General features: G+C 42.7%; 2 protein-coding genes and 2 pseudogenes across 6 annotated transcripts; 1 reads left to right on the top strand and 3 right to left on the bottom strand.

The window, feature by feature from the left end:
* Positions 1 to 20246: 20246 nt before the first annotated feature.
* On the bottom strand, positions 20247 to 78370 carry LOC121280373 (rab GDP dissociation inhibitor alpha). Of its 2 annotated transcripts, XM_041192316.1 has the most exons (12): positions 77829 to 77962; positions 70020 to 70145; positions 51618 to 51725; positions 44494 to 44593; positions 42663 to 42797; positions 38291 to 38489; positions 35731 to 35862; positions 34799 to 34898; positions 25110 to 25281; positions 24535 to 24679; positions 22455 to 22509; positions 20247 to 21033 (listed from the first exon to the last, which is right to left on the bottom strand). In XM_041192316.1, the coding sequence occupies exons 3-12, from the start codon at positions 51702 to 51704 to the stop codon at positions 20884 to 20886; spliced, it is 1275 nt and encodes a 424-aa protein (XP_041048250.1). In that variant the 5' UTR covers positions 51705 to 51725; positions 70020 to 70145; positions 77829 to 77962; the 3' UTR covers positions 20247 to 20883. The 2 variants fall into 2 exon arrangements, with proteins under 2 accessions (XP_041048250.1, XP_041048249.1); XM_041192315.1 differs by lacking the exons at positions 70020 to 70145; positions 77829 to 77962 and adding an exon at positions 78175 to 78370.
* A 14274-nt stretch (positions 78371 to 92644) lies between these two features.
* On the bottom strand, positions 92645 to 95896 carry LOC121279773 (annotated as a pseudogene).
* Positions 95897 to 97490: 1594 nt separating this feature from the next.
* Positions 97491 to 429435, top strand: prkar2aa (protein kinase, cAMP-dependent, regulatory, type II, alpha A). 4 transcript variants are annotated; one of them, XM_041191726.1, is made up of 17 exons: positions 97512 to 97764; positions 99522 to 99614; positions 102873 to 103000; positions 106363 to 106453; positions 107909 to 108026; positions 109962 to 110034; positions 158542 to 158780; positions 230085 to 230120; positions 293631 to 293686; positions 324640 to 324723; positions 373582 to 373688; positions 400403 to 400556; positions 411366 to 411467; positions 413685 to 413759; positions 415905 to 415970; positions 422451 to 422589; positions 423965 to 429435. In XM_041191726.1, exons 1-17 carry the CDS (start codon positions 97642 to 97644, stop codon positions 424096 to 424098), a joined length of 1818 nt encoding a protein of 605 aa, XP_041047660.1. In that variant the 5' UTR covers positions 97512 to 97641; the 3' UTR covers positions 424099 to 429435. The 4 variants fall into 4 exon arrangements, with proteins under 4 accessions (XP_041047659.1, XP_041047660.1, XP_041047658.1 ...); XM_041191724.1 differs by lacking the exons at positions 97512 to 97764; positions 99522 to 99614; positions 102873 to 103000; ... (1 more) ...; positions 107909 to 108026; positions 109962 to 110034 and adding an exon at positions 157957 to 158069 and having other exon boundaries at positions 158534 to 158780; XM_041191723.1 differs by lacking the exons at positions 97512 to 97764; positions 99522 to 99614; positions 102873 to 103000; ... (1 more) ...; positions 107909 to 108026; positions 109962 to 110034 and adding an exon at positions 158161 to 158338 and having other exon boundaries at positions 158534 to 158780.
* Positions 308518 to 308945, bottom strand: LOC121279711 (annotated as a pseudogene).
* Positions 429436 to 548785: the final 119350 nt, after the last annotated feature.

The following is a 548785-nucleotide window of genomic DNA, read 5'->3' as shown; positions in this document are numbered from 1 at the left end:
TTAATAAAACCAAGGAAGTGATGGTATAGGACATTGGTTTAGCCAAGTTGGAGTATTGCATGCAGTGCTGAGCACTCCATTACAGGAAGGATATTAGCCATAAACAGTACATAGAGTACAGTCAAGATTGGTTGCAGTGATACCAGGCTTCAGAGGCTATTGTTATGAAGGCTAGAAAATTGGTGACTTTTCCACTGGGACAGAATATAATTATAAGTGATTGAATGAATATTTTAACAATCATTAAAGGTTTGAGGGTCAAGCTTCTGGCTGTTGTTTGTCAAATTGGCAAAGGAAGAATTGATTCAGAAGCATTAGAAGAATTTTTTATTATAACGCTTTGATGCAGGGAAAATAAGATAAAAAGAAATTGGATAAGTATTTGGAAAACAGTCAATTCTCCTCCCAGGTTTCAAAACCCTTTGGCATCTTCCCCATCTCTACGGCTTCCTCCAGCTACAAGCCTTTGAAATACCTGCGTTCCTCCAATTCTGGCCTCCTGGGCATCCCCAATTTTCAATGCCACCATTGGCAATCAAGTTCAGCTGCAAAAGCACTAGGCTCTGGAAATCCCCTCCAAAGCACTACTTTTCAAGATGGACCTTAAGACCTACCTCTTTGGTTAGAGTTTTTGTCACTTGTGCTAATTTCTCCTAATGTGGCTTGGTGTCAAATTGCATTTAACGCTTTTGTGAAGTGCCTTGGGACAGTCCGCCACATTAAGAGGTACTGTACTATATAAATGTACGTTGTTGTTGAATATAAAAGAATCTGAGAAATTTGATTTGAGCAGATGGTTCCAGTTAAGGACCCAACACCAGCCCAAGGATGCTTCATTCTAAGCTGCAATTTCTCTGATTAACTGGACATAATTTTCTGACTTTATCAGGCCTTCTCCTCAAGGTCTGTATTTTTCATTTACAAGAAACCCTAAAGTAGCTTTTCCAAGTAACCAACTCCGCAGACTAAGAAAGTCTGTGCTTGAACATGGTTTTCACCTTGGCAACAGTATGGCAGGGGAGTTGGGGAGTTGATGTGCTGGAAACTGTGCATTTCAGATTAGGATACCGGCCATGGCATTGATGTCTTTTAGTTAAATAGCCTGCTTACACAATTTCTAGACCACACAGGAAAGAAGGTTGGTTACTTGGAAAAGCTACTTTAGGGTTTCTTATAAATGAAAAAGGTGTCTATGGCAACTATTTTGTGCAGAATATCTCCTAAAAGAATTTTTCTGCCAGTTAGATCATGATCTAGGTAAGCAGGTTCACCAATCCAGGTCAGTGCGGGAAATACTCTAGAGGCTTGCATTTATATAGTGACTTTCATATCCTCAACATTCCTCAACTAATGAGAATTACTTCTTTAAGTGACAACAATACTTGGGGTGGGGGGGGGGTACACTACTTGGGACGAGACAGTGTTGTAGTGATAATGTCACTGGACGAGTAATACAAGACCCAGCTGATGCTGGGGGAACATGGGCTCAAATCCCACCATGGCAGCTGGTGGAATTTAAATTCAATTATTAATGTTATGAAATGGCAGGTGGTAATTGCCAGGCTGACCAAATCCCAAATGGAAACTTGGCCAAGCTATCACAACGATATGCCATTTGTATTTTATTCCAAGAATATATATGCACCGAAGTCAGAAATAAAGATTCCACTCCCACTTTTAGAGATTTTAAACATTAAATTAAAATGTTTATCAACAGAAGAAAAGAAAACTTAAAACACACAAGATTACAGTTACACAGTTAAGTTTAGTCTTACAACATTTCCCAAAAGATTTCTACTTAGCTCGACTCCCAAATAAGCACCCTTTTTCAGGTAACAGTCCAAATAGCTAGTAATATTACCACAAGACACTCACTCTTCGTACAAGTGAGGTATTTCATAGAGTTTCCCTCTCCCTCGACAATGAAAATCCAAGGCTTGTACTAAACCTCGCTTTCGGAACAAACAAGCACTTCTCTGGGATGGCTGAAGGCTGCTTTTCAAATGTCTGTTTTCGCACAGCCCACCTTTCAAGATCTCACATGGCCACTCCTCACAGCATTTAATCTTCCCTTAAATATATTTTCTCCCTTTTTATCTCTAAACCCATTGTTCTAAACTTTTTTTGGAAGTTACCTTTCCCAGAATATAAAAATCTTTCATTTTGTCACTATGGCCAGCACTTTCGGGAAAAATATAATTAATAACTTTGCCTTATTTATTTACGATTTTTGCTAATTGTAAAATTTCCTCTTTGAAATTCAACAACAAGCAATTCACTCCTCACTCATCCCCTAATGCAAATTCCCATTTATCCTGTATCTATTGGGATCTCACCTTAGCTTGTTCATCGCCATTTCAAAATGCCTGCTTTTACACATTATCCCTTTGATAATTTAAACCTTGCAGTCTGACTGTCTTCAGTTTGACTCAACCAGTCACACATAAACATGCACAACCCCCACAAGCTTGTTTCACAATAATATTAGTAAAAATGACATTCTCTTTATAATAAAATCTGGAATTGAAAGCTAGTCTCAGTAATAGTGACCTATGAAGCTATCATTGATTGTCATAAAAACTCATCTGGTTGATTAATACCCTTTAGGGAAGGAAATCTGCTGTCTTTACCTGGTCTGGCCTACATGTGACTCCAGACCCACAGCAATGTAGTTGACTCTTAACTGCCCTCTGAAATGGCCCAGCAAGCATTTCAAGGGCAATTAGGGAAGAGCAACAAATGCTGGCCTTGCCAGTAACAGCCACATCCCATGGAAGAATAAAGAAAAAACAACTATAAATGGACAAATACACCATTCAGTTTGTACACAGCAAATTCCACAAACTCCAAATGAGAGGAGCAACCAGTTGATCTTTTGCTTGTGGTGGTGGAATATAGATGTTACCCAAGAAACTGAAATTTCCTACTTTACTCCAGGTGTTAAACCATCGGATCTTTTACGGAATTACAGAATCTTAACAGCACAGAAGGAGGCCATTTGGCCCATCATGTCTACACCGACTCTCCAATGAGCATTACGACCTAGTGCCATTGCTCTGCCTTCCTCCCGTACCCCTGCACCTTGTTTCTATCCAAATAATCATCTAATGCCCCCTGGAATGCCTTGATTGAACCTGCCTCCACCACACTTCCAGTCAGTGCATTCCAGACCCGAACCACTCGCTGTGTGAAAAAGTTTTTTCTCACATCACATTTGCTTCTTTTGCAAATCGCCATAAATCTGTGCCCTCTCATTCTTGATCCTTTTACGAGTGGGAACAGCTTCTCTCTATCTGCTCTGTCCAGCCCCCTCATGATTTTGAAAACTTCTATCAAGACTCCTCTCAGCCTTCTCCTGTCCAAGGAAAACAGTGCCAACTTCTCCAATCTATCCTCATAACTGAATTTTCTCATCCTTGGGACCATTTTTGTAAACCTTTTCTGCACTCTCTCCAATGTGTTCACTTTCTTCCTAAAATTTGGTGTCCAGAACTGTACACAATGTTCCAGCTGAGGTCTAACAAGAGTCTTATATAAATTCAGTATAACCTCCCTGCTCTTGTACTCTATGCCCCTATTAATAAAACCCAGGATACGATATGCTTTATTATCTGTTCTCTCCACCTGTCCTTCCACCTTCAATGACCTATGTACATATACATCCAAGTCATTATGCTCCTGCACCCCCTTCAAAATTCCACCCCTTACTTTATATTGTCTGTCCATGTTCTTCCAACCAAAATGCATCACCTGACACTCACTTCTCCACATTGAATTTCATCTGCCACCTATCTGCCCACTCCCTCAACCTGTCTATGTCCTCTTGAAGTTTCACACCATCCTCCTCACAGTTCACAACACTCCCAAGCTTTGTATCATCCCCAAGCTTTAAAAATGTCCCCTGCACACCAAGATCTAGACCATTAATATATATCAGGAAAATCAAGGGTCCCAATACCGACCTCTGGGGAACTCCACTACAAACCTTCCTCCAGCCCAAAAAATATCCATTGACCATTAGTCTTTGCTTCCTATTTTTCAGCCAATTTTGTGTCCACCTTCACTTGAAAGACTGAGAGCCTCAGCCTAATGCATATCTGAAAGGGAGAAATTCACTCTCAATAGAACACTGAAATTGCTGCCCTGGATTATATGCTTGTCCTGCCACGGGACTAAAACCCACAACCTTCAGACTGGAGAGTTGAGGGTGCTGTCACTGAGACAAAATGACAAAGAGTTAGATTCTGAAAACAGAGGCGTTTAGAATCGGATGTATAAAAATAGCTGCTTTCGTTGCAATTTAAAGATATTAGCATGGCTCAGTTGATTGCACACTTGCCTTGCAGTCAATTAAGGGACTGGAGTGTAAAATCTAGGCTAGCACTTCAATACAATGCTGAGGGAGTGCTCCACTATCAGAGAGACAGCATCTTTCAGATGAAACATTAAACAAAGGTCCCGTCTGCATGTTCAGGTGCATGCAAAAGATCCTATAACACAATTTCTAAGAGCAGCAGGGGAGTTCCCTCCAGTGTCCCGTCACTCAACCGGTATCGCTAATACAAGCCACAGTGTTAACCTGTACAATATCATTGCAATGTGTGGGATCTAGCCGTGTGCAAATTAGCTGCTGTATTGCCTGTATTACAACAGTGACTACGCTCCAAGAGTACTTCATTGGCTATGTAGTTGACTGGGATCACAGCTCAGTATATCAGGCTTGGCTGTTCACCTCTCCATAGTCAGAATAATTTTCATTTCATTCATGTACTATTTATAACTGCCAGGATAAGAAGATATTTGCTGCCTTCTGTCCAAAATTCATTCAAGCAAATGAGAAAACATTATACAGTTCATTAAAAATTAGATCAATTTTCCTTTGTATAATAAACTCAAACACCAGAAGGGGAAAAATAACACAAAGTTCCAGATGCTGTTATAATCAAATGCTCTTAATGTTGGAAACCTCCAACTGATTACCACCTACTGTCAATGTATCAGCAATTACACTGTTAAGGTCCAATAACAATCATCCTGTTGTCTGGTAATTACATTGTTAAGAAAATTGCATTATTAAAACAGATGATGGAGAGGGAGCACGCGGTGTCTGCCGGCACCGTCAAGGCCTTCCTTGCCTGGTGGGCACTGCGGGGACTGGGGTGCTTTATCGACCCCCTTAATCACATTTTGGTTTGATATTTGTAAGTTTTCTTTAAACGTTGTCTTTTGGTTTACAGCTAACCTAACTGAGGGGCTGTGTTTATTTTATCCCTAATTTGGTTTATTTGGCTGGCTTTAAAAGAGCTAAAGCAGATGATGGGCATTGGATCACCCATAAATGGGTACAGCTGTAATACTGCAGTGGGGAAGGGAAATGGTCATGTTCTGGAGTTGGCTGAAGTGTAAACCTGCTTGGGTTAAAAGACCAGCTTCAGACACATTCTTCCCTAATATTCAATTGTCGGAGTTAACATGGTAGCAGAGGATGAGTATTCAGTTTTGGTGATTGGTTGCTGTAAAATAAGTTTTTTGACTTCATCCTCTGAGGGATAGAAGAAGCAAACTGCTGCTGACAATTTAAGTTACAGAATGATGATGCAAAGTTTCAGGCTTTGACTATCTACCAAATTTTTTAGGAAACAGAATCATATCAGCAATGGAAATCTGAAGTTGAGATGTGGATCTGGATTATTTCATTGACCTGAATGAAGCAAGGTGCGGCTTTGGCTTCCAGCAACAAAGTAAGATTAGGAGTAGAGTATTTTCAGAATGAAACATGGATGATTTGGATCATGAAGAGGGATTGGACCTTTTGTTACAATTTTTGGATAAGTTTTACAAAAAAAAAGGATGATTTATTGGAAGCATATGAGCCATGGTCAACCTTTGATAGATTTAAGAAAACGGATAATCTGTCTATGGAGGAATATATTATGGGCTTTGATATACTGTGCAAGAGATTTGAACTTGAAATCCTAGAGTCTGTAATGACATTTAAGTTACTTGATTGTGCATGTATTTCTTGTGTAGATGGACTTTTAGTATTGATGGGTTCAATTCTGTGGGTAAGATTCTCTCTAAGACCAATGGCTGCTGCTTTTTTTATTAAAAAAATAATAAATTTCTGGAAAATCAGTTGTTCCCAGCCACTTTATTAGCAAATATGAACAACTTTGCCATGGAATGAAGGATGGGGATTCTATGATGGCTGAATTTTGATGAAGATTCCAGTACAAAGACTGGGTCACTGATAGGTGGTCTGAAAATGTAACTTTAGCTAATTTTGAGACTCAAGGCAAAAAGCAGGTCTGGGATGGTTAATGCAGGTGTTTGAACCTGAAAAAGGCACAGGGAATGACTAATCAGTGTGATTCTCTATATCATTATGCAATGAGTTGCCTACAGTGAGAATTATATGGGTTTTTTTTAAGTAACCCATGAGATGGATTCTTCTGAGGCTGATAGTGATGATGGTGACTGCTATGATGGAATTGTGTTGGTCACTGAGTTTGAATCCAGTGATGAGTATCTTGATGGTCAATTCATTCAACTGTACAGTTCTGAACAGTGGTTGCACTTCCATGGTGTGTGAGATACATTGGCTTAACTGTTCCCTGGAGAGTCTCAGACAGACCAGCAGATGGTCAAGGAGTATGAAAGCTCTACCTTCAAGTTTGGAGACGATAAAATGTTAATGTCTTCTGAAAGGGTAGTCCTCCCTTGCAGGATAGCAGGGATCAGTCTGCACATCATTACTGACATTGTCTCTAGTGAGATACCTCTATTGTTAAGTCAATCCTTGATGGGAAAAAGGCTCAGGTGATGCTGAACATGAAGAATGATGGAGTGGTTGTGTTTGGGTGGGGGGGGAATGTGGATCTACATTTTATGTGTTCAGGTCATTGCTGCCTGCCACTAAGGAAGTCAGATATTTCTCATCAAAAAATTCATGAAGTTTTGTTAAATTCTGGAAATATGAATTTGGTGGACAAAGATTATTTGGAAGTTATATAACCAGTTTGCACATCTGGCACTATAAAAAACTGAAAGCTCTGCTGCAAGATGCTGGAACGGTTGATAAAGGATACAATGCTCTTAGTGAACTAATCACGACTCAGTGTAAAATTTGTATTAAACATCAAAAAACACCACCACATGAGCTTGCCGCAAACCAGAGAATTTAACTATGCAGTGGCAATCGACTTGAATATGGAACAAGGATAGGGTTTTGCTAGACTTGATAGAAACAGCAACTAGATTTTGCCTATCCACTGTAATAAATGGTAAGAACAAATGGATCATTGTCGATAAGGTCATGGAAAAATGGGTGGGAACAGGATTAGGAACACCAACAAAATTCTTGACAGATAATGGTGAGGAATTTCAAGACGTGTGGAAATTTTGAATATCATAGTTATGCACACAGCAGCAGAGCCTGCTCAGTCATGGCCTGTGCAAGAGCAATCATGCAGTGATAGACAACATGTTACAAATAATATCGGCTGATCAACCAGATTGCAAATGGCACTGGCATGGGTAGTCCATGCAAAGAATTCTTTGCAAATGGTTGGGGGATACAGTCCATCCCAGTTGGTGTATGGAAGGAATCTGAAGTTACCTTTGGTGCTATTGGATGTTCCCCCTACTCTAGAAGGGACTAACATTAGGTCTAGGTTTTTCTGCTTATCTGAATGCTTTGCATGCAGGCAAAAAAAGCTTTCATTAAAGCTGAGGTTTTGGAGAAAATTTGGTGAGCGTTACAGCACCATGTAAAACCATTGAGAATACAGTTTAGACAAGGATACATGGTGTATTACAAAAGAGAGTGGAAAGGCCTTAGCAAAGTGAAGGAAAAGTAGTGACTGTACAACACAGGGTACAAACTGTTGGGGTTCATTCTTTGAGGTTAATTGGCACTGCCTATACTTTGCAAGTTCTGAACGGGATACAGAAAGTGATGAGGAACCATGCACCACATAGATTCACTTGGCAGTTTTGAGGAGCAGACTACTGATAGAGGGTTGACTGACTATGAACAAAGTAACACTGAAGCAGAGGATAAGGTCATTTGCCCAATAGGGCAATTACCCAAAGTAGGAACAAAGATACCATACATGCTAGAAGAGGCCAGTGTGCCAGTGTGTGGAGGGATGCCACCATCCTAGGGAGAGCAGGAAAGGCCACTGGTAAACACAAACATTGGCTAAATGTGCAGGGTGAAGGACCGGAGATAAGACCCATGGATTGACAAACCGAGGTAAAGATGTGGAAGCCCAAAAGCGCAGTAGGAATTCTGACAGCAGACCAGACAGTGGTTGTGACCCCAGGAAAAGATCATGGACTTGTGAAAGGGATTCTGCTCGCATACAGGAAAGATCACATAGCAGTAGTTCAGAAAGAGAGGAATGTGAGTAGAGGTTGTAACTTGACAAGAACAAGGACTACTGAACAAGCTAGAAATATCAACAGAATCAGAAATCCTTATTACTGAGAGGTTTAAGTAGCTAATAAATTGGAAAATAAGCTGATAATGGAAGCCAGACAGAGGTGGAAAGAATTTGAGGTATATACTGAAATACCTGACAGGAACAGCCAGCCTTATCATACAGTTGGCTGGGTAGAGAAAAGGTACTTCCTGATGGCACGTACAAGGCTAAAGCGAGACTAGGAGCCTGAGGTTTTGAAGAAGGATTTGGTGATCAAGATGTCAGGTTGGACTCCCCTACTGCAGGGAAAGTGAGCTTGAATATCTTTTTGGCTATTTTGGCATCATATTCCTGGGTGTGCAAATTGATTCACATAAAGGCTGAGTTTTTGCAGAGTGAGAAATTGCAAAAGGAAGTTTTTTTTTTATTGAAACCAGCTAAAGAAGATGGCAATATAGAAGGGAAGCTGTGGAAATTGAACAAGTGTATTTATGGATTGAATGATGTGTCAAAAAGCATGGTATTTTTCCATGATGGGTGCCCTGTTGAAAACCGGGTACATTCAGTTAATGGCAATATTCTACTGCTTTCACAAGGAGAAACTTACAGGAGTCTTTATCATGCATGTTAATGATTTTCTGTGGGAAGGTTCTGTAGCATTTGAGCAATGGGTAATTGAGAAAATAAAGAAGGAATTCAAGGTTGGAGGTCAGGCTTCAGTGGCCTTTAAATACATAGGTTTATACATTAAGCAAAACAATTCGAGTGGCATTGAACCAACAATCTTATTTGGATGTCAGTTGTATCCCAATAAATCAGGTCAGATCTTCTCAATTGGTCTATTTCTTCCTTGGATGCAGGATCCTTTTTTTTTGAAGTTTGATAGGGCATTTGAACTGGTTGTGCACTCAGACTAGACCTGATGCTAAGTAATGACGTGTTGGAGCTGAGTACTATGATGATAAAATGCTATAGTTGAAGTTCTGAGAGTAAATAAAAAACATTAAAGAAATTAAATTCAGAGAAATGCACACTCCAGTTTTCAGCTTTGGGTGAACCAGAAGATATGAGGTTGGTCATTATTAGTGATGCTTCGCATGCCAATCTTCCAGATGGATATTCTCCTTGTGAAGATTAAGTTCCGTCTTCATGTTGAGGATACCCTTCAATGTGTTGTGTGGCATGACCACCATGCTAAATGGGATGGATCCAAAACCAATGTAGCAGCTCAAAATGGGCATCAACAAGGTGCTGTGAGCCATCAGCAGAATTGTATTCAGCCACAATCTGTAACCTCATGCCTGCTATATCCTTGCTCTAACATTACCATCAAGCTGGGGATCAAAAACAGAAAATGCTGGAAAAACTCCTCAGGTCTGGCAGCATCTGTGGGGAGAGAAATAGTTAATATTTCAATCTGTATGGCCCTTCAGAGCTGAAGAGAAGTGGAAATGTGGTAAAATTTACACAGTTTAAGGCGGGGTGGGGTAGCTGGTGCTGATAAAAAGCCAACGATAGGTGGGATTGACAAAGATGTCATGAACTGAAGGACAAAGGGAGTGTTGATAGTAGTGGTTAGTGCTTTAAAAAAAGTGCTAAGTGGCATAAAAGTAAGAAAGCAGAATGTGATTATAGCAGAGCAAGGATAACATTGTGTGAAAGAACAACATGGAACAGGTAACATATGGCCCTTTGGGGGAGGGGGCAGTGGTGGGGGGGGGGGGGGGGGGGGGGGAAGGATAGAAAATGGAATAAAAGGGATAAAACCATGGATAAATGAACAAAAATAAGTGGATAAAAAATAAAAATTAATGTAGAAAGAGGGTGAGGATGGAGGAGAGTGTTCATGGTCTGAAGCTGTTGAACTCCATGTTAAGGCCAGAAGGCTGCAAAGTGCCTAAATCGGAAGATGAGGTGATGTTTCTCCAGTTTACTTTGTTTTATTCATTTATCCTCATTTTATTATCCCATTTTTCCCCACCACCACCCTCTTTCCCCCATCCCATCCCCAACAGGACCATCTGTAACTTGTTCCATGTTGTTCTTTTACACAATGCTACCCTTGTTCTGCTATAATCACATTCTGCTTTCTTGACTTTCATGCCATTATTAGCACCTTTTTTAGCACTAACCACAACCATCAACACTCCCTTTGTCCATGTCATCTTTGTCAATCACTCCTTTACCCCCACCTATTGCTGGCCTTCTTTTCAGCTCCACCTGCCCCATCACCCCCCCACCACACCCACTTAAACAGTATAAATTTCATCACTTTCTACTTCTCTAGAGCTCTGAAGAAGGGTTTCTGTCTCCACAGATGCTGCTAGATCTGCTAAGTTTTTCCAGCATTTTCTGTTTTATTGCTTCAGATTTCCAGCATCTGTAGTGTTTTGCTTTTAAGCTGGGGAGCAGCACCAGGCATACTTTTTTTTTTTAAAAAGTCAACCTGGTGAAGCTACAACACAGGACAACTTGCATGCCAAACAACATATGATCAAGCTAAATGATATCACCACCAATGGATGAGATCTGAGCTCTGTGGTCCTGCCACATCCTGTTGTGAATGATGGTGGACAATTAAACTCTCTGGAGGAGGAGGCTCCACAAATATCCCCATCCTCAGTAATGAGGGAGCACAGCACATCAGTGCAAAAGACAAAGCTAAAGCATTTGTAACAATCTTCAGCCAGGAGTGCAAAGTGGATGATCCGTCTCTGCCTCCTCTGGGAGTCTCCAGCATCACAGATGTCAATCTTCAGCTAATTCAATTCACTCCACATGATATCAAGGAACATCTGAAGGTACTGATCACTGCAAAGGCTATGGGTCCTGACAGCATTCCGGAAAAAGTACTGAAGATGTGTACGCCAGAATTAACTGTGCCCCCAGCAAAGCTGTTCCAATATAGCTACAACAATAGCATCTACCTGACAATATGGAAAATCGCGCCCAAGTATGCCGTCTGCAAAAAGCAGGACAAATCCAATCTGGCCAATTACCACCACATCAGCCTCCTTGATCAACTGTAAAGTGATTCAAGGAATTGTCAACTGCGCTATCATGCAGTCCTTATTCAGCAATAACCTGCTCACTGGGTTCCACCAGGGCCATTCGGTCCAGACTTCACTAAAGCATTGGTCCAAACATGGACAAAACAGCTGAACTCCAGAGGTGAGTTGAGTGACTGCCCTTGAGATCAAGGAAGCATTTGACCAAGGGTGGATTAAGAAGTCCTGGCAAAATAAGTCAATAGGAATTTGCAGGGGGTTGGGGGGGGGGGGGGGGGGGGGGGGAAGACTCTCCACTGGCTGGAGTCATATCCAGCACAAAGGGAGATGGTTGTGGTGGCCAGTCATCTCAGTCCTAGGATATATTTTAAAGCCAGTGTTGCTGGCAAGGCCAGCATTTATTGCCGATCCCTAATTGCCCTTGAGGAGGTGGTGGTGAGCTGCCTTCTTGAACTTCTGCAGTCCATGTGGTGTAGGTACGCCCACAGTGCTGTTAGGGAGGGAATTCCAGGATTTTCACCCAGTGACAGTGAAGGAACGGCGATATATTTCCAAGTCTGGATGGTGTGCAGCTTCGAGGGGAACTTCCAGCTGGTGGTGTACCCATGCATCTGCAGCTCTTGTCCTTCTAAATAGTCATGGTTGTGGGTTTGGAAGGTGCTGCCCAAGGAGGTTTAGGTTCCTGCACTGCATCTTGTAGATGGTACACACTGCTGTCACTGTGCGCTGGTGGTGGAGGGAGTGAATGGTTGGTTGTGGATGGGGTGCCAATCAAGTGGGCTGCTGTATCCTGGATGGTGTCAAGCTTGAGTGTTGTTGGAGCTGCACTCAACCAGACAAGAGAGTATTCCATCACACTCCTGATTTGAGCCTTGTAGATGGTGGACAGGCTTTGAGGAGTCAGGTGAGTTATTTGCTGCAGGATTCCTAGCCACTGATAGGCTCTTGTAGGCACAATATTTGTATGGCTAGTCCAGTTCAATTTCTGGTCAATGGTAACGCCCAGGATTTAGTGGGGCAATCAGCCACCATCTACAAGGCCCAATTCAGGAGCGTAATGGAATACACTCTACTTTTCTGGATGATTGCAGCTTCAGGACCACTCAAGAAGCTCAACACCATTCGGGACAAAACAGTCCACTTGATTGGCACCCCATCCACCAACTCAAACCCTCACTGCCGCTGATGCACAATAGTAGCAGTGTGAGCTATATGCAAGATGCACTGCAGCAACTTACTGATATTCCTGCAAAAGCACCTTCCAAACTCTTAACCTATACCACCAGGAAGGACAAGGGCAGCAGATACACGGGAACATATCCTACAAGTCACACATCATCCTGAATTGAAACTTTCTCATTCCTTCACCGTCACTGGATCAAAATCCTGAAACTCCCTTCCTAATAACATTGTGCCAGCCCCCATACCAGATGTATGTAACAGTTCAAAGCAGCAGCTCACTGCCACTTTTAAGGGTATTTAGCGATGGCCAATACATAAATATTTTCTAAACATGGTTATAATTATGATGTCTATAAGTGTTATGTTTTGGAACTGTCTTTAATTTTGGGTAAAATGGAGGAGATCATGTGAACTGTTCTCAAGTATGCCTGACAACAGGCCTGGGTGATGGGGCTGTTAAAGATTAAAAGGCCCAAGATCATTTTGCTGAAAAGGTGTAAGGTGTTCACACTTGGAGACAATGGCTGCAGCACCTGTTTAGTGGTTAAGACTACTCACATCCCAGGAAGATGTTGAGAATGTCAGGTTGTAAACACTTAAGACTTTAAACTATCCACTTGATTCCAGGATTGAATAGAATTGGCATTTAAAGAATAACCAATCTGCATTTCTACTTGGATACAAAGCCCTTGTGATTTCTATTGCTATGAAAATGGGGCCTTGAGAGGGGAAGGGTGTAGAGGAAACCATCGTTTGATCGGGTTACAGGCTTTCCCAAAATAACACGCACAAGTTAGTTTGCTTGGATCTGGGCAAGAGCAGCTGGAGGCCAAAAGTCTCTGATTCATTGCATAGGAATGAAGATGAGAACTCACTTGGATTGAAAAGACCAAATCTGTGAGGAGTTAAAACTGTTAGAAGATTCACCTAGCTTGTGCGAGAGAGAATCTCCAGGAAAACTCTCTCCATGAAGGACAGTTCTGGGGTTAAGTTACCAAGCTGAGACAAAAGTAAACCCTCAGGAGCTAAGAATCACTTTGAACCAGTCCCTGAACAATGTCTACTTGAAGGACAGCGTAACATATACCTGGTAAGGTAGGCTTTTTTGATTGTGCTAGAAGTAAAGGGGAAACTTATGTTCTGTAGCTTATTTTTATATGCAACTTATACTTTATGTTAGTCAATGGTGTTTTTAGTCTGTTTGTTACACTATAAGTCTCAAATTGTGCAATCTTATTGTTACCCTTTTTCAGCTACTAACCACAAATTCAAATTTAAGTCATCAGTCTCTACAGGGATCATAACATCATCGTTACCAAAATTAATCATGCACAATTTTAAATGCTGCTACCTCATTCATGCCAAACATTTTTCAGAACAAGAATAAGCCTAGGCCTGAAACACTTCACTGTTTAGACAAGCCCATTTGTCATGAAGCTAAGGTATATATTATTATTGGAAAACATTTTTTCTTTAGAGGTTTAGTCTGTGGGTGTGTCTTAATTGGATTAATGCCAGATAGTCTGAGTGCTTTGTGTACAAGTTTTGATATATTTTTTGAATAAAGCATTCAAGTGGGGTGAAAACTTGACTCCTATCTAGCAGGTACCAAGCCACATGTTTTACATTATTGGTAGTATGAGAAGTTGGTACTATGAAAGGGGATTTTATTGTTAGAGGTTTCATTCAGAGGCTGTTGATACAGTGAGAATTAACATTCAATGGGAGTGATAGGTATAACTTCAGCAATTTTCAAGTGTGCAGGGCAGAGCAATGTAAGATCAAAGCCTGTAAGCCTACCACTGTCTGCAAGGAACTAAAGTGAAGAGAACCTAATTTTGAACTCGTAAGGTGAAAATGCTTTGCCTGGTGACTAGTTAAGTCTGAGTTCCTGTTGCCTTAATGGAGATTAGTTTGGGAATTTAAAGTTGTGATAGTAATATACATAACCAGTGTAAATTAATAAAATGTTTCACTTAGTTTAATGTAAAACCTCAAACTAGTGGTCTGATTCCTGAATTTTGAGTCGCATCTCAAACATAACTTTTTAAACAACTGTCATAACCTATAATTTTAAGTTTACCTCTGGGGTTTTTTAAATAACTCCTCTGCTTTACCAACTGCATCAGTAATAACACCACTGTCTTTGCTCACCATATTTTTTCTCTGAACACATGCAACTGTCTTTGTTCTATGTATATGATTTGCTTCAATAGCCTTTCTGGAAACTTAGTGAAATTCCCTTGTTATGCTTGTAGTTTATCAGTCCTTTCCCCTTAGATAAGCAGGTGCTAGGCCTGTTGACTGCTCATGTTTGCAGATAATGGCACCTCCTAACAACGTGATTCTTTTCTACAATCAGTTTTCCATACTGAACATAGCCTCAGTGCATAGGTTCACTGGCCACAATTTTACAGCACTGAGCCAATCATCATGATTTTGATGATGGGATTGGAAATGGTTTGATCAGTGGGAGATGGTGACAAGTGCAACCAGAAATTAACTAAATGATATGGCAGCTTTCCTCATTGTATCCAAGCAGAAAAGTTCTGGTTTATGCACAAGTTCCATAAGGGAAAAAAGGTAGAGAAATTCTTCTATAAAATGGATGCCACCCTTAGTACTTAAGTGTTGAATTATATACTGTATGGTGATATTTAATTACTATTACATTACTAATTAGGGTAAAAGCTACAAGAACTAAGGGGAAGAGAAACTAAAATCAGTCTTTATACAAATCCAATCAGCAAATCAGAGAAATTACTTCCAGGGAAACAGTGGCCACCATTGGGTATAGACAATAAGATGAAGTATCTAAAATGGATTTCAGCCACTCAAGTTAGCAGGCTGACATTGAGAAGTCTGCATGTTGGTTTATAACGAACTGAAATTGTACTATGGAATGTCCTGATCAATCAATACGTGAAAAACTACCTGGTAACCAGTCCTACATTTTGTCTTTCTAATACAGCTGAACTGGTGTTGAATTGGAGGCCAAGATGACCAACGTGTGCTTTGAATTTGATGGACAGGGCAGTCGCTTCCTCCATTTGACTACTTTGGCTGCTGCAGATTGAACAAGAATAGACAACATATTTTTCTTGTCGAGGTGGATGTGGTGGGGATGAGACTGTTGTTCACCTCCTTGTGGATTGTGCCTATGCAAAGAAGGTCTGGAGAGAGATGCAGTGGTTTCTGTTGAGGTCCATCCTGAGCAGTTCTGTGACACAGGACTCTGCTTTACGGGCTGTTCCCAGAGACACACTGAGACAAACATCAACTGCAGCTGGAGGATCATCAACTCTTCATCAAGAAGCTCTTTGGTCTGCTCAAAACTTGTTGGTCTTCCAGCGCAAAGAGTTATCCCTGACCGAGTGTTGCAGACTGGCACATTCCAAGGTCCAGGACTACGTGCTGAGGGACACACTAAAGCTTGGGATAGCTGCTACAAACGCACAATGGGGAAAGGTCGCTGTCTAATACCTTTCTGCCACAGTGCAACGAGGGTCTGGGAACTGTTGAGAGCCCCTTGGGCTGTACAGCTCACAATGAATGTATGCATTGAATACTAATTGTATTAATTGTATTGAAGCACCTCAGAGTGCAACATGTTGTACATTGATAAACCCAATACATTGTCTGATTGTCTGTAATATTGAAATGATTGCAATATTCATTGATTGTATTGAAGCACCTTGTGATCCATGTGTAAATGTTGAATCTGATGGTACCTTTTGTGATGGTGATTTTGAAATGTTTTATAATGTTCTTACAGATATTTTGAATAAAGTATATTTTTCAAAGTAATATGTTTTTCTTGTCCTCCACCATTTACAATGTGGCTCGGAGTTGAAGCTTTGTTATTTTGAGAACTAGGTTTCAGGGAGTTTTTTTTTTTTTTTTGCAGCTAATTTATCTGCACTGAAATGGAAGTTGGTAACAAAGAAACTTGACATAACTTAATTACATTTTAAATCAATGGGGCAATATGACCAAGGGGGTGGAGAGTTGGTCAAAAATATTAAGACTAGTCCCAAACTCAAGTATTGGTGGGGACTTCCAGTGATGACATGCTGCACATTAATTCACAAATTAAATATAGAACCAACATACAAACCTGCCAAATACTCTCTTCCCTTACTCAGACAGCTGGGAGGTTTATAATCAGCATTTGGCCTTGAACATGTAAAGGTAAACTGGTTTTCTGCTGGAGTGCTCATTGTCTCTTTTTGTTTAGAAGGTGAAGTGAGGCCTTTCTGATCACCAAAGCTTCAGTGTAGAATAACATGGATGCACGAGACTTTTGAGTAGCTATTAGAGTTCCAAAATCTAATTGGCATTTTTGATTAACTAAGTTGAGTAGGACACATCGAGAATCTAAACATCAGTACTGTTCCATCTCACAGGATCTCACCATTTAATTTGGAAAATGGCAAGCTTGATCATTTGACACATTGGAGGGCTTTCCATAAAATTATCTTCCCCTCAATACCCTGTTAATAAGGAGTGTGGCACTGATCCATTAAAGAAATCTAAACTTTTTAATGTAGGAGTGGCAGTAAGTTTAAGCAACCAACTCAACCATATGTTGAATTACCAGGTAATAAATGTCAAAAATCCTTTCCTGGTGGTATTTTGTAAACTTTCAAAACCAGCTACGTAATGGTTGGTCACAAGTTATGTACGTGAAAAACATCTTTTACAGATAATTCATCCACAAAGAACAAAGCCTCCTGTATCTTCCATACATCAGTTAATAAATGACCTATTACACTCCTACAAACCCCACCAATAAAAATCAGTCCAGAGTATTCAGTGTCCCTATGTGGACAATGTTTAGCTGCCACTTTCACAATTTCAGATGACAAAGTGAACATCTTAATTCACCCATCAGACAGGATTCCCCAGTGTCGTATCCAAATCCTGGAAGCTTATTCCACTTGTTAAACACTGCAGAACAATTTCCTGGTCACAAAATTACCTTATCCTAATTTGAACCTGTGTTCTATTCTCACAGTTTAAATTTAAAGTAATATTAAGTTAAATTTCTGTTCTCAACAATCTTGTGTATCCATATAATATCATCTCACATACTTTTCCAAGTTGTAAAGCTGACACCCTTCTGATATTTGCTCAAAACTCAACCCTGAACACTAGGGGGAAAAAATAGCCTTGTGCCTCTTTTTTTGCAAACTAATTTTGCACTTCTACCAGATGTCTCACTCATTACTGAGTCTGAATTGTCAGCACTAAGGAGTATGGCCAGAGCACTATAGAATTTAATAATTTCCTCCTCTGATCTGTATTCTTTGGTTATGTCCTTGAACACCCTATTAGCTTTGTCGACCTGCATTTGATGCTAAATGTGCACAGCAAATTTACCAAAATGTCTAGGTTCCTTTCCATTTAATTTATGCAATTAGTTGCAGCCGTGGTGGCTAAATTGTTGTTCTTGAGTGTAGTACATGGAGTTCGTTGTGAACATTCAAACACTGCTCGCAGCCTCCCTAATTGAAATGATTATCATCTTCCGTCAGCTCCATGACTTGGAAATACATTAAATAGTACCTCCAATTACTCTGCCCACTTACATATCTTGTCCAAATCATTGTAATTTCTAAGCCATCTCCTCCAATCCCACTGCACTCCTCATTTGGTATTATCAACAAAAACTGAATACTTTGCATCAAGTTTTCTGAATCCAGATCATTGGTGTAAATTAAAAATATTATGGTTCCACTACCAAGCCCCAAAGGACTCCACTCAGTACTTCCCCCTACTCTGACATAATTCTTGATAAGCTCTCTCTTTCTTGCCAGTCTATTGTCATGGGGTTCCCAAAAGTGAAGATGGAGCAAGAAAGAAAAATACATTACTTCCTAAGTGCAAAGTTTATAAGAATACTACAGTGATGTAATTTAATGGAAATAAAATTGATTATGGGCATTTAAAATAACTAGACAGTAACAACAAAAGCTCTGCTTAGTTTAGGTAGCTGAACAGCAGACATCCTGGGAGTTAAATCAATCAAAATAGTTGACCAACACTGGATGCAGAGATAACCTTAACAATTAGAAGTGGACAACGAATCACAGTAATTTGCTTTTCACATGTGCACAGCTACCACGAGTGGCAACACAAACGATTGAGTTGACTGGCTTTTCACCGCTGGATTAACTGTTCTGCATGTACAAATAAAGTTAAGTTTATCTGCTGACTGCAGTTTTATTCCATTGAAGAAATAAAGAACCTTAAGTTTACATATATAAGGTTTATCCACCGCAACTGAAATTTAAGCACCCAGCTACAAGGCAGTACTTACAATGTAAGATGAGGTACTAAGAAGTGAACTCTATACACAACATTGACTAAAATCCAGTTGAGTCTCATAATATAGAAGCTACTTAAAGCCTTTATAATGAAAATAAATCTACTTGCACTTTCCCATGAGAAATGTATAATATAAATTCTTCAGGGATCAATTCTCGAACCTGTGACGTTTTGTAGGAGATTGGTCGGTTGTTCTGTGCAATGTTTTTTGCTACTCTTTTGGTATTCAGGAAAGCTTAGTTTAGTGACAATTTGACAGGCTATTTCTCAAATTATAGTGAAATACATTTACAACCATTGCTGAGTCAGATTCGTTTAATTTAGTTTTGAAGAGTTAGAAAATGCAAATAAGAAAATACAGGAACATGAGGAGGCTGTTTGTCCCATGAGGACTCCCCATATAGGATATAGGCTGGCCTACCATTGAACGGGAGCCAATTACCTGAAAGTAAATCTTGTAAAAATACTGCCTGATCTTCAAAGATAGTTAAGCAAAATTCCCAAGATTTATCCATTGTCACATCATTCAATCCTAGCACGTTACCTTTAACAAGCTCACCCTCCCATCGGATGGGCAGATCATTGTGTCCTACAGTGTACTGAATCACCTCAGTCCAAACCCATCCCCGTGTTCAAGTCCCAACCAGGCATTTACCTTGCTGGCTTTCTTTTGGCAGTGTTAGTTGATACAAGCTCAAATACTTTAGTGGGGACTTGATTCCACAAAAGTGGAAATAAACAAAAATACACACAATTGGGTGCTGTTTAGCAGACAGTGTCATGAAGACGATAACAGGATAAGGAAGGAGCATCAATAAGTTTACTGTTTACAAATATTTAGCAGACTGTCTGTTCCCTAATCACAAGATAGGTTTGATTGTAGGATTTTAACATTTCCTTCCAGATCCCTTTACATAAAATGTTTCTTAAAATAAATCCAATGTTCAAAAATATTATTTTGGGTTTACGGTTTCTGTCTTAAGTAACATGTGTATCTTTAGATAGTCACCTCAGAGGTCACTCTTCAAGAAAGAAGAGCTCTCCTAGCTGCTCCATTCATTCCTGAAAGCTCTTTCCTCCCATCGCTGGCTCATCTGTGCTGTGCCTGCAGAGCCTCAAATTTAAGCAAAACTAAAATTAAAAGAAATTACTAGCCTGTGTCAAATCACTAAAGGCATCGAGAGGATTGGTCCCAATACTACAAAGCAGCGATGCTCCTTGCCAATTTCTACTTGCTGTACTTGTTGTTGTAATCTGTGCAGAGGGGAAGGGGGTTGTACAGATCTCCAGAGGCCTTAAATTAGTGATTTATGAAGTTTTTTTTTTAATAAATACAGTCACAAACTTAGGAGGTCTTCCGAACACTGATCAGGAACATTACATATATTAATAGAATTACCTCTCCATTTATACCACCAGAAAATTAATATGGATGGTATGTTGATCCACCTTCACAACAATGCATGACGGATGTGGGTGGTGGAATGAAAAATTTACAGCTAAAGCTGTTTGCAGAAACCCTCTGGTTTACACTAACAGGAAGTGATAAATTTTACTCACATGCAAAGAGTGGGCATGTGGTGAAAATGAGATTTAAAATCATCATACAGATAGGCCTTGAAACCAATCTCACTATAATAGAAGCACCGTTATCACAAACTTGCCAAGTGTGCAGACTTTTATCTACTTAGTGCAGACCACGCGAGCCAGGCTGGGCTGTGAAGTCTTGTCTCTTTACCTTGCAACCACACCACCCACCCCCACCAAATAAGAAAAATATATAACATTTGAAAAACAAATTAAAATGAAGAGGTGGCTGTTTCTTTGGACAACTGTACGTATCTCTGGAAGTTGAAATCTAACTCACTAATAGTTCCCATCAGTTTTCTCATATGAAAGTGCTGTGAAGGAACAAAACACAACCTAATGTATGACTACTATGCATCATCTCCAAACACATCATTCTGTTTGCGCTTCATGTTCTCAAAGTTGAAGTCCGTGCCGGTCATTCGCTTGTAAATGCTTTTTATGTCGTCACAAGTTGTCTCAAAGTGGGTGGTGGCATCATAAGAACTTGAGATAAAAATCTGTAAGTAAAATCCAAGAACAAACACTTAGAGAAAGCACTCTTTGCTATTCCCCTCCCCATCCCATGTTCTCTTTTTTTGTCTTATATCCCTGCTTCATGTGACAAAGACAGCAACTCACTGCAATGGTTTGTAAGCCAAGTGTGAAACGTGCAAGGGTAACACAAATGTACCTTTCCACAAGGAAAGGCTTGGCCTATAGACCGCACTTCCTCCAGGGCAGATCAGAAATTGCTGCTGCAAAGTGTGTGCCTCACCTTTGCACTATTGGGTTTACCTCAGCTATGAGCAATTCATAGTTAATGTCAAAGCTCTCAAAATTTGCTTAAATCGTTTCAAAATTGGAGAAAGATTTATGAATAAACCTGGGCTATTTCACCTGGCTGCAAGTCAATTAAAATCAGTTTCCTCTTCATAGCTACTGAGCAATCTTTCGATCACGAGAAAAATTTCAACACCTTGGTCACTGGAAGGGAACTGCAGCACTGTTTTGTTTTGATTTAATATCCTATTGCTGCTGCAATTTGAAGCAAAGTTTCGCATCCATCGGCACGGATGAATGACAAAGTCAGCCAAGACGTCAAAATAACTTGGATGGGGATGTTTATTTTCCCTCTGAGAATGGCCCATTTCATGGTTTCTAAATCCTTTTGTTGACAACCTCTCCCACATACTCCAACTGAGAGCATGAACCTACCTAAAAGAAAAGCACAGGGCAGAGCATCTGCAACTCTCAGTCTCATGCCACAGGGTATTAGCACACCAGCATCCTGTGCTATTCACCATCAATGCAATGTTTCCACTTAACACATGATTAAAAACAGGTGACCAGATATCTGTGACTTCTCAACTGATGGTTCTATTTTCAAAATTGACAATCTGCCTGCCTCAGCTGAACAATTTTTGATGGATCTTGACTGGGTGTAATGTCCAAATCCTTCCGGCAGAAGAAGAAAAACCAACACCATCTGTGTTTTGGTCAGTTACAGATAAGTCTTCAGTAGGTAGCCCATGGGGCAGCACCAATTACAGCTGTGTAGGTATCTGCAGCCTCATTGAACCTGTCGTTTCAATGCTGCAATGTTTCGGGAAGGGGAGCAGAGGCTGTGAAGACCCATTAATCAGAAACAGCTTCATTGGCTGGCGGGGCGGGGGGGGCGTCGGTGGGGTGTGTGTGTGTGTGTGTGTGTGTGTGTGTGTGTGTGTGTGTGTGTGCGCCCTACATATATGCGCTTAATTTTCCAATTGTAATGCCAACTCACTTAAAATTGATAAATTCCCATTAGCATTATGATTGGCAGATTGGCAAAGTTTGGCAATGGAGTTCCAAGATATTCTGCTTCTTCTCAATCTGTAACTGCAATGCATGTAAAGCACTTTAAATAAACCCAATGTCATTCATGTCGTTACCAGTCCCCTACCTGACTTGTTTTTCCATCATCCATTGGTTGGTACAAATCACTGATTGAGACAAATCTGTAACAGCAGATAAAACTCAAATTATTGGCTTTCACTATTTAAGTTAATTAAAAAAACCAAAACAAATAGGAAATAAAAACAAAAATTGCTGGAAATACTCAGATCAGGCAGGATTTGTGGAGAGAGAAACAGAGCTATTGTGTAATATCTGTGGCCTATCATCAGAATAGCATAATTTCTATCCATCTGAACTAGAGATGGATTTCAGCATATAGGGAGGGCTGGCAAAGTGGATGGTTAACAACCCTAATTGCAAAACAAGACAAATTTTGTGGTGATTTATTAGTCCGAGTTTTAAGCTAAGCAACGAGAGAAGGGAGAAAGGGAGAGAGAGACAGAAGGGAGAGAGAGAGATAACACAGGAAGATGCAACAATGTGCAGGGGTATGGGGAAAAGGCGTAGCATTGGCACTAGGTCATACTCCTCATTTGAAGAGCGGGTGCAGACATGATGGGCCGAACGGCCTCCTTTCGTGCTGTTAAAATCGGCCAGTAGAGTCAAAGCCCCTCGGTCCCTTCAAGAGACAACTGAGGCTGGATTTTACAGGGCACCATACTTCCCATGCACCTGTCCCCCAAAGAGTCAGCTGGCAGGCTCATCAGCCCGCCCAACTGAAAGCTGGCTGGCCTGCAGCGATATTACGTTAGGAGCAGCCTCAATTATTTCAGGGCTGTGGGAGGAAATTCAGCCCAAGACAGCTGCCAGCCAATATGATTGGCCAGCAGCTCTGTAGTCCCAGCAGTGCCAGGATTGAACAGCAGCCAATGGTTGGAAGGTTGGGTTTCAGAGGCAAGGGGGGGGTTAAATGGAGGGTATGATCTTGAGAGGAGGGTGCCTCTGATGGGCCCAGAGGGAGGTGCCATGCCCCTTCATGCCAGATTGCAGCCCACACTGCTGGGCTGCCTGCCTTACCTCCATCTTCCTCTGTTGCACACAATAAGTAGCCATTAATTGGTCACTTAAGGGCCTAAGGGCCTCAACAGGCCTAAGGGAGAGCAGGCTGCCTGCCTAACACCTTCCCCATAGCATAAGACACATGTCAGAGGTGAGCAGGAAGGCTTTGGGAAAGGCCACTCACTTTAATTTTATCCCCTTGCCTTCAAATACACTATGTGGGGCAGGGGGGTGTCCATAAAATCCAGCTCCTTCATACCGTGACTAGGTGTGGGTGCCAGTGAACTCAGGAACTGTAGGCTCTTCCTGCATGGATAGGCAAAATGCCCCTCTCATCAATGCCTATAATTAAAAACATTTAACAAACCAAAATGGCCTGTGTTTTCCCTTACTTGGCCTATTTGGGCAATTGAGCAGTGCCTATCCATCCCTAGGCCTCCAGAGGCAATTCTCCAGTCATCAGTATGTAGTGCCCGAAGACACTTTTGATTTTTCTTCCCTCATAACAATTGACTGCTTTATGGTTCAAAAATCTGAATGTATTCAAGGCTGAAAAAGGCAATGACTCAGTCTCCACAGCTCTCCAGAGTAGAGATTTTCAAAGATTTATGATCCTCTAAGAGAAGAGATTCCTCCTCATCTTCATCTTAAATGGGCAACCCCTTATGAAACTGCACCCCCTAGTTCTAGATTCCCTCATGAGGGTAAACATCCTCTTAGCATCTACCCTGTCAAGCCCCCTCAGAATCTTACATGTTTCAATGAGATCACCTCTCATTTGACCAAACTCCAATGAGCATAGGTCCAACTTTTTCTCATAACCACCCTTCACCCCAGGAATCAACCTCGTGAACCTTCTCTGGTCTGCCTCCAATGCAAGCATATGCAAGATAAACACGAGGAATAAAAGAACAGAAGGAAATGTTAACAGGGCTTAATGAAGAAGAATGGGAGGAGGCTCATGTAGAGCAGAAACACTATCATGACCTTCTTAAGGTGAATGGCCTGTTTATGCACTATAAATACCATGTGATGCTATGCAAAAGTGACTATTATCCTTAAGGATGTATTCATCCTTATAGATATAAAATGATAATTGATATGAAATGATACTGAAAGTGCCATACGATTTGTCAATCGGCTCTAGAAGCTCGAGCGCTGGCTGAACCTCCTTCTCAGGACTGTTGGTCTCCACAGTGGTGCTGACAATGGCAATGTACTTTCCTTCAGCTGCCACATTGTGTGCATATGACATGATGCAAACGTAGATGTCTGAAAGAAGAATTTATTCGTTTACATGTTTGAAGAAAATTAACTCAGCAAAATTGTATCATTACCACTCTCAAAGCCTGTAGTGACCCCTTTTTGCCTTCCTTTTTGGATGACTTTCAATTCTGCTGGAGTGCAATTCTCCAGTTCTGTTGACAGTCCTGAGATTTGCTCAGATATCCAATCCTCATGCATGAGCGTAGACAGGGAGCAATAGAAGACTGTTGCACACAAGGATTCCACTGAAGCTGGTTGACATTCTTAGTACCACATCACACAATGTATTGCGTCAAAGGAGCTTTTTGCTGCACTTTCAACTGTATTGATATTTGTTTAAGATCTATTGGTGATGCCAAGGACTCTACCTGATCTACTCAATTCCCTTTCCCTCATACAAAATTTAACGTATGTTACTTAAAATATCATGCTTTACCTGACTTCCTGTTGACTTGCATCTGCGGAATGATGATCTGGCAGGAATTACAATTATTAGTGCTTTTGATTGGATGGCTGAGGATGCAGATGACCCTTATGACCTTTCCAACCTTCTTTACCCGGCTGGGTACGTAGCTGGGGTCACAGATCAGCTGCTTGCAACGAGCTGTCTGTAAATGTAAAAAAGAGAAAAAAAATTAAAGACCTGAAATAATGATTTGCCAGTTAGTGGTCCAGAATTAGGCCCCTAAGCCAGTTGCCCCTGTAAATGAACATTAAGTTTTCATTTAAAAGTTACAAGATATACAAAACAAGAAAAAAACTAAACAATCTTATTTGAGGATGATCGTACTTCCCCAACAGTGCCCTTTCCCCTACAATCGAAAATTAAATGAATGTAAATCCCACCTTCCTGAAAGGAAATAATTGAACCCAACACTGCCTTGTTCACTGCAGAACGTTCTCACACTACAAATAAAAAACTAAAATACTGCAGATTCTGTAATCTGAAATAAAAACAGAAAATGCTGGAAATACGCAGCATATCAGGCATCTGTTGAGAGTGAAACAGGGTTAATGTGACCTTGAGTCAGAACTAGGACAAGTTAGAAATGTAATAGGTTTCAAGTTAAAGGTGGAGGGGGGAAATGGAATAAAGTTCCCACACTTGCAAGGGGTTACGTTCCCGTAAAACCTCGCAAATGGCAAAAATCACAAACAACAAATATACTTTACAATAGGGGTGCATTAGATAGGTTCCAGCCATCCTAAAATTTGACATGTATAAAAGGATCAGAGGCAAAAAACATGTTTTTATTAAATTTAAAAACAAACTTTAGAAGCAATAAAACAAGAACAATGTAAAATTTGTCACACTTACATTACTTGAAAGTGGAGGTAGACTGAGATCAGGAATTAAATCACAGGAACAAACCTACATGCAAGCAATGGCAGGTGACGCAGGTGCAATGTGCACTTTCTACTGCAGGAAATACATCATGGACACCTTCCTTTTATTAAAAAAAATTCCATGGAGGCGTTTTCTTCTTTTTAAAATCGGCATTTTCTAAAGTTGCCTGAAATTGCTGAACTCAACGTTGAGACCGGAAGGTTGTAGAATGCCTAATCGAAAGCAATTTTTAATTCATTAACAGGATGTGGGCTTGGCTGGCTGGGCCAGCTTTTATTGCCCAACCCTAATTGCCTTGGAGAAGGTGGTGGCGAGCTGCCTTCTTGAACCGCTGCAGTCCATGTGGTGTAGATACACTCACAGGCCTGTTAGGAAGGGAGTTCCAGGAATTTGACCCAGTGACAGTGAAGGAACAGCAATATATTTCCAAGTCAAGATGGAGAGTGACTTAGAGGGGAACTTCCAGGTGGTGGTGTTCCCATCTATAGGCTGCCCTTGTCCTTATAGATGGTAGTGGTCATGGGTTTGAAAGGTGCTGTGGATGTGGTGCCTATCAAGCAGACTGCTTGGCCCTGGACAGTGTCAAGCTTCTTGAGTGTTGTGGGAACTGCACTCATCCAGGCAAGTGAACAATATTCCATCACACTTCTGACTTGTGCCTTGTAGATGGTGGACAGGCTTTAGAGAGTCAAGAGGTGAGTTATTCACTGCAGGATTCCTCTGACTTCTTCTTAAAGCCACAGTATTTACTCCCAGTGCCACGTGCTAGCAAGCTCAGTAATAGGAGAATAGCGCAGATGAATACGTGGGCTTAAGAGTTGGTGCAGGAGGGAGGGTTTTAGATTCCTGGATCACTGGGACCGTTTCTGGGGAAGGTGGGACCTGAAAAGCGGGACGGTCCACATCTGAACCAGAGCGGGACTAACATCCTTGCGGGCGGGTTTGCTAGTGCTGTTTAGAGGAGTTTAAACTAATTCAGCAGGGGGAGAGGACACAGAATGTTAGCAAAATAAGTATACATCATAATACAGTAAAACAATCAAGTCAGAGGGAGTACAGCTGCGTTAAGCTTCAAGGGAGTAAGGCAAGGCTGGATGGCCTCAACTGTAATGCCAGGAATATTACAGGTAAAACAGATGAGTTAAGGGTGAGGATTGACACTTGGAGTTGTGATATAGTAGCCATCACTGAGACATGGTTGAGGGAGGAGCAGGATAGGCAGCTCAACATTCCAGGATACAGAATCTTCAGGTGAGACAGGGGAGGGGGTGAAAGAGGAGGAGGCATTGCATTATTAGTTAAGGAGTCAGTTACTGCAGTAAGGAGAGATGATATCTTGGAGGGGGCATTGAATGAAGCTTTATGGGTAGAGCTTAGGAATAAAAAAAAGGGGCAGCCGCATTGTTAGGTGTTTATTATAGACCCCCAGATAGTCAGCGGGAAATTGAGGAGCAATTATGTGCACAATTTGCGGAGGTGTGTGAAAATAACAATAGGGTAATTGAGTAGGCGATTTCAACTTTCCCAACATTAATTGGGATAGACATAGTGTTAAGGGCTTGGATGGAGTGGATTTCTTGAAATGTGTACAGGAGAACTTTTTAGGTCAATATGGAGAGGGCCTAACAAGGGACGGCGCATTGCTGGACCTAATTTTGGGGAATGAAGCCGGTGGCTGAGGTGGTGGTGGGGGAGCATTTTAGTGATAGCAACCACAACATGGTATAGTTTAAATTTGTTATGGACAATGAAATAGACAAGTTGCAAAAAAATGTTTTGGATTGGGGGAAGAGTGGAGTTTAGTAAAATAAGGCAGGATCTGGCCAAGGTAGACTTGGAACAGGTACTTGTGGGGAAATCTACAGAGGAGCAGTGGGGGGCGTTCAAAAAGGAAATGGGGAGGGTACAGGCTCAACATGTTCCCTCTAGGATGATAGGAAGGAGTAACAAGCCCAGAGGACCATGGGTGACCAGAGATATTCAGGTTACAATGAGAAGGAAAAAAGAGGCTTTTAGCAGGTACAAGAGAAGCAAATCAGCAGAGGCATTAGTGGAGTACAGAAAGTGCAGGGTGGAGCTTAAGAAAGCAATTAAGAGAGCAAACAGGGGATATGAGAAAGCTCTGGCTGGTAAAGGTAGGGAAAATCCCAAGGTATTCTATAAGTATATCAATGGGAAGAGGATAACCAGGGAAAGAGTAGGGCCCATAAGGGATCAAGGGGGCAATCTACGGGTGGAGCCAAAGGACATCGCTAGAGTGTTGAATGAATACTTCACATCTGTCTTCACCCAAGAGAATGAGGATGAAGGTATCGAACTCAGGGAGAGAGACTGCAAGATTCTTAAGCAAATTGACATAGGGACTGACAAGGTATTGGAAATGTTGGCAGGCTTAAAAGTCTCTAGGTCCGGATGATTTGTGTTCCAGACTGCTGAGGGAGGAGATCGCAGGGGCTCTGACCCAAATTTTTAATTCCTCTCTGGCCATGGGGAGGTGCCAGAGGACGGGAGAACAGCTAATGTGATTCGGCTATTTAAGAAGGGTTGTAGAGATAAGCCAGGGAACTACAGGCCAGTGAGTCTCATGCCAGTGGTAGGAAAACTATTGGAGAAAATTCTGAAGAAGAGAATCTATGTCCACTTGGAGACGCAAGGTTTGATCATGGATAGTCAGCATGGCTTTGTCAGAGGGAGGTCATGCCTAACAAATTTTTTGAGGAGGTGACCAGGTGTGTAGATGAGGGTAGTGCAGTTGATGTAGTTTATATGGATTTCAGCAAAGCCTTTGACAAGGTCCCACACGGGAGACTTATAAAGAAGGCAAAAGCACATGGGATACAGGGTAATTTGATAAGGTGGATTCAAAATTGGCTTAGTTGTAGGAGGCAGAGGGTGATGGCAGAAGGATGCTTTAGTGACTGGAAGCCAGTGTCCAGTGGTGTACCACAAGGATCTGTGCTCAGTCCCCTATTATTTGTCATTCATATAAATGACATAGATGACTATGTGGGGGATAGGATTACTAAGTTTGCGGATGACAGAAAGATTGGCTGGGTGGCTAACAGTGAGGTTGAGTGTCTTGGGCTACAGGAAGATATAGACGGGATGGTCAAATGGGCAGAAAAGTGGCAGATGGAATTTAGCCCTGAAAAGTGTGAGGTGATACACTTTGGAAGGAGTAATTTGACAAGGAAGTATTCAATGAATGGCATGACACTAGGAAGTTCTGATGAACAAAGGGACCTTGGCGTGTGTGTCCATAGATCTCTGAAGGTGGAGGGGCATGTTAGTGGAGTGGTGAAAAAGGCATATGGGACACTTGCCTTTATCAATTGAGGCATAGATTATAAAAGTAGAGAGATCATGTTGAAGTTGTAAGGAATCTTGGTGAGGCCACAGCTGGAGTACTGTGCGCAGTTCTGGTCTCCACATTATAGGAAGGATGTGATTGCACTGAAGGGTGTGCAGAGGAGATTCACCAGGATGTTGCCTGGGATGAAACATTTAAGTTATGAAGAGAGGTTGGATAGACTTGGGTTGTTTTCGCTGCAGCAGAGAAGACTGAGGGGCGACCTGATCGAGGTGTACAAGATTATGAGGGACATGGACAGGGTGGACAGGGAGCAGCTGTTCCCCTTAGTTGAAGGGCCAGTCACAAGGGGACATCAAGGTGAGGGGAAGGAGGTTTAGGGGGGATGTGAGAAAAAACTTTTTTACCCAGAGGGTGGTGACAGTCTGGAATGCACTGCCTGGGAGGGTGGTGGAGGCAGGTTGCCTCACATCCTTTAAAAAGTATCTGGATGAGCACTTGGCACGTCATAACATTCAAGGCTATGGGCAGAGTGCTGGTAAACGGGATTAGGTAGGTAGGTCAGGTGTTTCTCACGTGTCAGTGCAGACTCAATGGGCCGAAGGGCCTCTCCTGCACTGTCTGATTCTGTGATTTATGTGGTTAGTCCAATTCAGTTTTTGGTCAATGATAAACCCCAGGATGTTGGTAGTGGGGGATTCAGTGATGGTAATGCCATTGAACCTCAAGGGCGGTGGGTCTTTGCCTGGCACTTAAGTGGCAAGTAACATTTGTGCCACACATCAGCCCAAGCTTAGATATTGCCCAGGTCTTGCTGCATTTGGACACTGACTGCTTCAATATCTGAGCAGTAGTGAATGGTGCTGAATATTGTACAATCATCAGCGAACATCCCCATTTCTGACCTAGCCAGCAAAGCCCACATCTCATGAATAAATTTTTAAAAACCTTATGTTGGAAGGAAGGCCATTGATGAAGCAGCCGAAGATGATTGGGTTGAGGACACTACCCTGAGGAACTCCTGCAGTGATGTCCCGGAGCTGAGATGACTGACTTCTAACAACCACAACCACCTTCCTTTGTGCCAGGTATGACTCCAACCAGTTTTCAGTTTTCCCCTGATTCCCATTGACCCCAGTTTTGCTAGGGTTCCTTGATGCCACACTCGGTCAAATGCAGCCTTGATGTCAAGGGCAGTCACTCTCACCTCACCTCTGGAGTTCAGCTCTTTTGTCCGTCTTTAAACCAAGGCTGTAATGAGGTCAGGAGCTGAGTGGCCCTGGCAGAACCCTAGTGGGTCTCAGTGAGCAGGTTACTGCTGAGCAAGTGCCATTTGATAGCACTGTTGATGACCCCTTCCATTACTGTACTGACGTTTGAGATTAAACTGATGGGGCAGTAATTGGCCAGTTGGGTTTGTCCTGCTTTTTGTGTACAGGGCATACCTGAGAAATTTTCCACATAGCCGGGTAGATGCTAGTGTTGTAGCTGTACTGGAACAGCTTGGCTAGGGGCACAGCAAGTTCTGGAGCACAAGTCTTCAGTGCTATTTCCGGAATATTATCAGTCCCCATAGCCTTTGCAGTATCCAGTGCTTTCAGCCGTTTCTTGATATCACGTGGAGTGAACTGAATTGGCTGAAGAGTGGCGACTGGAAACTGGGTCCTCCATAGGAGGCCATGATGGATCATCTAGTCAGCACTTCTGGCTCAAGATTGTAGCAAATGCTTCAGCCTTATCTTTTGCACTGATGTGCTGGGCTCCCCCATCTTTGAGGATGGGGATATTTGTGGACCCTTCAGTGCAATCACATCCTTCCTATAATGTGGAGACCAGAACTGCGCACAGTACTCCAGCTGTGGCCTCACCAAGATTCCTTACAACTTCAACATGATCTCTCTACTTTTATAATCTATGCCTCAATTGATAAAGGCAAGTGTCCCATATGCCTTTTTCACCACTCCACTAACATGCCCCTCCACCTTCAGAGATCTATGGACACACACGCCAAGGTCCATTTGTTCATCAGAACTTCCTAGTGTCATGCCATTCATTGAATACTTCCTTGTCAAATTACTCCTTCCAAAGTGTATCACCTCATACTTTTCAGGGCTAAATTCCATCTGCCACTTTTCTGCCCATTTGACCATCCCGTCTATATCTTCCTGTAGCCCTCCTCCTCCAGTGAGCTGGTAAATTGTCCACCACCATTCACGGCTGGATGTGGCAGGACTGCAGAGCTTAGATCTGATGTGTTGGTTGTGGGATCACTTAGGTCTGTCTATCATTTGCTGCTCATGCTGTTTGGCATGCAAGTAGCCCTGTGTTGTAGCTTCACCAGGTTAACACCTCATTTTTTGGTATGCCTGGTGCTGCTCCTGGCTTGCCCTCCTGCACTCTTCATTGAACCAGGGTTGATCCCCAGGCTTGATGGTAAGGGTAGAGTGGGGGATATGCCAGGCCATGAGGTTACAAATTGTGTTCGAGTACAATTCTGCTGCTGCTGATGGCCCACAGCACCTCATGGATGCCCAAGTCTTGAGTTGCTAGTTCAAAATCTATCCCATTTAGCACAGTGGTAATGCCACACAACATGATGGAGTGCGGGACTTCGTCTCCACTAGGACTGTGCGGTGGTCACTCCTACCAATACCGTCATGGACAGATGCATCTGCGGCAGGCAGATTGGTGAGGATGAGGTCAAGTGCGTTTTTCCCTTTTGTTCGTTCCCTCTCCACCTGCTGCAGACCCAGTCTAGGAGTTATGTCCTTTAGGACTCAGCCAGCTCGGTCAGCAGTGGTTCTACTGAGCCGCTCTTGGTGGTGGACATTGAAGTCCCCCACTCAATAAATTCTGCACCCTTGCCACCTTCAATGCTTCCTCCAAGTGGTGCTCAACATGGAGGAGCACGGATTCGTCAGCTGAGGGAGGGCAGTACGTGGTAATCAGCAGGAGGTTTCTTTGCCCATGTTTGACCTGATGCCATGAGACTTCCTGGGGTCCAGAGTTGATGTTCAGGACTCCCAGGGCAACTACCCCCGACTGCATACCACTGTGCTGCCACCTCTGCTGGGTCTGTCCTGGCGATATGACAGGACACAGCCAGGGATGGTGATGGTGATGTCTGGGACATTATCTGTAAAATATGATTCCGTGAGTGTCAGACTAGCCTGTGAGATCGCTCTCCCAATTTTGTCACTAGCCCCCAGATGTTAGTAAGGAGGACTCTGCAGGGTCAAAAGGACTGAGTTTGCCGTTGTCATTTCCAGTGCCTAGCTCGATGCCGAGGGGTCCATCCGGTTTCATTCCCCGAGCTAAAGTTGAACTTCTTTGCTCTGTGCCATCTGCGTGTGAGGTCAGCATGAGAGCAAGATGGAGAATTAAAATGACAGGTGACCAGGAGCTCAGGAACATGCTTTCAATTTAGTATTCTGTATTCGCTGCTCAAATTGTGGTTTGCTCTGCACTGGAGAGACCAAACACAGATTGGCTGACTGCCTTGTGGAACACCTCCATTCAATCTGCAAGCATGACCCTGAGCTTCCATTGCCTGGCACTTTGTTCTTTTTCCACCCTCCCCATTTTCACTTGCTTAAAGACCATTACATTTCAAATTCTTCCCAGATGCTTTTGGAGTGGTGGAAGTGGCCTCCTTTAGAAACAATGGAAGCAGAGTATTGATTCGTTCAAATGAAAATTAGGTAGATTTTCCTTTAGAATAGTTTGATGCAGTCCATGACTAACTTGAGACATCTTTGCAATTTTCTACATTTACAACAATGCTCATAAGCATTTAAATGACTGTAAAACACTTTGGGATATCCCATGGTAGTGAAAGGCACTACAAGCTCTTTCATATGGCACATGCGACATGCTAAGGAGAGACAGCTAACTTGAACCCATGGTTCTCAAAGCACTCCACCACTGAGGATTTTCTTCACCACATGTCTAAGTCTGTTGTAGTCTAGTTGTTAGGTATTGATTGCTTTGATTAGTGAAGAGCTCCATTAATCACATTGTGCAACTTACAAAATGATAGAAGGGGACCAGATGGATCTAGACCTTTTACCATCGGCAATTTCTACCTTTACCGTGACCATTTTGCAATTGTATCTATTTAGAAAGTTAACAGGAGGAGTGTGCAGTGAGGATGCACATCAGTAATTACCCAATTTCATCTCAACTGTGCTGTTGAGGTCAATCAAGGCCCTTCAACCTAATAAGTGGCAATTGGAAGAGAAAAATCAATCCATACTGCTCTCTCACATTTTCTAGTAGCATAATCCTGGAAAAGATCCTCTGAAGGTTAAGGGATCAATTTACAGCAGAGATCATTTAAAAAGCTTTGGGACAAGTTGCAGGTTTTAAAACGATTGGAATTAAAAACAGGAGATAGTTGGAAGCAGAAACAAACATAAACTTGAAAACAGGATCGAGCAACAGAAAAATAATGATCTTTACATGGAGTGCACAAAGAATGCGGGGAGCAGGATGGAGATGCAATGCAAAAAGTTAAATGCCAGAAGTTAACAAGGAGAAATTTTTTTTCAAAAAACTGATAACCTACGTGGTTAAAATAGTGAAGGGTGTGTTTTAAGAACAAAAGATAAAGTTCGAGATTGCTCGCATTCTGGAGTGGGACTTAAACTGAACTGAAAACCTTCGGATTCAGAAGAGTGGTACTACTGAGCTAAACCAGCTGGTGAGAGAACCACAGTAACCTCCATTTTGTATCAGCTTTCTATGGTGATCAAAGCCAATCACATTCTACTTTTGTTCTTGTGGAGACATCTGTTTCAAGCTTCACATCTCAGTGGCATGTTTTGCTGCATTCACTTTATCCTTTACTCAGCTTACATAAAATTTATAGCAGAAAAATAGGCCATTTAACCCAACTGTTTTATATCTGTGTGTTTCTGCTGCACATCAGCTTCCTCCCAACCTACTTCCTTTAATCCTATCCACCTATTTTCTTCCCCAATGTTCTTATTTAACTTCCCCTTCAAGGCATCCAAGTTATTCTGGAAGATTAGGCTGATAAGCTTAGATGAAGAGGGACAGGGGGAAAAACAATGACTTGCATTTACATAGCGTTTTTCACCGCCTCAGGATATCTCAAAACGACCCAAGCCAAGGAAGAACCCAGAAGTGTTGTTACTGTAACGGGCAATTAGAGGTGTGCAATAAATGCTGTCCTAGCCAGCGAGGGCCACATTGCATGAATGAATTTTTTTAAAAATAGGAGGCTCATGAATGGACAAGTTGGGTTGAATAGCCTGAGTCTGTGATGTATTTGCCTCAACTACTCCATGTGGTTCCACATTCTAACCAATCGGAGTAAAGCTGCTTCTCCTGAATTCCTTATTGAATTTAATATTGACTGTCTTGTATTTATGACCTCAAAATCTTGTTAATCTAGTCTTTAATGGGTTCTGGTACAGCTTCATGCCATACAAGTCAGACTTACCTCTCCATCTGACTTGACACCCACCACACGTCCCTTCTCAAACACAATTTCATCCACGGGTTTGTTCAGCATGTAAGTGCCTCCATAGATAGCACTCAGTCTGGTAAAGAAAGGATGAGAAACAAAGAAATATCAGACTCCAGCTTCTGAGAAATAGCTCATTCGTGTTGTCTAATAGACCAAGTACAGGATTACCCACCAACATCCTAACATCTATCACTACAGTCTCAGGATGTTATACCAACATTGGCATTAGATGGTATAAGCTCCATTTTGCCCTACCATTTGACGTCAGTGAATATCTAGCACAGGATAATGGCATGAGAATCTCTGCATTCTGGTTGCCTTTTAAGACTTGCATGTGAAAGCATCTTAGACAATGTTGACCAGGTACGACTGGGTTAGGGCTCCACAACACTGAGCTGTACATATCTGGCCATATCAAGGTACTAAATTATCAAATATCACTGACTTTAAAAATATAAATGTCATACTCCTCATGAGAATACTCTTGAAGTTGGGCTCAAATATTATTAGAGCAGTACATGGAGAACTTGCTAAATTCATGAAAGTTTTGGTTTTTCTAGACCCAGTCCGCTCAGCGCCGATACTTCTAGGTGCTAGAAGTGGAAGAGTTGTTCCTGCAGCAGAAAAACACCACCAAAAACAAAGTTGAAAAAAATATGAATGAGGGTATTATTTAAAATAAAACAAGTGAATTTTGCACTGGCTTTGTTGATGGAAAATCAGGGCAGACCTGGTTTGCCACCAGTGACAATCTTGTGGTTATGGGTATGGAGGGGGTTGGTAGTACCATCTGGTGGTAGACGCATGCAGTTACAGGAGAGGCTATCACAGTTCAGTGATGCCCATATATAGGAATGAACAACCTGGCCAGCAAATTTAACAAATCACACAGATACATCAGTTACCTAGCAAAGCCTTGAGGCAGCTCTCCCAGTCCATAGAGAGGATAGAGGTAGGGACTCTTGCTGTACCGTGCCAATGACTCACTGTACAATTTAATGCGATTGATGGTATCCAGACATGGTTGGTCCAAGTAACTGGGAACAGAAAGGAACAGGTCAGAAACCTTTCCAAATCACAAAATTCCACCAGTCTCCTTTCAAAAATGAAGTGTTTGCACCCTTAATAAGTTAGTGGTTAAATGTAATAGTTGATGAGACACCAACAGACCAGAAGGATCCCAGGCATGGCCTCAGATCAGTGCTGATTTAGTCAGTACATTGTAATTAATGCCAGTGCCCCTGAGTCTTTGGTCGTTGGTTAAGAGATAATGTTGACTAGGGCATTAGAAGAATTCCCTGCTCTACAATATATGTGTTGTGAGACCTTTCACAGCCATCTGAATAGGCAGACAAGGGCTCAGTTAAGGCAGACAAGGCCTCAGTTTAACATCTTTCCAGTGGACAGTACATTTAACAATGCATCACTGCTTCCAGTATGTCACTTGGAGGATAATTGCATTCAAACTCCTGGTTTCAGGTTCTCTCTCTCTCTCTCATCACATCAGCACTTTATCACAATAATTAATACCACTGTGTAGCTATTCTCACACTTCAACTAGCAGGGAGACAGTGGCATAGTGGTATTGCTAGTGGAATAGTATTTGAGAGACACAGGGTAATGTTCTGGGGTCCTGGGCACAAATCCCACCACAGCAGATGGTGAAATTTGAATTCAATAATTCAGATGGTGAAATTTGAATTCAATGAAAATCTGGAATTAAAAGTCTTAAAATTGTCATCTGGTTCACTAATGTCCTTTAGGGAAGGAAATCTGTCGTCCTTATGACTCCAGACCAACAACAACGTGGTTGACTGTTAAATGCCCTCTGGACAAGGGCAATTAGGGATGGGCAATAAATGATGGCCTAACCAATGATGCCCACATCCCATGAACAAATAAAAAAAATGTGAAACATTCAGATTTTGGCATCCTCCATTATACTAAGTCTCAGGGAAAAAAGTCAGTTCCTCAAATTTAACTTCGCAGTTAGCATCTGCTAGAGCTTTGAAGCAAGTTCTTGGCCAAAGATGTTAGGAAAACAAAGGAAAGAGCAACCATTACAAGATAATTTGGGATGGTGGTGGTCATTCAGTTCATCTGATTTAATCCTATCGAAACCCTGGTGTAATATCTTGCCCATAACACAGCAACTCCAACAGTGGAAACTTGCTCTATATTGCATCCAAGTGCTCACTCTGCACTGCATTGAAGCACCTGTCCAAATTGTAGAATCATAGAAATCAAGCACCAAAGGAAACCATTTGGCCAATCATAGGTGATAACTCTTCAATGGAGTTATCCCCTCCAATTCCATTCCCTTTCCCTACATCCTTTTACAATCTTATCCAATTCAATTTTAAATATTTAGTCTCTGCCACAACAGTCCCTTTGATAAAGAACTAAATGTCTAAATAAGCTTATGTAAGAAAACAAAGCCAAACTTCCTCTCTTACGTTTAATACTCATTTACAGATTTGATAATCTATGAAAATAATCCTTCATTGTTTACCCACTCAAAACCTTTCATAATTTTGAAAGTCATGATAAAATTATCCCTTAATTTTCTTTGTTTCAATGACATTTCATCACTGGTGTGGCATTCAAACATCAGAACAATGTTTTGATCTAGAAGAGAAAGCATTGCCAACCAGTACAAGTAGAATGAGTGATAACAAGTATTATTTTCAGTCAGCTTCACTTCAATGGCTTTCCTGTTCACTTAGTCGCCAGCTCTCCTTTGGGTGAAACAGTTTCCACCTACATCCTTTGACTCCCAACTTCACTTTAACTTGACTTCAAAGGCTTTTGAGCATCTCACCACCTAAAATTAATGTTCTGCCAGGGCCAACCTTGAAAATGTCAACCAGGCCTACCAGAAGTTTCCTCCTATCTTTATCTGAATTATCATTTAAACACTTTTTTTGTTGAACACATTATATGCACTGTTCCCATCCTATTCCCCTATCACCCCTGTGCTCACTGTTCCAGCTGGCTCCCAGTAAAGCAATGTCTTGATTTTAAAAGTCTCATCTTAGTTTTCAAAATCCTCCATGGTCTTGGCCCTCCCCGTCACTAATCTTCTTCATCCCCACAACCTTTCGAGGTATTCACACTCCTCTAATTCTGGTCTCTTGTGCATTCCCAATTAGAATTGCTCTGCCATTGGTGGCTATGCCTTCAGTTGCCAAGACTGTAAGCTCTGGAATTCCCTCCCTACACCATTCCACCTTTCTACCTCGCTTTCCTCCTTTGAGACACTCCTTAAAACCTATGTCTTTGACCAAGCTTTTGGTCATCTGACCTAATATTGCCTTGTGGCTTGGTGGCAAACTTTATTTTATAATGGAAGTGAAGTGCAATGCTTTGGAACGTTTCATTACATTAAAGGTGCTATATAAATAAAAGTTGTTGTTATTGTTGTACAATATAAGTTAAGCATATAAAAGTCAAAAAGTAACATACTCATCTGTTCTGTACAGAGCTAAAGCATGTCCTGTGAAATCAATGACATCTTGTCCAAGATCAAATTTCTTGTAGACATCTCGCATCGTGGTCTTTTTGGGCTCGATGCCTTGGTTTGTTTTAGGGTCATGCTCATCAAAGCCAACAACAAACATTAAAAATTTTCGGAAACGACGTTTTTCAAACATGCCCATTAGATCTGAAGGGAAAAGGGAAAAATAATGAATATTTATTGCTACCATTTAGCTCTTAACTTTCCTCTCCCTCTTCACAACCACATTGTTTGTCAGCATCATGCTCTACTTAATGCACTTGACATGTTTGGCTGAGGTGCCCAGCACATTTGTTCTCATCTGAAACTACCAACTGCACCATTTCACCTGGGCAACATCTAGCTGTTGCCATATCCAGGACTTGACCACCTGGCATCCATTCAAGATGCTAATAGCCTTTTAGGTACAGACATTGAAAGCAGAAAAATGGTGCCACAAAGAAGTCAAGCAACAGATTTCTAAAAACACTTCACAGTCACATCAGAACGTGCATGCATTGTGGAAAAATGAAGGGTTACCAAATCACAGTTCATAAGCTTCAGAAGTTTAATCAAGAGCTGAGATGAAACCAACTGAAAACAGCAAAGAAAAAAAGTCATCTGTGTTTTGGTCAGTTCTCAGCTGTTGGCCTTTCCAAATTATTTCCCTCAGTTCACACAAAATAAAATTGTCCAGAAGCAAAGTTTATAGCCATATTTCCCAGTATCAGGCCATCAATTATTTCCAAAATAAACTAAAACTTTCTGATGAAAGGTCTCAGATCTGAGACATTAACTCTGCTTCCCTTTCCCTATTAAACTGAAACTGTGTTGCACAGATTCCTTTAGATAGTCATATGGAATTCAGACTTGGACTAAATTCCAGAGAAAATAAATATCCTGTCTTTCCCAAGACATTTTCAGTGTTGAAATCCAGATTAATTGCACCATCTCCTCTTACTTTCACACAAATCCATGGTTCCTTCAGTCTTCCCTTGTTATTAACTTGCTGTTAAAACCCAAGCTTGATGTTATCCACCTACAACTTCTCTCCCTTCCCTCATGGTTGACCTAAATTACAGGCACTGGCTTTTCACACGACTTTGTTAATGTGAAAACAAAACCTTGAGAAACCACTTTTGCTCATTTACCATCGGTGCTATTTTAATGTGTGGGAATGTTTAATTCAGACAGTAGCACTTGGAGCCAAGTAACATCAGGCAGAGCAACCCTTAAGTGACCAGAGGCCTGGAAAAATGTAAACATTTGGCCTCATATAATAATTGAGTCATTTTTCATTGCTGAGAGTGCTGTACAAATCTCAGCCCTCTCATTGGAAGCAATCCTTCTTGCTGCTGTACCCAAATGCCGATCTAAGCATCTGTTTGTCGGGTGCCACTACGGTTCTGTTTCGTGTTTAAAAAGGTTGGCAGAAAAGAACAACAGATGGGGAAGGAAGAGATTTGGACACAAATAGTCGTTTGGTAGTACAGAGTTTGAGTATTTCTTTTGTTGAAGATTTTTATCTTGTACTCATCAGGACAATCACAAGAATACCAATGTCAGGGAAAGAAACAACTTTATATTGTATGAGGAGAGAATGCTGAATGGTTAGCAAGTGGACTCTGATTGGCATAGGTCTTGCCATAGAGAATGCACCAGTTAAATGGCAGCTGACAGTTAACTGCCAAGTATTGTTTGAAATTTAAACCAGGCAACTTGATCCTGATTGGTCAGGGAATTGCCCTATGGAATGAACCAGCGAATGACTATCACCTATTTTGTTTAGCTGAAACAGTTGCAATGTGTGTGCATGTTCTGTCTATCTACAAAGAACAGTAGCTTCCAATACACACAAATGTGCCACACCATGAGCCCGACTGACAATCTTAAATTGGTTGTCAGTGTAACTTTTAGCACACTGAGGATTATTAGGCAAATGTTGTCCAATCGCGAAATCACATCTAATGCTGGACACTGGGTTTTGAGTTTTGCAAGCACTGGCTAGTTGGGTACGGTCAGTACCTTGCCTGTTGCGAACAGCAGAAGTGACATGCTGTTTGATATGATCCGCCAGTCTTTTGAACGTACGGCTTACATACCTAGCATCACCCACTGGCACTGAAATTCATGTACCACATTACCTATTTGATCATTTTACACTGTAGAGTTATAGAAGTCTACAGCACAGAAAAAGGCCCTTCGGCCCATTGGGTCTGTGCTGGTCAAACAAGAATCTAACTATTCTAATCCCATTTTCCAGCACTAGGCCCATAGCCTTGTATGCCATGCTTCTTAAATGTTATGAGATTTTCTGCCTTTACCACCCTTTCAGGCAGTGAGTTCCAGATTCCCAACACCCTCTGCGTGAAAAAATTCTTCCTCACATGCCCTCTAAACCTCCTGCCCCTTACCTTAAATCTATGCCCCCTGGTTACTGATCCCTCCACCAAGTGAAAAAAGTTCCTTCCTGTCTACTCTATCTATGCCCCTCATAATTTTATACACCTCAATCATGTCCCCGTCAATCTCCTGGGAAAATAACCCGACTACCTAATCTCTCCTCATAACGAAAACTCTTCAGCCCAGACGTCCTGGTAAATCTCCTCTGCACTCTTAGTGCAATCACATCCTTCCTATAATGCAGATTCCAGAACTGCACGCAATACTCTAGCTGTGGCCTAGCCAGCATTTTATACAGTTAATTATACAGTATATTGCACAAACTCATGATCGGGCCTAAGGTCACCACTTTCGGCCCTGAAAAGTGCCCACTCTACCTCAGATTACCCTGGAAGGACAAGGTATCTCAAAAATTTGAGCACCAGGTGAAGCTAGCTATTTCACGCTGCTACTACGCAGTAGCAACACAAGTGGTATTCGTTACTAACAGGATGCTGCCATCACGTCAAATGAGTTATTTGCATGTACTGGAAGCTACATATATTAATATACACAGCCCTGTTCTTTGCAGACAGAAAGAACATGCATATACATTATTCCTGTTTTAGTTAAACAAAATAAGTGATAACCATTCACTGGTTCATTCTTCAGGGCAATGCCTTGACCACAGTCAAGGTGCCTGGTTTAAATTTCAAACAATGCTTGGCAGTTAACTGTCAGTCACCATTAACTCGCCATGGCAATGCCTCTGCCCATCAATTAACACTCTCTTCTCATACAATATAAAATTGTTACTTCCCCCGACATCAATATTCTTGTGATTGTCCTGATGAGTGCAAGACGTAAAGCTTCAACAGAATGTCTTTTCCGCAATACTCTCAAAATTTTTTAATGTAACTGTTTAATCTTTGAAACATCTGCAAAACAACATATAAGCTAAATAACAATACACTTTTATTGACACTGTACACAGACACCATTTGAATGGGCATCAATGTCTTTTTCAATAACTAAATATTGGATGGACATGGGACTTCAATATGTCGCCATTTATGTATTAGAATTCCACCACAGTTGAAAGATAGAAAGCAAGCTCTCAAAAACTGCAAAGCAACACAGAATGTGTGTCAAATAGTAAATTACACAGATGATTTCTATGGCTAAGTTGGCTGAACTTATACAAAAGAAATCTGACGGGATACAACGTAGTACTATTAGACTGTTACCAATACATAAACAATAAGCATGTAATGTGAAAATTACTTATGTACACATTTGAGTCTAGGAGGACCATAAATATTACAGGCCTGACTGCAAATAGAATAGCCAGGAGGTTTTGGAGAGAAAGGTGAACGAGGGAATGGGTGGTGAAAAATCACTCTACAAGCCCAATAACAAGTAGAAGCCCAGGGTTCCCAGCCTTTGATCTCCAAGTGGTCTGCAGCATCGAAAAAAAATCCAGAGCTAGGGGATGAGCTGGAGGACCACTTAGCATGAATGTGCATATCCAGACTACAGGAAACCAATGATCAAGTAGATGACTCAATTGAGGACAGGTAAAAAAAGGGTATGGTTCAGCAGTTCAAATCACTTATCTGGACATATACAACTCAAAAGGATTCACCGCTCAGCACTTGACTGATGAGCCAACTAGATTACACATTCAAGTCTCTGCATTGGGTTTGAACCCATGAGTTTGTCTGAGAGAAAGGCACACTAGCCCCAAAATCAAGACTGTCAATAGTATTGATAATGGATACTTCAGTTCAAATGCGTTAAAGTGCCACTGAAACAATATCATCAGAGATGGGAATTAAAGATTTTTTTTTAAAAACATTCTTCAGATGAAAACTTTTTATAGGAAAATAAAAACTAAATGTTCGAAAAAAAGAAATAAAACTCCAGTCTTCAAGATTATCAATCCGCGCTTTTACTTACCAGAAGCTAAAGCTTCGGTCTCTGTAGATGGGACTTTGTGGATTTTCCCTGCTTTGTACACAAAACTTCCTTCTACCACCTTGAAGTCTAGGTAACGGGTAACTTCTGTGTAAAGCAGCATTTTAACGAGCTGGCCTGAGGAGACAATCAACAGGCATGTAAAATACACAGAATATCCCAGCAACACACTGAAAATACAACAGCTGAATTCTGTGGCAATGTTCATGCAGCCAAGAAGTGTTCAAAAGTGACATTTGGAGGGAGATATAAATCTATGTTCAGAAACAGCCTTATTCATGTCCTAGTGCAGGTTTCCCAAAAAGTCTTATTGCCTACAAGTACATACGTGTCAATTGCACCTGATGGAAAAGACATGCTTAAAATATACTGGTGTCATTAAAGACAACTCAATCCTGGTGAATTTTAAGAAGGAGAAAAGGCAGTTTAATCATGGGTTGCTGTGACTTTCTTCCCTGCTACACCAGTGCATAGGCAAGGAAGGGGCTGAAAGATAACAAGTTCACCACTTTGATATTACTGAATTTTTCTTCAATGGTTTATGTCCTTAGGTGTTGCTCACTTTGGTGAAATAAACATGGTTTTCATTGGGAACACTGCTGTCCTCAAGGAGCAGTGCTAAAGACAGCATAGAATCAGAGAATGGTTACAGCACAGAAGGAAGCCATTCATCCCATCATGTCCATGCTAGTCATCTGCAAGAACTCAGTTAGTCCCACTCCCCAGTCTTTTTCCCTGCAATTGGAAAGTTGGATCAAAAGAAGGACTGCTAGTACGGGCAAGCCAGTACTTACTACACTAAGGTCAGGGATCAACATCAACCGAAAGGGGTTGAAATTCACTCTGAGCATTCTCTTGCAACATTCAAGAGCAAAAAACTGTGCAAATATAAGGGATGTTAATGTTGGGGAAGAATATATATTCTTCAAACACCTTGCAACCAACAGCACCTTCGACCAATCTCAAAGCATACAGAGTAAAGAACTGACTGCTCTCTGCCCAATAATGGACTCCAAATCAGAATATCCTCGACTGCACCACTGTCATCTCCTAAACCATCCATGTTGTGGCCTTGGAGTGAGATTATAGGCAGATACTAGAAGATTAGACTGATATTGCACATTTGAGGTTAAGAAGAAAGCTGAATATTCCAACACATTATTCAAGAGAAAATTCAAATCCCCCGATACAAAAATAAACTATCCTACATTCATTTCCAGGAGATTACATCCTTTAGGACATCCCAATTACTACATATAAAATTAATTACTTTGAAATGAAGTTCTTGTTGCTTTGATAACATAATGCATCATTTTTCACACAGCACACTCCTATAAACAAACGAAAAACCGACAAATGATTAGTAAATTACTCGGCAGTTTTAGGTGAGGAAGAACCACACCAGGAGAACTCTCTGCTCTTCAAATAGTGTCATAATGTCTTCAACATCCATCTGAACTGGCAGATGGGGTCTTGATTTAACATTTCAACCAAAACAGCAGTACCTCCTTAGCTCTGAAGAAGAGTCATACCAACTCAAAATGTTAAATCTGCTTCTCTCTCCACAGATGCTGCCAGACCTAATGAGCTTTTCCAGCATTTTCTGTTTTTATTCCCCAGTACTGTACTGGAATGTCAGCTTAGATATGGGCTCAAGTGCTAGTGTGGCACTTGGTCCTAATAATTCACAAGCAACTCAGCCAATTGTATATGGCAGCAGCGTTCAAAGTTAACATTATAATTGGAACATTTTCTAATTTCAGCTGTGAATTTCCATTTTCAAACATTTAAAATGAAATATGTCATTCATTACCATTTGCCATAAGGAATTTGGGTGTCAGATCTACATTCCAGTCCCTGCCTCTTCCCATAGATTCTGGAGGGCACCCGGCAGCCTTGAACCTTTTAAACAGCTAAAGGAAAAGGAAAACATATTTAGTTTCATTTTCTTGGGTGTACTTTTAAAATTACCCATTGTGGTGTTGCTTGCTATTTTTTGTACTGAGGGCTGCAAACCCAACTTGAGTTCCACTTCATTGATGTTACACTGAAGAACTTGCATATGTGTAGCATCTTTCATAACCTCAGAACTTTCCAAAGTGCTTTGCAGCCAACTAAACATACCCACTATTATAACGTTGGAAATACAGCAACCAACTTTGTACACAGCACGATCCCACAAACAGCAATTACGATAATGATCAGATAATCAGTATTTTTAATGACACTGGTTGAAGGATAATTGTTGGGCAGGACACAGGGAGAACTGCACTGCTCTTCTTCAAAGGACAAACGTATAAATTAGGAACAGGAGTAGGCCACTTAGTCCCTTGAGCCTGCTCCGCCATTCCATATTCCTGCCTACCCCGATAACCTTTCATCCCCTTGTTAATCACGAATCCATCTAGCTCTGCCTTAAAAATATTCAGACTCTGCTTCCACAGCCTTTTAAGGAAGAAAATGCCAAAGACTCACAAGCCTTAGAGAAAAAAATTCTCTGTCTTAAATGGGCGACCTCTTATTTTTAAACCATGACCCCTAATTCTAGATTCTCCCACAAGAGGAAACACCCATTCCACATCCACTCTGTCAAGACCCCTCAGAATCTGAAAGGTTGCAATCAAGTCACCTCTTCTAAACTCCAGTAGATACAAGCCTAACCTGTCCAACCTTTCCTCATACGTCAACCCGCCCATTCCTAATATTAGTCTAGTAAACCTTCTCTGAACTGCTTCTAATGCATTTACATCTTTCCTTAAATAAGGAGACCAATACTGTGCACAGTACTCTAGATGTGATCTCACCAGTGACCTGTACAATTGAAGCATAACCTCCCTAGTTTTGTAATCAATTCCCCTCACAATAAATGATAATATTCTATTAGCTTTCCTAATTACTTGCTGTACCTGATGCTTTCCTTTTGCGATTCATGCACTAGGACACCCAAATCCCTCTGCAACCTCTCATCATTTAGATAATACGCCTTTTTTTTATTCTTCCTGCTAAAATGGACAATTTCACATTTGCCCACATTATACTCCATTTGCCAGATCTTTGCCCACTCACTTAACCTATGTCACTTTGTAGCCTACTTACTTCTTATTCTCAACTTACTTTCCTACCTATCTTTGTGTTCTGTGCAAATTTAGCAACCATACCATCTATATCTTCATCCAAATCATTTATATAAATTGTAAAATGTTGAGGCCCCAGCACTGATCCCAGTGGCATACCATTCATTTACGTCAACCTGAGAGGGCAGAGAAGGCCTTAGTTTAATATCTCATCCAAATGTCAGCAGCTCTGACAGTGCAGGGCTCCTTCAGTACTGTACCAGAGTGTCAGACCAGATAATGTGCTCTGGAGTGGTTCCTGAACACACAACTTTTGACTCAAGCAAAAGTGCTACCTAATAAGCCACAGCTGACATCTCAGTGGACTGCAATTCCTCACAGTAATATCCAAATTCCAATTATACCACTGTGTGCACTTGCTGAATGAAGACTAGGCACTTCCCAATGGGAAATATAAAGAGAAATAACAGCTTTATTAAAAAAACAGTTCTACTTTAGCAGCGCCTGTTTCAGTTGCCTGAATCATGACCCTTGTAAAATTCCTGAGATTGGAAGGACTAAAAATGTCAGCACCCTGTAGCATATTATAAAAATCTACAGGTACAAGTATCCAGTCTGTTGTAATGTTATCTCCAGTGTGGAGTTGATGATGAAATAGGTATTTGGAATTAATCCTATATTACGAGTTCACTCTGAAGGCTCTGTGGATAAGGATTGTATGTTGTGCAACTGAATTATAGGCCCTATTCTATGCTGTGTTAGTTGTCAGCTTAATTCAGTCAGCTAGGTCATGTTTCAGCACCACTTGGACTTGGCCTGCTTTACTCCTGTGAACTAGTAGTAGCACATGCACCAATAGAAACATAAAAATAAATCCTACAATTATACCATGCTAAAAAAGGAGAAATAAGTGCAACAGGTTGAGATCAATGAACCTCATGAGCATAAGCTTCTTTGACACTAGAAACCATTACATTAGTTATGACGGCTGACTGCCTAATGCGAAAAGAACATCTTCCATCCTCTTTCATTCAACCTGTAACAGCCAAGTCCTAAAATTCAACAAAAGCAGTGAATAGTCTTGGTTTAGCTCATCTCACTTCAACAACAATTTATAATTATATAGCACCCAAATGTCCCAAGGCACTTCACAGAAGCATTATAAAACAAAGTATGACACTGAGCCACACAAGAACATATTAGGTCAGATCATAAGAAATGGAAGCAGGATTAGGCCAGTTTGTCCATTGAGCCTGCTCCATCATTCAATAAGATCATGGCTGAACTGATAACTCCACTTTCATGCATGATCCCATAACTCTCGTCCCTCTTAGATCAAAAATCTGAATATATTCAAGGCTGAGTTGGACAATAACCCAGCCATCACTGCTCTCTGGGGAAGAGAATTCCAAACACTAATGACCCCAGAGAAGAAATTCTTCTCATCTCAGCTGTGAATACAAGACCTCTTACTTTGAAACTGTGTCCTCCTAGTTCTAGATTCCCCCAGGAGAACAAAGATCCTCTCAACATCTACCCTGCCAAACCTCTCTGAATCTTAAACGTTTCAAAAAGACCACCTCTTGTTCTTCTAAACTCCAAAAGGTATAGGCTCAACCTGCTCAACTTTTCCTCATAAGACAAACACTTTAACCCAGGAATCTGTTTAGTGAATCTTCTCTGAACTGTTTCCACTATGTCTCTCCCTTAAATAAGGAGACCAAAACTACACACAGTACTCTGGATGCAGTCTCACACCAATGCCCTGTACAGTTGTAGCAAGACTTCCCCCCCTTTTATACTCCAGCCCCCTTGCAATAAAGGTCAACATTCCATTTGCCTTCCTAATTGCTTGCTGTGCCTGCATGCTAAGCTTTTGAGATTTGTGTACAAGGATAATCAGGTTTCTCTGTACTGCAGCATTCTGCTGTCTCTCTCCGTTTAAATAATATGCTGCTATTCTATTCTTCCTGCCAAAGTTGACAACCTCACATTTTCCCACATTATACTTCATCTGTCAAATTTTTGCCCATTCACTTAACCTATCAATACCCCTTTTACAGACTCTTTTCCTCCTCAGGGGTCTGTACTGGGGCCTCAACTTTTTACAATTTAGATCAAGGACTTAGGTGAGGGGCCTGAAGACATGGCTAAATTTGCAGATGACACAAAGATAGATGTTATGAAGAGGACATAAGGAGGTTGCAGATGGATATAGATAGCTTGAGTCAGTGCGCAGAAATATGGCAGATAGAGTATAAAGTAGGAAAATGTGAAGTTGTTCACTTTGGCAGGAAGAATAAAAAAGCAGAGTATTACTTAAACAGAGAACGGCTGCAGAATTTTGAGCTGCTAAGGGATCTAGGTGTTCCAGTGCATGAGTCACAAAAAGTTAGTATGCAGGCACATCAAGTAATTAAGGCGGCTAATGGAACGCTATCCTTTATTACGAGAGGAATTGAACATAAAAGTAAAGATGTTACGCTTCAGTTTTGCAGGGCATTTGTGAAGCCGCATCTTGAATAGTGCATGTAGTTTCGGTCTCCTTATTTAAGGAAGAATGTAAATGTACTTGAGACGGTTCAGAGGAGGTTACGAGGAACGGCTAAACAGACTGTTTCCACTGGAGTTTAGAAGAGTGAGGGGTGACTTGATTGAAGCATATAAGATTCTGAACGGTTTTGACAAGGTGGATGTGGAAGGGATGTTTCCTATTGCGGATGTGTCCAGAATTAGGGGCCACTGTTTTAAAATTAGGGGTCACCCTTTTAGGGCAGAGATGAGGAGAATTTCTTTTTCTGAGGGTTGTGCAACTTTGGAACTCTCTGCCTCAGAAGGTGGTGGAGCCGGGGTCATTGAATATTTTTAAGGCAGAGGTGGATTGATTCCCTTGCCAATCAAGAATCTAAGGTTATCAGGGGTAGATGGGAGTGTGGGATTTTAAACACAAACAGAGCAGCCATGATCTTAATGAATGGCAGAACAGGCTCAGGGAGCCGAATGGACTACATCTGCTCCTATTTAGCATGCTCATATGTTTGTAAACTTGTTTTCCCACTATTTTTGTGTCACTGGCAAATATGGCTACAACACAGTTGGTCCCTTCATCCAAGTCATTAGGTTGTAAATAGATGACTAAATGTTTGGTCAAAAAGGTAGGTTTTAAGGAGTGAATTAAAGGAGGAAAACAAGGTAGGAAAGTGCAGAGGGGGAATTCCAGAGCTTGAGGCAGAGGCAGCTGAAGGCACAGTAACCAATGGTGGAGTTGTTATAATTAGGAATGCACAAGAGGCCAAAATTAGAAGAACTGTTATGACGCGGCAGAGGATGTGTGCCAGGTGGACCATATCCATGAGGGAAACTCAATCATGCTATCACAACGGTTTTGCAATTTGTATTTATTTCAAAGCATGTGCACTGAGTTCAGAAGTAATAAGTCTACCAAGACTGAGATTTTTTAAAAAGCTAAATTAAAATATTGTCATGAAAATATAATAATTCTTATAATAATATTATGTATCGTAAAGGTAGGTTAATACTGGGGTTTGGATAGTTTCTCTGTGTGTATGTGGGATTTAATTGAATTGGAGCAACTGGTCTGGAGGCTTCGAGTCATCAACAAGAAGCTAGGTTTGAAATGCTAGATATGTAAACATGGCTGAAGTTTGAGAATGTGAGGTGTAAGCAAAATTTGCATTTTTAGATAAATTAGTTTAGTTTAAATTTCAAAGAGATGGTAGGGTGTTACACCTAGCCAGAAGAAGCCAAGCTAAACAGTGCGCTTATTTTTCCCAAAGGTTACTGATAAAATTAGTACTTTGAAAAGATTTGTATTATGAGAGGGGTAAAGTTCCAAAGACATGTTGGAACAATGGACTTTACATTGAAAAGGGAGAAACATGTGTGAAGGAGCGAAGGCTATGTGTAGGAAGAGAAGGGATTCTAAGATCTAACACAAATGTGAAAAACCTCCAGCATCTGTGCATCAAGTCTACAGGAACCAAAGCTGAGAAATCTAACTTTGAATTCCACTGTCCAGGGCATTGTGTAACTTTGCCTGGATCTGTTTAAATCTTATTGTTCTTTACAGTTGCCTTAATGGAGGAGTAACTGGAAGCCAGATTAATTAGGAGTTTTAGGAGTTATTATAGTAGTAATTTGTAAACCTTTTCGTGTTTGAACTCTTTTCTTCTGTTAATAAATGTTTAATTTAGTTTTCTACAAATCCTCAAGTCATGGTAGACTTATTAACTCTGAATTCAGGGCACGCATCTTGAAATAAAATACAAAGTGCAAAACAGTTGTGACTGCATGATCAGGTTTCCCTCATGGGTTTGATTCGCCTGGCACACATCATCTGCCACGTCATAACAATATTTATTAACAAAAGATTTCAAGCGCATACATAGAACCAGAAATTACTACTGTAGTAACTCCTAAAATTCCTAATTAATCTGACTCTCAGTTACACCCCCTCTAAGGCAACAGTCTCAAACCGATTCTAGATTTTAAACAAATCCAGAAAATTAACACAATACCCTGGACAGTGGAATTCCAAATGGTTTTCTCTAGCTTCAGTTTCAGTAGACAGCAGGCCTATGCACAAATACTAGAGGCTTCATTAAGGCTACTTCACACACTTCTGTTAGATCTCACAATGCCTTCCCCTGACACATAGCTTCAGTCTCCTTTATGTGTTTCTCTCTTCTTAATATGTAAATTCTTTTGGTTAATATATGTCTTTGAAACTGTATCTTCCTCACAATATAAAAGCTTTCATGTTGCTATTATTTATTGTCAGTAACCTTTGGGGAAAAATAAACACATTCCTTAGCCTTGCTTATCTGGCTTTTTGTAAACAGACTGACATACCTTTGAAATCCAAATCTCCCTTCATCTATCTAAAAATGCAAATTCCTTTTACACCTTACATGCTAAGCCAGCATCCATGTTTACTCATTAGCATATCAAGTACCTAGCTTGATATACAAACCAAATCTTAAATGTGTCTGCCTCAGTCAGAAAATCCAAACAATAGCAAGTTGAGAATGCATAAAACTGGACAGCAGAACCTAAGAAAACCTAAGTCAGAGAAGGTCATTCAAGCTCAGTCCTGCTCCATTTAGTGCTCATGCATGACAATTGTAATGCATTTGCCTGCCACACTTCCTGTTGGCCTTCTATTCACCTTCTTTCCTTTATGGGATATTTAGTTGTGATACACAGCTGAAGACTTTGTAAGATCCTGAATTGGATATTGTCTGTTTTTCTGTGATCCAATCAGACAGCATGCTGACTGCAGACTCATTTAACCTGTGGGAGAATTAGGGGACACTATCATGTCAAAAAACTGACTGGAAGGTCATTTTCATGACTTGAAAAGGGGAAATGGAACAACAATGTGAACCAAGAGAAAGTTTTGAGAAGGCACAGTCACCTGAAAAGAGATGAACAAAGTTAGCATTTTAGGTAGGGCTTCTCATTAGGAGAAGCAACGTCAGGATGGAGAAATCCCTAAATGACAGGTATAGATACCTTTAAAAAATTCACAAGACAGAAAGAGGGGAGAGGATTCAAAAGGCAGAGGTCATGTATGCAGATATGTTAAATATTTTTACAAGAAGGTAGCAAAAAGATATAATTGTCAATGACAGGTTATTGAAATGTTGTAAAATGCTGCATATTCTGGAAGCATTATCTGATATTGCATCTGCTAAAAATTAAACAATCCCAGCAGTCACTACAGGGACTGTGCAGATAGTTGTCCAAACAGACAGTTCCAAGGTGGGTGATAATAGCATTAAAGACTGTATGCATTTTTTTTAAAAAGACAAAAAAGGAAAGAAAAACAGTATTTCCTTACATCCTCCAGAGGAGTTATCGATGCACTTTCTCCTCCATAGTAAGAATTCCGGTCCATGTGGAGTACCTTCTTCCCATTCACAGACATGATACCAGACAAGATACATTCCTTTAAAACAAAGCAGAGATAGAATGAAACACCTGAAGAAAAAAAATATTGAGACTGCTTTTAGGTCGGAAAAGGTGAGGGGTTAGGGAAAGCACACAAGAACACAAAAATGTGTATTTATGTAATGATTTATCAGATCCTCAGGACACTGCAAAGCACAATGCATCCAAACAATTACTCGCTCGAGTGCAGGTTGATGATCATCATCATTCTTGGCTGGCAGTTTATGCACAACAACAAGATCCCATTCAAACAGCAAGTTAGATAAACAACCAGTTAATCTGTTTTTACTTTAGTGCAGGATGAGGGATGAATTTTAGCCAGGACAGCAGGAGAAGCCCTGTGGAGAGGTGGAAAGGATGAGAGGTCGCAAACAGGAAATGTTGGAGGACATTTAGCCTGTGATGTGATTGGAATGGTTAAAACAATGAATACATCTGTGGTGGTGTGGGGGGAAGAGAATTGACACAGACATTGTATTCTTCCTTCAATAGCGTGAGGAATATTTTCTGCCCATGGTCTTGGTTTAACATCTTATCCAAAAGACAACTGTTGCTATGCTAAAGCACTGCACAAAGTCAGCCTATATCATGTGCTCAACCAGGCATGGGGCTTGATTTCATTAACATTCTTCATCTATTCTGAAGTGGAAGCCCACCCTCCATTGCTACATCTGCTTCCAACAAGTTCAATTGTCAGTAATACCATTGGCTGACACTACAGGAGTGCTGTGCCCCAGATTGGTCATAAGCCCATAATATCACTGCCCATTCCCATTACATGCTGAATTTTCAACCATGGCTATAGCCTCTAGTGGAGTTGCCAAATGGTGGTTAGGCAATTCCCCACTAGGTCTGAATGAGAGAGTTTGTGGTGGGGCTGAGATGGTGGTCCATTCCTTCTTTATAGCTGCTTACACAGGGCTTCAGAAGGTTCAAAAGGCCTACAAGAAGGGAAATACTAACATTCAGGTAGACAGTCCACTAACTAGTTTGAATATGGAGCCCAACTAACCATTCTTCTTGTTTATAAATACACTTTGTGACGACAAATTCCACAACATCAGCAAAACTTCACTGCAACGTAGATGGCACATGGTTCTTGGGAGCATTCTGGTAACAAAGTAGGTGCCATTAAGGACACAATACTATACCAACAGGTGAAGCCAATTCAAAGATGGCCCACTTATTGCAGTTTCACAGTTGAGCTGTAAGCCTTTCAGACTCTGGAAAGGCAATGCTGAGCCAACAAAGTAAGCCAGAAAGAAAACTAGCAATCAAGAGGATGTGCAGCTTATACATCGAAGACCAGAACAAAAAAAAAAACACCAACTGAACAGGCAGGCTTTAATGTCTCAGATGAAAGATAGAAGTTCAGACAATGATGAAATGGAACATCATCCTAGATTGCGTTCAATTCCTAGAGTGAGGTTTAAACCCACAATGCTCTGATTCAAAATGGAGAGTGCCACCAACTGAGTATTTTGGGACAGACCCTCTTCTAGACTCTGGCTTCAAACTAGCCCAAAAATGATAAGTCAGAACAAGACTTATTTCATCTGCTTGTTATTAGATGTGAGCACACTGTTTAAAAATGTCTGTAACTCAGCATAACAGAGATCATGAAGCTTAATTGAGAAATGAGCATTGGTGTGGTATGCCAATCACTCTTTCATGTCAAATATTTTATTTAACATTACTGGGCAATGCAGCAACTGCCATAAAACATACAATGCAAATAAAAGATTAAGAATTGCTAACAAGACTCAAACCAGGATGCAGACAAACAATGGCTGGTGTCCCTATCCGTAATCTTTATGCCAGCTGAATCAACTCTATCTAAATGTAGAGTCAGCAGTTAAAGGGCCAACCGGAGTTACTAATGATGTAATGGGGACCATTCTCAACTGGTTTCCCAGGTGAAAGGTTGAAATCAATTCAATGAAAAGCAGGCAGTTGATCTGCAATGCCAGTTTTAGAGCTGGACAGTAAGTTGCAAAATCTATCCCAATCGATTTCAGTTGGTCCTGATTACTTGTCTCGTGTATTCAAGTCATTTAGGTTCCCCTACTGGCCCAAAAGCAACGCAATTGTTTGGTCAGGTACCTCAGTGACACAACAAATTTGCAGTTTTGGTCTGTTCATTTGTCTGAAAAAAAAAGCCTTTAGGGCTAAACTGAGATAATTAGGATCTGACTTAAAACATCAAATAAAGCCAGAAAATGCAGGAAAACTACAGGTCAGCCAGCATGCAGAACAGTTGCCGTTCACATGGGGCCTTCAATGAAATGTTATGGAATGTGTTCTCTCTTTCTGATACTGTCTGACCTGCTGTATTACCTACTGTATTCCCACATACAAATACAACCTGCTTGAAAAACAACTTGCACTGTGACAAGTACAAGAATGAAAAATGATCCCCATAAAAGGTACGATGCAATAGTCCTTTGTTGTGATCTCAGCTGATGTTACTACTGGATAAGTCAGATTCCCGGGTAGAACCTGGCTTGATAGATCCTAACTTTTATTTTTTGTTTAAAAACATGGAGGACAGCTACTGAACAGTCACAGAGTCTGCTGATATACTTTCAACAAAAGAATAAAACATTTATTAAACAAGAAAAAGATTAACTATATTACACTACTCCTTCACCCACAATCATACCTTTACAGATTTACACAGATTTGTAAGAATAGGGCAAGTTACAAAAAATCTCTTATACTCTAATGTTCACAGTAAGTATACAGTCCATGTAAACCAGTGGGTGACCTGTCAGACACACTACACTCAAATGAAATGACAGATGCTATGGATTTCTCATCAACTCCCCCTAGATGCTCGTCACACTGTGAGCCCACCCATCTCAGTGAACACCATCTTTCACATGAGGGTTTCCAATCTCCACTCTCGAAGAACTTGCCTTGGAATTTTCTCCAAAGCTACACTTTCACTTGGACGTCTTCAACAGGGATCCAGCTCCAGGGTTTCTACTTCCTTTTGATGTTCCTCTCCCCTAGATCGCCATGTGCTTTCAAGCTTCGCCTTCCATGAGCTCTGATACTCAGAACACCACTGCTTCACAGGCCCGTAGTAAGGAGTCACCCACCCTTGGCTGTCTCCTCAGATCTTCTGGCCTCTCAAGCCCACTTTGCCTCGATTCTGCTCCCTTGCAGCTTTCTCTCTTTAATTCGGAGCCTTTTCCTCTGTTCCTTCCTTTAACTTGATTGAATAGGATCTTGTTTTAGATTTCTGCACTTGTCCTTTGGCTTAACTTAAAAGGTCTTCTTGGGACCTTTCTAATTTTCCTTTAGGGCCTGCTCCCTGCAGTTCCCTCTCCAGTGGACTGCTGACAGCCTGGCATCTCCCTTGAGATCCAGAACTCACTCAACACGGACTGTTTCTTTAACTTTAGAGCAACTCATCTAAGATTCTTAAACAGAGAGATGTAAACAGCAATACACCAACTGAACTCAAACTGTTTTCTGTTTCTCTGTCTCTGTGGGCCCCCTGTTGCTAGGCAGCAACACAGTTTTCCCTCCCTTGTTTTAACTTACTTAAACCATTTCAAGAGTCATAAAACCTCATTAAAATGCAGGTATACAAACAAACCCACAGACTTGGAAGTAACATTCTAAAGTGAAACAAAAACCCATCTCACTTAATACACATGCAAAATATAAATTAAACTTAAACTTAAAGCTATAGCTTATTCCTAACACCCACCAATGCAGATATAATTCACTTAAAACTATTTCTAGTTGCTAACACCTTCAAGGTAGCATTTCTTGGAATAGTATGACACAAGCTCACATTCACAGTGCCCTAGAGGGAGAGTTCCTGCTTTCTGCTGCACGAAAGATGCAAATGTCACCTATGCCAACCTGACCCACTCTGCACACTTCTCATGATTTCATCTTTTTTGCCAGTGTTCAATGGATGGGGTTTTCAGCTACGTTTGGAAGAAACCACCAGCCTGGTCTCTTGGCAAAAAAGGATGAATGATACAGAAAGATTCAAGGAGGGGAAAAAATAAAATTAATAAAGAGCAGGCTTCTGAAGATTTGGTTAAAGCCAGCCCAATGATGCCAAAATTAAATCAGAACTGACTTAATAGTAGATTTCAAATAAATACAAAATTCTTCATTGCAAAATCCTCACATCTCCTCAATTTGTAACATTTAAAAAGATATTGCATTTGACATGTCTATAAATACTGTTGACATGCAAGGCCATTTTAGATATAGAGATGGTAACCTGGAGGCTACAGGGGCAGATTAAAGTGGCTTAATTGTAGCCATATATTTAGAAAAAAGAGAACAGAGGTCCTGGGAACCAGTGCAAACACAGAGCTGATGTGATTATGTTGCAATGATGCACTTAATAACAGCAGCTGTTTCTAGTACTGACCTTCACTATATGTTGAATGCAGAAAGAAAATCTGCTCCTATTACATCCTTTCTTAGGAAAGCTTATGTAAAACTGTATAATACTGTTTGACTGTATGAAATAGGAAGTTTTTCCACCTGTCCTAGGTTTCTGACTTTTGCTGGGGCACAGTTCCAAAGGCAGCAAGTGCCCTCTGGTATCCTTCCTAAGTGAGCATTGTCTACATAACCAATTTCTATCAAAGGTCATTAAACAGCTGATAAACTACACTTGTTGGAAAGTACGTGGGGTCTGACAATAATGTTCAATCCATACACAATATACAAGCTGATTTGTTCCCCCACTAGTTTTCCTTTTCTAACCCTAAGGACAGAGATGTCAACTGTAGCTCCTCTCCTGCTTCCTCAGTTGAGAGCTGCTAACATAGCAGAGACAGATATTCAGACCTGGATGGCTTTGTACAACAACATAAAAATGAAGGCTTCTATTAAACCATTGGGGAAAGCTCAAAACCTTTTCTTAAATGCCTCACCAACATTTTCAAAAGTAGAGAGAGCAAGACTAGCTTACTCTGGGGCCACCCAGATGCTTATTTATAGATTTGCTGTCGACAGAGATTATTTACTTATTAATATACTTAAACTGCTTCCTCCACATTAGAGCATAATCATCAACTGAACTCAAACTGTTTTCAGTTTCTCTGTTGTTGTGGGCCCCCTGTTGCTAGGCAACAGCACAGTTTTCTCTCCCTTGTTTTAACTTCCTCAAACCATTTCAAGGGTCATAAAACCTCATTAACATGGAAGTATATAAATAAACCCACAGACTCGGAGGCAATATTGTAAGATTAGATAGTAGGACAAAGTAGTTGCATACAGTAGTTACATACAGTAGTTACAGGAGTTGCATCCAGGAGGGGTTTGGAAGCAGTGCCAATCCAGGTGCTTCAGTATTAAGAATCAGTATCCATTCCCAACTTAATTTACATAATGACAAGCATTCATGAAACTCGATGCAAATTAATTCAACTTGATTTCAAATCAGAGGAGGCATCAAATCTGAGGAAACAGCTCAGGAGCCACAAAATGAATTGGACAAAGTATGTAAGTGGGCAGAGCAGCAACAAATGGAAGTTAAAGATAATCAAGTATTGTAAACATAACAGGAAAGAGCACAAGATAAATGCTCTGTGTTGAAATATTGAAAAATGAAATTAGAAGAACTAGATCTGTTAGTAGGATCAATAAGCAGTCACCACTTACAGCAGCAATCAAAGCAAATAGAATACAACACAAGACAATGACATACAAGTCAGAGGGAGTCTTACTCAAACTTCAGTACACCAGTTCCATTCTATTCCTATCTGTAGAACTTGGACATGTGCAAGTTGACTGGCAATTTAACAGCAGTCAATGCACCCCAACAGTACTTAATTGGTTGTAACTGTTTTAGGACATCCTCAGGACAAGATAAAAACAAAATTTTATTCCTCTCTTGCACAAAGTAGAGACCCAGACTTTAAGAGGTTAATAGGCCAGTTTTATGCCCTTCTCATCACCTGATCCAATACTTCTATTTTACAAATCTTTCAGGCATTTCCACAATACAATAGTACTAATTAGAAACAATGTAATGGAAAGTGATTTTTTTTTTTAAAAAGAAAAATCTGCTTACCAAAATGGTGAAGGTCTGTTCTCAAGAATGGAATATTTTCCACCTAAGACATCAAGAACTCCCACATCAGCAATAGCTTCCTGTACCTTTCCCAAAAATCTGCTTCAGCTCCAACCTCAGTAAAGCAACCAATACAAACTCTCCCCTGCACCCTACAATCTTACATCCAAGTGAAATTTCCAGTTTGTTTAAACAAGAATTCACAAGTCATTTTTCTTGTCCATAAGATGCTCATACTGTCTGTTCAATCAAGAGCAGAATGACACAAGTAGCTAAACAATGTCCTTGTGTTGCCAGTTTCAATGATTCCAGGCAGTCAAAATTTACTTGTGCCAGTGTCTCCGATACATACTGACACATGCCAAGAAAACCTGTCCTAACCTTTGAAACGCGGTCAGCTTTATTATCATAGCAATTATGAAAAAAAAATCAATATAACGCTACAGATAGATCATAGTCAATAAACAAAAACAGTTCAAGACACTTTTTAAAAATTCATTCACGAGATGTGGGTATCGCTGGCTTTGCAGCATTTATTGCCCATCCCTAATTGCCCTTGAAGTGGTGAGCTCCCTTCTTGAACACTGCAGTCCAGGTGATGTATGTACACTCAGCACAGTTAGAGAGGGAGTTCCAGGATTTTGATCCAGCGACGGTGAAGGGACAGCGATATTATTTTCAAGTCAGAATCGTGAGTGGCTTGGAGCGGAATTTCAAGGTAGTGGTGTTCCCATGCATCTGCTGCCCTTTTCCTTCAAAATGGTAGCAGTCATGGGCTTGGAAGGTGCTGTCAAAGGAGCATCGGTGAGTTCCTGCAGTGCATCCTGTAGATGGCACACACTGCTGCCATTGTGCATCGGTGGTGGAGGAGGGAGTGAATGTTTGTGCATGTTGTGCCAATCAAGTGGGCTTCTTTGTCCTAGATGGCGTTGAACTTCTTGAGTGTTGTTGGAGCTGCACTAATCCAGGCATGTGGAGTATTCCATCGCACTCCTGACTTGTGCCTTGTAGGTGGTGGGCAGGCTTTGGGGAGTCAGGAGGTGAGTTACTCGCTGCAGGATTCCTAGCCTCTGACCTGCTGTTGTAGCCACAGTATTTATATGGCTAGTCCAGTTCAGTTTCTGGTCAATATTAATCTTCCAGGATGTTGATAGTGGGGTACTCAGCAATGATAATGCCATTGAATATCAAGGGGCGATGTTTGGATTCTCTCTTGTTGGAGATGGTCATTGCCTGACACTTGTGTGGCGTCAATGTCACTTGTCACTTGTCAGCCCAAGCCTGGATATTGTCCAGGTCTTCCTGCATTTGGACATGGGCTGCTTCAGTATCTAGAGCCATGAATGTTGCTGAACACTGGAAATGTTCGCTGATGATTGCACACTTCTGACCTTGTAATGGAAGGAAGATCATTGATGAAGCAGCTGAAGATGGTTGGGCCTAGGACACTATCCTGAGGAACGCCTGCAGTAATGACCTGGAACTGAGATGACTGACCTCCAACAACCACAACCATCTTCTTTTGTGCTAGGTATGACTCCAAATAGCAGAGAGTTTCCCCCGATTCCCACTGAATCCAGTTTTGCTCAGGCTCCTTGATGCCACACTCAGTCAAATGCTGCCTCGATGTCAAGTGCAGTCACTCTCACTTCACCTCTGGAGTTCAGCTCTTTTATCTACGTTTGAACCAAGGTCGTAATGAGGTCAGGAGCTGAGTGGCCCCAGTGGAACTCAAACTGAGGATCAGTGAGCAGGTTATTGCCTAATCAAGTGCCGTTTGATAGCACTATTGATGACCCCTTCCATTACTTTTCTGATGATGGAGAGTAGACTGATGGGGCGGTAATTGGTCGCGTTGGATTTGTCCTACTTTTGGTGGACAGGATGTGCCTGGGCAATTTTCCACATTGCCGGATAGATGCCAGTGTTGCAGCTGTACTGGAACAGCTTGGCTAGGGGCCTGGCACGTTCTGGAGCACAAGTCTTCAGTACTATGGCCGGAATATTGTCAGGCCCCATAGCCTTTGCAGTATCCAGTGCCTTCAGCTGTTTCTTGATATCACATGGAGAGAACTGAATTGGCTGAAGACTGGTATCTGTGATGCTGGGAACCCCCGGAAGAGGCAGAGGTGGATTATCCACTCAGCACTTCTGGCTGAAGATTGTTGCAAATGCTTCAGCCTTATCTTTTGCATTGATGTGCTGGGCTCCCCCATTATTGAGGATGGGGATATTTGTGGAGCCTCCTCCCCAGTGAGTTAATTAATTGTCTATCACCATTCACGACTGGTGGCAACAGGACTGCAGGGCTCAGATCTGATCGATTGGTTGTGGGATCGCTTACCTCTGTCTACAGCTTGCTGCTTATGCTGTTTGACACGCAAGTAGTCCTATGTTGCAGCTTCACCAGGTTGTTAACTCGTTTTTAGGTATGGTGCTGCTCTTGGCATGCTCTCCTGCATTCTTCATTGAACCAGGGATGATCCCCTGGCTTGGTGGTAATGGTAGAGTGGGGGACATGCCCAGGCCATGAAGTTAAAGATTGTGTTTAAATACAATTCTGCTGCTGTTGGTTGCCTCATGGTTGCCCAATCTTGCGTTGCTAGATCTGTTCGAAATCTATCCCAGTTGGCACAGTGGTAGTGCCACACAACCCTATGGAGGGTATCCTCAATATGGGTTAAAGTCAGCACCAGACACAGAATTTGGGCACGTTTACAGATTTTGTTGAGATATCCAGTTTGAAAATCTACAATCCTATACAAGGTTTTACTGTCACTGGCTGATTTCCTTAGGTATTGCACATGGGGTATAATTGTAATGTTTAGCTGCCAGAGACAGCCCCTTTAAAGCCATTGCTCACCATCCTAATGAGGAAATGGTCTCAGAGATCAATTAGAGGCTAACTGTTATTCAAGGTTTTGCACATTGGCAGTGACTTGTCTTCTCATTATTTTCTCAGCAACTTCTTCAGGTAACCTCAAGATCAGAAAATGCAGGAAGTACAGATTTTTTCTATTTTTTTTTAAATAAAGAGACTATATAAAACACCAAATCATAATGGAATATGAGGCATGGTGGATCTTCTGAAACCTTTTTATAAAATTGGGCATTGAGGATTTAAAAGTCTCAATGAAATAAAGCAACAGTGCAGGTGCAGCCCTACCTGGTACAACAATATGTTGAGACATATATAATTCCAACTTACATTTAAAGAAAAAGCACACCTTCTATTCACTGACCTAATGAACCACCCTGCAAGACAGATTACCATCTGTTAATGCCCTTTTAAAAGGTATCCTTCTGCTGTATGACTTGTTTCCATGGCAGCCATCCAATGTCTAGTGTGGCCCAATGATACAGCTCAACACGCAGATGTTTACAGGAGCAACACCGACAGGCAGTCTGGCAATCAAGATTCTTATGTGAATCGGATCCCTGTGAGGTCCAATGAGCACATCACCCATCAATGGCACAGAGGTGGGTTTAGGAGAGAATTATCTTGGCAATGCGTTCTCTCTTGCACAGCCAGTGACGTACGCAACACTAATACCTAGTCTAAGAACAGTTAAGACTCTTACTAGCTGTTTAGAGGGAGAACATGACAGTACAAAGAATAGTGCATCAGAGCCCCACAGCTTTCACCCAGTCATTAATTTGTTAACAAAGTCAAACAAAATTCAACACTCTCTGGCAAGTTTCAGTCATTTGGATTGACCTCACTAATTTTGGTCTTGAAAGAAAAAGCAGTGCAGCTCATCTCATTCCTGAAAATTAACTCTGTACCATACATTCAAATGGTTTGGCTATCACCCCTTTAAATCACAGAGGTCACTGCTAATATTTCCTCAATGTTGACAGATCCAATCCAATAGTAAATGGATCTTGGGTACCAAATTATTGCCCAGTTGTCATGAGACCCTCAAGAACTTAGATTCTAGCCCCACAAAGCCCAGCCAACCGAGCTGTATTTCTTGTCCTGATTAAATTTTATGGGTTCAGAGGATTGGAAGGGGATGTTCTTAATGCTGTTGCATCATTGGTGGCACGATCAAGAATTTAGGATATAGCCATTAATGAGGCAATCACACCAAAGACAGCCTTTCTCAAAGAACCACCAACCTCACCAAGCAAGACATCATTCTAACTTAGATACTAATCATTCCTTCATCATCACTCACTCAGAATTCTGGAATCCCATAATGAACATGATTGTGGAAGCATCAGTCACAGAGCAACTCAATATAATGGTTCACCTACTACCACCATCTTCTCAAAGCATCTCAGGATGGGCAGTACAACAGTCACCCGTGTCTTGAGAACTAATTAATACTTAAGTGCCAAAATCTGTTAGCATCGACAAATTAGCAGGTCCATCAGTGTCTTATCACATGCCAAATAGCCCGTTAAGACAAAATGCTTAAACTCTTATTAGATGTATCAATTAAAAAGTGTAGGAAGTAATTTCAATATACAAACACTAAAATGAGGTAGTGTTTTAAAAACACAAGCACTTCCAGCTGGTATTTATATTTTAATAGTCTTAGTTCTCCCATCTGGTGAGTTTACCTTTTATGAACCTTGTAATTGCTATGCTAATATCAGTATCAAGGCCTAATGGACTCAGACTTCTACAGTCCAGCATCTGTCTGGATCCTTGCCTCTCTTTAAAATATTGTGACGGGTCGAGGCTCATTGTTGGGCATACAAATGCCTAAAAGAGAGAAAATCAGGGAGCTCAAGTAATATTACGTGATTTAAATGTGAACTAGATTTGAGATGCCAGAGCATTGCAGCAAGAAAGAAAAATTGTTGTACCAAAACCATAAACAGGTTACATGCGGTGTCCCATAGGATCGGTGCAAGGGTCCTTGTGCATGCAGGATAAACACAGAACATACTTACAGGAATGATGCTGAAAAGTGGAAGAGACAAGGATGTACATGTTGTGAACAGATCATTCAAAGTTCACTACTAATACAGAGGTGTTGTTGACAAAGCAAGGCATTAGGCTGTATAGAACCGTTCAGTAGAAATCAAAGAACACCATTCTGTCATTGTACATCTCGTTGGCTAGACTGCAATTGGATTATTTTGCACAGATTTTTGGTCCCTTCATAGAGTGGGTGATACAGTGGCTTTGGAAAAGGTTCAGAAGAGAGCTACAACATCCCCAATTTAAAGAACCTTAGTTACTTGAACAGGCTTGAAAAGCTCTATCTATTTACTTCTGAAGAGATAGGGATTTATAAAATAATTAAAAGAACTGGCTTACGTGTCTCATGGTAGATTATTTTAGTTCAAAAGATTGGCTACGTGTTTGAACTACACATACGTAGGAGTAGGCTAAATGTTAGATGGTTCTTCTTTTCTCAGAGAGTAATGAGTCTCAAAAATCCGTTTCCAGCTGGTGTGATGTGTGCTTACTCCGCATGCTTTCAAGAGGAACCTCAATTGGTTTTTGACTAGAGCAAAGATTGCATCATATAAGTAGATAAACAGTTAACATGACATGATCAATATGATCTCCAGTACTGATCTTGATCACCTTAGCGGGTCGGAGACGAAAATTCCAGATTCCACCACCATACACTGGCCCCTGCTGCTTATTGGCCCTGGGTCTGTTTATTTGTCTTTTCAGGAGATTATGTACTTGCAAAGTGGGGGAAGGGTAGAAAGGGTCTAGTCATGACGTTGCAATCATCAGTGTGGGACAGGCTCGACGGACCTATGGGTCTTTTTCTGCCTGTCAGTTTTGAATGTTCGAGCGCATCCAGCTGAGCTGCCTGATCAGCACACAGTAAGTGACAGCATATTGCAATAACAGCCTGGATTTATATAGCACCTTTAAAAGAGGAAAATTACCCTGCACAGTTCAAGAGACCATAAGACAAAAAAATTACCAAGTCAACGAAGGACATCTTAGGACAGGTGACCAAAAGCTTGGTCAAAGGAGATGGTTTTAAACAGTGTCTTAGGAAATCAGAGAGGTGATGAAATGTAAAGATTAAGAGAGGCAATTCATTGACAGATAAAACATGGCTGTCAACAGTGGGGCAAAGGGAACATTAGATGTCAAGGGGAAAGAATGCAGAGATTATACATTGGATCACCTGGTTAGTTCACTGCCAGGAAGTACTGTACTGTAATATGATTTAGCTGTAGCATTCTGAAAATAGACCTTAGCCCAATCTTTGCATTCAGGTATAAATATAATATACTATTTAACTGGCAAAGGAACTTCAAATCTGGTAAATAGAATTTTTTGATTAACTGATTTTTATGGCCCTTGGATCTTACTGACGGCTCGAGAAGGGAATGATTGTCGTGTGGTATTGAACTACATAAAGACAAAATAAAATGCAAATCTTCCTCAGTGCTCAGTTAGCTGACCTCAGTTCTAGTGATAGCAGAGGTGCTACAGTTGTCCTTAGTGCTTCTGGGGTAGTGAATGAGGAAAAGTCAGTCCAGGTTCCTACTCTTCACTAACAGACCCTATCTGTACTAATGCAAGAACTACTGTGAAACAGGATCACCTCCCACAGTGAAATAGCCTACTGACATTCAATTCTCATCTCACACAAGTAGAATGGTGGCCTTGACTAATGCGGTGAAAGATTGGGAAATGTTGATGTACAAAGAGACCTGGGTATCCTTGTCCACCAATCACTGAAAGCAAGCAATTAAGAAGGCAAACAGTATGTTGGCTTTCATTGCAACAGGACTTGAGTACAGGAGCAAGGATGTCTTACTGTAGCCTTGATGTGACCACACCTGGAGTATCGTGTGTAGTTTTCATCTCCTTACCTAAAAAAGGATACATATGCCATAGAGGGAGTGCAGCAAAGCTCATCAGACTGATTCCTGGGATGGCAGGATTGTCTTATGAGGAGAGATTGGGCCGACTAGGCCTGTATTCGCTGGAGTTTAGAAGAATGAAAGGGGATCTCATCGAAACATAAAATTCTGACAGGGATGGACAGACTGGATGCAAGGATGATATTTCCTCTGGCTGGGGGGTCTAGAACAATGGGTCACAGTCTCAGGATATGGGGCATGTAGGACTGAAATGAGGAGAAACTTCTTCACTCAGAGGGTGATGAACCTATGGAATTCTCGACCACAGAAGGCTGTACTGGCCAAGTCATTGAATATATTTAAGAATGAAATAGATTTCTGGACTCTAAAGGCATCAAAGGGTATGAGGAGAGAGCGGGAGTACAACTTTGAGACGGAGGGTCATCCATGATCATATTCAATGGCGGAGCAGGCTCCAAGGGCCTAATGACCTACTCCTGCTCCTATTTCTATGTTTTTACATTCAATTCTCCTGGAACCAACCCAAAGTGTTTTGCAGCTCCCAAAGGTTTACTTCTGTTCTTTTCCCTTTCCCAATACTACCTTTGACAACCAGTGTCTTCCTTGGGATTCTCCCTCCAGCTTCAGCTAAGCGAAAGCTCGGCATGGTTTTAATGCCTCGAATTTGGTTTTCAAATTGAGCACAAGTTCACACCTGCATTCAGAGTCAATATTTTCTGCTTAAGGTGCAGGCCTGGCTAACATCTATCTCTTTTTGTTCCCCACCTCCCAGTTGACTGCAGACCACACAAGACCAAAAACTGCAACTCTCTTATGTCTGTGATACTTCTGGGCTTAGAATTAAAGTCACTCTATCGGAATAAATGTAGCATTCGCAAAAAGGTTGATGATTTGAATGCACAAATGGAGGTAAATGGTTATGATTTAAATTGCCATTAAAATTTAATTACATGGTGGCTACAAGGTAACCAAAATTGGGAACTGAATATCCAAGGATATTCAGCATTTAAGAAGGATAGGCAGAAAAGAAAAAAGAGGTTGGGTAGCATTATTAGTAAGGGATGAGATCAGTCCATTAGTAAGAGAGGATCTTAGATCAAAGGATCAAGATGCTGAATCAGTTTGGGTGGAGTTCAGAAACAGCAAGGGGCAGCAAACATTGGTAGGAGTCGTTAATAGTCCATCAAACTGCAGTGCTAATGTAGTGGGCGTGGTATAAATCTGGGAATTAGAAATGCCTGTAACATGGATAATATAGTATTAATGGACAACTTCAATTTACACAGACTGGGTTAACCAAATCAGCACTAATGCTCTGGAGGAATAATTCCTGGAGTGTGTACGACATGGATTTCTGGAGCAGTACAGCCAACTAGGGATTGGGCTATTTTGGATTTAGTGTTGTGTAATGAGAAAAGGCTAATTAATAATCTTGCTGTAAAGGAGCCTTTGGGAAATAATAATCATAATATGATACAATTTTGATTAAGTTTGAATGTGGTAAAGGATAGTTCATTCTGAAACTAGGGTCTTAAATCTGAAGAAAGGAAATTATGAAAGCATGAGGGCAAGTTGGCTATGGTGGATTGGAAAAATACACCGAGATTTTACTGTACACAGGCAATGGCTAATATTTAAAGAAATACTATACATTCTACAACAGATATGCATTCCTCTAAGGCAGAAACACCCAAAGGGAAAGGTAAATCAACCGTGTTAACAAAATAATTGCCTTAGATCAAAGGAAGAGGCTAATAAGGATGCCAGAAAAAGTGGTAAGTCTGAGGATTGGGAGCAATTTAGAACCCAGCAAAGGAAGACCAAGAAGCTGATTAAAAAAGGGAAAAGAGAGCATCAATGCAAACTAGTGAGGAACATAAAGACAGGCTATAATAACTTCTTTAGGTATGTGAAAAGGAAAAAGATTAGCTTGGACAAATGTGGGCCCATTACAGGTGGGGACAGGAGAATTTATATTGGAGATCAGGGAAATGGCAGAGAATCTAAACAGTTACTTTGCGATTGTCTTCATGGAAGAAGATACATAAAATCTCCCAGAAATACTAGGCAACTATGGATCTTGTGAAACTGAGGAATTAAAAGAAATTAGTATTAGTAAAGAGGCAGTGCTTAAAAAGTTAACTGGACTGAAGCTTGATAAATCCTCTGGACCAGATGAACTTTATCCCAGAGTGTTGAAGGAGATGGCTGGAGAGACAGTGGATGCATTGATGGTTATGTTCAAAATTCTAAAGAATTTGTAAAGATTCCTGCAGAATGGAAAGTAGCAAATATAACCCCACTATTTAAGAAGAGAGGGAGAGGGAGAATGGAGAACTATAGACCTGTTAGTTTGATATCAGTAATAGGGAAAGTGTTAGAATCTGTTATAAAGGATGTGATAACTGGACTCTTAGAAAAGAATAGTAAAATTGGGTAGAGTCAACATGGATTTATGAAATGGAAATCATGTTTGACAGGTTTTTTTGAGGATATTACTTGTGGATGTGGTGCCTTTTGGATTTTCAAAAGACTTTTGATAAGGTCCCACACAGGAGGTTAGTAAATAAAATTAGAGTGCATGGGGTTGGGGGAAATATACTAGCATGGAATGAGAATTGGTTAACTGACAGAAAACAGAGTGCATGAATCAGTGGATCATTCTCAGGGTGGCAGTGGGGTACCGTAAGGATCTGTGCTAGGTCCACAGTTGTTCACAATCTCTATAAATGATTTGGAGGTGGGGACCAATTGTAATATTTCCAAATTTGCTGATGACACCAAATTGGGTGGGAAGGTGAGTCAGGAGGAAGAAGCAAGGAGACTTCAAGAGGATTTGGACAGGTTAAGTGAATGGGCAAGAACATGTCAGATGGAATATAATGTCAACAAGTGTGAATTTATTCACTTTGTAGAAAAAAAATAGAAAGGCAGAATATTTCTTAAATAGTGAGAGAATTAGAAGTGCAGTGTCCAAAGGGGCCTAGGTGTCCTTGTTCATGAATCATTAAAAGTTAGCATGCAGGTGCAGCAAGCAATTAGGAAGGCAAATGGTATGTTGGCCTTCATCACAAAGGGATTTGAGTGCAGGAGTAAAGATATCTTCCTGCAGTTTTATAGAGTCTTGCTGAGGCCTCACCTGGAGTATTGTGTACAGTTATGGTCCTCTTATCCAAGGAGGGATATACTTGCCATAGAGGGAGTACAATGGAGGTTTACCACATTAATCCTTGGGATGGCAGGATTGTCTTGCAAGGACAGTCTGAGGAGACTGGGTGTACTGGGTCTGTATTCCCTAGAGTTTTGAAGAATGAGAGGCAGCCATTCTGAAACTTACAAAATTCTCACAGGGCCTGACAGGGTGGATGTAGTTAAGACATTTCCCCTGACTGGTGAGTCTAAATCCAGGGGACACAATCTCAGAGCAAGGGATAGGCCATTTAAGAGTGAGATGAGAAGGAATTTCTTCACTCAGAGGGTGGTGAATCTTTGGAATTCTCTACCCCAGAGGGCTGCGGTATCTCAATCATTGAGTATGTTCAAGACAGAAATCGATAGATTTCTGGAGACGAGTGACATCAAGGGATATGGTGATAGCGCAGGAAAAATGGTGTTGAGGTAGATGTTCAGCCATGATCGAACTGAATAATGAAGCAGGCTCGACAGGCTGAATAGCCTATTCCTGTTCCTCTGTTCAGAGGGAAGTCTGTAACCTGATCTCAAAATAGCCCCTTCTATCCCATTCTCCATGGCTAAAGGAAACACATCAGTTTTGCATCCAAGTAGAAGGGTCAGCCAGCTATCTCTGATCACCACTGCCTTTCATCACTAGAACAAAAGGGACAGGTTCCAGCACAACATTTTACAGCCTGATATTGACAGCACCTTTCTTGGCCTTAGGGTCTTCTTATTGTTGACTTAGAAACAGCTGTCACTGTCCTCAGGTTTTAACGTCCACCATCTCCATCTCAATAAAGTAATTTAACTCTCCCTTCGATCTTTGTTAAACAATTAAAATTCACAGGCTTATTGTCAGGCAGACCCCAGGTTAAGATGCATGACCCCTTTCATTTACCCAAAATTTAAAGATACAGTCTCAAACTATGACATTCTTACATACCAAAAGATATAATCCTAAAACATAGCAGGGTCATAGCATGCAGGTGCAGCAGGGAATCTTTAATTTCTCCTGATCCTATAGCATCCTCCATCAGCTGAACCCTTCATGGCCAGACTGTCACCAGACACAGATGCTAATGAGATTGGGGGGGGTGGTGGTGAACCAGCTGCACCTCAAAAAGGTGCTGAGAGCACACAGAGAGAATGACAAAACCCTGTGCCACTGGCCCAGGACATTCTGACAGCAATAATAAGACCCACCGAGGTGCAGGTATGACTGATGTGTCCAGTGACTGCAAAGGCACACATCAGTGTGCTGGGAAGGTTGCACAAAGAACAGGATGAGGCCCTGGACCAACACACCTGCCTTCATCTTGTGCAGGAGCCAAGGTTTCACTTCAGACTGACATGAGCACTGCTCATCATAACAAGGAGCCACAGACAGGGTGACATTTTTGGGAGTTTACTTACAATAATCAACATTATGTACAAGCGATTAACATCCTTGCCCACACGGTGAAAATACATCATCTTAACCTTCCTAACCCTGCCGCCATGTCTTGGTGCTCCCCCAACATCCACAGCAGAGGTGAAGACAGCCTGTTTGACTGCAATGCCCTGTGATGACCTTGACGGGCGTCCACTGGAGGCCCAAGACCTGCAGGGCCCCGGCCTGCTTTCAGGGTCCTGCTGTGTGGCAGTGGTACCTTCCTTGGCCTGTGGAGCTGGAGCCGCTAGGGTCACAGGAAAAGGGGATTCGGGTGGGCCGAATACTCCCGGAATTACCTGGGTAGATGGCCCTGGGGTGTGCACCTCTGATCCTCCTATGGGTGCCCAGGGACCCCTGGCTGACTCCTTCAGGAAAAGGGGAAACTGGAGCGAGATCGAGCTGCCCCACACCCCTCTCTCATTGACGCTACTGGAAGCCAACCACAGCATCAGTGACGGGGCTCAGCCCATACAGCAGTGCAGGACCAACGTCCTGGACCAAAGTCTCCATGGCCGGCTGCCATCCTATCAGTATTGACCATGGTGCACTGGCATGCCAACGCACCATCACCTCAGACTGAAGGCGGACTGACGCCTCAATCGTGCTTTGCAATCTGAGGAGTGCAGCAGACATTCCTTCCTGATGTCCCTGAGCTTGCCTTTTCAGCTTCACTGAAGTATGACCAAGTCCAGAGATGACCAGTCATCTGACAGCAGATATCTAGCCTCCAGCAGTCCTCCGAATGCTGGAAAACTGGGAAGTCCCTGGTGCAACCTGCTGTGGATCAGACAGTGCGATGTGCTCACCAGATTGTGACCCCGAGGCTAGGTCCCACCGAGGTGTATCTGTCTCTCTGCGCTGGTGGGAGGTGTCTTCGGCACTTTAGCCAAGAACCTGACTTGTGGACCCCCTTGGCTGCTTCCCAGGTGTGCCTGCAAAAGCAAGGAGATATATTAGTGCATGGCAGGGGACTGCAGAACAGGGGATCTGACTCACAACATGGTTATCTGATGGATGTTGCACTGCCGGATCCTCATTTGGTTGAGCACGGCCGACCTCACCGTCAGCACAGGAATGGTCCAAATCATTGCCGGCTGGATAATTCTATTTTCAAAGTCTGTGAGGACCTTAAAGTCAGGCATTCCTCCACCAGTCTGCAACCTCTGCCTTTTGTTGTGTGCTAGCTTGTCCTGCATGAATACAGATGGAGGGAGTTTATGCAGGACATCTGCCAAGCCAGATAATAAGGATACCTGGCAGGTGTGGGCAGTGAGTGGTGCCATGGACGGGATGAGGACACGATCTGCAGGGCAGACGAAGGTGTGTGAGAGAGTGAGTGTCCCCTGAACTGGCAGTGAATGAGGTCCCTGTGGATGTGTGATGGGCTTGCAAGGGTGTCAGTTGAGAGTGAAGAGACGAGTGACTTAGCCTGGTGGAACGGAGGAGATCATTCATCCTCTTTTGCAGGGCATTGGCACTGACCACCGCTGCCGCCATCTCCCATGATGACCTTGCTTGCTGGTCTTTGCCAAAAGCGGGGGTAGAGGACTACGCGGTGGGCTTCCACTGCGTTCACTAGGTACTCAAAGGGAAGTGTCGTTAAGTTTGGAAGCAGCATGTTTCCTCCTTTTGACAGCCATCAGTTCCCAGCGGCTTCCTATCCCTTTAAGAATGCTTGACCTGTGCAGGGGCAGCCTCTAAATTTGGCATCCTAAAGGGTTTTACCGAAGACCTGAGATGATGACGGGTTGGGCAAATCAAAGGCCGCCCCGCTAATGATCCAGCGTGTTTCCCGGGAATGCGTTATTAATGAAGTGGGATGTGCCAGGAAGGGGATGATATGACACGAAAAGCCGCCATTGTAGTTGGCGGGAAAACATCCTTTTTCCCGCCCGCTATTGCAATTAGTGCCAACCTGGGACAATTCCGCTCTTAAGAGTATGACAGGGAAGGCGTTACAGGAAGTAAATGCAACAATAGGAAAGGCACATGATACACAAGACATATAACATATTACGGAAATATAGGTCTCCAGCACACGTATCTCCCTTCTCATGGTCTCATTACCTACAACATTCTTTCCCTCAGCAAATTCAGATTTAATTCAAGAATTTGAGCATTTCCAACAATACTTAGTGTCTTACATGTAAAGCTGACAGATAATCCTGTCCCAGAAAATACGATCCTAACTACCTGCTGTTCACCAATTCACACAGAGCCCACAAACATTCAGGCAAAAATCTGCCAGATTGTATTGATAACTTGTCATTGTTCAACAACCAACTGGCTGTCCTAATATTTAATTTCAAAAACTGTTTTCAACAGATGCAATATATCTATTTCATACCAGTTTCAGCATGGTTTCCTTAAGTCACAATTAAAACGGGTGGTGCAAATTGACTTAGCAGGACAGTCCAACCAAGCACCAATACACGGTGTCACAGAATTAGGAAGGCACAGATTCAGTTCTTCGCTCCACAGAGTTCTAAATCTCAGCACTATCACCAGGTGAGGATGGTTATCAGAGGCAAGCCTCTTCCTGCAATCAAGTTTGCAGATCATTCACTTCCCAGGCACATCATTATCACCACTGAAAAACACGACTATATAAGTTTGTGGGGTAAGATTTGATCTTGTCCTTGCTATAAAGACTTTTAAGCAGTGTTTTAAATTTATATTCCAAAGTTCACTTTTTAGAATTACAAGAATTGGAGGATGAAGGAAGTGTGACAACGGCTTCTTTTTTAAAAACCGCGCTTCTCAGCCAGTGAAATTAACATTATATGCCATGAACCACATACAAGATGCCTAATCCCTAATCACCATTAAAAAATGCAGGAGGGAAAAAAAAAACAAGTTAGCACACGTCAGACCAAATCTCCCTTTGATGTGCAATTGGATTTGTGGAAACTATGATATGTTGGAAATGATAGTGCATTTGTCATAAAACTGAAAATCTTGAACCTACACAAACTTCCTGTTTCTGGTACTTGTAAGTCAACCTCTTCCCAATTTGGCAACAACCCCTCCATCCCATCATTATCAATTCCCACACTTAAATTCACATGTTTTTGATTCTGTCATGTTGTATGAACAACCTCCCGCCTATGGTGGCGCTAAAGCACCTCAGTTATGCACATCTCAACTTTTGTAAATTTCCACCATGTGGCATGCACAGGAAAACAAACTGAAAAGTGATTTGAGTTATTTGAGTATTCATTGCACAGATTTAAGATAACTGACAAAAGCACCTAAAGGGAGATGATGAGAAACATTTTTTTTCAAAAATCAGTGAGTTGATATGATCTGGAATACATTCCCTGAAAGGATGATGGAAGCAGATTCAATAGTAACTTTCAAAAGGGAATTGAATATATAATTGGAAAGGAAAATTTAGCAGGGTTATTGGGAAAGAAACAGGGGGAAATGGAACCAATTGGATTGCTATTTAAAAGAGCCAGTACAGGCACAACGGGCCAAATGGCTTGCTTTTGTGCCATACGATTCTAATTCATTCAATAATTGACATGGGGGCAGTAGAAAAACGATTAAGTGCAAAACAATGGGTAAGGGTTTCATTTTTCCGACGCTCTGAGGAGTGCAAAAGAAATTTTAAAAATTTACAGTTGCTTCTTTTTAAAAATAACATGAAGGATATGCAAATTAGGCACTTCACAGAACAAGTGTATGGAAAGCAAGACATTGAGGCAGGAAAGGAGAAATTAAAAAGCTTGAACAAATGGCCAGTTTTGGAGGAAAAGTTGGAGAGGTTAGGCAGGGAATCCTAGAGCATGTGATCGGGAAGGCTGAAAGATCATCACAATAGGGAGATAAATCAGAGGGACAGAACATTTAGGGGGAAATATGAGACTAGAGGAGGCTGCATAGAGGTAGTTTAGATGAAGGAATGTAGCTGGGGAGAATTTTAATTTTCAAGCACTGCCGCACAGGGAACCAATGTACATCAGCATTATGTGAGCATCACAATGTGGCAAAGGGGTATTTGGAGCAGAGTTTTAATGAGATATACTTCTCTCCTTGTTTCCACTTTATGAAGACAAAACGATCATTAATAATGGCTGCCGACAGCAAGTATCAGGGCAACTGTTGGAATGCCAACTAACTGCATTACTGTTGTTCCAATTTGTCCTCCGCTTTTTCCATCTCAAGCTGTTTTTGGTTTCACCCAACCATGCCTAGCACTCCATTAGACCATGGTAACAAAGAGTCAGTTCTCGGAGAGGACGTTGAAGCTCCCCATTACAACCTGCCTTATAAATAACTCATCACTATCCATTATTCCCCACATACACTGATTAATTGTAAAACAACTGTCAAATTCATGGCATAATGAATGATATATGGCCATGGATATAAAAGTGTTACATTCACCCATGAGTTATTACTGTAAATTATTAACCCATGGCTAATGAGGTACTCAACATAAACATAATCCTATACTGTCAAGGCAGACTCTATGCAAATTCTTTTCATTAGTGCCTGCTTTTCCAAATGGCTAAGTCGAACTGACAAGTGAAAGGAGGTACTTGATAATGAGAAGCATTGTTTGTGAAACGTCACAAGTAACAGGTAACAGTGACCTCAGAGCTGCTAAAATACAGGAAAATAATCTGCACAGGTAGATTACTCGGGGGGAGTAATTTTTGAGGCTCTTTTGCCATTTTACACAGTAAAGACCTAGACATAAAGCCATTTGGGGGTATATATTCTGAGCAAAAGTTGGCTAAAAAGTGATAATTTTTCAGGGCAGCCATCACTGACTGTTGAATGTATTGGCCAATGAGCAGTCTTTAAAGTGTGGCATTGGCAGTTGTTTGCACAGTTCACAAAACATGGCCAGTTGATTTGTACCAAGGTGCTCGACAAACTCTTTTGATCGCTACTAGACATCCACTCCCTCCACTGCCAGGTTGCACTATCTACAATCCACATGATGCACTACAGAAAATCTCCAAGACTACTTCTTTCAGCATCGCCGAAACTCACAACCTTCATCAAGTAGAAGGGCAAGGGAAGCAGATGTATGAGAACACTACCACCTCCAAGTTTCCTTCCCAGTCACACACTATCCTGACTTGGGAATATGTTGCCTTCCTTCACCACCGCGGGGCCAAAACGTTAGAACTCCCACCCTAATAGCACTGTGGAGTACCTTTACCACACAGACTGCAGTGGTTTAGGAAGGTGGCTCACCACCACCTTCTTAAGGGGAATGAGGGATGGGCAATAAATGCTGGCCTTGCAAGCGATGCCCATAAATCAGGATTAAGTTTTTTTTAAGAAGTGTATTGTCAGCATTTTCTGTTTTAATTTTAAGACAAAATTTTATTTAAAACGACTTCAACCAAAAAACATAAATGCAAAGCAGCAGCGGAACTGGATGATGGAGAATTAGGTGACTGGAAATGAGTTGCGACACTTATCCAATTGTGCAGATCTGATTATGTCAGGATCTGTGGCTGATAGTCAAACCTCTCAGACTGGATTTCTACCTTAATCTCACCACCAAGCTGGCTACTTATTACCATACTGCAGAGTTTCTGTTGATTTTTCTCTTCGAAAAATTGCACAGCAGGTGCACTGATTGTAGCTGGAAGTGGCCTTGGACAATTGATTAGGGTCACAGAGATCATCATGACACAGTAACAGGTGATACATGGCATTAGCTGATCTGAATTCAAATAGCAAAACCAAGGTTTTCCTTTCAACTTGAACAAAGCCAAGTTTACTAGGGACACGCCATCAATCAAGGTGCCTCTCATGGAAAAAAATGGATGCGACTGTAGACTACCAGGTAACATCCCAGAATTTGACATTCAATCATCATAGAGCAGTGGCCATAGCTCTAAGGATTGGGTCAAAATCCCTGAAATACTAGTGTAAATCCAGAATCCTATGTAATAAGTTCTGGACAGGATTTACTCAGTCCTTAAGAATTAGTGGCCCAGTGCTATATGCAATACAACTTTGCATATATACACTTTTTTAAATATAAAGAAGCTTTGCAAGTTATCTGCGAAGATTTATCCATTCTCTCCCGAGTACTACCTGTGGCACTCTGCATTATACCTTCCCAAACATTCTACATTGATATGTCATGACAATACTGCACCAGATTTAATTTATAAACATTGTGGCATAAAATATGCTACAAGATTAAAACTTATCATAATAATTGCGGTATCATGGTCTTCACTGATGCAAAATTATTTGAATGGAATTGGTCAAAACAAAAAATTGCACTGCTGAATTATTTTTAATTTGCTTTAGATTCCTTTATTAATACATCTGCATTTTATCAAAAAAAAGTGATTAAATTATTTTGCTGAAAATAAAACATTGATTTGTTCTAATATATTTAAGGGTGCACTGTTGTTGTGTTGACTGCATCCTGAGTCACCAGTTTTGTTTTGCATTTTCTTCCCTCCTCTCACTGATCGCACATACTAACAAGGCCCATGATTATGCGACTGAGTGGACAATCTTATGGTGGGAAGCACCAGACCAGAGATCTTGCCTTCACCTGAAATCCACACAGGATAAAGGGTTTATTCGGTGACCATCAGAAGTGGAAACCAGGGCTGATTTTTCCCCCATCCCAGCTCCACTGCCTGGCACAGCGATGCTGCCAACAATTGTAGCGCACCCCCAAAACCTGAGATCAGCTAGCTTAGCATTAACCAGGATTCAAATCTGCAACCCTTTTGCTACAAGTGGATTCATACTAAAATAAAGCACGCTCATTAAACCATCAGGAAGTCCTTTGACAGTTTGTATACAGGAGGAAGTCAAAAGACAATTACATAATCATGCTATTCATCATATCTAACACAAAAACCATTCTATTGAGCTTTTAAAAAAATCAATGCACAAAGCCATCTTATGGCGCAATGGGCAAATATACCAGATGGTGTGATGGTCAGGAAAGTTCTGGATTTAATCCCCGCTCTGTGATGCATTAGCCAATTGTAGTCAGGATGGTAGAACTAGGGAGGGGTACTGGCTGCCAAACTTCCCACTTTTCGCATCAGAGCAAGGCCTTCTATAGTTAAGGAGTCCACCGATACCGTATGGGTTGGTCACTTGGATGGAAAAGGCATGGGCCTGGAACCATACTCCAGTATAAATCATTGCTTGCATGGGAGGGGAAACTGGAGAAAGGGCGAACAGAAGCAGACATCATGATTCTGAAGTAGGCTATTCCTCCAATTACATTTGTTTAGGTCCCAGAATTATGACAGACTATCCCATCATTCAGCCAGCCAAGGCCAGCACCAAGTGACAAATCTCTTGCTTTCCCACTCAAGCAGACGGCCACTTAATCTATGCTCCAGTTATGGATCTGAATATCATGCATTTGACATAGAGGTGGGAAAGAATCAGTTGAAAGCAGTCACGCGTTCCTTCCGCAAGGGGACAGGCTCCAGAAACAGTATGTGCAACTCCATTTTAATCAACAGGCCGAATATCCCATCCAGCACTTGGCTATGGCCTTAGTTAGATAAACAAAGGGACCTTAAAGATCAGCCCTTTGGAGCACTTTTTCATTGAAGTATTACAGTTTGCAGAACAAATTCACTTAAAAAGAGTCCAGACATTAATTTAAAAAAACCAACACCTGTACTGAGTTTAAATGTAATCACATGAATATACATATATAAACAGATACATGATTTTATCTGTTTTCTTTCCTCTCTGTTACTGGAAAAGACAATGAAAAGAACTTGCATGGATTAGCTTCACGCTGGCAAAAAGGTACGTCAAAGCACGTCACAGAGACACTGGGGGGGGGGGTGGAGAAATGATGATGTGCCAAAAGAGGATATATTAAAATGGGTTAATCAAAAGCACGCTCAGAGAAATAGGTTTTAAAGGGTTTTATGAGGAGGCAAGGGAGTTATGGAGAGAGAATTCCAGAGCACAGTACCTAAGCAGCTGAAGGCACACCTGTTAATGGTAGGGTGAAGGGAGTAGATGATACACAACCAGAGGGAATTTTTGGGGTGAGGAGAAGGAGGTGAATTGCAACACAGGGAAGGTTACAAAGAATGGGATGGGCGAGGCCTTGGAGGGATTTTAAACAAGGGTAAGAATTTTAAAATTATGCAAAGGCGAGGGGGCGGGGAGCAGGAATCAATGTTAGCCAGCAAGGATAGGGGAGTGATGGGACAAACCAGCCATTGTGCCAGAAGAGTATATTTAATTAATGGATATATAAGCAGGTGTACAAGCTGTTTTCACAATATTTTATTTATGAATCAATGATTCAAAATTATTTCTCATCTGCTTTTTAATTTTAATCCCAGATTCTCCAAGTATTAACGATGATTCCTGCTACTCTTATATATTTTAACAGGAGCTTAAAACTTAGGAAATATTTATATAGATAAAAAAATCACTCTACATCACTGATAATAATAGGAACAGAAATGATGTAATTTTGGTTTACTGAAGAGTTGACTGTGCACCGAGTCTCTCAAATATTTGGTTAACTTCAGCTGCATTTCTATAAATACTCCTAATTTCAATATATCATTCAAAGTCAATTTAGAAACACCTTCATAAAATGAAAGGATAATGCCAGAAACACTCACCAGATCAGACAGCGTGTGGCTCTTTTGTTTTGGTTCCCTGTCCCAATAATAATTTTAAACTTTACAATTTAATTCTGAAAGGCTAAATGGTTACAAGGTTTATGCAGCAAATCAACAGTTAATGATTGGCCGCTTCAGATGAGCAGGGTTTAAGAATATTTACAAATCACATATATTTGCAAAGAACTCTTTTTTGCAACATCCTTGGTTGCCTTCTCCAAACCAGACACTATGCATGACAGCAGCCACCTAGTCAACAAGCCATTCAAATCCCATCTCCTCCACCTACTCACATTAAATATTAATACAAAGGGGGTGGCAATTTTAATTACTGACAAGGACTCACCTTCAATCCAGTCCCCAGGACAATCACATCATACACATCATCCATAGTTGTTGTTATTTACCGTGCCAATGTTTATTTATTGTTTAAATAAAAATGCTGCTTATTGTGGAGAAGGTGAGCTAAGCCTCTCCCTAATGACAGGTTGGAGCTGATCACCACAGACCGTGACACACCCCCGCCCCCTCTCTCTCTCTCTCAGACGCTGTGCCAGTCCGCCTTCAGGCAATAGTGCACCCTCTTTCAAAACAATAAAGAAAGCTGCAACGTCCTGACGGCTCCGAGCAAAGAGCGCTGCCTCGCCATACGGGCTTGAGAGTTGGGTAAAGGCGATCAAAGGGCGAAGATCGACACGACGTCGGGGTCGCCCCGGGATACCTTCCTCCCCGCCCCCTCCCTCCATCAGTGCAGTGGTTAAAGTAGTGCCAAGCGGTCCTCTCATCAACGGCCGAAAGGCGGCTGGCATCCCACACTGCGCGTGCGCAGGCCCGCCGGCCCTCTGGGAACTGTAGTCCAGCCAGGAAGACTGAGGCCACTGGGTCGTTGCCCCCGCAATGCGGCATGGGAGATGTAGTTCCAAGGGCGCTGTAATTCCCAATCCCCTGTTTGAAAGCTCTCATTAATAGTATTACAATAATAAGACCAGGCCCGGTGTAAATACAGGAGGCTTAGGAAGCCTGGTGACTCTTATTATAGAGTCAGAGAGTTTTACAGCACAGAAAGAGGCCCTTTGGCCCATCATGTCTGTGCCAGTCATTAAGCATTTTTCTACTCCAATCCCATTTTCCAGCACTTGACCCGTAGCTTTGTATGCTATGGCGTTTCATGAGTTCATTGAAATACTAAATGTTGTGAGGGTTCCGGCCTCTACCACCCCCTTAGACAGTGAGTTCCAGGTACCCTCCTCCCCCCCACCCTCTGAGTGAATTTTTTTTTCCTGAAATCCCCTCTAAACCTCCTGCCCCTTACCTCAAATCAATGCTTCTGGTTATTGACCCCTCCACTACAGGGAAAAGTTTATTCCTATCTACCCTATCTATGCCCCTCATAATTTTGTACACCTCAATCAGGCCCCCCCACCCCCCTCAGCCTTCTCTGCTCTAAGGAAAACAACGCCAGCCTCTGAAGTCCCTCTTCAGAGCTGAAACGTTCCAGCCCAGGCAACATCCTGGTGAATCTTCTCTGCACCCTCACTAATTGTGAGAAGGAAAAGGAAGGAAAAAATAATATGACCATGACTCCCTGTATCTTATTGCAGTGAAAACAGAAAGTGCTGGAAAATCTCCGGAGTCCTGGAAGCAGCTGTAGAGAGAGAAACAGTTAACATTTCAAGTCCAATATGACTCTTCTTCATATTGGACTCAAAGCGCTATCTCTGTTTCTCTGGCCACAGATGCTGCCAGACCTGCTGAGTTTTTCCAGCATTTTCGGTTTTTATTTCAGATCGCCAGCGTCTGCAGTTTTTTGCTTGTATTAAAGTTCTCACATCCTATTTTCACATCCATCAATGGCCTCGCCTCTCTCAAGCTCAGTAATCCCCTCCAGGGAACCCCCTGAGATATCTATGCCCTTCCAATTCTGACCTCTTGGGCATCACAGGTTTAAATGGTTCCTCCACTCCTGGCTATGTTTTGAGATTAGGTCCCTAAGTTCTGGAATTCCTTCACTAAACACCTCCACCTCCCTACTTCTCTCTCCTTTAAGACGTTGCTTAAACCTACTGTAGAGTAATAGGTTAATGAATATGTTAATGAGACCATAATTATATTGGTGATGTAACTGTGACATCTGCAATCAGATGACCGAGAGGGTCCAAGAGAGCTAGAAGCAGAACATGCTGTCTCCTGAATGCCATGTGCTTATTATGATTCTTTGTAAATAGTGTAAATAAATAGTTTTAACAAAGCTATACCGACTTTCTCAAGTCACTCGTAGCCTAGTGGGGGGGCCATAGGTTATGATGTCCTGGGTTGGCAAAGCATCAAAAATTCCTCAGCATCATACAATGAGGTTACAGGGGCCTTCGATAAGCACTTTAGCCCTACGATGAAGGTGGCAGTGGAGGCCACGAGATCTGACCAGAAGAGCCAGTGCTTATCCACTGATTCCTTGTTCAACGATTCAAATCAATTCCCTTGTAACTGCAGTTATGCAGCCACCAAACCTAGCTTTCTCAGTGGCCGCCTTGTGGTCAGCAGGCTGGACGACACGAGGTTGGGTCTTTCACAATCCATAAACAACTCAACTTAGACCTCCAGGTGGAATTACACCTCCTGACTCAGGGGGTAACGTGGGGAGATTTCGAGGCTCGATCTTGCAGGTAGGCCCACAGTTGGGAGCATCACCTACTGAAAAGCCCACGAAAAGGCCTGCCAAAACTGCCAAAAGGGGCAGGAGGGATCCTCCCACCTATTTCAAGATGTGCCAGACAGCACCGATGCAGAACTTGCCCAGCAGGGGGGAGCCAAATGCTTTTGCTGCAGCAGGACTACCTCAAGTCACTAGTAGCGGAGGGTAACCCCCTTACCAAAACCCCAACCTCTTTGACCAAACTTTTGGAGATCTGCCTCAAGATTGCATTATGTGCCTCAGTGTTAAATTTTGCTGTATAACGTGCCTGTGATATGCTTGGGACTTTTGATTATCTTAAAGGTGCTTTATAAATACAAGTTCTTGTATTAACCTGTGTATTTAATTCCTGAATACTAGACACAGGGTGGAATCATCACAGGTTTGCGCTAAGTGTGGTAGCGACTTTTCACCCGCTGGCCGCAATGGCGGCTTCATAATGTCCCAAACCCGCCGCATTCCCGGGAAACATGCCGTTTCCGTGGTGTGCGTGCTCTCAACCACCCATCATGCCATCACCTCGCTGCTTCATCACACCGGGCACCACGCTTAAAGCCCAGCCGCGCACACACCTCTCAGTGCGTCCAGCCTTCAACTGCTGCACGGAAGACAGGCAAGAAGACTGCAGCCCCCAGGTTCAATGGCACGTCCCTCAAACGCAGTGGAGGCTCTTCGTGATGTCCCCTACCCCCGCTCTGGCCGCAGGATGGGCAGCAACCTCACTAATCCGGATTGGGAGGCAGTGGTCAGCACCAACACCCTGCAAAAGAGGACAGCCACCCAGTGCCGCAAGAGGATGAATGATCTCCTCCGTTCCACCAGGGTAAGTCACTCTTCTCATCACTCTCAACTCACACACTCACAAACCCTTCACACATCCACAGGGCCCTCACTCGCTGCCGGTTCAAGGGTCATCACCATTCACTCACTCGCACACACCCTCATTGTCCTCATCCCATCCATGGGATCACTCACCACCCACACATGCCAGGAATACTTATCATCTGGGCTGGCAAACATCCTGCTTGCTCTCTCTCCATCTCTATTCATGCAGGACAAGCTGGCACACAACAACAGGGAGAGGTTGCTGACCGGTGGAGGGATGCCTGAAATCAAGGTCCTCACAGACTTTGAAAACAGAGCCATCCAGCTGGCCAGCAAGGATCTGGACCAGTCTTGTGCTGACGCTGAGGTCAATGGTGCTCTATCAAGTGAGGATCCAGCAGTGCAACATCCATCAGACAACCATACGTGAGTGATGTGTCCTCTTTCACAGGTCACTGCCAGGCACTAATTATCTCTCCTTGCTTTTGCAGGCACATCTGGAAAACAGCCAACAGTCCATGATCCAGGCTCTCCAATCAAGCCCCGAAGAAACCTCTGAAGAGGAATCTGGAGGCACCCTCCTTGAAGTCCCGTCACAGCGCTCACCCACACCCTCCCCTGGTGCAGAGACACACACCCCAGTGGGACCTAGCTTTAGAGTAGCCTCGGATTCATAATCTGGTGAGCACATCACACTATCTGATCCACAGCAGGCAGTGGCAGGGACTTCCTAGGTTTCCGGCACTCGGAGGACTGCTGGAGGCCAGAAATTTGCTGAGTCCGAGTCAGATGACAAGTCTCTGGACTCAGCCAGGTCACAGTTGCTGAAGCTGCAAAGGCAAGCTCGGGATCATCAGGAAGGGATGTCGACTGCACTCCTCAGATTGCAAGGCACGATGGAGGAGTCCATCTGCCTTCAGGACGAAGTGATAGTGCCGGCATTGCAATGCACTGTCAACACTGGTAAGATGGTGGCCACCATGAAGACCTTGGCCCAGGACATTGATCCTGCACTGCTGCGCGGGCTGAACTCCATCGCTGACGCCATAGTTGGCCTCCACGAGAGGGGTACAGAGCAGCTCAATCTCACTGCAGCTACCCCTTCTCCTCAACAAGTACCCGCTTGGGCACCCAATGGGGAGGTGTGGATGTCCAGGGAGCACAAAGACACAGGGTTAGGAAGGTTAAGAAGGTGTAACTCTTTTGTTACAAAACAAATAAAACTAAATTAACAAATCAAGGGACAAAGTAAAAGGCAGCCCCTTAAAGGGAAACTGCAAAAACAAAAGATAAAATGCAAACGAAATTTACCAACATTAAATCAAAATGTGATTAAAGAGGTCAATAAAACACCCCAGTCCCCGTGGTGCCCACCGTGCATGGAAGACCTCGACGGTGCCAGCAGACACCGCGTGTTCCCTCTCCTGGCTGTGAAGAGGGGTAGAGAGTTGGGTTGGACGACCCCCTCGATCACCTACTGCCTGGAACTGTTAATGGTCAATGTGGCCAGGCCCAGGAGCAGGTTCACAAGGAGGTCCTCCTCCCTCCCGGCAATCCCCCCCCACCCCCAGCACTGGGTGCCCATAGATCAGGAGCGGGGGCTTAAGTGCAAACAAAACAACAGGAAAAGGTTTTCCCAAGGAACTAAAAAGTGGGTGCAACTGCAATAGCCAACGTAGGGGCTCCGCAAGGCCGCAAAAGATGCAGGCATCTCGGGAGTCAATGAACCGACACATCCTGCGGTTGTACAGGACTGCTGCGTGCAACACCTTCCACCCCAGGTCCCTGATGGAAAAGGGGAGGGCACCTCCGTAAAGGCCCCCCCCCCACCACTGGGGATCTCCGCTGCCGGATGGCAACAAGGCACTCCAGGGCGTGTCCAGAGGGCAGGCGATGGCAAGGAAGTGAAGGGTGTGCAGCAGCAGTCCGTACAGGAAACCCCTCCACGCCGCGCTAAAGGCCACAGAGGGCATTTCCGCGAGGCGACTCAGGTTGCATGGCACCGGCTCCCGAGGGAGGGCTCGGGGCTTAGAGTCCAATGCAGAATTCTGTCCGAACAGGGGTGCGCTCGGACGGAAGACCACCGCTCACCTGCGCCACCTCGAGACCCAGAATGACGTCGGGGCCGAGCACAACCGTTCTATGGTCATCAATGGCACTGGCCGTGAGCCAGACGTCCACGGATGCACGATGAACCAACTCCTGTGTTAGCATCCAGCCTACTCCTCCGCCACCCAGCATGTCCCCAATCCTGGTCACCCCGACAGCCAATGCCCTACTCTCTGCCAGCCACTGAAAAGGCCGGAGGTGCAGATTCCTGAGCAGCGGCTCTCTGACGATAGCCGTTACTCCCAACAGGGGGAGAGCTGCGTCACGAGGCGACCATGTTCCAGACTTTGATCAGGTCCTGGTAAAAGACAGGCAATGCCTACAAGGAGCCACGAAGGCTCCTCAGGTCTACAAACAGGAGCTACATGTCATAATTCAGGCCGTGCACCTGGTGGAAGAAATGCATCGCCAGGGCAACCATCTCGGAGGGGGCTCGACGTAAAGGTATCGCTGCAAGGTCTGAAAGCGGATGGTCGCCACCTGGGTGCGTAGGCACACCAGCGCCTGACTGCCCTCCCTAAGCGGGAGACTCAGAACCTCAGCAGCAACCCTTTTGTCCCAGAAGAAATCGACGAGCATTCCCTGGATCTTTGTGACAAAATTCGAGGGAGGGGGTCAAGGTGGCCAGCCGGTACCACAACATGGCGGCAATCAGCTGGTTTATGACCAGCAGTCGACCTGGTAGGACCGCACTCGGAGCAGTCCTGTCCAGCGCCGCAGGCGCGTGGTGACTTTAGCCTCCAGCTCCTGCCAGTTCGCCAGCCAGAATTCCTTAACAGGTCAGAGGTGGACCCCCAGGTAGAGGAGGCTGGTCCTGGTCCAGGTGAAAGGCCTGAGCTCCTCGAGCAGGGGATCCATCTGCCACTGACCGAGGAGTCCAGCACACTTGCCCCAGTTGATCCTGGCAGAGGACGCGGCAGAGTAAACCCGCTGGCACTCGCACAACTTCCGCAGGTCAGCCAGGGTGAACAAGAGGAGCATGTCAATGGCATAAGCCAAGAGGACCACCCTGATGCTCGGCCCACGCAGAACCAATCCCGACAACCTCCACCACAAGAGGCGCAGGAAACGCTCCACGCAAATAGAATACAATTGGCCAGACAGGGGGCAGGCCTGACACACTCCTCTCCCAAAGTGAAGAGCGACCCATTAACCTTAACTGGACACTCTCCGGCAGCGTGCAGAAATGCATCCCAAACCCGAAAGCTCACAGAGTCCGGAATAAATATTCGTGATCCACCCTGTCGAACACCTTCTCCTGGTCAAGAGACAGTAATGCACTCGACAGGCTAGACCTCTGGGAAAAGTGGAAGGCATCCCGGACCAAATGGATGTTATCAAATATGGTGCGGCCCGGGACAATATAGGACTGGTCAGGGTGGATCATGTGGTCCAGCACGGTGCCAAGGCAAGAAGACATGGCCCTGGCAAAGATCTTGTAATCTGTGCTGAGGAGGGAGACCGGGCACCAGTTTTTGAGGTGGTGGAGATCCCCCTTCTTAGGCAGCAGGGCAATGACCACCCTGCGCCACGAGAGGGGCATCTCCCCAGTCGTGATAGTCTACCCCAGGACCCTCAAGTATTCATTCCCCAGGACGTCCTAGAACGCCCTGAAGAACTCCACGGTCAGCCCGTCCAGCCCCGGGGACTTGCCCCTGGAGAGGCTGCTGAGTGCGCCGGTCAGCTCCCCCAGACTTATAGGGGAGTCAAGCTTTCCGGCGCCCTCCGGGCCGACCTGCGGCAGGTCCTCCCACAAAACTCTGCGAGCATCCTCGCTGGACGGATCCGGAGAGAACAGGGCAGTGTAATAGTCTCGGACAATGGCCCTGATGCCCTCCGGATACAGGACAAGGGATCCGTTGTCGGCCAGCAGCATAAGGAGCTGCTGATGAACCCTGTGCCTTTTTTCCAGCGAGTAGAAGGAGGGGGAGCTGCAGTCCAGGTCCCAGAGCAACCGGATCCGCGACCTCACTTACACGCCGCGGATCCCAACAAGTTGCAGGTCCCACAGCGCGCCCTTCTTCTCTTTGTACACCGACCGCAGGGCCGGGTCCGCGTCGGGCTGACGGATACGGGCCTCCAGGTCGAACACCTCCTTCTCCAACTCCTCGACCCTGGATTTCCGCCTCTTTGTCGACACCCTTGCGTGCTCCTGACAGAAACGGTGGACGTGAGCCTTGCCCACGTCCCACCATAGCCTCAAGGAGGGGAAGCCTCCCCACTTCCTTCTCCAGCCAGCCCAGACACGACGGAACGAGTCCAGGAACCGCTCGTCCTCCAGCAGCGGGTTGTTAAAGTGCCAGTACGCGGACCCCGTCCGAGCGCAGAACGGAGCGAGCTCCGCCCACACCAGACGGTGGTCCGTGCACAGCATTTGCTGCACAGGAGCCGGCGGAACGCAGGACACGAACGCCTTGGAAAGGTGGAGGTGGTCATGTCTGGACACTCTGACTCCAGGTGACACAAAGGTGAAAACGCTGGAATCGGGATGGAGATGTCGCCAGATGTCCACCAAGTCAAAGGACCCGACCAGGTCCCTTAACTTACTCACACCTAGCGAGCGGTGCTGGGCACCATGACGGTCCCTGGCCCTGAGGATACAGTTGAAAGCCCCTCACAAGGACAATTCACTCACCTGGAGCCGAGATTAGCGGACACTTCCTCAAAGAAGCTTGCTTGCTGCTGCGCACCCAGTGGAGCATCCACATTCACAAAGTGAAGCACCGCCCCCCCCCCAGGCGCACAGTAAGGTGCAGCAACCGGCCTGGCACCGGCTCCTTGACCCCCACGATCTCCGGCTGAAAATGTGGGGCCAACAAGATAGCCACCCCGCCGGAATTGGAGGCCAGGTGACTCATGTAGAACCCCCCCACCCCCCCCCCCCGCCACTCCAGAAGCCATGTAGCTTTGTCTCCTGGAACGGTATGGGTTTCCTGCAGGAAGCACACCGCATACTTCCCATCCCTGAGGACCGAGAAGTTCTGGAACCTGCACTGTGCGTCCCTGCTGCCATGAGTGTTGAGGCTGGCTATGGCAGTCTTCATTGTCAGAAGTATCCGCTACCATCACCATGCCTAGTGCAATGAGAGGACTCTCCTTCAGGAGCCCAGCGAGAAACGGGTGGACCCTCCTCTTAGCATTCCGGTCCAAAGGACGAAGACCTAGCACCGGAAGGAGTACGCACAGCGGAGTCTGGGATCCCTGAGGGCGAGCGGGATCAGCACCACTCTGATCCTGACCTCCCCTGGTTGGTGAAGTTGGGGGAGGAGGAGCTCACTGGGAACGAAGGGCGGGACATTGGATAAAACAAACCTCTCTGCGGTGGCATCAAGTGGATCCACCGCCAGCTAGGTCCCGCCTACGGTGAGCCCCTTGGCCAGGGCCCAGGTGCACTGCCCGCTCGGACCTCAGGAAGAACTCCGCCTCCCCGTACGTGCATTCACGAGGCCGCAACAATGGCCAAGAGGCCAACAACCCCGGCCAAAGCCTTCACGTGTGTTCCTACAGTCACCTCGGGGTGATGTAGCTCTTTACCCCCATGGCCCTGGTCAGGAGGCAGAATGGTGATGGGGCCACAGGGATAGCGGAGGCCACAGAAGCAGCCATTCCCACCTAGGGTCTTCTTGGCGGCCCTGCCACTGCTGATAGCGCCACCTCCACAGCTGCCCTGGAGGGCCCAGCTACCGGTGACCCCCGCAGCAGCCGTTGGGGGATGAACCACACCCACCCCGAGCTTTGTCGATGGTAGCAGCAGCGTTTAGAAAGGGGGAGAGGGGGATGGTGTGTAAAGACAGAAGGGGAGGAGACAAAGCGGGAAAATGGACAGGCAGGCACAGAAGGGGAAAGAGTAATGGTGGGTGCAGGGCGGGTGAGTGTCGCTGGGTGGAGTGGAGCAGGGTGGTGGAGGCCATAGGTTTTTCCCATAGGGGGAGAGCGATGTCTTCGCCAGGCAGCCTGGCACATGGAAGTCAGGTCCATCCCTGTTCACCAGGCAGCACCTGCTCCCTGGACTTGGACACGGGCATGGCAAGAAGTGGGGGGGGCGGGGGGCAAGATGTTAAATGGACACATGCACACAGCCATTCTCCCCGAGTCTTCTTCCTCCCCCTACAAAGCAAAACAGTCCTCACAGCCCCCAACAAACAAAAGTCAAGACACCCACCACAGATGTAATGGAAAAAAAGTCCTTGCCTCCTGGCCTCTCTGTCTTGCAACCCCTCCTCTCTTTCTCCTCCAATTCTTCAAACCTCAGGCCTTGCCAGCTCCAGACCCCTGAAGCCCCAGCAACAATACCAGCAGTCAGCTTCTAGTGTCCCTTGGACAGCAGCAAAACCAGAGCAGCTTGTAAAAGTCCAGAGGAATATGTTGGAAAAGGCAATAGTAGCAGCAGGGTGTACCTCTCCCAGTTGCAACATGGTGTACCTCTCCCAGTAGCAACATGGTGTACCTCTCCCAGTAACAGCAGGGTGTACCTCTCCCAGTAGCACGAGGGTGTACCTCTCCCGGTAGCAACAGGGTGTACCTCTCCCGGTAGCAACAAGGTGTACCTCTCCCAGTAGCAACAGGGTGTACCTCTCCCGGTAGCAGCAGGCACAGCCAGCGCACAGCAACAGCTCCCACTCAGGTAGGAACAAGCTACACCTGAGCCCAATCAGAAAGAACAGCCCAGGCACAAGTGTTCATCACTTGTAGGTACTGTTCACTATTGTCAATAAATTCCCAAGAACCTCTCCCTGCCTCTGATGAGCAGTGTTCCTGTCATTCAGATATGAAATCTTTCTGTACAAGATAAAGGCAGGTGTCTCAGTCCAGGGCCTCTTCCCTGTGCTTTGTGCAGATTTCATGGTCTGGCCTCACACTCCCTGGACACATTACTACTGCCTGCACCTCAACAGTGCTTGTCATTGCTGCCAGAATGTTGTGGGCACGTGCCACAGAGATCTCTCACTCTCTCTGTACTCTCAGCACCTTTAAGGTGGGAATGGCCCCCATCTCTTCAGCATCTGTAACCAGTGACACTGTACTCCTGAAGGGCTCAGGTGCCAAAGACAGACAAAGGATAAGATGCTTTTAAAGTTTCATGGCTACATCTCTATGATATGACCCTAATCACAGAGCCCAAGCGAACTGTCTTCGGCCAGACAGGAGTCAGACACTCTCAGAGGCTATGTGAAGATCTATGGTGTGTAATCACTGCATGTCGCCACATCCTCCTGCAATGGAGCAACTTTTAGGGCCTCCACTACGTCTCCATGACAGGAGCCTTATCACAGACGGTATGTGCACTTCCATAAGCCAGACTGCAGTCAAAACGTTCATGATGCAATGTGAGGATCTATGGTATCACCTCACTGCATGTCATCATCATCCTCCACAAATCTAGCAGCTATGAGGGCCTCACAAGTCCACCTGCCTCATCTCGCCAGTGCGAAGGCTTCATCCGTGTCATCGTCGCCTTTGAGGACCTCCATCCCATCGATGACCTCCACACTGGTGAAGACCTCCAGCTCCTCTCTCCATTGCAGCGCCAGGTTGTAAAGGGCACAGCAGGTGACAGTGATGTGTGAGACCCTCTGTGGACTATATTGCTGGGCTCCATCAGACCGGTCCAGGCACCGGAACCTCATTTTCAACATCCTGATGTTTTGCTCCACCAAGTTGTGAGCTGCAGCATGAACCTTATTATACCCTCGCTCTGCTGCAGTCTGAGGCTGCCGCATGGGTGTCATCAGTCACGTCCTCTGTGGGTAGCCCTTGTCCCTGAGGAACCATTCCTGCAGCTTCTGTGGACCCTGGAAGGTGTCAGGGATCTGTGACCGACTGAGAATGTAGGAGTGGTGCAATCTCCCTGGAAACCATGCGCAGACTTGCAGGTTGCATTTGTGGGGGTCATACAGCAGCTGCACATTCAGCAAATAGAAGCCCCTGCAGTTGACATAGTTGACCGTGTGTTGCGACAGAGACCTGAAGGCCATGTGAGTCCAGTTGATGGCACCCTGCACCTGTGGGAAACCTGAGATCTGGGCAAATGCACCCTGGCTGTCCTATTCCCGGGTGAAATGCACAAAGCTGTGCGCCCTCACAACAATGGCATCCTTGACCTCATGGATACATTTGTGGGTGGAGGCTTGTGATAACCCACAGGGGTCACCTGTGGAGTCCTGAAAGAAGCCACTGGCATAGAAATTGAGCACTTCTGTTACTTTCACTGCCACAGACAGTGAATGCCTTCCATGTCCACATGGCACCAAATCCTGCAGTAGCTGGCAGATGTGACCAACCGGTTCCCTGGGCATGTGCAGTCTTTGGTGACACAGGTTCTCAGTCATTAAAGGCAGCATCTATAGTGGGTTAGCTTGGGTGTACTAAGAACCTCCCTGGGTTTAGTCTGAAGGCCCCTATGTTGGAGAGTGCTGGCCACCATTTGGATGGCCAGATATTAGTGCGCTGCATGGCTGCCCGAAATCGCACCTACCTCCGACCCATTTCACCTGACCGATTGATAGCAGCTTTGGCCACTGGACTGCATGCTCAGGTGCAGGCGTTCTCCTAACCTGTGCTGCAAGTCTGCACTGTTAGCTTGAACCATGGGGGAGGCTGGTCCAAACCGGGTGATGACATTGCAAGAGGCTGGGAGCATCTCCACCAGTGACTGCTCCATGGCCAGCTTTAGCAAGGAGATTGTACAGTGTAGACTTGTACAGCGCAGATTGGTACAGATTGTACTTCTCTTTAGCTCTGAAGAAGCATCATATGGACTCGAAACGTTAACTCTGTCTTTCTCTCCACAGAGGCTGTTAGACCAGCTGAGTTTTTTCAACATTTTCTGTTTTTGCTTCAGATTTCCAGCATCCGCAGTATTTTTATCCTAGATTGCACAACGTGCCCAGTTGTCCAACTGGTCAGCAGTCCACTAAAATGCTCATTAGTTTGCAGTTTGCGCCTGAGGAGTGAAAAGCTCTGGAGCACTTGGTGACACTTTGATGCCTCTGCATTGCGTGGGTAGGCAGATATCTAGGGGCCCTGCTCCAGTCATATCAATGTGGCTGCACCTGAACTGTCTCATCTGTGGAGGAATGGTCACTTTATATAAAGTGTCCTTATTGTGTGGCTGCTTCCCTTGCCCATCCATCACTCTGCTCCACCCCGCACACGCAGGGCAGCCTTCTCCCCACCCAGACCAAAGTCGCCTCAACCTTGAAGTCCAACAGGCAATCCTCGTGAACGATCCACAACTTTACTGTCCACTCACCTCCGAGTTCCCCTCAAAGTGCAGCCCGCCAAGCGCACGCCTTATATATGCTGTTGTGTAATACGGGCGGACAATCTAGCGGGGGAGTGTGAGTCTGGAGGGCTAGCCTTAGAATGATTTGCTGATTACAATGAGGTTCCCAACATCCGATGACGGGAAACGTAGCCTGCTATCAATGTGCTGAGCGAACAATCGCAAACTGATTTCACGATGCCGTGAAACCAATTTTTGGCCTTCTCACCATATTGTCCTCTCGCAGCACTGAACACGCCTGACGCCAGTGGGCACAGACTATTCTACCCACAATTATGGAATGCAACTACTAATAACGGGTCAAAATTCTGTAACTCATAAAATTAAAAATGGAATTTGATTTATTCAGGCCTTCAGTGTGGTGGTGGTTCTAATCGTAAGCAGTCAGTATTGAAGAATGTGATCCCAAAAAATAAATGAAAAATCACAGATTCATATATAATAGTAATAATAAATTAACATGTTGTGCTTTATTGTTATCGCAAATGAAAATTAAAGGATTGTAGAACTGTTTCATAAGAGTTTGGATTTAAGGAAGTTCATTTTTTGGAACAACTATGAAAAGCGTACTTGGGACATTGTCATTTCTCTTCATGCTACATAAGAACATAGGAAATGGGAGCAGGTGTAGGCCATTTGGCCCATTGAGTTTGCCCCACCATTCATTAAGATCATGGCTGACATTCACTCCACTTTCCTGCCTCACATCACCCTTGACTCCCTTGTCAATCAAAAATCTGTCTAACTCAGCCTTGAATATTTTCAATGACCCAGCCTCCACTACTCATTGGGGAAGAGAGTTTCGAACTCTAACAACCATCTGTGAGAAGAAATTCCACCTCATCTCCATCTTAAATTGGAGACCCTTATTTTGTAACTGTGTCCCCTAGTTCTAAATTCCCCCATGAGGGGAAACATCCTCTCAGCATCCACCTTGTCAAGTTCCCTCAGAATCTTATATCTTTCAATAAAATCATCTCTCATTCTTCTAAATTTCAACAGGTATAGGCCCAACCTGCTCACCCTTTCCCCATAAGATAACCCCTTCATCCCAGGAATCAGCCTTCTCTGAACTGCTTCTAATGCACCTATATCCCTTCTAAAGTAAGAAGGCCAAAAGTGTACATTATTGGTTTCAGCAGGTACTACCTGGACCAAGTGATGAAGAGGGATCTGTAATTGCATGCCGATATATGAATCCCACCTTTCTTGACATTCTTAGAACTCTCAATATGTCTACTGGAAGAATCCCAGCATCTTTAAACCTAGTTTGACACCACGCAGCTGTTAAACTCTACCTGCCGTTAATTCCATGATATGCCCTCCTTCATGAAGTCTTGCACCACTTTCCCGCAGAATTGAGTCTGAACCTAACTATGAAGTCGCACATGTTAATTTTGCATAGTTTGCATTTACAATGACAATGCAAGGCACAGTGTAGCCGCAGCAAAATAAAAGTGACAATAAAACTGCACCTTTATCCCCCTTTCATTTCTCCTCCATCTTTTATGGACACCTTGTCTCCTCATAGGAAACAGTCCCACAGACACCAGTGGCTCTCAGTACTCCAGTCAAATAGTAATTCTTTCTATGGGGATCGAGGCAGTCAATGTTGATAGGCTGCTGAATTACACGATGCATCATGCCAACCCTAATTCTGTCATCCAACTGGAGAAAAAAAGCGTTTTAATTAATTTTCTTTATTTAAAAAAATTGCTGAATAGCAGATAAGCCTTAACGATAAGCCAATCATTTCAGGCCGTATTGTAACTTAAAATGAGTAGCTGAAGGAGTTCTTCCGAATGCTGCCACTCTACAACTAGCTTTGCATTTTGAAGATGGGGAAGTGTCTGACCATTTTATGACGGCCATTTTGAAATGTTTCGTAATGTTCTCTCAGATATTTTATGAATAAAGTATACTTTTGCAAAAATGAAACATTCCCAAAGGATACACCATGTGCCTCAGTGCGTCTTCAGGGTCCTATTTGAAGGACACCCCTGCTGTTGGGTTCCATTTGGCATGTTCCTTCCCGAAACCCTGCTTGGCGTATGCTCACAGCCTCAGCTCCTGCCCCTTTCGTAACTTCATAATTAGGATGTCATCCTACTCCACATAATCATCTGGATCATTGTCTCGGCCACAAGAAATGACAGGGATAACCCAGGAATTTTTAGACGGTAGATCCCATGAGGTGACGAGTCGAGTCTGATCTTCATTACACTTCACATCGAGTGTCAACTCCACTCCGGGAGCATTCCGGGCAGAACTCATCACACGTACAGTCCCTTGAATACTGCATCTTATCCACAACGTCATCCCTCAGTAGAGGACTTAATCCATTTCTATGTGCAATGAATTCATCATGGAGTTCTGAGGAATTTGCAATAATCCGAACCCAGCTAATGGCCAAAGTTGCCACTTCTGTCATGCGAACTCGGCGTAAAGCATTTGCCATTGATAACTCTGTATTCTCCTTGATGAACTTCACATTCTCGTCTGTCAGCCCCGTGTCAGCTAGATCACCTACGGCATGCCGGTGAAAGCCCCAAAAGTGACTACTCTGAACTTGACTTTGAGGAGATTCAGGCTCTGTATGACCCGAATGGCAAACCCAGAAAGGTTTTATTTCAATGTGGAATCTTCGGGAGAACTACGCCCTGAGACCATCGTGCTGTCAGCTCTCTCTGGGCTGAAGAAGGAACTGAGTGACCTGCAGACAATACTGAGTCATGAAACCCAGAGTGATGTGCTCACCATCAATTAGTGAGATCCAGACTGATGATGACCATTGGCCCAGCACTGGTGGTGTGGGGAGTATCCATCTCTCTCCAAACCCCGGGTGGAGGGGCGGGAGGGGGTAGTCTGGAAGGAGTGAGTGGCTATGATGAAAAGCAAACTGGGCGTGATGCTCCCTCTCCATTGCGGGTAAGAACCTGGTCATCAGGTGTGAGGCACTCTCGGTGTTGCTGTACTTGGCACAGGTCTGGTCCATTCCTCATTCCTGCGCAGTATCAATCACCCAAGCCATCTTCTACTTTATCTGGAGGTCAAAAATGGATCGTGTTCACAGGGACGCGATGTACAAGCCTCTAGATAAAGGGGGAAAAGACATGCCCAACATCGCCCTCACCCTGATGGCCACCTTTGTGTGCATCAAGCTGTGCATAGACCCTCGGTACGCAAACACCATGTGTCACTACATGCTGAGGTTCTACCTGTCCACGATGTTGCGAAGGGCGGGTCTGGCTGCCGCGGAACGCTCCAAGCAGTTGGACCGTGCCGTACCACCGTCCCTCGTGGAAAAATTTATGCAGAGAAACACCTTTAACCACAAGTCAATCAGGCAGTGGTCGGCATGTAATGCCCTGCAGTAAAAAGAGATAGTGGATTCTGTCGGATGGTCCCCTGAGCAGACTGTCAAAGTAATTTGGCATAACGCCTCATCGCCAGAACTTTCCAACAAGCACCAAGACATAGCTTGGCTGGTGGTGTGAAAGGCCCTCCCCATCAGATCCTTCCTACACGCCAGGAGTCCCATCCCCTCCGCATGTTGCCCTCAAGGTGGCTGTGTTAGGGAAGAAACCATTGTTCACCTCTTTGTGGAATGTGCCTTTGCAAAGAAGGTCTGGAGAGAGATGCAGTGGTTTTTGTCAAGGTTCATCCCGAGCAGTTCTGTGACACAGGACTCTATGCTCTACGGGCTGTTCCCAGGGACACACACTGAGACAAATATCAACTGCAGTTGGAGGATCATCAACTCAGTGAAAGACGCTCTTTGGTCTGCCCGAAATTTGTTGGCCTTCCAGTGCAAAGAGTTGTCCCCAACCAAGTATAGTAGACTGGGACATTCCAAGGTCCAGTACTATGTGCTGAGGGACACACTAAAGCTTGGGGCAGATGCCGCAAAGGCACAATGGGGAAAGGTCGCTGTCTAAGACCTTTCAGCCATAGTGCACCGAGGGGCTGGGAATTGTATAGACCCCTCAGACTGTATCACTCACATTGAATGTATGCAGTGACTATTACATGTATCACAATTATATTGAAGCACCTCAGAGTGCAACATGATCTATGTAGACAACTTAAATACCATTGCACTGTCTGTTATGACCATTTTGAAATGTCTGTAATGTTTCTTGATTGCATTGAAGCATCGCAGGGTGCGACATGAACTATGTAGAAAACGTGAATGTTATTGCACTTTTTGTGATGCCCATTTTGAAATGTTTTGTAATGTTCTTTCAGATATTTTATGAATAAGGTATATTTTTGCAAATAAAAAAGTATGCCCTCATGAAAAGTTTTTCAGTTTTGCATTACAATTGGTGCAGACTGATTAATTTTAAAGTCTCTTATACTTCACAATTCATAAATGGTTAATCTTAAAAAAGATATTTTGGTTTTCAGCAAACGAATCAGACACTTTCACAAAATGATGCTGTCAACATTCCTACCCTTCCCACAAAATGCAGCTCCAAATTTCTCACAACGTCTCTAACCTCTCTTCTCCACTCATCCACTCTTCTTTTCTCCCCTACTGTGCAGTTTCTAGCTTCCCCCATCTCTCCATCCTCAAATGCAAATTCTGGCATTTCTTTCTGCTCACCACTTTTTACCAAAGTGGATCCAAGTTGCTGTGGCAACATGCACTTTTACATATCATGTTGTATTCCAGAGGTAGGGGCTCCAATTTCCTTTCCATCACATGGCTGACTTGGAACCTCTCCCTCTTTTAACTGCCTGCCATTATTGGAAGGATTTACATGTTGATCTTCAACCTGTTTGGCCACGTTGTGAATCAAGCTTCCTTGGCCATCAAGTCCTGAAGTGGGACTTGAACCCAGAACTTCTGGCCCAGAGGCAGAGGCAGGGACACTACCACTGAACCACAAGACCTCCACATTAAACTATTATGGATTTCAAAACACTGGAAAATGCACAAAATAAAATGATGAAATTCTGGGCAAGTCTTCAGACTATCCTGGAAGGTAAAACCTTCTGCCTTTAGGACTTGAATTTCCCCTTTGGGCCTTCATATGTGTACAAATGATGCAATGTTGGCCATACTATATCTGAACTCTTAAGCCCATGTCCAACTGCTTTTTCAGTCTAACTACAAATTGTCATGTGTCTTTTACTCAGGCTTTCATTCATTGTGAGCTGCCAATTTCTACGAGTTACCCAGCCAGCACTTTGTTGTCCAGAGCTGAGCTAAATGAACTTGGGACTTTCCCACTTGAGTTAGCTTAATGTCATCAGGGGAGTCTTTGTAACTATACACATTAGGCCAGAACTGACCTCTTCCACTCCACTCACTGTGATGCTAGCTTCTATGACATCCTACTTTGTAGTGGTTTATTTTGTTTCAATGTCAGAGTTTCTCATCCAGGCCACTTTAGAGAACAGTTAAGAATAACATTGCTGTGGGTCTGGAATCATATGTAGGCTAGATGGCAATTTTTTTTCCCCTAAGTGACATTAGTGAATCAAATAGGTTTTTAATTACATCAGTGATAGTTAGACCAGCTTTATGATTCCAGATTTAGCTGAACTCAAATTCCACCAGCTGCCATGGTGGGATTTGAACCCATGTCCCTGGATTACCATTACACAACCATTTCCCTTCTACCTATTTGGGCAGAGGCAAGCTTAGTGGGAACACAGTGTGATCACTATATGCGCAGCAGAGAGTGGGCTGGCTATCTTAACTCAAAGGAGGGTGGATATGGAGTAATGCTGAGAATGGCAGAAAGGTCGCCAGGTAGGCTTGCAGCAAACAAGGATAGTGGTGGGCGCCAGGTGAGTTCAGATTTGTTCAAGATAGAAAACGTTTTTTCAATAACTTGAACAGCGTTAAAAAACAAGTTCATCCAGGTATAATGAGTAATAAAATAGCATAATTTAGATTGGGGGCCAAATTTCATAGTCCATTTGAAGAGGTTTTTAAACTAAAAAAGTTTAAGAACCACTGCTCTATATCTTTCTATTCAGCTGTTTCAGTGCTTGGTATCTGGGGTCTTGTACTCTTAGTACATGACTGATCCAACCAAGAGACTTTTGCCTAACTTGCAAATCGGATTAACTGTAGCTACTTTGTTCTTTAAATTGTTGTTACAGTACTCTATCTGCCCGTTATGATATTTGATGTTGGAGATCTCAAAGGTCTTCTCTGTAGCTTTCGTCTGTTTACACTGCCATGTAGTCGATAAGAAGTTGCCTGATGATAAGCCTGACCTTTGTTTCATCGCATAGCTCAATATTGGCACACTAGGTAAAATTGTTAACCCTTACCAATAACCCTTTTCCCCTCAACCATATTGTGGTTCCATGAGAAGTGATGCTTGTCAATGTAGCAAAAACAGCTCGACAAATGCATTTTCTGTTTAGAGCAGAAGTATAGTTATATCTACAATTCAAATCTTCAAATCAAAGTTTATTTTGGATCGCCAAGCCATTAAAATAATGTGAAATGCACAAAAAGATCTAATGAAGCCATTCATTATGAATTGTTCCAAAGCTGACCAATGCATTTGGGCAATTGCTGAGATATCAAGGCCACATAACCAGGGTACTTTATTTTTTTTTTAAAACCCTTTAAGTAGTTATGCCTCCTTAAATTTAAGAGGCAGGTGCAATTTTGTTTATCTGGAGAAATCTGTATGGATCAATTACAAGAGGGAAAAAGAAGCCAAGCATCATTGAACAATTTGCTCAGCTCTGGGGTACGTCACTCGGGGGCGGTATTTGGTGGCTGCACCGCTGCTGTGGCTGAGCGGCTGGTGTGCTCGCTAAAGGTGTCCGGGGCGCTGGTTGGAAGGCTAGAGGCCGGAGCTCGGTGACCGGCTGCTCCCGCCCGCTTTCCTTGTGCCTTTTGGCCGCCGTGGCGTCAGGTGGGGAAAATGTCGGCGGAGAAGGAGGCCGCGCCGCGGCAGCGGGCTGTCAACCCCGTCAAGAATTTCTTCGCTGGCGGCTTCGGCGGGATGTGCCTGGTGTTCGCCGGGCACCCGCTGGATACCATCAAGGTGAGGAACGGGATGGACCTGAGTGCGGGCTTGGCAGGAGGTCCTGGGCCTGGGGCCTGGGATCTTGGGCCTGGGTCTTGGAGTCTTGGGTCTTGGGGTCTGTGTCTGGGTCTGGGTTCTTGGGGTCTGGGTTCTTGGGGTCTGGGTTCTTGGGGTCTTGGGTCTGGGGTCTTGGGTCTGGGTTCGGGGTCTGGGTTCTTGGGGTCTGGGTTCTTGGGGTCTTGGGTCTGGGGTCTTGGGTTTGGGTTCTTGGGGTCTGGGTTCTTGGGGTCTTGGGTCTGGGTTCTTGGGGTCTGGGTCTGGGTCTGGAGTCTTGGGGTCTGGGGTCTGGAGTCTTGGGGTCTGGAGTCTTGGGGTCTGGAGTCTTGGGGTCTGGAGTCTTGGGGTCTGGAGTCTTGGGGTCTGGAGTCTTGGGGTCTGGAGTCTTGGGGTCTGGAGTCTTGGGGTCTGGAGTCTTGGGGTCTGGGTTCTTGGGGTCTGGGTTCTTGGGGTCTGGGTTCTTGGGGTCTGGGGTCTGGGGTCTTGGGGTCTTGGGGTCTGGGTTCTTGGGGTCTGGGGTCTGGGGTCTTGGGGTCTGGGCTGCCCCCCCCCCCCCCCCCACATCAGGCAATAGCTGGATGTGCTCCAAGGCAATGCCAACCTGAGGGAGAGACTCTGTGAACTGCAAGAACTCGAACTCGTGCAATTCATAAAAACAATTTGATTGTAAACGCATAACATTTTTACTATGCCTAATGAAGATGACCACTCAAAGGTTGGTCAAACCTGTGGAATTCTCTACCGCAGAAGGCTGTGGATGCCGGGTCACTGAGTATATTCAAGAAAGAAATCGATCATTTTTTGTATAAAATCAAAAAACTGTGGATGCTGGAAATCCAAAACAGAAACATAAATACCTGGAAAAACACAGCAGGTCTGGCAGCATCGGCGGAGAAGAACAAAGTTGATGTTTTGAGTCCTCGTGACCCTTCAACATAACTAAGTAAAAATAGGAGAGGGGTGAAATATAAGCTGGTTTAAGGTTGGGGGAGAGAAGTGGGGTGGGTGGTTGTAGGGACAAGCAAGCAGTGATAGGAGCAGATAATCAAAAGATGTCACAAAAGAACAAAGAGGTGTTGAAGGTGGTGATATTATCTAAAAGAATGTGCTAATTAAGAATGGACGGCAGGACACGCAAGGTACAGATAGCTCTAGTGGGGTGGGGTGAAATAAGACTAAAAGGGCATAAAAGGTATAGATTTAAAAATAATGGAAATAGGTGGGAAAAGAAAAATCTATATAAATTATTGGAAAAAACAAAAGGGAGGGGGAAGAAACGGAAAGCGGGTGGGGATGGAGGAGGGAGTTCAAGATCTAAAGTTGTTGAACTCAATATTCAGTCCGGAAGGCTGTAAAGTGTCTATGCTGGGGGTATCAAAGGGTCTGGAGAGAAAGCGGGAATATGGCCTTGAAATAGAGGATCTGCTTTGCAGAGTAGGTTTGAAGGGCTGAATGACCTACTTCTGCTCGTGTGTGTGTGTGTGTGTGTGTGTGTGTGTGTGTGTGTGTGTGTGTGTGTGTGTGTGTGTGTGTGTTTCAAGTTGGATAGATATGGCTAAAGTCAAAAAGGAGTGATTATAGGCAGTTACTGCAACAAATTTGAATTCTTTTTGTGTTTCTGCCCCTTTTTCTGATCTGCTGATAACCTACTTTGTAAGATTACCTGAAGTATTCCTGAAGTGAAAGGTAATCAATTTCTTCTTGTGCTTCCTGTTTAGGTGCGATTGCAGACACAACCAAGACCTCTCCCTGGCCAAGCTCTCAAGTTCAAAGGGACCTTTGACTGCTTCTACAAGACACTAGTTGGAGAGGTAACACACATGTACTACTTGTTAAGTAAGAGAATTTCACATATACAAATTGACAATTCTGGAAATACTTAAGTCATGTAGCATCAGTTGAGAGAAACAGAGTTAAGGTATCAAGTTGATGTCCGTTCATCAAAACTGGAAAAACTTGAAACTTAATGAAGTGTAGTCACTGTTCTAATGTGGTAGCCAGTTTGTGCACAACAAGCTTCCACAAACAGCAATGCATCACTTCAGAGGGATGATGGGCATCCTTCCTTGAGGGACTTGAGTGAACCATTTGCTTTGCGCAATGTACCATGGTGATATTTGAACCTGGGATCTTTGCTAGTCCATTATCTGGTTGACTCTTGATTTCCTTGGGAAAATAGGGATAAGCAGTGAAGGCAGACTTATTAATGTTGCTCACAGCCCAAAAGCAATAATAAAAGAATAATAACATAGTGTACACTATTCCTGTAACCCAATAAGATGATTGCTGATCAATACCATTTCTTAGCATGGCTTCTATGGTGTGTTCAATGCCAGGTCTCCGAGTGCTGTCCCTCAAAGCTTTTTGGATTAAGGATGGGAGCACTAAATAAACAACAATTGTCGAATGCAGATCTGATTTTTATGTTTTAGCTTAGTTCCTGATTTGAGCTTTAAAGAGGTGGGAGACCTCAAGCTGGGAATGTCCTCTAGTTGGTACCATGTGCCTCCTAGTCAATGACCAGCACAGATAGAAATCTGGGAAAAGGCTGTTCCTGTACCCTCTCAGCTACAAAACCCCAAACCCAGTCAGATTCAGGAAGGAAAACAGGAGCTGGATTTACATGGGCTAAAATTTTAAGTTTTCAAATTGGAAACATTTGATGGCAAGGATTATTTCTTTTTTTTTAAGAAGCTGATGCTCAAGGAATCTTTGTTTTTAAAAGGTGGGAGGGTTTTTAAAAAAAGGAGACTCTGAAAGTGAATCGACTCCCCAATTTTTGAGCTGTAACTTTTAAACTTTCCGGCCTGTGTGTACCAATGTAAATATTCTGCTGCTGTTGTTGCTGTCTTGTGCAAGACAGTGAAAGCAAACAAGACGGGAATGTAGGTGAGAGGTTAAACATTGCTCAGCGAGAATGACATGTTTGTGCTGAATCCATAGAGTACAAGAGCCAACTGAGGAAGCAGCAGTTTTATCAAGCAGTTTGGTGGGGGAGAAAAGCTTTGTACAATATGAGTGGCGAGTAAGAAAAATAAAAAATATCAAATTGAGAAAATAGACCCTTGACCATTCAGGAAAAAATCGATTGTCATGAAATGTGAAAAACTCAGCAAGAGGAGGAGGCCATTCAGCCCCTCAAGCATGTTGGTGATTGGCTACAAAGTAACTGAATCTGTACCTCGACTCCATTTACCTAGCTTTCACATTGGGGTATATCAAGAATGATCTTGCACTGCTAAAAATGACGAAAATGAAGAGCTCAGCACCAAACCTAATCTATTAAAACAGCTTAATCTGCACATGACTCCATTGATATTATAAATGTAAACTCTCATTAAGTACAACAAGCATCAGCTAACATTTTTATAGGGCAGAATTTTCTGCCTGGCGGGCAGGCCCAACCCAATCTCCGGTCGGTGGGGAGCCGATCTCCGGGGGGAAGCTCTGTGCTTCCTGTGTGGGTGGGGGGGTTATTCCCCAAATGAGAGAGTGCGCTCTTTCACGCATGCGCACGAAAGAGCGCACATCTCCCTGAGACTAAGTGCTGCCTCAGAGAGATCGCTGACCGTTCTAAAAACATTAAAAATAGAAAATAAAAATCCTTAACATGTCCCCCTCATGTGACAATGTCACATGAGGGGGACATGTTAAGGATTTTTTTTTGACAATGTCACACAAGATGGGACATGTTCATAATTTACACTAAAACTTTATGAAACTTTTAAAATCGCTACGTGAAACCTCATCCTGCCAGTAGATGTTTCTTCTATTCCCCACCGGGGCTCCTGGCCTGCCCGCCAACCTTAAGGTTGGACGGGCAGGTCCTTTACTTGTTTTAATGATCCTGTCAATGGCCTCAATTGGCCATTGACAGGCCGGTAGGCCTGCAGCTGATTTTGCTGTGTCCCCGCCTTCCTGAAGAGTTAAATGGGACACGGTGACGTCAGGGGTTCCCGCATCATTTTACGTGTCGGTGGGTTGATTTATGAGCTCCGGTCTCCCACGTAGCACACCTGATTTCTTGCATGAAGTTGATGCTTTAAAGTTGAAGTGAGGGTTTTGTAAAGCAAAGAATTCTCAGCAGATTGAGGTTTCTTGTGGTTGAATTTCTAGGAGGTTGGTTTTCAGGTGCACTCTAACTGGAATAGGTTTTGTACTTTGGCTGCCTGATGTCGCACAGCTTTTTCCGAGCCTGATTCACAGACTGACTTGATGGTTTTGGTGGTTTTCTCCGTAAACAACTTCTATTTGTTCCATTAAGCAGTCCAAGAAAACATGGCTGTCTTACCCTGTGATTTTTCACAAACTCAACATCCTTTCCAAATAAGGGGTGGTGTTCATATAAATTCACAACCTGTGTTGTGGCTTAACAACTTTTGAGTTTTACCCAGTCTAGTTTGGATGGAGAAAACCATGTTTTTACAATGGAAGGCTGATTGTGCCCATTCACTTCTGTCTGCCACAAATGGCATTGGGACCTTCCCTTTTGTCCAGCATGAAACAAGGAGGCAGGCAGCCTGGAGATTCTATAGTTCTTTTGTGTTGATGCATCCTTAAACAAAGAAATGTGTAAATTCCCCAGATGGCTGTGAATGTCCTTATTTAATTAGGTCCACAGAGTCATATTGAACTCGACGTTAACTCTGTTTTTCTCACCACAGATGCTGCCAGACCTGCTGAGCTTTTCCAGCACTTTCAGTTTTTATTCAGAGCTCCAACAGTATTTTGATTTTATATTTAATTAGGTATTCACTTGATACTGGGTACTGTCTAGCTTAAATGCCAACGGTCACATGATATGCAGCAGCAATTTTAATTTGTTTGTGTTTTTAAAATAATTGACTGAAAGTTCACAATATTGCCTATCTGATTTGAGCATGACATGATATTAAATCTTGAAATAAAAATGTGACCATCTTGTATATATTGTGAGCAAAGTCTTGACAATATGCAGATCCTTCTTAGGAAAATTGTCAGAGAATTATTTTGAGTGACTTATGGAATTTTTTGGCTTCAAATGAAATTGCTGCAGTCTTTAAATTGAACCCTCTGTTGTGCTCCTTTAGGGTATCCGAGGTTTATACAGGGGAATGGCTGCCCCAATTGTTGGTGTTGCACCTATGTTTGCTGTGTGTTTCTTTGGCTTTGGCTTGGGTAAAAAACTGCAGCAGAAGAAACCCGATGATGTCCTCACGTGAGTAACCTTTTGAGATTGAAGCACAATCCCTTTTCTTTATTGCTTTCTACAAGTATTACAAAATCCCGGAACAGGAAAATTTTTCAATAATAACCTTCCCTGGAAGGCAACAGCTATGCAGGATGCTAGAGGGCAAGACAGCTTTTTTTTTAAAAAAAGTGATGGACAAAGGCCTGTTTGGTGCACGGAATAATGATATCCCGGATATAACAAATTAACAGAATTGGAAGAAATTGAATTCCGGAGATGAAACTAGGAAAATGTTAAACTGTCTGCGGGGTAACAGCAAGATACAAACAGCGATACAGTAGATTCAGAGGTCCACCCGCAATTAATCAGTGTGCTCCAGCAGACAAAGGCTTCATGTTATTTACCAGGATTCCAATTTGTTCTCAAATTCTGAATCACATGCTGGCCTTGATCCCCAACACGGCAAGCCAGGATCCCAGTCACACTGCCCTGCTACCTGTCAGGAGTCAAGATCACCACACCTAATCCTGGATAAATCCAGAAATCTGTATGGTACAGGTTATGTTGCCCAACAGAAATGTAGAGAGTTAGGTGGGCAGGAGAATGAAGTCATTGTTTTTTTTTTAAGTAAAGCTATTTTTGAGTGCACTTTCTTTCTTCACCTTTGGGTTTTCGTTCCCAGGACACCACCTTTATACATGTGCCCATCAGTCTATTTTTAAGATGCTTATAATGAAGAGTATAGACACCTTAACACTTCAAATCAGGTTTTGAGCAATTGAGGTCCAACTGACCCCTCGTGCATCACTCGCGTTTCAAATGTCTTCCCTCCACTGTCCTGTAAGGTTGCCTATTGTGGAGGGTTATTGTTGACTATGGTTCCTGTTCCTGATCACTCATGATGCCTGTGGAAGTGAGGTGAAATCGAGATCAGACTTGGTTGTGATTCCCATGTCAGTTGAATAGCCTCACGTGAACAATGGGCATTTAGATCAACCACTGTAGAGTTGCCAAATGGCTTTGAAAGTACTCTGAGAATCAGTGCTGTCATAAGGCATTGATGAAATATAAAGAATAACTTAGTGGGGGTTTTGTGATCAGAAGATATGGCTGGTACCTATGTGTTCCTGAATCTTCCTGTGCACAATAGGAAGAGATGAGTGGACACTGGAGTTTTCTCATAGCTGCTGAGGACAGAATTACTTAGTGTGTGGTTTTTGCTCACTACTTAAACAAGTCAAGTCAACTGGGCATTTAGTACAGTTAGGAATAGGTTACCTCCCTGACCTTGCTGCTGGAGCATGTCAAAAAGCCTGGGAAAAAATAGACTATTTAAGAACGTAGGAGAACACCGGATAAATTAAATTAAAAAGTGTGTCTTGGTTGGACCGAGTGTGGAAATGTTGGAGCGCCTCCAGCCTCCTCTCTGCTCACAAGGGAACTGTATGACCAATTGAACAGTTTGCTAAACAGGATATGTTATTAGACTGCGGCAGTCAGAGAAAGCGCTCACTGAGGATAAAAAGAATGGGAGAGGTCACACGGGATTCACTCACTAATGCAAGCTTGCAAACTTTGCAGTTCTCCTGTGTTGCTAAGCAGCAGTGGACTGTTGCTGTGGACTGTGTGCAAACAGCTTTCTGAAAGATTATAAAGAAATGTCTGCCGCTGAGGCCTTGATGATCCTTGAACCAGTTCCACCCCTCCACCTGCCATCCCAGCGCAACCAAGAAACTACAATACACAGTGTTTTGCAGGCAAATGTAATTTTTAATGCACATTACTCCTGACAATACAAGTCATAACATTTCATATAAGAGTGTAAGATAGAACATGTTACCTGCAGATATTAACAGGCAAATCATCTTTTTTTCTGTTAGCATTTAGCAGGCTGGGTTGGACTGAGCAAGTTCTTTTAAATCTTCCTCTCTGTCTCCCACCCTTTACCCTGCCTCCCAGCCCCAACCCAAAACTATTCCTCCTCTTCCCTCCTGAAAATGTTTTCTTGCTAGAAGCGCACCCATTATCTCGAGTTACTCCTGACAATAATGGTTGGAAGGCATTTGTTGGCTTTCATGGTCTGGGAATTAAACATATACTCAAGAGCAAAACAAAAACAGAATTACCTGGAAAAACTCAGCAGGTCTGGCAGCATCGGCGGAGAAGAAAAGAATTGACGTTTCGAGTCCTCATGACCCTTCGACAGAACCCTGTCGAAGGGTCATGAGGACTCGAAACGTCAACTCTTTTCTTCTCCGCCGATGCTGCCAGACCTGCTGAGTTTTCCAGGTAATTCTGTTTTTGTTTTGGATTTCCAGCATCCGCAGTTTTTTGTTTTTAAATACTCAAGAGCACATTTATGATGAAATTGCCAGAGAATTCAAACATTACAGTTCTCAAGCTCAAGGGGAATATCTGATTAGGCCTTGTTGATTTCTGAAGAGCCTATTCTAGTCACCCACGTCTAAACATTTTTTTCAGCCTGCTTATATAACCTCATCTGTTAGCTGCAAGAACTTTGTTTTTAATATAAATCACTCCCCGAGCCTTTGCCTTGACTGAACTGTCAGTCATGCCATTAAACTGGTGACAGTTAAAGGGAACATAGGCCCTTTTATAAGGGATAAAATCAAAATACTGCGGACGCTGGAAATCTGAAATAAAAACAGAAAATGCTGGTAAGACTTTGCAAGTCTGACAGCATCTGTGGAGAGAGAAAGAGTTAAAGTTTCGAGTCCATATGACCCATCTTCAGGGCAGTTGGCAGGTTGGGTTGTACTAAGCAAGGCCTTTTTTTGTCTTCCTCTTTTTGTCATCCCCTATAGGGATGTTGCACAAGTGTCCTTGGAAGAGTCATTATCTGAAGCTTAGCTTCTCGACTTAATGATCAAAATGTGTCCATAGATATCTTAAGCTCTTAAGGCTGAGCACACAAGGGCAGTTTGTGGCCTTTGCTGAATCTCCTGATCAGCCTAAACACTATTAGTTTTTCATTTCACTGGAAATGGAACTGAAAACAACATCTCCAGCCTTCTAATCTATACGTAGTGGGCAAAAGCCTGATGTGTAATTCACCCAAATAACTATTTTTCACGTGAAGGCCTAGACCTTTAATATCAACAGACTGTTCAGCCATGGCAGAAATCGCAGCCAAGCACGATCCTATCCTTACCTAACACATGTTTCGTGACACTGAGGCCAGTTGTAGCACACCTTCTGACATCCAAGTTGATACCAGCTAACCAAACACAGAATACACGCTGTCTTTATCATCTGAGCCGCCAAGGAAGAGAATGCCCTCTCTCTTTATCTTTTGGAATTCTCAGTGATATCCCAACCTAAGCAATTCAGAGTGACTTTGGGTCTTCCATATCTGTTTTACTGGGCAGGTATCAACAGTTGTTTGCTGCAGGGATGCTATCTGGGGTTTTCACCACTGCGATCATGGCACCAGGAGAGAGGATCAAATGTCTCCTACAGGTAGGAATTGATTAGTACTTAAAGAAGCACTCCATGATGGTGGCCTAATATGATTTATCCCATATCTTATTATAGGAAAATTAATTTTAAATAACTCTCAAGTGGTTGGTTGAAATGTGATCTTCCTTCGTTAAGCCCCAGTCATGAGAACTCTTTCCCTTTCCTTTGCTCCTCTATGAACAGTGCATGGACAGGATGGATGCATTAGCTAAGTTGAGAAATACTAGGTTTTTATTTAGGTCTGGTGCGATAAGCTAAGAAAAAATAGCAAAAGTTTTTAAATCTTGAAATACAACATGAGATACAGCAGCAACTTGCATTTATTTACCACACTTAATGTATTGAAACATCCCAAGACACTTAATAAAACGATAAAAGTATCGATTAAAAACATTGAGTCACAGAAGGAGATATTCGAAAGTCTGATCAAAGAACTAGGTTTTAAGGAGCATCTTGAGAAAGAGTTTTAGGGAGGGAATTTGAGAGCTTGGGACCAAGGCAGCTGAAAGAGTGGCTGCCAGTGGTGGAGCGATTAAAATTGGGGGTGCACAAGAGGCCAGAATTAGAAGAGGGCAGAGATTGAGAAGGCTTATAGCGCTGGAGGAGACTACGCAGATAGGGAGGCCCAAGACCATGGAAGAATTTGGATGAGGATTCTAAAATTGAGGCATTGTCGAACTGGGAGCTACTGAAGGGCAGCAAGCATAGGTGATGAGTGAACAAGATTTGGAGTGTGTTGAGATCTAGGCAGCAGAGTTTTGAATAGCTCAGGTTTCTGTAGGGTGGAAGATGGGAGGCTGGTTGGGAGAGTATTGGAATAGTCAAGCCAAGGGGTAATAAAGGCATGGATGACAGTTTCAGCAGCAGATGAGTTGAAGCAGGCTCAGAATCAAGCAGCATTACAGAGTTGAAAATCGGCTATCTTAGTGATGATGTGATTGTGTGGTTGGAAACTCAATTTATGGTTAAACACAGCACCAAGCTTGTGAATAGTCTTAATCAGTTTGGGATGGAAACCTGGTCAAAGAACAGTGGGAAAGAGGAGCAAAGGAACAGCAGCATAGCCAAAACCAATCTTGTCCTCTTCCAACCTATAAGTATGTGAACTGCCCAATCGGGATTAGGAGTCAGAACTCTGGCTGACTTGCTGCTCCCCAGCTAAGTGAAATTGAGGCCAACTGTTGATCCATTGGCAACTCAGACCAGCAATTGAACATGGGGTCATTTGATCTGTGCGGTTCACATTCACCATCTCAGGCAATGCAGGGAGCCCAAGAAATGTAATGAACCAGGTATCCAAATAATTGGTAAAATATTCTCCATTTATTTTAAAAGAACATGAGGCTGATAGTTAATGTCTTGTAGTCAACCTTTCCTACTCTCTGTTTTCCTCGGGATTAACTTTTTCCTTGTTTATTTTTTAACATTGTTTTTGTAACTGGTACAATTTTTCAGATTCAGGCAACTACTGGCGAAAGCAAGTATGCTGGTCCTTTGGATTGTGCTAAACAGATCTACAAAACGTCTGGCATTCGGGGCATCTACAAGGGGACTGTTCTCACTCTTATGAGAGGTACACTAACTGAACATCATTGGTTCTTTTTCTGTGTAACTATTGATCCAGATTTCTCTCTTTTTACCCTTGGCGTTTTGACTGCAGTTAGCCCTGAACTTTGTGGTCAATTGAAATTGTAACAAAGTGTTTTTGAGGAGTTTGAATATGTTGGTGTATGAAGTCAACTAGATCACTCCCTCACGTTGTTGGGTTCCTTCACCACCTGATGCATTCCTGGTTTGGTAGCTGTGTCCTTCGTGACTCGGCCAACTTGGTTGTTGGTTTTACACCTGTTGAACTGCTCCAGGAAACTGAAATCCCGTACCCAGAGTATGTTCTATCCCCATGCTTCCTTCAGTGGTTTTGTTATTGATGATGGACTAATGCTTGCGGTGCAAGACACCATCAAAGGTTGAAAGATGGATTGAAGGTGAGATGAACCAAGAAGTTGTAGCTTGGTAATGTCATGTTTGGGTATTACAAACCTGTACATTATAGGAGGAAGGGAGGTATGGGGTGTGACGCATAACCAGCTTCACCACATCTTGGATTAGAAGGAAATCTAAAATATTTATATAATCGCTTAAAATTGGTTGTTCCATCTAGGTTTTTGTTTATTGCCGAAATTAATGGCTAAATAATTCAACAGCACCAAGAGACTTGGGGACAAACTGTCTACACTCTTCAGGAAAGCATTAATTACCAAATTGTTTACATTTGTTCTGTGAGTCCGTTGAATCCACAGGATTTATCTCTTTTGGCTCCTAGTTGAGCTAAAAGAGTTTGAAGGAGTTCTTTTGCTCATTTCCTTTCGGCTGCTTACATAATTATCAATCTACTGATTCAGGCTGATCTCTTGATTGTTGTCTAGGAGACAGGTCCTGGGAATTGCAGCCCTGTTGTCTTTGAAACATTACTGAGTAATAGTTGTATGATCCCGGTAGAACATCTTGTTGGTTTCCTGTTTTGCAAGTTTGAACTTCAAGAGTATCGGAAGTAACTTTCAGGGAACCTGCACTCAATCCAACAGTTCTTCTGAGACCATATGAATAGGAGCTGGAACTCAGTAAAACTACGCTTAAGTTATGTTGTGGATGCTGGTAATATCTATTCTTTAGTGAGCGATTTAGGAAAGGGTTACATCGGGATGTAGCTTAAGGTTTATACCTTAAAGTTTTATTGTCTACTGCTAATGTTTATTTTTGGAAATAAACTTGTTATGTAGTTTATAATTTCAGTCATAGCCTAGAGTCCAAGAGATGAGAAGGAGGTTTGTGATATGTCCGCTAGCTTTCCATTCTTCCCCTGGGCAACGTACATTGGCAATGTGCTTGTACGATTGTACTTGAATTTGTAGGGAATAGGAACCCTCTTGTGGAGGTAGTCCTTGGATTGGTGCATGAGAGTATATCTGACTAATACAAGGAAATGGCACAACAAGTTCTGAAATTTAGAGTCCAATGAATAAATCATTTGGAGTGGGATATAGTGGGATAAGTCCTTCAACTTTTCTTTCTGCTCTATGTTTTCTTTCTCTTTTTCTTTCTTTCTCCTTTTCTCTCTCTTCTCTCTCTCTCTCTCTTTTTCTCTCTCTTTTTTTCTCTCTCTCCTTTTTCTCTCTCTTTCTCTCTCTCTCTCTGTCTTTCTCTTTCTCGCTCTCTCCCTCATCAACAAGACTGAGATCAGTTCTGTTCTGAACCTGCCTATTCTGATCTTGATTTCAACACAGTCCGGATGTGGGAAAGAAGTGTTTGGAGTTTGCATGGAACAAGGGAAGAAAGTTGAAAGGAATGATATGAGTATTAGTCAAGGTAATGGGGCAGAGGGGGAAGTTTCAGGAAACAAATTTGAGAGGGATCGTTAAAACGTTAAGGATGGTGAGCCCTTGTCTTTCTGTTTTAGCCTTATGAATGTTTTATTTTTAATCTTAAACCAACCTTTTTGTTTTGTTAGATGTACCTGCAAGTGGAATGTACTTCATGACTTATGAGTGGCTGAAGCATATACTTACTCCTGAGGGACAGAGGTCAGTAGCTCCATTATAAATGTCCACTGGAGACAAGTTTAATTGTCTCTCAATCCTACCTCTAGGAAATCAACTTGGGATGTACTCACTGTGCTTCATTCTTTGTTTGGAAGCAGCTGTAAAAAATTCAGTATGCTTAATGTTCCTCAGAAGCAGACAGAAGTGGCACAATGATGAGTACAGCATCACGTTGCACCATAGACTGACAACACTTCTGTGCACGTGCAGACTTCCTTCATATGATGAGTTATCGGTCTCTGCTGGTATGTTGTAGTGGGGTCAAGAAGTAACCCCGGATATTTTGTTTTCTTACTCGTTCTTTTCCGACATTAAATTCACTTCAGAAAGTACCCCGTTGGCTGTATGGTACTTTGGATGTCTTGAGGCCTTGAAAATTAAGAAATAGGAGCAGGAGTAGGCCCTTTGAGCCATTTGATAAGGTCGTGGCTGTTCTACCTCAACTCTACCTTCCTGCATGATCCCCTTATTCCTTAGTATCCAAAACTCTATCAACCTGTATCTTGAATGTATTCAATGACTGAGCATCAGCAACCCTCTGGGGTAGAGACTTCCAAAGATCCACAGTAAAGAAGTTTCTCCTCTCAGCTCTAAATGGCAACCCTTTTTTTTCTGAGCCTGTGACTGCTAGTTCTAGATTCCCCAGACAGGAGAAACATTCTGCCCTTTAAGAATTTTGTGTTTTAATGTGAGCACCTTTTCATTTTTCTCAATTCCTGAAAATATAGTCCTTTTATACTCAGCCTCTCCTAATAAGACCATCCCTTCATCCCAGGAATCATTGTAGTGAACATGATGTTGTGCATTCTCCACAGCAAATAAATCTTTCCTAATGTAAAGGGACCAAAACTGCACATAGTACTTAAGGTGCATTCTTACCAAGGCCTTATACAATTACAGTTGGACTTGAACTCCAATCCCTTTGTAATAAAAGGTAATGTATCATTTGCTTTTCTAATTGCTTGCTGTCTTGCATTTTAACTTTGTGACTCATGCACAAGGACACTTGGTCCCTTTGAACACCAACATTTCCCAGTCTCTCACGATCTAAAAATACTCTACTTTTCTATTTTTTCCTTCCAAAGTGAATAACTTCACATTTCCCCACTTTATATTCCATCTGCCACCTTATTGCTCACTCACTTAGCCTTTCTATATCCCTTTGCAACCTTTGTGTCTTCCTCACAGCTTACTTTCCCCATTTAATTTTGTATCATCAGCAGACTTGGATATGTTACGCTTGATTCCTATATCTAAGTTATTGATATAGATTGTAAATGGCTGTGATGATTCCTGCTGATTTCTTGGCCATTCTATGTTGCCTGTCATTGAGTTTTAACTGCATTCCAAGAAAGGGAGTGAAAGGCGAGCCACTCTATACTGCTGTTAGACATTTAGCAACAACTGGTTATGGATTAGAATAAGCAGAGGGCTGTGACCCGGTGGCCAATCGTCTGGAAGGAAAGAAAGAAAGACTTGCATTTATATAGCACTTTTCATGACCACTGGGCATCTCAAAGCACAATTTGCACCAGTGAAGTACTTTTGAAGTGCAGTCACTGTTGTAATTCAGGAAACGTGGCAGCCAACTTCCTCACAGCAAGGCCCCACAAACAGAAACATGGCAAAGACCAGAATTTATTTGTTTGACATTGATTTGAGGGATAGATATTTCTTCTTCAAAATTGTGCCATGGGATCTTTTGCACCCACCTGCGAGGGCAGCTGGGACCTCTGTTTAACATCTCATCTAAAAGATGGCAACTCTAACATTGCAACACTCCCTCAGTTCTGCACTTGGTCAGCCTAGATTTTTGTGCTCAAGTCCTGTAGCTGGTCTTGAACCTAGGACCTTGTGACTTAAAAGGCAAGAGTGATACCCACTGAGCCATGGCTGACATTAGTGATGTAGTCCAATTGGAGACTAGGGCCTTAGATCTAAACAAAGGAAACTATGAAGGTATGAGGGGCAAATTGGCTATGGTAGATTGGGAAACTACGTTAAATTCCCTTAACACACAAAAGTCGAGCATGGTTCTAACCATGGCTAATGAAAGAAATCGAGGATCTGGTGCAGACATGATGGGCTGAATGACCTCTTTCTGCACCATAACTTTTCTATGGTTCTGTGGATTGCATTTGATCAAAGGAAGAGATGCATAAAGTTGCCAAAAAATTTGCCAAAAAAGTAAGCCTGAGAATTGAGATAATTTTAGAATTCTGCAAAGGAGGACCAAGAAAGGGAAAATAAAATATGAGCGTAAACTAGTAGAAACATAAAAATGGACTGTAAAAACTTCTATTGGTATGTTAAAAGGAAAAGATCAGCCAAAAACAAATGTGGGTCCGTAACAAGCAGAGTCAGGAGAACTTATAATGGGGAATAAAGAAATGGCAAAGAAAGTAAGCAAATGCTACTCGTCTTTCTTTAAAAACCTCCCAGAAATAATCAAGAGACTAGTGTAAATGAGGAACTGCAAGATTAAATAAAAAGTACTAGAGAAATTAATGGGACTTAAAGTAGATAAATCCCCTGGACCTGATGATCTACATCCCAGGGTGTTTGAAAAGGTGGCAGGAGAGATAATAGATGCATTGGTGGTCGTCTTTCAAAACTCTATATATTCTGGAATGGTTCCTGCAGACTAAGGTGGCAAATGTAGCCTGACTACTTAAGGAAGGAGGAAGAGAGAAAACTGGGCACTACAGACCTGTTGGCCTGACATCCGTAATAGGGAAAGTGGTAGAGCCTATAATAAAAGATGTGATAACTGAATACTTGGAAAATAGTGTTAGGATTGGGCAGAATCAATATGGATTGATGAGAGGGAAATAGTGTTTGAGGATGTGACTAGCAAAAAGGGGGAACTGGTGGATGTGGTATATTTAGATTTTCAGAAAGCTTTTGATAAGCAAGAGGTTAGTAAACAAATTTAGAGCACATGGGATTGAGGGTAATATACTGGCATAAATTGAGAACTGGTTAATGGACAGAAAACAGCAGGAATAAAATGGGTCATTTTCAGGTTGGCTGGCTGTGACTAGTGGGGTATTACAAGGATCAGTGCTTGGGCCCCAGCCACTCACAATTTATATCAATGATTTGGATGTGGAAAATTACATTTAATCCCCAAGTTTGCAGAAGACACTAAGCTAGGTGGAAGTGAGAGTTGTGAGGAGGATGCAAAGACACATCAATAGGATTTGGAGAGGCTAAGCAAGTAGGCACAAATTTGGCAGACGAAGTACAATGTGGAGAAATGTGAGGTTATCCACTTTGGTAGGAAGAACAGAAATGCAGAGTATTTCTTAAATGGTGAAAGGCTGAGAAGTGTTGAACTTCAAAGGGATTTGGGTGTCCTTGTTCATGAGTCACTGAAAGTTTACATGCAGTATGGTATGGTATGTTGGCTTTTACAAGACAAATTGAGTATAGGAGTAAAGATGTCTTACTGCAATTATATAGAGCCTTGGTGAGACTGCACCTGGAGTATTATGTGCAGTTTTGACCTCTTTACCTGAGGAAAGATGTACTTGTCATAGAGGGAGTGCAATGAAGATTCACTAAATTAATTCCTGAGATGGAGCAATTGTCCTATGAGGAAAAATTAAATAGATTGGGATAAAAGCAAAATACTGCAGATGTTGGAAATCTGAAATAAAAACAGAATGCTGGAAAACCTCAGCGGGTCTGGCAGCATCTGTGGGGAGAGAAACAGTTAAGGTTTCAAGTCTGTGTGACTCGTTGTCAGAGCTCTGAAGAAAGGTAGAAATGTGATGGATTTTATACTGTTTGAGGGGGTGGAGCAAAATAGAAATCAGGGATAGGCGGGAGCTCAGGAGAGATTTGACAAAGGTGTCATGGACACAAGACAAAGGGAGTGTTAATGGTAGTATTAAAGATTAAAGACACTCTTTTCAGCCCACTAGCATCTGCGTTCAAAGGATCATCCTTCACCATTTCTGACACTCCAGAGTGATGCCACTATCAGACACATGTTCCTCTCACCCCCTGCTGGTTAGCATTCCATAGGAACCGTATCCTCCATGACACCCTGGTAAACTCCTTCATCCCCAACTTACCTCCTTCCCATTGGCACCTCCCATGCAATTTCAGAAGGTGCAACATCTGCCCCTTTACCATCTCCCTCCTCACTGTCTAAGGCCCCAAACACTCCTTTCACGTGAGGCAGCACTTCACTTGCATTTCTTCAATTTGGTCTACTGCATTCACTGCTCCCAATGCAGCCTCCTCTACATTGGAGAGACTTAAGTGCAGACAGCTTGACCGCATTGCGGAACACCTTGCAATGAGCGAGACCCGGACCTTTCTGTTGCTTGCATTTCATCATGTATAGCAGTAGTTTTGGGATGTTAAACAGTAAGGTAGAGGGTATATTTGCTTTTTGTTGAATAAACCATTCAAAGACTGTGGGTGAAATCTTGCACCTAGCTAGGAGACACCAATCAATATGTTTATATTATTAATAAAATTGGTACTCTGAAAGATGTTTTACTGTTAGAAGAGGTGGAGTTCAAAGGGCCTGGTGATAAAATGAGAATTTGCATTGAAAGGGAAGGAGGCTAGATATATACAGAAAAGAGTTTTGGGTGTATAAGTCAGAGGCACACCACCTGTAAGCCTACAACTGTGCAAAGGAACCAAATTGAAAGGTACCTCATTTTGAATTTGTAGGATAAAACATGTTTTGCCTGGTGTCTGTTTAAATCTATGGGTTATTGTTGCCTTGGTGAAGACTTACCTAGGAATGATTAATTTGGGGATTTGTTTAAAAGTTATTATGGTTGTAATTTGTAGATGTGCATGTGTTTACTACCTTGTAAAATTAATAAATGTTTAATTTAACTTTTATATAAAAACCTCTGGAGGCTTGCTGGTTTCATTTCTGAATTCAGAGCTGCATCTCAAACATACCAATTAAAAATATAGGTTATGACAATTGTTTAAAGTTTCCTTATGGGATTTTAAATAACTCAGCCTTTACCAACTGCTGTGTCATAACACGTCTCAGTATTAAATGAGTGTCCCCTTATTCTGTAACTATGTCCCCTAGTTTGTGATTCCCCCCCACTAGTGGAAACATCTTCTCAGCATCTCCTGTCAAATCCCCTCAGAATCTCCTCCTACAGCACCTTCAAATGCAACCGCAGAAGGTGCAACACCTGCCCCTTTTCTTCCCCCCTCCCCCTTTTCCTCCCCCCTCCCCCCTCCTCACCGTCCAAGGACCCAAACACTCCTTTCAAGTGAAGCAGCACTTCACTTGCATTTCCCTCAATTTAGTCTGCTGCATTCACTGCTCCCAATGCTGTTTCCTCTACACTGGAGAGACCAAACGCAGACTGGGTGACCGCTTTGTGGAACACCTTCTTCGGTCTGTCCGCAAGCATGACCCTGACCTTCTTGTCGCTTGCCATTTCAACACACCCACTCTGCCCTCATATCTGTCCTTGGCCTGCTGCAATGTTCCAGTGAAGCTCAACGCAAACTGGAGGAACAGCACCTCATCTTCCGACTGGGTAATTTACAGCCTTCCGGACTTAACATTGAGTTCAACAACTTCAGATCGTGAACTCTCTCCTCCATCTCCACCCCCTTTCCGATCCCCCTTTTTCCAATAATTCATAATTTTTGAAATATATTTTTCTTTTCCCACCTATTTCCATTATTTTTAAATCTATTTTCACCTATTGTTATATCTCCACCTTTTAGCCTATTTCGATCCCTTCCCCCCCACCCCACCCCCACTAGGGCTATCTCACTTGCTGGTCCTGCTTTCTACCCTTATTGTCACCATTAGCACATTCCTTAGCTAATATCACCACAGTCAACACCCCTTTGTCCTTTTGTCTATGACATCTTTGGCAATCTCTTTGCCTCCACCTATCACTGGCCCTCTATCCAGCTTTACCTGTCCCACCCCCCTCACCCAGCTTATATTTCACCTCATTTCTATATTTCCTTAGTTCTGATGAAGAGTCATACAGACTCGAAATGTTAACTGTGTTCCTCTCTGCAGATGCTGTCAGACCTGCTGAGTTTTTCCAGCTATTTTTGCTTTTGTTTCAGATTTCCAGCATCTGCAGTATTTTGCTTTTATCCCCTCAGAATCTTGTACGTTTCAGTAAGATCACCCCTCATTCTCCTAAACTCTAATGAATAAACGCCGGACCTGTTTAGCCGTTCTTGATAAGTCAACCTCTTCATCCCAGGAATCAGCCTAGTGAATCTCTTTTGAACTGCCTCCAATGCCAGTAAAACCCTTCTTAAATACGGGGACAAAAACTGTACACAGTACTCCAGGTGCGGCCTCAAACACCCTGTACAGTTGTAACAAGACTTCTCTATTTTTAAACTCCAACTCCCTAGCAATACAGGCTAAAATCCCATTTGCCACTTTAATGACTTGCTGCACCTGCATGCTAACTTTTTGTGTTTCACGCACAATAACACCCAGATCCTTCTGTGCTGCATTTTTTTTGGAGCATCTCTGCATTTAAATAATAGCCTGCCTTTTGATTCTTCCTACCAAAGTGCATAACCACACACTTACCTACATTAAACTCCAAATTTTTGCCCACTTATGTCCTCATCACAACATGCCCTCCCCCCTATTTTTGTATCATCAGCAAATTTGGATATATTACACCCTGCCCGCTCCTCCAAGTCATTAATATAAATAGTAAATAATTGAGGCCCTAGGGCTGATCTTTGTGACACTCCGCTAGTTACTTCTTTCCAACCTGAAAAAAATCCATTAAACCCGACTCTCTCTCTTCTGTGTGATAACCAACCCTCAATCCATGCTAATACACGTACCCTGACACCATGAGCTCTCATCTTGTGCATTAACCTTTTATGTGGCACCTTTATTGAATGCCATCTGGAAATCCAAATACACTGCATCTACCAGTTCCCCTTTTATCAACTCTGCTTGTTATATCCTCAAAGAACTCTAGCAAGTTTGTCAGACATGATTTCCCTTTCATGAAACTATGCTGACTCTGATTGCGTTAAGCTTTTCTAAATGTCCCGCTATTCCTTCCTCTCCCTCCCTTCTTGAACAGGGGCGTCACATTAGCTGTTTTCCAATCTGCTTGGATGCTCCTGGAATCCAGTGAGTTCTGGAATATTTTGACCAATGCCTCCACTATCTCTGCAGCCACTTCCTTTAAAACCCTTGGAGGCAGGCCATCAAGTCCTGCTGACTTGTCTGCCTTTAGTCCAATTAGTTTATCAAATACTAGTCCCTCCTGACAGAGACTAACAAAATCTTTCCTCCCATTGGCTCCTTGCTTATCTGATATCTTTGGGATGTTTATAGTGTCCTCCACCGTGAAGACTGATGTCTGTCACATGACACATGTCCATCCTTGGCCTACTGCAATGTTCCAGTGAAGCTCAATGCCAACTGGAGGAACAGCACCTCATCTTCCTATTAGGCACTTTACAGCCTTCTGGACTTTACATTGAGTCTAACAACTTCAGACCATGAACTTTCTCATCCATCTTGACCCTTTTTTAATCTCAATTTTTTTCCCCCTAATCCTCCCAAACAAGACTGTGTTGCTTTCACAGAGTGCTGATCCTTGTTCTGCTGTTAACACATTCTGCTACCTCACCTTTATGCCACGATCAGCACCTTCTTTAGTCTTATAGATTGGGCCTTAATTCTCTGGAGTTTAGAAGAATGAGAGGTGATCTCATTCCAACATACAAAATTCTTTCAGGGTTTGACTGGGTAGATGCAGGAAGGATGTTTCCCTTGACAGTGGGGGCGGGGGGGTGGTCGGGCAGTAGTCAAGAAGCAGGAGATGCAGTCTCAGGATAAGGAGCAGACCATTTCGCACCAAAATGAGGAATTTCTGAGGATGGTGAATCTTCTCTGTCCAGAGGGCTGTTGAGGCTCAGCCCTTAAGTTCAAGACTGAGTTCGATAGATTCCTAGATATTAAAAACATCAAGGGATATGAGAACAGTGCAGGAAAATGGTGTTGAAGTCGATGATCAACCATGATCTCGTTGAATGGCGGAGTGCACTCGATGGCCTGAATGGCTGACGCCTCTTATTTCTTATGTTCTTATGACACCAAATGGAGGAAATGGAAATAGAGCTGAGGCAGTAGCATGTTTCAGGAATTTAGTTCCATAAATTGCTTTTTTATTCCCCCCCCACCCCGCCTTTGCTGCAGTGCGACTGATCTGAGTGTTCCCCGAATCCTGTGTGCTGGTGGAATGGCCGGAATCTTCAACTGGGCAGTTGCAATTCCTCCAGATGTGCTCAAGTCCAGATTCCAAACAGGTCAGTTTATTTTTCTGGTTGTTTTAAGTCTCTCCGATAACCTGGCTTAAGATTGAGTCTAGCCTGGTGGGTAAAGGCCCAGCCTGCAGGAGCAGTAAGCATCTCGCCCAGGGTTCTGGGTTCAGCTGCTGTTCTGTCTGATCACAGGCTAAGGTGGTAATATTTGCTATGAATGTCTTTTAGACTAGGGTTGGCAAGAGTAATCAGTCATGGCTCCTGCTCATAATCATGCACTGATCTCTGCTGAAAGCTATGTGTATGCGTGTGAACTTTAGAACAGGATTGTACTTTGCAATGCATGGTCACATCATTTGTTGCCGATCTTCACCTCAGCTCGCACATGAGAAATGGCCCTGGAGGAAGCACTTGTTGGGATCTGTGAAATTGTACGTGACTTTCAGGTTGGAAGAAATAAAAAGGCCATTTGGTGTTGTTTCGTGGTAAGCAGGATGTGCTAGAAGAATGCTCAGATAATTTGAGATGAAGTAAGATGGTTGAAAACTTGTGTGGAGCAAGAACACAGACATAAACTAGTTGGGCCGAATGCATTTACAGTACAGAGGCCAATGTAATTCTAACGAATAACCAATTTAATTACGTCCCTCAACTCCTAGCTCCAGAAGGGAGGTATCCCAATGGATTCAGAGATGTTCTTCGAGAGCTGATCAGGGAAGAAGGTATTGGCTCGCTGTACAAAGGCTTCAATGCTGTCATGATTCGAGCTTTCCCGGCCAATGCGGTAAGGGCTAGTAGTGATTATCATCTTGATTGAGCTACATCGTTACCTCTGATTCAACTATGAAGGGAGATGTGTAGCACCGACACAGTGGGGAATATATATCCTGCTTAACTGTTTTTACAACAATATATTTAATTACCAAACTATGTTCTCATTGTTGCAAAATTGGAAATCATTTTAGGAATATTTAATTGGCTGCAGTCAGTAGATGCTCTATAACAAGGTTATCCAAGGTGATTTGCTTTGGGTTGACCTCCACAACCCTGGGTTAGAGTTTGGAAATTCAACCAGTCTTCCTGTTCTCCATAATTATCTAGTAAATCGTGATGGAGGTATGCAGACCTGCTTGTCAGTTGAAGATCAGACTGGGCTTGTGTTATTCTTCCACCCCCCCCCCCAGACAAAAATGCTGATGGTCACTGTCAAAGCTCGTTCCTGAAATATGACCATTTGGGTCAAGTACTGAAACAGTCTCCCAGGAAGTCTATGCTTTCGAGGATGGGGAAGGTTGATGTTTATTTTTTTTAATTAATTGGGCTCTATTCATGGCACCATGGACTAAATTGTGCCTCTGTTTTGCAAGGCAGTCAGTTCTCATACTGGTCTGTGCTATAGGGGGATGGTGAGGGTGACCACCTCTCACATGGAGGGATACACGATCAGAATGGCAATGGCACTAACCGCCAGGAAAAAGCAGCACTGACTCACACCTGAAAGCAGATGTGTTGATGCCTTTTGCCTACTTAAAGCAGTGACTACTGTTCAGAAGTAATCTTGAGAAATTACCTCCCTTGATGATGGGGGAATCGGGAACAATGGATCTTAAAATTAGAGCTACGGTACTCAGACAGGAAATCCGGAAGCGTGTTTTCCACATATGGCCCAAAATCTGGAATGGCCTCCTCAAAAATGATTGTGGACGCTGGGATGTCAGTTGGAGCTTTCAGAACCAAGATCGCTGGATTCCTGTTAGTTAAGAGTATCAACCATTTTGAACAACCATTATGGAGTTAAGGCAGATAAAGAGCTGAAGTACACATCAGACAAGATCTAACTGAATGGCAGAGCAGGTTTGAGGGGTTAAATGCCTCCTCCTGTTCCTATCCCTGAAGACCTCTCCACTAAATTGTGAAAGGCAGAGTTAACTACTCAAGAGAGCAATACTCTTGGTGCAACAATTATTCTCATCGGTGTGAAGCAACAGAAATAATGTTCACGTAAGCCAACAAATAGAGAAACCCAACAATAGACCACAAGAAACGTGGTGGATTCTTGGGTACAATTTAGCATTTTGCTAAATCATTAGGGCCATGATGAAAGTTGACCACATTCCTGGAAAAAAAAATTGGTAACTCTTTGTTGTTGTTTTTCTTATTTCTTTTTCAGGCCTGTTTCCTTGGCTTTGAGGTTGCCATGAAGTTTCTGGACTGGATTCTACCTGACATGTGAAAGGGGAACCATTAATGGATCAATGTTGAAAATCTGAAATAGTTTACCAGAAAGCCATTACTACTTTTCAACATGCTAAATCAGGAATGGGATTTCATTTTCTAATAGTTGCTGCATGAAAATTTTATCATAGTAATTTTATGAAGAAGTATATTTACCGTTGCCTTAACAATGTTCAAAAGATGACTCTGGGTTCCATGTAAAACCCTGACATTGAGCTGGTCGAGAGCCATAATTTGTATAGAATACAGTATGCATGGGAAGAAGACAATTATGGATCCAACTGCATTAAGCTGGTGAAAAAGTTTTGGTGATTACAGCCTCGTTACCTCAGGCCTTACTTGCACTGATGTCTACTGTCATTATTAAACCTTTCCCACTGCAACACAAACATGCAAACAGCAAAACGAAATGCTAAACTTGAACAGTATCTGAAGGGAAAGGTAGGTTAATATCCTGATTGTGTTCCTTCGACTGTTAAACCTTATCTTAGATATCACTTTTTTTTTAAAAGATGAAACAAATGAATTCAAATAGGTTTGACTTGAATTTCCTTTGGCACAGCTAGATTTGCTTTTTTATTTAGGATACAGATTTTTGATAGCAAGGAAAACTTAAGAGATTTACACTGAGGAATGCTACGCAACACCACATGGACCGCCAGCGGTTCAAGAAGGTGGCTCACCACCACCTTTTCAAGGGCACTTAGGGATAGGCAAAAAAAATGCTGGCCTAATGAGCAACACCTGTGAAATTTTTTTTTAATTTGCATTTTTGGGTTTGCGGGATGTGCTTTATCCTTTGCAGACGAGAAAATGAGAACGTTACTAAATGCACCACAATTTTGTGGGTTTCAGTACTTTTTTTGTTCTGTATCTATCCCAGACGGTTGTCTATTCTTTCAGTACCCGTCCCAGACTACCCTCTGCTTTTCAGTATCTAATGCAGTTTAACTGGGCCTAGTGTTATTCTGAACCTGCCAATCGGAACCTTATTGGGATCCGCATTTATACATTTTAGTTTCAGAATCCAGCTGCCTGTAATGTTAGGAGTAGCCTTGCTGTTTCTCCAGTGTGAATTCAGGCTGACCATCACACCATTGGTCAAGGGTCATTCTAGTATTGAATAATTGAAGTATTTATAATTTTCTGTTGATTTTTTTAACCACTTTGTTTAATATTTTGAACACCATTTTCTCAGTGACTAAACATACTTGAGCTCGGCATTAAGGTACAGCTGAAAATTAGAGCTTTGACAGTGAAGAGAATTCCCTGGGATTTATATTTAGATTAGGAATGATTGGGGATAACATCAAGCTGTTGGTGAGATCTGAAATCATGCTTTCAGCTGTCCAATTGGGCAGTTGAGAATGGAAGCCAACTGCTTTTTCTCGGGTAGAAGGGAAAATCGGAACCTGTCCCTCGTTCACATTGTGTTTGAATGTCTGCGGCTAGGCACCTCAGTTACTCCACCTATCATCTTTGGTCAGGGGATGTGGCAGGCACCGAGCAAGGCTGAGAATGGCATAAAGCTGGGATGACAAGATTGACAGACGGCAGAAACGATGTGGTGAAAACACAGAATTTGGCTTCTGTTGGCACTGGTGGGCGTTTAGATTTTACAAAGTGTCCTAAAGGGCTGCTGTTGCAAGTTTTACCTTAACCTTGCAAAAAGACAGACTGATACTGCGGCTCGAATAAATGGGTGTTGGCAGTTTACTGGGGGGTGCCTGCTTTAAAGTGGCCAATTTGCTTACTGAGCCCTTTACACCATTTCACCAAGGAGTGAAGGAGAGCTGAGCTTGATGCTGGGCTCTTCCAAAGTCCACGTGTGTGCACACTGTCCAGCAGGGCCTACTGGGTAGTGACTTAGATCAAGAACCCTGGCTTATCTCAAGCTTGAGGAGCAATTTGTTCCAATTCCATCACTGCTGTGGCTGGGTTTGATGAAATCGGTGCTGACCAGAGATCAAATGTGAAAATTTCCTAATGATGGACCAGTGCTCCTCCAGGCCGAGCATTTAGCAGCTAGACCATCAACTGATGTCTCTTTGTTTAAATTCTAATATCCGTTTATTTGGGAACCAGGTGTTAAGAGGGGCTCCAAGAGACAACACAATAATGGATAGAGGCAGAACTGGATGTGAGAGGGATGTGTTTGAAGACACTATTTTCTGACCTTATTTCTACAATGCGGTGTCTTTCTCATGAAGCTTTATTGCAAGGTGTCCAGTACCTGGTGATCCGCTGACTCCTGAATTTTTTTTTAACTTATTAACTTTAAAAAAAATGCTGCATTCCTTTGGGAAGTGCAGGCCTTGAAGCACTTGGGTATATACTCTGAGATTTAATTCTCTTTTTATTCAAATGGATTAATGAAACCATTTGAAACTGTGACACATGGAGGCAATTTTTATGGATTGATTGTAGCTTTTTAATCTGTGCCTTCTGTTTTTTAGTACTGGCCATAATTTACAATCATCTATGGCCTGTGCTTTTACACAGGGGAATTAGAGTTTCGTGATTGGAACTGATAGACCAAATGATCACAAGTTTTCTTATTATTTAGATTTGTTCTCAATAGTTAGCAGTGAAAGATTAGGTTCTCCCATTTGATCCATCTGTTTTCATGGAAACCAAATATTAAAACTCTTTTTTCCAAGAGAAAGCAGTGACCTTGGAAAGAAACAATTCTGTAAAGTACCTGTGAATGTTTGCATTGTATACTTAAATGAAAAATGTGGCTATCAATGCAATTAATCTGGCATTAGGGAGTCTTTACGCCTGCAATCCTTGCAGAGTATAGTTTTTGACGATGCAGTATCACTTAAATGCCTCCTGCTGGATCGGGATAACAATACCTCAGAATTGCCCTCCAATCTCTTGTGCAGAGTTGTAGCTGTTCAGAACTACCTGATGAATGTGACATTGTTTATTCCCTTCTTTGGAGAGGAGGGGATTTTCTGGCCACCTCCTCTCTGCCTTGCTCTACAGTTATGCACTTACGCTCCTGCAGGTATATAGCTGTCGAGCTGGCCACTGCCAGATGCCTGAAAGTGGTTTCCCATCAAGCAGCTGAATCGCAAAGCTGTGCCTGGCCATCAGCTGCTGAAATGTATGAACATATGGAATCATCCAGGTGTGAAATGATATATATGGCTGTTTTTCAGTGGGGTAGACTCTGTCCTTTTACCTTTGATGCCTGAGTTAAAAATTTAAAGCTAATGGCTGAGCATCCTTTTGAGTTGAACAGATGTTAGGTGGACTGGGTTCAGAATTATTGCTTACAATAAGAGCACAAAACTGCACCTATTTCAGTACTAGATTGCATCTCTGACTCGAGCCTTAGTACTGAGGGAGTACCAAACTATTGGAAGTGCCATCATTCAGGTAAAACATTAAACTGAGGCCCATCTGCCTTCTCAGGTACATGTAAAAGATCCCAAAGGCACTTTTTGAAGAAGTATGGGAATTCTAACTGGTGTCCTGACCCATATTTATATCTCTCTTTCCACTACTAAAACTGATTTATCTGGTAAAGAATCTCATTGCAGTTTCAGAGTCGTTGCTGTGAATTCCTAAATTACGACAGTGATGACATTTCAAAATTATTTTGGGATGCCCTGAGGTTGTGAAAGGTGCTATTTAAATGCAATTTCTTTCAGCTGACCAGGTACCTGTAAATAAATATAGAATCTCTTGAGGGCCTAGTCAAATTTTATCAGTAGTTTTTAATGTTTTATAATTGAAGCAATGTGACAATTATGCTATTATCTGTACGAATCTTCTGGGACGCATCTATGTTTAATTTTTGGTGACTTGAATCCAATTTAAGTTAACGTGTTCAAAACCTCACCCTAGAATTATCTGTTTTAAAAGCTAGTGCATATCTGTAAGATTCCTTTGTTGACAAACCAATGTCATCTGTAGTGAATTAATAAATCAATATTCTGTCTCTTTGTTTAATATACTTTGCACTCAAATAAACCTGGTTTCCATGCATCTAATGTATGTCTTTTGATTAACCATTGCTTTGTTTTAAATTCTTAAAGGTAAATGACAGAAACTTTACCAATTTAGGTTTTATAATTTGCTTGTTAGGACATTGCAATCTCCTCATAGTGGATATATGCCACTTGATCCGTGCATCATAGATCTTGGGTAAAACTAGGCAAAAGCCCACAAATGCAGAGAGATGTGACTGAAGTTTAACCAGCTCAAACCATGCAACTTACCATCACAGAGCAGTGGAAAACTTCTCACCATGTCTCCAGTTGTGACTGCACTCTTGTCAGGGTTATCTGCTGATGTCTTGGAAAAATCAGTGGCCTCACTGACAGGTGTACCCATGCAGAACCCATTACCAAGCGAAGCTGGAAGTAATCAAGAATATTCTGAAGAACTGCAGATCTATCTCACTGTATTCCCATCACCACAATTGTGTAGCTATCTTAGAATGAAGGGAGGAGGCAGCATTGAGAGACCAAGGGGGAGCGGGTGGGGTGAAATTCCAGCCAATTTCAGGTAGAAATAGGGGGGGAAAACACACACACATTGTAAAGATAAGGTTATTTCTATCTATTTTTATCTAAGTTGGCTATTTCAAACAAATGTCTCTGACAGCAGTTCCCAGTATTTCAAAGTGGCATGGGACCTATGAGCATGAGCTCTACCACCAACACATAAATGCAATGCAGAAGAACTAAGATTCCACACCATCCACAAAAGAGGCTGTTACAAATGCTAATTGTTGCCAGCACATGGTGACACTTCAACATAACTGCAAATTCATTCATCACCCCATTGTGCTCACTGTCCCGGTCTGGCAATGCCTCTATCATCCTTGTTTTCAAATCCCTCCAAGACCTTTCCCCTCCCTATCTCTAATTTCCTCCAGCCCTACACCCCTTCATGAAATCTGCACTCCTCAAGTTTAATCACTATGCTAGTGGCATCATATCTGCCTGGGTCCTGAGCTCTGGAATTCCCATCCAAAATCTCGCATCTGAGACTGACCAAGCTTTTGATCACCTGTCATAATTTCTCCTTATGCGATTCAGTGTCAAATTATGTTTGATAATGCTTCTGTGAAGCGCTTTGGTATGTTTTACTACCTTTAAGGTGCTACGTATATGCAAATTGGTGGGAGGTATTGCTGATGCATTGTTGGAGTATCCAGGTACTATGCTGTACTCTTGCCGACGAAGGACTCTTTGATACTGCTACTGCCTGCAAAGTGAATTCCATTTCTCAGCCACAAGACTGATGAATGCAAAATAAAACTAGTTTGTTTTTAAAAAGGAGCTAAAAGTTTATTTCCTTGCAAATGTTTTAGGCTCTCTAACATTTTACTTACAAAAGATACTTTATTTCATGAAGCTTGAGTTCCTGTGACATGAAAGGAAATCCAACACTATGTTCAAAATTTTATTCTTATTGCTTCTTTAAAAATGGACTTACTGCTGAACCAAAAAGGATGGCTGCTACAAGTCACATGACTTGTTCTGGGAGCTACCACCAGTAGTTACAAGCACAAAAGAATTCTTCACTTAGCCTGTAGAATCTCACACCTCATCGTATAGATCCCTTGGAATCAATGAAAGCAGAGGAAGTGCAGATGAATCTGCTCCCCAACCAGAACGATCACAAAAGAGAGAAATCGAAACTGCTGATAACCACCTTGTCTCTTTCCTAAAGAGGAACAATGGAATTCTGACCAGAAGCATTTCTGACCATTTCAAAACACCACCCTGCTCTCATGCCCACATGTCCGTCCTTGGCCTGCTGCAATGTTCCAGTGAAGCTCAATGCAAATCGGAGGAACAGCACCTCATCTTCCGACTAGGCACTTTACAGCCTTCTGGACTTAACATTGAGTTCAACAACTTCAGATCATGAACTCTGTCCTCCATCCCCACCCCCTATCCGATCCCCCTTTTTCCAATAATTTATCATTTTTAAAATATATTTTTCTTACTTTTAAATTTATTTCCATCCATTGTTTTATCTCCATCTTTTAGCCCATTTCGATCCCTTCTCCCCCACCCCACCCCCAGTAGGGCTATCAGTCACTTGTTTGTCCTGCTTTCTACCCTGAATGTGATCATTAGCACATTCCTCAGCTAATATCACTACTGTCAACACCTCTTTGTCCTTTTTTCTATGACATCTTTGGCAATCTCTTTTCCTCCACCTATCACTGGCCCTGTATCCAGCTCCACCTGTCCCACCCCCCTCAACCAGCTTATATTTCATCTCATTTCTATATTTCCTTAGTTCTGATGAAGTGTCATACAGACTTGAAACGTTAACTGTGCTCCTCTCCGCAGATGCTGTCAGACCTGCTGAGTTTTTACAGCTATTTTTGTTTTTGTTGCTGTTTAACATCAACTGGTGAACCACCAAGAAGCAGACCTCCAGGCAGATCAACAGCCTGCTCCTCAAGCCCGTCTTTGCTGGAAGTTTTCCTATCATTGCCAGCAGAACTGACCTAGTCTCTGTGTGCCTATTTCATCTTGCAATATCAGCACCAACTGTAATGTGAACTCTACAACTCTGGTCTTCAGCCAGCTGAACTCGAACTCCTACATGAAAGAATCCCTAATGGACTCTTGAGTCTGAAAATCATGTGAACTAATATTCATTTCTATGGTTCTTGTATTGTTACCATCCATAATTGTAAAATTTCTTTTTCTATCCCCCTTTTCTGTGTGTGTGTGCGTGTAGTGGAGTGGGAAGTTGTGAACAGGGTTTTGAATGTGAAATAAACAAACGTTCTGAGTTAATCATAATGCGAGTTTGTTGCAGGTTATTAGTAAATTGGATCACAAACCAAGGATTTGTGAAAACACGCCACCACATACTTTAAAAATAATTCAAAACACCTTCTGCTCACAGACAGGTGATGAGAGGGAATAAGAACTGTTTGCTTGTCTCCTTCCTGTCTGTAACACTCCCTTTGACTGGCTCTTTTCACTGGAGAGAAGTGGGCTGCATACCAGGAAGGATTGCTAATTCTGGCTGGACATATTGCTAGACCATCACATGACCATCTGCATCCAGCCCTCCCACCCCAAACTCCTGCCATTGGCCATCCAACATGTCCATTCTCACACCACCCAACCTTCCCAGACCAATTGTAAAGAAAAAAGACTTAGTTAATTGGATGATTCTTGACTGTCAGTCAAAGAGCCGTTCCCACATCCTATATTTTTTATTATAGGTAAACAAAAATGCTCAGAATTATTTGTAAAAGAACAGCTTTTTAATGCCCCTTTGATTTTTATATGCTAAATTTTTGCTCGCAGTAGCATCCTGGAGATTAGCCTGTGATTTCTGGAGATTCCTGGGGCAGATGTTTAGAATTCTCTTCCCAATTCAACTTCTCTTTAACCTTCCAAGGTCTCAACACTCCTCCAATTCTGGTCTCATGAGCATCCCCGATTTTAATTGGTTCACCGCCGGCAGTATTCCATTCAGCTGCGATGCCTATAAGCTGTGAGGTTCCCTCTTAAGCCACTCCGCTTCTCTACCTCACTTTCCTCCTTTGAGGTTCCTTAAAAGCTGCCTCTTTGACCAGTTTTTGGTCATCTGGCCTAATATCCCCTTGTGTGGCTCAGTTTCATATTTTGTTTGATATTGCTCCTGCAAGCATCTTGGGATGCTCTATTACACCAAGAGTGCTAGGTAAATGCAAGGTGTTGTTGACCATTGCTGGCCTGGGAATGGACCGCTGGGAATGTTTGTACCTTGAACATGCCTGTGTACCCACTGAGAGTTTTGTAACAGTAGCCCATCAGAGCGGCTTTTGGTAGCAGAGATCGAGAGACTTGGGAGCTGTACAATTCACTTACACTGGCACATTCAGCTGTGCAGTCAAACCTCGCAACACTTGGGCTCCCAAAAAAAGCCACAGCGAAAGGCTCATTACACTCTGACACTTGTCAGAGACACGAGGCACAATGATTCGAATGAAGCTGCTGGCCTGTGACTGTGATATGAATGGCTTCGTTCAGAATTTGGATCAACTCCAGGTTCTCTTGACTCAGGAATTTTAATCTTTGAGTGCAATGGTTCCACTAGGTGCCAGTAAAGACCTATAAAAAGCACTCAAGCAGGTGATTTCCAAGTCTCTGAAACACAGAAATGCAAATAAGATTCAGGTTAACAAATAGGGAGCAATATATTTTCATATTCGTTCATATAGCCCTTGCAAATTTTACATTTACTTGCTAATAAGATAACAAAGTTTAGCTGCTGTTGGAGTTGCTTAGCGACAAAATTCTGAAAGAAAACTCTCTCTGTTCCTGTAATAATCTCTCTGTCTCTTATTGTTCTATCTTCTAGTCTGTCTCTTTTCTCTGTGCCTCACATGTTCCTTTTTCTTTCTTCATGTTACCAAATTAATCTTTCTTTGTTTCTATGACCTGCTCCTTTCAGCTTATCTTGCACACTCGCTGCATGCCTCTTGTAAGATGTTCCTTAACTTGTTTACTCAATTCATGTCTTACCTTTCTGAAAGGCCACAGGGCCAAGCTGCAAGGTCTCAGGTTGGAGATGAGTTCTGGGTGTGCTGATATTCCAATATTGTGTTGTAATCTGTGCCGGAGATATCCCATGTGAAAGTTCTCAATCCCAACATAGCTCTAAGCAGTACATTAATTTTATAATTGTGTATAATTGTGCACAGATGGTGGTGGGGGGAATGGAGGGGGTTGGGGGGGGCGGTGGTGGCTGGGGTTTTACTTGAGTACTTATAAAGAGTGTCTTACTGAAACTGTGGTGTGCCTGAGTTAAGAAGTATATGCTTGTAATGTTTAACTCTTGTAAATAAATGTAAGACTGAATAAACATTGGCTCCAGTGCTGTTCTCTGCCTATCTGAGTTATAACACAGTGTTCTCCTTATCAGCAATACTGAGTATGATCTTAGATTGATTAACCTGAGGAAAGGGGAAAAAATCTAACTAACCAGAAAAAGTAATATCGTTGCAAATTGATTCTTGGCCTCTGTGGTGGCCAATGTTCACGTGTCTTTTCCCGCATAGTTGGATTTACTCCTGGACCATCGCATGGCAGGATTAGAAAGGTGTAGGCTTGGGAGCAGAATACCCCATAAGGCCTTGCCTTGAATTTCACTTATCATCAGAAGAAGGCTCGAAGTGGAGGACAAGCAATTCGTTCACAGAGACAGAGAAAAATCCTGCCTGCTCCAACAGGAACTGGATAAAAGATGGTGTCAACATATGTCCAGGAAAACTGGCTCAGACAAATTATGCATGTTAGGATAATGTAAAAGACTAATATGATATGATCAATGAAGCCTTGCACAAAACCTTCCAAACCCATGACCACTACCATCTAGAAGGACAAGGGAAGCAGACACATGAGAACACCACCACCTGGGAGTTCCCCTCCGAGCCACTCACCATCCTGACTTGGAAAGATATCACCGTTCCTTCACCGTCGCTGGGTCAAAATCCTGGAATTCCCTCCCTAACAGCACTGTGGGTGTACCTACACTGCATGGACTGCAGCGGTTCAAGAAGGCAGCTCACCACCACCTTCTTGAGGGCAATTAGGGATGGGAAATAAATGCTGGCCTAACCAGCAATGCCCAGACCCCATAAGTGAATATAAAAGGAAGCAAAAGTTGAATTCTTAACTCATATTGAGCCCTGTGAATTGTGGAAAGAAAGGAGCAGATTGCAAATGTTCGCCCTGGCATTGACAGGTGAAAATAGTACAGCAGAGCTTTCATCACAGCTTGGGTGCACCAGCCATTGACAATTATCTCATAGCACAGCAGAATATCAAAGAACAGGGTATGGGAGGTGCATACTCATGGAAGGTACCATTCTCAGCAGAGAGAATACTGCAGGAGTGATATATGGGAGGGCCTTAGGCTCAACAGGGAGGTATGCCACCTGAGCTACTAACATCAGCAGGAACAGTCAATCATTTGCCAGGATATGTTGTAGCAGAGATTATCACTACCTTCAACTCTGTCAAAAAGGATCTTCCAGGCACCCATACCAGGATTCAGGCTATGGACAACTGATACACAGAAAGACTGACAGACTGCAAAATCGGCTAAAAATGAAGTAATTTTATTTAATTAATCTAAACACGTAATAGTGGAGTGCAAACCTTCACTATGTTTCCTTCATGTATTTATCTCATCTCATTCACCCATGTGCTTGTATATACAATACATTATTAAGTCCTCCAGGTTCTGAAGGAGAAATAGTAATGGCTGAATAAAGAGTCAAGTGGCGACTTACATGTGACCTGGAATGGACTAATCAACTCTAATGTGTCTGTATCAGGGCGAGAAATGCCCTAAATTCAAATGTTGAGGGCTCATGGCTTTCTGCAGACGAGCCTTTCTTCATTCTTGGGATGTGAGTGTCACTGGCTAGTCCAGCATTTACTTTCCATCCCTAATTCCCCCTGAGAAGGTAGTGGTGAACTGAGTTCTTGAACTGCTGCAGTCCATGTTCTGTAGATGGTGTAGGTGCTATTAGGAAGAGTGTTCTAGCATTTTGACCTAGTGACGGTGAACATTGACAGTTCTAAGTCAAGATGGTGTGCATCTTGGAGGGGAACTGGAGAATTCGCAGGCGCCGGTGTTCCCATGTGCCTGATGCCCTTGTTTTTCTAGTCGGTAGAGGTCACAGGTTTCAAAGGTGTTGACATAGAAGCCTTGGCAAATTGGTACAGTGCATCTAGATAGTACACACTGCTGCCACCATGCATCGGTGTTTCCGATGGAGGGAGTGAATGTTTAAAGTAATGTATTGGGCGCTGGTCAAGCAGTCTGCTTTGTCTCAGGTTCTGTTGAGCTTCTTGAGTGTTGTTGCAGCGGCACTCATCTAGACTTGTGCCTTGTAGATGGTGGACAGGATTTGGGGAATTAGGAGCTGAGTAACTCACTGCAGAATCCCCAGCCTCTGATCTGCTGTTGTAGACACAGTATTTATACAGCTGGTCCAGTTCAGGTTCTGGTCAATGTAAGCCTTTCTGTGGAGCTATGTGATGGCCCAGAAATTTTCTTGAAATTATTGCTACTTGACTGCTCCAATGCTCCTCCAGGGTGCTGCAGCTAAAGGTGGTGCTGTAGTGGTATTGTCACTTGAATAGCAATTGGGAGACTTAGGTAATGCTCTGGGGACCTGGGTTTGAATCCCACCACGGAAGATGGTAGAATTTGAATTCAATGAAAATCTAGAATTAAAATTGTTGATTGCTGTACAAATCCATCTGGTTCTCTAATGCCCTGTAGGGAAGGAAATCTGCTTTCCTTACCTGGTCTGGCCTACATGTGACTCCAAGCCCACAGCAATGTGGTTGACTCTGAAATGCCTGGAGCCTACACCACATGGACTGCAGCGGCTTAAGAACATGACACACAACCACCTTGTCAAGTGCAATTAGGGATGGGCAATAAATGTTGGCCTAGCCAGTGATGCCCACAGTCCATGAATCATTCCAAAATTTTAGGACATCCCAAAGCACTTTTCAGTCAATGTAATTCTTTTGAAGTGTAGTCACTGTTGTAATGTAGTAAATGAGGCAGCCAATTTGCACAGAGGAAGCTCTCACAAGGAGTAATGTGATAATGACCAGATAATGTTTTTTTTTCTCGGTGATGTTGATTGAAGATTAAATCTTGTCTGATGCATTTGGAAAAACGTCCCTACTCTTCTTCAAAGTCATACTGTGGGATCTTTTATGTCCATCTGAGAGAGCAGGCAAGATTTCAGTTTAACATCTCATCCAAAGAGCAGGACATCCAACCTTGCAGCAATCCCTCGTTACCAGACAGGAGGGTCACCCTAGATACTTTATGACTTTAACTCCTTCCCAAATGATTTTCTCTGAGCATTGTACAAAAGAGTTGAAGCTAGCCTTGGCATTGATTACTGTGATGCATGTGTTAGGGGAAAATTAAAATTGCTAAATAAGAACACTGTAAGAAGTTACTGAAGACCACTTAAAATCTCCAAGCAGCCATGGACGTTAGACCTATTGACAGCTGAGGTTAAGCAAATGGACATTGCACAGAAAGAAGCTTTGAGTTTGTGTGATTTACACAGTTTCAAGTGATGAGCTAATGTCCAGCCACAGGCAGAACCATTCAAGCGGTGCAACAATGCATTGAAGCCTTAGGAGCTGAACTGGAGATAAAATATAACATAAAGTTAGTTTAGGTATACTCCTTTCTCAGATAAGGACAGGGCAGATGCTTTTAGCTTAGATATGGGAAAACATACAATGGACAGAGGGGTCTTTGATGAAACAACAGCAGTTTTGAGTTGTGAGAACCAAGGTCTTGCATACGTGTTTTAATTTTGATTGGATATAATTATGTATACAATCTTTAGAATAATTGGTTAGCAAAATCATATGTTTATGTACTCAATAGGATAGTTTTAAAATGGTACCTATGTGTAGGTTTCCGATTGGATATATTCAAATGTACTCAAATTTATTGTGATAAGAAAGAGTACAAAAGTAATGAAATGTAATCAATCAGGGAGCTGGGTCTTCATTCTTAGGAATGATTGCAGCTTCCTTGCATGTGCTTGAATAAAACCGGTAAAGGAAGCCTGAGTCTCTCTGGTCGCTATGTGGTTGGGGATCGTAGTTTCTCCTCTTCAACTGCCCTATGTGGTCGTTGGAGGATTGGAGGGAATACCCTCTTCACATGCATGATCTGTGTTACTGAGGTTAGGTTCTGCTGCCTACACAAGGTCACATTGGTGCACAGGGCTGTCCACCCAATCCTTGCATTACTTTATATCTGGAGTCTGCTCAACAACCATGTAGTGCAACTTCTGCTATTGGAAAGCAGACCAGCTATGTTCTATATTCCAAGGAAACTCATAGGGACATTTGTTTGAGTATCACCCCTTTAAACACTGCCTCCTCAGAGACCTCCCTCTCTGAAAGGTTGGTGACCATGGACTTCTGTGTTGGTCCATGGTTATGTTTGGCAAGGCAGTGCTACAGTTTATCATTGCCTTCTGCAGATGGCTGGCCAGGAAACTCCCCCACTCTTACTACCTGCCATAGGTGTATTGGAAGGAATCAATCTGTTTGGCTACATTATGAATGCACCTTCTGTGGCTGCTCAGGTCCTGGGGTGGACTTGAACCCAGTGTTTCTGGCTCAGAGGTATGGGACACTACGCACTGAACCAGACGTCTTTATCCCTTCAGAGACCTACATCTGATAACCCTTCAATACCATTGAGTCATAATTGATTTTCGCATATGCCAGAAGGTCCATGTACCTCACCGCTTCTTGAAAATCAATCCCTTCCAAAGTATCACTCTCTATTAATTGTACAATGCAATGCTCTGGTGCTGTCAAAGGCTTTGCCATGGATGGACCATCGTCTAGTCCAACACTGCTGTCTTGTTCAGTTCAAGTTTGGCTTTCAACCATGAGAGCAATGTAAATAAATGAAAGATGAATTTAGAATGTAGACTTGGATTTGACCCTTCTCCTTATTTCGTTGATATTTTTAATAGCTCTCAGTTGAAAGCATTGGATCCCAAAAGAAGACTTTCATTTATAAAGTGCTTTTCACAACTACTGGACATTTCAAAACACTTCACAGTCAATTAACTAACTTTAGAAGAGTAGTCACTGATGTTGTATGGGAATCACAATGGTCAATTTGCACACAGCAAGCTCCCACAAACACCAAGTGATAATAACGAGGTACTCTGTTTTAGTGTTGTTTTTTGAGGAATAAATATTAACTAGAACATTGGAGATAACTCAAACAAAAACATAAAATGCTGGAAAAACTCAGCAGGTCTAACACATCTATGGAGAGAGAAACAGAGTTAACATTTAGAAAAGGGTCATATGGACTCTAAATGTTAACTCTGTTTCTCTCTCCACAGATGCTGCAAGACCTGCTGAGTTTTTCCAGCATTTTCTGTTTTAGTTTCAGATTTCCAGCATCCACAGTATTTTGCTTTTATCTATACTGGAGATAACTCACCTACTCTTCTTTAAAATAGTGTCAAGGGATCTTTTACATCCACCTGATACAAGGCTTCAGTCTAACATCCCTTATGAAAGACAGCACCTCTAACAGAGCAGCGTTGGAGTGTCAGCCTTAAGTTTTTGGGTTCAAGTCCTAGATTGGGAGTTGAACCCAAAACCTTGCAACTTGGAGGCACAAAAGCGACCAACTGAGCTGCAACTGACAGTCACAATAACATAATCGCTGTGAGGTGCCCTTGTGACTCAGGGTGGCCATATTGGAACGAAAAGGCTTTTGATAATACTCTCCGCAGCTTGGGCAATTTGTGGAATTTCACTCTGTAACCTGCCCGAGCCAATATATGGTCTGCTCCGCTTCCATAAAATACCATTCATCCTTCCCACCCCACTTAACACGCGGACCACTCCAACTGATCAGCTGGAGTTCAATCGAAAGTTTGGAATCATATGATCTTCAAAATAGTTGTCATCTCAGGGGTTTGTGTCTGGGATTCAGAACGATAGAGAAGCCTGCAGAACTCACGGCATTCCTAGTTAATGTTAGCAGGATCTTCCTGAAGCCGCTCTTGTCCTGGTTGTACGATTCCAACTGCTACAGGCTATCTTAGTTAATAATCAAGGCGTTTCCCCAGGCAACGATCCTTTGCCAACCGCACTGCCTTGTTTGTTCTGGTAGTGGAGAATCAAGGTTCTGGTTAGCCTTTAGTTATCACTATTGAGTGGTGTGGCCTGCATGTGGGAAGTGTTGTATTGGATCTTCTATGCAGTAGGCCTACACCAACCACGTAGCTTGCCTCTCTGCTTCCTGCTTCCTTCTTGGCAGAACCATAATTCATACGGTGCGCCTACTTTACTGCTTTAAGAGTTTTTCAAAAGTGTGAGCCAGAGTTCACCAATTTTCCACTTTTCTCTCTTTACTCATCTGCCAGCTTTTGAATGAAGGAGGGCTGGAGTTCAGACAAGTATTGTGCGGATTGTTTTCTATGGAAAAGGCTGAAATGTGAAGGAGATTGAAACACAATCCAAATTCAACTATCCAATCAATACCTGTACGAGAAAAGAAAGACTCGGATCTATGTGGAATAGGATGTGATTTTTGTTAAAAAAACTGTACGATGTGAAAGATTCTGCACTAAAATTACTGCAGGGAAAAAGTCAGTCATTTCAAATTGGTTGTTGCTGCAATTTGTGAAGGTTTTGATTTTGCTGCTGATTTATAACAAATTTCAAATGACCATAAGTATCTGAACAACTCTGAAAGAATACGTGAATGAAAAGGATGTCTATGCTCCAAGTTGGAATTAAAATGTGGGTTAACAATGGCATTGTCCCTGGTCTGATTCATGTTTCAGTTGGAACAAAACAGTGAACTTTGCCTTTATTTAGTGTCCCTCATGATCACAAGACATTCCATAGCTCTTCACAGCCAATCTAGTACTTTTTGAACTGTTGTAGAAAATGTGGCAGCCAGTATGTGCACAGCAAGACCCCACATACAGCAATATGATGATCTGTCCAAGTGATGTATCCAGTGATGGCCTAACTACAGTGACACACAAAAGTTATCAATTGCTGATCACATTTTTATTTTGTAGCAGGATGGGTGGCTTTAGGCAGAGATTGGTCACCACATTTTAAGAAGGGCATGAGGGTCCTTGGGAAGGTGCAGAGAAGATCTACCAGAATGGCTCCAGTGCTGAGGGATTTCAGTTACAGCGTTAGGTTGGGGAAGCTGTTGCTGTTCTCCTTGAGAAAAGAACACTGAGGGCAGATTCGATAGAGGCGTACAAGATTATAACAGGTTTAGATAAGGTAGGCAAAGAAAAGCAGTTTCCATTAGCTAATGGTACAAGGACTAGGGACTCAGAGATTTAAAGTTTTGGGCAAGAGGTGTAGGGGGAATGTGAGGCAGAACTTTGTTATGCAGTGAGTGTAATGACTCGGAACTCACTGCCTTAGGGGGAGATGATGCATGATTTCAAAAGGAATTTGGACTTGAGGGAAATAAACTTGCAGGGCTATAGGGACAGTGAGGGGAATGGAACTAACTGGATTGTTACACAGAGAGTCTGCATGAATTCAATGGACAGTATGGCCTCCTTCTGTGCGGAAATGATTCTATGACTCTATGTCTAGGATTCACTGGTCATGTTGTCAAATCTCATGGGTGGCAAGTTCTGAAACTGAGGTCTGTCAGCCAGTTCTAAAAGCTCAACATGCCCACTAAGCTTCTTCAAGGAAGGGAACCTGTCATCCCTGGTCTGGTGTACACATGAGTCTCGTCCAAACCACATGGTTGACCTTAATATTATCTGAAGTGGCTGAGTTGACCACCCAGTTGTCTGGATAACTCAGGATAGATAAAAAGTACAACTTTGTCACTTACATGATGAAAACAATTATCAAAAAAAAAATCATGCCATGAGGAATAATGGGTGTGATCTCAATTCTGTGATGGTACTACTCCCATATATCCCATCTCACTGCCAAATACCAAAAGCTAACCTCAGGCTCCACAGAGTCCTTACTCTTCCTTTGAAGACCCTAATACGCCACAAGATGAAAATTCCCATCAATGGCATTTTGGATAACTCTCCAACTTCAAGAGCCCACAACAGGAATTGTGACTGGCTAGCAGTAGAGGCATATACATGAAGCAAGACGACTCAGACAAACCTATCAATGCTTTCCTCACATGGTGTTCTGCCCGAAGCCCATGTGCTGCATTTAAAGACGTGCATTTCCATATCCATGACTTCTAAATCTGTGAGTACCAACTGGGTGCCCTGAGAAAGAAAATTTTAATTGATTTAAATGTTACCAAATATTTGCAGTTAGTACCGGATTAATATGAGTCTTACTGATTCTTGGGTTTCAATGGTTTGAGACACAAATGAGATTATCTCTGACTGTCCCAAATTTGGTTGCTAGTGAGAAGTGCACAGGTCCACAGCCCATGATTTAGCACCAACTGCCAGTTTGTCCCAGAGGAGCATGAAGACAACTGCCATGAGAAATTGGAAAACATCTGGCTAGTTTTGTATAGGGTGTGCTGCGATTTACTTATATTCTTTCTCCCATCGTATTTCCACCAATGCTGTAGCCAAGTGGCCACCTTGGAAGCGTTAGCCGGGTGGTTTGTTTTTTAATTCGTTCATGGGATGTGGCGTCACTGGCTGGGCCTGTCAGGAAAGTGTGAACAGGTTGCATGTTTGTGTAATGTTTGATTATGAGGAACAACACAGTTGAGCCAAGCCCTGTCTGCACCCATTAAACACACACACGCATTCCCTGCTAAAATCTTGGCCAGTATGTCAACAGTCTCCCCACCTTCCCCATGGGTTGCACACTGAACATGTGTCTCAATAGGAACAGGAGAAATTCATTCAATCCCTCAAACCCATTCCATCATTCAATTAGATTATGGCTGATCTGTATTGACGCTAACTCCCTTTACCTACATTGGTTTCATAACCCTCAATCCTCTTTACGTAACAAACATCTGTCAATCTCAGTTTTGCCATTTCCAATTGATTGCCAACCTCAGTGGCTGCCCAAGGGAATTCTGAATTTCTACTACCCTTTGTGTGAAACAGTGCTTCCTGACGTCACTCCCCAGACAGCATATTCTAATTTAATGTTTTGCCTTTCATAAAAAAATTAATTAACTACCAAACTGAGAGGTTATACCAGTCAGGAAGGATTGAACAGGCTGGGGCTCTTTGCTCCAGAAAAGAAGGGTTACTTGATAGGAATCTTCAAAATTATTAAAAGTTTCACAGGGTAAATGTAGAGCTGGTGAGACCAGAACTAGGGACCATAAGTATATGATATTCACCAATAAATCCAATTAGAATTCAAGGGAAATGTCTTAACTCAGAGAGTAGCTAGAATGTGGAATTCATTACCACTGGGAATAGTTGAGGCAAATAGTGTAGTTAAACATTTAAGGGGAAGGTAGGTAAGCACATGAAGGGTATATGAATGGAGTTAGATGAAGAGGGGTAGGAGAAGGATGGTATGGGGCATAAAACCCCTACACGGACCTGTTAGGCTGAATGGTCTGTTTCTGTGCTCTAAATACTTTGTAACCAAAACCCAGCCAATACAGCCAAAACACATCAGGCACCAGCAGAGAAAATGAGCAGTGCACACTTAATGTACTGTCACAATTTGCTGTCCACCTCCAAGGAATTTCACAGACCAGCCACTCAGTTAAGTTCACTCACTGCCTCAAGATACTACATAAACTACACACTGCATAAAGTAAGTCATTGTAACCAAAGGGCAGTTGTAATAAAATTTCTCTTCCAAGAAGAAGACAATAATAAAAGTTAAAATAGAATTGTGTTAAGGAATGATTTAAACTGGTTAGATTCTCGAACAACAGATCAATAATGTTACAAGGCCTATCAAGAAAAGAATTTAAACACCACAAAGAATAAAGACAAATCAGTTATTTACATAATTAATGTATCCAAATATAAACAGTTTTGTACGTTTTGCAAGGTATATGGGGAATGACTTGTATCCCATGTGTACTATTGATTATAATTCAATCATGAAGGTGGGGCTTTCCCGAGGCATTGAAGTCAGTTCCATTTGTGTGACAAAGTTAAGTTTCAGGGTTCTCTGGTGTCCTCTGTAGGTTCTACAGATTGTTGTTTTTGTATATTCACTTTTGGGATGTGGGCATCGTTGGCTAGGCCAGCATTTATTATCTATCCCAAAGTGCCCTTGAGAAGGTGGTGTTGAGCTGCCTTCTTGAACCACTGCAGTCCCTGTGGTGTAGGTACACCCATAGTGATGCTAGGGAAGTAGTCCCAGGGTTTTGATCAAGAGACAGTGAAGGAACAGTGATACATTTCCAAATCAGGATAGTGAGTGGCTTGGAGGGGAACTTTCAGGTGGTGGTGTTCCCATGTATCTGCTGCCCTTGACCTTCTAAATGGTAGTGGTCATGGGTTTGGAAGGTGCTACCTAAGGAGCCTTGGTGAGTTCCTACAATGCATCTTGTGGATGGTACACACTGCTGCCACAGTGCATCAGTGGTGGAGGGAATGAATGTTTGCGGATAGGGTGCCAATCAAGTGGGCTGCTTTGTCCCGGATGGTGTCAAGCTTCTTGAGTGTTGTTGGAGCTGCACTCAACCAGACAAGTGGAGAGTATTCCATCTCACTCCTGACCTGTGCCTTGTAGATGCTGATTTGTACCAATTCTTTAATTTATTGTACACAGTTAATATATCACTACTATGATTATTTGCCCTTATGTATTTTGGTGCCTAATTTGTTCAGCTCTCTTCCCCCCCTCCATTTAAAATTTTTACTCTCTTGTAGTTGAGATCCTTTTGATATAGAATTACATAGAAGCCTTTAATGCGGAAACAGGCCATTCAGCGCAGCTTGTCAATGACAGCATTCATATTCCACTTGAGACTTCTGCCACCCTCCCTTATTTCATACTAAAGCTTGGTTCTTTTCTCCTTCGCATGTTAATTTAGCTTCCCCTTAAATGCATCCATGCTATTCACCTCAACTGCACCTTCTTGTAGATTAGGATTATGATGAATATGATTACTTGGGGAGGGAGTGTGATGTGTAACAGCGCTACTACTTTTAAACAAGGATGGGGAGAGTGAGTGCTAGTCTGCTATTTAACCAGCTCAGATGTCCTCAGGCTGTGTACTTGACGTGGAATGTATATAGTAAATATCATGTGTATTGCAACTGTATTGAGGCATCTCAGAGTGCAACATGCGGTGTGGAGAAAAGTTGAATTTAATTGCACTTTCCGTAATGTCCAATTTGAAATGTTTTGGAATGTACTTTTACAAATTTTATGAATAAAGTATATTTTGTGGGGGGGAGAGCAAAGAAGTCACAGTTGGGGCATCTCCTGTCTGCACCCAATAACCACACACTCACAAATATGCACACGCTACACAAGTCTCCTGACCAGCAGCTCAGGGATGCTGAAGCCAATTGTCACACCTTCTCCTGTAGTCTGTCTGAGATCAATACAAACCTGGAGGATGGAGGAGAAACTGAGCCTGTGTCCTCCGTGCTTGTATATCTCAGTACTACACTGGGCAGTTACACTAATGTAACCTTTACCCCATCTTAATCAGGTAATGTACTCCTTTTATTGTCTCCAACACCATGTCTAGATAGAGATCATATTGTCAAGATTGTCCACATCAGTTGAATAAATTGATTTATTCTTCTCATCAGTTATGTTTCTATTTGTCTCCTGCACCATATGATTTAAACCTCAGGCTTTGCTAATGTGTTCTCATATCATCTCATATCAGCACAAGGACAGCCTGTGTGCTGCAGTGTCCCATTTGTGATAAAGTGTAGTATCATTCAATGCATAGATATGCATTTGCAACAGGAATTATTGAATAGCAATCAGATAATGAATAGCCTGACTGCATTTTCACTTTTTTAGCCAAGGGATAATAGAACAAATTGCAACACACCCTGCACCGATGCAGTACTGAGGGAATGTCATCTTTTGGACAGGAGGTTAAACCAAGGCCCATTTACCTTCTCAGTTGGGTGTAAAAGATTCATACGAACATACATACAAACATTAGGAGCAGGAGTAGGCCACTTGGCCCCTCAAGCTTGCTCCACCATTCAAGAAGAGCATGGCTGATATAATTGTCACCTCAATGCCACATTCTCACCTACTCCTCATAACCTTTCACCCCCTTGCTTATCAAAAATCTGTCTAGCTCTGCCTTCAAAATTGTTCGAAGCCTCTACTTCCACTGCCTTTTGAGAAACAGAGTTCCAAAAACTCACCAGACCCTGAGAGAAAAAAATTCCCCTCATCTCTGTCCTAAACGGGCGACCCCTTATTTTTAAACAGTGACCCCCAGTTCTAGATTCTCCCATAAGAGGAAACATCCTCTCCACATCCACCCTGTCAAAACCCCTCAGGATCTTATATGTTTCAATCAAGTTGCCTCTTACTCTTCTAAACTCCAGTGGATATAAGCCTCGCCTGTCCAACCTTTCCTCATAAGACAACCCACCCATTCCAGACATTAGTCTAGTAAACCTTCTCTGAGCTACAGTACTATTCAAAAAAGAGCAGGAGAGTTCTCCCCAGTGTCTCAGCCAATATATGTTCCTCAGTCAACATCAGTAAAAAATCAGATTATCTGATCATTATCACATTGCTGTTTGTGGGAGCTTGCTGTGCATAAAATTGCTGCTGCCTTTCCTATATGACAAACACTGATTGCACTTCAAAAAGTTCGGAAGAAGAGTCATACGGCCTCAAAACGTTAACTCTGTCTTTCTCTGCACAGATGCTGTCAGACCTGCTGAGTTTTTCCAGCAATTTTTGCTTTTGTTTCAAAAAGTACTTTATGGGCTCTAAGGTTTTATGGGATGTCCCGAGGCTATGAAAAGTGCTAAATAAATGCAAAGTTAATTCTTTTTGTTTCTTACTTGGTCATGAATCAGATTTGGAACAATGCCAGTTACCCACCTTGTAATCCTGAATTGGAGTGTCAACACCCCTTTCATTCACATGTTCTTTCGGAGTCACTCAGATGCTTGTGGTCAGTTGAAATTCCTAAAAGGACAGTATTTTAAAAATCTTCAAAAACTGCAGCAGCAACCACTTTGAAATGGATCTAACTTTTCCACTGCAGTAATTTTAGTGCAAAATCTTTCACATAGTACTTTTTTTCTGACTAAAATTACAGTCAAGTGCTGTCATTGTCACTTGGTGCTTCTTCCTATCTTGGTTGGAGGCCTGATAATGGCACCCCTCACACTTCCAATCTGCCTAATGGTTTAAATACAAAAGGATTTATTGCTGTTTACATCAGTTCTTTCTGAATCAATACAATGCTCATTTGACTCATATTATGTGTCATGTTCACACCTTGTCATCTGCCGGCTAAGATCGTGCCCTCCTCAGCTCTTTCGGTTTTTAACAAGCATTTTGGACAACATCGCTCAAGATTCACCGTGATTTTCTCCCAGTTTCTTCCTTCCTTTCCTGAAGTTGCTATGTTCCACAGCCACTTGCTGCCAGAGCTCACTAGATAATGGCCAGGAATAAGAATCCAGTCCGACTCCCCTCCATCTCCGAGCTAAGAGAGGTTACTGTATTTTTTGTGTCCCTACTATCATTCACTAATTTTTGTTGTTGAGTGATCTTCACTATTGACTGAGAACCTTTAAAAGATACATGTAAAATTATTCAGTTATTTTTTTGAATTTCATATAAATTTGTGTTTTTGGTGATTGAAAGAAGTAGTATTTATATATATGGGTGTTACTCATGTTTTGCTCTTGTCTCTGATTCAGAAATTTGTGGATTCAAGTCCCACTACAAAGGTTTGAGCATATAATCCATGTTTAGTGAGTTGGTCTTGTGGTCTATACTGGGAATGTTTCCCTCTTATCAGGGGTAACTCCGGCCTGACTCAGGTAGGTTACTTCAAAACTGCTTTATTAACACTGTATTCAAGATAGACTACAGGGTAGGTACACCTCCTGAGTACAGACTATTCTATCTGCCTTACAGAGTCTCTAAGACATGACTACCAACATGATATGCATCACTAACACATTACCATAGCTACTACTATCCAAACTGACACTCCAGTGCAGTACCTAGGGAGAGTTGCACTGCTGAAGGTGCTATCTTTCAGATGAGATGTTAAATCAAGAACTCATATGGCCGCTCAGGTGGATAAAAAAGAGCCCATGGCACTATTTGAGCAGGAGGATTTCTCCCTGTATCCTGGCCAACATTTATCCCCCAACCAATATCTAAAGCAGATTATCTGGTCATTGTATCTGTGGGAACTTGTGGAAAGTGGCTGTTGCACTTTCTACACTACAGTGGCAACACTTAAAGAATACTTAATTGGCTGTAAAGCACTTTGAGACTTCCTGTGGTTGTGAAAGGTACTATATAAATACAAGTTCTTTCTTTATTCTATATACCAGGCCATCTCTCAGAAAGCCCATCACAATCTTTTCAAGACAGCTGGGGATGAGCAGTAAAATTATTGATTGGTATTGTGTGGCTTACATTGTGGAAACAAATTAAAAAAAGGAATCTGAATCTGAATGACACCAGGGAAATGTACAGGGTGAGCTGTAGCCTAGAGTAGCCTATTCTCTTCATGTCATTTGGTCTGTATGGATTTGAACATTGTACGATTAATACAGTCATGCCTGCCACTCCTATGATTCACTGATGTGATTAATGCAGTCACGCCTGCCAGAGCTACTATTCACTGATGGGATTAATGCCATAACAAAAACTTGTAAAATTACACAACTTAATTTTATATGCTGATAGACTTAGATGACGAGTGTTGGAGGAGGCTCGCACAGTACATAAAAACTGGTATAGATCTGTTGGGCCAACAAGCTGTTAGTGCACTATAGAGTTGATGCACTGAGCAAGGGACTATTCTGCAGGCTGCCACAGATTTAGACTAAGTACAAAGGAAAGTGCCGCAACTTAATTAAATTTTTAAGATTTAACAATGTATCGCTTATACCTAAAAATGTAAGATCATAGGAACAGAGGAGCAGGGGAGGCTATTCAACCCCTCAAGCCTGCTCTGCAATTGAACTAGATCATGGTTGATCTTGGACTTCAATGCCATTTTCTCACACTATCAGTATATCCCTTGATGTCATTAGTATCTAGAAATCTATTGACTCCTGACTTGAACATGCTCAATGACTGAGCTTCCACAGCTCTCTGGGGTAGAGAATTCCAAGATTCACTACCCTCTGAGTGAAGAAATTCCTCCTCATCTCAGTCCTAAAAGGCTTGCCCCTTATTCTGCGACTGTGAGCCCTTGTTCTAGACCACCCCCAGCCAGGGAAAACATCATTTCTGCATCTACCCTGTCTAGCCCTTTAAGAATGCTATAAATTATAAAGAGGTCATAAGAACATAAGAACTAGGAGCAGGAGTAGGCAATCAGCCTTTCGAGCCTGCCCCACCATTCAATACAATGGCTGATCTAGTTTCAACCTCAACTCCAATTTCCCTCCCTCTCCCCATAACCTTCCAACCCGCTACTAATTAAAAATCTCCTTAAACTATCTCCTCCTTAAACTTATTCAGCGTCCCGGCATCCACTGCACTCTGAGGTAGTGAATTCCACTGATTGACGACCCTTTGAGAAAAGTAATTCTTCCTCATCTCTGATTTAAATCTACCACCCCTTAACCTAAAACTATGGCCTCTCATTCTAGAATGTCCCACAAGGGGAAACATCTGCTCCACGTCTACTTTGTCTATCCCCTTTAGCATCTTATATACCTCAATTAGATCTCCTCTTATCCTTCTAAATTCTAGCGAGCATAGGCTTAAACTGCTCAATCTCACCTCATAAGACAAGCCCTGCATCTCTGGAATCAATCTAGTGAACCTCCTCTGAACCGCCTCCAATGCAACTACATCCTTCCTCAAGTAAGGGGACCAAAACTGTGCACAGTACTCTAGGTGCTGGTCTTACCAATGCCTTGTACAGGTCACAGAATCACAGAATCACAACGCAGAAGAGGCCCTATGGCCCATCGAGTCTGCACCGACATTTGAGAAACACCTGACTTACCTACCTAATCCCATTTACCAGCACTAGGCCCATAGCCTTTAATGTTATGACGTGCCAAGTGCTCATCCAGGTACTTTTTAAAGGATGTGAGGCAACCCGCCTCCACCACCCTCCCAGGCAGTGCATTCCAGACTGTCACCGCCCTCTGGGTAAAAAGGTTTCTCCTCACATCCCCCCTAAACCTCCTGCCCCTCACCTTGAACTTATGTCCCCTTGTGACTGACCCTTCAACTAAGGGGAACAGCTGCTCCCTATCCACTCTGTCCATGCCCCTCATAATCTCGATCAGATCACCCCTCAGTCTTCTCTGCTCCAACAAAAATAACCCAAGTCTATTCAACTTCTGTTCATAACTTAAATGTTTCATCCCAGGCAACATCCTGGTGAATCTCCTCTGCACCCGCTCCAGTGCAATCACATCCTTCCTATAATGTGGTGACCAGGACTGCACACAGTACTCCAGCTGTGGCCTCACCAAGGTTCTAAACAACTCCAACATGATCTCCCTACTTTTGTAATCTATGCCTCAACAACAAGTGTTGCAACAACACTTCCCTATTTTTATACTGTATTCCTTTAGCAATAAATGACAAAATTCCATTTGCCTTCCTTATTACCTGCTGTACCTGCAAACTAGCTTTCAGTGATTCATGCACAAGGACACCCAGATCCCTCTGCATTGAAGCATTCTGAAGTTTCTCTCCATTTAAAAAATAAGTCGCCTTTTTATTCTTCCGACCAAAATGGATAACCTCACATTTATCCATGTTAAACTCCATCTGCCAAATTTTGGCCCATTCACCTAACCTGTCCATATCCATTTGTAAATTTCTTAGTTATTCATTGCAGCTTACTTTCCCACCTATTTTGGTGTCATCTGCAAATTTAGCTATCCCTGAATCCAAGTCATTCATATAGATTGTAAATAATTGGGGCCCAAGGACCAAACCCTGTGGCACCCCACTAGTTACTGCTTGCCATCCAGAAAAAGACCCATTTATCCCGACTCTTTGTTTTCTGTTGGTTAGCCAATCCTCTATCCAAACTAATATATTACCCCTAACTCCATGTGATCTTATCTTGTGTATTAATATTTTGTGCGACATCTTATCAAAGGCCTTCTGGACGTCCAGATATACTATATCTACAGGATCCCCATTATCCACTTTACTTGTCACATCTTCAAAGAACTATAGCAAATTAGTCAAACATGATTTACTCTTCAAAAAACCATGCTGATTCTGATGGGTTGCGTTTTGACTTTCCGAATGCCCCATTACTACTTCCTTAATAATGGATTCCAACAATTTCCCAATGACAGATGTTAAACTAACTGGTCTATAGTTTTCTACTTTCTGCCTCCCCCACTTTTTGAATATTATATTAGCATTTTTCCAATCTGCTGGAACCTTTCCAGAATCCAGGAAATTTTGAAATATTGTAGCCAATGCATCCACTATCTCCACTGCCACTTTCTTTAAGACCCTGGGGTGTAGGCCATCAGATCCTGGGGACTTATCACCCTTTAATCCCAATAGTTTGCTCAGTACTTTCTCTCTAGTGATTGTGATAGTTCTAAGTTCCTCCTTCTCTATACCCTCTGCACTACCTATTACTATTGGGGTGGTACTAGTGTCCTCCACCGTGAAAACTGAGGCAAAATATTGATTAAGTGTCTCTGTTATTTCTGCATCCCTCACTATTAACTCCCCAGTCTCATCCTCCAAGGGACCAACATTCACTTTAGTTACTCTTTTTCCTTTTATATACTTGTAGAAGCTTTTGCTATCAGTTTTTACATTTTGCGCTAGTTTTCTTTCATAATTTACCTTTGCTCTTTTTATTATTCTTTTTAGTAACCCTTTGTTGATCTTGAAAAGTTTCCTAATCTTCCAGCCTGCCACTGACCTTTGCCATTTGGTATGCCTTAGTTTTTGCCTTTATGTTATCTTTAACTTCCTTGCTTAGCCATGGATGCTTTTTCTCCCTCTTATAATCTTTCTTGCTCTTTGGAATATATTTTACTTGGGAGGAATTGAATATCTCCTTAAATATCTGCCACTGTTCATCAACCGTCCTACCTTGTAATCTTCCTGCCCAGCCCACTATGACCAAATCTGCCCTCATGCCTATATCGTTATCTTTGTTTAACTCCAGAACACTAGTGTGGGACTCAAGTTTCTCGCTCTCAAACTGAACTTGAAATTCTAACATGCTATGATCACTCTTCCCTAGAGGATCCTTTTCTATGAGTACATTAATTAATCCTATCACATTACACAAAAGCAAATCCAGAATAGCCTGCTCCCTGGTTGTTTCCACAACATATTGCTCCAAGAAACAATCTCTAATACACTCTATTAACTCTCCCTTGAGGCTACCCTTGCCAATTTGATTAGACTAGTCTATATGCATATTAAAATCACCCATGATTATTGCCGTGCCTGTCTTACATGCTCCCACTATTTCCTGGTTTATACTGTGCCCTACTGCTGAACTACTGTTTGGGGACCTATAGATTACCCTCACCAGGGACTTCTTTCCCTTGCTATTCCTTATTTCTACCCAGACTGACTCTATGTCTTGCTCTCCGGTGCCTATATCATTTCTCATTATAGCACTGATCTCTTCCTTTACTAACAAAGATACACCACCTCCTTTTCTTTCCTGCCTATCCTTCCTAAACACTGAATACCCTAGGATATTCAACTCCCAAACCTGTTCTCCCTGTAACCACATCTCAGTAATCGCCACCAAATCATACCTTTTTATCTCTATTTGCGCTGTTAACTCATTAGTTTTATTCCGAATGCGACGCACATTCAGATACAAAGCCTTTAAGTTTGCTATATTGTCAACTTTCCCTACTCTTATGTGATTCTTTGGAGCAATATGGCGTTCACACTCTCTGTCACTTACTTTCACTTATTGGTAACAATCAGCCTCGTCACTAACCTGCACTCTTACCCTCTTCTCAAACTTTGATTTTTTATATTTCCATGCACCCTCCCCCCCATTATTTAGTTTAAAGCCCTATCTACAACCCTAGTTATGCAATTCACCAGGACACTGGTCCCAGAATTATTCAAATGGGGCTCATCCAAACGGAATAGCTCCCTCTTTCCCCAGTACTGGTGCCAATGTCCCATGAACTCGAACCCATTTCTCCCAAACCAATCTTTGAGCCATGCATTTACCTCTTTAATCTTTTTGACCCTGTGCCAAGTAGCTTGTGGCTCAGGTAGTAATCCAGAGATTATTACCTTTTTGGTTCTGCTTTTTAATTTAACCCCTAGCTGCTCGTATTCCCTCAGCAGAACCTCTTCCCTCGTTCTACCTATATCGTTGGTACCTACGTGGACCACAACAACTGGATCTTTGCCCTCCCACTCCAAGTTCCTCTGCAGTCCAGATGAGATATCCTTAACCCTGGCACCAGGTTAGCCACACAGCCTTCGGGGCTCTCGATCCTGGCTACAGAGAACATTATCTATTCCCGATACTATCCCTGATTGCAACTACATTTCTCTTTTCTGCCTCACTTGAATGGCTCCCTGTGCCACTGTGCTAAGGTCAGTTTGCTCATCCTCCCTACAGTCCCTGCTCTCATCCACACAGGGAGCAAGAATCTCCAACCTGTTGGATAAGGGCAAGGGCTGAGGCTCCTGCAGTGCTACTTCCTGGATCCCTCTACCTGCCTCATTCATAGTCACACCCCCCTGTCCCTGACCACTGGCTGAACTAAGGTAGTTAATCTAAGGACTGTCTCCTGAAACACAGTCTCCAGGCAACTCTCCCCCTCCCTGATGTGTCACAGTGTCCGAATCTCAGACTCCAGCTCATCAGCTCTGAGCCGGAGTTCCTCGAGCAACCAACGTTTGCTGCAGATGTGGTCACTAGGAACCACAATGGAGTCCACCAGCTCCCACATCATGCAGCTACAACACATCGCCTGGCCCTGCATCTCTATTTTATTTAATTTGTTTTTCAATTTGTTTTTAAATTTCCTACTGGTCTTTAGTTTATCGATCTGTAAAATATTTCTCCTATTTACCTTTACTCTGAAAGCAAGTTAGAATAGAGACTCAAAATACACTTTTTAAAATCAACTGGAACTCCCTCTCTCTGCTGAGTTGAAGCTGAAGTGTTAGGCCTCCGATCCTGGGCCCCAGTAGCCACCTTTAAATAGCCTCTCATTTAGTCACCTCTCATTCTTCTAAACTCTGGAGAATATAGGCCCTGCCTCCTCAATCTCTCCTCATAGGATCGTCCCGCCATCCTATGTGAACCTTCGTTGCACTCCCTCTATGGCAAGAATATCCTTCCTTAGGTAAGGAGACCAAAGCTGTACACAATATTCCAGGTGCAGTCTAACCAAGGTTCTATAAAATATATCTATAATAAAGTATATATACAAACATATTATAAAGTAACAGTCTGGCTCAAAAATCTCTATTTATATTATCACTTCTGGCTGCAGTAATTTTAGAGGAACAGAAATAGTGTCAAAATGAATGTCTTTGATGTGAATAATGTGACACTTTCAATATGACTGGTTTTTTGCTGCTCGTATAGCTAGCCACAGCACTTCAAAGGCTGAAGCTGTGTAGAGCAGCTTCTGTTGTTCAGATGATATTGGACTGCTCTCAACACTCTTCACCACATCATGCAGGTTCTATATTAGCAGCCCCAAGCCATGTGCGTTGCAGCTTGCCTTGAGGTTACAGTTGACTTGCTTACCATTGGGATACACAGGGTTATAATATGGATCACGCACTGTCTAACCTTGAGGGTAGAAATTCCAATCAGTGAAGCTCATGCTAGAATATTCAATGCACTCCTACCTTCTAATGTGTAGCTATTTCAATGCAAGTGATAGATCATTTATTTTGTAATAATATATTTTGGCATAATGATTATCCTACTGGATTAGTAGGATTAATGTGTCATAGATATGAATTCAAATCTCACCATGGTAACTGTGGAATTTAAATTCAAATATTAAATAAGTCTGGAATAAAATGCTTATATCAGCAATGGTGACTATGAAACAATCAGATTCTGGTAAAAACCCAACAGGCACAGTAATGTCTTTTCGGGAAGGAAATCTCCCAACCTTACCCCGTCTGGCCTATAGTGACTCCAGATTCACAGCAATGTCATTGACTCTTAACTGCCCTTTGAAATAGCCTAGAAAGCCACTCAGTGGCTCACTAACATCTTCTATGGATGGGTAATAAATGCCGGTCTGGCCAGAGATGCTCTGATCCTCTGAATGAATAACAAAAAGTCAAGAGTGTTGTGCGAATGTGGAACTTGCTACCACAAGGAATAGTCGAAGCTAGTAGCACAGGTGCATTTAAGGGGAAACAAGATACGCAAAGGGGAAAAGAAATAGAACATGATGCCGATAGAGTTAGATGAAGCAGGGTGGGCAGAAGCTCCTGTGGAGCATAAGCACCACCAAGACTAGCTGGGCTGAATGGTCTCTTTCTGTGCTATGCATTCTATGTGATTCTATGTAAAAACCATCAGACGTAAACAATTTCAACAATGGACCAGCCCAAACAAGATTTACTTTAGTTAAATTTAGATCCAAGACCATTGCATTTTCTCGATGGTTGCGAAAATAATCATTTTTAGTTAAAATTGGAGTCAACAGAAATCAATAATTGGCTTGCTAAAAGTTGTATGAAAAGGCATCATACAGAAATGCTATCCTGTTGAAACTGGATGCATCCTCATTTCCACTGTAATGGATAAAAACAACCTGTTGTAAGCATTGTAACTCAGCCAGCACGTCCATTAAATAAGTATGCCCTGTATTTGGGACGACCAATTAAACTGCAGAGTAATGGAGTTTATGGTTGTTTAGTGTGTAAATTCAAATATTACTCAGCTAATATGGTATTGACCCATAGATGAAGACTTCAGGTTTGATACACTAACTTGATTTCAACTGCATTCGAAGTTGGGGCGAAACAAAATTGACTTCAAGTCCCACTGAGGCCCTGACTCAACACTCTTAAAGTTAGTTTGTAGAGCTTGGCTGAGCCTTATGATATCTCCGTGGACAAAATGCCTGAAAATATTTTTACCTAGGGTTCTTGGGGCATGTCACAGCATGGCTGCCACCCTTGAAACTGTATGCCAGCATGAGGAGGAAGAAGAGAGAAAACTAGGAAAAGAAATGTGGAGCGATCATTACCATCCAAAGTTATTGCCCTCAGGGAGTTCTAACATAGAAAGAAAGACTTAAATTTATAGAAGACACCCCAAAAAATATCCCACTCCAGAGACTTGCATATAAAAATCTAGGCTGACACTTCAGTGAAGTCCTGAGGGAGTTTTGCTGTCGCAGATGCTGTCTTTCAGATGAGATGTTAAAGTGAGGCCCATCTCCTCACTCAGGTAGGATCCCACAGCACTATTTCAATGAAGAGCATGGGGGCAATCCCTAGTGTCTTGGAGAATATTTATCCCTCAATCAACAACAGTAGAAAACAGATCATCTGGTCATTATCACATTGCTGTTTGCAGGAGCTTGCTTTGTGCAAGTTGGCTGCCATGTTTCCCATAGAGTGATTACATTTCAAAAAATACTTCATTGACTAAAAAACATTTTGGGATGTCCAGAGGTTGTGAAAGGTGCTATACAAAGGGAAGATTTTCTTTATTTTTTACTTTACGCACAACAAGTTATTTGAAGTGCAGTAGCTATTAGCATGTGGACAAATGTGGCAGATTTTTTGCATCCAGCAAGATGACATTAATAATAATGAGGTGAATAGCCAGTTAAACTACTTTTGAAGGCATTGGTTCAGGAAAGAACATTGGCCAACTACCTATTCATCGTCCAATAGTACTGTGGCATCTTTAAAATATGGATGAACAGAGTGACAAGAATTCAGATTAAACATCCTAACTAAAGGGCAACCCATCAAAAATGCAGCTCCTCCTCAGTACTGGGTGAGTGTCTGTTTTTAGAAGTAAATTAATTGCCCAAAATGTTTTGACATATTTCAAGCTGATAAAGTTCTTTATAAATATAAGTGTTTACGATTAAAGCTTCTATTGTGAGGTGCAAATTGTGCAATAATTTGCAATCAACAGAACCATACAAAGGACAGAATCTTTAATCTTTAACCTCATATGACAACATAAGATATTGCAAGCTGAGTTAATGCTAGTGGGCGCAAATAGTGTTTCTTTTATTAATAAGTGATTTATAGTTTCAAATTGTCTCTTATTTCTGGAGAATGAAGCTCACCATAGAATTGTCCCACTGCTAACCTTTCTGTGAACTTTACTCTTGACAAGCTGAAATTCATTGGTGCTGGAGGACTTACCAATTTATCAGTACCAGTTGAAGTACTCTCAGATCAAAGTCTATGGCCTCTGATCCAACAATGACTGTACCAGCGTGACATTTTTCCCAACAATGACTTTTTTTTTGTTCATGGGATGTGAGCATCGCTGACTGGCCAGCATTTATTGCCTATCCTTAATGTCCTTGAGAAGGTGGTGGTGAGCATGAGCTGCCTTCTTGACCATTGCAGTCCATCTGGTGTAGGTACATCCACAGTGCTTTCAGGCAGGAAGTTCCAGTTTTTTGACTCAGTTTCAGCAAAGGAATGCTGATATAGTTCCAAGTGGTGTGTGATTTGGCCAGGAATTTGCAGGTGTCCCATGCATTTGCTGCCCTTGTGCTTCTAGGTGGTAGGGGTCGTGGGTTTGGAAGGTGCTGTTAAAGGAGCCTTGGCGAGTTGTTGCAGTACATCTTGTAGATGGCTACTGTGTGTCGGTAGTGGAGGGAGTGCATCTTTATTGTGATGGATGAGGTGCCGATCAAGCAGGCTGCTTTGTCCTGGATGGTGTCAAGAAATAAATTAACAGTGAAGTTGTTAGACAAGGACCAGGAGAGCTCCCCCTACCCCCTCTTTCATGTCTACAAGAACAGGAAGAGGAGGCTTTAGTTGAAAGTCTCACCAGATGGGTCTCCAAGTAACATTTCCTCAGCCTAGAATATTTGATAAAATTCAGAAGTGGAGACTGACCCACAATTTTGTGACTTAGGGACAAGAAAGTACCTACTAAGGCAAACTGACAAATCTATAACAGGTGTGTGTCTTCATAATATTACAACAAAATCCACTTAAGTTGGGGAAAAAAAAATTTTCATACATAATACTTGTTCAATGTTATATAACTTTCTATTTGTAAGTATCTTGACTTTTTTTTGAAGTATTAAAAAGCAAACTTCAATAAGGACTGACTTCCACAGAACTTCTGACATATTAACATGAAGTGAACTTTGACACCCACTGAAGTCATTAATTTACAGATTCTTCTTTTATTTCTGTGTTTCTTTCATTTTTAAGCAATAGAAGCAAATTTTACCTTTTGTTTGGAAGGAGAAACAAATTTTAAACACATGGAGGGGATTAAGTGCTGAGGAAGGGAACATTTCAGCATTAAATATTACTGAAACAGACTGGGGGTCAACAGTGCAAGTTACATCCAGAGCAAAACTTGCTTGAAGATGTGTTTTAGCCAAGTGTAGCATTTGGCTTGCACATGCACACTATCCAATGCTGTGGCTCACTGGGTAGCACTCTTACTTCAGATGTTGGAAAGTTTTGGGTTCAAGTTCTCCCTTCAGAGCCTTAAGCACCTAATCTTGGCTGGCACTCTATTGCAATACCGAGGAAAAGACTGAACTATCTTTCAAATGAGATGTTAAAGTAAGACTCTGTCTGCCCTCACAGGGGAATATAAAAATCCCAGGGCCATTATTGCATGAATCGTAGGGGAGTTTCTCCCTGTATCCTGGCTAATATTCACCCCTCAACTGACACCTAAAATCATTATTATTGCAGTGCCATTTGTGGGATCTTGCTGTGCATAAATTACAACAGTTACTCTGCTTCAGACATATTTATTTGGCTGTAAAGTACTTTGGGACATCCTGCAATCTTGGAAGGCTCTATATAAATGTAAGTTATTTCTTTCTCCAGCTGAGACTGCCAAGTTAGTGGGAACTACAAACTGCATTGGCATTAGTTACACACCAACCATTTCAAATCCTTATTGCCATCACCAAGTGGGAGGGAAATAAGACTTCCATCCCATCGGTTTGTCTTTTGATTTGAACATGTGCTGTGGAAGCGAGTCCATCTTCTTATTAATTTGCTGTGCACTTTGAACCTTTTTTTTAGGTCCAACATTCCAATGACACATTAAAAAGAACTGATTGTTATTGTGCAAAATAACTGTTGCTGAAGACCTAAATATTGAAGTTGTGACCCTCTTGGAGGGTCATGCTGACCCATTTGCAGCTGCAGTAATGTTTGCTGTCAAACTGAAATATCGCACACACACCTTTTAAAGCAACTGCAAAGATCCCCCAATTAAGAACATAAGAAATAAGAGTGGGAGTAGGCCATTCAGCCCCTTGAACCAGCTCTCAGTTACATCTGCCAATATTTTCCACCCCTTTCTTCTTTGCTCTACCCAAACAGAATCCATTTTCTGAGCTAAGATCCTTTCTCCCTAATGTCTTTATCCCATGCTTTATTATCAAGGCTACACCCTCCTTTCCCACCTTGTCTAACTCTTATAAAAGTCAAGTATCCTGGAAAACTTAATCCTCAACCTTGGTCACTTGTAACCATGTTTCTGTAATGACTATTAGATCAAATCCATTAATTCCTAACTGTGCAATTAATTCATCTATTTTCTTGCAAGTGCTTCATGCATTCAGATATAGGGCCCTTAGCTCTAACTATTTTCAATTTTTTCCTGATGCCACCTTAGTTTCTAATGGCCCATTATCTTTGTTATGCTCTCTATCCCTTCCTGATCCAGTCTGATTATTTTTAACCAAATTGCTGTTGTGCTCTGCAGCCTTAGCATTTCTCTAACTGCTTTTGAACTAAACCTTTTTTGAATCCTCCCACCTTCCCCACCACCCCCAACCCTTTCTTAACCTAAAACCATGTCTAAATGCCTGAGCTGGATAAAATCACCACAGTAGGAGGATACATGTTATTGGTAATCACAGACACCATGCAAAAGCCTTTCAATTTTTAAACATTAGAAATGCTTTAATTATTGGCAATGGTTTCAGTATAGGTGCTTGGAGAAGATCTTTTGGTACCCACAATAAGGTTTAAATCCAGGAATCACTTTATGGTCAGTGAAGTAAATGAATAGAAATATTTAATGTATTTTGTGGGAATTACAGGCATGTCAAATCTTCCTCATTTTGCTTTTCATTTTGGATAAAGAATTCAATGTTTTCTCAAGCACAACACTCTGAAAATAAACACAGCACTTGCACAAATGTCACTTCTTCGTGATTTGGGAATTCATCTGAAATATGATTCAGCGGCTTCACTCGTACTTAACTGTAACATGTGCAAAGAAAAAGCACAGAGCTCCTGCACTTCCCCTCACCGGGTTTCTTGTTATATTTAGGTGTGTGTCTGGGGGATGCTTGTCATGATGCTCTCTGAATAATGACTAAGAATCCTGCTTCAGCCCACCTTTGCAACTTCCAAAATGAATTGTTCATAACTTAGCAATATGTTAATTGAGATAAATGTACATTTTATAAATATATAAAATTTGTTTCTTAATTTGCTCTTCTTCTCTCCTGAAGGCTTAGGCTGATGCTGGAGTGCAGCAGCCTTGGTCAGCACCAACCCTCCTCACACAAAGTGGCCATTCTTCATTCATGTGCCCAGTGAGTGTTGGCAGACCATTTGGTTCTGGAGGGCATCACAGCCAAGTTCAATCCTGTCCACATCCAAAGTCCATATACACACATTGTCCAGCAGGGGCGGCAAGGCAGTAAATGGAAATGAACCCTGGTTAATTTTCCATTCCCTCTGTGAAGGCTTGTTGAGGTCAATCGCAACACCCAAACTGCTGCTTAGCTAAGGTCATTTAACTCAGCACAGGCTGGGAATCAAACCTTGCACCTTACAACAATAGGATGATAGACAATTTACAGCACTCAAGGAGGCTATTTGACCATTGTGTCTGTACTACCTGAGAAAGAGCAATCCGGCCTAATATTCTACTTTCCAGCTCTTGGCCTGTAGCCCTGTATATTACTATACTTCAAGTGCATAGCCAAGTTTTCTTTTTAAATGCAATGATAGTTTCTGCCTCTACCATTCTTTCAGACAGTGATTTCCATAAATTTCTCCTCAACAATCCTTTGATCCTTTGACCAATTGCTTTACTTCTATGACTCCTGATTATTGATCTGCCTGCTAAGTGCAATAGGTCCTTCCTGTCTAACCTATTTAAACCCCTTATGATTTGTCCCACTTCAATTAAATCTCCCCTCAGCCTCCTCTGTTCCAAGGCTTAATGTTCAGGTTTAGTGGTATAGCAGGCAATGGTTTTATGATGCAAGCACAAATAAAATCTATTTTTATGTTTTACATGCCATTCTTATTCAGGTTTCAGACATTATCAGTTTTATTTTGGAATCATTTGAAGTATGGAACCCCGCACAATCTGCGTTCATTTGAAATGACCTCAAGATTGTTGGCATTCTGCAGCTAGGAGTTGGGGAGATGGCAGGCAAACACCTACTGGCTCCAATGTCAACCTGAACCAGTTCCTATAGTGCATGTCAGATGAATGGCTAGCCACTGACATTCTTCTCCCTCTGTGTGTACTCACCATCTCCTCCTTGTGCGTCTCCCCAAAGGCTGGGAGTTATACCTCTTTTTGGCATGAATCGCCAATTAAGTGCCACATGTAGAAGGGATGCTATTATTTCACCATAGCGAAAACTTAAATTTTTAAGGAAACTTAAATTGAAACGTGATTTCTGGTGTTGAAGATGCACTCCAGCTCCCCCAGTGCGCATAGGCAAGGGTGGGAGTTAGAGCTCTGCCCAATGATGCTCCGTGAATCTTTTAATTGTTTTTGATGCTGGAGGTCTGGAATGAAAATAGAAAATGCTGCAGAACCTCAGCAGGTCTGGCAGCATCTGTGGAGAGAGAAACAGGATCAACGTTTCGAGACTATTATATACTGGAAAAAGATGCAAACTTTTGGGGAAAAAAATCACAGCAGTCAGGATGTGGAAAGGACAGGCTAGCCTTTTGGGGGAGGAACTTGGGAACAAAGTATTAACCTGCCTCTCTCTTTTGCCTGCTGACTGACTTGACAACAATGGATTTTGCTTTTGATATTTTTAATATATCTACATATATGTCAACTGGGTTTGCTTAGAGAAAGAAAATCAGTTCTGATAAGGGTCTACCCAGTCTTGGCATTCTGCTTTGATGTTTTAAACATCACTGCATTGAGATATCCAAGTTTAAAACAGTAGCTTTAAACGCCGTTCTTGCAATATTTGGAAAGAGAAAGAATTGCTCAAAAAGGAGCTCCCTTTTTTAACATGTTGCAGGAATTCCCATGCAAGGGATGCCCTTGTTTTTTTATGTCTAGCGGTTCCCTTGGCAACAGTGGAGGGTAAGCCAGAGGTTGCGTCGATGACGTCAATGGCGGAACGGCCGCTCTGATTGGTCGGAGAGGGTAGGGGCGAACCGCCAATCAGCGGGTGGTGGGCGGGCGGGAGAGTGCCAGAAGAGTGAGGAGGAGGAGGAGGAGGAGCCACCCTGCGCAACCCAACCTGCTTGTCGCTGAGAAAGTCCCGCCTTCTCCCCAGCTCGCGGCTCGTCCCAACGGGTCCCTCCGCCTCCCGAGCGGCCATTGGCTCAAGCGCCACGCCAATCGCAGAACGCCCGGGGCCGCTTCCTGCCAGCAAGTTTGACTGCGCGGGGGTTAACAGAAGGCAGCGAGAGAGCGCGCGCGATCCTGAGTGGACGAACGGCAGCGAAGTGCGGCGCGCGCGAAGTAGTGGTGGTGGTGGTGGTGGTGGTGTTGTTGGGGTTTGGGGGGGGTGGGGGGGGGGTGGGGGGGAGAGAGAGAGAGAGAGAGAGAGAAGGAAAGAGAAAAGAAAAAACATGACTAGATGTTACATTAAGGATATAAAACGATATTTATTTTGAGATAAACAATTTGAAAAAGTCCATGAATCAATAAAAATCCTTCATCAGTTGCGCTCCTGGTGAGGGAAATGCAGAAGAATCGGTGACTAATCGGGAAGGTATCGCGAATTATTTTTTTCCTTGGCCGGTTTGATCGGACCGAAGTATCGGCCGGTGGCGGGATTGAGGAGGAGGAGGAGGAGGAGGAGGAGGAAGCCCGGGGGGCGGGGGGGTGCGGTTGGAGGTTTGTCGACTAATCGCTGGTAAATCGATAAATATCGTTAGGGCGGATCATCTTTTTCTTTATCTTTGAGTCTGAGAGGATGAACATCGAGATCCCCCCCGGGCTGACCGACCTGCTGCAGGGCTACACGGTGGAGGTGCTCCGGCACCGGCCCTCCGATCTGGTGGAGTTCGCCATCCAGTACTTCACCGAGCTGAAGGAGAAGGAGGAGCAGGCCGGGGGCAGAGGGAGGTTCAGGAGCGATGAGGACCCCATGCAGACCGAGTCCAACGGGGACGACGACGAGTCGGGGTCTGATTCGGGGTCAGACTTTGAAGGTAAGAGAGGAGCCTCTTAAGATAATTTGGTGGGAAATAGGTGTCTGTCTGTCTGTGTGTGTGTGTGTGCAGACACACATGAAAGGGGGTAGGTGGGGGGGGGGGGGGTGGGGCATTGAACTTGGGGAGAACATGATGTCTTTTGGGACACATTGGAAAGATGAGGGGTTAGGAGAGACAGAGAGAGAGAGAGAGAGAGAGAGAGAGAAAAAAAGGGCTACTCCAGCAGAGGAGGAGAGCCAATTCACCACCAGGTAAGTGGGAGGAAGGAGGGGGAAGCATGATGTATGGACCACTAAAAGGGGGGGGGGGGGGGGTGGAACTTTTGGGGAAAGGTTGACAAACAAGTTGCTCAAAGGGTTAATTGAAGAGGGAAAGATGGGTGGGTAGGGAGGGGGGTGAGGGGAACTTGAAAAACTCAGCCTGAAATGGTAGTAGAGGCAGAAGCACTCACCTCGTTTTAAGAAGTATTTGGATGTTCTCCTTGAAGAGCCACGGGGCTACGGGTTCAAGTGCAGAAAGGTAGGATTGGGCTGGGTAGTTTTTTTTTGGTTGGCACGTACGAAATGGGCTGAACGGCCTCTTGTGTTGCAAGTTTCCTATGACTCTACGGAGGATGAAAGGAGGGGTAGAGGAAGGAAGGTTAAGAAAGGTGGGAGTTTGGAGTATGTGAAGGCATGGTGTACATTTGGAAGGTGAACCGTAAGGGATAAAATGCGGAGGCTAAATAGAACAAAGAGAAAAATGAAATGACTATGCCTGAATGAAAAAGAACAGAAAGATTTTAGGAGCAAAGAAATAAATAATTAGTCGTGTTGCAGTTTGGTAAAGGAGAGATTGAAAACACATTTCTCAGACGTACAGAGGAAGTGAGAATTAGACAAGATTCACAAACCTCTGGCTCAATGCAAACTAATTTTGGCTTGCCATTTTAATAGTGGGGGAGGCAACTCAGCATTGTCTTGTGCAGGCTGATAAGTGTACTGCATTTCAAGGGCAACGATTTCTGCATGTTGAATGATCTTTCCCAGTGGGAAATTAATGAATACAGCAGCAACTTATTTTTCTTTTTTATAATTAAATTCAACTTGGAACAATGTATCAAAATAAATGTAAAGTCCTGTTAAGGACGTAAAGCCCAAGTTTTTTTCTGTTTCAAGAGGGTTGGAATAATTACAAGTCAGTTTGTCATGGGGTCATCTTGTGACTGATGAACGGCCTGCTGAGTTGTGTTATTACATGAAATGTTTGGCGTATCATCTTTGTCAGTTTTTGAAGAAGACTGAACCCATTTAAGGCTATGTAGTCTCTAATAAATCATTTTGAACTCTTTCATAATGGTAATCCCAGGTGGGATTGGGTTTCCTGCTAACCACTTGTCTGATCAGCATAGTGTATTTGCAAATGTCTACATTAAAACCCATCCGCTGTACTTTAGTCCCTTCATTTAGTTGGTTCAGAGACCTATTGAGAACTCTGTATCCTTTCTTTCTGCATCATAACAATTTAAAACAAAGTTAGAATCTTCAAATACCAGTTTAGTCTGTTTAATATTCCTGAGTCACTGTGGGCACTATTTTAAATGGTTTATAATTTAATGTTTTTCCCACTGTTGTGCAAACCTACCTTAGTTCAAACAGACATAGTTGAACATTTTAAACACCACCCATTACATTTGAGATCCTAGTGGGGCAAATAAACCATTTTTTACGGTACATGAAAATATTACAAATTTGGCATTACATCTGATATAATGGTATTCGAGTATCATACAGGATAATTATAGACATGTGATTTTTCCCATATTGTACTGTCACTTGTAGGCTAAATTATAACACTGAAATAGATACAACATAGTCCTTGTCTTTTAGCAACTGTACTTATGTAATTTTTTTTATTCGATCATGGGGGTCGTGGGCTAGGCCAGCATTTACTGCCCATCCCCTGGCATCTGCCATCAGAGGGCATTTTTTAAGAGTCAACCACATTGCTGTGGGTCTGGAGTCACATGTAGGCCAGACCAAGTAAAGGCGGCAGATTTCTTTTCCTAAAGGGAATTAGTGAATCAGATGGGTTTTTACAACAATTGATAATGGTATCATGGTCGTCATTAGACTTTTAATTCCAGATTTTTATTGAATTCAAATTCCACCATTTGCCGTGGCAGGATTCAAACCCGGGTCCCCGGAGCACTACCTTGGGGGTCTGGATTACTAGTCCAGCGACAATACCACGACGCCATCATCTCCCCCATTGCCTATTTTGGATCATTTGTGCCAAGATCAATTGGCCAAGATCAATGCAGATGGATGGATATACTTTATAATTTGTAAACTATTTTCAGAACTTAAGGTAGTGTTAACTTGCAGGTTGCAATAGTGTTGAGAATTTTAACATAGAAGAACAATTATTGCTAGCTAAGCAATTGGTGGTTGCCAGCTAATATTGCTTGTCATTTTTGAGCAGCTAATTGTGCAAACAAGTCTTTTGCAGAAAACAAATTAATATCATGCCCTCAATATATTGAAATGGCAAACCTTACCTAGAATTAAGTTACCAAATACTAGCACAAGCAGATTAATTTTAGTGAGTTATATTGTATGGTGTGTGATTGAAAAGAAAATTGGTTCAGTTAATGGCAACTGACTGTTGTTTTATTTATTTAGTTGCTCATATGTTTGTTGTGAAATTTGAGGCTGGCTATTAATTTGAGAATAATTTTGTAGTTAAAAGGAATGATGGATGACAATGTTTGACTTCAAGTTGCTGCTTTTAATTTGTCATTTTTTTGCTACTTGTCAAGTTGAGGTATTGTTGTGAGGATAAGAACATTCTCCATTTTGAGTACCAAGTCTCAAGCACTTTATGATCTAGCGAATGAATAAGCTGCTCAGTAAGGTTTTCCTGACCCTACACTAGCCGATCTCTGGCCTAAGAAGAACTGAGCTGTGGTATGAATATAGCATTCACTAATTCAAATATCATTCATTCTTTTGGTTCTTATGAGTGATGTTGCCTAAGGAGTTTAAGACTTCTGTTCTAAAGTCCAAACAAGCCACAGAACTTAACTGCTCACACTCATTTGGTCCATGTGATGTCCTGGACTGGTTTTGATCATCTTAGGTGGTTAGAGAAGGATTTTTCAGAGTATTTTTTTCCCCTCCTCTCGCCATCATGGTGCGAGGCAGGGTTGATGGACCAGTTGATTTTTTTCTGCCTGCCATTTTCAATTGTTCATATTTCACCCGTACAGGGTACTTTCCTCCCACCTAGGTTGGATTCAAAGCCAGCTTCCAGAGGTGAAGGGGTGATGAATGCCTTGTATTATCCTCCAAACCAATGCTCGTTTCTTACTTTTTACCTGGACTGTTAGTGCTATAATCCCCAAAATCAGCATTTTCAAATATTAGCAGAACTTGGAAGGATTTTTTCAATAAGCCTTTGAAGGCTTATTGATGTTTTCCATTTCTCTTCCCCATCACCAATGTACAACAGTACTGTGCACAATTGTAAATAGTATGTTTGAAGCAAATTTTTCTGTTAGCTTTCTGTAATTGATTGATTTGTAAGTCTCTGGCACTTTCTTTGCGGTAGTTGTTGTCAGCCATCGCAGTTGGCTGTTAAGTTTTAAATCTTTCAGCTCTTAGTCGCTTGGTAGTACAGAACTTGAAAAGAGTATTTGTAAAGAGTCATGCTGACTCTTGGCTCTGCAAGTCTACCTTAATTTTGCTAACATTTTGGTTTGATGGACAAACTTCAGGATGGGAGCTAATCTTTTTAGAGTTGGTCTGCTCCACGTTTCAGTACGGAGATCCAAAGTGCATGTACAAAAAGATGATTCCCTGTGCTTACGGCACCCAATGACCCTATCAAAAGACCATTTTCATGGATCTACAGTGCTATCTGTTTGCTCAGTTTTAGCGTTTACACCTCAGAGTATTGAAAGCTGCAATGCTGTAGTGTAAAAGCACTTTAATATAGATTTGAAGTAATTGGTGGAAGGGTTTGAGGTAATTTTTGGTAATTTTTATCCCCAGAGGATGATGGGCAATTCACTTCCTGAAAATATGATAGAGGTAGAAACCCCCATCACACTTGGAAAAACGTACTTGGGTCTGCACTTGAAGTGCTGTAACCTACAGGACTGTGGATCAAGAGTTGGAAGATGGGATTAGTCTGTATACCTTTTTCGACTGGCATGAACATGATGGGCCCAGTTGTCTCCCTTTGTGCCATATGTTTTCATATGTTTATATATTTTTTTTCATGGACACATGGGTATCCTGGATGTGTTAAGTGCTCTGCTTAACAGCTTGTGATAAAGTAGACTTGGGAATGGCTTGACCTTTTCAGATAAGCTTTTAATCCTTTTTGACCTGTTTCATAATATTGTTATTAACTTCCATTTTACCTCCTAAGCACAATCTTATTTGTACCCGAGATAATTGTTACTGGGATTTCAGCAAAGTATAATGGTGAGCAAGCAACATTTATGTTATGCCCAATTAAACTGTGACAAATACCCAGAAGTACATTTTCCAAATTTTGTCCTAATCTTGGGGTCTTCTCTGCAGAGTTCAATTTGAGCTGTATGGCAGAGTCTATTAGTTTCCAACAGTTGCACAGTTCAAACAGACGTAAGATGAATATTTAAGATGCCAACCATCGCACTTAATTAAGATCCTGGTGGGGGAAAATAAATCTTTTTTTATATGAAAATATTACAAACTCAGCATTACAGTTCACTGATATAACAATATTGAAGCATCGCACAGGATAATTACAGACGTGATTTTTTTTTTTACCCTATAGTGCACAGTCACTAGCAGGCAAAATGATAACACTGAAACAAGTGCAAGATATTCCTCGTGTCTTTTAGCAACTAGCTTTGTATTGTTCGAAAATAAATTACTGTTACCTTACACAAAAACATCTATTGTGTTGCATTGATGGTGTTGATTGTTCTGTTGTTAATGATCAGTTGCTTCATTTGCTCCAATTAAAGGGGAAAAACTAAACAAATGAAAATAAGTGGCATGGATCGCAGATATGCAGGGAGTTTAATGTTTTTGAACTGATACAGGTGCAAGTGGCAGATCTGCGAGTCCACAATAAAGGTAGAAATATTCGGATGATACCAAATATTCTGTTTCCTCAAGCTAATGTTCCTCTAGTTTGTATTTACACAATACTTACTAGTGGATCTTCTGAAGCTGTGAATTGGTGCAGGATGGTGGGTGTCTTTTGTTTGTGGCAAGAGCGATTTGAAACATAAATTAACATTTGGAAAAGGAATTTTTTTTTGGATTCAGTCTGTTCCTAACTTCAGCTTGGAGGGTGGGGCATTCTAGGCAATGATTGTGACAGCCTGATGGGATGTGTGCAACTGTGTGGTGGGATGGCATTACTAATTTGTCCTTGTTTTGAGGCACACTTTTCTGCTTCTGTTTATTCTCCCTGTGGTGTTGTAGAAATATTAAGAAAGCAGTTTGAATACAGAAGTCAATTTCTGAGTAAATTGACAGACAAAATATTGGCTTTGACCGATCAAAATGACTGGTCACTGAATAAGTATAATTGTGTTACTTGAATGTAAAGTACTGTAAATACACAGCATTGTAACACAAGTGGTACAAAAAGACTGAAGTATGTAATATGTTTTCTGAGAGGCCCAGAAATTGCTTTTTGAATATTTTAAGTTTAACCCTGTTGTTGGTTTGTATCACTTAGTTTTTCTTCAAAAGCACCAATCAGCTAGAAGCATTTATAGCACCTTTGGTGGTTTCTTATTTGTTATCGACATGCATTCTTCAATAACATCAACTTTAATCACAGGGTCAACTTCTACAGATTCTCTGATGGCCAACATAGACACTTTTTCACCACAATTGACCCTAGGGCCACTATAATAACAGACTGCCTGATTGAGCTCTGTTGCTAATTGAATTCAGATTTTCTAATTTCAATATTGAGGATGAAGCTAACATTTTGGGGCTCTCCTTGCTGGCAGCTATGTGACACGAGGTTTAATTACATCAACTTTCCTCAACACTTGCTCAGTCTGAACCTGGAGGTGTGAACGGAGGCCTACTCAATCTTAAAATGAACCTTAAACCACACATTTAGTCCATTGCCAAGACTGATTTTGTTTCACCTCTGGGCCATTGCTCATTTGTACCCCTTCCTGCAACAATGCTTAAATCATATGCCATGCTTTCTTTCACCTTGTGATTGATTTGCCAAATAATATTTTCAACAACGTCCTTGCCTCCTCCATTTATAAAACTACCCTTAAACCCTGAGGCCATCATTCAATCCCATGCACCAAACATCCTTAATCTTATGAAACTCCACTAGCCCCAGCAAATCTAATTTAAGACCCCATCTTCAAAACTCTTCACACCTTTTTGCTAGCTAATCTAGGAATTTTTCCCCAGCCCCTTGTCCGTATCTGCTCCTCTGCCCTTCTACTTTATCATTGAAGACAGATCATTCAGCATTTTCACTTTGGAATTCTCTCCCATGGTTACGTTGTCTTGCCACTTCTTTTCCCTAACTTAAAAATTCTGTAAAAAACTTGTCTCTTTGAACTGTGCATTTGGTCTAATTTTTCCTCCTCTTAGCTCCCCGTCCCCTCCCTCCCTCATCTTGGTGCCCAGCTCTTCTTGGAGCTTGAGCCAAGACATTTGTTGACTTAGGGACATCATATAAATGTAAGATGTTGCTTGTATCTAATCTGACTTTACAAATGTAATATCATATGAATTGGGTGCAGCTTAAGCTATTTTAGTATATTTGGTTCAGTGCTGGGCTCTTCATTCTTATGTCATTTTGGCAGTGCAAGACTATTCTTCATATACTTTGCTGTGAATTGTATGATTGTATCTTGTAGTTTTGTGAAAACTGGACAATTACTTCAATGAAACTTCTGAATTGCTTTTATAAAGCTGTCAGTGTTTTCCTTTGTCTATTGGTACAGAAAAATTGCTCCAATAGATTTTAAGTGAAAATCCATTGGTATGGAAGAAAGTGGATTTAAAACCTTTATTTTATCTCCTAGTCCAGATGTCTATTACTGCTCACACTGAATTTGAGTGGTTTATGCTGTCATCTGAAACTCTTGATTAAATTGCTCCCTTGTTAGTACTTACACAGAAAAATGTGGTTATCTCCACCTATATATGTATATATATAAAACAAGAGACATATATCAAACATGGGGCAATGATTGTCTTTATAAACAGTAGTATTTAATGAGACCCTGGCCCTGGGAGAATTATGCCTGCAATCCAAAAAGTCCATAATGGCCTATATTGTTATTTGTTACTATGACCTTGCTGAATACTTTAAACTATTACAGCAAATTGAATTACAAATGCAATTCAGCAATTATTAGCAACTTTCTGTTCTTGCTGTTAGGTCTTGCACTTTTCCTTTAGTCTGTCATTGGTTTAGATCCTCTCCGGTTCTGTGACTCTGCATTCTCTTGCACTGTTTGCCTCTGTTCTTCATTGCTTGCCTGATGTGTATTATCTATGTACACACTTCCTTTTCAACTTTCTGTTGTCACTATTTTTGGTTGCTGCTTAATATAAATATTGGAAATGTTTTTGTAAACATTATAGAATGGAAAGCCCAAATGTAAATTTTTGCTTGTAACAATGTAACTCTTTCGAGTACAAACCCGTTTCCATCTGTTTCAGATGAAGTTACATTGTTTCATAGTTTGCCATTGTGAGATTTGAACTCTTGATCTTGGGGTTACAAACCCAGTACCATAACCACTTGGCTATGTTCTGGTCACTATGTGGTGCATTGGAGCAAACTTTTGAAGATTGCACCAGAACCTTAACATCATAACGCAGAAGGAGATCACTTGATCCATAATGTCTGTGTTGGCTCTTTGAAAGTGCTGTCCAATTGGTTCCACTCACTCACCACTTTTTCCCTGTAACCCTCCTAAATTTTTCCTTTTTAAAAAAATTTTTCATTGGATGTGTATTTCACTGGCAAGGCCATCATTCGTTGCCTATCCTTAATTGCTCTTAAGAAGGCAGTGGTGAGCCGCCACCTTGAATTGCTGCAGTCCATCTGGTGTAGGTACATCTACAGTGCTGTTTAGATGAGAGTGAAGGAACAGCAATATATTTTCAAGTCAGGATGGTATGTTACTTGGAGGGAATCTTGCAGATGGTGGTGTTCCCACGCATCTGCTGCCCTTGTCCTTCCGGATGATAGAGGTCATGGGTTTGGAAGGTGCTGTTGAAGGAGTCTTGGTTAGTTGTTGCAGTGTGTCTTGTAGATGGTGCGCACTGCTGCTAGTGTGCGTCGGTGGTGGAGGGAATAAATGTTGAAGATGGTGAATGGGGTGCCAATCAAGTGGACTGTTTTGTTCTGCCTGGTGTTGAGCTTCCTGAGTGTTGTTGGAACCAGACTCATCCAGAAAAGTGGAGATTTTTCCATCACACCCTGACTTGTGACTTATAGATGTTGGGCAGACTTTGGGGAGTTAGCAGGTGAGCTACTGTCTTCAGAATCCCCAATTTCTGACCTGCTCTTGCAGCTACAGTATTTATATGACTGGTTCAGCTTAGTTTCTGGTCAATGGTAATGCTCCAGTGTTGATAGTGAGCATCTGTGATGGTAATGCTATCGAATGTCAAGTGGAGATGGTTAGATTCTCTCTTGTTTAAGATGGTCATTGCCTGGCACTTGTGTGGCACAAATGTTACTTTTTTCAAGTATATATTCAATTTCTTCTCAAAATTACAAACAAATCTGCATCTGCCACCCTCTCAGGCAATGCATATTCAATTACAACTTGCAGTTTAAAACAAATTCTTGTCATCTCCGGCTTGGATGTTTTCCAATTATTGTAGAGTGATGCTGTCTGGTTATCTATCCTCCTGCCGCATGAAAAAATTTCTCCCTGTCTAGTTTGCAAAAACCCCATAATTTTGAACATCTCCATTAAATCTCCCCATTACTTTGTCTGCTCCAAGGAGATCATTCCAGGCTCCCTAGTCTCTTGATATAAGTGCCTCATTCCTGTTATTCTGGTAATCTCCCATAAAACCTTTCCATCTTGTTTGCTTACAAAGGACTTGAATTCATTAACTGCTTCACTGTGGACCGTTTACAATTTATAAATTAATCACTTTGTTTCTTGATTTATGGATGTGTGCCATGTATTTAACATGAATTCCTGTAAGGTGTAAATGCATGTTTTATAAAATAACAAAAACCAAAGGACACATCTGTACTAAGAAATGTTGAAATATGTAGATGGAGCAGTTTATTTGAACGTAATTCAATGTAATAAACGGCAAACCACAACTTCATTGGAATGGGTATGCGGTGAGAAAATAAATGGCCATCTTTACATGTTGCTCTTTGGATTGTTGTCCATCTAGGTATTAGTAAAAGTCTTCCTGTCCACAAATCTTTCTAGTGGCTGTCTTTTTGTCGAGCAATATTATGTCAATCAACCATCATGTGGTATAAAGGTAGTAGGGATTAACTATGGTCAGTTCAGTTGAATTGTGGCTAGAGGGTGGAGTGTAATTGAACCAATTTGCACAGATGCAATTCAGTTCCCATTTTAAACATCTACATTTCATTGTTGTTTTATATAATACTTTGATTTTGTATTATTCACAGTTAAGTAGCAAACTTATGGCAACTTATGAGAAAAGATGTAGTATTGGATGAAGCAGATTTTTTTAGCTGACATCTAAAAACTGCACTTTCACTGGCAAGAGGGTAGTTGTCACATCACAAATCTGCATAGGTAGATTATCATTCTAAATATATACATAGGAATTTATAACAGGAAACATTGACAAAAGAACGATTTTTGTGAATAGGATGTGCTCATAGATAAAAGACTTCTCATAGACTTGCAATGTAAAATACTATGCAAGTATATGTAGGGGAATTCCTACGTGGACTATTTATTACATGTCATCATGTAGTTGCAAGCTGTAAGCACTAGTGGTGTTGTGGTGTGTGTTGCCCAGGTTTGTACTTCTGACATTTTATTTAAAGCCATGTTTAATTTAGATTTTTTTCCCCTAGCTCCTTCACCTGCTGTCCTGATCTTGAGACCACAATTTCACTTTCTCTGTCCCTTGTTTCTTCCTGCTCCCCTTGGGCTGTAGTTTAATTTTTCCTTCTGTGGCTTCCTAACCTAAAATTTTACTTTTGCTTCTCCCTACTTTGTTTCTGCTGCTCATGTGAAAATTTGCTGCTCACCACTTTTTTCGTCCTTTTTCCAATCTACTCTTAAATTCATTGCTCCTTTTATTCTTTGCTGCCAGTGTGTTAATTTTAGACATAGCACTCTCAGTCCCTGTTTGCGCACTCTGGTGCCTGTCATTTTTTGTTCTGTAGTTTTTATAACACATTTTCTACTTATGATATTTTAAAACTGTATTTCACCCTTTTTAATGTTGGTACATTTATTGCTTGGTTACATAGGAGTTGATAAATGTTCTGTGAGACACTTATAATAGCAAATCTTGCATTGCACAGTGTATTACTCCAATTGTTACATAGTAGTGATGGAATGTGAGAAATGTCACAGATATAAATCATGTGACTACTATACTTCCAGTCTGCATTTGTCATTGCTTTCCTGAGTCATGATTTTTGAGTAATGCTTGTCAACGTTTATAATGAAAAACCATATGTCATCAACACATTGTGCCAGCCTATGGAACGGAACAGCATGCCGTCATTTCATTGGCACTGTTGATGAACCAACTGATTCACTCCAATCGTTTTTAGGGGAGAAAAAAATCTCCTTTTTCTTTCAATTTCAAATGTCCAAAGTAATGTAAATAAATTTAAAAACAGCATATTTTGCAATGATGTTATTAAATTTACTTTTTTGGTCTTTTTAAATAGTATTTTTAAAGTTTTTACTTCAAGACATCAGTTTTTCTCAAAAACGTGGACTTTGACTAAAAACAAATATGCCCAGTCAATGAATAGTTGAATTGAACTTCCAAACTCATCTATGCATTCTAAGTATGTGCACTTTGCAAAGGTTCCTAGTATGCAATTGTCTCAGTGTGAATCGATGTACAAAGCTGTACACTGCCATTAGCGTGAGGCTTTGAAAGCTTCTTCACTTTTTCCAAAGATCTGTGAAATATACTGGAGATTTAATTCTCCAAGTTTAATTTCAGCCAGTCTCATGTATTTAAATTTGCTAACAATAATTGTAGCACCTCCATTTGGAGAAGTGACTTCTTTGCTGACTGTAAAGAACCACAATTGATTATTAAAATTATTTATTGAGATTGTTTTATTTTTAGTTAAATGATGAATGTTTGATTTTCAAATTGATTTAGACCCAGCTTGGAGATATCTGAATTGTTAAATAATCCTAATTGGCTGTTGTCCATATCAATCATGGCAAGCTACATTCCACTGGATTTTGATTGAATTTTCTATCTTTTGAAATATTGGACTTGAGGGGTTTCTCAATATTAGATATGTTGACTTTTAAATCTAGTGTTTTGCCTTATATGCAACTGATATACTTAGTTAAAGGTGAAAAGTTTTTTTTTCTGAAAAAGAAGAAACCCAGTTGACCAGCTTCTTGTGTTGTTCCATGGACATGGGAAATTTTTTTTTGCTCTTTCATGGCATGTGAACAAGGCCAGCATTTGTTGTCCATTCTCAATTACACCTTAAGAAAGTGGTGGCGAGCTGCCATCTTGAAGCACTGCAGTCTCTCTGGTGTGGGCACACCCAAGGTACTGTTAGGAAGAGAGTTCCTGGATTTTGATCCAGTGACTGAAGGAAAGGTGATATAGTTCCAAGTCAGGATGGGGTGTGGCTTGGAGGGGAACTTGCAGGTGGTGGTGGTCACATGCATCTGCTATCTTTGCCCTTGGTCGCAGGTTTGGAAGGTGCGGTTGAAGGAGGCTTTGGTGAGTTGCTGCACTGCATCTGGTATATGGTATGTACTGCTGCCACTGTGTGCCAGTGGTGGAGGGAATGAATGTTTAAGTTGGTAGATGGGGTGCTAACCAAGTGGACTGCTTTGTCCTGGATAGGGTCGAGTTTCTGGTGTGTTGTTGGAGCTGCACTCATACAGGCAATTGGAGACTATTCCATCATGCTCCTGACTTTGCCTTGTAGATGGTGGATAGATTTTGAGGAGTCAGGAGGTGAGATACTCCAGATTCCCAGCCTCTGACTTGCTTTTGTAGCTACAGTGTTTAAACCGCTGGTCCAGTTCAGTTTCTGGCCAATGATAACCCCCCAGCATGTTGATGGTGTGGGTTTCAGTGATGCCGTTGAATGTCAAAAGGAGATGGTTGAATTTTTTGTTGTTGGAGATGGCCATTGCCTGGGTTTGCCACATATCAACCAAAGCCTGAATGTTGTCCAGGTTTTGCTACATATGGGTACAGACTGCTTTGGTATCTGAGGAATCTGTAACGGGACTGAACACTGTGCAATGATAAATGAACATCACCACTTCTAACCTTATGGTGGAGGGAAGGCAGTTTATGAAGCTGAAGATGGTTGGGCCTCGGACACTACCTTGAGAAACTCGTGCAGTGATGTCTTGGGGCTGAGATGATTGACCTCTGACAACCGCAACCATCTTCCTTTGTGCTGGGTCTGATTCCAACCATTGGAGAATTGTTTCTGATTCCCATAGACTCTAGCTCTGCTAGGGCACCTTGATCACTTGTTTAAATACTGCTTTGATGTCAAGGGCAGTCCCTCACTTGTTGAGCTCAGCTCTCTTGTCCATGTTTAGACCAAGGTTGTAATGAGGTCAGGAACTGGGTGGCTCTGGTAGAACCCAAACTGAGCTTTAGGCTGGCAAAGGAGCCTGTTGTTTGACAATACAGAGGTCAGTTTTAGCGTTTAGCAGATGTTTGATAGTTGTGCAGCAATTCTCAGCTGCTGCGCCTTAGAAAATGTTTAAGTCGGTGTTTGTTTTAACTTGGTTTATATTATTCAATTTATTGGTCATTAGTTCCCCATGAAGGTGTCAGATGCCAGGATAAATGTGAAATGGGTGATTGCATTATCTTAGCTAATCCTTCTTTTTCCTTCTTCATGACTTTCAGCTGTTATTAAATGGTTCCATGGTTTTTATGTACATTACCCTGATCTGAAGTTGGGCACTGTATGATTAAAATCTTGAACTTGTGCTGCCTTTGACTGTCAGTTTAATTTGAAATAGTATCCCAGTTGTCTTCCTGTTTAAGACAATGTTCATTGGGCTGAGGCATTGTTTATAACTCTTAGTTGTTTATGGTGTACGCTTTTGCAGAACTAGTGAATTTGGAGTCTTTATTGCATTATCAACAACAAATTGCACTTACATCATACCCCTTATGTAATAAAAAAACAACTCAAGGCATATCACAGGAGCTTAATTGAACATAGAGACAAAGAAGAAGATATTAGGATTGGTGACCAAGGAAGTGCTTGTTTGAAGAGGTAGATTTCGATAGGCGTTGTCAGGGAGGAGAGGTGGAAAGGCGAAAAGGATAAAATTCCAAATCTTGGGGCCTAGACAACTGAAGCCATGGCCGCCAGTGGTAGGGTAATGCACAAAAAGCTAAAATTCTCAGAGGAAGCTAGAGGAGGTTATGGGAGTAGGCTGTAGTGGCATTATAACATGAGAATGAGAATTTTTACCTTGAGGTGTTGGTGAAGTTGTTGAGCAGTATTAAGTTATTTTGGTCAAAGTGGCACCCTTAAAATGGATTTATAACTAAATTTGTTTGGTTTCTGAGATAAGGGTTGGATGGTGAATTTTGAAAAGAAAAGGATTAGAATATTGTCAAAGGTTTGTGAATGACTTTTTCCAAACATTATTGAGCAATGCTGCAGGCAGGACTATAAAATATGTTGTTTCTACAAGTTTATTTGAATACTAGAGACTGAACATGATTTTCTGTCCACATTCTTAAGGGCAATATTTGCTGGTTTAGTCATAATAACATGGAATGGAAAAACCAACGTGATGTGGAAGAAAACACAGAACAATAACACAGGAACATAGGGATTGGAGTTGGTTATTTAGACCTCGAGTCTGTTCCACCATTCAGTGAGTCACGGATGACCTGTGACCTAACACTATATATCTGCCTTTGCCCCAAAGCTGCTATACCTTTGAATAACAAAAATCTATCAAACTAAGATTTAACATTTACAGTTGAACTAGCATCAATTGCTATTTGCGAAAGAGAATTCCAAACTTAATTTTGAATGTAGAAGTGATCACTAATTTCACACCTGGAAGGGGTGGCTCTAATTTTTAGACCATGTCCCTCTAGTCCTAGACTCCCCATCCAGTGGAAGTAGTTTCTCTCTTTCCACTGTGTTCACCTTAACATTTGACCATTTTGATCAAATCATCCCTTAATGTTCTAAATTGCAGGGAATACTCTGAGTGAAAACAGATAATAATGCTGGAAAGCTCAGCAGGCCTGAGCTCTGAAAAAGTCATATGGATATGAAATGTTATCTCTGTTTCTCACTCCACAGATGCTGCCAAACCTGCTGAGTTTTTCCAGCATTTGTTGTCTTTATTTCAGATTTCCAGCATCCACAGTATTTTGCTTTTATTATAATACTCTGAATGAGTTCAGTAAGAAGTTCAAGTTCATTTTGAAAAAAATGCAAAGACTTGTGCACTAAATATGTGCATATTTATATTTAATCATTTGCATATAATGATTGTGAAGCTTGATTTTAATATCCTAGTATAATTTACTAATTGTGTATGAATATGTAGTGACAAAATTTTATGGCAGCAGATGCACGATGATTATTCAAACTTGCACTGTTTTATATTGTAGCATTTTTGCAGTTTGCTGCTTTAAAGAAAAAATATGCGATTGGTGTCTAATGATAGCTAAAGGAGGTATGTACTATTGAGACATTAGAACAACAATAAACTTTTGATAAAAACAAAAAAACTGCGGATGCTGGAAATCCAAAACAAAAACAGAATTACCTGGAAAAACTCAGCAGGTCTGGCAGCATTGGCGGAGGAGAAAAGAGTTGAGGACTCGAAACGTCAACTCTTTTCTTCTCCAATAAACTTTTGAACTGTTGCTGATCCTATACTTTGCAATATTGCATAAAGAATTCCAAATTGTCAATCCAAATGTTTATTCATCAGAAATTGCCTACGAGTTCTAGGATAATCATAAGCAAAGGACTGGTTGAATTGAATGCTATTTGTTTTATTTGCATAGAAAGCACTTGAATGTTTAATTTCTCAACTTGAGGCAGTCATTTCCAATTAGGTTATTGAAGTAGTATTTCTACCATTACAATAAAAGCACACTACATAATTCCACTGTCTGCCAGTTAGTATATAATTTTATATGTAAAATGCATGTTCTGATTTCTAAAAGTTGTCTGCACATCTGCACTGCAGGCCCAACTGCCAATGTGCCGATCCAAACTGGAATTGGCTTCTTCAGTTTTGAAAATTTGCAAAGCTGAGAGACATTTTTGGAAAGGAAATAGTTTCAGGTAGTGTGACAATCTTGCTTATTGGCGTACAACTATGGAGATATCCAGGTTAAAGGCAGTAATGTTTACTGGGTGGAGACAGGGATCCCTCTGTCTTCCCTATTGAGGCCAATTGTATTAGTTTAAAAGCTCGTTAAGAATTTGATGGAAGTTGGGATGGGGGTTGGAATCTCTAAAGGTGCCATTGGTTCCAGGAACTATCAGTTTCTGATCAGCTGAAAAGAGGTGGGTACAGACTGGGAAACCAGTCAAAACTGCCTTGGCCATCACACTGGCCCCATAAGAGGGTCAGCAGGGCAGAGGGGGTTGGGAATTTGGTAAGGAGGTTCCCTTGGCGCTGTGCAGGTGGCGAGGAGAGTGAGTACTCGGCGCTCAAACATTGAACGGTGTTGTAAAGCTAAGAGTAGGGGGTAAGGTCACCAAGGACAATTGGGCGGCCACCTGTCAAAAAGGAAGGCTGCAGCTGGCAATGGGGGCATAACTGTCAAATTTTGGGCCCAGTGCAAATGAGGGACACCCACCTTGGCAGGAAAAGTGGAATCCTGAGCAGCAGGAGGGCACGAGAGGGGAAAGAGGGGCAGAAAGACAAGGGATGCCATACCTCCACCAAAGGATCTACCTGAAGATGACAGAAACCCAGTACCACAGGAGACTGTGACTCTCCAGACAGATATCTGTGACTTGTTGCTGAAGACCTTGCACCTTACAGCATTAGTTGCCGCTCCAGTAGCTGTCAAAGTCACTGTGACTTTGAACGGCTTCATTTCTGCCTCCTTGAGTAAGGGACACGCGAGGAGACAGGCGACTACACCTGAGTGAGACAGAGAGCGAGTAAGTAGTGAATTAGGTTCACGTGGTAAGTTTTGGTAAGTCTTTTTCAGGTTTAAATATAGATTAAGAATCAAGCACTGACATAGAACTAACAACCTACAAGTAAGTTAGACCAGCTTGTTAAACAGGGAGCTGCCTGGTAGTGGCAGTTAACTGTCAATCCACTGAAAACTGTTGGTTCAATTGATGTTAATTACTGAAGTAGGAAGCTAAACTAGCTAGTGACTCATCAGAGGGCCTTTAAAAGAGAAAGGCTTTTCAAACTGCATGATCAGTAAGGGGCGCGCAAGGAGACAGGTGACTACGCTGGAATGAAGCTGAGACTGAGTAAGTAGAGAACTAGGTTCACGGGGGAAAGATGTGTGGTATACATAGGAATTATTCTAAAGTAATTAAGAAGGTAATTAAATTAAGCTAACTAAACAACATAAGAGAGCCCATAAAAAAGCGAGGGTTGAGAGCGAGAGAGAGCCCATAAAACAGCAGAGAGTGAGCTGGGAGTTTACAGATAAAATCTGAAATGTGACATCACATGAGTCCTGTCAGTTGATTGGTTGGCAAGTATAGGCCTTTCTGAACTCGTCACAGAGGAGACGATTGGTGAGTGACGGGTGAGTTATTTTATACCATACTGTAGTAACCACCTTATAAAAAAATTTAAGGTGTGTCAGCGCAACTCAGCCATGGGGAATTTGCATCCTGTGAGATGTGGGATGTTTGCAGGTACAAAGTGCCCTCAATGACGACATCTGCAGCAAGCGTCACTAGCTGCAGAAACTTGAGCTCTGGGTTGCGGAACTCGAGAGAGAGCAGGAGTCACTGTGATGCATCCGCAAGGCTAAGGATTATGTGGACAGCACGTTTAGAGAGGTGGTCACAGTGCAGCTACGTAGTACACAAGCAGAGAGGGAATTGGTGACTGCCAGAGTACCTAGAAGCAGGCATGAAGTGCAGGAATCCCCTAAGGTTATCTCGCTCTCTAACCATTTTTCCATTTTGGATACTGGTGAGCGAGGTGGCTCTTGCTACAGCCCTATGAGGACCCAAGATTAAGGCACCATGAGTGGCTCAGGTGCACAGGAGGGGAGGAGGAAGAGTGGAGGTGCTATGGAGGTAGGGGATTCCATAGTTAGGGGAACAGACAGGCATTTCTGCAGCTGTAGATGTGATGCCAGGATGGTATGTTGCCTTCCTGCTGCTAGGGTCAAGGATGTTCACAGAGTGGCTGCAGGACATTCTTTTGGGGGAGGATGAACAGCCAGAGTTTGTGGTCCACATTGGGGAAAAGAGATGGAAGTTTTGAAAGCAAATGTTAGGGAAGGGAATTAAAAATCAGGACCTCAATCGTAGAAATCTCAGGATTACTCCCAGTGCCACATGCTAGTGAGCATAACAATAGGAAGGTTGGGCAGTTCAACATGTGGAGTAGGAGGGAGGGCTTTAGATTTGAGGCATTGGGACCAGTTCTGGGGCAGGTGGGACCGGTATAAGAAGCACCGGGACTAACGTCTTTGCGGGCAGGTTTGCTAGTGATGTCGGGGAGGGTTCAAACTAGATTGGCAGGAGGATGGAAACCTGAGGGGCAATTCAGAGTGGAGAGGAGAAGAACTTGCAGTGGAAAGTAGAGAAGTATTAACTGATAAGGAGGATATATCAGTGTAGCATCAAGGTAGATAGAATACTTGGAGAGTTTGATAGTTTTGGACAATAGTAAGTCATCAGATGGGGTCAGAGTAAGAGGGAAAGTAAAAAAGCCTAAATCAGGGCTAATGCGCATGTATGTGAATGCACAGAATGTGGTTAACAAGTTTGGTGAACTGCAGGCACAGGTTGACAAATATTATTATGATATTGCTGTAACAGATACCTGGCTCAAAGAAGGGCAGGACTGGGCATTAAATATTCCTGGGTAAAAGGTGTTTAGGAGAGACGGGAAAGGAAGAAAAGTGGGGGAGAAGTGCCAGTATTGGTTAAAGATGGCATTACAGTACTGAAGAGAGAGGATGTTCCAGAGGGGTCAAGGAAGGAATCTCTCTGGCTAGAGGTAAGGAATGGAAATGTGTAATAACACTGATCGGTGTAGTATATAGACCACCAACTAGTGGAAGAGATGTATAGAAAGAAATCTGCAAAGAATTACAGAAAGGTCCAGAGATTATCACAGAGATAATTAATTGGGGGGAAAGCTAACTTTGATGGGATGAGAATGTATCTGTGTCGTGTGAGTTGGAATCAAATGTTGACAGAAAAGATGGTGGCTGAACAATGCGCCACCTTCAAAGAAAAGGTATTGCAGGCAATGTCAAAGCATAATCCCTTGGATGGAAAAGGTAGGACAAATAAACCCAGAGCGCCCTGGATGAGGAGAGACATAGAGGAAGAAGTGTATGTGCAAGGGGCAGCTCACCACCATCTCCTCAAGGCAACGAAGGATGGGCAAAAAATGCTGGCCTAGTCAGTGAAGCCCACATCCCGTGAATGAATTAAAGAAAAAATCGTTTAGTAGAAAATATAATGGAGAATCAGGCTGAATATAGAAGAACCAGAGGGGAAGCAGAAGAAAAGCAAGGAGAGAACATGAAAAGAGACTGGCAGCTAATATAAAAAGGAATTCCAAGGTCTTCTATAAGCATATAAATAATAAAAGGGTGGTAAAAGAGATGAGGGTGAATAGGCATTAGAAAGGGGATTTGCACGTGGCTGCAGGATAAACAGTGGAGGTATTAAACGGGTTAAAAAGAAAACTGCGGATGCTGGAAATCCAAAACAAAAACAGAATTACCTGGAAAAACTCAGCAGGTCTGGCAGCATCGGCGGAGAAGAAAAGAGTTGATGTTTCGAGTCCTCATGACCCTTCAACAGAACTGAGTGAATCTTAGGAAAGGGTTGAAACATAAGCTGGTTTAAGGTGTTGGGGGGGGGTGTTGGTGTGGTTGTAGGGACAAGCAAGCAGTGATAGGAGCAGATAATCAAAAGATATCACAGACAAAAGAACATAGGCGTTGAAGGTGGTGATATTGTCTAAACGAATGTGCTAATTAAAAATGAATGGTAGGGCACTCAAGGTACAGCTCTAGTGGGGGTGGGGGGGCATAAAAGATTTAGAAATAATGGAAATAGGTGGGAAAAGAAAAATCTATATAAGTTATTGGAAAAAACAAAAGGAAGGGGGAAGAAACAGAAAGGGGGTGGGGATGGAGGAGGGAGCTCAAGATCTAAAGTTGTTGAATTCAATATTCAGTCCGGAAGACTGTAAGGTGCCTAGTCGGAAGATGAGGTGCTGTTCCTCCAGTTTGTGTTGGGCTTCACTGGAACAATGCAGCAAGCCAAGGACAGACGTGGGCAAGAGAGCAGGGTGGAGTGTTAAAATGGCAAGCGACAGGGAGGTTTGGGTCATGCTTGCGGACTGCCTGCAGGTGTTCTGCAAAGCGGTCGCCCAGTTTCTGTTTGGTCTCTCCAATGTAGAGGAGACTGCATTGGGAGCAACGAATGCAGTAGACTAAGTTGGGGGAAATGCAAGTGAAATGCTGCTTCACTTGAAAGGAGTGTTTGGGCCCTTGGATGGTGAGGAGAGAGGAAGTGAAGGAGCAGGTGTTGCAACTTTTGCATGGACATGGGGAGGTGCCATAGGTGGTGATTGAGGAGTAGGGGGTGATGGAGGAGTGGACCAGGGTGTCCCGGAGGGAACGATCCCTACGGAATGCTGCTGGGGTGGGGGGTGAAGGGAAGATGTGTTTGGTGGTGGCATCATGCTGGAGTTGGCGGAAATGGTGGAGGATGATCCTTTGAATGCGGAGGCTGGTGGGGTGATAAGTGAGGACAAGGGGGATCCTATCATGTTTCTGGGAGGGAGGAGAAGGCGTGAGGGCGGATGCACGGGAGATGGGCCGGACACGGTTGAGGGCCCTGTCAACGACCGTGGGTGGAAAACCTCGGTTAAGGAAGAAGGAGGACATGTCAGAGGAACTGTTTTTGAAGGTAGCATCATCAGAACAGATTCGACGGAGGCGAAGGAACTGAGAGAATGGAATGGAGTCCTTACAGGAAGTGGGGTGTGAGGAGCTGGAGTCGAGGTAGCTGTGGGAGTCGGTAGGCTTGTAATGGATATTGGTGGACAGTGTATCACCAGAGATTGAGACAGAAAGGTCAAGGAAGGGAGGGAAGTGTCAGAGATAGACCATGTGAAAATGATGGAGGGGTGGAAATTGGAAGCAAAATTAATAAATTTTTCCAAGTCCCGACGAGAGCATGAAGCGGCACCGAAGTAATCATCGATGTACCGGAGAAAGAGTTATGGAAGGGGGCCGGAGTAGGACTGGAACAAGGAATGTTCCACATACCCCATAAAGAGACAGGCATAGCTGGGGCCCATGCGGGTACCCATAGCCACACCTTTTATTTGGAGGAAGTGAGAGGAGTTGAAGGAGAAATTGTTCAGTGTGAGAACAAGTTCAGCCAGACGGAGGAGAGTAGTGGTGGATGGGGATTGTTTGGGCCTCTGTTCGAGGAAGAAGCTAAGGGCCCTCAGACCATCCTGGTGGAGGATGGAGGTGTCGAGGGATTGGACGTCCATGGTGAAGAGGAAGCAGTTGGGGCAGGGAACTGGAAATTGTTGATGTGACGTAAGGTGTCAGAGGAATCACAGATGTAGGTGGGAAGGGACTTATTAAATGGGTACTTTGCATCTCTCTTCACAAAGGAAGAAGATGCCACCCAGGCTGAGATGAGAGAGAAGGTAACTGGTACACTAGAAGAATTTACAATTGAGAAGGAGGAGATTTTAGGCTATCTTTAGTCAAAATTGATTAGGCACTGGGACCGGGTGGGATGCATCCAAGGGTACTGAGGGAAGTGAGAGTGGAAATTGCAGATGCACAAGTGATAATCTTCCAGTCTTCCTTAGAAAGAGGACTGCAGAATTGCAAATGTTACACGCTTGTTCAAAAAGGCGTGCAGGAATAAAACCAGCAACCACAGATCAGTCAGTTTGCCTTCGGTGGTAGAGTAACTTCTGGAAACTATAGTTTGGGACAAAATCAGTTGTCACTTAGACGAGTGTGGGATAATTAAGGAAAGCCAGCATGAATTGTTTAAGGGAAAATCATGTTTAACTAATTTGTTGGGAGTTTTTTTTTTGAGGGGGTAACAGAGAAGGTTGATAAGGGTAATACTATTGATGTGGTGTAAGTGGATTTTAAAAAGGCATTTGATACAGTGTCACGAACAGATGTGAACGAAATTCTTGCTCAGAATAAAAGGGTGAGAAGGCACTTGGATGAGAAATTGGCTAAGTGACAGGAAACCAAGAGTAGTGATAAATGGCTGTTTTTCAGGTTGGAGGAAGGTTTGTACTGGAGTTCCCCAGGTTCAGTATTAGGACCCTTGCTCTTCCTGATATATATTAATGACCTAGACTCTGGTGCTCAGGGGATGATTTCAAAATTTGCAGATGATACGAAGATTGGAAACGTTATCAACTGTGATGAGGATAGTCTTGAACTTCCAAAGACTTAGACATGTTGGTAGATTGGGCAGACAAGTGGCAGATGAAGTTCAATGCAGAGAAGTGCGAGGTGATTCATTTTGGCAGGAGTATGGAGAGACAGTATAAAATAAAGGGAAAAACCCTAAAGGAGGTGCAGGAACGAAGGGAACTCGTTGTACATATGCATAAGTCATTAAAGATGGCAGGGCATGTGAAGAGAGCAGTTAATAAAGCATATAGTATCTTAAGCTTTATTAACAGGGACATTGGGTACAAGAGTAAGGAGGTCATGTTGAACTTATATAAGACATTAATTAGGCCTCATCTGGAGTAGTGTCGTTCTGGGTGCCATACTTTAGGAAGGACATGAAGGCATTGTTGAGAGTACAGAGGAGATTCACAAGAATGATTCCAGAGATGAAGAACTGTAGCTATGATGATAGATTGGAGAGGTTGGAGAAAAGAGGGCTGAGAGGAGACTTAATCGAGGTATTCAAGTTCCTGAGGGGCATGGACAGGGTAAATAGTGAGCAACTGTTCCCACTCAATGGAACATCAAGAACTAGAGAGCACAGGTTCAAAATAATTGGAAAAAGGAGTAAATGTGATGTGAGGAAATTTTTTTCCACCCAGAAGGTGGTTCGAGTCTGAAATGAACTTCCTGAGAGGGTGGTGGAGGCAGGTTTGATTGAGGTATTCAAAAAGGAATTGGATGGCTACCTGAAAATGTGCAAAGTTAGAGGAATAAGGCAAGGGTGTGGAATTTGGTAGAATGCTCTTTCAGAGAGCCAGTGCAGACTTGATGGGCTGAATGGCCTCTTTCTGCATTGTAAAGATCCTGTGATTCCTTCCAACGATCAGCTGCAGACCTTAGTAGCATTTCACAAATGGAAATACTAGTACATTTCACGGATCAGTGGTATCCTCTGCCAGAGTTGGACATGGCATTCAGCCTTCTAATCTTTAGATAGAGCTCCTAGAGAGCTGCATATCCAAAGAGATCGGGCTGCTCCTTCCAGGAAAAAGCCATGAGGAATTCTAAGAAATAATCTCTTTTATAAGATTCCAAATCTAGTATAATTAAGTCACCAATCTAGTTAATTCATTTATGGGGGACAAATCGTATTCTTCACCAATGAAGTAATGAATTGCATCTTTATTTTTGCGCTATCTCAAAGAACCCCTAGACCGCTTCCTCCTTTACCAAATTGCCAGGAAATATGCCGATGCAGCTCTATCTGGTTTGTCACGTTGATTTTGACAAAAAGATGCACAGAAAACCAGAAACACACCTGCCTACACATCAAATAAATTTTGGAAGTGCTGCAAGGAACATGACATAATTTTGTATGTTCTAGCTAAGCTATAAATTTAACCATTCTGAATGGCAGTTCATGGGACTACAGTGACGTCTCTTGTAATTTCAGAGCACTTGCCCCAATGTTGTGCCTACAAACTAGGGAATAAGGGCCCTTCCCAATAGGCAGATTAGAACAGCTCTGGCTGAAAAAGGGATAGATGTAAATTCAAGTGGATTTTTAACTTTCACCTGGAACTAAATAAACATCAGGCATTCTGGATTAATAACAATCTGGAGCCTGCTATCTGAAGTACATATGGTGTAAACAAGAACCAATTGCTTCAACCCTTAAACTTGCATCACTCTTGGTCAAAAGCAACACCAGATTAACAAACTAAGTGTGTCGGTCAATTCCTTGTGTAACTATATGACAATAAAGAATTACTCAATAAGATCACAGCCTTAAGTTTGCCTGGTAAACATTCCAGAAACTTCAAATGTTTGTTTGAAAAACAGACTCATTGAGCAAGTTGTTTTCCGCAGAGAACCCAACTGAGTGATAAATATTGGATTTAAAAGCCAGATCAGTAGCACACTTCATGGCCCGATAACCATTCTTTCGGATGGAATTAATGGAAGATGTTCAAAACTTCAAATCAGGTTTATTTTTCATCTGTATCCTCTGCTTAATTAATTTATTTTCAAAGGATGAAACTTCGCTGGCAGGTGCTGAAATCAAACTCTGGTCCTTGGCATTTTGCCATTACAATTTTATTGGTTACATAGAGTTCAAGATAATGGTTGATTCCACAACAAAAGAGCGCCATAATGTTACTGTGTTCAGTTCCTAAGAGAAACTACGTTTTCTCAACCAGGAACGTATCTCAATTACGTTAAATTGAGCTACTGTTATCAGTGCTAAAATGCTTCAGATTATTTAATACTGAAAATAGCTAAAATCATCTAATAGTCATTTGATAAAACTTGAGTATTGCTGAAAAAAGAGACATGTCTAAGCTTTTCATCTTGCACTCATTCGGACACTTGCAAGAATACCAGTATAAGGGGGAAAACAACAATTTATACTGTATGTGAAGAGAGTGCTGATTGGCAGGCGTTGCCATGGAGAATGCACCATAGTTAACTACCAAGCATTGTTTTAAATTTAAACTAGGCAGCTAGACCCTGATTGGTCAAGGTATTGCCTTGAGGAATAAGTCAATGAATGGTTGTCATTTATTTTGTTTAGCTGAAACAGGCACATGTTACATGCAAAAACAAAAATAAAAATACCTGGAAAAACTCAGCAGGTCTGACAGCATCTGCGGAGAGGAACACAGTTAACGTTTCGAGTCTGTATGACTCTTCAACAGAACTAAGGAAAAATAGAAGAGAGGTGAAATATAAGCTGGTTTATGGGGGGGTGGGACAAGTAGAGCTGGATGGAGGGCCACTGATAGGTGGAGTTTGCCAAAAGATGTCATAGACAAAAGGATAAAGAGGCGTTGACGGTGGTGACATTAGCTAAGAAATGTGCTAATAGGTGACATTAAGGGTAGAAAGCAGGACGAGCAAGGTACAGATAGCCCTAGTGGAGGTGAGGTGGGGGGAAGGGATCGAAATAGGCTAAAAGGTAGAGATAAAACAATGGATGGAAATACATTTAAAAATAATGGAAATAGGTGGGAAAAGAAAAATCTATATAAATTATTGGAAAAAGGGGGATCGGAAAGGGGGTGGGGATGGAGGAGAGAGTTCATGATCTAAAATTGTTGAACTCAATATTCAGTCCGGAAGGCTGTAAAGTGCCTAGTCAGAAGATGAGATGCTGTTCCTCCAGTTTGCGTTGAGCTTCACAGGAACATTGCAGCAGGCCAAGGACAGACATGTGGGCATGAGAGCAGGGTGGAGTGTTGAAATGGCAAGCGACAGGGAGGTCTGGGTCATGCTTGCGGACAGACCGAAGGTGTTCTGCAAAGCGGTCATCCAGTCTGCGTTTGGTCTCTCCAATGTAGGGGAAACCGCATTGGGAGCAGCGAATGCAATAGACTAAATTGAGGGAAGTGCAAATGAAATGCTGCTTCACTTGAAAGGAGTGTTTGGGCCCTTGGATGGTGAGGAGAGGGGAAGTACAGGGGCAGGTGTTGCGCCTTCTGCGGTTGCATGGGAAAGTGCGAGGCGGTTGAGGTGTAGGGGGTGATGGAGGAGTGGACCAGGGTGTCCTGGAGGGACATGCAACTGGGCCCTGTGTATTAATAAATGTAGCTTCTGGTAGACACACATGCGTCACATTGCTAGTCTGACTGACTACCTTAATTGTTATTTTCCCTTTTGAATTGCGAGTATTCTTGTGAGTGTCCTGACAAGTGCAAAAGGAAAAGCTCAGACATGTCATTTTTTTCAGCAATACTAAAATAATCTCTGGTGCGCATAGATATTTTTAATTCATTCAGGGGATGTGGGCGTCGCTGGCTAGGCCAGCATTTATTGGCCATCCCTAATTGCCTTTGTTTGGAGGGCATTTAAGAGTCAACCACATTCCCGTGGATCTGGAGTCATGTAGGCCAGACCAGGCAAAGACGGCAGATTTCCTTCCCAAAAGGACCTTAGTGAACCAGGTGGGTTTTTACGACAATCTACAATGGTTTCATGGTCATCATTGGACTTTTAATTCCAGATTTTTATTGCATTCAAATTCCACCATCAGCCGGGTCCCCAGAGCAATACCCTGGGTCTCTGAATTACAAGTCCAGCGACAATACCAATACGCCATCGCCTCCTTAACTATATACTGGAGCTAATCAGGATCCTGAACCTGCTCAATGTTTCTCACAAGAAAAATTTTTTTTATGTCGATAATATTTGCGGCTAAATCCCTTGACGTCAATTTAACTTAAATTACCTTTTGCTATTGCCTCTGCTGGTCTCATCAACTATTATTTCTGTCTCCCTTGGTCTTGCCTTCCACTCTTTCGCCATGTGCTTTTTACACACATTCATGTTGTTGAAACTGTCAAGCCTAATTCTCTTTTAGTTTGTTTGCAACACAGTTGTCATAAAACATTTGAGTTAAGTGCCCCTTGCTGTGAATTCAACATTTTAAAAGAAATCAGTCTTGGGAAATAGATGCCGATAGCATTATATTGCCCATCCCTAGATGCCCTTGAGAAGGTGATGCTGGATTTTCACAACTGAGTTGTTTGGCTGGCCACTTCAGAGGGCAAGTAGGAACCAACCATGGTGGTGTGATATTAGAATCACATGTAGACCTGTTCAGGATGGGATGTTTTTTTTTTTTATTTTTTCATGGGACGTGGGTGTCACTGGCAATACCAGCATTTGTGACTCCTCCATAATTACCCTTGAGAAGATGCTGGTGAGCTGGTTTGTTGAACTGCTGCGGTCCATGTGTAGGCATACCCACAGTGCTGTTAGGAAGGGAATTCAGGATTTTGATCTAACAGCAGAAGGAATGGTGATTTAGGTCTGAGTTAGGATGGTGTGTGGCTAGGAGGGAAACTTGAAAGTGAAGGTGCTCCCATACGTCTGCTGCCCTTCTCCTAAGTGTAGAGGTTCATGGATTTGGAAGGTGCTACTGAAAGAGTCTTGGTGAGTTGTTGCATTTAATCTTGTATATGGTATATACTGCTGCCATTGTGCATCATCGATGGTAGAGGGAGTGAATGTTTAAGGTGGTGGATAGGGTGCTGATCATGCGGACTGCTTTGCCCTGGATATTCTTGCGGTTCTTGAATATTGCGGAAACTGCACTCATCTAGGTGTATATTTTTGATAAAATAGATATAGATATCCTCATGGTTATTTCTAAAATTTAAAACTGGACAAAGATCTTTTAAAACTGCTGAATCCACATGTCTGCCTGTGACCCTCGAACAAAAGGAGCTACCTGGCAATATCAAATTTGCACCTCTGACTCTGAAGAGACACTAACACACCCCCACCCCCACTCCATGGGCTGCAGACACCAAATTCAAAGAGCTATATAGAGACCATTTGTATTTCATAATCTAGGCTGGCCAACTGGAGTCTACTCATCTGCTAGGACAAAGGGTCCCACAGCTTTCTTTTCAATTCTTAATGGTTGAAACATTTAACCATTTCGGGAACTCAGACGAGGGATACACATCCTCTTGTCAAAGACAACGTGGGAGTCATGTAGCATGGACCTCTAGCTTGTGTAACCGGTAATATTGCCTTGCTGTACTGCAAAATCTCAGTTTTGCCATTTTACCATCCCACAAGCAGCCTGTCAGAAAAGGGTCTTTGCCCAGATTGAATTACCTGGCTTCATCTCCACTGTTTCTGCTGGAACTTTTGTATCATTACCTATAAGACTGATTCATTGTGCGAAGTCAACTCCACAGTAAAAATTAATTATACAATCTATTTTTCAACCTGCCGACCTCAGTGAAGGAATACCTCATTAGATTTTGATTCTGGATCTTGAGTTTGTTGTGGGGATCACACCGAATCCAAGGGGTTGGGAAATATGCCACTGATTATAAAGGGGCAAGCAAATCAAAATTCATTTTTACTTAACAGACAGGTGGAGAGAGGAGAAATTAGTGCTGTTTTAAAGTAACCCAGGCAGCGGGAGAGTATTCCATCACACTCCTGACTTGTGTCTTTTAGATGATGGACAGACTTTGGGGAGACAAGAGGTGAGTTACTCGCCACAGAATTCCCAGCCTCTGACCTTCCCTAAAGAACATTAGTAAACCATTTATGCTTTTACGGCAATCTGAAGCTGCATGTTCACTTGTTATGCTATCGACCTTTGATTTCCAAATTTAAAAAAATTCTATCCTCAAAACTGTTCTAGCAAGACTTGAAGTCGAGTTTTCTGAAATATTAGTAAAATAATTATATTGCTTTTAACACTTTTTCTAACAAAATATGACTGAATTTGTTTAAGAAGATCATGTACTCCTTTTTAAATGTCTTGGGGGAAAATATAGAGCAGGTAGTTCTTGATCAAAAACAGAAAATGCTGGAAGAACTCAGCAGGTCTAACAGCATCTGTGGAGAGAAAAACAGAGTTAATGTTTCGACTCTGTATGACTCTTCTTCAGAGCTAAAGATAAGTAAAAATGTGATGAAATTTATACAGTTTAAGGAGGGTGGAGCAGGTGAAGCTGGATAGAAGGCCAGTGATAGGTGGGGGCAAAGGAGAGATTGACAAAGATGTCATGAACAAAAGGACAAAGGGAGTGTTAATGGTAGTGGTAAGGGCTAAAGGAGGTGCATTAAGTAAGAAAGCAGATTGTGATAATAGCAGGACAAGGGTAAGCATTCTGAAAAGAACAACATGAACAAGTAACAGATGACCCTTGTGGGGGTGGGCGGAGGGGACAGTGGTGGGGAGAAAAGATCAAAAATAGTATAAAAGGGGTAAAACTATGAATAAAAATGAAAATAAATAACAAAAATAAGTGGATAAAAAATAAATGAAAATTAAATAAAAAAAATATCGAAAAAAGGGTGTAAAAAAGAGGTGAGGATAGAGGTGAGAGTTCATGGTCTGAAGCATACCCTTTCTAAGTTCATGTTTATGATTCCTAAATCTGTCTATTAGAAGCCGTAGTCTGCAAGGCACCTCTCTCTGTTTCAGCGTGAGGGGCACCACAGTGAATCAGGCATGGTTGACCAGGAATCTCTCCCACTCTTACTGCCTATCATGGGCAGGTTGGAAATATTAGCAGATTGATTATCAACTTGTCTGGCCATGTCATGAGTGCTCCTTCCACTCCAATCCTGGTTCAGAGGCAGGGAAGCTACCAACTGAGCCACAAGACCTCCCACTTTCTGAGTAAGGGTGAGAAAACCTGAAGACATTATTGTTTTAAGATTTGTCCAGCATTCTGTATCGTGATTGTAATATGTCCTTCATGTCCTAAATCTTTTGTGATGAAACCTTGCATCCCATTAGCTTTTTGTGTATGTTAGTTCTTAATGCCTAATGCACCCGGATCCTAACATCCCTTTGTTTGTCTATTCCCCTCCTGAGAGCACTCCCATGAGATTATACTCTTATTTGCATGTCTTAACATCTAATGTGTAATACGTCACTTTTTGAGAACTGTACTATTGTTCCTTGCGTGTGTTCAAAAAATTTTAGGTCCATTTGCAATAGCCTGCTGTGTTCACAATTCATGATATCTGCTCTAATAAATCAAGCATTTTTGAGGAGATTTTTGCATAAGGGCTTCTTTTATACTGTCATGATCCATAAAGCCCCATCAGAGAAAATACATACTAGTTTAAAGCACTTGTTGCAGTGATTAGTTGGTTGTCCAAGGAAGGAGCCAGCCATTCAATTTAAGTAGAAATAAGTTTTGGGACCTGTTCCAATATGCACCTGATCTTTTAAAAAAAATTGTAGATTGTTCTCTGATCAGAATTTGATCAGACTGATTCTTAAAAGGTATCTATGGCACTCTTTTTAAAAAATGATTTCCCTTAGCGTTCAGAGTGAGATAGTTAGGCCATGCAGCATTTGTAGACAATATTCCACCCAAAGCGATTCCTCCTATTCAGAATTCGTTATATCCCTACTTTCTATCACCATTATATTGTCTTTTATTTGTGTTGCTGGTTCTCTCCTTTCCTGTTTTCCTGGCCCTTCCTAATAATTGTATGTACTGAAAACCTAGTTCTTCAATTGCTGTCATGTAATATTTCTTCAGCTAATTCGGTGCTCTTAGTTCTTCTGTTTTATTTGTATTACTCTTGGCATTGGCAGAAAGACAACTTGCATGGTGACTGCTTTTCCTCTTCATTGTTCCTACCCATTGTTTGCCATGTCTCTGTAAATTTATAATCTTGCTTAACTTATTTAAAACTTTGCACCTGTATTGCCTCAACTCTCCACTCATCCTGTATAGGACTTAGAGAAAAATTGTGTTTATCCCACCTTTGCTTTTCTGGTTTACATTTACCCCTTTCATAAGGATATTGACTGCAATTCAATTTAGGTGAAGCTCATCTCTCTGAAGCAGCTTCTCCCCCTCTTACCCTGTCCCAACCCCCCACTGCAACCCACAATTGTTCTGAACACCCTCAGAATCTTAAAGCCTCTTTACTACTTCATTTCTGAACCACTGACATATCTAATCAATCTAGATCTAACTGGCTTATCCTGTGGCACTAGGAATAGTCCAGAAATTGCTCTCTAATTTTGCATCTCATTCTTCAAGCAGCCTTTCCAAGTGTTATTGGCTTCTGTGAAGATTGACTTCTTGCTGGTCAGTCTCCCTTCATTGTCATCTGTTCTGGCAACTGGAAATAATACATCATTTGCCTTTCTCATTATTGGTTGGGGAAAAAACAAGTTGCCTATTTCTCTGCAAAATCACAACAAATCAATAGCCTGCTTTTTTTGAGTTATTTTCTGTCCTTTCGTCCCACAGATCATCATTTGGTCCTGTGGTGTTGTTAATAATTATCCTCCCTTATTTCACTGACTATATTTGCATCATGGTTATCCAACATTGTATTCTGGTTGGATAATTCTAGATTTACAAAGTATTCCTCTTGTCCCTTTTGTCTCCTTTATTGGTCACTTACTGTACCTGGTTTGCTTCATCCATGGAATGTACATTTCAAAAGCTCTACTCATCTATGTTGAAATGTCTCTCATTGTCTTTGAGCTGGAGCATGGTCACCTAGAGATATTTCTTGCTTTCATTAGCATCTATGTAATGCAGGACCACCTCCACCACTGATCCCCACATACAAGTTTTGCACAAAAATAAGCTTGCATGCGCATCAGTTGTTCACTTGTTGACTTGTGCCTGATCCAGCCTTTTAGGCCAGTTGTCTTACTTGGATAAAACCCTTTATTTAAATCAGTTTTGGAGTTGCTCTTTCAACTTGATTGGCTCTCAGCCTTATACCATAAAATTAAAACCTGCAGCAAGGCATTCAGTGTCAACACCAGCATTTATCTGTTTAAGACAATTGCTAGTTTCTACTAATTCACCAATACACCAACGGAAACCCAATTCTTTATCACCACCATCAAAACCAGCTGGCTCGCTGGCAAACACGTGTTTGGAAAAGTCATCGAAGGATTTGATGTTATAAAAAGAGTTGAGGCTTCAAAGACAGACAGCAGAGATAAACCACAAAGATGTGGCCATCGCAGAATGAGGTGGAAAAACCTTATGCCATTGCCAAAGAGTGAACTGTCTGTGATGGGCAGTGAACTGCAGACACTGGGCTTTCTGCCCCGACACTTTCAGCCCCAGTAACCGAACTGGGAGATTCTCGTTTAATGTTAAACTGACCCTGTGTAGGCTGTGTAGATATCTGAACATTCTGGAATCTGGTTCTTACCAGCTTTGTAAAAAATGTACACGGCAACAATAAACGTGATGGGTTTTCTAATTTAAAAAAAAAAAGAACTTCTACAAATGTTTTTACAATTTTTTTTATTTGTTCATGGCATGTGGGCGTCGCTTAATGGGCCTGCATTTATTGAAAACTGAATGGCTGCTAGGCCATTTCAGGAAGCATTTAAGAGTCAACCACATTGTTTTGGGTCTGAAGCCACATGTAGACCAGACCAGGTTTCCTTCTCTAAAGGGCATCAGTGAATCAGGTGGGTTTTTATGATAATTGTTCATGGTCACCATAAGACTTTTAATTCCAGATTTTTCATTAAATTCAAATTTCACCATTTGCCATGGTGGGAATCGAACCCGGGTCTCCAGAGAATTCCGCTGCACTCCGTTCTCTTAGGTCCAACCCTGGCTTTGTTATCAAACCTGCTGACAAGGGTGGTGCTGCTGTTGTCTGACATACTGACCTCTGCCTCGCAGAGGCTGAGCACCAACTCGCAGACATTTCCTCCTACCTCTTCCTGGACCATGACCCCACCTCCGAACATCAAGCCATTGTTTCCAGGACTGTCACTGACCTCATTTCATCTCCCCTGGAGATCTTCCCCCCACAGCTTCCAACCTTGGACAGCCTGCTTCTACCTCCTCTCCAAAATCCACAAACAGGACTGTTCCGCTAGACTGATCGTGTCAGCCTGTTCCTGCCCCACGGAACTCATTTCTTCTTATCTTGACTCCGTTCTCTCCCCCCTTGCCCAGTCTCTTCCCACCTACATCCACGATTCCCCTGATACCCTACATCATATCAACAATTTCCAGTTCCCTGGCCCCAGCTGCTACCTCTTCACCATGGATGTCCAACCCCACTACACCTCCATTTCCCACCAGGATGGTCTAAGGGCTCTCAGCTTCTTTCTTGAACAGAAGCCTGAACAATCCCCATCCACCACCACTCTCCTCTGCCTGGCTGAACTTGTTCTCACACTGAACAATTTCTCCTTAAACTTGTCTCACTTCCTCCAAATAAATGGTGTGACTATGGGTACCCGTATGAGCCCCAGTTATGCCTGTCTCTTTATGGGGTATGTGGAACATTCCTTGTTCCAGTCCTACTCAGGCCCCCTCCACAACTTTTTCTCTGGTACATCGACTACTGTTTTGGTACCACTTCATGCTCTCGTCTGGACCTGGAAAAATTTATTAATTTTGCTTCCAATTTCCACCCCTCCATCACTTTCACATGGTCCATCACTGACACTTCCCTTCCCTTCCTTTCCTTGACCTCTCTATCTCAATTTCTGGTGATAGATTGTCCACCAATATTCATTACAAGCCCACCGACTCCCATAGCTACCTTGACTACAACTCCTCACACTCTGCTTCCTGTAAGGACCCCATCCCATTCTCTCAGTTCCTTCGCCTCCATCACATCTGTTCTGATGATGCCACTTTCCAAATGAGTGCTTCTGACATGTCTTCCTTCTTCCTTAACCGAGGTTTCCCACCCACGGTGGTTGACAGGGCCCTCAACCGTGTCCGACCCATTTTCCGTGCCTCTGCCCTCACACTTGCCTCTCCCTCCCTGAACCACAATAGGGTCTCCCTTGTCCTTACCTTTCACCTCACTAGCCTCTGCATCAAAGGATCACCCTCCACCATTTCTGCCAACTCCAGCATGATGCTACCACCAAACACATCTTCCCTTCACTTCCCCTGTCGGCATTCCGTAGGGACTGTTCCCTCTGGGACGCCCTGGTCCACTACTCCATCACCTCCTACAACTCAACCCCCTCTCACGGCACCTGCCCACGCAATCGCAGATGGTGCAACACCTGCCCCTTTACTTCCCCCCTCCTCACCGTCCAAGGGCCCAAACACTCCTTGCAAGTGAAGCAGCAATTCACTTGCACTTCCTTCAATTTACTCTACTGCTTTTGCTGCTCCCAGTACATTGGAGAGATCAAACGCAGACTGAGTGACTGCTTTGTGGAACACTTTCGATCTGTCCGCAAGCATGATCCAGACCTTCCTGTTGCTTGCCATTTCAACGTACCACCCTGCTTTCATGCCCACATGTCCGTCCTTGGCCTGCTGCAACCTTCTCGTGAAGCTCAACGCAAATTGGAGGAACAGCACCTCATCTTCCGATTAGGCACTTTACAGCCTTCCGGACTTAACATTCATGAATTCAACAACTTCAGATCATGAACTCTCTCCTCTGTCCTCACCCCTTTTTGATCTTTTTTCAAATATTTATTTTTAAATTTTTATATATACGTTTTTTCCCCACCTATTGCTATTATTATTTTTAAAATTTAATTCTATTCATTGTTTTATCCCTACGTTTTAGCCTATTTTGATCTTTTCTTCCACACCATCCCCTCCCCCCACCCCATCCCCACTAAGGCCATCTGTCACTTGCTCATTCTGCTTTTTACTCTTAATGTCACCATTAACACCTTATTTAGCCAATATTACCATCACCAACACCCATTTGTCCTTTTGTTTATGACATCTTTTGCAATCTCTCCTTTGCCTCCACCTATCACTGGCCTTCTATCCAGCTTCATCTGCCCCACCCCCTTAAGCAGTATATATTTCACCACATTTCTACTTTTTTTTTTAGTTCTCCAGAAGAGTTACCTGGACTCGAAATGTTAACCCTGTCTTTCTCTTTGCAGATGCTGTCAGACCTGCTGAGTTTTTCCAGCAGTTTTTGTTTCCGATTTCCAGCATCTGCAGTATTTTGCTTATATCTCCAGAGAATTACCCTGGATATCTGGAGTACAAGTGCAGTGTTAATACCACTACGCTACCACCTCCCTGTGCACTTTGGAATTCTTACTTGGATTAAGCTCAATCCTTGAGCAGATGTTCTCACGTGCGTTCTTTTAACAGTGGATAGTTGTGTCGGACAGTCAGAATGGCACACTTTTTCTGGACTTTGTGCTTTCTGAAGCCTACCTTTATAGATTTCCTTTGTGTATGAACTAAAAGAAATTGAAATTTGGTGTTTGACTAATTTATTTCTGGAATGCTATTTTATAGCATTGTACTTGTTCAGTCTGAGGCCCTTTGATGGTTCTGCCAAGTGTGGTTGAAGCGAGGAAGAGAAACTCGCATTTATATAGCGCTTCTCATGACCCTGGGACTTTCCACATCACTCTACAGTCCTTGAAGTTCTTGAAGTGCAGTCATTGTGTTGTAATAAAGGAAATGTGGCAGCCGATTTGCGCACAGCAAACTTCCACAGACAGCAATGTGATAATAACCAGATAATCTGTATTTGTAATGTTGATTGAGGGATAAATAAATTATCCAGGCTACCAGGAATAACTCTGTTCTTGTTCAAGGTAGTGCCATGGGATCTTTTATGTCCACCTTAGAAAGCAGGCCCTGGTTTAACATTTGATCTGAAGATTGTACCTCTGACAGCACTGTACTGGAGTGTTAATGTAGGTTTTGTGCTCAAGTCTCTGGAGTGGTATTTGAACATTCAACCTGTTCAACTCAGAGGTGAGAGTGCTTCCACCTGAGCTACAGTTGATGCTGGTAGTGAGGTATCCAGATTAATCATGTTCCAGGCCTGATACCTGGTCTGTGCTGAGATGTTGACCTCCAGTGAGATGAGTTATGATTGACAATGTGACCCTTGAGTAAAAGTTGGGGGGGGGGGGCGGAAATCAACTCCTGACCACCACCTGTTGACCAGCACTGCAACTTGTTCACTTGTGTACGTCATGAGAGTTCAACTGTGAGACTCTCCATCATTTGATAACTTATTGGCACTCGTTGTTGAACCTGACACAAGTGGCAAATTTAGTAGGGTACTGAGCGTTCATGTGTATGTCGTACTAAACCCAGTGTGTCAGTGCCTATTGGACAGGGTGAGAACATTGGGAAGAAATACCCTAGTTTTTTTTTTTAGGGATCACAGGATGGGATAAAAAAAAACACAAGATGATTTGATTAACTCTTAGTTTCTTGTTTGAGTCGAGAAAACCAAATTCATGACTTGATCAGTTTATAAGGTGTTTTTTCCCAAAGTTGGAATGAAACTTAAGTTTTGTGCACCAGAACAGGTGAAGTGTGTACTGTGCTTTGAGTTCCTGCCAAGGTTGGTGGCATCAGTAGAAAGTCCAGGTGTTACAGAAAATAATCCTTGTTAAGAATATGTTACATGTCTTTTAAAGCTGATCGTATTTGGATAGCAATGTTTTTTTCTGCAGTTGGACTTAAGGTCATATCTGTATTAATTTATGGGCTGCTGTAAAATTTCACTGTAGATCTCAAATATTAATGGAGAGGAAAAAAACAAAATGACCTGAATTGTTTTCTTTATGAGCAACACAAACAGGTGTGCTTCGTGCTTCGAAGGTGAATAAACAAATCTTATCGTGAAGCTTTATAACAAAAAGAAAAGACAAGAAGTAAATAGAAAGTTATAGATTTCTTGTGTATGTAACTACTTTTGTGAAGCTTTACTTGTGCCTAAAGGCTAGGTCTGTGGATTGTGAACCACCTGAATAAGATAAATGATTGTTGAATTTACAATTTTTACACGTGGATTGCATTTAAATTTTCCATACAAATTGAATATGCTCAAACGCACAATATACCATTAAAATTAGTTGTTTTTCGTTGTCTACTCAGCAGAATTAAGCTCAAAAATTGCGTGATTTAATGAAAGATGCTGTAGCATTTATATGCAGCATCTAAAAAAAAAACTGCATTTGGCTTGGTGGTAAATGCGGGAAGACTTGGTATTAATCCAGCACAAAGTAGCCCCAGCCAATTTGGAAAATTGGCTCTAGATTACATCAAATTTTATAAATTTAATAATTGTGATTCTGTTGTTTAAGTGGTGGCTCAGCAATTTCCCATGGACCATAATTTTACTTGTAGAACCTGCAAGCGCACAGAAGAAATATAAGTTAGCAAAGGTGAGGAGATGGAAAATTGTGTGTTGGAAATAAAAACTCGAATGAAAGATATAAGCCAAGAATATGCACTGGTGTCGCTGGAAGTGTTTTTTCTGAACCTGAATTACGTTTGTCCTCCAAAGGTTATTGTAGACGTGAACAGAACAGTTTTAGCAGCAATTGGTGCTGTTCGGTCCAAGCTTTTGGTCAGCTGCCCTAATAACACCTTTTGTTGTAGCTCTGTGTTGATACTGTGTCTGATTGTGCTCCTGTGAGGCGTTTTTCTATGTTAAAGGGTACTATATAAATGCAAGTTGTTTGTGCAGTGCTTATTTCCAGTTTTAACTAGTGGTGGTCTCTGTGTTTAATACATTATATAACAGCATGCTGCCTAACTTGTTTCTTTTTGTCGGTACTTCTTTTCAAGAAAGAATGAAGTAATTGTGTCTAATAGAACATTGTGACTCCTTTACTAGCATAGCTTTATGTAATTTATCCCCAAACAGTTATAGAAACATTCAGAAATTGATAAATTCATATACTTGGTAGTTGGCAGGGGTACTCACTTATGATGTGCACAGAATGCTGGAAGATCTAGCTCTAGATGTTTGGTTAAATTGTCAGCTAAATAACTTCACATTTATTTAAAACAAAAGCAGTTATCAATTTTAGAAGTTGCTGGTGTTTTGAAGTGATAAAGTTATTTAAGAGGTTGTTGAGGGGAGGTTTCTGGAAGAAAGATGGTGACAACTGCATTCTTTTTTGATGTGCCCCATTTGTTCTTGGTTCATCTATCAGCAGTAGCTTAGTTGGTAGCACACTCAACTCTGAGTTAGAAAGTTCTGGCTTAAAGTCCCACTCCAGGAAATAAAGTCAAGATTGACACTGTAGTGAAGTGTGGTACAGAGGGTGTGCTGTCTTTGGCATGAAATGTTGAATCGAATCCCTGTCTTTTCCCCCTTAGCCATAAAAGACCCCATGGCACAATTTTGAAGAAGAGCAGAAGAGTTAGTTATTTCTGGTGTCCTGACCAATAATTATTCTTTAATCAGCATCACAAAAACATTATCTGGCCATGATCACACTGCTGTTAAATTGAACTTGTATGCACAAATTGACTGCCGCATTTCCTACAATACAGCACAGACTCGACTTCAATAAAAAGTATATTGTTGGCTGTAAAATACTTCAAGAAATCTGGTGGTTGTGAAAGTGCTTTATAAATGCAGGTCTTTCTTTCTCTTAAATTGCGCATCTGTATTGGATTTTTACAATAGTTTGATTACTTAATTGTCTATTACTAACCAGTGTTACCAGCATTTGTGTTTCCAAGTGATTAAATAAGAAAGGATATTGCTTATATTCATTGTTCCACATCAGCTTGTACCATCCTCTCATTATGGACAGATTGCCAGCAAATCATGACATAAGATATTTTATTACTTCAATTACCTGGGGGTCATTTCAAAAGAAAGGAAAATATAGCTTTGATATAGTGCTATACATCATTCAGTGACTTAAAACACATTGCAGACAATAAAAAAAAAACAAAAACAGAATTACCTGGAAAAACTCAGCAGGTCTGGCAGCATCGGCGGAGAAGAAAAGAGTTGACGTTTCGAGTCCTCATGACCCTTCGACAGAACCGAGGGAGGTGGAATACCGGAAGTGGACCAAACTCCAATGCCAAGGAATCGGCATCGAATATTACGGAAATGACTATGCCTCTAATTCCTGGACAAGAACCTGTTTCAATATCAAACAATCCAGACTAATAAACAGTTTTCTACTACGGTGCAATCTCTACCCTATGAGATGTACCTTAAACAGAGGCAGAGTTCACCACAACAAATCCTGCAGGAGATGTGAGGCCCCCTTCGAGTCACTGGCTCACATCTCCGGCAACTGCCCGTTCGTAAAGAATGCAAGGATCAAAAGGCACAACAAAATACTGTTTTGTTGTGCCTTTTGATCCTTGCATTCTTTACGAACGGGCAGTTGCCGGAGATGTGAGCCAGTGACTCGAAGGGGGCCTCACATCTCCTGCAGGATTTGTTGTGGTGAACTCTGCCTCTGTTTAAGGTACATCTCGTAGGGTAGAGATTGCACCGTAGTAGAAAACTGTTTATTAGTCTGGATTGTTTGATATTGAAACAGGTTCTTGTCCAGGAATTAGAGGCATAGTCATTTCCGTAATACTCGATGCCGATTCCTTGGCATTGGAGTTTGGTCCACTTCCGGTATTCCACCTCCCTCCAAGCCGCGTATCTGTTGATGGGTTTGGGCCTGGACGTTTGGGTGATATCCGTCCATCCCATTGCGATACCAATCTCGTCCGCTTCAATTCCTGCATCAGCAGGACATCGGCTGGACATCACACCTAGAACCGAGGCTCTTCGGAAAGGACGGGACCCTGTGGAAGCCCGATCTTGTTCTCGTCAAGGACGAAGTAGTCGCGGTGGTGGATGTGACAGTGCGTTTCGAAGACAACAACAAGTCTCTGGAGAAAGCATGGGCCGAAAAAGAACGCAAGTACAAACACCTTGAGGAGGAGATACTGAAACTGACTGGCGGCAAGTCAGTACGATATTTCGGATTCGTTATGGGAGCTCGTGGCAAGTGGCTCGACCTGAACAACAGCCTCATGCGATTCCTGAAGATCGATAAGTACAAATCCTTCGCCCAGCTTGCTTCAAGACTTACAATATCTCTGACATTGGAACTTTTACAGATCTTCGGAGACCAGTAGTCAGAGAATTGTCTCACAAAGACCACCCGTAGAGATGTCACAAGACCCAAGACGGAGGACGGAGAGGCCGCACGAGATGGGTATTGTATATCTCCAGGGTGGGAGGCCTAACGTCTGATCCCCGGTGGGCGGGTAAGGTGGAGTGTTTGTAAATAGGGGTTAAATAAACCTAAGAATTGTCTGGCACTTTGATTAGTTATTCTACTCTGTTTAACCATTTGTTAGTGTTACTTAAAGTTGGTTACAATTATGTTAACTTAATTACGGCTTTTTCCTTTGTTAATGTAAATAAGTAATTAATAAAGTAACACACATCAGATGATGTAATTCAGGGTAGGTCTTCGGACCACTAACTTTGTGACCGGCTTCCTGGTTTCATCGCTACCTAAGTGGCAAACATCCACGCTTGCCAAATTTTAAATTCGGGCTGAAAATCAAGACCAAACGACCTCGAGCTCCAGGTCTCCGAGTCTCTTTGCAGACAATAAGTTGTATTTGAAGTGCAGCCATTCTTGGTATACAGCAGCCATTTTATGCACAGCAGCTTACCTGAGACCATGAACAACAATGAGATAACTGATTAATTAATTTGTTCTTGCTGGTGTTGTTTGTTGGAGGAAAGTTGGCCAGGAGAAAAACAAAACTCCTTGCTTTTGAAATAGTGCCTTGGGTCTCTTGTATCCAACTGGATGTTAGTTTTGACATCTCATCTACAGGACAGCATGTCTTACAATCTTGGCATTCCACTGAAGTATTAGCTCGTTGTGATAAAATCCTGGAGTAGTGCTTGAACCCAAAATCCTCTGACTTGAGGGAAAAGTAAGGCAAAGATGCTTCATTTTTACATTAGTGATAAGAAAATGGTTCTTCTATTTCTTCTCCAATACTTTTTTTAAAAAGATTACACTGTGTATCTGTGTATGTGTTGAGAGGAAGCATTAATATCCTTAGCTCTTTTTAAAAAAAAATTCCAAAATCTATGGAGGCCACTCAGTATCATTTTCAGGTGATCAACTTGTCTGTAATTTACTGAAGCATTTCATACTGACACTGAAAAGAAAAGTAAAAACAGCAACATGAAAATTGTGTTCAGTGCAAAAACTGTCTTTCTTTCCCACTCACTTTCATTACTCAGAGTGTCAGTGGCTATGTTTATCAAAAAAAATTACAAATAATATGCAGTTTAATCATAGTACATTTGGCTGTTATATCCCTGTCAAAGAAAACAAATATATTTTTATGAAAACCAAAATAATACTCATTTCCAACCATGTGAATGGGTTTCATTATGCAAAGGCAAGACTTTTGGGTTTTGTCCACTTCTGCATTTTGGTGGATGTACTAGAAGTACTGCCAATTTGTAGAAATAGCCTACTTGTAACCTCTGGTGTCCCATGTGCACCGTTGAGTTTCGACAATTTGCCTTTAAAGCCTGCAAATCTCCTGCTACTTCGTGCTTATGTTTCTCCCATGTTGTGTTTTATTTAAAGGAAAATATGATCTAGAGATATGGAAAAAAGCTGTTTTTAAGCATTGTTTTCTCTGATAAATCTTGACTGGAAAACCAAGTTCTAGTACCATCAGTAACATGAGATTAAGAGTCAACTGATTTAAACACGATCAAAGGTTCTAAAGAATGTATCTGCAGCTCAATGGTGAAACTGACATAAGTTCTTGCTGTTCGTTCTTAATTTTCTTGGTCGTGACATTCACAGTAACTGCAAGGTTCTGACTGGTCATATAATCCAAAACATTTGAGGCGCAAACACATTAAATAATTGCTGTTTCAATTAGTGGTGACTTGATTATTGATCCTCCAATTATGGTTTATACATAACTGGTAAATTCTTTGCAGTACTTTGCAGTACGTGCTTTAGCTCCCTGCTTATTAGATGGTTATTTTTTGGTGTGTATAAAGTAGGAAATTTAAGAAAACAAAATACAAATTTAATATCAACAAAGTGACTTTATTGGCCGCTGTGATAAAAGTGTAATTTCTTCTGAATTAGGAAAGAATGTAGAAATCAGTTGGGTGCACTAATGAGTCGTCATCATCTTTTGAGCATTTATGATTTATGACTTTAATCTCGTCTGGCTTAAAACTTAAGTCTTTCTATTGATCATGTTCTTTTGGACTTAGGATCTAGGTGGTTAAAATGTTAGAGTGAGTATTTGGTGAAATTTGAAGATTGTTTTAGTTCAAGACATTTCTAATGAGTATTGATTAACAACAGTGTAATATGGAAGAATGCCATTTTAGGAAATTATAGACATTTTAAAGACTAATCACCATTAAGACAACTTAGTAAACATCTGCTGCTTGTCGTTACTCCTGCCAGGAGATCTGCTATCATGGTATACCATGCTCGTCTGTCTTGCGCCATCCTCACACATCCACTGTAGCTTGTCTGCAACCACTCTGTGATGTCCATCATCGAACTGCGCCTAGGTCAACCCCTCTTCCTGCTGCCCTCCACTTTGCCCTCTAGAAGAGATCTCTGGCTTTTTAGTTATGATCAAATGGCCAAAATACTGACATTTTCTTTTTTGGATGTCACTTTTCAGAGTTCTCTTTGCTCTTGCTATTTCAAGCATCTCTTCATTTATCATATGGTTTGTGAATGAAATTTCAAGCTTATGTCACATTTCAAAGACCTCTATTTTCTTCTGCAGATCTTTACTTACTGCCCAGGTTTCTGAGGCAAACAGGAATTTTTTTCCTTGTTACAGGCTTGAGCATTCTTGTAAATGCATCATTCATCTTCACAAAATTATTTCTGGCTATTTCCATCCTCCTTCTAACTTCTGCATCATATCTGCCAATTTCTGTTATAATTTGTCCTAAATATACAAATTTATCTACTTGTTTCCTTTAAAAATAGGTGTCATTAAGTTTATTTTTTTTACCCAAATAAAACATTTGTCCTGCCAAATGTTGAAAAATGTAAGGAAGTAAGTGGGAGAAGGAACTGAATTTACAAAAAAGTATTGAAATGACAAGAATAAGGAGGCGCTCCATTTTGGAAAGGAAGATAAATCTGGAGGGAAGTAGTTCCAATTTTGTGTTTTCCCATATATTTATTATATATAATTACTTCATGCCTGATCTTGAATTCTCACTTAAATTGCCTCCATGAGGACATTTCTGGTAGGCTTAGAAATCTCTGAGATATGTAAGCTGTCAGAATTTGTTTCTTCCTCCTCACTGGTTGGCAGTTGAGCTCCTATTCATCAGCTACCAGTACCATTGAGCCCACTGCAGAAATTGCCTGGGGGATGAATAACAGCTCCATATTGACATGCTGTGGTGAAAAAGATACCAGGAAGCATTTCATTCTAAATGTTTGTAATAAACTGGAACATCTGAAACATTTGAGGTAATCGTGTCTGAATGTTCCAGTTAAAGAAGGAAAAGGCTAGATGGTTTATTGTATTTGAAATAAGGCCAATAGAGTGCCTTCCCAAAGTCCAAGGTGTCATTAATATAAATGATCCACTGTGATCAAATTAGAATGCAATTTCTTTGATTAGCAATGCCATCTAAATCACAAGACCTAAAGCATACTTGATGGACACTACATGAACTCTTTCTAGGTCCAAATGAAGCTGCTTTTGGAGTGTTGTAGCTGAAGCAGCTGCAATAGGTCCAACGTGCACTTCTAGAAATCCGAGTGAATTGAAACACCCCATGCTGTTCTGAGATCAATGCATAATGAAACTCCTCTGGCTGAGTGAGCCTTTGTCAATGATTGTCATACTTGACTAGCCTATTCTCCTCTCAAACCCCAGCTTTGGGAACCTGTTGACTAGATGTTTGCTGGTTGAATATGTGACTGGCATTCAAGGATTTCATGTTAACAGTGCAACCACAGTATGATATACTTCTAATACAGCTTAGAATTTTTTTTTTTGCAGGGAGGGAGGAACTGGGTAGAATACTTAACTGTTTTCCGCAAATGGTGCTTCTTTATCTTACAAAACTTTTTTTCAGTGCTCGCGTCTATAGAATCTCAGAATCTCACAGTGCAGAAGAGGCCCTTCGGCCCATCGAGTCTGCACCGACACGAGAGAAACACCTACCTAACCCCATTTACCAGCACTTGGCCCATAACCTTGAATGTTATGACGTGCCAAGTAATCATCCAGGTACTTTTTAAAGGATGCAAGGAAACCAGCCGCCACCACCCTCCCAGGCAATGCATTCCAGACTCACCACCCTCTGGGTAAAAAGGTTTTTCCTCATACCCCCCCTAAACATCCTGCCCCTCACCTTGAACTTATGCCCCCTTGTGACTGACCCTTCAACTAAGAGGAACAGCAGATCCCTATCCACCTTGTCCATGCCCCTCATAATCTTGTACACCTCGATCAGGTCTCCCCTCAGTCTTCTCTGCTCCAACGAAAACAATCCAAGTCTATTCAACCTCTGTTCATAATTTAAATGTTTCATCCCTGGCAACATCCTGGTGAATCTCCTCTGCACCCCTTCCAGTGCAATCACATCGTTCCTGTAATGTGGCGACCAGAACTGCACACAGTACTCCAGCTGTGGCCTCACCAAGGTTCTATACAACTCCAACATGACCTCCCTACTTTTGTAATCTATGCCTCGATTGATAAAGGCAAGTGTCCCATATGCCTTTTTCACCACCCCACTAACATGCTCCTCCACCTTCAGAGATCTGTGGATACACACGCCAAGGTCCCTTTGTTCCTCAGAACTTCCCATGCCGTTCATTGAATACTTCCTTGTCAAATTACTCCTTCCAAAGTGTATCACCTCATACTTTTCAGGGTTAAATTCCATCTGCCACTTATCTACCCATTTGACTATCCCGTCTATATCTTCCTGTAACCCAAGACACTCAACCTCACTATTAACCACCCGGCCAATCTTTGTGTCATCTGCAAACTTACTAATCCTACCCCCAACATAGTCATCTATGTCGTTTATATAAATGACAAATAATAGGGGACCCAGCACAGATGCCTGTGGTATGCCACTGGACACTGGCTTCCAGTCACTAAAGCATCCTTCTGTCATCACCCTCTGTCTCCTACAACTAAGCCAATTTTGAATCCACCTTATCAAATATCCCATGTGCCTTTGCCTTTTTTATAAGTCTCCCATGTGGGACATTGTCAAAGGCTTTGCTGAAATCCAAGTAACCTACATCAACTACACTACCCTCATCTACATACCTGGTCAGCTTCTCAAAAAATTCAATCAAATTTGTTAGGCATGAGCTCTCTGACTAAGCCATGTTGACTATCCCTGATCAAGCCTTGCCTCTCCAAGTGGAGATAGATTCTCTCCTTCAGAATTTTCTCCAATAATTTCCCTACCAGTGACGTGAGACTCACTGACCTGTAGTTCCCTGGCTTATCTCTACCACCCTTCTTAAATAGCGGAACCACATTAGCTGTTCTCCAGTCCTCTGGCACTTCCTCGATGGCCAAAGAAGAATTAAAAATTTGGGTCAGAGCCCCTGCGATCTCCTCCCTTGCCTCCCTCAGCAGTCTGGGACACAAATCATCCAGACCTGAAGATTTGTCCACTTTTAAGCCTGCCAACACCTCCGATACCTTGTCACTCCCTATATCAATTTGCTTAAGAACCTCGCAGTCTCTCTCCCTGAATTCGATATCTTCATCCTCATTCTCTTGGGTGAAGACGGATGTGAAGTATTCATTCAACACTCTAGCGATGTCCTCTGGCTCCAACCATTGATTGCCCCCTTGGTCCCTTATTGGTTCCCTGGTTATCCTCTTCCCATTGATATACTTATGGAATATCTTGTGATTTTCCCTACTTTTACCAGCCAGAGCTTTCTCATATCCCCTGTTTGCTCTATTAATTGCTTTCTTAAGCTCCACCCTGCACTTTCTGTACTCCACTAATGCCTCTGCTGATTTGCTTCTCTTGTACCTGCTAAAAACCTCTCTTTTCCTTCTCATCGTAACCTGAATATTGCTGGTCATCCATGGTTCTCTGGGCTTGTTACTCCTTCCTATCATCCTAGAGGGAACATGTTGAGCCTGTACCCTCCCCATTTCCTTTTTGAACGCCTCCCCCACTGCTCCTCTAGATTTCCCCACAAGTAGCTGTTCCCAGTCTACCTTGGCCAGATCCTGCCTTATTTTACTAAAATCCACTCTCCCCCAATCCAAAACATTTTTTTGCAACTTGTCTATTTCATTGTCCATAACAAACTTAAACTGTACCATGTTGTGGTCGCTGTCGCTAAAATGCTCCCCCACCTCTGCCACCTGTCCGGCTTCATTCCCCAGAATATAGTAGGTCATGAACCTGCAGTTACAGGATTTGAGGGAAGTTCCACCAACTGAGCCAAATTGACACTTATGATTAAGATTTTACACCACTTCAACATTTGGAGTTTGACAAAGGGCACGATCTGGGATATTTCATCATCTTTAATGCAAGGGAGAAAAACATTCAGTACAGGAAATTCAAGTTTTCAACCGTAGTGCATTTAGAAATCACTGCAGGGGACCAGATTTCTTTTCTAGGATGTGAATCCGGAATATCTCCCCAGAAAATGTAGAGTTCTGATGCTGTATTTTTGACAATATTATGTCATTTTGGAATCTTGCAAACCAAAAAGGATAGGCTGGTCAAGCATTAGAGTCACTGACGCAGGCTCACCTAGCCAGAGGAATTTTGTTATACAATGATCTCAGCACAGCATGGGATGTCTCAATCCACTCTGATTTCTAGAGATGGACATTGGGTCTATTACAGCTGTTTCAGTACAATAGAAGTTTCTTACGATACACCAAGAAGGGATTCTGGCATTTTAAGTGTGATAGGGACTCATCTGAAGAACTTAAAAGGAACTGACTGATGCCTTTATTAAAAGTGAGGATCAGAGGAATGCTATTTTTTGCCACAAATGTCAGTGGTGTTCATCTGTTTTTGCTGCCACTTGCAATTTTTTGATTTAACCTATAAAAACTGTTTATTTTCTTGTACTGGAAATAAAGAACTACTGCACCGTGTAATTTAAAAAAAAACTCAGATGCATGAAAATGTGATTTGTGGGAACGGGGTGTTGAATCTTCAGGATTATTTATTCTTGCATCTCCCTGTGAATGGCTACTGTCAGAAAATGTACAGATGTCTCCTGGGCACTGCACAGTAATAAAAGGACCTCTAATGTGATCACAGCATTCAAAGTTAAAACATAACTAGGCATTACAACTTGCCAGCAAACAGTCAACTATCTGCATCACATGGTACAGTAGTATATTGTAGTAAAATCTTAAAATAGCAGTCAGTTTTACTTAATTTATGTGCAGACCCTGGAAACTCTGCAGATCCAGTGGAGTTAATGGTCAAATAAAACCAGCTAATCAATTCAAGCTAGGGAGTATCTTCTTTATCTGAGAGGGAAAATAAGTAGTTGCAACTGTTTTTGAAGAAAATAAACCTTCATAGAAGGTACCAGTCCAACTAGCCTTGGAAAGTTTGTGAAAAACAAAACAATACATTTTTGCAGCTTAATTTTAGATCCAGCTTCCTTGAGGACAAATGCAAATAACACAGATCTATAATCTCAAGTCTCAAACCTTAAAATTGTAATAAAAGTTTTCTGCTTCAAGTTTGTGCAAAATCAAATCTAGATTTGATGGGCTCCGTGTTTCAGTAAATATCACTGTCCTGTTGCTTCTGCCCAGCTTCAACTATTTAAGTTTTTGAATTTTGTTGATGGTTGGGATTATTTTCCTTTCTACGCAGATATTAATTTCTTTTCCTTTTACATTTTTTTTTGTAATTGTAACTTGAAAAAGTATTTTCATGCCTGCTCACAGGAAACGGGAAGGGGAATAGATTTGCTTGGTTTTTTTTGTAAAATTGAACTACTTCATCAGAAACCTACCTCTGATACAGTAGAAAAAGATAAAACATAGAACATTGATGCAGTTCATTAGAGATTGAGGAACCTATCGCTTTTCTGCCACTTCTATCTCAGTGCTTATTACTTGGCCTGGATTGCAATAATTCACTGTTTTAGAAAAAAAAAATCCAAAAAAAGTAGTTAAAGCAGATTCATCATTATCATTTTGTTACTGAGATAAGAATGTTTTTCTGATAATTTGATCAAATTTATTCTTGAATATTTGACTTTTTTTAACCCATTTGTAATGGCATTTTGAAAAGTTCAGCAATCTGGCTTATGCATTGGAAAAAGATTTCTGGACCCTGTTCAATTTTATCTTTTCTCAGACACACTGACATAAATTCAGAGTATATCTGCTTGTTGCTTTAAGTCACAGCTAAGGTACATAATTTGATTTCAGTATCTTAAATCTTCGCTAGATTTTCTGAATATTGCAGAATTATTCAGAACCTGTGGTGATAAAGCGAAACTTCGCTTGCAGCTTGTAACATCTATTTGGCTAGCAGATGGTGAGTTTATTTTTAATATCCAATACAAAAGCGAAATACTGTGGAATCTGGAATTATGCAATAAAAACAAAAATTGCCTGAAATATACAGTTGATTGGGCAAATGCTGCCTGACCTGCGGAGTATTTCCAACAATTTTGTTATTTTAGTTAATTTTTGAAGCCGAGAACAAAGGTCTATATGTGACAGCGTTGTAGCAAACAAGCATAGAGTTCAAGTTAATCTAATTATTTTGTACAATATCCAGTGTCTGAGCCATTTTGTATTTACATTTCCAGCAAATAACCTTAACAAGAATTGTCATGAAAAGTCTTTATATTGTGACAAAATGCCTTTGTCAGATGAGCAAACAAAATATATTTCACTGTAGTAAGGCTAGTTCTAAATATTTGCTGATTGGTTAACTAGTTCAATCGTTGATAGTTCTTTATTTAGATACATTTAGGCAGTAATTATTTGGGTTCAAACTCTCATAAGGGACGGTTGTGGTACAGTGAGTGAAATTGCTCTGAAGCAAATTGCAATTATTACAAAGAAATGCTAGTTGAAGCTGTGTCCTGACAGTGAAAACATGCTATATTTGGAACAAACAATGATAAAGATGTCCATTGTTGAACCACTTTGTGCCTTGGAGTAGAAACATATTAAACCTTCAGCAAAACTTTTTCTATTTTTAAATCTGTGGGTTCAAATAAATGGTTTCCAGGACAATAACTTCCACTGTTGTTTTCAATTTTGTCTTGGTGATAATTCAAGTCTCTTGAGGTATTCTGTGAAGTACGTCACAGTGTTGGCAGTTTCAACAGTTCCTAATAGTATGGGTCATAAAAATGTTTAGGATTTGGTAAAATGACCCAAAAATAAAAATCTCATTTAGATGCCACAATGATAGCAATTGAGGAAAAAATAGAAACTGGAAATGTCACATGGGAACAAGAAGGGTTGTTCTTGCAATGTTGTGGTGAAGGAGCTTTATCTGTACTGTGAACTGTAAATGCTTGGAACTGATGATATTTGTTATAAGATTACTAACTCACAGGATGTTGATGGTGGGTGGCGATTCAGTGGTGGTAATGTCATTGAGCGTCAAGGCAAGATGGTTAGATTTTCTCTTGTTGGAAGTGGTCATTGCCTGACACTTATGTAGTGCGAATATTACTGAATGTTTCTGAAGCATTCAGTAGCTGACCATATCTGAAATACTGCCAAATTTAAACACAGAAGTCACGCCTTTAATGACCTTCAAAGCTTGGGTGTGAGTTGTGGATTCAATCAATCTTAGTTTTTGAAAAATAAAGGCTGGAGACCAGAACAATGGGTTTTAGTGTAAGTATTTTCTGACCTTAATTGGGGGAATTTTCTGAATCACTTGGCAATTGCCAATTAACTTTTTAAAACTTCTTGCTTTTTCTGAAGAGATTGCTGGAATTACTGTTTTTCATTTAAAGTTGGATAGCTAGGCTGGAACTGATCTTGGAATACTTCTATCATAGACACACATATTTTCAACAGTAAATAGCTGAATCAAATGCGAATTTATCCATTATTGAGCACTAGCTGGGATGTAGTGGCTTTGTTTTTAGAACCTGTATTGGAGATTGTTGCCTCTCCTCAAACCTCTTGATATGTGAGCTGTTCAACAAATCACTCAGAACACCTATTGAATTTAGTAGAAACAGGCCCAGATCTTCTGGTCTCTGGAATGTCAGAAACCAGACATATGACTCGAGACGGGTGTCGGCATCCCATGAAAGTACAAATGTGCTGACCTTCATGGGAATTGCCTGGGAAGTCTGAACTTCTGACAGGCAATTCCACAGCTCCTCAACACCCTCCTTAAATGTCTCCAACTCAGAGCTAGAGTTGGAGACTTCAGACAGTTCCGTGGGACTTACTTGAAAAGTTACCTAGGAAATGTTACATGTAAAAATTCTTGTCTAACCCCTGGGTAACTACAGAACTAACCCCCCCCCCCCCCCCCCCCCCCACCCCCATCACTCATACTGTCGTCCCCCCCCACCCCGACCTGACCTGGCTGACCCTCCTGACCAATCGCACCTGATTACCCTCCTGACCCACCTACCCCCACCGGACAATCTACCATCCTGCCCATTCACTCATTTATCCACTCACTCATTCACTAACATTCACACTGATGTTTAAACTACCTTATGGCCGCTAGTGATGTAAAAAGGGGGCGTAGCTGGTTTTCCATCTGACACTACAGTGCTGTGATGGAATTCTTTGTGGGACTGTATACTCTGCATTTCTGAAGAAGCAGGGCTTGGAAGATCCAGCCAGAAATGCGTAGCACTGGTGGGGCATTGAAAAGTTTGAGCGGGGCCATAATCACATGATGAAACAAACGGGAAGGTCTCTGATAATGTGGAATGCAGGAGAGATTACATGAGAAAAGGGTTGATGTACAAGGCAAAAGGAGCTGGTAACTGGACAAGTCAAAATGGGTTCAGAAGAGGTGTAAACAGGTGGGAATCACAGATTCATCACCAACAGATACCTTCTGAAAAAGTGGGAGCAGAAATTATGATTTGAAATTGTGAACTCAGTATTGAGTTTGGAAGGCTATTAAGGGTCTAATTGAAAAATGAGGTTTTGAACCTCAAGCTTATATTGAGCCTTGTGTAAAAGACCAAGGACCGAGAGCTGGGAGTGGGAGAACCTTGAAGTCATGTTTGCAGACAGAATGGAGGTACTCTGCAAAGCGGTCTTGGGCTTGGTCTCCCCAATGTAGGAAAAACCGCAACGGATGCAGCATACTAAATTGAAAGAAGTACAAATAAATTGCTGTTTCACCTGGAAATGAGTGTTTGGGACTCTCGATGGTGGGAAGGCAGCAGGTAAAGGGGGAAGCTTGTTACATCTCTTGTGCTTGCATAGGAAGGCACTGAGAGAAGTGAAGGAGGTGGGGAATGGAATGAACTTGGCAATTCTGGTAAAGTGCATCTGTTAGGAAATAGAGGTTAAGTAAGTTATACTTGTAGGTGTTAGGAATTAGTTTTAGCTTTAAAGTTTAAGTTTGATTTGTATTTCTGTTTCTGTGCTAAGAAAGGTCAAACTGAGTTCTAGTTTCACTTTAAAAAGTTGCTTGCATTTCTAATGAGAGTTTATGACTGAAGAAGTTAACAAGTGAGTAGAAGAATTGGGCTGTTACCTAGCAACAGGTGTCCAGCGAGGCAGGTCCCTTCTATGACACACACAAAGCTAGAAACAGTAGTTTGTTTTGGAAGCTGTTGGAGTTCAGGTTTTGAAGATAGCTGCCAAACAGAAGCCACCAAGAAGGGTAAATAGCCTGCCCCAAGCTAAAGATGGCTGAAAGTCGCTGCCAGAGAGAGGCTGAAGCAAAAGGGTACAGATAGCCAGTCCAACCTAAAGAAAAGACCCCAAAATCCAGGGTGATGGGACAGGGGAAAGTCCCAAGCAGACCTTCTAGTCAAAGGAAGGGTAGGAACCTGGAAAAGGTCCTGTTGATCAAGTTAAGAGAGGAGCAGAGAGGCTCCAAGCTTCAGATTTAAAGAGTCAAAAGCTGTAGAAAGCAGATTTAAAGTGAGAATAGCTTGCAAGAGGCAAGAAGGTCCAAAGAGATGGCTGAAGATCTATAACTCTTTGCTATGGGCATGTGATACAGTGGTGTACTGTTAATGCTGAGTCGGTGAGAGAAAGAGTGCATGGAAGACAGCTTGAATGTATGTGGTGACCCAGGGAAGAGGAACATAGGAAGGAGAGTTTGAAAGCCTGGAGGTGAGCCATTGCGGAAGGTGCAGTAGAGAAAGCATTGGTTTGGGAGAAGATTCCAAGGCGAGGTCTTGTAGAGTGGAGATTAGAAACTCGTGTGAAGGACGGAGCTCAGTGAGACTGGTCGGCTCAGGTGTGACAAGTGTCTGGGGGGAGTTGAGAGATTCATTGCATCTGGTTAAGGTGGCATCTGTCGCTTGGTTTCAGAGTGTGGTGTGTCTGACCACAGGGCGCCTATTTACATGGACTGTGTATTTACTGTGGACAATAGAGTTTAAGATAGCTTTTGTAACTTGTGTTATTCTTACAAACCTGTATATATCTGTACAGGTATACTTGTGGGTAAAAGAGTGTTGTAAAAGTTCATCTTTTCTTGTTAAATAAATGTTTTATTCTTTGTTGAAAGTTCATTAGCTGACTCCGGTGACTGTGTTCAGGAGCCTTTCTCCAAGTATCTAAACAAACAAATTAAAAATTAGAATCTCTCAAGCTGGGTTCCCACTTTGGGATCAGTTTGTCCAGTGGTAACATCAGCGGGGCTTGTAACAGCATCGCTGACAAAACCTTTGACATGGAACACATACAAGTAGGTCTCATTGGGACAGTTTGCAACTTTGTTCAATGTCAGAATCCAGAACTTAAGCATGTAAACTTGTACTACAGTATTGTAGTATCTAGAGCTTGATGAGGATTTTCAAAGGCATTCAACACCCAGAGCAAAAACTACTATCAACAGTTACATGATCATACTGTGGTGATTATTATGCTGCATCAATTATGATGGGAGCAAAATGCTGCGATTTTGATTATGGGATTTCTACACCTGAAGACTGAGCTTATCTCCTGGAAAGCTTATGGTTCAGTGATGAGCTTGTTATCTTGTCTCATCAGTATAATTGGATAGAAGTGGTACTGGCTAGTTATGATGGGCAATTCAGAAAATTACATACAAAAAATGAGTAACAAGTCAGTTTTGTTCATCAATAATATTGCTTCCTTGTGCGTTTTTGTAATTTGCACTGTTTTAGAAAACTTCTGATCAATTCAATTTATTTTAGCAAAGGATTAAAAAATCTAAGTACATTTAGCAGCGCAAAAATTTCTGCCCTATATTTTACTTAAGAGAAAAAACTTTTGCTCTTGAGCTGACTAGCCTTGATATTTATTAGCATAAACGGAAGTATTTTATGGGCCTGGGACATGGTATCTTTTGCTGTGCCCTTCACATTTAAATAGATACACAGCTGTTTGAGGGCCGCATTCCACTGACAGATTGTTTGTTGATAACCAGCTTTGACAAATTCTAGTCTACAAAACATGTATATTGATGGACAGCGTTCAGTAATCAGTTTGCAATGGCAGGTGTAAAACTAAAAAAAGTTACATGTTATGCAATTTAGCAGACTTTGAGAATTAACCGGATCATAGAAAGGACAATAGTTTTATGCTTATACAGCACATTGTTAGCTAACCTAACAGCTGGCTACACTTGATCACTCCATCCGCTCTACGTGATATCAACAAACGTTTGAAGACACTGGATACCGCAAAGGCTATGGGCCCTGACAAGCTTCTGGTAATAGTGCTGAAGGCTCATGCTCCATAACTTGCCACACCCCTAGACAAGCTGTTCCAGTACAGCTACAACACTAGCATCTACCTGGCAATGTGGAAGATTGCCCAGGTGTGTCCTATACACAAAAAGCAGGACAAATCTAACCTGGACAATTAAAGCCTCATCAGTCTACTCTCACTCATCAGTAAAGTGATGGAAGGGGTTATCATTAGTGCTATCAAGCAGCACTTGCTTAGCAAGGGTCATGAGGTCTCGAAACGTCAACTCTTCTTCTCTGCTGATGCTGCCAGACCTGCTGAGTTTTTCCAGGTAATTCTGTTTTTGTTCTGCTCACTGATGCTCAGTTTGGATTCTGCCAGGGTCACTCAGCTCCTGACCTTATTACAACCTTGGTTCAAATATAGACAAAGGAGCTGAAGTCCCAAGGTGAGGTGAGAGTGACTGCCCTTGACATCAAGGAACATTGAAGAGTAAGTGTTTTGGCTTTTACAGATGTATTAAATTATAATATTATGTGGAAGCAGTTCCATGTTCTACCTGGTCTTAGAACCTTTTCCTCCTAAATGCAAGGATTGAAGGCAATAAGAACAGAAAATGCTGGAAAAACTCAGCAGGCCTGGCAGCACCTGTGGAGAGAGAAACAGAGTTAAAGTTGCGAGTCTGTATTACTCTTCAGAGGTAAAGAGAAGTAGAAATTTGATGGGTTTTATACTGTTTAAGAGGGGGTGGAGCAGGTGCAGCAAAATAAAGTCAGGGATAGGTGGGAACTCAGGAGAGATTGACAAAGATGTCATGGACACAGGACAAAGGAAGTGTTAATGGTAGCGTTAAAGACTAAAGAAGGTGCTGAGGATGGCATAAAGGTGAGATAGCAGAATGTGTTAATAACAGAACAAGTCTACTGTATTCACTGCTCGCAACATGGTCTCCTCTACAGTGGAGAGACTAAATGCAGACTGGGTGACTGCTTTACGGAACACCTTCACTCAGCCCGCAAGCATGCCCCAGACCTTCCTGTCGCTTGCCATTTCAACACCACATCTTGCTCTCTTCCTCATGTGTCCGTCTGTGGCCTGCTGTAATGTTCGAGTGAAGCCCAATGTAAACTGGAGGAACAGCACCTGACCTTCTGATTTAGGCATTTTACAGTTTTCTGGACTTTGAGTTCACCACCTTCAGACTATGAACATACACACACTCACCTCACTCACCTCACTCACCTCACTCACCTCACTCACCTCACTCACCTCACTCACCTCACTCACCTCACTCACCTCACTCACTCACTCTCTCTCTCTCTCTCTCTCTCTCCCCTCCATCTTTAGCCATTTTTAAATCCAATTTTGTTATATTTATTCCTTTTTTATCCTTTTCCCCCAACAGCCCCGCCCTGCCTCCTCCCGCCCCCCCCCCAGTGCCATCCGTCATATGTTTCTATGTTGTGCTTTCACAGAGCACTGACCCTTGTTATGCTATTAACACATTCAGCACCTTCTTTAGTCTTTAACACTACCATTAACAACCCCTTTGTTTTGTGTCCATGACATCATTGTCAATCTCCTGAGCTCCCAACTTTCTCTCTTAAGCAGTCGCAAATCCATCACATTTCTATTTCTCTTTAGCCCTGAATTAGAGTCACACTGGCTTGAATCGTTAACTCTGTTTCTCTCTCCACAGATGCTGCCTCAACTGAGTTTTTTCAGCATTTTCTACTTTTCTTCAGATTTCCAGCGTTCTCAGTATTTTGCTTTTATCCAAGGATTGAAGGTGTTGTGAATAGGATTTTGGCAAAATGTAATGGTGAAAGGTGTAAAATTTACAAACTGGTCACCTGAACTTGGGAAACATACCAAGGGGGACAGTTCTAGCTTTTATATTTATGGACAGTGTTATGACCGGGCTGGGAGGAGTGCGCGGTTTATGTAACCCCCACTGCTCTGCATGTTGCACCATTAATTTAAATGTTTAATTCACTCATCAAAATGGCCATTTTTTTCCCCTATGCTACTGTTAGACCTAGGATAAAAGAAACTTTAACCAGGCTTCTTTCAATAAACTCAGATTTATTATAAAATAAAACTTTTTTTTTAAACAAGTTGCAAGAACTGCCTAACACACAATTGTAATTTGGAAGTAAAGCTATCTATCTCTTTTAAAATTTCCCAGTGGGCGCACATGCACACAGACACACACGCACATATATACACACATATACGTATGCACAAAGGACAAACGGGGTCTCTGCAGAGATGAGCTTTGGAGAATAGACTTTACCAAAGAAAAAGCTTAAAAGTTCACAGGGTTTCGACGCCATTGATCTGGAGTTCCCTTGTGTGAAGACTGGCTGCTGGTCCCTGTAGATGCCTAGAGGTTCTCATCAATGGAGCTTTGGTGTGCAGGAGAATATAGCTGGATCAGTCCTTCTTGTCTCAGTTTCTTGGGTTTCCAAACACAGACAAGTTCCACTGATATGAGGACACTTAGCTGGGCACTGACAATCATGGTTTCAGGCAAGGCAAAGAGACTGTGAGCTGGGCAGCTTTTCACTTTCTCGGTTCAGACCCAACTGAATTCAAAAAAACAAAGTCCAACTTAAAGCTCATCCCTAACTTACTAGTCTTTGCTTTTAAATAATTTTTTTCCATCCATTAAAATAATTGCAGTGCAAACAAGCAAACAGCCCTTCCCCCTCAAGTACCATGCCGGTTAGTTAATTTCTTGGAAAAGGCATGCTTGCTACCAGTCCAAAGGTGAACTTTTGACCCTTTTTAAATAAAAAAAAATAATCCAAGTCAGCTTCCAAATGACCAGATAATGCAGGTTCCTTTCAAATTTTAAAAGAAACTATGGCTTTTAACAACAGGGCTTGGCTGCTGAGGGAGCATCACAGTCCTGTCTTCACCCACCTGAACTTGCTTGCTTGATAGTCATAGGATTCTTGGGCAGTTTTATCCTTCATAACCCATAGATGCTGAGGCCAATTTCAGTGCCTTGCTAGTGTTCTTGCTGGGATCAGATATTTTAGCACAGTTCTGCACTTGAGCCTTGACTTGATTTTCCTGTTCCAGGAACATAGGACCTTGGAGCTGGAGCATTTGGTCCTTTGAATCTGCTCCACCATTCAATAAAACCTCTAAACTGCTTCTAACAGTTAGTTATGTGCTTTTTCAAATAAGGAGACCAAAACTGTACACAGTATTCCAGATGTCATCTCACCAAAACTGTGTACAGCTGCTGTAAAACCTCCTTACTTTTATATTCCATTCCCTTTTTTTTCATTCATGAGATGTGGGTGTCGCTGGCTTTTTTTTTAAGAGTCAACCGCAGAGTCAATCACGTGTAGGCCAGACCAGGTGAGGACAGCAGATTTCCTTCCCTAAAGGATATTAGTGAACCAGATGGGTTTTTACAACAATCAGCAATAGTTTCACAGTCATCATCGTCATTGAATTCTGCAATCTCTCTCATCTGATTGTGGTCTCAACTCCACCTTCTTGTCTGACCTCCCATAACCCTTGCCTCCCTTGTCTATCAAAAATCTATCTAACTCAGCCGTGAATAAATTCAATAACCCAGCCTCCAATGCTTTCTTGAAGCATTGAATTCCAACTACTGACCCTCTGAGAGGGGGGAAAAAAACCCCTGATCTCCATCTTAAGAGGGAGACCTCTTATTTTTAAACGGTGGTCCCTAGTTCTAGCCTGTCCCACAAGAGGAAACATCAGCCCAGTATCCACACTAAAGTCCCCTCAGCATCTTGCATGTTTCAATAAGATCATCTCTCATTCTTCTAAACTCCAATGGGTATAGGCCCAGCCTGCTCAATTTTTCTTCATAAAATAAGCCCTTCATCCCAGGAACGAGTCAGGTGAACCTTCTCTAAGCCGCTTGTAACACGGTTATAGCCCTTTTCAAATAAGGAGATCACTGTGCACAGTGCTCCAGATGTGGTCTCACCAACACCCTGTACAGCTGCTGTATTATGACACAGCTGATGGTAAAGGCTGAGTTGCTCAAATCCCAGAGGGAATTCTCAAGGTTTTTTTATAAAATTAAATTAAACATTTATTAATACAAAAAAGATTGTAAGCACATACATATGTCTACAAAATTACTACTATAATAACTACAAAATTCCCCTAATTAATCTGACTCTCAGTAACACCCCCAGTAAGGCAACAGTTAAACACACAGATTTAAACAGACCCCTGGTAAAGCACACCCTGGAGAGTCGCATTTAAAGCACACCCTGGAGAGTTGTGTTCTCAATGCAAACTGGAGGAACAGCACCTCATCTTCTGATTAGGCACTTTACAGCTTCCGGACTTAACATTGAGTTCAACAACTTCAGATCCTGAACTCTCTCCTCCATCCTCACCCCTTTTTGATCCCCTTAATTCAAATATTTATTTTTAAATTTTTATATATATATTTTTTCCCACATTATTATTTTTGAAATGTATTTCCATTCATTGTTTTATCCCCACCTTTTAGCCTATTTCAATCTTTTTTCCCCACACTGTCCCTTCCCCCCACTCCACCCCCACTAGGGCCATCTGTCACTTGCTCATTCTGCTTTCTACTCTTAATCGCACCATTAGCACTTCCTTTAGCCAGTGTCACCACCATCAACACCCCTTTGACCTTTTGTCACCTTTTGCAATCTCTCCTTTGCCTCCACTTATCATTGGCCTTTTATCCAGCTTCACCTGTTCGCGCGTCCCCCCCCCCCCCAAAAACAGTATATAATTTCACCACATTTTTACACTTTAGTTCTGAAGAAGAGTCATACAGACTCAAAACGTTAACTCTGTCTTTCTTTCCACAGATGCTGACAGACCTGCTGAGTTTTTCCAGCAATTTTTGTTTTTGTTTTGCATTCAAATGAGTTTCTTTCAGCTCTGGGCCCTTGCAGACAGACGTGAGACTTACAGGCTGGAGGCTTTAGATTTTAGAATCCCTCCTTTTACGAACGGCCTTCTCTTCCATTATACATATTTTCCTCTTTGAATGCAGATTCTTATTGTCACTAGGTTTTTTTTAAACTTTAAATCTTCTAACAAAACCCTTTCATCATCCCCACTTTACTAGTAAGCTTTTAAAAAATAAACACATTGTTTCTGAGCTTCACCTGGGTAGTTGTAATATTTCACCCGCTCTTTTGAATGGTTTATTTAAAAATGCAAATTGTCCCCTTTACACCTCACCTATTTCCCTGTGTTTATCTAATTACCATTTCAAACCTACTTCTCTTCCATACATCAAAGCCTCTAGACCAGCTGGCTTTAATCCAATTAAGATACACACACAGACACAGACACCACTAAACTCTATTTTAAAATAATTTCCAGTAACGTTATAGACATTATATCTTCTTGACATGCTGTAAATCTTCCCTGCTTTTATATTCCATTCCCCTTGCGATAAGTGCCAACATTCCATTTGCCTTCATCATTACTTGCATAATAACTTTTTGTAATTCATGTACAGGACACCCAGATCCCTCTTTACCACCAAGTTTTGAAATCTCTCTCCATTTAAATAATATACGGTATTTCTAATCTTCCAGGCTTTATCGATTTTTTTTTCCCCCCTTTTATTTCTGGATAAACTTGCTGAGCTATAAGGGCGCTTTTTAAAATACTTTTAGGTGACATAATTTAACCTTTTGCTGGACCACCTAATAGATTTGTTCTCACACAATTACCAAATGAGCGAGGTTTTATGGCGCAGTGGTAGCGTCCCTACCTCTGGGCCAGAAGCTCAGGGTTTAAGTCTCACTTCAGGACTTGATGGCCATGCATTACGTAGCCAAACAAGTTGATTATCAGCCTGTGAATCCTTCCAGTATACCTGAAGGCAGACAGTAAAAAGCAGGAGAATTTCTTGGTCAGCCATACTTGCAGAAGGCAATGGCAAAGCACTGCAGTAATTTGTCAAGCATAATCATGGACCAACCCATTGGAAGTCCATGGTCGTCAATGTCTTCTCAGGTTCATGGAACCTGAAGAAGGAGGGGGATATTCCCCAACAATGGGTTAACGTGGGTATTTAATATTTAAGATATGCACAATTACCAAATGTGAGTTTGAGGTTGAATATAATTTAAGACTGAAAACCGAGGATATGGTTTTCATTATAGAAACTTCAGATTTACCAGAAGCAGGATAATACATTTCTAGGTGGAGGTAAAGGACAAAATGTGCAGTTGTGGAAGTGTTTAATTTAAAATGGAATTCACTCTTTGGAACAACTAATGAGAACTTGAATTGGGTGCTTTAAATTGAGTGGAGATGTCACAGAGCAAACGAGCAGCAAGTAAATATTTCCACAATTTTCCTCGCTGATTGTTTTGTGTCTTGATTTGTAAATTTTTCTCCCTTCAGTTTTATCCTGCACATAATGCTGAAGTAGCTTCTTTAGTACTGGTAGATGTTTGCTAACTTTTTCAAGGTACCTTTACTTTTGACTGCTAGCAGGCTATTAAACTGTGGTGGATTCAGTTTATGCATATATTGTCACTGAAAAATAGGAACTCTGAATTTTCAACCACTCCATTGCACTCTCTGTGATCATGAGGCCTGAGGCCAGTTGCAGCTTAGACTTGGGATTGAAAGCTGGAAATTTGAGTGTTTAAAGATATTAAAGTTTGGAAGTTTTCTTTTCTCCTTTGCCTCCCCACTACAGACTGCAGTACGTCCTGTGGTTGGCAAGGCCACAAGTGATGCAAATCTTTCTTGAATGGCCGTTATTTTTATGTGATCATTAACCATGAGAATGCCATTTGACTGTAGAGGGCATCACAACAATACTTGATAGTCTTCCTCAACTGGTGTCCACAAAATAAGAATGGTCCCATAATTTGCTATTCAATAGCGAAGTGACAGCAATTGCTATAATCTTGAAGAAAGCTGTGCTGAGAGATCAAGCTGTGTCCCTGTTGAGAAATTTACCTGTGTCAACCTGCTATTGAGTGTAGTGTTGTTTGATTCCCAGCTTTGAGCTACAGTTATAATATCAGCTGCCTAAGGAACCAATCATATGTAAGAATTTTCAGACAACAAACCAGGAAATTAAAAAGTCTATTAATTATCCTGTTTAAAAATAAATTATAGAACAAAATAAAGGTTAGGAAGCTGAAATATCATGAACAGACTTAATTTTTTGCATTATTCCAGAAACTCTGGCTTTAGAAATGTACTAATTAATCATAGTGAAGAAATTTAACAACATACTACATATTTTTCAGGGTCAGATCAATTGTTCAGTAGTCATCATTACTCAGATCACCATTAAAAACTTAATATTTCATTGAGTTAGGCTTGACTTTGAAGTGCTATTAGAGTGGAAATGGGAAGTTCTTGCCAGATAATTGATTTCACTGACTGCTGGCTGTAGGCATTGTGGAGGTTGGAAGGGCAGATGGGGTAGTCCATAGTGCAGTCTGTGGCAGAACATTGAATGATAGATGGCAATTTCAGGATTTCCATGTTAGTGGGAACTTGTGCTAAATTCTGTTTTGGTCAGATTCTTGGGGGCTGATCACGGTGAACACAATTCACCATCAAAAACCTGACAACTTCCAGGCTATTGAATTGCCAGATGAACGAATACATTTTAGAAGCAAATTATAGAAGTTTGTGATTCTAAGTTTAAGACCTAGTAATAGAAACCATTGAAAAGTTACAGCACAGAAGAAGGCCATTCGGCCTATCTTGTCCATGCCAGCCCAAGGACACCCAGGTGCCCTTTCTAATCCCACCTTCCTGCACCCGGCCCATAGCCCTGCAGCTTACAGCACTTAAAGTGCAGATCCAGGTACTTTTTAAAAAAGTTTAAAGTTTCTGCCTCTACCACCAACTTGAACAGCGAATTCCAGACACCCACTACCCTCTGTGTAAAAAAAGTTCTTCCTCATGTCCCCCCTACACCTTCTGCCACTTATCTTGAATCTATGTCTCCTGTTCCAGAATTCTCCACCAAGGGAAACAAGATATAAAATATAAGGGAAATAAGAATAGTAGACACAAGCAATAGCAACATTTTTGATGGCACTTTTTTGGAAGCAGCAGGATTCAGAATCTAACTTTTATTTTGACTGATCAACAGGGATACTCTGAATATTGGTATTAAGAATTCATGTCTGCTGTGGATACCTGTTTTGCTTCAGCTTAGTTTTTCCCACAAGTAATTTTGTGTCTTTCTTTTATGGGAGTTGGACTTACAATGACCTTTTATTTATTTATACAATAGTGGGAATTGTGAAAACAGCAGGAGGGAACCCCTTGTGACCTGAACTAGATATCCATATTTTATTCAGTATCTCCAAAAGTAGACCAAGTTATCATGAAATGAGGTGAATTTTGATTTGAATTGCTTTGTTCCCAGGTACTGTGACATGCACAGAGCAGCAGGTATGATCAGAGTTGCTTAGTTCAATTGGAGCAACTTATATTGGCACCATGGCATAAAGTGAAGAAACTGTGACACAAGAGTCACTTCAGTGAAGTATTTTATCTAACTTTTAATAGGTTAATACTTTTGCACCCTGCCCCACAACCCGAGTCTCACTTCCTGCTGCCTCATGGCTTTTTTTAACCTGACAGCAGCAAGTTCACTGATTTCTGGTGTCTGTTATGATTTTTTTAAAAGCCTCTCCATTGTGTCAAAAGGTTGTCCTCATGGATCAACTGAGATTGAAAAATTTTCCAACACACTGGTAAGAGGTATCTTCTGAATACTCACAAACTACTCATTGTTTTGTCTCTGGGAGAAGCAGCTTTTGGTTAGTCTATTAACAACCTTTGTGTCAGATTTTTTTATATTCTGAAAAATATTTAAAATAAAAACAAACTGCTGGAAAAACTCAGGTCTGGCAGCGTCTGTGGAGAGGGGAACAAAGTTAACGTTTTGACTCTAACATAACTTCTTCAGAGCTGAGAGGTAGAAATGTGATGGGTTTTATGCTGTTGAAAAGGGGAGAGGGGCAGGTGGATAAAAATATTTATTTTTATCAATATTTATTGATTTTAAAACCACAGCACCTCTTACAAATTCTTTCTGTAGAAAGATGATCAAGAAAATTCAAAAATATGACAGGATTATGTTTAGAATTGGCCTTTGAACATTTTCATTTTTTCATATATATTTCTGAAGTGTTGCCTTCATTCATTGTTCATTCACTTTTCCCTGATGTTTTTGGGGCAGTATATAATGAATCCCAATGTATGAAAATTGATTTTATGGGGAATATGATTCCAGATATCATTTTTTGAAAGTAATTTCTTCAGAAGTGATATGAACTGATTGAAATTTGCTTTATGCAGTATAAATTGGAAATGACAATTTTTCAGTATTTCAGTGCAGTGTATTTAGAACGGGTATCCCATAGGCAGGATCTCTATATCATAAAGTACATGGAAAATTGTGAACCAAGGTTTTTTTGAATAGTGGTTTTTAATGAGTATGTTGTATTAAAATCAATGTGTCGTTGTTCCCAAGGGTCATAATTTAGTTTATCCCATTGTTTATATCAAACAAGACCTCTAGATATCATCATTTTTAAAAGGCATTATCTCTAAGTTGAGCTTAAAACATTGCTGCATGCAAAGCATGGTCAATCTAAGCTTTTTGACATCTCATTTCTGACTCACATTTGTGAGCAGTAATCTTCGATGAAGAATTAATTATCCCGTAACTACCAGAAAGGTGCTGATTTGAGACCAATTGGAGAGCATTTTCTTCCGGTAGCTATAGAGCATGAGTTTAAGTTAAATGAGGCATTATGGATGAGGCAAAGTTTAACCATTGTAGCACTTGAGCTGTTATTAGGGTTCAGACTGGAACGGTGATGGTGGTAAAGGTATAGGATTATAAAATTCTCAAACAAATTTTATTGAACTATGTTTCAAAATCACAAGGATATGAATAGCACACTGATAGCTGATGAACTGGCAAACAACATAATGCAGGAACCATCAATGAAAACCAAAACTTACAAACTGATTTAATTCAATTCAATTGTATCCTCATTTAATAAATAATCCATAGATGCTGAATCCTCTCAATCCAGTTTGTGTTTTACCTTCTAAGCTAAAACTGGCCTCTTTCATCCAGCTCCCTGTCTTACTTTAAACTATGAGATCGAGTTGTCTGGATGATACTCAGAAAGCTGAATTGTTCACACAGTCCTCAGCCTTGCCCCTCAATCTCTTCAACCCTTTACCTTAACTGACAGAAAAACTGCTGGTCTTTTTCACTGAAGCCTTCTGTCTTTAACTTAGCCAGGAGACTAAAGGTTACTTGTTCCCTGAACAATACTTGCATTACCCTAGACCCTGTTCACACCTAGGGCGCTGATCAGATGCTTGGGAAAAACGTGACTTCTGACATTTTGGCCAACGTCCAGCTGAACAATAGTGAACAAAGGGAAAGTAGAGCTTGCTTATACCCCGCTGTACATATGTTCAAAAACCTGTGGCAGTCAGAGATTGGTTACTCCCTGTATGGTCAACTCTGTGAGTGGTCAAAGATGATGTCAACTCTCATGGACGGAGTCCCTATGAACTGTTTCAAAATGCCCTTTTTTGACTGTTACAGGACCCCCAAAAAAAAATTCCACATGGTTGATGAGCATCACACAACTGCATCTTCACACTGTTTCAAGGCTTCGCGCTCCCTTAACTACAATGATGACCTCATGAAATCAGAAGAAATTTCAAGATTTCCTTAATGTGTTCTGCCCTGCAAGTATATTGATAATCATACATATTGATACCATTGAGATGCTTCCTGACCTCAATAATTACAGGCTTTTTGGTCCTTTTATGGCCTATATTCTACGTTTAGGAATGCTTTTCTGTTTAACCGCTTGCCTGCACAGCTGAATTGACCATTACTATTTTTCACTCACTTGACCTGTGTGGGAACATAAGGGTTAAGCTAGTAAATTCAGTAGCGGCCAATTTGACTCAATCCCATCGTATCCTTTGTACATTCTCAAAGCATAACTATAGTCTTAATATGCAGCTGAAAATTAATCAGTTACATAATCATTTCAGTTATTTCAGTCCCTTTTATACCATTGCAAGGTTGTGTGGATTTCTGCTAAGCTTTCCATGTATATTTTTCCATTCACACACAGTGAGCCATTTCTTAGGCAACAATGAGTTAATAATATCCAATCTGAAATTACTATGATCATAAAAAGTTTTAAAAAGGGCTTCTTGCCATTCACTGTATATTTTGCCTTAAAATAGGCACTAACATAATAGAGAGTAACGCACTGTGACACCACCATGTGCAATTTAGCTAATTAATTAAGCTTGTTCCGCCAGTGCTTGTCAATTACTAATCATTCAAGTTCGTAAAGTAAACTCTTTCTACAGTCAGGGCAAGTTATCATCTGTTTTGATTCCTACTAAATTAAAATGACAACTGTGTATGTCAGCATTTGGGAAATAAATTAGTTTGCAGGTTTATAGTTGTTTTAAATCTGTGTTATATTGATAATTAATGCCTTGAAATGCCTGGGTTGTGCAAATTTCAAAAATTGGTCTCATTAGAAATTGAGGTAGGAAATGGTGAGGCCTCTGTTACTTGTGAGTTGTTCAATGACCAGTAATCACCCTGATACATTAACATTGCAGCTTGTTGGGTATTCAAAAATATTGTTCAAAGCTCAGATGACGCAAATAATGTTTTACATATTTTTGTGCTTGACTATCCAAGAGTGTAATGGTTTTCAGTTTCCTCAAGAGTTTAAGGAGCTTCAAAATGTATGTATCATACACCCTAATGGTGATATTTACATCATCTTAACATCACATATGAGGAATTGAGCTAATATCACAGAATTACAGAATCTTAACGGCACAGGATGAGGCCATTTGGCCCTTCATGTCTGCACCGGTTCCCAAATGAGCATTATGACCTAGTGCCATTGCCCTGCCTTTTCCCCCTACTCCTGCACATTGTTTCTATTCAGATAATCATCTAATGCCCTCTTGAATGTCTCGACTGAACCTGTATCTACCACACTTCCAGGAAGTGCGTTCCAGATCTGAACCACTCGTGGAAAATGCTTTTTCTCATGTCACGCTTGCTTCTTTTGCAGATCACTTTAAATTTGTGCCATGTCGCTCTTGACCCTTTTACAAGCAGGCACAGTTTCCCCCTATCTACTCTATCCAGCCCCCTCGTGATTTTGAACATCTTTATCGAATGTTCTCTTAGCTGCCTTTTCTCCAAGAAGAACGGTCCCAACCTTTCCAATCTATCCTCATAGGTGAAATTTCTTATCCCTGGAACCATTCTTGTAAACCTCTCCTGCACTCTCTCCAATGGGTTCACATCCTTCCTATAACGTGGCGCCCAGAACTGTACACACTACTCCAGCTGAGGTCTACCGAGTGTCTTATATAAGTTCAGCTTAACCTCCTTGTTCTTGTACTCTATGCCCCTATTAATAAAGCCCAGGATACTGTATACTTTATTAATTGCTCTTTCCACCTGTCCTGTTACCTTCAATGATCTATGCATATATTCACCCAAGTCTTTCTGCTCCTGCATCCCCTTCAAAATTTCACCCCTTATTTTATATTGTCTGTCCATGCTCTTCCTACCAAAATGAATCACCTCACACTTCTCCGCATTGAACTTCATCTGCCATCTATCTGCCCACTCCTCCAACTTATCTATGTCCTTTTGAAGTTCCACACTGTCCTCCTTGCAGTTTGCAACACTCCCAAGCTTCATATTATCCACAAACTTTGAAATTGTCCCCTGCGCACCAAGATCTCGATCATTAATATTTATATCAGGAAAACCAAGGGTCCTAAAACTGACTCCTGGGGAACTCCACTACAAACCTTTCTCCAGCCTGAAAAATTTCCATTGACCATTACTCTCTGCTTCCTATTTTTCAGCCAGTTTTGTATCCACGTTGCTACTGCCCCATTTATTCCGAGCAATGGCTTTTCCCAAGTCCGTGGCACTGTATCAAATGCCTTTTGAAAGTCCATGTACATCAACAGCATCCAACAACACTCAAGAAGCTTGACATCACCCAACGCACAGTGACAGCAGTGTGTACAATCTACAAGATGCACTGCAGGAACTCACCAGCCCCCCTTAGATAGCATCTTCCAAATCCATGACTGCTGCTAACTAGACGTGGTTCAAGAAGGCAGCTCACCACCATCTTCTCAAGGGCAGTTAGGGATGGACAATAAATGCTGGCCTAGCCAAGATGCCCACATTCCATGAATGAACAAAAAAAATTCAAATTGAAGAAGTGTGTTGATGTGTTCGTGGAGAATAATAACACTGGTTGATTTATGCAAGATTTGAATGAAAACTCAATTTTTATTAAACATTTTTCAAATAAAGGAACTAATTAACATATGTTAGTGTTTAAGAAATTTATCAAGGTCAATCTTTTATAATGGAATACTTCCAGAAAATTGCAGCAAAAGATTTGCTGTATTTTTTTATCTACATGCTCTCTATGGACAGGATTACAACGCTTTTATTCCTTGTGCATCTTCAGGAATTTTTTGTAATATTCATTCTCGGGACACTACGCTTGGTTGAGGCAGCTCTTTGCATATCCTTAATTTTCCTGATACAAGTGAATAGTGAATGGGTTGCCAAATGATTTTAAAGGGAAGTTAAGAATCAAATATGAGTTTGGGACTGGAATCACATAGGTCAGACTGATTAAGAATAACAGGTTTCCTTCCCTAAAAGAAAATACTAACATTGTTGTAAAGAATCCAGCAGCTTAATGGTCATTTTTAAGAGTTTTTTTTTAAACCAAATTCAAATTCTCAAACTTCCATGGTGAGATTTGAACTCGTTCTCTGGATTATTAGTTCAACAACGTAACAACAACACGAATACACCAAACTAGTGTTCTGTTCCCCAGTACTGACAGCATTCATCTTGATAAGCATAAATGTACATGAGGAGAGGTGGAAACTGTTAGAACTGTAATAAATCAAGAGCATTTACTGTTTCTGTGGGCTGTGAACTCATTGCCAGTATCTGATTTAGCTGGTGTGTATTTCCTGGAACAGTAGTTATGTTTTGTTTAAAAAAATTATGGAGCATTTGGAACAGGATGAGAGGATGTGGAGATGGTTCCCCAGATAACATCAAATGTTGTTGGGTGGGAATCTGTTCATGTTCTGTTTTTTTGCATGTCAAGATATTTGTTGAGAGACTGTTCTACTTTAAATTTTGTGAAATGTGAGTAGAAATGGCCTGGAGATCCCTGTCAGGTTTTCCTTCCCTTCACACTACCAGTGGCAAAAGCAACCTGTTGTTGCTCTGAAGAAGGGTCATATGGACTCAAAACATTAACTTTGTTTTTCTCACTCAACAGATGCTGTCAGACCTGATGAGTTTTTCCAGCATTTTCTGTTTTTGTATCAGATTTCCAGCATCTGCAGTAGTTTGCTTTTAATCTGTTGTTACAGGTGATGTTTGTTGAATGACATAAACTGCTGTTTTCCCCGAGCTGTACACAGGTTTTACCCTCAACTTGCATGTATGCTAAAAAATAGCAAATGGAATTCAATTTCAGTAAGTGAACAATAATACATTTTGATATGTAAGGAAATCTGTTTTTGGGGCTCTAGCACAAATGCATAGAGTGGAGTGGGGGCTGACAGCAAGAGTGTTTCCTGTTGTTGGCGCTCCACAATACGTTGCCATGGAGATGAGGACTACACTTTCCATTGGGGCTCAGAGAAAAGCCCTGGAGCAGTTGTTGGTAGCAGCACAGCTGGGGTGCTGGGGCACAGAAAAAAATCTAAGGTCAATGTCAGCTCAAGTGAAGCTGAAGTAAATTTGGCTGCTCCATGAAAGGCAGATGTTGACAGCAGCATGGCTGAGGAGCTGGAACCATGCCTGTGTTTAGATGCTAGAGTATCGCCTGACAAACGCAGTAGCAGGTCAGCTCAGCTGGAAATGGAGACCTAGAAGGCTGGACCTGGGAACAGATTTGAGAGTGATGTAGATTAGTGTGCCTTTTGGATGAGGATTGTACCTGTGGAACTTTGTTGCAGTAGAGTTGCGGTTAGCTGGGTATCAGGCTAGCTCTTTGAAGGAGAGGTCCTGAAATTCTTCGAGACGAAGACAGAGTTTTAAAGAATTTTGTGACTCACAGTGATGACTAGCATCTGGGTGGGTTGCTGAGAAATTTGGGGGATTTGTCTGCCATTTAATGTGCAGTTTCTTCTGCGTTCAACCACAGTTTGCCTGTTAGTTTATGTTTACCTTCTGTTAAGTCTGGATGTTAGAGTATGCGATAGATAGTGTTGATTGTTTGCTTTATAACTCATGGATAGTAAAATTTCTTCTTGTTTAAAATTGTGGAATCTGGTGGCTTTATTTTCTTGATAAGTAACTTGGTGAGTCTGTTTTAACAAAAGACGTTACTAGTCCCTAACTGGATTGTAATAAAATTTAGGAGCCTGGCCTGGGATTGTAACAGATCTGCAAATCACAGCAGCAGTTCTGTTCTAAACAGGAGTAGGCTTGGTGTTGTGGAAGAACGTGTGAATATGGGGCTTAATAGATTCACATGCCATTCAAGGCAGCATCTTGGGCTGATAAGGGCATGAAAAAAGTGAAAGAAATTCTAAGTTTTATTAGAAGAGGTATAGGACCTACAATCGCAGTGTTGGCCTTTATACATTTGGAAGGAAATTGAGGGTGCAACCCAGTAATATGAAGATGAAGCAAAGCTTCTGATGAAAGGTTACTGAAGTTTTAACCTAGCTATCTTATCTCAGAACCTCCTGTAGTGTTGCCAGCATTTTCTATTTGAATTTCAGATTTTTAGCGTGTGTAGTTTTTTTACTGCTGGAAAATCTGGTACTTCTCCGTTAGAGTAGTGCAGAATATGGGGCTGATTTGATGGTATTTGAGTAATCAGAATTCCAGAAAATTTAAATTCTAATATTAAAATCCATACTATTCATAATGAAAGCAAATTGATATATACCTGCTTCCATAGTATAGCACTAATAATTGTTTCTTTTAATAGGGCAGGTGGAGTGACCTGTAGCTTTAGGTTTGATTGACAACTGATAATGAATCCCATGGGATACTTCGTATCATCTTGGCTTCTCATGTTCATCTCAGTGCCAGTATTATTTCCTTCTTGTTGAGGAGGTAACAGAAGCTTTACTTTACAAACACTGATATTTACAGTGTTATGGACAGGATGGGGGTTAATTTAAACGGCCCTGATTTCTCCTCCCTCCACCTGTCAGTAAACAGAAAGGTGTTTCGATTTGCTTCCCTCTTTATAAGTGGTGGCGTGTTTCCCAACCCTTCAGTTTGGTGTGATCCAGTTTTCGATTGATAACCCCACAGAAAACTCGAGATAGGATATACTGAGAGGGTTAGTTTAGTTTCACACACTCAAAACATGGGAGGGGGTTTGCTACATAGCCTCCTGCGCACAAATACAGTAAAGAGGGATAGAGAAAGAAAGACTTACAGGGTAAAGGCCACAGAGAAATAACTTTTGTTTCATGTGTATCCCAGAGTCCAGAATCAAAGGTCAACCTCCATTGAGGTTGGCAGACTTGACTGATGCTGGATAATTCACTTTTCCAGTAGAGTTGACTTCCATGATGAGATAAGCACGCAGAGATGAATCAGTCTTGTAGGCAATGATACAGAAGCTCCAGTTGAAACAGTGTAGATGGGGCCAGCCATTCAAACCTGGAGGGAGCTTCTTTTCTGTGCTAAAAACAAAAAACTGCGGATGCTGGAAATCCAAAACAAAAACAGAATTACCTGGAAAAACTCAGCAGGCCTGGCAGCATCGGCGGAGAAGAAAAGAGTTGACGTTTCGAGTCCTCATGACCCTTCAACAGAACAGTTCTGTTGAAGGGTCATGAGGACTCAAAACGTCAACTCTTTTCTTCTCCGCCGATGCTGCCAGACCTGCTGAGTTTTTCCAGGTAATTCTGTTTTTGTTTTCCTTTTCTGTGCGGTTGCTTGTAGATGGTAAAAATGACAGACTGAGTTTTTTAGTACAGCAAGACAGTATAACTGGTTCCTCAAGTTAGAGGTCATGTCACACGACTCCCATCTCTCCACACCATCTTTGACAAAGGATGTGTATTCCTCGTTTGGGTCCCCGAGAATGTTAAATGTCCTAGCCATTAAGAATTCAAAGGAAGGTTGCAGGGTTCTTTGTTAGACTCTGGTTGGCCAGCCTGGGTTCTGAAATGCAGATGGCCTTTGTATAGTTCTCGTTGAATTTGGTCTCTGCAGCCCACAGGAGTGTCGTTAAGGTTTGTCTAGAGATAATGAGGTGTAAGCTTCTTCGAAACTGTCGATTATCTCCTTTTGTTCAGGGTCACTGACAGACATAACTTCAGCCATTTTAAAAAGGTCAGTGTCCAGTTTTTAAAATTTTATAAATTAGCCATGAGGATATATATATTTTATGAAAATATACAGCGTGAGGTCTTGATTCTCTGACGTACAGCAGGCAGACTAATCTGAAATTCAATTTTGTAACTAGATATTTTAAAAAGTGAACTATTAAATATGAACCTTGCATTGAGATTTTAGTGCCTCATTTTCTCAGGTGATTTCCATGCTGGCATTTACAGAACCAGAGTGTATATTTGTTGTCTTAAATATACATTTATAATATTTAATTACTATTAGGAGAATAACAGTGTTTTTTCCCAGTCGTAATCTCTGAAGTAGATGTTTGGAGAAGATAAATATTGGGCTGTCTCCTCTTCCACATTACACGTATTTTGCACAAGACCTACACAAGCTTGTGTAGGTTTTTGTACAGCACCAAGGGAACAACATAATTTGAAAATTAATGTATTGATGCTTTTGAATCCTCTGTTTCAATATGGACGTATTGACACTAATGTACAGTGAACACTTTAAAGAAGAAGAGTCATACAGCCTTGAAACATTAACTCTGTTTCTCTCTGCACAGATGCTGCCTGACCTGCTGAGTTTTTCCAGCATTTTCTGTTTTTATTGCAGACTTCCAGCATGCACAGTATTTGCTTTCTACTGTTTGCCTTTGGAATTGAGGAAGTTAGCATGGACCATTTGGTTTTGACTTCACATACCAAGGCCTTGACAGTACTTTAAAATCTTGCATGTAACCTGTTAACTATTCAATATAAAAAAAGTCCATGATAAAACTCGTAGCATGGAGTGCTTACTCATTTGCTATATGGAACCACCCAACTCCAAGATGCAATGACATGTATTATTGTAAATAAGTTAACTTGCTGTATTGAGTTTGCATAAAAATGCTAAATTCAGTTGAAGATAAATAATGTTGTTTCTTTCTTTTTTCTTACAGCACCAATTATTAACAGATTAAACCGAAGGGTTTCAGGTAAGCTTTTCTTGCACTGATTTTTAATCTTTCCACATCAGATTGGATTTGCACTACAGAAATGTTAGATTAAACCCAATTTATTTAATTTAGGTTATAATTTATTATTAAAGGAAAGAGCCTTGGCATACCTAGATGAATTAATGCTGTAAGATGACCCATTTGAGCATTTGGTTTTATAAATGATATCAGCAACATTGTTGAAGGACAAGAGCGATTTGGATTAGAGCATAAGGAAGATTTAATAGCTAGGATGTAGCTGAAGTGAAACCTTTATCTAAATCTGCTAGGGCTTTCCATCTTTATGGAGAAAGATTATGTTCTGGCTATAGTTAGATTTATTAATTTGTTCCTTTAGTTCTACAGTGCTGAATTTTAGCTGCATTTTTTGAAACATTTGATGTGCTGATATTTTATCCCGAGTTAATTCCTATATGTGCTCAATGAGAGAAATATTTGCTTCTGTGTAATTGTGTTTTTTGTGACAAATTTCTTTTTTTCTCAAATTTTCTTACAATTAGAATACATCATTTGAGAATGGGTATGTTTTTAGAGCCATTTCCTCTGGTTGTTGTATAATTGTCCTCCATCTTTCATGACTGGGTATGGCAAGACTGCAGAGCTTTGATCTGATACGTTCATTATGGGATTGCTTAGCTCTGTCTCCATCATGCTGCTCCTGGCATGCTCTCCTGCACTTCTCATTGGACCACGGTTAGTCCCCTGGCTTGATGGTAATGGTACAGTGAGGGATATACCATGAGTTTATGGATTGTATTTCAATACAATTCTGCTTCTGCAAATGGCCCACAGTGCCTTTTGGATGCGCAGTTTTGTGCTGCTAGATCTGTTCTAAGTCTATCTTATTTAGCCAGGGTGGTACTGCCCCACAACACTTTTTTGAGGATGTCTTCAGTGTGAAGAAGGAACTTGGTCTCCACAAGAATTGTCTGGTGGCCACTCCTACCAATAACATTGTGGACAGATGTGCCTGCAGCAGGTAGATTGGTGAGGATGAGATTGTGTTTCTCCCCCTTTTTGGTTTTCTCACTACATGTCATGTCACTACACTACATGTCTAGTCTGGCAGCTTGTTTTTCAGGACTTGGCCAGTTAGTCAGTATTGTTTCTACTGAACCACTCTGCTAATGGGTGTTGAAGTCCCTTTATGTCCTTGCTACCCTCTTCTTCCAAGTGGTGTTCAACATGGAGCACTGATTCATCAACTGAGTGATTGCGGTAAGTGGTGATCAGTGGGAAGTTTTCTTACCCAAACTTGACCTGATGCCATGAGAGTTCATGAGCTTGGAGTCAATGCCAAGGATTTAAAAAATACATTTTTAGAAAAGCTCATTCATGGGCTTTGTTGGCTGTGCCAGCATTTATTGCTCATCCCTCATGGCCTTGCGTAGGTGGTGATGAACTGCCTTCTTGAACCGCCACTCCCTCCTGACTATATACCACTCTGTCACCACACCTGGTGATTAAGTCTCACTGTCAGGTATGATTTAGTGCATATGAACGTCAGGCTTGACTAGTCTGTGGAGCAGCTCTTCCAATTTTGGAACAAGTCTCCAGATGTTGGTGAAAAGTACCTTGTAGGGTTGACTGGGTTGGGTGTTCCTTTCTCATTCCTGGTGCCGAGGTCAGTGCTGGTTTTATTCTTTCTTGACTTTTCTGTAGTGTTTTGCTACAACTATGTGGCTTGCAAGGCCATTTCAGAGGGTAATTAAGAGTCAACTACGTTGCTGTGGGTCTGGAGTCACATGTCCCTGACTGGGTAAGGATGACAGATTCCCTCCCTCGAGGGCCATTATTGAAGTGTGGATTTTTAGAACAATCCAGTAGTTCCGTGATCATTATTAATGACGAGCATTTTGTTCTGATTTTATTAGTTAATTGAATTTAAATTGCTTCAGCCACAGGAACATTTGAATTCATGTCACTGGAGTGTTAGTCTGGGCCTCCAAATTACTAGTCCAATAACATAGCAAGCATGGAGGACAGTAGCACAGTGACAAATACTGGAACTGGCATGCATCTCCTGAATCACTGATCACTAACAACCTAATCCCTTACAAATTAATTCTTTGCCCGTTTATTGCCCATCCCAGTTGTCTTGGCAAAGTGAGTAGTGGATCTTTTTCTTGAATTGTTGCAGTCTGTGTGCTGAAGGTACTCTTACAGTGCTGTTAGCTAAGGAATTCCATGACTTTGATGCAGAGATTATGAAGAAATGGCAATATATGTGCAGATCCTGACAGATCATCGCAGTCTGGAATGAAGCTGGGAACCTTCTTTATTCATTCATGGAATGTGGGCATCTCTGGCTAAACCAGTATTTATTGCCCATCCCTAATTGCCCTTGAGAAAGTGGTGGTGAGCTGCCTTCTTGAACCGCTGCAGTCCATGAGATGTAGGTACACCCACAGCGCTGTTAGGAAGGGAGTTCCAAGATTTTGAACCAGCGCCAGTGAAGGAAACGCAATATATTTCCAAGTCAGGATGGTGTGTGGCTTGGAGGGAAACTTTCAGTTGGTGGTGTTCCTATGTGTCTGATGCCCTTTTCCTTCTAGATGATAGTGGTCATCGGTTTGGAAGGTGCTGCCTAAGGAACTTTGGTGACTTTCTGCACTACATCTTGTAAATTGTACACACTGCTACCACTGTGCATCGGGTAGTGAAGGGTATGTTTGTGGATGGGAATGCCAATCAAGAGGGTTGTTTTGTCCTGGATGGTGTCAAGCTTCTTGAGTGTTATTGGATCTGCACTCATCCAGGCAGGTGGGGAGTATTGCACCAAACTCCTGACTTATGCTTTGTGGATGGTGGACAGGCTTTGGGGAGTCAGAAGGTTAGTTACTCACCGCAGGCTTCCTAACCCCTGACCTGGCCTTGTAGCATCAGGATTTATATGGCTATTCCAGTTCAGTTTCTGATCAATGGTAACCCCCAGGATGTTGATAGTGGAGGATTCTGTGATGGTGCTGCAATTGAATGTCAAGGGGTGATGGTTAGAATCTCTCTTGTTGGAGATGGTCATTGTCTTGCACTTGTCAGCTCAAGCCCGGACATTGTCCAGATCTTGCTGCATTTGGACATGGGCTGCTTCAGTATCCGAGGAGTTGTGAATGGTGCTGAACGTTGTGCAATCGTCAGAAAACATCCCCACTTCTGACCTTAGGATGGAAAGAAGGTCATTGATGATGCAGCTGAAGATGTTGGAGCCGAGGGCACTACTCCTGCAGTAATGTCCTGGAACTGAGATGATTGATCTCCAACAACCACAACTATCTTCCTTTGTGGAGATAAAAGCAAAATACTGCGGATGCTGGATATCTAGAACAAAAACAAAAATACCTGGAAAAACTGAGCAGGTCTGACAGCATCTGCGGAGAGAGATACAGTTAACGTTTCATGTCCGAATGACGCTTCATCAGAACTAAGGAAAAATAGAAAAGAGGTGAAATATAAGCTGGTTTAAGTGGAGGGGTGGGACAGGTAGAGCTGGATAGAGGGCCAGTGATAGGTGGAGATTGCCAAAAGATGTCATAGACATAAGGACAAAGAGGTGTCGACGGTGGCGATACTTAGCTAAGAAATATGCTAATGGGGACGTTAAGGGTGGAAAGCAGGACGAGCAAGGGACAGATAGCCCTGGTGGGCGGCGGGGGGATCGAAATAGGCTAAAAGGTAGAGATAAAACAATGGATGGAAATATATTTAAAAATAATGGAAATAGGTGGGAAAAGCAAAATATATATAAATTATAGGAAAAAGGGGGATCGGAAAGGGGGTGGGGATGGAGGAAAGAGTTGTTGAACTCAATACTTAATCCGGAAGGTTGTAAATTACCAAGTCGGAAGATGAGGTGCTGTTCCTCCAGTTTGCGTTGAGCTTCACTGGAACATTGTAGCAGGGCAAGGACGGACATGTGGGCATGAGAGCAGGGTGTTGAAATGGCAAGCAACAGGGAGGTCTGGGTCATGCTTGCGGACAGACCGAAGTTGTTCTGCAAAGCGGTCACCCAGCTTGCGTTTGGTCTCTCCAATGTAGAGGAAACTGCATTGGGAGCAGCGAATGCAGTAGACTAAATTGAGGGAAGTGCCAATGAAATGCTGCTTTACTTGAAAGAAGTGTTTGTGCCCTTGGACAGTGAGGAGGGGGGAAGTAATGGGGCAGGTGTTGCACCTTCTGCGGTTGCATGGGAAGGTGCATTGGGAGGGGGTTGAGGTGTAGGGGGTGATGGAGGAGTGGACCAGGGTGTCCCGGAGGAATGATCCCTGTGAAATGCCGCCAGGGGTGGTGAAGGGAAGATGGGTTTGGTGGTGGCATCATGCTGGAGTTGGCAGAAATGGCAGAGGATGATCCTTTAAATGCGGAGGCTGGTGGGGTCATAAGTGAGAACAAGGGGGACCCTATCATGGTTCAGGGAGGGAGAGGAAGGTGTGAAGGCGGATGCGCGGGAGATGGGCCGGACACGGGTGAGGGTCCTGTCAATCACCGTGGGTGGAAAACCTCGGTTAAGGAACAAGGAAGACATGTCAGAGGAACTGTTTTTGAAAGTGGCATCATCAGAACAGTTGTGATGGAGGCGAAGGAACTGAGAGAATGGGATGGAGTCCTTACAGGAAGTGGGGTGTGAGGAGATGTACTCAAGGTACCTGTGGGAGTTGGTAGGCTTGTAATGAATATTGGTGGACAGTCTATCGCCAGAAATTGAGACTGAGAGGCAAGGAGGGGAAGGGAAGTGTCAGTGATGGACCACGTGAAAATGATGGAGGGGTGGAAATTGGAAGCAAAATTAATAAATTTTTCCAGATCTAGACGAGAGCATGAAGCGGCACAGAAGCAGTCATCGATGTACTGGAGAAAGAGTTGTGCGAGGGGGCCTGAGTAGGACTGGAACAAGGAATGTTCCACATACCCCATAAAGAGACAGACAAAACTGGGGGCCCATGTGGGTACCCATAGCCACACCTTTTAATAAGAGGAAGTGAGACCAGTTGAAGGAGAAATTGTTCAGTGTGAGAACAAGTTCAGCCAGACGGAGGAGAGTAGTGGCGGATGGGGATTGTTCGGGCCTCTGTTCGAGGAAGATGCGAAGAGCCCTCAGACCATCCCGATGGGGGAATGGAGGTGTAGAGGGATTGGACATCCATGGTGAAGAGGAGGCGGTTGGGGCCAGGGAATTGGAAATTTTTGATATGATGTAGGGCGTTGAATGATTTAATTATGCTAGAGCTATATCGGTTAGAGATTTCATTTTTAAATTGTACCACATAAAGTTCAGCCTATTTACATCGGATCAAAGTATTGCCATTCCTGATCATGACAAGGCACAAATTAGCTGTGTTGAACAGATAGGTGACTTCTTGTTAAAGACACTTCTTTTGTCATGTTTTTCAAAATTATTTGACATGAGTTTAAGAATGTTCTAAAGTCAAATGCAAAGTATATGCATCGCTTGTACTTTATTTGTTTTTAACCAATTTTCAAAGCTTCAGCCAGTGATTTCCACTTGTTATTATTGCCTTTATCTCAAGATTGTTCAATCTGTTTTAATAAGCTGTTCTGACTGACAGTCCTATTTTCCTTTGCCACACAGGCACACAAACCTGTGCAATTGTGGGTGAAACCGTATGGAAGCGATGGGGTCTCAGCCGCCGGCTGAAGATTTGGAAGGACCCCGTGTCCCCTCTTTTAGCTAAGGCCACCTCATCTTGTTCCATGCAGGCATTTGACAGGCTAGTGATAGACTTTCCCCCAGGGTCAAGGACCCGGGGTCGGTACTCCCACCAGCTGAGAGCTGCTGGCCAGTCGGACGCCAGCAGCTCTATTGAATGTCAGTGCCACCAGGGCTGATGGCTTTGGCTAGTATGACATCCACCCAAAGCCTATGATCATCACTGGATCTCAGGCCAGAGGTCAGTGGTGGCAGGAGGGGATCGTGGAGTGAGGGAGGTCAGCAGCAAGGGCAAGGGGATGGCTCTCAGCAAGCACCACCCTGATTCCCAGTGCTGGGCTGCTTCATCAGGCACTGAGCGCCTTTTTCACAAGGGACACCTCCCCCACCCCAACCACCACCACGCTGGGGAACCTGCAAGCAACCCTGCATGGGTTTGCTTGTCATGCACCCCATGTGGCGAGTCCCCTATCTGCCACTGGGTTAATACCAGTGGTGGCAGAATGAGGCCCTTAAGTGGACACTAATGGCCCACTTAAGGGTCTCAGCTGGCAACAGGATGGAAGTCAGGTGGTGGCAGAGTGCTGTCCCGCTGATTAAGGGACTCCCCCATCCCCAAACTCACTATGGTGCAAGATTCCGTCCTGCAGGTGGGGAATTGGTGCCAAGTGCAGTCTTGAGTTGATAAGTTAGAGGTGGAGAGGGGCAGGAAGATAACTTGATTAGGGTGTGCAGATACAAGCAAATCACCATTTAACGTATGCTTATTTTTATAATACTTCAATTTTATATTATTTTTTCATTCAATAGCAATTTGGAAAGTGAAGTTGATTGGGAGAATGGGAGTTGCTATATAGCCCAGATTAAGAAGCGGAGACATGCAAAAACTAAGGTGCTGCAGTACCACTACTGCAGGAGGGTATGATTAGTGACAGGTTTAGATAATGGCATTTCTGTTATAAATAGAGACAGGAATTTATATGATAATGTTGAAGTGTTACATAATTTGACAACTGGAAGTGAAGTTTTGTAGTTTAGAGGTGCAGCAGACCTATGAGTTATAGGTTATGGTATATTTTATTAAATATTAAACATTTTGTTATGCTTATTTTTCTCCCATTCTGAAATTTGAAAGGATTGCTGAAATGTACAAATGTAAAGCCTTCAAACATTTTCATAAACGAATTTGCAAGATCGAGATTTCTTCATTTGGGGTGAGACTTAAATTTTGAGGATGGTTATTCTTATTTAGACTGTGGGCAAAACGGAAAGTGTATGGAAATTAGAGGCAATCTATTGTGGATAGCAGGAAATCGATTAGGAAACAGGAAAGAAAGAGTAGAGATTATAGTACTTCAGTTGGCAAGATGGCACACAGGAAAATGGTTGCATCACGCATCTCAGCTGCAGGAGATCACTGCAGGTGTTCCTCAGGATAGTGTCCTCGGCCCAATCATCTTCAGCTGCTTCATCAATGACCTTCCTTCCAACATAAGGTCAGAAGTGGGAATGTTTGCTGATGATTACACAATGTTCAGTATCATTCATGATTCCTCAGATACTGAAGCAGTCCTTGTCCAAATGCAGCAAGATCTGGACAATATCTAGGCTTGGGCTGACAAGTGGCAAGTAACATTCGCCACACAATGCCAGGCAATGACCATCTCCAACAAGAGAGAATTGAACCATCACCCCTTGATGTTCAATGGCATTACCATCACTGAATCCCCCACTATCAACATCCTGGGTGTTACCATTGACTAGAAACTGAACTTGACTAGCCATATAAATACTGTGGCTACAAGGTCAGGTCAGAGAATAGGAATCCTGCGATGAGTAACTCACCTCCTGACACCCCAAAGCCTGTCCACCATCTATAAGGCACAAGTCAGGAGTCTGATGGAATACTCCCCACTTGCCTGGATGAGTGCAGCTCCCACAACACCTCAAGAAACTTGACACCATCCAGGACAAAGCAGCCTGCTTGATTGGCACCACATCCACTATTGATGTACAGTGGCAGCAGTGTGTACAATCTACAAGATGCACTGCAGAAGCTCACCAACCCTCCTTAGACAGCACCTTCCAAACCCACGACCGCTACCATCTAGAAGGACAAGGGCATCACCACCTGTAAGTTCCCCTCCATCACCATCCTGATATATCACCGTTCCTTCACTGTTACTGGATCAAAATCTTGGAACTCCCTCTCTAACAGCACTGTGGATGTACCTACACCACATGGACTGCATTGGTTCAAGAAGGCAGCTCACCACTACCTTCTCAAGGGCAACTCGGGATGGGCAGTAAATGCTGGCCCATCCAGCGAAGCCCACGTCCTGTGAATGAATAAAAAAAAATGTGACTAGTGTCTCCCAGGGATCTGTGCTGGGGCCTCAGCTTTTCACTTTCTTTATCAATGACCTTTGATGAAGGAATGGAGATCAGCATTTCCCATTTGCTGTCAACACCAACTTAGGTGGCACAGTAAACAGTGTCAGTGGAAACAAAGTTGGAAAGGGAGATTGATTGATTGTATGGGCAAAACTGACAGATAAGTTCAATGTGGGAATGAGGCTCTTTGCAAACAAAGCTATATATCAGATTTTTTGAATAATAAGTAACTGGGGGAAGCTCATCTCATTGAAATGTGTAAAATTTTTAGAGAGCTTGTTACCCCAGTGGACTGTGATTGCTCAGTCTTTGAGTGGCCGGGCATATTCGAGTAAGGTATTGGAGTGTTGGCCTTGATCTCAAGCAGGTGGCACAAAAGAGGTGAATATCATGTTGCTGTGGTATATACCTCTGGTTCGATCGCATCTTAAGTACTGTCTTCAGTTCTGAACATAAGACCTCAGGAAGAACATTTTGGCCTTTGGGGGTTGCAATATCAGTATCATGGAACATTCCGGCTAAAAGGGTTAAATTGCGAGAACAGGTTGCATAGATGAAGCTTATATTTGCTTGAGTATGGATGATTAAGGTGTGATATAATTGAGGTGTTTAAGACGATCTCAGGAATTGATGGGATATATAGAAAGGAACCGTTTCCTCTGGAGGATTCCAGAACAAGGCGTATAACCTTAAAACTAGAGCTAGGTTGATTGAGTGGGGATGGAGGGGTGGTATTAAGGGCTATATAGCAATAAAGGCAGGTCAGTGGGAGTTGTAGTACAAATGATGGAAAATATCATGAGAGACCTTATCTCCATTATCAACCTCACTATACAACTACAATATTTCACTGTGGGATGTAAATTTAAGATGGTGAAATTTTCATTAATGCATATATTTTTCAAATTCAGTTGAGGAGTCAGCTGGTACACTTGTGGATTGTCCATACATGGGAACTTATAGGGAAAAAACCTAGTGCAATCAAAGTTGAACACATCTCAAGGCGAGCACTTCTGAAATAATACAGGTAGAATTGGTGAAAGATGTTCACTTGTGATTTCCGGGGTTAGTTGGCTTTTCTGACCATTTCCTTATGAGTTATGGCATGAAACCTTTTCACTTCCTAATCTATCTCAAGTTAACTGAATGATTGATGGACCCGATTTTATTCTGAAATTTTGATGACCTGCCCAATGAAATTTGTTCTGGAATTTTATACCAGCTGTTGATTATAGCTGTTTAAGACATTCTGCTCCAACAGTTTCGAAGCGTGCAACTGTTTTATTTAAATTCAGACTTGCTTCATCATTGAAGCTATTTGGTTTGCTGATGGCTGCCAGAGTGATGCCATGGGCTGAATTTTATGGCTGACGCACGGGTGACGGATCCGCATGTCAGCGCTTAAAAGGTCGCACGTGTTAAGGCCCTTAACTCGGAAATTGAAGCCGATTTTGAGGAGCCCGTGTGAACTTTGGCTTGGTGCATGGGCTCAACGGGCAGGCGGATAACTGATTTTTTAACAAACCTCATCCACAGGTGGGATATGTGGGCTCAGAGGGGTTGTTCATGTTTTTTTCTGAAGTATTTAATGCAGAAAGTGTTTTAAACTTGCCTGTGTGATTGTTAGCAGTTCAATCGATTTCCAGCAGATTTCTCTGTACTTTGAAGCTTCAGCTCACCAGTCTGCACTCAGTAATCTTTATCGGGCCTGCAGCTTTCCGGAGGCCTTCATTTAGCTTGGGTATGACATCTCCCCTGGAGGCAGTTCCTCTGAGGAGGAAGGGAGGGATAGAATAAGGAGGAGGCCAGGAGTGGACAATCAGCCTCCAGGGGAGCCACCTTTGGGAGGCCAGGCGCAGGCGCAAGGGGCGCAGGGCCAAGAGGTTGTCCAAGGTGAAAGGGGCTGCAGAAGACACCACTGTCCTGCTGCCAGGGTATGCAGGCGGTAAAGCAGCAACCTCAATATGACTGAGGTGCAGTGCCGAAGGAGGCTCCGTCTTTCAAGGGAGACAGTCAACTATATCTGTCAGATGATTGGCCCTGAGATCTCCCCTAACTTTATGGGTGGACACCCCATGCCAGTGGCTCTAAAGGTCACAGCTGCCCTCAACTTCTATGCCTCTGGCTCCTTCCAGGGGTCAGTGGATGATCTTTGTGGTATCTCCCAATATGCTGTCCACACTTGTGTCAAGCAGGTTACAGACGCTCTGTTCAGACGGGCATTGACCTTCATCCACTTCCGCTGCAACCAGGCAAGTCTGATACAGCGAGCCAGAGGCTTCGTGGCCATTGCTGGCTTCCCCCGTGTCCAGGGTGCAATAGACTGTACACGTGGCCATCAAGGCGCCAGCAGGTGAGCCCGGTGCCTTTGTCAACAGGAAGGGCTTCCACTCCATGAACGTGTAGATAGTGTGTGATCACAGGATGTAGATTCTACAAGTTTTGCAAGGTACCCAGGAAGCTCCCACGACGCCTACATCCTCAGGCACTCCCAGCTGCTGGGGCTCTTCAGTGCTCCGGCTCAGCTGGATGGTTGGCTGGGGGGGTGACAAGGGCTATCTCCTCAGAAGGTGACTCATGACGCCTCTTCGCCATCTAAGAACAGAAGCTGAGGAGCGCTACAATAGGAGCCACGGCACCACAAGGGCTGTGGTGGAGAGAGCCATCGGTCTTTTCACGGTGCGCTTCCGTTGCCTGGACCGCTCAGGGAGCGCACTCCAGTACCCCCCAGATCACGTCTCTCTGATAGTGGTAGCATGCTGTGCTCTGCACAACCTTGCGCTGGACAGGGGGGATGCAGTTGACGATGAAGACCTTGAAGCAGTGGATGAGGCTGCACAAGATGAATCCAGCAGTGGCTCAGAGGATGAGGAGGCACAGGGCAATGATGAGGGGCAGCACGCCGACCCGCTACTACACCAAGGAGGCAGGGACACCTGGGACACTTTAATCCAACGAAACTTCAGCTTGATCAGCAGGACCAGCATTGCCTGGCGCTTCCACACGTGGCACTTAGGTGCTACATCTTCCACCTCATCAGCTGCAACTAAGGGCTTAATACAAAAACATCAATGTCCACTCAAACAGTCATGATATGTCTGTGAAACATACAAATGCAGCACAAAGGAAACACCCTCAGCCATAGTCAGAAAAGTGGACTTCATTGCCACCAAAATAAAACACAAATGTCGCTCAGACATACATATGTATATTTTTCCCTAATCTAGGGCCAACACAAAATCATCAGTGGTGTACCCATGGAGTGCCTAACGTGCCTTGTGCTTACGTTTGCGGATGCTATATCTAGGTGTTGCCCCATCACTCGGAGTGGCTTGTGAGACAGCCTGCTGACTCTGCTGTCCTGTTGGCCTCGATGACCTTGGCGGGTGTCCTCTGGCCCATGGAGCCTGTGATGGCCCCGCCTGGGAGGAAGTGGCCAGTTCCAGAACTGGCACCTCCCCAGTTGTCACAGCCTCAACGGATACAACGGTCACTGGCAGAGGAGCGGAGGAGATGCTGCCCTCATCTGGAGTGCCCTGAGAGGAGCTCGCAGCGACGACAGGCAGCTGCTGCGCCGATGTGAGATCACATTGGACCTCCCTGCTCACCGCAGATGGATGGGCACAGAGTGGTGTGAGGGCTTGTAGGTCAGAGCGTAACCCAATCAGAAGAGTCTCAATCCGATTGAAGCCCCTCTCCATGAGTGTCACCCATCTGTCAGTGGAGGAAGCCTGAAGCTCTGTCCTGAGGTTCATGCCTTCACTTACACTCTGCCTGGATTCCTCCACCCCAGAGACCAACTGAAGCACATCCTCATGCAACCCTGCCAGATGCTCCCGTGCAACCTGCCGCTTGTCCTGCAGCAGCTGCATTGGTGACATCTCCAGAGGCACATCATCACTGCCGAACTCAGCATGTGCCTGGTCCCCTGCAGTCCTCCGGTTGCTGGCGCCATCAGCACTCTGTCCGTGCCATCTCCTCCAGCGATTGTGAAGTGCCCTCTCCACTGTGCCCTGGGACACTAGCTGACGTTATATTCCCCACCGAAGTGTTTGTCGCTGTGCTGGTTACTGGCTGGCTGAAATGATGTGACAAAAGATGCAAGTCTTGGCCCTCAGGTGTGGAGGAGGGGCTCCGGACGTGTTGGGAGCGGCCATGAGGTGGTGATGCAGAAATTAACAAAAAGGACAGTGCATCAGTTAGCGTTCAGTCAGTAACACCTTTCATCCCTTCCTTCCCATTCCCCCTCCCCCCAAACCTCATAAGTCGCTCACCCTTCAAGAATCGAAGGAGACGAACATTGGTGGGGTGGTAAATAGTCAAGAGGAGGCCCAAACATTACATGCTCCGACAGACAGGCTGGTCAGATGGCCTAAGGAATGCCACATGGAATGTTATGTGGATAAGTGTTCAATAAGCACTTGGGCAAGAAAAGCAAGGTACGGGAAAACATGAGTAATGGTAGGACCGTGGGACATCACGACAATTACAGGGATCTTGCTGGGCAGACCTGTTAAGGCAGCAAAACAGGAACATAAGGCGTTCAACAAGGTGCCTTATGACGTGCCTTTATTAGCTGAGGAATAGAATGTAGGAAAAGGGAAGTCATGTTGCAAGTGCAGAAAACGCTGTCGAGGCCACATCTACACTTCTGCGTCCAGTTGTGACATGTGCTTCATGGGAGGGATGGCATTGGAGTGGGGAGAGTGCAGAGGTACCTGACCTGGATGCATGCTGGCCTGGAGAGTTGGAGTGATGAGGAAACATTGCATACACTTGCGACATTTGTTGTGGAGCCCAGGAGATTGGCTTGTCACATTATTGATCTTCATACCGTTATGAAGGGCATAGAACAGGTGGACACAAGGTGACAATTCCCCTTGGTGTCAAGATGACTAATGTGGTGGCATTTATTTAATCTGAGAGCCATGAGATTGACAGGTGAGGTGCTGAGGACCTTTTGGACAGAATAATGTGGGATGCACTGGCTGAAAGGGGGTAGAGGTACAAACCCTGCTAAGATGCAATAAGTCTTTGGATGTGCAGCAGCGATGCCACAGGGATAGTGGTTATAAATGGGATAAAGCGACTTTGAAAGGCGCTAGAGACGCGCATCCTCAAGAGGCCGAGGGTATGACCCACACGTCTGAGTGTATCAGTCTGTGAATGAGCAGTGTTGCTGCATTAACAATTACAGCAACCATCAGTGCTTTGGATGGTGGGGAGACAGAGTGGATGGGAATGTGGCCCTCAAATACCTGGCCGCTGCACCCAGCCTCGCTGACACCTACTGCCCTGGCCGCCTGCCTCCTCCCCAACTCCATGGCCTGCTCCTCATAGGTGGTGAGGTGCTGCGGCACGGCGTGCCCACCACCAGTCTGCTGCTGCTTCCTCATATTGTTGTCTGTTTTTGCCTGCAGAATAGGGAAGAGCATTTATTGGGTCTGATCGCTCATGTACTCTGCACGTGCATGCCGCACCCCAACCACAGTGGCCCATCTGAGGCCTCCAGTGGCTCCTGTCCACACTACTGGGGATTAGTCCCCAGAAAATAGTATGGTTGCTCCCAACCCCCTCCCCCAACAGACACGTTGGACACATTTGGTATCCATCACTTTGAATAACACACGGGTCTTAGTGCCCATGGCAAGGAGGCACAACTATGTGCGGCGCCGAGGCCAGCAGATGGCTGTTGGCCACGATACCTTGAGGCTCTCCTTGCACCATCTCATCACCATCAATAAGCCATGTGTTGGAGTTCTGAGTATGTGTCGAGCTGCCACCCCTGCAGGTTGCCCCCAGACTACCCAAATGCAACAAACACCAACATATGCTGCAGGCAGAGCCCATCTTCTCCTTAACCACTAAGGCTGATGTAAGCATGGTCACTATCTGTTTGCCCACCCAACGTGCACCAAATGCCCAATGCACTAACGACACTAAGATGCCGGTGGGGGAGGGTGGCCTCAAAGGCTAAGGCTACCTGCTGGGCCAAATGGCCAAGGCTGACATGGCACTCACCCTTCCAGAGCCCTTGCGGCACTGTGTTCCCGTGCGCCGCACATTGTCTTGGGAGCTTACAGCCTCTGCCACCTCCTGCCTCGCCTGCCTGGTGATGTGGGGGGTCCTCCTCCTATCCTCTGAAACCAAGACATCCCGATGGTTGGACACCTCTTGGAGGAGGACAGCAAGGCAGGCATCTGAGAACCGAGGGGCACAGTAGCTCCCCGCTGGCCTATCCTGCAGCCTGCAACCCCCCCCCCCTCCCAAAACGATGTCCTTCCCTTTGAGTGGCCATGATGAACAGCCTAAAGGAGGCTGCCTGGCTGCTCTTTATACAGACTGCCGGTTCCCCATTGGAATCAGCGATCTGAACATGCCCGCTGCCAATTGGATTTTCCCGATGTACACGGGAGTCGCAAACCTGCTGGGCGGGCCTTAATTGGCCCACCCGCGCAAAATAGCGCCACATCCCGTTTCGGTGACAGCGATCGGCAGCCTGCCTGCCACTGAGTCGGTCAGGCCTGCCCGTCAAAGGCAGAATTCAGCCCCATGTTGTTTTGCTAATTCAGCTGTGCATGGTGTGGCTTGGTTGATAGCACACTTGCCTCTAGTCACAAGATTCCAGCTTCAAGTCCCACTTCAGGTCTTAAGCACAAAAATCAAGACTGACATTCCAGTGCAGACGTGAGGGAGCACTGCATTGTTGGAGGTGCAATCTTTTGGATAAGAATCTGCCTACTCAGGTGGAGGTAAAAGAACCCATTTCACTATTTTGAAGACGAGCAAAGGTGTTATACCCTGGAGCCCTGGCTAAATTATTCCTCAATCAGCATCACAAAAAACAGCTTATCTGGTCATTGTCACATTGCTGTTTGTGAGAGTTTGCTGAGGCTGTCTTGTTTCCTGCATTAAAGCAGTGACTACACCTGTACTTCAAAAAGTATTGGCTGTAAAGCTGTTCGAGACATCCAGTGGTTATGAACAGCACTATATAAATGCAAGTTTTTCTTTTCTTTCTTTAATTCAAATCATGATTTTGACTTTTGTCCACGGACATTTGTGGCTCAAATTGAGACCTAATTGCTTTAAAAAAAAAAAATTTCTCTTATTTTCACAAAAATAATGGCCAATTGTACTTTCAACAATCTCTCCTAAATAATTGCTCTAATGTTGTAAGAAAATAGAATTATGAGCAAATAGATTCAGCCAGGTAAATCTGTGCTTAAAAACAAAAAACTGCGAATGCTGGAAATCCAAAACAAAAACTGAATTACCTGGAAAAACTCAGCAGGTCTGGCAGCATCGGCGGAGAAGAAAAGAGTTGACGTTTCGAGTCCTCATGACTCTGTGGAAGGGTCATGAGGACTCGAAACGTCAACTCTTTTCTTCTCCACTGATGCTGCCAGACCTGCTGAGTTTTTCCAGGTAATTCTGAATCTGTGGTTGTTGAATTTTGCTCACCTGGGAGGATTGTAATATCGTTTGAAATGACTTAATCTTTTATTTGCATAAGTTGACAAATGAGAGTAGCTGTAACAATAGGTAAACTGTACTATGTGCCAAATGCTTCAAGCAGGACTGGGGCTCGCCGTTGTCATATGCAGACTAGAACATTGGGTGGTTTAGTATTATGCAAGCCTATCTGTGCAAGGAAAATCGATGAGTCATTGTAAACATGTTTGGCTAGGGCACAAAAATGTTTGTCCAATATTAGACAAAGTGGTTTCTGAATGGCAAGTTGTTGGTTTCCTCTTATGTTTTGGGAGCTGGATTTCATACAGCAAAATGTCACTCAGGTTAGAAGGGCTTTTGTTTGTGTACCAGATTTTCAGAAAAAAAAAAGTGGTGAATCTTACACATGCATGCTGTAAACCTGCCAAGACAGCAGGCCTGGAAAATCTCAAACACTGCCTTTCTCAGGTCAAATCAAATAAAATTCTTATCGTTAGAATAAGAAATGGCCCATGATGATTTCTTCAGCAACTGAACACTTTCTTCCTTGCATTCAGTGGAAATATAGACAAATAGTACTTGATACAAAAGGAAAATATTTTTCTCAACTGTCCAAAAGCCAATCCCTGCATTATTTCCCTCTTTATGGCTCTGCTCATCCATCATCCCCATCATTGCTGACCTACGCTGGCTCCATATCATCTACAGTATTAAATGTGAACTCCTCATCCTGATGTTTAAATTGCTGTATCACTGAAGGTCAGTTGTAAACTACAAGTGAACGCTGACCTCCTGTTTGTGTGGATTTTGTCAGTGTCATCATTTTCTAAGTGGAAACTGGTCCCACATTGACATACCAAATGGCCAAGGGACAGCATGTAGATAAGGAAGTGGGAGAGCCTAGAGATGGATTATTGTAGGGAGGGTCACTCCCATGTTGTTAAGTGGGAAGAGAGGCTAGTTCTGTTGAAGAGTCATATGGACTCGAAACATTTACTCTCCGCAGATGCTGCCATACCTGCTGAGTTTTTCCAGGTATTTTTGTTTTGGATTTCCAGCATCCGCAGTTTTTTGCTTTTATATTGGTACAGGTAGTTTGGCTTTGGTTAGATAGATAAGAACAGAACTGAGGGAGGAACCGCTGCAGGACATTCATTAGACGAGGATTGTGTGGTTGACCATTTTGAAGACTGCATAATGAACGAGGAAGAATAATGTGCAGGGAAAATGATTTATGACTTTGGTTAGATTCATTTTGGTGATGTGTGGGAGGAAAGGAAATGTGACTGGAGTTATGAGAGAGATGGGCTCAGATCTGGAAGGGAGTAACTTGTTAAGGGATGAGAAAAGAAGTTGCAGATCAAACAATGGCAAAACAACTTATATTTATATAATGTCGCCTTTAGAGTAACAAAGTATCGCAAGGTGCTTCCCAGGAGTATTTAAAAAAAGTATTACAGCAATCCACATAAGGAGATATTAGATCAGATGACCAAAAGCTTGGTCAAGAAAGGCTTTAAAGTGTGCCTTAAAGGATGAAAGTGAGGCAGAGAGATGTACCGAGGGAATTCCAGAACTCGGGGCTGAAGCAACTGAAGGCACGGCCACCAATGGTGGAGGAATAATAATTGGGAAATCGCAAGAGTCCAGAATTAGAGGAGCACAGATATCGCAAGGTTGTGGGGCTGGAGGGGATTACAGAGATAGGGAGGGGCAAGATCCTGGAAGGATTTGAAAACTAGATGAGAATTTTCAAGTGAAGATGTTGCTTGGTGGGAGGGAACCAGTGTAGGTCAGCAAGCACTGGGGCGACACGGCAGTGGGCTGCCAGTTAATATACAGACAGCAAAGTTTTGGGTAACCTCAAGTATATGGAGGTAAAATGTGGGAGGAATGCCAGGAATGCTTTGGAATAGTAAAGTCTGGAGGTAACGGGGGCATGAATGAGGGTTTCAGCAGCAGATGCGTTGAGATAGTTGCAAAGTTGTGCAATGTTATGGAGGTGGAAATAGGCTGTCTTAGTGATGGAACGTAGGACTTAGGAGCAGGAGTAGGCCATTTGGCTCTTTGAGCCTACTCTGCCAATCAGTATGATTGTGGATGATCTGTTTGTAATCTTTGCTCCACCTTCCTGTCTGTCGCCCATAACCCTTGACACCCTTGTCTATCAAAAATCTATCTAACTCATTCTTGAATAAATCTAACGACCCAGCCCCTGCTACGTTCTGGGGAAGAGCATTTCACAGACTAACAACTCGCAAGAGAAAAAATTTCTCCTCATCTCTGCCTTAAAAAGTAGACCTCTTATTCTTAAACTATGAAGGCACAAATATGAGATTGGAAGCTCATCTTGGGATCAAATGTGACACCAAGGTTGCCTACAGCCGGGCTTACTCTTTCACTGTTGCGATGGAGAGGGATAGAGTCAATAGTTAGGAAAAGGAGTTTGGAGCAAGGACTGAAAACAATGGCTTCAGTCTTCCTATTATTTAATTGGAAGAGATTTCTCATTCAGTACTGGATGTCAGATAAGCAATCACATCATTTAGCGACAGTGGAGGAGTTGAGAGAGGTGATGGTGAGGTAGAACCGGGTGCCATCAGGGTACATGTAAAAACTAACTTTCACTGTCGCTGAGGGGCAGCATGTAGATGAGAAATAGAAGAGGGCCAAGGATAGATCTTTGGGGGATGCTAGAGGTAACGGTGCAGGTAGGGAGGACATTGCAAGTGATTCTGTGGCTACGATTAGCAAGATAAGAGTGGGTTCACCCAGTTGGAGGACAATGGTGAGGCGCAGGTGCAAGATGGTGTGGTCAACCATTACAAAGGCTACAGACAGGTTGAGCAGGATGAGGAGTGATAGTTTACCTTGTCGCAGTCACATAGGTTGTCATTTGTGACTTTGATAAGTGCCGCTTTGTTACTGTGTCAGGAGTGGAAATTTGAATGAAGAGATTTAAATGTGGTGCTCTGAAAATGATGGGAACAGATTTGAAAAGCAACAGCATTATCCAGGACTTTGGAGAGGAAAAGAGGGTTGGATGAGTGCCGCTCTAACAATACTCAAGCTTGATACCATCCAGGACAAAGCAGCACGCTTGATTGGTACCCCACCCACAAACGTTCACTCTCCCCCACCACCGATGTGCAGTGGCAGCAGTGTGTACCATCTACAACATGCATTGCAGAAGTTGCCCAAGGCTCCTTAAGCAGCATCTCCCAAACCCACGGCCTTTACCATCTAGAAGGACGAGGGCAGCAAGTACATGGGAACAGCACTACCTGGAAGTTCCCCTCCAAGCCGCTCACCATCCTGATTTGGAAATATATCATTGTTCCTTCACTGTCGCTGGGTTAAAATCCTGGAACTCCCTCCCTCACAGCACTGTGGGTGTACCTACACCACATGGACTGCAGCGGTTCAAGAAGGCAGCTCACCACCACCTTCTCGAGGACAATTAGGGATCGGCAATAAATGCTGACCTAGCCAGCGACACCCACACCCAGTAAATGAATTTTAAAAAAAAAGATGTGACGGTAGCTTACATGTACAGTGGAGCCTAGGGTTAGTTTTTTTGGAGAGGGGTGAGGACAGCAGATTTATAAAAGAAAGGGACAACACCTGAAGAGCGAGAACTGTGTATAATATCAGCTAACATGGGGGTCAGGAGGGTAAGTTGGATGATCAGTTTAGTTGGAATGGGATCGTGGGAGCAGGTAGTGGAGCTCATGAACAAGATGAGCTCAGAGAGGGCATGAAGGGAGATGGGAGACTAACTGGAGAAAGATGCAGGATCAGGGCTAGGCAGGAAGAAGCATCGCAGAAAGTATGACCAGGTGGGTTTGTAGAAATAAGAGATGTGGCAGAGACAGCTTATCAGTTTGTCTTGATCTTAGTGACAAAGAAGCCCCTGAGCTCTTCGCTCATTACTGGAGGTGAGGATGGAGGGGAGAGGGTTATAAGAAGATGGCTTGCAGTGGAGAAAAGAAGCAGGAGTTACCTTTGCACTCCAGAATGATCCTGGAATGGTGAGCAGTTTTAACAGATGAAAGCAGGACCTGATGTTTTAAGTGGTTGAGCCAGATCTGGCGATGGATTACTTAAATCTGTTGTCTGCCATTTCCTTTAAATCTGCGCTCCTTGGACTTCAGGGGGAATGGCCAGGGTGACGGCTGGGGCAAGGATGTCAAAGGTGAGGTGAGGGCGCAGTTGAGTGAATCAGTGGCTCTAGAAATGCTGTGGCAAACAGAGAGCCAAAGGCTGTCTAGTTGGGATTTTGAAAGTGCAGTTGCATATGAATTGCAGTATCGTTTTCTTCCAGGGACAGATAAAGGAGGAGGTAGAGTTGGGGCATGGAAGGAGCATGTTGATAGTGAGTGATACAAGGAAGTGTTCAGAGATGGCCTTATCTGTAATTGTTACATCAGGACTAGCAAGACCACCAAGATGGCAATTTCAAGGGGTTGGCCCTGAATATGAGTTGGGGAGTTTTCGTGGAGAGAGGGATGATAGGAGGGCAGTGAATTCAGGAGAGAGAACATAATGAGTTGAGTAAAAGGTTGAAATCACAGGATGAGAAGTTGTTTGGTGTGGGGGCTGAAGGAGGAAAGCAGTGAAGAAATGTCGGTGAGAAAATTTTTATCATACTTGGGAGGATGATACAGAACGATCATTTTGAAAGAGAGGTGAGGGTGTAGAACAAGGATCAGAAGTAGTTTCCAAGAGCAGGGGTTGAGGGTATATTGTTTTTTGAAGACGGGTTGATACAACAGTAGTTTTGAAAGGGACTGGCGGAGAGAGACAGTGCCTTCGGAGAAAGAAGCATATAAAATTTCAATTTGCACGTGGGCTAGAAATAGAATTTAGATTGTCTATATTGTTTGACCTAATTGGATTTAGGGAGCTTGATTTGCATCTCATGGGCGAGATGAGTTTGGAGAACACATGAGGAGCTGGAGAAAGGGGCGAGGATAAGAGTAACATTCCTGTGAAGGGCCTTGGGCCATTTTATTGTGTTAAAAGTGTTACATAAATGCAAATTGTTATTCTGTAAGTCCAGCAAGGAGATACCTTGCTTCTTGATTGGTATCCATTTGCCCAAATTGGTTTAGACAGACATTTGAATGTACTGGGTATCAGATTTTGTTTCTGGTTGTACGGTATTTTGCATTGGTACTCCCATGTCAACATGCATCATTTAATGGTTTTGGATTCACATTGATGATCTGACAATTTTTGGAGGCCCAAAACAAAAATAGAATTACCTGGAAAAACTCAGCAGGTCTGGCAGCATCGGCGGAGAAGAAAAGAGTTGACGTTTCGAGTTGTCATGACGTCAACTCTTTTCTTCTCCACCGATGCTGCCAGACCTGCTGAGTTTTTCCAGGTAATTCTGTTTTTGTTTTGGATTTCCAGCATCCGCAGTTTTTTGTTTTTATCTAATTTTTGGAGGCCAGTGGATTTGTGCAATAAAAGCAGTTTGCCTGCATAGCTAATTAACTTTAACTGTCAGCAATTCACAGACATTGCTTCTGCTGAAATTAAAGTATTAAGGGACTGTCAGTTGACTTATAGTTGAACTTACACCGTGTACTTAGATTGTTGGGAAACGCAATCATTTTACTTGTGCTAGTGCTGATTGCCGAGTGAAATAGTTTTTGTTGACCAGTCAGCTGTTGGTCTATGGTTAAACAACTTGTAATGGTCAATGGTTCAAGTTAAAAAAGCTGTTCTGAATGTAAAATTGCAAGCAGTCTTGAATGTAATGTGTGTTTATTACATTGCAGGTTAATTTGAATTATGCAATATTTCAACAAAAAAACAGGCTGTTGATGTTTATTCTCCACTTGTGCTGTGGTCTAATGCCATATGCTAGCTCTGTTCACATTCTTTTATTCCTTTTCCTTCAACCACCTGTCATAACTTATTCTTAAATGTTGACGTAAGTCCCTGCTTCAATCACCAACTCTGGTAATGCATTCCACAGTCTCTCAACCTTCTGTTCACTGTCCTAAATGTGTTTTAGTTGTAGTTAGGTACTGAAGCTACAGAATATAGGATTAGCTTTTTTATTGTGGATATATGTTCACTGTGAACTGATTTGATGCCGTTCCGACTCATACAAGGCAATAATTTCCATTAGTGTTGAGCTTTAGACTTGTTCTTTTGGGCGCATTCAACTTTGGGTGTCGGAAATGAAATGAAGTCATTGATAGGCAATATAGATAGATAAAACACCATTAAATGCTTTTATGTTGGATGGAATTTGTCCTCAGAGTGGCAACCAATAATCATTTAAACAAAGGGGTGATTAGATTTTCTCATCTTGTACACATTTAGAGAAAGCAAATTGTTCCATTGTTGCTGTAGGAATAAATGACTTCTTGAAAAAGATGCAGACTTTGGCCATTTGATATCTTGTTTCAACAAGCATATGCTAACATAAAGAACTCTGCAAAAAGAGAGACATTCTGAAACAGCTGTTGAAACATCCTCAGTTTCTACAGTGGACGATGATCCCTCTGATTCATGAAAGATGTAGCTTAGCAATATGCAAGAACAGAAAAGTAGGTGTTAGAAATGGCATTCAATGGTTTTCTCCTGTGTGAAAGGCTAAAAGGATCAAGTATGACATATGCCATTATAATACAAATGATATTGGATGATAGGTAAGGTAACAGAATCCTTCATAGAATCATTACTGCACAGAAAGAGGCGATTTGGCTCGTTGAGTTCTTGTCAGCTCTGTCGAGCAATCCTGTCAGTCCCTTTCCCCCACTCTATGCCCATGGCCCTGCAAGTTTATTTCCCTCCACTGCCCATCCAGTTTCCTTTTTGAAATCATTGGTCTTTGCTTCCAGCACCCTTGTAGGCAGCGAACTCTAGGTCAATACCACTTGGTGCATAAAGTAAGTTCTTTCACATTTCGCTCTGCTACTCTTGCCTAAAACTTTAAATCTGTGACCTTAGTCCTTGTGTGACCAATTAATGGGAACAGCTTTTCCTTGTCTACCTTGTTTAAATCTGTCATAATCTTGTCCACCTCTATCAAATCTCCCATCACGAGAGCAACCCCAGCTTCAACCTAACCTTGTAGCTAAAATTCCTCACCCCTGGACCTATTCCCTCTCCATTAACAACTATCTTTGACAGAAGTGTTTATTTCACAACCTTCAGATAAGCAATTCAGAATGTGGATTTTTGAAATCATGGCGCAGCTTACTTATTAACATGCATTGCCCAGCATATACAAGAGAAATTTTGCCAGCAGCTTTGTAGCTGCAGTGCCAGGGGTGCTTTCGTTTAGTTTGGACATTAAAGTTGAAGGGTTATTTTGACTAAACTTGTAATGGTCAATAGCAGAAATGGCCCAATAGGTTCATGCTGGTATTTAAGTCCCCCCCTTTTTCATCAGCTATACCAATATATCTCAATAAGCCAACAAAAAGGCCTTCATTAAATAAATACTATAGTTAAAGTAGTTTCATTTAGCTCAAGTCATGAGAGCTGACCAGTGTTTGTTATTTTTGTGGAGGGCTTGTACTTACAAGAATATTTATTTAATGAAGACCTTTGTTATTTTATTGAGATTTCATGAAATAACTATTGCACCCTATTTCTCTATTGGTGGGTAGTCCAACACTTAATCGTATTTAGGTTTATTTTCAGCCCATGGAAAATAAACCCTTCGAATGGGCAGACCACATCTGCGTGGGATTTAACATTGTTTTGCACAGATTTATGTTTGAATCAGTGGTTTCTTCTGATTTTAATGTTTAAGACTTAATACGCTTGTGTTTGTTTTGGCACAAAAAGTAATGTGTTTAATGCTGTTGTGGTAAAACCATTTTATTTAGTTTGCCGTCTGATCATCAGACCATGTTTAACATCCATTGCTAAAATGCATTTCTACGTTAGATGTGATAATTTTGTCTAACTCAACAGCTTTCCATTGAAAGGGAGTTTAGCTCTGACATTCACCAGGTCAATAGAATAGAGTACATCTGCCAATCCAAGGTATTGTCTGCTTTGGTAACAATTTTAGATAAACCCACAACAAAATGGTGTCTCACTAAATGGAATGCAGAATGTATCTCATTACGTAATTTGACAGCAACAGTTTGCATTTATGTAGTGCCTTTATGATGTGGCAGATGATGCGTGCCAGGCAGACCAAATCTACAAGAGAAACTTGGGTCATGCTATCACAACGGTTTTGCAATTTGTATTTATTACGAGATGTGTGCACTGAATTCAGAAGTAATAAGTCCACGAAAACCTTTAGAGATTTTTTAAAAATTAAATTAAAATATTTATTAACAAAATAAAAGATTCCAAGCACATACATAAGATTACACTTACTGCTATAATAACTCCTAAAATTCTGAATTAACCTGACTCCCAGTTACACTCTCTTTAAGGCAATGGTCCAGAAATAGAATTTAGATTTGAAACAAATTCAACAAATTAACACAATACGCTGGACAGTGGAATTCCAAAATTGCTTTTCTCCAGCTTCCTTGGAGGCTTCATTAAGGCTATCTCACACACTCCTGTTAGATCTTACTTGGCCTTCTGACATAAAACCTTTCATTCTCCTTTATATATGTCTCTCTCTTTTTAATATGTAAATTCTATTGTTCCAGATGTCTTTGAAACTGTATCTTCATCATAACAAAAACTTTCATGCTGCCAATATTGCCAGTAGTCTTTGGGAAAAAATAAACACAGTCCTTAGCCTTGCTTATCTGGCTAGTTGTAAACAGACTAAGATCCCTGTGAAATCCAATATCCTTTCATTTATCAAAAAATGCAAAATCCCTTCATACCTAACATGCTGAGCCAGCACCCATATTTACTCATTAGCATGTCAAGCACCTAGCTTCTTTTGATGATTTAATCTTGCTGCCTGCTTGACTCCAAATGTAATTAAATTACCCACAGACCTAACTATATTTATCCCCATAAACCTACTTTACAAAAACCACAATAGAATAATGGAAGCCTGTTAGTTTCATGACGGACACAATACAATGTTTAAAAAAAGAGAGAGGCTGTCAGCTTTTCATCTTGCACTCATCAGCACAGATTCACAAGAATACATTTCTAAAGGGAACAGTAATTTATACTGCATGAAAAGAGAGCGCTGATTGGTTGCCAAGTGGATTCTGGTAGAGGTGTTGCCATGGAGAATGCACCAGGAAAAATTAACTGCCAAGCTTTTTAAGTTTAAAGCAGGCAGGTCGCCTCTGGTCGAGGCATTTCCATGGTGAATGACTGTCTCCCAATGTTTTGTTTAGTTGAAGATTACGCAGTGTGGACAGATTCTTTTTTGTTTGCAAAGTTCAGGGCCCTGTCACTACGAGCCCAACTGATGGCCTTAAATTGGTTACCAGTGTAATTCTTAGTACAATCAGGATTGTTTAGCAAGTGTTGTCCAATCACGGAATCACATCTAACGTTGGAGACTTGTTCTAAGTTTTGCAAGCATGGGCTGCTTATGCATGGTCAGTGCTTTGCTTGTTGTGACCAGCCAAATGGATGTGCTGCTTGATACGATCCACCTGTCGTTGGGGCATACAACCTACACACTGGCACTGAAATTCATATACAGCATTACTCATTTGTGTGATAAGTAGAACGTCTTTCTGGCTTGATGGCAGCATCCTGTTAGTGGAGAATGCTACTCGTGCTACTGTGCATAACAAATACGAGTGAAGGTTTCAGTAGCACATGAGTTGAGGGGGGAATGAGTTGGGTCATGGTACAGAGGTTGAACTAGATGGTGCTCGTGATGGTGTGGATCTGTCATCGGAAACTTATCTTGGAATCTCATACGATTTCAAGGTTGTGAACAGCTTAGTTCAATGTCAAACAAGTGGCAAGATGGACTCTGTGGCTAGGGAACATGCTTGTAGTGGGGCCTGAAGAGGGTGGCTTTGGTTTTACCAGTATTTAATTGGAGAAAATTCCTGATCATCCATTACTGTATGTTGAAAAACAGTCTGATAATTTGGAGGTAGTTGGGGCAATGGAGAGGGCTGGTGGTGAGGTAGAGCCAAGTGTTGTGAACATACCTGTGAAAACTGATGCTGTACTTGTGGATGAAGAAGCGAAGGGCAGCATGTAAATCCAAAATAGGATGGGGCTGAGGGTAGCTCCTTGGGGACACCAGAGACAACTGTGGGAACGGGAAGAGAAGCCATTGCAGCTCATTCTGTGGCTACAATTCAATAGATAAGAATGCAACCACGTGAGAGCAGTGCCATGCAATTGGATGACAGGAGAGGGGTTGGAAGAGGATAGTGTGGTCAACTACTGCTCAATTATTCAGGAGTTGCAAAGAAAAGTTAAATATTCTGGAGTACTTTGTTTTTGTTTTGAATTTTCTGGTGCTGATTCTGGATCTACTATGTGGGCTAATATACAGTGAGTTTCTCTTGCAAGAGTTGTATGGAACAAGGCTTTAAAAAAGAGGAAAATGCATGTTTGGTCCTTGGGCAACATGGAGAAAGGATTAAAATGACCCTTCAAATCCAGGCTGTCAGTCTATCTTTTCCTTTCAAATTTCAGATTTTTTGACCCAGTACATTTCCTGTGTTTTTTTAAAAATTCTGTTGAATAAGTTGTCTATTTTCACAAAATATCACTCTTATGATTTGACAGCTCAAAATAAGCTTTGGCACTTCTCTGCTATCCTGTGCATTCATTTGAAAATGTTAAGTTGGAAATAATCTCATATCTTTTTTTATACTATTTTGTCATAATTCATTTGCCAGCGGATGTTGTACAAATGAACAAGAATGTCAGTTGCATATCGTTTGATAGGAATCTTTCTTGGAATGGATTTCACTTGCTGCACACCAACTCTTGATTTTGTTATGGTTGCGTTTGCAACTGTTTTGTACTGTTTTAATTTAGTGATGTTGGTGGGGGAAGCTGTCCTAAGGACTGTATGCTGTTATGATCTTGAGGGAGATCATTAAATCATTAACTGGTAAAAAGAAATTCTGACTCCCAGTTAGTAACTGAAACTGGCGCAGTTTAATATTTTAAACAAAAAATTTTACCTTACAAGAATTAAACAAAGTTAGGACTACTGACAGAGCACTATTTCGTAAAGTCTTATTGTTTAAATCTGAAAATCTTAGACTACTTCCCATTCTGTTTTTAATTCCACCCAAGAGCTCCCCATTACTTTCCAGGATCTCGAGGGTTCTTTCACTTCTCATGGGACCAAACCAAGGTGTTCTACAGCTCTCAATAATTCACTTGGACTGTCCTCAATTTCTCAGTCTGTCACTTAGTCTGCAAAGCTCTCTCTCTCTTTCTCTGTGCAAGGATTCCACTGCTGATCTCTTCCATGAGCTTTATTAGGCAGATCTGACAATTATAATTCAACATGAATTTAATGCAGTTATTGTTCTGAGCATGGGCCTCGTTTGCAATTTTTGCTTAATGACTCCACCTTAAGAATATCCCTGGTTCCTAATGGCTTCTGTGCTTCTTGTTCTGGCTGCCGGCAGACCCGACTGCCTTCTCGTAGCCTTCCAAGCTAACAATTTCTGGGAGAAAACATACCAATAAACCCCAAACAATCTATCCCCATCTGCAATCTAACCCCACAGAAACATGGCACATTTGGGATGTCTGAGATAGAGATTTAAACCTAGTAACTTCAATTCCCAAAAATCCCTTTGATCTGAAAAGTATATGGATATTTTAAGATCTTTCCTTGTTTATCCTTTGCTTTCAACTTTTCTTTGATCTGGCACCCACATGAATAATTTAAACCCCTTTGAAGACAGTGATAGACATCACGTTCCACCAAGACTCAGAAAAGGGCCCCCCTTTTTTTATAACTCTTTTCACACCTCTAACACTAACCCCTTTAAGTAAACTTGGACTGTCCTTTGAATGGTAATTATCTTAGGGGTGTTCACTAGTTTCACAAATCAAGTTTTTTTCCACTTATATTACATTAAAAGTTAAATTCCCAAAACTAAAATTTACATTCCTAGAATATATGAATCATAAAATTACATATTCATAACCATGCAAAGGGTAAGTCAAGAAGGATCACAAAATTTTGGCAGGTCCTTTTGTGCCAGATTTGTAGAGACAGTATCCGTGTTTCCTTCCCACATTCCTAAATTTGGAAACTGCTTTTATTGTATGCAGAGTAAACCTGACTTAAAGCCAACGCATGTAGTTAGTCTAAAGATTATTAACCTGCTGTGTGGTGTTGGCAGTATATCACTATGATTGCAAATGCCTTTGTATTTATATCAAACATTCATTGTGGGGTTATTTCAATTATCTCAGCATCTGTATTAAAATCTATGCTTCATAACTGTAATTTTATGCATTTAATATAGATGAACACTGTTAATACTTTGAATCATTTATTTGAATGTAATTCCCTTCTAAAGGCCTTCTCTATGCTTGCAGTTAGTGGAATAAATCCAACTCCATGCAGTTGCTTCAAAATGTTATTTTTTTGTGTGCAGAGATCTTTATTGTGATTTTGGGTTTACCATAATTGGAATATTTTATCTATTGTTTATGGGTCCTCTCTGCTACATTTCTTAACTTAAAAGCAAATGGGTTGAAGAAAATTAACACACTTAAGATGGCTTCTGTAGCTGCACATTTCAAAATCGCCTGAGATTACGGGCATACAAAATTAACGGGCAGAAAAAATTTAATTGGTACAACAAACTTTTCCCACATACCACAATGGCTGGATCTTTTGAGTTGGTTTACAGTATGTTAGAAATAAACCAGTCCTATGTTTTAAATATTCAGTGTATCACCAAAATATTAAGCCGCGACATAATTTATTTAGCAAACACAGCCCTTGTCCAACACCATAGGTGGCCATCAGCGTGCCTTTATGTATGTTATGGAGTTCGCTGTTCACGGAACAAGCTGGTTGTCTCAGTCTTTCATTTTGCCCTCTTGACTGTATTTCTAAGCATTTTAGATGTGTAGGGATCGAATACTTTTGTTATACTAGTTAGTCATGTCATAATAGATCTGGAAGCTAAACAGAACTTGTCGATAATATTCTTGCGCAATTCTGAGTAAGGCTATTAATCCCTTTCTGAGAAATGATTTCTATCATTTATTTCAAAGCTCTGCAAAGAAAGCCAAATGTAGGAATTCTGACTGGCTTGTTTAAAATTCTTCAGTGAACTGGTTCACAGCTGTTGTGTTAATTATACGGACTTCAACAATCCACTTTTCTGTCCACTGTTCCAATGACCCTATACATGAACAAAGTTGTTTGGTATGGCTAGTCTGTCTTGAAAGTGACTGATATTAATTGTCTTTGAAATGATGTTGTCACACAGTGGAAATCCTTTATGTAAGCCAGATGCTATAAATGGATCTGTTGCAATCCCAGATTACTTGACACATGAGGTCATGGTCTTCTTCAGAGGAGGCAAGACCTTGCTTAGAGAACTGGCTTTTGTATGGGGTGGTTTACAGCTATTCTTGAAGTGCATTGCATCACAACCTCTTTAATCAGATTCTTTGTTGCATTCAGTACCTGTTCAATGGTATCATTTCTTTTCTTTAGTAAATTTTGTGTTCATTGAAGTAAAAAATGTTTATGATGGGAAATCAAATACCCTTGTGCTTTAGCTATTTGTGAGAAATGGGGTGTGGTCACCTTTTAAGCACCACCAGGTAAGGTAGAGCTTAACTACATGGAGGGGATGGCAGTAGCTTAATGGTATTGTCACTGGACTGATAATCCAGAAACCCAGGCTAATTCTCTGGGGACCTGGGTTCGATGGTGGAATTTGAATTCAATAAAAATCTGGAATTAAAAGTCTAATGATGACCAAGAAACCATTGTTGATTGTCGTAAAAACCCCATCTGGTTCACTTCTCCACGTTGAACACAACTTGGAGGAGGCACTGTGGGTGGCAAGGGTGCAGAATGTACTCTGAGTGGGGGACTTCAGTGTCACAAAGAGTGACTTGGAAGTATCACCATGGACTGAGCTAGCCAAGTCCTAAAGGACATAGCTGCTAGACTGGGCCTGCGGCAGTTGGTGAGGGAACCAACAAGAGGGAAAAACATACTTGACCTCATCCTCACCAATCTACCTGCCCCAGATGCACCTGTCCATGACAGCATCGGTAGGAGCGACCACTGCACAGTCCTTGTGCTAAGTCGAATAGATTTCAAACAGATCTAGCAACTCAAGGCAGGGCATCCATGAGGTGGTGTGGGCCATCAGCAGCAGCAGAATTGTACTCAAACACAATCTATAACCTCATGGCCTGGCATGCTCTACCATTAGCAATAAGCCAGGGGATCAACCCTGGTTCAATGAAGACTGCAGGAGGGCATGGGAGGAGCAGCACAGCACCTAAAAATGAGGTGTTGACCTACTGAAGCACATGCTGTTTGACATGCAAGTTGTCCTAAGCAACAAGTGATATACAGGGCTAAGTGATTCCACAACCAACGAATTGGATGTAAGCTCTGCAGTCCTGCCACATCCAGTCGTGAATGGTGGTGGACAATTAAACAACTCACTGGAGGAGATGGCCCCACATATATTCCCACCCTCAATGATAGGGGAGCTCAACACATCATTGCAAAAGATAAGGCTGAAGCATTTTCAACAATCTTGAGCCAGAAGTGCTGACTGGATGATCCATCTTGGCTTCCTCCGGAAGACCCCAGCATCACAAACGCTAGTCTTCAACCAATTCGATTCACTCCACGTGATATCATGAAATTGCTGAAGGCACTGGATACTGCAAAGACTACAGGTCTTGACACTATTCCGGCAATAGTACTGAAGATTTGTGCTCCAGAACTTGCTCCGCCCCTAACCAAGCTGTTCCAGTACAGCTACAACACTGGCATCTACCCAGCAACATGGAAAATTGCCTAGGTATGTTCTGTACACAGAAAGCAGGACAAATCCAACCTGGCCAATTACTGCCCTGTCAGTGAACTGTTGATCATCAGTAAAGTGATGGAAGGGTTCATCAACAGTGCTATCAAGTGGCACTTGCTTAGCAATAACCTGCTCAGTTTGGGTTCCATCAGAGTCACTCAGCTCCTGGCCTCATTACAGGCTTAGTTCAAACAGGGATAGTGACTGCCCTTGACATGGAGGCAGCATTTGACCAAGTGTGGCATCAAGGAGCCCTGGCAAAACTGGAGTCAATAGGAATCGGGGGAGAGCTCTCCACTGGTTGGAGTGATACCTAGCACAAAGGAAAATGGTTGTGGTTGTTGGAGGTCAGTCATCTCAGCTCTAAGGCATCATTGCAAGAATTCCTCAGGGTAGTGTCTTGGCCCGACCATCTTCAGCTGCTTCATCAATGACCTTCCTTCCATCATAAATACATTCATAAAGTGGGGATGTTCACTGATGATTGCACAATGTTCAGCACCATTTATAACTCCTCAGATACTGAAGCAGCCCATGTCCAGATGCAGCAAGACCTGGACAATATCCAGGCTTGGGCTGACAAGTGGCAAGTAACATTTGTGCCACACAAGTGCCAGGCAATGACCATCTCCAACAAGAGAAAATCTAACCATTCAATGGCATTACCATTACTGAATCCCTCACTATCAACATTCTGGGGGTTACCATTGACCAGAAACTGAACTGGATTAGCCATATAAATACTATGGCTACAATAGCAAGTCAGAGGCTAGGAAGCCTGAGATGAATAACTCACCTCCTGACACCCCAAAACCTGTCTACAAGTCTGGAGCCTGATGGAATACTCCCCACTTGCCTGGATGAGTGCAGCTCCCACAACACTCAAGAAGCTTGACACCATCCAGGACAAAGCAGCCTGCTTGATTGGCACCACATCCACAAACATTCACTCCCTCCACCACTGATGCGCAGTGGCCGCAGTGTGTACCATCTACACACTGCTGCCACTGCAGAAACTCACCAAGGCTCCTTATGCAGCACCTTCCAAACCCATGACCTCTACCATCTAGAAGGATAAGGGCAGCAGATACATAGGAACACCACGACCTGATTAGTTCCCCTCCAAACCACTTACTTTCGTCACTTGAAAATATATCACCGTTCCTTCACTGTCGCTGGGTCAAAATCCTGGAACTCCCTCCCTAACAGCACTGTGGGTATACCCATACCACATGGACTGCAACAGTTCAAGAAGGCAGCTCACCACCACCTTTCCCTGTGCTCGGGACCTTACACTTGGATTGTTGCACTTTAAGTCTTTGTTATATTGGTGCAATATCAGCAGACTTCACAATAATTATTTTTAGACGTTGGATTGAAAATTGCAGGTCGTAAAGGCTGTGTCTGCTTGCCTGGATCAGCAAAGGGTCACAAATTTCAGGTCTGCATTAAACATTCCCTTGGGCTCAGCATCACTGGGGACGTAGGGGATCCAGCATCCCTCCATGTTTTGGGGGTGGGGGGCACCATTGCTCCACAATATCTAGTCATAAGCTGGTGTGACCAGGGGGCTGAAATAAGAAGACCACCCCCTTGTCTATGCTGAATTCAGTGATATTGTGCATGCTTTTGGAAGGGAGACTATGTAAACTCTGACAAGGTGAGGCCAACCATAAGTTCTCTTTAGCCCTGAAGAAGAGTTGCATGGACTCGAAACATTAACTGTTTCTCTCTCCACAGATGCTGCCAGACCTGCTGAGTTTTTCCAGAATTTTTTGTTTTTATTTCAAGCCAGTTCCTTCACTGTCGCTGGGTCAAAATCCTGGAACTCCCTCCCTAACAGCACTGTGGGTGTACCTACACCACATGGACTGCAGCGATTCAAGAAGACAGCTCAACACCACCACCTTCTCAAGGGCAATTAGGGATGGGTGACAGTTGCTGGCCTAGCCGGTGATGCCCACATCCTGTAAATGAATTTTTAAAAAAAGCAACTCTTGCTTGAGCCAAATCCCTGAAGAGTGTGCTGCTGCAACAATGTGAACTTGCTGATTTCTCACATCAACCATGCTCCTCCCTGTTAGTGCTGATTTAGGGCGTTTTGCATAATGGAATCATGCCCATCAGGAACTGGATTTAGGTTAGGCAATCTGAACTCATATTGCACCTTAGGAACCACCAGAGAGCAATAATGTTTTGTTTGAATGAGATTGGAGATCAGGGAATCTATGATCCGTAGTACAATAATGTCTTGTAACCAGGTTGCTGAAAGAAGTTAATTTCTATATCCATTTTGTACCATTTTTTATGTTTGTTGAAATACCGCTATACTTTTTGGTCTAAAAATGAATCTCTGGAGAAATACCTCCTCATCCATTTTGGGAGGTGCAAATTGACATGACCAAATGGAAATTCACCTTGTTTATTTCTTCTATAAAAAAAGAACATAGAGCTTTAAAGATATTTTACTTATCCCTGCAATTGGTTAAAAAACAACAGGTGGCTCCAAATAAACAACAGAAACTTGTATGTATTATAAAAATACCAAACTAATCTTCCCCTCACCCCACTCTGGTCAGCATCCCGTAGGGACCGTTCCCTGCGTGTCACCCTGGTCCACTCCTCCATCCACTCCCAACACCTCATCCCCTTGGTCTGCAATCGCAGAAAGTGCAACACTTGCCCCTTTACCCCCTCCTTCCTCACTGTCAAATGCTCCAAACAGTCCTTTCAGATGAAGCAGTGCTTCAATTGCACCTCCTGCAATTGGACCTACTGTATTTGCCGCCCTCAATGCAGTTTCCTCTACATTGGGGAGACTAAATGCAGACTGAGACCGCTTTCCGGAATGCTTTCGCTCAGTCCGCAAGCATGACCCAGACCTTCCTGTTGTTTGCCATTTCAACATACCATCCTGCTCTCATGTCCATCCTTGGCCTGCTGCAGTGTTCCAGTGAACCCCAACACAACCTGGAGGAACAGTACCTGATCTTCTGATTCGGCACTTTGCAGCCTTCTGGACTTGACTTTGAGTTCAACAAATTCAGACCATAAACTCTCTCCTCCATCTTTACCCCCTTTTTCCTTCCATTTTTTTAAATACAGTTTTCTTTTCTTTATATGTTTTTTTCTTTTTTTATTGAACCCCCAAACAGGGCCATCTGTCACTTGTTCTTATGTTTTACTTTCAGAGTGTGGACCCTTGTTTTGCTAATAACACATTCTGCTATCTTACCTTTATGCCACTATCAGCACCTTCTTTAATCTTTAACACTGCCATTGACACTCCCTTTGTCCTGTGTCCACGACATCTTTGTCAATCTCGCCTTTGGTCCTGCCTATCCCTGACCTTCTATTTTGCTCCACCTCCTCCACCCCTCTTTAACATAAAATCCATCACATTTCTACTTCTCTTTAGCTGTGAAGTAGTCATTCGGATTTGAAGCATTGACTTTGTCTGTCTCTCCTCGGATGCTGCCACATCTACTGAGTTTTTCAAGCATTTTCTATTTTTATAACAAGTACTAAACTTGTTTTCACATAATTCAGACACCTTGAGCTTAAGGAACTTTATTGGGAATGAACTCATTCTATTAAAACAACAGTTGCAATGCTTAAGAAATTATGAAAATATAGCAAGGGCAAATTCTCTGCCTGCTTTATGAAAGCAAGGTTCTGAGGTAGATGGTCATGAAGTTAAGATGTACATCAATTTTTATTGTAGCGAGATAACAATGGACACAGCCATGATCTTTCCCACATTATTTGCAAAAGCTTGTATCATCGAATTGGTCACGGTAACATGCAAAGAGAAATCCACAATTGGGACCTCCATCCCTTGTGGGATAAAGGAACTGACATAATAATCCAAAGAAAGAAAGTGCTTCAAAAGATTATTTGAGAAACCAATGAGAAATTGCAGCTTTGCATGAATTGCCTAAATTTGTGGTATACTGCATTGAGAAATAAACCTGCAGCTCAAAGCAAATTTTAATAATTCCATAACAAAAACAAAAATATCTGGAAAAACTCAGCAGGTCTGGTAGCATCTGTGGAAGGGAGTACAGTTAATATTTCGAGTCTGCATGACTCTTCAATGGAACTAAGGAAAAATAGAAAACGGGTGAAATATAAGCTGGTTTGGGAGGGGAGTTGGGACAAGAGAGCTGGATAGAGGAACAGTGATAGGTGGAGATAACCAAAAGATGTCACAGACAAAAGGACGAAGAGGTGTTGAAGGTGGTGATATTATCTAAAGGAATGTGCTAATTAAGGGTAGAAAGCAGGATAAGCAAGGTACAGATAGCCCTAGTGGGGGTGGGGCAGGGTGAAGGAATTGAAAAATGCTAAAAGCTAGTATAAAACATTGGATGGAAATACACTTAATAATGGAAATAGGTGGGAAAAGAAAAATCTATATAAATTATTGGAAAAAACAAAAAGGAGGGGGAAAAAACAAAGGAGAGAGTTCATGATCTAAAATTGTTGAACTCAATATTCAGTCCGAAAGACTGTAAAGTGCCAAGTCGGAAGATGAGATGCTGTTCCTCCAGTTTGCGTTATCTCTACCTTTTAGCCTTTTTCAATTCCTTCACCCTGCCCCACCCCCACTAGGGCTATCTGTACCTTGCTTGTCCTGCTTTCTAACCTTAATTAGCACATTCCTTTAGATAATATCATCACCTTCAACACCTCTTTGTCCTTTTGTCTGTGACATCTTTTGGTTATTTCCACCTATCACTGGCCCTCTATCTAGCTCTCTTGTCCCAACAAACCCCCCCCACACCAGCTTATATTTCACCCCTTTTCTATTTTTCCTTAGTTCTGTTGAAGAGTCATGTGGACTTGAAACGTTAACTGTACTCCCTTCCACAGATGCTGCCAGACCTGCTGAGTTTTTCCAGATATTTTTGTTTTTGTTTTCGATTTCCAGCATCCACAGTTTTTTGCTTTTATCTTAGTGTTTAATAATTCCTTGCTTAGCAGGGGCATTAGCTGTACATTAGGGTCTACGGTTCACAACTGAATTAAGCAGATCACTGTCACCCTGTTGGCTAAGGCTGACGATCAGATGTTACCATTGATCTCAGCAATCAATAAGATTGAGCTCAGGAATTTGCATGAGTGGCTGGATTTCCTCGTGCAGAAGTAGAGGGCATCGTGTACACTTTTTGCTATTATGACAAAAAAAAAGCCAGTTGCATTTGCCAAGGAAATTATTACTGCTGCACCAATTTTCTGCCATGGCCAATCACAGGAGCACAGGTTTGCGCAAGGTAGTGAGGGAGTTGCCATTATAGATTTATCCTGAGATTGTCACTGCCCCCCACCCCACAGTCCTCAAAACAAATTATTGATCCCATGAAGGATGTGATATAAATTCAATATCGAATTCAACAACTTTAGATCTTGAACTCCCTCCTCCATCCCCACCCCCTTCCGTTTCTTCCCCCTTCCTTTTGTTATTTCCAATAATTTATATAGATTTTTCTTTTCCCACCCATTTCCATTATTTTTAAATCTATACCTTTTATGCCCTGTTAGTCTTTCCACCCCACCCCCACTAGAGCTGTACCTTGGGTGTCCTGCCATCCATTCTTAATTAGCACATTCGTTTAGATAATATCACCACCTTCAACACCTCTTTGTTCTTTTGTCTGTGACATCTTTTGATTATCTGCACCTATCACTGCTTGCTTGTCCCTACAACACCCACCCCCCCCCCAACCCCACCTTAAACCAGCTTATATTTCACCCCTCTCCTAATATTACTCAGTTCTGCTGAAGGGTCATGAGGACTCGAAACGTCAACTCTTCTTCTCCGCCGATGCTGCCAGATCTGCTGAGTTTTTCCAGGTAATCATTAACTGTTAAGTGTTTTGGAGCACCCTAAGTTTGTGAAATGATTGAACAAAATGTAACTTCTTGCCTCACCATCTTAAACTCTTCTCCCACTGCTACACCTTGACTAGTATATATTGCCTCTGAAGTGCTTTGGTTAGTTTTGTTGCTGATGCTTCATTATCTCTGACTAACGAGCATAAGAAATATTGAGCATATTAGATGCCTGGCTGAACATAGGTTGCAATGAAACTGGTGGTGCTCTTCATGATTGTAACTGAGTTAATCTAAAAGCTATACAATAATGTTGAGAAATAATGTTGTTTGACAAGGTGTTTACTAAAACCCGCTTTCACAGCCATATTTCCTTTCTCAGTGACTGTGTCCGTCTCTGACTTACCCCACGTGGATTTCAACTGAAATTCCATCCCTCTTATTTCGAACCCACCCAGGATTTCAGGTATCTCCGGGACATAAAACGTTTCTCAGACTGCTGTTCCTGTCGCATTCTGAGATCCACACTCAGTGCCATGCGCTGCCATATGAACATACTCGACCTCTCCCTCCTGCAGCACACCGCACCCTTTTTCAAAGCTGCGCGTGCCCCCAGTTTCATTTTATTCTTCGTCTCATCTGACGCCTCAACAAGAAACTTTTTCTCTTTCTCTCAAGTGCTAAGGAACGCACGCTCCAACAACTTATCGACACCAACACTCATCTAGGACCCTCCACCCCTGCCTGTCCCTCCATCCCCACCCCATCTTCCAATCCCAGCCTCGGCCATGTATTCACTATACCCCCTGACCTTCCCCTTTCCGACGCTGAACGTTCAGTGCTCAGCAAAGGACTTAGTTTCGTACCCTTACGCCCTCATCTCAATGTATTTCGGGCTCAGCACGATGCTGAACTCTTCTTCCGCCGTCTTCGTCTCCGTGCTCACTTCTTTGGGCAGGAGTCTTCTCCCCGTTCAACGGATCCTTTTACCCACCTCCAATATTCTCCCTCCACCTGGACCCCTCCCTCTGAGTTCTTACCTTCTCTTGATCTTTTCATTGAGAACTGTCGGCATGACATTAGTTGTCTCAATTTCTCTGCTCCTATCACCCATTCTAACCTGTCTCTCTCTGAACTTACTGCACTCCGTTCTCTCAGGTCCAACCCCAACATTGTCATCAAACTCGATGACAAGGGTGATGCTGTTGTTGTCTGGCGCACTGACCTCTACCTCGTGGAGGCTGAGTGTCAACTCGCAGATACTTCCTCCTACCTCTCCCTGGACCATGACCCCACCACTGAACATCAAGCCATTGTTTCCAGGACTGTCACTGACATCATCTCCTCTGGAGATCTTCCTCCCACAGCTTCTAACCTGATAGTCGCCCAACCTCGGACGGCCCGCTTCTACCTCCTACCCAAAATGCACAATCAGAAAACTGTCCCGGCAGACCAATCGTGTCAGCCTGTTCCTGCCCCATGGAACTCATTTCTCGTTGTGTTGACTCCCTTCTCTCTCCCCTTGTCCAGTCCCTTCCCACCTACATCCGTGATTCCTCTGACACCTTATGTCACATCAGCAATTTCCAGTTCCCTGGCTCCAACCGCTTCCTCTTCACCATGGACGTCCAATCCCTCTACACCTCCATCCTCCACCAGGATGGTCTGAGGGCCCTTAGCTTCTTCCTCGAACAGAGGCCCGAACAATCCCCATCCACCACTACTCTCCTCCATCTGGCTGAACTTGTTCTCACACTGAACAATTTCTCCTTTAACTCCTCTCACTTCCTCCAAATAAAAGGTGTGGCTATGGGTCCCACATGGGCCCCAGCTATGCCTGTCTCTTTATGGGGTATGTGGAACATTCCTTGTTCCAGTCCTACTCCGGCCCCCTCCCACAACTCTTCCTCTGGTACATCGATGATTACTTCGGTGCTGCTTCATGCTCTCGTCGGGACCTGGAAAAATTTATTAATTTTGCTTCCAATCTCCACCCATCCATCATTTTCACATTGTCTATCTCTGACATTCCCTTCCCTTCCTTGACCTCTCTGTCTCAATTTCTGGTGATAGACTGTCCACCAATATTCATTACAAGCCTACCGACTCCCACAGCTACCTTGACTACAGCTCCTCACACCCCGCTTCCTGTAAGGACTTCATTCCATTCTCTCAGTTCCTTCACCTCCGTCGCATCTGTTCTGATGATGCTACCTTCAAAAACAGTTCCTCTGACATGTCCTCCTTCTTCCTTAACCGAGGTTTTCCACCCACGGTCGTTGACAGGGCCCTCAACCGTGTCCAGCCCATCTCCCGCGCATCCGCCCTCACGCCTCCTTCTCCCTCTCAGAACCATGATAGGGACCCCCTTGTCCTCACTTATCACTCCACCAGCCTCCGCATTCAAAGGATCATCCTCTGCCATTTCTGCCAACTCCAGCATGATGCCACCACCAAACACATCTTCCCTTTACCCTCCCCGGCAGCATTCCGTAGGGATTGTTCCCTCCGGGACACCCTGGTCCACTCCTCCATTGCCCCCTACTTCTCAACCCCCACCTATGGCACCTCCCCATACCCACGCAAAAGATGCAACACCTGCCCCTTCACTTCCTCTCTCCTCACTGTCCAAGGGCCCAAACACTCCTTTCAAGTGAAACAGATTTCACTTGCATTTCCCCTAACTTAGTCTACTGCATTCGTTACTCCCAATGCGGTCTCCTCTACATTGGAGAGACCAAATGTAAACTGAACGACCGCTTTGCAGAACACCTGCAGTCTGTCCGCAAGAATGACCCAAACCTCCCTGTCGCTTGCCATTTTAACACTCCATCCTGCTCTCTTGCATACAAGTCCGTCCTTGGCTTGCTGCATTGTTCCAGCCCAACGCAAACTGGAGGAACAGCACCTCATCTTCCGACCAGGCACTTTACAGCCTTCCGGACTGAATATTGAATTCAACAACATTAGATCTTGAACTCCCTCCTCCACCCCACCCCCTTTCCATTTCTTCCCCATTCCTTTTGTTATTTCCAATAATTTATATAGATTTTTCTTTTCCCACCTATTTCCATTTTTTTAAATCTATACCTTTTATGCCCTGTTAGTCTTTCCACCCCACCCCCACTGGAGCTGTACCTTGGGTGTCCTGCCATCCATTCTTAATTAGCACATTCGTTTAGATAATATCACTACCTTCAACACCTCATTGTTCTTTTGTCTGTGACATCTTTTGATTATCTGCACCTATCACTGCTTGCTTGTCCCTACAACCTCCCCAACCCCCCCCCAAACCTTAAACCAGCTTATATTTCACCCCTCTCCTAATTTTACTCAGTTCTGCTGAAGGGTCATGAGGACTCGAAACATCAACTCTTCTCCGCCGATGCTGCCAGACCTGCTGAGTTTTTCCAGGTAATTCTGTTTTTGTTTTTGAGAAATAATTCTGCTATCCTTATCTTTACTTAAATGCAGTTCTGATCACAGTCTTGTGTAAATAGATTGAGAGAGGCTATTTTCCATTTTGTTCAGGAAATATGGCAAATCAGTGACTTGGTTGCATTGATTGCTTTTGTTAACATGTCATTTGTGAGGTGATATTACTGCAGAGGACTTAAAAAAAATGAGATATCTGCAAAATCCCAAGGTTGTCAAATATTTCAGAATTGCCTCGGAAAATGCATTCTAAGTAGGAAAAACAAATTGCTGCAGATTTTTTCTTGCCCATGGTGGATTGAGCAAAACGATTTGTGTGAGTTCAAGGCTTCCGCAAAGTGTTATAGCAATGTGTGAAAGGCATGAAATTGAGCAGCTCTATTAATGCCTAACTGCGATTGTTTCCTACGTTCAATTTTAATTTGATGTTATATGCGTTTGGTAGTGATTTGTAAATGTGATAAATGTTTTAAAACATGCAGTGGATTTCAAAAGAATATGAAGTGTTTTAAATTGTGTGAACTGTCTGAAGTTGGGAAAAGATTCCTAGTCAAACAAATCTCATGTGAAATTCGGTGAACTGACTATAGTATTTGCCATCATCAACTGGAAAGCAACAAACATGAATTGAGAAATATTGCAAGTGCTCAGTTTAAAAAAAACACTCGCTTCATACCATAAATATTTTTTCTTTAAACAATTTATTTAATATTTTTTCATATAAAAGTTTCAATAGTTGCTTATTTCTACTGAGAGAATGGAATAAATGGACTCTATCATGTGTTTTGGACTTTTTTGCATTTGAAGCTTGCAGTGCACTTCATAAATTGCTGAACTCTGCATTGAACATTACAAGGAATGCCTTTGACAAAATTTTGCCTATTTTTGTCACTAAAGCTGAAACAAAATACTTAAGTTTTGGTGAATGGCTATCCAATAAAGTTAATTGTAAAAGTTCGAGGCTGTAAGGGAACCTTGAGAAGAAATATAGAAGAGCTTTGATTTATTTTGGAAATAGATTCTGCACAACTGTTAAGTTAATCCTCAGGTGAATCATCATTTGGAAGTCAGTTGAAAATAAATAGTCAAACTTTTAAGACTCACCACTGCAACTGTTGGCCTATTGTGTGATGTAGCCACGAGTTGGTTCTGTCTATGTTTTAGTTCCAGCTTTGTCTTTAGGTGGAATTTTTACAAGAATTTTGAGCTTGGAATCAGCATTAGAGTACTGTCAGTAAAACCTTCTACCTCCTGTTGCAAGGAGAAGTTGTCTTTGTGTTTATGATAGTCCTGAAGAGGTGGTTAAAAGCAAATCTCTTTCTGACGCTAAGCAACAAATGGTGGACATAAATTAACATTGCCTAAGATTATTGGTTATTTGGCTATTTTAAAATTGTTCAAAGTTTGTAAGAGCTGTGATTAGATGCATGGAAAATATTTAAGTAGTAACATTTCACTCAAAAGGAACAGGACGAAGAGAACCTCCACCTGTTACATCCAGTTAGGACTCACTTTGGATCTGTTGGATATTCTTGAATTGGTTTTCTGAACTTTTTCAGATTTACATTGTCAATTTTTGTAAGATGTGCCTGGGGAAACTCTCAGCTGGACATAAAAGGTCACCCTGTACTATTTGAAACAGAGCAAGGGCGTTGTCCCCAATGTTCTGACCAGTATTTATCCCTCAACCAATGTTAGCCAAGAAGGATCATTCAGGAAGAGGTAAAAGGGTCATGAGGACTTGAAACGTCAACTTTTTTCTTCTCCGCCGATGCTGCCAGACCTGCTGAGTTTTTCCAGGTAATTCTGTTTTTGTTTTTATTCAGGAAGAGGACTTGTTTTCTTCAAGTACATATGAGGAAGGCAATGGGAAATCACCTTGTATTCTTTTCTGTAGTCATGATGAACATTGAAATTGAGAAAGGGAGACTCTCATGAACAACTGAAGAGGAAAACACAAGGTGTGGTGAAATGAGTAGACAGTAGACAGATCACTATAGTATTGTTTTTAAAAAAATTATATGATTGTTACACTGCTTTTTGTGTGACCTTGCTGTGTGCAAAATTGGCCACTGAGTTTCCTATGTTACAACAGTGACAGTACTTAATTGGCTATAAATAAAAAAAAAACACTTCTGGGATTCCTGAAAGTCATTGTACAGAAACAATTAAAGTCATTTTTTCCCTTCTGAGCATTAAAGAATCCTTTATATGGTCAAGCTATTGTAAAATGTATGCAGTAGTCATGATGTCCAGATTTAATGTGGACTTTTCCCAAATGTTTTTGTCCTTTTCCAGAAAAATAGAAAGTGCCTTCATGCACAATTTTCACGAAATAAAGCTGGCATTCTGTTGAGCACTTTGAGTGAAGTCCATCCATGATCATCTTGTACAGATGTTTGCTGCCCTAACCCTCATATCTCTGAAGGTCAGAAACATTTTTCATTCTTTCAGGGATGATATGACCTTCACTTTAGATTTAAGGAAGTAACTTAATTTTGCAAATTGGAGCAGTTTAATTTAAACACTGGTTTGATCTGTAACCAGTTACACAGATATGAAGGTACATTAGATTTAGACTATCAACCATATTGTTTGATTATGAAAAACTGGAAAAAATTTTCAGTTTTAAAAAAAATGGTTGGCTATTACATTGTCTGATGAAAGACCATCAACCTGAAATGTTAGGTGTAGTCTTGTGGAGGTGAGGGGGGGTCTGCCGGCTGGAAAGCTGGTGAGAGACCTTATTTGTCTCCTTTGGGGAAGGCAAGCTGAACTTCGAGCTAATCAAGCAGTTGAGGTCACCAGCAGGCCTCTTCCCATGATCAGGATCCTTGGGGGCAGAAGTTTGGCCTGCTGAAAACTGCTGACCAATCAAAGGTTGGCAACTTTTTTGTTCAGCAGTGCCACTGGCGAGGTGGTGGCAGTTGCTGGAATGACGGTCACCAAAGGCCTGGAATTGAGGAGTGACCCAAGCCACAGGTAAGTAATGGCGGGGAGGGGTTTTGTGGGGCTGGGGTTGCAGGGTAAGTGGGTGTAAGGGTTGGCGGCAGCAAGGGTAGGGTGCTGCTTTCAGTGACTGCCGCCTGCCTTGATCAGGCACAGTGCCTTTGAAGGAGGATCCCCCACCCCCTGGGAGATGTCCGCACAGGTTTACTTGTGCACGCCCTATATGACAGGCCCGCCCACAGCTGGGTTAATGCCAGAGGTGGAGGTGAAGCCCTAAAGTGGTTATTAATTGATTAATTATCAACTTAAGGACTTTAATTGGCAGGGAAGGAGGAAGACAACCATGTGCCTTCCTGCCCAGGACTTAATCAGGAGGCAGGGTGCTCACCTGCCACCTTCTTACCTGATTAAATGCCCTTCCCACCTCTAAACACACCACTAGAGAAAGTAGAGAATTCAGCAGTTAACTCTGTTTCTCTTCACAGATACTGCTTGACTTGCTGGGTTGTATCCAGCACTTTTTGTTTTTACATTTGTTATGAAGTGGCAGATACTGTGTGCCAGGCAGACCAAGCCCATGGGGAAACTTGGTCACGCCATCACACCGGTTTTGCAATTTGTATTTATTTTGAGGTATGTGCACTGAATTCAGAAGTAATAAGTCCACCAAGACTTTGAGATTTAAAAAAAAATTAATTAAAATATTTAGTAAGCACATACGTAAGGCTGCAATTACTATTATAATAATTCCTAAAATTTCTAATTAACCTGACCCCTAGGTACACCCTCTTTAAGGCAACAGTTCAAAAATAGATTTTATATTTTAAACAGATCCTGCAAATTAACACAATACCTTGGACAGTGGAATTCCAAATGGCTTTCCTCCAGCTTCAGTTCGGTAGACAACAGGCTTATGCACAAATGTGGAGCCTCATCAAGGCTATTTCACACACTTCTGTTAGATCTCACAGGGCCTTCCCCAAACACAGTCTCATTCTCCTTTATATATGTTTCTCTCTTTTTAATATGTAAATTCTATTGTTTTTCTATTTCTATTGTCTTTGAAACTGTACCTTCCTCACAATATAAAAATATAAATGTTACTACTATTTATTGTCGGTAACCTTTGAGAAAAACAAACACATTCCTTAGCCTTGCTTACCTGGCTAGTTGTAAATAGACTAAAATCCTTTTGAAATCCAAACTTCCATTCATTTATCCAAAAATGCAAATTCTCTTCACACTTTACATGCTAATCCAGCATCCATGTTTACTCAATAACAGGTCAAACACCTAGCTTGATGAGTTAAAGCTTGACTCCAAACATAATTAAATCACAGACCCAACTATACTTACCCCCATAAACCTACTTCACAATAAACCAGAAAAATATTCTGAAAATTATTATACTTTCATGACATATTGAATATTGTGTTTGTTTACTCACCTGCCATTATTTGAGCCGGTTAAGTTTTTGTTGTTTTCTTCAGTCATGTTCTAGACATTGGTTTGATGAGTGTCAGTGGTACAGGCACAGGTTGTACCTCGGGGAGCCAGGGTTATTTGCAATTCATGTTAACTTGTTTATCTAGAAAGTATTCAATTTTACAGTCAAGCCATTATAATCTTGTTAATGTGTTATGCCTTTGTGTTTTATATATGCCTGCAGTGTTTTGCAAGAAGCGCACAATAAAAAATAATTGAATATCATGCTTTAAAATAAAATATTGTTGGGTAATGGGGAGATTAATGTCGCTAGATGGTAGTGCTTATAGTTTAGGTTTTTAAAGCAACAGTTTCTGTGCTTCATCAAAATGTTCCACCTTGAGGGCTTTGCATTTTCACTGGCATCTGACAATGTTCTGCTTCATCATACCGATAAGACCTTACACCAGAAAATTAACACTACTTCGCTACGATGGATGTTGTTAAAACAACTTATTCAAATAAAATCGCCAAGTTGATTGCCTAGAATACAATGAGCACAGTTTATCATTGATGTTTTAGTTTTGACAGTTCAGAACATACAAGCATTGAATTAATTTAAATTAGGGCTGTAAAAATTCCTGAATACTAAGGGCTATTCAGTCTCCTTTGCTGCATTAAATATATTCCTTTTTCAATTTAGCTTTTGATTGTTCTGAGCTTGAGTTCTAAATACATCAGCAACAACAACTTAAATTTATTTGGCACCTTTAATAAAACTGTTTTCAAGCAAAATGTGACACCGAGCCAGATAAGGCGGTATTAGAGCAGGTGGCCAAAAACTTAGTTGAGGGATTAGGTTTTAAGGAGCATCCCATCTTCAGTCAGGAGAGAGAAGGAGAGAGGCATAGATTTTAAGGAGGCAATTCAAGTGTGTAGGCCCAAGGCAGCTGAAGGCAATGGTGAGGTAATTAAAATCAGGATATCTTGACAATCTCACCTGCTTTACCATTTGTAAATGAAATTTTAAAATGAAGTGGGGGGCTTGTTATATAAGATGTTGGTCCCTTGGAGGACAAGACTGGGGAGTTAATAGTAGGGAACGCAGAAATGGCAGAGATGCTTAATCAATATTTTGCCTCAGTTTTCAGTGGAGGACACTAGTACCACCCCAATAGTAACAGGTAGTGCAGAGGATATAGAGAAGGAGGAACTTAGAACAATCACCACCACTAGAGAGAAAGTACTGAGCAAACTACTGGGATTAAAGGGTGACAAGTCCCCAGGACCTGATGGCCTACGTCCCAGGGTCTTAAAGGAAGTAGCAGCAGAGATAGTGGATGCATTGGCTATAATATTCCAAAATTCCCTGGATTCTGGAAAGGTTCCAGTGGATTTGAAAAATGCTAATATAACACGCTTATTCAAAAAGGTTGGGGGTGGGGGGTGGGCAGAAAGCAGGAAACTATAGACCAGTTAGTTTAACATTTGTCGTTGGGAAATTGTTGGAATCCATTATTAAGGAAGTAGTAATTGGGCATTTGGAAAGTCAAAATACAATCCATCAGAGTCAGCATGGTTTTATGAAGAGTAAATCGTGTTTGACTAATTTGCTAGAGTTCTTTGAAGATGTGACAAGCAAAGTGGATAATGGGGACTTCCAGAAGGCCTTTACTAAGATGCCGCACAAAAGATTAATACACAAGATAAGATCACATGGATTCAGGGGTAATATTGGATAGAGGATTGGCTAACCAACAGTAAGCAGAGAGTCAGGATAAATGGGTCTTTTTCTGGATGGGAAGCTGTAACTAGTGGGGTGCCACAGGGTTTGGTCCTTGGGCCCCAACTATTTACAATCTATATTAATGACTTGGATTCAGGGATAGAAGGTACTATGGCTAAATTTGCAGATGACATACAAAATAGGTGGGAAAGTAAGTTGCAATGAATAAATAAGAAATTTACAAATGGATATGGACAGGTTAGATGAATGGGCCAGAATTTAGTAGATGGAGTTTAACGCGGATAAGTGTGAGGTTATTCATTTTGGTCAGAAGAATAAAAAGGCGATTTTATTATTTAAATGGAGAGAAACTTCAGAATGCTTCAGGGCAGAGGGATCTGGGTGTCCTCGTGCATAAATCGCTGAAAGCCCGTATGCAGGTACAGCAGGTAATAAGGAAGGCAAATGGAATTTTGTCATTTATTGCTAAAGGAATAGAGTATAAAAATAGGGAAATGTTGTTGCAACTGTACAAGGCATCAGTGAGACCGCACCTGGAGTACTGTGCACAGTTTTGGTCCCTTTACTTGAGGAAGGATGTAGTTGCTCTGGAGGCGGTTCAGAGGAAGTTCACTGGATTGATTCCAGAGATATGGGGCTTGTCTTAGGAGAGACTGAGCAGTTTAGGCCTATACTCGCTAGAGTTTAGAAGGATGAGAGGAGATCTAATTGAGGTATATAAGATGCTAAAGGGGATAGACAAAGTAGACGTGGAGCGGATGTTCCCCCTTCTGGGGTATTCTAGAACGAGAGGCCGTAGTTTTAGGCTATGGGGTGGTAGATTTAAATCAGAGATGAAGAGGAATTACTTTTCTCAAAGGGTTGTGAATCTGTGGAATTCACTCCCTCAGAGTGCAGTGGATGCCGGGACGCTGAATAAATTTAAGGAGGAGATAGACAGATTTTTAATGAGTAATGGGTTGAAAGGTTATGGGGAGAGGGCGGGAAATTGGAGTTGAGGTCGAAATGAGATCAGCCATGATTGTAATGAATGATGGGGTAGGCTTGAGGGACTGAATTGCCTACTCCTGCTCCTAGTTCTTATGTTCTTATGTTTTAACTGAACTTTATTGTTATTGTTTCTTTTTGATTGTACAGGATATTAAAATTATACCAAAACTTCTCAGGCAATCTCTTGCATTTCGGTATTTGATCAAATCTGCAGATTGCCTCCTTCCCTCCCAACTCAATCCTAGATTACCACTTAGTGGTATTGTGAAATACTTAATAGCTTTAGCTACACTGTAGATAAAAATATGAAAAGTCCATTGTTAGTGAAATTATAGGTAATTTTATTTGAGTAGTAATCTTATTGAAGGATTCAAGTTTTGTTATAATGAGACTGAAGCTTGACAGTTAAACAATAACTGAAAATCTTTTGTGTATAACTTTAAAAAAAAATGCAGACGCTAAAGTTTGTGGGTTGGCTTAGCTCTGTTTTGCGTCACTTGGTTTTGTTTCTGCTCCAGGCTTTCATAATAACTGGGACACTTGGTTTAGTTCATGTGTAATGATGATCATTATACATCAGTGATGGATTAGCAATGGTGTAGTATAAGTTGTTAGGTGGTCAACCCAATTCAAGAAAGAAGTAGTATATCACCCCTCTAAATAAATTACATTCCAGATTGGAATATAATATCGAATAGAAATGGATATTATCTAGAACGATTAAAAGGTTTTTAAATGATGTACTCGGTGAATTTTGAAAGAGATTCTTACTTGACTCCTTCTCGAAAGCATATGAGAAAAAGGGCCTTTCACTAAACACCTGGGAAATTAAGGTCCTCTTCCAACCAGCTCTCATAACACATTTTTCTACCCATCAACTCCTCCCCGCCCCCACTGATTAAGAAAAATGGCAATATCATGGAAAATGTGGCCCATTTTACATACCTTGGGTGTCTCCTCTCGATGAAGACAGACATGGATGCCAAAATTCATCATTGCCTTCAATGTGCCAGCTCAGCTTTCAGCTGACTGAATAAAAGAGTATTTGAGGACCAGGATCCCAAACCTGAGACTGAGGCCATTTAGGTTTACCATTTAGCAGTGATTCCCGTGCTCCTGTGTGATTTGGACAACCTACAGCAGGCACTATTCGGCAATTTTCAAAGCACTGGAGAAAATACTACCAGCAGTGCTTTCGCAAGATTCTTTGGGTCTGGTGATACAAAAGGTAGTCCAACAGCTGCATCCTCTCCTAAACCAACCTGCACAGCAATGAGGTGCGAATCACTCAAGCCAGCTCTGCTGGGTGGAATATCATGTTCATGTGCCTGACACCAGACTCCTGAAGCAATTGCTTTACTGAGAACTTCAGTTACGGCAGGAGACTCCCAGGAGGACAGTGGAAATGCTTAAGAGATGCCCTCTAAGCACCCCTGAAGAGGTCAAATATATCTACCAACTCGCGGGTGTCCCTGGTTTGTGACTGTGAAAATGGAGAAGCCTCATTCTGGAAGATACCGAACAGATCGAGAATGTGTTGGGAACGTGCAGAGGTGAAGTTGAGGCTTCGCAGGGAGCACAACTCCAAACAACCCATCTACCCAACCCTTCAAGATCCACCAGCCTCACATTTGGCAGACCCTGTAGATTGTGCATTGGACTTTTCAGCCATCTCAGAATTCATCAAACTGGAGTGGAAGCAAGTCAAGTCATCGTTAGTCTAGAGGGACTGACAAGAGAGCAGACTTGATGAATGGATTGTGTTTTGGCTCAATTTCTCCAACACTCTCCTAGGCCTCAATATCCAGCTTAAATAAACATTTATCCTTGTTTACAAGTATTTTTACGACTTGCCATACTCTGTTCACTTTCTTATAGACCAGGGTTGGCAACCTTTTTACCTGAAGAGCCTTTTTAAAATAATGTGCCTATAATAAAAACTGTTGAGAGATATGAGATAAAAATTTGGCAATTTCTAAACCAAATACTTGGTAATTAGGTAAATGTGTCTGATAGAATGCATAATTTTAATGTATAATAAATAGAATACATGTATTGAATTTATGTATCAATAGGAAAAAAAAGTAAATTGAAATAGATCTAGCTCCTGAATTTTCATTCTTTTGACTTTTTCTGTAATTGTGTCAGGAGTCTCATCTCTCAAACAAACTTTAACTAAAATGCATTGCATTAAGACAGTTTTCTCATTTATTGGTTCTCATGATTTAAAAAGACTTAATGGAACATGCGTGGTAATTTATTGTCTTAGCTATATTAGAAATAATAATGGTCGCAATCATAAAGCTTGTTTCTCAAACTAAGGCATTATCGTTAATCATGGTATAGTTATGCCACTCAAACAGGTTTATTTACAGCACAATGATGATTTTTGTTTTAAAAAAGCATCATAAACAGTGAAGTGCAGCATAAAGATTAGCTTTTTATCCCCACATAAAAACACAATTACTATTTTTTTTTACTTTTCAGCTTTTTTCATGTTAATGTAATCCAACTGGAGAAGGTTGGGAGCCACAGATTGTTGACTTGCCCCAGACATACATGCCAGTGCATGCTTTCAGTTCTTCTGACTCAGCCCTTGCTTTTATCTCCTGTCAACTCCCTCTTTAGTAGCAGTGGCTGCATCGATCTGTCCTCTGTAACTCTCACTTCTGAACCCTTCCACCTGGCAATCTTCAAAGAACCACTTCTTTGGCAGTTACCCCCTAGTCTATTTTTCTACCTAAAATACCATATGACTTTCTCTCTGTTAAAGTCACTATATAAATGCAAGTTGTCAAAGAATAATCAGTAAATCAACCCAGTAGTATTATTTCACAAAATACTATGATAAAATTTATGCTGTAATGTGTTTGTTCATATAAATAAATAATAGAAGTAATTCAGGGCCCCTTGAAATGAAACAACTCATTGCTTTCAGGTAAAGTGAAAAATGAATATACTTACAGATTTTGTTAAGCTATTTTCAAAGGTTATTTAGCTATTAATACTTTATGTCAAAGTTAATGTTTTTTTGTTGGCATTTATCATTTAAAATGTAAAAGTTGGAGCAAGAAAGCAGTATTGAGAAATTATATAAGGAATATTTATTTCTAAATCAGCTTCAACTTGCACCATGAGCTTATATTTGAAAAGTCTGATGTAGCAGCCTTTCACATATTCTAAATTTATCTGAGAATTCAATCCTTTCACACATCTGACAGTCCGTTTGAGTTTGTTGTATGTTGCTCATCTTGAATGAAACAGTACCCTAGAAAGTAAGTGGTGCTGACATGGTTCTTTTGATTTTGAAACTCCCTATAATGCGACCAGTTCCACAGACTAAACATACGTTTTACAAATCCTTGTTATGACTCACCTTTGGCTAATTCAGATTTGTTCCCCAAATTTGATCCCTCCTGTTTGCCTCATTAAAAAGTTTGGTGTTCTAGAGAACTTGGATTTAATACACTGAAATTCATGGTTCAGAATGAAGAAATGCATAATGTACAGAAAGTAACTTAGTAAAATTAAACCACAAAAGCTATTTGCAAACGTGTCACTCAAAAATTCAGTTCATAGTGATCTCAGAATTGGAGTTAAAGAAAACAGCTTAGAGGAGCAGTACGATTTATTGTTTACTTCCAGATAAAACAAAACGGGATATATTTTTGAGTTTGGCATAATTTCTGTAAAGGTGGTGCAAGTTAATTTCCTTGGCCTAGAATAATACAGCACAGAAGTGAGCCATTTGGCCCATCATGCCTTTGCTAGTGTGAGGGAATCAATTTTAAAAAAAAATTGGCCTGTGTGTGTGTTCATGGAACCTGGGGAGATGGCATAAAAATCTTGCTCATGTGACCTAGCATGCAGCGCGGAGAGGGAGCCCACTTGACAAGATTAGTCTGGCGCTGACCAAGAAGGAGGTAGCAGTGCTAGTCTTTGAGCAGCCACAGGAGTGCTGGAGCACAAAGTCCAGGCAATAGAGGCTGAAGGACAGGTGTCGGCTCGGCTCAGCGCAGCGCTGCTGGGGAGTTGGATGGGACAGCCATGAGGAACAGTTGTCAGTTCATTGAAGCTGTACTGATGGTTTGCTCAGTGCAGCTGGAAGCCAGGCACTGCAGAAAGCCCATGAGGAGCAGCTGTCAGCTCTGTGAAGCTGAAGTGGTTGTCAGCCCTGTGAAACTGGGAGTTGGGATAAAGAAAAGCCTGTGAGCAGTGGTTGTCTGCCCATTACTGTCAGGGAGCTGGGATTGTGTTAGCGTTTAGATGCTGCCTTTGGAAACCCACTGGGATGCAGCCTTGGGAGAAGAGATTCAACAACTGGGAGGTGAGCAGTCATTGGGGCAATTTGAACTGGAACCCTGTACCTAACAATTCATTGCAGACACAATAAGCCAGGCGACCTTCAGGCTAAGTTGGAGTTGCTGTTGAAGAGAAATCAGAGGCTAAATTCTCGAAGGAGAGGAGCTGAAATTCCTTGCAAGGAAAACAGAATTTGAAGGACTTTGTGACTTAGGGATGACTCATGTCTGGATGGACTGCTGAGAAATTTGTGGATTTGTCTGCCGTTTGGTGTGCATTTTGTGGTTTGTGTTCGACCATGGTTTGCCTGTTAATTCATGTTGATTAGAGTATTGACTCCGCCTTTTTGATTCCTGTAAAGCAAACATTCTTCTGTTTGTTTAAAACTATGGAATCTTTATTTTCTTAGTAAATATCTGGGATTTCAATTTTTGCCATCTTTAAGTAAAGAGTTACCGGTCCCTAACTGGAGCGTAACATGACTCTTTGAAAGAGCCATCCAATTAGTTCCACTATCCTGTTCTTTCTCCTTAGCCCTGCAAATTCTTCACAAGTATTTATCTAATTCACTTTTGAAAGTTATTATTGAAGTTGCCTTCAATGCCCTTTCAGGCATTGTTGACCCTGCTGTCAGTGGAAACAGTTCTCCCTTCTCGTGTATCAAACACCTCCCCCCCCCACCCGTGATTTTGAAACAATCTTTTCAATCTCCCCATAACCTTTTCTAGTCTAAGGAACACAGTCCCAGCTTTTCTCATCTGATCAGGTAACTGAGTCACTCATCTTTTTGAGTAAGTTTCCCCTGCACACTCTTTAAGATTTCATCCTTCCTGAAGTGGAGCTCTCAGAGGTATATGAGGGTATTACCAGTGATGTAACAGTTTACCATAAGCTCTTGGCTTTTGTCCTCTGTTCCTCCATTTTATGAAATAAAAGATTCCCTATGTATTTTTACCAACTTTATTGACTTATCTTGCCACCTTTAAAGATTTGTTTATATGATAAAGCTGCTCCGTACCTCCACGGTACATGTATTCTTTAAAAATCCATTCTAGGCAAGATTCCAACAACGTAACTTCGTCTCTGGATTCAGTTGATATAAATTGCTTGATCTTCACTGTCATGGTTCATGATGCCATCAGAATCCCTTAATAAGATCAGCGCTATCTGTGCTGCATATTTTAAATGAAATTTGTGTAAAATACTGCTTGTGAATGCATTAAGAGCCATTTTGTACATATCTGGATAAAGAAAACTTCAGCTGAGAGTTTGTAGATTGCCTGACATGTTTCCCACACTGGCATTTGGTCCGACAGCAAGAAATAGTAGCCTCACTTTTACTTTTGTTGCTTCATGACTTGGATGAAGGTGCCAACCATGGCTTGGTGAGTAACCTTTGTGTAAAAGGTTGTGTGTTTGAGTTCCATTCCAGAGACTTGGGCAGAAAAACCTAGGCTAATATGGCGGAGGCCGCACTGTCAGAGGTGCTGTCTTTTGGGTCAGATGTTAAACTGAGATCTGTATCCTTTCCAAGGTGGATGTAAAAGACCCCATGACAGTATTTTGAAGAAGAGCAAGTAGAGTTATCCCTAGTGTCCTGGTCAATATTTGCTGAATAATCCTGAGTGCACGAATAGCTACACTAAAACCAATTTAAGATAATCAAGCTCAGAATGTGGCTCATTTACGCTTGCTGGAAGCAACATACATTCAATCATAGGGACTCTTTTCTCTACAAACAAAAGGATATGTTCAAGCTTTGCACCTTTTTTGAATTGTGCAGGAACTTGAGGGAGCCTGTTGCATGGGGAAGGCCTTGGTCAATCAAAGTTGACTTGCAAACCAATCAGTACCCTTTCTCCTGTAGTGTAAATTGTGATTGTTTGAAATTTGGCACTATCACATTTGCCTTGACAAGTGCAAGATGAATGCTTTGGCAACATGTCTCTCTCTCTCTCTTTCAAGCAATATTCAATATTTATCCATCCAACAACATCACTAATACAGATTGTGGCTAACATCATTATTATACTGTTTGAAGGAACTTGCGGGGGACAAATAGGCTGTTGTGTTTCCTACATTACAGCGCGGACTTCACTTCAAAAATACATCTTTGGCTGTAAAGTGTTTTGGGCTGTCCTGAAGCTGTGAAAGGTGCCATATCAGTGCACCTTTGTGTTTCATTAAGAAAAGTAGCATTGGCAGGATTTATTATAATGTTTCTAATTGATTTGGAGGGAAGGCAGGCCCCCTTTAAAGGATTGTTTTGAAGGTCCATCACTATATTTGCTTAACATGCAATGTGCCATTCCAGATTGCAATTTCAATCCTTTTAATTAATCTTATAAACAAAACAAAAATATTATCTGTTATTTTGCCTTGTTTCCTCAAGTATTCTAGGTTTTATTGATTGTTATAAATGCACAATGCAGGTACAGTGTTAAGTCAGTAGCTGCTTTTTTAATAATTTGGAGTAATTTTGTCATCTCCATAGCAACTAGCAAGGCTCAACTCAAACCAATTATGCAGTGGAAATTGAGAGAAAAATACTGCAGCGAAGAGAAACAAGTAGAGCGTGTTGAATCATGACAGCAATCTGTGCTGAACTGGGTTTTGTGGTTGGCATGTGACTTAGTATAAAGAAAGGTTTGGGGAAAAGGGTTTTGACGTTGCTGGCCTTATCCCCTGATGTTTGATGTATTCAAGTTAATTGCTCCCAGACCACTTTGGGCATTGGCGTTGATCTTCCCAAGTGTGAAATGAATATCTTGTTTGATGAGGTACAGAACACCTCTTCGATCCTGTTTGTAACCTGATAATCAAAGAGACCATAAAACTGACCTATAATCAATTATTTAGCATCCTTTTGGGAATCAATACATTCTGAATGCCTGTCCAAATCACTTGGCTTCTTTTTCTTCGTAATCATAAGAATTGAAGAGTGAAAATATCATTACCTTTTACCTTTGTGGTCCAGTTTTGTTTTAAGTAGTGTTCTAATATGTGCCAATTAATTGAGGTAGATGGGAATGAAAATCAATGAGTATGTTTTAAATATATTCTTTTAGAACTAAAAACCACTTAGTAGTTTGACGTCATACTCTCCTGGGCGAATGGCCAAGGCTTGTTATTGACAGGATAATGAACTAAACTGCAAATAAAAATGTGTCTGCACTGAACTCTTGGCTACGGTGGGACATGAGTCCTCCTTGCCTTTATTAGGTGAGTTGAAGCTGAACATAAAAATACAAAGTTCCACTGAATGTGTTCATTGAGGTTTTTAAAAAATCTGTATTTTATAAGGAACTGTCGATAAAGCCTGGAACCTTTGTGAAAATTTCATTACTTTTTAACAACCATTTGGAATTAACAAGCAGAGTAACAGGAGTGTTTTACATTATTGTAGGTTTGCAGAATGAAAAACAAACCTGCGCCCAACTATCACAAAATCTTTATTGCTCATTTTGAAAAAGTAGACAGTACTGTTTATTTGATAGCCAAGTATATTTGATGTAAAAAAATGGAGTTATTCTATTTTCTTAGATGTAGTACAATCAGAATTGGGTATCTGTCTCATAATGTTATGTAAATTCTTTGATTCTGAGTTCAATTGGAACTGTAGAGCGAAAAATGTGATTTACTGCTGTGTGGGTGTAAATTGAGATTGAAACTTGTAAATATATTACATGAATTGTTGAATGATGTTCTTATATTATAAATTTTAAATGATTATTAATCATACCATTTCAATAAAATTAAACGGATTAAAAACAGGACTTGTTAAATAGTCCCTGACTGTAGAATTTAATTATATGGAGAGTACCAAAACACGACCCTTGCATTATGTACATCGCAACAGAATTACTGTGCAACTAATTATGGACAGAAAATATTGGAAATACACAGCAGACCAGACAGTATCAGTGGAGAGAAAAACAGAGTTAATGGGTAGAATTTTTCAGATGGCAGGGTTTCCCCCTCCCTCACTGAAAAAGTCGATGGAAAATGCATCCCTGCTGATCAGTGCTGCCCTGCAACCATTTAATGCTCTGAAGGTGAGGAGTGGGAGTCCTGGTGGCAAGGCCAAGCAGGCCAGGAGAATTTGCAGGGGGGCGGGGTTGCAGTCTGGGATGGGGGTGCAATGGAGCCATTGCCTCGCCACACCCCTTCTGCCCAAGACCAAGCAGGCTTAGCTGCTAGGCATTCCCCTTCCCTGTCCCTGATCTGCTACCTGACTCAATTTGGCTCTTAAGTGACCATTTAAGGGCCTCAGTGGGGTGAGGGAAGGCAGGTCACCCTAGGCCTCTCGTGCTCCTTGTAAAATGCAGACAGCTGGGTAGGTAGACAGGTGGTAGACAGGTCAGTTTGTAGGTGGGCAGGCCACATGGGGAATCTCCCAATCTCCAAACCTGCTGGCAGGGACCCATAACATTCTGCCCATTGTTTCAGGTCTGTGACCTTTCCTTGGTTCACGGATCTGAAATATCTTCACTGATGCTGCCTCACTTACTGATTATTTCCAGTGTTTTGATTTTGTGATTAATTATGGATTTTACTAATTTACATATCTGCTTTATTTTATCAGTAATATTTACATTCATTTACACTTTATTTCTTCATTTCATTTTAAAATACTTGTGTTTTAGCCTGTTAAAGAACCTTGGCTATATTCAAATTAGATTCTGCCTGTCTGTACAGTGTTGTCATTCTGTGAGAAGACATTTAATCTATGAAAATGATTGCATCAAAATGGATCATTGAGGGTTAGGTAACTAAGAACAGGTTGTCCAAACATTTGCATTTTTGAGATTGTCGCGTTCAAGGTCCATTTATGAAGATTGTTAAACAGTTAGGTAAAACCATCCTTCAGGTACCGCCGATTGTGACACAAGTTATTTAACAAAGATTTACAAGTAAAACTAGTTACGTGAGAAGGATTTTTAACTCTTTCTCAGACTGAACAATTTAATCTGATCTTGGGGACTGAACTGAACAACATTGAAGTATTGAATAACTTGCCTACTGAGTATTTATCTTCCTATGTTTGCAACAACATTGGCCTGGATTTTGTGATGGTAATGACAGCAAGTGTTAGAACTCACTGTCATAACTCCACTGACCTTCGCGAGTCCACATATGCACAGAATAACACGGCAATTCAGAAATTGCTGTCAATGATTGAATGCTTCTTCAGAGGGTGCACTCGAGGTCTCGAATCAATAAATTGATGAGAGCTCTAAAGTTTGTTTACCTTTATTTTGGTTTCTATCCTACTCTAATAATAAACCATTCATTTCACATTCTGAAATTTTAAAGCAAAAGTAAAAGGATTCAGTGTTTTTTCACTTACTTGTTTGTTATCTTTGAGAATTCTTCATTGTGATTGGCTGTTTACCTTGCTTGCTGGCATCCCTGCTGCTGCACGCCTGGAGATCCCTTGATTTGGTACCAGTTTTTAAACTGTTGTTGGAAAAAGGAAAGTCAACATCACAGATCTACATATGTACAGAATAACTTGGCAATTCAGAAATTGCTGTCAGTGATTCTATGGTTTATGGACAGTTTTATTTGAAGTGAACGGTAAACAGCATTTCTTCAGCATTGACTGTAAAATCTGGACTAATGTTTTTCCTTTACAATGGTTTAGTATTTGCTGAACAGTTGCCTTAAATGGCAAAAACAACATAGTACTTTAGTGTAGAAATAATCTTGAGGTGCTCAAAAATATTTTAGTAATTTTGCCAATTCTCCAAATAGCTAGTAAGGTGGCCTTGCATCTTTGCGGACCCAATCTTGCTGGGATTGTTATTTTTAGGTGGTTCGGACATGGAAATGCTCTACTATAAACAGCAGTAGAAACAGAATCTATAATGGATTTTTTTATTCTTTCACAGGATATGGGTGTTGCTGGCTAGGCCAGCATTTTTACCCATTCCATTTTAAAATATAACTGGATAAACGTTTGAGTAAAATATTACAGGAGAGTGGAGAAACGAAAGGGGAATGAGGCTAAGCGATAGCTCTCTTTCAGAGAGCTGCCACAAGCACAATGTCGTGCTGTAAAATTCTGAGTCACAAAAATACTGGCCTGTTGGGTTAAATATCCTATTGCAGTTTCTTAAAGTTTTCTTCCAGTTAACTTGTACACCAAAATGGCCAAGATTGAGAAGCTTTAACTCTCCTTACCAGATCAACTTAATTGTGGAGAATGCTTTGGGGCATGCCCCATTTTTTATGCAGTTGTGCAATGTTACATTCACCAGCACCGTTTTTTAGTTTTAAACACCATACAAGGTAACTAAAAAAAAGCTCTTAAAATTACAAGAATCAGCATTTGCCAAGTTTCAAATGTGTTCCTTACACAAATATTTAAAAACTGCCTTAAAAATCCAGTGTTCAATTTAATAAAGTTGACTTTGTAAAATGGTTTTTTTTCAAAACAAAGTAACAGTTTGGGAAATGACCCAATGAAGGTATCATTGAATGATTATTAGTAATCGAGTGTACTAGTATGGTGATTGTTATCAAAGAAATTTTAACAAAGATTTTAACAAAGAAATGTACAGACATCTGAAATTGAATTGAAAATCCATTAGTTATTTTTCTCATTCCTTGCTAACCCATAATATTACCATGATAATTTAACATAGAAAATATTTCAGATTTCTGTTTCCTATTCAATTTTATTTGGGAAAAACTATCTAGCCGCCTTTCTGTAATGACTCTGAATATTTTCCATGTGTTGTTGTGCTATTGTCGGCAGGCTTGCACTTGTATTGTGCTTTGAGCATTAGAAGGAGAGAAAGGCTGCTTGTGAGGGCCATTGCTTTTTATACGCCACAACAATCCATGAAGAAAAAATGTGCTTATGACGGATTTGTTCAGGACAAATTGTGTTTAACTAACTTGCTGGAATTTTTTGAAGAGCTAACAGACAATTGATGAGGGCAGTGCTATTAATGTGGACTTCCTAAAGGCATTTGATATACTGCTACACATCAGACTTGTGAGCAAAGTTATAGTTCCTGAAATAATAGGGACAGTGGCAACATGGAGATGGAATTGGCTGAGTGACAGGAAACAGAGTAGTGGTTAATGGATGTTTTTCATTCTGGAGGAAGGTTTATAGTGGAGATCCCCAGGTGTCAGTGTTGGGACCCTTGCTTTTCATGACATAATTAATGACCTAGACCTTGGTGTAGAGTGCACAGTTTCCAAGTTTGCGGATGATACAAAACTTGGAAGCATTGTAAACTGTGTGAAGGATAGTGTAGAGCCTTAAAAGAACATGGTGGAATGGGCGGACAGTTGGCAGATGAAGTTCAATGTGGATAAATATGAGGTGATTCATGTTAGTGGGAAGAACATGGAGAGAAAATAATAAATAAAGGGTACAATTCAAAAGTGGGTGGAGGAGCAAAGAGACCTGGGTGTGTGTATGTGGACAGATTGCGAGAGCAGTTAATAAAGCATACAGTATCCTGGACTTTAATGATAGGGACATAGAGTACAAAAGCAAGGAAGTTATGTTGAATCTGTATAAGTCACTAGTTTGGCCTCCGCTGTAGCATTATGTCCAGTTTTGGGCGCTGCACTTTTGGAAGGATGTGAAGGTATTTGAGAGGGTGCAGAAAAAAATTGCAAGAATCATTCCAGGGATGACGAACTTGAGTTATGTAGATAGATTGGAGAAGTTGGGATTGTTTCTGCTTGGAGAAGAGGAAGGTTAAGAGAAAATGTGATAGAGGTATTCAAAATCATGAGGATTCTTGACAGAGTAGATAGGGAGAATCTGTTCTAACTCATGAAAGGATTGAGACGGGAGGGCACAGAATTAAAGTAATTAATAAAAGAAGCAAAAGTGATGTGAGGGGAAACTTTTACGCAGTGCCTGGTTAGAGATTGGAACGTACTGTCTGAGAGTGTGGTAGAGGCAGATTCAATTGAAGCATTCAAAAGGGTATTGGACTGTTATCTGAAAAGCAAGAATGTGCAGGATTACAGGGAGGAGGCGGGGGAATGGTACTAGGTGAGGTGCTTATTCAGAACTGGTGCATACACGATGGACCAAATGGCCTCCTGTGCTGTAAAAATTCTGATGAGGGGATGTCATTCAAACTGCAGCTGATTGGAAAATCAAGGCATAGAGAGCCCATAAATAATTTTGTGGGGCTGTTGTTAATAAGCAATCTATCTGAGGGTTTGTTGATGGGCCATTGGCTCAGCAGTCCATGACAAACACAAGCAGACCAAGAAAGATCCAGATTTCATCACTGGTAGGTGTTGGCCACGTTCTTAGCTCTTGTGACTCCTAGTAGTACCTAGTGACTTTTGGTGGGTGTAGTGAATCAATCCGTGAGAAGAGTCTATATGTTCCAACGTGTGTAATTAATTTCTCCTCCCTATATATGAAATCTTCAAAGTTCTTGTGAAAATCAAGTATGTGAGAAGTGTTCATGCCATAAGGAACTAAGATGGCAATTGGGGAGAGAGAAATGTTTCTGGAATATAAGAGATGCATTTGATTGAAGAAATGGATTCCCCATTTATTATTTTGTTCACAACATACATTGTGACACTGACTACACTTCAATGCTTAATTTACTGTAAAGTGGTTGGAACATCCTGAGACCATGAAAGACCCTGTATAATTTAAAGTTATTTCTCCCTGTCATCATTATTGAAAAGTGGCGTCACCCAACAGCAGCCATAGCAACCTTTGAAAACAAATACTTGCTCAGGTTCTGGAGCGCAGTTGAATCAGCTAGGGCTGTGCCTTTAGGTAACTTGGATTTTCTGCAACAAGAGACTCCTCTGCTTTTAGTTTTCTGATATCCATAGCAATTTATAAGATTCTTGTGGATGAAATGGCACTTGCCATTTGCTAAGAAAATCTTGCTTCCCTGACACTCTCGACTTAACCATAATTACCCTCATCATGTTACAGCTGGCAGGCCAGATATGATGGAGCAACCTGTAAAACTTGTAGTTGATGACTTGGCTTCTCAGGTGACCAGCTTGACCAATAGTTTGTAACTCTTTCGAGTACAAACCCGTTTCCATCTGTTTCAGATGAAGTTACGTTGTTTCATAGTTTGCCATGGTGAGATTTGAACTCTTGATCTTGGGGTTACAAACCCAGTACCATAACCACTTGGCTATTTAGGCCAAGCCCAATAGTTTGTAACTTGCCTGTGAAAATCAGTGCTGATATTGCCGAATCAAATATGTTCATTGCTATGAGAAGACATTGTATTTAACTCCATATATAACAGCTGTGTTGACTTACTACTTGTTGACAGATAGTCAATGCTGATCACTATACAAAGTTTCAAGTTCAAGAAAAATACTTAAGATTAAGGCATTTGTTAATTTTGCAATTGCTGGTTAGGTTTTAAATTTGATTTTGAACCAGCTGATGTCCCTGCGAGGTTGTAACTTGCTTGCTCTGTTTCATTATTAGGATAGTTTGTGATCAACCCATTGTATCTTGTTTTGCATGGGATAAATCATTTAGTAGATGACACCTGTCAATTTTTATTAGCAAACCTTTGAGTTCTGCATATCTCAGGTTATGATAATTTTTATCTGGCACCCTCTGTTACTTTCATTTAAAGGAATTGCTGTATTTTTATGTAGAATGTGCACCACAGAATTGGGCCATCTGACCTAAATGTTACATGTTGGTGTTTATGCCACATGAGCCTCCTCCTACATCTAACCTGATCAGCCCAACCTATTACTCATTTCTCCCTCGTATTTATGCAGCACAGTGGATCGCAAACTTTTTGCTTGGAGGATCCCTTTTCAAAAGGATTAGTAATCATGGCTCTTCCATCTCCCATCCAAATTGTAATACTATATGATACTCATATATGAAAATGTATATAGAGAGTATTTTAATAATACTTTCAAGAAAGCAGATATTTGCTTAGAGATATTTACTTACAGATTACATATAGATGTAGCAATCTTCTTACTCATCATTCTTCCATGAGTGCTGCCCTCAACAGTGAGAAAACCAACTTGCTCTCTGCTGTGCACATGGCAGCTGCCCTCAGCTCCTGTTTCCCAGCTTTCACTAAGCCCACCTCCAGTCACCCATCCATAAGGTTGGCTCTGCTCAGTAAGTGCTTTCATATTATTTCACAAACCTGCTGAAAAATCTCTACTGACTGCATTTTGAGAGCCAGTAATCGAGTATCCCTTAAGTATGTTGCATATTTTCTGCATTACATTTTATAATTTACCTCAAAAGAAGTAGGAGAACTCAGAAAAACCATTGTCTGTGGGAGCAAAATCAAAATTAAACCCATTATAAGGCAGAAATCAGTAGAACAATAGAATCTATTCCCTACCTCTACAATAACTAGTCGTGAAGAATAAAAGTTATTCTACATATGTTGTGGCTATAAACTTAGCATAAAACTTTTTTCTGTTATTTGCAAAGCAATTGCTTGTAACAGCTTACACACTTGCACCCAGTACTTTGGTGCCTAATGTCACAAGTGGTTGTAAATAGGAGCTCACTCTTGATTTTCTGTCACCTGTATGCTCACTTTCAATTATGTGAGTGATTTCTGTTTCTCTCTCACATATACGTAATCTCTGCCACAAGCTCGGATTTATATTTTCTGTGTCATAGTGTCACAGTAGTCTCTGGTGCCAGAAAAATTAGGTTATAGTTCAGATTAAGGCATTACAAGCATAGAAAAAAAATAGTCACTTAGGAGGAGGCCATTGTTAGCATCCTCCAAATAATGGAATAAGGAATAACATTTTTTAAAAATGGAACTTCAAAGTAGGTAATGGAAAATGTTCATTAAACACCAAGAATGATTTTTATTTTGGAGAATGGGAAAGCTGAAATCTAGTCTAGCAGTAGTGAGCTAGTGACTGTGAATTAAGATATGTTCTACTTGCCATGGACAGGTAGACATTCCATTATGAATGAGAGAGCAATAAGCTCTACTGTTAGTGATAACACATGTACTATAAGTAAATTGGATAATTTAATTCTTCTTGGGAATGGAACATCTTAATTATCCCCTTACCCATTTTTCACTTGTCCACCCACAGTTCAGTTTCCTGCACCAATCCACCCTTTGCGACTTTAAGCAAGACTACCCAATTTCAGCACAAATCTAGTTGGAACAAAGGGCTGAATTTTACGTCCCGTGGGCGGGCACAAAATCGCGCGAGAAGACGTCGGGTGAGTGTCCCGACGTCATCGTGCACTTGCAAGATATTTCATTTGGCGTGCGTAAAAGTTGGAAGCGCGCCCGCTGACAATTAAGACTGCAATTAAGCTCATTAACGGTGCAGTTGACTCCAATTTTTTTGCGGCCCGTCCAACATTACGGTTGGCGGAGGGGCGAATTGGCTATGCAGCCGTTATATTTTTCATCAAACCTCATCCAAGGATGGGATGAGATTTCCATTATGTAATATAAAGAAAATACAAATCTGTGGACAGCATTTTTATCAGGTATATTTTCAGGTGCCTGATTGTGATGCATGGACATTTTTTTTGCCTGATTTTTAAAGTTTTATTTTAAGATTTTCAGATCTGCAGCTCACTGAGACAGTTGTCTGCCTTCAGGGAACTTTCTCGCAGTGCTCCTCCAGGCCGTCGGAAGCATCATTTCCCGCCTCCACCCCAGCAGCGCTGAGCTTTTCAGCGTGTGTTTCATGCTGGCTGACCGTTAATTGGCCAGCCAGCATGAACTCGCGGTCAGAGGTCCGTTTCCCAACTGCTCCCTGGCCCACCGATTGAGAGTGTCTGTCAATGGTACAATTCAGGCCAAAGAGTTTTTGGATTCAAGTCCACTGGAAACTGGACAGAGCCTCTGCAAACTCATTTCATTGTGGAAAGAAATCTTCTATCCCACCAGCCTGGGTTTTAGTTTGAGCCTCCAATCCATGAAGTTGAATGGACAAGTGACTTAACCCATTGTTAGTCAAATCACTCCCAAAATATTGAACCGTTGATGTTAGAAGTAGTATTTGTGGGGCGTATTTTGCCTTTCTGCTATTACCTCCATGCAAAACTTAAAATTAACCTTTCAAAGACCTTGTCCATCTCAAATGTTTTTTTTATTGCCAGAGTAGTCAATAGTGGTTTTAAATAATAAGCCCCACTGTTGTAAAAATGGAGGAAGCAGTGGAACAAAGAGAAGTAAATCTCATCATTGAAGTCCTGTTAACATTAACTAAAATGGCTTTGCTTATATTTTAGACTTTATTCCATTGCACTAATTTTGCCTCTATTTGAGTTTTAACTCTGGGAGTACTACATTTAGAATGTGTGCTTGAAAGCTATGTTTTTGTTGATTCCTATTTTGTTTTTCGTTCCCTAACAGTTTGTGCAGAAGCTTTCAACCCAGATGAGGATGATGAGGAGGATACAGAACCAAGGGTAAGATCTTCAGTTGTGATGCCTTAGTAGTAAATATGGAGTCTGTAAACTGCAAGAACTTTTACATTTATTAATATTACAACTTTTTTCCACTCAGTTCCTAATCTTCACTGTGGCTCAAGGCCAGAATCAAGCTTGGGCAGGCCCTGGTGCCCACCCACCGCCTGGCTGTTGGGCTGGTCTGGGTGTAGGAAATATTCAGGTCCGCTTGTCTGTAGGCTGCAGATTATGTAGCTGAGGAAGTGTTAAAGAAGAGCAAACTTGCTAAAGCACTTCCAATTAAAAAAAATGAAGCAAGAATCAGTTTTGTTTAGCAATTAGGAAATATTTGCAGCATCTTGTGCCTTTGCATGTAACCTTGATTTGCTGCATTAGAAACTGTAGAGGATTTCTGCTTTAAAAACACACTCTAGTTTTGGAGACTAATACATCATTGTTGTGATTAAGATGAGATTCTTCATGTTCAAAGTTTTGACAGGTTCAAATTCCAGAATTGATCAAAACTGTCAACATGTAATTTTAATGATCCAGAACAATAGAATGCAGATTTTTAATTAACCACTCTAGTCAGGCCATTCTCTAAGCATGGTATGATTTTATTGCTGGAGGGGAGTCGAACAGACACAGCACTGTAACAATCTTGAAACTATTAATTAATGCACAATTATGTTCATATACTTTTGACAATTACTATATAGGTTTTATTACAAAAATTGAGCTATTGACCTCTCAGATTTCTGAATGGATCATTTAATAACTTTGAAAGCCAAAAATCCCTCTAGTATAAGAAGTTTTAAATAAAAAATTTTGATTTATGGGAGGGAAATATCTACCAGGGCTTTAATTTTACTTAACATTTTCTGTTTTACTTATGTTTGGTGCTAAATATTGCATATGTGTTGTAAAATTGTCACCTGAGTCTTTGTGCTCTGCATGTGTTTGCTTATTAAGGCATTGATTGAATGTAAATTGGGCTTTATAGATTAATGTTTCCAGTTAGCTCCCACCTGTTGTTTTAGTCTAAATATTTGTTGTTGCTTTTGGGATAAAGAGATGGGGAATTTAATTGATTAATGGAAACACTGGTGAGCCAATGCCAATTAGCTGTTCTGCAGGTTAGCCTTCCTGCAATGATTGTGCAGCTGCACTCCTCTCACTTCTATGAAAGATTCTGACTTGTTCTTGTGAAATTGATTTTCTACCATAGAGTTGGTCACAAAAATTGGCAGAGGGGGCCAGGTCAGCACTGAAGTGTTTGAGTTATTGTTAGCTAAGCTTAAATTTGAAGGGTTGTTTACAGTCTCATTTCAAACTTATAAGGACTGGCAAAGGTGTCTTTTGTAGGGAAACACTACTGACTTGAATGGCAGTTCAGCCAGCACCAATGCAGAAAAATAAAAAAATCTCAGTATCAAGTTAAAGTTTAGACTTGTTCAACATAAGTTTGGTCAGATAACCTTAGATGTCTATGGGATTTTAAATCCTGTTTTACCCATATTTACTCACCAAAAATTCAGAAACGTACAGACTGTGCCTCCAGTTTACTGCATAACAGTGCTGGCAGCTTGGGCATTCTAAAACCACTTATACTTAAAGCACCTTTTATTATGTGAAAGGCACTATTACAGGAAGGAAAGGGAGGGGTGAATTGTGGAATGAAGTGACTGCTGTCAAAAAATATCCCTGAATATAAAATGGAATTTGTGTATGATTAAGTCACTGTAAAGGAGACCAATAAGGAAATCATTGAATTCACATTATGTACCTGAACATTGCAATCCGAGCAAAGTGTACATTTAGGATAGAAGCGTGTTTATATCTGCAACCTTTGGGCTCAAAATTTTAAAAAATAGAAATATGAAATAAGAGCAATAAATACTGGCAATATTTAACAAGATCTTATAACCTCTGAGATAAAGATCAATCATTTAAACTCATGCCTTTCCGATTTTCATTTTGGTTTTGATCTATAATCAGCCTGCAATGTTGCAACGTAATTTAACTTTTCAGTCTGTGGTAGTGAGTTTTATTCAAGTATTTATTACCTTTCCGCATGATGGTCACAAGTTTTTAAAAAAAATCTAGATGTTATATCCATGAGAAAATATACCAATATACTACCACCCCACCTGAATTTTAACTGGAATGCACCTTGTATCATTAATCATTTCACTGAAAGGAAGATCATCTGTTTCGGTTCGGTTCTTGTTTCTATTAATTATGAGAAAGGGGACCATACATTCTGAAATTCTTATGGCAGCTGTCAAAGAATACCTAATTCTCGCCAAAGCACCTTTTGCTGGTCCATGTGGTTCTAATGGGCCTTGCTGCTTGCCATTGTTAATTAGCTCCATATAAACTGAATCCCAAAAACTTACTCTGTCAACAGGTCAACTAGCACCTTGGTTGGGGTGGCAAGCAGACATATTGTGATCAGTTGAATTACAAGCCCAATTACATTTTCAATCTACTTGCGTATCTGGCCCCATTAACACTCGATAATTGCAAGTTTCAGAAGTGGAGTAAGTGCCATATTCTATTTGGAGCTCTTCACATCATCCATAAGATAAAAACAGAAAATGCTGGGAGTACTCGGCAGGCCTGACAGCATCAGTGGAGAGAGAAACAATTGACGCTTCAAGTTGATGAGCCTTTGTCTCAACTGGGGACCACTTAGGGACGTAACCGTTTTTAAGCAAGACAGAGAAATGGGTGAGGAAGAAAGAACACCAAGGGAGAAGAGAATAAATGAGAAACGAGATCATGATGCAGAGCAAAAGATCATGGCAATGGGACGAGTAAAGAAGCAAAGCATTGTGTCTAGAGGAGGTTTAAATGGGGAAAGCAAAATCATCACCTAAGCTACCATCCAAAAAATACAAGCTGGAGGCAGAGATTATGATCTGAAATTATTGCGTTCAGTGTTGAGTCTGGAAGGCTGTAAAGTGCCTAATCGAAAGACAAGCTGCTGGTTGTCTGTGCTTACACTGACCTTCACTGGGACAGTATAGAAGACTGAGAACCCAGAGTTTCGTGTAGAGTAGAGTTAAATGACAGACAGCTGAAAGCTTGGGGTCAAGCTTGTGAACTGAATGGAAGTGTTCTGCAAAATGGTCACTCGATCTGTATTTGGCCTGCTCAGTGTAGAAGAGACTGCATTTTGAGACAGCGAAAACTGTATACTGAACTGAAATGAGTATTATTAAATCGTTGTTTCATCTGGAAGCAGTGATTGAAACTTTGGACAGTGAGATTTATGAGGTTTGGCCTGAGGATGGTATGTCTGCTGCAGGATTCTAAATTGAATGATCTGTAACAGCAAACTAATTTTGAAAGTATTTGAAATCTTTTGAAATACTTTTCAAGAATTCATTCATGGGATGTGGGCATCGCTGACTAGGCCATCATTTATTGCCCATCCTGAATTGCCTTTAAGGTGGTGATGAGCTGCCTTTTTGAACTGCTGCAGTCCATGTCTTGTAGGTACACCCACAATGCTGTTAGGGAAGGAGTTCCAAGATTTTGACACAGCGACAGTGAAGGAACAGCGATATATTTCCAAATCAGGATGGTAAGTGGCTTGGAGGGGAACTCCAGGTGGTGGTGTTCCTATGTGTCTGTTGCCCTTTTTTTTTCTAGATGGTAGCGGTTGTGGGTTTGGAAGGTCCTGCCTGAGGAGGCTTGGTAAGCTCCTGCAGTGCACCTGTGCATCAGTGATGGTGGTATGATACAGCAGGTGGCATTTTCCTGGCTAACCAAATCCACAAGGTCACACTACTGCAACTGTTTTGAAATTTGTATTAATTACGAGGTTTGTGCATTGAATTCAGAAGTAATGAGTCCAGTAACATCTTTAGCGATTTTAAAAATTAAATTAAAACATTTATTAGCAAAAGAAAAGAATTAAAACACATAGATAAGATTATAGTTACAATGTTACTCAACATTATAACAAATCCCAAAATTCCTAATTAACATGGCTCCCAATTACACACCCCCTTTAAAGCAACAGTCCAAAATAGATCTTAAATTAAGAGAGGCAATCCAGCAAGGTTACCACAGCACCCACTTGACATTGGAATTCTAATGACTTTTTTTAACACAACTTTGGTTAGTGGAGCAGCAGACTTCTGCAAAGTGGCTAGAGGCTGTTTCCCCAATTCTGTTTCACGTGGTGTAATTTTTAGATCTTATATGGTCAGCCCTGATAAACCTTCCATCCTTCTTTAAATATATTTCTCCCTCTTTAATCTGTAAATCCCATTGTTTTCATATGCCTTTGGAATTTACTTTCCTCATACTATAAAAATCTTTTATGTTGTCACTGTGGTCTTTTTGAGAAAAAATAAATGTAGTAACCTTGCCCTATTTATCCTGTCAGTTGTAAAACTTTATCATGTTTCCTTGAAAATCCAACAACTCTCTACTCATCCTAGAGTGCAAATTTCATTCATGCCCTACCTGCTGAGACTTTTACCCTAGTTCACTCATTAGCATTTCAAATACCCTTTTTACAACTAACTCGTTTGATGAGTTCAACCTTGCAGTCTGTCTGACTCTTAATTCAATTAAATCAGCCACACACACAACCACACATACACCCACAATAATATTAAGAAAAATAAGGTAGTTTCGTGACAGGTGGAGAGAATGAATGTTTGTGTAAGGGGTGCCAATCAAGGGGGCTGCTTTGTCCTGGATGGTGTTAAGCTTCTTAAGTGTTGATGGAGCTGCACTCATCCAGGCAAGTGGGGTGTATCCCATCATACTCCTGACTTTATGCCTTGTAGATGGTGGACAGGTTTTAGGGAGTCAGTGAGTTACTCGTCACAGGATTCCTAGCCTCTGACCTGCTCTTGTAGCCCATTTTTATATGGCGAGTCCAGTTCAGTTTCTGGTCAATGGTATTGCCCAGGATGCTGATAAGTGGAGGATTTAGTAATGGTAATGCCATTGAACATCAAGGCGCGATGGTTGGACTCTTTTGTTGGAGATGGTCATTGCCTGACCCTTGTGTGGCTTCAGTGTTACTTGGTACTTGTCAGCCCATGTCTGGATATTGCGTAGGTCTTGCTGGATTTGGCCATGTACTGCTTCAGCATCTGATGAGTCGCGAATGGTGCTGAACGTTGTGCAATCATCAGCAAACATCCTCACTTCTGACCTTATGATGGAAGGGAGGTCATTGATGAAGCAGCTGAGGATACTACCCTGAGGAACCCCTGCAGTGATGTCCTGGAGCTGAGATGACTGACCCCCAACAACCATCTTCCTTTGTGTTTGGTATGACTGCAGCCAGTGGTGAGTTTTCCCCCTGATTCCCATTGATTTTAATTTTGTTAGGGCTCCTTGATGCAACATTTGGTCAGATGCTGCCTTGATGTTAAGGGCAGTCACTCTCACCTCACCTCGGGAGTTCAGCTGTTTTGTCCATGTTTGAACCAAGGCTGTAATGAGGCCAGGAGCTGAGTGACTCTGATGGAACCCAAACTGGGCATCAGTGAGCAGGTTATTGCTAAGCAAGTGCCGCTCGATAGCACTGTTGATGACCTATTCCATTACTTTACTGATGATGGAGAGTAGACTGATGGGGCGGTAATTGGCCGGGTTGGATTTGTCCTGCTTTTTGTATACAGGACATACCTGGGCAATTTTCCACATAGCTGGGTAGATGCCAGTGTTGTAGCTGTACTGGAACAGCTTGGCTAGGGATGCGTCAAGTTCTGGAGCACAAGTCTGCTGTACTATTGCCGGAATATTGTCAGGGCTCATACCCTTTGCAGTATCCAGCGCCTTCAGCTGTTTCTTGATATCACGTGGAGTGAATCAAATTGGATGAAGACTGGCATCTGTGATGCTGGGGACCTCCAGAGGAGGCCAAGATGGAGTTGGCACTTCTAACTCAAGATTGTTGTAACTGCTTCAGCCTTGTCTTTTGCACTGATGTACTGGGCTTCTCCATCATTGAGGATGGGGTTATTTGTGGAACCGTCCTGCAGTGAGTTGTTTGTTGTCCACCACCATTTACGACTGGACATGGCAGGACTGCAGAGCTTAGATCTGATCCGTTGGTTATGGCATCGCTTAGCCCTGTCTATCACTTGCTGCTTATGCTGTTTGGCATACAAGTAGTCCTATGTTATTAGCTTCACCAGGTTGACTATTCATTTTTTTGGTATGCCTGGCGCTGTCCCTGGCATGTCCTTCTGCACCCTTCATTGAACCAGGATTGATCCCCTTGCTGATCAGTAATGGTGGAGTGGGGGATATGCCGGGCCATGAGGTTACAGATTGTGTTTGAGTACAATTCTGCCACAGTGCCTCATGGATGCCCAGTCTTGAGTTGCTAGATCTGTTTGAAATCTATCCCATTTAGCACAGTGGTAGTGCCACACAACACAATGGAGGGTGGTATCAATGTGGGCGGTGGTCACTCTTACCAATTCTGTCATGGACAGATGCACATGTGGCAGGCAGGTTGGTGAGGATGAGGTCAAGTATGTTATTCCCTCTTGCCACATGCTGCAGACCCAGACTAGCATCTATGTCATTTAGGACTTGGCCAGCTCGGTCAGTAGTGGTGCTACCCGAACCACTCTTGGTGAAGGACTTTGAAGTCCCCCACCCAGAGTACATTCTGCACCCTTCCCGGCCTCAGTGCTTCCTCAAGTGGTGTTCAGCATGGAGGACCATTGATTCATCAGCTGAGGGAGGGTGGTACTTGTTAATCAGCAGGAGGTTCCCATGTTTGACTTGATGCCATGAGACATCATGGGGTCCAGAGTCGATCTTGAGGACTCCCAGGACAGCTCCCTTCCGACAGTATACCATTGTGTCGCCACCTCTGCCGGGTCTGTCCTGTTGGTCAGATAGGACATACCACGGTGTTGATGGCGGTGTCTGGGACATTATCTGTAAGATATGACTATGTTACTTGACTAGTCTGTGAGACAGCACTCCCAATTTTGGGACCGGCAGGGTGAAGGGCTGAGTTTGCTGTTGTCGTTTCCCGTGCCTCGGTCGATGCCAGGTTGTCCTTCTGGTTGCATTCCTTTTTTGTGACGGTTTGATATTGCTGAGTGGCTTGCTAGGCCATTTCAGAGTCAACCACATCGCTTGTTTCCTTCCCTAAACAGCATTGGTGAACCAGATAGGTTTTTATAATAATCGGCAGTGGTTTCATGGTCATCATTCGACTTTTAATTCCAGATTTTTATTGAACTCTACACCATCTACCATGGTTGGATTTGAACCCGGGTCCTTAAAGCATTACCCTGGGTCTCTGGATTACTAGTCCAGCGGCAATACCACTACGCCATCGCCTCCCCCACAATCACTAGGGAAGCAATATTAAGCAATTGGTGGAGCTGTGGGCTGACAAGTCTCTGGGTCTTCATCCTTGGGTCTTAAAAGAGGTGGCTAATGAGGTAGTTAATGCGTTGGTGTTAATTTTCCAAAACTCGCTAGATTCTGGAAAGGTTCCATCAGGCTGAAAAGTAGCAAATGTACCCCCTGTATTCAAGAACAGGGGGAGGCGGAAAACAGGAACCTATGGGCCAGTTAATTTGATGTCTGTCGTGGGGAAGGTGTTAGAATCGATGACTAAGGAGATTATAGCTGGGTATTTAAACTCAAGGTAATTGGGAAGAGTCAGTATGGTTTTGTAAACGGGAAATCATGTTTAACCAATTTATTGGAGTTCTTCGAAGGAGTAACATGTGCTGTGGATAAGGGGAGCCTTGAGATGTGCTTTACTTGGTTTTCCAGAAGGCATTTGATAAGGCGCCACATCAAGGGTTATTGAGGAAAATGAAAGCTCATAGCGTAGTGGGTAACATATTAGCCTGGTTAGAAGATTGGCTGGCTGGCTGGCAGAAAACAGAGTATGCATCAATGGGCCTTTCTGATTGGCAGGATATGACAGGGTCTGTGCTGGGGCCTCAACTTTTTACAATTTATATCAATGATTTGGGTGAGGGGAGTGAAGGCATGGTAGCTAAATTTGCAGAAGGCACAAGATAGGTCAGAAAGTATGTTATGAAGAGGATATAAGGAGGTTGCAGAAGGACATAGATTTTTGAGTGAGTGGGCAAGGTGGACTATAATGTAGGAAAATGTGAAACTGTTCACTTTGGCAGGAAGAATAAAAAAGCAGAGCATTACTAAATTGAGAATTGCTGCAGAATTCTGAGGTGCAGAGGGATCTAGCTGTTCTAGTGCATGAGTCACAAAATGTTAGCACGCAGGTACAGCAGGTAATTAAGAAGGCTAATTGAATGGTATCCTTTATTACAAGAGGAATTGAACTTAAGTAAGGATATAATACTTAAGTTATACATGGCATTGGTGAGACCACATCTCAAATACTGTGTGCAGGTTTGGTCTGCTTGTTTAAGGAAGGATGTAAATGTGTTGGAGGCAGTTCAGAGGAGGTTTACTAGATTGACACCTACAATGAGCAGGTTGTCATATGAGGGAAGATTAGACAGACTGGGCTTGTTTTCACTGGAGTTTAGAAGAATGAGGGGTGATTTGATTGAAGTATGTAAGATCCTGAATGGTATTGACAACGTGGATGTGGAAGGGGTCTTTCCTCTTGTGGGTGAGCCTAGAACTTGGGGGCACTATTTTAAAATTAGGGGTTGTGCTTTTAGGACAGGGATGAGGAGAAACTTTTTCTGAGGGTTGTGCAGCTTTGGAACACTGCTCCCAAAGGCGGTGGAGATGGGGTCATTGCATATTTGTAAGGCAGGGATTGATACCTTCTTGTTAGGCAAGGGAATTAAAGGTTATCAGAGGTAGATGGGAATGTGGAATTTGAAACGCAGATCAGCCATGATCTTTTTGAACGGTGGAGCAGGCTCGAGGGGCCGATTGGCCTACTTCTACTCCTATTTTGTATGTTTGTATGAAATACTCAGATCAGGCAACATCCGTGGAGAGAGAAGCAGAGTTAACATTTAGGGTTGAAGATCTGTCATAGAACAGGAGTTTCTACGATTCTGTTGAAAGATGATCAACCTAAAATGTTAACTCTGCTTCTTTCTCCACTGATGCTCCCTACCATTCAATATTAACTTGTTCAAACGACCTGATTTAGAAGTTGTAACAGAGCCGGTCTGGGAGTATTCAAAAGCAGTTTCTTTTAAAACACTCACTCTGTCCAGCAAAGAAATAGGAAGAACTATCCATCCCATGAGATCGTCTCGGATTATTTTGAAGGCAACTCTAAATGTTGGCTGTCAGTGGGGAGCCAGGTCTGAATGGCATGTGTTCATAAGCATTGTCAACTAACAATCTCCAGAATCATAGTGAGGTAATGGCGTAGAATCAACCAGTTTTTAGAGTCAGAGTTTTAGAGCATCAAAGGGGGGCATTTGGGCCCATTGTCCCTGTGTTGGCTCTTTGAAAGAGCTCTACAATTTTAGTTCCACACCCCAGCTTTTTTCCCCATAACCCAACAAGTTAGTCCTCTTCTAAGTACATGCACAGTTGTCTTTTAAAAGTTAGTATGAAATCTGATCCACCACGCTTTTATTGTATATCTTAACAACCCTCCATTGAAAAAAAAAATTGTCTCTATTTCCACTTGTTCTTTTGCTAATTATTTTAAATCTATGACGTCTGGTTGGTGAGCCTCCTGCCAGAAAAAAATGTACCTCCCTCTTGCTCCATCAAAATCCCATAATCTTGAATACTTCTTTGAATAACCTCCTCTGCTCTTAAAAAAAAATTTACAATCTCTTAAAACTGAAGTCCCTCATCCCTGGTATCATCCTGGTAAACCTCGAGGCCTTGTCATCCTTCCTAAAGTGTGATCCCAGAATTGTATATGTACTCATATCATCTGTGTTGTAAGCACATATTTTTAAGTATTAAACTTCAGAAATGAAAGCTATGTGTCTAACTGCCTGTTTAATATTGTATTCTATTCTGTACAATTGAGGTGACCTCCAAATGTATAGTCTCAGATCAAGTTAATCTGCCACACTGACTGCTGTAGGAACCAAATCATGCAGAGATTATTATCCAATTCCTGTTCAGAGGGAGGTGTTTTCACCTATGGTTGCTGGTAAACCAGGAGAATTTTGGTTTTCTTGGATTATTTTCAAATTAATCATATATTTTGAGGGAATGAGGAATAATTCCACAATAGCATGAGTTGAAGGGCACATTGTTCCTTATGGACAAAAGACAACAAATATCTGGCATACAGTGAGGTTGCTTTTCTTTCAGGAGCTTTGTAAACATTGCTTGGCTTTGGTGGTGATGTGAACCCATTGAGTGGGCCAAGTATCAATTGTGATTGGAAGAGTCCATCTCTAGAGTCTGAAGGAATTGTACAAAAGCCTATTTCTGAAGCTTGCTTTGGTAAGAAAACAAGCTCATTCGGGAGTCAGTTGTTGGTTTGGAGAGATTCATGGCACTCTGTGAAGCAAAGTTTTTGCTTTAGTCTGCTGAAGTTAATATTTTATTGATAGCTGCAATCTTATTAAGGCAATTCTCAAAAATCCCTAAATGATGCATCCTAGAGTGAAGTTGTACAACTGTTGTTCCTCACCTCATGAGCTCTCTATCTCAGTCGGGAAGGGGAAAATGGTGACATCTAAGTATGAAAGACTTGGTTTTATATAGTATGATTTCAGGATGACTCAAAGCATTGTTCAGCCAATGAAGCACATTATGAATTGTAGTCCCTAATGTAATGTACTGGTTCACACACATGCCAGCTACCTATAGATGGACAGCTAAAAGTAGGTCCAGTTTATGCTATCAGGTAATGATTATATGCAACAGGGGTGAGGAAGCTGAGGAGGAAAAAATAGTCGGAGAAGGAACACTTAGTCTCACTCCCCGCTCTGTTTGGCTGTCATATTCAGCACTGTAACCCATCTTCAATATCTCCAGTGAGAGAAAAGCAAGGGAATACCATTACAAAAACAAAAACAGAATTACCTGGAAAAACTCAGCAGGTCTGGCAGCATCGGCGGAGAAGAAAAGAGTTGACGTTTCGAGTCCTCATGACCCTTCGACAGAACTTGAGTTCGAGTCCAAGAAAGAGTTGAAATATAAGCTGGTTTAAGGTGTGTGTGTGGGGGGCGGAGAGAGAGAGAGAGGTGGAGTGGGGGTGTGGTTTTAGGGACAAACAAGCAGTGATAGAAGCAGATCATCAAAAGATGTCAACAACAATAGTACAAAAGAACACATAGGTGTTAAAGTTGGTGATATTATCTAAATGAATGTGCTGATTAAGAATGGATGGTAGGGCACTCAAGGTATAGCTCTAGTGGGGGTGGGGAGAGCATAAAAGATGTAAAAAAATAAATAAATAAATAATTTTTTTTTTCTTTTTCTCTTTTTATAATGGAAATAGGTGGGAAAAGGAAAATCTATATAATTTATTGGAAAAAAAAGAAAAGGAAGAGGGAAACAGAAAGGGGGTGGGGATGGGGGAGGGAGCTCACCACCTAAAGTTGTTGAATTCAGTATTCAGTCCGGATGGCTGTGAAGTGCCTAGTCGGAAGATGAGGTGTTGTTCCTCCAGTTTGCGTTGGGCTTCACTGGAACAATGCAGCAAGCCAAGGACAGACATGTGGGCAAGAGAGCAGGATGGAGTGTTAAAATGGCAAGCGACAGGGAGGTTTGGGTCATTCTTGCGGACAGACCGCAGGTGTTCTGCAAAGCGGTCGCCCAGTTTACGTTTGGTCTCTCCAATGTAGAGGAGTCCACATTGGGAGCAACGAATGCAGTAGACTAAGTTGGGGGAAATGCAAATGAAATGCTGCTCCACTTGAAAGGAGTGTTTGGGTCCTTGGACGGTGAGGAGAGAGGAAGTGAAGGGGCAGGTGTTGCATCTTTTGCGTGGGCATGGGGTGGTGCCATAGGAGGGGGTTGAGAAGTAGGGGGTGAGTGGACCAGGGTGTCCCGGAGGGAGCGATCCCTACGGAATGCCGATAAGGGGGGTGAAGGGAAGATGTGTTTGGTGGTGGCATCATGCTGGAGTTGGCGGAAATGGCGGAGGATGATCCTTTGAATGCGGAGGCTGGTGGGGTGATAAGTGAGGACAAGGGGGACCCTATCATGTTTCTGGGAGGGAGGAGAAGGCGTGAGAGCGGATGCGCGGGAGATGGGCCGGACACGGTTGAGGGCCCTGTCAACGACCGTGGGTGGAAAACCTCAGTTAAAGAAGAAGGAGGACATGTCAGAGGAACTGTTTTTGAAGGTAGCATCATCGGAACAGATGCGACGGAGGCGAAGGAACTGAGAGAATGGGATGGAGTCCTTACAGGAAGCGGGGTGTGAGGAGCTGTAATCGAGATAGCTGTGGGAGTCAGTGGGTTTGTAATGGATATTGGTGGACAGTCTGTCACCAGAGATTGAGACAGAGAGGTCAAGGAAGGGAAGGGAAGTGTCAGAGATGGACCACGTGAAGATGATGGAGGGGTGGAAATTGGAAGCAAAATTAATAAATTTTTCCAAGTCCCGACGAGAGCATGAAGCGGCACCGATGTAATCATCGATGTATCGGAGAAAGAGTTGTGGAAGGGGGCTGGAGTAGGACTGGAACAAGGAATGTTCCACATACCCCATAAAGAGACAGGCATAGCTGGGGCCCATGCGGGTACCCATAGCCATACCTTTTATTTGGAGGAAGTGAGAGGAGTTGAAGGAGAAATTGTTCAGCGTGAGAACAAGTTCAGCCAGACGGAGGAGAGTAGTGGTGGATGGGGATTGTTTGGGCCTCTGTTTGAGGAAGGAGCTAAGGGCCCTCAGACCATCCTGGTGGGGGATGGAGGTGTAGAGGGATTGGACGTCCATGGTGAAGAGGAAGCGGTTGGAGCCAGGGAACTGGAAATTGTTGATGTGACGTAAGGTGTCAGAGGAATCACGGATGTAGGTGGGAAGGGACTGGACAAGGGGAGAGAGAAGGGAGTCAAGGTAACGAGAAATGAGTTCTGTGGGGCAGGAGCAAGCTGAGACGATCGGTCTACCAGGGCAGTTCTGTTTGTGGATTTTGGGTAGGAGATAGAAGCGGGCCGTCCGAGGTTGGGCGACTATCAGGTTGGAAGCTGTGGGAGGGAGATCCCCAGAGGAGATGATGTCAGTGACAGTCCTGGAAACAATGGCTTGATGTTCATTGGTGGGGTCATGGTCCAGGGAGAGGTAGGGGGAAGTGTCTGCGAGTTGACGCTCAGCCTCCGCGAGGTAGAGGTCAGTGCGCCAGACAATACCATTAGTTGATAAGGCTCTGATAACATAACAATAGACCTCAAACTTGACTCCAATGCATAGAAGCACAGATGCAGCAGCAGCAGCCTGAAGTGCTTTGTGTGCCACATGGACAGGACCATGGTTGGGAGCAATGTTCCTTCTGTAACTTTTCCATCCATGTGCAGAATGAATTTTGTTATGTGCAGTAATATCAGTATAATGTGTGGATTACATCACCAGTAGAGACAAGAAACCTATAAACTTAAGACAAAAGCAAAATACTGCGGATGCTGGAAATCTGAAACAAAAACAAAAATTGCTGGAAAAACTCAGCAGGCCTGATAGCATCTGTGGAGAGGAAGACAGAGTTAATGTTTCGAATCCACATGACTCTTCATCAGAACTAAAGAGAAATAGAAATGTGGTGAAATATAAACTGTTCAAGGGGGGGTGGGACTGGTGGAGCTGGATAGAGAGCCAGTGGAGGTAAAGGGGAGATGTCATAAACAAAAGGTGGTGATATTAGCTAATGGATGTGCTAATGGTGACATTAAGAGTAGAAAGCAGGATGAGCAAGTGACAGAAGGCCCTAGTGGGGTTGCGGTGAGGGGTAGGGATTGAAATAAGCTAAAAGGTGGAGATAAAACAATGGATGGAAATAAATTTTAAAAAAATAATAGAAATAGGTGGGAAAAAAAGGTGAGAAAAGAAAAAAAAATATATATAAAAATTATTATTAGAAAAAAGGGGATCAAAAAAGTTGGTGAGGATGGAGGAGAGAGTTCATGATCTGAAGTTGTTGAACTCAATGTTAAGTCCGGAAGACTGTAAAGTGCCCAATTGGAAGATGAAGTTTCTACAGTTTGCGTTGCGCTTCATTGGAACATTGCAGCAGGCCAAGGACAGACATGTGGGCATGAGAGCAGGGTGGTGTGTTGAAATGGCAAGTGACAGGAAGGTCTGGGTCATGCTTGCGGACAGCCCGAAGGTGTTGCACAAAGCGGTCACCCAGTCTGCGTTTGGTGTCTCCAATGTAGAGGAGACTGCATTGGGAGCAGTGAATGCAGTAGACTAAATTGAGGAAAGTGCAAGTGAAGTGCTGCTTCACTTGAAAGGAGTGTTTGGGCCCTTGGATGGTGAGGAGGGGGGAAGTAAAGGGGCAGGTGTTGCACTTTGTTTCTTTATCCCTCCTTTTGCATTAAGATGGCTGCTATATAGCCATTCATGCCTCAGCTGGGCACATTGTTTGTTTGTGACCCATTACCGTTCTCCTTGGCTTTTTCACCATGAAATCTATTGTTACTTAATCTCTCCTGCCCTCCACCCTGCCACAGAACTTCCCTTTTGTTCTTTCTGCCCATTCTCATTCCACTGGCTTAAGAGTTCTTACGTTTTTATCTATATTCTGTTCTGATGAAGGGTCATTGACCTGAAAAGTAAATGCTGTTTCTTTCCACAGATCCTGCTGACCTACTGAGTATTTCTAGCATTTTTTATTTTTATTACTAATTAGCTCAACAGTTAACAATCTACTGAAGCATTTTGATGGTATGAGCGCTTCCAGAAACTCAGACAATATAAAAGAAAGAGCTTACATTTACATAGTGCCTTTCACTGCGTCAGGATGCCCCAAGCCGTTTTATACTAAGTTCCAATGGCTGCTTGACAATAAAGACAGGGACCAAGACTGACTCCTTCAAACGTTTTTTTTTAAACTTTCTGAACCAAAGCTTTATTTGTTGTGTAGGTACATTGGTAGTTTGTGCAGTGCTGGACAAAGCCATTGTGGAACTTCTGGACTTCAGGATGGTCCCTTCGCGGAATGAATCCCATAATCGGTGATACACCACCTTCAGGTGCCTCATGTGGCCTGTACCAGTTCTGTTTCTCCTTTTGGCCTTAACACTCCAGTTATCCTTCCTCTTTCTCTTGGCAGGGTAAGCACATTTACCGCAGGTCGATTTCTGCAGGGGAAATGCTTTAGCCCCACATTGCTGGCAAAGGTCTTGTTCCGTCTCTTATCAAATGACAATGTTCCCTTCGTCATTTTCACTGCACGCTCGAGAGCTTTCAGATGGCACCTTCGACAGTGCAGCATGGATCATGGAACTGTAACATCATCCTTAATTTCTGTGCTCAAGCCTTGGAGTGGGACTTAAACACAGTACCTTGTGATTCCAAGAGTGCTACCCACTGAGCCACAGTGTATAAAACTCTACCCCAAGAACTTGTCTCACCTGTTTTCTCCTTTTATACACACCAAGTAGGTACTTAGCTTGTTAACTAATAATTACCATTTAAACTCCTTGATTGTTAACTGTTTCCTTCTCCAACATTTTACAGCCAGTGAAGTACACTTGTTTTAATAATTTCACAAGATCAGTAAACCTCCATTCCCTGACTGGGAATTGAACCCAGGTCACGGTGGTGAGAATGCTAAATCCTAACCACTACAACACCAGGGAAGCTAAGCCTACTGCATCTATATTCCCAGGCAGTCTCCCATCCAAGTTCTAACCAGGCCTGCTACCAGGCCTGAGTCTGCTTAGCTTCAGAGGTCAGACGAGATCGGGCATTTTCAAACTAGGATGGCCAGCCATCCTGATGTTTTTGGCTTGTTAAACGAAATGTGCTGAATGCAAATCACTTTCCCTAAGAAAACATGAAATAAAAGGGTGGGTTAATTTTCTGACCTGTAATTTTTATATTCAAAACCTATTGGCTGCTTGAACCTAACTGATCCATAGATCCTCTTATTAATGTTTCAGGGTGTTGGTTCTTGTTCAGTAGGTTTCAAGAAGTCTTCATAGTCATACATAGGTTAACTGTACATCTTTATTGACTCTTAGACCTGTTTACAAATATACATTAAAGGGTATAAGCTAGGAGCTGCCTCCATGCTTGCTGGTACAGACGGCTCTGTCCAACACCAGACTGACCTTGGGTCTGGGTCAAATGCTCTCTTACATCACTGTGTGGGTGGTACTGTACTCAGTCCCACATTAATTCTACATGTGCCAGACCCTTATACTATAACTATCTCTTATGAACTCTTAACTTAACCCCTGTTTGCCGCTTCTTCCCTCCAGCTCACTGTCTCTCCTGACTTATCACTTCTCTCCTGCTCACTAACTCACTGACCTTCCTGCCTGCTGCCTCTCCCAACCCGTGGCTTCTCTTCGAGCCATCCCATTTGCCATCTCTCCCAAGTATAGTTGATTCCATAAACCCTTGTGTTCCAGCTCCCATTGGATCCTTACCAGTCAATGTGAGCAGTCACATTTCTGTTGGGATAACATTAGTCAAACCTGAAGTTGCTCCTCAGAAACAAATATTTGCGCTCACAGAACTTATGGTTCCTCAGACACTACTCAACAGTTCGCACTGAGTCAAACTCCTCAAATGCTGGCTTCTTTTCTCCACCAGCTACCTCCTCCCCTGCACTGCTATTGGGCAAGCTGCCGGCCAGTCACTTGTTGCACATCAATCAGGATCAGGCACCAATGGAAATCCGGCATGGCACTTGATAAAAAGACGCGCAGCTTAGAGGGAGCTTAGGTTGGGTGGAACCTGAGGGCAGATTCCGCTAGGACATAATCAGAGTAGGGAGTGGGAGATGGAAAATGAATGAGTGACTCTGAAAGACAAGAAGCAAAGGTTAGAAGGTTTACAGCCAAAGAATTTGGCAATTTGTTAAAAGATTTATTTAATTGCAAGGAGTATAGCAAATAAAGCTGATGAGCTAAGGGCACAGATAAGACGCATGACTGCATGATATCATTGCTATATTGGAAACATGTCTTAAAAAGGGGTAAAAATGGCAGCTCCACATCCCTGGATATAGGGTTTTCAGGCAGAATAGAGAGGGAGCTAAAAAAGGTGGGGATGTAGCATCATTGATTAAAGAATCAATTACAGTTGTGAGGAGGGATGATATATTAAATGATCCATCAAATGAGGCCTTACAGGTTGAGCTCAGAAATAAAAAGGGGCAGCCAGACTACTAGGAGTGCGCTATGGATGCCCATATAGTGAAAGGGAGAGTGCAAATATTTGAGTAAATGTCTGAGTGCAAAAACAATGGGGCAATAATAGTTGGGGACTTCAACTACTCTAATATCAACTGGGATACAAAGTGTGAAGGGCACAGAGTGCACAAAATTCTTGAACTGCATTCAAAAGAACTTCTTTAGCTAGCACATAACAACCCAATGAGTGGGGACACAATTCTAGCTCTGTTTTGATTTAGTCTTAGGAAATGAAGCTGGGCAAGTGAATGAAGTTACAGTGCGTGACCAGTTTGGAGATGGTGACCATAATATGGTTAGATTTAGCATAATTACGGAAAAGGATAAAGAGAGAACAGGAGTAAAAGTTCTAAATTGGGGAAAGACAAATTTTATGAAGCTGAGAGGTGACCTGGTGAAAGTGGACTGGTTACATCTACTTGGAGGGAAATCAATGATACACCAGTGGCAGGCATTGCAGAAACAAGATTCTACTGGCACAGTGTAGACATGTCTCCACAAAGAAAAAGAGTGGTACTGTCAAATCTGGAGCCCCCTGTTATCTAGAAGCATACAGGCCAAGATAAAGCAGAAAAAGAAAACTTATGACAGTCACAAAAAAAAGGTTAGAAAGCCTGTCGGAGTATAGAAAATACAATGGTGAAATAAAAAAGGAAATCAGGAAAGCAAAGAGAGTATGTGAAAAAGTATTGACAGGTAAAATCAAAGAAAACCCAAAGATGCTTTATCAATACATTAAGAGGATAACTAAGAAAAGGGTAGGGCACATCAGGGATGTACAAGGTAACATATGCATTGATGCACAAGATGTGGGCAGGTTTCTTAATGTGTACTTCATCTCTCTTCACAAAAGAGCGTGATGATGTAAACGTTCTATTTAATGAGGAGTGTGAAATATTAGATACAATAAGCATAATGAGAGAAGCAGTGCTGGAGGGATTGACATCCTTGAAGCAGATAAATCACCAGGGCTGGATGGGTTGTATCCCAGGCTGTTAAAGGAAGCCAGGGAAGAAATAAAAGATAAAAACAAAAATACCTGGAAAAACTCAGCAGGTCTGGCAGCATCTGTTGAAGGGTCATGAGGACTCGAAACGTCAACTTTGTTCTTCTCCGCCGATGCTGCCAGACCTGCTAAGTTTTTCCAGGTATTTCTGTTTTTGAGCTGGATAGAGGGCCAGTGACAGGTGGAGAAAACCAAAAGCTGTCACAGACAAAAGGACAAAGAGGTGTTAAAGGTGGTGATATTATCTGAGGAATGTGCTAATTAAGGGTAGAAAGCCGGACAAGCAAGCAAAGGCCTGGTTAGGTACAGATAGCCCTAGTGGGGGTGGAGTGGGGGGAAGGGATCGAAATAGGCTAAAAGGTAGAGATAAAACAATGGATGGAAATACATTTAAAAATAATGGAAGTAGGTGGGAAAAGAAAAATCTATATAACTTATTGGGAAAAATCCTTTCTGGACCTGGAAAAATTTATTAATTTTGCTTCCAATTTCCACCCCTCCATCATTTTCACATGGTCCATCTCTGATACTTCCCTTCCCTTCCTTGACCTCTCTGTCTCAATTTCTGGTGACAGACTGTCCAACAATATTCATTACAAGCCTACCGACTCCCACAGCTACCTCGACTACTGCTCCTCACACCCTGCTTCCTGTAAGGACTCCATCCCATTTTCTCAGTTCCTTCGTCTCCATTGCATCTGTTCTGATGATGCCACTTTGAAAAACAGTTCCTTTGACATGCCTTCCTGCTTCCTTAACGAGGTTTTCCACCCACGGTCATTGACAGGGCCCTCAACCGTGTCCGGCCCATCTCCTGTGCATCTGCCCTCACACCTTCTTCTCTCTCCCAAAAACATGATAGGGTCCACCTTGGCTTCACTTATCACCCCACCAGCTCCGCATTCTAAGGATCATCCTCCGCCATTTCTGCCAACTGCAGCATGATGCCACCACCAAACACATCTTCCCTTCACAAGCCCCGGCGGCATTCCGCAAGGATTGTTCCCTCCGGGACACCCTAGTCCACTCCTCCATCACACCCTACACCTCAACCCCCTCCCACGGCACCTTCCCATGCAACCGCAGAAGATGCAACACCTGCCCCTTTACTTCTCCTCTCCTCACCGTCCAAGGGCCCAAACACTCCTTTCAGGTGAAGTAGCATTTCACTTGCACTTCCCTCAATTTAGTCTACTGCATTCGTTGCTCCCAATGCGGAGAGACCAAACGCAGACTGGATGACCGCTTTGCAGAACACCGTCGGTCTGTCCGCAAGCATGACCCAGACCTCCCTGTCGCTTGCCATTTCAACACTCCACCCTGCTCTCATGACCACATGCCCGTCCTTGGCTTGCTGTATTGTTCATGTGAAGCTCAACGCAAACTGGAGGAACAGTACCTCACCTTCCGACTAGGCACTTTACAGCCTTCCGGACTGAATATTGAGTTCAACAATTTTAGATCATGAACTCTCTCCTCCATCCCCACCCTCTTTCTGATTTCACCCCCTTTTTTTTCCCAATAATTTATATAGATTTTTCTTTTCCCACCTATTTCCATTATTTTTAAATGTATTTCCATCCATTGTTTTATCTCTACCTTTTAGCCTATTTTGATCCCTTCCCCCACCCCACCCCCACTAGGGCTATCTGTACCTTGCTTGTCCTGCTTTCTACTCTTAATTAGCACATTCCTTAGATAATATCACCACCTTCAACACCTCTTTGTCCTTTTGTCTGTGACATCTTCTGGTTATCTCCACCTATCACTGGCCCTCTATCCAGCTCTACTTGTCCCACCTCCCTTAAACCAGCTTATATTTCACCTCTCTTCTATTTTTACTTAGTTCTGTTGAAGGGTCATTCGGATTCGAAATGGTAACTGTGCTCCTCTCCTCAGATGCTGCCAGAGCTGCTGAGTTTTTCGAGGTATTTTTGTTTTTGTTTCGGATTTCCAGCATCCGCAGTTTTTTGCTTTTATTATAAGAAATAAAAGATGCCCGGAGGATCATTTTTCAATCCTCATTAGATATAGGCAAGATACCAGAGGATTGGAGGTATGCAAACATTGTGCCATTGTTTAAAAAGGATGTGAAGGAAAGGCCAAATAATTATAGGCTGTTCAATCTGACTTCGGTGGTGGGCAGATTGTTAGAATCAATTTTGTGGGCCAGGTTAATTGTCACTTTTGGAAAGGCAAGGATTAGTCAGGGATGGTCAGCATGGTTTTGTTCAGGGAAAGTCGTGTCTTACTAACTTAATTGAATTTTTTGCGGAGGTAACAGGGAGGACTGATATGTATAGTGCAGTTGATGTGGTCTGCGTGGATTTTAATAAGGCATTTGACAAGGTCCCACTTGGCAGGCTGGTCAGAAAAGTAAAAGCCCATGGAATACATGGGAACGTGGCGAGTTGGATCCAAAATTGGCTCAGTGACAGGAAACAAAGGGTAATAATTGATGGATATTTTCTCAAATGGAAAGTGGTTTCCAGTGGCGTTCCACAGGGCCCAGTGTTGGGTCTCTTGCTGCTTGTAGTATATATTAATGATTTGGACTTAAATGTGGAAGGCGTGATTGGGAAATTTGCAGATGACACAAAAATCGGCTGTGTTGTTGATAATGAAGGGGATAGCTGTGGACCCAAAAATGATATCAATGGTTTGGTTGGGTGGGCAGAAAAGTGGCAAGTGGAATTTAATCCGGATAATTGAGGTAATACATTTTGGGAGGGCAAAAAAAGCCAAGAGAATACACGATAAACAAGAGGATATTGAGACGGGTAGAGGAAGTGTGAGACCTTGAAGTGCATGTCCACATGTGCCTGAAGGTGGCAAGACAGGTAGATAAGGTGCTCAAGAAGGCATATGGAATGCTTTCCTTTATTGGATGAGGTATAGAATACAAAAGCAGGGTTGCAATGCTGAAACTGTGTAAAATGCTGGTTAGGCCGCAAATGGAATTTTGAGCACAGTCCTGGTCAGGACACATTACAGGAAGGACGTAATTGCTCTGGGGAGAGTACAGAATAGAGTTACAGGAATGTCGACAGGACTTGAAAATTACAGCTATGAGGAAAAATTGGGCAGGCTATGGTTGTTTTCCTTAGAACAGAGAAGGCTGAAGGGTGATTTGATTGAGGTGTGCAAAATTATGAGGTGCCTAGATAGAGTAGATAGGAAAGACCTGTTTCCCCTAGCTGAAAGGTCATTTGCCAAGGGGCATAGATTTAAGGTGATTGGCAGTAGGATTAGAGGGGATATTAGGAAAAGCTTCTAAGTATCTGGAATTCGCTACCTGGATTGGTGGATGAGGCAGAAACTCTCAACTCCTTTAAAAGGTACCTGGATCTGCACCTGAAGTGCTATAACCTGCAAGGCTAAAGATCGGGTGCTGGAAGGTGGGGTTAGAATGGGCAGCTCGGTTTTCAACTGGTGCAGACATGATGGACTGAATGGCCTCTTTCTGTGCTGTAACTTTTCAATGGTTCTATGGAACAAAGACACTGCCCACCTAAGGAGGCTTTGAAGGGAGTCTCCAGGAACATGCCCACTTGGACATGGGTGAGAGACAATGCAGGAGGTGGTTGCGTCTATCCCGAGAGGCTGTGGCTGAGCTTTGCGCCCTTTTTCAAGAAGGCCTGAAGCCAAAGGGATGCCAGAGGCATACACTGCCACTGGCATTGAAGCTCACCTTGGCCCTTAATTTGTTTTGCCAGTGGTCCATTCCAAGGCTTTGCAGCTGACCTGTGTAGCATGCCACAGTCAGGAGCACACAGGTGCATCCATGCAGTGGCCAATGTCCTTTTCACCAGGGTGGCCCAGTTAATCTCTTTCGAAACCAACGCAGCATCTCTGACACACAGGGCAACAGGGTTTGCCACCATAACTGACTTTCACCAGGTGCATATTGTGATAAGGTTCCCATACAGAATGTAGACCATTACATTAACTGAAAGAGCTGCCACTCTGAATGTGCAGCCACTCTGTGACCACCGCAAGAGGTTCCTATATGTCTGCACCTGTTCCCCCAAGCAGTTGTCATGGCCCTTTATTTTACGGGAATCAGAGCTGCTAAGAATGTTCCGACCAACCCCAGAAGTACATGGATTAATACTTGGGGATAAGGGATATTCCAGGGAAGAACAACGAAAGTCCCCTTCATACAAGGACTCAAATTGAATAAGCCTTTGGGCTGCTCTAGTACTTACCTTCCAGGATATCAGATTGATTGTAGGATACTGTATTTTCATAACTTGGCCAACAAAGGAGCCTGGCACTGAAGCCGGAGGAGAGTGAGGGGGCCTCTTTTTGGATGAGGAGCACCAGGAGGAGGAACAAGAATTTTAGGAGGTAGGGGAGAATGAGGAAGAAGGCCCATGGGTGGGACCCTGCAGATTGGACAGATAACCTTGTTGTCAAAGGGATGAGGTGTTCATGCAAGCCATCATCGTTTCCCGAGACATGTTCATCAAACATTGCTTTGCATGATGGCTACCTTGCAAGAATGCGAAGCAAGACTTGGAAGGCAGGGAGTGAGTTGCAGACACAGAACGGGTATTGGAAACATCAAGTATTCGACTACCTGTGAGGCTTGAGGAACAGCAACTGGACGCTGTGCTCAGGTCAGAGGTGAGAAAGTACAGACATTTGACAGCATATAAACTGCAACATTTTGTACGTGTATTGCATATAGTTATAATTTTCACACATAAAGGTTATTGTTTCAATATATACATATTTTGTACATTAACCCGAACTACTACACTTGCCTAAATGCCACAGTGAACCAATTAGTGCTCAAATTTACACGATGATCTCTGCACTTGGGTACTCCTATGTGGTGGTCCCCTTGTTGCCTCGGAGGAGGTGAAGGCAGGCTGCTTGCTTTTCTGTCTACATGACTGAGGATCGGGGCAGTCAGCCATGTCATGCAGGGACCTGTTAGGCCCCACCCTGCAATAGTACTATTTGCACCTCTCGGGCAGCTGCCCGAGCTTAGACCTGTCTAGCATATGGTGCATCTGGCTGAGGAGCCAAGGAATCTGAGGAGGGTGACATTTCCTCAAAGTACATGGATATCTCATCCTTTTGTTCACATTACTCAGCCCTTGATGTGCTGTCCTGTTGGCTGGAGGGGGTGGGCTGCTGGGGTGCTGATCTAGCCACTGATCTGCAACCCATAAGAAAGCCCTGTGCAGGGACTTTAGCCCCTCTCCCATTATTGCTATGGAGAACTAGTGCCATTGCATTTGAGTTCTTGCATGCACTCCACTTGATGCCGCATGAGGTTCACCACAAGGTTGTCTACTCTTTCGTGACTGCTGACTCATGCATGAGACATGGTCGAGGCAATGACCATGATGGACTCCTCCATTTGTAGTGCATGAGTTTGTAATGCCTCAGGAAACTCAGCCAGATGTCCACTTATCTGCCACTATAGGTCCAAATACTCGGTCCCAAACTCTGGCTCACTGGCCGTGGAGCATCTGTGATTGTCCTCTCCCTCCATGGGTAACTGTATTCAAACCTCTGCCTCTGCTGACACCTCCTCCTCAACGCTGGTGCTGTGCTCTTCATTCAGAACTCTCTACTCTATAGCCGTATTTATACCCACCGGAGTGTTTATCTCTGGGCATGTGCCTGCAATTTCTGAAGGTGGTAATTGCGCATCTTCAGACACGCGTGCCTCATCCTTGTGCCAGGGGCCTGATTCCCCTTTTGGGGGAGGTGGGACTGCAGCTACAGGACCTGAGAGAGAAACACAGGCAGCCATGAGATGAAGCCCAGCCCATGAGATGATACACAGCATCACCATTTGTAGTGACCTCCTTCCAACCTCTCCTGTTTCTTGTTCTGGTGCCATTCGATGCCTTATGGCTAAGCACAATCATAACTTGGAGTTACACAGTACCATTAGCGCCTGAGCTGCCATCCCCAAAGTCCAGCCCTCCTTTCCCCATCAGCCCTTGCTGCCACCTGCACGCTTGCATCAACACCATGGCCATGGGCATCTGGAAGGGGGGGACTCATCCTCATGCAAGCATTCCATGCACGGTGTTTGTGCTTTCAGCATGGCCCTCTCCTGCACAGATCTGATCTCTCGCAGCTTTGGGGTCCCACCCCAGACTTGTATAGTTCACTGACATTGTTGGGCCCTCTTCTCCTGAAAGAAGAGAGAAGGGGTGATTAAAGTGGATCATTGAAGTGTTGTGCTTGGAGACTTTTGCAATTTAATTCAGCACTCGATGTGCAGCATCCTCCATGCATTGAGGTAGGTTGGAGTAAGAGGTGCAGTAGGTGAACTATTATGTTGCTGTGTTAACTGGCAAAGCTGTATGAGCTGCTGCATTATGTTTGTTTAAAAAAGTCAGTGACTTTCAGGGGTGAGTAGCAAAAGACTGGTGCAGCGGGTTGTTCGGAAGATAGTAGTGGCAGCATTGGCTTTGGACAGTGGACACAGCAAAAGCTGTTGATTACACTAAGGAAATGCAGTTAATGGGCCAAGTCTCACAGGGCAATAATGTTTCAACCATCAGTTACACCAACAGTGCAAAGGTCAGAGTTCTCCTTCAGCGGTCAATCCAATTTGTATCCAGGGGCACATTTGTGAAGAATGCGGTTAACTGTTCTTTTATTAGGCACAGGACAGAAAGTACCCGCCTTAGTACCTGATCAGTACCTGACCACTTCTGGAACCCGTTTGTGACTCGAACTGCACCAGGAATCCATCCAGTATAAAAAGATGGTGCAAAAAGGGCCTTGAGGTGCACTCGCGTTTAGGAGGTTGAGAAATGGCCTGACTCGCATTTTCCCGCCCTTCCATGAAAATGTCCCTGTCCTATCATTACACATATTGTTCTGAATTTACCTTTCCATTATCTTAGCTATCTATACCATGAAGATCTCTCGGGCACTCTTCAATCCAGGCTTAAAAGTCCAAGTTCCCCTGGTTTTTCCTCAGAGTTTTGACACTAGGCATTGATCTTGTGGCTCTCTGATGTACTGTGTATCACTCTCGAGTGTCTCATTTGTGTCTGTGTGACCAGGACTGAAGGTAGTTATAGCCAGGAGGTGATCGTGCCAGAGCCCTATACAGTTTGGACCCAATTTCATCTGACTTGCATTCTCTTAGCTTAAATGCTGCTGCTGAGTTGAGTCAGTCGAGACTCTGAAGGTATCTTTGCATAATCCTTAATTATTTCAACACAATTCTTGTATGCCACTTCTTTCTACACTTTTTACATGGAGTTTTACTTGTCATAGCTCTGCTCACTAGTGTATTTTGCCCAACCCATTTTGCAAATTTTGCGCTGTTTTCTCCACTCCCACTGCCCTTATTAGTTTGCTATATTTTACAAATTTGGTTACTTTGTATTCTGGTTCTGAATCCACATTATAAATGTAAATTGGAAACAGTTTTTAGGGGCACCCTATTGACTGCATCCTCTGCCTCTCCTTGGCAAATCCCCTATAACAAACCTGTTACTTTTTACCCTTTAGCCAACTTCTTATTCCTGCCCTTGAATTCCCCAGGATTACTACAGCTTTAAGTTAAATTAACAGCCTTTCTTTGGGACTTTGCTGAATGTATTTTGAAAGTCTTGGGATGCCATGTCAGACATTACCCTTCGGGTGTTGGTCTGAGGAGAATTTGAGGAGGATGGTCAGGCAAGATCTTCCCCTTCTGTCTGTTGACTGCAGTTTACTAAGTTATTGGGTGTACAGATACTTAGTTTACTTATCATCAGTTCCTTTATTTTGTACAAACAGGAATCAAGACTAAAGGATCAATGAATGCTTGAGTCTGTTCTATTCCCCATGTATATGTGTACCTGCCCAATGTTTAATGGCTTCCTTGTATTAATTGCCAGAACCCCTCAAGTATCTTTGCTGGTCCCTATTAGCACTGAGAAGTGATTATGATTTGTTTGTTTTACCACCTGTAGAACATTTATGTCAAAGTCATTCATTTTACTTGAGTTTACCTCTGGAAGGGGTATGTTGTCACATGTGACTACACAAAGGCAAGAATTAGGTTATTTACTATTTAGTGTTTACCCCCTCCTCTCCATTCAGGTGTTTTGGAGTACTAATTTTTTACTCTTGTTTTACCTCCACAGCTGGGCCTTTTTTTTTTTGTAGACTGTTTGCGCCTTTGAAAACTTCATCTTGTAGCGACCGTAAGACGTAGGAGCAGAAGTAGGCCATTTGCCCCATTGAGTCAGCTCCACCATTCAATGAGATCATGGCTGATCTGATAATCCTCAACTCCACTTTCCTGCCCTTTTCCCCATTACCCTTGATTCCCTTACTGATTAAAAATCTGCCTATCTCAATCTTGAATATATTTAACGAACCAGCCTCCACGGCCCTCTGCGATAAAGAATTCCACACATTCACTACCCTCTGAGAGAAGAAATTCCTCCTCATCTCTTGTCTTAAGCGGGTGGCCCCTTACTCTGAGATTATGCCCTCTGGTCCTAGACCCTCCCACAAGGGGAAACAAACTCTCAGCATCTTCACTTCAAGCTCTCATCTATCCTGTCAAGCCTCCTAAGAATCTTATATGTTTCGCCTCTCATTCTTATAAACTCCAATGAGGACAGGCTCCACCTACTCAATCTCTCTTGATAAGAAAATCCCTCCACACCCGGGATCAGCCTAGTGAACCTTCTCTGGACTGCCTCCAATGCCGGTATATCTTTCTTTAGATAAGGGGATCAAAACTGTTCACAGTATTCTAGGTGTGGTTTAACTAGTGCCTTGTATAGTTTTAGCAAGACTTCCCTATTTTAAACCCCATTCCCTTTGAAATAAAGACCAACATTCCATTTGCCTTCTCTATTACTTGCTGAACTTGTATGCTAGACTTTTGTGATTTGTGCACGAGGACCCCAAAATCCCCCTGTGCTGCAGCTTTCTGCAGTCTTTCTCCATTTAAATAATATTCAGCTCCTCTCTTCTTCCTGCCAAAGTGTATAACCTCACATTTTCCCAGATTATATTCCATCTGCCAAGTTTTTGCCCATCCATTTAACCTGTCTATATTCCTCTGTAGACTTTGTGCCATCCTCACCACCAGCCTGCCCAACTGTTTTTGTGTCATTTGCAAACTTGGCGATAGTACATTCATTTCCCTCATCCAAGTCATTAGTATGTATTGTAAATAATTGTGACCCCAGCACTGATCCCTGTGGCACTTCACTAGTTGCAGGTTCCCATCCTGAAAATGCCCCCCTTACCCCAACTCTCTGTCTTCTATTAGTTAGCCAATCCTCTATCTGTGCTAATATACTACCCCCAAACATCATGGGCTCTTATTAAGTAGCCTTATATGTGGTACCTTTTTGAATGCCTTTTGGAAAGCCAAATATATTACATCTACTGATTCCCCTTTATCTATCCCGCTTGTTACCTCCTCAAAGAATTCTAATAAATTTGTCAGGCATGATTTCCCCTTCTTGAAGCTATGCTGATTCTGCTTGATCATATTATGCATTTCTAAATGTTCTGCTATTACATCCTTTATAATAGACTCTAACATTTTCCCAATGACAGATGTTCAGCTTATTTTCCTAAATGTCTGTCATTGTTCATCAATCATCTTTTATGCTAAACTACTTTCCCAGTCCACTCCAGCCAACTCTGCCCTCATTCCTCTGTAATTACCCTTATTTAAGTTTAACACAGTTGTTTCCGACCCGAGTTTCTCACTCTCAAACTGAATGCTGAATTCTACCATATTATGGTCACTTTTTCCCTAGGGGATCTTTTACTCTGAGATCATTTATTAAACCTGCTTCATTGCACATTACCAAACCCAAAATAACCTGATCCCTGGTTGGATCCATAACATATTGCTCTAGGAAACTGTCCCAAATACACTTTTATGAATTCTTGCTTGTGGCTACCTCTGCCAATTTGATTTTCCCAATCTACATGAAAATTAAAATCACCCATGATTAATGTACTGCCTTTTTTACATGCCCTCAGTTTCTCCTGAGTTATTCTTTGTCCTACAGTAGCTACTGTTAAGGGGCCTATAGACTACTCCCACCCGTGTCGTCCTCCCCATATTATTTTTTATCTCCACCCATATGGATTCTACACCTTCCAATCCAAAATAGCTGAATAAATGAAAAACTAGATATTGTGCTAATTCATATCACTTCACCATTTTTCACCTGTGCTCCAGTATGTATTTGACCAACTTGGGATGTTGTTATTGCTTTGCTTTGTTCCAGAAAGTTGAAGCCCTAAATTCAGATTTGCACCTTGGCTTTAGCATTAACCCTGAACTTTTTAAAAAAATTTTTTAAAGAAAATCATGCTTTGCTTTCTGATAATTCTAAGTTGTGCATGATCAAGAATGAACATCAAGCTGCCTGTTAGTAAAAAAGGACAGTTGATCACTTATGACACTACTTATGCTATAAGACATTAGCCCTGAACTTATAGGGTAAAGCAATTTGTTAGTTGTAAAATGTTTTGAGGTTGTATGGTGCTGTAGAAATGAAAATTCCATTGTTCTCTTTTACCTTTCTCATTTATGCATCCGTATTTCCCGTCTTTGTGGAGACAAAGTTCCGTCTTCACACAGAGGACTCCCTTCATCGTGTTGTGACGTGCTATAACCATGCTAAATGTAATAGATTCAGAGTAGATGTGGTAACACAAGGCTGGGCATCCATGAGGCTGAGGGCCTTCAATAGCAGAATTGTACTCCTCCTTAATCTGTAACCTGATGGTCTGGCATATCCCTTAAGTTACCATTATCATCAAGCCAGGAGACCAAACGGGTTCAATGAGCAGTTTGGAAGGGCATAGCAGGAGCAGCACCAGGCATACTTAAAATGGGGTGCCAACCTGGTGAAGCTATAACACAGGGTTGCATATATGCTAAACAGTGCTATAGACAGAGCTAAGTGATCCCACAGCCAACAGATCAAGTCAAAGCTCTGCAGTCCTATCACATTCAGTTGTGAATTATGATGGACAGTTAAAAAAACTGATGGGAAGAAGAGGCTCCGTGAACATTCTTTCCTCATGATGGTGAAGCCCAGCACATGAGTGCTAAAGACAAGGCTGTGAACTATTTGCAATGATCCTCAGCTAGAATTGCTGAGTCAGTGATTCATCTTGACCTCCACCTGAGGTGCCCACTATCTTAGAAGCCAGTCTTGAACTAATTTGATTAACTCCGTGAAGAGTGCACTGGATATGCAAAAGATATGGCACCAGACAATTTGCGTAGTAGACTTTAAACTCCATAACTAGCTAAACCACTAAGCAACCTGTTCCAGTACATTTATAAATTGCAACCAATAAAGTAGAAAATTACCTCACTATGCCCTGTACACAAATAAGCACGGATAAGTCCAATCCGGCCAATGAATGCCGTATTAGTTTACTGTCAGTGAAGTGATGGAAAGTGTTGTTGACAGTATTATTAAATGACATACTCTCAAATAATCTGCTTATTGATGCTTATTGGTGGGTTCCACTGGGACTACTTGGCATCAGAGCTCAGTATAGCCTTAGTTCAAACATGGACAAAAGAGCCAAATTCCAAAGGTGATGTGAGAGTGATTGTCATTGATGTCAAGGTACCATATGACTGAATGTGGCATGAAGATGTCCTAGTAAAATTGAAGATCATGGGAATTGGAAACAACCCCTACTAGCTGGTGTCATAACCAGCACAAAAGAAGGTGGTTGTGGCTGTTGGAGGCCAATCATCTCAGCCCAGGACATTGCAGAAGGAGTCCTTCAGACAATGTCCTTGGCCCAACCATCTTCAGCTGCTTTAGCTATGATCGTCCTCCATAATAAAGTTAGAAGTGGGAATGTTTAATGAAGATTGCACAGTGTTCAATTCCATTTGCAACACATAATCAAATCGAGCTGTCTGTGCCCACATGCTGCAATATCTGGATAACATTCAGCCTTAGGCTAATGTTTGATGCGATTGTTACTTTCCACTTAAGTGCTAGGCAATGATCATCACCAATAAGCGAGAACCTAACCGTCTCCCGTTGACAATCAACAGCATTACCAATACCAAATGCCCTACCATCATCATCCAAAGAGTCACCTTGACCAGAAACTTAACTAAGTCAGCCACATAAATACTTTGATTACAAGAGCAGGTTGAGGCTGGGTGTTCTGGGATGTGTGATTCTCTCTTCCTGACTCCCCAAATCCTTTCTATCACCTACAAAGCGCAAGTCAGTGTAATAGAATATTCTCCACTTGCCTGGATAAGGGAAGCTCTAACAACGCTCGGAATTCAACGCTATTAAAGTTTGATTGACACCCCATCTGAAATATTCACTCCCAGCTATCGGTGGACAGAGTACCTCATACGAAATGCACTGCAACAACTCGCCAAGGCTTCTTTGACAGCGCTTATCAAACCTGCAATGACTACCATCTAGAAGGGCAAGGGTAGTAGTGCATGGGAACAGCACCATCTGCAAGTTCCCTCCCAAGTCACACACTTGGAAATATATCACCATTCCATCATTTGGTCAAAATGCTGGAACACTCTGTAACAACCCTGTGGGAGCACCTTCAACACATGGACTTCAGCACCTCAAGGCAACAAGGAATGGGTAATAAATGCTGGCCTTGCCACTAATACCCACAAATGGACTGACAAAAATAAGTTTATTACTTGCTTAAAAGCATTCCTCCTTCTGTTTCAGGTCGTTTACCCAAAGACAGATGATCAACGAGCTAGATTACAGGAAGCCTGTAAGGATATTCTTCTGTTCAAAAATCTTGACCAGGTAAGTTACCATAATTTATCATGCTTACATGGTGTTTTGTGATGGTCTGAGCTCTTGAGTAAATCTCAGCTATTGAACGATATGTAATTTTGGGGGTATTTGAGATATTTTTGTGTGCTTCACTTTGGATGGGCTGATTATACCACATACTGTATGGAGACCAGGAGCTGAGATACCTGAGCTTGTCTCAGGACTTAGCTACTAAAGCATTCTCCCCAAATATACTTATCTTAATATGTTAGATATAATTTGAGGCACCTCAATGATGGGGATAAGGGGCTGTAGATTGGTTAAGTGGTTGAGCAAGAAGGCGACAGATGGAGTATAACATGGGGAAGTGTGAAATTATCCATCTTGGCAGGAAAAAAAGGAAATGTAGAATTTTTTAGAAAGTGAGTGAGGGATTTTGGGCACCGCAGGCATTTATTGCTCACCCCTAGTTACCTGACATTACCGTCAGGTAATGCTGAGCCTTGCAGAACTGTTGCTATGCCCTCTTGTGATTTTTGCGAGAAAGCGTGCACACATAGATGTCTGGTGATCTGGATCAGCTTGTGATACCTACTCTGCTATGGCCAACTCACCTGTCAACACTTAATGTCCCCATATTGCACCAGAATTCAGAACTATATTTATTATCAGAAATGCTTGTCTGTAAATGTTCCTTTGAATTGCATCAACATTTTTCTATACAAGTGCATGTAATGTTGTATAAATTGTACTTAGCAAAGCTAAAAGCTATATTTAAATAAGTATGTGAAACTAAAATAATGTTTGTAATTTGACTACTTGAGTGAAAAGAGAAAAATGCTGTACCTGGTATAGGGAAAGGAACCACTGCATCAGAGTCTGTTTCTTTCCTACCCCTCCATTTCCACAAACAGTTACTTATACACTGACTTCGCTAGTCTGGAATGCTTGTGACTAAGGTACTTATGGATTTTGTAATTTTCAGGAGTATAGGATAATGTTAGAATGCCTAACCACAAATGTGTAAACGTGTACCTGTGACATTAAACAGTGACAAAACATTATAAAGCACGAAGAAAAATTGTTTTATTATCCAAACACTATCTTCCATGTTTCTAAAGTACTGTACTAAAATGCCAATTGGCATGCCCTCGGCCTTTCTCCTATACTAGGAGGAGGACATGAAGGAGTATAGATTGAAGGCTCCATCACAGAGGGTATCCTACCCACAAATACTTACTTACCAGGGGCTACAGACCAGAAATTTTTTTGATTGTCAATGCTTCACTTCTGCCAGATGCTGCTTGGGAAACATGCCAACCACTACTTAAAGAACAGCTGCCCACTAATCATATGAAGTAGTTTTGCCTCTACCACATAATGTCACCACTGCCTTAATTTCTGGGCAATTAAATTCTCCCAAGCAACATAAGATGATCTTTGCCATGTTAGACAGCTAGTTGACTCTCATGACATGCAGAAGGTCACAACTCTTTCCAGGAGAGTTCCCCAGTTGGACCAGATAAATAAATAAATAAAAAAGCACCAGATACTGAGTGGAAAAATTTAACTTTACCTTCCTGACAGAATCTGGGAGGATAGGCCCCTTGGTTACTTACTATCAACCAGAAATTCATCTTCATAATCACACCAAATTCCATACATAAAATTACTCCTCACGTTAGTAATTACTAGATGTACTATCAGAATCCAACTGTAGTGTGGGAAAATGCAAGGGCACAGTTGAACCACAGGTTGCAATGCCACAAGTGGCGAGTCCAGGAGCTGTGGGGCCTGCTTAAAAATATTCTGGACAACTGGTGTTTTTGGATTTTGGAGTTCTGGACTCGAGAGGTCACAGTGTATTGTAATATAACTTCAAGATTTCTCTTACCTTCATAGTCATTCTTGCTGAACTTGTTTAGTGTTCTCGGTGATGGCTAAGCACCATACCAGTATGCTTACATGAAACCACAGGAGGTGGATGCGGGAGGGTGCACTGGTTGGGGAGGTGTTGTGGTGGTAAGGATTTTGTCTGATTAAGCTAGTGGTGGTGATGATTTTTCTTTAGCTGCCATTACAACTGCCCTCATAGAATTATGACAGGGGACAATTTTATCAGGCAGGGGGAAGCTTCTGAAAGTAATTCTGTTCTATAAACAGGTGCATGATGGCCTATAAACATAAGCCGTTGAAATGTTATAAAAAATGCCAGAAACAAGTCCAGCATTCACTTTTAAGACTGAAAAGAAATAAATCTGCTGGAATTGCATGTTGTTTGGTTGGGAAAATGAGACCCCACTATGTTTAAAACTGACTGACTACAAGTGTAATCATTTTGATTATTCAGAAGATATCGTTTGTAATCTTAGTTATGAATGATTAAGATCTAGTTCTAATTTTTGTTTGTGTTGGTCACAAAGTGCTAGCATTAAATTGCAGTTACTTTCCAGAAGAGAAGCAACATCTAGTAATTACTAACATGAGGAGTAATTTTATGTATGTAATTTGGTGTGATTATGAAGATGAATTTCTGGTTGATTAATAATTAACGTTTGCTATATCATCCCTTGGGTTGTGATGTACATTCTGACCAAAATTATAGTGACACTGTAATTTCCTGTTAGGAAATCACTATCTTTGTTGAGAAGCATATAAAAAATTAAATCAGTTGTCTATTTTAGAGATAATCAGTTGTCTCACTGCATACATTGGTATCATTTATTCAACTTGGAATATAAATGTAGTTTAGATAAATGTTTTAATGTACTGGTAGTTTAATGTTATAAATACCTGTTTGCAGTTTCAGCTGTATGATAGTAAATGTGCTGTTTTGAGGCAGTGAAAACACTAAGCTGCTAACAATCTGAAGAAAGCAAAATAATTTTAATTATATAGTTTCTCTCTTGCTCTATACCCTTTAAGCCCCATCCCTTTCAAGAATTGATGCTTTGGTAGTTCATTGTTAAACACCCTCTGGTACCTAACCCAAGTGTTCAGTTTGTCCCTCTATATACTGGAGCTCGTCCAAAGTTTTGCTGCCAGTATCCAACTCTCACCAAGGCCGGTTCATTGTACATCCCTGTACATGCTGACCTGTATTGGCTCCTGGTCTAACAGTGCCTCGCTTTTAAAATGTCATCCTAGTTTTCAAATCTCTTCAAGGCCTGATCCTTCCCTACCTTGATCACTTCTTCCAATGCTACAGCTTTGAGCTCTCTGCGCTGTTCCAATTCTGGCCTCTTGGCATCCCCCAATTTTAATCGCTGCACCATTGGTCTCCATGCCTTGAGCTCTCCAGCCCTTAAGCCCAGGAATTTCCTTCCTGCCTTTCTCTACCACTCCCTTAAGACATTCCTTAAAACCTGTCTCTTTGATTTAAACCTTTGGTTACCTGTCCTAATATCTTCACGTGGCTGGGTGTCAAATGTTGTTTGTTTCTATAAACGTCTTGGGTTGGTTCACTATGTTACAATTGCTATATAACTTCAAGTTGTTGCTGCCAGCAGTAATTATGGATGGGCTAGTAAACCATTGAATGTCATCAGAACTAAATCTGTTCCTGTTCATGTGTGCACCATTTCTGGGGATTGCTGAGAACGGGCATCTCAGCCAAACTGCAAAACCTCTTTAACTGTTTTGACTGAGATTGGCTAATTCAGCACAGATTGGCAATTGAAATTTTGATCAACTTGGTAAGCATGACCCAGAGCTCCGTCGCTTGCCACTGCAACACTCCACCCTGCTCTCATGCCCACATGTCTGTCCTTGGCCTGTTGCAACGTTCCAGTGAAGCTCAACGCAAACTGGAGGAACAGCACCTCATCTTCCAACTAGGCACTTTACAGCCTTTCGGACTGAATATTGAGTTCAACAACTTTAGATCATGAACTCTCTCCTCCATCCTCACCCCCTTTCCGATCCCCCTTTTTTCCAATAATTTATATAGATTTTTCTTTTCCTAACTATTTCCATTATTTTAAAATTTATTTCCATCCATTGTTTTATCTCTACCTTTTAGCCTATTTCAATCCCTTCCTCCCACCCCACCCCCACTAGGGTTATCTGTACCTTGCTCATCCTGCTTTCTACCCTTAATGTCACCTATTAGCACATTTCTTAGCTAATATCACCACCTTCAACACCTTTTTGTCCTTTTGTCAGACATCTTTTGGCATCTCCACCTTTCACTGGCCCTCTATCCAGCTCTACCTGTCTCCCCCACCCCCAAACCAGCTTATATTTCACCTCTCTTCGATTTTTCCTTAGTTCTGTTGAAGAGTCATACAGACTCAACATTAACTGTTCCTCTCTGCAGAAGCTGTCAGACCTGCTGAGTTTTTCCAGGTACTTTTATTTTTGTTTTTGTTTTGGATTTCCAGCATCTGCAGTTTTTTGCTTTTATATTAATGAGAGTATTATGTTAATTAATGTCACTTATTCTTTTGTGTGGACTCCTTCAACAATGTGAACTCCCATCGTCTTCACTGACATCCAACAGCACAAAATAATGATTCAGTGTCACTTTACACGTGTTTTAATGACTTCTACCAGAAATTGGAATATGCAAAATGCTCCCTTTTAGCTAAAGATTTCATAAAACATTTGTAATTTGAAGAAAAAGATTAAACATTTCTTTGAAATTTTGTGCAGTAAGTGAACAAAAAGTAGACTTGACTTTGTAGCAGGAAGGAACTACTGATCCCTAATTCACCTAAACCTCTTTTTGCACCGTTAACATCAGCAAACAAGTTGATGTGACTGCTGTGTGGAATTTAACAAAACCTATTTAGAAAAAGATTGCTACTCCTGATTTGTCCTGCTTTTACTTTGAGCACAGATCTTGCTTTGCACATTTCAACTGGAAATAAAAGTGAGAATAGTATTTACAGAAAGCATTGGTTCAAATTTTATCAGCACACTTGATTCCTACAATCCATGTGGTACTGGGACTTAAGGCCATGCATTGTTTTGCAGGCTTTACAAGAGGGATCAAGTCTGTTGTGTGGATAAAGGTAATATGCCAGCATTGAGGAGGACATTTACGTTCGGAGCAAACTTAAAAAAAAAAAGTTAACTTTTGGCTTTTAATGGATTGATAAAACTTATCCTTGAGCAGGCCAGAAAGAGGTATTTCTTTACTCTTTATCACACCACTGAGTTATGAAAGCACAAAGACTAAAACATCTCAGTAGCAGTGAGGTAAATGACTAGTTTTGGTGCATTAGTTCTGGCAGTTTTGTTAGTCAGAGTTTGGCAGATCTCCATTCTTCAGATAATGTTAGGATATTGAATACCTAATTGGGCAGGTGGCTTATTCAAAAGATGGTACATCTGACAGTGCTGCACTTTGTGTACTTTGTGAGAGACCTGAATCCAGAATCTTCTGACCCAGAGAGCATTTGTTTGCTTACCTGTTTAGACAAGGTGGTTCCCAGTTTGCCCGAGTGCTCATTCACCTGGTTGCTTATTTATCAAACCCAGGTGTTCCTCCTGGGCCCATCTGCTCTGAGGCTCCACCTTGAGTACTTCTCACCTTGGCCTGCTTACCCCATACCCTCCAAGTGCTTCCTGGCATGTGTGAAATGCTTTTTCTCATTCAGTTGCCTGAGTATTACCCAGTCTGCTGTGAAGTGAAAGAGGAAAGTGAATGTAACAACCTTTAAATTTTATGTTAGTGTTAACACATGAGGTATTCCAAGATATATAAGAGTATTCATAAGAAGAATGGAATTCTAAGCCAGAGAAGGGTGAATGGAGGCTCTGATTAAAAGATGCTTTTTAAAGGATGTTAGAAAAAAACACGTAATGAGGCTTGGCTGGGAGCCCAGATATCCATTAGCTTGTTGAAGCACCTGATCCTCAGGGGAAACATTGCTTGATTGACAGCTCAGGCCCTCTGATCAATAGTGTCAATTTCATAATGTTTCTTTACACAAGGTAAAGAGGTTTCAAGTACTTAAAATTTCAGCTACTGATACTTTAAAGGACCCGGACAATCGACACTTCTATTGGGCAGTAGTAAAAAGGAGTTTTTCTTTTAAAAGAAGCTGGAAAATTATCATGGCTTTTTTTTAAAAAACTTTTTTCTACACGCCATACTGTCATTATAGGGATCATTGGTTCCAGACAGTATATAGTACATGAATGTGCATGCAAGTGCCATAGCTTGGCATGTGGCTATAGGGGGTGGGTAGGGGGCATACCTTGGCATGGAGGTATGAGGGGACATAGGAGTTGCTTGGGGACTTACCTTGGGATGGAGGTTCATGAGGGGCCACAGTAGGTGGATGGGGCATGCCTTGGCATGGGGGGCTTGAGGGGCCATAGGGGTGGGTGGGGCCATACCTTGGCATAGGGGCTATAGTGGGTAGGTGGGTGCATACCTTGGCATGGGAACATGAGGGCCATAGGAGGTGGGTAGAAGGGAATGGCTGGGCATGGGGAGTGCGTGGGGTGGAATTGAGGGAGTGTGAGGGATGAAGGCAGGAGGGCCTTTCTCCTTTTATAATTAGGAGGAATTCGGACTGTACTGAGGCACTCCTCTTAAATAGCCTGACCTGAATGCAGTCTGCACTCCTCCCCCCCCCCCCCACAAACAAACGAATGAAAACCTTACCTTTGAGGGCACTTTCTCCTGAGGCAGGTGGGCCGAGTGGGAATTTTCTCCTCTTGCTATCCACATCTAGGATGAAAATCCAGTCTCAACATTTCATTTTGAGATGACTTTTCACCAGAAGGTTTCAGTGGTGATTGTGTTGAAGTGGTAATGATGACGGGCAGTGTTACTGAGAAAGAATTAAGTGCTTTTGGTGAGTAAAGGTTTGGAGCTTGGAGCTCCACTCAGCTTTGAACAGGTTGTAAAGCTTTTACACGATCTGTTTTACCCTGGCTGAGGGGAATGGAATTGGTGCCTGGAGAAATGTATCTAGCAGGCACCAAGAACAATTGCTTTGGTCCTCCAATGTTTACCTGAAGTAAGTTGTGGCTTATCTATGACTTGCTGTCAGACAGGCAAACAACCTAGCCTTCCCAGTGCACTTACCCACAGAACCCAAACCACAGCCACTTCAGGTTCCAGCAATATCATATTCTGTCCTTCAGCATTACTTCTAGGCAGAACGGGGCCTCGGTTTAACATTTCATCCAAAAGTCAGCGCTTCTGACAGTAACGTACAAGTTTCCATCAAGGATCATGTGCTCAGCTGAATGGAATTTAGGAGTGAGTGCTACTGCTGAGCAAAGGTTGACTTTTAGAAGACAGTAGCTACAGCATGAGTTGACAATAATGACAAATAGTTGGACAGAGTGACAAAGATAACCCAATAAAACAGGCCATGAAGGATTGAAATGAGAAGGAAGCAGAAAGGCAGTTATAGGAAGAAGTAACATTATTCAACATTGCAATGAAGGGAATTATATAAGTTGCGTGTTAAATGGTATCACTCTACTGTCATTATAAATGTCTTGTTTCCAACTTTTCCAAGAGTTGCTCAGTGGGAAATCTGCATAATTCTCTTTTTCTCTTGCTCTTTCTGCTTAGATCATGTGTTCAATCTCTAAAGATATAATCTGTCTTGTGTGTCAGTTTTGCAATTGACATTGGTACAATTATTTGCATCTGAAATATAATCCAGTTATGATAGATACTTCTGACTGATACAGTGTTCCTCTAAGTGAGCTCAATAATTCACCACTAGTTCTATTTACCTGAGCTTACCTATTTCAACTGCTTGTCCGGAGGGAACCCTTGAAAAGTGCTCTCAGTGGACGTACCAAGTTAATATGATTTAGTTTCTGCAACTAAGCATCAGAGTCTTGCTCTAAGCCACAGACTACCTGCTGGCAACCTAAAAAGATTTGCTAAACGAAATACAGGCTAAATTCACACCTGATTAAGGTCATTTGGTTGTTTTGTTGAGATGTTGGGATTTAGGGTGTAATGCCGTTGAACCATATCGTCAGTGTAGTACTCAAGTAACTCCCCAATGGCCTTTGTAGTATATATCTTTTATCCTTAGCTGCACTGTCATCACATCATGCTCAATGAGAATAAATAAAGATGAGGCCAACAACAATTGTCTTATTTTAATCCTTAACTGAATTGACGACTTAAGCAGTTATTTCTCTTGGTATTGTACTAACGCTTCAGCCAAAGGTAAACATAGGCCCGGTAGTTACATCTTGTACAGTACTTGTTATAAACTTGCATTAAGGGCAATCATAATGCTCAAGGAAAGTTGCAATAAAACAGTCTGAACTGGGGCATGATGATGATGTGTATAACAGAAGTTAATTGACCCATTAACTTATTTGCTGTGCATCAACTCCACATATTTTGGTTCTAGGTTGAGATCATTGTGCAGTGTTAAATTGCCATATTCAGACAATCTTAATTTAATTATGGCAGTTTAAACCCATAAAATTTCTTCTGTAGTCATTGTAAATGCTTCTGAATTCTTGCAGTCACCTCAATCTTTAAGCAAATAAATTTACATTTAAAGCATTAATGTATTAGTGCTACATGAAAAGCTGTGATTTAATTTAATAAGTTTCACTTTGTTTCACTGAGTAATCTTCACTGCTTTCCTAAGTGGTTTGTCTGGCTTTTTCTTTCCAAAGTTGACAGCCTCTTTGTTATAGCCATCACTCAAAATGCTTAAATACAGCCATTGTAGTCCTTGTGCCCTCAGCATAATTGTGGTGGTTATAAGTGCTAGAAACTGCTGTCATGTTGCTCTGGTTTTAATCTTGTTGAAAATGACAAGCAAGCAACATTTTTCTGTTATAGATGATGAATGCGGCATGGAAAAATTATCATCACCAGTACTAGTCTTGTGTGGCTTTTGGATGGTACTTATTCCTAATTTGAGCTGGGTTTGTTCTTCTATCAGTTTTCCTCTTTCTTTTCCATTTTACCTCCTGTTTGGACTAACCCACCAGAGGTGGCAGCACAGTAGTATACAGTCAGGAGGGAGTTGCTCTGGAAGTCCTGAACATTGACTCCGGACCCCATAGTCTCATGGCATCAGATGAAACATGGAAGAAGAAACGTCCTGCCAGTTACCACCTATCACTCTCCTTCAGGTGATGAATCAGTACACCTGCATGTTGACATCACTTGGAAGAAGTATTATGGGTAACAAGCTGTAAGCCTATTAACCAGGGGTTCTTACTACCCTCTAAGGCCCTCACTACGTATTTGGTATCAACAACAACAACAAACTATGGATACTTTTTCCACTTTGTGGAAAGCCTTTATTCACCCACTAAGTTATAGTATATACTTACAACACCAATTACTTAGTAAGACCCACGTGCAGGAATTCGTCCTTGGGTGGTTGGTCCGCTGAATGATTTCCTCCACATGACTATTTTTGCAATAATGTACTTTATTCATAAAATATCTGAAAGAACATTACAAGACATTTCAAAATGGCCATCGCAAAAGGTGCAATCATATTCAAGTTTTCCACATACATCATATCACACCTGAGTTGCTTCAATACAATCAAGGCACATTACAGACATTTAGTAATGGTCATAACAGACAGTGCAATGGTATTTAAGTTGTCTACATAGATCATGTTGCACTCTTGAGGCGCTTCAATACATTTGTGATACCTGTAATATTCACTGCATACATTCAATGTAAGTCATACAGTCCACAAGGTCTGTGCAATTCCTAGCCCCTTGGTGCACTACAGCTGAAAGGTCTTAGACTGCGACCTTTCCCATTGCGCCTTGGCGGTGGCTGCCCCAAGCTTTAGTGCATCCCTCAGCATATAGAATGTGCCAGCCTCCAACACTTGGTCAGGGACGACTCATTGCACTGGAAGACCAACAAGTTTTGGGCAGACCAAACAGCGTCTTTCACCGAGTTGATGCTCCCCCAGCTGCAGTTGACATTTGTCTCAGTATGTGTCCCTGGGAACAACCTGTAGAGCACAGAGCCCTGTGTCACAGGACTGCTTGGGATGAATCGCGACAAAAACCATTGCATCTCTCTCCAGACCTTCTTTCAAAGGCACATTCCACAAGGCAGTAAATAACAGCCTCTTCCCCACCACAGCCACCTCGGGGGTAATGTGCTTGTAGGAAGGATCTGATGGGGAGGGCCTTTCTCATCACCAGCTAAGCTACATCTTGGTGCTTGTTAGAAAGTTCTGACGATGAGGCATTCTGCCAAATGACTTTGACAGTCTGCTCGGGGAACAATCCAGCAGGATCCACCATCTCCTTTTCCCGTAGGGCCTCTAGGACGTTACGTACCGACCACTGCCTGATGGACTTGGATCATCACCATTAGCACCTTCTTCATGGCTCTGCAGAAAGAGAGGAGAAAAAAAACACATCCTGTTCTGTGAGCAGATTTGGTCACAGGTATATTATAATTATGTACAATTGAATTTAATGGTACATGAAATTAGGATCCCATCTGGGCCTCCTTTCCCAGTTTCTCCTTCTCAGGGTCTGTATTGGCTTTCTCTGTCTTGGGGATGATGTCTCCCGAGACACCTCAATGTTAGGATCTCCAGGTCTCACCTGGAAAAAGTGTTCTAAAGTCCAAGTGTCAACATCTGGGGTGTCGTTTATGGGAGCGTCATCTATGATTACCTCTCAAGTGGGATTGGCTCTTCATCACAAGCCCACATGATTGGATCACAGAATCGCAGAGATGTCATTTTGACAGAACTGTTTGACTCTGGTCCCATGTTTGTGGCCCGGTAAAGTTTCATCTGATGAATGTGAATCCAATTAACTTGCTTCGGCAGCTGGGTTGCAGCCACCATAGGGCGTCCACTTTGTCCACTATAGAGTATGATCCTTAATAGAGTGGGTCAAACACTCCCACTCTAGCATAATTTCAGACTATGACCTCATCCCCAGACTCCATTCCTGTGGTTTCAGTGGCTCCAGGATCAAGTGGTTACGCCAGTGACTGTGACCTATAGTTATTGCGGCGATGCGATATAGGGAACGCAATGTCTGCCACAATTTGATTGTAAATTTATCTTTGGCTGCTTGCCTCGGTAAGAATGGGCACCAGTGTATGCAGCGGCATTCTCATCTGACGCCCAGTGACCAGTTCATGGGGGTAATAACCCATCCCTTTGGATTTTGTACCTCTGATACCCATGAGTATCAGTGGGAGGACCCTTTCCCAATTTTGGTCCTGAGCGAGGAGATCGTTATGCATAGTATAAAAAAGAGAAACCTGTGTAAAGGAGATGAGATTATGTGTAAGGCGAAGGCATTCTGAGACCTAACAAGTGTGAAAAACCTCCAGCTTCTATGCATCAAACTGCTGTCCAGACCCAGGCAAAGCACATAATACCCTGGACAGGGATAATCACAATGAGCTTTCTTAGCTTTGTTTCCTGTGTTGAAATCCATCTTGTTTTACTGTTGCCTTACAGAGGTGTAACTGCGAGCTAGATTAATTAGGAGATTTAGGAGTTATTATAGTAGTAATTTGTAGACCTATATGTGTGTTTTAAAAACCTTTTTCTTCTATTAATAAATGTTTAATTTAGCTTTGTAAAAAAACCTCTAAGTCTTGGTGGGCTCATTACTATCCAAGGCACACATTTGGAAAGTACAAATTGCAAACTATGGCAGCTGTTTCATGCTTCCCTGTGGGATTTGAGCAATTCAGCATTTACCATCTGCTGTGCCATAATACCCTAATAGTATTAAAGTAGCCTGCATTACCCGTCCTGTGAAGTGGCTGCCCTGATATGACTCCACCATCTGCGGTAGCCCCCATTGAGAAAACATCTCCCTAAGTAGGATCTTGGCAGTCCACAATGCAGTGGCTGCCTTACAGGGAAAAGATTCCACCCACTTCGTGAAATTGTCCACAAGATCAAGACAGAGCTTGTTACCTTTCTTTGTGGCAGGTAGGGGCCCAATGAAGTCAATCTAGGGACACTACCAGGGTTCCTCTACGTGCCTAGTATTACCCATAGAAACCTTGCGATGGTGGTGATCAGGATTATTCATTCTACATATCAAACTTTACAGTGACTATCAACATCCTGGCAAATTCTGGGCCATGAAGCCACAGACTTGATCTGTTTCCAGGTTGTCTCAGGGCCAGGATGACCCGCTCCTGAACTCCTGTGAGCTAGACTTATAATCTCCTGACGATATCCCTCGGTGACAACCCACTGATCATCTTTAACTAACATCCTTTCCCTTAGCTGGATGTCTGGGGCCCCGAAGGGTCCTTCCACTGAGAATTGTGTAGTTTGGCTTGGATAACTGCCCTCAGAACTACAATCTTCATCTGTAACTCTTTCAAGTCGGGTGCAAGTGGGATCTCAGCAGGTGTACTGGGAGTAACTGCCATTACTACTCCTGACTGGTAAGGGTCTCAAGGTGTCCCTTCAACAGCTCCCCTTTTGGCTAGTTCATCTGCTGCCTTATTCCCCTCCCACCCAGGCGCGCTTTTGGAATGAGCCTTAACCTTGTGGATGTAATATTCACCATCACCTTTCGCAACCACTTCAGCAAAGACGCATCGACCAGGGGTCGACTGTCTGCCGACGTGAAACCCCTACAGTTCCAAATTGCCAAAAAGTCAATCATTGCATTGCAAATAAACATTGAGTTGGAGCAGACTATATCGGGGGTAGGAAATTCCTGAGGGTGGGTAACCACATAGGTGACAGCAGCCAGTTCAACCTGTTGGGTGCTGAGCTGGGTCCGCATTTTATAGTCAACTTAACGCCTTGGAGGGGGTGATAGATCCCATGACCCATCTTCCATTCTCCTTGTTCCATAAAATTAGACCCATCCACTTAAACGTCTCTCCCTTTGGGATGTTCCCTGCTTGGCCCCCACTTTAGTCACCCAGACTGTCTCTACAGTGCAGATGTGGGGCTACCTTGGATAGCTGAGGTTAGCTGCCAGTGAGGCTGTGGCAGTGCCTTGATCTTTATGGTGGTGCTCTGCGACAAAAATCTCCACCTGGCCACTCGTACACTGGAGACTGTCCCGTCTTTGATGCACCCTTCCAGTAATAGTCTGGTGGGGGTGTGATGGGTGGTGAGTGTCACTACCTGAGTGCCTGTATAAACAGCGAAATGTTTTGCTGCCCAGAAAGCAACTAGCAGATGGTGCTCACTCGCTTAGTATTCTTTCTATACTTCTGTGAGGACTCTGGATGCATATGCTACTGGCCGCTAGAGGCTGTGTACTTCCTGCATCGAAACTACGCTTAGGCTGGTGTCGTTGGTATCCACTTCCAGGGTGAATTCCCTTGTTGGGTCCACCATACCTAGTGCAGGGACTGACTGTAAATCTCCCTTCAATTGAACAAAAGCCTCCTCACACTGCAGTGTCCATTCCCAGTCTACTCCTTTCTTAAGGTTAACAGTGGCACTGATTTCCCACCATAATCTTCAATGAATTCCCTACAATACCCGGTGAGGCCTAAAAAGGCCTCGGAGGGCTGGCACTGATACAGGGTGGCTAAGTGCCTCTATGGTTTTCCGTCTCCCCTGGTCTTTGGCCCATTCCCCTGGCCTGATTGTCAAGCCTAGAAATTGGACTTCCTGTGTTCTATCTGTGCTTTCTTGGGGTTTATTTTAAAATCTGCCTCTTAACAAAACCAGCAGTTCTGTAAGGAGTTCCTTATGGTCCCCTTTGGTCTCTGTGAACAGGAGCAAATCATCCACATATGGATGAGGGTTAGCAGGGCATCAGCTGTGCACTGGTGGAAAATGGAGGGGCTGTTATGGAAGCCCTGGAGTAAACATGTTCAGGTATACTGCTGAATCTTAAGGTGAAAGCAAATTTGTGCTGGTCCTCCTTCCTTACTGGGATAGACCACAATCCATTTGATATATCTAGGACAGTAAAAATCTGGGCGTTGACCAGGATAGCAGCAATCGAGTCTGCTGCTGTGGCAACCATGGGTGCACAAGCTGGGATATTCTTAATCAAGACCTGATAGTCTACTGTCATCCTCCATGACCCATCTGGTTTCTTCACAGGCCAAATGGGGGAATTGACATGGGTGGCTATCGGTCGGAGGACTCCCTGTTCCACTCGGGTTCCCACCGCTTTCTCTAGGTCATCCTCTGCCTCTTTTGGGTAGGTGAATTGTATCTGGTGTTGTACCATAGCTTCCGCATCTACCTGCGCCTCCATCCTAGTCACAATCATGTTTATGGGTGGTGAACGAGGCCTTCTGTCTCCCAATTAAACCTTTATAATCAGAAGGGGTATGCTGTATCAGGGCATCAGGGTCATACGATCTCAATGAGACAATGAGCCACCTTTTCCAGCTTCTCCCCAGGTTGACCACAACCCCATCCACTCCTACTACCCCTCTCCACAAGCAATTATTTGCCATATCTACTGCCAACTGGCGGTGGAGCATCCAATCTGCTCCCAAAATTCCTATTCCTGTGTCTGACCACTTGGCCAGGATATAGGTCCATTTAGTGGTTAGGGGTCCAAAAGACCATAAGATATAGGAGCAGAAATTAGGCCATTCAGCCCATCGAGTCTGGTCTGCCATTCAGTCATGGCTGATAAGTTTCTCAACCCCATTCTCTCGCCTTCTCCCTGTAACCGACCCACTTGGATACCTTGGATACCGCTCCAGTTGCTGAGTCACCTGGGAAACTCACTAGTGTGTAGAGGTCTCTACTGGACCACGGGAATTTTAGGGGGCAAGAAGACTAGGTGACTGTGTGGGAAATTCCTGTATCTACCAGGTGCAGACCCTCCTCCCCTTCCACCCAAATGTCCACACAGGGTACTCATCATATTTGAGTGGACATGGGCTGGTCGTGGCCTCATCAGTTCTGATCCCCCTCAAGCATGCTGGCATCATTCCTCACCAAGCACACCTTGCCCTCTAGCTGTCTCCTTCCTAGAACTGCCGATTGTTTTTCCATGTCCTCCCAGGATGGAGCTGTGGATACTTTATTAAGAGCCTTCCTTGCCTGATCAGGCTTTGACCCTCCCTTTTGGCAAGCGGGTTTCCTATATTCCTATTTTAAGTGCCCCTTACACCCACAGTTCTAACACTTGGGAGCTGACCTTTTTCCCTGCCTCTCTCTTGATACCAGTATTTCTGGCTATTCCCTTTTATCTCATTTACTCCCCACCTTTAGAGATTTCCCCATTACTTGCCTTTTCTCCCTGTCTCCTTTGAAATCTAAGAGTAATTTTCCTTAGGACTCCTGCCTCTATTATTATCAGCATCTGGGTCAAAGTCCTCAAAGGCTGCATGCAGATAGGTTAGAGAGTGGGCTAAAAGGGTCTGCAACCAGTGATTCAAGGTGCCAGCCTGTAAGTATGCCCCGTCTTGAGCGGCACCCCCATGGGCCTGATCGTACACTGCGCAAAGCCAGTTGGCGAACATCGCCGGTGACTCTGTAGGTTTCTGATGAGTACTGTCAAACAACTTAAATAGGTCCTCTTCGGTCAGTCCCATGGCTGGTTTGACTTGTTTTCATCTGATCCCATGTCCCTTGTCCCGCCTTAGCCTCATGCGACAGAATTGTATAAATAGAGGGAGCCAAGGTAAAAAGGAGCCTTTCTCCACATCATCCAAACTACGAAGCCCGGTCATCAGGTCAATTTCCTGGAAATGACTGTACAGCCTCTCCCTGGTTGGAGTTTCTTCAAGCTCCGGCCATTTTTTGTCGTTGCTTGGCTGAATAGGGAATACCAAATTTGTGATTGAGAGCCCCCTGTTACTAATTGGGACCTGTGGTTTGAAATAGCACCTGGAGCATTGGTGCCACCCTCTCTGGCCTTCTTTCCCTGGATAACCAGAATGTTGCCCATCTAGCATAGGTGTAGTTTTGCCCTACTCAGCATCCTCTTTGTCTATAGTTTCTCCTACCCTTAGCATGCAAATGACACCCCGATGCTGCTGCAATCTTGTTTCCTGCACCGTAGTACATCGCTGACAGTGTGTGTGGTCAGCAAGCCTTTTCCTTTCATGCTGCTGAACCCTGGAGGCTGCTCTGATATTATCTCCCTCTCAGCACTCTCCACCCACGTTCTTTGCTCTCTCTCTTTCTCAGACCAGAGTTTGCACTGCTAATGATTATGGACACACTAACTCCCTAGGTATTGTGTCTCACTGGCCCATCTCTCCACTTCTCTATCCTGATCCTCTCTCACTTTATCTTTCCTCCCTCTCCTGCTTAACTGTTCCATGGTTCTGCTCCCTATGGCTGATCTTTCCTCTTTTTCTTTTCTCAGTTTAATCAGTTCTGCTTCCATTTCATGGCACTACCTTTGATATGCCATCAACCAGACTGCCTTTACTAACCATTGTTTACGTGTGGATCCCTGTGTCCACTTATCAACTTCTACTAGGGAATCATCTTCCAGAGTCATCCTAACCCACCCTTCAGGGATTAACTACCCCATAGTTGGTTTTGTCATTTCTCTACCTTTCGGGGTTCCAGCTCATGGTCCACAATGTATTTTGTGTAGCAGACTTCTGTGTCCATCTCCAAGAGTGGCTGAGTAACATCACTACGACTGAATCCTGAAGGGCCTAGCTGCCAAACTGAGCCTGTGGCTGGTGATGAGGGAAAAACCTACTTGACCCGTCCTCACCAATCTACCCGTTGCAGGTTAGAAACATAGAAAATAGGAGCAGGAGTAGGTCATTTGGCCCTTTGAGCTTGCGCCGCCATTCGACATGATCACGGCAGATCCTCTATCTCAACACTGTACCCCTGTGCTCTCCCCATATCCCTTGATGCCAATGTCAATGACAGTATTGGTAGGAGTATCCAATGCACAGCCCTTGGTCTCTCTTTTCGCTGAGGATGCCGTCCATCATGTTGTGTGAAATTACCATAGCGTTAAATGGGATTGATTCAGAACAGATCTAGCAACTCAAAACTGGGCATCCATGAGGGGTTGTGGACTATCAGCAGCAGCAGCATTGTATTCGACCACAGTCTGTAACCTCAATGCTTGGCATATTTTATAATCTACTGTTACCATCTAAGTAAGGGAATCAACCCTGATTCAATGAGGAGTGCAAGAGAGCATGCCAAGAGTAGCACCAGGCATACCTAAAAATGAGGTGCATACCGATGAACCTACAGTACAGGGTTACGTGCATGCCAAACAGCAGAAGCAGCGTGTGATAAACAGAGCAAGTGACCCCACAATCAGCAGTTAAGATCACAGCTCTGTAGTTCTGCCACATTCAATAGTGAAAGGTGGTGGACAATTAAACAACTAATAGGAGGAGGAAGCTCCACAAATATCCCTACACTCAATGATGGGGGAGTCCAGCACATTAGTGCAAAAGGCAAGGCCGAAACATTCAGCCAGAAGTGCGAAGTAGGTGATCCATCTCTGCCTGCACCTGAGGTCCCCAGTATCATAGATGTCAGCCTTCAGCCAGTTCGATTCACTCCTCATGATGCCAAAAAATGGCTAAAGGCACAGGATACAGTAAAATGTATGGGCCCTGACAATATGTGGGCAGCTGTTGCATTTTGAATATAATAAAAGGATCATTACATTGTGGAAGCTTTTTATGGATACAAGAAAAAGCTGAGCTTACAATTACTATTTAGTATTATTACTTTTTAACATCATTTACAAGGCTAACATTGGCTAACTTCTGCAAATGAGTTAACAGAGAATCTTTATGCTGTGTTCACGATTTTGTGCTAATTTTAGGAAGGTGACTGGTTAAAGGCCAGGCAACAATTTTTTCCCCCTCAGTTTGTGACCTTTTTGATTACAAATATCGTATAAAGTTGTTTGTTTAAAATTCAAAGTAAGGTCAAAAGGTCATGTATTAATGTAATGCAGCTGATGAATGCTGTTTGCTTGGAATATCATTGAATAAGTAGAAATTTGGCAATTTGTAGTCATCCTTATGCAATGGTTGCTTGGTGGAACTAGGGACAGATGGGGGAGGTGCTGAAACAAGCAGATCTAAGAGGAGATTGGCCAAACTTGCTGTCGGGACCCTCCTGCTCTAGGGAGGGTTTGTTGGGGGGTGAAAATGAACCAATCATGGACTGTTGCTATCAGAGAAAGGAACCAATATTGGACAGTTGCTATCAGAGAAATGAGCCAATCAGCAAGTGTGTGCAAGGTGGGAAGCAGCGACCTATTTTAACACGATGTTCGTCACAGACAAGGATGGATTGGCCACCCGATCCTGTCTGTTTCTCGGGGAAACCAAGCAACTAAAGCATGGGGTGAGTGGTCACTGTATAGGTATTATTGAACTGTCTGTAACAGAAATCAAATAATAAAGTGCAGTTGTTTTGGTTGAAGTCATGAGATTTGGGTGATTAGAGTAGACCTCCGAACCCAGGTGGGTATGTATAGCCTAAAAGTAGTATTGAAGACTTGAGCTCCAGAACTAGCTATGATACAAAAAAAAGTGATTAGAAAACCATGGAGCTGACTGTTTGCGCCTGTTTTTAAAAATGATTCGTGGATGTCTTTCTTTTATACTGGGATCTACATTGTGGACTTGACTTTATCTTGCACCCATGCACCATTCTTGCTGGCAAAGGGAAGTTAAAGTGAAGGCCGGATTCCCGAATGCTGTATTTTTTTTTATTCGTTCATGGGATTTGACTGCGACTGACTAGGGCAGCATTTGTTGCCCATTCCCAGTTGTCCTTGAGAAGGTGGTGATGAGCTTCCTTTTTGAACCATTGCAGTCAATGTGGTGTAGGTACCCCCGCAATGCTGTAGGAAGCAAGTTCCAGGTTTTTGACTCTGCGATAGTGAAGGAATGGTGATATATTCTAAGACAGGATGGTGTGTGGCTTAGAGGGGAACTTGCAGGTGATGGTGCTCCTGTGTGTTTATTGCCTTTGTCCTTCGAGGTGGTAGAGGTTGTGCATTTGGAAGGTGGCGTCGAAGAAGTCTTGGGGAGTTGCTACAGTGCATCTTGTTGATGGTATGCACTACTGCCATTGTGCACCAGTGGTGGAGGGAGTGAATGTTTACATTGTGGATGAGGTGCCAATCAAGCAGGCTGTGCTGTCCTGGATGGTACTGCACTTCTTGAGTATTATTGGAGCTGTACTCATCCCGTGAAGTATTCCATTACACTCTTGACATGCCTTATGGACAGGCTTTGGGGAGTCAGGAGGTGTCCCTCACCACAAAGTTCCCAGCCTCTGACTTGCTTTTGTGTCCATTGTATTTAATTGGTTGGTCCAGTTTAGTTTCTGGTCAATGGTAACTTCCCAGGATGTTGATGGTGGGGCGTTCAGTGATAGTAATGATGTTGAACTTCAGGGGAGATGGTTAGATTCTGTCTTGTGAGAGAAGGTCATTGGCTGGAACTTGTATGTTGGGAATGTCACTCGCCACTTATCAGCCCAAGCCTCACTGCTGTGCGGGACTTCCTGTATGCAAGCATGGACTGCTTCGATATCTGAGGAGTCTTGGATAGTACTGAAGGCTGCAATCATCGCTAAACATGTTATTGCTAAGTAAGTCCCACTTTATAGCTCTGTCGAAGACACCTTCCATCACTTTGATGATCAAAAAGAGTCTGATGGGGCAGTAATTGGTAAGATTGGATTTGTCCTGCTTTTTACGGACACAGTTGTGTAAAAAATTGCTCAGGTATGTCAGGTAAATGCCAATGTTGTAGCTGCACTGGAACAGCTTGGGATTTTGTCATGGGCCATAGTCTTCGCTGTATCCTGTGTCTCCAGCCTTTCCTTGATAGGACATGAATATTCTAGAGATTGAACAAAACAAATGCCAACATCTTTTAGGGGGTTCAATATTCTAAATGTAAACATATTTTTTCACTCTGCTGCTTGCAGTTTCTATGAAAATTTGCACTGAAGTGTATCATCACCAAAAATGGAATACTTGATTGTTGATTACCAGGTTGACTGTAGATCAGTTTAACAGTACAGTCGTACTAGACACTTGAAAACATATTATGAGACATATTCCTTCAGTGCCTCTAATGTTAGTTTTAGCTGTGTGGAGGAGGGGGGATAGTGTATTGTTAGGCGTGTACTTGAAATTAAATTTATGCATTGAGTAGGTTGAAAATCCATGTGTGCTGAAAATGTGAACTAAAAAGAGAAAATGCTAGAATAGCAGTGTTGCTCAGCACTTGAAGGGGGAAAAAGAAGCCAGAAAAAAGAAAAAGCAAATGTTTTAAATGAAAACTGCTGTTGCTGTGCATTTTTTCCAAGTATATTTGTGAGAAACAAGTGTAAATTTGAATATCAGCAAAGCTGGTGTTCCAATTAGTTTGTACAACTGAAAGGAATGGGTATGGGGATCAGGCGGTAAAAAGGAATTGAGGGGCAAAATAGCCATGTTCTTCATGAATGGCAGAGCAGGCTTGAGGGACCGTATAGCCTATTCCTGCTCTTATTTCTCATGTTATAGAAAAAGTTAATTTCATCAGGAATCTCTCACCATAAGATCGCTGCACATGTACCAGCTCCCAACTCTCAAAATTGCCAATCTTGCAGTGGAGGAGAAGGAAAATGCTTCAAATGCGCTCTGAAGCAGTCTTTGAAATGCAGCAGTATTGACATTAATGATTGGACGGAGCTTGCTACCAGTTGTTCAGAATGGCGATAACTTGGCCATCAATCTGCACCACGCTTTGAGTCACAACACCTTAATGATGAGGCAGAGTGTGAGCAGAGAAAGAAAGGAAAGAAAGCAAATCCTGCACTCTGGACCTCACTACTTCGTGGGACATCCTGCCCCATGTGCCCAAAGATCTGCAGGTTGAGAACCTGAAGACCCATGGCAGAAACTTGTGACCCTGAGTAACCATCACCCAGTCATAAACCAGGAAATGGAAGTGGGGAAGGAAGTGAAGACAATTACAGTCACCAGAGAGGTGGTACTGAGTAAATTGTTGGAGCTGCAGGCTGACGAGAGCTTGGGTCCTGTTGGACTTCATCTTAGGGTCTTAAAGTAGGTGTCTAATGAGATGATGCATTGGTTTTAATTTTCCAGAACTTCCTAGATTCGGGGAAGGTCCCATTAGATTGGAAGATAGCAAATGTAACTCCATTATTCAAAAAGCGAGGGAGACAGAAAATGGGAAACTACAGGCCAGTTAGCCTAACAGTTAGCCTTTCATAGGAAATATGTTAGAAGCTATTATTAAGAAAATTATAGCGGGGCACTTGGATAAGTTAAAGATCATTAGGCAGAGTCAACATGGTTTTGTGAATGGGAAATAGTGTTTAACCAACTTATTGGAGTTCTTTGAGGAAGTAACATGTGCTGTGGATAAAGGGAACGGGTTGATGTACTGTACTTAAACTTCCAGAAGGCATTTGATAAAGTGCCACATCAAAGGTTATGGTACTAGGGGGTAACATATTGGCATGGATAGAAGATTGGCTGGCAAACAGGAAGCAGAGTTGGCATAAATGTGTCTTTTTCAGGTTGGCATAATGTAATGAGTGGCATGCCACAGGGCTCAGTGCTGGAACCTCAACTGTTTACAATTTATATAAATGACTTGGATGAAGGGATTGAAGGATGGTTGCCAAATTTGCTAATGATACAAAGATAGATAGGAAAGTAAGTTGTGAAGAGGACATAAGGCAGCTAAAAACAGATATAGATAGATTAAGTGAGTGGACAAAGATCTGGCAGATGGAGTATAATGTGAGAAAATGTGAAGTTGTCCATTTTGGCAGGAAGAATAAAAGAGAAGCATAATATCTAAATGGTGAGAGATTGCATAGCTTTGAGGTGCAGAGGGATCTGGGTGTCCTAGTACATGAATCACAAAAGGCTAGTATGCAAGTACAGCAAGTAATCAGGAAAACTAATAGAATGTTATCATTTATTGCGAGGGGAATTGAATACAAAAGTAGGGAGGTTATGCTTCAGTTGTACAGGGCATTGGTGGGACCACATCTGGAATATTGTGTACAGTACTGTTGCTCTCCTTTAAAAAAAGATGTAAATGTGTTGGAAGCAGCACAGAGAAGGTTTACCAGACTAATATCTAGAATGGGCGGGTTGCCTTATGAGTAAAGACTGGACAGACTAGGCTTGTATCTGCTGGAGTTCAGAAGAGTAAGATGCAACATGATTAAAACATATAGGGCAAAAGCTTTCACTCGGTGGGCGGGCACCCGCCCGATCCACACTCATGATATTTCTATAGACGCGTGTGCAATGGAGGCGGAGGTGCGGCTGCCATTAATTAAGAAGCCAGTTAAGGCCCTTGATGCACCAATTGCCCCCAAGTTTACGTAGCCCGTGCGACTTTTCAGCCATCACACGGGCAAAAAGGGCAAGTGGGCAGGCCACAATTTGCAAAAGCTCATCCACGGGTAGGATAAGAAGGGTCAGTAGCATTGTCAACCTGAGTCGTGAGGTGTTTTGGATATAACTTGCTGCTGGTTGCTTCTGTGAGCTCGACAGCTTCATCTCGCTTCAGGGCTGCATTCTGAGCATTTCTAGGCTTCGTTTCAGGACTCATTGTTGTCTTCCAGGCCCCCGGAGCATTCAGACCATGTGGGCTCTTCCAGGTATCAGACAGCCTTCCATAACCCTGGTAATGGAGACTGTGGCCTCCACTGGAGGCACCTCTGAGGAGGAAGAGAGGGGCAGAAAGGAGAGGAGGCCATGTGTCCCAATGCAGCTTCCAGGGGAGAGACCTGTCGGAGGGGAGGTGCAGGCACAAGGTGGGGCAGGGCCAGCAGGAAGTACAAGGCAGAAGGGACCATAGAAAACGCCACTATCCTGCTGCCAGGATTTACAGGCAGCAATGCAGCTACCTCAGTATGTCCGAGATGCAATGCCGAAGAAGACTCCATCTCTCAAGGGAGACAGTGACCTCCACCTGTCAGAGGATCGGGCCTGAGATCAGCTCGGACTATATGAGTGGACACCCCATGCCAGTGGCGCTGAAGGGCACAGTGGCCCTCAACTTCTGTGCCTCCAGCTCTTTCCAGGGCTCAGTGGGGGATCTTTTGTGGAGCTTCACAATCAGCTGTCCACAGTTGCGTCAAACTGGTGACAGAAGCTCTGTTCAGGCATGCATTGACTTTCATTCATTACCATACGGACGAGGCCAGCCGGGCAGAGCGAGCCAGAGGCTTTGCAGCAATTGTTGGGTTCCCCCGTGTCCAGGGTGTCATCGACTGCACACGTGGCCATCAAGGCACCAGTGGGTGAGCCGGGTGCCTTTGTCAACAGGGAGGGATTCCACTCCATGAATATGCAGATAGTGTGTGACCATAGGATGCAGATTCTGCAAGCCTGTGCAAGATACCCTGGCAGCTCTCATGACGCTTATATCCTGAGGCACTCCCAGGTGCCGAAGCTCTTCAGTGCTCCAGCCCGGCTGGATGGATGGCTGCTGGATGATGAGGACTATCCCCTGAAAAGGTGGCTCATGATGCCTCTTCGCCACCCAAGAATAGAGACCAAGCAGCGGTACAGTGGGAGCCATGCCTCCACAAGGGCAGTGGTACACAGTACCATAGGTCTTCTCAAGGTGCGCTTCAGATGGCTGGACCATTGCATATCGCCCCTAGAGCAGGTGTCACTGATAGTGGTTGCATGCTGCGCTCTGCACAATCTGGCACTGGCAAGGGGAGACCCAGTGGTGGAAGAAGATCTTGACGCAGCTGCATAGGCACCAGATGATGAGTCCACTCGTGAGGACGAGTGTGGTAAGGAGAACACTCAGGGCATGGACGCTGACCTGGGTAACCTCCAGGGAGGCAGGGATGCCTCAGATGCTTTGATCCAACACTCCTTCAGCTAGCCTCTCAAATAAGAACCACGACCACATGCTAGGGCTTCAGGCTCCATACTCGATCCCTGACCGGACCATTTCCTTGGCCAACAACATACACTCTGTGCCTGTGCAATAAAGTTTCAGGAGACACACGTCCATCGTTACATAATGGCCTAACCTGCACTTACAGAATAAATGAAGCACACAGAGGCCAATAGCACAAAGTAACATCTCATTTAACTGTGAATGTGAAACAGAGCTGAAATAAACATTAACTGGTGTTTTTAATCACACCATTAAAAGATTTAAAGCAAAATGGGGGAACAAAATATCACTTGTGATAAGGCCATCTTGTGCTTAAGGCATTTTACATTTACTTTTGCGGGTGCTACGTCTAGGTGTTACTCCCTCTCTGGCACTGGCATTGGAGATAGCCTGCTGCCTTGTTGGCCTTGATGACCTTGGTGGTTGTCCGCTGGCCCCACCTGGGAGGGAGTGGCCCATGCCTCAGCTGGCATCTCCCCAGTCTCTGCTGCTGTCATCTGGAGCGCCGTGGGAGGATCCCGCTGAGATGGCAGGCAGCTCATGCGCCAATGTGAGGTTGTATTGGACCTACCTGCTCACCACTGATGGACGGGCACCGAGCTGGGAAACTGGGTGCCCAATCCATCTCCCACACTGACACTGACTAGCTGAGGTCATTGCCGGTGTGTGGGCTTGCAAGATCGATTGCATCCCCAGGGACCCCTGATTGAGCCCCTGGAGCAGACTCTCCTTGAGAGTCACCATTCTCTCTCTATGGAGGAGGCATTGCGTTTGGCCATGAGGGTCACTGCAGTGGTCGTGCTCTGCAGGGACTTCTCCATAACGGAGGCCATGGTACGCATTCCCTCATGTATCTCTGGCAGATTTCCCCCGCACATCCTGCTGGATTTTCTGCATCTGCCACCTAATGGACGACTCAGAGGCCAGTCATCAGCCATCGACTGAGCATTGTCTGGTCCCCAACAGTCCTCCGACTGCTGCCGCCCTTGGGCACTCTCTGCCTCTGCCTGCACCTCCAGCGTGAAATGCCCTCACCAACGTGCAATGAGATACTAGATGGGGACCCTATGTCCACCGAGGTGCTGGTATCTGCGCTGGTGCCGGCTTGACAGAGAGGGCGTGACGCAGGTGCATGCTCAGCATGGTGATCCTTCAGGGTCAGGGGTGGGCCTTCAGGCTCTTCATTGCGACCACCTGCTGTAGAGCCTAAAGGGGACAAGAAGAACATGTCGTTAGTTTAAGTCATGACACTGTCACTGTGCATGACAGGCACCCTGGTGAGACAGAAATAGGCATCATGGTGTCCTCATCTTTCGATTATCCAGTTTGGAGGCTCACATCAATATAGAGACTACACTAGAATGGTGGCCATAACTGACATTCTCACTTCTGTGCACTGCACTCTTACCTTTGTCTGGCACCCCAACCTCACCGCGGTTGGTTGACCGAGGTGTATGGCGCCTCTCCAGCTCTTGGGCCTCCTGCTCATAACGCGTGAGGATTAGGAGGTGTGGGGGTCCCCTGCCAGTCTGTGACTTCTCAATAATGGAGGGCTGCAAGGCATTCATCTGATAAACTCGGGGCCGACTGCACCCCCCACCTCCCGTGTCCAACTACAACGAGATTCTTGGAGACTTCAGCATCATTCTGTGGCAGCCTTCCAGGGGCTGCCTGGGCTGCTTTTGAATCGGTAGCCCGGTGAACATCATGCCCCCATCCCCGCCCGCCAGCATGAAATCATGGTGTGCTGCCAATCGCGGGTGACGGTTAGCTTCCTGACCACCCCTGCCCGCCAAGGGAAAAATTCTGCCCCTAAAACCCTGAGGGGTCTGGACAGGGTGGATGTGGAGAGGATGTTTCCTCTTGTGGGAGAATCTGGAACTAGGCATCACTGTTTATAAATAAAGGGTTGCCTATTTAAAACAAAAATGAAGTGAAATTGTTTCACTCAGAGGGTTGTGAGCCTCTGTATGTGTGAAAGAACGCACAGACCTGCTCAGGGAATCCCCCCCCCCCCCCCCCCCCCCCCCCAGCCGGCACAGGGAGTGCACAGCGCTTCCAGGCGGACGGCATGCTAAGCGTGCCTTAATTGGCATGCCCACGTAAAATGGCGACGTGCCCCTGACCGGGGGCGCTGATTGGGAAGCTGCCCACACAACGTCTCCCAACGGGGGCAAAATGCTGCCCATCTTTTTGGCTATGTTTTTCAGTCATTTCGCCTACGTTCCCACAATCGATTGTTGACTTTTCCTTCATAAAGCCCCTTGGGATATTTCCCATGTGAATGATGCTGCATAAATGTAGGTCATCTTTCCGTGTCACCTGAATAAAATCAGACCATTATATTTGCAGTTGAAATATTAGAGCCATCCTAACAGGATGAAGTTGCTTGGTTATTGGGAATTGCAGATTTATTGAGTCAAGTGAAAAATGATTTGACAGTTTTGTTAGAGTTCTTGTGGTTGTTAGGAAAGCACTTTTAGTAATTGTCATAAATCTTACACGGTTGGCCTTTTGTGTTAAATATTTTGTTTTCATGAGTTCACCCTATTATACTTGGAAAAAGAACCATTCCTGAGTATTCTTGATATCTGTTGGAACACTGGAAGTAATTTAATCAAAGTCAAATTACTTTGTCATTGTTTAAATTCAGCTATCTTAAGTGAAGTTTTGAGATCAAGAATGTATCCGTTTAGATGCTCATGGGTATCAGCCAGCTTCCATCACTCTGCTAAGTTTTGCAAGTGTACCACTGTATTGTGAGACTGTTAGAAAGTTTTTGAAGTATTTCCCTAGTTGCTTTTCTTTTCCTGAGGTCAGATGACTTACAGAGGTGCATGTGTATAAGGGATATTTTGCTGCATTGATGTTTTAGCATTGTTTCTTCTCTGTTTACAAAGGATCTAAGAAGAAAGTATTACAGTTCATGGGGGTGGGGAGTGAAACACATTTGGTTATAACCTCATCTCAGGTTTCACATTTCAACCTTTCAGGTTTTCAGTATTACAGCTGGGAACACAGACATCTCAAACTTGACTTGAAGTGTGGATAGCTGTTGACACAGTTTGCAGTTATTTATCAATGTGGGTTGTAAATTTACTTTGGGTTATGAAGGCAATCGCGAAAACTAACCTAGTTTGGGCATTGTTCTAATCTAGCAAAGACCAACAAAACATTTGTGGCCAAATTCAGCATTGCACCACACCCTCCCATACCACATCCTCCCTCTTATGCCATCCCCATCTCATGCGATTTGAAGTGGTATGTGGAAAGATGATATTTATCTCATGGTAACTTAAATACTTAAAAGAAATTCAGCTTCCTTTCACAACATTCCTATTCCAATGATTTTGTTACTGTGTCTCTGAGTTAATGCTATTTTGAGCTATTAGATTTAATTTAATTTTAACTTTATGGGGAAAGGACAGGAGAGTGGTACGAATTAGGTCGCTCTTTCAAAGAGCTGGTACAGGCATAATTGGTCGAAAGGCCCGTGTTTCTTCCTGTTGGGAATTCCATTTAATCGTAGCTCATAATAGTCAGAAATGTCAAAAAATTAGGGATCAATTAGTAATTACTAAAATAAGGCAAAGAGTTGTAATTTCTGTGGAATTCCCACCTGAAACATTATTAACAAAAGCTAGTGTAATTAACACAACTGATTTTGATGGTTTTTTTAAATTAGATTTTGTGCTAATGGATGCTATTGAGAAGCCGAAAATTATGAAACTTGCAAATCAGTCTAGAAGAAATATAGAATCTTTCTGTTAAAATTTTGGTTGCTTTAAATACCAGACTCTTGGTATCTTGGTAAGAACGTTTTATTAAAATATAACCACTTGTGTTTAAAACAAATGCACGACCTGATTAGTTTTTTTTTGCAAAGGGCCTCCAAGATTTTGTCCTGTTCAGCTAAAGCAGAGATTCAAGGCACTGCAAAAATAGACTGGGGCCCAGAACTTCTGATCTCTGTGGGGGTCGTATCCCAAAGGCACCCCAGAAGATATGCTGGGGTACCCCCAGAAGTCCCCATGCAAGAACTGCACAACAGTTACCTGGGAAATTTTAAGCTTCTGATGGGCAATAACCCTGCACTGGGAACCACCTGATACTCTGATTTAAATCTTAGTTAAATAGTTAACCAGGAAAAATTATAAGGATTAAAACCACTTCTAACTCCTGGTTAAATAAACTACTGACCCCCTGAACCCTGTCTGTGATTGCCACTTCACAAAAGTTCTGGTCCTGCATATTTTATAAGGGTCTTGACACTTCAAATTACATGTAGCTCCCATTAGAATAAATCTAATCAGTTACAGAAAAACTAGGAACTGCACACACGAATGCGGAAGGAGGAGCCTCAATCCTGTGATCACTCAGGGATGAGGTTGTGTGATCAACTACCCTACTGAAGTAAAGTGAAAAATATAACTTAAAATAAAATCTTAGAGTTGTCTGCCTTGTTGGACTCCACTTTTGGACAGAAGTTGAGGCGTTAGGGAAGATGGGGACATTGCAAATTCATTAGGATGATGTGTGTGAGAGAGGAAATAAATGTACAAAGAAAGACTTGGAAAATTGGTTACAGCTGATATGTCAGTTCTTAAAATTATGAAAGGATGGACAAAGGTAATAAAAGCAGATTGTTTTCTGTGTTTGAAAGGTCATAGATACAAGACTAACTATAAGAAATTTAGAAGAGGAAGCAAGAGAAACTTATTTACATGGAGAATTATCAGGCTGTAGAATTTGCTTCCAGGGTTACTGGTTGACAATCCTTCCATCATAAGGTCAAAAGATGTTCACTGATGTTTGCTTAATGTTCAGTTCCATTCGCAACTCCTCACGTACTGAAGCAGTCAGTGTCCATATGCAGCAAGATTTGGACAACATTCAGGCCTGGGCTGATAAGTGGCAAGTAACATTCGTGCTGCACAAATGCCAGGCAATGACCATTTCCAACAAGAGAGAATTCAATGGCATTACCATTGCTGAATTCCCCCACTGTCAACACCCTGAGGGTTACCATGAACCAGAAACTGAACTGGACCAGGCGTAAAAATACTGTGGCTACAAAAGCAGGTCAGAGGCTAGGAATTCTGAGGGTGAGGTGGTGACCTAGTGGTAATGTCACTAAATTAGTAATCCAGAGGCCCAGGCTAATGCTCTGTGGACATGGCTTCAAATTCTACCATGGCAGCTTTACTATTAGAATATTGCTAGGTTTAACAAGGTTGATTTCATATCTGTCAATTCATTAAAGTGAAATGACCCGCTCATTTTGTCATGAAGATATTAATGTATATAATGTTATTGGAAATGGTTTTAAATTGGATTTGTAGTAGGGTGTGCATCTGTGGGTGTTAGTGTGTGTCTTAATTGGATTAAAGCCAGCTAGTCTGGGTGCTTTGATGTATAGCAGTAGTTTTGAGATGTGAAACAGTAAGATAGAGGGCACATTTGCATTTTGTTGAATAAACATTCAAAAACTGGGGGTGAAATCTTGCACCTAGCTAGGAGACACCAAGGAATATGTTTATATTACCAATAAAATTGGTACTATGAAAGAGGTTTTGTTGTTGGAAGAGGTGGAATTCAAAGGGCATGGTGATACAATGAAAATTTGCATTCAAAGGGGGCTAGGTCTCTACAGAAATGACTTTTGGGTGTACAAGTCAGAGGCAAATGAGACCTAAGCCGCCTGTAAGCCTACAAATGTCTGCAAAGGAAACAAATTGCAAGGGACCTTATTCTGAATTCATAAGAGAAAATGTGCTTTGCCTGATGTCTGTTTAGGCCTATGGGTTGTTGTTGCCTTGGGGAAGATTACCTGGGAGTAATTAATTTGGGGATTTGTTTAATAGTTATTATGGTAGTAATTTGTAGACATGTGTATTTGTTTAATACCTTGTTAAAATAATAAATGTTTAATTTTAGATTTTTAAAAAATCTCTTGAGGCTTGGTGGTTTTTATTCCTGAATTCAGAGCTGTCTCTCAAACATACCAATCAAAAATATAGGATATGACAGTTCTTTAAAGTTCCCCTATGGGATTTTAAATAACTCAGCCTTTACCAACTGCTGTGTCATAACAATTTGTGGGGTAGAGGGAAGCTACGATTTAAATTCAATTAATAAATATGGAATATAAAGCTAGTCTCAATAAAGCTAAAAGGCTGGTCTCACTTTGAGGGAGAAACCTGTGCGTCCAAAACTAGTATTTTAAACTTAAATAAGGGCAATTGTGAGGGCATGAAAGCAGAACTAGCTAAAGTGAACTGGCAATTAAAGTTAAAGAAAATGTCAATAAATTTCACTGGCAGACATTTAAAGGGATATTTCAGAATACACAGAATATATACATTCCAATAAGAAAGAAAAATTCCAAGGGGAGGGCTCACCATCTGTGGTTAACTGAAAAAGTTAGACAGTATCAAACTTAAAGACAAAAAGATAATTGAGGGAAAAATTGTATATGAGAGAAAGCTAGCTAGTAATATAAAGACGGATAGTAAGAGTCTCTATCAGTATTTAAATAAGGAAAGAGTTAAAGAAGTGAGCGTTGGTCCAATAGAGAGTGCATCTGGGGAATTGATAATGGAAAGTAGGGAGATGGCGGATGAATTAAACAGGTATTTTGCTTCAGTCTTCACTTTAGAGGACACAAGTACCAGAAATAGGTGTAAATAAGGAAATGGAAGGGAGGGAGGAACTTGGGAAAATTACAATCACCAAGGAAGTGGTATTGAGCAAATTGTTGAGGCTGTGGGTTCACAAATCCCCAGGTCCAGATGGACTTCACCCTAAGGCCTTGAAAGAAGTGGCTAGTGCGATAGTTGATGCACTGGTTTTAATTTTCCAAAATTCCCTAGATTTGGGGAGAGTTCCATTAAATTAGACAATAGCAAATATAACTCCTTTATTCAAAAAGGGAGACACAGAAAACAGGAAACTATAGGTCAGTGAGCCTAACATGTCGTTGGGAAAATATTAGAAGCTATTATTAAAGATGTTATAGCAGGGCACTTAGAAAACTGTAAGGCAATCAGACAGAGTCAACATGGTTTTGTAAAAGGTAAATCATGTTTAATCAATTTATTGGAGTTCTTTGAAGGAATCGCATGTGCTGTAGATAAAAGGGAACCAGTGGAGGTACTGTACTTAGATTTCTAGAAGGCATTTGATAAAGTGCCACATCAAAGGTAATTGCAGAAAATAAAAGTTCATGGTGTAGGAGGTAACATATTGGCATGGATAGAAGATTGACTAGCTAACAGGAAGCAGAGAGGCAAAAATGGGTGTTTTTCTGGTTGGCAGGATGTAACCAGTGGTGTGCCACAGGGGTCAGTGCTGGGGCCTCAACTCTATACAATTTATATGAATGACTTGGATGAAGGGACCGAAGGAATGGTTGCTAAATTTGCTGATGACGCAAAGATAGGTCGGAAAGCAAATTGTGAAAAGGACGTAATGAGGCTACAAAGTGACATAGATGGGTTAAGTGAGTGGCCAAAGATCTGGCAAATGGAGTATGATGTTGGCAAATATGAAATTTCCCATTTTGTCAGGAAGAATAAAAAAGCTTATCAACTAAATGGTGAGAGTTTGCAGAGCTCTTGAGATTCAGAGGGATCTGAGTGCCCCATGACATGAATCACAAAGGATGAGTATGCAGGTAAAGCAGGTAATTAGGAAAACTAATATAATATCATTTATTATGAGGGGAATTGTTTACTAAAATAGGAGGGTTATGCTTCAGTTGTACTGGGCATTGGTGAGACCACATCTGAAGTTTGTGTATGGTACTGGTCTCCATCTTTAAAGAAAGATGTAAATGCATTAGAAGCATTTCAAAGAAGGTTTACTAGACTAATACCAGGAATGTGTGGGCTGCTTTATGAGGAACGGCTGGACAGGTTAAGCTTGTATCCACTGGAATTTAGAAGAGTAAGAGGCAACTTGATTGAAACCTTTAAGATCCTCAGGGGTCTTGACAGGGTGAATGTGGAGAGGATGTTTCATCTTGTGGGAGAATCTAGAAGTAGGGGTTACTATTTAAAAATAAGGAGCCACTCATTTAAGACAGATGAAGAGAATTTTTTTTTCTCTTGAAGGTTGAGAGTCTTTGGAACTCTCTTCCTCAAAAGGTGGTGGAAGCAGAGTCTTGGATATTTTTAAGGCAGATTAACAAGGGGGTGCAAGATCATTGGGGGATAGGCAGGAATGTGGGGTTGAGGTTACGTTCAGATCAGCCATGATCTTACTGAATGGTGGAGCAGGCTCAAGGGGCTGAGTGGCCTCCTCCTGCTCCTAATTTGTTTGTTCGTATGTTCATATGTAATGGTGACCATGAAACTATCACCAATTGTAATTACGCATCTGGTTCACGACTGCCCTTACCTGGTCCGGCCTGCATGTAACTCCTGATCCACAGCAATGTGGTTGCCTCTTAACTGCCCTCTGAAATGTTCAGTTTAAGGGCAATTAGAGATGGGCAACAAATGCTGCCATTGCCAGTGACGATCGCATCCCATGAAAGAATTTTTAAAAAAGAGTCCCCAAAGCCTGTCCACCATCTACAATGCTCAAATCTGTTTGTGGTGGAATATTTTCCACTTGCCTGTATGAACGCAACTCCAACAACACTCAAGAAACTTGGTGCCACCCATGACAAAGCAATCTGCTTGATTGGCACCCCATCCACCACCTTCAACATTCACTCCCTCCATCACTGATGCACAGTGGCAGCACTGTGTACCATCTACAAGAGGCACTGCAGGAACTCACCAGTGCTCCTTCAACAGCACATTCTAAACTCTCAACCCCTACCACCTTGAAGGACAAGGGCAGCAGATGCATGGGAACACCATCACCTGCAAGTTCCTCTCTGAACCACACACCATCCTGACTTGGAATGATATCGCTGTTCCTTCACTGTGGCTGGGTCAAAATCCTGGAACTCCCTCCCTAGTAGCACTGCGGGCGTACCTACACCACATGGACTGCAGTGGTTTAAGAAAGTGGCTCACCACCACCTTCTCAACAGCAATTAGGGATGGACAACAAATGGTGGCCTTGCCAGTGACATTTGCATCCCCATGAATAAGTGGGTGAAGGAATGTGTAACTTCTGTGATGAATTTCAAAGTCATGCCACTAAACTGCATTCAAATATCCACTTTAATTGTTTTTGAGATGTAAATAAATTACGTCAAGCACACAAGTAAAAGTTCTTCCCTCAATTTATTAATTTTCTTTTCATTTTATAGCAAGGTATCATTGTTCCAGATTAGACAAATTGGATGATTTTTTTTTTTGGTATTGGTGGTGGGTTTTGCTTCCATAGTCATTATGTCAGAGTGCCCTTTGGAAACAGGAACGGGAACGACATGGGGCAGAATCTTCTGTTTGGCGAGCGGGGGCAGGGCCCACTCGCCGACGCATAAAATGACGTGGGGTGACATCCGGCGTACGCTCCAACATCACCCCGTGTTATTTACATTCTCAGCTGAATTGGCTGCGCGCCCGCCGACCTGCCAACGGCCTATTAAGGCCATTAAAAAACTAATTGAAACCATTAATAGACCTGATCATCCAACCTTAAGGTTGGCGGGCAGGCTGGAAGCCTTGGGGCTTCTGAAAAAGCATGAAACCTCATCCACAGGCGGGATGAGATTTCATGAGTGATTAAAAAAAATCTCAGAATATTTCAAAATAAAAATTATGGACATGTCCCAACTCATGTGACAGTGTCACATGAGGGGACATGGCAGCAAAATTTTTCTCTCATCGTTATTTGAAGTTTCAAATCTGAGCCGATTTCCCTGAGGCAGCACTTTGCCTCAGGGAGATCTGTGTGCTCTTTCGCGCACTCCTGGCTCAGGGAATGAGCATAAAGCCTCTGAGCGGACATCACATTGGGCGGGCCTTAATTGGCCCGCCCACGTAAAATGGCGGCACACCCCCAACCGGGGGTGCCAATTGGGTACCCACTCCCGCACATCCTCCCTGACGGGGGGAAAATGTTGGCCTTGGAGCCTCCAATGTGCTGTCAATTTTCTCCTCGTTCCATTGAAAATATTGTTCAGCTCAACAAGGTCGATTTCATATCTGTCAATTCATTAGGGTGAAATGATGCGTTCATTAGTAGGGTAGACAGGAGCCTAGAAATGTTCCCTTTGAGTTGTGCACATGCATGACTGCGCAACAGTCCAGTACCTGCTGCACATGGTTCAAATAGGCCCTGCACAAGAAGCAGTCCCTTTAAGATATGCACATGCAACCACCTGTCGACCTTGGAGACCATGTGGTGCAACAAGGTTTGTGCATAACCAAAGGAAATTTGAGGGAAAATTAGAGTCGAGTACTATTGGCAGCTTAGTTAATGAATGCTTAATGCATTTGGATGGCATTCCTTTCTCCTCCATTAATTAGAGGTAGTAACCCATTTAAAATAATTGAGTTAATGCTTATCATCATACAAAAGTACCATAAGTGTCGTGGCTGGTGGTGGTGAACATTCTAATAGCAGCTTGCATATATGTTGCGCTTTAATATAGGAGAAACAAGCTAAGAAAGGGTTCATTCCCTGTTTGTCCTCCTCACCTTTGTGTATTTTTGGCAAGAAGCAAGAAAATATCCTTGTCTTTTGGACTCTGCAAGTAAATCTGTGCCAGTGATTCACAAACTGGGACCCTCTTGAGGCTGAGAGGGGTGGGGTTCTGTAAAATAATGGGAAAGTGCTTCCTGATACGGCCAATCTTATGGTAGGTGACCTGGACAGCCAGAGGCAGGCTTTTAGCGCAAGGTGTGAGTTGGAGTGCAATTATGTAATGAGAGCGGGTTGGCCGTCTTGCCTAGGAGAGCGCTCATGGAGGAGCACTGAGAGTACCAGGAAAGCCAGATGGAATGACATGAGTGGAAGAGGATAGCATGGGAGAGGTGAATGAGATGATGGAATTTGCCAAGTGTCACAGAATGGCGAGAACAATTATTTGATGCAGCTTATTAATCGGAAGCTAGTCCTTGTGCTAAAAATCAAGATTCGCTAGATTTGAATTAAAAAGCCGTAGACTGTCAAATGAATTAAAAGAATACATCAGCATTGATTCTGTAGATTAAGAAGATGAGGGTATTCTATACACTGCAGAGTTTCTATAGTCTTAACTCCAGTCAACATGCCACTGTACAAACTTGGACTCAAGGAAGGAGCAGTTTTCTTGTTGCTACAAAATTTGAATCCTAATGAAACAAGATTGGTAGTTAGGAAACTGCTTTCTTTGATAATAGATGCTGAAATTATAACAGGAAGATACTAAGGAAATAGTGTATATTCTTTTAATAATATTGAGCCCATCAATTGTAAACCTGCCTTTTCAACTTGAAAGAAAACAGTTCCCAATTATATTTTAATATTGAAAGATTGTAAACAAGTTGCAAAGGCCGGACTCTTGATAAAATTTGTATTTATATTCCTAGATCTGTTTTTACAATTGGACAGCTTTATGTAGCTTTGATTGGAGTGAGTAGCATTAATTACGTTGAAATATTTGATGAAAGGATACCTAGAAATCCTATATTTAAAGATACTAAACATACTAATTTGATTGCGCATGTTTTGTGGGTCTATTGTGTTAGTGTAGAAATAATCTGTACTCAGTACCTGCTTAAGTACCTATTTTCTTAAAAGCATTATTAAAACACTTTATGTGCAGCATTGTTACAATGAGAATTATGCCATATTATAGTTTAGATGGTGGGGATGATGATTAATTTATTTGAAGGGGGCTTTTAAACCAAAAACAAGTTTGAGAAACACTGATCCATGCCATAAAAAGGAGATAAAGAACCTGGTGCTTTGGTTAATCCAAATGTAGAGTGGTACTGGAATTTTTAATTGAGTACCTCGTGTAATTTGTGGACTAGTCCTCTTGCATGCAAATATGGCATTTTTTTTGCCTGAGTTTTCATTTGGTTTCCTGATTGAGCTGTTTGGAGCAGAACCAGACCGAGGACATGAGTTTCCCCACATTTTAGGAAAAATAAATGTAATCAACCTGGGCAGTTTGCATTAATTCTGGTGACCAGCTTAAAGAATGCTGCTCTATAAAGGGCTTGGAATGCTGTATGGTCGAGAAAGATTCCTTTTTTTTTAAAACAGGCAGTTAAGACAAAGGCTCTGTAGCAACCTTTTGAGTTTGCCAAGATATACTGAGCCTCCATGTGCCAATATCTGGTAGAGGAATGCAGATTCTAATCTGCGATCAGAGTGGCCTGGCACACCAGTGACAGGTTAATGGAAGGATTTAACTTTCCATTTCAGTGTTGTATGAGGTATTTTTGTGAGACTGTGGAAGTTGATTTAGTCTGCATGGATTGATGCTGATATGAAACAGTCGGTTGTCAATAGCAACCACAATTCATTGGTCTTCAACTTTGAATAAATAATACTTTTAATATGGCTAGAACTTTTGATTTATTCTTTAAATTAGCATTCGTGGTTTATATATTTTTTATCTGGAGCAATTTGTTTGGTTTTATTGAAGGCCAGTAACCCTTTGAGAGCTTTGACTTTAAGATAGAGAAGAACAAAACTTCCTGCAAATTGTGTTGGCTTGCAAAAATCTAATATTCTGAACGCTGAACAGATGGCTCCATAACTTTGTAGATTTACATAAAGGTCAGTGGTATTGCTGACTTTTCATAAAACAAAAGCATAACAGATGCAAAGCCTCAAAATGTTACTCACAAAAGGCACTACCTTGCATAATTTGTGAATGGAACTACAAATGCAGAGACGAATTGGAGAGACGGAAAAAGTACTTAAAAATGGAGGCGAAAGCAAAGTGATCAATGAAGCACAAGATAAGCAGGTAACTGATTAAGAACAGGTCAGAAGGAAAAGGAATGAGAGTAAAATTGTCTGATGGAGAGAGGTACTTTGTGCGTGAATGAAGAAAGTATGTTCAAAATAAATGATGAGCGAGAGGCACAAATTGTTGTGAGGTGGGTCTGTCTTAAGAGCTTGAAGCCACTTTACTTGGACTAAGGCAAGAACTGGAGGTAAACATTTCTAGTTTCAAAATATTTTGGAAGCAAAAAATAATGGATAAAAGGATGGATGGCAACATCAAAACTACCATTACAACACAAGCATGTTATAGGGATGGTGCAAATCTGGAATTTATTTGGTTACAGTTCAGCAATAAGAAGAAAGCTGCTACTGTTTTTGAAATGTGTTATGGATTCCAAAACAGTGGAAAGGGAGATAGGCAGTGAAATTTGGACATGTTAAGGAAAGTATGCAGAAATAAAGGGACAATAATAAAGGGCAATTATCCTTGGATAATGTGTAACGCAAGTAGAAAAAAGGGGACAGAGTTTCTACTTTCTATACCATTGTGTTTTATTTAGCCCAACAAAGAAATGAGCAGAGCTATGTTTTGTTGCTCAAAGTGAAGTGAGGGAAATAAGTTATGCAAGCGTGTGGAAACATCCAAGAAATAGTGACCTAACATATTAGGTTGGAAATGAAAATTGATAGTGAGAGAATGGTAAAATGTTAAGATAATTGAGTGGGAATAAACACATTTCAGCAAGACAAAACAGAACTTCCCCATATAAAGTGGAAAGAAAAATTGGAAGATATGACGAGCCAGGCTGAGTAGACAAATAATTTGTAGTGTAAGGAGCTAAGGCATTATGTTTTCATGAAATACTTATATTGCTGAAAAAGCCATTTGTAAAAGCTGTTTGTCTTGCGCTCATCGGGACAATTCGTAGGAATACCAATGTAAGGGAAAACAACAAATTTATACTGCATGAAAAGAGTGCTGATTGGTTGGCAAGTGAACTCTGATTGGTAGAGGTATTGCCGTGGAGAATGCACCAGTTAACTGATGACTGACAATTAACTGCCAAGTATTGTTTGAAATTTAGACTAGGCAGCTTGAATCTGGTCAAGGCATTGCCCTATGGAATGAAACAGTGAATGGATGTCACTTATTTTGTTTAGCTGAAACAGGCACAATGTGTGTACATGTTCTTTCTGTCTGCAAAGAACAGGGCCCTGTTTTTTAACATATATAGTTTCCAGTACATGCAAATGCGCCACATTGCGAGCCTGACCGACCATCTTAAATTGGTTGTCAGCGTAATTCTGAGCACATTGTGGATGCCATTTGCTAAATAACCCTATCGCTGAATCACATCTAATGTTTTGAGTTTTGCAATCATGGGTTGGTTGGGTACAGTTTGTATCTTGTCTATTGCAAATAGTGGAAGGGACATGCTGATTGATATGATCCACCAGTCTTTGAGACGTATGGTTTACATACCTAGCGTCACATGGCACTGAAATTCATATACCACACTACTCATTTGTGCAATAGGTAGAATGTCTTTTTGGTTTGACTGCAGCATCTTGTTAGTGGCGAATACCACTCGTGTTGCTACTACATAGTAGCAATGTGAAACAGCTAGCTTCATCTGTTGTTCAAATTTTTGAGATAGCTTGCCCTTCCAGAGCATTCTGAGGTAGATTGGGCACGTTTCAGGAATGAAAGTGATAGCCTGAGGCCCGTTCATGAGTTTGCGCGTATACAGTGTGAAATGATCTGTTCAACGTAGTCATTATCCCACAGGATGCCTTTGATGCACCATATTTCAGCATCATGCTTGCATGGTGAGCAAATGGCCAAGGCCCTATTTTTGAGATTGCTGATAAGGCCAATTTTATAACTTATTGAGCTATAAAAATCTCAACGTGTATATTGACCTTAATGGGCTTCATCCTGCACTTACATTCACCTTTGAAATGGGACAGTCAAATGAACTCCCTTTCCTCAATGTACTAGTTGAGAAACCTGCAAGGCGGTCTCCAAGATCTCCCGAAAGCCTACCCTGACTGGTCAGTATATGCTACTGCTTATAAAGGGGGAAATATAAATCAAAATACCTTTCTATTTACAGATGGGTGGTGAGAGGAGAAATCAGGGCTGTTTAAGTTAAACCCCCTCCTATCCGTAACAGTAGTTAGAGGTATATGACCAGGGCTAACAATGGAAAAGAAAATGAAAGCAAGAATTGAAAATATGAATGGCAAAGAAAAATAACTGGAAAAGCTTAAAGTGTGTGATGGACAGGCAACATGAAAAATATTCAAGGATTTTATAAACATGCAAGAGAATAGTTAAAGCAAGGGTAGAGCTAATTAGAATAAAAGAAGAAACTTGGTGGAGTGTGAGGAAATGGAAGAGAGATTAAATGTACTCTCAATTGATCAGTCTTTAGCCATCCATTCACCACCTTAAGTTACAATGGAGCTCCCAGTATGCTCAATCACTCGCTCATTTCCACCTTTGAAGCCCTTTTCTCCAATAAAACCCTTGCTTGCTCCCACATTGGTCATTCACTCTGGCATAGCCCCAATCTTCTCATTCTGGAGCCTGAGGGACACTGACTTTATTTATCTGGTGCATAATTCGTTAAATCACCCATTGCCAGATCTGGCTGTACCACAATAAATGCTTTTGGTCCTTGCTGTCCTCTGCCAAAACTGTTCACTACTCCTGAATCATCCTGGAAGGCAAAGATAACTCCTGTTGTTTTTTTTGAACTGCCAACCATTTGCTTCAATCCTTCTTCCCTGCTTTTTTCCCATCCTTGCAATCATGAACAAATAAGAGGAACTCCTGATATTCTTGGACAGTAAGCTTAAGACCATCCATTCATCTGCCTTTGTCACCAGACCTGTCTTCCTTGCCCACCAACCTGTCCTAAGGTTCTTCTGACTTTAAGCATGCCTTCCTCTCCTATCCCCATATGTCTTCTCTGAGGTCATCTTACCTATGAGACCCAACATCTCCTCTGTTGACCTCATTCCCACTAAACTGCTTACCTTCCAACTATCCATCTTGTCCCCGTGTGCTTGCTGGCATTGTAATGGCCTCTCTCTCTCTTGTACTCTGTCTGTCTCCTTTTCTTTCGAAACTTTTTTTTTTCAAAACAGTCATCATCGACCTTCTCCTCGGGAGACTTGCCCTTCCAAACTAGTATCCCATTTTCACTTTTTCCTCTTTGAAGTACTTGAATACATTGTTGCTTCCCAAATCTGCACTCATCTTTTCTTCCATTTGAATCTCTCCCATTAGATTCCCATCCTACCACAAGCCTGAAATGGCCTGAATCAGTCAAGAATGGCATGCTTTGTGATTGTGACCGTGATACACTGTTTCTGCTTGTCTGGCACGACCTTACCTAACAAATAACTTCTCTAGTGAATTTTCAGCAGAACCACTGGATAGCAGGTTGAAGCATTACCCTTTCCACCCCTGCCCCTCCAAACCCCAACCGCTATAGGAGCAATGAGGCCAAATTAGTTGCTGTTGGTTAAGATCTGTGACTGTAACCACAATGCTCTATTTCCCTTTGTTCATCTTGATCTCTCTGCAGACTTTGACCATATCAACCTCCTTTAACACCAATTCTCTATTGTTCATCACAGTTGACCAACCTCGCTTGGTTCCACTCTTAATTGCCTAATTGTAGCCAAAACACCCCCTGCAATGACTTCTTTTCACACTCTACATTTACCTCTGGTGTACCCCAAGGATTTATCACTGGCTCCTTCTTTATCCTTACCTACATGATGCCACATGGCAATGCTGGTTACACTCAGCTCTAACTCACCACTACGTCTCTCAAACTCTCCACTGCCTTCCTGTTGTCAGTTTACTTGTTCCTTCAACTCTACGTCCTCTCAAGTTCCACGCTTATTTTGCCCCAGAGCTCTGAATTTTTTCTCTCTCTCCTCTTCCTCTTCCCTTCTCTCTCTCTCGCCTACCTCCTTAAAGTCTACTGTTTGAGCAAGCATTAATTGGCCCTACTACTATAATTTCTTCGGTTCATTGTTAAATTTCATCTGATATGCTTCTGTGAAGATCCTTGGGAAGCTTTTCTATGTTGAAGGCATTATATAAATGCAGGTTGGTTTCACAGAAGGCAATGATAGCGAGAATAGTGAGGATGTGTTGGAGCAATTAGGTAAACTGGGTAAGTTGTATAAGTTGATTTCAGGTTATATGTTAAAATGGTTAATTGGATAGATTGTGCATGTTGAACAAATTGATGGAATTCAAAGTGGGCAAAGTGCTGGGCCATGATGGTATGCACTCTGGGATGCTGACAGATACTAGATGCAATTAGCAGAGACTCTAACCACACTCAAACATCATTGCATGAAGAAGTTGTGTCAGAACTTGAGACTTGTCATTACAACTCCTCCCCTCAAGAATAGTCATAGAAATATACTAAATAACATAGGCCTTTCAACCTGAGTTTCTATACAGTAGTTCATAATGAGGTATAACATTAAAATTAGTTATTTAAGGACAGGCAGTGCACATTTGTAAGAGGCATGTCTTACCCAACATTTAATAGATTTCTTTGAAGAAGAAACAGATTATAAAAAAGGAAATACAGTGAATGTTGTGTATACGATTTTAAGAAGGCATTTGTTAAGGTGCCACTTAGGTTTGTTGGTGTAATAGAGATGCATCATCACATCATCAAGAGAATTTGTTAGTACAAATATGAAGGTGGCTCATGGATCCTTCTTAACACTTGAGAAATGGAACCAATATTTTCCTCTGCAGGTCAGTTTTCGACTCAATGCCCTTGTAGCTACCCCCTTCCCTGGATCAGCCACTTAACCCTTGTGGTTCGGAGGTCTACTCTGGATATTAATGACTCAATGTACACTTTACTTGCATTACAAGCAACACTTTTATTAACCTAAATCCCTTAGGATATAAATCGACATCAATGTAAAAATACTGATGCAAGTATCTGCTAATGTATACACACAATCCAGTTGCTTGGTTTCTTGAGATACCGACAAGATCGGGTGGTCGAACCATCCTGTTCTGTAACTCATGTTGAGCTGATTAGGCTATCCTCTTTTCTGACTGCAGCCACGATTTTCCTGCACATCTGGTTCTTAGACCCTTCTTTTGGACCTGCATAATACATTTGTAGTGATGTCGTTTTCTCATTGGCACAGTGCTTTCAGCCTCAAGTTACCCGCCAGTGAGATGATGAGTCCTTGGGGTCATCACAGCTGTCTGCACCCTGATTACAGCATTCAAACCACACTGGGCTGGTCCTTTGTTCCAGGGTTCTGTGTGTGTAGGTGCAACTTAACTAGCTTCTGCTGACATGTCTGGGCATGTTCTCTCTCTTCTGGTTACTGTCTGGGCCTGTTCTCTCTCTTCTAGTTGTTATCTGTCCAGGACGGTGATACAGTGGTATTGTCACTGAACTAGTAATCCAGAGACCCAGGATAATGCTCTGGGGACCTGGGTTCGAATCCTACCACGGCAGTCGGTAGAATTTGAATTCAACAAAAATCTGGAATTAAAAGCTTGATGATGACCATGAAACGATTGCCGATTGTTGTAAAAAACCCACCTGGTTTGTAAGGAAATCTGCTGCCCTTACCTGGTCTGGCCTATATGTGACTCCAGACCCAGAGCATCCTTTTAAACAAGGGCAATTAGGGATGGACAATAAATGCTAGCCCAGCCAGCATCCTCTGAATGAATAAAAGAAAAATCTAACCCTCTTCCCAAGCAACAATTTCATTTTATATTTAAAATACATTATTCGATCTCTGATGCCACATTTGGTATGATTTCTACAAAGGAAACCAATATATAAATAGTTTCAAACTACAAAAAAAAACTCAAAATATCAACATTCTAACAATTTCATTGTGATCTTGTTCTATATTGCAAAAGTTGGTGGTTTCTCTTCATTTACTGACAACTAAACTCTATTTTCAGTTGTTTAACAACAATGTTGTTGCCAGGCTTATTAACACATTCATGTCTACACTTCTTAAAAAAAAATATGAAGTACGTATAAAAATGTGGACATGCGTATAAAGAGTATAATAACATTTGCAATTACCATGGAGAGGATTATTTTGGGAGAGTAGGTACATTGACACAGCCTTGTTTGACCCCATTCTTCACTGAAATTGGGTTTGTTTTGGTTCTGTTGATGAGGATCCTAGCTTGCATGCCACTGTGAAGTAGGCGAAGGATGGTGACAAATTTGAAGTGGATACGCCATAAGTCTTTGCAGTTGACAAGGTGGCTTTCATGAGGTTGAAAAGGGCCACGTACAGCGGTTGGTGGTGTTCCTTGCACTTTTCTTGAATTTACTGCACAATGAAGATCATAAAATAACACTGCAACTCTGGAAGGAGTTTCCCAGCAACTGGGAGAATGTGGTTGAGGAGGATCTTTGCAATGATCTTCCCTGTGGCAGACAGCAAGGAGACTTCTCTGCAATCGGATTTGTCTCCCGTCAGTGTTCCTTCAACACTGCATTTAAGAGCTACCTTAGATTATGTGTTCTAGTACTGCAGTGGGTCTGAACTTCACAATCCTCTGTTAGAGGCAAGTGCTACCATCTGTAACCAACTTTTAAATACTGGTCTGTCCGCAAGAATGACCCAAACCTCCCTGTCTCTTGCCATTTTAACACTCCACCCTGCTCTCTTGCCCACATGTCTGTCCTTGGCTTGCTGCATTGTTCCAGTGAAGCCCAAGCAACCTGGAGGAACAACACCTCATTTTCCGACTAGGCACTTTACAGCCTTCCAGACTGAATATTGAATTCAACAACTTTAGGTCGTGAGCTCCCTCCCCCATTCCCACCCCCTTTCTATTTCCCCCTTCCTTTTTTTCCCAATAAATTATAAAGATTTTCCTTTTCCCACCTATTTCCATTATTTAAAAAAAAAAACACCCCCACTAGAGCTATACCTTGAGTGCCCTACCATCCATTCTTAATTAGCACATTCGTTTAGATAATATCACCAACTTTAACTTTAACACCTATGTGTTCTTTTGTACTATTGTTGTTGACATCTTTTGATGATCTGCTTCTATCACTGCTTGTTTGTCCCTACAACCACACCCCCCCCACCTCTCTCTCTCTCTCTCTCTCTCTCTCTCTCCGCCCCCCCACACACACACCTTAAACCAGCTTATATTTCAACTCTTTCTTGGCCTCGAACTCAAGTTCTGTCGAAGGGTCATGAGGACTCGAAACGTCAACTCTTTTCTTCTCCGCCGATGCTGCCAGACCTGCTGAGTTTTTCCAGGTAATTCTGTTTTTGTTTTTGTTTTTAACTATTGCAGTTAGGTGTGAAGTAATTTTCATTCAAGTTATCGTTCCAATAGAGGTGAGAATTAATTACGGGAACTCTGAAATTAATTGCAGGAGTGATCTTGCTATGTTGAATACTTCTATACTTTTCTGCACAGTTGTTATTTTCAGTGTCCTTTTTGCAGGTTACCTCCATGATTCATTCTCTAGCAGACAGAGCAGCCTTACTGTTCAAGTTAAATCCATCGTACATTATATTAATATGCTGAAAAGGGTTATAAATTGGCATTGATAATTTGTTGGACAGGTTGTTCAAGAACATTCTGAGAAAATCTGTGTCAGCTTATATTCCATCACTCAATGGTGCTTTTGTACATGAAGGCACTGAACTATCCCAGCATAATCACTGAAGTGGAATGTTTAGTGCATTGTGGAAGAAGTACCTGCCCAGCATGGCCTTTCTGTTTATCTAAATTAAACTGGCACTGCACTGTGCTTTATTTTACTCCTGTATCAATGGTTTCTGCTAAAAAGTACAAATGGTATCAAGCTTCCAGTTGGTTCTGTGGCCCGTTAACATTCATGATAATTTGAGTAATTGTGTTCGAACACCGTGGAAATTCTGCAGACTTTACCTTAAGTACTGATGTAACTTGACATCCACCACAGGCGGAAAACATTTGTCTACGGAAACTGTCATCTTCGATTTGATTATCTGAAATGCAGAGAATGCAACTTGTTTGTAAGTTTTTCCAGTGTAAAATAGATCCCAATTGAAGGATCAACATTTATATCTGCTTTTAAAGCCTGTTATAAATTTGCCATCTTCAGTGATGCAGAAAATTCATATATTAGCGAATTGCTCTTTTGGTCAGGTCTACCCCTTCTGGTGTACGTTGGTGGGCAAGTCAGGAAAAGATTTTTTTGGCTGTTGGCTATATACATCAGAGTGTTTTTCTTAATTGTGCTAGGCAGCTTTATGTTCTAATTCTTTAATGTTCAGTTCATAATTTAAAAAAAGGAGCAGTTAAACGTGAAACTTCCCTAGAATAAGCTTTGGGAATTCAATCTTCAGTTTGTTTCCTAGAGTAAAAAAAAAACTCTCAAATGCTTTTACACAAAGTCACAGAAACCTACTGTTAAATGTTGGGAAATTCTGCATTTGCTTGTGCGCATAATGTATAGATGTGGCTGATTAACTCCCTTCAATTGTTCTGGGTGGGAAAAAGCTCCAGTTGAAGCTTCGACTTCTGAGTGAGACTTTCATCTTGAAGTAAAAGCACGAATGAAGATTCGAAAAGACTGGAACAGTGTTTTGTAAATGCCAGTTTGTTTTTGTAGACCATGTAAAGTTGTGGTGTTTTTATCTTGCTTAAAACATTGTTTAATTACATTAAAACAACACAGTTTGATGATCCTTCCCAAAAAAATGATTTGGTTCTTCGTCACCTTTTGTTTTTCTGACTGGCAATTCAGGAATGGACGTTTTCATTAATCCTGAGTAGTAGCCCTTGCCAGTATTGTGGCTACTTTCCACTTACTCCTCAATTCTAATTGCTGCTGCTTTACCTCAGAATCACAGAATTTTAACAGCACAGAAGGAGGCCATTCGGCCCATCGTGTCTGCACTGGCTCACCAAATGAGCATTATGATCTAGTGCCATTGCTCTGTCTTTTCCCTGTACCCCTGCAATTTGTTTCTATTCAAATTATCGTCTAATATCCTCTTGAATTCCTCGATTGAGCCTGCCTCTACCACACTTCCAGGCAGCGCATTCCAGACCCGAGCTACGCGTTGTGTGAAAAAGTTCTTACTTACATCACATTTGCTTCCTTTACAAATCACTTTAAATCTGTGCCCTCTTATTCTTGACACTTTTACGAGCGGGAACAGCTTCTCCCTATCTACTCTGTCCAGCACCCTCATGATTTTGAATATCTCTATCAAATCTCCTCTTCGCCTTCTTCTCTCCAAGGAGAACAGCCCCAGCCTCTCCAATTTTTCCTCATAGCTGAATTTTCTCATCCCTGGAACCATTCTTTTGCACTCTGTCCATGTTCTTCCTAGCAAAATGCATCACCTCACACTTCTCCAAAAAATGGTAAGAGTTGCGGTATTTCATTGGCGGCCAATGCCTCCCACTTTTTCTACACCTCTCAGGTCCCCACCTCTCTGTTATAAAATAGTGTAACAGGAAAAAAGGACACAGGAAAATCAAACTATGTGAGACATTAAAAATAGACTTAATGTGTATGAAGATTTTTGCTGATTGCATTTTTGAAGTTTGTGACAACTGTAATTCAGTGTAACCATACGCAAATTTGCTCCAAAATAATTCTGAGGAGAGGCAGTGGAGTAGTGGCAATGTCACTGGTAATCCAGAGACCCAGACTCATAATCTGAGGCCACTGGTTCAAAATGGTGGAATTAAATATCAATTAATAGACCTGAAATTAAAAGCTAGTCTCAGTAATGGTGACCATAAAACCATCGCCAATTGCAGTAAAAGCCTATCTGGCTCACTAATGCCCTTAGGGAAGGAAATCATCAATCCTGGTCCATCCTACAAGTGGCTCTGAAATGGCCTAGCTAGTCTAAAAGGAATGAAACCTGACCTAGGCACTGGAAACACCATTGGCAAACTCATCCCTGAGAGGTATGCAGCACAGTAGTATATAGTCGGAAGGGAGTGCTGTGGGAGTCCTCAACACACCTATGGACCTCATGAAGCTCCATGGCATCAAGTCAAATGTGGGCAACAAAACCTCCTGGTTACCACCTACCGCCATTTCCGAACCCCCCCCGCCACCCACTGCAGCTGATGAATCAGCTCTCTTCCATGTTGAACATCACTTGGAGGAAGCACTGAGGGTGGCAAGGGCACAGATTATACTCTAGGTGGGGGACTTCATTGTCCATCACTGGGAGTGGCTCAGTAGCACCACCACTGATCAAGCTGGCCAAGTCCTGAAAGACATAGCAGCTAGACTGAGCCTGTGACAGGTGGTGAAGGGATCAAAAAGAGTAAAAACTTGGGTTCTGAAAAAGTGTCATATTGGACATGAAACGTTAATTCTGTTTCTCTCTCCACAGACCTGCTGAATTTTTCCAGCATTTTTATAATCTAAGAGGGAAAACCTTCTTGACCTCATCCTTACCAGTCAACACGTTGCAGATACGTCTATCCATGACAGTATAGGTAGGAGTGACCACTGCACAGTCGTTGTGGAGATGAAGTCCCGCCTTCACATTGGAAAATACTCTCCATTGTGCTGTGTGGCACGACCACCCTGTTAAGATTTCGAATAGATCTAGCAATTCAAAACTGGGAGTGAGGCGCTGTGGGCTATCAGCAGGAGCAGAATTGTATTCAATCACAATCTGTAACCTCATGGCCCAACGTATCCCCAACTCTATCATTGCTATCAAGTGGTGCATCAATCTTGGTTTAATGAAGAGTGCAGGAGGACATGCCAGGAGCGGCACCAGGCATACCTAAAAATGAGGTATCAACTTGGTGAAGCTACTACACAAGATTACATGTATGCCAAACAGCAGAAGCAGCATGTCATCTACAGAGCTAAGTAATCCCACAACCAATAGATCAGCCCTAAACTCTGCAATCCTGCCATATCCATTTGTGAATGGTGGTGGATAATTAAACAACTAACTGGAGGAGGAGGTTACATGAATATCCCCGTACTCAATGGTAGGATGCCCAGCACATCTGTGTAGAAGACAAGGCTGAAACATTTATAACCATCTTCAGCAAGAAGTGCCAAGTTGTTGGAGGTCAGTCATCTCAGTCACAGGACATCGCTGCAGGAGTTGCTTGCAGTCATGTCCTAGGCCCACTTATCCTCATTTGCTTCATCAATGACTTTCCTCCATCAGAAAGTCAAAAGTGGGGATGTTTGCTGATTGTGCAATGGTCAGCACCGTTTGCAACTCTGTCCACATGCAGCAAACCCTGGACAATACTCAGGCTTGGGCTGATAAATGGCAATTTATCACCATTTGTGCCACACAAGTACCAGTCAATGACAATCTCCAATAAGATAGAACCTAACCATTTCCCCATGACGCTCAATGGCACTGTAATCATTGAATCCTCCAATATCAACACATGGGAGGTCATCATTGACCAGAAACTGAACTGGACCAGCCAGATAAATACTATGGCTACAAGAGCAGGTCAGAAGCTAGGAATTCTGCTCTGAATACTCGCCTCCTGACTCCTCCTGGCCATTTACCAGGCACAAGTCAGGAGTGTGATGGAATACTCTTCCACTTGCCTGGCTGTGTGCGGCTCCAATAACACTGAAAAAGCTTGACAACATCCAGGACAAAACAGCCTGCTTGATTGGCAGCCCATCCACCACCTTAAACATTCAGCCCCTCCACCACCAACGCCCAGTGGCAGCAGTGTGTACCATCTACAAGATGCAGTGCAGGAACTTACCAAAACTCCTTCCCATGCACCTCTGCCACCTAGAAGGACAAGGGCAGTATATGCATGGGAACACCAGTACCTGCAAGTTCCCATCCAAGCTACATACCACCCTAACTTAGAACTATGCTTATGTTCCTTCACTGTTGCTGGGCCAAAATCCTGGAACTCCCTTCCTAATAGCACCAGATGGACTGCCCTTCTCAAGGGCAATTGGGATGGGCAACAACTGCTGGCCTTGCTACCAAGGACCCCTATCCTTGAAAGAATAAATTTTTAAAAAACTTAAATTTGAACAGTGTTTGCTTGATTTTTTTTTTATCTTGCCAAAAAACTGCCATTTATATCATGTTACTTAAAACTGCATTTGCAATGGTTAATTTTCTCTGACAGATCATGGGGACGTTTCAGAAAAGAGAGAATGGAAATATAAGTTTTAAAAAAAAATCAACTCATAACATTCCATTATTTTTAACAGGAACAACTATATCAAATCCTTGATGCAATGTTTGAGAGGAAAGTTGAACCTTCAGAACACGTCATTGACCAAAATGATGATGGAGACAATTTCTATGTAATTGAAAGGTAAGGATTTTAAACTCTGTAATGGTGCAGGTTTTGGTTTAAATGCTATTACACAGGAACATTAGAAAAAAATGAAGAATCCCTTTTAATAGCAATGTTTAGTTGATTTCACCAGAACATCATAACTGAAAACTGCTGTCATATAAATCAAATCATTGTTGATGCATTGTTTAAAATATGCCTTTCAGGTGACCTTTTATTTTTAACCAGTTATCACTGAAGCGAAGAATTAAATGTTCTTTGACATAGCTGTTTCTTTTACCTCATTTGGTCCTGAAGAATAAATATTGTACCTGCCCTTGAGCACACTGCAGTATTGAAGGAAGCATTCAATGCAAGTTTAACATTACACTACAAAATCATAGTAACATAGCTGGATGTTTATTAAATAAAAAAAGAATCGTTTATTTGCTGCTGCCTTTGATTATATGTTGCCTGAACTAATTTCTGGACTGAGGGGAATGTCCTGTAAGGTAAGATTGAGTAGACATATGCTAAATTTTAGGAAATCTAGACTGAGATGATCTAAAGGGGCTTTAAAAGGGTAGATGCTGACAAGATGTTTTCCCTGGCTCGGGAGTATAGAACTAGGGGGTCACAGTCCCAGAATTTAGGACAGAGAAGACGAGAAACTCCTTCACTCAAAAGCGTTGTGAGTCTTTGGAATTTTCTACCCCAGAGAGCTGTGAATGCTCGGTTGTTGAGAATAATTAAAACAACGATTGATGAGATTTTTGAACACCGAGGGATCCATGGGATATGTGAATAATACTGAAAGCGGAGTTGAGGTTGGAAGATCAGCCATGATCATATGGAACGATGGCGCAGGCTTGAAGGCTGAATTGCCTAGTACTGCCCCTATTTCTTATGTAGGTTGAGCTGTAAGTTAAATGTTGTGTGACAGCCTGACTCATTATCATTGTATAGAAATTAAGAAATCTTATTGCTGTAGTTCATGGCGAATCATAACCTACATAGAAAGGACAAATTAGGGGCATCCTGAAAATCCATAAGATTGTATCTTGTTTAAAGCATTTAAAAACTGGACCTTTTCATATTTAGCCTCTTGATAAACTTTGAAAAACTTTTGGCCAGTGTTGCCTGCCTCTTACTGAATTATTTTTGTTGTGCCATGCTGATGGTGTTTCCAGATTTCCAGCCCCAGGCAGTATGCCACACTCATCTCCAGATTGATTCCATCCCCTTTTATATTAGCAGTCCCTTCACTCCTCCAAACAAGCTGTTTTGATTTTCTTGCTTTCTTCTTCCTTCCTTCCTTCCAATCTATATTTTAAAAAAAGCAGTCCTAATGCTACCCCACCCTCCTGATGAGTTGATTTTCCTGTGCTCTCTCCTCTTCTTCCCCCCCCACCCCCCGCCCAGCCCTTGTGTTTATTCCCCCTACCCCCAAAGTCCTGTAGAAGGTGTTCTGCTGAGGTATTTCCCACTCTGATATAGTGATATTCTGATTCTCTGATCCTGGTAATTACGTACTTCAGCTTTCTTGCCCCGCATGACCAGAAGACCACATTTGGTTGTGGCTTTTCTCTGTGAATGCCAGTGAAAATTGACTAGCAGTATATTTTTAAAAATGAAGAATTGCTACACAGCAACAAGGCATACTGCATGGAAAAGTCACAGTAAGGTTCCATACCAAGTACTTGGTTTATGAATTTACACTTAACACAATATTTCATCTCCTCTTAAAATAATAAATGTTAAAATGCTTTTCATGATGCATATTATATGAAGACTTACTGAATAACATTGTGGGATTGGAAGAAAATGCTTTGGTGGCAGAAAAATTAAGGTGAGTTGTCAGGTTATTCAGATCATCAACTAGACCTATTGTTTATATTTAATCACACATGAAATGCATATGCATATACGAAATGACTAATTCAGAAGAGATATGAAGTTTTATTTCACAATTTGGTGCCATCAAGTAAATTGCTGTAAGGTTTATTTTCTGCTTCTTCCCTAATATTTTAAGTAGTGATGTTTATTCAGCACATTTTTAAAGTTTTTCTGTCACTTGCCACTGCCTTACAATAAGTTTGAATGTTCTGTGGACTTGAAAGAAATATTTTTCTGAAGTTAAAAGCATGTGCTATGATAGCTAATAAATGTAGATCTACATGGTGATGATTTAAATGTATTTAATAATGTTTCCATTGGGCTACTTTTACTTTGGTTTGGCAAATAAGGATAAAATTCTTACGCCAATTTTGCAAGCAGAACTGCATGAAAACAAATCAGCCAGAAGGTATGCACATCACAAAAAGTGAGCAACAGTTATTTATTAAAAATCCCAACAGACTAGAAGCCCTGACTTGTGTAAAGGGCTTTCTTTTTACATAGGATCATCTTCATCTCAGAAGCTTCACAGAAGTACTTTATGCACACTGAATCACTCTGAAGTGCAATAATTATTATTATATAATTACATAGTGCATGCAGCTTGTGAACAGCAAGACCTACGCAACGCAGAAATCAGATGAATAACCAGATTAGCTGGTTTCTCTACTGATGGATGGGGGCCTGGCAAATGCTCTGTTTTTACAAATATTGTTATGGGTAAAAACACAAACAGATGGCATTTTTATGTTACAAGCAATCCAAAGAAAATCATCCACTACAACAATGTGGCACACCTTCAGTACTGTGTTGAAGCATCAACTTAGGTTCTCCGCTTCATTGATTCTTTTATACTAAACAGACAGCTATATCCAAAAGCAGCCCTAAATTTGTTGCTTTGCCCTCTAGATGAAATTGGCCTGTTCCAACTTTCTTTCTGCAATCGTAGATGTTGGTGTATAAGTTGACCTTTGAAGCCTCGAAATATCTTCAAAAACGGGCGTTGACTTATATGCCAGTTATAAAATGATAACCACCCACACTGGTGGCTCATATTTGAAACGTCACTGGCATTTGACGCAAAGAGTGTGTATGTCTTAAACTCCCGTATATCTTCACAACACAGCGCACATCACCTTTTGATCCCTTGTGCCCAGTTATGAGATACAGGTTTGTAAAACATGCATTTGTGGGGTTAAAAATTTGAGGCTGCCCACTAACGAGAGTATAACATATCATTGTTGGAAAGAGGCTTATATGCCAAGTAAATGCAAAAACATGATTTTTGGGACCGAAAAATTGGTGTCGCATTATACACCAGGCCAACTTACAATAGGGAAAAAAATGATGGATAGCGTGTTAAATGGATCCAAGAAAGGCAGTGAAGTACAAGACTGGACGCGGATCTTTCCTGTATTAGTAGATTTATTCACAGGATGCAGCATTACAGATCCCTGCCTCCAAACTACCAACCTGGTGTTCAGTTACCTCTCTTTATATGCATTCATAGTGCTTAATCAAACAATGCCCATCACTTGCGTATCTTTGACAACATAACCAATCTTTAGCCCAGTTGCTCCTACATTTTCTAACTCAACTGAAGTGCTTTTTTCCCCAGGAGGAGCCAAGGATTACTGGTGTTACAGCTGATGGATCCCTCAATAAAATGGTTGAAATATAAATGGAAACTGAGCTGTTATAACCACCAGGAAAGACTGAATAGACTGGGGCTCTATTCTCTAAAAGAGATGAGGGGTGATCTAGCAGAAGTCATTAAATTACTAAGGGATTTCATGGTGTGTGAACATACGAAATAGGAGCAGAAATAGATACTTTGGTCCCTCAGGCCTGCCCTGCCATTCAATAAGCTCATGGCTGATATGTTTGTGTTTCGAGTTCCACATTCCCATCTACCCCCAATAACCTTAGATTCTTGTTAGGCAAGGGAATCAATCTATCTGTGCCTTAAAAATATTCAGTGACCCTACTTCCACTGCCTTCAAAGTCGCACAACCCTCAGAGAAAACATTTCTCTTCATCTCTGTCCTAAAAGGGTGACCCCTAATTTTAAAACAGTTTCCCCTCATTCTGGGCTCAGCCACAAGAGGAAGCATCCTTTCCACATCCACCTTGTCAAGACCATTCAGAATCTTATTTACTTCAATCAAGTCACCCCTCACTCTTCTAAACTCCAGTGGAAACAAGCCCAGCCTGAACATCCTATCCTCAGAAGACAACCTGCTCATTCCAGTTATCAATCTAGTAAATCTTTTCTGAACCGCCCTCCAATGCATTTACACCCTTAAATAAGGAGATGAAAACTGCGCACAGTATTCAAGATGCGGTCTCACCAATGCCCTGTATTGACTTCTGGGGGAGACTAGACCTAGGGATTATAATATAAATTAGTCACTGAAATCCAGTTGGGAATGCAGGCAAAACTTCTTTATCCAGAGATTGGGTAGAATATGGAACTTGCTACTTGAGGCAAATAGCTTAGATTCATTTAAGGGGAAACCAGATGAACACCTGAGGCTGACATGAATAGAAAGCAATGTTGATCTTGTTAGATGAAGTAGAGTGGGGAGGAGGCTTGTCTGGAGTATAAACACTAACATAGACTAGCTGGACTAAATAGTCTATTTGGAGCACTTGCCACACTCCGTTCTCTCAGGTCCAACCCTGACTTTGTCATCAAACCCGCTGACAAGGATGGTGCTATTGTCTGGCACACTGACCTCTACCTCGCAGAGGCTGAGCGCCAGCTCGCAGACACTTCCTCCTACCTCCCCCTGGACCATGACCCCACCGCTGAACATCAAGCCATTGTTTCCAGGACTGTCACTGACTTCATCTCTGGAGATCTTCCCTCCACAGCTTCCTCATAGTCTCCTAACCTCGGACGGCCCGCTTCTACCTCCTACCCAAAATCCACAAACAGGACCGTCCTGGCAGGCCAATCATGTCAGCCTGTTCCTGCTTTACGGAACTCATTTCTTGCTATCTTGACTCCATTCTCTCTTCCCCGTCCAGTCTCTTGCCACCTACATCCGCGATTCCTCTGACGCCCTACATCATATCAACAATTTCCAGTTCCCTGGCCCCAACTGCCTCCTCTTCACCATGGACGTCCAATCCCTCTACACCTTCATTCCCCCACCGGGATGGTCTAAGTGCTCTCCGCTTCTTCCTCGAACAGAGGCCCGAACAATCCCCATCCACCACCACTCTCCTCTGTCTGGCTGAACTCGTTCTCTCACTGAACAATTTCTCCTTAAACTTGTCTCACTTCCTCCAAATAAAAGGTGTGGCTATGGGTACCCACATGGGCCCCAGCTATGCCTGTCTCTTTATGGGTATGTGGAACATTCCTTTTTCCAGTCCTACTCAGGCCTCTCCCACAACTCTTTCTCCGGTACATCGATGACTGCTTTGGTGTCACTTCATGCTCTCGTCTGGACCTGGAAAAATGTATTAATTTTGCTTCCAATTTCCACCCCTCCATCATTTTCATATGGTCCATCACTGACACTTCCCTTCCCTTCCTTGACCTCACTGTTTCAATTTCTGGTGATAGACTGTCCATCAATATTCATTACAAGCCTACCGACTCCCACAGCTACCTCACTACACGCACGACTACAGCACCTCACACCCTGCTTCCTGCAAGGACTCCATCCCATTCTTTCAGTTCCTTCGCCTCTGTTGCATCTGTTCTGATGATGCCACTTTCCAAAACAGTTCCTCTGACATGTCTTCCTTCTTCCTTAACTGAGGTTTTCCACCCACAGTGGTTGACAGGGCCCTCAACCATGTCTGGCCCATCTCCTGCACATCCGCCCTCACACCTTCCCCTCCCTCCCAGAACCACGATAGGGTCCCCCTTGTCCTCACTTATCACCCCACCAGCCTCCGCATTCAAAGGATCATCCGCCATTTCCGCCAACTGCAGCATAATGCCACCACCAAACACATTTTCCCTTCACCCCCCACCACCCTCGTCGGCATTCCGTAGGGACTGTTCCCTCCGGGACACCCTGGTCCACTCCTCCATCACCCCCAACACCTCAACCTCCTCCCACGGCACCTTCCCATGCAACCACAGAAGATACAACACCTGCCCCTTTACTTCCCCCCTCCTCACCATCCAAAGGCCCAAACACTCCTTTCAAGTGAAGCAGCACTTCACTTGCACTTCCCTCAATTTAGTCTACTGTACTCGCTGCTCCCAATGCAGTTTCCTCTACATTGGAGAGACCAAACGCAGACTGGGTGACTGCTTTGCGGAACACCTTCGGTCTGTCCGCAAGCATTACCCAGACTTCCCTGTCACTTGCCATTTCAACACACCACCCTGCTGTCATGCCCACATGTCCGTCCTTGGCCTGCTGCAACGTTCCAGTGAAGCTCAACGCAAACTGGAGGAACAGCACCTCATCTTCCGATTTGGCACTTTACAGCCTTCCATTGAGTTCAACAACTTCACATCATGAACCCTCTCCTCCATCCCCACCCCCTTTCCGATCCCCCTTTTTCTAATTATTTATATATTTTTAAAATATATTTTTCTCTTCTCACCTATTTCTACTATTATTTTTAAATTTATTTCCATCCATTGTTTTATTTCCACCTTTTAGCCTATTTCGATCCCTTCCCCCTGCCCCACCCCCACTAGAGCCATCTGTCACTTGCTCATCCTGCTTTCTACCCTTAATGTCACGATTAGCACATCCTTTAGCTAATAACAGCACCATCAACACCCTTTTGTCTTTTTATCAATGACATCTTTGGCAATCTCTTTGCCTCCACCTATCATTAGCTCTCTATCCAGCTCCACCTGTCTCACCCCCCCTCAAACAGCTTATATTTCACCTCATTTCTATTTTTCTTTAGTTCTGATGAAGAGCCATATGGACTTGAAACGTTAACTCTCTCTTCCTCTGCATAGATGCTGAGTTTTTCCAGCTATTTTTGTTTTAGTCTATTTCAATGTTGTACATTCTATGTAAAAAAGCATATGTATCCCTTAACTACTATACATACAATATGTTGACACATATACAAATATTTAAAAGACACTTTCTCAATATTTTTAAATGGACTAGTTTTATACCACTTTGTAAGATCCAGAAAGAGTTCCAATTTTAAAAAAATATTTTTATAAGAGCAAGGAATTGGGTGGAGTGTGATGGGGGAAGTTTGAGGCACTTGGGGCAGGTGGGCATGTCATATCTTACTTAAAAAAATAAATTAATTCTGTAGTGCAAAACTTGCAGGAATCCCTACTAGTGGAAAAGGGGAACCTATTCCTGTGTTGATACAGCATAGAGGAAGGCCATTCAGCCCATCATGCCAGTTCTTTGGTAGCTCTGTCCAACAAGGCCACTCCCATGCTCTTTTCATTTTTTCCCTTCAATTATTTATCTAATTCCCTTGTGAAGGTTACTGCGAATCTGCTTCCACCAACCTTTTGGGATTGTGCATTCCAGATCACAATTTTAAGTATAAGTAAAGTGTTGCATCTGTAGTTATGTTTCAAATGCAAATCTCAAAACAGTCATTAACTGCATATGTTTCACTGACAATAAATTGGCTAAGAACATGTATTACTCATGATGCATTGAATTTTTGGTTATGATATTCTGTTATCATGTCATAGTCGTCTCAATAACTTTCCTCACTGAGACACAGGCATTACCGGATGCTTGGTGAATGTTGGAATGAGTGTGCAAAACTGGGTGCTGGGTTTGCTGCATATTGTGACCTAGATGTGAATGCGCTTGTTGTTGCTGAATTCTGCTACATTCACTCATGACATTTCACAACCACTGGAAAGCTGAGACTTTAGTTCATTTAAATCTGGATTGCATTGTGAGCTCCACCAAAGGAAGATGCTTCAGAATTGAATTGTATTATGCTGTTGAACTCTGGTTTGAAATGAGCATTCATTTTGATGTTGTGGGACGGGTGCTTTCTTATTTTTGACTGGGTGAATAGTGTCAGTCAGCCTGAGCATTTGTTTAATTTAGAACCATTAAATCATTAGCCACTAAGCAGAGGTTAGCAACTTGGGGTGAAGGTGTACCTTATTATGTTACTCCTTGGTTCGGTAGGGGTCATGAGGAGAAGTTAATGCTATTTTCACAGTACCATTTTAAATAATGAATGAAAACGAGCTATATTATTCTTGAAGTATGTGGCTGATGACAAAAAGTACACAAAAGCAGGCATAGGTGATTTATATCAAATAAAATTGAGTCTTATCAGATGTTGCTTTTTTTTTTGGTTAAATGCAGTTTTGGATTTGCCCAGCATACAAAGTTATTTGTTTTCCTGTTCATTTTTTAAATCAATTTTGCCTTTTCCTCCAGTTTCTTTTTTTCATTTTTTGCTTTGAATCTGCTTCCAGGTATATAAAACTTTCAAAAGGGGATTAGATAAATACTTGAACAGGGAAAAAATTACAGGGCCACAGGGAAAGGGCAGGAGGGTGGGACTAAGTGGATAGCTCTTTCAGAGAGCTGAGGCAAACATGATGGTCTGAATCAAAAACAGAATTACCTGGAAAAACTCAGCAGGTCTGGCAGCATCGGCGGAGAAGAAAAGAGTTGACGTTTCGAGTCCTCATGACAGTTCTGTCGAAGGGTCATGAGGACTCGAAACGTCAACTCTTCTTCTCCACCGATGCTGCCAGACCTGCTGAGTTTTTCCAGGTAATTCTGTTTTTGTTTTGGATTTCCAGCATCCGCAGTTTTTTGTTTTTGTTTTTATCTATGATGGTCTGAATGGCTTCTTGTGATGTATCATTCTATGATTTTCTTGCAAATTGAGAGAATCATTTTGAAGCTAATTGAGAAGATTGTATCCCTAGCCTTTAGCAAAGCTGAAACCTCTCTGTAATCATTGTAACTTAAATTGCAACTTCATTTTTGCTGAACAGTATAGGTAACATATAGGTATTGGTACTTAAAGTTGACAAGGCACCAGGACTGGATGAGATGCACCCAAGGATATTGAAGGAAGTGAGAGTGGAAATTGGCCATAATTCTTCTGTCTTCCCTAGACTCAGGGGAGGTGCCAGAGGACTGGAGAATTGCAAACATTATGCCCTTGTTCCAAAAAGATTGTAAGGATAAGCCCAGCAATTACAGACCAGTCAGTTTAACTTCAGTGGTGGACAAGATTCAAGAAACAATTATTCAGGATAGAATTAGCAATCATATGGAAAAATATGGGTTGATAAGGAAGAGCCAACATGGATTTCTAAAGGGGAAATCATGTTTAACTGACTTGCTGGAGTTTTTTGAAGAGTTAACAGAAAAGGTCATTGAGGGTGTTGCTGTTGATGTGGTGTACATGGACTTTCAAAAGGCACTTGATAAAGTGCTACATAACAGTCTTGTGAGAAAAGTTATCGCTATGGAATGAAAGGGACAGTAGCAGCATGAATACAAAATTGGCTGAAAAATAGGAAGCAGAGAGTAATGGCCAATGGATATTTTTCTGACTGGAGGAAAGTTTGTAGTGGAGTTCCCCAGGGGTCAGAATTGGGACCTTTGCTTTTCCTGATATATATTATTGATCTCGATCTTGGTGTGCAGCTGACAATTTCAAAGTTTGCTGATGATATGAAGCTTGGGAGTGTTGTAACTGCGAGGGACACGGTAGAACTTCAAAAGGACATAGACAAGTTGGAGAAATGGGCAGATCGGTGGCAGATGAAGTTCAGTGCGAAGTATGAGGTGATACATTTTGCTAGGAAGAACAAGGACAGACAATATAAAATAAGGGGTGAAATTTTGAAGGGGATGCAGGAACAGAAAGACCTGGGTGTATAAGTGCATAGATCATTAAAGTTGGCAGGGCAGGTGGCAAGAGCAGTTAATAAAGCATACAGTATCCGGGGCTTTAGTAATAGGGTCACCGGGGAGAATTTTCTCTCTGGTGGGCCAATCGGGAGCGGGCATGGCGGCAATCGGCTGTGCTGCCATTTTATGTGAGTGAGCCAATTACGGCCCGCCCAGCGTGACACATGCCCGGTAGCGCTCACCTGTGCGGGCGGGGGGAGAAGGGAAAGAGCGCAGAAATCTCCCACGGAGGTGCTTCAGGTAAATCAAGTTCAGATTGAGAATTTTAAATAAAGTTTAAAAAATCATTTACACGTGTCCCCTCATTTGACAGTGTCACATGAGCTGGGACATGTTTATGAAATGAGCAAAATTTATTTATTAATTTAATAAAACCTTCATGAAATCTCTTCTCCCCCCCCCCCACCCGTGGATGAGGTTTCATGAAAAACATGTGGGCCGCTTGAGCTCTTCGCCTGTCCGCCAACCTTGAGGTTGGATGGGCAGCATTCATAACTACGTTAACTGGTTTCTAAATGGCCTTAACAGGCCTTTGACAGTTTGGCGGGTGTGCAGCCACCTCCGGTGCATGCCTAGCGAACGAAAGATCGGAATGACACGCTGTGACGTCGGGACACACGCTCGACGTCATTGTGCGTCATTTTACGTCATGAAAATTCTCCCCATAGAGTACAAGAGCAAGGAAGTTATGCTGAATTTATATAAGACACTCGTTAAACCTCAGCCGGAGTATTGTGTACAGTTCTGGTTGCCACATTATAGGAAGGATGTGAACACATTGGAGAGAGTGCAGAAGAGGCTTACAAGAATGGTTCCAGGGATGACAAACTTCAGTTACACAGATAGATGGAAGAGTTGGGACTGTTCTCCTTGGAGAGAAGGTAATTAAGAGGAAATTTGATAGAGATGCTCAAAATCATGAGGGGGCTGGACAGAGTAGTTACGAAGAAGCTGTTTCTGCTCATAAAGGATCAAGAATGAGAGGGCACAGATTTAAAGTGATTTGCAAAAGAAGCAAATATGACATGAGACTTTTTCACACAATGAGTGGTTCGGACCTGGAATGCACTACCTGGAAGTGTGGTGGAGGCAGGTCCAATTGAGGCATTCAAGGGGGCTTTAGATGAATATTTGAATAGAAACAACGTGCAGGGGTACGGGGAAAAGGCACTAGGTCATAATGCTCATTTGGAGAGCTGGTGCAGACATGATGGGCTGAATGGCCTCCTGTGCCGTTAAAATTCTGTGAAGTTTTACCTTCAGTGCTGTGGAACCGATACCCACTTGGAAGTGGAGTGGGAATAGGGTAGAAAATGTATTCTGTCACTGTCAAAGCAGATTGTGTGATGTGCAATCTGAAAATACTATGTCATGCCTGATTTGCTTAATGAGGCTGGTGACAAGTATGTCTGAGTTTTAAATCTTTGCAAAGTGTGCAGCTGTTTTAAATTACAGTGGTAAATCTTGGAGACCCTGAGTTCATCAAAGCCATCAAAATGTGTTGGACTGATGCCATGGTTCAGGCCCTCTTGAGTTTTAGACTCTATTAGCATATTAGCATTAATATATTAGCATATCCAGCATTTAATGTCGAACCTTGGAGCCTTTTACTTCTCAGTTTGCATTGTTTATGTTGTGCTTCTTCTGGTAATGGGTTACTTGGTTAATGGACCAAATAACCAATGAGAAGGTTTTCTCTGGGAAATGCACTGTAAGTTCTTAGAATTTTCCATTCTCAGTTATTAATGGTTGCGTCATTTGAGAGCAATCTGGACTTTTCCACAAAAATATGAAAATTTTCACAGCCACTGTTTCCTCAAGCATCCATAGTATAACCTGAATATTGAGCCAGTTAAATTTGTTAGAGCAATCTATTTGATGTCACTTTTTTTGAGAATCAATTTGTTTTTAAAAGAAGCATTTGTTCACTATTATAAATTCATTTGTTCATACACAATTCAAAAAAGATTTTTTCTTTTCAAAGATATTCCTAGGGTCTTTTTAACTTATTCTGTTCCTACAATGTAAAACTGTTGAACTGTTTAGTACAGTCTTTGGAAGGAAGTTGACTGCACTTTTAAAATAGAGGTTTGCCCATCTGAGAATATTAGAAATGCATCAGATGTGTTGTAGAAATAGCCACCCGATTGTTTTATTTGGTTAAATCCTGACTCAAGCTATTCAGCTATTTCCTTAATTTCTGTTGTAACATTGAGGTTTTTTCCTGTATGAAGCTGACATTGTGATTCAGGAAGTTAATGGATAAGTCCATTTGCTGGTAAATTGAAAACACAGCCATTGTGTAGATGAGTGTAGATGAGTGATATCATGCAGCCATTTGTCTTGCACTGTCATTTTCATTGGGAGCTTTCTTTTTATGGTTAGATGAAGCAGCAGTTCCTGAAGAATTTAAACTATTGGAAGATACTGGCTGTGCTTGGGACTACTTTCTGCCTGTCTAGATTTATGCTTGGAAGCACTGAAAAGTAATGATTCATCTTCTTAACTGCGATAAGTTTTTAACTCATTCTTGAGCCCGATATATAGACGCTGTCATTATAGTAAAATCAACATTTGATATTGGTTCAAAAGCAAGGATGCTAGAAATCTTTAATAAAAGCACAAAATGCTGGAAATACTCAGCATTTTTGGTTAGTTGATTTATTTATGATGCATTTATCAATATGTTTCATTTGTAGATACAGCACCCTAATAAGAACTTATTGAAGGCAAAGATACAAAACCATATCCGTGCAGGATTATTTTTGTTGAAATTTAATCATGTCAGCAGTTGAAGATAAACATGAGGTTTGCATATTGAAATAGTATAAGCGAAATGTATTCACAATGACGTGTCCATTAGCAAATCTGGAAAACGATCTGAGGGAGGTTATTAACTACTTATTGCAAGTGTGTGGACAGTGTGAACCTGGTGTCAATGAGACTAATGATGCACCAGGGTACATCTTTAGGGCATTTGACTGTAAATAGAAACAAATTATTCTCATGTTAGACCATTGATTGGTGAGCTTTGGCACTGTATCTTCAAAAGGTTATTTATTCATTGAAGAAAATTCAGAGAATGATGAGTGCTTCTGGTGAGAGCTTTTAAATGATGAAGACCCGAACTTGTTTTTCGGTAAAGTTGATTGAGAGCAAATGACTTTTTATTAGTATTCTGAATTGAATGGATAAGATGGACATTTAACTTCAAATGTGTTGTACAACAAGAGGTCACAAGATGAAAGCCTATGATCGTTATGCAAGCTAAAGTTGAGAAGGAATGGCTGTCCACAGATGGTTGGCTATATGTAATAGATTCTCAGCTGAAGTAGCAAATGCTGTGTTGACTGAGAACTTCAGCTTGATTAATATCTAGTTAGGATTAGAATCAAAAGTTATAAGAATTAATATAGATTGCTATAATCAAATGATGTGTGGAGCATGAATGTTCCTGAGCAGCTGAGATGTTGAAAGTGTTGAGCCAGGGAAAACGATCGATAAAGGAGATGTAATGTCAAATGGGACAGTAAAGTCGGTAATGGAGTAATCTGATGCATTTAACAATATAATGAAAAATAATTTGTAGTGCCCTAGAATCAGAGTCATAGAAAGCTTACTGTACAAAAGAGGCCACTTAGCCCATTTTGTCTGTGCCAGCCGAAAATTGAGCTACCCAGCCTAATCCCACTTTCCAGCATAGGGTCTGTAGCCCTGCAGATTACGGCACTTCAGGTGCATATCCAGACACCTTTTAAATGAATTGAAGGTTTCTGCCTCTACCACCCTTTCAGACAGAGAGTTCCAGACCCCCACAATCCTCTGGGTGAAAATATTTTTCCTCATCTTCCCTCTAATCTTTCTACCATCACTTTAAATCTGTGTCCCCCTAGTCACTGACCTCTCTGCTAAGGTAAATAGGACCTTCCCACCCACCCAATCCAGGCAATTTTGTACATCTCAATCAAATCTCCCCTCAACTCCCTCTGTTCCAAGGAAAATAACTCCAGCCTATCCAATCTTTCCTTATAACTGCATTTTTCCAGTCCTGGCAATACCCTGGTAATCCTCCTCTGTACTCTCTTGAGTGCAATTACATCCTTTCAGTAATGAAGTGACCAGAACTGCACACAGTACAAAAATTGTGGCCTAACTAATGTTTTATATATCTCCAGCAAAACCTCCCTGTTCTTATATTCTATACTTTGGCTAATAAAGGAAAGGATTCCATATGCTTGCTTAATCGCTTTATCGACCTGTCCTGCTACCCTCAGGGGATCTGTGGACATTCACTCCAAGGTCCCTCGCTTCCTCTACACCTCCCAGTATTCTCCCATTAATTATGTATTCTTTTGCCTTTTTTGACTTCCCCAAATACATCACCTCACACTTCTCCGGGTTGAATTCCATTTGCCACTTGTCTGCCCACCTGGCCCGTCCATTGATATCTTCCTGCAGTCTGCAGCTATCCTCACTGTCAACCACGCGGCCAATTTCTGTGTCGTCTGCAAACTTCTTGATCATGCCCCCTACGTTTACTTCCAAATCGTTAATACATACCACAAAAAGCAGGGGATCTAGTACTGAGCCCTGCGGAACCACACTGGAAACAGCCTTCCAGTTGCAAAAAAATCCGTCAACAAGTACCTTTGTTTCCTGCCACTGGGCCAATTTTATATCCAACTTGCTGCATTCCCCTGGATCCCATGGGCTTTTATTTTTTTAACCAGTCTGCCATGTGCTCTAAAGAATACAAACCACTAACCATATTTTGTATTCAGTTACCTTCAGTTAGCTGTCATGGTTTGATGTTAACTAAATTTTTTCACTAGGTTATTGTTTGCAAGCCTGTAATATACAAGTGATACCCAAACTGCAATGGGGCAAAAGCAATGGTCAGGCCCTAAAGGGTAGAGTTACAAGACCCTCTCATTTAGAGCTTTGTACCATATGAAGTACAAATCCAGTATGGTTTCAACTAGTTTTAAGAAGTTGAAAAGCGAATACTAGAAATCAAATAAAAACAGAAAATGCTGTAAATACTCAACAGATCAGGCAGCAGCTGTGTGGAGGGGAACAGAGTTAACTTTTCAGGTTGATCTTTCATCAGAACTGGGAAAAGTTAGAGATGTAATAAGTTTTGAGCAAAGAGTGTGTGGGACAAGGACAAAAGGAAGGCCTGTGATAGGGTGGAAGAAAGGAGAGATTGAATGAAAGAAGAATTAGCCTTCCAGCGCCAAAGAAAATGGTGATGGGGCAAGAAAAAAAATCAAAGAAACAAAAGATGTGCCTAGAGCAGGTGTACTACAGTTTGAAAGCAAAAATAAGAAAAAAGCCAAAGCATATAAAGAAAAGGAAACAAAGTAGGGGAACAGAGATTACAATCTGAAATTGTTGAACTCGAGTTTGGAAGGCTGTTTCTGAAGCTTATGTTGAATTTCACTGGAATAGTGCAGCAAGTTAAGGACAGAGATGTCAGTGTTGAGAGCAAGGTGGAGAATTAAAAGGACAGTCCACTGGAAGCTTTGGGTTATGTTTGCGGACTGAATGGTGGTGTTCCTCAAAACGGTCACTCAATCTGTATATGGTCTTCCCAGTGTATAAAAGACCACATTGGGAGTAGCAAATTCAGTAGATTAAATTGAAACAACTACAGGTAAATCACTGCTTTACCTGGAAGGAGTGTTTGCAACCTTGGTAGTTGAGGAGAGAGAAGGTAAAAGGGCAGGTGTTACATCTCCTGAGTTTGCATTTTTATGATCCTAGATGTTAGGAAATAGAGTTTAATTAAGTTATATTTGTATTGGTAGATGTTAGGAATGAGTTCAAGCTTTAAAGTTTAAGTTTGATTTGTATTTCTGTATGTGTGTTAAGAAAAAGTCAAGTTGAGTTTTAGTTTCACTTTGAAAGGTGCCTGCATTTCTAATGTGTTTTACGATTCCTAAGGAGAAGTTAAAACAAACACAAGAGTATAAAAATTACACTGTTACCGATCAGAGAGGCACCCACCCACCGCCCCCCCTCCCCCAGCACACACACACACACACACACACACACACACACAAAACTAAAGAAACAGCAGTGTTGAGTTCAGTTTGAAGATAGCTGCCAAGAAGAAGCAATCTAGAAGGGACAGGTAGCAGTCCCAAGCTAAAGTTGGTTGAAAGTAGCTGCCATAGAGCGACTGGAGCAAAAGGGACAGATAGCAAGTCCCAGCTAAAGAAGAAAGCCCCAAACAGACCTTCTAGACAAAGGAAAGACAGGAACCTGGAAAATGCCCTGTTTAGAGTGAGAGGCAGAGGAAGGCTCCAAGCTTCAAGTTTACAGAGATGAAAGCTATAGGAAGCAGATTTAAAGCGATGTGAGAAGTCAGAAGGTCCAAAGAGGCAGCTGAAGGTCTATAACTCTTTGCTATGGGCATGTGAAACAGTGGTGTACTGTTGACAGCTGAGTCAGTAAGAGAGTGTGCATGGAGGAAACCTTGAACGCATGTGGTGATCCAGGGGAGAGGAAGATCGGAAGGAGAGTTTAAAACCCTGGAGGTGAACCCTTGCGGAAGGCATCCGAGAGAAAGCATCGGTTTGGGAGGAGATTTCAAAGCGAGTTCTTGGAGAGCGGAGATGGAAACCCTTGTGTGAAAAACTGAGTGCAGTGAAACTGGTTGGCTCATGTTGTGACAAGCATCTGGGGGGAGATTTGGTGAGAATCCATAGTATCTGGTTGAGGTGGCATCTGTCACTTGGTTTCAGAGTGTGGTGTGTCTGACCTCAGGTCGCCTATTGGTTTACATGGACTGTGTATTTACTGTGGACAATAGAGTATAAGATTGTTTTTGTAACTTGTGCTATCCTTACGAATCTGAATATATCTGTGAAGGTATAGTTGTGGGTGAAGGAGTGTTGTAATATGGTTCATCTTTTCTTGATTAATAAATGTTTTATTCTTTTGTTAAAAGTTCATTAGCTGACTCCAGTGACTGAAAGTAGCCACATTCCACATATCTAAACAACAAAAATAAAAGTTAGGGTCTATCAAGCTGGGTTCCGCCCTGGGATCAGGTTTGTCCAGTGGTAAGATCAGCTGGAATCATAACACTAGACCAGATCCCCAAGTTTTTGGTAAGATTCGGTTAGGAATCAATAACTTTTTGTTAAAAGTAGACAAAGTTTGAGATTCAAAACACTTTCTAATAGAATAAGGCCACAAGATTCCATGAGTTTCGAACAAATGAAAATGAAATATACTGTACGTTGTCGGAAAGATAAAACCATTTATAATATCTTGTACCTCATTTATTTACCTTGAATGTACCTTGATTATATGTACTTTAAAAGCAAACTGTGGTCAAACATGCAACACTGCACAATAAATGACAGATGCGACCAAGAGAGAGTCCATGGATTTCTCATAAACCTATTCAAATGCCAGTAAACACTGAATCAGCCAAACTCACTGAAACTCTGTCTCTCTGACGAGAGATTCCAATCTTCCTCTTTGAAGAGCTAACCTTAGAATTCTGTCCAAAAGACGCTCCGACTTGGATGACATCAATGGCCCATCTCCTCTCCTGAAATTTCGTTTCCCTGGATTCCTGAGTATATACTCAAGTGCCAGATCACAGCCACAGCTTCAGTCCTTTGGCCATGCCGAGCAGAGCACTACTGCTCCAAAGGGGGTATCTTTGCCCCAGTAGTCTGCAGCATAGAGTCATGAACCTTTGGTTGCAAAACAAAAGACAAAGGGGAATAAGAAAAGTGATAGGCAGAGAAATCAAGGGCAACAATCAAACAGGGCTTCAGTGAAAAATAGTGGGAACGGGACAAGTAATGTTAAAAAGACAAGCCTTAAGGCTTTGTGCCTTAACACGAGGAGCATTTGCAATAAAATGGATGAATTAGTCGCGCAAATAGATGTAAGCAGATATGATATAGTCAGGATTATGGAGACATGGCTGCAGGGTGACCAGGGATGGGAACTGAACATCCAGAGGTATTCAGTATTTAGGAAGGACAGGCAAAAAGGAAAAGGCAGTGGAGTTGCATTGCTGGTTAAAGAGGAAATTAACGCAATAGTGAGGAAAGATATTAACTCTGCCGATGTGGAATCTGTATGGGTAGAGCTGAGAAACACTAAGGGGCAAAAAACGTTAGTGAGGGTTGTATATAGAACCCCAAAGTGTAGTGGTGATGTTGGGAATGGTATTAAACAGGAAATTAGAGATGCATGCAATAAAGGAGCATCTGTAATTATGGGTGACTTTAATCTGCATAGATTGGGCAAATCAAATTAGTAACAATACCATAGAGGAGGAATTCCTGGAGTGTATACGTGATGTTTTTCTGGACCAATACGTTGAGGAACCAACTAGAGAACCGGCCACCATAGACTGGGTATTGTGTAATGAGAAAGGAATAATTGGCAATCTAGTTGTGCGGGGCTCCTTGGGGATGAGTGACCATAATATGATGGAATTCTTCAACAAGATGAAGAGTGATGTAGGACTGGGGTCCTGAATCTTAATAAAGGAAACTACAATGGTATGAGGTGCGAGTTGGCTGTGATGGATTGGGAAACATTACTTAAAGGGATGATGGTGGATAGGCGATGGCAAACATTCAAAGCGCATGGGTGAACTACAACAATTGTTTATTCCTGTCTGGCGCAAAAGTAAAACAGGAAAGGTGGCCGAACCATGGCTTACAAGGGAAATTGGAGATAGTTTTAGATCCAAAGAAGAGGCATACAAATTGGCCAGAAAAAACAACAGACTTGAGGTTTGTGAACAGTTTAGAATTCAGCAAAGGAGGACCAAGGGATTGATTAAGAAGGGGAAAATAGAATACGACAGTAAGCTTGCAGGGAACATAAAAACTGACTGTAAGCATTTCTATAGGTGTGTGAAGAGAAAAAGATTGGTGAAGACAAATATAGGTCCCTTACCGTCAGAAACAGGGGAATTTATAATGGGTAACAAAGAAATGGCTGACCAACTAACTATATACTTTGGTTCTGCCTTCACAAAGGAGGACACAAATAACATACCAGAAATATTGGGGAACACGGAGTTTAGTGAGAGGGAGGAATTGAAAGAAATCCGTATTAGTAGGGCAATGGCGTTGGGGAAATTGATGGGATTGAAGGCCAATAAATCCCCACGACCTGATAATCTACATCCCAGAGCACTTAAGGAAGTGGCCTTAGAAATAGTGGATGCCTTGGTGGTAATCTTCTGAGATTCTGTAGACTCTGGAACAGTTCCTACAGATGTGAGGGTAGTTAATGTAACCCTACTATTTAAAAAGGGAGGTAGAGAGAAAACAGGGAATTATAGACCAGTCAGCCTGACGTCGTTAGTGGGGAAAATTCTAGACTCCATTAGAAAAGATTTAACAGCTGAGCACGTGGAAAACAGTGGCAGAATCGGTCAGAGTCAGCATGGATTTATGAAAGCGAAATCATGCTTGATAAATCCACTGGAATTTTTCGAGAATGTAACTAGTAGAGTTGATGATGGGGAGCCAGTGGATGTGGTTTATTTGGACTTTCAGAAGGCTTTCGACAAAGTCCCACGTAACAGATTGGCATGTAAAATTAAAGTGCATGGGACTGGGGGTAATGTATTGAGATGGATAGAAAACTGGTTGGCAGACAGGAAACAAAGAGTAGGAATAAACGGGTCTTTTTCCAAATAGCAGGCAGCAACAAGTGGCGTACCGCAGGGATCGATGCTGGGACCCCAGTTATTCACAATATATATTAATGATTTAGATGAGGGAACTAAATGTAATATCTCCAAATTTGCAGATGAAAGAAAGCTGGATGGGAGGGTGAGCTGTGAGGAGGATGCAGAGATGCTTCAGTGTGATTTGGACAAGCTGAGTGGGCAAATGTATGGCAGATGCAAGATAATGTGGAAAAATGTGAGGTTATCCACTTTGGTAGCAAAAACAGGAAGGCAGATTATTATCTGAATGGCTATAAATTGAGAGAGGGGAATGTGCAACAAGACCTGGGTGTCCTTGTACACCAGTCGCTGAAGGTAAGCATGCAGGTGCAGCAGGCGGTAAAGAAGGCACATGGTATGTTGGCCTTCATAGCCAGAGGATTCGAGTACAGGAACAGGGATGTCTTGCTGCAATTATACAGGGTCTTGGTGAGACCACACCTGGAACATTGTGTGCAGTTTTGGTCTCCTTATCTGAGGAAGGATGTACTTGCTATCGAGGGAGTTTACCGAAGGTTTACCCGACTGATTCCTGGGATGGAGGTACTGACATATGAGGAGAGGTTGAGTTGGTTCGGATTATATTCACTGGAATTCAGAAGAATGAGGGGGGATTCTAGCAGGACTAGACAGGGTAAATGCAGGAAGGATGTTCCCGATGGTGGGGGAGTCTAGAATCAGGGGTCACAATCTGAAGATACGGGGTAGACCATTTAGGACTGAGATGAGGAGAAATTTCTTCACCCAGAGAGTGGTGAGCCTGTGGAATTCGTTACCACAGAAAGTAGTTGAGGCCAAAATATTGTGTGTTTTTAAGAGAGTTAGATATAGCTCTTGGGGCGAAAGGGATCAAAGGATATGGGGAGAAAGCGGGAGCAGGCTATTGAGTTGGATGATCAGCCTTGATCATAATGAATGGCGGAGCAGGCTCAAAGGGCCGAATGGCCTACTCCTACTCCTAATTTCTATGTTTCTTGGATCTTTAGGGCTTCTCCTGAGCCCTCTTCACTTAAAGTCTACTCCTGCAGCCTTTTTCCTACTTTTAACTTAACAGGGATCTCTCCGTCATTGTCCCCTTTCTGGGACCTCTCCTTGTCCCCTCTCCCTGTCCCCTGCCTGGGACATCAATCTTCCACGGTGCTCTGCTTCTGGTCACCTGACCTGGGTTTTTGCACCGTATTTCTTCATGCGCAGGCGCGCTGGGCCCAAAAGGCTAAAAAATGCGGAACTGCGCTTTTGCAGCCTGCTCCCAGTCAGTGCATGCACAAAAGCTCCACAGTCCACCGGAGGTCGAAGTTCCTGACCTCCACTCGCAACGAGTTGAGTGTAGTTTTCATAACAACATGGGAAAGTGCCATGTGAAGTAGTATTAGGCGATCTGTGGTGACTGCTGCTGCAGCCAGGCAGGGAGGGAGGGGCCCTCGGCCTTTAGGCAGCTAAACTGGCCCCCATCACCTCTGGGAATTTGGAGGCCGACTGGAAAATCCTAGTCAGCCTTCTGAAATTGGCCTTCAGCAGCCAATTAATTTGTTTCATCGTCTACTTGCTGCTTGTGGGCGGGTAGCCCTGCCATCCCAACATCCACCATTGGGAATGTTGTCTGAGGACAGAATGGAGTTGTGGAACCAGCATGTCAGTGCGGTTTGCTACTTTTAGTGCCCACCCTCCCCCATTCCTGGTCCCTTTGGGGCTCAAAGTCCAGTTGTTATGACCCATCCTTCTGAATGTCTCCTCTCTTGCCTCAATGTATGTTTTCTTATTTATTGCTGTTTTTTCTCCCTGCTCTGCAATGTGCATTTTGACATCTTCTACATACTACGTAAAGGCAAGGTGGTATCTTGTAAGCCTGCATGTTCCTCCCAATAGTAGCTTCTGTTTTATGTTTTAAAGAAACTAAAAGCCGCAATGATTGGTGGTGGAGTTTTGATAAGTTTACAATTCTTGGCTCTCAGCTGTGTAAGATTGCTCATGAGCGTTTGACTGACAATGACATTAATAAAGTGGGCAAAAGGAGCACATTTGGCCATTTAGCCATCACGTTGTTAAAATTGCATGAATCTGCCAAACTGGGTGTGGAGAGAGTAGCATTTTTTTTTTGCTAACCATTGCGATGCACACCACAGCTAATGTAAAATTCCAATTTGAGTAAAGGTGTTCTCTTTTAGTTTCTAAGAGTAGTGTTCAAGACAGCTACTCCTCACTGTCAGTGACATCAAGAGCACAATAGTGGTGACCTTGGAAGCATAAATAACTCTTCAATTTCTGTAATTCGAGACAATGGTGACCTTCTGGAATGGAGTTTTAACCCACTTCCTCTAACCTAAGTTGGATACTGATTTGAACTTCATATCTGTTTATTAACAAGTCTGCTTATTCCACCTCCACAGATTTTGCCTGCCTCCAACCCTATTTTAGCCTCCCCATTTGTTACCTCCAGACTCAATTCCTCTGAAGTGTACCTCACTGTCTTCCGAAATCCAAAATCATAGAATCATATAGCATGCAAGGTCAGTTGCATTTTGAGCTCTTTGAAAAAACTGCTCAGTTAGTCCCACTCTCTCACTCTTTGCTGTTTGGTCGGGAATTCCACCTCCTGTATCCTATCCAGAGGTGGCAAATATCAATAGTTAGTGTACTTGGCACTAAGTTCAAGTTTGCTATATGCCATCCTGGGACCTGGCTGCAGGTGAGCTGACCCTCTCCACTTGTTCATTTTAGCGCAGCAGCACATTTTCCACACTGCTGGTTTGTACAGACCTTTGGAACTCTGCTGGGGAAGACCTGCAGTCACATTGCAAAGTTACAAATGTAATTTTCCATTACAGTGCCTGTATGGGATTCATACCTGTTGTCAAATCTGTTGTACTGTATGAAGCAGGTAGATTTGGCACTGCAAAAGCCAGTGTAATTATTGATCTTAAAAGCACCTCTGTTAATGTAAATCTGCTCCAAGCTTTCATTGCACAGCAATTCTTGCTGCCTTGGAAGATTTATGTTGAAGCTTTGTGGTTTTGCCAATACACAATTATAATGCAATGAGGAAATTGAAGTGTTTTCCACAGAAGCACCTTTGTTTTATGTTAATTATTTGATTTTGTAAACAAAAAAATGGTTTCCAAATTTCTCCCCATTCAAGCCAGCTGTGACTTGCTTTACTGTTTTAAAGAAAAGGATGAATTGCACCTCATTCATTTCTTAGCACTGCATCTAGGGTAATTAATACTTGTGATCAGAAACTGTTGTTTCCACAGCTCTTAAAACAAAATTTCAGTTCCCAGATATCAAATTGCACTTCACACAGTAACTACAGATTTTTAGGCCGTTTCACTGTTGTCATTTGCCATACCTGTGTCACTTTGAGCTGAAAATAAAAGCTGTGAAGAATAGTTCAGACTTATTGCCTTCCTGGCTTTTTAATGTTAATTTCTTTCTTGAAGTCATCTTTCATCGCCATGTGTTTGAAAGATTTATTGCTTACCAATTTTTGGCCAAAAGCAAACAAAAAGTTCTAGGCTACAGTTTGCAATCCTCTGATTTATCAAGTTGTATTGTAATTGTCTTTTATAGACATCTGTTTTAGATTTTACCTGGTTTTCTATATTAGAAATGCTGGGGGACCTTGCACATGGATTGTTGCACTTTAAGTCTCTGCTTTATTGGTGCAGCATCAACAGATTTCACAATCATTATATTCAGACATTGGATTGGAATTGCGCATTGCAGGTCGTAAAGGCTCTGTGTCTGCTTGCCTGGACCAGCAAAGGGCCACTAATTTCAGGTCTGCATTAAACATTCCCTTGGGCTCAGCATCACTGGGGATGTAGGGGACCCAGCACCCCTGCAATTTTGTGGGGGGTGCACCATTGTTCCACAATATCTAGTCACAAGCTGGAGTGACCAGGGGGCTGAAATAATAAGACCACCCCTTGTTCATGCTGCATTCCATGATATTGTGCATGTTTTTCTACCTTTTGGAAGGGAGACTGATGTAAACTCTGACAAGGTGAGGCCCACCATAAGTTCTCTTTAGCCCTGAAGAAGAGTCACACAGACTTGAAATGTTAACTGTTTCTCTCTCCACAGATGCTGCCAGACCTACTGAGTTTTTCCAGCATTTTTTGTTTTTATTTTAAGCCAGTTCCTTCACTGTTGCTGGGTCAAAATCCTGGAACTCCCTCCCTAACAGCACTGCGGGTGTACCTACACCACATGGACTGCAGTGGTTCGAGAAGGCTGCTCACCACCACCTTCTCGAGAGCGATTAGGGATGGGTAATAAATGATGGCCTGGGCAATAAGTGATGGCCTAGTCAACGATGCCCACATCCCATGAATGTATGAGAAAACTGATTTATATTATGAAATGCATGCCTAAACAGAATATAATTTTCATTAAAATTCAATATTTTTACTGTCATATCTTGGAACATTAAAAGTAATAAATTGTGAAAACTTGGTTCTTGATATAGGCCTCAGTTCACTTTACAAGTCAGCTCTTGTTGAAGTGCCTGGCTCTAATCTTAGGGGGAAGAGGAGTTATTTGTCTCCAAGTATTTCAAATTCAAAACTACCTGCAGACAGTATTTTCCATGGAGACACGAATCGTTAAAACTGATCTTCTTCCAGCTCGGTATTGAAGACTGGCTGTTGAGCTGCCAATCAAAAATGCTATCTCTAATCAGAACCAGCCCCCTCCCCCATGCATGGATTCTACAAAGCCTAAGTTAAAACTCTTGATGTGTTCAATGAAGGCATTCCAACATTGCGAGTGCATATGTATGGAATATAGTAACAAACCCCGTACCCTGAAATTGGTATGTTATGTATGAAACACAGTTGAAGTTTCATCCCAGCTGTTCGTGGCTAATAGACCTGATCTGCATTTGCAGATAATTTTAATGTTGCAAGTTAACTGTTTGGGGTTTGTGGAGAGGGTATATTTAGTTTAATAGCAATTAATTACTCATAGACCAAAATCTTGAAAAATGATGTTAGATCTTCATTCATTTTGTTCAAGTTTACATTCAACTAAGATTGAATAAAAGGAAGATTGAAGATGGAGAAAAGATGGCAAATAATTAAACAAAACCTCTTGAAATAAAGCAGCCTGAAGTTGAGCAGCAAGATGAAAAGATTTGAAACAAATACATTTCTACAGAAGACTTAATTGTCATAGCAAATCTAAAATTAACATTTCTCAGGAGCAACACCCCAGAAAATTAAATAACAGGGATCAGTACCTGCAGTAGATTTCCATTGGTGAACCTTGAAGAAATTCAGTATGAAGTTTACCAGAAGAAATGTGCTGATATAAACTGAAATAGGATTCTTTTGTAATACTTAGCTGGCCTTGCATGACAGTAGTGTTTATTTGAACTTGACTTGCTGGAGAGTGTGTACTCCATTTGTGTATGTCCCTTGTGAAGCAGTCTTGTTACATAAATCCTGAAGTTACAGAGCTGCAAAATTATTTTTAACCCATTGCTACTGTTAACTCCAGACGCTTTGAAGCAGCTAACTTTCAAAGTTTTCAGCTCAAGTTCAATGAAACATGGCCCAAAATTACTGTGATAAAAACTAGCTCAATATTGAGTAATTTTAGTCCTTCAAACATAGAGTAAGAGTTTAACAAATTAAGTTTAGCCTAAATGTCCTTCCTCCTCCCACCCCGCCCCCCATTCTCTTTTCCTACTCCTCTTCTGTTTTGATTATTATAACTGTGGATGTCGCTGCAACAGAATGAAATAAAGTTCAATATTTGACTTATCCTTTCATTCTGTTCCTGCATAATGTTTATGCATTATGCCCTAAAGCTACATTTCTACCCATGCAAATTCCAAAAATTTTCTAATTGACAGTCGTGCAATCGCTGTACATGTAGACCGACGTTTGAATGAACTTTTACATTTCAAGCTAAGAAGCTAACAATCGGTTAAGTTATATGATTTTGGCAGCCTAGCCAAGATAATGCCCCTTGGTAGCGCAAGGGGTGAATCCTTTGATGAATAGCTGCTCTATGTATTTCTGAACAGCATGAATGTAGCTTTCTATGCATGAGTAATCAAAGGCTTCTTCTAGTGTCGGACTATATGTGGACCAATAGACTATGAGTTTTATTCCTTATCTGTGATAAATCAGGGTATTGGGGGAGTGAAGAAAAAAGAAATCACCCTTCTTACCCTTAATTTTCCATCCAGTGACTGCTCCAAATAAAAAGGCCCATGTATGCATGTCCAGTGAAAGTAATATCTGGCTTAACTGCGAAAGTCCTATGTGATCAAAAGTTTGCTAAAACCTGGGCATAAAGGGCGGTAACTTGGGTGAGGTACTTGAAGGCAGTTGGTGCCTGTGGAACTAGTCCAGAAAAGAAGGGTAGAAAAATAATGGAAAAAATGCAGAAACTTACCCAGGTATAAATACTAGTTGTGTGTATTTAATCAAAATTTTTGATTTAAGAGGTGAAATTTCATACGCATTGGTGACATTATTATATACCTTTCTTCTAGAGAGCTTTTCACTGTATTCAGAGACCACTTTCAAAATTGCTTCCTTCCTCAACTTGAAATACTCAAGTAATTACGATTTGGTGCTGCTATAATCCTAGAACAGGCTCACTGAATTAATTAGAAATAATATCTCTCATTACTGACTCCCAAACATAACATTTAATCCAAACAGACGTGTTGAGCAACAAAGATGAGGCTGCTATTTTGTCAGCCAGTTCTGCTTTAAGACTCGTTTTATATTAACGCATAACTGTTCCCTCATAATTCTCTGCAGTTAAGTGGTTTCCGTTTTTTGCATTATCTTTGCCCTGCTGAATGCTGTTTTGCCTTTTCCTCCTCCATCTGTTTCGGCAGAGTTATGGTGCCATGGCTATTCACCAATACCCCGTCCAAATCACCAAATGCAGGAGGCAACTTTAGATGTACACTGTTCAGCCAGGCTCTCCCTTCATGCACACGCAGTGAGAGCCCTACTGCCAACATCACCTCAGATCTGAATTTGGGACTTTGCTGGACTTTGTGGCTTCAATCCACGTTGAACTTTGAATGTATAACTGAGCGATTGGAGGAGCTTCCTCCAAAATTTAATAGATGATTGATCTAACACCTGCAAGAAGATAGCTGATGTTGCCTTATTAATAAGGCTTCTCTCAAAGTTTTGAATGTTGGAGCCTGATTAAACTGTATTTAAAGCATGAAATGTGCAAGATCTGAGTTTGCCAAAATCCTCAAACTTTTTCTCTCAAATCTCTCCTGACAGGGGTACATATGATATTTATGTAAATAAAGATGGGAAACCTCTACTCGTTGGTAAATATGACAATCATGGCAGTTTCGGTGAGCTGGCACTGATGTACAACACTCCAAGAGCTGCTACAATTGTTGCTACCACAGAAGGAGCCCTCTGGGGTTTGGTAAGTAATGCTTTATGATCAAGGATTCAAAAAGTGGCCCTTGTTTGAAGTGAAGGATATATATCTCTCGATATATATTTACAGCATATAAATATTTATGAAGGTTTGCCTAGTTCAGTTTTTATTGAACACAATGCATTTCTAATCCCCTGAAATTGTGCTTATATTCACTATTTGAAAAAATTAATTGTCAAATATGATTTTTTTTTTTAAAAAGCCTCGTTGCTAAAGTAAATATACAGGTACATCTTCAGTTCCATTACTCACAGCTCAAGGGTGAGGCTGCGTGTATTATGATCGACAGTGACCCTATCAGGCAGGCATGGAATTTCAGCAACAGTGATCGATCAAGGTGATCAGAGATTCTGAAAGGAGTTGGAGCTTGTCTTAAAACATGAGGCCCAAGGGAATGAGAAGCCTAAAGATGGTGACAGTAAAATAAAAAAGAAAAACTGCAAATGAAACAAATATGGAAATAAAAATACAAAATGCTGAATATTAACAGCAGGGCAGTCAACCAAAGCATTAAAACCCATGTACTTTTCTGTACAGTTGTTGATTGGCTGACTTGTATATTTTCTATAATCTTTATTTTTTTATTCATTCCTGGTGGTGATGGGATTTCCAAGGAATGAGTTGCCGGATCAGGTGCTTAAGCATTGCTGAACTTGTTAGCAGGTGTTTCAGAGATGAATTAGCTTTTTGGTTTGACGTTTTTGTTGGGCTGAGTGTTGAGATTGAAGCGGGAAACTATCATGGCAGCTGAAAGCGAACAATTTGTTTTCCCCTTTTCTGGCTCAATTGATTTTGTATAATATAATTAGAACCAGTCAATGGAGAAAAATATGAAACAACATTTTGGTATCAATTAAATAATGGAAACACACCAAAGCTCAAACACCAGTTTCCAGGTGCACACACTAGTCAAACAAAAATATCACCAGGGTATAATGAAATGGCTCTGGTACTGTTATTATGTCCCTTGATTTTATTGCTCATGAGATGAGTGATTTAAGAGGGAAAGTAAGTGCAGCCAAGCTTAATTTACTGCTGCTATGTGTATTGTCTGCAACTAAATGTGAGAATTGAGCATTTTATCCGTTCTGCCAGCCCACACGGTGCCATGGGTTTTGCCTGTATCCTTGTGTATTGATGTAACTAACCGATGTGCAAGTACTTCAAATGCTCGTTTTCTGGCTTCTTCCCTTTTTTGGCAAGGTAACCATTTTAGGGTGTAACTCAAATTGCTTTAAGTTCAGAGTTCATTTCTGACTTGATGCCAGATGGGAGCAGTTTGAAATCCCATGGAGAAAGTAGCCTCACACCATCTCGGGTCAGTTAATGGCACCATCCTCCTCAAGACTTTACTCTGTCATCCAGCTGGGTTTGACTGCACTCAACTGATTCCATTCTTATCTATCTAATTGTTTCTAGCGAATCACCTAAAATATTTTCTCTTCCTGCTGCTGCACCATTACACCTGGTGTTCCCTCATGGATCTATCGTTAGCCCCTTCCTATTTCTCATTTACATGCTGCTGCTTGGCAACACCATCCGAAAATACAACATCAGTTTTCCCAAGCGTGTCGATAACACCCATCTTTACCTCTCGCGACTCTTCCACTCTCTCTAAATTATCAGACGGATTATCTGACATCCAGTACTGTATAAGCAGAAATGGCCTCCGATTAAATATTGGAAGGATTGAAGCCATTGGCTGTGTTGCCTGCAAAAATCTCTGTTCCCTAATTCAGTGGCTAGGGAAAAATTGTTCTTTGCTTCCCTTGATCTCTTTCACCATCGATCTTTCCCATCAGCTTCAGACTTTCTAAATCACGATTTCTTATTATGTGCCCATGAAACTCCAACTGTCTCTTCCTGAACTTGGTCAGCAGAGTTCTTTTGGTCTCAGTTTCTCTTGTCACCTCTATACTTAACTACTTGGCTGGCCTTCCAAATTCTACTCTCTGTAAATTTGAGGTCATCCATGTCCTTATTTGTACCAAGTCCCATTCAACTATTTTGCTGTTCTTCATTTCATTCTTTCACATGATGTGGGCTTTGTTGGCAAGGCCAGTGTTTGTTGTCCATCTTGTCCATTGCCCTTGAGAAGGTAGTGGTGCGCCGCCTTCTTGAACCGCTGCAGCGCATGTGTTGTAGGTACACCCACAGTGCTGTTAGGGAGGGAGCTCCTGGATATCGACTCAGCGACAGTGAAGGGATGGCGGTATAGTTGAGGATGGTCTGTGGCCTGGAGGGGAGCTTGCAGCAGGTCGTGTTCCCATGTGTCGACAGGGTCTTTGTCCTTCTAGGTGATAGAGTTAGCGGGTTTGACGGAGTGCTGTTGAAGGAGGCTTGGCAAGTTGCTGCAGTACATCATGTATATGGTACACGCTGCTTCCACGGTCGGTGGTAGAGGGAGTGAATGTTTACTGTGGTGTATGGGGTGCAGATTAAGCACATTGGATCCTTATTAAACAACACACAGATTTTAAAATTCTCATTCGTTTTCAGAACACTTCATTGCCTTTCCCCTTCCTATCCCTGTAATCTCCTCCAGCCAGATATCTGCACTCTGGCCACTTGAACATCTCTGATTTTAATTGCCCCACCATTGGTGGCTGTACTTTCAGCTGTCTAGGCCTGAAACTTTGAAATGACCTCCCTAAATCTTTCCAACTCTCCCCTCCTGTAACTTGCTTCTTAAAACCTACCTCTTTGACTGAGCTTTTGGTTCATCTCCCTAATATCTCCCATGTAGTTCACAGAATTGTCACAGCACAGAAGGAGACCATTTGGCCTATCATATCTGCACCAGCTCTCCAAATGAGCGATTCACCTACTGCCATTCTCCTGCATTCTCCCTGTAACCCTGCACATTATTTCTTTTCAAATAATCATCTAATTCCCTCTTATGTGCCTCAGTTGAACCTGCCTCCACAACACTCTCAGGCATTCCAGATCCTAACCAGTCGCTCTGTGAAAAAGTTTTTTCTCATATCACTTTTTTGCTTCTTTTGCCAATTACTTTAAATCTGTGCCCTCTCATTCTCGATCCTTTCACAAGTGTGAACTGTTTCTCCCTGTCTCCTCTGTCGGGGCCCCTCATGATTTTGAATATTTTTATCAAATCTCCTCTCAGCCTTCTTTTCTCCAAGGAAGAGTCCCAACTTCTCCAATCTATCTTCATAACGGGCTCCAGGGTTCATTCTTGTAAATCTCTTCCCTACTCTTTCCAATGCCTTCTCAACCTTCCCAAAATGTGGCGCCCAGAACTGTACACACTGCTCCAGCTGAGGTCTAACTAGTCTTATACCAGTTCAGTATCACATTTTGCTTTATAAAGCTCCAGCAAAGCACTTTGGGACACTTTATTACATTAAAGGCACTATATAAATACCAGTTGTTGTTTGATGGCCTATAAAGAATAACTGCAGTATGGTACCAAATTTGATCCATAAATGACTCGGGGCATGCATTGGCCTTCCTGGACACTTGCACAGAGCTTTTTTTTAAATGCACCAAGACTGGGTACGTACACCTATCTACGCTATCAGTAGATTTCAATTCTAACAACAGAGCACAGCACCAGAAATGCAGATCTGTGTCTTCAATCTGAGGGTATAAATCAGATATTGTCGGCAATGTTTGATGCTGCAGTAAAGTTGCCGCATCATACATTACCAGTGCTGCCTGAAGTTTAGAAAACCGTTAATGATCTAGGTAGCACGGTAATCTGTGCAATTTTTTTTCCTAATGTAGGCTTGCTACTGTGCTGTCGAGTACCAGTTCTGACTCGAGCCCTGGTTACTAAATCTAGCTTCTCTATGCAGTAATACCAAAGCAAAATGCTGCAGTTGCCGAAAGCTTAAAATAAGAACAAAAAGTGCTGGAAATACTGGCCTGGCAAAATCTGTGGAGAGAGAAACTGAGTAAATGTTTCAGGTCAATGACCTTCCATCAGAATTCTTACACCAACCCTGTTTCTATTGGCAACATCCATGGAAAGAGAAACGGAGTTGGCATAAGAATTCTGACGGAAAGTCATTGACCTGAAACGTTAACTCTGTTCCTCTCTCCACAGATGCTGCCAGATCGGCTGAATATTTCCAGTATTTTCTGTTTCTGTCACTTTATACATTATAGTACTTATTTTCCAATTCAAACCAGATCGGCAGCTTTGATGGAAACTGGAAATTCATCCCAACACAGCCATCTGCTGGGCACTCAGAAGTATTGTACCAACTTATTTTGATATTAACATTTGATGAGAAGAAGCACAGGAAAGGTAGACACCCAGAAGCTTTCTATATATCTTCTGGAGTAGAAATGTTTAAACCTTTTGTAAAATGTTACAATTTTGCTTTTAAGGCAAGCAGAAATGATTTGCTTTCATGATTAGGAATGATGGCAGAAAAGTTCATGTGAAATATTTGTGTTTGGATCAATTTTGATGCATAGCTTTTTGCTTTCTTTGTATCACATAGTTGATAGATTTTTAGCATGGGTAAAACTGTAAACAGTTCAAGCTTGAACACTGTGGTATCTTTACTGAGACAAGGCTTAACCTTTTTTACCATGAGAATTTTTTTTACTGTGGTTTGTCATCATTGATGTACATAAGAACATACAAATTAGGAGCAGGAGTAGGCCACTTGGTCCCTCAAGTCTGTTCCACCATTTAATAAGATCATGCCGGTCTGATTTTAACCTCCACATTCCCACCTATCCCCAATAACCTTTCATCCCCTTGCATATCAATAATCTATCTATCACTACCTTAAAATATTCAAAGACGCTGCTTCCATCATCTTTTAAGGAAGAGAGTTCCAAAGACTCTCAACCCTTTCAAAGAGAGCATATTTCCTCATCTCTGTCTAAATGGTTTATTTTTAAACAGTTTAAAAGAGTTACTATTTTTTATAACTGAGAGTCCATTACTTTTTTTTATGTTGCAGAGCAGGCTCGAGGGGCTGAATGACCATAAGACGTAGGAGCAGAAGTGGCCCAGCGAGCCTGCTGCACCATTCAATGAGTTCATGGCTGATCTGATAATCCTCAACTCCACTTTCCTGCCTTCTCTCCATAACCCTTGATTCCCTTACTGATTAATAGTCTGTCTATGTCAGCCTTGAATACACTTAATGACCCAGCCTCTACAGCCCTCTGTGGTGAAGAATTCCAAAGATTCACTACCCTCTGAGAGAAGAAATTCCTCCTCATCTCTGTCTTATGGGTGGCCTCTTACTCTGAGATTATGCCCTCTGGAATTAGACTCTCCCACAAGGGGAAACAACCTCTCAGCATCTCATCTTATGTTTCAGTAAAGTCACTTTTCATTCTTCTAAACTCCAATGAGCACAGGCCCAACCTACTCAACCTTTCCTCATAAGAAAATCCCTCCATACCCAGGATTAACCTAATGAACCTTCTCTGGACTGCCTCCAATGCCAGTATATCTTTCCTTGGATAAGGGGACTAAAGCTGTTCACAGTATTCTAGGTGTGGTCAAACTAGTGCCTTGTGTAGTTTTAGCAAGACTATTTTTATACTCCATTCCTTTTGAAATAAAGGCCAGCATTCCATTTGCCTATTACTGCTGAACTTGTATGCTAGCCTTTTGTGACTCATGCACGAGGATCCCCAAATCCCTCTGTGCTGCAGCTTTCTTCAGCCGCTCTCCATTCAAATAATATTCAGCTCCTCTATTCTTCTTGCCAAAGTGCATAACCTCACATTTCCCCACATTATATTCTGTCTGCCAAGTTTTTGCCCACTCATTTAACCTGTCTGTATCCCTCTGTCATCTTTTTGTGTCATCCTCACCACTTGCTTTTCCACTATTTTTCTGTCATCTGCAAACTTGGTGATAGTACATTCGCTTCCCTCATCCAAGTCATTAATATATATTGTAAATAATTATGCCCCTGCACTGATCTCTGTGGCACTCTACTAGTTACAGGTTACCACTCTAAAAATGCCCCCCTTATCCCAACTCTCTGTCTTCTATTAGTTAGCCAATCCACTATCCATGCTAATATACTAACCCCAACACCATGGCATCTTATTAAGTAGCCTTATGTGTGGTACCTTATTGAATGCCTTTTGGAAATCCAAATATATTACGTCTACTGGTTTCCCTTTATCTATCCTGCTTGTCACCTCCTCAAAGAATTCTAATAAACTTGTCAGGCATGTTTTCCCCTTCATGAAGCCATGCTGACTCTGCTTGATTAGATTATGCATTTCCAAATTCTCTGCCATTACATCCTTTATAATAGACTCTAATATTTTCCCAGTGACAGGTGTTAAGCTAACTGGCCTATAGTTACCTGTTTTTACTTTCCCTCCCTTTTTGAATAAGGGTGTTACATTGGTACATATCTGTTGGCCACATCTGTTCCTACATGGGGTTGAAGCTTTTTCCCTATAGAGGTTGTATTTTTTACTATGAGTGTTTGTTGCTTTTATTACTGTGAAGGTCTATTGCTTTTTTTACTCAGAGTCACTTTTTTTACTGTCAGGGTTTGTTGGGTTTTTTTTACTGTGAAGGTTTGTTGGTTTTTTTTTTACTGAGGGTTCCTTTTTAACTCCAGCGGCTTGTTATGTTTTACTGCACCTGACAGCTTGTCGTTTTTCGTTGTGACATTTTATCACTTTAATTCTAAAATTATTTCAGCTGCTGCAGTCAGCCTTGCACTTAGATAATCTTGCCATGTAAATGAAAAACAACTCTTCAATCTCCCATAGCATCATGCATGGGAATTTAAGACCAAGCATAGTCTTCAGTGAAGTGAGATTTGAGGTTTGAGGTCAGTTAGACCAAGAGGTACAAGCATAACTTGGGTTCTGTTTTAATGTCATACATATTCTGGCTTATTATATTTTTAATATAAATTCTTTTGCTAGCTTGAACTGCAAACTGCTTATTTAAGCTTGTTATGTTGTAATAGCGTTTCGAACCAGAGTCATTATGGCACAGAAGGAGGCCATTTAACCCATCAAGTCCAAGCCAGCTTTCCGCTATTGGCACCCATGCCTTCAGTTGCCTGGGCCTTAAGTTCTGGAATTTCTTCCTTCTTTTTCTTTAAGGCACTCTATATAATCTACCTCTTTGACTCCTGTCCTAATACCTCTTCATGTTGCTTGGTGTCATATTTTTATCTGTTCCTGGTTCTCTCTGCTTACGGGGGCAATGGAAGTGGAGAAGATGAATGATTTAAAAAGCAAATTGGGTGGGCACTTGAGAAAAATAAACTTGAAGGGTATGGGGATTGAACGAAGGAATGAGACTGACTGTATTGCTCTTCAAAAAGCCGACTTGGACTCAATGAGCCAACTGGCCTCCTCCTGTGCCGTAATGACTCTGATTCTAAAAGCCATTACAACATGACGAGCTTAAATAAATAGTTCCCATTATAAAGCTAGCGAAGAAATTTATACTAATGTGACCAATGAGAATGAGCATTGCCAGAATTGGAGGAGCACAGTGATCTGGGAGGGTTGTTGGATTAAAGGAGATTACAATGATGGGGGTTAGGGGCAGGGGATGCGGCAACGAGCTGGGTTGGGGTGGTGAGAGGTAGTGGTGGCCATGGAAGGATTTACATAGGAGAATTTTAAAATCAAGGCTTTAATGTATTGGCAAGTATGTAGGTCAGCAAGCACAGGGGTAATGGGTACAGTACAGAAAGGTGTACAGCAATGGAAGCCATTCTGCACATTAAAAGAGCTGGTACAGGCACAAAGAGCATGTTTTGTAATTTGAAGTATTCTGTTCCTATTTATCTAGTTTCATTAGAAAAGTTACTATTGAATGTGCTTCCACCATCTTTTCAGGCAGTGCATTTGTAAATCTATCATGAATACCACCTCTCCTACCTCTCTCATCACTTCCTCTGCTGCTGAAACCCTCATCCATGCCTCCAGCACCTCCAGACTTGATTATTCTGATACAAAAACAAAAATAGCTGGAAAATCTCAGCAGGCCTAACAGCATCTGCGGAGAGGAAGACAGATAACGTTTCGAGTCCGTATGACTTATCATCAGAACTAAAGAAAAATAGAAATGAGGTGAAATATAAGCTGTTTGAGGGGGGTGGGACAGATAGAGCTGGATAGAGGGCCAGTGGAGGCAAAGAAGAGATTGCCAGAAATGTCATAGACAAAAGGACAAAGAGGTGTAGACAGTGGTGATATTAGCTAAGGAATGTGCTAATGGTGACATTAAGGGTAGAAAGCAGGACGAGCAAGTGACAGGTGGCCCTAGTGGGGTGAGGTAGGGGGAAGGGATCGAAATAGGCTAAAAGGTGGAGATAAAACAATGGATGGAAATAAATTTAAAAATAATAGAAATAGGTGGGAAAAGAAAAATACATAAAAATATATATAAAAAATTATAAATTATTAGAAAAAAGAGGGATTGGAAAGGGGGTGGGGATGGAGGCGAGAGTTCATGATCTGAAGCTGTTGAACTTAATGTTCAGCCTGGAAGGCTGTAAAGTGCCTAATCGGAAGATGAGGTTCTTCCAGTTTGTGTTGAGCTTCACTGGAACATTGCAGCAGGCCAAGGATGGACATGTTCTGATGTTCCACTTTAATCTCCCATCGTCTGAACTTCAGTTAACCCAAACACTGGTTCTCTAACTTATTTTCCCTTCAGTATTTGCACTTCAGATGTAGAAACCAATTTATTCAGCCAGTTTGTGTGCTTAACCAACACAATTGACTGTGCAAAATCAGTGCTTGCATGAGGCTGTCCTGGATGGTAGTTGGTGTTGCTGCAGGGCCTCCACTGGTAGGAGGGCTTAACTAAGGACTTAAGTTTACATAGGGAATTTCTGTTATCAGTGTTAATAAAGGAGCAAATTGATGAGAATTGCAGAGAGAAAATTTATATTTTATTGTTGAGCCATCCTATGGTGTCGCACATAGTCTGATGGTGAGGATGTGTAAGAGGGTGAAGGTGATTAGACTGGGCTAAGCAAATACAATTCACACTCTGTTTGAAGTTGTTCATTCTTCCTTTGTATACAATATTTTGATATTATTTATAGTTAAATAAAAACACTTGCTGCAATTTTGGGAGCCAAGAAGCAGTGTTGAATGGAGAGTAGATGTTTCCCTGCAATATTCAGGCCCAAGAGCTGAGGGATGTAAGACTGAGGTTTTGTGTTGCCATAACTGGCTGAATGTGCAATTACAACATGACAAATCTAGAGATTGGAATTTGCAGTGGGAATAGTTGCAACAAAAGAATTTAGAAAAAATGAAGGCAGAAATTAAATTTTTGTAGTGCACGCAGACATAAGATCTTTAATGCTTTGTCGTAGATCTCTCGTGACATTGCTATTGATGAAAGTCAAAAGAGAGGCTTGCATTTATATTGTTTTTCACAGCCACCGGATGTCTCAAAGCACTTTACAGCCAATGAAGCATTTTTGAAGTATGGTCACTGTTGTAATGTAGGAAATGTGGCAACTAATTTGCATTCAGCAAACTCCCACAAATAGCAATGTGATAATGACCAAATGATCTGTTTTTTCTGCTGTTGATTGAGGGATAAATATTGGCCAGGACACCAGGGATAAAAACAAAAAACAAAAAACTGTGGATGCTGGAAATCCAAAACAAAAACAGAATTACCTGGAAAAACTCAGCAGGTCTGGCAGCATCGGCGGGGAAGAAAAGAGTTGACGTTTCGAGTCCTCATGACCCTTCAACAGAACTGGGCGAATCCCAGGAAGGGGTGAAATATAAGCTGGTTTAAGGTGGTGGGGGGGTGGGGTTGGGTGGGGGGAGAGAAGTGGAGGGGGGTGGTGTGGTTGTAGGCAAAAGCAGTGATAGAAGCAGATCATCAAAAGATGTCACAGACAGCAGAACAAAAGAACACATAGGTGTCGAAGTTGGTGATATTATTTAAACGAATGTGCTAATTAAGAATGGATGGTAGGGCACTCAAGGTATAGCTCTAGTGGGGGTGGGGGGAGCATAAAAGATTTAAAAATATTTTAAAATAATGGAAATAGGTGGGACAAAGAAAAATCTATATAATTTATTGGAAAAAAACAAAAGGAAGGGGGAAGATAGTTCCCCTGCTGTTCTTCGAAATGGTGCCATGGGATCTTTTACGTTCACCTGAGTGGACAGATGAGGCCAAGGCTTGGTGGTCACATTCAAAAGATGACATCTCCAACAGTGCAGCGCTTCCTCAGTATTGCACTGCAGTGTCAGTCTTGTTTTTGTGTTCAAGCCCTAGAGTGTGACTTGAACTTGGAATTCTTGGAAACTACCAACTAAGCCATGGCTGATGCTAGGATGAGCTATAGGATTCTGTGTTTTAAACCATAAATCTTTTTATTCTACGTAGGGGACGAATCAAGGCCACTGATTTACAGTGACTGAATCAGTCTGATTCCATTAATATATTAAGAAAATTTTTACTGGTACACAACAAAAAAACTTTTTATATATTACATATATATTCACTTACTTATTTTATTTTTAATCCCTTCAATTCCTGAATATTAGCATCAAAAGCTAAACAAGTAGCAACCTTAATGAGACTTGCCCTTTCATGCCAAAAAGCACTTGGAGAATTGAATATATCAATGCTTTTCATTACAAAAAAGGGCACCGGCCTCTAGAATACAAGCATGCTGATGTCTCTGTGCTTTGTACACAGACAAAGGAGAAAAAAATGGTTGCAATTTCTGGGACCTGTGACTTGAAGTACTCTTCTATTTAAAAATGTGGTGTTTTATCTCGGTTTTGATTTCCATTGGCTCATTGCCTTATCCTTCTTTGTAGGATCGTGGTACATTTCGACGAATAATTGTGAAAAACAATGCAAAAAAGAGGAGGATGTATGAAACATTCGTTGAATCAGTGCCGCTTTTAAAATCTCTGGAGGTACAGTAATTCCCTTTCACCTTACAAAACTAAACTTTTCCCCAATCTTTTGTCCATGACCTGTCAGCAGCTCGATGTCCGAATGTAGCGTGAAGTGAAATCGGTTTAAACTCCAATCAGATAAACAGAATGGGTATTTTTTGGGGTTGTGGGGAGGGGCTGGTAGAGTTGGTCAGGGTATAGGGTATACAGTCTTTCTGCTTAAAAAAAATTCTAACGTTGCAAAAACCTCAATCTCTTGATACTGAGCTGACTGTTCAAGAGATTGGCGTACCTTGACATGGGACCTGTTTGACCACCCGCATCTGACAAAGATTTGCACCTGCCTTTATTGTCCAGGGCAAATGAACTGCCTTAAGGTACCCCCAATGTTACTCTATGGCAGCTGTTTGGAGGTGTATGTGAGCGACCTTCGACATTTCCCCAATTTTGATAGACCCATATTGACCAATACTTCAGTTACTATTTCTATGTTTTGTGTGTGCTTTAAGTGTATTAATTACTTTAGACTTATATTAACAGGTTCCTCTCTGTGGTTCAAAAAGCACAAATAAGGGTGGTATAAATTTGGAACTTTCTCAATGATGGATGAATAAAAAAAAAACGGTTTAGTGTCTAGGTTGATGCCGTCTCACGTGTGACATTGGATCAAGTCTCAATTTGTATAACCGATTGCAAATACTGCATATGAAATCAGTGTTGGAGGGTTGGAAGGAGGCATTGGCTTCCCATCACGCTCGCTTGACCCAAAGACACTTGACTCTGTTCTCCTCAAACATCAAAATCACTTGCTGACAGAGACTTCTCCACGTGGGCCTGTCCAAGGTTGTTTTTTTCCCATGTATTGAGATCCAGCTTGCAAGCTTTGAGATTGGCTTTCAAATTGTCTTTATATCTAAGTTTGGGATGTCCTGTGGCCAGCTGGCTGTAGAATCCTGCATGCGAACCACATGATCGACTCAGCAAAGCTGAGCTCTGAGTATGCTTTCATACCAGGTATGCAGGGCTTTGCAAGAACCTCGATTCTGGGGATTTTGTCCTACCACCTGATGTTGCAAATAGGGCTCAGACAGCGAAGATGGAATGCTTCTAGTTGTGTGTGCTGGTAGGTTGTCCAAGTCTTGCACCTATAAAGAACCTTTTTTTTCTTTATTCTTTCATGAGGGCATCACTGGTAAGACCAGCAGCCCATCCCTAATTGCCCTTCGGAGGGCAGTTAGGAGTCACCCACATTTCTGTGGTCTGGAGTCACATGTAGGTCAGACCAGGTAAGGTCTTGGTAAGGATGGCAGATTTCCTTCCCCAAAGGGGCATTAGTTTCATGGTCACTATTACTGAGACTAGCTTTATAATTCCATTAATTGAATTTAAATTCCACCAACTGCCTTGATGGGATTTGAATCCATGTTCCCAGACCATTAGCCTGGATCTCTGGGTTGCTAGTCCAGCAGCATTACCACTATGCCACCATCCCCACTGATGTAAGAACCACTGACTGGCAGACTTTGATATTTGTTCTGAGACAGACTCCATGCTCTTTCCAAAGTCTATGGGAAAAATTTGAGGAGTGGGGGGGGGTAGGTGCGCCTCCGATTGGCGCCCCCAATTGGGGGCATGCCGCCATTTTACGTGAGCTGGCCAATTAAGGCCTGCCCAGTGTGATGTCTGTAAAAGTCAAGGTAAATAACAAAGTTCAGTTATGCGCTCCCTGTACGGACGAGGGGGGAGGGGGGTGATGGATTCCCTCAGCCGGGAATGTGCTCTTTCGCGTACGCGCATGAAAGATCACACAGATCTCCCTAAGGCTAAGTGCTGCCTCAGGGAGATTAGCTCGGAATTAAAATTTGTAATACAAAAAATTTCCTTGACCTCCCATCAAGTGACACTGCCACATGAGTTGGGACATGCCCATAACTTTTACTGAAACCTTTAATAAAAATTTAAATACCCTTATGAAACTTCATCCTGCCCATGGACTCATAAGGAGTTAGGTCACAGATCAGTCATGATCTCACTGAATGGCGAAGCAGATTCTCGGAGTTAAATGACCTACCCTGTTCCTTATGCTCTGAAAACTACCCAACTCTCAACATGATATTTAAACCTATCTTGATTACATTGCAATAATATCCAAAGTATTTGTTTTCAGTTTAACTGAGCTTTGTTATTTACCTTGAATTTTACTGACATTCTCTGTAATAATTATTTGCGTTTCAGGCTTCAGAAAGAATGAAGATTGTTGATGTAATAGGAGAGAGATCATATCAGGATAATGAACTTATCATTTCACAGGTAAGGAGTTGGTTTACCTGATATCAAATTAGTTCTCTTACCTACAAAAGCAAAATACTGTGGATACTGGAAATCTGAAATAGAAACTGAAAATGCTGGAAATAGTCAGCAGGACAGGGAGCATCTGTGGAGAGAGAAACAGAGTTAATATTTCAGATCACTGACTTTCATCAGAACTGGGAAAAGTTTTTGCTTTCAGGTGGCAGCTGTTCATCATTCTTCAATTCAGTCCTCCTCTAGACACATCTGCTGTTTCTTTACTTCCATTTCCTTTCCCTTGGCCTTGCACCACAACATTTTTGTTATCTAACCTTTCCTGTCCATAGCCTTATCACAGACCTTCCCATTTGTTGTATTTTCACCATTCTTCCTTCAACATGCTTAAAACTTTTCCTAGTCCTGATGCAAATGATCATTCTTCATATGTGAATGTGTGAGTCAGCTGTTGAACTGCAGGGAGCATCACAACAGTTTTGATTGAGTCCTCACCTATGGCCACATAAGAGCACTTCTGGGAGGTGATCATTTGTTGGTAATTGGGTGTAGCACCCTGGCTTGTTTTCCCATTCCTTATGTAGGGCTGATGAGATGAATTGTACTGCCTGGCTGAAATCAGATAACTCTGCATGGACTGCAAATTAGATCTAAAATCTCCCTGTTCTGTACGATTCAACTGTTTCATGCTTTAAAAAAATGCTGTGATACTGGGGATAAGCAACTTACAAACTAAATATTCCAGAACCCAGTTGTTTAATAAATGGATAATTCAAAGCCGATGCTGATCTTTAAGTTTGGTATGTTACTCATTGCTAGGAAGTGCACATTTTTGGCAAGGCCGGCATTTATTGCCTATTCGTGAGCAGCTGGTGAAACAGCTGAGTAGTTTGCTAGGGCACTTGAGAATCAACTAAATCCATGTGGGACTGGAATTATATGTAGACCAGACTGAGTATGGATGGCAAATTTCCTTCCCTAGAAGACATTAGTTGGATTAATCCTGGAGATTCTGAAATTACAAATTACTTCAGAATGGAACAAATAAACTAAGATTCAAGACAGAGATCAATAGATTCTTGGATACTGAGGGAACTAGAATAGTGCGGGAAGGTGGAATTGAGGTCAAAGATCAGCCATGATGGTATTGGACGCCAGAGCAGGCTTGAAGGGCCAACTGGCCGACTCATGCTGCTATTTCTTACGTTGTGTTCTTAGCAGATTTCAAAGATTGTCAGTCTCAAACACCTTTATGTGCGGAAAAAATAATCTTTGTTTCTGATGAGAAGTTCATGAGCCTCTAACCCCTCTCTTGCAACCTTTCTTGTTTCTTTGCTTTGTCAATGCTGCTACAGCCAGCTATAACTAGCACTTCTTGTTCTTCTAAAGTTTGAAATATGGTGTCCAGCCCCTGTCTTGCGGCCATTGCCCTTATCTCATTGCCTAGTAATCAGAACTGGTCAGCAGGCTCCTTCTCCAGTGTACTCTTTCTTATAATCTCTAAACTGTGGAAATACTTACCTCCAACAGTGCTTCTCAGTGTCCTGCAAAATGGGCATTGATCAGTTGGCCCATGAGTACTAACAATTCTGAGACTGTCCAAATTCACTCTACGTCCAAACAATGGGGAAAGCTTTTGTGCTATTAAACTGGACTGGTGTCAAATTCTGACCCTAAAGGTACAAAGGAACAGGAATAGATCGTTCAGCTCCTCAAGCCTCTACTGCCTCTCAACCTCAACTCTCTTTGCCTGCCTTTGTTCCCTATCCCCAAAAACCCTTGCCTAACAAATCTATCAAGGTCAGCCTGGGAAATTTTTAGTTGACCCCAGTATCTATTTGTGGGCACGAGTTCTAGATTTTCACTCCTTCCTGGTTTCATTTGTAGATGGCCAAGCCCTAATTTTAGATTATTCCCTCTTGTTCTGCAGGAATGGAGTCTCTGAACCACTGCCCTATTGTTCATAAAATGTTTGTAAAATTATCTGCAGGAATTGAAGTTTATTCTATTGGATAATCTTAATTCTTACAGCAGTTAAGTGAATGCACACTACAAGATTTGAGTAACTGTACAGTGTTACCCTTAATACAACAATTTGCTGTGAGGTTGCAATTTAAAAATGAAATCTGAAACCTCTTCATTTTTACACAGGGCGATAAAGCAGACTGCTTCTTCATTGTCGAATCGGGTGAAGTGAAGATCATGATCAAGAGCAAGGTAAGAGATTTCACTACCACAGGCAGAGAACAAGTGATCACATATTACAGTTACAGAGACAAAACACGGCAGATGCTGGAAATACCCAGCAGGTCAAGCAGTGTTTGTGGTGAGAGAAGAGAGTTAACATTTCAAGTCAATGATATTTCATTGGTACTGGAAAAGGTTAGAGGTTTAACCTTTTAAGCAAGTGCAGAATCAGAGAAAATGAATGGATAGGTGGGTAGGAGCAGGGGGCAAAAACAAAGTGTAAGGTCTGTGAGGAGTGGTTAAATGACAAAATATGACAAGACATAGATGGGTGGTAACAGGACCATAAAGCACAGTTATTACCAGCATCTGCTGATTGAGAAAATTGGAGTGGTGGGTTACCATTTAAAATTGTTGAACTCAGTGTTGTGTCTAGAAGGCTCTAAAGTGCCACATTGAAAGCTGAGGTGTTGTTCCTCGAGCTTGCCTTGTGCTCCATTAGACTCCGAAGCTGAGGCCAGAGTGGGATGAAGAATTAAAGTGGCAAGCGACCAGAAGATCAATTACACTTGAGGATTGAATGGAGGTGGTTAGCAAACCAATGACCCTATCTACATTTGGTCTCATCAGTGTAGAGGAGACCAGATTATGGGTAGATGCTGTACTAAATTGTACAAGTAAATTGCTGTTTCACCTGGAAGGACTTTTTGGGGTCCAGGAAAATGAGAAGGACGGAGAGGAAATGGCAAGTGTTACATCTTCTGCGCTTGCATGGGAGGGGAAATGGATGTTAGGGGTGATAGGATCAGGGTGTTGATGCCTGACTCATGAATATGAAGGCGGCATTAGTGATACACACCGCCACTCCTGACATGATATCCTGGCTTGACCATCTTGATGTAAATATTGTAGATGTTACTGTGTAGCCAGGCTTATGAAAGAAGAATGGTGTTGCAGAGGGGAATAATGTGTGGTGGCAGCATCTCACGAGCTGTTGCAAACGGTGGAGTATTTGAATATGGGAGCTGGTGTGGTGGAAGGAGAGGACATGGAGGTTCTGGGAGTGAGGAGAAAGAATGAGGGTAGAAGTATGGGAAATGGGACATAAATGGTCTCAGACCCTGTCAACTGTAGTTGAAAGGAATCCTTGGCTGAGGCAAAAGAAAGACTCTATTAAAAACACTGATGTGGAAGGTGGCATTGTCAGAATAGATGCACCATCAAACGAGAAATTGGAGAATGGGATAGAGTCCTAACAGGAAGATGGTTGGAGGAAGTGTCATCAAGATAGCTGTAGGAATTTGTGAGCTTATTTTAAATATTGGTGGTTGCCTAATCCCAGAAATGGAGATAGAGAAGTGGAGGACGGGAAGGAAAGTGTTGGAAATGGACCACATGAAGGCAAGAAAGGACTGGAAATTCGAAATTAGCTTTAATTAAAATGTCCCATTCGGAGCTAGAACAGGAAGTGGAACTGATATAGTCATCTATGTACTAGAAAAAGAGGCATGGCAGTGAATTTTAATAGGGCTGGAACAAAAGTTGCTCCATTTATACCACAAAAAAGCAGGCATAAAGCGAAGAGTCATGTGGGTTCCCATCATGGCCTCCTTTATTTGGAGGAATTAAATTAAAGGAGGAGTTGTTCAATGTTAGAACCAGTTTAACCAGGCAAAGGAGGATGGCAATGGATGGGGACTTTTTAGGCCCTGTTAAATGAAGAAGTAGAGAGCCCTCAGGCTCTTTTGTGAAGAATGGAGCTGTAGAGGGACTAGATGTCCTTGGTCAAAAGAAGACGGTCAGGGCCAAGAAACTGGAAACTGTTACAGCGGTGGAGGTTGATGGAAGAGTTGTGACTGTAGTTTGGAAGAGACTGGACAAAGGGTGAAAACATAGGGTAGAAATGAGCAAGATAAAAGCTCTGTGTGCTGGGAACAAACTGAAATATTGGGTTCAGTTGGGAAAACCTGTTTGGGGATCTTGGGAAGGAGATGGAAACAACTGTATAGGATTGGGGACTATGAGGTTGGAGACCTTGGAGGTAAGATCTACAGAGGAGATGAGGTAAAGTAATGGTCAGGGAAACGATAGCTTGATGTCTGGGGATTGGAGTTTTAAGGTGCAGGTATCGTAGATCAGCATATGTAAGCTTAGAAAACTATTCACTAATCAACAACAATAGCACATTTATCAGGATTAGATCCAAGCAAATGGAATGCAGTGAGTTCTTGAAGCATGTTTTTATCAGAGTGAATGAAGGGAATAGAAAAAGTGACATAAGCAGCAGTTCCCAATAGAAAGCTCAAGAGAGGGCAAAACGCTATAAGTCTGGGGCCCATGTTGATGAGAAATTTGAAGATGTGGTGAGGGGAGGGTACAAGGATCCACTGTTGGAGATATAAGGACTCTCAGGCAAAGATGTGGGCATGAAGGCAACGGAAGAAGAGCTCCATCATGTTGAGGTTGACATTCAGTGAGGTGAAGAGTGTAATGGGCTGAAGCTGAGACCTTTTGCTGAGAACTGATCATTCGGGGTCAGAGCCAGGAAGCTCATGGGGATATTGAAAACCTGGCAAAGGATGAGACTAGAAGGAGGGATGAGATCAGAGGAAAGTGAATGGAGGAAGGACCAGGAAGGGTGTTGGTATTCAAGAGTGAAGCTAGTGATCCTTGACCCATTATTGGATAAAAACAAAATTTTATAAACACTTGCTTGGTAGTACAGAACTTGAATTTTGCTGAAAAGAGAGACATGTTGCTGAAGCTTTTTGTGCAGCACTCATCAGGACAAACACAAGAATGGCAAATTACGAACAATTGCAACAATTTATACTCCAGATAAAAAGGATGCTGATTGGTTGGCAAGTCGATGCTGATTGGCTGAGACATCCATGAAGAAAGCAATGGGGAACTATAGGCTCCTGGGCAATTCAAAAGGAGGCACAAGGCTTGAACATATTCCTTTTGTTTGTAGAGGATGGGTCCCTGTGGATGAATGTATGTTGCTTCTATCAAGCGTAAATGAGCCACGTTACGAGCTTGCTGATTATCTTAAATTGGTTGCTGGTGTAATTATTAGTGCAGTCAGGATTGTTCAGCAAGTGCTGTCCAAACACACAATCATATCTAATGGGCGTTTTTGGGTTTGCAAGCGCAGGCTGGTTGGGTACAGTTTATTTTTCCTACTACAAACAACTGAAGGAACAAGCTATTCAATTCGATCATTGGAACATACAGCCAACATACCTGGAATTAGCCAGGACAGCTTTAAAGTAGTGAGAGTGGATGCTGCTGACGAGAGTTCAGTTAGCAAGCATCCTATAGATCGATCAGTTTGCTGCTCCATTGGTATTTCTGTAGTTGAGCTTCAACAAATTTAGTGATCTCATAACAACTTAGGGTTAAACACAACTATGCTCAAATCAGCAAAGTGATGGGAGAATTTGTTGACAGTGCTATCAAGCGGCACTTACTCAGCAATAACCTGCTCTCTGACGCTCAGTTTGGGTTCCACTAGGGCCACTCAACTTCTGATCTCATTACAGCTTTGGTCCAAATATGGACAAAAGAGCTGAACTCAAGAGGTGAGAGTGACTACCCTTGACATCAAGTCAGCATTTGAGCCCTAGCAAAACTGGAGTGAATGGGAATTTGGGGAAAAGCTCTCCAGCACGAAGGAAGATGGTTATGGTTGTTGGAGGTCGATCATTTCAGTCCCAGGACATCACTGCAGAAGTTCTTCAAGGTAGTGCCCTAGGCCCAATTATCTTCAGCTGCTTCATCAGTGACCTTTCCTCCATCACATGGTCAGAAGTGGGGATGTTTGCTGATGATTGCACAATGTTCAGCACCATTCGCGACTCCTCAGATACAGAAGCAGTCCATGTCCAAATGCAGCAAGACCTGGAAAATATCCAGGCTTGGCCTGACAAGTGGCAAGTAACATTCATGCCTCACATGTGCCAGGCAATGACCATCTCCAATAAGAGAGAATCTAACTATCTCCCCATGACATTCAATGGTATTACCATTGCTGAATCCCCTCTATCAACACCCTGGGAGTTACCATTGATCAGAATCTGAACTGGACCAGCCATATAAATACTGTGACTACAAGAACAGGTCAGAGGCTGGAATTCTGCGGCATGTAATTCACCTCCTGACTCCCTAAGGCCTGTATGCCATCTACGAGGCTCAAGTCAGAAGTGTGATGGAATACTCTCCACTTGCCTGGATGAGTGCAACTCCAACAGCACTAAAGCTTGACACCATCTAGGACAAAGCAGCCTGCTTGATTAGCACCTTAAACATTCATTCTCTCTACCACCAACACACACAGGCAGTATGTACCATCTACAAGATGCACTGCAGTAACTCACCAAGACTCCTTTGACAGCACCTTGTAAACCCACAACATCTACCACCTAAAAGGACAAGGGCACCAGATGCATGGCAGCATCTGCAAGTTCCCCACCAAGCCACTCACCATCCGGACTTGGAAAAATATTGCTATTCCTTCACTGTCACTGGGCCAAAATCCTGGGCTTCCCTGCCTAACAGCACTATTGGTGTACCTACAGCAGTTCACGAAGGTGGTATGCCACCATCTTCTCAAGGGCAATTAGGGATGAGCAATAAATGCTGGCCTAGCCAGTGATACCCACACCCTGTGAAAGATTAAATTTAAAAAAAAAATTTTAAACTTCTGTTATTGACTGGTAGATCATTGGAATACCCTCCTCAAGCTGGAAAAACGTTCCTCTGCTGTAACAAAGTTGTAAACATATTTATTAGTTTGTTACACATGTTACAAAAATGAATTCTTCTTTCATGATGAGTTGCTGAACTCGGTTATGCTGTTGGTGCACAGTGAGTTACCCATTTCTCAGATGCTACCTAGCATTACACTTGAAGAAAAGGTCCAGGTATAAGTAGCCTGCATTTACTGACACCAACTTAGATTTATCAAACACCATTAATGTAGCAAAATCTGCTAAGGGTTTTAAGTAGAAGCTTAATGAGAAAATGGGGATAGAAGGCTGGTGGAACACGCATCGCTGAGGCAATGGAAGGATTTAAATGAGAATTTTAACTTTGAGACATTGAAGAAATAGTAAGGCAATTTTCCTTCATGACCTGTTTTCAGTGTGGAGTTGATGTTAGGTAGGATACAAGCAGCAAAGCTTTAGGCGAGCTAAAATTTATAGATGATGGGAGACTAGACAGGAAGGCATTAGTGTAATAGCATGATTAAGGGTTTCATCATGAAATAGGTTCAGGTGAAGGTTGAAGTAAGTGGTCTTTATGATGCTTACTGTATGGGGCTGGAACTTGGGGTCAAACAAGATATCAAGGTTACCAACAGTTTGATTCAACCTGAGAGTGTCCCTAGTGGAGGCTGGAGTTAGTGACAAGGGTACTGAGTTTGTAGTAGGGACTGAAGACAAAAGCTTTGGTTCCCAGAGTTTAGTTGGAGGACATTACAGTTCATCCAATACTTCATGTTGGACTTGAAGTCTGACAGCACAAAGGTGAGTCGTGGGGGCGGTGGTCAGGAGGTACAGCGGGGTATCATCAGTGTGCGTGTAAAACAAAATGAGCACAGTCCCAGCTTACAATTGGGATAAATTGAGGAAGGGGCGAAAACCTGATTAGAGGGATTATAACAGAGTTGCAGCAAATCCTTCAAGGCCTTTGAAGTGGAAGAGGAGATTGGAGACAGGGCAGGAGATAGCAGAGACGGGGGGATTAAAGTGGGTAGGATGACAGCAACTTTGAAAAGGAGAGGGACATTCTAAGCCTTATTGGAGCTGCTGCTTCTGCTTCTAGATTGGGAGATAGAAACTGAGATTATGAGGAGTCCAGAAATCAAGAACAAAAATATATCAGCCTAATCGCATACACAGATGAACAGCATGTGAAGGAAGAAGGTAGGTTAAATGCGGGGTAGGACAGCTGATGATGGACCACATGAGAAATTTGACCTCTTTTTGTTTTTCAGATGTTAGAGAAACTCAATGCATTTGGCAGTAATTTCTATCTCTGTTCATTGTAGCTATACTTATTATACATTGTGAATATATTTATTACAGCTTTATTACAGCAATCAAAATGCATTGACAAACTTTAACCTTTTAGCAAAAGGTGCTTCTTTTTATTGGCAAATACATTGACACAATTCTTTGTAGTTTGCCCGTAAATAGTTTTCAAAAATTCGGATTTTTAGATTTGGATGGTTGAACCTTGATTTATGTTTCTGAATACCTGTATTTGAACTTCAGTTTGGAGATCTAATTGGAGGGAGCCGAGTGGGTGCAGGGTTAGGAAACATCGTGGATTAAAATTTGGTTATGGGTCCTCCAAAGCTGAACTTCCGAGTGCACATTTCTTCAGAGAACCCTTATAGTACAGTAATTCAGTGCTTTCTTAACCTGTTTTGATACAAACTGATAGTACGTTTATTTCTCTATTACCCAATGTACTCAACCTCCTGTGTCTGGTTTTCTCAAGACACAGGCAGATCAACAGGATAAGACAGAGGTAGAGATTGCCAGATGTACCAGGGGGCAGTATTTTGGAGAGCTAGCACTGGTTACCAATAAACCCAGAGCAGCTTCAGCATATGCTGTTGGAGAAGTCAAATGCTTAGGCAAGTATTGTTTACTTTCCACTTTTAACTTGTTGTTAAGTCTGATAGAATCTAGTTTTCCTTCAAAAAAAAAACCTTTGATTCATTCCAGTTGACTTTTTTTTGTAATGGATTTCTGTGATAATTGAATTTTTTCCACATGGGCATCCAAATCTCATTATGCTGTGGATACCCTATCACAATCCACAGGCGATCTTCAGACTTCACTTTATAAGTCTATTTTATAGGGATAAGAACATAAGAAATAGGAGCAGAAGTACACCATTGACCCCTCGAGCCTGCTCCACCATTCAATATGATCATGGCTGATCTTTTGCCTCAACTTCATTCTCCCACCTGCTTCCCATACCCCTTGATTCTCTGAGAGATCAAATATCTGTCTATCCCAAACTTGAATATATTTAGTGCTGGAGCATTCACAACCCTTTGTGTAATGAATTCCAAAGTTTCACGACCCTCTGAATACAGAATTTTTTTTCTCTTCTCAGTCCTAAATGATCAACCCCCTTATCCTGAGCTTGTGCCCCTCTGTTCTTGGTTCCCCAGATAGGGGAAACAACCTCTCTGTCAAGCCCCTTTATAACCTTGAATGTTTCAGTGAGATCACCTCTCATTCTTCTAAACTGCAAAGAGTATACTGCCAGTTCACTCAGCCTTTCACCATTGTACAACTCTCTCAATCAAGGAAACATTCTAGTGAATCTTCGCTGTACTGCTTCCAATGCAAGTATATCCTTCCTTAAATATGAAGACTAAAACTGCGCATAGTTCTCCAGGTGTGGTCTCACCAAAACCCTACATAATTGCTGCAAGTTTTCCTTATCCTTGTATTCCAGTCCCCTAGCAATATAGGTCAACGTGTCATTTGCCTACTAATTGTTTGCTGTATCTGCATGCTAACTTTGGAGGAACATAGATGAAAATACACTAAAGCTCGTACAGATTGAGCTGGAGCCAAGGCTCGCAAAGCTACTTAGCATGCAGAAAAAAATGTCCAGTTTTCTGATACCATTGGTTTTCAGATAGCTGGATTTGAGGCACCCTACCTGTAATGTAAGAACACAATTTGCAAAGTTATTGTGTTATGTTTTATTTATTTCATATTATACATGATACTTGAGAAAATAATCTAGGCTAATCTAGTTTCAATACCGTACTGAAGGAGTGTTTCATTTAAAGCTCTAGAATGCTGAAGAGAAAGGCAAAATACTATTGTTGGCTCTTGATTTGACCCTTTTTTCCCCCACTTGTGTCTTCCCTGGTTTTTGACCTCCTACATTATTCTAACCAAGTTCATATGTAAGATATTTTGCAGACTCGAAGCAGTGAGTTTATTACTTTTTTTTTAATATGTTTTTTTGTCCCCTCTTTGCAGTGATGGATATTCAAGCATTTGAAAGATTGTTAGGCCCTTGCATGGACATCATGAAGAGAAATATAGTGAATTATGAAGAACAACTTGTCTCCTTGTTTGGTACCAGTTTGGACTTGGAGAATCCTGGTATATAGGCACGTTGTTATCCAGTGCCTTCTCAGTTTGATGAAAGCAAAGTGAAAATTATCCACACACACAAATAAAACTCCCTACAGAAAAATAAATCGCAGTAAATGGGCAAAGCAGCATTTTCTGGCTCTTACCATCCCGTCGGGCAACTACGATGTAATGATGAAATACATTACCGCCCAGCCAGGGATGGGAAAATGTGTGGCATATGTTTGTATTTTTTTGTTATCTGCCTCCTTGGGTTTAAAAGCATATATTCTGTATCCTGATTTTTTTCCAAATCCAGAAAAAAATGTTGATTTATGAATTATCAAACTGAACAACAACAGACAAATACTAAATGTAATTTTTGATAAGATGAAATGGATGAGATTCAGTGTTCCTTTGTTACTTCTATAAGTAGGTGAAAAGTTCTTGCCAAAAAGCTATAAAAAAAACTGATTGTTGTAAAGCTTTGATCGCTTCAGTGGTTTCACCACTGAGTGTTACATTGAAAAGTATCTGGGATAGGTGTTATGTTTCATATAAAGTGTTAAAGATCCCTAAATTGTGTTAAACAAAGACCACAGGAGCTGCTTGAAATCAAGGGGTTTCTAAAATGCAAGTTGTGCATCCATCGTGGGTATTCAGCATGATACAGATCCACAGTATGAAATATCCAGAGGTCAGATGACAAGTGAAGACCTTGAAGAACAAGAAGGGTGAAAAAATTGTCACTTTGTACAATTATAGCATTATAACCAGTCTCCAGTTTGTTGCTCTGTGCAGTTAACAGCACACACGTGCTCAAAAAACAGTGCTGTTCCTCTCCACGGTGTTTCAGTTAAAACTTTGGTCAAGGTGATACACAGCTGTCACTTACTGTAACTTTTTCCCCTCTTTTAGTTGAAATTTTTCAATGGGCTTGGGTTGAATTGGGTATTTTATTTAATGAAGGAGCTTTCTCATGTGCAGTGGTTATCTGGCACACTTTGTGCATGTTACATGTGGCTGCTATAGCTAGCAGTTTACATTACTAGACAGTTTCTACAAGCAAAACAAATTGAAGAATGTTGTGCTTTTTGATCTTTTGCTTCTATTTTGTTCTAATATTTGTCTCATTTTTCCTTCCCCTTCTCCTATGCCTCCTGCATCTATACAATGCTTAGGTCAGGAAGGATAGAGAGCTCACCAGACAGGTGTTCAGGAATTGGTACAATTGAGTGATGTACAAGAATCGTCCCTGTCTGCTCTTTTTTGCAGCCCAGACTATTCCATGAACTATTTGCTCCGCTTCAAGGAAATGTTGAGCAGCCTAGTTGAGACTAGCATTTGAGATGTCATATCTTAGAGCTCAGTCTCGTATTCAAGAGTCATGCAGTGATAAACTGTAATTAAGAAAAGCCCTTGAGGATTGAATGTGTGACCAGAATCATTAACAGTACTGTCCCACGGAACAGAAGTACCTGCGGTCATTGAATTATGAAAGTGGTTGTTGATCTTAGCCGAAGATTTTTTTTTAATTAATGTGGTGTAACTAGTTACAATGAAGTGATTACAGCCATCATTTTATTCAGAACCACATGATTTCTTAAAACTTCAAATTGAGAAGTTCCCAGATCTTAAGGTTTAGAAAATTTTGATTAAGGTCACTTTTTTATGTTGAGTGTATATTTCCTTCAACAAACCTATGGTTCACCCTTCAATAAATCTAAAGTGTTTTGATTTGTTTTTCTTATTGGGACAATATTGGTAGATTCAGAAATACTGGTAAATAAGCAAGAAGCTGCTGTGAGAATTAACCAAACTTTATTACAAAAGTTTCTTGCATCCCTAATTGCATCCTAAGTATTTGGCTTGCCAGACTGGTCCTGGGTTTAATCCCCCAGTCTGTGTTGAATTAAATCATCTGAACCTGCTTGCTGGTAGAGATCAGTAAAGGTGCTCAGCATTCCTGGGTTATGTAGAAGAGAGCTGGCTGTCATTTCCACTCTTCACTAACCAGCTGAGAATTGGTCATTTGGCAAGAGCAGGTTCATGCTTGCTGGGGTCAAATATCCTGATAGCATTCATTACTGAGATTCATGCATGAAGAATCACCACCAGACAGAGGTACAGAAGGGCAACTGGTGCCTGTGGAACCATACCCCATTCAGGGAGTTTATATTTTCAGGTGAGAAACAGGAGAAAATTGGCAGAAGATGAAAGGAAATTAAAGGTTTCTTTGATGTGAATGAGCTTGCTTTAATAATTTTTCTTTAGTTTTGTGCGAAATTGAATTCTTATCATTTCAATAACAATTTCATTGCACCTGCTGTATTTGCTACTGGATTTAACAATAGGGGCTTGGTAATGCAATCCTGATTTAGCAAATCCAGCGCATCATATCCTGGTCATGCCCGTGAGCCAAGTGCTATCCTAGGCAGATAATGCAAGGTCATATTGGCAACTCATATAGGGCTGCTGGTGGTTGAAGATACCATTCTTCCTCAAGAGAAGGGAGTCACAAGATAGTCAGTGCCGCCATCAAAGTGGCCTTTTAAGGCTTTAATAAAAGCTTAGCTGGATAATCCTTTTGGACCAGCTAGGTGGAATAAATTACAGATAAACTAAATGTTGAGCAGCTGCTGTGCTTTGAAGCACTATAGCTACATTCTGAATAAGTCCCTTAAATAAAATCCAGGGCTGTAATAAGCCTTGGGTAAGGTGTGAGTATGTGCGTGTGTGTGCAGGTTGTGAATGCCAACAGCATGTGCAGCATTTTGCCCTCTGACTAGTAATATGGTCTCGGGGAACACTGCATTGACACTGCATTCTCCCGATCTACTCAACTTTTAATCCACTGTTCTACTTTGAATCACAGGTTTTGGTATTTTAATGAAAATAGAGTATCCATTCACCATTGGTGTACGTACTCTTTTTGTGTCCAATTCAAGCTTATTTGCATGGTTAAAGGCTGTTTCTCTGTAATTTTTACCACTACTTATGATACAAAATTAACATTCAGCCTGACATTCTGACCTCAAAAAGAGAATAGAGATGCTGTTAGTTTTGTCAATTGTAAACAATGTTTGTTGCATTGAAGGGGCTATAGCATTAGAATTTAACATCTTAACGGCATAATGACTGACATTCCAACAGAGCTGTGAAGGTAGTGGAGGGATAGAAGACTACATTGAACAGAGTTGGACAGGTTAATTCACCTTTGAAATACAGTAGAAACTAGTGGCTTAGATTCTTTCTACTTTTTTTAAAACATAAAACCCCTTAAGACATGATGTTTTATGTTCTTTCTGGGACTCATCCATGGTTTCGCAGTGGTTCAGCTGCTGTCTGCCCAACTTTTCATGCCATCTTTTGAAGTACTGTGGTACATTCTGTGATACGTTTTCAAAGACATTTGAATTACTGCAGCACTTTGCCTAAGCAAGACCAGATAGTGAGTTCTGATAGGTTGGAAATCACAGCGGAGCCCCATTCTGTTTTTACCTAATTGTTCATATATGCACATTTACTGACAGGAATTTTCTACTCGACAGCAACAAATTGGGTGGAAATCATGCAATTTTGTTTACACCCTTTAAGCCAGTGGCAGTAAGCCCAGTTATATCATCACAGGTAATTTCTCGGCTGAGAGCTTGCATACACTTTATATGACAGCAGTCCTTGCTGCTTAAGTTTGTTAGCTGAGAATAAATCATAGCACAGAACCCAGCAGTCAAATTGCACTCAAATACCTGCAACATTAGTAATATCCCTTGTTGACTACACTGTACAATTCTTTGAGCATCATATAGGAGTCTTTCTAATCATAATTGGGTACATCTAACCCAATGTATTTCAAATCATATCACAGAATTGTTGCAATGCAAGAGGAGGCCATTTGGCCCATCATGTCTGCACCAGCCCTCTGAATGAGCAATTCACTTAGTTCCATTCCCCCACCTTCTCCCTGTGATCCTGCACATTCTTCCTTTTCAGATAACAGTCTATTTCCCTTTTGAACGCCTCGATTGAACCTGCCTCCACCAAATTCAGGCAGCGCATTCCAGACTTTAACCACTTGCTGCGTGAAAAAGTTTCTCATGTCGCTTTCGTTTATTTTGCCAATTACTTAAGATCTGCGCCTTGTCTCTCTTGATCCTTTCATGAGTGGGAACAGTTTCCTCCTATCTACTCCATCCAGACCCCTCATGATTTTGAATCCTTCTATTAAATCTCTCTCAGCCTTTTATTCCAAGGAAAACAGTCCCAACTTCTCCAATCTATCTTCATAACCGAAGTACATTGCCAGTGATGTTGAACAGTCAGTTGGTCTAGTGACTAAAGCCTGCAACAAAACCAAATGGAAAATAGTCATAGCAGTTCACAATAGTAATCATGAAGTAAAAGTCCATTGTCCTCAGCATGTACCTGTGTATCTGCATACCAAGGTCCCTCTGTTCTATTTCATTACCATTTAAGCTGTATTTCCTTTTCCTATTCTGATTACAAAAATGCACTAGTTCATAATTTTTCAAAATTTTGTCCCCTTCACTTCCCAATCCTGCTAGCCCATGTTTGTGCTCTATGCTTTTCAGAATGCTTGGCATGTTTTCACCCAGTTTGACCTCATCAGCAAATTTCAGTTTTGTTCCTCACTTGCTCAGACTAGGTTTTGTATCCAATAGTAAATGGAGCAATACCAACATTGTTCCCTGTGCAACACAACTTGTCCTCAACCATATCTCTGCCTATATGACCACATTCCACTGAATCCCATGCACCATTATCTTTGTTGGAAGTCTCTTATGCAATACCTTACCTAATATTTTTTTGAAATCCATTGTGCTCGAAAAACAGCATCTTCTTTATCCTCAGTCTTCTTCCTTTAATGAATTCTATAAGTTTGGTGAAGCATTTATTAGACCTTTTAGGTCCCGAATAACGTTTTTTTTTAGTGTTTAGTCATTTCCATCCTATATTTTAGATGGTGGCTGCCATGACATCAATAATTGCCTTGAAAGGCATTTGTCAGTGAAAAGGCCCTAAAGCTGAATAAACCACACTATGATCTGTAGTATGGGGGTAAAAAATATTTTTAAAATTCCTAGCATGACCTGAAGCATTAAAATCTCTTTTTACTTAGACTGGTTGAGACCTGGACTTTGTCATGCTTTATGCCTACCACCTGAGCTGACCATCTTTGTGAGTTTACTGTTGTTATCAATCTTATGTTATCAATTATTTTCTATCTGACATAATCTGGATACATGTTTCTTTAGCAGGAAGGGGATAAAAAGGACTTATGGTCAATTGCAGTGTTTTTATACCAAGCTCTCATACTTCATGTAAAGAAGAAATAAACTGGCTGTTTCATTTCACGAGTGGAATATTTGATTATTAGGCTTGACTGATTGCAGTGAATGTTTCATGTTTCACTGGCTCTGAAACAGTTGCTCCATGTATGTATTACTGCTCCACAATTGCACACAGCTGGAACATAGGAACAGGCATCGGCCATTCTGCCCCTTGAGCCTTTCTTGCCATTCAGTTAGACCATAGCTGATCCTAAATACACATGAAATCAGACAAGCCTCTGAAAAAGAAACAGGTTAACACTGGAGGGGACATTCCACATTTCACCAGAATAATCCCAATGAAATGCCTACATTGAATTGTGTTAAACTCCCACTTTCTGACAGACCGGTGCATTTTGAGTATTGCTTTGAATCTTGTATTTTACTGGCTCTATTCTCAGCAGGGATTGTATTCCATGAAGAGTAAAACCAAGCTTATGCCGCGATAAACCAACAGACCGCAGCTCCGAGCAGGCTCCACACATCATTCGGTTATAATGCGCATTTTGTTTTTTTGTTCCATTATTTCAACCTCTTCGTAGCTTTTCCTATCGGGGTTTATCTCCAATTTACGGTTGATGAGTTTTAGCCTATATCTTCACGGCATGATTGGGAAGAATTTTACAACGGATTGATGTTAGGCAAAAGCTTTAGTAGAAGTTGGCATCACTGTAAGAGAAGATTGTCACTGAGAAGTAATACCCCTGTTTTATGGAGGTACAACATTCCTGTCTATGTTATATGTATTTAAGTGGCTGTTGCACAGTAGTGCGCCCACAGTAGGTGGTGAATAGCTTTTTAAAAATGAGATGGAATACTGCCTCTGCTGTAATGCTTGCACATTTGATGCTTTGAATCAGCAGGAACGGTTCTCGGATTTCAAACCTTGTGTCAATCACACCCTTGTATTTTTAGAGAGAGACCAGGTACAAATCATATTCCCGTAAGGAGGAAGGATAAGGCGTCCAATCGCTTCTCTTCTCCCCCTGCCCATTGCAAAGAGGTAAAAAAAAATGATTATTATTGGGAAATGTAAACTGGGTGGCCTGGCTAATTCTAATAATATAACAAGTGAACTAAGTTGTCGTGGTCGATATAATTTCTGACCCACCATTGATGTCAAAGGTATCATTACCTTTTGGAAAAGGATAGTTGTGACTTGGTGGTCATTTGGCTGCTGTCAGGGGGTCTAAATTCCACTCGCACCAAAACAGTCTTTCTTTGCATGTTGACTTAACGCAGCTCTGTTGTATGTCTTGCTGGATTTTAAGTATCCGTGTTCATGGCATTCAGTAAGTCTGTTCCTGGGACCCGCAGACCTGCTCGAAGCATTGACCTTCCTGTTGCCAAAATTACCTCCTTTCCTTCCAAAACCGACCCCCACCCATTTTCTTTTTTGTCGGAGACGGAGACAGTCACTGAGGAAGGACATATGGTTGTGAAAGCGGGTTTTAGTAAATGCCTTGTCAAACTCCAGGAGGGAAATGGAAAGCAACGAAGGTGAACAGGGCAAAAGAGACAAGCGGAAATCCTGTCAGAGAGAATTTAAAAAAATATTATTTTTTAAATTTTCATTAATTTTTTTCCACTTATTTTCATTGTTATTTTTAAAATTTATTTCCATTTTCATTCATTATTTTATCCCCAGCTTTTAGCCTATTTTCAATCTTTCTTCCCCCACCCCACCCCCACTCGGGCCATCTGTCACTTTCCAGAGTGCTTACCTTGGTCCGGCCATTATCACGTTTTGCTTTCTTAATGTCACCATTAGCATCTCCTTTAGCCAGTACAACCACTATTAACAACCAAAACAAAAACAGAATTACCTGGAAAAACTCAGCAGGTCTGGCAGCATCAGCGGAGAAGAAAAGAGTTGACGTTTCGAGTCCTCATGACCCTTCGACAGAACTTGAGTTCGAGTCCAAGAAAGAGTTAAAATATAAGCTGGTTTAAGGTGTGTGTGTGGGGGGCGGAGAGATAGAGAGACAGAGAGGTGGAGGGGGGGTGGGGGGGGTGGTTGTAGGGACAAACAAGCAGTGATAGAAGCAGATCATCAAAAGATGTCAAAGACAATAGTACAATAGAACATATAGGTGTTAGAGTTAAAGTTGGTGATATTATCTAAACGAATGTGCTAATTAAGAATGGATGGTAGGGCACTCAAGGTATAGCTCTAGTGGGGGTTTTTTTTATTATATAATGGAAATAGGTGGGAAAAGGAAAATCTTTATAATTTATTGGAAAAAAAGGGAAGGGGGAAACAGAAAGGGGGTGGGGATGGGGGAGGGAGCTCACGACCTAAAGTTGTTGAATTCAATATTCAGTCCGGAAGGCTGTAAAGTCCCTAGTCGGAAGATGAGGTGCTGTTCCTCCAGTTTGCGTTGGGCTTCACTGGAACAATGCAGCAAGCCAAGGACAGACATGTGGGCAAGAGAGCAGGGTGGAGTGTTAAAATGGCAAGCGACAGGGAGGTTTGGGTCATTCTTGCGGACAGACCGCAGGTGTTCTGCAAAGCGGTCGCCCAGTTTACGTTTGGTCTCTCCAATGTAGAGGAGACCACATTGGGAGCAACGAATGCAGTAGACTAAGTTGGGGGAAATGCAAGTGAAATGCTGCTTCACTTGAAAGGAGTGTTTGGGTCCTTGGACGGTGAGGAGAGAGGAAGTGAAGGGGCAGGTATTGCATCTTTTGCGTGGGCATGGGGTGGTGCCATAGGAGGAGGTTGAGGAGTAGGGGGTGATGGAGGAGTGGACCAGGGTGTCCCGGAGGCAGCGATCCCTACGGAATGCCGATAAAGGGGGTGAAGGGAAGATGTGTTTGGTGGTGGCATCATGCTGGAGTTGGCGGAAATGGCGGAGGATGATCCTTTGAATGCGGAGGCTGGTGGGGTGATAAGTGAGGACAAGGGGGACCCTATCATGTTTCTGGGAGGGAGGAGAAGGTATGTGTTCTATTGTACTATTGTCTTTGACATCTTTTGATGATCTGCTTCTATCACTGCTTGTTTGTCCCTACAACCACACCCCCCACTCCCCCTCCACCTCTCTGTCTCTCTATCTCTCCGCCCCCCACACACACACCTTAAACCAGCTTATATTTCAACTCTTTCTTGGACTCGAACTCAAGTTCTGTCGAAGGGTCATGAGGACTCGAAACGTCAACTCTTTTCTTCTCCGCCGATGCTGCCAGACCTGCTGAGTTTTTCCAGGTAACTCTGTTTTTGTTTTGGATTTCCAGCATCCGCAGTTTTTTTGTTTTTATCTCTGTGTTTAATTGACTGCCACTGCTCTTCAAGAAATGCCTACCTCCTTGAAGAAGTTCTGTTCCTCTCTGCGACAAGATTTCCGTATCTCACTATTAACAACCCTTTGACCCTTTGTTTATGACACCATTTGCCTCCACCTATCGCTGGCTTTCTATCCAGCTTCACCTGTCCCACCGCACTTAATCAGTATATATTTCACCACATCTCTATCTCCCTTTAGCTCTGAAGAAGTCATACGGACTGGAAACATTATCTCTGTTTCTCTCTCTCTCTCCACAGGTGGTGCCAGACCTGCTGAGTTTTTCCAGCATGTTTTGTTTTTGTTACAAACCAAACATATTCTGGTAAGGGGGAAAGATAAGGTGCCCAAAGCTAGAGATACCTGGAAGACAAAAAAAATGCAGGTTAAAGAAATACAGGTTAAAGTAACACGGAGAAAGGGGGATGATAGATGTCAGGTGCAGAGTACGATAGAAAATCAGGCAGAGTGCAGGGAAAAAGTCAAAGGACACAGGAAGAGCAAAGAGTATGCAAAAACATTAGTAGCTAATATAAAAGGGAACACCAAAATCTTTTTATAAAACCTAAAGAATAGTTAAATAGTCGCTTGGTGGCACCGAACTTGAGTATTGTCCCACCTGCATTGACAGGCTGGACAAGGACAGAGAAGGACAGGGTGCATACTCGCCAATCTTTTGTGTCAGGGCAGTTTGATAAAGACGGTTAAAAAATGCATGGGTTACTTGATTTTGTACATAAGGGTATGGAATATGAAAGCAAGGATTATCGATTCCTACAGCACCAGGCACTATAAAATTGGCCTTTTTGGCAACCTCATAAACAGGGCCTGAGCCACTTGCTCACTGTGCAAGCTTGATGCTGAAGAAGGGCTCATCAAAGCCATCCTGCAGGGTAATGACTACCCTGATCAGATAATTGCTCACTATATAACGCGCAAGCTTGTAAATGGGCTTAAGGCCGGCACTTTTGCCCTGAAAGGTACCCAGTCTACCTCAGATTACTCTGGAAGGGTAATGGTGTCTCAAATACATGAGCAACAGGTGAAGCTAGCCATTGCACACTGTTACAAAGCAGTAGCAGTGCGAGTGGTATCCTCCACTAACAGGATGCTGCCAAGCTCAAAAGACATTCTGCTTATCACACAAATGTATAGTGTGGTACATGAATCTCAGTGCTGGTGTGATGCCAGGTTTATAGGCCATACAGGCAAAGTATTGACTGTACCCCACCAGCCCATGTCTGCAAAGCTCAAAACACAGTGTACATCATTAGATTTGATTCCACGATTGGGCAACACTTGCTCAACAATCCTGATTGTCATTTGATAGTACAGAACTTGAGTATTGCTGAAAAAAGACATTTTGTCGAAGCTTTTCATCTTCAATGTACCAGTTAATGATGACTGACATTAACTGCCAAGCATTGCTTGAAATTTAAACCTGGCAGCTTGACTCTGATTGGTCAAGGCATTGCCCTGAGGAATGAACCAGAGAATGGCTGTCACTTATATTGTTTAGCTGAAACAAGCACAATGTGTGTGCATATTCTGGTGCATTTCCATGGCAATGCATCTACCAATCGGAGTCTACTTGCCAACTAATCAGCACTCTCATCTCATACAGTACAATTTTTTTTGTTTTCCCCTACATTGTACTCTTGCACTCATCAGGACAATTTGCAAGACAAAAAGCTTTATCAAAATGTCTCTTTTTCCAGCAATAATCCTGATTGTGCTTTGAATTACACTGAAACCATTTTAAGATTATCAGTTATGCTCACAGTGTGGCTTACTTATGCATGCTAGAAGTCACATATCTTCATACACCGGGCCCTGTCCTTTGCAGAAAGAAGGAGCATGTCCACACATTATGCCTTTTCTAACTAAACAAATGCTTGGGGGACTGCCATTCCCTGGTTCATTTCCCCATGGCAATGCCTTGGCCAATCAAAGTCCACCTACCTGGTTTGAATTTGAAACAACTTGGCAGTTAACTGTTCTCTGCTGCATTCTCCATGGCAATGCCTTTACCAATCAGAGTCCACTTGCCAACCAATTAGCACTCTCTTTTCAAGCAGTATAAATTGTTGTGTTCACTGTTGGTTTGTCTTGCGTTTCTATCCTGATGAGTGCAAGATGAACAGCTTTGATATTATGTCTCTTTTTTCAGCAATACAAAACAAGGAATTCATGGTAAACATTTATGAATCACAGATTTGGCCTCAGTGGAAGTATTGTGTACAATTCTGGGCACCACACTTTAGGAAGAGTGTCAAGGTCTTGGAGAGGGTGCAGAAGAGGTTAACTGACAGGATAACTTAAGAAATAAAGGGACTTCAGTTACATGGAGAGACTGGAGAAGTTAGAGCAACCCCTGAGGAAACTCCCTGTATATTTCTCCTAGTCTGAAAATAGCCATTCACCACTACTGTCTGCTTTCTGCCTCTTAGCCAATTTCACACCCATGTTGCCACTTTGCCTTTAATCTTGTGAGCTTTTATCAGCTTAATGTTAGAGAAAGTTATGATCAACTCTGGCAGCATTTCTGTGTATCAGCCATGGTACAGCGGTAGCATTCTCACCTCAGATCAGAAAGTTATGGGTTCCCACTCTAGTCTTTAGCACAAAATCTTCACTAACGTTACCAGTGTAGTACTGAAGGAGTGCTGCGTTGTTAGAGATGCTGTCTTTCGAATGAGATATCAAATCAAGACCCCAACTTCCCTTGGGTAGAGCAAAAAGAAAGCAGGATACTATTACTAGAACGGGGAGAACCTGATGAAACACTGATCCCTCAACCAACATTAATAAAGAAAACATTTGGTCATTTTCACATCATGGGAGCTTACTGTGTACATATTGGTTGTCATATGTGTCATTACAAAAGTGACTGCACTTCAAAAAAACACATTTACTCTAAAGCACTTTGGGATGTACTGAGGTTGTGAACAATGCTGTATAAATGCAAGTCCTTCTTCCCTCATTATGTGTGGTATGAGCAAACCAAATTAAAAGATTCCCTCGGTTGTCTGACTTAAATGTTTTTCTCCCGGATGAGGACACTGTAACTTTAGCATGTTTACCCTTTTTAATATATGTTTGCAAGATGTGGGTAATACTGTAGGACAATATTATGAGGAAACAGACAGCTTAGGTAAGTTACATTGGTATTAGGAATGAGTTTTAGTTTCAAAGTTTAAGTTTGATTTGTATTTCTGTATCTCTGTGTTAAGAAAGGTCAAACTGAGTTTCAGTTTCACTTTAAAAAGGTGCATGCATTTCTAATGAGATTTTTTACAGCTGGTGCAGCTAGGTTAAACAAACAAGAGTAGAAGAATTGGGCTGTTGCATAGCAACAGGGGCCCAGAGAGGCTGGACCCTCCCACAGACACACACACAAAAGCTAGAAACAGCAGTTTGATTTTGGAAGCTGTTTATGTTCAGTTAGTTTTGAAAGTAGCTGCCAGCAGAGAATAGAGCAAAGGGGACAGATTTCCAGTCCCAAGCTAAAGAGAAGACCCCAAAAAATCCAGGGGAGTGGAACAAGGAAAAGTCCCAAGCCGATCTTCTAGTCAAAGAAAGGACTGGAACCTGGAAAAGGTCCTGTTAAGTGAAATTAAGAGTGAGGGGCAGAGGGGAAGGTGCCAAGCTTCAGATTTAAAGAGGAAAAAGCTGCAGAAAGCAGATTTAAAGTGAGAACAGCTTGCAAGAGGCAAGGAGTTCCAGAGGGACAACTGAAGGTCTGTAACTCTCTGCTATGGGCATGTGAAGCAGTGGTACTATTGTTGGCTGAGTCGGTGAGAGTGAGTGTGTGGAAGACATCTTGAATGCAAGTGGTAACCCAGGGAAGAGGAACATTGGAGGTGAACCCAGGCAGAAGGCGACTGAGAAGAAGTGTGGGTTTGGGAGATGATTCCAAGGCAAGTTCTTGGAAAGTGAAGATTGGAAACCCTCATGTGAAAGACAGAGTGCAGTGAGACTAGTTGGCTCAGAGTGTGACAAGCATTTGGGGGGAGTTGAGAGATTCATAGCAACTGGTTGAGGCGGTATCTGTCACTTGGTTCCATAGTGTGGTGTGTCTGACCACAAGGTGCCTATTGGTACATGGACTGTGTACTTACTGTGAACATTAGTGTAAAATAGCTTTTGTAACTTGTGTTTCCTTATAGATCTGAATATATCTGTAAAGGTATAGTTGCGGGTGGAGTATTGTAAAATAGTTCATCTTTTCTTGTTGAATAAATGTTTTATTCTTTTTTGTTAAAAGTTCATCAGCTGGCTCCTGTGACTGTTCAGTAGCTACTCTCCACGTATCTAAACAAACAAATAAAAGTTAGGATCTATCAAGCTGGGCTCCACCCTGGGATCAGGTTTGTCCAGGGGTAACTTCAGGTGGGATCATAACAATATGTATAGCCAACGTGGAACTGGAGTAAAAAAAAAATGCTGGAGATGCTCAGCAGGCCAGGCAGCATCTGTGGAGAGAAACTGAGTTAAACCTGAGTTGACCTGAGTTCAAGTCAAAGACCTTCCGTCAGAACAGTTGTTGAAGAGTTTCGACAGCAGTTCTGACGAAAGGCTGTCGACCTGAAATGTTAACCCTATCTCCACAGGTGCTGCCTGACAACCCTGAATATGAATATTTCCAGCATTTTCTTTTGTCTGTTTTTATTTCAGATTTCCAGCATCCGCAATATTTTATTTTTGTAATGTGAAACTGGAGTCAGGTAGAGGACAGATTGGATTCTCTTCCCCGACGACAAGTATAAGCCAACCAGGCAGCTTTCCCGGGGTTTTTTTTTGATGTTTTGAAATAGGTTTAAAGTGCTCATGACAAATCGAGTGTTTTATTGTATTTGGCAATGCTGTTATTCCTGATCCTGTTTTGTTTCTGAATATTCATTTTTAGCCAGGGATGGATGGACTGCAATGTGCTATTTTCACCCAGTTTTGGCAAAGTCATTGGTTCTACCAGTAAAACATATTAGAAGAGGAACTTGCATGTACATAGCACTTTTCACAACCACTGAATGTCTCAAAGTGCTTCACAGCCCATGAAGTACTTTTTGTGCCGTAGTTACTGGAATTACATCCAGCATACATGCCAGCTGTGAAGTTGTTATTCACCCTGTAGACACCACCCCTGACTAATTTGCGCAAAAGCATATTTGAATGCTGATTTTAAAAATTCATTTATGGGATGTGGGTGTCGCTGGCTGGGCCAGCATTTATTGTGCACTCTTAATTGCCCTTGAGAAGGTGGTGGTGATGAGCTGTCTTTTTGAACCGCTGCAGTCCATGTGGTGTGGGTACACCCACAGTGGTGTTAGGGAGGGAGTTCCAGGATTTTGACCCAGCGACAGTGAAGGAATGGCCGATATATTTCCAAGTCAGGATGGTGAGTGGCTTGGAGGGGAACTTGAAGTTGGTGGTGTTCCCATGTATTCGCTGCCCTTGTCCTTCTAGATGGTAGAGGTTGTGAGTTTGGAGGGTGCTGCCAAGGGATCCTTGGGGAGATTCTGTTCAAAGTATCATAACAGCATGTGGAAAAGTGTGGTCAACATTTCTACCTCCTACCCATTAAAATTCTTGCCTTCCTTTGGCTAGTATCCATGTATCTTGTTTCTCCCACTTCATTCCTCTTAGCTGTGGCTTTTCTCCACTAGCATTACGATGTTTCAATGGCATCGCTCCCTCCTGACTTCACTCCAGACTCCTGCCGCTGATTTTAAATCTCCTTCCTGCATTCTTGCTATTGAAACTGGCTTCCAATTTTAAATCAACACAGGGGTCCTGGACTCAAATGGGGCGAGGAAGCTGCCATTGAAATATCAAAGTGCCGAGGGAGTGTGGAGGAGAAGCTGTTGACAGTACTGAGCTGTTGTGGTGACTCCTCTGAGGCTGCTGCCTTGGCCCTGCTGAGACGAAACCTGAGAGCATAGAGGCGCCTGCTCCTAGCCCATAATAGATAACTCACTTTCTCTCTTTGAATGTGAGCGTGTGTACGTATTATGTATAATTAACCTAAATGTTTTCAATGCAGTAGAGGAAAATAAGATTTCCCATTGTGATGTTTCACCTTGGGTCTCCATATTGAGCATATGCACGTTTTTGTCCCTTAAGGAGTGCGCTAATCAGTATATCCTTCTATTCCTTTCTCCCTCATGCACTTTACCCAGCTTTCCGGTAAATGCACCTATGCTCATGTAGTTTGCACTTGCGTCCACAAGATGTCACTGCCTCACGACCAATGAGGTTTCACTCACACAACTGGCAAATAAATTCTGTTCAACATTTTGTTTTAAAAAAAATGGTGTCATGTTATAATCAGCGATTGTTTTAGTAACTTTTGTGCTCCTCAACGTCAAAGTGTCAGTTCTGAGGTATGGAATGCTTTCACCTTGTGTCGGCATTTATGACTCCCAGGTCAGGTGGAGTGCAACTAGGGGGCAGAAAATAAAGGTCCTTTTACTCTGCACCAACCATGTGCCTAAGTCAAATGTAGAAAAGTGCTCCGACTGCACCACTATGACATTTTCCATCTTATTACCTCTGAATATGATCTTAACACTGAATTGCAAGCAACTTCGTTGTAAACTTTTTAAAGAGTAAGAAGAATTCCAAGGCTTTCTGTAATCCTTTTTGTTGGACATTAATAAATTCTAATTTTTTTTTGTGATTCTACTATTCTTAGTTTAGAGGACTGGCTGGATCTTTCACTGACACTACGGACTTGCAGTCACTGGGTTATTCACTACTTAAGAGCAAGCTACACATCTTGAGAGCTAATTTCAATGATATGAACAGGGGGGGGTGTAACAACCAAGTTAAGCCCATAAAACAGTAAATGGACAACGACAAACCTTCAAGGTGCAGATAGTCCAGATACTAATCAGACATAAAAGCAAAATACTGCAGATGCTGGAAATCTGAAACAAAAACAAAAATACCTGGAAAAACTCAGCAGGCCTGACAGCATCTGCGGAGAGGAACATAGTTGACGTTTACCTGGCTTTCCCCTGAATGCACTTATGCTCATGAGAGGGCATACAGGGCCTCAGTATAATGCCTCATCCAAAGGATGGCACCTCTGGTAGTGCAGCACTCCCTCAGTTCTGTACTGGATTACCAACCTAGATTAACAGCTTTGTGTCTCAACTTCTCACATTATCTTCCCTTGTCTGATGGCGACCTGCCCCTTGGACCTTAGCCCTTCACCTGGGCTTTAGAAGAGTTTACGGCTCAGAGGGAGACCATTCGGCCCCGTGGTAGAAAGACTAGAGGGGAGATGAGGAAAAATATTTTCACCCAGAGGGTTGTGGGGACCTGGAACTCACTGCCTGAAAGGGTGGGAGAGGCAGAAACCCTCAACTCATTTAAAAGGTGTCTGCAAATGCACCTGAATTCCCGTGACCTCCAGGGTTACAGGCTCAATGCTGGAAAATGGCATTAGGTTGTTTTTTTAGGCCTGTTTTCCAGCCGGGGTAGACAGGATGGGCAGAGTGGCCTCCACCAGCGCTGTAAATTTTTCTACGTTTTAAAACTTGTCTAAATACCTGAAAAGGAGGAACATGCAGGGATGTGGGGAGAGCGCGGGGCAGTGGTAATATGGGAATTGCTTCTTAGAAGAGTCACCACAGAGACAAAAGGCTGAATAGCCGCCTTCTGTGCTGCAACGATTCGATGATTCTAGGACACGGATTTAGATAACTGGCAATAGAGTCAGAGGTGAGATGAGGAGACTTTTCTTTCCCAAACAGAGTGAGTAGTTACGCTCTGGAATTTCTGCCTGAAAGTGGATAAATACTTGAAGGAGAGAAGAATGAAGGGTGATGGAGAAAGAGCAAGGCAATGGGCTGTTTGGATAGCTCCCCATCCACGGTAACCAGGCCCCTCTCAAACTTGTACAGCACTTTGAGGTCTTTAAACTAAATAGGGGGGGGGTGGGGGGAGAATATGTAGGCTTACAAAGCAAAAGGATATGGCAGCATAGGTTAGGATACCCAGAGTGTACAAACATAAAAAGACAGCAGCAAATTGGATCAAAGGGGGAAAGTATGGTTAAAAAAAAAGCAAAATTAATGGCCCTTTACTTAAATGCACCTAGTATTTGGAACAAAATAAATGAATTAATGGCACAAATAGAGGTTAATGGGTATGATCTCATAGCCATTACGGAGACGTGGTTACAAGAAGATCAAAGCTGGGAACTAAATATTCAGGGGTATGTGACTTTTCGAAAGGACAGGCAAGAAGGAAAGGGTGGTGGGGTAGCTTTGTTAGTACGAGATGGAATAAGTACAATAGCAAGAAAGGATCCTGGATCAGAAGATGTAGAATCCATATGCATGGAGGTAAGAAATAACAAGGGGAAGAAGACACTGGTGGGAGTAGTCTATAGGCTTCCTAACAGTAGCTATGCTGCAGGACAGAGAATAAATCAGGCGATAATGAGGGCATGTAAAAAAGGCAGTGTTAACATCATGGGTGACTTCATGTAGATTGGGAAAATCAAATTGGCAGAGGTAGCCATGAGCATGAATTCATAGAGTGTATTCAGCACTATTTCCTAGAACAATATGTTGTGGATCCAACCAGGGTTCAGGCTATTTTGGATCTGGTAATGTGTAATGAGGCAGGTTTAATAAATGATCTCAGAGTGAAGGATCCCCTAGGAAACAGTGACCATAACATGGCGGAATTTAACATTCAATTTGAGAGTGAGAAATTTAGTTCAGAACTAACTGTCCTAAACTCAAATAAGGGTAATCAACAAAGGAATGAGGGCAGAATTGGCTGGGGTGGACTGGGAAAGATGGTTGATGAACAATGGCAGACGTTTAAGAAAATAGTTCATGACTCACAACAAAGATATATCCCAGTGAGGAAGAAGGATTGTAGGAAAAGGATAAACCAACCATAGTTGGTTTAAGGAAGTTAAGGATAGCATCAAAGTGAAAGAAAAAACATTCATGTGGCAAATGTTAGTGGTAAGCCAGAGGATTGGGAAAGTTTTAAAAACTTAAAGATGACCAAAAAAATAATGAGGGGGAAAATAAACTTTGAGGATAAACTAGCAAGTCATATAAAAAATGGACAGGAAGAGCTCTTTTAAATATATAAAAAGGAAGAGAGAGGCCAAAGTCAATATATGCCCCTTAGAGAATGAAGCTGGGGAAATAATAATGGGAACCAGGAAATGGCAGAGGAGTTGAATAAATGCTTTGCATCAGTTTTCACAGTAGAAAACACTAGTAGGATACCAAAAATACTAATAATAATCATGGGGGAAAAGTGGGGAAGGAAATAAATACAATAACAATCACTAGAGAAAAAGTACTAGGCAAACTAATGGGGCTAAAGGTCAATAAGTCCCCTGGACCTGATGGGTTTCATCCTAGGATATTAAAGGAAGTAGCTACAGAGATAGTGGATTCAGTGGTAGTAATCTTCCAAGAATCCTTAGATTCTGGAAAAGTCCCAGAGGACTGGAGAACAGCCAATGTAACACTGTTATTCAAAAAGGGAGGGAGACAAAAAACAAGTAACAATAGGCCAGTTAGCTTAACATCTGTCATTGGGAAAATGTTGGAGTCTATTGTAAAGGATGTGATAGCAGAGCATTTAGAAATACATAATATAATCAGAGTCAGCATGGCTTCATGAAGGGGAAATCATGCCTGACACATTTATTAGAATTCTTTGAGGAGGTAACAAGCAAGATAGATAAAGAGGAACCAGTAAATGTAATATAATTGGATTTCCAAAAGACGTTCGATAAGGTACCACACATAAGGCTACTTAGTAAGATAAGAGCCCATGGTGTTGGGGGTAGTATATTAGCATGGATAGAGGATTGGCTAACTATTGCAGACAGAGAGTTGGGATATGGGGGGCATTTTCAGGATGGCAACCTGTAACTAGTGGAGTGCCACAGGGATCAGTTCTGGGGCCACAATTATTTGCAATATATATTAATGACTTAGATGAGGGAAGTGAATGTACTATCGCCAAGTTTGCGGCTGACACAAAAATAGGTGGGAAGGCAAGTGATGAGGATGACACAAAAAGTCTACAGAGGGATATAGACAGGTTAAATGGATGGGCAAAAACTTGGCAAATGGAATATAATGTGGGAAAATGTGAGGTTATGCACTTTGGCAGGAAGAATAGAGGAGCTGAATGTTATTTAAATGGAGAAAGACTGCAGAAAGCTGCAGCACAGGGGGATTTGGGAGTCCTTGTGCATAAATCCCAAAAAGCTAGCATACAAATTCAACAGGTAATAGGGAAGGCAAATGGAATGTTGGCCTTTATTTCAAAGGGAATGGAGTATAAAAATAGGGAAATTTTGCTAAAATTATACAAGGCGCTAATTAGACCACACCTAGAATACTATGAACAGCTTTGGTCCCCTTATCTAAGGAAAGGTATACTGGCATTGGAGGCAGTCCAAAGAAGGTTCACTAGGTTGATCCCAGGGAAGTTGGGTCTTTTTTTTTGGAGTTTAGAAGAATGAGAGGTGACCTTATTGAAACATATAAGATTCTTAGAGGGCTTGACAGGGTAGATGCTGAGAGGTTGTTTCCCCTTCTGGGAGAGTCTAGGATCAGAGGGCATAATCTCAGAGTAAGGGGTCACCCATTTAAAACAGAGATGAGGAGGAATTTCTTCTCTCAGAGGGTAGTGAACCGGAGGAATTCTTTACCGCAGAGGGCTGTACAGGTTGGGTTGCTAAGTATATTCAAGGCTGAGATGGACAGATTTTTAATCAGTGAGGGAATCAAGGCAGGAAAGTGGAGTTAAGGATTATCAGATCCCCCATGATCTCATTGAATGGTGCAGCAGACTCGATGGGCTGAATGGCCTACTTTTGCTCCTGCGTCTTATGTTCTTATCTCAATCAACTCAATCAAATCTCCCCTCAGCCTCTCTGTTCCAAGGAGAACAACCCCAGCCTATTTAATCTTTCCTCATAGCTACAATTTTCCAGTCCTGACCATATCCTCATAGATCTCCTCTGTACCCTCTCCCTAAAGCAATTACATCCCTTCTGTGATGAGGTGACCAGAACTGCGCACAGTACTCAAGTTGTGGTTTAACTAATGTTTTATAGAGCTCCAGCATAACCTCTCTAATTCTTATATTTTATACCTCGGCTAATAAAGGAAAGGATTCCATATGCCTTCTTAACCACCTTATCCTGTCCTGCTACCTTCAGGGATTGGTGGACATTCACACCAAGCTCCCTCACTTCTTCTACACCTCTCAGTATTCTCCCATTAATTGTTTATTTCTTTGCCTTGTTTGACCTCCCCAAATGCATCACCTCACACTTCTCTGGGTTAAATTCTATTTACCATTTTTCTGCCCGCGGGTCCAGAACATTGATATCTTCCTGCAGTCTATGGTTAGCCTCCTTGCTATCAACCAGGCAGCCAATTTTTGTGTCATCTGCAAACTTCTTGATTATGTCCCTACATTAAAGTTCAAATCATTAATAGATACCACAAAAATCAGGGAACCTAGCACTGAGCCCTGCAGAACTCCACTGGAAATAGCCTCTCAGCCAGAGGAAGCAGTTTCTCCTCATTTATCCTATCACAACCTTTTGTGATTTTGAACACCACTATTAAATCTCCCTTTAACCTTCTCTGCTCCAAGGAGAACAATCGCAGCTTCTCTGGCCTCTCCATGTAGCTGAAGTCCTTCAGCTGCTCCTCTTCATCCTACCAAAGACCTTGTCACTCTTCCTAAAGTGTGACTCCCAGGGTTTGACACGTCTTCAGCTGAGTCCTAACCATTGATTTATAAAGGATTGGCATAAGTTACTTCCTTGATTATGCAATTTACAAATATTGCTGAATGGAGAGACATTGTCAAAGATTTTCATCTTGCACTCATCAGGACAAAAGCAAGAATGCCAACGTTCAAATGATCACGACAATTTATACTACAGGAGAAGAGGGTGCTGATTGGTTGGCAAGTTGATTTTGATTGGGTGAGGCATTGCCATGGAGAAAGCAATGGGGAACTACAGGTTCCCCAATCAGCACTCTTTTCCGCTGAAGCATAAATTGTTGGTATCATTTGAAATTTGACGTTCTTGCATTTGCCCTGATGAGTGCAAAATGGGAAGCTTCAGCAATGTTTCTCTCTTTTCAGCAATATTCCAGCTCTGTACTACCAAGCGACAATTTAAAAGTAATGTATTGTGTCTAATTTAGGGCACCACATTTTAGGAAAGATGTCAAGGCCTCGTAGGGAGTGCTGAGGAGATTTACCAGAATGATACTGGGGGTGAAGACTCACGTTAGACGGAGAGCCTAGAGAAGATTGGGATCACTCTCCTTAGAACAGAGAACGTTAAGTGGGGGGGGGGACCTAACAGAGGTGTTCAAATTTTGAGGGGCTTTGATAGAGAATGTGGATAGGGGAAAACTGTTTCCCAGGAAGGTAAGTCGGTAACCAGAGGAGATGGATTTAAGATAATTGGCAGAAAAAGCAGGGGTTGATGATGGAACATTTTTTTTATGCAGTGAGTTGTTATTATCTGGAATGCATTGTCTGAAAGGACAGTGCAATCAGATTTAATGGTAACTTTCAAAAGGGAATTAGATGTATACAGTTCTTTAAAAAGGATACAATTGCAGGGCTTTGAGGAAAGAGTGGAATTAATTTGATAGCTTTTTCAAAGAGTTCACACAGGCTAATGGCTTCCATCTATGCTGCATAATTCTACGATTATTGATGCACTGACGTTGACAGTTAAAATATGCAAGTTGTTTCAAAATATGACCGTACTATAGTCTTAAAAGTGATGAAGGTTTCTTGAGTTACCTGACCCCTCACCTCCAACCTTATCAATAAACATAAGATATCAGAACCTATTTTAATACACTTGGAGAATGAACATATAATTGCAAAATAAATTTCAATTCAGATAACTGTGACATATTACATTTTGGTAAGAATAATACGGTGGTCCATGTATCACTTGGAAAATCAGTATCTGAGTAAGGTAGAGGTGTAGGGGTAATCTGGGAGCACTGATACAGAATTCACTGAATACAGTGGCAGAGATAAATGACACTAGGAGAAGAGCGTTTGGGTTTATTTCTAGAGGGATGGGGATTGAAAAACAGAAAAGTTATGCTAAACTTGTATGGAACCTGACTGAGAACACCAAACTGTGAATCTACCAAGCCTACATCCTCAGTGTGCTCCTCTACAGTGGTGACACCTGGACAACACATGCCAGGCAGGAGAAAAGGCTGACGGTTTCTACCTTCGCTGTCTCACACGCTGTATCCTCGGCATCTCTTGGCAGGACAAGGTCACCAACTCAGAGGTCCTGGAATGTGCCAATTCCATCAGCGTACACCCATTGCTCAGCAACAACGCCTGCGCTAGCTCGGTCATGGTCATCAGATAGATGATGGCCGTACACCCAAAGACCTTCTGTACGGTGAACTGGGCACATTTGCGTGTACTGGAAGCTACATATATTAATACAGAGGGCCCTGTTCTTTGCAGACAGAAAAAACATGTACGCACACTGTACCCATTTCAGCTAAACAAAAACAAACAACAGCCGTTCGCTGACTCATTCCTCAGGGCAATGCCTTGGCCAATCAGAGTCAAGCTGCTTGGTTTAAATTTCAAACTATGCTTGGCAGTTAAATGGTCAGTCACCATCAGTGGTGCACTCTCCATGGCAATGCCACCTGCCAACCAATCAGTGCACTCTTCACGTACAGTATAAATGATTGTTTTCCCCTTATCATGGGATTCTTGCGAGTGTCCTGATGGGCGCAGCTTAGACATGTGTCTTTTGAAAAGAGAAAGCTGAAAATCGACCGAACTGAAATGATGAAATGTTGCGGTGGAGTGGACGCAGGGAGAACGGTTAGAACTTTGTCCTCGTCAGGCGGGTCCGGGAGTTGGCGCAAAGCTCATCGCCGCCCACGATCGGGCCCCGGAATTGAATTCAGGCTGGCTAGCCAACTAACGGCCAGCCAAGCATGAAACATGCGCTGCAGCGCTCAGGCTGGTGGGGAGCGGGAGGAGTACGAGTGTGGAAGTGCACACAGTGTGCAGTAAAAAAAAACTCCCTGAGGCACAGAGCTGCCCCCAGGGAGCTGAGGCTTTTGAACAATTAAAATAAAGACGTTAAAAATAACGAAAACATGCCCCCTCCTGCGACTCTGTTTAAATTCCTTTGTCACATGAGCAGGGACGTGATAGATATGAGCGCTAAAAGTTTTTTTTGTTTTAAATCACTGCTCCAAACCTCACCCCGCCCACCCCATTTTTGCCAAAAATGCAAAGGCTGCTTGGCCTTTTCGCCTGCCCACTAACCGACTGGACGGCCAGCGAAATATTCGAGTCAATTCATTGACTGAGGGCCCTAATAGGCCGTTTAATTGTTGGCGGGTGCGCTACCACCTCTCTCGCCCGCCCCCTGAGCCAAATATCGTGGGAGTGCGTGGTGAGGTTGGGACGCTCGCCTGGCGACATTGCGCACTATTGCGCGATGTTTCCAGTTGTGGGGAAGATCGAAACTAAAGGTTGTCGATATAAAGAAGCCACTAAGAAACCTAGAAGAGGATTCGGAGAAAGCTTCTTCACCCAGAGAGTGTTGAGAACGTGGAACTCGCTACCACAAGGAGTGATTGACGCAAACAGTGTTGATGCATTTAAGGAGAGCCAGATCAGCATGTAGGGGCCAGTTAGCTTAGGCGGCTATCTCGTGGTTTAGAATAACACCAGCAGCGTTGGTGTTCCAGCTCAGGTAGACGTTGGGACCTGCTTCCTGGGCCTAAGGGTGGAAGGCGATGGCAAAACACCACTGACAAAAACCTGCCAAGAAAACCAGTTCAGGATGAAGCATCAGCAGACAATGAGACAAGGACCTGCCTTTGGGCATGAATGAGTGGAAGTAAAGAAGAGAATATATGATATATGAGGCAGGTTGGGAGATGGCTTGGGTGGAGCAGAAAGGCCAAAATGGAGTGGTTGTGCTGAATGACTTGTTTCTGTGCTGTATGTCCTATGCAGGCAAGAACTTATGTTGAGGTGCCACTCTTCCTGCGCCTTATCCAAATAGTCATTCATTAGTTATGAGCTTAATGAGTTGTGTCACATCCATTAAACTTGATACCTGCCCCAAAGGTGCACAATCTAAATTTAACAGCACCAACTGCTGCCTCAACTGACCAAGGACCAGTCCGAGATGCCTTTTTGCATGTCTGCTTGTGAAAAACACCAAACTGTGTTTGGTCATTTACCTTTCCAAACCTGTGCTGGGTCTCTGGTAGAGCTATACAATTAGTCCCACTAACCTGCTCTCTTCCCCATAGCCCTGTAATTGTTGTCTCTTCACAAAACTCTAGGCTGACCCTCCAGTACGCTGGGAATGCTGTACTGTCGGATGTGCTATCTTTTGGAGTGAGACACTAAACCAAGACCCCAAATGTTCCCTGAGGTGGATGTAAAAGATTCCGTGGCACTATTTCGATAAAGGGAGGGGAGTCCTCCCTGGTGTCCTGGCCAATATTTATCCTTCATTCAGCATCATTTAAAAAAAAAGGGTGAGATTTCCTGACCATTGTCTCACTGCTGTTTGTGGGGGAGCTTGCTGTGTGCAAATTGGTTTCCTAATTTATAACAGTGATTAAACTTCAGATGTACTTTATTGGCAGTAATGTGCTTTGGGATGTCCTGAAGTTCTGGAACACGCTATATAAATGCAAGGCCACAATTTCCCAGCCCCTCACACCAGTGGGATCTTCCTGTCCCACTGATGTGAACAGAGATTTCAATGGCTCATCGACTCTGCTGTGGGAGAGCCTGCCGCTGGAAAATTCTGGCCCAAGTCTTCTTCTTTATTGATCTAATTCCCTTTTGGGAGCTACGAAGGGTTGCTCTTTTAGGACAGAGATGAGGACAATCTTTTTCTCCCAGGTTAAGCAAACTCTCTGCCTCAGAAGGCGGTGGAGGTGGGGGTCACTGAATATTTTTAAGGCAGAGGTAGATAGATTCTTATTAGGCCAGGGAATCAAAGGTGGGTGGATGGGAATGTGGAATTCGAAACACAAACAGATCAGCCATGACCTTAATGAATGGCAGAGCAGGCTCGAGGGGCCGAATAGCCTACTTCTGCTCCTATTTCATATGTTCCGCATGTATTGAATCTGCATCAATTTCAGGCAGCACATTCCAATGTTCTAATACTCTGGAATTCCCTCCCTAAACCTCTCCACCTCTCTACCTCTCTCTCCCCCTTCCAGACACTCCTTGAAGCTTATCCCTTTGAGCAAGTTTCCAGCCGCCAGTCCTGATATATCTCCTTAGGGGCAGAATTTTGCCCTTGGCGTGCTGGCTCGGCGGGGGCTGGGAAGTCAACCAGCCGCCCACCACCCACAATCGGGCCCGGAAGGCCATTTCAGGCTGGCGGACCAGTTAAGGCCTGCCCCAGGGTGAAAGGCGGGCGGCAGCGTTGAGCCCTGGCTGTGCGGGCGAGGCGGGGGGGTGGGTGTGGAGGAGGGCGAGCTGAGCGAGTGTGACCACCGCTCTTGTGCACGAGTGTGCGCTACATAATCTCCCCTGAGGTAGCTCTCTGCCTGAGGGGGAACGGGCTGATTTGAAAAAAAAAAATTAAAGATTTTATAAATGTTATAAAACACATCCCCCTCATGTGAGTCTGTCACGTGAGCAGGGTCGTGTTTATCATGAAAAAATAAAGTTTTTATTTTATTTTCATTTGCTTTAGGAAACCTCATTCCCCACCCTGAGGATGAGGGTTCCAAAAAAGTGTCAAAGGTCGCTTGGCCTTTTCACCCGCCCGTTAACTGTAAGGCTGGACGGGTGGTGAACAACTTACATGGATTGAACTTTTTAACGGCCTTATAACAGGCCTTTTAATTGTCGGCGGGCGCTCTGCCAGCTCCGGCGCTCGCCCGCCGACCGAAATACCTGATGTCATCGATCAGGTTGGATGCGTGTGTGCGCCGAGCTGAAAATTTTACCCCATGTGGCCTGATTACGCTCCAATGAAGTGTCTTGAGATGTTCCACTCTGTTAAAGGTGCTACAGGGACACCCCATTGTTGTCATAGCCCTAACGTTATTAATCACTAACAAATGAAAATTAAACGCCTTTTGATGAGTTCCACTTTATGCGGCTAAATGGAATAGCCTTTACCGCGCCATTTTCCATGAATACTGTTAGCTCTAAGTGAAGGTATAGCAATGTGCTGTTACTGCGCAGTGCAGTTGTGGGTCAGCTATGCAGTAAGTCACTGTGTTAATGTGTCCTGTTGACACCATGTCTAACACCTACAAACAGATGCACCCCCCCCCCCCCACCCCCCATCAATCATCAATCAGTGATCCCATCTGTCATAAAGACAGGCACCAGACAATTAGCAACATTTGCAGTCTGTGATCACATGTGAAGATCAGTCCCAATAGGTGAAGGATCAGAGAGGGACAACACACGTTGCTGCAGTCCACTGTGAGACTGATGTCTCCAGTGAGAGGCTCCCTGTTCTTGTACAGCTGTGTTATTTATTGACTGTATCTAAAACGATTTTTCTTTTTTAATTCACTCAACGCACCCGATTCACACCATGTCTTGGATCTTGCATGTGTCAAAGGAAGGCCATCTATCACAAGCCAAGAAGGACCAACAGCAACAGACTGCATTTATATAGCACCTGTAACGCGGGAAAACACCCCAAGACATTTCACAGGAATGTAAACCAGACTGGAATTGGCACCGAGCCAGAGAAGGAGATATGAGGAGCCGTGATAAAAGCTTTATCTCCGTGGGAAGTTTTGCAGGGGGTCTTCAAGGAGGGAGAGACAGCCAGAGAGATTTAGGAAGAGAATTGCAGAGCTTGTGGGGACCAGAAGGCTGAAGACATGGCTTCCAATAGTGGAGCAAAGAGGATGTGTGTGTATGAGGAGCCAGAATTGGAGGAGAACAGGGGTCTCAGAGGGTGGGGGTGGGGGGGGCTGGAGGAAGTTACAGAGATGGGGAGGGCTGAGGTCACGGAGAGGTTTTATTTGGAAGTCCCAAGCATACTGATGAGTTTTTGTAGGCATTAGGAAACCAGCTGAGAAAACAGTGGAATAACAATCTGTATTTATCAAGCGTCTCTAATGTTATAAAATGTTACAAGCCGCCTCACAGGAGGGTAATCAGACAGGAATTGACACTGAGCCAAAGAGAGACATTAGGACAGGTGACTCAAAAGGTTAGTTGAAGTACTAGTTTTAAGGAGTGCCTTAAAGGAGGAGAGAGAGATAAGAGAGGATTAGGGAAGGAATTCCAGAACTTAGGGCCTTGGCATGAAGGCAAGGCTACCAATCGTGGGCAAAGGTTTGGCACAACAGACCAAAGTTGGAGGAATGGGGGGGTGGGGGTGGAGGAAGTTATAGAGATAGGGAAGGGTGAGGCCATGGAAGGGTTTGAATATTAGCTTGAGAATTTTAAATGCAAAGCATTCTGGTCAACGGGAGCCAATGTAGATCAGCGAGCATGAGTGTGATAGGCGAACAGGAGATGGTGCAAGTTAAGCTATAGGCAGCAGAGTTGTGGTTGAGTACAAATTATCAAGGGGGGAAGAGAGGAGGTCGGCGAGGAAAGAGTTACAATAATTGCATCTGGAGGGAATAAAAGAATGGATAAGGGTTTCAGCAAGAGATGTGATGAGACAGGAGCACAAATGGATAATGTAATGGAAGTGGAAGTAGATGGATTTTGTGGTGACGAGGATATGGGAGCGGAGGTTCAACATAACTCATCAAATCACATCGAGGAACTATTTTGACATTCATATTATGCATCATAAACCTAATACCACTGGGGTACTGACATCACTGAAGAAGGGGAGTGTGGGGGTGGGGGTGATGGCGTATTGTCACTGCGCTGGTAATCCCAAGGTAATGCTCTGGGGACCCAGGTTCGAATCCCAACACAGCAGATGGCGAAATTTGAATTCAATAAAAATATGGAATTGAAAGTTTAATGATGACCATGAAACCATTGTCGATTGCTGTAAAAACCCATCTGATTCACTAATGTCCATTAGGGAAGGAAATCTGTTGTCCTTACCTGGCCTGGTCTACATGTGACTCCAGGCCCACAGCAATGTGGTTGACTCTTAACTGCCCTCTGAACAAGGGCAATTAGGAATGGGCAATAAATGCTGGCCTAGCCCACATCCCATGAATGAATAAAAACAAAGAGAAAGACCACCTGTACGCCATCTTGGTGTAGTCACAAAGAGCTGTGGAATCGAGCAGAACATCTAAGGTACCAGGCTGAATCAACAGCTGTATCTTCCAGTCAGTAACTTCACGGTCACCTTCAGAGCCACACTGAACCATTACACTGTGCGTGAGATCACCTACTACCATACCCCATTCTTCAACTGGGTGAGTGAGATGGATCAAATCCTTGGCTGAGTTCATAACAAAACAGTTTGAAAGGACTGAGACCCACTAGTGTTGAGGGGGCTGGACAGAGTAAATAGGCAGAAACTATTCCCATTGGTGGAAGGATCGAGAACCAGAGGGCACAGATTTAAGGTGATTGGCAAAAAGAAGAAATGGGAACATGAGAAAAAACTATTTCTCATAGCCAATGGTTGGGATCTGGAATGCGCTGCCTGAGAGTGTGGTGGAGGCAGGTTCAATCGAGGCATTCAAGAGGGAACTGTTATCTGAAAAGGAAGAATGTGCAGGGTTACGGGGAGAAGGCTGAGGAGTGACTCCAAGTAAATTGCATCTTTGGAGAGCCAGCACAGGCAAGATGGGTCCACTGGCTTCCTTCTGTGCAGTAACCATTCTGTGATTCTATGGCTGAAGCTTGCAACAGATAACTTTTTGTGTTCAGTACAATTGTCCACTTTAGTAAACAAGCTCCCACTCTCTATTCACTGAAACTTGATCTTGTTCATGAAATTATGTAGGCTAGCAGACTCAATAATGAATCATAATTGCTGCCATTTAAATAGTCCGGACTACTATCTCCAGATCTCTGACAGATAGCAGTGCTGTGGTGGGCTGTATCGCAAGCTAAATCTACAACTGAGTTAATTAAGAAATAACTTGAACAGAAGTGGATTGCGTACAGTCAATGGGAAAATTCACTTAATCTTTCAGCAGCTGATTATAGCCTTCAAGGCAAACACCTCAAAACTGCAGTGATTTTTAAAAATTCATTCATGGAATGTGGGATTCACTGGCTGGGCCAGCATTTATTGCCCATCCCTATTTGCCCTTGGTGGTGAGCTGCCTTCTTGAACCGCTGCAGTCCATGTGGTGTAGGTACACCCGCAGTGCTGTTAGGAAGGGAGTTCCAGGATTTTGACCCAGCGACAGTGAAGGAACGATGATATATTTCCAAGTCAGGATGGTGAGTGACTTGGAGGGGAACTTCCAGGTGATGGTGTTCCCATCTATTCGCTGCCTTTGCCTTTCTAGATGGTAATGGTCGTGGGTTTGGAAGGTGAAGTTGAAGGAGCCTTGGTGAGTTCATGCAATACACACTGCTGCTACTGTGCGTCAGTGGTGGAGGGAGTGAATGTTTGTGGATGGGATGCCAATCAAGCGGGCTGCTTTGTCCTGGATGGTGTCAAGCTTCTTGAGTGTTGAAGGAGCTGCACTCATCCAGGCAAGTGAGAGTATTCCATCACACTCCTGACTTGTGCCTTGTAGATGGTGGACAGGCTTTGGGGAGTCAGGAGGTGAGTTTCTCATCGCAGGATTCCTAGCCTCTGACCTGCTCTTGTAGCCATGGTATTTATATGGCTGGTCCAGTTCAGTTTCTGGTCAATGGTAACCCCCATGACGTTGACAGTGGGGGATTCAGCAATTCAGTTTTTATATATAACATGTTTGTGAGATTACACTTTGTCTCAGCCTGAACTGTGTGGAATATTTCACTGTCTCTCAACAAATATAAAGCCAATGTCAGGTTAGGAAAACACTGTAGGCAGGATTTTCACCCGGATATAGAAGCGAGAATGGGGTCGGGCAGGTGGGTAAAATTTCATGCCACCAACTTGGTTTACTCGTACCATCTCGCCCCTGAGCTACTATGCTGGAGGATGGTTTGGAGGTGGAACAGCTGCCTGCCCACAAGCAGTGGGTTGCTTCTTTAGGCTGGCTGTAAATTTCCAGTTGCTCTGCGTGCCCCCACCCTCCGGCTTCCAACCCCTACACAGCGCTGAGGGCTTGGCTGGCGACTGGAGGAAGCCTCCTGGCCGTAGACCCGGGTTTACCGCTCCAGGGTAGACCCTGAGACTCTGCCTCCTGCCTACTCGGCCACAGTGAGGGCCGCAGACGGCTCGGTGGAGGCCCCGCCACAATGGTGACCTGGCTGTGTCCCCCAGCCGTGGCGACGTTTTATTTCAGGTAGGTTGAAGTTGCTGAGATGGAGGCACCCACTTCTCTCCCTTACCTGCAATGGCAGGCTGCAACTTCCTTCATACAGGAGGGCCTCCAATTAGCCCTCCAGCTTCGAGACCCTGTGCGCCTTCCTCGATTGGACGGCAAGCATGCCCTTCCGCCCGCTGATTGGCCAATTCAGGCAACATTGCTGTCGGGCCGAAAACAGAAAATGCTGGGAAAAAAAAAAACTCAGCAGTTCGAACAGCATCAGTGGAGAGAAAATAAACAGAGTTAACGTTTCCGGTCCCTTATGATCCCTCTTCACAGATGCTGTTGGACCTGCTGAGTTTTTCCAGCACTTTGCGTTTTTGTTTCAGATTTCCAGCATCTGCAGTATTTTGCTTTTATCGCTGTCGGGGTGACTGCTTCCTGCACAGTGCAGGGTTGAGGCGCCAATACTGGGGTCCTGACCCAAAAGGCAAAATCCTTGCCTCCGAGCGTAGATTGCTTATCCGGCTTGGATACCCGTCTCTCATTCGAAGTCAAGCTCGTGAACCAAGAAATTCAAAAGGTACCTTTCAAAACTCAACGAAATTCTGAGTGACGGGTTCAGCAACAACACCAGCAACTTGCATTTACGTAGCGCCTTTATAATGTAGTATAAAGTTCCGAGTTGCTTCATCGGGACAGGATCAAACAAAATTTGACAGCAAGACACGAGGGGGTGTTAGAACAGGTAACCAAAATCCTGGTAAGCCAGGCCGGTTTTAAGGAACGTCTTAAAGGATGGGCGAGAGGTAGCGAGGTGGAGAGGTTTGGTAAAGGAATTTCAGAACTTTGGCGGGCCGGGGAGGAAGGGGGCGGTGGGCGGTGGTGGTGGAATGAAACGCATGATGACAATTGGAGAAGAATAAAAATTGTGTTTGCACCCGAGCCCAGGACTGAACAGCCCAGAGATCTGGGAGGATTGTAGAGCTGGAGGAGGTTACAGAGATAGGGTGGGGGGGGGGGGGGGTGGGTGGGGTGGGGGGGGGGGTGGGGTGGGGGGGCGGGGAGGGGGGGGGCGGTGGGGGGTGGTGGTGGTGGTGTTGGTGGTTGGTGGGGTGCGAGACCATGGAGGGATTTCAATGCAAAGTTGAAGATTTTAAATGAAGGCAGTGCCAGATGGTGAATCCAATGTGGATAAGTGAGCGTGGGCGAGATGAGTGCAATGGGAGTTGGTTCAATGCTGCAGATAAACCATTCACTTTTCGCAGCATAGCCAAGCATCCCCACAGGGACAATTACAGAGTCCACGGTCAGAAGTAAGCAACTGATGGTCTGGTGATCTTTAATTCCTTGGTAGAATCTATCCACCAGTTGTTGGACGGTCCACCTGAGCAGAAGTAACTGGTCGACAACAAGCGAACCAAAGAGAGAAGGAGATAGAAGCAACCATTCCTGCACCTGAAGCAGAGAAAATTCTGAGTATTTTGGTCAGCACGCAGAATCCAGGTGAGAGTTCATGCTCATATCAAAGAGACTGAGTTTGTGAGGATTTAAAGGAGGTTGGAAGATTTGTCTAGCTTGGGCCAGAGGGAAGGAATCTGTAGTGTAGCCCTCATGGTAAAAGTCAGTACCAGGATTAGAAGTTACCGAGCTGGGAAAGGAGAAATGAAGCAGGCCTTCAGGAGCTGAGAATAGCTTTGGACTGGGTCCTGGAGAATGAACTTGAGGAACAGAGTAAAGTATAACCGTAGCGGGAGACTTTCGGTCGCTCTAAAAGTTAGATGAGGTATTTCTTTTCTGTAGTTTAGCATATATGTTGCCTGCTGAATAGCTTTTCGACATTGTTGCTTTTAGCTTGTTTGCTACAGTAAAAGTCTTTCAATCTGGTCACGTGATCCTTTCACTCACTGAAACTTTCATCTTTATTCAAGTTATTAGTCTCCACAGGGATCAGCACGACTTTGTAAGGGAATTGGGCATACATCTGAAAATACAGAGAAAGGGCAAGGGAATGGAGCCAACTGGAGAGCCCTTTCAAAGGGCTAGCACAGGCATGATGGAGTGAATGGCCTCCTCCTGTGCTGCAAGAGTCTACGGCTCTCGTTCTCTCTCTTTTCAACCGTGTTTTCATTCTTGGTTAAAGAAAAAAAGAATCCTTTGCACGTCAGTGAACTTTAACTAATGGATCAGGAACGCACCAGTTTAAACTGGTTCAGGTGATAAATAGCACCGTCATATTTCATGAACATTACAGGTCTGGCTAATGTAAAGCGGCTAAAAAAAACTTTTTTTACTTTCACACCGGATAAAACCAAGTGGAGCTCAATGTTTATTCAAATGTTTATTTTGATTATTAAAAGCGCAGATTTATCGTGTGTTTAGGAGACTTCAAGCATTTGCCTGAAGAGATGGGATTTATACCGAGCCTCTGTTTGTCAAACCATGAGAAATGGGCTGATATAAACCATGGAATATTGAACCCGATTAAGTCTGTGGAATTCCTGTCCTTTCGCCAATAGAGGCCTGAAAATGGGTAATTAATGCCCCACCCAAGTGTTTAAACCCTCCGCTGCGGGTATTAACCCGCGCTGGCATGTTTGCTTGGGGGGGGTTTCCTGGGGAGGGGCGATCCCGAGTACAAAGGCACTCAGTGCTGATTGAGGGAGCTGGCACCGGGAAGGGGGCCCCATTGACAACCACCCTTGGCCCTTGCTGTTGGCTCCCCCCCACCACCACCCCCCACCAACCCCACCCATGACAACCCCACCCCCACCTTCCCGCCATCACTGACACCTTGCCCTGGGATCCAGCAATGATCCTAGTCCTCAAGTGGGTGTGGCACTGGCAGCAGCCACCACCTCCCCGGTGGCACTGCCGTTCGATATAGAGCACCGGCTGGCCTCTGTACGGCCTGCAGCTCTTGGTGGGTGGGACTTCTGCCCCAGGGCCCTTGATAGCAGAGGAGTGCCTGCTGCTGCTAGCCTGTCAAATGCCTGATTGGAACAAGTAGTGTCGGGCCTTTCCCCAAAGAGGCGACCAGGGATCTCACCTGCTCTCCAGCCAGTGGTCGAGACCCTTGTTGCCTCCACAAGGTTCTGCCCAATGATTTGGGTCTGTGACTTTCCATCAGTTCTGATGAAAGGTCGTCATCCCGAAACCTTGGGTTGAATTTTCCCAGCCTATGGGTAATAAGGCGAGGGCGAGTGTCTTCTTGCCGCAATGGCATATTTCTAACAGCGTGCATCTTAGCACATTAATTGCCCAATTAAGAGCCACTTTCATCCCCACAGGAATTAGCCCACAGTGGGAGGGCTTGCCACTACGTGAGGAGAAGACTGATAGACCCTAATGTCTTCCCAGTGGGTTCCTGAGGATGCTGGAGTTGGGAGGGGTGGGGGGAGGGGTGGGGGGGGGGGTGGGGGGGGGGGGGGGGGGGGGGGGGGGGGGGGGGGGGGGCGGTGGGGTTGGTACCCTCCATGATGTGTGCCTCATAGCCCAGGGACGGGTTATCCCCAGTGGCAGTGGTCACCCCCGTGCCTGAGGCCCCCTCTCTCCCCAACCCCTGATCGCCAGGGTCTGCCTGCCTGGCTCTGGCCTCCCCAGGGAAACTCACTGGCCTTCGAGAGCACCGCGGCATTGAGGCCCCCCAACCCTCCCTCGTCCTGCAGCCTTGGCGGTAACCACCGCCAGCAGGGGCGCTGCCGAGGCAGACCCTCAGGTTGGGCCGGCAGCTCTTAAGGGGCAGGCCATCGCCCCCAATTGTCGATGGTCTTGGTGGTGGTACCACCAACAAAATGTTGCCCCCAGGATCCCTGCACTCATTGGAGCCAGATTGCCTCCTACTTTCGGCCCTTGGCAAAGGGGCTTTCACCTCCTCCAAAACCTTCGGCTCATTAACTCTGTTTCTCTCCCCACCAGTGCTGCCTGACCAGCTGAATAGTTCCAGCACTTTCGCTTTCATTTCTGATTTCCAGCATCGGCAGTATTTTGTTTTTGGAATACACATCACACCTTTCACAACCTCGGGATGTCCCAAAGTTATCTAAGAAAGAAAGAGCTTGCCACATTTACATAGCACCTTTCACAACCTCAGGATGTCCCAAAGTGCTTTACAGCCAATGAAGCGTTTTTATTTTTAGTGTAGCCACTGTTTTATGTCGGAATTGCGGTAGCCATCTTATACACAGCAAGCTCCCACAAATGCCAATGTGACAATGACCCGTTCATTTGTTTTGGTGATGTTGGTTGATGGATAAATATTGGGTCAGATCTTTTCAGAGGGGGTTCCCCTGCTTTTCTTCAAAATAGTGACAAGTGATCTTTTACGTTCACCTGAGAGGGCAGACGGAATCTGGGTTCAACGCCGTAATCTATAATATGAATGGAAACCTGCCCCTTGTGATCTGTCACATCGGATTCCCTTTTCCTCTTAAAGCACCCAGGAATGGTGGTGAAATCTCTTTGGAAATAATCAAGTAGCAGTGGACACAGAGAACTCAATGCATGTTGCAATTGGGAGATGTTGCAATTAGAATATTCCAGAAGGATGAGATCATTTGAGCTGGAAGATCTGAATCATCCAGACCTATTTCAGGGAAAAACAATACATTTTGTACGTTGAGTCGCTGTCTAAATGTTTGACTGCTACAAGTGGTTTGTGCCTTTGATGAAGCAGTTTTCCCCTGATGTTCAAGTTTGAACATGAGTCCTTGTGATGAAGGGTTTAGGTTTCATGACGCAGGGCTCAGTTTGTTGAATCATATGACAGGACTGATAGTATAACTGGAGTCTGTTTGCTGGAAGCTTACAATAAAATACGCTAGCTGTAAGTGTTTTCTCGTGAACATGCCAGTTTGGCTTTGGATGGGGTGTAATGAATACCACAGAGTGGCTATAAGACCATGATCCCATTGAAGCTTTGATGCAGATTACATTTATAGGGGCACAGTAGTTGGAAATGATACAAATCCAGTAATTGAAATGAGGATTTATATACATCTTATAAAAAAAGCTCATAAAATATACTGAGGATATAAAGTGGAAGACTTGGAAAAGTAGACAGGGTAATTCATTCCAAGAGTCATTCCAGTCACTGTTACACCATTGAAAACTCATTTACTTGTTTATTCATACTGAACCCGGCTGCGACAAACTTCAACCTGTTCAAAGCCCATCCATCTAGACCCAGCTCCATTTGCCCGTCACTCCCACTCTTTCCTGATCTACACTAGATTCATTCCAATGAGAAGTAACTTTAAAATCCTCATTCTTGTCTTCAATCGTCTCCATGGCTTTGCCATGCTTTCTCTGCAACAGCCACTCGTGTCCCACCCACAACCTTCAAAGCACCAATTCAAGCCTTTTGTCCCACCGCTTGTGGCAGTTCTCTTCGGTTGCCTTAGCCTTACTCTTTGGAACCCCCTGCATGAACCTCTTGATCTCAGCACCACTCTTAACCACATTCACATGTCTGCTCTAACTCTCACACTATTTCTCAGATTCCTTCTAACCATTTTGTCCTTCTCCACTCTGCATGGCCCAGTGGATATTTTCTGCATGAAAGCATAAGAAAGAAAGAACTGCATTTCTATAGCACTTTTCATGACCTCATTAGTTCTCGAAATGTTTATAGCCAATTAAATCCTTTTGAAAGCTTGGTCACTGTTGTAATGCAGCCAACTTGTACAAAGCAAACTCCCATAAACAACAATGTCATAATGACCAATAATCTATTTTAGTGATGTTGGCTGAGATATAAATATTGCCAGGACACAATGAAGGTAGAACCCTCCTACTCTTCTCCAAAATAGTGCCATGGGATCTCTTACTTCCTCCTCAGGGGACAGGCAGGGCCTCGGTTTATCATCTCATCCAGTAGCCGCAGCCTCTGACAGTGCAGCACTCCTTTAGCTCTGCACTCGTGTGCCAGCCTGGATTATGTGCCCAAGTCTCTGGACTTGAAAACACAACCTTCTGGCTCTGAGGTGAGAGTGCTCCAACTGAACCATGGCTGACACCTTCACAGTTGATGCAAGTTGTCATATGTTCAACTTTGGCTGACCAGGGCAAACGACATTCATGCCACACAAATGCCAGGCGATGGCCATCTCCAACTAGAGCGTCTCCAACCACCTCCTCTTGACAGTCAATGGCATTACCATTGCTGAATCCCACCCTTAACATTCTGGGGTTACCATGAACAAGAACCTTAACTAGCCTGGCCGTATAAATACTGTGGCTACAAGAGCAGGTCAGAGGGTGGCAATTATGTGGTAAGTAACTCACCAAAGCCTGTCTATCATCCTCAACGCACAAATCAGGAGTGTGGTGGAATACTCTCCACTTGCCTGGGTGAGTGCAGCTCCCATAACACTCAAGAAGCTTGACACCCTCCAGGACAAAGCAGCCACTTGCTTGGCAGCACATCCACCACCTTCAACATTCACTCCCTCCACTACGTGTACCATCCAGAAAATACACTGCAGTAACTTGCCAAGCTGCTTATGACAGCACCTTCCAAACCCACAACCTCTCCAATCTTTATCTAAAACAAGGGCAACAGACACATGGGAACACCACCTCCTGCAAGTTCCTCTCCAAGCCACACACCATCCTGACTTGGAAATATATCACCGTTCCTTCAGTGTCACTGAGTCAAAATCCTGGAACTCCCTCCCTAACAGCACTGTGAGTGTACCTACACCACATGGACTGCAGCGGTTCAAGAAGGCGGCTCACCACCACCTTCTCAAGGGCAATTAGGGATGGGCAATAAATGCTGGTCCAGCCACTGACACTCACACACCAAGAATGAATAAAAAAGTAATAAACAGGAGTTGAAATGGATTTTAGGAGTCACAATTTGTTGAAGACTTTGCTGAACTCACTGAGAATGTAATGCTCGTTGACCGCTACAGTTCCCCTCAGCAATATTTTAACTTGCTTCACTAAGATTGACCTGTCTGTGCTGTGTTCCCTTACCCCACCAATCCAAACCTTCCCAGGCTCTCCACCCGGACTCGAACCCTCATCACAGAGTATTACAGGGCAGAATTTTGTCCTAGTTGGGCAGGCTCGGCGGGGGGCAGATCGGGAAGCTGACCGCCGCCCGCGATGGGGGCCGGCCCATGATTTCACGCTGGGTGGGCCAATTAAGGCCCCGTTCTCAGTGCTGCCTGTGAGGGCGAGCGTGCAAGTGCGCGCGTGCTTGTGGGTGTGCCCTCGAAAATCTCCCTGAGGCACGAAGCTGCTTCAGGGGGATGAACAGTTTTCAAAATAAAAAGTAATGTTGAAAATGTCATGAAACATGTCCCTCCATGCGACTCTGTCACGTGAGTAGGAACATGTTATTAAATAGATTTTAAAATTTTTATCTGCTGTTGGAAACCTCATCCCGTCCAAGGATGAGGTTTCTAACTTTGTGCCTGCCCTGCCAATCGTAAGGTTGGTCAGGCAGCAAAAAATTACTTCTAACTACCTTTTTAATTGGCCTTTTAATTGTCGGCGGACGCACTGCCGAATGAAATGTCGCGCGAGTGCACAACGAAGTCAGGATGCTCACCCAACGGCATTGCGCGTCATTTTACACCTAGATCAGGTCGGGCACCCCCCCCCCCCCCCCCCCCCACCCCCCCCACCACCACCAAAACACCCCACCCCTCCCCTCCCCAAGCTAAAAATTCAGCCCACAGAGTGTTATGGGGTATCACAGAAATAGACCATCTGGCCTAGCAAATCCAGGCTGGTGTTTATGCACCCTAAAGCATAAAGGAAGATGGTTGTGCTTGTTGGAGGTCAGTCGTCCACCAGCTCCAGGATATCACTGCAGGAGTTCCTCAGGGTAGTGTCCTTGGCCCAACCATCTTCTGCTGCTTCATCAATGACCTTCCTTCCCTCATAAGGTCAGAGGTGGGGATATTCGCTGATGATTGCACAATGTTCAGCACCATTCACGAATCCCCAGATACTGGAGGACTTCATGTCCATGTGCAACAAGACCTCGACAACATTCAAGCTTGGACTGATCAGTGGCAAGTAACACAAGTGCCAGGCAATGACCAGACCCATCAAGAAGGAATCTAACTATCTCCCTTGCCCACTCGCTGGCAGCAGCATCGAAGGCAGCCTGCTGACTCTGCTGTCTTGTTGGTCTTGATGACCTTGGCGGTTGTCCTCTGGCCGGTGGAGCCTGAGCTGGCTCTGCCAGGGAGGGAGTGGCCAGTGCCATGGCTGGCACCCCCCCTAGGCATCGCAGCCTCATCAGATGCCATGGTCACTGGTGGAGGAGCTGCTGCCGTCATCCAGAGCATCCTGAGAGGAGCCCGCAGAGACGACAAGCAGCTTGTGTGCCAACGTGAGGTCACACTGGACCTCCCTGCTCATCATTAATGGATGGGCACCTAGTTGGGATACTGGGTGCCCCATCCATCTCCCCACCTGAGGTCATTACCTGTGTGAGGGCTTGCAGGTCCGAGCCCAACCCCAGGAACCCCTGATTCTGTCCCTGGAGCTGCCTCTCCATGAGAGTCGCCACTCTCTCAATGGAGGAGGCAGTGCGCTCGGCCATGAGGGTCAATGCAGTGCTCATGCTCTGCATGGACCCCTCCACCACCGAGATCATGGTGCGCACACCCTCATGGATCTCCGCCAGATCCTCCCGCACATCCGGCTGGACATCCAGCATCTGCTGCCTAATGGACTCATCATCTGCCTTTGACTCAGCAACGTCTTGGTCCCCAGCAGCCCTCCGATTGCTGGCGCCCTGGGCACTCTCTGCGTCCGCCTGCACCTCAAGCGAGTGTGACGTGCCCTCACCAATGTGCACCGACATTCTAATGCCCACCGAGGCGCTGGTATCTGCGCTGGTGCGTGGTTCAAGCAGCAGGTGTGATGCAAGTGCAGATGAAGCCTGGTGGTCCTCCGGCATCAGGGGTGGCCCTTCAGGGTCCAGAGAGCGAGTGCTTGCTGGCAAATATAAGGGAGAACAAAGACATGTCATTAGTTAAAGTCATCACACTGTCACTGTGCACACCAGGCACCCCTGGCTAGACAATGGAGATCTGCATCATGGCAGTAAGACGTAGCATTTGGAAATGTAAGTTAAAGGCACCAAGAGCACAAGAGGGACAATTCACAGGTGATTTTCTGTTCATTTATGTTTGATTTTTATGTCTTCAGGTGTGGACATCAACACCAGTAATGGTCATGTCATTATACATTCAATGTGACAATAATGTTAAATTTGCTTTGGTTCTGATAGCCTGAGTATGCTTCACCTCTTTTGTTTCTGGTGCAGGGTGTGCCAGTGTGTAATTCTGGATGTGGGTAGCTGGATACTTTCTTGCACAGGCATTGTGTGGACTTTGGGTTCAAATGAAAGGGTCATTTCAGACATCTGGGATGTCGGCAGCATCCCTGACTTAAGGTGGAAGCAGATCTTTGGTAGCCTAGCTGAAGGAGCGTTGGATCAAGGCGTCCCTGATGTCCATGTCTCCCTGGAGGTTACTGAGGTCTGCCTCCACTCCCTCAGCATTCTCCTCACTGCGCTCCTCTTCTGATTCACCACTGGATTCATCATCTGTGGCCTGTGGAGCTGTGTCAAGATCCTCTTCCTCCAATGGGTCTCCTCTTGCCAGAACCAGATTGTGGAGAGCTCAGCATGTAACTACTGTCAGCGACACCCGCTCTGGGGGGTATTGTAGTGCTCTCCCTGAACGGCCCAGGTATCGTAAGCGCATGGTCCTATCTCCCACCACACTTGAGGAGGCATTACTCCTAATGCGATGCAGCTTTGCCTCTGTTCTTGGGTGGCGGAGAGGTGTCATGAGCCACCTTTTTAATGGATAGCCCTTGTCACCCAGCAGCCATCCATCCAGCCGGGCTGGAGCACTGAAGAGCCTCAGCACCTGGGAGTGTCTGAGGATGTAGGCGTCATGGGAGCTGCCAGGGTACCTTGCACAGACTTGATGAATCAGCATCCTGTGGTCACACACTACCTGCACGTTCATGGAGTGGAAGCCCTTCCTGCTAATGAAGGCTGACCCGCTGGTGCCTTGATGGCCACATGTGTGCACTCTGTAGCACCCTGGACATGGGGGAGCCCAACAATTGCTGCAAAGCCTCAGGCTCACACAGTTTGGCTGACCTCATCCATACGGTAAAGAATAAAGGCCAGTACCCGCCTGAACAGAGCTTCTGTCACCAGCTTCATGGAACTGTGGACAGCTGATTGGGACACCCCACAAAGATCCCCCCACTGACCCCTGGAAAGAGCCGGAGGCATAGAAGTTGAGGGCCGCTGTGACCTTCAGAGATCGTGGGGTTTCCACCCAGACAGTCGGAGCTGATATCAGGCCCGCCAACTGAAATTTCGCGTGAGTGTGCAATGACATCGGGACACTCACCCAAGGTCATCACATGCTATTTTATGCTCGAGCGGGTCAGGCCCAAGCAAAGAATTCTGCCCCTAACGTCTTTGTAACCAACTGAACCATTAACTTTTTGAAATGTATTTGTTCATGTGATGTGGGCGTCGCTGGCTGGGCCAGCATTTGTTGCCCATCCCTAATTACCCTTGAGAAGGTGGTGGTGAGCTCCTTTCTTGAGCCGCTGCAGTCCATGTGCTTTAGGTACGCCCACAGTGCTGTTAGGGAGGGAGTTCCAGGACTTTGACCCAGCGACAGTGAAGGAACGGCCGATATCTTTCCAAGTCAGGATGGTGAGTGACTTGGCGGAGAACTTGAAGGTGGCGTGTTTTCATGCACCTGCTGCTCTTGTCCTTCTGGAAGGTAGAGGACGTGGGTTTGGAAGGTTTATTATGTAGAGATTATAAGAGATTAACCTATTTTGGCCATTTCAAAAGCATCATCCTTGACAACGCATTCAATCAAAGTCCACCCTCTCCCACTTTGAAGGTGTCATTCTGACAAAGCTGCTGTTTGCAGTCAAAATGTCTTCTGTCACGTGTTGTTGACCTTACAGGTTGCAGAGGTAAATGTTTGCTGAACCTGCCCTGAGAAGCCCCAGTTGTTTTTAAACAGGTTATATTATTTCCATGCCGTGTGTGTTTAGTGATTTTTTTCTCTTCATGTGTGCTTTGAAGGTGACCCACACGGACTCTGTAACTCGTATCCAACTCTCCGGTGTTCAGACGCTAACTCTCACCCATCACCCCTCTGCTCACTGACTTTGGATCCTGGTCCCTGAATATCTCAAATTTCAAATTTTCACTCGTTTTCCAATCCCTCCATGGCCTCACCCCTGCACCCCCCCCACCCCCCCCCATCTCTGTAACCTCCACCAACCCTACAACCTTCCAGTTCCCCCAGTTCCAGCCTTTTGTGCCCCCACTTCCTTTGCCCCACCATTGGTGGCTGTGCCTTCGGCTGGCCAGCTCGAAACTCTGGAATTCCTTTCCTCATCCTCTCTGCCGCTCTCTGCTCCTTTAAAATGCTCCTTAAAACCTATCGCTTCGACCATGCTTTCGGCCTGGAAATAAATGGCCCGCAGGAATTAGAAAAAAATAAATACATACCTGCCTGGTCTTGAAAATTACGCCGACACTTCCATTACGTGGAGCTGCATCACAGCCCCAACAAAGTGCAGCTCCAACAGATTCAAGGAGGCTATTCCCCCTTTTTAATGGCACTTGCTGCTGTAAAGCAGGTATGTTTAAAGGGCCAGGGAAACTAACAAATCAGGGGGAAGGTAAGTGTCTGAGCTAACCGGATAGGATTTGGGAGGTGGGGGGATTGGAAGGCCGGGGTGGGGGGGGGGTGGGGGGGTTGTGGGGGGGGAGGGGTGGTGGTGAATCAGAGTGTGGGGTAGGTGGAAGGGTCGGTGTTGGGGAGGTGGGAGTCAGAGGTCGAGGGTGAGGTGGTCAGAGGTCAGGGGTGGGTTGAGGGTCGGAGGTCGGGGTTGTTTGGAGGTCGGGGTGGGTGGGGGGGGTGGTGGAGTTGGGGGTGGGGAGGTTCGGAGGTCGATGGAGTGGGGGGAGTCCTGTGGGGGTCGGTATGGGTGTTTACAATAGTTACCCAGAAGCTGGAAGAGGTTTTAATTCTTCTAACCGTTTCTGGGTAACTATTGGTGTAACGCTGGTGGAAACCATCCAAAGTTTGTGATTTAAATTGCATGCTCGGATGGTTCCCAGAGCCGGGCAGTTGTCCAGAGGAAGTGTGCATTCTGGGCAGTTGCCATGCAAACCTTTACCTGGGAACTTCCGAGAGGGAATTTTGTGGACACTCTGACAATATCCCTCGACCTTCCTTCTTCTGTAGCATCTGGGATGAGTGTCACTGTAGCTGCTTTTGCGCACTTACCCAAAGCTTCCGGCCACAAAGACGAGTTGCGGCAGGAACGCACCACAGAGCAACGGCAGCTTTGGTTTTTATTCAGCTTCTTGTTTAGCCATTCCTGAAGCCACAGTTATAATCGCAACCTACTCAGGCCCAGAGTTTAACTCAGTTTCTTTGGGTTTTTTTTTGTTTGACTCTCTCTCGGTCTCTGTTGATCTGGACCACACCCTGGTCACCCACCATTCCTGACTGAGCTAACCCGGTGCTGGTCCCCTCGACACGCTGTCCCACTCTCTGAACTGACAGGCCAAGCGCTGCAGTCTCACCATGGGGGATCCATCCGCTTACCAGCTCTTTACCTGAGCACTAGCTCGGCGCTGAGTCCCCAAAGCTTTCCTTTGCGGTGACAATCCTGCGTTTTCAACACTCTCTGATGCTGTGACTGCGTTGTGGTCTCCTCATGTGAAGGGTCTCCTCGTGCCCATGTAGCACGATCCAAGACTGTTTACCATGTTGTATCTACGCTCAATCTTGCTGCCACCTGTCTTACCACCGTTGATCACCATGTTATTATAATGATGTAATAACTTGGCTTATTTACTGTATGAGGCACAAGACACCAATCACTCATAAGGGATTGTGTAAGCACATTGTGGGTTCAATTATTAAGACAGTTACACAATAGGTATAAAGCTTGAAGGCATCAGAGCTGTGTGTGTGTGCTCTGCCCAAAGCAAATGTGAAACTGAGACTGGATCACATGACACATTTCCTTTTGAGTGATGTCATATTAAAGACATATTACAACAGTCAACTGTTCTCATGTCTGCTTCTTGGGCTCAGTGTCAATTCCTGTCTGATTACACTTCTGTGGAGAGTCTTGGGATGTTTTATTATGCCAAAGGTGCTATTTAAATGCAAGTTGGTGTTTTGGTGTTTGCTTAGCTGGGTTTCTGACATGTACAGAAAACCACCTGTAGTCTCAAAATATGCTACCAGTGAATTTAACACAGGTTTAGATTCTGTTTGCTTCATATGGAGGCTTGAGCCTTATGGACTTCCCAATGTACAGGTACAATTGAGCTGGTCTGTGTAGGGCAATGAAGGAAAGAACTTGCATTTTTATTGCACCTTTCATGGTCTCAGGATGTCCCAAAACGCTTTACAGCCAATTAAGTACTTTTGGAGTGATGATGGAATGTAGGAAATGCATATTTTGAAAGATTACTTTTGCTCGAAATTCGACTTCATTCTTCCATTAATGGTACAGCATTTGTACACAGCCCAAACACTGCATTACCGCCTTATAGAAGAGCTCTTGGTACACCAATAACTGTCTCCTTTCTCCTTACCATACCCCATTTTCCTCCCTTAAGACGCTTCTTAAAGCCTACCTCTTTGGCCCTTATGGCAGATGCGGCTCGCTGTCCAATTTTGCTTCATCACATTCCCGTGAAGCACCTTGGGATGTTTTATTACATCAAAGGCCCCACAGGTTGTGGCCGTTGTTCCTTGTGACCTTGTTTAACAATACATCTGGAGTTGAGTGAGGCCAGTTCTATCTTCTGGATCTGTGCTCAGCTTGAGCCAGGTTGATGCTGTCAAAATCTTTTCCAAGGACCCTCTCCCCGTTGCATACTTGAGCAGGAGCCAAGGTGAATTCCCAAACATGATACCTCAGCCTCTTTTCTACTATTAATTATTATCAATTTCCTAATTAGGTATTGGATACCCAAAGAAGCGTGACTTTTGGGGAGGTAGCTCAGTTTCTTTATTCAATGAAAAGTCTTGCATTGGAAATGGAGGAGTTGTTAGCTGAAGCGTGTATGGTTGCAGGAATAATTTCTGGTAGGTTTTCCCTCTCTTACTTCTCTTCCATTCCAAATGATCCATTCTGTTGAAATCAAAGGCATCACATTGTTCCCCCAGCCAACTTTGTTATTTCCCTGAACTTCAAACTAAGGATCTTGACTTCCCCAAGTCTCTCCTTCCCTCCTGACATTCCACAGGCTTTTTAAAACTGAAGCTTGGCATCCTTCTCACCGTGACTTCTTGATTGCCTCATCTTCCCTTGTGACCCTTTGAACTTTGTCCTGGAGAGGTTCAGCTATGAGGAGGATGCAGCGAGGTTGTGAAAGAATCTGGACGGGTTAAGTGAGTGAGCAAGAAAGAGGCAGGTGGAATACAATGTGGGGAAAATGTGAAGTCATCCATTTTAGTAGGGAAATGAGGGGGAATAAAGAATATTTCTTAAATGGTGAAAGTTTGGAAAATGCTGGTGTTAAGAGACTTGTACAAGGATCAAAGGAAGTTAACATGCAGGTGCAGCAAGAAATCAGGAAAGCAAATGGAATGTTAGCCTTTATTACAAAGGGGTTCAAATATGAGAGTTAAGAAGTCTTACAGCAATTGTATAGGACTTGGTGAGAACATATCTGTGTGCAATTTTCATCTCCTTATCTAAGGAAACAATATACTTACCTTAGGAGGAGTGCAACAGAGGTTTATTAGACCAATTCCTGGGATTTGGGAATTGCCCTATGAGCAGAAATTGAGTAGACTAGACCCATATTCTCTGGAGTTTAGAAGAATTGAGGTGTTTTTATTCACATTGTAACATAAACTACTTAAGGGGCTTGACAAGAGAGATGCTGGGAGAATGTTTCCCCCTAGCCAAGGAGCCTAGAGCTGGAGGTTATAGTCTCAGAGTAAGGGGCTGGCAATTTAGAACTGAGATGAGGAGAAATTTCTTCACTCAAAGAATTGTGAATCTTTGGACGCTCAGCCAGCGGAGACATTAAACCACGGTTATGTCTCAGATTGGTGTAAAAGACTCCATGGCCACTATTTTGAAAGAAGAGGTCTCTCCAATATCGCTTAATGAATATTACTGAAATGATTACCTGGTTATTATCACATTGCTATTTGTGGGGCTGTTTCTATTCATAAATTTACTGATGCATTTCCTAAATTGCGTGAGTGAATATGGTGGAATCACCTCTTCAGTGGCGTGTTTAGAAGTGGGGAGGGCATTTAATTGATGGCAGTTGAGCACCCCGCTGCCTTATTTTTGTGTTCTGGAGACTGTAATAGCCTATCCTGGGCTCTCCTTTCTTTTCAGTTTTTCATAATTTTCCATGAAGTTGAATCCACCCCCCCCCCCCCACAAGCTAACCTGCTGCTTTGTTTTCCATTAGTCATACCTCTTGGAGTTTTACCCTTCCCTCCGCCCCCACTTTCTAGTTTAAAGTCCTGTTGACCACCCTATTTACCCTTTTCGCTAGAATATTGGTCCCATATTGATTCAGGTGGAGACCATCCCAGCGGTACAGATCCCTCCTGTTCCAATACTGATGGAGTAGCCCCATGAAATGGAACTTTATTATTATTATTATTATTAATAAAATAATAATAAATAATAATAGAATAAAATAATTATTTTAAAATTATCCCACCTCCCTCCCAATTAAACCCAGGGCAGGAAGCCCCATGGTTGGCCTATCCACCATTGCCAATTAAGGCCCTTAAGTGGACAATTAATAACCACTTAAGGATCTGATCTCACCACCGCTGTGGGCAGGCCTGTCACATGGGGTGTTCAAGACAAGTAAACTTATGTGGGCTACTTGTTATCTCCTGGGGTGGGGTGGGTTGACTTGGGGGGGCAAGTCCCTGGTTCAAAGTCACTTACTGCCTGATTGAGGGACCCGGCATCGGGAAAGGGGGGAGGGGTGGCTGACAACCAACTCCCCGTCCTTGCTGCCAACCCCCTCCCCCACGACCCCTAACCTGGGGGGGGCAATACTGAGCAAAAAAGCTGCCGGCCTCTGATTGGCCAGCAGTTCTCGGTAGGCGGGGTCTCTGCCTCCAGGGTCCTGATCCCGGGGAAATGCTAGCTGGTCTGGTGGCCTCTCAACTGCCTGAATGACTTGTGATTTGGCAGGCCTTCCCAGCTCTCCAGCCTCCCTGTCGCCTCCACTAAATTCCACCCTACACTTCCAAAGTGCTCCGTTTGTTGTAAAGAGGAGGGGTCTGATCCAGGCATGAACAACTGAAGCATAACTTCCTTTTGTAAACCAACTCCCCTGAGATAAAAGCCAATGTCCTGTTAAACATTTCTAAGTTGTTTTTTGTACCTGCCTACTTGTTTCAAGTTATTTGTATATTTGCATTCCCAAATCTCCTTGCTCCTCTACAGTGTCTAGTTTCTCATCACTCATAAAATATTCTAATCAGTCCTCTTTTGGGGGGTTCAAAGTGGATCTTGTCACACTTAGCCCTATTAAAATCTTCCATAACTTAGCCCATGAGTATGTGGTCTAACTGACTTTCCTTCTCCCTAGACCATTGACATTGAGTCCAAATTGCTGGACTCCCACTACCATCCCAGCTTTATTCTGGATTAATTGGGAGAGTTCAAGAGAAATGTGCTCCTACCCATGTAAATTCTGTCTGATGTGACAGGTGACAAGGATACCCACCCCGAGCTGAGGGGTCCTCTTTAGATATGCAGGTTGGACTTTGCTGACGCCCTGGGTCTCGATCTGCTACTTTAACCTGAGGCCTGAACTCAGGAGCATTGGTGGCCAAGTCAGCTGAGAATAGGAGCCAGAGCCAACAAGAGAAGTTTATTTGAGAAAGGATATAATTGCATCTGAAGCAGTTCAGAGAAGGTTCACTTGACTCATTCCTGCGATGAGGAAAGGTTGAACAGGTTGGGCCTATACCCATTGGAGTTTAAAAGAATGAGATGTGATTGTATTGAAACATAAAAGATCCTGAGGGGACTTGATAGGGTGGATACTGGGAGGATGTTTCCTCTTGTTGGGGAGTCTACAACTAGGGGACACATTTTAAAGATAAGAGGTCTCATTTTTAAGGCGGAGATGAGGAGAATTCTTTTTCTCTCAAGAGGGTTGTTAGTCTTTGGAATTCTCTTTCCCAGAAAGCAGCGAAGGCGGGGTCATTGAATTTATTCAAGGCAGGATTAGATAGACAAGGGAGTTGCGGGTTATGGGGGGACAGGCAGGAACAGGGAGTTGAGGCACAACCAGATCCGCCATGATCTTATTGAATGATGAAGCAAGCTTGAAGGACTGAATGGCCTACTCCTGCTCCTAAGTCCTGTGTTCCTAAGTATAAGAAATTGTTAAGTTTCCTCGCGTGGATCAAGAAGAGCAGGAATTGTTCTCCAGGCTGCACAATTACCACTGTCCCAGGCTTAGGGTGGCCAGACATCTGGTTTTGTACCAGACAGTCCAGTTATTAGCCAGACTGTCTGCTGTCAGATGGCTACATGTCCAGTACTTTGTGCCTTGGTACACTTACCTCAGTGAAGCACTAGCAGGGGCCTATGCTCATTCCTTTTCCCCATCTGCAGCAGCCTCAAACAACGAGGCCCCAGCAAGCAGGTTATATTTTATCCTCCACCCACCCAAAACCCCCTCAAGCCTCCACTCTACCCCTCCCGCTCTCCCCACCCCGATGTCTCTGGTACCACAGTGAATCTCTGTACATAAGAAATGGGAGCAGGAGTATTCGGCCCCTTGGGCCTGTTCCACCACTCGATAAAACCATGGCTGATCTTGGGCTTCAAAATGACGTCAATGCCACGTGTCACAACAGTGTCAACATTAGCAGCTTCCAGCAGTGACCGCCCCAGCTGGTCCTCCCTCCCCTCCAACCTCCTCCTCCAATCACCGGTTCTAAACTCAGAGCCACTCACCTCGCCCCTGGCATCGTCCTCCAAGCCAGCCAATCTTAACAGTGAGGTAACCACTTCCCAGTTTTTTTTTGCCAGGAAGCAGCCTTGTAATGAGATCCGGCCATCAAAAGATTACCCGTGGCTCCATGTCACCCCTTCTGGACCTGTGGCAACCCCTTTAGTGTTCAATTTTCATTCAGTTTTACCTTTAAATAACTTCCTCTCTGCATCATCTGTTGTCTGGTATCTTGCTTATTTACTTCTGGCAGCATTCCCTTACTTGGAGGGTAAGGCAATAAGCTGCCCCCCAGACTGTAGGGCCAGCCTTTAGCTCATTTACATTTAGCCCTCTCACCAACCACACAAAGCTCACTGTCACCCCTATCCACCTCACAGGGGAGCTCTCCATGATATCCTGACCAACAGTTATTCTTTAACCAACATCACTGAAAAGAGAACAGATTATCCAGTCATTATCTGTTTGTGGGAGCTTGCTGTGCGCAAACTGGCTGCCGCCTTTCTTGCATCATTCATAAAACATTCTAATCAGTCTTCTTTTGGGGGGTTCAAAGTGGATCTTGTCACACTTAGCCCTGTTAAAATCTTCCATAACTTAGCCCCCAAGTATGTGGTCTAACTGACTTTCCTCCTCCCTAGACCATTGACATTGAATCCAAATTGCTGGACTCCCACTACCATCCCAGCTTTATTCTGGATTAATTGGGAGAGTTCAAGAGAAATGGGCTCCTACCTATATAAATTCTGTCTGATGTGACAGGTGACAAGGATACTCACCCCGAGCTGAGGAGACCCCTTTAAATATGCAGATTGGACTTTGGTGACGCCCTGGGTCTCGATCTGCTATTTTAACCTGAGGCCTGAACTCAGGAGCATTGGTGGCCAAGTCAGCTGAGTACATGTCAAAATGATTTCATTGGCTGTAAAGCACTTTGGGACATTCCGTGGTTGTAAATGGGGCTAGATAAATGCAAGTTCTTCCTTTTGATTATACTGAGGCGTCACATCTGACCCCAATTTGAAGACTGTGCATTTGTTTTATAGTCATGAGGTTATAGTTACTAGAGCACATCCTATGAGTCATGTGACCCCCATCACATGTTTAGATGATGAAACACAACTCTAATGTTAATCTGCTTTCTGCTGGAATTACTTATGAAAACTTGGCCGAACTTCATATTCGCCAACGAACAGGATGCTTCCCTTCTTCCCCCCAGTGTGGTGAAGGCAGAAAAGGTCAGGCTAAATAGAACATTTTTCGTCTTTTTTTTCATAAGCGAGGAAATGCACAGCAAACATGTCTTAGCCTTTTCCAGTGCAGGCGATCTGCTGCAGCACAACGTCCCTGGAGAATTCTACAGCTATTACTTCACCATCACCTATCCTGGAGGCAGTGAAAGCACATTCTGTTTAAAAAAAAAACAATCTTGTTGACCTTGCAAACTGAGTTGAGGGGAGTTGTAAACATTCTTACCGTTCTTTGTCTTCCCTTGAATTTGGAGATCAGACAAACTGTTAGAACGGTCTAGAGGGAGCTTCTCTCTGCTACACGAGGGTTGAATCAGTAACCTGGTGATCCCAGTGTGGAGGTATGCTCACAGCAAACTACAAACACCAGGTTGTGAAATAGAATCCATTGAAATTATTGTGTGTCTCCCAATCTCCTGAGAATGCTGGATCGGACAAACGTGTTTGATTTACTCTAGAACTGCCTGGGTATGACACTGGGTATTTGTTTTTTTTATTCATTCATGGGATTTGAGAGTCACTGGCAAGGCCAGCATTTGTTGCCCATCCCTTTTGGTCCTTGAGCTGAGTGGCTTGCTAGGCCACTTCAGAGGGCAGTTAAGGATCAACCACATTGTTGGGGAGTCAGATTGTAGGTCAGATCAGGTAAGGATGGCAGATTCCCTTCCCTAAAGGACATTAGTGAACCAGACGGGTTTTTATGACAATCAATGATAGTTTCACGGTGACCATGAAACTGAGACAACTTCAATTCCAGGTTTTAGTAATTGATTTTAAATTTCACCAGCTGCCAAGTTGGGATTTGAACCCATGTGCCCCAACTCCACCTGCACCATGAGTGTTAGCCTGGGCATCTGGATTACTAGTCCAGTGGCATTACCACTACACCATCTCCCTCCTTCGAAAGTGCTCAGCTTCCTAGTGCTCATTAACTTGCAACAACAACTTACGTTTGTATAGCACCTTTAACATAGCGACACATCCCAAGGTGCTTCACAGGAGCACTGTTGAACCATGTAAGGTGTCATTAGAACAGATCCTCTGAAAGCACGAGAGACCGGTAGAGAGGCAGAGAGGTCTGGAGGGGGACCAGGCAGCTGAAGACACCGCTGCTGGTGGTGGAGCAATTAAAATTGGGGATGCTCAAGAGGCCGGAATTAGAGGAGTGCGGAGATCTCGGAGGGATGTAGGGCTGGAGGAAATTATAGAGAGTTACTTCAAGTTTATGGAGGGTGAAAGATGGGAGGTCAGCTTTGGAATTTGAGCATTTGAGCATTGGGATAGTCTTGCCTAGAAGTAAAAAAGGCAGGGATGAATGTTTATTCTTTCACTGTTGCGCTGGCCGATGATGGAGACTCCATGTTGAGGCACCCTCATGGTTCCTGAGGTGCTCCAGCCCCACTGACCTCTCCCGATGGGGTTGCCGAGGTACCAGGCATGCCGCTTTCTGATTGGCAGCATCCAAAGCCCACCTGCCATCTTTATTAGGACAGCAGGCCTGCCCTTCGATCATGAATTGGCCAAATGGGTGAAAATCTCAATGAGTGACTGTTTCCCACACAGATTAAAATCACCGGGATGGAGAAGGAACCCCTTCGTTGAACCAGGATCGGCTGAGAATGCAGCCCTTCAGGCTCCGGGCCCTGTCGATGGCGCATGGAACTTCGAACGCCAGAGGCCACCCAGCCTGCCATTGAGGTGGCAGTCCCTGCAAGATGTGGGAAACCGCTCCATCAGCGGAGAACTGCCAGTGAGGCTACAAAATCATCCCCAATGTGGGCCTTAACCAGTGCAATTGGCTGCTCGTTCCCCATGGAGCTGGCAGCTGATCTGATTCCCAGCCCACCTGAGGGAAAGTTCTTGGGCAGCGGGAACCTTTTTGGGGTAACCACCCTGATGTGGCTCTCCCCTCTTTTCTGGGCTTCCCTGTCTCCCTTGTTGGGACAACTCAGCCCATTGGACCGGCTGCCGCTGAGCAGAGTCCACCATTCATTCGGCCTGTCGCCAGCGCCTCTTTAGCTCAAAAAAATGTTTGCTCAAGCAGTTGCTGAGAGTGTGAGTTGACAACGGTGCGATGAAGGTCCCGATGAATAGGGTGACTAACTATCTATCTCCTTATGTAATGAGATTGAACGATGCAACTGAAGGACTGAGAAAGGGGGTGAATTCAAAGTTAAATCGGGCACAGAAAGAGAAACAAAGCGAAGGAAAGATTAGATTAAGAGAGAGGAAAGAGAGACAGAAAGCAAAAAAATGAATTTACAATTTGCCAGTTTTTAAATTGGTGCTGAAAAATTCAAAACTTGCAGAAATGTGACTATACAATTGTAATAGTTAATCTTCAGTGCTGTTAATGGTATGTTAATTCTATTGTTAAGATACATAAGTGAAGGGTATTGTTTAATTACGTGCTCAGACAACTTATAAAGAGAGACTCCTTTTCTGTGGCATCGAGGAGTCAGTGTTCCATGTGTATGTGGATTGTGGGAGACTGCCTCCTCTTTTTGGTTGTTTGAGGGAGGTGCTCCTCAAGTTCAGTGTCACCCCCAGCCCCTCTGTGGTGTTTTTTTTTCAAGGAGTTACTCAGGTTTTGGCTGCACTTCAGCCCCATGCTCCTGATCTTTGGCGCAGAGGGGGGTGGGGGGGGGTGCGGTGGGCAGGGAGGAGGACCTCCTTGTAACCTGCTCCTAGGCGTGGACAAAGTGGCCTTTAACAGGCCCAGGCAGCGGGCGGTGGAGGGGGTTGTTTGGCTTGATTGTCTACCCCTGTTCCGCAACCACCTTTGTGTCTGGGTGTCCCTGGAGAGGAAGCATGCAGTGTCCACTGGCACAACTGAGGCCTTCCATTTCCACTGGGCACTGTGGGGGCCGGAGTGCTTCCTCAGCCCCCAAAACAACATCTTAATTTAATTCCGTAAGGTTCCTTTTAAAAAAAATCCTTTGTTACAGTGCCCCTTTAAGGGGCTAACACTTTAATTTGATCCGTTTATTTATTAATTTGCCAATTTAGTGACAGGTGTACTGATAAGACCATAAAGAGAGGCTGCTGGGACACTGTGGTGATAGGTAGGAGGTAGACATAGGCAATGCTGCATTGTGTGAATAAACCTACTGTCAAGGGATGTATTAGTGTCTAGTTTCATACTTCACCTGTCTTGGGATTGCAATAACAGATGCTAGAGAGGTTAATAGGCAGTATTTAATAATTATCATGTTAAAAGGATACTTAAGTGTGTAAATGCTAACCTCAGGTATCTGTGATGAGTTTATTTCATACCCACCAGGTAAATATTTGACTCTGCGCATGAAAGAAGTGACCATCTTTGAAAACAAAGGGAAACCAACGGTGATAACCAGGTAAATACAGCAACCTCACAGCATTCAGAGCTCACCAAAGGCAAGGCCGACAGTGGAAGCTGGGTAGGCCAAACCCAAGTGTCACCACAGACGCACATTCTGATGGGCACAACCGCAGAAAGGAGGCTGATCTGTTGATGCCAACTAGGAAATGGAAGTGTGATGTAGCACGGTGGGGGGGGGGGGTGCGCTTATCACAAAAGTAAGTGACCAGAACTTTGCATTGACAGGACTGGAACCCCTGGCAGTGAGGGGAAGGGTTAAAGCCGAGTGAACTGGGCTGCTCTATTTTGGCTGTTCATCCGCTACTGACTCACTTTGTACTTGTGTCACGTCATATATGAGAAGAGGCATTTTGCGATTGTTCTTCATTGGTTATGGTGACCTCACTTATGTTGCTGAACACCTGGGCTAGTCTGTGGCTCCTAATCAGAAAAACAAATCGTAGTGTATTGAGTTGCATGTAAGTCTGTACATATTCAATAGCTGCATCCCATTGATACGTACACAGTTAACTCATTTCAGAAGCAAAGTCCTTAATTTATTTTCAAGCTGTGTTCCTCTGAATTGTCACATGATTAAAATGACACAAACAGGAGGTGCACATGCTGCAACAGCAACGTGCATTTATATAGCACCTTACTGTAATGAAAAGGTTCTAACCAACCTCGCAGGAGCGTCACAAAGTAAACTTTGCCACCAAACCACATAACGCAGATGGCCAAAGCTTAATCAAAGTGGCAGGTTTTTTTAAGATGCATCTTAAATGAGGAAAGGGAGATTGAGAGGAGGCATGTGTGAGGAGGGAATTTGAGATTAGGACTCAGGTAACAACTTGCATTTCTATAGTGCCTTTGACATTAAGTACCCCAAGGTGCTTCATTTAGAGTTTTCTCAATCTTAATTTGTCACTGAGCCATCCAAGAAGATATTAGAACAGACTGCCTCAATGTAGGTGGGGGGTGGGGGGGAGAGAGAGAGAGAGAGCTAGAGAGAGAGACGGAGAGAGAGAGAGAGACAGAGCTTAGGGCCTAAGCAATTGCAGACATAGCTTTCAATGATGGAGTGATTAAAATCAGGGATGCTCAAGTGGTCTGAATTAGAGGAACACCGATATCTTGGTGAGGCTTGTGGCATTGGAGGAGATTATAGAGAGGGGAGGGGAGGTGGAGGTGGAGGTGGGGGTCCGGTGGGGTATGAGGCCATGGAAGGATTTAAAAACAAGGCTGTGAATTTTTAAATTAAGGTGTTGCTTGACTGGAAGCCAATGTAGATCATTGAGCATGAGTGATGGGTTAATGGGATTTAGAGCGAGTTAGAACATGGAAGCAGAGTTATGGACAACCTCAAGTTTACCAAGCATAGAGCACGGGAGACCGGCCAGAAATCTGTTGGAATAGTCAAGTCTAGAGTTAAAAAGGCATGAATGAGGGTTTTAGCAGTAGATGAGCTGAGACAGGGCCAATGTCAGGTGATGTTACAGAGGTGAAACTAGGCAGTCTTACTGTTGGGACAGATAGGTGGTCAGGAGCCCATTTTGGGATCCAGTGTGACACCAAGGTTCCAAAAAGTCCTATTCAACCTCTGAGAGTTTCCAGGGAGAGGGATGGAGCCTATAGCTGGGGAATGGAGTTTGTGAAGAGGGCATGCAGTGGAGCACATACCTCTGCCGCACTGTGTTAACTCAACATTATTACAATTATGTATACCTCCCTTGAGGTTCTTCCCTGCCTGTAACCACAAAGATGAAAAAAGAAATCTTTACGACCTTCCATCTCGCTGAGGAGGCTCTAAAATAATCCACATCCGACAACCTGCTCTGAAAGCTCTGCTCACATTTTGACAACTGTGACAAATTGCACCACAACAGCTGAGATATTCCACAACATTCTAAAGCAATCAACAACATTCTAAATAACAACACCCACAACAATCAATTAAAAAAAAAATTCACCCGATTTCCCCCGATGTTAATGTGAATGCGTGATAGGGTGGATGTAGATAAGATGTTTCCCCTGGCTGGCGAGTCTAAAACCAAGGGACATAAATCTCAGGATAAGGGGTAGGTCATTTAAAACTGAGATGAGGAGGAATTTCTTCACTCGGAGCGTGGTGAATTTTTGGAATTCTCTACCCAAGAGCGCTGTGGAAGCTTAATCAGTGATCATTTTCAAGGCAGAAATTAATAGATTTCTGGAGACTAATGACATCAAGGGATTATGGAGATAGTGCGGGAAAGTGGTATTGAGGGAGGCAATCAGTCATGATCTAATTGGCGGAGCAGGCTCGATGGGCTGAATGGCCGACTCCTGTTCCTATAAGTTTAAAAAAAAAAATCCAGAATCTGGTTCTGGATCTGCATCTTCACCAAAAACTAATCAGATCTTCCTTGGCCATTACCCTATCTGTGTCCCAAGTTTCATTGAAATCCAACCATTAGTTTTTGAAATCGTTTACAGACTAACAAACGGGCAAAACCATTACCTCCTGTAATAATCCAGAGGACCAGACCAATCGTTCAGAGAGCTTAGGCCTGATTTTCGCGGAGTCAGAAAGACTGTGCAAACCCGTTAAAAATGGCAGGCAGGACCTGGATATGGAAATCCACCCCCCCTCCCGTTTTCGACATGTTTGATTTACCGTGGGCTCAAACCCCACACCAGGTATAAAATCCAGATCAGCACTGAGTAGTACTGCACTGTTGGAGGTGCTGACTTTCAGGTGAGATGTTAAGCCAAGAACCTCTCTCAAGACATGAAAGAACCCATGGCACTATTTTGAAGAACATGGTGGTTCTCCCCAGTGTCCTGGCCAATATTTTTCCCTTGACCAAAATCATTAAAACAGATTATTTATAAAAACAAAAAAACTGCGGATGCTGGAAATCCAAAACAAAAACAGAATTACCTGGAAAAACTCAGCAGGTCTGGCAGCATCGGCGGAGAAGAAAAGAGTTGACGTTTCGTGTCCTCATGACCCTTCGACAGAACTTGAGATTATTTGGTCATTATTGCTGTTTGTGGGAACATACTGCAAAAATTGATTTGCACATTTGCTACATTACAATGGTGATTAAAATTCAAAAAAACTACTGTTGGCTGGAAGGTATCCTGAAGTGGTGAAATGTGTCATATAAATGCAAGTCTTTTTTTTTACATAGAAGGCAAAACTAGCCATGAATGTGATTGAACCTTTTACACTATCAGATGCATAAACTACAGAATTTGCATCTCTGTTCATGCCCCCCGAACTGACTGGCCCGAAAGTCAATTTTAATTATCCGTTTGTCTGAGTGACTCAGAGTAGTTCAGAACTCCTAGTCTGAGGATGATTCATTTTGGCTTGTGCAAGAATGGCTCAATTTGCTGTACAACAACACACACAGCATTGTTCTCTGGTGATTTCGCTTTCCATTTATTGGAATTGTTTACAGATTGTGAGTAGGGAGCATTCTGTTCCTCCTGGCCCACAGATGTACTATCTGAGCTGCGGTAAATGCTAGACTTTTCTGCCATTAGTTTCTAGGTAACCACAACATCACAGCATGTCATCATCATCCAAGTCCCGCTTCCAAGTCGCAAACCACCCTCACAATGATCTAATGAAGAGGCCAGCATGAGTACAAATGGAAAACCCCAGAACTCGATACTTTATTGTTTCTTCTTCAAATTGGTTCTCAAGGTGTGGCAGTCGCTGGCAAGGCTGATTTTCATGATGGCAGCCCTGCTCCCTGAAGCTGCAGAACGTGTGTGGTGATGGGCTGTGTAAGAATGCTGTTGCGTCAGGGAGTTCCAGGGTATTGATTCAGCAACAACGAAGGAACAAGAGATATATGTTCAAGTCAGGGTGGTGGACAGGGTAAAGGCAGGGCAATGGCACTAGGCCATAATGCTCATTTGGAGACCCCTCTCCGCCCAGGTGCAGACATGATGGGCTGAATGGCCTCCTCCTGTGCTGTTAAAATTCTGAGATTCTGTGATGATGATGACAAGCTGTGTCTGTTGTACAGTGAATTGAGCCATTCTTACACAAGGCAAGATAAATCATCCCCACATTTGGAGTTCTGAACTCCTCTGAGTCACTCGGACAAAGGAACAATTAAAATTGACTTTGTGGCCAGTCAGTTCAGGGGGGGGATGAACAGAGATGTTAATTCTGTAGTTTATGCATCTGACAGTGTAGAAGAGTCAATCACATCCATGGCCTGAATTTCATGCTCCCACACCCACTGGCGGGTTTTTAGGAGGGCGGGTGCGTGAAATTGAAGGGTGGGGGATTCCCTTCGGGTTCCCACCTGCCCCGACCTTGCAGTGATTTTACACTGGGGTGGGCAAGACCTCAGACTGGAAGCCCGCCCTTGCCCCAATTGAGGCCCTAATTGGCCACTTAACGGCCTCAATGTTTAGGCTGGCAGGAGGATTGACCTTGTGTGGGGGAAGCCTGAAAATCAATGGACTTAGATCTCACATGTGCTGGGGGGGTGGGTGGTAGTGGAGGAAGGAGCGCCTCCATCCGATGCCCCCTTCTGAAGTTTGGAACCGCCCCCCTTAAGGTCCGGTGTCCTCTGGACTTCTCTCCCTTCCCCCAGCTTCTCCCCTGAGACCCTGATCGACCTCTTCATGCACCACCCCAGCATTCCCCCCACCCCTTCCACCCCCCCGCCCTTCCCTGCCCTCCCCACCCTGTAAACGTACCTTGGCCTCCAGTGCCAGACTTAGTTTCAGACGTTCCCATGTAATTCCTCTTCAGTCCACGACAGCCCATGTTGCTGCAAGGACTGGAGAGCTGCTGGCCAATCAAATTGGTCAGTAACTCTCTGAGGCGGGACTTACTCCTGAATGAGAGGCGGAGGTCCCGCCTGCAACCGCTTAATGCTCAATCAAGTGTGAAACGGCTGAGGGGAGTGTGTTCCTGCCAACTCTTCAGATGGCGGGGAGTGAGACCTCGCCATCCGAAAAATTCAGGCCCATGGCTAGTTTTGCCTTGTTCTATGTAAAAGAAAAAGACTTGCATTTATATGATACTTCTCATTAACCTCAGTATGTCCCGAAGCACTTTACAGCCTAGTATCTTTTTCAGGTGTGGTCACTGTTGTAATGTCAGAAACGTGGTAACCAATTTCCGCAAAGCAAGCTCTCATAAACAATGATGTGTTAATAACCAGATAATCTGTTTTAATGATGCTGGGTCGTAACTTCTGAGGGAATGGCGATTGAGTTGGATTGCCACTCCACTCGAAGATTCTTACCCTGAAGTCCAGGCGATCCTATCTTGCCTGACCTGCCCACTCAGGCCAGCCGAGATCTCGGTAGTGCAGCGCATCCCTGGGCCTAGCAGTGAAGGCTGTAGAGTCGCAGGCAAGTACACCACGGCCCCCTTTTTTTACAGCACTAGCTGCCGTAAGCCAGGTAAATTTAAAGGTCCAGCCTGGTTTAAAGGTCTTTGACAAGCCAGGAGAAGATAAGTATATAAGATAAGTGGGTAGGGTTGGGGGGTGGTGGGGTCGGGGGCTGGGGGTGTTGGGTAAGGTAAGTGGGTGGGATTGGGGGTGTGGGTGTCTGGTTGGGTTGGACCTTGGGGTGGCTGTGGGGTCGGGTCGAGCCTTGGGGGGCGTTGTCAGGCTGGGTGGACCTTGGCGGGGTGGGGGTTGGGGTGGTGGAGGGAGCCTTGTGGGTTGAAGAGTTCGTGTGAGGGGCTGAAGTCCCTTGGGGGTGGGGTGAATTCCGAGGGACTGTGTCCTGTGGGGCGATAGTCTGGTGGGGGGAAATCGCCTGGGGGTGTGGGGCGGGGAGGTGAGGGGACTCCCATGGGACGGTGTAATCAGGGGGTGGGTCGTTGAAGTATTTGGATGTGCACTTGCGATGCCTTGACATACAAGCCTATGGGCCTAGTGCTGGAAAATGGGATTAGAATAGTTAGGTACTTATTTCACTGGTGCAGACTTGATGCGACGAAATGCCTTTTTCTGTGCTGTAGACCTCTGTGACCCTATGAGTTGAGGAGTGGGGGAGTCCGTGTGGTGGGTGGGGTGGTGGGGGGGCGGGGGTTGGTGGTGGGGGGGTAGTTGGGGGTGGGTCTGGGGGGTTGGGGGTGGTGGTCACTTGGAGGTTCGGGGATGTGTGGGTTGTCCCACATTGGGGGGTGGGGGGTTAATGTGGGACTGTAGCATTGTTACCCAGAAGCTAGAATTGGATTTAATTCTTCTAATTTGTTCTGGGTAACTATTGATGTAACACAATCGGAAACATCGAGAGTTTTTTCGGATGGTTCCCAGTGTAGGCCAATTGCCCTGGGGAAGTTTGCACTTTCCAGGCAATTGCTGTGCAAATCTTATCTGGGAGCTCCCAGGGTAGGGGAGGGGTTCCCCAGCACATCTTTGGGATACCCCCCCCCCCCCCCACTAAATATAGTGCCCTGGAGCTCGGAAGTTACGGCCCAATGACTGAAACCCTCATCTGTGTCTCTGGACTTGGCTATGTCCACACTCCTGGTCATATTCTAACATCCATAAACTTCATGTCCTCCAAAACTCTGCTGCCCATTTCCTTATTTGCACCAAATCTTGTTCACTCTTGTGCTCATTGTCCTACATCGGCTCCCAGTGAAGAGATGCTTCAGTTTTAAAATTCTCATCCTTGTTTTCAAACCCCTCCATGGCCTTACCCCTCCCTATCTCTGTAATCTCCTCCAGCCCCACAACCCTCCGAGATATCTGAGCTCATATAATTCTGGCTTCTTGGGAATCTTCAATTTTGATCACTCCACGATTAGCAGCGTGTCTTCAGCTGCCAAGGTCCAAAGCTCTGGAATTCTGTCCCTAAAACGCTCCGCCTTTAAAACACTCCTTAAAACCTACTTCGTGGACAAGATCTTTGGTCACCTGTCCTAATATCTCTCCACATATCTTGGTGTCAAATTTTGTTTGAGAATGCTCCTGTGAAGTGCCTTGGGATGTTTTATTCCATTAAAGGTGCCATATGAATGAGAGTTGTTGTTGGTAACAGGCTAACACTCCGCTGGTGGTCTTCAAAATATTGGCCCGGAGTTTTACTGAGTCGGATTGTCTCGGGAGCCCTTCAACAATGGCGGGCGGGTCCTGATTCCAGGATTCCCGACCCCATTCCCGGGCTGTGTGATTTTCAGGAGCGTCTTTAAAGGATGCAGGCTGTTTCCTGCCAGTAGCCTGCATCTAGCTCTCCTGATCTGGCTGGCTCCATTGTGGAGATAGATATCTCCTACCCCTCTGCAACTTTCATGGAATTTGGCCAGGTTTTTAACGAGTTGTAGTTCACAGCACCTTAGCGGAGTCGTGAACCCTAGTGTGTGCGAGGGGTCCTTTTAGAAGGTAACTACAAAAGGTCCCCCTCATGTCACCATGCCAGGCTCTGCCATTCCACCTATCCCCATGTCCTCCTCATGTCCCATGCCAGGCTCTGCCCTTACACCCACCCCCTGTGTCTCCTCATGCCCCCACGCCAGGCTCTGGCACTTCCATGCCCATTAAAAACCCCCACTCAGCACCCTTTTCTCCTGTAGTATAAATCGTTGTGCTCATTTAAAATTTGGTATTCTTGTGTGTGTCCAGATGAGTGCAAGACGAAAAGCTTCATCAACGTGTCTCTCTTTTCAGAGAGGGAAGGCGCAGAAATCAAGTCAAGTGGCTCAGGCGTGAGTAATCGGTTCAGAACACGATTCTGAACTAAACTGGGGCCATGAGCAGAAGAGCAGGCGGAATCAAGTGTAGAAAGAGCCATGAGGGAAGGGAAAATGTGCCAGAAAGTAAATAACTGGCACCAGTAAACAATGCCCACGAGGTGTTGGATTGATGCAAAATCCCAAACTGGTTCACCGATAACCTTCAGGGAAGAAAACCTATCATCCTTACCCAGTCTGGACTTAGACGTGACTTCAGCCCCCACACAAACAAGGTTTACCTCTGAAGTGGTCTAACAGGCCACTCTGTTAGATCAAAAGTTGGGAAACCAGAGATGGACATTAAATGCTGGCCTTGCCAGCGATGCTCACATCCTGAGAATGGATCGGAATATAAAAAATATGCTAAGTGGCTGAGGTCACATCTAGGTGGAGAGGGAGGGGGATTGGCTGCAGTGAAGCCATTGATTTACAGATGCCTGTTGGTTCATGTTTGGATGGATGGTTTGCGTTTTGGGATTTAGTTTGTGGTTGAAGATAGGACAGATAGGACCACTCGACATCCCTTCTTACCAAGTCCGGTTTCTGCCTTTACAGTGACCCAGCCTATGTAGCAGCCAAAATATACAGCATTGCTTCAAAGGAGCTGTGGGTGGGTCGGAGAGATGTCAGGAGCTGTGCTATGGGGTGAGGGTTAGGAGTTGGTGTTGTGAGAGTGACAACCTAAATTGAGGTGAGGGCAAGGGAGATGCCATTTGAATGGGCTTGAAGGGGGAAAGAGCGCTGTAACATGAAAAGGGAGAGATTCACCTAGCCTGAAGTTTCTGGTCTTTTAACACTTAGAATAACTCATTTGTTGTAAAATGGGTTATCACTAGCTTTTAAAATAACGTCATTGAAATCAGTCTGGCCCTGCTCCTTTACAAACTGGGCCCTCGTATTTGGAGGTGGGGAGGAGAGACTGACTGTTAAAGTCTCTGTTCGGAGGTTGGGTCAGATTGATGTACTGAAGGCTCAATCATCACCTCAACCTTTCAATTAAAAATCCATCAGTTGTAATGTACAGAACCTTCACCTAAGTCACCTGTTGCAGTATAATGTGCCCCATACCCAGTCAAATATCTTCCTAATAGTCACTGCATAGAATCATTTTTCAAGGATGGCTGTTTACTAAAAAAAAGCATTTTCAGGATGTGGGTGTTACTGCAACTGGTGGCACTTTTTAATTCAGCATTTATTGCCCATCCCTAATTTCCCTCGAGAACTTAGTGGTATTCTTGAACCGCTGCAGTCCATGTGGTGCAGGTACACCCACGGTGCTGTTATCACCTCTCCCTGGTTGAGAAGATGATGGTGGTGGAGAGCGTTCTTTGGGTGAAGACACCAGGAGATCTGTCAAATATCAAAGGAACTGCTAGTTGGGTACAGGAAAGGAACAGAGAAGAACAAACCAGTAACGAAATCCAGCTTCAGTCCTGTATTCCAATCGGGAGTAACAATCTGCCAGTTTTGATTCCTAGCACACTGGTCCTTTTCAAAGAAAATTTATTAAAGAAAAGAAAATTGAGAAGTCTTAGCATTTACCCATCCCTGGCAGGGAGAAAAGAAAGAATTTGCATTTATATAGCACCTTTCCTGATCTCAAGCTGTCCCAAGACGGTTTCCAGCCAATGACATACTTTTGAAATAGTAGCATTACATATGAATGAGGCATCAGTATTGTGATGGGTGGTGATGACAGATACAGTGGTTTTAGACCTCAGACGATTGTGATAGTTTGGATAGGATGCAGAGCTTAGTAAGTGCAGGCACGGAGATCTGTGTGACGCATTCTTGATCCCAGTTTGAATAATTATTCTTTCACAGGGTGTAGGCGTCGCTGGCATTTATTACTCTGGGAATATGGTGGTGAGCCACCTTCTTGAAGACACTGCAGTCTGTATCCTTTGTAAAGGTTTGATACACCTGAGTGACTTACTAGGCCAGAGAGGGCAGTTAAGAGCCAACCACATTAAAGTATTTTTGAAGTCAAGTCACCATAGCCATGTAGGAATTTACACACAGCAAGATCCCACAAAAAGCAAACACAATAAATGCTAATCTGTTTTTTTTTGCGATGATGGTTGGGCAGAATGTTGACCAGCAACATTAGTCAGCTGCTCCTGAGAGTTGGAAGCTGAGAAAGGTAACATGAAATGTTCAGCATGAAATATTGAACATGAACAGGACCCCATTGCCCACAGCATTTTATCTTACACTCCTGAATGTAGCGGAGCTCCATACTTCTCTACAGTGGCTCAACAAATTCCCTCCAGATCTGTTTTTATTGCTCTGGGGCTTTAGTGAAGAACGCAAGACCTTGTGGGATGTGGAAATTGAGCTGGGACTTATTTCTGACGACCTGTTTGGGCTCAGTCAGGATTCCCCCAAGGTCTTGCATTCAGCCCTTTGCCGGAGCGATGATATTTCACCCAGCAGAATTCCTGTTAGTTGCTGCCCCTTCCTGCACCCCCCCCCCCAACCCCCCCCTTATCATTTAGGAAAGATCAGCTAACATTCTCCTGTGAATTTCTTCTCTCGCCCACCCACGTCACACCTGCACCACTCCCAGCCCACCTCATGGGTACTGCAGCTGCTCTGCTACTAATATGGGCAGCTACTCATTTTATTGAAAGGTACTTGACCCTAGAATGTTGGCCAGGTTCATAGGAACAGGAGAAGGCCATTTAGCCCTTCAAGCATTCAGTTAGATCATTACTGATCTGTATGTTAACTCCATTTACTCAACTTGGCTCCGTAATCTTTAATCCCCTCCCCTGACTTTTGGGCAGACCTCATAAGGAGGGAGGATATTCTTCCCTAAAGGGCCTTATTGATGTCCCTCAGCTACTTGGATGAATATCACCTTCCTGTTCAACTCAAATCTGTGCATTAAGACTTACATTTTATTAACCTTGAAGGTTATTGCTTCCATCTTTCCAACATTACATCAACTCCTCCGCCTCTGCAACCTTTGTACATGCCATTGTCACTTCTGAACTTGACTCTTCTAATGCCTTCCTTGGTGGGCTCCCTCCATGGCCTTTGTCTTGTCCAAAACGCTGCCACTTGTGTCCTGTCTGCTGTGTTCAATTGTTCTGTGTTTGATTATGTAAGTCTGTTCATTATTGATGCTCACTATGCTTGATTGGTTAAGTCTGGGTGTGGACTCAGAGAAAAATGAACAAACTGTAGAAAGAGCTGAAAGCAAAAGAGTTAGAACCATGGAGTAGACATTCTAAAGCACTGTGAATAAAACCTGTTACATAAGTAGAAACTTGTGTCATCTCTGCATAGCTCTGAGATATAAAATACACAGCACTGTCCTGCACTAGGTCCCATTTGTCCCTTGCCCTCACTGACTCTCATTGGCTTCTCATCTTCCAATGTATTCAGTTGAAAATTGTTACCCTTGTCTATAAACTCTTTGTGGCCTTTCCAAATCCAGGGGTGAAAGCCCAATGTGTTCACCCAATGAGTCATGGTGACCGTACCTTTATAAGTGCTTCCAATCTTATAATCACCTCCCATTTACTTCCTCTGATACCAGCCTACTGTTGTACCTCATTTTCCTTTGTTGTGTTATTATAATGATATAATACCTTGGGCTTATTAACTGTACAAGACACAAGGCACCAATCACTCAAAATGGATTGGGTGAACATGTTGTGGGTTCATTTATTAAGACATGGCACATGAGAACAGTAATACATAGGTATAAAGACATCAGAGCTGTGAGTGTGTGCTCTGCTGAAAGCAAAAGTGTAACTAAGACTGGATCACATGATAAATTTTCCTTCTAATGATGTCATGCTGACATCCCTTAAAGGCAGTGGCGTAGTGGTGTTATCACTGGACTGGTAATCCAGAGACCTGGGGTAATGCCCTGTTCAAATCCCGCAGCAGATGTGGAATTTGAATTCAGCAAAGAATCTGGAATTATGAGTCTAATGGCGACCAGTGCCGATTGTCAGGAGAAACCCATCTGGTTTACTAATGACCTTTCGGGAGGCAAATCTGCCATTCTTACCCAATCTGGCCTACGTGTGACTCCAGACCCACAGCAACATGATTGACTCTTAAGTGCCTCTTAAGTTGCTTCTGAAATGGCGCTGAGCTCAAGGGCAATTAGGGATGGGCAATAAATGCTGGCCTAGCCAGCAAGCCCACATCCCATGAATGAATGAAAAAAAAAACACCCCTTAATATACCCTTGATATACCCTTGGTCTTATTCTCAGGAGTGACGTCCCTGCCTCTTGATCTTTAAATATCTTCTTAAAACCCATTTCTTCAGCCAAGCTGCTCAACACCTCCTGGTCCCTCTGTCTCTGGCTTGATATCAATTTCCACTTCCAGCGCCATTACGATGAAGTCACTAAAATATTTTGTCTATTAAAGGGAATATTAACTTTAGGACTGTCAGGAATATAGTAGGGCTGTAAATCTTGGGAGCTCTCTTTTTCAGAGAGCTGTACACGCTTCATCATAGTCATTCTCTGACATGAACATACTCAGTTATTTGTATATTACATGAATCCGGGGATATGGGGAGAATGCGAGAAGTTATAGTTGAGGTAGGAGTTCAGACATGATCTTATTGAATGACAAAGTAGACTTGAGGGGTCAGATGGCTGACTGCTGCTCATACTTTTGAATGTTTTTATGTAAACCCAGGTTGTTAGCTGATCTTCTTCAAACAGATGTTGGTTCAAAAGACCTGCCTGATCGTCATGTTTTCATTTTTACGCGTAACAAACAAACAGAAAATATCACTATTGCTCAGTGGTGTTTACCCTTTTCTGTTGTTGCATAAACAGGTACTGTGAACTCATTGTTGATGTCATCTGTTTGCCTTCTCCTTTGAACATTCAGTTCCAGAAAGAGGCAAGAAACTTCCTCTTTAGATGCTGAAAAACAACTTACCATCATATCTCCCTGTTATCCAATCACAGTGACAAACTAGCTATTGCCCAGGCTCTGTTTGCTTTGCTGACAGAGTAATTAGGAGACTGATGCCTTTCGATGAGGCTTGTCAACCCTGGCAGGATCTATTCTGGAGGTTTCATCATCAGACCCCTTGCCCACGCGCTCCCTCCATCGGTCACCACCACACACGTCAATCTTCATGGTGCCCGGCCTTCCCATTGGCTATTGGAAAGCAACCTGGCTCTTCATCACCTGATTGGATGATGCTTCACTGTTTGTCAAACAGCCTTTTTAACCCATCTCCAATATTATCAGAACAAAGAAAATCTCTCACAATTTTTTTTTTAATGACCTTTCTCCTGGGTGTTCACTCGCAGCAGTGTCCTAGAGATAAATTGTCAATTTCTGGAGACTCCAGGGAAATCCTGGAGGGACGGCAACACTACTTCCAACATGGAGGTCATGGTCGTCATTCCTTGCAAGGCCTATCAGAACAATCAGCAGGTATATTGGATAGATTGGTGACTGAATGGTTCCTTGGCTAACCACAGTGGACATTAATCCCTGAGAAACTGGGATTGAATTTTTTATTATTTGTTTGTTCACGTAGTAGTGGGCCTCACCGACTGGGCCAGCATCTATTGCCCATCCCTAATTTCCCTTGAGAAGTGGTGGTGAGCAGCCTTCTTGAACCGCTGCAGTCCATGTGGTGTAGGCACACCCACAGTGCTGTTAGGGAGGGAGTTCCAGGATTTTGACCCAGTGAAGGGACACTAATATATTTCCAAGTCAGGATGGTGAGTGGCTTGGAGGGGAACTTGCAGCTGGTGAAGGTCTCATGTGTCTGCTGCCCTTGTCCTTCTAGGTGGTGGAGCTCACAGTACTTGGTTAGGGTGACGTTGAGTGTTGATCCCTAAATTTGGCTGCTACACGCCTAAAATGTTTTTTAAGAACATAAGAAATCGGAACAGGAGTAGACCATTCAGCCCCTCGAGCCTGCTCCACCACTCAATAAGATCATGGCTAATCTTCTTGTGTTTCGATTTCCACATTCCCATCTAATCTCGATAACCTTTGATTCCCTTGCCTAACAAGAATCTATTGCCCATCCCTAATTTCCCTTGAGAAGTGGTGGTGAGCAGCCTTCTTGAACCGCTGCAGTCCATGTGGTGTAGGCACACCCACAGTGCTGTTAGGGAGGGAGTTCCAGGATTTTGACATCTGCCTTAAAAATATTCAACGACCCCGCCTCCACCACCTTCTGAGGCAGAAAGTTCTAAAGTCGCACAACCCTCTGAGAGAAAAAAATTCTCCTAATCTCTGTCCAAAAAGGGTGACCCTAATTTTAAAACAGTGCCCCCTAGTTCTGGACTCACCCACAAGGGAAAACATCCTTTTGATGTCCACCTTGTCAAGGCTGTTCAGGATCTTATATACTTTAATCAAATCACCCCTCACTCTTCTAAGCTCCAGTGAAAACAAGCCCAATCTGTCCAACCTTTCCTCAAGACAATCCATTCATTCCAGGTATCAATCTAGTAAACCTCCTCTAAGAGTCATGGAAACAATGGCTTGATGTTCAGTGGTGGGTTCATGGTCCAGGGAGAGGTAGGAGGAAGTGTCTGCAAGTTGACGCTTAGCCTCTGCGAGGTAGAGGTCAGTGTGCCAGGTCCTCCCCCTGGACCATGACCCCACCACTGAACGTCAAGCTGTTGTTTCCAGGACTGTCACTGACCTCATCTCCTCTGGAGATCTTCCTTCCACAGCTTCCAATCTGATAGTCGCCCAACCTCGGACGGCCCGCTTCTACCTCCTACCCAAAATCCACAAACAGGACTGTCCCGGCAAACCGATCGTGTCAGCCTGTTCCTGCCCCACGGAACTCATTTCTTGCTATCTTGACTCCATTCTCTCTCCCCTTGTCCAGTCTCTTCCCACCTACATCCGTGATTCCTCTGACACCCTACATTATATCAACAATTTCCAGTTCCCTGGCCCCAACCGCCTCCTCTTCACCATGGACGTCCAATCCCTTTACACCTCTATCCCCCATCGGGATGGTCTGATAGCTCTCCGCTTTTTCCTCGAACAGAGGCCCGAACAAACCCCATCCACCACTACTCTCCTCTGTCTGGCTGAAGTTGTTCTCTCACTGAACAATTTCTCCTTCAACTCCTCTCACTTCCTCCAAATAAAAGGTGTGGCTATGGGTACCCGCATGGGCCCCAGTTATGCCTGTCTCTTTATGGGGTATGTGGAACATTCCTTGTTCCAGTCCTACTCCGGCCCCCTTCCACAACTCTTTCTCCGGTACATCGATGATTGCTTCTGTGCTGCTTCATGCTCGTCTGGACCTGGAAAAATTTATTAATTTTGCTTCCAATTTCCACCCCTCCATCATTTTCAAATGGTCCATCTCTGACACTTCCCTTCCCTTCCTTGACCTCTCTGTCTCAATTTCTGGTGGTAGACTGTCCACCAATATCCATTACAAGCCTACCGACTCCCACAGCTACCTCGACTACAGCTCCTCACACCCCGCTCCCTGTAAGGACTCCATCCCATTCTCTCAGTTCCTTCGCCTCCGTCACATCTGTTCTGATGATGCCACTTTCAAAAACAGTTCCTCTGACATGTCCTCCTTCTTCCTTAACCGAGGTTTTCCACCCATGGTGGTTGACAGGGCCCTCAACTGTGTCCGGCCCATCTCCCACACATCCACCCTCACACCTTCCTCTCCCTCCCAGAAACATGATAGGATCCCCCTTGTCCTCACTTTTCACCCCACCAGCCTCTGCATTCAAAGGATCATCCTCCACCATTTCCGCCAACTCCAGCATGATGCCACCACCAAACACATCTTCCCTTCACCCCCCCCGGCGGCATTCCGCAGGGATCGTTCCCTCCAGGACACCCTGGTCCACTCCTCCATCACCCCCTACTCCTCAACCCCCTCCCACGGCACCTTCCCATGCAACCACAGAAGGTGCAACACCTGCCCCTTTACTTCCTCTCTCCCCCCACCGTCCAAGGGCCCTTTCAAGTGAAGCAGCATTTTACTTGCACTTCCCTCAATTTAGTCTACTGCATTCGTTGCTCCCAATGCGGTTTCCTCTACATTGGAGAGACCAAACGCAGACTGGGTGACTGCTTTGTGGAGCACCTTCGGTCTGTCGACAAGCATGACCCAGACCTCCCAATGCTTGCCATTTCAACACTCCACCCTGCTCTCATGCCCACATGTCTGTCCTTGGTCTGCTGCATTGTTCCAGTGAAGCTCAACACAAACTGGAGGAACAGCACCTCATCTTCCGACTAGGCACTTTACAGCCTTCCAGAATGAATATTGAGTTCAACAGTTTTAGATCATGAACTCCCTCCTCCATCCCCACCTCCTTTTCGATCCCCCCCTCCTTTTGTTCCCCAATCATTTATATAGATTTTTCTTTTCCCACCTATTTCCATTATTTTTAAATGCATTTCCATCCATTGTTTTATCTCTACCTTTTAGCCTATTCCTTCACCCCACCCCCACTAGGGCTATCTGTACCTTGCTTGTCCTGCTTTCTATCCTTAGTTAGCACATTCCTTAGTTAATATCACCACCTTCAACACCTCTTTGTCCTTTTGTCTGTGACATCTTTTGGTTATCTCCACCTATCACTGGCCCTCTATCCAGCTCTACTTGTCCCACCCCACCCCCCCTTAAACCAGCTTATATTTCACCTCTCCTATTTTTACTTAGTTTTGTTGAAGAGTCATGCGGACTCGAAACGTTAACTGTGTTCCTCTCTGCAGATGCTGCCAGACCTGCTGAGCTTTTCCAGGTATTTTTATTGGTATTTTTATTTTTATTTTTGTTTTGGATTTCCAGCATCAGCAGTTTTTTGCTTTTATCCTTACTTGTATGTTCAATCCCTCTTGTAATAAAGGATAACATTCCAACAGTTTCTTAATTACTTGCTGTACCTGCATACCCTAATTTTTTGTGGCTTATGCCAGTTAAGTTGACATGGAGGAAAATTCCCAGGGGTGCAATGGAGTTAAGGGGGTTAGCTTTTGTACCTGCTGGCATTAAACACCCAGATCCCTCTGCATCTCAGAATTATGTAGCCGTTCTCCATTTAAGTAACGCTCTGCTTTTTTATTCTTCCTGCCAAAGTGAACAACTTCACATTTTCCCGCACTAAACTCCATTTGCCAGACCTGTACCCACTCGCTCAACCTTTCCATATCCATCTGCAACCTCCTCATGACCTCTTATTTATTCTTTCCTGGGATGTGTGTGTCATTGGCAAGCCTGCCATTTGTTGCCCATTCCTAACTCCCCATGAACTGAATGGCTTGCTAGGCCATTTGAGAGGGCAGTTAAGAGTCAACCACATTATTGTGGATCTGGAATCACATGTAAGCCAGACCAGGTAAGGATGGGAGATTTCCTTCCCTAAAGTGAACTAGATGGATTTTTACAACAATTGATGATAGTTTCATGGTCACCATCACTGAGATGAGCTTTATATTCCAGACTTAATTAAGTGAGTTTAAATTTCACCAGCTGCTGTTGTACGATTTTAATCCCATGTCCTCAGAGCATTCGTCTGGGCCTTGGATTACCAGTCCAGTGCCATTGCCACTATGCCTTTGTCTCCATGGGAAACTGTAGATATCTGTTGTTTCGATCTCCATAGAGATCGATAAATTTTAAAGAAATATTTGAATTCCCAGTGACCAACTTAGTGGATCACACAAAACAAGATTTCAAGTTTATGCAACATTTACTGCAACAAACAAACTAAAAGCAACATGAACTAAACAATATTTTGTAGGCAACTTGTGCATTCAATTAGAGAGCAGAACTTCCTCCTTTTAACATTTAATACAAACAAAAATCTCCACTCCATGGGTATACTTAACACTGTCCCTTAAATAGACATTCAATTCTCCTGGAACCAGTCCAAGGTGATTCTTAGCTCTCAATAGTTTACTTCCATTCCTTTCCTTTCCTACCTGGTGACACGAAGATTGGCCGGGTGGTTAACAGTGAGTTTGAGTGTCTTGGGCTACAGGAAGATATAGACGGGATGGTCAAATGGACAGATAAGTGGCAGATGGAATTTAACCCTGAAAAGTGTGAGGTGATACACTTTGGAAGGAGTAATTTGACAAGGAAGTATTCAATGAATGGCATGGCACTAGGAAGTTCTGAGGAACAAAGGGACCTTGGCTTGTGTGTCCATAGATCTCTGAAGGCAGAGGGGCATGTTAGTGGGGGGCGGGGGGGTGAAAAAGGCATATGGGACACTTGCCTTTATCAATCAAGGCATAGATTACAAAAGTAGGGAGGTCATGTTGGAGTTGTATAGAACCTTGGTGAGGCCACAGCTGGAGTACTTTGTGCAGTTCTGGTCACCACATTATAGGAAGGATGTGATTGCACTGGAGGGGGTGCAGAGGAGATTCACCAGGATGTTGCCTGGGATGAAACATTTAAGTTATGAAGAGGGATTGGATAGACTTGGGTTGTTTTCGTTGGAGCAGAGAAGACTGAGGGGCAACCAGATTGAGGTGTACAAGATTATGAGGGGCATGGACAGGGTGAATAGGGATCAGCTGTTCCTCTTAGTTCAAGGGTCAGTCACAAGGGGGCATAAATTCAAGGTGAGGGGCAGGAGGTTTAGGGGGGATGTGAGGAAAAACTTTTTTACCCAGAGGGTGGTGACGGTCTGGAATGCGCTGCCTGGGAGGGTGGTGGAGGCGGGTTGCCTCACATCCTTTAAAAAGTACCTGGATGAGCACTTGGCACGTCATAACATTCAAGGCTATAGGCCAAGTGCTGGTAAATGGGGTTAGGTAGGTAGGTCAGGTGTTTCTCACGTGTCGGTACAGACTCGGTGGGCTGAAGGGCCTCTTCTGCACTGTGGTTCTGTGATTCTGTAACTTTTAGCCCCACCACTGTCTTTCACAGTGAGATGTTTTTCCTGAAGATTCTCCCTCTAGCTCAAGCTAGGTGAATCTTTCAGCCTTGTTTTAAATCCTCGTGAATTGGGTCATTTCAATCCCAAGGTAAGCTCCCCCCTGCGTTCCTGCCGGTGAGCCATCAAGACTTGCCATCTTTATATGTTTCTTCTTTCTCCCTTGGATCCTGGCAGTATGCCCAGTCTGCAAAATTCAGGGATGCCTTTTAGGAGAACTTTCATGTTTTTGTTTAACAGGTTCGCTTTGTCCGGTGAATGCGAACTGCACCCTTGATATTAACACATTAGTTGGTGCTTGAAACAATATAGGCAGAGAGACCGATTAACTGAATTAAAACTGGTAGCTTATTGGAACTAAGAGCAGGACACTTACACCATGTGTGCTTCTTCAACCACCTCCAGCTCTAGACTTACAGTTACCCAAGAAGCCCACGCTGTGTAGCAATTGGTCAATACAGTTTAACAGAGCTACATTCTGTTAAAGGTACACTTTAGCACATCGCTCCCCCTTTACTTGAAAGTACAATTAACAAACATCACAACATCCTAATTATTTAAAAGCAAAATACTGCGGACGCTGGACATCTGAAAGTAAAACAGAAAATGCTGGAAAAGCTCAGCAGGTCTCACAGCAGCTGTGGCGAGAAAAACAGTTTGACCTTTCGAGTCTGTATGACACTTCTTCAGAGCTCAGCATTTTCTGTTCTTCATCTCAGTTATTTATATAATTTACAAGTCAAGTCTCTCAGGAGGCTTCCGCGGACGGGTCGAGCATCATAGCTCAACGGCCTTGGCTGGTTTTTCCGAGACCCCCCCCTCCCCCACCTTCTCGTGGTGGGGGTGGGGGGGGGGGTGGGGGGGGTGTCAACTGTCCACCTGGCTCTTTGGTGGAAGTGGGCAAGTTTGTGTCTTCGACCCTCTTGGGTCCAACAGGCCCCATCAGTACTTCCAAATCGTGTGACATTTCATCCACTTGCGGTGCAGACCCAAACGCAAGTGATGATGGCATTCCTTCGTGTGGGACTGTCTCTCTTCTCCGGAGATGGCCCACGTGTTGTCTAATTACTCGGCTGGTTACTGACACATTATAGGAGGGAGGTCCTGTTATGGCACTCACTTCGCCTAATAGCCAATTGGAGTCATCTCCAAAGTTCTTCACGAGAACTGTGTCTCCCGCCTTCTTTCATGATTATGGCCATCATGGCGAGCCTTCTGGGCCTCTCGGTTTCTCTCCGCCCGCCCCACCATATTCGGCTTGATAAGAATTAGATGGGTGCGGAGATGTCTCTTCGTTAGTAATTCAGCGAGGGCAATACCGGTGGTCATGTGTGGCATCATCCAGTATGTGAGCAGGAACCATGACCATCTGGTGCTGATGGGATCCCTGCCCAGCTTTTTCATCCCAGACTTAAAAGTTTGGAGCGCCTGCTCAGACGAACCATTACAGGTGGGGTGGTAAGGTGAGGTTTGGATATGAGTTATTCCAATAAGGGTTGTAAACCTGTGGAGCTCCCTGCTGGTAAATGTTGTCTGACATGAGCACCTCTGGTAACCCGTGCACTGCAAAACTCTGTCACAAACGGTCTAAGGTGGCAGCAGGCATGGGTGACCGGACTTCGTAGACATTCATCCACTTGGAGAGGGTGTCTATTAGTAAAAGGAACATCGTGCCCAAGAAGGCCCCGAGTTAGTTAATGTGGAGGTGCACCCATGGCCACTCCGGCCATTCCCAGGGGTGTAATGGAGCTAAGGGGGGTAGCTTTTGTACCTGCTGGCATTGGAAACAACCTTTGACTAGAGTTTCGATGTCCGCATCCATCCCTGGCCACCACAAGTAACTGTGCATGAGCATCTTCATCCTACTAATGCCAGGGTGAGCGCTATGTAATTCAGCCAGTAATGGCCTTCCCCCTCTCGGGGCCACAATAACCGTTGCTCCCCAGAGCAATATGACGTCCTGGCAGATGAGCTCATACCTGGGATTGAAATAGGGCTTCATGTTATCAGACTTTGGCTCGCCTGACCATCCACTCAAGACCTGCTCCCGAATGTGAGATAAAAGTGGATCTCGGCTTGTCCACTAGGGATTTGTTTGGCCTGGACAGGGGAGGAACCTAAAAGATTTAGTACTAAGGCAAGTTCCTGGGGAATTGGGACCTTCATGTTGTTATCTGGCAGGGGGGAGGAGGCTCAGCGTGTCAGTGTGTGTGATCTGGCTTCCCAATTGGTGACTAAAAGCGTACTCGTAAATAGCCAATATCAGTGCCCACACCTCTGGGGGTGAGCAGATGCGATGGGAGGTATCGTCTTATCCTCTCCAAGTAATTCCAGCAGAGAGGCTTGTGGTCAGGCACAGTGCGGAAATGGTGACTGTGGAAATAATTGATGGAATTTCCAAATACCAAACACAACAGACAAGCCCCTCCTTCTCGATTTGAGAATATTGTCGCTCTGCAGCACTGAGTGTACGAGATGTCTAACCAATTGGTTGTTTGGAGCCATCCACCATCCGATGTGAAAGTACAGCCCCTACTCCCTAAGGGGATGCGTCACAAGTTAAAATCAACTCTTTCTTTGGGTCAAAGTGGGCCAATGGGGCTGATGATCTTAACAATTACTTTACCTTCAGAAATGCCTCCTGGTGCGGAGCTTGCCAAATCTATTTATGGTTTTTCTTAAGCAATGCATATAACGGAGTCAGTAGGGTTGATAGATTTGGGAGAAATCACCTATAGTAGTTTATCATGCCAAGAAAGCCTTTAGTTCTATAGTATTTCTTGCTGCAGGTGCCTTGCGAATAGCCTTCCATGGGATGCAGGTCCTGCATGTCGACCTTATGGCCCAAGTAAACTACCTCCTTGGCTTAGAAAAGACATTTTTCTTGCTTCAAGCGCACTCCTGCTTGTGAGAAGCATTTCAGCACCCCCTCCAAATATGCTAAGTGTTCTTCATCACTTTGTCCAGTGACTAAGACATCATCCAGATAAACAACGACACGGGACAGTCCCTGAAGCAGCTTTTCCACGGTACACTGGAAAATAGCACACGCCGACGAGATCCCAAAGGGTAGTCGAAAATAACGATACAATCCTCGATGTGTATTGATGGTCACGAATTCCCTAGAGTCTTCTTCCAACTCTACCCGCTGGTAGGCATGGCTCATGTCGAGTTTTGAATATATGCTGCCCCCCCCTGCCAGTTTCGAATATAATTTGTTAATCTTCAGTATCGCGTGTCTATCAATTTTGGCCACTCTGTTTACAGTTAACTTATAGTCACTGCATAAGTGAACGCTTTGGTCTGGCTTCAGTACGGGTACTATGGGTGCCGCCCACTCAGAAAATTGCACCAGTTGTAAGATACCCAACTTTTCCAGCCTGTTTCTCTTGTTCTCGACCTTGTCCCATACAGCATAAAGAACTTTGGTTTGGCTCTGATAAACCTGGGGGTTGCATTAGGGTTTACGTGGATTTTGGCTTGTAGCCCACGAATCCTTCCTAGATCGTCACTGAAAATGGAAGCGGACTTTTGTAACGATTCCGGTAAGTTTCTTGTTCTGATTTGAAAATTCTCGGCCCATTGCAATTTAATCTTTTTGAACCCATTGCGACCAATTAAACTGGGGCCCGCCCAGCTACAACGGTAAGGGGTAAATTTGTAGCCTGATCCCATACTGCACCAGGACTTGACATATCCCTTTCACTCTTATTTCTTCACCCATATATGTTTTTAATTTAGTGTCCGATTCTTCCAAACTTAAAGGACAGACTCCTTTATTCAAATATCTGAACATATGTTCTCCTATGACAGGCATTGATGCCCCAGTATTGACCTCCATTTTGACGGGTTGTTTGTTGACTCTAATGACTGCCTGGATTGGCTCAGCCCTACCCACTTTCAGGTTGTATAATGAATAGATGTCAGATTCTGCTTCCTCTGGTTCTTCAACGAGACAGATTTCACAATTTCTACCTTTGTTTTTGAAACGCTGTCTCAGCCGATCTTGACAGAGCTGCATTATGTGACCATTGCGGTGACAGGATCTTGACAGTGCACCTCTAGGGAATAGAACAGATCTATTTTTGTACTTTCACAGCAGGGTAGGCAACAAATTACTTACTGCCACATTTGCAAGGCACAGATACTGAGCAAAATTTGCAATACATTTTTGTAAAACAGCTGCTCTCTAGAACAGAAATCGGTTTAATTAGAGCGTACATCATGCCAAAGATGGAGATTCTGTTCCTCTATTCCCAATCTCCCCCCTGGGGTGCTGACTCATAGTGGGCTAAGGTGCTATGGGCATCTGTGGCCTCTTGGTACCTTGCCAAGTGATCATTCTGAACTCAGTTGGCAGACTATTCAACCTTAGAAAGCATTGATACAGGCTAACATAGAGCCATAGAAATTCATAGCATGAAAGGAGTCCATTTGGCCCATTATGTCCAAGCTGGCCAACAAGAAGCACCCAGCCCAATCCCATTTTCTAGCCCTTGGTCTGTAGTCTTGTACGTTACAGCACTTTTAGTGCATATCCAAGTGCTTTATATATGTTAAGGATGTTTCTGCCTCTACCACTCTTTCAGACCCCCACTGCTAATGGTCATCCATGTCTCAGTGGTAGCACTCTTTCCACTGAGTTAGAAGGTGGTGAGTTCAAAGGCCTCTTCCAAAAAACTGAGCACGAAACCTAGGCTAATGTTCCACTGCAGTGCTGAGGGAGAGCTGTACTGTTGGAGGTGCAGTCTTTCAGAGATGTCAAATCAAGGCTCAGTCTGTTCTGTTAGGTGAATGTAAAAGATCCCATGGTACTACTCAAAGAATAACATTTGTAGGAGCTTGCTGTGTGCAAATTGGCTGCCTGCTTCCTGTGTTAAAACAATTTCTGCACTTCAAAAGTACTTCATTGACTGCAAGGGGCCTTGGCACATCCTGAAGTCATGAAAGACACTATATAAATGCAAACTTCTCTCTTTTTTTTCTTATGAGCCTCGATTTTGCATAAGTAGGTCTCAGTTGGCCTTTGGTGCAAGCTCACCTGCATCAGCAACTCGGGTGACGGTCCTTGCTAAATTTTGCAATGGGATCCCCTCTGTTAAACATGTAAAGCTACTAATACAGGAAGGTAAGCAGCACAGCAGCTCTTAAAGAGCTGCAGTTCACCAACTGAGTGGATTAATTGACCGCAACGGCATAGCAAAGACATGTGGGCAGCACATTCCCTTTGATGCTGGAAGTCTAGCTTCCCAAGTTAGATCAAAGGGGTGTGGCTTTCTTTGAAGCTGAAGTAAAAGCATTGGTGCAAGTTCTATGGAGGAACTCTTAAGGGGCTTTAGAGGGTTGATGTTGGGAGTATACTTCCCTGGCTGGGAACTCTAGAACCAGGGTGACAGTCTCAAAATAAGGTGTTGACCATTTAGAACTGAAATGAGGAAAAACCTTTTCATTCAAAATTTTGTGAATCTGTGCAATTCTCTACCCCAGGGAGCTAAGTTGTTGAGTATATTTGTGACAGAAATCGACAGATTTCTAGATACTAAGGGAATCCAGGGATACGGAGATGGCGTATTTAAGGTTAACTATCAGTTTTTATCTTATTGAATGGCAGAACAGACTCAAAGGGCCTATTCCTGTTCATAGTTCTTATTTTGTAAAGTGTACATTTGCAGCCTTTTCAAAGTTGAATGGTGCACTTTTTGTTAGTATAGCTGTTGTCATGGTCACTTACATTCTGCTGCCACCATGTAAGTTGAGTGTCTCGATGAAGACCTAAAGGAATCTATCTCTATGCTAAGTAAGATATTGAGACTGACAAGGGCGCTGGTCGAACACAATTACATGAAGTTTATTACTGGCAACAACGATATACAGCTCTGCTCAGGCCTTGATCTGGCCTGGGTCCTAACAGTTAAAAAGGCTGATAACTTGATTATATGCCTGACTCATAAGGTAAATGTAAAGTCTGTATATATAAAGTTTTACTGATACAGTATCACAGGCAATAGTGAACACCTGCAGTAGAGATCACAGGCAGTGGTGAACATTTAACATGAGGCTGTACCTTTTATCCTCCAGCCTTACACACGGTGATGTCACCGCGTAGCTTCTTAAAGGTACATGTCATTGTCTGCATTGGCATGTGTATAATATCACAGCAACCGATACATAGAATCGTAGTACAGAAAGAGAGCATTCCTTTTTTACTATCATTCTTTCATGGGATGTGGGCATCACTGGCCAGCATTCATTACCCATTCCTACTTGCCCTTGAGAACATGTGAGCCTCCTTCTTGCATACAACTGAATTGTTTGCTCGGCCATTTCAGAGGGCAGTTAAGAATTGACCACATTGCTGGGGATTTGGAGTCACATGTAGGCCAGACCAAGTAAAGATGGCAGATTTCTTTCCCTGAAGGACATTAGTGAAGCAATCCAGTAATTTTAATGGTCACTATTTCTGGTACAGTGCAACTGGTCTATGCTGGTGTTTATTCTCATCTCAGCCTCCTGCCACCTCACTTCATCTCATCCTATCAGCAATCATTTTCAGTCCACTCTTCTATTGCCTGGGGTGAGTTTCCAGTAGGGTCAGAGGTTATAGTTGCAGAAGTTAGCATCAACTACACCCAGGTCAGCTTTAGAACATGGAGGGACAGACTCAAGATAAGGTGTCGATCATTTAGGACTGAGATGAGGAGCAATCTCTTCACTCAGTGGGGTGAATCTTTGGAATTCACTGATGCCAGAGAGTTGTGGATAGTCCATTGCTGGGTATATTTAAGGCTGAGATAGACAGATTTTTGATGTCTTGGGGAATCAAGAGATTTGGGAGTGGGTGGGAAAATGGAGTTGAAGTAGAAGATCAGCCATGATTGTAATGAGTGGCAAACTGGGCTCGAGGGCCATATGGTCTTCTCCTGCTATTTCTTAGGTTCTATGCCACAGTCAGATGCACAAGAATGTCCCTCTACTCTATCACAAAATCTTCTTCAGCTCAGACATCAGACACCTCCTTCCCAAGTGAAGTGACATTTTCCATTTCCTACCCCATGCTTGGGGCTAAATGAATGACACTGTCATTTTGCAATTAATTAGAGACATCTTTGTAACTGTCATCAAGCTTTTGGTCATCTGTTCTCATATCCCCTTATGTAGCTTGGTGTCAGATTTTGTTTTATAATGCTCCTGTGAAGCATCTTGGGTCATTTTATTACATTAAAAGCACGACATAGTGAAAGTTGTCATTATTGTAGCTGTTATTGCTGTAGCCCTGAATTTGCCAATGAGATTGAGATTGTCCAACTTGATTCCAAGTGGTATCTTTATCGTCGACAATCAGAGAACACTGCTGTCCCACCAGTTTGGATTGGATTTGAGCCAGATTTGGGAAGTCATTGGCTATTCCTTGACTATACGACTGTTAAAGAAGTGGACATTCTTGCGCAGAATTCGTTGGGTAATCTTTATAAAGTTCCGTTCCAGCAAGGCTCTCTTTTTAAAACTCATTCATGGGATGTGGGCGTCACTGGCTGGGCCAGCATTTATTGCCCATCCCTAATTGCCCATGAGAAGGTGGTGGTGAGCTGCCTTCTTGATTCGCTTCTTCCTGTGACAATGTCCAGTTTGAACGGAGGGCCCTGCCTTGAAATGTAAGGCCAGGATTTTACGGCCCTTCCTGCCCAACGGGATTTTATGGTCCCCCCCTCCCGAACTGAACGCCACATCCGCCTTTCCCCTCTCAGATGTTGATTATTCCATGTGCATTGCCGACGCTCTCCTCAGGGTTGAAGTCATGATGTATGACATTTAGTGACAAATGATTCTGTATGAAATCCCTCTGACTGCTGCTGGTGATGTGATCCATTAAATCGATGAAGGAATTTCATATGAATGTGTCGTGTTACTGTTGTGTCAGAGTGCGCTTATTCTCCAGTCAACAGCTTTGAATTTTTCCTCCCACTCCAATGGCTTTGTTCATCACCACTGAAACCATTGGACAGAATTTTACTGGGTGGTGGAAATGGAGGTGGGGAGGGCCATTAAAATAGCGGGGAGCCACTGATTTGCATAATGAAGGCCGCCCCCTCCCCCCATATGGGGCCAGTAAGTGCCGGCTCCAGAGCAGCCAATGGCAGCGTGGGGAGGCTGCCAGGTTCATGGGGGAAAGCCACGCTCAGCTTCTAGGTAGGGAGTAGGGGGAGAACCATTGGAAGTGGGGGCTCCATGGCCCAAAGAGCTGCCGGCGGGCAGGAAATGCAGCCCCCGCACCCACAACAATACCCTCCTGAGGGGATTCCCTTGGCCATCCTGAATTTATTATCTTGATTATCTTTATTACCTCAAGGTATCTGACTTGCCTCAGCAGTGGCCACTTCTCCTGTTGGGATTGCTGGAGCTTCGGACTAGCGGGTCAGCAGCATTGAGAGACCACCCATTTCTTAAAAAGCACAGCAGGCCCGGAGGTGGCCAATTAGGAGACCTCCCCTGGTAAAATTGCCAAGCTGGTCCCAATGCCACTAAGTGAGAGCTTGGGACACCCATTTGATCTCAACACTGGGGTCCCAGAGCCACCAATAAAATTCAGCTGATTGTCTCGGTCCTTGTCACATTCTCCGTTTCCTCTACGCAGGTTCTATCCTGTCCACTGGCCCCTTGGCATCATATTTGAGCCCCAGCTTTCAATCCCATGCCCTCTCTGTCACCGAGCCCCATTTCCACTCCACATCATTGACTCTCTCCACCCCTGCCTCAGGTAATCTGCTGCTGACCCTCATCCATGCCTTTGTCATCTCCACGCTCTACCATTCTAACAATCGCCTGGTCACCATCAAATTTTGAACTCCGTATAAACTTAAGCCCATCCAAAACTGCTTCCCAAATCCTAACTTGCACTAAGTGCCATTCAGCCTCTGTCACTGGGCTACATTGGCTCCAAGTGTAGCAACGCCTTATCCTCAAATACAAATCCTTGATCTCGCCCCTCCCTTTCTCAGTAACCTCCAATGGTTCTACAGCTCCCCCAAGATCTCTGTGTGCTCCCAATTCTGGCCTCGTGCGTATCTCCAATTTTAATCACTCAACCATTGGCAAGCATGGCTTCAGCTGACTAGGCTAGGGTTGCCAACTGTGATGAAATGTATTCCTGGAGGTTTCATCACATGACTTGCCCCCACGCTCCACCCACTAGTCGACCAACACATCAATCCTTGTGACGCACTGCCTTCCTACACCAAGTGGAAACCAAAAAGACTCATTACCCAATTGAATGACACTTGATTGTCAGCCAAACAGTACTTTTCCCCATTTTCAATATTTTTGTATCTGGTAAAGAGAACTGTTCAAAGAAAATTTTAAAAAACTATCTTTTCTAATGAACCGAGGATTTTTATAGAGGATTGCGCAGCAGTGCCCTGAAGATTGATCTTCAATTCCTGGAGACTCCAGGCCAGTCATGGAGGGTTGGCAACCCTAGGCCCAAATCTTTGGAATTTCCTCCCTTAACCTCTCCACTTCTCCTCCTTTATGATATTTCTTAAGAGCTACTTCTTTGACTTGCACCTGTCCAAATATCCCATTCTTTAGCTTGGATAAAATTCCCATGAAGCACCTTGGGCCATTTTACCAGGTCAAACGTGCCCTATAAAGGCAAGTTGTTGTTGTTGAACCTGCAGAACCCCAGCAACATGTGAGCTTTGCCACAGCGCCCAGAGAGCAAAACATTAACTCATCTCTGCACTCTACCCCCACCCCCACCCCCGCCGCAGTGCTGTTAAATGCATCCCACGTTTCCTGTTGACTTTTAACATGAATAGCGTAGCTTCCATGGACAATCTTTTCGCTAAATACCACTTCACAGAATTTAGTTGTACTGAAAATAATGAGAGCTTGAGAAGGTTTGTACTGAGGCTAAATGGGTTTCATAGGGTTGTGAACATGCTGGAGAAAACAACCATCTATTGAACCTCTACAATGAAGCCCTATTCGAGTCAAGTGACAGATATCGTTCCTGTTCCAACAGTCTGCCCGCCCAGCACTCAAAAAAATAGATGGAATCAGGTGACCTTTGGCAGATTCAAGTGACTCATGGGCCCCTCCCCAAGCCCCATTCCTATTTGCCCCTCCCCCATAAGGGCCAAACCTTCCCCCAACAGAATGTTATTGGAAATGCATTTTCTTTTTTTAAAAAAAAATGCAGGATGTACACAAGTGGCTATTGAGATCAGCTGCCAAACGTAGAATGCATGGATTTTTTTTCACACAGTGTACTTCATAAGCCACTGAGTTTGTTCCTTTTTAAAATAGCGATGATTTATTTAATTCTTTGTGAGCCAATGAATTTTGTCAGTGTGTGTCTCAAGTCACTTGCCTTTTCACTCTTTGTGAGTCTTATGTGGGGAGTTCTGTGGTGCAGTGGTAGCAGCCCTAATCCTGGGCCAGAAGCTCCATGTTGAAGTCCTACTTCAGGACTTGATGGGTCATGGGAGGTGTGTTCATAATGTGGCCAAACAGGTTGATTTGCCTGTAAATCCCCACCCCCCCCCCCCATCCCCCATCCTCCAATGTGCCTGATGGCAAGCACTAAGAGTGGGAAAGTTTCCTGATCAGCCATTATGCAGAAGGCAATGACAAACCATTACAGTACTTTCTCAAACGTATGAACGTATGAGCATGTGAATTAGGAGCAGGAGTAGGCCACTCGGCCCCTCGAGCCTGCTCCACCATTCGAGAAGATCGTGGCTGATCTGATTGCAACCTCAACCCCACATTCCTGCCTACCTCCAATAACCTTTCACCCCCTTGTTAATCAAGAATCTGTCCAACTCAGTCTTAAAAATATTCAAGGACTTTGCTTTCACTACCTTTTGAGGATGAGCGTTCCAAATACTCACTGCTCCCTGAGAGAAAAAAAATTCTCCTCAACTCTGTCTTAAATGGGTGACCCCTTACTTTTAAACAGTGACCCCTAATTCTAGATTCTCCCACAACAGGAAATACCCTCTCCACATCCACCCTGTCAAGACCCTTCAGGATCTTAAAGGTTTCAATCAAGTCACCTCTTACTTTTCTAAATTGTAGTGGACACAAGCCCAATCTGTCCAGCCTTTCCTCATAAGACAACCCGCCCATTCCTCGTATTAGTCTAATAAACCTTCTCTGAACTGCTTCTAATGACTTACATCGTTATAATCATGGACCAATCAAGTGTAAGTCCATGGTCGCCAATGCCCTCTTAGGTCATGGTACCTGGATGAAGAGGAGGAATTTTATGCACATCATTTTTTAAAATTCATTTTTGGGATTTAAGGGGAGATGGTGGCCCAGTGGTAATGTCACTGGACTAGTAATCCAGAGAGCAGAGCTAACACTCTGGGGATATGGGTCCAAATCCCACTGTGGCAGCTGGTGGAATTTGAATTCCATTAATAAATCTGTAATATAAAGTTGGCCTCAGCAATGGTGAAACTGAAACCATCATCGATTGTCATAAAAACCCATCTGGTTCACTAATCCCCTTAAGTGGGAAGGCAATCTGCCATCCTTAGGTCTGGTTTGGCCTAGGTGTGACTCCAGACACACGGTTGACTCCTAACTTCCCTCTGAAATGGCCCAGCAAGCTACTCAGTTCAAGAGCAACTGGGGCTGGGCAACAAATGCTGGCCTTGCCAGCGATGCCCAGATGCCATGAAAGAATAAAGAGGGATTGGGCATTGCTAGCAAGACCAACATTTGTTGCCCATCCCTAATTGCCCTTGAGAAGGTGGCGGTGAGCCACCTTTTTGAACCCCTACAGTCCATGTGGTGTAGGTACACCCACACTGCTGTCAGGGATCTTGTTGTATGGTGGAACAGGCTGGAAGAGCCAAATTGTTAGTTCACTACATCCTTATATTCTGAAAGTGCATTGGAATGTGGGTCCCGAGGTTGTGAAAGGCACTACATAAATACTAGTCTTTCTTTCTTAATACCACTGGTAAAATAGTGGACAAAACATTTGGATGGCTGTCTGAGCATAGTTCAATTTCATCTCCGACTTATTGTCTTTTCATCTTCGGTTTGTTTGCCCTGAAATGTTCACGTAGGCAGCGAGATAGTCAAACCTGATGTCAACAAAGCTTACACAGTTAATACTTTGTCACTGGAGACGAGCAGATCATTACTGCCTGATTGACTCCTCATTGTGATTATATGTTTTCCACGTCTTTCTGTGCTGTCATTTAACAAGCTCATTTGAAAAGCTGGTCCCTTCAAGGGTGATGAGAGCTCATTAAATTTTGCATTCGTTTTTTTTAAACTGATCCTTTTTGAGACTATTCTTTCCTCTGTGTTTAGCAAATCACCTGCGATATATTGGCATGATTTGCACATCCATATGTTCCTAAAAATGCCACTGTGTCATGTGCATGTCCTCTAACACTATGTAAGTGGCAGATCAAGCGTGCTACAAATTCCATTCCAAACCCCCAGGACTCAGATGGGAGAAGGAGTCAGAGCTTTAAAATGAACTACGCCATAGCGTATTGAACCAAGTAATTTGTCTCATTTGATAATCAGGTATCAACTGCGATTTAACTGGGGCAATGCTCAGCACAACATAAGAAGGTTCAAGGTCCACTCAAGGACTTGTGATTAGATAGTTTTGGCTGACACTCCACTGTTGTACTTAAAGCAGTGTTGCACTGTCGGAGGTGTATTCCTTTGGATGAGATGTTATATTAATGGCCTGTCTGTGTTTCCAGGTGTTTTAATCATCCAATTACATATTATTTGTTCCAAGATAGTCCCATCTGTGGGCTCTTGGCTTGGTACTTGGTTAGTAGACAGACTGCAGTCATAATCTGGTATCCGCTTAACACTTGTTTATTAGTATCACTTTTAAACGGGTTACAGAGTAGGCACGTTGCTGCTAGGCATGATGTTCCAACTTCTCTCTCCCTCTTTCTCTCTCCCTCAAGAGTCTAACACATGACTGACTGATGTCAGTGGTACACCATCATCTATGTCATACATTAGCATCTGTTACACTACATTGCTCTCCTCAACTGCCATTGCCAAACAAAACAGGTTGGTTGTTCCCATTAGTGTTGGTGGGACTGTACTCTGAGAAACTGGACTGGGTAACAGGAGGAGCAGCTGAAATTCCTGCTCATGATAGTGACTCCTAAGAAAATAGGAAGAAAAATGGTGAAAGACAACAACAACAACTTATATTTATGTAGCGTCTTTAACGTAGTGAAACTAATGAAAATAAGGCGCTTCACAAGAACATTATAAAACAGAATATGACACCGAGCCACATAAGGAGATATTAGATCAGATGACCAAAAACTTGGTTAAAGAGCCACCTCAAATAACTACTGTTTAAGGAGCGTCTTAGAGGAGGAAAGTGGAGTAGAGAGCCAGAGAGATCCAGGGATGAATGCTCAGAGCTGGGGCTTAGACAACAGAAGGAATGATCAGCAAAAATGGAGCGATTAAATTGACGGATGCTCGAGGGGCCTGATTTAGAGGGGTGCCGATATCTCCGAGGGTTGTGGGGTTGGAGGAGATTAGAGATAGGAAGGGGTGAGGCTACGGAGGGATTTGAAAACAAGGATGAGAATTTTAAGATCGAGACGTTGCTGGATCGGGAGACAATGCAGCTCAGCGGGTGCAGCAAAAGCAAAATGTGCAGTTTGAGAGCAACGCGGGTTCATCTTGATGGATGTTTCATGATCCAAATCCCAGAGGCAAAGGATTAGTTTAGGGATTAGGCCAATGTTTTGTAGCTTTGGATTCATAATTTCATACTGCCCATACGGAACACAAAGGACTACTACACAGTGGAATCTGCAGCCTCTTACGAATGCAGAGAAATTAATTTACTTTGGTGTGCCAAATTATCTGGTTGTCAGCTGTGACTTCATTGTTGTACTCTTGCCTCTGAGTTAGAAGGCTATGGGTTCAAGTTCCTCTCCAGGACTCTATTGCTATCTAGGCCAGCATTTATTGCCCATCCCTAGTTGCCCGACACCGAAGGAATGGCGATATAGTTCCAAGTCAGGGTGGCAAGTGGCTTGGAGGGGAACTTCCAGGGGGTGGTGTTCCCATGTGTTTGCTGCCCTTGACCTTACAAATGGTATAGGCCGCAGGTTTGGAAGGTGCTACCTGAGGAGCCTTGGTGACTTGATACATTGCATCTTGTAGATGGTACACACTGCTGCCACTGTGTATTGGTGGTGGAGGGAGTGAATGTTTAAGGTGGTGGATGGGGTGTCAATCAAGTTGGCTGTTTTGCCCTAGATTGTGTTGAGCTTCTTGGGTGTTGTGGGAACTCCACTCATCCAGGCAAGTGGAGACACTCTGGACTTGTGCCTTGTAGATGGTGGACAAACTTTGAGGAATCAGGAAGTGAGTTACTCGCCACAGAATTCCCAGCCTCTGACCTGCTCTAGTAGCCACGGTGTTTACATAGGGGAATATTAGCATAAAAATCTGGGCTGACGTTCCAGTGCAGCATTGAGGGAGTACTACACTGTTGGAGGCGCCATCCTGCGGATGAGATTTTAAACCAAGGCCCTGCTTATCCTCGCAGGTGCATGTAAAAGATCCCTTGGCACTACTCTGAAGAAGATCAGGGCAGTTATTCCTAATGTTATGACCAATATTTATCCCTCAATTGTTACAAGAGAAAGGTTATCGGGTCTTGATCACATTGCTGTTTATGGGAGCTTGCTGTGCACAAATTGGTTGCTGCGATTCCCACATTACAACAGTAACTACACGTCAAGAAGTATTTCATTGACTGTAAAGTGTTTTGGGACATTTTGAGGTTGTGAATGGCGCTATATAAACACAGGCCTTTCTTTAACTGTATGGGAATGAAGGGCCATAATCCAGTTTGGAACAAATTGACTGACCTAGGGATTCAGAAGCTGGGAAAATAAACTATTTTCTTACAAGGTGCCATAAGATTGTGTTTATTGCCTTTCTTTCTTAATGTGTTTGTAGCAAAGGTTTAACCCAAAGCCCCGTTATCCCACCAAAGCACTGAGTATTCTACAATTCATCTGTTTTGAAGGTTGATCCATACCATTGGTACAAACTTGTCATCTCCTGAGCAAAATTATAATGACACCTGGGTTCAGGGAGCTCAACAATGAGATTAAGTTAGCATTTAATCACTGCTGTGCATATGAATCACAAACAGAGTCACCTCATCAGCTATACACATTTCAGCAATCCTATTAGGATAGAAATACACTCAAAATGATTAATTAAATGTTTAACATTTAAGTGCAAAGTTTCAAGATGACATTAACCGCTATTAACCTATCCACTATCTATGAAACTTGTTCTCTTGATTAATCAGGGAGATTAGTAAGATCTAGCAGTAGTGTGAGTGGAGACACATAAGAAGTGCCAATTGGCACTCGTGTTAATGTGAGTTGGTGTCATTATATCCAGGCAAGCATTGCCTTTGGAAACACCCAGCAACTTAAGCAAAGGCACTTCTGGCACTAATGCGGGGACCTAAGGTGGAAGTCTCAAGATACAAGTGACAGGCCTTACAAGGCTTGTATAATCGGTCAGCTGGTTGTATGGCCAGCTGTCACTCTCACAGCTCGGGGTGGGTTATCTGTAGTGCCCCTTGAGAGCTGACATAGAGAGGGTTATAACTAAAAAGTGGTGAAAGCCTCAGAAAAAGCATGTTGCATGCAATCATATTTCCAGTATCACTTTGTAGTTTGTCATTAGATGTTGTCAGGTATGGGAGATCTTGTGGTGCAGTGGGTAGTGTTCCTGCCTCTTGCCCAGAAGCTCTCACTCCAGGACTAGATGTCCAAGGAAGGTGTGTTCATAATGTGGCCAAACAGGTTGAGTATCAACTTGTTAATTCTTCCAACACACGCAAATGGGTTCCAACCCATTCCAATATCGGGTGGTAAGAGTGGGAGAGATTCCTGGTCAGCCATGCAATGGAAAGAAATTGGAGCCTTTACCATCACTTTCCATTGCTTCAGACTTAAAAGTGTGTGTCGCCACAGCTGGGTGGCTGGTGTGGATCAGATTGGTGTCAACAGCACAGGGTTTGACCCCTGTCCTGGCTGGGGTAGGATTTTATTTAAACTGGATATACTTGCCAATTCTGTGAGCATTTAACTGTTTAAGTGCTGTGACCATATACAACATGATCAGACAGGTTTTCCTGAGGGTTTTAAAAAGAAAAGAGGATAGTTTAATTGCACTTAACGCAGTCTAAGTACAATAATAAAAATACTCTGTCTCCCACACACACACACACACACAAATAGATTACAGAATGGGGATGATGGAATAAGCAATTTAGATCCAGTAATATTAAAGGGGTATGCAGCTCTTGGAGGCTGGTGACAGGCCTGGTGGGGAGAATCTCATTTTTACTCGAATGCGACAAATTTTGAAATACCTACAGCCCGTTCCTTAGAAGGAAAAAACAAGCTTGGACAGTAATTAACCCTAAGCAACCTCCATTTGAAATCAAATGAGCTGATAAACAATCATAAAAGGGCTCATACATTAAAACGTCACAGTTAAGCGATCATTAAACATTACAGTGTTTAATGGCCCATGCTGTTTCCCTGCAGCCATAGTTGAGCACGCTGATAAAGGATTTATGGCTACTGTATAACTTACTGCTGGGAACAAACCAGTGATTAATTTCCAGCAAGGAGTAGAATGGTCTGAGTGCTCATATTTCACTGCTCCTGTCCTCGCCGTCAAATTTCCCATGATAGGTGAGTTTTATCAGAACGTCTGCCTGTAGCACTGGCCTGTCAGCACTCTTGCCCACTTATAGCTAAACAAGGGGCCGGGTTGATGGTTTTTAATAATTAGCAGCCTAAATGCAAGTGTGACCTTTACTTGAATATTACAGCAACGCTTGTACTTTTCCCCAAATGAAATTGGCTACAGGTCTGGATTTGGGCTGCTTAAAAATTTCTAAAAGTAAAATTAAACGAGCATGATAACTGGTGGGTTTTTTTTCCAACGCCGTCTCCCTGTCCTTTACACCCTTCCCCTCCTGAGGCCAATTTAACTCCTCGCAGTTTGACAGACGCCGGACATTGCCTGATGTCTCACCCCAGTTGCCACCCTTCATATTCGACCAAACCGGGCTCCGGCCAAGCTGGGTCTTCCAAGAAACCACACCCTCCTTCCGTTTCTAAGATGGTGGAGATATTTATTATGAAGGGTTTTAAATTTGTTAATGAATTTTTTATCATTGGAAAAACAGACATCAGAATTCAAGAGGTGGTTCCATAAAGAAAGAAAAAACTTGCATTTATCTAGCGCCTTTTTCAACCTAAGGGCGTCCCATGGTGCTTTACAACCAATGGAGTATGTTTGAAGTGCAGTCACTGTTGTAACTCATTTGGTGAATGACAGCCCTTTAAAATATCCTGGGCTGCTGTGTTTCACCTTGCTGTACTAGTGGCTTATTCGAACTTAGCAAGAATCTGAGTTGCTGGACTTGTTTCCTAGGCCAGCTGAACCCCAATTTTGCAAAATCAAGACCTAAATAAAAGATGTAGCTTGCATTTATATAGCAATTTTTACTGCATCAGGGTGTATCAAAGCTCCTCACAGAGTATGATGTAGTTTTGAAGTGTATAAGTGTGAACTGTCATAATGTTGGAAACACATTGGCCAAATTGCACACAGCAAACTCCCACAAGCAGTAATGAACAGATAACTTTGTTTTATGAGGGGCAAATATTTACCAGGACATTGCGTTCATACCATAGAAATTGTGTTGAGATGGCCAAACTCATTTCACTTGCTTGCGCAATCACGAGGAGAACATAGAGACTTTTCTCCCATCAGTTTGCCCTCCATGTGAACCCGAGTGCTTAACACAGTAGACTAGTTGCCAAATAGGTTTACTATTAGAAGGGATGCTGTCAGCCAGGCGCAAGTTTTCTCTGAGGTAAGTTTGCACAGCTGAATGGTGCTGTGATCCAGAATGCAGCTGCCACCAGATTATAGGAAAACGCCACTAAAAACTAATATCCCTCCAGGTTTCGCACACGTACTGACTCTGGATCTGGTGACGGGATTTAATCATCAAAAACAATAGGGGCTGACGGCCCCAATTAAAAATCTGCTATGCGGCCACTACTCTCAGTGATTGTCAACTGAGCCCTGAAGTATGATTACTGCCAAGTAATCATTTGGTCCTACACTGCGGTTCTCGTATGAATGTCACTTGCATTCCTATAGCGCCGATCGCATTGAAATGTCACCACGAATTGCTTTCAAAAATGTAGTGAATGTTGTGATGAAGGCAAATGCAACAGGCATTTTGCTCCAGCAATGATTTGAATGCCCACTAGAGTAGCCAGACCTAGTGCCCTGAAGTATCCAAAAGAAAGAAACAAAAGGCTTGCATTGATGTAGCACTTTTCATGATCACCGGACATCTCAAAGTGCTTTATAGCCAAAGAAATACTTTTTGAAGCACTTCCAAGTGTCATCACTGTTGTAATGTAGGAAACACAGCAGCCAATTTACACACAGCAAGCTCCCACAAAAAGCAACGTGATACTAACCCAATAGTCTGTTTTTTTGTGATGTTGACTGAGGGATAAATATTGGCCAGGACACTGGAGATAACCCCTCTGCTCTTCTGCAGAATAACACCATGGAATATTTCACATCCTCCTGAGCAGGCAGGTGGGAACTCAATTTAACATATCATCTCAGTAGTAACTTTCAAAAGGAAATTTGATAAATCCTTGGAGGGGAAATATCTGTAGGGCAACGGAAAAGAGAAGGGTGAGTGAGAGCTTAGTGGATAGCTCTTTCAAAGAGTTGGCACTGGCACGATGGGCCGAATAGCCTCCTTCTGTGGCTGTATCATTCTGTGAACCTATAAACCAATTCCAAGGCAAGCATTTGGAACAGGGGAGAATTCTAAGGGGGTAGACTTGCCTATCAAATGAGAAACTTTTCTATATGCTCTATCAAGGAGTGTGAGAGGTACTCTGAAAACATCTCCAAATATGGGAACAAGTTCTGGTGGTCAGACCTTGAAAGAATTTGAAGGAGGAAATGTTTGTTGCACTAAGTGTTGTCGATTCCATGGGATCTCATCTATGGAATGCCATTGGTAAGCCTTCAAGAATCAAGCTTGGTCAGTTGAGGTAAATCTGAAGAATTAGGAGGGTGTTACGTGGTGGAGAGCCCATTATTGTTCAAACTGTGCATAATTGATTGTGCCTGTTGATTGAAGTAACAGGTGGGGACAATTTAACTTGGGACAATAATGTAAAATGAGCAATATAAAATTGAGCATCCATTAAATGCTCTCCATGATTTCCCTTTCCATTGATTTCAAAAGGAAAGGAAATCAGACAGGGGGTTTAACGGGCAGCTAATTCGATGTTGGCCATATTACACTGCCCCCCCAAAGTTAAACATATTCCCAATGTGTTGGTGCTCATTCTCTTTCTAACCCCTTCATGCAACAGCATTTTGCAGACATCTCGTCTGAGACTAGTCATTAATGAATACATTAATAAAGTCAATGAGGGATTGTCTCTCTTCCTCTCCCACACATGCACAGTTTTCTAAAGCACATTCCGTTCTCCCTCTAACTCACATCCACACCCATTCGAAATAGCTGACATAGAGAGCATTCCTCTCATTGACCTTCACAGCACATTGGGTAAATTTTAAAAAGATCCATTCCTTTAGCTTGCAATTATTTTTACCTTCTAAATGTTCCTTCCCTGTAGCTTCAGAATGAGGACTGTAAAGAGATCACCAGGCAATCAGATAGGTTTCTCTATTAAAATCATCAATTACCTTGATTTATAATATGGTTCAAATTGATTCATGCTTTAAAATGATTTGAAATGTAGGTTTTCAATTCTCTAGTCCACCCTCTTTCCCTTTGATTCCTGGCTATGCTTTCAGCTACTGGGCCTCTCACACTGAAACTCCTTCCCTGAACCTCCCTGCATCCTCCTCCTCCTTTAAGACCCATTTTGAAATCTGACTCTGACCAGTTTTTGGTCACTCACTCCTAAAATCTCCTCCTTTGCATTTTTTCATTGTTCCTCAGTGAAAGCATTTCTTTACTTCAAAGGCATTATATAAATGCAAATTATTGTTGAGTCTCTCTGCTTCTCCCTACTGTTTTAGAATGCTCCATAAACCTCTTTGACCAGGCTTTAAGTCACATGTCCTATTATCTCATGTGGCTCGGTGTTAAATTCTCTCCAGTAACATTCCTGTGAAGCACCTTAGGACGTTTCACTGTGGCACCATATAAATGTAAGTTGTTGTGGTAGTTAACGGTGATGAGAAACAAGATGGAGAATAATAGTTGAATTTTGGAAAGCCTTTGGGTTCGCTTAAAAACATTGCTCTGTTTGTGGCCATTTGTTTGTTGCTCTGAGCCTCGATGGGAGTTGGCACTCGGGGCTGATTACTTCACCACACTTGATCCATGTGAGTTTTTTTAGGCCTCTTCCGCATCACTCACACTTCTTAATGCTCAGAAACTGTAACAGATTCAGGTTGCCTCAGAGGCTGGGTTCAAACTTTGGTTAGCACAGTCCTGCTTTTTAAACCAGTTTGTTGTCGTCATCGGCGTCGTCGTTGTCATCATCATCATCATCAACAACTTATATTTCTATAACACCTTTAATGTAATGCAATGTCCCAAGGTGTTTCACAGGAGTATTATAAAACAAAGTATGACACAGGCCACATAAGGAGATATTAGGTCAGATGATCAAAAGCTTGGTCAAAGAGGTAGGTTTTAAGGAGCGTCTTAAAGGAGGAAAGTGAGGCAGCGAGGTGTGGGCAGCATATTCCAAAGCTTGGAGCCCAGGCAATTGATAGCATGGCCGCCAGTGGTGGAGTAATTATGATTGGCATTGCCCAAGAGGCCAGAATTAGAGGAGCGCAGATATCTTGCAGCGATTGTGGGGTTGGAGTAGATTAGGGAGGGGCAGGGCCATGGAGGGGTTTGAAAACAAGAATGAGAATTTTTAAATCAGTGTTGTTGACTGGGAGCCAATGTAAGTCAGTGAGCACAGGGGTGATAGGGGAACTTGCTTTTGTTGCACCTGAAGAACTGTCCCATCGTGGTTTGTGGGGGAACTGGGGACTATTTGTTCTTGTGTGAAATAGTCCCTTTTGGTTTCAGTTTGATTGAGAGTTAGTCCAGGAACAAACATGTGATAAAAGTGGTATTGTTGATGGCCAACAGCTACTAAAAAGTGATACAGAGATTTAATGAGTGATGAAGAGATTTAATGAATTATGGAGAGATTCAATGAGTGCCGAAGGTATTCAGCGGATGATGGAGAGATTCAGTGGATGATGGGGAGATTCAATGGACGATGGGGAGATTCAATGGATAATGGGGAGATTCAGTGGACGATGGGGAGATTCAATGGACGATGGACAGATTCAATGGACGATGGACAGATTCAGTGAGTGATGGACAGATTCAATGGATGATGGAGAAATTCAACAAGTGATGAAGAGATTCAATGGATGATGAAAGGCTTCGATGAATGATGAAAAGATTCAATGAACGATGAAGAGATTCAATGATTGGTGAAGAGATTCATTTGATGATGGAGAGATTCAATGGGTGATGGTTGGATTCAATGGACGATGAAGAGATTCCATGGGTGAGGAAAGTTTCAATGGGCGATGAAGAGATTCACTGGGTAATGGAGAGATTCAATGGGCAATGGACAGATTCAATGAGTGATGAAGAGATTCAATGGATGATGTAACAATTCCGTAATAGCCCTGATCAAATGCCTGTTTACCAACACGACAGCAGGCAGGGAAAATCTGATCTTGGTTCATTTTTTTCTCCACCATTCTCTGCTCTCTGGGCTCCAAGTGCTGGATCAAACTGGGACAAATTCATAGAGGCCTGAAATGGTGACTCATGGTGGAGTACAGTTTTCTCAGCACTAAAGAAAGAAAGACTTCCCTTTCACAACCTTAGGTCACCCCAAAGTGCTTTCCAGCAAATGGTGTATTTTTGAAGTGTAGCCAATGTGTTAAAGTAGAAAACGCAGCAGCCAATTCGTGCACAGCAAGGATCCACAAACACCAATGTGATGATAACCAAATTATCTGGTTTAGTTACAATAGTTGAGGGTTATACATTAGGTAGGACCTTTTCACTCAGTAGTAACCTTCAAAAGAAAATTAATGGAATCAGCAGAGAAGGTGACCATTCAGCCCATTGTATATGTGCTATTTGAATAGTCCCATCCATTTGCTCTTTCCCCATACACTCTCTACTTCCAACACATCATTGTGTTTGAATTTCCTCTTGACCTTTTTCATCCCAGAACATTCTCCAGCCCTACAGCTCTCCAGGATCTCTGCACTTCCTCAATTCTGACTTGTTGCACACCCCTGATTTTAATTTCTCCACCATTGGTGGCCATGCTTTCAGCTCCCTAGGCCTTAACCACTGTAAAACACTTAAACACCATCTCCCTAAACCTCTTCAGCTTGCTACCTCTCTCTCCTCCTTAAAACCTACCTCTTTAACCAAGCTTTTGGTCCTAATCCTTATGGGGCTTGGCATCAAAATTTGTTTGATTGTGCCCTGTGGAGCCCTGTGGAGGGATATTCTACTATGTTAAAGGCACTATATAAATGTAAACTATACTTGTTGGCCCAGATCTTCTGTTCCCTGGAGGATCTACCCTAGAGGTACCATTGGAAGATGCGGTGGTGTTCCATCGGAAGTCCCCATTTCCAATGGGCAATTACCCGGTGCCTGGAACCCTTTGAAACTGAGAGATTTTGATGGTTCCATTCTGTTAGTAGAATAGTTACCCAGGAAAAGTTAGAAGAATTAAAATCAGTTTTAACTCTTGGGTAACTATTGCACTGAATAGCTGGATGCCCTGACTACTTCTCCACCCTCTGACTATTCCCCCCCCTCTACACCCACAATACCCCTCCTGACCCCTGTCTAAACCCCCCCCTCACCCTCCAACACCCAACAAACACACCACCACCCTGACTATCCCCCAAACCCCACCGCCCAACTCACCTGACCCCCGACCACCTGACCCACCCTACCCCCTTACCCCCACGCTCACCATACCCCTTCACCCACGGACCCATCCTATACCCTCACCCACTTACTTTACACACTTACCTTCTCTTCTGTCAAAATGGCTGGGACATTTCAACTTACCGGTTGACGGCAGTTAGTGCCATAAAAAGGGGGTGTGGCATTTATCAGCAGGCCCGAACTGGAAGTCTGGGTGAAAAATGTGCAGCTCCAGACCAAGGTAAGTACAAATGAGTGGCTGTGAGTGCCAGTCCACGGAAGCTTTGGCCTGTTGTTTTTGAACAATCGGCCCTATAGTTTGTGTGACTCAGTCACTCACCCCTCAAGGCATATCAGGTAATTAAATATTATCAGACAAACAGAATCAATAAAATGACACATTATATATTTCAAAGCAATTGTCCTTCGCTCAATGTACAGGAAGAAACTGTATAGTCTGTGATTTTTTTTTAAAAGCCAACTTGTTCAGACAAATTATTTTGATACCAAAGAAATCTGAACTCAAGGCATGAACTTTTGCCCGTTTCATTCACAGAAGACACATTTTCACTGCAGATTCATGGTTAAGTCCGAAAGGAATTCATAGAATCATGCATTAATGAAGGAGGCCATTCAGCCCATCATGCTTGTGCTGACTCTCTGAATATGCTATCCAATTAATCTCACCTTCCTGTTCCTTCCCGTAAACCTGAAAATATTCCCTTTTCAACTGTTCGCCCAACTTCCTTTTGAAGGTTAGTAATTGAGAAGATGTAGAGATTTACCAGAGTGGTCCCAGGACTAACGAAATTTAGTGACAAAGTTAGGTTGAACAACCTGGATTGTTCCCCTTGGAGCAAAGGAGATTTATACATTTACAACATCTGAGATAAGATAGAAAAAGAAAAGCTGTTCACAATAGCTGATGGTACAAAGACTAGGGGACACAGGTTTAAGGTTTTGGGCAAGAGGTACAGTGGGGATGTGAGGAAGAACTTTTTGACACAGTGAGTGGCAATGACCTAGAACTCACTCTCTATGAGGATGGTGGAAGCAGAGATGACCAATGATTTCCAAAAGAAATCGGGTGGACACTTGAGGGAAATAAACTTGTAGGGTATACAGGGATAGAGCAGGGGAATGGGACTGACTGGATTGAACCAGCATGGACCCAGTGTGCAGAATGGCCTCCTCCAGCGTTGTAATGGCTCTAGGACTCTGTGTTCTATTGAGTTGTTTGGGCTTGTAAGGTGACTAGTTCAGTAATAAAACACCACACTACCATCCCTGGGAATACAAAATGTTCTCAGGTGTTTGTTTTGGGCTGAGCCATGTTGTTTGTACAGGGTAGAGGACCTGCTTCTCAGAACAAAACTTCATTAAAAAAGCGGGTGGAGAAATTCCAAGCATTGGAACTGGTATTTCACAACATAATTTCAAAGCTGCTGGAAATCGAGTCTTGCTGAGCCTGGCCCGGGAGTGCTCCACGCTGACACTGAGTGCTTTGCAAGGGAAAGTGTCTATTGCCCAGCATTGAACAGAAGCTTCACACAAATTTGAAAAACAAAATCACTGTCTTCTCTAAAGGAGTTGGAGCCAAGCCTTTGACTTGAGTATTGAGAACATAATCCAACAGCCTGATTCCTGAAAAAAGTTCTAGGACTTGTGCCAGTACTTCTTCCTTGAATTTCTTTGCGCTGAGCCTGTACAAACGTATGTTAACTGCAAACTGTTTCTGGAAGGTTGCACACCCTGAGAGTGTTAATCTGGTTATAACCAGCACAGTAACAGTGATTTTAGAAGTGATTTTAGTGGATAAGTGCACCCTGGTGTATCACCACACCTTACAGATTCGACATGCGCTACACAGTAGATCTCAACCGGGACAGCAGTTATATAGCTTCGGTTTTCCTTGGTGCTACTGGACTGCCTTGCCGACACGGCTCAACGAGTAGCCCTCTCACCTCCAACTTCTTAACTCTAGTCCAGAGTTTTACTGCATGATCAGGCTGACACTCCACGGCAGTCCTGAGAGGATGCTGCACTGTTGGAGGTTCCGTCTTTTGGACGCACATCGATTGGTGGAGGCCATGCAATTATCATGCACCTGCTTCATCTGCATCATTGTAGGGTTGGCCCAAGGCAGTTCCAGCGCTGCAACCTCTTCACCTGAGCTGCTTGTGGCCTCTGCACACACCAGGGGGGTTCTGGCTAAGGCCCGGGTGTTCAAGAGTTGTTGATAACGCCTTGACCAACGATTTCCCATGTTTTTTCTGGTTGACGTTAAGAAATGTTTTTTCAAGAATATCCCGCAGTTTAGCCTGAGGCTGGAGAAGCGCAATTCCTGGGAGGTTAGAACAATTTATTTCCTGGGTCGATAATGTAAAATTAATTACAGAAATTAAAAGGCTTGATTTTAAAATACAGCATGCCGGGAACTGATTCCCATTCATGATAAAATGTAATGCCACTGGTGTGCCTGTTGGGTAGATCTCCCTGGAGGCAGCCAATTAGGATGCTGTGTCAAGGAGCTCCGTCAAATCAGGGTCAGTAGCCAGGTTTCAGAACCGGGGCGTTCAGTGAGGCCTGTGGGTATGGCTGTCTGCTGCCTCTATCAACTTCTCACTTCAACCAATCAAAACCAACCACAAAGCAGATTTTATATAATCAGTTCTTCTGCTATTGCAGCATATAGCTTCTGCATTGTATTTATTGTCCATTTACAATGTAAATGGTTTATTTAAAGATCGTGCTGTTGATGCACCAACCAAATGAATGGGCTCAGTTTTGCACTTTGATAGCATCTTCATGATCTGACAGCATAGAGGAACTTACCTTTCTGATTTTACCAATTATATTAATACCAGGTAGAACCATGAATAAGCCTGTGAACCATTAGTTTGCTAGGTAAATTCAATAACTTGATGCCAAGCTCATGTGGATTGTGAGTGTTGTAATATGGGTTTCTTTTAGATGTCTCAATGATGAGATCTTGAGAGTTGTATATTTAAACATGAACCCTTTATTGTTAACCTTTAACTATTTACAGATCCCAGGTTACTGTCCTGCATGGTGCTGTGACCTCCATGCAGGCTGGTTCCAGAGTGTTCTCTCTAGACTGTTCTCTCAATCTATTGCCATATGACTCTATGCATCATACAGTGGGCAGTGCTTATCATCCAAGTCCCACATTAATCCTTGCTCTACCAAGCACCTTTATAATACAATGGCATGCAGGCACATCGTACAACATTTCTTTGCCAAACAAAATTTTCCCTTCCAATGGAGAATAAAAATTTTACTTGCTATCCCTCACCACCACCCCACCCCCCCGCCAATCTCAAGTCTCTGGCTTTATAAATCCAGACAGTCTTGAGGCTTGACAGTTCTTCCACATCTTGGTCTGTCACGTTTGGGGGAATGTTAGCAGCACTCCGTGTTTCTGGTACATGGCTATCTCCATTTGATACGCTTTTTGTGCTCCTTCAATTACGTTTCTCTTTATCAACAACCCATCTGATTTTTTCAGATACTGTGGGTTTGTCCCGTTCCTTCCGAGGGGAATGTGCACTCCGTTCATTCCTAGAGTGGATTCGAATTTTCTTTTTCCTTGGTGTCTGCTGTGTTCTTGCTGAATGTATGTGTTTCACAAATGGCGCCCTCATTTCCAATTGTTTCACAATTTCAGCCAAGCTTTTGCTTGCTGTTTTATTTTCGAATCCTTTTGCAAGATTATGAACCTTTTCATGCAGCTCAGCCTTTTCATCTTCTAGTACCTTGCACTTCAGTGTCGGATTTACATTTTCCAATCCCATTTCTGTATTTTATTTTTCTGTCTGCAGTAGAACTTTGTCCTTGTTCTTCCTCGTTGGTTCACCATTGGCCAGGCCTGTCTCTGGCAAAGTCTTAACTTGTTTTAGTTCTGTAATTACGCAACTCCTGGCTTCATTATCTGCTTGCAATTTGGAAAGTTCCACGGCTTCTCCTTTCAATGCCTCCCCTTTTCTATTCAACTGCTTCTTTCAACTCCTCCTGGAATATTGGAACATTGCTGAGTCTTCTCAGACAACTGGTTCTTCAGTTGGTTCAGAGTGAAGTTATGTTCATTTTGCTTCTCTTTGTAATTTTCCAGAATAATAAACTTTTGTCCTAAGGAATTCTTGTTGTGTTTCCATTCTGCTGTTTAAGACAGGCTTCTTTGCATGCCTTTTCTGCCTGCTGTTGTGCCTGGCTGTACATCTGGCTGAGTTTTCCTAACTCCATAAGACCATAAGACATAGGAGCAGAAGTAGGCCATTTGGCCCATCGAGTCTGCTCCACCATTCAATGAGATCATGGCTGTTCTGATAATCCTCAACTCTACTTTCCTGCCTTTTCCCCGGAACCCTTGATTCCCTTACTGATTAAAAATCTGTCTATCTCAGCCTTGAACATACTTAATGACCCAGCCTCTACAGCCCTCTGTGGTAAAGAATTCCACAGATTCACTACCCTCTGAGAGAAGAAATCCCTCCTCATTTCTGTCTTAAAAGGGTGACTGCTTATTTGCCAACTGTGGAATTGAGGGTCATTATCTCCTCCTAGTACCTTTATATTGTCTCTAAAATTGGTTTGTTCAGGTCTTAAACAGCTTGGTTCATTGAAGACTTCAGTTTATCATATGTTTTCAAAGGTATATACTCAGCTTGAATCTTGTACTTCAAATCTTACAGTTCAGCTCTGATGTAAACATTTTCCTGTAGAACAGCTTAATATACTTTTTGCATATTTTGCTTCTTTTGGGCTACTTCAGATAGCTTTCCTTCATTCATAGCCATCAGCTCACTCTGCACTGCCATCCATCACCCTCACTCCGGAGTCTTTCCTTGCCCTTGCTCTGGGGTCTTTTGTTGCCCTCTCCCTCTGGGGTCTCTTCCAATTTTCTGTCCAGGGCTGTTTTCTTCTCTTGTAGTTACAGCTTTAAATTGTGTTTTCTCTTTAAGACAGTGAATGCAGTAACCGTTTTTCTTACACGCTGGCAGTTGCTGCAGCTGCTGATTTCTCTGTCTCTCTGTTTTCCCAGTCTTTTCTGATTTTGGTGGGCTCCCAGCGATCATGGCTGCTTTTTCTTGTAAAACACTTTTTGAAACTTTAACACTTCTTTTCAGGGCGATTCTCTCCCCTTTCTTTTAACTCTAGAGGTTGTTTGAATTTTGTGCTTTGGGTGTTTTGGTGGGTGCGCTTTTTCTTGAACTTAAAGCTACTGTGCATCTTTCCATTTGCTCTGCTTGCCTTCTATTTTAAAACCTTCAGAACCACAGCAATTCTCTTTTTTTTAAACTCTGCCGGGACTTTTCTCTTTTTTTAAATTATGCTCTGTAGTTTTTCCTCTTTATTCTGCCAGCCTTTTTTTTTTACAGGTTGTTTTAACTTGCAGCTTCTCTATGGATATGCTGAGTCCTTGTGACCGCCACCTATTCTATAATGTAAGTACAGATAAGATTTTGTATTTTTGCTCACCATTTCATGTGTCATTCAGGTTCTTGCAATTTTCTACAATGGACTTCCACTCACTCTGTAGTGAAGCTTCTTCAACTTTTTCTTCAAGTTTTCTTAAGTGTGCACCTCTCTAGTTGGCCTTCAATTGCTTGTAGTTTTTCATACCTTGGGATGCTGTTCTAGGTTCATGCATTTAACTGCCACCTTTCTTATCACTGCGGATCACCATATCAGATTACAGTACGATCTCTGATGTAATATCTTTTAGGAGTGACCACTGCTGCCAACAATGTTCTAATATCGTGCAGAGTAGTATCTCAGTGATGAGACCTTGAGACTTGTATATTTAAGCATGAACCCTTTATTGTTAACCTTTAGCTATTTACAGATCCAAGGTATGGTCATGCCGTTACCTCCGTGCAGGCTGGTTCCAGAATGTTCTCCCAGTCTATTACCATGTGACTCTATGCATCATACCATGGGCAGTGCTATTCTCCAGTCCCACATTAACCCTTGCTCTGCTGAGCACCTTTACATTAGAATGGCATGCAGGAACATACAAAATCATACAACAGTGAGTTTAAAAATAAAAATAAGCAGGGTGAAAATGGCATCTATCTGACCTTCAAAGGAGGGGGGGGGGTAATATTGTATTGCCCATCCCCAATTGCCCTTGTACAGTCAACCACATTGCTGTAGGTCTGGAATCACATTTCCTTCCCTAAAGGACATTGGTGAATCAGATGGGTTATTACAACAAGACAATGGTTTCATGGCCATCGTTTGACTCTTAATTCCACCTTCTGCCAGGGCAGGATTCAAATCCAGGTCCCCAGAGCATTACCGTGGGTCTCTGAATTAGTAGTCTAGCAATAATACCACTAGTCCACCACCTCCCCTTGTATAACTTTAAGGACAAAGAGGCCTCTTAAGGTATAAAATGATGGACAGGAAGCGTACACACACCAGAAGTGCTTCACCTGATATATGGTACAGGACAAACAAGAGGCATCCTTTACACACATCTGAAGCAGACAATTTGAGTTTGCAAATAAAGAGCATAATGCCTGCTTCTTGTCCCCTGCTGCAACTTTGACTTTGCTTTGAGTTAGCTAGCGCCAATCCTGGTAAACCGTTAGGAAAACCAACTTTATACACCAAGATAAAAGCGAAAAACCGCGAATGCTGGAAATCCAAAACAGAAACAAAAATACCTGGAAAAACTCAGCAGGTCTAGCAGCACCTGCAGAGAGGAGCACAGTTAACGTTTCGAGTCTGTACGACCCTTCAACAGAACTAAGTAAAAATAGAAGAGGGGTGAAATATAAGCTGGTTTAAGTGGGGGGGAGGGGTGGGACAAGTAGACCTGGATAAAGGGCCACCTATTTCCATTACTTTTAAATGTATTTCCATCCATTGTTTTATCTCTACCTTTTAGCCTTTTTCGATTCCTTCACCCCACCCCACCCCCACTAGGGCTATCTGTACCTTGCTTGTCCTGCTTAATTAGCACATTCCTTAGATAATATCACCACCTTCAACACCTCTTTGTCCTTTTGTCTGTGACATCTTTTGGTTATCTCCACCAATCACTGGCCCTTTATCCAGCTCTCTTGTCCCAACAACCTCCCCCCCCCCACCAAACCAGCTTATATTTCACCTCTCTTCTACTTTTCCTTAGTTCTGATGAAGAGTCATACGGACTCGAAACGTTAACTGTGCTCCTTCCCACAGATGCTGCCAGACCTGCTGAGTTTTTCCAGGTATTTTTGTTTTAACTTTATACACCACATAAGCAAACTTACCATAAGCATTGTCATTCCTGGTCGCAGGGTCTCCGACCTCTCCCTTGCGACTCTGACCCCTCCAAATTCTCCCCACTCGACTCCAAACTTCATGGCCCTCCTATCTCTCTATCGAGCCCCTGACAGAACTCCTCAGGCCTGTAATCTTCCTAACCGATTCCCAGCAACACTCCTGATCTCAATACCCAATTCCCCAGTGAATCTCAGTCACAGAAACTGAGGCCTACCCCTTTGTCCTTCAGACCCCCATTAAACAGCCCCGTCACTTAGCTGAAAGTTGGAGCAGTAACCTGTTCTGGCGCCAACTGCAGCGCTCCATTTGCATTTTGATGAGGCCTGAGGTAAAAACCTGAAACTCCTCAGATCTCCCCATTTGAGTGTGGACTTAGCACCCGCAGAGGGGCAGTGCTGCCAGTAAAGCAAAAGCTGTCAGTAAAGCAAAAGCTGTCAGTTGAGTCCGGGCCCTGCTGATTAGTACTGTGTGCACCTTCCTCTCCCAGGCCCTGCTGATTATTACTGCGTGTATCCCCCTCTCCCGGGCCCTGCTGATTAGTACTGTGTGTATCCCCCTCTCCCAGGCACTGCTGATTAGTACTGTGTGCACCCCCTTCTTCCGGGCCCTGCTGATTAGTACTGTGTGCACCCCCTTCTTCCGGGCCCTGCTGATTAGTACTGTGTGTATCCCCCTCTCCCGGGCCCTGCTGATTAGTACTGTGTGCACCCCCTTCTTCCGAGCCCTGCTGATTAGTACTGTGTGCACACCCTTCTCCCGGGCCTTGCTGATTAGTACTGTGTGCACCTTCCTCTCCCAGGCCCTGCTGATTAGTACTGTGTGCACCCCCTTCTTCCGGGCCCTGCTGATTAGTACTGCGTGCACCCCACCCTCCCCTGGGCCCTGCTGGCCAGACCCAGATCAACCCTTTTGACCTTAAAAGTAATCATAAACCAAATATCTTGAAAATCCCGACTGCATTAACACCGATTTGCAGTCATCCTTTGTAACCATGTAAACGCTCCATAAATTTGAGATCATTCAATACTCTATTGCCCTTGACTTAACTCGCACTAAGTCCCTTTCACTTATCACCCCTGAGCTCGCTGATCTACATTGGCTCCTGGTCAAGCAACATATTGATTTTAAAATTCTCATCCTTGTCTTCAAATCCCCCATGGCCTCAGCCCCTCCCCATCTTTACAACCTCCCTCAATCCCACCATCTGCTCTCTTTTAATTCTGGCCTCTTGAGCATCCTTTATGTTAATCGCTCCACCATTGGTGGCTGCATCAGTTACCTAGGCCCTAAGTTCTGGAATTCCCTCCTTCAACCTCTCCACCTCTCTACCTCACTTTTCTCTTTTAAAACACTCCGTAAAATCCACCTCTTTGACCAAGCTTTTGGTCATCTGGCCTAATATCTCCTTACGTGGCTCGGTGTCATACTTCGTTTCTTCACAATTTATGTTTAATTACATCAAAGATACCGTGTAAATATAAGTTGTTGCGGCGTGGTTTCTGAATCTCTTTCCGCATTGGGGAGAGATTCTGGAGGCGTTAGGGAGTTGCCAATGAATTTCCGTGTCGTTTCTTAATACATAGTCCTTCCCGCAGCAATGGCAGATCCCTGGCTACGCACTGCCTTCTTTCCATTTCTCAATCGCACCCCACCCCCACAACCGTTATGCCTAATCTCACTTGGAAAAATATTCTCCCCCAGGAGTTCCAGGCCTTATTTCCCCGGCAGTTTTTCGATCCATGGTTTCGAATTGGGTTCGTGTGGGTTCTGCTCTGAGAGCGGTTCACCTTTTAAATACAGTGTGCTGCACGTTTAAGAACCTCCCCAGCCATCTCGCAGGTGTCCTAGGCTCCCCAGAGTAAGGAGACAATTGCTGGCAGGGTTACTTGTCCAGCAATGTTAAAAATGAGCTTACCTCAGGATTCACAGGTGGGGTAAGTGTGAACTCCATTTGGAGGCTTGGGTGTCCCAGGCAACTGTATTTATGATGGCCTATCACTGGACTTAGGAATTTGCTATAATTCTAAATCTGCAGTTCTAAATAGCGTGTGGGACACTCAGTCCAGTAAACTGCTTATTGCAGTCAGGGTAATTGTTAATCCTTGGGTCACATAATGCTCTAAGGGAAAATTGCAGCTTCCAGGTCGTTGAGGATTAAGCCCGATTCTGGGAACCTCGGTAAAACCTTTGAGAAGAGAAGAAATGGTTTTCTACAAGCCTAAAACAGTAACACTATCAAACTGCAAACAAAGTTCCGACCAGCATCACTAGGCAGGCAGCTGACCCTTCCTAATACATCCAGAACACCGCTCAGTTTAAAACAGCGGCTGGCTATCCACACTAGGGGGAGATAGTGGTGTATTGGTAAAGCCACTGGACAAGTCATTCAGAGGTTCTGCTGAAGGGTCATGAGGACTCGAAACATCAATTCTTTTCTTCTCCGCCGATGCTGCCAGACCTGCTGAGTTTTTCCAGGTAATTCTGTTTTTGTTTTGGATTTCCAGCATCCGCAGTTTTTTTGTTTTTACTCAGAGGACCTGTTTAATGCCCCTGGGGACATGGGTTCAAATCCCCCCCCACAGCAGCTAGTGGAATTTAAATCCAGTTAATAAATCTGGAATTATAAAGCTGGTCTCAGGAATGGCGACCATGACAACTGTCATTGATTGCTGTTTCTCTAAAAACCCATCTGGTTCACTAATGCCCTTTAGGGAAGGAAATCTGCTGTCCTTACCCAGTCTGCCTGACATGTGACTCCAGACCCACAGCGATGTGGTTGACTCTTACCTACCCTCTGAACTGGCCTAACAAGCCACTCAGTTCAATTAGGGATGGCAACAAATGCTGGCCTTGTCAGTGATGTCTACATGAGAGAATGAAAAAAGGGCTTGAGTCATTCTGGCATAGGAGGAGGCCATTCAGCCCATCAAGTCCATGATGGGTGTGCAGACTCCCTGCCTTTATCTGTTGTCAGTTCAGTTTGAAAGAACCTGTTTTCTAATTTTTTTTTAACATTGAATTTTACGGCACAGAAATGGGCCATTCAGCCCATCTGGTCTGGAGCTTCCTCCTAGCCTGCTTTATCTTACCCTATCCACATAACCTCCTATTCCTTTCTCCCTCATGTGTTTGGCTATCTTCCCCTTCAATGCACCTATGTCAAGGATTATCAGAAGAGCCTCCAGGGATGTGGGCACCCAAGGAGGAGTTGTGAAAGATTGATGTTCCTGACTGATGTTAAAGAATCTCCTGTGGATACTGCCAATGAAGCCTGATTATGCTCAGTCAAGTCTGAGCATGCAATGTTCAGTCAATTGTAGCAATGAACTTTCGTCATTTTAAATTCAACTTATCTTAAATAAGGTAAATTAACTGAAGCATTTATTTTCAAAGTCTTCTTGAATTTTCTCCCCTTCTCTCCTGAGCCTGCTAACATGCAATCCATACTGGTGCAGGCTGCCTCCAGTACACAGGATACTCCACATGTAAGGAAAGACTTGCATTTATTATATAGAGCCATTCACAGCCACAGGGTGTGCCAAAGTGCTTACCAGCCAATGACGTACTTTTGAAGCGTAGTCACTGTTGTGATTTAGGAGACGCAGAGAGGTTTGGGTTTGAAGGTAATCATTCTACCACTCACTAACCTGCTGACATGTGTATGTGCCAAACAGGACGCCAGCAAGAATGATTCCATTCACAAGAGAAAGATAAAAAACAGAAAGAGAAGCTGACATTTATATAGAATCCTTAACTATACGCCAGACCCCTTTGTGGCCAACAAAGTGCTTTTTGAAGTGTAGTCACAATAGTAATGTAGGAAACCAAGGCAGCTAATTTATGCACAGCAAGCTCCCGCAAACCAGGAATCTGATAATGACTAAATAATCTGTGTTGGTGATGGAGTTTGAGGGATGAATATTTGCCCAAGACACTGCGGAGAAATCCCTTGCTCTTCTTCAAAATAGCGTCATTGGAGCTTTTGCGTCCACCTGAGAGGCCAGAAAAGGACTCAGTTTAACCTCTCAGTGGAGAGATGGCAGCTCCGACAGTGCAGCACTCCCTCAGTACCGCGCTGAAGTGTCAGCATAGATTGTGTGTTTAAGGAGGCTTGATGGGCTGAATGACCTCCTTCTATGGTTCTAAGGTTCTGGAGGGGGTGCTTGAACGTAGGATCTTCTGACTCAGAGGGAAGAATATTACCACTGAGCCCTGACTGATACTGAGTGTAGGGAGAATTGTCATTTCTTCATGCCACGGACTATCCTGGAAAACAGGATGGAGATGTAGGAAGCCCATCAAGGCAATAACCAATAATCAATAGCCAACTCCTAGGAATTTTGAAAGAGTAACCACACCGAGATCTTTGGGTTTGTGACCTGTTCCTGTGGCACGTCCAGTAATGTGCCCGTGAACACAAGTTTATCGTGGAGAGAATCGTTGGTGTGACATTATGTCACTTTGTGCCTTTGGAAGTCTCTTTTTGAAGTAACCATTAACGCCTCTGGAACTTAATTCCAATCTGAACCAGACAGATGTATGACAGTATCCTCTCGGCTTCATGTTAGAGCTCTACACGAAATGGGTTTGCATAGTCTCAGACCAGTTCCCAACAGGCTTGGATCTACAGCACTGTCCTTAGTATGGCTTTAAGCGGTACTAAAACTGGCAATCTTAGTCCAGGAGTGAATGGGGTGGGCGATGAGGGGTTAAAAAAAGAAAAGCATCACACAGTTGTTAGTGGAGGCACTCTTCTGAGGTTGGGGCTGAGGAGCATCAGAATGGAGGGGAGGCTCTGAGGTGAACCTTGCTTTATCTGATCTGAGAGTGCTTTGTGCTTACAGTGGGTGCTCGCAATAGGCAAAAGTCTGCTACCCTGACATCCCTCTTCTAGGCGAGTACAAAAGCAATGCAAAAAAAAATTGTCTCAGCAGAATTTATCAGATAAAACTACCTTTTAATAAAGCAAATACCAAAGGAAGCATTAAGCAAGGTGCAGACTGACGGATTAATATTATCCAGAGCTAGTCGATGATTGATTTTGAGGATAATAATCCGAGTCAGTAAACATATTGCATGGAAAACTATAAAGAAACCTTTGTGTTGTTGATTTTGTAGAATATATAGATAAAAAGGCTTCTCTGCTCATGGATCAGCAAATGAAAGTGCACAGCACAGGATCCTGGGCTTGTGGGTCTGATACCATCTTTGTTTTCCATACTTTTCAGAACGGTGCGTTTCATTTCCAGTAAAATTATTAACCAGTTCTCTACAAAAGCAGAAGTATGACTCTTTTTTTTATCTCTCTGATGGTTAAGATTTATTCCATGACAACTATGAATCAAGGAATATTTGACAGGTTATTGAGTATCACACACTACTTCCAAACCTGGATTCCAGTTAATTGAAAGGCATTGTGGCTCAGTAGGGTTAGCCCTCTTACCTATGGGTCAGAAGGTTGTGGATTCAAGTCTCACTCCAGGGATTTGAACCTAAAATCCAGCCTGCTATTCCCAAGTACTGCGCTGTCAGAGGTGCTGTCTGTTAATGAAAAGTTAAGATGCTGCCTGCTCTATCAGGTGGTGTAAAAGACCCTATGGTATGGATCTCCCTGGCCAATGTTTATTTTTTGATCTACCTCATTAAGACAGATTATCTAGATCATTTAACAGAGTGCTGTTTGTCTTCGCTGGTTGAGGACCAACACAAGCAGCCCATCTGTCCTCTCAGTATGAGTGTGGCACTCAGTGTTATGACTGACTGACAATGGTGGGTAGAGTCTGCAGGTTATGCATTGGACTTATCAAGCATCTCAGAACTCATCTAACCAAAGTGGAGGCAAGTATCCTCCAGGGACAGCCTAAGGGAGAGAGGGCAAAATATAGAGTGAAGGGGCATATTAATTAAGGAGCTTGCTGTGAAGAGCATTGCATAAGTCACTTGAACCTCAACTAATCAGCCCCAGTACACAATATGAACTGCACAGCAGCTGGTGTCAACAATGTTCAAGTTGTGTTAAAGAGCGTGTGTAAGTTCAGGGGCCAGTCATATCCCGACAACAGAGGATTATTATATCATTATGATGCTTGTGCAGCAGGTGTTAACCACGAAAGAGGTCAGAGAGCATTGAGGAGACTGTCGTCAGCTGTGGGCTTATTATCCCCGCTGGGCGTTCCTGGTGTGAGACCAGGACTTAGACTAAACAAACAGCATGAAGTTGATCTGTGGGTTGACTTACAGGGAGATTTAGAATTACAATCAACCATTTGTTTGCACAATCTCTGCCCGTTCTTAATAAATTGACACTTAGTGAGGTTTTCAATTTCTGTCCCCATGGAGCTTCCCCTACACCCTCCCAATCCCCACCACCCCTTACCTCTCTCCTATACCACCCTAAAGGTACTGACTCTTACAAAGTCACCCCCAGCTCATCAGTACCTCACAGAAACAGCTTTGGTTAAGGTGAGTGCTGGCAGGTTACAAACATTGCCACCTGGCAGGGCTGAGAGCAGTTAACCACCTCGGGTGGCCATGGAATTTGGGATGTATTGTGCTTTAATTGCTCAGCACTGAAGTGTGACACAAGGCCACTGGGGGAGTCACAAATCTCTCTTCACATTCACCAGTTGAAGTCCTTTTGGATGACTGCCAGATGGACCTATTTAGCCAAATTAATTGGGTTATTAATGTAACGAGGTTTTCTGACCTTTACAAATTGTTTTCTGTGGCCCTGTGTTGAGACCAATCGCAGATCAAAATTGATTTACTCGTCTTTTTCATTTTGGGATGTGATACTAAACCTCAGCCCTGTCTTCCCCCTTAATTAAGTGGACTTAAATAATTCCATGACACTATTTCGAAGAAAAGCAGAGGAGTTCTCTCTGGTGTCCTTTCAATATTTATCCCTCAACCAAAAGCACCAAAAAGAGATTATCTGCGCATTATCTCATTGCTATTTGTAGGATGTTGCTGTGCACATTGATAATGACCGGATAATCTGTTTCACTGATGTTGGTTGAGGGCTAAGTATTGGCCGGGACACTTCTCCTACACTTCAGATTAGTGCTGAGGGACCCTAGCACTGACCTCGGTCTCAGTTTAATATTTTATTCTAAAAGACTGCAGGCTTTCAGTAATGGGACAGCCTAGATTTTTGTGCTTATTTCTTTGGAAAGGGCCTTAAATCCAAATCCTGACTTAAAGGCAATACCAACCCATTGAGCCATGGTTGGTATTATTGGCTGAGTTCAGAAAATAGCAGGGCCAAAAACACCACAAGGTCACATGTTGGATCTCTTGATATGTATTCTCAGTTTATACTGAGGGTATATGGCACAGGAACAGGCCTTTTAGCCCAACCAGTTTATTTCAGTGTTCATGCACCACTTGAGCCTCCTCCCATCTTTCCCCATCTAAATCTACTATCATAACTCTCTATTCCCTTCTCCCATGTATGCTATCTAGCATTCCCTTAAATGCATCGATACTATTGGCTTCCACCACTCCTTTTGGTGGTGAGTTTCACGTTCTCAAAGCTCTCTGGGTAAAGAAGTTTCTTCTGAGCTCCCTACTGGATTTCTTGGGGACTATCTTATGGCTTGTATGGAGTCTTGTGGTGCAGTGGGTAGTGTCCCTGCCTCTGAGCCATAAGCTCTGGGTGCAAGTCCGACCTCAGGACTTGATGGCCAAGGAAGGTGCATTCATAACGTGGCCAAACAGGTTGAGTATCAACCTGCAAATCCTTCCAACACACACCAATGGCAGGTGGTAAGAGTGGGAGAGAGTTCTGGTCAGCCATGCGATGGAAAGAAAATTGGAGCCTCAACCTTCACTATCCATATCTCCGCACTACAACATGCATGAAAAATGCATGTTGCCACAACAACTTGGGCTCTTTGGGGTGGCCGGTTGGCTCAGTGGGCTGGACAGCTGGTGTGGACCAGATTGGTGCCAACACCACGGGTGTTCAATCCCTGTTCCAGTTGGGGTGGATTCGGGATCTGCCTCCTTGCCCTACTGGTGGTGGAGTCATGGTGCTATGGTTCGTTCCTGCCTTTGGGCAGAGAACTGAAGAAGATGAGGATCTTATGGCTGTGTTTATTTGTGCCACAACATTAGGGGAAGCACTAGTGTAGTCACAGTGTCAGCTTCTGGTATTAAAATGAACAAATTGACTTGACAGAGACTAAGAATAAAGTTCAAGCTACCCATTTTTCGGTCTGTGCAGTCTTAAGCCAATTGGAAGATCTTATATCCATTCTACCTATGATTTTTCAATCATTCCCTCTGTAAAAGGTGCTTCTGACTATTCAGTAAATGATGAAGATATATCATTGGCTTTTTTCAGTAAATGAAATCCTCAAATTCCAAGGTGGGGAATTGATTGTAATATTTAATTGAGGGACGCTTTTTGGTTAAAAAAATAAGGAAGTATTTTAATGAAATATTTAAGAAAAAGTTAATTACCCATTGTAGACCATAAGACATCGGAGCAGAAATTAGGCCATTCGGCCCATCGAGTCTGCTCCGTCATTTGATTATGGCTGATAGGTTTCTCAACCCCATTCTCCCGCCTTCTCCCCATAACCTTTGATCCCCTTACCAATCAAGGACCTATCTATCTCGGGAATTGTGGGAATCAAAACGACAACCCTGGGACTTAGAATACTGTTATCTACCCACTGAGTTCCCTGGGCTATGTACAGCCTCCCTGCACAGATCCTTAACACACTGGGTCTGGCCTAAGGAGGCGACACTCACATAAAATCTCGTGGGAAGAACTACAGCTGGCAACCTTATGTTTTTCTTTCTTCCCCATTATTTGCTGCAGTAATGCCAATTGCACATCTTCCAAGGAGTCGGGGACAGTTACGCATGTGTCTGCAGCCACAGTGAGGGCCAAGTGTGCATACACAGCTGCTCCTGACGCATTCCCGGTTTGTGGCAGGCGTTACGAGGCTATCTTCTACTGATGATGTCCATGCTCGTCCCCAGAAAAGGAAACATTCTCTCCAGCAAAATCTTTCATCACTTTAAAAACTTCTACCACCACCCCGGCATCCACTCTATCAAAAGCTCTACGAATTTTATGCATTTCAATGGGATCACCTCTCATTCTTTTAAATTCCAGAGTGTATTGGCTCATTCTACTCAATCCCACAGCATAGGACAGTCCTCACAAGCTAGGAATCAATCCAGTGAACTTTTGTTGCACCTCATATAAAGCAAGTAATTTTATAAAATTTACAGCATTGGGGTTGGATGGTGAATTGGTATTTCCTTTGCTGTTGATTTTTTAAAAAATCTCCTTATGTAAAAAGGCCTTGGGATTTGAGAAACCTCCATAGATCAGCTTTGCATAAACACTACTCTGTTCTTAGAAAGCTGAAGACGTGACTAACCAGCCCTTAACAATGAACTTTCACCCAGTACTGCGAGTCCAATCACTGCAGTTGTTATCTGGGTCACCTATCCTCCTCCTCTTGCCAGGAAAGGGGCAGAACAGACAGTTGACAACCCTCCAGGATTATCCTTGAATTTCCAGGAATTAAAGATTAATCTCCCAGGCACTGCTACAAGCAAGACTTGGGAGAAAAATCATAGGGGCATTAAAAATAATGATGTTCTTTTCAGTTCCTTGGAATACTTTTTTTTGTTAAAGACGATTGGAGATGGTAGAAGTATGTTTTATGGGGGGTTGGATTGGTGGTGGGGGGGTGGTGGGGAGGGTTCATGTGATGATACAGCCAGGAATTATAGAATTACCTGGAAAAATTCAGCAGGTCTGGCAGCATCGGCGGAGAAGAGAAGAGTTGACGTTTCGAGTCCTCATGACCCTTCGACTGAACTGGACGGTCGAAGGGTCATGAGGACTCGAAACGTCAACTCTTTTCTTCTCCGCCGATGCTGCCAGACCTGCTGAGTTTTTCCAGGTAATTCTGTTTTTGTTTTGGATTTCCAGCATCTGCAGTTTTTTTGTTTTTATCAGCCAGGAATTATGTCCAATTGGAATTGGCAACACTGGGGGAGTGGTGGTTGGGTAGGGCGGGATGGGGGATCAGAGGAGAGAGCACTGCCAGGGGTGGGGATGGGGGTGATGGTGGGGAAGTTGCAGGTTGGGGTGGGGCTTGGGTGCCAGCAAGTGACATGGGGGATGGGGTAGCAAAGGAGATCTTTCAAATACAGTTAAATAGAACCTTAGAACCATAGAAACGTTATGGTACAGAAAGAGACCATTCAGCCCATCGTGTCTGCGCCAGCCAAAAAGAGATAAAGGGATCTAGCCGCTCATTTTAATCCCATGCTCCGGCACCCTGTTCCATAGCCTTGCAGGTTACAGTACTTTGGTTGCAGATTCAGGTACCGTTTAAATGAGTTGAGCGTTTCAGCCTCAAACATTAACTTAGGCAGTGAATTCCAGACAGCCACCACCCTCTGGGTGAAAAGAGTTTTCCTCATGTTCCTCTGATCCTTCTACCAAACACCTTAAATCTATGTCCCCTGGTAACTGACCTCTCAGCTAGTGGAAACAATTCTTTCCTGTCTACCCTATCTAGGCCCCTCATAATTAGGTCACCCCTCAGCCTCCTCTGTTCTAAGGAAAACAGCCCCAGCCTATCTAAACACTCCCATAGTTGCAATGTTCAAGCCCTGGCAGCATTCTTGTAAATCCCCTCTGTACTCTCTCCAGAGAAATTATGTCCTTCCTGTGATGTGGTGACAAGAACTGTACACAAAATTCCAGCTGTGGTCTAACCAACGTTTTATACAGTTCCAGCATTACATCCCTGCTTTTGTATTCAATACCTCGTTCAATAAAGGAAAGCATTCCTCATGATTCAGGCTTGAATTTATTCAGGGGATGTGGGCTTCGCTGGCTGGGCCTGCATTTATTGCCCATCCCTAATTGCCCTTGAGAAGGTGGCGGTGAGCTGCCTTCTTGAACCACTGCAGTCCCTGTGGTGTAAATACACCCACAGTGCTGTTAGGGGGGGAGTTCCAGGATTTTGACGCAGCGACAGTGAAGGAACGGCCGATATATTTGCAAGTCAAGATGGTGAGTGACTTGGAGGGGAACTTCCAGCTGGTGGTGTTCCCATCTATCTGCTGCCCTTGACCTTCTAGATGTCCATCTAGAATCATGGCTTATGTTGTCCAAACACAAGCTTATTGCTCAATTACCAATAACAGTAGTAACTATTACGGTTGTGGAATAGTTTCATACATCTTGGTTTCTTGCAGACCTGAGGTGATCAAACTTGGCCTCTGTAAATGCTGGACTTCCAGTTGTCCTGTGAGTTCTGATCTTAGCGGGTTTGTTCCCTGATTTTCTGCGCATTGAAGTGAGTTCCTTCTTGTTCAGCCTTCAGACTTGACACAATGGCCATGTTGATGGTTTAACGATTAATCAGTTAATATCATTCAAGGAACAGGATGTGACCTAGACACTCTCAAAGAGTTAAGTATGAGAAACTGCTTGGGGACTTCCATTGTCCTGACCAATACCCAGTACTCACACCTGATGTGGGAAGTAGCCAACATGTCTGCCTTAGTGTCTACTCCCATAGCTCTGGCCAATAACTGATCTCAACACAAACTCAAACTCTGATCATGTGGGGTTAGGAGCAATGCTGCCCTTCTGGCTCCACATTCGAGTAAGTGTATTTTAAGGCTGCGTTTGCTGCCAACGCCGTGAATGCGCAGTTCTAGGCAGCGTCCTTCAATTCCTAATTGAAGCGGATTGGCCGGAGCGCCTGTCACTCATGGAGAGGGGAATTGGTTTCCTGGGTCAGGGCCCCAGCCAGACTTGGCCTCGGGCAGAGAGGTTGGTCCGAGTGGGAGCCAGGCATTTGTTTAGCAGATGTGGGATTTTGTGGATGCGAGAGAGAGATCAACACGAGAGATTTTTTTTTTTAAATGTCAGCGTACGAATGTACTAAAATAGTCGTTTGTCCGTTTGGACTTCTGCACAAATGTAACAGTCGTGTACTGATCCTGATATTAAAATTAACACCATTATAAAAGCTGTGTGCACTGGTGCAGATATTTATGTTGGGCCAGGTGACCTGCATTATACCTTAGCCTTCCTAAATTACAAAACATTGGGCAATGCAGACAGAAAACAATGGAAAAACACAGCAGATCATTCAGAATCTGGTCGCTCCTCATTACTACAAAGGATGAGTTCTGATCCAGGTTAATGTTTTAGTTGACTTTGCTTCTCATGGACAGCACAGAAAGAGGCAGACAGTGAATGTGTGTGGTGACCTCATTGACGCACACATAGAGGGTACTGGCAGAGGGTACAATGTTAGTAATGTCATTGGATTTCTGCACAAGTGAGAACTAGTGCACATGCACAGACAGGTATCGGCAGCCAACTTGTGTTGGCAAGAGACGCAGTGATATTTTACACACTTACCTTGATGCTGTGGTCCATTTAAAGGCCAACTGTTAAGCCTCAAATAGGCCTGGCTTCCCTGAATGCCAATAATGCTGGCTGCCTCAGTACAAACCAACCTGAGTGCTTACCCTTGTCCTGCCATTATCACATTCTGCCCTTTGACCTTAATGCCACCATCAGCACCTCCTTTAGCCAGTACATTAACCATTAACACCCCTTTATCCTTTTGTCCATGACATCTCTGGCAATCTCTCCTTTGCCTCCACCTATCACTGGCCTTCTATCCAGCTCCACCTGCTCCACCACCGCCACCCCCCCCCTCATAAACAGTATAAATTTCATTAGATTTTTTACTTCTCTTTAGCTTTGAAGAAGTCATAACAACTCGAAATGTTAACTGTTTGTTGTCTCTCCACAGATGCCGTTAGACCTGAGTTTTTCCAGCATTTTCTGTTTTTGTTTCAGATTTCCAGCATCCGCAGTATTTTGCTCTTATTTTAATGTTTTAGTTGACCTTGCTTCTCATGGACAGCACAGAAAGAGGCAGACAGTGTATGTGTGTGGTGACCTCATTGACGCACACATGGAGTGTACTGGCCGAAGGTACAATGTTAGTGATCTCTGCACAAGTGAGAACCAGTGCACATGCACAGACGTGTATCGGCAGCCATCTTGTGTTGGCTAGAGTCACAGTGATATTTTACACACTTACCTTGATGGTAGGGGGCCTGCTGTGGTCCATTCAAAGGCCAACTGTTAGGCCTCAAGTAGGCCTGGCTTCCCTCAGTACAAGCCGACCTTGCTGTTGAGGCTTCACAGTGCTGTTATGTTCTTCATTATGCTTTGCTAATAAAGGGCCTAACACCTGTTTTAGCTATTTTGGCCTCATTCAATATGTTGGACAACACACTTCAGGCTCATAAGGAGCCCCTCTTACCATATTGGAGACAATTTTAAACCCAAACAATGGATGCTATGTGGTCAATTCTAGGCCATAACTTTTTAATGGTGCTACCTGTTAGCACACTTGCTGCTCTGATTGAATTTAGCTTGCAATTTATTATTGAAGCCCTTCCCCCCACAACTAGAACCATAGAAAAATTACAGCACAGAAGGAGGCCATTCGGCCCATCTTGTCCATGCCAACCCGAGGACACCCAGGTGCCCTTTCTAATCCCACCTTCCTGCACCCGGCCCATAGCCCTGCAGCTTACAGCACTTTAGATGCAGATCCAGGTACTTTTTAAAAGAGTTTAAAGTTTCTGCCTCTACCACCAACTTGGGCAGTGATAGCAATAGCAAGAACATCACTGAGGAATTAATGAAGGGAACCACATTGGATAACTATTTCCCTCACTACAGGAGGCTTAAATACTTTGATCCAAACATGGACAAACATTCACCACTCCCCTTCCTGCTCCAACCTACCATCATGCTAGAGGAAGCTTCTAGAAGGGCAGGGAGTGTCTGGAGTGGCCAAGTCCCCAATGTACCGGCCAATTTCCCTTCCCCTATTGCAGCCCAACATTGCCCAAAAAAAACAGGCAGTAAAAGAAAAACATTGCATTTATATAGTGCCTTTCACAACATCCAGACATTCAAAAATACTTTATAATCAATGAAGTAAAGTCCCTGTTGTAATGTAGGAAATTCGGCAGCCTATTTGTGCACAGCAAGAGCCCACAAATAGCAACGTGGTCATGGCCAGATAAACGCTTTTTGCAATATTGGTTGAGTGATAAATATTGGCCAGGACGCCAGGGAAAACTTTAAGATGAAGGCAAAATACTGCGGATGCTGGAAATCCGAAATAAAAACGGAAAATGCTGGAAAAACTCAGCAGGCCTGACAGCATCTGTGAAGAGAGAACCAGAGTTAACGCTTCAAGTCCGTATGATCCTTTCTCGGGGAAAACTTCCCTGTCGATCTTTAAAATAGTGCCTTAGGATCTTTCGTGCTCCCTGAGAGTACAGACAGGGTCTCATCAAAAGGGCAGAGCCCATGGCAATGCAGCAGTCCCTCAGTGCTGCACTAGAAAATCAGACTAGATTTAGTACTCTGACCTCTGGGTTGGGAGTTCTGATTCTGGAGGTGAGAATATTTCCAACTAAGAACTGCAGCTGAAGGCAACTGTCTTCGGGCCCTGTGTGGGTGAGATGGTGTGTTTGGAAATTGAGCGTACAATGTTTCCTGTAAGAAATGAAACCTCTAATCTAGATAAGTATCGAGTTAGAAATTGAAAAGCCTATTCCTGCCACTGACCTTGTAAAATCTGCCTCTTTGTAGGATCACAGGAACAGGAATAGGCCATTCAGCCCCTCGGACCTGTTTTCCCATTCAATCAGATCATGAGTGCCATTGATTTTAGTTTTGGAATATTCTATTGGTCATGCACCCTCACACTCATTCAATCCCCATGGAGAAAGTTGTGCAAAAATACTCCACGATCCCCAAAGATGAGTAAAATTCCAGGTGGTTTATTTGCCCTTACGAACCACAATAGTCAGGCGAGGTTGATCGCTGTCTACGGCTTTCCTCAGCTCAGTGGCTGAGTCAATTTTTGGTTGCATTTGGTGCGATAAGTGCCCCAAATTGTTGCCACTTGGTCAAAGATGATGACGTCCTGTCACCTTCAGTGATGCCACTCTCTCCAATTTGTAAGGGGCTGACCACCAGGGGTCTTCCTTCCCCTGTTCCCTTTGCAAAGCAAAGGAATATCCAATCCGTTTTGATTCTGACCCAGTCATCATTGATCTAAGTAAGATCTTCACCTCAGTATATAGCTAAAGAAGGATTATTGGCTGGGCGGGCCAGCCAGGATATTACAGTCAGTGTCCCCACAGTAGCAGGTGAGTGAGGGGGTGGGGGGGGAAAATCATCCCAGGGCTCCTGCTCCTGATTGCAGGCCAGCATCTACTGCTGGATGGCAAGGATTAGACTCAGCTGTAATGTCTCCATAGTCAAATAGCTGATCAGCCAATCAGGGTCAAACTGTCTGGTTTAAATTTCAAACAATGCTTGGCAGTTAACTGTCGGTCATCATCACTGGTGCATTCTCCACGGCAACACCTCTACCAATCAGAGTCCACTTGCCAACCAATCGGCATTCTCTTCACATACAGTATAAATTGTTGTTCCCTCTTATGTTGGTATTCTTGTGAAGTGTCCTGATGAGTGCAAGACGAAAAGCTTTGACATGTCTCTTTTCTCAGCAATACTCAAGTCCTGTGCTGCCAAACAACTGTTACTAGCTGATGTATTAAAATGTGCATTTGGCTAGCTTTCTTTAAACGTGGATAATAGGTAACTTGGAAACATACTTGTTGGGCTCCTTGCAGGAAGGTTAGGTGTTCGGGTGAGGTACTGGAAGTGCTACCAATAACTGTGCAATGCCCAGAACTGCAACCAGAACTGCCCCCCGCCCCCGCCACCCCACCCCTAACCTCAGCCTTAATTGGCATTCTGGACACAGAAGAAAATTGGAAAGATATCATGACTTTGAATTACTAAACTCTTGTTGCTTCTGACCTTAAAAAAAAGCAATTATTAACATCAGGGTGTTAAAAAAAAGGTTGCTGGGGGAATGTGTCAATTAATTAATGTGTGCTTAGTCCACTTCCAGTCGTGATTCTGCTGGATGCTCCCTCTCAGTGGAATAGGAGAATGAGGCAGAAGTGTGAAAATGGCTCCCTCTCATGTGTGGGGCAGTTTCACATCCTGCTTAGGAGTCACGCATGCTAGGCGAACGCAAACCTGGGGCTGCAGGAGAGAGCAAAGTGCCTCTGAGGACCTCTGCAGAAAGTTATAGACGTCTTCAGGGACAGAGCAGCAATGTTTCCTCAGAGCGTTCAATGAAGATGGGCAAAAGCTTCTTTAGCAGCCGAGGCCTGTCTGCAATTAGCTTTAGAAAACAGGGATTGGGGAGGGTGAGGGAGTCATTTTAACTCACATACGTGGGGCGGGAATCTGGCACTGTGGGTCAGTCTGAATTTTTTTGCCCAATTGTCCTTTCTGTTGACTGGAATCGTAAAATTGCACGTCACATGAGGAGACCACTCGGCCCATTGTGTCTGTGCTGGTACATTGGAAGACCAGCCCAGTTAGTCCCAATTTTCCTTGCTCTTTCCCCATAACCCTCAAATTTAACACGTGCATATCTAATTCCCTTTCCCCTTCAATGGACAGTTAAATCAGGTAATTTCTATGACAGGTTCACAATCCCTCATTGGGTAGCACTCTTGCCTCTGAATCAGAAGGTTGTGCATTCAAATCCCAATCCAGAGTCTTAACTTATATTGATACTCCAGCAGACGGAGAGCTGCTCTGCCCATGGTGCTGTCTTTCAGGCGGGATGTTCAACCGAGGTGATGGGTCTGATGGGACTATTTTGAAAAAGGGCAGGACCAGCTCTCCCCATTGCCCTGGCCAACATTTACCCGTCAAACAACACCACTAAAAAAAAAAATTCTGGTTAATACCATATTGATGTTTGCAAGAGCTTCCTGTACACAAATTGACTGGCATTTTCCAACAGCAACTACACTTCAAAAAGCATTCTGTAAGTTGTAAAGTGTTTTGAGGCATCTGGAGGTCGTGAGTGAAATGATAGAAATACAAATCTTTCTTCCCCCTCAGACCTTTTGTTATTGCATTGGTAAAATGCAAATAACCTGGATAATGCTCATTATTTTGGATTTAGGGTGTGTCCCAGTTTTTTAATGGTGCTGATAGAAATCGGGTGTGCACACACACACCCTGCTCTTCTGAGTGTCTCTTTGTTGTTTTTCTCAGTATAATAGCTGGAGGCAAGGCAGGAGAAAACAAACAATTACTGACTATTTGTTTCCCTATTCACCTAAAGTCACTTGCTTTTAGAGCGTTTGGCAGAGATTGCTTTTTGCAATCTCCGCATACCCCCGGCACCTCACCCCCCCAGCCATTTTAAGGCCTTCGAAATACCCAGATCAAGCCTGGGGTACAGCCTCCAGCAAGTCAAGTGTTGGGGAGTGGGGATCAAGATCATGAGAACTTAAGAAGTAGGAGCAGTTGGAGTAGGCCATTTGGCCCCTCGAGTCTGCTCTGCCAATCAATAAAACTAGGGTGCATCTAATGTGGCCTTAACTCCATTTTCCTGCCTGTCTCCGATAACCCTTGATTCTCATAAATCAGAAATCTTCCTAACTCAGTCTTGAACATATTCAATGACCCAGCCTCCACTGCTTGCTGGGGAAGAGAATTACAAACATTAATGAGCCCCTGAGAGAAGAAATTCCACCCCATTTCCCTCCTAAATGTCCCTAATTTTGAAACCGTGCCCCCTGGTTCTAGATTCCCCCACGAGGGGAAACATCCTCTCAGCATCTACCCTGTCAAGACCCCTCAGGATCTTAAGTGTTTCAATAAGATCACCTCTCATTCTTCTAAACTCCCATCAGTATAGATAGGCTCAGCCTGCTCAACCTTTCCTCATAAGACAAAGACAACCCCTTCACCCCAGGAATTACAGTGAATCTTCTCTGCTCCGCCTCGTGGATGGTGTAGGGGGTTGGTCCCAGGGCGACAGTGGCCCAGATTATTTTTGTGGATAACCCCTGCTCCTCTAGGACCCACAAAAATAACTAGACACCTTGCCTTTAGTGGGCGTCTCTGATTCCGTTTCCAGGGGAGCTGGTTGGAGCGAGCAGATTCCAACTTGTTCTGACCTAAAATGGCAATGGAGGCCCTGTAACACAAATAGGGCTTCGACTGCCATATTAGAAGAGATACATCACCTGAAACAGGCTGATGCTTTGGACACCTTTAGGTAGGCCCATTTTAAAATGGAGCTGGTGGCATTGCCAGGGTTAACAGAGTGATAAGGTTAAGGTTGCCCATTCTGAGGCTGTTAATACCCTGTTACTGGATTACCACACCACAGGCAACACCAGCTTTGTTGATGTGTGGTCCTGGTCAGTGAGCTGCTTGGCCATGAAAGGCATCACTGTCAGCCCAGAGAGGGACAACAAGTAAGAACTGATGCATTCAAGGACCAGTCTCATAAATGTTCCACGTTTGCACTTTAGCATTCATTTATCACGAGGGGAATTGAATACAAAAGTAGGGAGGTTACGCTCCAGTTATACAGGACACTGGTAGGACCCACATCTGGAGTACTGTGTACAATACTGGTCTCCTTATTTAAGGAAGGATGTAAATGCATCAGAAGCAGTTCAGAGAAGGTTTACTAGGCTAATGCCGCCAGGAATGGGTGAAGAGTCATACGGCCTCAAAACGTTAACTGTGTTCCTCTCCGCAGATGCTGTCAGACCCGCTGAGTTTTTCCAGGTATTTTTGTTTGTGTTCCAGGAATGGGTGGGTTGTCTTATGAGGAAAGGCTGCACAGGTTAGGTTTGTATCCACTGGAGTTTAGAAGAGTAAGAGGTGACTTGATCAAAACCTTTCAATCCTGAGGGGTCTTGACAGGGTGGGTGTGGAGATGATGATTCCCCTTGCAGGAGAATCTAGAACAGGGTTCACGGTTTAAAAATAAGGGGGTCACTCACTTAAGGCAGAGATGAAGAGAATTTTTTTCTCTGAGGGTTGTGAGACCTCAAAAGGCGGTGGAAGCAGAGCCGTTGAATATTTTTAAGGCAGAGCTAGATAGATTCTTGATTAACCTTTGACCCCTCGTTATCGGGGTTAGGCGGGGGGGCGGGGTTACAATCAGATCAGCCATGATCTTATTGAATGGCAGGACAGGCTTGAAGGGCTGAGTGGCCTCCTCATGTTCCTAGCTCATATGTTCGTAAGCTCTACTGTAGGGTACTATAGTGTTTGCTTTGTACTGCAGTGTTTGGGATGGGTCAGGCACCCGACAGCATGATGGAACTCCCCTGTCTGGTCTTCACATGAAATTCAACAAACTGGAGAGGTCAATCCTTATGTGGCAGACAAACCCTGTGGCTGCCTGTTTTGACATAAACACCAGAGATGTGGGAAAATTCCAAGATTAGTTTATTTCCTGGCACAACATTAGCAAAAAGGGAAAAAAAAAATCATGAAATCACCATTCTCCAGTCGCTCCACTAGGTTTATTCCAGCCACAATGAACCTGGGGTGGCCCTGACGTTGGATGTTTTCCCTGGCCATTGCTTTTCAAACTTGTTTTGCAAAGAAGCTGTTGTGAAACACAGCTGAAGTCTTGGCAAATTCTGCAAGAGCTGGGGAGGTCATCCAAGTGAACAGCCAGCCAGCTTTTACTCCTGATGGGATGGTTGGGGGTGGGAGTATTGAGGTGGAATCCTTGTCTCGAACCAGACGGTGTTAGGAGACAAGTTGGGGGGTGGGGGTGGGTGGGGGGGGCTACCTTAGGGTGCCTTCCTCACTTGGGTTGTTGTGCCATTTCCCAGATCCCCAAGGGAGAAGGCTGCCTTGCAATGCAAGCAACTAGTTTTGATGTTGTCCAAGGGACGAGGGAGTCTGTAAAGCAAAGGGAGAGTTAACTCAGGAGTTGCTGCTCAACTTTTAAAGCAAGTTTATTAGCAGGTTTTCACCTTGCAATTCGTGTCGTTAACCCTTAGGCAAACCTGTGTTATTCAGAAGGTGGCTTGGCAGGGAGAGGAGAGGGTCAGCACAAAACTCTGAGCTAAAGTGTTAATTTCACAGAGAAAACACATCCTGTCCCTGGATGTTATATATAAACTGTGCAGAACGAACACCCAGCCTCCCGGCCCCCGTGTTTTAAAAGGCTTCAGCAGGAACAAAAGGTTTTCTGGGCTGCGCCTGAAAACATATTGGTTGTATGTACAAGAACTTGGACAGAATCCCACTCAGCGTCTGTAGTTGGATCCATTTCGCGAAGCAATTAAAAACTCAGGGCGCAGTGTAAAGACGTGTGCCCCGGGCTCCAGTTCTCTCCCACTTGTGTCTATTACTGTAAGCAGTAGCTGCAGCATAAACATGACTTGTTACTCTCAGAGGCACTTGGCTGATGCAAGGACAATTGTTTTTTGGCTTCGAATTACACGTGGAGTATAGGATGCAGCTGTTTAACCCACATACAGCTGAGAAGGGGGCCATTCAGCCCATTGTGCCTGTGCTGGCTCTTTGAAAGAGCTACCCAATTAATCCCACTCCCTTGTTCTTTCCCCAGAACCCTGCAATTGTTTTTCTTTTTCTCAGGTGTATCCAATTTCCTTTGGAAAGTTACATTTGAACCTGCTTCTTTCAACTTTTCAGGCAGTACATTCCAGATCAAAACAACCCAATATATTATGTGTCACACTTAGTTGGATTCCTTTGCCTCCTCATCAGAGTCTGAATGGTAAATGAAAGAGGAATGAACTTGTGGTCCCATAGCATATTTCAAAATGTCCCAATGTACTTTACAGCCAATGAGAAATGTGTCAGCTTTGACTAACTTGGTGACTAACTCTTGATTCTGATTTCCAAAGTTCTGGGTTCCAGTCCCACTCCAGGATTTTAGTATGAAAATCAAGACTAACACTCCAGTCTGTATTGTTGGAGATGCTGTCTTTTGAACTGAGGCCCCCGTTTGCCAGCACAGTTGGACATAAAAGATCCCACGGCATTGTTTTGAAGTAAAGCAAAGAGTTCCTCCCAGTGGTCCTGGGTCAATATTTATCACTCGATCAGCATCACAGAAACAGATTACCTGATCAACATCGCATTGCTCTTATTTTGTCCGAAAGTTGACAGCCATTTTAAGCACAGCAAGCTCCCACAAAGAACCGTGAATGACCATTTAACCATTCAGTGATATAAAAATGGAAAATGCTGGAAAAACTCAGCAGGTCTGACAGCACCTGTGGAGAGAGAAGCAGAGTTAACGTTTTGAGTCCGCGTGACTCTTCTTCATGAAGAAAAGCCATATGGACTCGAGACATTAACTCTGCTTCTCTCCCCGCAGATGCGATCAGACCTGCTGAGTTTTTCCAGCATTTTCTGTTTTTATTTCAAGTTTCCAGCATCTCCAGTATTTTCGTTTTGTTATAATCATTCATTGATGGCATTTGGGGGACGAATGTTGGCTGCGACACTGGGGGCACCACCCCTGCTCCCCTTCTAACAGTGCCACGGGGCTTTATATGCCCACTTGAGAGGACAGGCAAGGCGTTTCATCCAAATGATGGCACCGCCAACAGTGCTATACTGGAGTGTCAGGCTGGAGTACATGATTGAAACCACAGCCCCCTGACTCAGGAAGCAAGGGTGCTACCATTGAGCCAAGGTTGGCCCTTTACAACATTCAACTCCTGGTTTGTCTCATGGAAGTGAAGACTAGGGCCAGGATTTTACAGCACCACCGCGGTGTGTCTAACCACCCCACCCCCCCCACCCTCCCGGCAGATGCGGTGAGCCATTTAAAGCTCCATTCAGTTCGGCAGGACCATAATAACCTGCCAGGCAGGAGGGGCCATGAAACCCTGGCCTCTGTTTTACTTTGGCTGTCCAGGGCAAAATCAGGAGATTTAAAGCAACCTTTAAAGGTGCAGACCCCCCATCCCACGAGACAGGAAATCATCAACTTGACAAGAAGTTAAATAAAGTGACAACAAGGCGGCTTTTAAAAGCCTTCAAATCCATAAACTAGAGGCCATTCACAACTCTGCTCCCTGTCTCACACTAAGTCCTGTTCACTACCCTTCTGCTCGCTGATTCACATTGGCTCCCGGCCAAGCAATGCTGTGATTTTAAAACTTACACCCTTGTTTTCAAATCCCTCCATGGCCCCCATCCCTCTCTGTAGTTTCCCCCAGCCCCACCACCCTCCGAGGTCCCGGCCCTCCTCCAACTCTGGCTCCTTGAACAATCCTGATTTCAATTGCTCCATTGGTGGGCCTATACTCTGGAATTTCCTCCCTACACCCTTACCGCTTTTTCCCCTTTAAGACACTCCTTAAAACCTACCTTTTTGACCAAGCTTTTGGTCGTCTGGCCTAACTTCTCCCTTTGTTGTTCAATTTCATGTTTTGTTTTATAATGCTCCATAAAACACCTTGGTCTACTTTAGAACCTTAAAGGTGCTATATAAATAAAAATATAAATACAGTCGTTGCTGTAGAAAGAAGGAAAGAGGGGCAGAAATAAATAGCCACAGAGTTTTTAGATCCTGGGAAGAGAATTAGAATAACACCGGACGGGATGATGTTGGATTTCAATGCTATGAAGACATTGCTTTATAGTAGAACAAATATCAGTATTGATAAATGATTGCTATGCTTGAGCAATGGCAAGTGATTAAACTTTGTGAGATAAGAGTCATGTGATAGTCTCAGTCTCAGCTCCAATCCAAGCATTGGAGGAGTTTGAGACACATTTTCAGGCTAGGCTATTTCAAAGGGCTCTTCAAAGCACTCAACCAATCAGAAAACTCCTCAGTACAGTGGCAACACCAAGGTTCTGCTCGACAAAGGGCTATTTAGATTTGATTTGTACATGTGTGCTTATCAAGGTGATAGATGGCCGTCTGAGAGAAAGGAATATTCCTCTGCATTGCACAGCCAGTTACATTAAGTGTTCTTTAAAGCCCTAGTTAGACCACAACTGGAGTCACTGTGAGCAGTTCTAGGCACCTCACCTTAGGAACAATATATTGATCCTAGGGGGAGTGGAACGTAGATTCACCAGAATCTACTTGTTTGAATCTTTTGTTCATTAGGGAAGATGGGAAGTCTGTGTCATTTGTTCATTATGAAAAGGAGGATGTTTGGAT

Source organism: Carcharodon carcharias, chromosome 7 (assembly GCF_017639515.1).
Source record: "Carcharodon carcharias isolate sCarCar2 chromosome 7, sCarCar2.pri, whole genome shotgun sequence".
NCBI lineage: Eukaryota > Metazoa > Chordata > Chondrichthyes > Lamniformes > Lamnidae > Carcharodon > Carcharodon carcharias.
Note: the sequence above shows the minus strand (reverse complement) of the source record. Positions and strands in the feature narration are given on the sequence as shown.

Bases quoted from the DNA above. Each gene is read 5' to 3' on its own strand.
- LOC121280373 (XM_041192315.1), bottom strand. From the start codon at position 78,219: ATGGATGATGTGTATGATGTGATTGTCCTGGGGACTGGATTGAAG. The intron at 51,726-78,174 runs GTGAGTCCTTGT...TTTGTTTTAAAG, and splicing joins TCCTGGGGACTGGATTGAAG to GAATGTATCTTGTCTGGTAT. The intron at 22,510-24,534 runs GTATGGCACTTT...CTGCTGTTACAG, and splicing joins CTAGAGCCGATTGACAAATC to ATTTGTCTCAATCAGTGATT.
- prkar2aa (XM_041191726.1), top strand. From the start codon at position 97,642: ATGTCGGCGGAGAAGGAGGCCGCGCCGCGGCAGCGGGCTGTCAACCCC. The intron at 99,615-102,872 runs GTAACACACATG...GTGCTCCTTTAG, and splicing joins ACAAGACACTAGTTGGAGAG to GGTATCCGAGGTTTATACAG. The intron at 103,001-106,362 runs GTGAGTAACCTT...TTTACTGGGCAG, and splicing joins AAACCCGATGATGTCCTCAC to GTATCAACAGTTGTTTGCTG.